Raw genomic sequence first — 491254 nt, forward strand, 5'->3', positions numbered from 1 at the left:
TCACCACTAAGGTGGGGCCATGGGTGTGACCTCACAGCTGCATTTGCATCCGTCAACCATTCCTGATCCCTCTCGCAAGTTCCAATGCACAGTGAGATATTGATACCCACAGTGACCCAATACAGAGGACCCAGAGAGAGGCTGTGGATGGCATCATGCTAGGTGGCTTCTGGGTCAGGGGGCCACTCACCTAGTTTGCCCAGGACACTCCAAGGTTACAGCTCTGGTCGCAGCATAATTGTTGCAGGAAGGGGGACCCCTTCCAGGGCCCGAACCTGGGCTCTTGTCTACCACTCGGAAATGAATTGTCCGAGGAGACACACGTGCTGACAAAGCAAGAGATTTTATTGGGAAAGGGTGCCCGGGCGGAGAGCAGGAGGGTAAGGGAAGCCAGAAGAACTGCCCTGCCACGTGGCTCGCAATCTCGGGTTTTATGGTGATGGGATTAGTTTCCGGGTTGTCTTTAGCTAATCATTCTGACTCAGAGTCCTTCCTGGTGGTGCGTGCCTTGTTCAGCCAAGATGGATGCCAGCAAGAAGGATTCTGGGAGGTGGTCGGACACGTGGTGTCTCCTTTTGATCTTTCCCGAACTCTTCCAGTAAGTGGTCGCTTATTAGTTCTGTGTTCCTTACCAGGACCTCCTGTTGTAAAACAACTCATGCAAGTGGTTACTATGGTGCCTGGCCAGGGTGGGCGGTTTCAGTCAGTGTGCTTCTCCTAACATAATCATTAACATCCAAAGTGTCCCCGCTTGAATACTAAATTAAACAGATTTCCTAATGCACTGGAATTTCACAGCACCAGATCCCCACCCTTCCATGACTTTCAGCCATGACTCTTGTGACAGGTCCGAGCTCCACCTAGATAAGACTTCCCGGATCACAGGCCTTCACACAGTGCAAACGGGTCCTCCCCCCAGGAATTATGAATAGAGGACCAAGTAGGAGCTTATCATGGGTGTTGGACATCACTCAGCCTCCCATTGCTGTGTAACCAGTCACCCATACTGAGCACATCTGCCACTGTCTCCACAGTCTGGGGTCCACTGGACTCCCAGAAACCCCTCTCCCTGCCCATCAAGGCAGGGCCCAGCCAGCTTCCTGGAGATGAGCCCTGTCCCCTCTCTCCTAAGGTTCCCAAGAATTTGGGCAATTAAGTCCAACCTCAGAGGTAATCCCAACATGTCTCTACCTTTAGATCCTGCCTAGCCTGGGATTTAACAGATCCACCCTCAGATACAGAAATAAATCGCTGTTTCTAAAGTAAAATTGGGTTCTTATCATCACTGGGGGCTAGCAACCAGCAGGGGATAGGAGAAGATTTGTGGGGGAACGTGATCTAGGTTCAAACTTAAAGAACAAGAAGGCTTTAGATCTGTGAGATAAGCAGGGGGGGGGGCCCTAGGACATGACAGCACTGATGTGGGCATGAGTGAGGAACTGGTTGTCAGCACCCAGGCAGGGGAGGACAGGAGAACAGGGGTCTCAGCCCTGACCCTGACCATACCCCCAAGGGTCCCAGGCCACCTCACGCCCGCTCTCCAGCTCCCGCAGATCCTACTTTCTGCACTACTGCATTTAATGACACTGTCGGGCATTTAATTGACTCTTAAACATAATGCTAGCTATTGTGGACAAAGTTTAGTTGTTGCTAATTAAGTCATTGAAAATTAAAGAGCAAAGGCTTAACTGTTCGAAATAATCCAGTGAAACAAAATGACTTTGTAATCTGTTTAAAAAAACAAAAAAAAAAGGGACACCCTTAGTCTCCTCCCAGATATTTCTGACCAACCAGGCTGGGCGATCAATGGATGCGTGGGCTTTGCAGAGCCCAGCGAGGTCCATGATACCTGGTCCTGGCATCCTTCACTCATATATTTGACCTCACGGTTTCTGCTGTTTTTTCTTTGTTCAGGAACTGTGTGTTAGGGCCTTTAAAATTCCAATTTTTATTCTAATTCTCGTTTTGTTTGTGAAAGGGTGCTGGCCAGCATAAAAATGAAGTTACCTAAAGACAGTGTTTCCTTAGCTTACCTGGAGAAAGCACTAAAAAGTGTGTAATACCTACCACTTTAGAAATAGGAAGAAAACATAAAGGATTTTTTTTAAATCCCAGCAGCTATTTAAAAGATAAACAATAAACACAAGTGGAATTATACCAACTAACCATATTACCAGCAGTCAATTGCTAGAGAATAAACATTCTTATTTCCAGGGCATTCTAATATATTCAAAGACATGGAGAATGGCACCAGAAGAATTTATCACTGACATTTGCTAAATTAGATATTCCCGAGGTTTGCCTATATGGATGACAACATTTTTAGCACTTCAAGGTCCTTGCAAGAAAAAAATCTCTATAAAAATTCAGGACGGTATTGTTATCATCAACACTTTAAAATTGACTGTGATTGTTACAGCAGTTTTAAAATCAAAGAGACCTAAAAAGAAGGGGAAAATTATATGTGTACTCTATATTTGAATTTTTATACATGAAATTTAAAACATAATATTGTGATGTTTATTTCAGATAAATTTGCTTTCACCAAAGGTTTTTTTTTTTTTTTTCCTGAGCCAAAGTCAATGCAGAGTTTATCGAAGACCCACCAGCCAGGTAATAACCATCAATAACCCACCATTAACCAGGGCGTCATGTTTGACAGTTCAGTTCTCAACCTGTTCAACTGCACTTTTCATTTTGGCTGCTGTCCTAATTAATGACTAATCTATAAAACAGGGATAATAAAACATACCTCATACATGCCACATACCTAATTATAAGGAGTGAATCATATCACACATGGTACCCGGCACAGTAGGTGCTTGGTAAATGTTTGAATTTTATGTTTCTCTTTACTTTTTCCTGGCATTTGGTTAACGCTTATGGTCTTTAGTCTGGGTTGCCAAGGCTATTTAGAAAGGAATAACAACAAAATAAAAGAGATCTTTTTGTACGATACAATCTCCTGATGTGGATCTTTCCCAGAAGCCACTCAGAGGAAACAGAAGCTTTGGGTGTCAGTTTGAGGCTCTTTGACTGAACCTTATTCAGTCGCTCAAGACCAGACTTCCATGATCACCATGGTCCAGCCATATCCCAGAGGATAATCAGATTCAAATCTAGAACTGAACTGCAAACATTTTTAAACTATTTTGCTAGACATACTTTTGTACTCCTGCATCATTTTGCCTCTTTCCCTATTTTGGATTCTCAATATTCCACTTTAAGAAAGTTCTCAAAATGATGATGGATGCCGCTAGCCTCCCTGCAGCAGAGGTCTGGGCTTCATGGTCATCTGTTCCCCATTCTTTCTCTCCCCTTCCTCCTCTAATGACTCATCAGCTATACTTATCTCTCAACTGAGTCTGCTTACTGAAACTGTGCAACCTCCAGCAACCTTCAGAATTTAGAAACAAGGTCAAGGGCTATAGCTGGCATTTGTTTCAAATCCTCTATAAGTGCTCTCAACTGCTGGTTCTCAACCAATAATCTATGAATGGGACTGATCTTTTCTGTTACGGCAATACTGCCAGCAGACAATAACAGCTGAGATTTGGGGTCTAGATATGATGTTGGTGCCTCCAGTAAAGCTCACTTTCTGGAAGATGAGCCTTGTTCAGACCATCTAATTCCAGCCACAACTGGCCCTTCCAGTGCCATATGCAAACGTGAGCCTGGGGCAGGGCATATGTAGCTTCAGGCAATGATCCAACTCTCCAGGGGTCAGGGACTACTGTTAAGAGGGACACAGAGAAATTTGTAAACCTGCTATAAAGTTTAAATAAGACCTTCAACCTTCTTTGTGTTTGAAGGTTTTTTTTCTCCCAAATTTCATTGTATTTGCACTTACCATAAATATTTGTGTATACACATATACATGCCAACTTACATTACCTAACATTTTGTAGACAGATGGAACCAGCTTGTATATAATTTTATTCTACATAACATTAAATATAAGGCACAGACATGGCCTTAGAACGACATGCAATGAAACATATCACTCATATCCATGAAAGCTCCATTCAGCAGGACACAGGGTAATTAGAATCATCAGTTAATGTTCTGATCTGTGGGTAATTCCTAACCACAATTTAAGTTTAACCAACCCCATAACTTCTTCAGCTTTCTTCAGCGGAAGACCCACAATGCATAAAAATAAAGTACCTCATCCTGGGTTTTCTCCTCTAGGGCATCTTTTATGTGAGGAGACATTATATGCTCAGACCCATGAAAAGTATTAGAATTAGATTTCTGTGATCATTTTATGGGTTGAGGCCACAGATGCATCCTGAGAGGCCGAAATTTCTCCTGGCAAAAACTTGGGCTCTGACTGTGCTCACCACGCCAGGTTCTTGTCTTCCACCTCTTCCATCTCTCATGCTGTGATATCTCGCCACCTGCCCACCAGGCGTGAATATGAAATTCTCTGTATGCTGTGGGCACTGGCCCTGAGTGCACCTTCATAACTGTCTGTTGCAAACCAGACCTCCCAACAAAAAAGAAACCACAAGCTGGCTCAGAAAGACTCCCCTACTCTCAGTCTCCTCTGAAAGTGAAAGTCGCTCAGCTGAGTCTGACTCTTTGTGATCCCATGGACTATTACAGTCCATGGAATTCTTCAGGCCAGAATATTGGAGTGCGTAGCCTTTCCCCTCTCCAGGTGATCTTCCCAACCCAGGGATCAAACCCAGGTCTCCTGCATTGCAAGCGGATTCTTTACCAGCTGAACCACAAGCGAAGCCCCAGTCTCTCCTATCCTCAACCATTTACCTGTGGTATATTGAATCACCTGTATCATTTTTCTCTTCTGTTCATTAATCCTTATTCTAGCTGTGAACTTATTTTTGTATATAGTGCATAAAATAAACATAGTGTTATTTTTTTCCAAAAAAAAAAAAAAGAAACTGTAAATCTCAGACACCTTACCACCCAATACTTCCTTTGGATTCTCAACTATGGTGGTAATTTAGTAGCTCAGTCATGTCCGACTCTTGTGATCCCATGGACAGTAGCCTACCAGGCTCCTTTGTCCGTGGGATTCTCCAGGTAAGAAAATTGGAGTGAGTTGCCATTTCCTTCTCCAGGGGATCTTCCAAACCTAGGGATTGAACCTGGATCTACTGAGTTGCAGGCAGATTCTTTACCAACTGAGGTATGAGGGAAGCCATAGTTGTGGTTATTATACAAAGGCAACATGTGACTTACCATGTCTCACCATGATGAAATCACACCAGGGGAACCAAATACTTCAATTAACTTTTCTTGAGTCACAAACATTATGCCTAGAAGAGACTTTGGAGATCACCCAGGCAACACCCTCACTTGACAGAGAAGATATGAAGGCATGAGTGTTTAAGAGACCTTTATGCTTCAGTACTATTCCCTGGACACCTCCCCAGGAGGTCTTACACACCCACCCCAATGCCAGTCACCCACGTAATCGATACGTGCTCAAAGCTCTAATGTGCCAAAGTGATCTTTCAACACTGAGTCTCTTTTTTGCTTTGCCCAGCTCACTTCCCACCTCCCTTGATGAGCAGACACATATTAGAATTCTACAGTGCTAACTCTTTTATAAATTAATGCCTTTGTTAGATACTTCAAAATAGATGCTGGCAATATAACCACGAGGAACCTTCTACATTGTGCATCGCTCTGCATTTTACAAAACACTTTCACTGCCATTATCTCACTCAATCGAGTAAACAAACAAAAGGTTTCTTTGTATAAGGGAAAGAGGAATGGAAAAGGCAGAGAGTGTTGAGTGACAGAAGGGTCCATAAAAAGAGACATGGGGCTCAGTGAAATATATATTTTTTTCCTTTTTGGAGCTGGGAGCTGAAAGCCTACCTCCTTATCATGATCTCCCATTTGAGGAGCTCAAGCCTGAGAATATGTCTGAAATAGAAATCTCCTGACCTCTGGGTGAGGCACTGACCTCAGATCCATCAAAACTCCCCCTGCTAGAGTCTGCAAACCAAGTTCCCAAGAACCCTGCAACACTCCCAGTGGGGTCTAGGCAAGGCAGGGTGTGTGTTTAGGCAGAAAGTGATGATTCTGATCACCAAGGCTGGAATCCAAGCAGAGGTCTGCTCTGGCCAGAAGCTAGTTCCAGCCTCTTCTCGCCCAGCTGGACTGACTGCTCCCTCAGGGCTGGTTGGAGCTCATGGATATAAAGTCAAGGCATTTTTTTTTTTTTTTTGTCATCGATGATGAAAACATATTTATAATGTCAGGGGAAATTATGACACCAAAATTCCATTATCTAATCATATAGTTTACATTTCTCCATAATCCCTGGTCCTCCTTATCCACAAACACAGACGTTTTTTATAGCCATAAGAGGCGGTCACATAATATTGTGTATGCCCTTTTCATGGTATTATTATCCATTTTGTATTTTTTCCAAGTTTCCACAGTTTGCATGTCATAATGGTCTTTATTTGTATGATCCAGGAGGGAGAAAGTTCAGATTATCCCTAAATTTGTAAATAAAGAGAGCTTCTGGATATAAAACTAAGTCAGTTTGCCAAGAAAGAGCTAAGCCAGCAACAAAAGAAAGCCAAGATCCTATCTGTTAGATGGAGACTAAGATGCTGCAGATCACTGACTTGACTGGGTGTAGCCTCAGGGAGCCAGGGCTGTAGAATGACAGCTCAAAGATCAGGCCGTGTGTCCAGCAGGGCCTGAGAGAGAGGCCCAGCATCTGGGGCTTGAACATTTCACCACCGGGGAGGTGCCCTCCTCTGTGAGCTGAGAGTGGTTCATCGAATCCCACAAGAGCCCACATCAAGTCTCGCCCTGAGCTCTAATTCCCTGGTCACATAGAAGTTTGGGGTGATATCCTTCCAGAAATGCTATCCAGAGATGGGACAATGGGACTGCACTGACTGATGGGCTGAAGCATTCCAGTCACCATCTAGGAATTCTCACTGTAAACACATGATCTGGTCTCCTCCTACACAAAAGGTTCACATGGTTAGTGTCTTCGCCTCCAAGGACCTGGCCACCGGGTGTCTGGACACACAAAACTGAAAAGCAGTGACTACGTCATACTGTATGACACCAATAAGGCCCCAGCCAAGAGAAGGTTGGCAACCCTCCAGGGTCAAGCCTTCTCTCTCTACCAACTGGACTACACCACAGAGAAACTTAACCAGAGTATGGTTCTCTGGGGTTCATTGTCTTGCTTGTTCATAGCTGTATGGTCATCTAGAGAAGATTGACATAAAATGCCTTTGTGCCTTTGGCTTTTGGCTTCAAGGCATTGTGAGGAGGGCTGAAGATAATGGTTCCCTGTCTCAGGAGCTTTTTGCCCACAGGGCTAAAATATTTCAGGGTGGTGATTTACAGAGTGCCAGAGGAATCCAAGAGGGAGAGCAGAGAGGGTTCATTTTTAATTCAGAGACTCAAACCTAGTTCCTTGGGCGGTGCCTATGCTATCATGGCATGGTGCAGAATCCCCCAGAACGCCATCTAGATGAACCCCCATGTCCTATCCCACTGCCCCCAGACATGGCTGGCCTTAGCTCACAAGAAAGTTTGAACTGCTGTAACGCAAACTGTGGCAATGTCCCTCACATCTTCAAATCTCTATTCCCTGTTAAATTTGAACTTGAATTATGTATTTGCCTTGCCTCCAGATAACATTGTCTTGCACAATATGAAATTAGATGGAGGTGACAGGAATGATTGCTGAGTTGTTTGAATTTCAATCATTAGACACACACAAAAAAATGGTAACTCAACTAACTCTTCGTTAAAAGTAGTATATTTCATCCAAGATAGAACATACCAGAATAAAAGTTTCTTGGGCACGTTTTTATGGTGCATGTAAGAATTCAAATTTCCCAGTATATGTCACCTTTTAATAATATTAAAACTAATATGGCTGATTGTCCCAAGGAAAAAGCCATTCTTTTATATATCAGAGGCCAGCAGCCCATGACCAACCTGTCAAAGGTGACTTGCATGGGGATTCAGAGAGAAGCCAGAGAACGTATGATGCATTGATTTTCCTGACTTGACTCTCAGCATTACTAAGACTTTGGCTTGCTCATTGCTCTGGCTCTCTTTCTGCTCCTGGATAACTCATGGAAGAAGCTGGAATCTCTGAGGAGCAACTGTCTGTCCAAGACTCCTGGCCCAAGGGAGGTTTGCAGTTGCATGTGTCTCCAGCTTAATATATCAAAAATGGAATGCTTAATTTTCACAATTCCCTCTATGCAACACATAAATAACATGGCACACACACAAACAAACACACACACTTATGCTAAACACACATGCACTCCTCTTCCTGTATTCTTGACTCAATGAATGGCCTCACTAGCCTTCTAGATGCTTAAGCCAGAACTTGGATAATTCTCAAATTTCCCCTCCTCCATTCCCCAGTAGCCATGAACTCTACTATCTATGCTAACCCCTGAATACCATATTCTCTACCTCATGACTAGAGTTCTTATATCTCTCATCTGAACTAACAGCTCAGTATCAGGAGTTGCTATAACTAAAGAGATTCCACAACACCTTGAAAATTCAGGCTGTTTATCAATCACCAGGTGCACCATGAGGAGCATCACAGAAACACTTCTGACCTCGAGTCATTCACAGGCTTAGACATGTGCTGCCTGACCATGAGAAAATAAGGGAAGGAAGCAGAGTCATGATGAAGTGACAATCAAACATAACAACCCCCAAACAAGTTTCCTGGAGGGGAAAAGACTGATGGGGTAGGAGTATCAGGAAGGTTTGTTGGAAGAAGCAGGAGCTTGAGTTAAGCCCCCAAGAAGGAGCAGAACTTATATCTGGGAAGTAGAGGAACAACGAAGCAACGTCTTGAGAGCCAGACAGGCTGCACAGAGTCAGAGCAGAGTTGACTCCACATAGAGGGAGGTCGCCAAGAGTCAGACACGACTGAGGGACTAAGCAAAGCACAGGACACACAGAGGGTGTAAGAAACGGAAAGAGCAGGATGAGTCAAAAATAAGGAGGTAGGTGCTTCTGAGCAAGGGTGTTGGCAGTTACAAGAGTTGTTGTTTAGTTGCTAAGTCCCGTCCGACTCTCTTGTGACCCCCATGGACTGTCGCCCTCCAGGTTCCTCTGTCCATGGGCTTTCCCAGGCAAGAATGCTAGAGTTGGTTGCCATTTTCTCCTCCAGGAGATCTTCCTGACCCAGGGATTGAACCATGTTTCCTGCACTTACAGGCAGACTCTTTACCACTGAGCCAACAGGGAAGCCCAGGGATGAACAAGAAGGGAGGCTGAAGTTCCTGGAGAAAGAGGGGGAATGAGTGTGGGCTCTCTTCCTTGCTGAGTTTCAAAAAGACAAAGTGGATGAGTGGCCATGGGACTGAGACAATTGCCTTGGTCTAAAGCTACCTCTTTTGGCGGAGGCTCCAAGGTCTTATTCTGTCTCCTGCTCAATCATGACAGGGGCATTCAGCTCTATTCCCCACCAGTGGCCAGTTTCTCCAAGGATCCAGAAAAGTAGCCACTTGGACTTCTAAAATCTATGAATTCCAAGGTCAATGGCACCACATTGGACATATGTAGGGTTAACAGTGGGGAGCTCAGAAAAGAATTTCCAATGGAAAAGCTCTTTATTCACTGAAGAGAAAAATGCGTGCCTCTTGCTACCCAGGGAAGCAGAGACCTGAGCAGGGCACAGCATATCCCTTTGGGCTTGGAAACCAACTAAACAGGCCCAGGACATTCCAGTTACCAGCAAGCAATGGCAGAGGGAAATTAAGAATTCACTTTCTGGGGCCTGGAGAGAGTGAGCCAGTAATAGAGGCCATGTTTGTTTTTCAAAAGCAGATTCTTCTAACCTACTGGGTAGATAAGCCACGGGAAGCACTGATGGCCTTCAGGGTCACATGTGACTCTCCAACCCAGAAAACAAGCAGCCAGAGGCAGCCAGGACAGGACAAGCTGCTGAAATCAGACAAGAGGAGGAGGGACTAGGAGAGCTCAGGCTGGAAACCTAGGTTTCAGGACTATTTCCACAGCCTTCGAAAGAGTAGAATGAATCATGGCTGGCATATCTGGGGATATCTGTATTTTAACCCCTGCTCTGCTAACTTGCTAGTCGTGGTTTTCGTGGAAGTTGCTTGCCCAGTCCAGGCTTCAGAACCCTTCCCTGTAAAGAGGTTATCAGACCTCCTGCACTATCACCATCACTACCACGGAGGGTTTGCTAAAGGGCTGACTGAGCCAGCAGCCAAGGAAGCTGTTTGTCACCCTGTGGTCCCATGCTCAAATGAGGGTGTGCTATCATCATGGTGTGCTCACCATGGCCCTGGGCCAGAGAAAGGGGAATAGGATCACAGAGAGTCTGGCGCTGCCCTCAAGAAGTTCATAATCAGACTGGGAACAGAGATAAAACACCCAAAGACCATCATTAGACTGGTTTAAACTCCTATCCATACAGGTATGCGCTGCAGAAAAGTGGTGGTAGATATAACCAGGAAAGATTATCCCAAGAGACTTTGAACATAAACTGGACCACAAAGGACAGAATCAAACTGGAAAGATGGAAAAGATAAGAATGGGAAAGAGAAAGAAAGCTACAAACATCAGAAATGTAAGCTGAATGTCCAATTTTAGAAATCATTCATGGCTAATGTGGGCTTCTTGGTGACTCAGATGGTAAATAATCCTTTTGCAGTACAGGGAGACCTGGGTTTGATCCCTGGGTCTGGAAGATCCCCTGGAAAAGGAAATGGCAACCCACTCCAGCATTCTTGCCTAGAGAATTCCATAGACAGAGGAGCCTGGTGGGCTACAGTCCACAGGGCAGCAGAGTCGGACATGACTGAGTAACTAACACTTCCATATTCATGGCTAATGTACATGCAAGCATCTGGAACTGCAATCCTTTTTATTTATTTATTTATTTTTCTTTATGAGCAGAAGCAAGAAATCTGAGAATTCTGAAGAAGGAAAACCAAGAAGAAAATAAAGATTAACCGTGATTTCATAACACTGAGGATAACCAGTGTTATTTTTTATGATTCCTTAAAATCTTTTTCAAATTTTCTTCTACATGATCACTTTTAAATGCTTGCATAAATTTTATTACAAAAATGTGAAATGGTTAATTCACTTCCCTATTGAGAAGATTTTAAGATATTTCCAAATCATGCAAACAATTTATTTCAAAGTTTGTGATTGGGAATGTGGAATGCTAGAGTAAATGTGCCCAGGATCAAATTTTATCTCCACCATTTATTATATGAGTTACTTTGGGTGAATTTAGCTCTCCAAATTCTTTCCTGTTTATCTATGGTGGTTTTGGTTTAGTCAATAAGTAGTGTCTGACCCTTGCAATTCCATGGACCAAAGCCCGTCAGGCTCCTCTGTCCATGGCATTTTCCAGGTAAGAATACTGGAGAGGGTTGTCATTTCCTCCTCCAGGAGATCTTCCCAATTCAGGGATCAAAACTGCATCTCCTGCATTGCAGGTGGATTCTTTATCACTGAGCCATCAGGGACGCTTCCCAGGTGGTACAGTGGTGAAAAACACACCTGTCAACGCAGGAGACACAAGAGACATGGGTTCCATCACTGAATCGGGAAGATCCTCCAAGAGGAAGAAATGGCAACCCACCCTAGAATTCTTGCCTGGGAAATCCGAGGGGTAGAGGACCCTGGTGGGCTATAGTCCATGGCGTTGGAAAGAGTCAGACACAACTGAGTGCACATACACAACCTGTTTCCTATATTTATAAATCGGGATAAACACAGAACTAACATGTAAAGTTGTATAAAAATCGTGATAATATCATGTCATGGAAGGCCACTTGGCTATAAAAAGGAATTAATTATAGGCACATGCAATAACATGGATGAATCTCAAAATAATCATGCTGAATGAAAGAAGCCAGAACAAAAAAAGAGGGTACACAGGGTATGGTTCCATTTGTATAAAATTCTGGAAAATGCAACCTACTTTGACTGAGAGCAGCTCAGTGGATGCCTGGGGTGGGGTAGGACATGGAGGAGCAGGGGGAAAGAATTCCAAAGGGCAGGAGGACACTTTGGAGGGTGACGGGTACATTCATTATCTTGACAGTTGTGATAGTTTCCTGAGTACATACATACATCAAATGTTTTCTAATCAGACACTTTAAATAGAGTATATCTTGCCTATGCTAGGCACAGTGTGCTCTGTGCAGTTTTCTGTGTTAATTAGGCCTCAATAAAGTTGTAAACAAAGCTTTTAAAAAAATCTGCACTAAAATAAACCACCATCAGGAATGTACAGGCATGCCTTTTGCCTTCTCCCTTGTGAACACTGGGTATTCCTTTATTCTAAACATTTTTGCCAAACTGATCACCAAAAATAAAGGCATTTCATTATCATTTTAAATTATGTGTCTGTGATTACAAAGGGAGTATAAAATATTCACTCATCTTTGTGTATTTGTGTTTCTTTTCTATGAATTATATGTTGATGTGTTTCACTCACTTTTGTTGGTATATTTATCCTTTTCCTTATTTATCTCTTATTGTGATTATGCAAGCATGTCTTTCCAAAGTTTCCCCATCCAAATACATAAACTTTTTTAAAACAAAAGTCAGATCATACTTTATATCCTTTTCTGTAACCCACTTTTTTACACTAACATAATGTGAATATCTCTCAATGTCGATAAATGGGAGGCTACATCATAGTTTTAATGGCTAGAGCAGCAATTCTTAATGCTGCTCCTTAAATCATATTTCAGTTTCAGAAAATGAAATGAGGTTCTTCCTCATTTCAAAGGGAGTTGAGAGTAACTTCACAAATCACTTTTTTATTTGCTATGGCTTCACGGAAACTACAGCCGATTCTTCGATGAATGACAACCAAGAATCCTCTTCACCCTGAAAGGGAACTTTATGAAACTGATTCTCACTAACTTTTTTTTTTTTACAGTTCCCCTAGAACAGTGCTGATAATGAAATTTTCAGCTAGCTGCACTTCACTTGACAAATTATGAAGAGATCAATTTGTTCCCATTAGTCTCTACTTCATTAATACCCCAGATGAAGTCCAGTCTAGTAAATAGTGAACAACCTTTGGCTCAAGTAGAGATGTCTCTTTGTCAAGGTCTTAAGAGAAGCTCTTCCTTAAAGTTCAAATGGAAATATTTTGGTTAAAATTAAAAAGCTGTTACTCTTAAAGGTCAGACAAAAAATTGGTAATGTCCTATGAGAAATAAAATTGTTATTCAGTGGGATACATTGCTATGACATCAGGGTTAAGAATTTAAAAGCGACACAGCTTAAGAGTGAAAAGTTATCGTTTACCAGCAATAGTAATCTATCTGCTTTGCAAGTTACCTTTGAGTGGCACCTTAATATCCAGGTTCCGTCATCCAATGGGCTGAAAGAATTATTTAAATTGGGGTCAGTAGAACCTGACTTAAAAATCATCATTCCATTCTGTTTTGTATTGTGCTTCAAACAAGTCAACCATAATAAATGAGGAAATATTCAGTCTGAAGGTCAGACTGGCTGGCTGACCACACTGACTGATACTTTATGTTTTAAAACCACTGGTCAGAAACAAAGCATTATTTCTGAAGGGAGAAAACCAGGAATTGGGTTGCAATAACCAGTCTATGGCACCCCAGGCATTTCAAAAGGGCTTTATTCTGCCTGATGATTAGGAAGACACTATTCAGTAAACACTGGGGCCTTCCCTGGGCCCCACATAATTCTGGGTGCCAGTAAGAATACTATCAGATAAGAGGATGAAGAGATAGGCAGGCAAACAGCTCACTTCCTGATGAGGCTACTGGGGCTGGGTGTAATCAGAGAGAAAAAAGTTTGCTGTGAGCATAACAAACCAGTGACTGAGGCCAAAAGGACAGAAGAAGGCTCCTTGCAATAGAGGGCACTTCTTTTAAAAAAAACAAAACTTTAAATTTTATATTGGAGTATAGCCAATTAAGGGCTTCCCAGGTGGCTCAGACATTAAGAGATCTGCCTGCAATGCAGGAGACCTGGGTTCGATCCCTGGGTCAGGACGATCCCCTGGAGAAGGTAATGGCAACCCGCTCCAGTACTCTTGCCTAGAAAATCCCATGGACGGAGGAGCCTGGTAGGCTACAGTCCGTGGGGTCGCTAAGAGTTGGACACAACTGAGCGACTTCCCTTTCACTTTTCACGTTCATGCATTGGAGAAGGAAATGGCAACCCACTCCAGTGTTCTTGCCTGGAGAATCCCAGGGACGGGGGAGCCTGGTGGGTGCCATCTCTGGGGTCGCACAGAGTCGGACACGACTGAAGCGACTTAGCAGCAGCAGCAGCAGCAGCCAGTATTCTTGCCTGGAGAATTCCATGGATGGAGAAGCCTGGAGGGCTACAGTCCATAGGGTCACAAAGAGTCGGAGATAACTGAGTGACTAACACTAACTAATTATAGCCAATTAAACAATGTTGTGATAGTTCAGGTGCATAGCAAAGGGCCTCAACCATACATACACATGTATCCATTCTCTTCCAAACTCCCCTCCCATCCAGGCTGGCACATAACACTGAGCCAAGTTCCCTATGCTATACAGTAGGCCCTTGCTGGTTATCCATTTAAAATACAGCAGTATGTACATGACCATCCCAAATGCCCTAACTATCTCTTCCTCCTGTCCATCCCCTGACAACTGTAAATTCATTCAAGAGAGGGTACTTCTACCTGAGGAGGGAAGAATATATGACTTTCCAAGCCCACCCATCCTACTACCTTTGGGTGCATAAAACCAATCCTGGCACTAACAATTGCCATTTCAAAACCTCAATGATCCTTAAAATAAATGGAAGGAGGAAAAGTACATTGCAAGTAACCAGCCTACTGAGCACTTTTCCCATAAAGGTGATAAAAGCAATTACACCTTAACAGAAAAGCTCTCTGTCAGAGGGTATTTCCTCTCTCAACACAACACTTTACCAAGTTTCATACAAATATTAGGTGTTTCCAATAAACTGGAAACTTACAGCTCATTTGCAAGTGAGAGAACTCTTCCACAGAGCATTAGCCGCCTAAAAGGAAACACCCTGACAAGTGAGGAACCAGGCGCCCTTCAGAGCAGGTGCCAAGGTTCATGGGCGGGTAGGGAACAGAGTAGCACTCCTGCAGGTTCCCACCTTGGATGACAAGGACAGGTGCTTCCCAGGAATCAGGGCCACAGGGCTGAGACTGGAGATGCAAGACAAATAGACTGCGAGGAATTGGGACGATGAGCAAGTTTGACCTTCCAGCCAACACGTGGGCGCAGTCAGTGGGTCCAGGAAAACCCCTCAGCTTGCCACAGCTTGGTCTGAGGTCTGCAAACACAGGGAAGTTTGGGACCTAAGAAACTAGATGTGCAGCTTGGGGAAAGAGGGGCTTGGGGGTCAGTGCTCAGTCACTCAGTTGTCCAACTGTTCGTGACTCCACGGACTGTAGCTCACCAGCCTCCTCTGCCCATGGGTTTTTTCCCAGCAAGCATACCAGATCCTTTTCTGAGATTTGAGTTGGTATGAAAGAGGACAGAACCTACAAGAAAGAGGAGCTGAAATGAAGGACTGAGAGACAAAGGGAAACCTGGCCAAACCCAGAGTGAGACTATTGCTGCTGGGAAGCTGGTCTTAGAGTCTGAGCTGGTTCCCGGGAGCAGAGGCAGAGGTCCTGCCACAGATATAGTGATGCCCAAGCAGGATCTGATGCTTCTGCAGATCATTCTGGTCTGCAAGGCCTCCTATCAGAGGCCCTAGAGCACATACTAGAAAGACAGGCAGAGAGCTGGCGCCTGGGTACTTAGGATAAATGCATTAAAATAATTGCAAGATAATAGACATCTTCTAGTGATGACAATAAACAAAGGATAACTGGTATCCTTGAAGGAGAGACACAACAAAGTGGCATAAAATAAATGAAAGATATAATGGGGGGGGGGGAACTTCCCTTACATGAAGGAAGAACTAAATCTCCATAATTAAAAGCACATTCCAAGTAGACCATGTTGTAGGAAATTTGAGACAGAATGAGCACTACCAAAATCAATGCTGGTAAATTACTGAACATTAAAAAAAAAAAAAAAATGAGCGAATTTGATAGGCATCTGAAAAGAGGAAACAAAAAATTTTTTTACTTAAAAGGCTGATAAATAAGGCTAGCTTCATGTTTCTATATAGCAACATTAAAACACAGGGGGAAAAGGGAACAGCATATGTGAGCTTCTGAAGGAAAAAAGTGTGATCCAAAAATTGTAGGCCCAACAAAATGGTGTTCGAGTGTAAAGGTGTCAGACAGACATTCACAGATTCACAAGAACTCAGGAAATACAGCACCCAGTAATCCCCTAGGAGAAAAAATTTGATGACAAAATCTACTCATATAAGAATGAAAGGAGAAGTTGTGGTTAAAAAAAAAAAAAAAGGCCTCTACTAAGCAGTGAATCTATACATTTTAGGAAGCTAAACAATTTTATATACACATATCTTTACATATACACATGCACACATATGTTACAAACTGGAGAAGTACTATAAAGGAAATAAATAATGTGATGCATCTGGTTAACAGTGGGTATCTCTGAAGGTAGAAGCAGTCAAAGGAGACAGGGAGAAGCAATTTTATTTCATTTTTTCTCCCATACTGTTTTTAATTGAAGTGTAATTTACATGTAATAAAATGCATACATTGTAATTGTAAAATTTGATCAATTTTGACAAATGTGTAAGCCCACATAATTACTACTCCAATCAAAAAAAAAAAATGTTTAACATTTCCTCCACCCACTGGTAGCTCAGCTGGTAAAGAATCCACCTGCAATGCAGGAGACCCCGGTTCAATCCTTGGATTAGGAAGATGCCCTGGAGAAGGGAATGGCTACCCACTCCAGTATTCTGGCCTGGAGAATTCCATGGATTGTATAGTCCATGAGGTTGCAAAGAGTTGGACACGACTGAATGACTTTCACTTCACTTCACACCACCCCCAGAAAGTTCCCTCAGGTCTCTCAGTCAACTCTCCAGACCCAGAGGCAACCACCATTCTGCTTTCCATCACCTGTTCTAGAACTTTATGTAAGTGGAGTCATATGTGTTTGGTTTCTTTCACTCACAGGTTTTTAAGATTCATCCATGTTGTTGCATATATGAGTAGTTTACACTTTATTGTCGAGTAATATTCCATGACTATTCCATGGTGTGGTTCAGACGATAAAAACTCTGCGTGCAATGCAGGAGGCCCAGGTTCAATCCCTGGGTTGGGAAGATCCCCTGGAGAAGGGAATGGCTACCCACTCCAGTATTCTTGCCTGGAGAATTTCATAGGTAGAGAAACCTGGCAGGCTACAGTCCATGGGGTCACAAAGAGTCGGACACAACTGAGCAACTAACACACACACATATGTATTTCATGATGTGCTTCTACCTTCTCCTGTTGATGGATATTCGAGCTGTCTCCAGTTTTTGCCTATTACAAGCAAAGCCACTATACAAGACTCACCTGGTGTCACAGTGGTTAAGAATCTGCCTGCCAATGCAGGGGACATTGGTTCAACCCCTGGACCAGGAAGATTCCACGTGCCTCAGAGCAGCTAATCCCCCGCGCCACAACTACTGAGCTGAGTGTCGCAACTACTGAAACCCCTGTGCCTAGAGTTTGTTCTCTGCAACAAGAGAAGCCACTAAAATGAGAAGCCCAAGCATCACAATGTAGAGTAGCCCCCATGCACTGCAACTAGAGAAAGACCACATATACCAACAAAGACCCAAACAAATAAATAATAAATAAATTATTTTTTTAAAAACCAAAGCCACTATACACATTTTTGGATAGAGTATTGTCATTCCTCTTGCGTAAATACCTAGTAATGGATTAGCTGAGATATAATGCAGTTGAATAAATAACTCTATATTACAGCTTTGAAAGTGACATATCATTTTACCGCCGAGTGCCAGATGTTCTACATCCTCTCCAACATTGTTAGACTTTTCATTTTAACCATCTAAGTGGGTGTAAGGTGGTATCTCTTTGTGGTTTTAATGAATGCTTATCCGATTACTCTGATGCTAAGCTTTTCAAAATGTGTCATTAGCATTTCATATAGGTTTCTTTGGAAAGGGTCTGTTCAAAATTGTTTTTGCAGATATTTTCACCAAGCTTACAGTTTGACTTTGAACTTTCTGAAGAGTGCCTTTTGAAGAGCAAATGTTTTTTTCACTTTCATAAAGTCCAATTTATCAATTTTTTCTCTCTTAGAGGCAGTGATTTTTAATATTCTTTAAACAGATTTTGCTTACTGGTCAAGAAGATATTCTCCAGCGTTTTCTTTTAGAAGCTCGATACTTTTGCCTAGTATATTTAGGTATGTACAGATCCTGAAAAATTTTTGTGCATAGTATAAATTAGAATTTAAAGTTTATGGAGTTTTTAAAATATATAGATATCTAATTGTCCCTATATTGTTTATTAAAAATATTTTCTCTCCATTAAATCACACCATCATTGTTGAAAATAAGTTGACTGTATTTGTGTAGATTTATTTTGAGATTTTCAAATCTATACCACTGATCCATTTGTCTACCCTAAAAAACTAACACATGGCTTTGATTACTACACCCTTAAAATAAGTATTAAAATCAACTAGATGTCTTCCAATGTTCTTCTTTTTTTTCATAAAGTTCTGACTATTTTAGATCCTTGTGTTAGTCACTCAGTCATATCCAACTCTTTGTAACACCAAGGATGGTAGCCTGCCAGTCTCCTCTGTCCAGGCAATTCTCCAGACAAGATTACTGGAGAGGGTAGCCATTTCCTTCTCCAGGGGATCTTCCTAATCCAGGGATCTAAACCGGGGCTTCTGCATTGAAGGCATATTCTTAACTGTCTGTCTGAGCCACCAGGAAAGCCCTGAGCATTTCTTTACAATTTTTGAGAATCAGCTTCTCAACCTCCTTAAAAAAAAATGTTGGTGTGATTTTGATTGGGTTTATGATGAATCTACAGGCCAATATAGTAAGCATGAATATCTTAATAATGCCGAGTCTTTCAATGTATTAACATGGCATATCTCTCCATTTATTAGGTCTTCCTGAATTTCTGTTTCATATTTTATAGTAGTCAAAGAGGTAGGACATCTGACATTAAATATATTACCATGTATTTTATGTTTTTAATTTAATTTTATGTAAATGCAATTTTCATCCCATTTCATTTTTCACTGTTGCTAAAATACACAAGCACAACTAATTTCCGCATATTAAATTTTGATCTGCAAAATTGCTAAACTCACTTACTTGCCCTACTAGGGCTTTTTTTCCAGTAGATTTCTTAGGATTTTCAACATATATCATCATGCCATCTGAAAAGAAAGTTTTACTTCTTTCTATTTTCTCACTTTCTTCAACCTTTTCTTACTTTATTGTACAGACTAGAACCTCTGGCATAATGTAGACTTGAAATGTCAAGGGTAGATATCCTTAACTTATTTCTTGGAGGTAAGTTAAGTATTTAATGTTTCACTGTATGATGTCTAAAGTTTTGTGTAGAATGTTTGCTGTAGGTTTTACATAGATTTCTTTTATCATACTGACAAAATGCTCTTTAGTGTCTAGTTTTCAGTAGTTTTTATGATGAAATGGGCGCTGTTGATTCTCTGCATCAATGAAATAATCCTGTAGAGTTCTTTTACTCTGATGACATCATGACCAATATTGGTTAATTTTTTAATGTTAAAGAAACTTTGCATTCTCGGAATAAAGCACAATTGGCTCTTTTGAGTACTGTTAGCCTTGATTCACTGATAACTTGCTGATGATTTTTGTGTCCTTGTATACAAGGATATTGAAATTTTCTCTTCTCATATACTTGCCAGGTTTTAGCTCTTTGGATAGTCTTTATTATTTGTTTTTTGTTTTGTTGATTTCTGCTTTTATCTCTTTTATGTTCTTTCTTCTTAGTTTGATCTAAATTTAGTCTTCATATTCTGGTTTCTTTAGATGAAAGCTTATATAATTGATTTCAAACATTTCTTCATTTCTAATGTGTTGGTGTTCAGTCACCAAGTCATGTCCAACTCTTTGCACTCTATTTTGTTAGGTTATATTTCCTTGGTGATTTTGTTTGATATACTTGCTTATTTTTCTTGTGATTTCTCTTTTGATTCCTTGGTCATTTATAAATGCAGTTTTTTTGTTTTTTTTTTAAATAGAGGATTTTCTATATATTTAGTTTCAACCCTTTGAAATTGACTGAAAACAAAGAAGAAAAGTCATGAGCAACCTAGACAGCATATTAAAAAGCAGAGACATTGCTTTGCCAACAAAGTCCGTCTCGTCAAAGCTGTGGTTTTTCCAGTAGTCATGTATGGATGTGAGAGTTGGACTACAAAGAAAGTTGAGTGCCAAAGAATTGATGCTTCTGAACTGTGGTGTTAGAGAAGACTCTTGAGAGTCCCCTGGACTGCAAGGAGATCCAACCAGTCCCATTCTAAAGGAAATCAGTCCTAAATATTCATTGGAAGGACTGATGTTGAAACTGAAACTCCAATACTTTGGCCACCTGATATGAAGAGCTGACTCATTGGAAAAGACCCTGATGCTGGGAAAGACTGAAGGCAGGAGGAGAAGGGGATGACACAGGATGAGATGGTTGGATGGTATCACTAACTCAATGGACATGAGTTTGAGTAAGCTCCGGGAGCTGGCAATGGATAGGGAGGCCTGGCATGCTTCAGTCCGTGGGTTCACAAAGAGTCGGACATGACTGAGTGACTGAACAGAACTGAACTGAAAACAAACAAATTTATTGAATTACTGAAATTTACTGAAAACGAAACAAAATTTTATTTTATGGTCCAGAATGTGATCTTTCTTAGTGAATATTCTATGTGCTCTCAAAGAAGATGCAAGGATTTTTCTATGACCATCAAATAGGTGAATTTGGATGATGTTGTTCAAGCATCCTATACCCTTACTGATTTTTTGTCTCTTTGTTGTATCAATGACTAAGTTATGGACATTAAAATCTCAATTTATAACTGCTGATTTGTCTATTTCACTCTTTAATTTTATCAATTTTGGCTCAGATATTTTGTTTTCAGTTTGCCAATAGTAACTTGCTTTATTTACATTTCTTTTATGGTATAATCAAAGTACAGTAAGCAGGATGTACTTCACATGTACAATTTTATAACTTTTGACATATGTGTACACATGGGAAACGATTACCAAAATCAATATAATGAACATATCTATCATCCCCAAAAGTTTCTTCATATTCTTTTGTAATCCAGGCTTGTCTCATCCTTTCCCTATCTCGTTATCTAGTTATCTATTGACCCTCTATCACTATAAATTTTCTAGAATTTGACATACATGAGGACAAATAGCATGTATCCATTCTATCTTGATTCCTTCGCTCTGGAAAATTATTTTGACATTTATTGATATTTTTACATGTATCAGTAGTTTATTCCTTTCTATTATTGATTATATTCTACAATGTGGATATACAACAATTTAGTTATTCACCTGATAATGGACATTTCCTGGAGGAGGAAATGGCAACCCACTCCAGTATTCTTGCCTGGAGAATCCCATGGACAGGGGAGCCAGGAAGGCTACAGTCCATGGGGTCACAAAGAATTGGACACGACTTAGCAATTACACAAAGGACAGTTGGCTTGTCCCTAGGTTTGAGTTATAACACATAAAGCTTCTGGAGACTTTTCTTATAAGTCTGTGTGGATATATGCTTTCATTTCTCTTGAGAAAATACCTACAAATAGCGTGACTAGGTTCCATAATAGTTGTATACTTAACAATAAAAATTGTCAATTTTTTGCAAGGGATTGTACTAGTACTAGCAGTTTATAAGAATTCCAGTTGCTCCACATCTTTGGCGACAATTAGTAGTCAGTCTTTCTATCTTTAGCCATTGTTCTGTGTGTTGTGATTGTCATGTGGTTCTACTTGCATTTTCCTAATGACCAGTGATGTTAAGCATCTTTTCATGTGTTCATTTGTCATCCATATATCATCTTTGGTGAAGACTACATGCAAAATTTTGCCCCTTTCTTAAAATGGGTCATTTATCTTTTTACAATTGAATGGGAGGGGGTTTTCAACATTCTTCATAAAAGTCCTTTGTAAGATGCATGTTATGCAAATATCTTCTTACAGTCTATGGCTTACAGTCTATGGTATTAGAGATACCAAGGGAACATTTCATGCAAAGATGGGCACAATAAAGGACAGAAATGGTATGGACCTAACAGAAGCAGAAGATATTGAGAAGAGGTGGCAGAAATACACAGAAGAACTGTACGAAAAAGATCTTCATGACCCAGATAATCAAAATGGTATGATCACTCACCTAGAGCCAGACAGCTTGGAATGTGAAGTCAAGTGGGCCTTAGGAAGCATCTACAAACAAAGTTAGTGGGAGTGATGGAATTCCAGTTGAGCTATTTCAAACCCTAAAAGATGATGCTGTGAAAGTGCTGCACTCAACATGCCAGCAAATTTGGAAAACTCAGCAGTGGCCACAGGACTGGGAAAGGTCAGTTTTCATTCCAATCCCAAAGAAGGGCAATGCCAAAGATTGCATAAACTACAATTGCACTCATCTCACACACTAACAAAGTAATGCTCAAAATTCTCCAAGCCAGGCTTCAGCAATACATGAATTGTGAACTTCCAAATGTTCAAGCTGGATTTAGAAAAGGCAGGGGAACCAGAGATCAAATTGCCAACAACCACTGGATCATTGAAAAAGCAAGAGAGTTCCAGAAGAACATCTATTTCTGCTTTATTGCCTATGCCAAAGCCTTTGACTGTGCGGATCACCACAAACTGTGAACATTTCTAAAAGAAATGGGAATACCAGGCCACCTGACCAGCCTCTTGAGAAATCTGTATGCAGGTCAAGAAACAACAGTTAGAACTGGACATGGAACAACAGATTGGTTCCAAATAGGAAAAGGAGTATGTCAAGGCTGTATATTGTCACCCTGCTTATTTAACTTATATGCAGAGTACATCATGAGAAATGCTGGGCTGGAAGAAGCACAAGCTGGAATCAAGATTGCCGGGAGAAATATCAACATCCTCAGGTATGCAGATGACACCACCCTTATGGCAGAAAGTGAAGAAGAACTAAAGAGCCTCTTGATGAAAGTGAAAGAGGAGAGTGAAAATGTTGGCTTAAACCTCAACATTCAGAAAACTAAGATCATGGCATCTGGTCCCATCACTTCATGGCAAATAGAAGTGGGAAACAGTGGAAACAGTGGCTGACTTTATTTTTCTGGGCTCCAAAATCACTGCAGATGGTGATTGCAGCCATGAAATTAAAAGACACTTGCTCCTTGGAAAGAAAGTTATGACCAACCTAGACAGCATATTAAAAAGCAGAGACATTACTTTGCCAACAAAGGTCTGTCTAGTCAAGGCTATGGTTTTTCCAGTAGTCATGTATGGATGTGAGAGTTGGACTATAAAGAGAGCTGAGCACCGAAGAATTGATGCTTTTGAACTGTGGTGTTGGAGAAGACTCTTGAGAGTCCCTTGGACTGCAAGGAGATCCAACCAGTCCATCCTAAAGGAGATCAGTCCTGGGTGTTCATTGGAAGGACTGATATTGAAGCTGAAACTCCAATACTTCGGCCACCTCATGCAAAGAGCTGACTCATTTGAAAAGACCCTGATGCTGGGAAAGATTGAAGGTGGGAGGAGAAGGGGATGATAGAGGATGAGATGCTTGGATGGTATCACTGACTCAATGGACATGAGTTTGGGTAAACTCCAGGAGCTGGTGATGGACAGGGAGGCCTGGCATGCTACAGTCCATGGGGTTGCAAAGAGTCGGACACAGCTGAGCAACTGAACTGAACTGAACCCACTCCAGTATTCTTGCCTGGAAAATGCCATGAACAGAGGAGCCTGACAGGCTACAGTCCGTGGGGTTGTAAAGAGTCAGACACAACTGAGCACCTAACAAGTAAGGGTCAAGATCCATTTTTCTGCATATTGTGATTCCTCCAACAAAACTGGTTGAGAAAGTCATTTCAACATTAAATTGCATTGAGCTTTATAGAAAACCAATAGGTCAAATAAAGGTGCAACTGTATCTTCAGTCTCTACTCTGTTCCATTAAATTACACACATATATGTATGTCAATATTACATTTCCTTCATTCCTGTCACTTCAAAGCTTTGAAATCAAATTCTTGTCCTTTCTTTCAAAGCTGTTTTGGCTATTCTAGATCCTATGCATTCCCATATAAACTTTATAATCTGCTTATAAATTTATATAAAAAGAAGACTGCTAGATTTAACTGAAATCTATGCATCAATTTAGAGAGAACTGACTTCTTGACATTATTGTATGTTTACATCCATGAACATAGTTTACATCTTCAGTTATCTTTAATGCTTTCAACAAAGCTCTTTAATTTTCAGAGTACAACTTACACATGTATTGTCAAATTTATCCCAGTGTATTTCACATTTATCTATTTTTAACACAGTTGTTTTTAAAATTTTCATTTTCTGGTTGCTAATGTTGTATATACCAATGTATACTGTACACAAAACTGATTCTTGTGTCAATCATCAATCAAACCCTGCAACTTTACTAACTTCACTAATTAGTTCTTATGGTTTTTTGTTCTGCAAATTCCTTAGAATTTTTTACAAATTTCTTACAAATTTTTTACATAACAGGATGATCATGTCACCTGAAAATAAAATACACTTATTTCCAGTTTGGATGTTTTTTAATTTTTTCTTGCAGTAATGCAGTTGCTAGCTCCTCCCAAACAATGTTGAATAGAACTGGGAAAGCAGACATTCTTGCTCTCTTTCTGATCCTAGGTGGAAAACATTCATTCTTTCAGGATTAAGAACACTATTTGTTAGAGGTTATTCTTAGGTGCACTCTATTAGGTTAATAGGTGCACTCTATTAGGTTAAGAAAGTCAAATTCTATTTATAGTTTACTGTAACTTTTTATCACAAATATCACACGCTTTTGCTGCATCAATTGAGGTGAGCGAGAGGGTTTTTTTAGCCTGTTGATATGGTGAATTACATTGATTGATTTTTCAAATGGTGAACCAGTCTTGCACTTGGGAGTTTAACCTCTTTGGTCATGATTCTTTTTTTGTGGTGTTAAATGTAATTAGCTAAAACTCAATTTTTTTTCATCTAGTTTTTATAAGGAACACTGGTCTGTCAATTTTTTTCTTGTAATACCTATCCCTCATTTTGGTATCAGAGTAATTCTGGCTGTGTAGAATGAGTTGGTTTTTTTAAATTTCATTCTCTGATTTTCTGAAAGAGTGTGCAGAATTGGTATCATTTCTTTTAAGTATTTCTAGAAGTCACCAGTGAAGTCATTTGAACCTAGAGTTTATTTGTGAGAATTTCTTTCACCTATGAATTCAATTTCTTTAATAGACATAGAGATTTTCAGGTTATCTATGTCTTTTAGAATAAACTTTAGTAGTTTGTGTCTTTTGAAGAGCCTGCCCATTTTATCTAAATTATCAAACTCGCCATCATAAAATTGTTCATAATATTCCTGTATTATATTTTTATGCTTTTAGGATCTTCAGTGATGTTTCCTCTCCTATTTCTGATATTGGCAATTTGTTTTTATTTCCTGCTCTGTATGAATTAGGTTATCAATTTTCCTGATCTTCTCAAGGCACCATATATTAGTTTCATTGATTATTCTCATTGTTTTTATTTTTTCTTGTTCATTGATTTCTACTCTATTATTTCTTTTCTTATGTTTATTTTATGTTTCATTTGTCCTTTTTCAGTTTCTAAAGTGGAAGCTTAGATCAATGGCCAGCAAAATTTTTTCATAAAGACTCAGAGAATAATTATTTAGGGTTTTGAGATTCATATGACCTCTGCTGCAACCAATCAATTCTACTGTTATTGCATGAAAGAAGCCATAGATGATACATAAGAGAATAAACATGTCAATTTTGCTCACCTGCCATAATTTGACAATTCTTGGTTTACATTATCCATGTGAGACCTTTTTTCTTTCTAATATAGGCACTTGGTGTTACATAAAGTCCCAAGCACTATTTTAGATGCATTCCACAAATTTGACTTGTTATATTTTTATTGGAAAATGGAGAATGTTTTGATTTCTGACTATGAATCTGGTCTTTACTATTCTCAACCACCACCACCCTTGTGGGCTCAGAGTGACTCCTTCCTATGATGTCATTGAATGCAGTCTGGGCATGAAACCTCCACCATTGCTGCTGAAGCTTCTGTACCCTCCTGTCTCTGGGCCCTGCATGTGATCAGTGTCAGTTTCTAAAATTTTCAAAGATGCCCAAACCCTAGACCTCTTTCCAGTCTCCCTTTTCCAATTATTGCTCCTTACCTCTTGAATAGAATGGCTTGATCCCTCACACCAGCATCTCTTGGTTCCATTGTCGTAAAACACAAAGATTGAAGTTTTACTTACTCCTGAGTACGGATAGATTGGGCAAGGGACTGCATTCAGTTAGGTCCCTGAAAAGGGGACGTCGAAACAGGAGTAGACATTCAAGAGATTGGTTAGAGAAGGGAGCAGGGGAATAGAGGGAGCAGAGCTTCATATTATGGTGCAGAGCTGATATTTCTGAAAGGAGAGAGGGAAGGAAGGAGGACTTGGGGGGAAGCACCTTGGACTGCAATAGAGTTTCAAGACAGATTCTGCAATGCCACTGCAAATACTCAAGCCAGGGACTTCCACAGTGGTCCAGTGGTTAAGACTTTGCACTCTCAATGCAGTAGATACAAGTTTGATCCCTGCTCAGGGAACTAAGATCCTGTATGCCACATAGCTCAGCCAAAATAAATAAATACTCAAGCCAAATTCACCTCCTGGGGCCATCCTGCATCTTGTTGAAATGGTCTGCCTTAGCACCTATGCTATGCTTAGTCACTGGTTAGAAGCAGCCTTCAGGAAGTAAGACCTTTGGGTGAATACAGTGGTGGAGTCTGTATTCAGACTCCTTGGAAAGAACTTTCAAATTATCTACAGCATCTGAACTCTATCTCCTGTCAGTAAAGGAAGTGGATGGAGAAAAGCAGATGCCTTTATTTCTCATAGGTTTAGGGCATATTTCTCATGCTGCAGTCATCGAGACCTCAGTCCTCTCTAACCATGAGTCACCGATGGAACCACACACCATTGAAAGGGCTTCCACACACTGACAATACCTGCCCTCTACAGCAATGATACCCGACAAGACAACACTTGCCAGATACAGCTTGCCTTCTTCTGAGCTGCATGAACCACAGAAAAATATACCTGCGCCAATAAAAGAGTCCAATGCTATTACGAAGGCCACTAAATGTACTTCTGGGCACTTTATCAGCAGAATGTTCTGGCACTGTTGTGTACTGTTATGTGCATCATGGCGATGAATTTCTTGACTGTAGCCCAATGGTAAGAATCACTGAAGCATTTGAGGATGTGACCCACACAGTGATGGGTGGGCACAAATTCTGTGACTGTGTAGATGGAAACTGAGATTAGGTGAGGTGTCTTTGAAAGGAAAGCAGATTCAGCCCAGTGGGCCCTTGAGTCTGCACTAAAGGATTAGTGAAGCCAGAGCGGCAGAGACTAAACCAGCCAGAACACAGTAAACCTTGTGTAACTTCTTCAGGAGCAATCTTCTCATACGCTATAGACAACCTCCTAGAGTTTCACAGGCAAAATGCCCCACTGGGTAAACAGAGGCAGGGAAGTAAAACCAAAATTAGCACCACACTCCCAATACCCCCTCCCTGTCATGTACAAGTTATTGGGCCCCATCACTTTCTCTTTTAGCAGAGCTATTATTATCTAGCTATGGCCTGCAATATTTGTTGAAAACCTAATAGGTTTTCATTTCTGGAAATAAACACTGCCCTTTGGTCCTTCCAATGCCTCAGAAACAGCTTACAATGAAGGCTGTATAGTTCCCCTGCTGTGTACCTGCTCCGTGAAGTTGGGCTCTCTGAAGATGAAGGGCGAGGCAGAACCCATTCACACAGATCAGTCCAGGGCTCTGACCAGCTTCTGGCAGAGGCCAGATTGCAGAACTAATTGAATAATTCCCAGGGCTATTATCAATGATATCCCAGGAAGGCAGGCTTCATTGGTGACTCAGACAGCAAACAATCTGCCTGTAGTACAGGAGACTCAAGTTCGACCCCTGGGTCAGGAAGGTGCCCTGGAGAAAGGAATGGCTATCCACTCCAGTATTCTTGCCTGGAGAATTCCATGAACAGAGGAGCCTAGCGGGCTATGGTCCCTGGGGTTGCAAAAAGTCAGACACGACTGAGTGACTAACACATTCACATTCATTCCTGGAAGGCACTTTACCAAAGCACTCTAACCTGAAGAACTGACAGCATGCTATGTTAAAGACTGTTTTTCATATTTTTATTTAATTCCTTCATTCCATCACATGTTAATATCTACAGAGGTCCTGCTCTATGAAAACCCTCTTCTAGGCACCTGGGATACAACAAAGGACTGTGGAAACTGTCCAAAGAAGAAGTGTGGTCCTGGATGAAGGTCATGGAAACTGAAAGGAAGAGATATGGTTGGATTTGAGAGATACTGAAGAATAAGACCGAACCAAACCTGAGTACCTATCAGAGCCAGGCATACAGTTTGTCTTCAGCAAAGTACAGTCTGCAGGGCTCATTGCAACATGAAAATACAAGAAACACAGGGTCACTTGTTCTGAAAACAGGAAAAGCTGTTCCCTTCTTCCTCACTCTCTCCATCTCTCTAGACTGCAGCATCCTTCCAGAAGTTCAGCAAGGCTAGTGGAAGGCCTCAAACCAAAGCTTTGTATGGGAGAAAACCTGCATCTTAGTGGCATGAGCCTGCCTTAGAGATACTCCCAGGGCAAGTGCAGTCCATCACAGGTCCTGCTCTGAGACTCAGAGCCACACCCTTGCTCAGGTCCCTTCTGGGAGCAGAGGGTGGCTGAGATTGCCAGTCAAGGCAGAGGAGTAAGCAGCTAAGAACCTGTCCTGGGGATGTGGTGTGGGTATGGGACCCCCAGAGCATCTCCGCTGCTCCACTGGACTTCACTAACAAAACACAAGCTCAAAGACAATATTGCTAAGACTAATCCTTAAATATTCTGTGTCTGACTCTTTGTGACCCCATGCGACCCTGCCAGGCTCCTCTGTCCATGGGGATTCTCCAAGCAAGAATACTGGAGTGGGTTGCCATGTCCTCCTCCAGGGGAATCTTCCAACTTAGGGATCGAACCCATGCCTCTTGTGTGTCCTGCATTGGCAATTCGACTTTTCACCATTGTGCCACCTGGGAAATTGTATCTCAGAGTAACCACAATGGAAATGGAGTGAGGGAAATGAGATAGGAGGGGTAAGTGGGTAAGGGATCACGACAAAGTTGTTCAGAATGATTTTTTAATTTATCCTAAAGGCAAGGGGAAACAGCCTAAAGTGTTTTAAGCTGAGACATGATCTAATTTGTATCTGTGCTTCAGAAATAAAGGTCTGGAGGTTAAACTGGAGCAGGCTAGGTCTAGGAGTGAGGAATCTATCTCAGGTTAGGTATAAGATAACAGGTGTGGCAACAGTCCAGGTGAGAGAAGTCACGGTAGCCTGGGAGTAGTCGGGTAGTGAAAACTGAAAAGGAAATATATCAATGCAGCGCACTATAGTGATTCCACACAGGAGAAAGCACAGAGTGTCACGAAGGCTGAGAAGAGGGATCCCAGGTTGGAAGGTCAAGAAGCCAAGTCTAGCCTGCCTCACAAGAAATGAGTTGATGTTTGTCAAGAAATGGGAGTAGGCCAGAGATAAAGGGAGGGCTTCAAGCAGAGGAAACTGGAGAGGTGGGAAGATAAACACAGGCTGTCTTCTGAGGACTAAGCGTCCATGTGGCTAGAAAACAAGACTGGCCAGAGATGAGGATGGAGAACTCCCCAGCATAAGACCATGATTCAAGATCAGTCTCTGTGCTGAAGACAATGGGAAGCAAAGGTTTAAGCAAATTTCACTATGGAAAAGTCACTTCATCATAGGAATGGGGTTGGGCAAGACTGGAGGTAAGGAGCTCAGTTTGGAAATGGGTAACATAATCCAGGTCAAACATCCTAGTAGCCTCAACTAGGAAAGTGGTAGCAGGATTGAAGAGAGATCAAGAGGGCAACTTTATAAGAGCTGGTGGACAACTGAACATAATAGGTGAGAGAGAAGAGGGGGTCCCAGAGGATGCCCACATTTCTGGAGACTGTGTGGACAGTGTGGCTTGTGGTCCCCTGACCCAGTGGGAGAAGCAACCCAGGAAGGAAGGAGAAGAGCTCAGTTTTTCCCATGTTCTGCTGGAGCTGCTCATTAGCCGTTCAGGTGAGATGTTTAGTATGCATTGAGATGTAGGGATCTGGCATCAGGTAAGGTTCTGGGCTTGGCCATGAGGTTGTTTTCAGCATATCTTTGGTAATGAAAGCATGAGTGGGTGTGATATTTTTGCTACAGTTCTAATGCCTAACAGAGGGAACAGCAGCCTCTCTGGATAAGAAGCACCATCACTCATGCTTTCAAGAAAGCACTGGGATCTCGTGGCTGAGGGGAGGTTGGAATGCAAGACGTCAAAAATTCCTTCAGTTGAGCCATTGAATTATCAGCCTTTTCTAGCATCTAACATTTATTTTCCCTTTCACATCATAAGAAAGTTCAATTTAACTTTAGAGTCAGACTCACTAATGCTCAGACATCAAATTACATTTCCTAGAAGACCATGTGCTATCTCCTGCTATCTTCCAGGCTTCTCCTCCTCTTGGGAACACTCCCCCCACTTAGGACTTTTCTCATTTTCTTTGTACCCCCAAACCCTGATCTTCCAGCTTCTTCTATCTCCCTTCCCCACTAGCCTGCCTGCCCTCTCTCCCGCCTGCCCTGGTAATTCCCATCATATATCTCTGTGACTGATGAATAGGAAGTTAATCAGGGTGCAGTCAGCTGTACCTTTGAATCATGGACTCATTTTGAGTTGTCTTAATTGAACCATCTCCCTGGGAAAGATGAACTGTAGATAACAATCAGGAAGGCTTGTGCAAAGGGTAAAGAGAAGAGTTTTCTAAAATGAATATATGTCAAAGTCAGATGACAAGAACCTTAGGTTCACCTAAAATCATTCAGTCAGCTAGTCATCACTCAATAGGTGTTTACCATATACCCCACACCTTGTTGGGATCTCCAGGAATTCAGGTTCGTAGCTGCCTCTGCCCTCAAGCTATTTCTCGGCCTTTGCCTAGAGACAGCTAAAGATTATTCAGGAAAGGATGTGCTTGAAGGTCAGCTTCCTTGAGATGCCAAGCAAACAGATGATGAGCTGAGAAAGTGGCCCAGGTGTGAAAATACTCTTAGTATGGGCTGAGATTTCATCTACTGCTGCTGCTGTAGAGTCGCTTCAGTCGTGTCCGACTCTGTGCGACCCCATAGATGGCAGCCCACCAGGCTCCCCTGTCCCTGGGATTCTCCAGGCAAGAACACTGGAGTGGGTTGCCATTTCCTTCAATGCATGAAAGTGAAAAGTGAAAGTAAAGTCGCTCAGTCTTGTCCAACTCTTAGCGACCCCATGGACTGCAGCCCACCAGGCTCCTTCATCCATGGGATTCTCCAGGCAAGAGTACTGGAGTGGGTTGCCATAGCCTTCTCCAGATTTCATCTACTAGAAAGAAGCAAAAGGGATTTCAGCAGACATTGGCTAGTTATTTTCCAAACTATTTCTCTTCTTTTGCCAGATAGAGCTGCCAGGCTACATTTCCCACCCTCCCTTGCGATTGGATACATGCAGAGTTCTGGCCACTTGGTTCCACTGGTGCCAGTATATTCAGGCCAATCCTCCTCCAGTTAGGACCATGTGACTGACTCAGCTCTCTAGCCAGTGTCTCCCTCTTATTGGCAGAAGCAGTGTCCAAGTGAAGCCAAACTGATCTGTAAATTCCATTCCCAACTGTTTCAAGGAGTGAATGAGCCCATTCCACTTCCTAGACAAAGGAAAGTTAAAAAGCAGAGTCTTCAGACAGTAGAGCCAGGACACGTCTTAGCTTTTCTCTCAAAGTACTGCTCAGAACTCTGATTATTCAAAATCAGAAATGACAGAGGCCAAATTCAACTGAAACTAAATTCCGGTCAGTGACTGCACTCAGGAAGAATAATTAGCAAAGACAATCAGGCACTGTTTATCCTTCTAATGCAAGGAAAAATCATTGGTTACCTTCAGCAAGTCTATGTATCACCATTCCAGATGTCAGTTCCAGAGAATACTAATTTAGCTTGGGCCCCTGCTATGAAATGCAGCCCAGCTGATATTCAAACATGCATAAACATCATCATTTGCTAATAGTGGCTAATGGCTTTAATCACAGAATAAAACAAATCAATAATTAACCTTAGCAGTAGAAGTGCAAGTTGGATTCAAAAGTAATGAATTCACTAATGGTTCTTGCTGCTATTAGTACATACACATCAAGGTAAATATGCAGAAATGTGCCCATTTCCAAGTAGCTAATCTATTCATAAATGTTCAGATTATGACACCAATTTGGACATGAAGGTGGGCAATAAATAATACATCCACCAAGTTTCCTCTAATTTATTAAGAAAGCTATAAGCTTACATGTCAAACCATTTATTTATACCACCCCTACCCCCATTATATATGGGTCTGGGCCAGAAGCAGGTAATAGAGAACAGTAGAGAGATATTAAAAGAAAATTAATGCCAATCCTTCTCAAACTCTTTCCAAAAAAAAAAACTGAAGAGGTAGGAACACTCCAAAAACGCATTTCATAAGCCTATCATTACCCTGATAACAAAGCCAGATAAGGACATTACATTAGCCAAATCCCTGATGAATACAGATGCAAAAACTCTCAACAAAATACTAGAAGCCAAATTCAACAGCACATTAAAAGGATCACACATTATGATCAGATGGGGTTTATCACTGGGATGCAAGAATGCTTCAGCATATACAAATCAATAAATAGGCTACACCACATTAATAGAATAAAAGAAAAGTCATGATCATCTCAACAAATGCAGAAAAAGCATTTAATGAAATTCATTATTCTTTCATGACGAAAACTCCCAACAAATTGGGTATAAAAAGGAGCATATTTCAACATAATAAAGACTGTATGACATGTCCAGAGCTAACACTATACTTCAACAGTGAAAGGCTGAAAACTTTTTCTCTAAGATTAAGAACAAGACAAGGGTGTCCACTCTCACCAGTACTATTCACAATAGTATTTGAAGTCCTAGACAAAGTAATCAGGCAAGAAAAAGAAATAAAAAGCATCCAAATAGGAAAGGAAGGATTAAAAGTATCTCTGTTTGCAGATGACATGTGTGTATACATATACATATATGTCACATAAGGAACATACATACATAACATATATAAATATGTTTCTATATTTTATATACAGAAAAGACTAAAAGATGCTATTAAAAAACTGTTAGAACTAATAAATAAATTCAGTAAAGTTGCAGAATAGAAAATCAACATAAAACAATCAGTTGTGTTTCTACATGCTAACAACAAACCATCTGAAAGTGAAATAAAGAAAATAATATCATTTATAATACCATAATAAACAATAAAATACCTAAGAATAAGTTCATCCAAGGAGGTTAAAAATCTGTACATTGAAAACTATAAAACATTAATGAAAGAAACTGAATAAAACACAAATCAATGGAAGGATATTCTGTGTTCATGGATTGTAAGAATTAAAATTGTTAAAATGTCCACACTACCCAAAGCCAACTATAAATTCAATGCAATCCCTATCAAAACTCCAAAAGCATTTTTCACAGAAATAGAAAAAAAAGAAATCCCAAAATTCATATGGAGTCACAAAATAGCGTGAATAGCCAAAGCAATTCTGTGAAAGAACAAAGCTAGAGGTATCATATCTCCTTATTTCAAACTAGGTGTAATACAAACCCATATTAATCAAGATGGTGTGATACTGACATACTAACAAACACACAGAACAATGGAACAAAATGAAGAGCCCAGAAATAAACTCATGCAAATACAGCTAACTAATATTTGATGAGGAAACCAAGAATACTCAATGAAGAAAGGATAGGCTCTTCAATAAATGGTGCTGGGAAAACTGGATTTTCACAAGCACAAGAAGAAAATTGGCTCCCTATTTTACTTTACTTAAAACATTAACTCAACAGAGGTTTAAAAGTTAAATGTAAGACTCAAAACTCTAAAACATAAGCCAAAAGCTCCTTGGTATTAATCTTGGCAATTATCTTTTTGGATATGACACCAAAGCACAAGCAACAAAAGCAAAAATAAACAAGTGGAACTACATCACACTAAAAATCTTCTGCATAGTAAAAGAAATAATCAACCAAATGAAAAGTGAATCTACGAAATGGGACAACATATTTGCAAACCATTTATCTGAAAAGGGGTTGATATCCAAAACTCAAGCAACTCAATAGGAAAAAAAAAAGTAATCTAATTCAAAAATGGGCAAAGGATCTGAATAAATATTTTTTCAAAGAAGACTTACAAATGACCAATAGATACATGAAGAGGTACTCAATAACACTAATCATCTGGGAAATGCAAAGCAAAACCACAATGAGATATTAATCACCTCACAGCTGTGAAAATGACTATTCTCAAAAAGACACGAGAGAATAGGTCCTGGCAAGGATGCTGAGAAAAGGAAACCTTTATGCCTTGTCGATGGGAATATAAATTGCTACAACAGCTACAGAAAATAGTATGGAGATTGCTAAAAACAACTGCATGACTGAATAAAGAAAATGCAGTGCATATGTGTGTGTGTGTGTATGTGTATACAATGGAATATTATTCAATAACAGAAAAACAGGAAATTCTACCACTTGTAACAATGTGGATGGACCTTAAGGGCATGAAGATAAGCGAAGTAAGTCAGATAAAGAAAGATAAGTACTGGATAATCTCACTTAAATGTGGAATCTTAAAAAAACCAAACTCATAAAATTAGAAACTAGATTGTTGGTTACCACAGGCTGGAAGGTGGGGAAAAAATGGGAAAATATTAGTCATAGGGTACAAATTTCTAATTATAATATAAATAAGTTCTTGGAATCAAATGATAATGATAGATAACTTAATGACAACTATAGACAACAATACTGTATCATACACTTGAAAGTTGCTAAGAAAGTAACAATGTTCTCACCACAAAATTACAAACAAACAAACAAAAGCAATTACTATGTAAAGTGATGGATGTGTTAATAAGCCTTTCTGTGGTAATCACTTTGCAAGATACGCATATATCAAATCATCACATTGGACATCTTAAATTAAACAGTGCCGAAGAATTGATGCTTTTGAACTGTGGTGCTGGAGAAGACTCTTGAGAGTCCCTTGGACTGCAAGGAGATCAAACCAGTCAATCCTAAAGGAAATCAATCCTGAATATTCATTAGAAGGACTGATGCTAAAACTGAAGTTCCAGTGCTTTGGCCACCTGATGGGAAAAGCCAACTCATGAGAAAAACCCTGATGCTGGAAAAGATTGAAGGCAGGAGGAGAAGGGGACACAGGGGACGAGATGGTTAGATGGCATCACTGACTCAATGAACATGAGTTTGAACAAGCTCTGGGAGGTGATGAAGAACAGGGAAGCCTGGTGTGCTGCAGTCCATGGGGTTGAAAAGAGTTGAACTTGACTGAGCAACTGAACAACAACAAAAACCTAGGGGAAAATTGGTTGGAACCAAATCCTGGAGAACCTAGAATGAAAGTGTGAGAATTTATTGTATTTGGAAAATATGAAGTACATTTACCTATTTAGATCTTAGGAAAATGACTGACATTATCAATCTGTGTCAGAGTGATCTGTCTGATGTAGAGCTGAGAATGGATTAACTAGGAGTCAGGGAGTTCAGAACCATAGCTGTAACAGAAGCAGTGGGGATGGAAAGGAGGGGTCAGGCTAGAAGACATTTAGGAAGTGATGCCATAGGACTTGGTGACTCATTGGTTATAGGGAGTGAGAAGGGGAGGTACTCCTTTCTATATATGATACGCCTATATATATAACAGGTACACCAGGTCACCATAACTGACATTCACTGTCAGCACGATGGAAAAAGACTATAATGACATCTTGACAGACAGGTATTTCATGTCATAATGACAGGCACCATCTATTATGGTGACACACAAGTATACCAATTATTATGTCATGGACACCATGTCATAGTGACAGATATGACATTTTTTGCACTGTCTTTATAGACAACCTGGGGCTTCCCTGGTGGCTCAGATGGTAAAGAACCTGCCTACAATGGAGGAGACTCAGGTTCAATGCTTGGGTTGGGAAGATCCCCTGGAGAAGGGCATGGCTACCCACTCCAGTATTCTTGCCTGGAGAATTCCATGGACAGAGGAGCCTGGAGGGCTGCAGTCCATGAAGTAGCAAAGAGTCAGACACAACTGAGAAACTAATACTAGTTAGACAACTTACCACGGCATGGCCATGACACATATATCATGTCTTCATCACATAGGGATATTGATACAATGGATCAACATGAGAGAGAGAAATAGGCTGTTGTGTGCAAGCAATATCATAACAACTAGAAGACACATAAAAGTGGCATGACAAACTTACTGTACTACTGTCACAAGTAAGCTTAATAGCTTCCACTCTTGATGGCATAGCTTGAACGAATAGCTTCCACTATTCATTTGTACCCAGTATAACTGTGTACTATTCATGTACACAGTTATAAAGCTAACTGATGGTTCTGATTGATGGAGAAGTTTTGCATTTTGCTCAAAAACTCCTTATAATAAATGCTGAGAATTCTTTACTGAGAAGGTACCATCACCAGGTTCCACCTCTCCACAGAGGTAGCACCCAGAAGGGAAACTAAGCTTCTCTAGAATGGACACCAAGTATTTTTCACTAGTTCATTACTCTTCTTGTTTTTTAGACATTATGTGGCATTTACTATGTGCCAAGCATGATTTTAAGTGCTTTTATATTCTAACTTGATTCTTGTACCAATCTTCAGAAGAAGAAGTATTATATCCATTTTACTGATAAACAAAATGAGGCATGATGAGGCCATTGAAGCTGCTGGGTGGTGAAATTGAGATTCAAACCAAAGCAGCTGGTTCAAGCTCTTTTTTATTTCAGAATCTGAGCTCTTAACCTCTACAATCAGGGGTCCCCAACATCCAGGCTACAGAATAGTCACCTCCTGTCAGATCAGTGCCAGCAATAAATTAGAAGGAAAGTGCACAGTAAATGTAATGTGCTCCTACAAAGGAAACTATAAGTAAGGTGAAAAGACAGCCCTCAGATTGGGAGAAAATAATAGCAAATGAAGAAACAGACAAAGGATTAATCTTAAAAATATACAAGCAACTCCTGAAGCTCAATTCCAGAAAAATAAATGACCCAATCAAAAAATGGGCCAAAGAACTAAACAGACATTTCTCCAAAGAAGACATACAGATGGCTAACAAACACATGAAAAGATGCTCAACATCACTCATTATTAGAGAAATGCAAATCAAAACCACAATGAGGTACCATTACATGCCAGTCAGGATGGCTGCTATCCAAAAGTCTACAAGCAATAAATGCTGGAGAGGGTGTGGAGAAAAGGGAACCCTCTTACACTGTTGGTGGGAATGCAAACTGGTACAGTCACTATGGAAAACAGTGTGGAGATTCCTTAAAAAACTGGAAATAGAACTGCCATATGACCCAGCAATCCCACTTCTGGGCATACACACTGAGGAAACCAGATCTGAAAGAGACACGTGCACCCCAATGTTCATCGCAGCACTGTTTATAATAGCCAGGACATGGAAGCAACCTAGATGCCCATCAGCAGATGAATGGATAAGGAAGCTGTGGTACATATACACCATGGAATATTACTCAGCCATTAAAAAGAATTCATTTGAATCAGTTCTAATGAGATGGATGAAACTGGAGCCCATTATACAGAGTGAAGTAAGCCAGAAAGATAAAGAACATACTAACACATATATATGGAATTTAGAAAGATGGTAACGACAACCCTATATGCAAAACAGAAAAAGAGACACAGAAGTACAGAACAGACTTTTGAACTCTGTGGGAGAAGGTGAGGGTGGGATGTTTCGAAAGAACAGCATGTATATTATCTATGGTGAAACAGATCACCAGCCCAGGCTGTATGCATGAGACAAGTGCTCGGGCCTGGTGCACTGGGAGGACCCAGAGGAATTGGGTGGAGAGGGAGGTGGGAGGGGGGATCGGGATGGGGAATACGTGTAACTCTATGGCTGATTCATATCAATGTATGATAAAACCCACTGGAATGTTGTGAAGTAATTAGTCTCCAACTAATAATAAAAAAAAGAAAAAAAGAAAAAAAAATGTAATGTGCTTCAATCTTCCTTAAATCATCCCCTTTCCCCAGTCTATGGGAAAATTATCTTTCATGGAACCAGTCTCTAGTGCCAAAAAGGTTGGGGACCGCTGCCTGCTTCTGCATCTGTTAGGATGCTTTTAGCTGTAAGTAACAGAACTCATCTCAAACTGGCTTGAACATTAAAAGGGATTTACTGGCCCCCATAACTGAATTAGGTGTGGCTTCAGGCAAAACTTGATTCAAAGGCTCAAGGGACGTGACCAGGTCCAGAGTTCTGACTCTCAAATGCTCAGCTGAAGCTTTTTGGCCTTGGCTCTAACATCAGCAGGCTCTCCCTGATCATTACCAGATGGCTATTCACATTCTCTTCATGTGCTTCCAGGTTCTTATACAGAGGAAGAGAGAAGTCCATATAAGTGATATCTCAAGCAAGAGTCTTTGGGTTGACTCCTGATGACCTTTGATAACCTTATAAGGTTGAGGAACCCTCATCAAATTAATCATTGTGACTAGCTGCTGAGAGGATAGTGTGGTGTCAATGTGGTTCACTGATCCAGTTAATCTGAGTTACACCTATACTTGAAGATGGGGCAATCCCTTTTAAACTACTTCCATGTAAAATTTCTTTTTGGCAGAAGAAATCAGGGTATTAAATCCTGAGGAGAAAACCAATAAGTGTCCATTATATCATCTTTTCCCCACCACCTAGATTAGCACATGGCATAGAGGAAGTGTTCAGGGTATGTTTGCTACTTGGATGGAAGGGGTAGATGGATGGATGGATGGATGGGATAAATGGATGGATGGATGGATGGATGGAGGGATGGATGGAGGGGTGGATGAAGGGGTGGATGGATGAACTGATGGATGGAAAAACTCATGATTAGGACAGAAAAGTCATACTGCAAGCTCCAAATCAGTTACCAGGAACAGTTACATGGATCATGGAGCCAGAGGGAAGAAGGGCTGAGATGTGTTTTCCTCCCAGAAGTCACAACTTGCCCAGTGTCTATTCTGCTATTATGATGAGTCTATTGATTTGGGTGACCATTTTTTTACTCTTGAACTTAAGAAAGAAAGATTTATTCACATCTCTTTGAGGTTCTTAGTAAGTCCAACTCTTCTGAGTTTCATGGATTATAATGTAAGTCTCAACTGTCTTTACCCTTGAGCAATCCTGGCCCTCAAGTCCATTCTATGGAGAAACTATTGCATTCCAACTCTACTTGAAAATCTCCTGGATCTGGTTTAAGTGTGTTTTAAATGATTCATTCTGGAACACTCAGCATTTCACCAAGGAAGGAAAACATACTGCTCATTAAAGGAAAATGGTAGATTTCCTCATTTCTAGCAAGGAATGTGAAAGGTCAGGATTCACTCCATTTTCCATCCTGAATGAAATCAGCCCATATGTGCAAATTGAGCCTAGAAATAATTAAAGCTCCCTGCAGGTGTGGGCACTATAGTGGCCCTGCCTCCTTGATGTCCCTCTCCCATGCCCCAGCCCCATGAGGTACTGCCATGGTTTCCTAGGAGCTAACTGACGGACAACACATTTAGACTTAAATGGCAGCTTTGGCTCCAATACCCCCTACAACAGATGACTTACCATATTGACACTTCCATTTCCACTCCCACTCTAGACTCAGAGGGACCTGAGATCTGGTCTCTGTCAACAGCTAACCCTTGCTGTATCAGGAGAGGCCAATAAGATAGGGAGAAAGATCCTTAGGATCATAGAAAGCTCCTGACGATTGTACTGTTGAACACCTAATAGTACAGTTGAGAAATATAAGAGGCAAAAGGGAAAAGCACTTGCTCAGAGGCACACCAGGATAAAAACCAGGGCCAGAACTGAAGCCTCCCAATCTCCCAGCCAGGGCTTTGTCAAAACACTGCATTGACTTTACAGACCTGATTTTGCAAAATGGCCATCACACTACTGAAATTATGTGGACCAAATATGTCTGGATGCATATCTAAGCATGTGCACAGACATACAGGAGTAAGGCATGATGAAAAGATAAGACATGAGGACTTTCAAAGGACATGTACAGGGGCATAGCACCCACATCCCTTCCACCTGGAAAGTTCCCACAGCAAAACCATTCATGGGGAGAACCGGAAATATGACAGCCCACTTCTGTGACAGGTGGTGGTGGTTTAGTCGCTAAGTCATGTCCGACTCTTTGAGATCCCACGGACGGTAGCCTACCAGGCTCCTCTGTTCATGGGATTCTCCAGGCAAAAATACTGGAGTGGGTTGCCATTCCCTTCCCCAGGGAATCTTCCTGCATTGCAGGCAGATTCTTTACCAACTGTGCTATAAGGGAAGCCCTCTGCGACAGGGACACATAGCTATTCCTACTGAAAACTAAATAAATTGAAAGGGGGCAGGCGGGGGTGGGGAAGGGATGGATTGGGAGTTTGGGATTAGAAGGTGCAAATTTTTATATACAGAGTGGATAAACAGCAAGGTCCTACTGTATAGCACAAGGAACTGTATTCAGTATTCTACAATAAACCATAATAGAAAGGAATATGAAGAAAATTTTATATGTATACCTGAAATCACTTTGCTGTATAGCAGAAATTAACACAACATTGTAAATCAACTATACTTCAACAAGATAATTAAAAAAAAAAACTGCAGGAAGTCACAGTCAAAATGCAAATTCCTAAAGTCTTGTCCCCTCTTGCTCCAGACACTGCCTCCCTGTGCCCCTCCCGCAGTACTCTAGCGATCAGGCAAGGAAGGACCCATGGTTAATGGCTAGGGAGATAAGGTGAAAATCTGCCATGCCCTTTTCTCTAATGTCTCTGCACTTATTTAAAAGCCATTTCATTAAATGTAAAGCCCAAGACACTTGTAACTATATTGAAAAATCAAAGTCACTTAGGAACCTGGAAAATGGAAATGGCTAGAATCTGGTTTGGAGAAAGACACAAGGATGGAAAAATGGTCTCCAAAGCTAAGGTGATTCTCCGTTTTTCCTGGTTGTTTCAGCTAGGTGCGGCTGGAAATGGAGATGCGAATCTTTCTGGAAGTATCATCATTTCCAGGGGTCATTTGCCCACCATGATGTGGGAGGAACAGATGACTGGGGCTAATTGGACAGTGCCAGCCAGCCACAGCTCACAGTCTCAGGATTCACAGTGCCCTGCATGCACCTCCTCCCCTTCAATTGACTGTAAGTTTCTTAAAGCTGGAGACACCTTTCTCTGTCTGCCTTGGGCTCTGCAGAAGCTTTACCTAGTTAGTGCCCAGGATACATTGCATATCATGTTTATTTCATTCCCAGCCATACTTCCTCCTCCTTCCTATGAACCCAGACACTTTGCTTATGATAACTCACAGTTATATCCTGTTGGGAAATAACTTTTCTGTGAGTATGCACATCTTATTTCACCTTCAGTCTAAACCCCTAAAGCGTAGACTGTCTGTTCTTATTACCCACTTACTCTCTACTGCAGTGCTAGGACATAGGACACCCAAAAAATGAATGAACAAATGAAACTTTTGTCTAAATCTAGGCTCCACTTTATGGGCAGTGGTCTTGGCAGACCACTTTTGAGTATCTTCCATAAGGCAGTTATCTAATGAATGTCTGTCTATGAAAATGTTGGCCCAGCCCTTTCTTTGAGAAACTCACCCAATGGATCAATGCGCTTCCTTGCTCAGAGGCACATAGTCTGTCTATGGAAATCCAGGGCAGGGATGAGCAAAGGCAATATGAAGCCCCTTGTCTGTAAGAGTCACAGTCTATGTTTCCACATGCAAGGAAAAGGAAGCAGTAATGTCTGGTCAATTCTAAGCAACAGCAGGCAATTAAACTCAGGGGACCTCATGTAAGGTCAGAAGTCAGCAAAGCTGAATTTCCAAACAGAGTTGGAATACATTTGAAGAAGAAGTGCTTCAAATCTCCCAAGATGAAAATAGCTGAAGAATGATGTTTCAGGAATTCAGATTTAACTAAGCAAGTGACAGTTCAGCAAGATGAGATGTGAGCTGGGCAGTGAGACAAGGGGGTGAGCTCATGCTCTGGCCACCCACAGGCTGACCCAACCTGCTGCGGGCAAGTGAGGTGCAGGCTCAGGCCGGCTTTTTAAACAGTGGAGAGAAATGGATGTGACTTGCCTGACCCCAGGGTCCAGAGCAAAGGCTTACTTGGACATCTAATGCGGCTGGTTCTGGATAAGACATGGTTCTGAGATGAGGGGGAGGAAGCCAAAGAGGAAGGATAGAAATGCAATTTGTAAAATCTTTGTATTGTGATAAAAATCCAATACAGTTGGACGGAGTGAGGGCTTGAAATTGCATCAGTTCTATGAACCATCCCCTGAGTGCAAGGAAGGGTCTGGGTTTTACCATGTCAAAAAGTCAGCAAACTGTCCTGCAGTCCAGGCAGAGCCAAGCTGACATTTCAGCCCAACTTGCATTCCTTTTAAGGGCCAGGATTTTAAAGAATGTGCTTTTCAGTCACTCCCACGAGCTTACAAGGCAAAGCCGAGGCAGAAGGAGCCGTGTGCGCAGTGAGACGTGTTTTTCTCATTACCCTTAGATGCCTTTCAAGCCTTGCTCACCGACTCCTCCCTCCTGGCACTTTTCCCAGGCAGTCAGGGCTTGGGTGGAGGGCTGTCCAGGGGAACACACTTTGGAAGGAAGGGGAAAGGAAATGTTTTCAGGTCTAGCTATCCTGATGACTCACTGAATATCTCTGATCAGTTTTATGATGAGTGTGTACATCAAGGGGAGGAGAGTGCTGTCCTGCCTCAGAAATCCACAGATCTACCTTCTGATGTATATATAAGAAGCTCAAGTCTGAATGTTGCTTGCCATGACCTGGCATGCACACATGCATTCATTCATTTGCCAAATTCATTTAACAACTAGTTCTCGAAAAACTTCTCTTTACCCAAATGCACACAAAGGAAATAGTGTCAGTCCTAAAACCACATCTCAATCACAGAGTAATCACTTGTGATGTTTTCCTGGTCATGGGCTGCAATGCTTTTCTAAACTCTGCAATACCATCTCTTCGTGGAGTACAAGAAGCGGACTAGGCATTTGGAAGACTACAGATGACCCAGTCCGTATTTTAGTGCGCTCAGACAATCAATCAATAGAATTGAACACTGCTTATGGGTCTACTAATCAGAATATATTTCTGGCTAAACTGGAAACATGGGTTAGGAAAATGAGACTTGACTTTACAGACAAGTTGGACTGGTGCGTCCCAATGCAGAATACTTACTGGTCATCAAAAAGCCAAAGCCATTTCAAACCATCTGGGCACAATAGAATCTTCAGAATGAGTTTATTGGTGAACATTTATTTTTATTGCTCAGTTAAAACTGAACTTTTGCAGTATAACATTGGGATCCACTTTATTTCAAGCATTACAATATTCAACCAAGGAGATGAAAAAATCTCCAGGTAATTTGACAGGTGATTTCTGCATAGATACCAAAAGTACATACAAAAGTAAAGCCTAATAAAGCATTGCAGCTAGCCAGAATGTCTTAGAAGCTCTTAATCTACTCAGCAGAAGTTCTCAAGAAGGACAGCATCCCAAGTATATGCATTTTCCCAGTATTTAAGTTATTTCATAAACATCACTTGGGGTACAACAACAGTTGATACCAATACATTAAGTCATTCTCACTAGAGTTATATGGCATTTGAGGCAGATGGTATATGTTCTTTTGGCCTTTGTGAAGAGAATTTTGGATACCAAAAGACATAAATCATGCTTATGAACACATGTATTCACTCACAAGCAACAAAAATTATCAGTTCTTCATGAGAACTCTGAGCAGAAACTCACGGTGTTAGAAAGAATATTCAATGCCCACTGCTTTCAAACAAGCTCCCACCCAAATCAAGCATGAGTTGTTTTCTAAGCTATACTGTGAAGATATTAAGAAGTAGGAGATATTAGTAGGTGTTAAGATATTAAAAGATATTCTGCCACAGAAAGGTTCAATGGCCAACTAACTTTAGAAAACTGGTAGATTAAACCAAATAAGTTGGCATTCTGTTTGTTGCTTGTTCATTTATTTGTGTTTACTACTGATCTTGAAGGAACTTTAATATGCTAACACACACCATGAATTCCAAGATGTGAATGGAGTATGAACCATTTTCTAAACTTAATTAACCGAAGAACCCTTTTTTAAGGGATACCAGTCTTCTGCAGGACATACTACTACAGAGGACAATTATCTCTGTCTTGGCTGTAAATATTTTAAGAATCATCTTCGCCCTGAGGAATTTTCTTTGATCCACCCATGGAGAGAGGAACACTTGCTCGTACCCCCATAGCACTCTGAATAAAGTACAGTGAATCCTAAATACTCTTCTATCTTACACAAGCCTTTACATGTTTATCTACCCAAAGACTAATTATGCATTATTCATCCACATGTGGGGGTTTACTCATAGCTCAGTTGGTAAAGAATCCGCCTGCAATTCAGAGACCCCGGTTCAATTTCTGGGTCAGGAAGATCCCCTTGACAAGGTATAGGCTACCCAATCCTTTGTGACTCAGCAGATAACGCATCTGCCTGCAATGTGGGAGACCTGGGTTCGATCCCTAGGTTGGAAAGATCCCCTGGAGAAAGGAAAGGCTACCCACTCCAGTATTCTGGCCTAGAGAATTCCTTGGACTGTATAGTCCATGGGGTCTCAAAGAGTCAGACATGACTGAGCGACGTTCCCTTCACTTCATCCACATGTCCTCAGTGCCTGGTCCACAGTCACTGTATTAGTCTGAATAGAATCTTTGAGTGAATAAATAAATGTTGCTATTAAGAATAGCCTCCTTGAACAGGTGTATCAGTTTCCCTATTTGGATAATCTTATCAGCTACATGGGTAATACTGATCAATTCATTTTGCCACATAAATTGTCATCTATGACTCAAAATGCAGTGCACATAGGTGCTCTGAAATAGTCTTTGAATAGTCTTTGTTGGGTTCTGTGCTGCCCAGTAAGCTTCCTCCTGGTGGTACCCCAGGCCCTGGCACCAGCCTCTCGTGCATGTTCTGACTTCCCACTGCTCCCTGTCCCATAGCCTCCACTTCAGGTCAAACAGGAAAACTCCATCATCTCTAAACCTGGCTGATCTTGCCTGTCCCATCCTCTCCATCTTCAGTCTTTTGACAAATGTTCAGCCAAAGTCTATTGAAGCCTAGGCACTGCTCTGGGCACTGGGTTACAAACAGGAATAGATACAGGTGCTGCTCTCAAAGCAGTTGTGACAGAGACCAGCACAAGGTACCATGTTAGACAGAAGGGGGTTGGCTAAGGCTTCAGAAGCAGGAGCTAGTCAAGCCAGATCATTCCTTGAACTACAGATTACCAATGGGTACAGTCCTACATATTACCACTGGGTCCCCAATGGCAAGAATCTATGCTTCACTCTCTCTGACTTCTCATTTCCATGGACTGAACTCACAGGGCATGTCCATGTATGATCTCAGGCATCCTCATTCACTGACTGCATTGGGTGAGTTGTATACCTGAGACTGTCCTACAAATAAAGGCTGAGACTCAGCAGGAAGGAAGAAGAAAACAACTTGCCAGGCAGCCCTCATGATGTTGGTGGTGGCATTCTATAATTACGCTGAACAAGGTGGAGATGGTAGCCTTGTCCCATGAGCATACTCGGCTGTTCTGGTGGCCAAGTTCACATAATTGCAAACCTTAGCCTTTCAGTCAACAAACCCCTGGATTCTTACCTCTGCTAAGATGAAGGGAGCCCTAGCTTTATAACTTGTAAATAGACGTCTGGGTTAGAAAACATCAGATCAATAAGGTAGTGCTCTGGGATAGAAAAGCTCATCATCACTGCTCTCACTGTGAGGGAGGGAGGTATAGAGAACCATGGACAGCAGCAACCCTAAGTCAGAGAGTCATTCGGAAGAGCCCATCTTGTGAAGACAGGTTAGGAATACTGCAGCCAATGTATTCTGCTTATATTTTCCTTTTGCTGTATGCACTTAAGCCTTAAAGAGCTCTTTCAACAAGTACAAAACTACAATTCTAAGTCATCAAGCAATGTGGCCATAGTTTAATTTGGCAGCACTTTTTCTCCTCAGAGGTACATAAAATAATGGTGCAACTTACAATCAATAGCGTCTTAGATACTTTGAAATACAGAGGCTACTTGTTTATCCAGTTAACCCACTGAATCCTAACTGTAATTAAGTTTTCCCTTTATGTATCGCTCCAGTTGAGTTGAAAGCTTCTCCAGTCCATTAGCTATCCACCTGAGCTCCGGAAAATATGTCAGTGTTCTTTGTGTCCTCTGGAAGAGAGCAGCAAAATGTGAAAAACTTTTAATATTTAATACTGGCCTGTTATCCTCATTTTTGGTTTCAGGAATTAGATGGGAATGACTTCATAGCTCTGCAGGCAACTGTATTGATGGAATGGGCCCCATTCTGTGCAACAGATGTGCTCCTGGAGAAGATGTGCTTAATTTAGATTTTTTTAAATTCAATTGTGCTCCTACAGAAAAACAGTTTGCTTAAGACATCTTTCACACACACACACACACACACACACACACACAATTTCACTTGAGAATCCTACAAACAAGGATCACAAGGCTAGTTAGGAGCAGAGTCCAGGTCTGCGAGTCAAGTTTCCTGACCCTGGTGGCTGCTCCCACTCTTTTGAAGGATAATTATCTCTGTAGATTTACAAACCCAGAAAAAATTGAAAACGCTTTCCACATTACCTCTTAAACATGGGGCAACACGGTGTTACTAACAGGTATGTAATTCATATATCTACACGCCTTTGCTATAGGCTTTTGTGTCAAAAAAAAAAAAAAAAATAGGAAAGTTAAAAGCCAGATGCTCAGCCTCGAGGAAGGGATTGCAATTGATGGGATTTTCAAAACGAGAAAATGGTCCAGGTCCAGGGAAATGGTGTTCGGTCACAGTATCCGAAGAGTGTTCACTGGAAGGATTTTCTCTTCCTGTCATTCTGAAAATCTTAATGGGTTTGAATGGACTCACTGAGCCATGCTGCTGAAAAAGAAGGGATGTGTCAAGCTTGTATGTCTCCAGTCATGCTTTTGGGGGGCCAGCCCAAAAGGCATCTCAAATGTGTTTTCATCAAGGAAAAAAAATCACTGGAAGTCTTCCCAAGCACCTATTGCATTCCCCATCTTTCCCTGGGTCCCTTCCCCTGGCTCTCACTCTCAGGCAGTTGATGTGGGGATGGGGGGTCGGCCCCACACCTAAGGACAGCAGAGAGTCACCTAAGCAACTTTACTCTTCCAAGGGGCCCAGTTGTAGGTGCCATGGGACGAATGTGTCAGGCCATCACACGACAGTCTGCACCACAGTGGGGAGATGGAGTCAAATTGTAGGAAGAATGTGGCCAGAGGCCGGCAGTGATAAGAATGCTTCTAGTACCCCTTGCAGAAGTGAAGACCTCCTTCCAGCAGCTCAGGCTGGCACCTGGAGGTTATAGGAGAGACATCACCACCACCCTAAGAGCTCTCTGCTGCCTGACAGCTGCCATCCGGGTGCTCTCGCTTCACTACACAAATCACCACCATTCTGGAGGCCTCTGAGTGCCACCGGGTCTCTCTGATTGATCCCAGTAAGAACTAGAAGCAGGAAACCAGGGAAGTGGGCAGGGAAGGGTCCTGCTCTACAGGATGAAGCATCGTCTCACTAAGCCCCGTGGGCAATACAAAATGGTGTCATGATGTGTTCTGGAACTGAAGCCAATGGGCCATCAATTAAATTATGTACCTCAATATAAAACCAGAGGAGGAACACTCTTCTCATCCATTCTGTCTACAACTCCAAGAGCCTCCCTTCTTTCTTCTTATGGAAGGTTTTGTCTAAATAATTACAAGGATCTCAAGGCAGGGAGGAAAATATGCCTTTAAGGAGAGGAAAAATGCTAGTGATTTGGTGGGGTAGGGACCATGTGTGTGTGTGGGCGGTGGGGGGTGTGGAAAGCAGTGAGGCATTCTTCCAAGGACTGGGGACCATGAGCTCAAGTTCCCACCAATTAAAAAGGATGTCACTTTCCCATCTGCACTGGAACAGGAATGGAGCCCACACAGCTGAGCCTCACTTGCACCAGTTCCACCTTCCCAAGAAGAAATGAGGAAAGGAGACAATACTGAGCACACAGGTATCAAACCCTGACCCCCTCCAACATTTCTGAAGACAGCTGTACAGGCCACCCCCGCAGGTCCACAGCTGGTTTTCTCACCTCGGATGAACCCAGGGAAGTGCCTTGTTTAAGCTACTCAGGTTTCAGAGTAGAGTAGCCAGGCTGAGAGCTCAGCTCTGAACGTGCCCCTGAAGTACACAGATCTCTAAGCCAGAAATGCTCCTCTTCAATGCTGGCAGAGGAGAAAGTGGGGATCATCTCACATTTCTGATTTATAAGTTGCCCAGGGAGTGTCCCAAAGTTGGGAGGCTGAGTTCTATTAAATGGTTCCTTGGTCTGAGGCCAAACTACCAGGCAATGCTTCCTGCTAGCATGTTGGACTCTTCAACATAGAATTACTTATTCATGAAGTTATTTAGACCTAAATATGATTCAAGCTTTTTATTCCTTTATTTCCTCTAATAATCTATCACTGGAATTATACATCTGATTCTCAATTATAAGCTAAGACTTACCTCCATGGCCCTGATATTGTCTAAGAAAATGCAGAGTTGAACCCAAAACAAGGCCAATAAAGAAGGCATCTAAAATTCCTTGGCACCACCATGCAGTTTGAGTCTTATTTAAAAGACTCAAAGTCTTATTTAAAAACTATTCATTTTAATGACTGTTCAAGTTTATTTTCATAAAAATGTGTTTTACATAAGCCCCAAAGTTTCTCATACAATTAATTCCCTGCACAAAGAAACTGTGTTTCAAACCCAAAATGGTCATGCTGGTCTCCATGACCATGGAGCTTGTTTCTTTCAATTGCAGTTGCCTTTTTAACACTGTAATTAAGCTTAGGGAAAAAAATCATAATGCAAACCAAATAAACCTGCCCTTCATACAATTATTATGGTATGTGGCAAGGAAAAAAAATGATCTAGGCTTTGTTCATCTTAAAATACACTTGGCAGCCACTTCACTTAATAAGCTCCTTTCTCTTTCTGAGAACAAGAAAGTCGTGAAGTCCAAGCGGTAAGGGCGGAAGGCTGGCACCGCAGGAGGGGACAACTCGCAGGAGAGACCTGCTTCCAGAGGCTCCGAATGCTGCTCTGATCTGGCTTCTTCAGGATTACGAGTTTGTCTTTAAGTCTGTCTCTCTGGGTTTTACTTTTCTTATTGTTTCTGCTTTTGGTAGAACCGATTTTTTTTTTTTTTAATTCAAACTCTGTATTTTATCTTGGAGTATAGTCAATTAACAATGTTGTAATCATTTCAGGTGGACAGCAAAGGGACTCAGCCATACATATACATGTATCCATCCTCTCCCAAACTCCCCTCCCACCCAGGCTGCCACATAACATTGAGCAGAGTTCCATGTGCTATACACTAGGTCCTTGTTGGCTATCCATTTGAAATCTAGCTGTGTGTACTTCATCCCAAACTCTCTAACTACCTCTTCCCCCCCTCTTTTCTTCCCTCCACTGGTAATCATAAGATCAATGGTAGAACCTAATTTTTATATGATGAGACAAGGCCCAATAGAGAGGGTTTCCAAGCCCTCTTGTTCCTACAAGACCCACTGGCCTCACTGAGTACCAGTCCACCTGCTCCAGTCTCTTCTCCTCTTACCAACCCTTCCATTCCCCAGTCACACAGGACGTAGCCTGAGATCCTACCTTTGGGAACCTCACAGCTCTGTCCCCCTGGGGCCTGCCTTCCATAGCCATGAGCTTCCTCTGTATCTACCTTGATCAGATCCCATCATGAGTAAGCAGTCCCCTGACTTTTCTTCCTGTGTTCACAGGACTTGGAGCACTGCTGGAGTGACCCCTGGAATCTACCCACTTCTCTACTCTTGCTTCCAATGCTGATAAATCAGAACTTCTACCATGGACTAGTCCAAAGCTACCCAATATTTCTACTGTCTCCAAGCTCTGTGCCCTGCAACCCAGACAGTGATTATTCTAAAATACCCAGGACACACCATGGCAACCCATTCCAGTATTCTTGCCTGGAGAACCCCATGGGCAGAAGAGCCTGGAGGGCTACAGGCCATAGGAGTCACAAACAGCTGGACATGACGGAAGTGACTTAGTATGCACAAACCCAATACTACTACTGTCTCCAAGCTCTGCGCCCAGCAACCCAGGCAGTGATTATTCTAAAATGCCCAGGACATAACTCCTGCTTAGCAACATTGGTTTTCTTTTCTTTTCTTTTCTTTTTTTTGAATTTTTAAAAGTTTTTATTTTATGTTGGACATTGTTGATTAGCAATGTCATGTTAGTTTCAGGGGTACAGCAAAGTGACTGGGTTATACACATGCATGTATCATTTTCTAATTGTTTCCCATTTAGGTTGTTACAGTGTATTGAGCAGCATTCTCTGTGCTATACTAGGTCTTTGTTGGTTAATCTATTTTAAATATCTGCTCAGCAACTCCCATCAACACTTTGTTGATCAAAGTGTGGACAGACCCTTACACTGACCATCAGGAGTCTAGATCCCACTTCTTCATCAAAGTTGATTTTTCTAGCATCTTTTTTTAAAATTATTTTTTTAACTGAAGGATAATGGCTTTACAGAATTTTGCTTTCTGTCAAACGTCAACATCAATCAGCTATAAGTATAAATATATCCCCTCCCTTTTGAACCTCCCTCCTATCTCCCTCCCCATGCCACCCATCTCGGTTGATACAGAGCCCCTGTTTGAGTTTCCTGAGACATACAGCATATTCCTGTTGGCTATTTATTTTACATATGGTAACATAAGTTTCCATGTTACTCTCCCCATACATCTCATCCTCTTCTCCCCTCTCCCCATGTCCATAAGTCTATTCTCTATGTCTGTTTCTCCACTGCTGCCCTGTAAATAAATTATTCAGTACCATTTTTCTAGATTCCGTATATATGCGTTAGAATATGTTATTTATCTTTCTCTTTCTGACTTACTTCACTCTGTATAATAGACTCAAGATACATCTACCTCATTAGAACTGAGTCAAATGCATTCCTTTTTATGGCTGAGTAATATTCCATTGTGTATGTGTACCACAACTTCTTTATCCATTCATTTGTCAATGGACATCTAGGTTGCTTCCATGTTCTAGCTATTGTAAATAGTGCTACAGTGAACAATGGGATACATGTGTCTTTTTCAATTTTGGTTTCCTCAGGGTATGTGCCTAGGAGTAGGACTGCTGGGTCATATGGTGGTTTCCAGCATCTTTATTGTCAAATACTACATAGGACACACTGGACTATTTGCTGATCCCTGCAAACATCCGTCCTTTGATTACCTGCCCTGCGCCTTGATTGGTGGCTATTTCTTCCACTTGGAAGGCTAGAGCACTATCTGTTTCTATCCTATGCTCTATTCAAAGCTTGGCTTAAATATCACCTCTTCCTCTTTACAGTAAGTTTCTTCTCCACGTGAACCCCATAAAACCCTCACATAGCTCAATTAGACCTCTTACTTTATTTCAACAACAAGTAACAAACATCCCAGACCACGACATGCTTGTCCACTATCTATGAGGATGTCTTAGTCAGCATCTGATCCGAAGCCTCCTGGAAGGCTGAAGCTCCATCTGATTAATCTTCCTAATTCTCCTGCCTGGTAAAGTGGCTTGCATTGAATAGGCATTTAATATATATTTGTTGACAGAATAACTGAATGAAACACTTCCCAGGAGATTTATACTATTAAAAAAAAGAAGCTTAGAGAAGGAAGGAGAGAAGTAAATTCGCTTAATTTGTTCTCGATTCCATTTGGCACTTTATCACATCAAAAGGAAGTAGCAATCCTTTAAGTCTCAGATTAAATGCTACTTCCTACAGGAGGTGATGCCTTCCACTGCCCTATATTGGGTTAGGTTCCTTTTGTGTGCAATGTCTCTCACACACACACACACAAACACACACCCCTCCTGTGAGTGACGGCGCAGAGCAGAGGTGGAGAGGGGAGGAACTTCTTCCCAACTCCTGATCTCTTCCTCCACATGAGGTGTGCTCGCGCCAGCATCACAGTCCTGGCCTCTCTCCCCACCCCTCACTCATGATGCTGAGTTTACACTGATTGCTCTAAAGAGGAAGGGGAAGAGGAACCTGAGCCTGGGCAACCCAGCCCTCCACCTCCCCCTCCCTTTCAGAAGCACATCCCTGCTTGCTGCTCCTACCAGAGTGGACTTCACCTGGATGCCCTGACCCTGGCCCAAGCTGCCTCTGCCTGGAGGCCATGCTGGGCAAACTCTGTAACTCAGTGTCAGGCAGCCCACGTGCCTGAAGAGATGACCTGCATTTGCCAACAGCAATCTCCGCATGAATTTCAGCCTTTCCCATCTGCCTTAACCTTTCATCTTATTTCTCAGTCGGCTCAGAAATTGGGTGAGAAAGAGGAGAGTTATTCACTGGACCTCCATCTTGTAACAATTACTTATTTAGTCATCAGTGTTCCACTCTCAGTTCTGTGAGCATCGCCTCTTCTTTTTCAGTATGTCCCTGGGTACGTGGTGTGTGTTGAATGCCAGATCCTAATAGAGGTTAGTTTAAAGAAGTCAGCAATTATTAATGCTATGGAGAAAAATTAGGAGAAGAAAAGAATGAAAGGGGGAGAGAAAAAAGGGAGAAAAGAAAGGAAAGGGAAGGGGTTTTTACAAGAAAGAGACTAGAGAGGAAGAAAAAGAGGAGGAAACAGAGAAATGATGCAAGAAGGACAAAAGAAAAGAAAGAGGGGGGAGTTGAGAAGGGAAGAAAGAGAGAGAGAAAAATTAAGCACCAAGGCCAGGACCCCCACACCACAGCCAGAATGCCCACTGGGAACCAAAGCTTGACCTTGGCCAAGTCCTTACCCCTCGCCTGTCCTCCACCCAAATCAGGGGGCTTCCAGGCCCTACTCTGGCTTCGCTTTCCCACTCCCTTGCCTACTTCCGGCTCCAGCTGCTTCACCTGGGACGTGAGCATTCACTTTGCTGCCTCTGTTCCCAGGACGCTGGAGAGGAGGTGCTAGGGAGGGTACAGGTGGCGGTGCCTCAGAAGGGAGATGGGTGATGAGTGCTGAGAAGGTGGCTCCAGGACACCCCAACCCTGCAGAAGTCAGGCCCCACCCAGGAAGCAGAGAGTGGCCTCCTCGGACCCCACCCCCTCATCACACCAGGGCACCCTGCTTTCTTCCCTCCTGCCCTCCCCCTTGCTGTTCAATTCTCATTATCCTTCTGCTAATCGAGTAGAGCTGGGCACTTGATCAAAACTATTGGTTCTGTAACTCACCCAGACGCATCATGAGCTGAGACATTTATGACTGTCCCGGGGTATATATCTCTGTGATAGATCTCCTCCTCTGTGAGCTCTCTGGCTGCCCCTGGAGTCTAGAAACATCTCACTGCAAAGGATGAGACAGGGACTGTTTTAGTCCTACCTGCCAGCACTTTCAGCCTTGCCCCCGTAGCTGGGGGCAAGGGGCCAGGGCCTTTCTCAGAAGATAAGCGGGTAAATTGAGGTTAACTATTTTGTATTTATCTGATCTATAGATGAACTAGTATCACTAGGCAGCACTCACAACTGAATACTCTCTGGAACTTTGTCACAGCGGAGATTTTTAAAAGAAATCCCACTCTATTGATAGAAAATATATTACCCCATTTATACCCAAGCTTCAGATGACTTGAATGACACCCTGGGTCAGTCAGTTAGGGCTGCCATAACAATGTCCCACAGACTGAGTGCCTTAAACAACAGAAATTTGTTTTCTCACAGTCATGAAGTCTGAACATCTGAGTTTAAGGTATCAGCAAGTTTGGTTTCTTCCAAGGCCTCTCTCCTTGGCAGGTAGATGGCCATTTTTTCCCTGTATATTCACCCAGTCTTCCCTTTATGTGTCTCTTTTTATACCGGTCACACGGGATTAATGACCTCATTTTAATTTCACGGCTTCTTGAAATTCTCCAAGTACAGTCACATTCTGAGGTCCTGAGGGTTGGGGCTTGAACACATGAATCTGGAAGGGGATACAATTCAGGCCATAACATATCCTGTCCCAAATTTCTTTCCTCAAGTCAAACCAGAGTGACCAGGACAGAAATATAAAGACCCAGCTTCTATCTCTCCCAAGAACAGGGAAATTGATCACATATATCTCAGGGGCACCCCAATGCCCTTTAGGGCAACAGAATTGGAACCAACTGTCCACCCAAATACAAGGATGTCCAGTTTCAAGACACTGAAAAGGGATAAACAGCCACCACCAGAGACACGAGCTCAGCTGTCCAGGGCATGTAAGGCAATGTGTTAGATCTTCAAGCTTCCAAAAGGAAAAGTGAACCCTGGAGGAAATGGCTGTAGAACCTCAGCCTCACTAGTTAACGTCCCTGACCCTCCATCTCTTCACCTGTACATGGAGGAAAGAATTGCATCTACTTCATTTAATGTATGGAGATTAAATGAGAATATTCATGTTCCTCTTAACACAGTGACTGGCACATAGTCAGTGCTCGAAACATCCAAACATACTAGCCAGAGCAACAGTGGAAGCAGTGCTGGGAATCAGGGGTCAGATTTTGTCATCCCCCAATCAGTTCATGCATTCCCACTTCCATGACTTTCCTTGTGCATGCTGCAATCCCTCCTATTCTCCACCATCAATCTAGGGCCAGCTACAGCCACACTTGCTTGCAGATGGTTTTCCAGAACTCTCTGGCATGGAGTCTTTCCACCTGGGAGCTCCAGTAGCTCAGTCCAGCAGGGTTCTCATTCAGCCCTGAACACAGTCTTGTGCTCTTCTTAACTCCCATGAAACCCCCTCTGGCGTGAAGGTCCCGCGGCTTCACCTTTGTATTTTCCTTGGGGATGTCCCTCTAACACACCCTGCATTTCCAGCCCTCTGTGTCTCTGCTCACATGATGCTTCCAAGGGCACCTCTACAGTGCAACTCACTCGGGGAGCCTGGCTAAAGCCCTCCTTGATGTCAGGAACAGGAAGGGAGCTCTTCAGCTTCTGTCCACATACGGCAACGAACACATGACCCTTACATCCTTTTGTAATCATCACCGCCACCCACTGAATGTCACCACATGCCTGTCACCATGCCAGGGTCTTCCCCCATGCTGGCTTCTACCCTCACACCACGAGATAAGTGCTATGACCCCCCCATTCTGCAAGTGAGGAAACCCAGGCTCCAGGAGAACTGACTTGCTCTGGGTTGTGTGAAAATCAAGAAAGGAAGTTGTGACTTTCAAAGTCTATCTGGCTCCACGGGCAGCCCTTGTTATATGACACCAGAACAGGGAATCTCACCAGAGATTCCCAAATGAGGAGAAGGGACACATAAACCATGTGGGGGGTCACATGATGGAATACTACCCAGCAATAAACAAGAATAAGCCCCTGTCACATGCACCAACATGGAATATAAGCAAAGCAGCCAGATACGAATCCCAATTGTGGGACTCATTTATATGAAGTTCAAGAACAAGAAAAGCTAACCTACACTGATAAAAGTGAAAAGAGTGGTGACTTCTGGGTGAGTGGGGTGGAGGGACTGACATGGAAGGGGCCCGAGGGAGCTTCCTGGAGTGCTGGAAACAACCACGTCTCTCTGGATGGTATTCATACCAATGCATATGTATGTAAAAATTCATGTGCTACACTATATACGCATGTTATACCTCAATAAAAATTTTTTTGAAAAACATCTCAGGGAGGACATGTGTAGTTTTTTAAATATATGCAATATTATAATTTCATATTTGGAAACCAAAAAAAAAAAAAAAACTCTACTCTATTGCTTTTGAAACACAAACTTTAGAGGAATTTTCAAGATTTATATGTTTCTCCACAGGAGACATATGTTGAAAAGGCTGAGACACACTGCACTACACTGTTCACATTCTGCCTCAGTTCCCTGCATGCCTCCAGCTCCCCAGCTAGGGCACCCTCCAGGGAAGGCACCGTCTTAGTACATGGACAAAAAAACAGTGCAGGGCTTTCTCCAGCACATTAGAGGGGGTTTAGTAAGAGGTTGTCCCCCTACTGGCCATAGTGGGTCCCCAAAACTGACTGGCTGGGCATCCCTGCCCTCAGAACCCATAATGTGCTGAAGCATTGGAGAATTCAAGTCCCAGACTGCTCTTCCCCACTCTGGCCACCATTCAGCCACATTTTGCAATTCAGGAAAAAACAAAAAAAAAAGAGAAGAAAACAAACACTGTGGATAGCCTTGCTCTCAACCAAGGGGTGGCTGCTCGGCAGGCCTGGCAGGGCACCGAGCCGCTGAGGGTCTGACTCCACCCCACTAATCATATGAAATTTCCCTGACCAATGCCTCTGCCTCCTGTGGGCAGTTTGCTCTGCATGCAGACTCCGGGCACAGAGAAGCTGCTGGAAGTTGCTCTTGGAGGCAACGGCCTATGCTGTTCTTAGAACAAAGCCTTTAATTTGTGTGGCGAGAAGCTTAGTGTATTTCATGCTGCCATTCTCATCAAGAACTCCCAGGGAAGAGGGTCGGTGTGAACCTTCCTGTATGGAACACTGGGCACATCAGGCCCTTAGCATAGGTCCTAGAATGTGGTGGGCACATACAGGTAAATTCATTGCCCCCTTCCCTGGGTGTGGCTCATGAGAAGGATAGAATTCAGGAAGGTTGCTGTTATCAGTCAACCAAGGCACAAATGTTTCTCGAGGACCTACCCTATGCCATGTGGTTGTCAAGAGTGTGAAGTATCTTTGATGGTTGACAATGTCCCTTGAATAGCTAGGCCATGCTGAGCACTGGAAAGAGAAGTGTGGAAGTTACTTTGCTCTCTATTAATGGGACACCTTCCCACAGTCCTTACTCTGTATCAGATCTCATAAAGTTCCTAGAAATTTCCTGCTTGGCTGTCAGTTTTGGATTACAGGTAGATGACAAAGCATCCCTGGGTTTAGTGAGGTCCCAGACAGCACAGGCTCTTGCCTTCACTGCAGAGATACCTCCTTATCTTTGTCAGATTCTGGAAAAATCTCAGGTTTCCACTCCTTTGTGTTACTCCTTTGGAGAAGTTAGACAAACTTTAGAAAGGGATTATAGATCCATGAAATGTCCAGCTTCTTGGTCTTTCTTCATTGGGACCAAGTGGACAGATTAATATGATCCTCTCTGAATACCCAAGAGATGACAAACACAATCAATGGATCAAGTAATGGGAGGAAAGGGAGATGAAAGACAAGGTCCTCTCTGGAAAGACTCCAGAGATTGCTGGAGTGGAACATCACTCAGAAATCTTCTAGTCCATTCCTTCTTTCCTGGTGTCTGTAGATGTCCCAGAGAAGGACCGTGGCCTAAGTCACCCTCTAGGAAATCTCATGGTTGGAGGGGACCTTGGGCTGGGTCAGGTCTTACTCCCAGGCCAAGTCATCTTGGTAACCAAAGTCAGGAGCTTCTCTCTTTCGCAATGAAGCTACAGGACTGTTTTCCCAACTAAGTCTCTCACTCCTTCTCAGCTCCCCAAGTTTTCAAAATAAGTTCTATGGCCACCCAGCACAGGGCCCACTCCCACCCTAAGATTCATAGACACTCTACAGTATGTGTCCCCTCTGCCACCTGTGGGGCAACCAGGTAGCAGAGACAATTCTCATAATCCTTGACAATTTTTATATCGATGTGGATGAAAATCTCTTTCATGTTTGTTCATGACCATGTTGGGTATCACTAGTGCATGAGGTACACTGAGAATCACAGAGGTGAATCAGACACATTCTCTGTCTTCAGAAGTTCTTAGTCTGAGAGAAGGAACTTGCTTTCAATAACAGAATACAAGGTAACCACTAGAAGGTCCCATGGCTCTATGTGGCCATAGAGGAAGGAGATTCCTCCTAGTTGAAGGAAACAAGAAAAAAAAAATCAGAGAAGAGAAGAAATGTGTGTTGGACTTTGAAAGAGAGACATCTGGATATATGAGAAAATGGGAAGGAACCAGCCTGTCAGGGAGAAAGGACCAAAAAAGGGGAAGATGAGAAAATGCAGGGCATATTCAGAAAACAACACTTAGATGAATTTTACTAGGCAGTGTATGTGAAAAGGAGGAGTGAGAAGTAAGATCATTTAGGAAATGGTCTAATTTAAGAAAAGTAAGTCTCAGAAGACTCTGAGTGCCCTTTTGGAAGCTTGGAAATTTTTCATTAGGCAACAGGAAGTTATTGAAGAACATGATCAGGACCAAGGTCAGAGTGGGGAGATTGGAAATAGCTTGAGTGAACTTTGCCTTCAGATGAAAGATATGAAGACTCCAAGGCAGAAAACACAGAATCCCCATCCCAGAAGAAAAGAAGTTCTGCTTCTTTGTCAAGCTCTCTACAATCTCTGCTCACAATGTTCCCATCTCCATTTATATATTCAGATCCCCTTCTCTTCTAGGTCTTTCTTCATAGATCACAAAATGTCAAGCCTATCTCTTATGTTAAGAATATCAAATCTATGTAACCTTCCCCCTCCTCAGCCTTTTCTTTACAGACAAGCTTTTAAAGTGATAGCAAGTGTCTTAAAATTGATGCTTCTGTGTACACTCCATTTTTAAAGCCACATGGTATTCACAAAATGACCTATATAAGAAGTGAGAGTAAAATGTTAGAATCTTAACTTTTATTTATTTTATTTAAAATTATGTAAGTAAAACTATGTTTTACTAATTCAGTGGAACTCTATCATAATTCACTGAGGCAAAAATTTGTTCAATCATGTAAAACTAAGGGTAATGCTCTTGGATGGTTAATAAAAATAGCATTTGGGGGTCAGTTTATACTGTCATGAGACAGTGACAGATGAAAAGTTTATATTATATGCAAAGAATATCAGAAAATATATTAATAATTCCAATAGAAGACAGAAGACAATAGATTATTATTTTCAAAGACCTAAGAAAAAAATAATGTTCCACTTATAATTTTTATACCCTGTTAAATTATCACTGAAGAATAAAAATAAAGACTGAAAGTATTTACCTTTAACAGACTTTTGCTGAAATTATTTTCCTCCTCCATTTATAAAGGATGAAAATTAGGAAGATGGAAATGGAAACTAGAGAAGCAAGATGTAAAAAGAAATGTTGAGCAAGAAATGAATAAGCTTGTGCATAAACCTAAAAAATAACAATATAAATGATAAAAAAAAATCATAGTTAACTTGGGGATCATAAAAATCAAGTTGGAACTGCAAATAGTGGACAAAAGAAATGTAACATGGTAGGTTGTGATCAGAATTAAAACTTTTTAAATTCTTTGTATTTCTTCAGAGGATGATAGAGACATTAATTAACTTTATTAGGTAAAGTATACATAAAATCATTGTTAAAGTGACAAAAGGATATATAACTTTCAAATGAGTAGAAGGGATAAGAATAAAGAAAATTCTGTCTATCCAAAGAACACAGGAAAGAAGAGGAAAAAATTATAGCAAAGAAAACAATAGAATAAATCCAAATAAATAAGTAATAATAAGAAGTTAACTGATAAGCTCAGACATTAAAACCCTGATTGTCAGACTGGATAGAAAAACTAAATCTAGTTACATGCTGTTTACAAGAAACATGCTTAAAACAAAAGACAGTTACTGCCTGTAAAAGGATAGAGAAAGGATACACCAGACAAATACTAATCAAAAGAAGCCTGATAAAATGGAGTTTAGGGGAAAAGCATTATTACAGACAAAGATGTTCACTAACCATTGATTTTAAAAAATTTCCCTGGAAGATATCTCAATTCTAACACTGGACATACCTAAGAATATAACTGCAAAATATACAAAGCAAAGATTGACAGAATTGGCATGTGAAACTGATAAATCGGCGATCACAATGGGAGTGTTAGCACCTGTCTCAATAATTAATGCATTAAGGGGAGCAAAAATTAGCAAACATATAGATCTGAATTAAACACCTGATCTAATGAACATCTATAGAGAGCTCTCACAATATTCTCTGTCTACATTTCCTCACTTCCCATACTTTCCATCCATTCTTCAACTAACTGCCTCTACTTCCAGCCCTCCTCTAAAACAGTGGCCCCAAGAGTAACCTTCAGCCTCCCAATTACCAACTCCTTATGCTTCTGCTTTTAAAACCATTGGTTACACTCTCCTTGAAACTGATAACCATCCTTCCACGACACTAGATTCTCATTTCTCCTTCTGCTTATTTGCTGTTTTCTTTATGTGTTTGACTTCATCTGTTGATTTTCCCAAGGTTCTGTCCTCACCTCTTCTCATTCCACTCTACACAATCTCCCTGACAATCTTACTTCACACCATGGGTTCATGTCAGAAATGTGAATTTAGTAGGCAAGGGTTTAGTGCAGGAGCCAGCTTGGATGTGGGCACAGCCCACAGGGTTCCTTGGTGAGAACCCTGGTGAATGCCAGGGCATGGTGGTAGATGAAGACTGGGAGGCCTGGAAAGGTGACAGTCTCCTTCTAAATTCAGAGCAGGGACCAGGTCCTATCTCTCCACCTAGCTTGGGGCCTAGCCCCTAACAGACATTTGATAAAAGTGTATTACTTGGTGGAGCACACACTGAACTTTCCACGTTCTCTAGAGAGCTACAGAAATACAGTCTGTTGAGGGATGGAAAGTTATCATCAATTTCCAAGCTTCCTCAAGGGCTCTGACTCAGGCCAGGAGCTCTAGCCCAAACAATAGCCAAGATCACAGTCAAGAGATCAATCTAAGCCAACTCCCAGTGAGGTCACTTCTTAGGTGTTTGTAAGTATTGCTTCATAAAGTCAGACCACTGTCTTAAATCATAAAACCCATATCCCTGCTCATTTCTTCCTGTCCCTCTTTTTTCTCCTTCCCGATAGAGAACATCCCTCCCTCCACCACCCACACAGCTGTGAATATGCCTGCAGTCCCTGAGGGATAGGACAAGGGGCACCCTTTGTATTGATGCCTATGGACCAGGGAAAGAGACTTAAGGCAAAGCAAAGTGGCCGTTTTCACAGACTTTCCCTAAGCACATAAGTAAGCCCCAAGCTGCTGAAAAATCGGTCTCCTGTCCTTTCACATTTTTGCAGCAATAGAAGTTCATTTTCTCATCATATGCTGTAAATTACAGGCTGAAAAGGTGGGTCGCATCTGACTCCAGCCTATAAATAGCCGATCCTCCTTTCCCTCTCGGAGGGGCCATTCTCAACAGTGGCTCAGCTCAGTGCATTCCCGGCAGAGGGACAAAAACGCAGGAACCAGAAATCAAATCACCCTCCAGTGAACCCAAGGCAGAACCTGGACTTCCTCACACCTCGGAATCAGAGAAGACCCTGCCCAGCACACACATATTTTTCTATGAGGTAACATCTAGGTAAATCCACTCCCAGTCTCTCTTCATCTCTCTTACGCACCCCTTCTGCAAATAGCTCCGAGCACTGCCCCAGCATCTTGTAAAATAAAAATCAAAGCTGAGCAAATAATTTAAGACTCATGTTTAAACCTTTCCCAGGTTCCTGAATTCATTGCCTCTTAAAGTGGAAGTGCCTTTGCTACAGGCTCCTAAAGCTGTTCCAGATGACAGCATACCCCTGTCCCCACTGAAGAAATATTTTATTTAGCATTTAAGGAGCTCCTCACAGGGCACATGGAAGGCTGTTTTTAATCCAGCGACAACATTATTTATCACCAGCTGCCTGCCTGGCACGAAATAGATGCAAAGGTGAATGAAAAACATGAGCTTCGTCCTTAAGGAGCACATAGTCAAGTGGAAGAGACACACAACAGTCTGAAACAACACAGGAAAGGAGAACATCGGGATTCAGTGTTCAGTCGAGTGGGCTAGACAGAAAGCGTGCCAAGAGTGCAAGGAGAGTGGTTCATGAGGACTGAAGTCCTCCTGGCGGAGGTAAGGACTGAGCTGGAGGTTTGGAGACACTGAGAAGATAAAGGGGAGAAACTTAAGATGGGAGAACAATGTGAACAAAGGCAAAAAAGCCAAATAAAAGTCTCATTTGGGGACACATGACCTGCAAGTGTCAAATCAGAAACAGTATGTGTTATGGGCTGAACTTGTCCCCCACCTCTAACATTTGCGTGTTGAAGTCCCAGTCACTAGGATCTCAGAATGTGTGTGTTTTGGGAAATAAACTTTAAAGAGGTACTTAAGGTAAAATGAAGTCACATGAGTGGGCCAGCATCTAACAGGACTGATGTGATAAGAAGAGGAGATTAGGACAGACAGGTACAGGGGGAGGACCATGTGAGGACACAGTGAGGGGCAGCCATCTGCCAGCCAAGACAAGAGGCCTTAGAAGAAACCAACCCTGCCAAGCCCTTAATCTTGGACTCCCAGCTCCACAACTGTGAGAAAATTAATTTCTGTTGGTAAAGCCCCCAAGTCTGTGGTACAGATTTGTTACAGCAGCCCCAGCAGCCTGATACAGTCAGTTCTCTTGGCAAGAGCTCTCCAGAAGCAGCTGGAGGCTGTCCCAAGAGTCCAAGCAGAAGGCCATCTTGGCCTGATCCAAGGCAGAGGCAGTGAGAATGGATGTAAGGAATTAGAAAGTAATAGAAACCAGCCTTGGCCACTGGTTGCATGCAGAGATGAAGAATGCCTTTAACATCTGAGGAAGAAGGACCCCAAGGAAGCAAGCTGCCATTTTGGTTCTCAAGGGTGACCCTCTCTATAGAAACCCAGTGTCCTCGCCCTGGTCTCTCTCAACTCTGGTCTCTATGTGGCAGGAGACCCCTTTAGGGTGCAGGATGCTAAGGAGAGAAACCTCCTCAACATCCAATGCTTCATGCTGACTTGAGCTTGAAGCAACTTGGCAGGGAAAAACTTTAAATCCTAACTTACATCCTCTTCAGTAGTCATGTACGGATGTGAAAATTGGACCATAATGAAGGTTGAAAGCCAAAGAATTGATGCTTTCAAATTGTGGTGCCAGAAAAGACTCTTGAGAATCCCTTGAACAGCAAGGAGATCAAGCCAGTCAATCCTAAAGGAAATCAGTCCTGAATATTCACTGGAAGGACTGATGCTGAAGTTGAAACTTCAATACTTTGGCCACCTGACTAGAAGAGCTGACTCATTAGAAAAGATTCTGATGCTGGAAAGATTGAAGGCAAAAGGAGAAGAGGGCAACAGGGGATGAGATGGTTGGATGGCATCACCAATTCAATGGACATGAACTTTGGCAAACTCCAGGAGATGGTGAGGGACAGGGAGGCCTGGCGTGCTGTAGTTCCTGGGATCACAAGGAGTCCGACACAACTGAGCAACTGAACAACAACAACAACACCCTCTCCAGAACTCCCCTGCCCAGCTTTTAGCTGAAACCAGGTAGGTAGTCGGGAACAAAATCTCCCCGGGGGGCGGGGGGGCACCAATCATTAAGAGACTCTAGAGAGCAAAGTGTCTGTCTTATCACTCAGTCACTGGGGATCCCAGACCCCTTGATCACTCAATTCTGAGAAGCTCAGCTGCCATCACTGACAACCTCAAACTAAAGACACCACAGCTCAATGGAAGAAGGGAATCAGGAAATGTGCGCTGTGACTCCTCGGGGACACCCTTAACCTCACGACACCTAACGAGCTTGGGTGGATGATGGCTCCTGCTCACTCTGCACTGACACCAAGGGCCTTTCACACACTGAAATATATAATTGTGTAAACTGTACCCCTAGTGCAGCACCACTGTGTACCCACCAGAAGACCTATTGTGAAAATGGCCAGTGTGGATGTGGACATAGGACAGCTGAAAATCCCCATTATTCTTGGTAGTACAGCCACCATGGCAAGCTGCTCAATAGGGTCTACCAATGATGAATATACATACACCTCACGGTCCAGCCATTCCATTCTTAGGTACAGAAATTGTGAGCTTCCCTGGTGGCTCAGTGGTAAAGAACTTACCTGCCAATGCAGGAGACATGGGTTCCATCCTTGATCTGGGAAGATTTCATATGTGCAAAGCAGCTAAGTCCATGCACCACAACTGTTGAGCCTGTGCTCTGCCACAATAGAAGCCACCGCAATGAAAATGCCGTGCACCACAACGAAGAGTTTCCCCTGCTACCCACAACTAGAGGAAAATCCATGCAGCAACAAAGACCCAGCGCAGTCAAAAATAAATAAATAAAATTACTCTTAAAAATAGAAATTGTGAATATGTGCACCAAAGATGTGTACAATCCCAGCACTACTGTACCAGAGCCTACCCCACCCAAACTGAAGGGGGATGAATAAGTATAATGACACACAACACCAACATATTAAGAAAAGGGAACAGCACAAAATACCACCTATTGTACGATTCAATCTATGCAAAGTTCACAAACAGGCACAACTCACCAACCTATGGAGTCAGAAGTCAGATTGATTGGTTATCCTCTCCTGCTCTGAAGAAGCACGAGGGAGGTTTCCAAGGTGTGGGTGACATTAAATTTCTTGAACTTGATGCTGCTTTTATGAGTATCTTTGCTCTGTGAAAATTCAATCTGCCATACACTTAAGCAATTTTTTATATGTATGTTATATTTCAATTAAAAGTTTTTAAAAATTAAAGCCCCATATGGTAGGAAGATGACTCTTTACATTGAGGAAAACAAGGCACAGAGGACGTAAGTAACTCTCTCAGGGACAGATGGCCAGCACGAGCCAGAGCCAGGACTTGAAGCCAAGTCGTCTGGCTCCAGAGTGAGATGCTCCATCCCTCCTCCACATCTCCTCTCAGGAGAAGAGGGGGTCTTAGCCCATGTCCTGAATTGACTGCCTGTGTAAACCCTGTAGAACCTTAACCACAGTGCTTGGTACTTAACAGGTGGCCAATATATGTCTTATGTGGACATAAATCAACCCCACCAGAAAACACTTGCAGTGAGTAACATGACTTGCACAAGCCACAGTATGGCCACTCTGTATGAGCCAGACCATAAGACAGACAACTAAAGTTTACTTCATACCATGGACAACAGAAATGAGTCTTTAGACCTGGCAGCCATTTCTCACCAAGTCCCCCATCCCTCCTAAAGACCTCATAGGAGGAACTGGTCCAAGCTTGGGTTTCTTCTGGGTTGAACACTTTGGGCAACAATTGATGGTGAACTCTCCCTCTAGGCATCTTTGAAAATCTATTTGATTCTGGCCTTTAGAGAGATATATCAGAGCTTCAGTGATCAACTCACAGATCAAGAGGCTGCTCAGGGATTTAAAATGCAGAACATGAGATGCAAAACCAGTGTAGATCAAACTGGACGATTTTTTCTCTAGAGAGGTGTTGGCACTTGACTTCAGTCCCTTCACTCATATACTCATTCATTCAACAGGCAAGCTCTTCTGCCTGAAGATCATCCCCTCCTGCACCGGCCCCCTGCTTCAGGCCTTACACTAGCTTATCCCACAGGAAACAAGGGAAGCCAGGCCTAAGGATATTCAGGACACCTCTGTGCAGACAGTCAAGGTTCCAACCCTTGAGATTCAACGCACTACTCTTCAGACAGCGCTGGCCCCCTGATCTCACTGCCACTGCCCACATGCTCACCTCACATCACCACACAGAGCCTGCCACTGCCGCTGCCCGCTCCTCCCACCAGTTCCCTTTCCTCCCACGATTACTGTGACTTTGCAGTCAGACCTGGATTTCGACTGAGAGGCTAATGCTGACCGCCCCCATGGCCCTGAGAACTCATCTCTGCCTCCAAATCACTCTCCATCACCCCTTCCTAGGAGCCCAGCCCTAGCTCTTGGGGTTCCCCAAGGTCTGGGGCCGGCCTCTGAGAAGCTTCCCTGAGCCCCAGCAAGGCTTCACACCAGGGCATAGCCCCGAGCAAAAGCAGAACATCTGGGGAGACTGTCTCCCCACTCCTGACATCTCAGGGGAGAAAAAAAAAAATGGTGCCTGTCAGAAATGTGATAGAACTGTCAAAAGTACATCAAAATAGCTATATACATTGTGATCTCTAAGTCACAGTTCCATTTGTTCTGTGACAGTGTAAAAATAACAAAATTTCCATCAAGATGGAAAATAAAAATGAAGGAACCATTTCAATGGTATGTGAAAACAGTGTCTAAACAAAAGTCCCTTTTTTCCCTCTCAGTGGTGTTCTCTATTTAGTGACATCTGTATCCCTCCCATTCTCCCTCTCAGCACACCCCTTCTTTCCTGGCTCATCTGTTTCTTTCTTTTCTACTTGGCCTTTTCCCCACACCTGACTCAGACAGGGAGCAGGAGATTACAACCATCAGGACAGGTCCAGACAGTGCCCCAGAGTCACTCCCAAATCAGTTCTGCCAGCTCACATTCCTAGAACACCAACCCAGGAGGATACCTGGACCCTCCAACCACAGGATCTCATATTTAAGTTGGCCTGAATGAAGATTGGAGCTGGAGCGGCGGCTGCGTAGCACTGGAGCAGCTGTGAGGAGATACCCCACATCCAAGGGCAAAGGAGAAGCCCCAGCAAGACGGCCGGAGGGGTGAAATCGTGTTTAGAATCAAACCCCATACCCACCAGAGGGTGGGTATGAGCTCAGAGGGCTCAGAGGTTTGAGCTCAGAGGGCTCAAACAAACCTCATGCGCACCAGGAGCCAAAGACCCCACAGAGACTGAGATAGAACTGTGTTTGAATGTCTCCTGAGGAGGTACGGGTCAGCAGTGGACTGCCGCAGGGGCAGCGGCTCTGGGTGCAGCAGACCTGGGTATGGCATAAGCCCTCTTGGAGGAGGTCGCCATTAACCCCACCATAGAGCCGCCAGAACTTGCACAGGACTGGGGATACAAATTCTTGGAGGGCAAAAACAGAACCTTGTGCACACCAGGACCCACAAGAAAGGAGCAGTGAACCCCCAAGAGACTGACTCAGACCTGCCAGTGAGTGTCCAGGGGTCTCTGGCAGAAGCATGTGCCGGCGGTGGCCTGCTGCGCAGTTGGGGGCACTGAGGGTAGCAGTGCGTGCACGGGGCCTTTTGAAGGAGGGAGCCATTATCTTCATTGCCTCAACCATAGTTTGGCCCCAGCTTCCCTGGTAGCTCAGACGGTAAAGCGTCTGCCTACAATGCGGGAGACCTGGGTTCAATCCCTGGGTCGGGAAGATCCCCTGGAGAAAGAAATGGCAACCCACTCCAGTATTCATGCCTGAAAAATCCCATGGACCGAGGAGCCTGGTGGGCTACAGTCCATGGGGTCGCAAAGAGTCGGACACGACTGAGCGACTTCACTTCACTTCAAATAACAGGGAGGGAACACAGCCCCACTCATCAACAGAAAATTGGATTAAAAATTTACCTAGCATGGCCCTGCCCATCAGAACAAGACCCAGTCTCCCCTCAGTCCCTCTCTCCCATCAGGAAGCTTCCATAAGCCTCTTATCCTTCTCCATCAGAGAGCAGATAGACTGAAAACCACAATCAGAGAAAACTAATCCATGTGGTCACATGGACCACAGCCTTGTCAAACTCAATGAAACTATGAGCCATGCCATGTAGGGCCACCCAAGATGGACAGGTCATGGTGGAGAGTTCTGACAAAACGTGGTCCACTGGAGAAGATAATGGCAAACCTCTTCAGTATTCTTGCCTTGAGAACCCCATGAACAGTATGAAAAGGCAAAAAGATAGGACACTGAAAGATGAACTCCCTAGGTCGGTGGGTGCCCAATATGCTACCGGAGATCAGTGGAGAAATAACTCCAGAAAGAATGACGAGACAGAGCCAGAGCAACAACACCCCGTTCTGGCTGTGACTGGTGATGGAATAAAGTTCAATGCTTTAAAGAGCAATATTGCATAGGAACCTGGAATGTTAGATCAGTGAATCAAGGCAAGTTGGAAGTGGTCAAACAGGAGATGGCAAGAGTGAACGTCGACATTTTAGGAATCAGGGAGCTAAAATGGACTGCAATGGGAAAATTTAACTCAGCTGACCATTGTATCTACTACTGTGGGCAAGAATCCCTTAGAAGAAATGGAGTAGCCATCAGAGCCAACCAAAGTCCAAAAAGTCCAAAAGTACAAAATGCAGTACTTGGATGCAATCTCAAAAACAACAGAACAATCTCTGTTCGTTTCCAAGGCAAGCCATTCAATATTACAGTAATCCAAGTCTCTCCTCTGACCAGTAATGCTGAAGGAGCTGAAGTTGAAAGGTTCTGTGAAGACCTACAAGACCTTCTAGAACTAACACCTAAAAAAGATTTCCTTTTCATTATATGGGACTGGAATGCAAAAGCAGGAAGTCAAGAAATACCTAGGCAAATTTGGCCATGGAGTACAGAATGTCAAGTGGGCCTTAGGAAGCATCACTACGAACAAAGCTAGAGGAGGTGGAAGTGGAATTCCAGTGGAGCTATTTCAAATCCTAAAAGATGATGCTGTGAAAGTGCTGCACTCAATATGCCAGCAAATTTGGAAAACTCAGCAGTGGCCACAAGACTAGAAAAGGTAAGTTTTCAGTCCAGTCCCAAAAAAAGGCAATGTCAAAGAATGCTCAAACTTTCATACAATTGCACTCATGTCACATGCTAGCAAACTAATGCTCAAAATTCTCCAAGCCAGGCTTCAACAGTACATAAACTGTGAACTTCCAGATGTTCAAGCTGAATTTAGAAAATGCAGAGGAACCAGAGATCAAATTGCCAACATCCGCTGGATCATCGAAAAAGCGAGTTCCAAAAAACATTTACTGCTGCTTTATTGACTACAACAAAGTCTTTGACTGTGTGGATCACAACAAACTGTGGGAAATTCTTCAAAAGATGGGAATACCAGACCACCTGACCTGCCTCCTGAGAAATCTGTATATAGGTCAAAAAGAAACAGAACTGGACATGGAAAAACAGACTGGTTCCAACTAGAAAAAGGAGTATGTCAAGGCTGTATATTGTCACCCTGTTTATAAACTTATATGCAGAGTACACCATGAGAAACGCTGGGCTGGATGAAGCACAAGCTGGAATCAAAATTGCCAAGAGAAATATCAATAACCTCAGATATGTAGATGACGCCACCCTTATGGCAGAAAGTGAAGAAGAACTAAAGAGCCTCTTGATAAAAGTGAAAGAGGGGAGTGAAAAAGTTGGCTTAAAGCTCAACAATCAGAAAACTAAGATCATGGCATCTGGTCCCATCACTTCATGGCAAATAGATGGGGAAACAATGGAAACAGCGACAGACTTTATTTTTTCGGGCTCCAAAATCATTGCAGATGGTGACTGCAGCCATGAAATTAAAAGACACTTGCTTCTGGGAAAAAAAGTTATGACCAACCTAGACAACATATTAAAATGCAGAGACATTACTTTGCCAACAAAGGTCCATCTAGTCAAAGCTATGGTTTATCCAGTAGTCATGTATGGATGTGAGAGTTGGACTATAAAAAAAGCTGAGCACCAAAGAATTGATGCTTTTGAACTGTGGTATTGGAGAAGACTCTTGAGAGTCCCTTGGACTGCAGGAGATCCAACCAGTCCACCCTAAAGGAAATCAGTCCTAAATATTCACTGGAAGGACTGATGCTGAAGCTGAAACTCCACTCCTTTGGCCACCTGATGCAAAGAACTGACTCATTGGAAAAGACACTGATGCTGGGAAAGACTGAAGGTGAGAGAAGAAGATGACAGAGGATGAGATGGTTGGATGGCATTACTGACATGATGGACATGAGTTTGAGTAAGCTCCAGGAGTTGGTGAAGGACAGGGAGGCCTGTCATGCTGCAGTCCATGGGGTTGCAAACAGTTGGACACAACTGAGTGACTCAACAGAAGTGAATGAAAACTGGGGCTGTGGTCCTCTTCCAGAAGGCAACAAGGGAAAACTTCCCAGAGCCGCTCGCTCCCTTCTCAGCACTGAGCATACTGGGTTGTCTTTCTGCAATTAAGCCTCAACCTCCATGCAGGCAAGAGACCACAGTCTTTTGCCTTCCCCCTACTCCCCAGCCCCAGTCCAATTTCTGCCTCAGAGGAGGAAAGAGCTGAAGAAATATTTATTGAATGACTGAACAAATGAATAAAGGCTGGACCTGAATACATGAATAAATGAATCTCTAGATCATAGGGAAAAGTGATTATAATATTTATTTTTAATTATGCTTGTTTGTATCCAAATAATACATGCACATGGTCTAAATAAAACTCACTATAGAACTAACACTTAAAAGGGAGATAGAAATCTCCTTCTCCATCTCTGCTTATCCACCAGTCCTGATGTCAAGAGACATCACTCCCATGTCTTTTACCTCTTTGTTCTGATAGGTACCTTCATATATCTTGACTGTTAGAGAGGAGGGAAAAGACACCACGGGATGTTAATAGACACTCCAACAGGGAAATTCCAGTGTAGTGCCTGGAGTTGTGGAGCAAGGCTACTCCATCTATAGTGGAGAACTATACACCACTCAAGAAAGGAGCTTCTGGTAGAATACTGGACCTTGGCAGAGACAAAATCTGATCCTGAGGCATCAGAAGACCATGTGAACAGAACCACTCACCATAGACTGGTTCTTGTCAGACTCACCAAGTCACAAGGTCAGGTGGGCCCAGCAGGAATCCATCATAAGATCAAAGTGGTATATTTGGGACAGGGCACAAGCAGAGATATAGGACCCAAATGAACTGCACGAGCTCAAATCCTGTCACCCACTACTGTTGCATGGGCACCTCTCCATCAGCCCACATCCATCCCTTATGACCTGATGACTGAGGCAGAACAAAGCTGAGCCCTGTTTATAGACTGGTATCTTGATGTGTGGGTGCCAACTGAAAAAGGGTTACAGCTGCACTAGGTCTTCACTCGGGCCATGGTCACCCAGAACCCACCTCCCTCTGGCTCCATAAATGTTGATGGAAGATAAGTACTTGTGGTAAAATACATGAAACATAAAATGTATGAGTTTGGCTATTTTTAAGTATATAGTTCAGTAGCATTAAGTACATTTACACTGCTATGGCATCATCACCATGCAGTCCATCTATCTCCAGAACAATTTTCATCTTGTCAAACTGAACCCTGTACTAAGTTAACACAACTCCCCATTTCCTCCTCCCCCAGCCCCTGGCAACCACCATTCTCCTTTCTGCCTCTGTTAATCTGATAATTCTAGATATCTCACATTAGTAGAAATCATAGCGTATTTTTCCTTTTGTGACTAGTTTATTTCACTGAGCATAATGTCTTCAAAGTTCATCGGTGGTGAACCACATTTCAGACAGCTCCTCTTTCTAGCGTGCTAAGTCACTTCAGTCGTGTCCAACTCTTTGCCACCCTGTGGACTGTAGCCCGCCAGGCTCCTCTGTCCATGGGATTCTCCAGGCAAGAATACTGGAGTGGGATGCCATTTCCTCCTCCAGGGGATCTTCCGGACCCAGGGATCAAACCCACGACTCTTCCATCTCCTGCATTGACAGGTGGGTTCTTTACCACTAGCACCACCTGGGAAGCCCTCCATTGTAGATATCATTTTAATTTCCACCAGTAGTAGAGGAGGGTACCAATTTCTCCACACCCTCACCAACACATGTTTCTATAATAGCTGCCCTGGTGTGTTTGACATATCTCACTGTGGTTTTGTTTTTTGTTTGTTTGGTTGACTTTGGGGTTTGGGTTTTTTTGCTGCACCACAGAAAATGAAATCTTAGTTCCCCAACCAGTGACCTGGGCCACTGCAGTGGAAGTGCTGAGAAACAACCACTGGACAGCCAGGGAACGCCCTATATGGTGTGGTCTGGATTTGCATTCCCTGGATGATTAGCCCTGTGGACCATCTTTTCATGTGTTTATTAGCCAAATACTTCAGTTACCAGAAAGACTCAAGTTTACCAACTGATAACCAAATAGCCCCGTTTTCACTGCAGAGTGCTCCATGCAAGCAGCCATAATGCACTCACTTTGGAAAATAAACAAGGATGTCTTTTATTGACCATTAATTCATAGTATCAAGAAGAAAAGGTTTTCCCATTCTCAATCATAGGAGGACTTGGTCAGTGAATGCTGATTCAATCGTGCAATGATATGAGAAAACACAAGCTCAGCAAAGATGGCCTTACACCATGACTGAACTTTCTTAAAAAAAAAAACCCAAAATGGAGTTTGGATAGTGCACGGCGGCACTAATTTACCCAAAAGAAGGGGGAAATCTTAACCCTACACATGCTAAGGATAAAACAAGCCCAGCAAACCCTTAGAACCTATCTCTACATTCTCACAGCCTTGAGAACACCATTTGGCAGGCTCAAAATGTCAGTGTGTGAAACCCCAATTTCTCAAAATGTGAAAAAAAATAGACATGGGGTCAGAGGAGAGACATAAGCAAGGATTTATACACAATAGACATTTTGATCTCCTTTCCACTCCAGGAAAAAACAGTTCTGTCCCTTCTTCCCAGGAGCTTGGCACAAAAACTTCCTCCCTCTTCATCACACTCAGCATCCAATTACTCGCAAAGGCCAGTGGACTGCACTTTTGACACACACTCTCCCTTCTTTCTGTTCCCTCCACCTTGCCCCTCTCTCCCCACATCACACGAAAAGGGGAAACCATCATGATTCCAAAGGAGAAATTGGCAAAATGTTCACTAATCTCATTTCTCCTTCCTAGACCCATGGGAAAATTACACTTCCCAGACATCCTTGCAATCATATTGGGGCCAGGCAATGTGGATTGGGGGCAGATATTACCTATTGGATTTTCAGACTTGACCATAAAAATCCTGAACAATTATGCACACTGTCTCTTCCCCTTCCATGGCAACCATGAGGGCATGGATTGAAAATGGGAACATGGGAAGATGGAAGAAGTCTGGAAGCCTCAGTCATTGGCTCTCAACCCACATCAGATACTGACATGAGAGAAAAATAAACCTGTTTTAGGTCAAGTCACTGACAGTTGAGGGCTGGTCATCACCATAGCATAGCACAGCCTATCCTGACCAATACAGACTTTCCCATCTTTCCATAATGTTCAGCTCAGATCAGTCTCTCAGTCATGTCTCCTCGCGACCCCAAGGACTGCAGCACACCAGGCTTCCCTGTTCATCACCAACTCTCGGAGTTTACTCAAACTCATGTCCATCGAGTTGGTGATGCCATCCAGCCATCTGTTGTCCCCTTCCCCTCCCACCTTCAAACTTTCCCAGCATCAGGGTCTTTTCCAATGAGTCAGTTCTTCGCATCAGGTGGCCAAAGTATTGGAGTTTCAGCTTCAACATCAGTCCTTCTGATGAATATTCAGGTCTGATTTCCTTTAGGAAGGACTGGTTGGGTCTCCTTACAGTCCAAGGGACTCTCAAGAGTCTTCTCCAACACCACAGTTGCAAAAGCATCAATTCTTTGGCATCCAGCTTTCTTTATAATCCAACTCTCATGACTACTGGAAAAATCAAATCTTTGACTAGACGGACCTGTGTTAACAAAGTAATGTCTCTGCTTTTTAAAGTCTCTCACTGTTTCCATTGTTTCCTCATCCATTTGCCATGAAGTGATGGAGCCAGATGCCATGATCTTAGTTTTCTGAGTATTGAATGTTAAGCCAACTTTTTCACTCTTTTCTTTCACTTTCATCACAAGGCTCATTAGTTCTTCACTTTCTGCCACAAGGGTGATGTCCTCTGCATATCTGAGGTTATTGATATTTCTCCTGGCAATCGTGATTCCACTTGTGCTTCATCCAGCCTGGCATTTTGCATGCTGTATTCTAAATATAAGTTAAATAAGGAGGGTGACAATATACAGCCTTGACGTACTCCTTTCCCTATTTGGAACCAGTCTGTTGTTCCATGTCCAGTTCTAACTGTTGCTTCTTGACCTGCATACAGATTTCTCAGGGGGCAGGTAAGGTGGTCTGATATTCCCATCTCTTTTAACAATTTTCTCAATCCACTGTTGAGATCCACAACAGTCAGAGGCTTTGGTGTAGTCAATAAAGCAGAAGTAGATGTTTTTCTGGAATTCTCCTGCTTTTTCAATGATCCAACAGATGTTGGAAATTTGATCTCTGATTCCTCTGCCTTTTCTAAATACAACTTGAACACCTGGAAGTTTACAGTTCACGTACTGTTGAAGCCTGGCTTGGAGAATTTTGAGCATTAGTTTGCTAGCGTGTGAAATGACAATTGTGTGATAGTATGAACATTCTTTGGCATTGCCTCTCTTTGGGATTGGAATAAAAACTGACCTTTTCCAGTTCTGTGGCCACTGCTGAGTTTTCCAAATTTGCTGGCATATGGAGTGCAGCACTTTCACAGCATCATCTTTCAGGATTTGAAATAGCTCCACTGGAATCCTATCACCTCCACTAGCTTTGTTCATAGTGATGCTTCCTAAGGCCCACTTTGCATTCCAGGATGTCTGGCTCTAGGTGAGTGATCACACCATTGTGATTATCTGGGTCATGAAGATCTTTGGTGTACACTTCCTCTGTGTATTCTTGCCACTTCTTAATATCTTCAGCTTCTGTTAGGTCCATACCACTTCTGCCCTTTATTGAACCCATCTTTGCATGAAATGTTCCCTTAGTATCTCTAATTTTCTTGAAGTGATCTCTAGTATTTCCCATTCTATTGTTTTCCTCTATTTCTTTCCATTGATCACCGAGGAAGGCGTTCTTATCTCTCCTTGCTATTCTCTGGAACTGTGCATTCAAATAGGTATATCTTTCCTTTTCTCCTTTGCCTTTCACTTCTCTTCTTTTCACAGCTATTTGTAAGGCCTCCTCAGACATTTTGCCTTTTTGCATTGCTTTTTCTTGAGGATAGTCTTGATCCCTGTCTCCTGTACAATGTCATGAACCTCTGTCCATAGTTCTTCAGGCACTCTGTCTATCAGATCTAGTCCCTTAAATCTATTTCTCACTTTCACTGTATAATTGTAAGGGATATGATTTAGTTCATACCTGAATGGTCTAGTGGTTTTTCCTACTTTTTTCAATTTAAGTCTGAATTTGGCAATAAGGAGTTCATGATCTGAGCTACAGTCAGCTCCTGGTCTTGTTTCTGCGGACTGTATAGAGCTTCTCCGATCATCTTTGGCTGCAAAGAATATAACCAATCTGATTTCAGTATTGACCATCTGGTGATATCCATGTGTTGGATCCTTGTCTTGTGTTGTTAGAAGAGGGTGTTTGCTATCACCAGTACATTTTCTTGGCAAAACTCTGTTAGCCTTTGCTCTGCTTCATTTTGTACTCCAAGGCCAAATTTGCCTGTTACTCCAGGTATCTCTTGACTTCCTACTTTTGCTTCCATATAATGAATCGAAGAGGATATCTTTTTTTGAGTGTTAGTTCTAGAAGGTCTTGTAGGTCTTCATAGAACTGTTCAACTTCAGCTTCTTCAGCATTATTGGTTGGGGCATAGACTTAGACTACTGTGATACTGAATGGTTTGCCTTGGAAACAGAGATCATTCTGTTGTCTTTGAAACTGCACCCAAGAACTGCATTTCAGACTCCACTGTTGACTATGAGGGCTACTCCATTTCTCCTAAGGGATTCTTGCCCACAGTAGTAGATACAACGGTCATCTGAGTTAAATTTGCCTCTTCCAGTCCATTTTATTTCCCTGATTCCTAAAATGTCGACATTCACTCTTGCCATCTCCTGTTTGACCACTTCCAATTTGCCTTGATTCATGGACCTAACATTCCAGGCTCCTATGCAGTAGTGCTCTTTACAGCGTCGGACTTTACTGTCATCACCAGTCACATCCACAACTGGGCATTGTTTTCCATAATTTTAGTTCCCAACAAAAATTCCATCTCAGCTGACTCTGGACATTAGCTGGCTAAATCAAGTAGGATTCCAAGAGCATACGAAGTTCTGCCGTAAAGCTAGACTTCCCTAAACACCCTCCTGGTGAGCGGGAAGGCCAGGGGTCTCCAAAGGGAGGAAATAGGCTGCAAGTGTCAGACATTTTTTATCTCTCACTTAAGAGGCAGGAGGAAACAAGTGTTAGATTTTTTTCCCCTTCTCTATACAAATTTAAAAAGAGGTTTCTCTTAAAATTCTGTGTTGCCATAACGGTACCTGGTTCCACCTAAACTTAACTTTTCTCAAACCTTGAGATAACTGATGCATTTTTCTTATGGAAATGTTTGTCTTAATCTATGTTAATATACTATGTATCTACCCTAGACTGTCGTCAAGCGGGTTCTGCCTAAAGGCTCAGAACAGACTTGACAAATCAGTACATTATCCTCATACATTGTTCTCCTAATCTATGTTAATGAAACTATATATTTGTTTGGAAAGCTGCCTTTCTTCAAGATTCATGTCAATTTCATGGCCCAGGATGACTCACCTGGTGATAATGTTACCTCAATGCATATTGTGGGGCCTGGTGTCATTCTCTGAGTTATGAGACATTTCCTTTCTCTAGCAGACTTCTAGTAGCTAAAGACTAGCAGGGCGGCACTCTTTCTACCCACTTCTGATGTCTATGTCAGAAGCTTTCTCCATCTTTTATACTTTAATAAAACTTTATTATACAAAAGCTCTGAGTAATCAAGCCTCATCACTGGCCCCAGATTGAATTCTTCTCCTCCGGAGGCCAAGAATCCTGGCATCTTTCATGTTTCAGCAACAACCGTTCACTGGCTTGACTATAAAATAAGAACACTGAAAAGTGAACCCACAGAAGCAGAAAGCAGAATCCTGATTGCCAGAGGCTGTGGGGTGGGAAAAGGAGAAAGGCTAAGCAAAGGGAAGCAACATTCAGTTACAAGAGGAATAAGTTTTGAGGGAGCTAAGGCTCAGCCTGGTGACATATATGAAAACATCAAATTTCACCAGAAGAATGGTTGCTATAACCTGTCCCTTTATGAATGTGTCTCTCCAATTGATGTTAAAATCAATCAATCTCCATGGAAATTCAACCAGTCAGAATTGGGCAGTCGTGAACCATTCACATTCAGATTCTTTGTCCACCCTTATTTTCAGAATGCAATAGCTTGGCTATAGTGTTAATTAACGACACACTTTGTAAGCAGCAAAAATCAATTGAAAAATTACCCGTAATTTGTGGCTAATAATCAAATGTAACTCATCACAAAAATGCCAAGAGCATTTAAAAGATCACAGTGAGCCCAGAAACATGGATTCAGATAGAGGAGCCATGGGAGGGAGAGATGAGTGTGGTCCAGAGTGGTCGGGGAGTGGTCATGGAGAAAGCCAACTGAGCTGGCACTGAGTCAGACAGCAGAACAAGCATGCCGCAGAAACAAAGAAATATAAAGTGCTGTATGTGTCATCCTCTTAATGGTGGGGAAGCAGATGGTAAAGCTGTAGAGATCAGAGGCTGGAAAGATGAAAGATGGAGACCCATGATATGCAATGGCAAGACATTCAAAATTGTCACCTGTCATTTCTTGGGAAGCAGACCAAGGGCCTACTAAGCTATGGCTTAGAGGAAGTGGCTGGAAAGAGAAAGAATGTTACTATGTGTTGGTTATTCCTTCCTGCATTTTACAAGGTGTAACAAAAAGATATGCACTCAGCAGAAATACTGGCTGGTTTACAAGTTAAAAATGAAAAGGGATACAGAGAAGCTAGATAATAGGGCCCACCTGCTACACCCTCAAAGTGTGAGAGAAGACCGGAAAATTCATTGGGCTATTAAATCAATTAACGTTTCTCAGTTAAGCAGGAGGACTCAATCCTGTAGCAAAGAGTAAATGAAGGATTCCCACCCAAGCCTATTGATTGAGATGGCCTCAAGATAGCTGCCATCATGCTGAGAGACTGATGGATGAAGAAAACTAAGAAAATTAATAAGGATGGCTTAATAATTATATCTAAGGAAGAATTTTGGGTGAAGTTATGGTGTTGACACATGCAACTGTAAAAAGCAAGTCAGTCAGAATTCTATCAAGTTTTTGACAAGACTGTATTGTCAAAGGAACTATCAATGTAATCCTTGACTTTTACAAAAAGATTGCATTTAATAAATAATCCTCAAATCCCTTCATCTTGCACCAGGAAGAAGCAAGCAAGGAGGGAACACTCTCCGAGTGCCCACTTCAGATGTGTTCAGATAAAGGATGGTAGGGAAATATCTTCCAGGGAATGGAGCTAGCAACCGTGGGAAGAGCAGACAAGCCAGAAGCAGAACTGGGGCTCATCAAGGGACCTCCCTGCAGCTGGGCAGGCGTTCTCAGCGCGGACCAGTGTCCGCTGTGTCTCCCATTCCTCCCTCCTGTGAACAGGAGAGGTTATCATGCTGCCCCATCCCACACATGGGTCGGTAGAAGGAGCAGGTAGATGGCATGTCTTTTTGTTTAGGTCACAATAAGCCATATACACTCCCTATGGTTTAAATTCCAGGAATTTGAGCTGGGTGCATGGACTTAACTTTGAGGACCAGTGAGAACAGTTGAAATGTGAGAATGAGGCTGTGCACAGGCTTTTGGTATCAGGCAAGCCAGTGGCAATGACAGCTACTCATACTGCCCACCCCCACCCGCCTCCCCCATACCCCATCTCCCCCACCCCACCCCCCAGTATGTGGACCTGTCACTGGAAGGCTGCTGTGGAGTCAGGGGCTGCATATCTCAGTTCCTGCCTTGCATTTAGATGTGTTCCCGTTCTTCCCAAAGAATGTGCATGGAAGAGAGGTATGTCACTTTCAAGCTGGGGATGGGTTTCACCTTCACTCTTCTTTCCTTTTCTGGAGATGGAAACAGAAGACTCTGAGATCTTAGACCGCAGTGGAGTCTAAAGATGGAAATTATCTGGATCCCTGAAGTACCGTTTGGAGAAACATCACCTGCCAACCAGGAGCATTCAACGTAGACTGTTACAGGAGGGAGGAAATAAGCCTTTCTTGTGTTAAGCCTTTGACATTTCAACAATATATGTCAAGAGCTAGATAGAGTTAGCCTAACTAATACATTAACAGACTATTTGAAGCAGTATTCTCTAACTTCTCCATTTATGGCACACTTTCAAATGTTAGAATTTTTGCCAGTGCACTTGAAGGGACTACATTCTGTACAAATTTCCACTCTGCTCACTTCGGCACTGTGTCACTGCCTAAGTAGATTGATTTACTTCCTTTTTTCCATGTAAAGGAGGCAAAGCACTTGCAGTCTGCAGTGAAAATGTGATAGCCCGGCGGCACAGATGAGTCCTGATGCTATCATCCTTCAGCATATTCTATCATCTATTCTATCATCTCTACGCTTTGTCACCGTTCCATTCAGCTCAACATTCCATTCTGAGTGGGTTGTTACAGAAGTTCATTTTATGCGCTGCTCAATATTCTGGCTATTCATCTATGCATGTCTGTGTGCTCAGTTGATTCAGTCATGTCCAACTCTTTGCGACCCCATGGACTGCAGCCCACCAGGTTTCTAGGTCCATGGAATCCTCCAGGCAAGAATACTGGAGTGGGTTGCCATGCCCTCCTCCAGGAGATCTTTCTGACCCAGCCATCAAACCCACATCTCCTGCATCTCCTGCATTGCAGACAGATTCTTTTACCACTGAGCCATCCAGGAGCCCCTACTCACCTATAAGCGTCCATAATTCCCTTTCTAAGGTACCAGGGCATGCTGGTTTGGAAATACTCACACACAAGATGCTTCAGTGCAAGCATCCCTTGTGAGTTTCTCCAAGTCCAGAGACAGCATCTCAAGAAGTAGTTTCAACTTGGGTAACTCCAGCTTTCATTCACACACAGAAGTATTTCTGTGAAAGTCAAATTTGGCTTTACAGTTCAAGGTCAAGGCGGGCTGAAATTTGTTTCTGTTTCAAAGTGTTCAGTATCTTTCAGGTGGAGGAGGGGAGTGCACTGTTATGCTGACAGCTACTATGAAACCTACTGTAGCCTATGGTGATGCAAGTACAAAACCCTTAAACATCTAAAGATGAATAAAAACTAACTACTGCATAAATAACTAGAAGCATGCATGCTAAGAATCAAACCATCCACATGATTCCATCCACATTAACATGACTTCACTTCTCCAGGAGAATCTTGCTCAGGCAGGTAAAAGTTGTTCAAACCAGGAACTTTCTGAAAGATTCAGCTCTTGAACAGAAAGCATCAAATGGCAGTTTATCCCCCAAGACCCTTTGAACTTGTCTCTCAAACTCCTCACCTTGGTGTGTTCATAAATCCTAAACCAGCGAATCATGATTCTTACCTGCTTCTCACCAAGCTTCCGCATTGAAAGATCCACCTTAAACCAGACTTGAAATTCTCGGTAAACATTCCAACTTAGCTCTTGCCCCAGAGAGACACAACTAGACTCTGTCAAGCTGAGTCTCTCTTATGGTAGGCAATAAATTCCACTTTGCTTGTCTACAGGTTGTCATGGTGATATTTTGGGATTCAGCAACACACTCATAGGTACATTCTAGTCTTGTTTCTATAACTCATTCACTGGGTGTCTCAGGGCAAGTATCTTAACCTCTCTGTTTGCTCACAATAAATCTGGAGACGCCAGATAAACACATCTGCCTAGTTATTTTAGACAAGGCTAAGCATGACCTACTGTGGCCGGAGGCAGAAAAAAATAAAAGAATCCATCAACACCACAGGCATTTGTATCATTGAGACCAATCACTAAATCCTTTGAGGATTCTTGCAAACATTGTTACAAAACAGACATATGCGTTCATTCTGGGCAAGGAGGAAACAAAAGTCATTTAAACAGAGAAAATCAAAATTGGGAAGAGGACTGAAGAAAAGGAAAGGAAAAATCAAGAATTATACTAAGACGAGAAGTCCAGAATGAAAGAGCTGGAGCAGAAACATTTTTTCCACAGCTTTGTAAACTGAGCAATCTTTTTTTCCCCATGGTCAACATACTGAAGCTAATGGTAAAAGCATTAATTTATCATGAGAGTTTAAAGATCTCTCTTGTCAGTAATGAAACAAACATGTGACAGGGTAGCCAGAGAGTTATTGTTTATAGGAAGGTTATTATAATAATTAAGATTAATAGCAATTAGTTGTTGTGTTTGTGGATTTTTTTTCCTTGGGAAAGAACCGGAGCCATATTAAATAACTAATTAACACATCCTCATGTCAGGTTATGAATGCATGGATTTACAAGGTTTCCTGTATTCCCCAGCCAACCATAACCACCTAAATAAGTAAACAAGCAAGGAGACTTCAGAATTGAACCCATCACCAGATTGGTGACAGTGTCTAAAATGGAAACCCAGGCTTTCTCCAAGTCATACGCCGGAGACCCTTGTGGAGCCCACTGATGGCTGACAAAATGTAGATTCTGGATCTTGCTACCTTTTTGTGTGTTTCTATATAGATACATAAATAAATATATCTCTTGAATGTTATATATTTTATATAATAACATGAATAATTTTATCTTCATACAAAATGGGATTTTTCACTCTTCAGTCACAGCCCTATAAGAGAAATCTTAGGCCTTAAGTATTAAAGCCTTAAAGCTATTTTGATTGAACATTTTCCAGAGTAGCATGAAAATGGATAGGAATGTTTTCTCATATGCGAATACTTTTTTTTTTTTTTAAGGGGGAGGGGTTGCCATTTATATGGCTCAGTACTGAGGGAGGGAGGAGGGTCAAGGAAATCACTTCTCCTCTCCTGGAGAATGCTTACAGCCTGTCACCACTCAGAAGCAAAGCATGTTTGCAAACAAAGACAGACTTGGTGGGAAGGGAGAGAAGAAGTGTCTGCTCCCTCCCAAAGCAACCCTCTTCCCCATGGCAGCCCAGCACTCACGGCTGAGTCAGGATCACAGACCAGAAATGCAGACCCAAGTTGAGGGCTGGGATGCGTCTGAAGAAGAAAGACAAACTGGAGGGTGAAGACTGCTGCGGTCCAGGGCAGCTTTGCTCCTCTCATCCCTAAAGCACCTCTTTTCTACCCTGCGTCCTTCACACACACATGCACACACACAAACATGCTCACATACCAACACACAGACAGTCACCAACTGCAAAAATACAGAGACTTCCCAGTCTCCCTGAACCTTCATTTTGAAACTGTTAAACGATATTCATCCTACAATAATGATGTGGGTCTGTAGCGGGAGGAGGAAGGAAAGATAGGAAGAAAAGAAGAGGTATTCACTGGATCTGCCCTGAGAGAGGACCAGTGCTCAGGATCTGGGCTCAGTTAAGATGACAAGGGCTCAGCACCAGATCTTCAGGAGCCCACCTCGATTCTGCTGTAAGGGAGTCACCGTCTTTGGAATATTGATACAACACCTAGCACTTTGTGAATTCTGCTCCCAGAAAGGATCCTGGGAGGGGTGTGGTGTGAGAGATCTGGACCACTCACCACCTCTACCTTCCTCTGGGATTCCTGGCTCTGGACACACATCTCCCAGCACCACGAAGCTACAGGTGTCACCAGAGCAGCAAAGGCAAATGATGTCTCCAGGCATAGATACAAGAAAGGATAGCATGTAAGGGAGAGATGAGGGATGAACAGAGGGATGGTGGTAGAAATGCAAGCGATGTTAGCAAGTCTAAGGATCCACAAAGAAGGGGGAAATTCATACATGCTGGATACATCACAAGAGGAGCAAAGATGAGGCATCTTCTAAAACCAGAGTAGGTTTGTTGTAAAGTAAAATGCTGATTCCTCCAGGGTGGCTTATAGGTGTGGATCCTGCATCCCTGTCAGCGAGGTTCCACGAGAAGGTGGGCCAGGTAAATGCACAGCTGGGTACCAAAACTGGTGCACTCAGAGCAAAGTCTGGGCAGGAGATGGCATACTGCATGTCAACAGCACACAGATGGTCATTGTGGCTGTGAAAGTGGATGAGATTGCCAGGGAGAGTGTGCAGAATAAGAACATGATTAATCAGAGGGCAGGCTTCCCTTGTGGCTCAGCTGGTAAAGATCATCTCACCTGCAATGCGGGAGACCTAGGTTTGATACCTGGGTTGGGAAGATCCCCTGGAGAAGGGAAAGGCTACCCACTCAAGTATTCTGGCCTGGAGAATTCCATGGACAGTCTATTGGGTTGCAAAGAGTCGGACACAACTGAGCAACTTTCACTTCCCTTCACTTCAGTCAGAAGGCAGAATCCTGGAGAACACTAACACAGAAGGGGCAGGCTAAACAGGTGAAGGGGACAAGGAGTCTGAGTGATAGAAGAGGGAGGAAAACAGCAGGCGGAGGAGTTCAAAGACTAAGAAAGGAGAAAGCTCAAGGCAAGAATGTCACCCGGACATAGATGGTTCCAGTGCCCCCTCCATCTGTCCCCCAATCCACCATCACATTAATCCTCAGAAAGTGCATTTGTGGCCAGGACCTCTGCCTACTCTGAGTGCAGCAAAGACGCTATCATCTTATACTGGTAAGGTTCTCCATGAAGTGGTTCTTGCAAAACTCTCCACCCACATCCAGTAATTGCTCCCAGTACCCAGGACCTAGCTAAATCATTTCCTTGCTATTTATTTCCCCTACTGTTTTGCCACCATGTCTTTTTTCATGCTGTTCCACCTTCTTGAATGCCTTTCCTGCCTGGACCATCTTGCCTGCCAGCGAAGTTAGTGAACATCCTCCCTAAGTCTGTCTTATGACTCCATCAATAAGCAGTCACTCTTATGGGAAGGAGGTCCAAAAGGGAGGGGACATACATATATGTATGTATGGCTGGTTGGCTTTGCTGTACAGTAGAAATTAACACAACATTCTATAGCAACTATACTCCAATAAAAATTCATTTTAAAAATCAATAAATAAACAATGGGACTGAATCAAACTTACAGACTTTTGCACAGCAAAGGAAACCATGAAAAATAAATAAGTCACCCAGAAGCTAACATGTGTGTACATGAAACCACACTGTGGACAGGCAGAGCCAGGGGGACCTGTCTTTCCTCCATCACTGTGGGTAGACATTGGCCAGCTGATGGTCAGTAGCCACAGTGTGCAATAACTCACCTACCTGGACAATGAAATGTGTGGGTGAGTGTGAGTTCACACCTACCAACCAAGGGAACCTGTGACTCCCCTTCAGCCCCTGAACAATGGTCCCCCAGCAGCTATTAAAAACCCAGTTGTCCTCTCTCTGGGTCTCCATTGTCTCTCTGGGTAGAAGATGCCTGCTTGGCACTTATGAGAGCTGGCTCCTGGCTCCCCCAGCCCTCACCTGGAGAAACCAGAGCACTCCTACAGAGTGCCTAGAGATCTCCCAAGACGAGGCCCAGTCTCCGAAGTAATAAAGAACAGGTACGACTGTGTTGCTACAGCTCTGACACTGCCTGAGAATCCTTATCAAACAAACCCCAGCGCGGGAAGAGAGGTCACTGTGGATATTCCAGTGCTAACAGTTGAACGTTAATAACTTTACCGTGTAGATTAATTTTAAATGTCAGACCACGTTGCTGGGTAAAGCTAAGGAGCCTGGGAAAAACCGTACATTTTCAGGCTTCCTGATGCCACCCACACATTCTGTGTTTGATCATGAGTGGGGTGGGCAGGATCAGAGAAGAGGGTGTTTCTTTAACAGTTGCTGCCCCTGCAATGCAAACACGGCAAATAAATGGCATTTGAATGCATCCACGGCCTAGTTTCTCAACCAGGAAAACGGCCGGAATGACAGTAATGAGATTTCACACACAACCACGAGGCTGTGCAAGGGCCGAGACCCAGCCCAGGATGCCAGGTTCCAAGCCCAAACAAATGTGCGTAACTTGGTTAACAACCCCTGGAAAATAGCATCTATAAAGGAAACAGTGGTGCGCTGGCTGCTGATTCCGCCCGGGGCGGCACGCAGAGCTGGGTCAGGGCTGCCGGGCTGCTGGGGGCAGGAATGGGAGTCAAGGGGCAGCCCTAGTCCAAGAAAAAGCTTGAAAGGAAAAGGGATGCGAGGCAGAAACTGCAGGAGGAGCATGGAGGAAGGAACAGATGCTGCACACAAAACCCACCCAGGGCTGCCAGGATTGCAATTAAAAATTCACATATTTTGGACTGAAATTCTCATATTTTAAGAGAACTTGGGCAAAACTCCTCCTCCCACCAATATTAGCAATGCAAAACCGGCAGTCAAGACAGACTCAAATTATCATCCATTTCACAAAAAGGATGAAAATTGTAGAGCGCAGAGTCCAAAATTCTTCAGCAAAAACAATCATTAGAACACACCTGGCAGCCTTGCTCCCACCCCCCTCCCCAGGCCCCGGGACAGAGGGCCCGCCTGCTCCCCCCACAGAGCCCTGGGCTCCAGATCTGGGCTGGTCACAGTGGCCCCCAGTCGCCAGGGTCCTCAGGATTCTCACACAGTTTGAGAGGCCACCTTTATGGGGATCGATGTGCATGCCGAAGTCAAGAGGCGCTAACACCACAGTAGGAGAGAAAGCAAGAGCAAACACACAGCACAGGGGAAGTTCCAACACAAACATGGCCCCAGGCCTGGCGCCCCTGGGTTGGGCTTCTGATGTTCAAGCCAACAAATGGGATGGGAGAGAAGGAACGAGGGGGGCCAGGGTGGAAATGCAGGTTCCCAGAAGCCCAAGCCAAGTGAAATCCTCAGTGAGCAGGGTCCTGCATGGAGCTAAGCAACTGACAGTCACTAAGTTTCTAGCTAAAACCTCTGTGGTTCTCAGCTAGTCGGTACCAGTGGCAGGGGTGAGGGAGCAATATAGGGGTCAGGGAGAGAGAGATGCAAACTACTGGGGGTAATACAGGCTCAAGGATGTATTGTACAACATAGGGAATACAGCCAATATTTTGTAATAAGTGCAAGTGGAAAGTAACCTTTAAAAATGTATTTAAAAATGTAAAAAAATACATTGACACTATGTATAAAATAGATCTGGAGAAGGGCATGGCTATCCACTCCAGTATTCTTGCCTTCAGAATACCACAGACAGAGAAGCCTGGCAGGCTACAACCCATAGAGTCGCAAAGAATCGGACATGACTGAAGTGACTTAGCAGCAGTAGCAGCATAAAATAGATAACTAATGAGAACATACTCTATATCACAAGGAATTCTACTTAAGGCACTGTGGTTACCTGAATGTGAAAGAAGTCCAAAAGGGATGAGATATATGTCTATGTAGAGCTTCCCTGGTGACTCAGATGATAAAGAATCTGCCTGCAATGCAGGAGACCGGGTTTGATCCCTGCGTTAGGAAGATCCCCTGGAGAAGAGAATGGCAACCCACTCCAGCATTTTTGCCTGGAGAATTCCATGGACAGAGGAACCTGGTAGGCTACAGTCCATGGGATCGCAAAGAGACACAACAGGGCAACTAACACTTTCCCTTTCAGAGCTGATTTACTTTGCTGTGCAATAGAAACTAACACAACATTGTAAAGCAACTATATTCCAATAAAAATTAGTTTTAAAAAATCAAAAAAGAAAAAAGAATGCATGCAACTCTCAGAGGAAACAAAGTTAAATGAAAGTAAAATTAAATCCTTGAGGTTCTACCTCAAATACATCTCCTGTCTTCTTCCCCATGTTAACCTGCCCTATTTCAAACTTCTTCCACACTGCCTCCAGGAACATCCCGTCTCATTATGTCAAGTAGCCACCACTGCAAACAGTACCAATTTTCACCCTGGCAAGGCTCTCTGGGGGCTGGTCCAAGGTGGCAGTCCACACCTGGCAGGCTAGAGTACAAAAGGCAGAATAGCAAGAGGCATTATTGGGAGCAGGGACGGGGGGGGCAGTCTTACCAAACAGTAAAAATGTTTATACCTATAAATATCATGTGTATTTATGGGCTATGAACAGAAGTATAATATAAATGTCAGCATATTCTGCACTCCAGCAGCATGTTGTAAGGCTAACAGAAGTCTCCACCTACTGGGCTGGACCTTTGCTGTGTCCATGGACCTGACAGAGGAAGCAGGAGTTGCTCGAATAGCATCAAGATTGGCAGCAACCCTCTCTTACTAATTAGCAGGTCTCCCCGGGATGGCTGAGGAGTGGAGAGCAGAGGACTTCGGAGGATTGGCTCTAAATTCACATTTCAGGTTCAAACCCAGTTCCTGGTTTCCCAGTCATAAGAACTCAGACAAGTCATGTAATATTTCTAAGCCTGTTTTCTTACTTGGTCTGATGCTAGCATGTTTTTCATAGGTTCGCTGGGAGATTTCAATGAGATCCTTCATCTAATGCATTTAGCCCACAGCACCATGACTCAATAAAATTTCTTTGTTGTTTTTAGAATTAGGAGACCAAGAAAGAGTAAAATTCTACCCAAGTTCACACAGTGAGCTGGCGGCAGAACTGGAACCACACTCTGGCCTCCTGATGCCCCATCCTGGCTCCTTGACACCAGCCTCTTTTCCTTTGCTTCCGAGTCTGCAGCATAAACATTACATCTGGAGCCAGAAGATAATCAACCTAATTGGGCCATTAGGACCAGTCACTTCCCTCTACATTGAGCCTTTGGGGGATGTTATGGGTGATCAATATAATAAATAATGTTGCATAGTCTGGGGCACTTCTCAAGGGAGCATCTTGGAAACCAAGGGGAGAAAGAGATCGAAATCATCACAGGAGATTCAGAGAGAAAGCAGGATCTCCAAGTATCGCGGAGCTTCTCTCTTGCCTACCTTGCCTTGTTCTGTGCCAGCTGCAAGGCAAGGGAGGTGGTGGTGGTAGTTTAGTTGCTCAGTTGTGTCTGACTCTTTGTGACCCTATGGACGGTAGCCTCCAGGCTCCTTTGTCCATGGGATTTTCCAGGCAATGATACTGGAGTGGGTTGTCATTTCCTTCTCCAGGGTAACCTGCTGACCTGGGGATCAAACCCAGGTCTCCTGCATTGCAGGAAATCTCCTGCATTGCAAGCGGATTCTTTCCTGACTGAGCCACTAGGGAAGCCCAAGGAGAGGGAAGGGGGATGCCAGAGACAGACAGGCAACCCAGGTGCTTCATTCAAGTTTTGTGGTTCTAGGTGTTTGTTATGCATCACCCAGTCATGTCACCAATGCATAGATATGGATCCCAGGTGATAGTGGTGAGGCTTTGGTGATCTTGGCCATAAACAGAAGCTTTCTTCTCCCTCCACAGAACCTTAAATGCCTGAGAAGACCTCACAGAGGCCAGGCAGACCTTCAGTGGCAGCCCTTACCCCCAGGGGAATTCACCAGCTCACTGACGTTCAGAATCATGTAAAAACATCTGTCCTAGATAAATGTTTCTCTGGCTCCTTAGGATATTGCCATGTTCAAAGGGCACAATTTAGACTTATAGAACCAGTATGAAGAGAAGTATCTTTGGGGGGTCCCTAGCAAATCAAAGACTTGATCCCAGAAAATCAGAAGCGTCCATACCCTTCCAGAGGATTTCACTGCAAGTCATGGCCATGATCTAAGGATATGTAAGCGGGTTTCTGAGAAGCTGGTCCACAGATAAACCCCAGTGGACCTGCAGCCCAGGTGGTACTGGAAATGAAGGGCTGGCTGGACCAGAAATCTTTGTGTGTTGGATGCTAGTGAAGACATCCAGTATATATACAACAACTGCTACAATGACCCTGTCTGCCAAAGGAGGAATGTTGTATAAGCTTAAACTTCCATCAGTAGCTTACTTGAGTGTAGACATTTATTCAGTGATCACAGAGCCTTCAGGTGTGAGGTGTTGCAATATCAAACTACCAGGCAAAGAAGCCATTGTCCAGTCCTGGACAAGGCAGATCACAGTCCCCTGTGGAGGGTAGCCAAGGGATGCACAGCTCCTCAGCAAGGTAACAACAAAGAAGCAGTCCCTTCAAGACCTCTGAGCAAGTGCAGAAGTAGGGAAAGAAAATTCTCTCCAGGTCAGGACTCTTAAAACCAGAGCTGCTGGACACAGCAAGACACACCCAGGAGCAAAGAAGAATCTTAACTGAACCAGAGCAAGGATGATTATCTAAGTGAGAAGGAATTACAAACTAGTAACAACCCATCATATTATCTGTTGTACTAAGCATGCTTATATCCTGTCTGGCCATCATTTCTAGATATTTCTCATTATATTCTGCTCAACTCACCCCTAATAATGTTGTCATTGAGATGACTCCTCTACACACACTGTTGACAGACGTGTGGTTTGAGTGAGCCCTGACATCACTTCTGGACACTGTTCCCAGACTGAGCAAAGCCAGGGACGGGGCCTCCTTCGAGAAGCCACTTGAGCACGGCGGCTTTTCGTCTGAGAGCTCTCCACCACCCACTCACTAGGAGCCTGCTCACACACGCGAGAGCGCCGACAGCACTGATAACCACAGACAAAACTCCTCCCCCCTACATCTCACCTGGGCCCCTGCCCCTCCGAAGAGCGCCTGCCGCCCGTGATCGCTTGGCTCTGAAATCTCCACGCCTCCACACCTGCTGGAACCAACTTGACGGCCTCCTGGGGGTCGGATGAAGCCAGGGAGCTGGGAACAAGGGGCGGACCTGAAAGTGCTAGGTCTCCTTTGTTATTCTCCAGAATATAAAAAGACGCATTCCTCTGAAATATCAGCTCCCAACAGCATCAGGCAGGGAAGGCCCAGGGCAGTTTGGTTTCTGTGTCTGAGATGGCATCAATGTGTGTCTGCCTCTGAGGCTTTGTTCCTGCTGTTCTTCCATGCCTGAGGGACCTGTCCTGTCTGTGAGCAGTCAGCCAATCCTCCATCCATGCTCTGGACCTTGCCTGTGCCTCTGGGCCAGGACTATCTAAGACTGACCATATCTGTGATCCTTCCTATGACTTCCCAGGACAAGAGCTCCTACGTCTGTGCATAATGGTTTTCTGTTCCTCGAATTAGGGTTATTTGAGTATACTTGTAGTTGTTCTGATTGTGAATGTCTTGGTGAATGTTTCCTGCCATTGTGATTACACCTGATTATGGGGGTGATATTGTTCCTTGGAAGAAAAGCTATGACAAACCTAGACAGCATATTAAAAAAGTAGACACATTACTTTGCCAACAAAGGTCTGTATAGTCAAAGCTATGGTTTTGCCAATAGTCATGTACAGATGTGAAAGGTGGACCATAAAGAAGGCCGAGCACCGAAAACTGATGCCTTTGAACTGTGGTGCTGAAGAAGACTCTTGACAGTCCCTTGGACTGCAAGGAGATCAAACCAGTCAATCCTAAAGGAAATCAATCCTGAATATTCATTGGAAGGACTGATGCTGAAGCTGAAGCTCCAATACTCTGGCCACCTGATGCAAAGAGCCAACTCATTAGGAAAAAACCCTGATGGTGGGGAAGATTGAAGGCAAGAGGAGAAGGGGATGACAGAGGATAAGATGGTTGGATGGCATCATTGACCCAATGGACATGGGTTTGAGCAAGCTCCAGGAGATGGTGAAAGATAGTGAAGCCTGGCATGCTGCAGTCCATGGGGTCTCAAAGGGTCGGACACAACTGAGCAACTGAACAACACTCAGAATATTCAGACTTCCCTGGTGGCTCAGGCAGTAAAGAACCTGCCTGCAATGCAGGAGACCTGGGTGTGAGCCCTTGGTCAGGAAGATCCCCTGGAGAAGGGAATGGGGACCCACTCCAGTATTCTTGTCTGGAGAATTCCATGGACAGAAGAGCCTGGCGGGCTTCAGTCCATGGGGTCACAAAGAGTCAGACACAGTTGAGCAACTAACACACACACACACACAACACCAACCAGTTAGGATAGATGTCCTCCACAAACAACCAGTATGGCTATGTTAAGGCATTTCAGCCAGACCATACATAGCTAATTGAGCAGTCTCAATTTGGTGAGCATAATCACAAAAGTGCTTTATTTGTTCCATCACTGTCCTCAGTGATGCTCTGTCAAAACCCTCCCCCATCACATAAAGACATCTTGAGTAGATCTCACTGCTCCCCGGTCACTCTCAGTTACTGGAAGTCTGGTCCACCCCTCAGGGTATGTCTGGTTTAAACCCAGAGAAGACAGGATGCCAGGACTAGGAGGGGAGAGAGCATGGCCTCTCTCTCTCTCCTCCTCTCATCGCTTGTCTGGAGACAGAAGTCAGGAGGGCAGATGGCAGGTGTCCCTTCACAGGACTGGTCTCCTAGGGGCTTGGTGGGTGCAGGGTTCCTGACTTTGCCCTGGCTCCATCTGGTTTCACTGGTCAGTGGTTGTGGCTGTAGTATGTGTCGGGTAGACATGCCCGCAGTGTTCCAGGGTGTGTGACCAGTGTCCCCACTGTTCCCTGTGGCCCCATCTGCAAACCCCAGCCCAACAGCCCCTCAGAGGGAATCAACCAGCCCTGTAGTGCTGCACACTCACCCTTATGCTTCTTCCCAGGGAGCCATGGGAACCCCTGGGGCCTCCCTTCTTGTTTCCAGGAAACCCAAAGCCAAGAGCCCCCCATCTCACCATCTTCCTCAAATTCACTCCCTCCCCAGGTCCCTTCTTAGAACTCGCTGATTCCAGAAGTCTTCAAGGGGTAAGCAGGCATTAGCCACTATGCTCAGGTAGACCCTGAAACTCGAAGGGTCAGGTTCTCCCAAGACCTCTCCTACACCCTCTGTAGGAGGTCTGATGACCACGACATCAGCGTCTCCAAGCCTCCCTGCAGAGGACTCTCACATGGTGCGTGGTGGGGTGCGGAGTGGGGTGGGGGGGTGGGCCACAGAAGAGACACCTTCTTGTCACAAACCCTGCACTGCTGCCAACTTGAGCAAGGAACCCTCTCTCCCGACCTGTCCTCTCTCACGGAAAAGGAAGCTGGAGGCAGTCAGGTGAGAGTGCTGCCTGCCAGCATCAGGGCTCTGGGAGAAATGTGTGGTCCCCGTTGTTGGCAAACTCCATCTTTAGAAAGTGAGGTACTCAGCCCCTCTTCCTCAACTTTAGACTAAGCTGACAATTCAGGGACAATAGAGAAAAACCCATTCCCATCCAGTTCCCGATGTCTTTGTCTCTCTGCCTGGACAGCTTTTAAGAGTTGTGTCTGTTGCTAGCTCCAGGTTCCCTCTGTGATCACACACCCAGGATTCTGTCTCAGTCTTCACACTACGTGTCTATGACCATCACTGTCTGTCTCTCTATGGGATGAGGGACTCTCTTTGGGCCTGCAACCGTGGCTCAAGGACCACCTACCATAGCGTATCCGTGACCGTGTCTTAGTGACAGCATGGCTGTGCCCAGGCCCGCACCTAGCCTGGCTGGGGGGCTCCGTCTCTGCAGCACCTTCTTGGGTCCATGACTCAGCCTCCAAGCCTATGTTTTCTGCTTTACAGACAGGGTCCCAGTGTCTGGGCTTGAGCAGCGTGACTCCCAGCTGTCCTTCTTGCCGCCGTGTTGTCTGTCTGTGTTGTGGCAGTGGCCAGCCTCTGAGGTCATGCAGCGTTGTTAAAGAGTGAAGCAAATGAGAGATGAGAGATGCCTCAGAACAGATGCTTCAAAGAGATACTCTGATGATAGTGGAAGTAGGGAGGCCAGGCACGAGATGGTGTTGGTCTGAACCAGAGCAGCGGAAGGATGGGCTGGGGGAGGAATCAGAGCCCAGACCCCAGCATGGAGTCACACCCCCTTATGGAGCCACACTCCTTTATGGACTGAAGTTCTCCCCTCAGTAACCTGCCTCATTCCCATCCACCCCTGCACATATCCCCCATGCACATCCCTCACCTGTAACACCCTCCCTTCTTTCCTGCCTTTATTAAGCCATTCCTATCTTTCAAAGTTGACTTCAGGAGCAGCCTTTTCTGACTGATGTATGTGCTCTGGCCACTGTTCTCTGAACTCAGTCCCTTAGACTAAAAAATTTAGACCCCAAAGATGTCCTAGTTTTCCTTCTAACCTAGGATTTCATGATTTTGGGGGTGGGTGGGTGGGGGCATATGCATGTGTTCACATGTATAGATGTATATGTTTGTGTGGGCTTCCCTGGTGGCTGAGTGGTAAAGATTCCACCTGCAATGCAGATGAGGGTTCAATCCCTGGGTCAGGAAGATCCCCTGGACAAGGAAATGACAACCCACTCCAGTACACGAACCTGAAAAGTTCTACGGACAGAGGGAGGAGCCTGGCAGACTACAGTCCATGGGGTCACAAAAGAGTCAGACACAACTTAGCGACTAAAAAACAGGTAATTGTGTAGAAGCACATGCTTATGGAGCCTTCCTGTAAGTTCTTGGTAGGCAGGGGTCCTGTCGGTGTTACGTTGGAACCCATTGTGTGTGCACACCCTGCAGATACTTTGTCAATACTTGTCAATACACAGGATCCAAACTGACTCTGTAACAGTGGCCCTGGTCATCTCAGTCCTTTGTCAGGGCCAGGTCATGTGGACACAGGAAGGGACAGCAGTAAGCTGGAGGTCACACCGTGCACCAGTGACCAGGTCCAGGCAGGGGTAAAAGGCAGACCTCCAACCCACCAGCATTGCAAGTGCTTTTCTCCTATTTCTCTCTCTTGTTTCTAACTGCAAAGACCAAAGGGAAAGCTTTAAAAAAAATCAAGTCAATATAAGTAGATTTTCCATCCTCTTTCGCTGCTCCTTTCTTTTTTTTTTAAGAACAGGTTAAAAAAAAAAAAAAGAACAGGTAATATGACCCTTCCTTTCCTTTAGTTTACAGAGATTTTACTCCTAAATGAATTATGAATAATTAAAACTCCACTCCATTTGTTCTATATTGTTGTTAATTGAAAAAATTAAAGATGCATGTGCTGCAATGGCCGGGTGGCCCTGGGAGAAGCTGGTGGACAGCTCACAGGGAAGATGAACCAGCTCCCTGCAGGCTTGCTGCCCGCGCTGCCTCCAGAGGGGCATCTGATCGACCGCAGCGAGCACTCCCCTTGCCTGTTCTCACCACTTCCCACGAAGCACACCAAGGGTAGAATGTCATTTCTCTCCTTATCCACGTGTCTCTTTGCCAGTGCAAAAGCCAGGAGGTGAAAGGACTGTATTTATCATTCAAAACATGGGGAAGCCACACTCATTTCTCTCCAGTGACTTTCAGGGTGATTCAGGCCCCAGGTGGCAGGATGACCCGCTGGGTGTGGGATATGACATCTTCCAAGGGCACTGTATAAAGTCTGAAGTCTGATGGTCAGGCTAAACACACCACCCGCCTCTACCCAAAGCTCCCAGCTGACAAGTACAGGCCTGGAGCTGAATACAGCAAGGTTAATGTCTTTTCCCTGGGACCTCGATCGGGTGTGTGCTAAGCCAGCTTGATGGGTTTCAGCCCTGTGCTTTTACTCTGAAGTTCTCTCTGTTTCTGTCTGCTTAGGCTCATCAGGCCACCGCCACTGCCTGCTTAGCCCACAGCTGGTACTCAAAAGGTGTTTGTGGGATGAATGAGTCCTGTCCCTGGGCTGGGCTAATGCTCACAAAGTCAGAAGCAGAGTTAGGCATGGTTATCAGGCAGGACATGCTAACTGTTCTCCCAAACAACCCCAAACACAGTGGCTTCATGCAGCAAAAATTTGTCTTCCATGACCCCTCATGCAGCATTGCTCTCCAGGGGGCTCTCCTCAAGCAGCAACTCAGAGACCCAGGGCTCCTCTTTCCAGCATCAAAGCCTACCCCATGCAAGTTCCCTGGAGTGTTCTCCACTGGGCAGTGGATGAGGAAAGAAAATGGTGGAATCCCTCCAGGCCTCACCATCACTCTTGCCCTCTCCTCCCCTGAGAAGTGAAGTCACTCAGTCATGTCCGACTCTTACAGACCCCATGGACTGTAGCCTACCATGCTCCTCCATCCATGGGGTTTTCCAAGCAAGAGTACTGGAGTGGGTTGCCATTTCCATCTCTAAAGGATCTTTCTGGCCCAGGGATCGAACAGAGGTCCTCGGTTAGACTCTAGGGACTCCTTCCTCCAGGTCTTTACCACCTAGTCTTCCCCACCTAAATTAGCATGAACTCCTAGTCTTCTGGGAGTCCTCAAGGACAATCTCCCATGATTCCAGGCCCACTGGAAGGAGGACCTCTCCTGCATGCTCCATCTTAATTAAGTTCCCCTTGACACAAGATGAGCTGCTGGGGTTGAAACAAGACCCCAGGCTATCAGGAGAAAAACTGGCTGGGGTTCCAGTCCTCTTGGCAATAGCAAGAGATATTTTTTTACTTGGTGGGCAGAACCTCCCACCACCAAGGCCAAACTAAAGTGACTCTGCCCAGGACAGCGACCTCTTCCCAGGCAGACACATAACAGGTGAGGCCAATAAGCTTGACTGGTTCCCTAGGACCGTGGCCCAGTTGGAGCTCTGCTTCCCTTTAAGCAGTCCTGTGGGAGCAGGAGGGGCGATGCACACCCAGGGGCCCCGCGGAGAGCCACCTTCTATCGAGTCGCTTTTCTCCTTGGTTTGTGAGCGCCACTGGCTCAAAGCCATGCCTTGCTATGAGCTCTGCTTTCAGCATGTCGCTCCCCACCTTTAATGTTCCCTGATCCAATTTCCTTTGCGATAAATAAAGTATTTTCGCTGAATACAAACCTACTCACTGCAAGGAATTTGGGTGGCCCAGAAACTATGAAAGATTCCCTCTCTTCGTTAAAGCAGTCAGTCCTTAATCTCCACCCTTTCTTCTTTCCTACAGTCTGCCTTGATCACACGGAAGTAAAACCACAGCCTCCTCTCCTTCGGGAGGGTGCTCACTCCCAGGGGAAAGGACACTAATAAACCCTAGCGCCAGCAGATCTCACAGGCGTCAGGCATCACAAGCATTAAGAGCCAGCCCGGGGGCCCAGAGAAAAACAGGCGGGGTGGGTCGGGCAGCTTCCTCCTGGAGTCTGGTTTTCTGTGTGTCTCGGCAGCCCAGGAAGTCAGCTGGAAGATGTTCCATTGGAGAGCACGCTGGCCTGTAAAAGGGGCAGGAAGCAGACACCTCTAATGACCGGAATCTATCAGCGGGCCCTCAGCTCCCTGCACCTGCTCGCAGAGAGAGTCCTTGTGGCCCGGAGATGCTGCTGTGAGAATGCGCCATACCGGCCCCGCCCCCAGCGCTCCTTCCTCAAGCTCTCAGTACCTCCCATCCGATTCCTGGGAGGGCTCTGCTGCCTCTTGAAGGCCTCCCCTGGCTCGCAGACTGGCAGGGCCATCACTCACTGCCAGGCTGATTCGTGCATGGATGCCGCAGCTCTGAATGCAACACTCTTCAGAACAGCACTGGGAGTGTCCCTTACCCCACGCCACCCCCCCACTTCAGGGGACTGAGACCTACCTCTGTGCCCTTTCAGGACCATGTGGGGAGAGAAAAGGCAAAGAAAAGAAGAAAGTGAAGTCGCTCAGTCGTGTCTGACTCTTTGCGACCCCCACGGACTGTGGCCTATAATCACTGTCCCGTTCTGTGCAAATCCACCAAGGTTGGTTAATCAAGGTTGAATAGGAACTACCTGCACATTTTCTTTACAACAATTCCATATGGAGAGGGTGTTTTCTTATTGGTTTGACTCAGTCAGCCCCGCTGGTGAGTCTGGATGGCACACCCAGTCCTGATGAGAATAGTGGGCTGGGGATGGAGATGAAGACTGCCCTGCCCTCCAAGAGCTCCATCTAGTTGAGTCAACCCGAGACACACACCTGAAAAATGAGATGAAGTAAGAGCAATTTAAGGCCAAATGAGACTGTTAAAGAGAGGCAGAAAGTAAAATTACAAGATCTACTATTCTCAGAATGCACGCCCACTCTGTGCTTCAAAGATCTTTAATCTTCACAACAGTTCACTGAAATAGGTATTATTATTAGCACTGGTTGGCAACGTGAAAACTCAGGCATAGAGAGGTTAAGTGATCTTCCTGAGGTCACACAGCCAGTAAATGAAACAGAGGAAATTTAAGCTCCACTCTACTAATTCCTAGAAGCTTGTAGTTCTACTCACCATGCAATCCCAGAGGACACAACCAGTGGAGAGAAGACCCTGAGGCAGAGCTCAGCTCAACTTAAAGAAGATATTGCTACTAGCCCAGTGATGGGATAGGCTGTGATGAGTAAACGAGCCCCTTGCCCCCTGGAGGTTCATAGGCCAGAGGGTCCCCTGGCAAGTAAAAAAGAATCTGGGCCTCAAAGGAGATTGGATAAATCCATTTCAGATGGAAGATGCTATAAATGTTGGGGAAGTGGGATTTGGAAGGGCTAGGATTTAAGAGGAACATCAGGATGGTGGTAAAACTGTCAACCAAGATGCAGAGGTAGAGCTGGAGGGCTGTGAAGAAAAGGGAACCCTCTTGCACTGTTGATGGGAATGTAAATTGATACAGCCATTATGAACACAGTATGGAGGATCCTTAAAAAACTAAACCTAGAACTACCATATGACCCAGCAGTCCCACTACTGGACATATACCCTGAGAAAACCATAAGACAAAAAGACACATGTACCCCAGTGTTCACTGCAGCACTGTTTCCAAGACATTGAAGCAACCTAGATGTCCACTGACAGATGAATGAATAAAGAAGATGTGGTACATATGTACAACTCTGTCATAAAAAAGAATGAAATTGAATCGTTTGCTGTGATGTGGATGAATCTACAGTCTGTCATACAGAGTGGAGAAAGTCAGAGAAGAACAAACATCATGTTTTAACATATATATGGAATCTAGAAATATGGCACCAATGGATCCATTTACAGGGTAGGAATAATAGAGATACAGATGTAGGGAACAGACTTGTGGACCCAGTGAGGGAAGGAGAGGGTAGGACAAACTGAGAGGGTAACTTTGACATATATACACTATCATGTATAAAATAGATAGCTAGTGGGAAGCTGCTGCATAGGCAGGGAGCTCAGCTCGGTGCTCTGTGATGACCTAGATGGCTGGGATGGGGGTAGATGGGAGGGAGGCTCAAGAGCTATATATACGTGTATATATAGCTGATTCATGGTTTTGTACAGCAGAAATTAACAACATTGTAAAGCAATTATGCTCCAAGTTAAATAAATGAAAAGGTGCTAAGGTAGGGATCACAGGTGTGTCTGGGTGTAGTAAGTGAAGCTGATTGGCTGAAGCAAAGACCCTCTGTTGGCCAAATCTCCCCTTGCCATGGGCAAGGTCTAGCAAGGTGCTAGGGTTGGGTTAAGAGGACCGATGACTACAAGTGGTCAGGGAGATCTGAGGAGGTGGGAGAGCAGGGGAAAAATGAGTGCCACATTCTCAGTAGAGTCATGGCACAAAGACAGAAAACTCAGTTTCTGCCTTCAAGAGCCAGCAGCTGGCTATCTGCATCCAGAGACAAGAGATCAGGCCACCATGGGATCAGTAACTGGAAGCAAGAGCCAAGCTGGGGGTCGTTGGAAATGCTTCTGGCTGCAGCGCCCAGACCTGGCTTTGATCCCTGGGTCGGGAAGATCCCTTGGAAAAGGGAATGGCAACCCACTTCAGTAATCTGGTCTGAGAAATCGCATGGAAAGAGGAGCCTGGAGGGCTACAGTCCATGGGGTCACCAAGAGTCAGACACGACTGAGCGACTAAGTATACACACAGTGCCCATGTCACAAGTGGCCGTCCTGTAGCCACATGGGTGAACGGTACTGGGGGTTGGGGGCCAATGGTGTTGAGAGGGGTGAACCCAGTCCTACCCACTGGGGCTAGCTAGCCTCGCAGCCACAGGTGACCTACTCACCCCCAAAGGGCCCCCACCTGTGGTACTTCAGAGGCCTCAGGGGACGCATGGAAAATCAGCCCCTGAGACCAGAACAGCCCCTTCAGTCCAGAGCACGGTGACATGGCGCCTGGCCCAGAACGTCCATCTGGGCAGCAGCAAGGAAATTGCAGGTCTGAATCTGCTCTTGGCCATTTTCTAGAAATGGCTTCACTGGTTTCACTTGTTGTTTTTTATGTTTTTTTTTATTAAAAGAAAAAAAAAGGAAGGAAAGGAAGGAATATGTCCAATTCTGAGGGCTAATTGCCTTTGCTCTCAACAAGAGCCCATGCTTTTTCCGGCAAACACGCTCTCCTGTTGCCGTGCCGCCAGGCCCACTCTCCGTTTCCAATCAGCCCTGAAAATAGCCCTTGATAGAGATAATAGGAAGAACAAAGAGAAATTTAGAGAAGCAGAGAGAGGAAAGGAAAGTCCTGCCTAACTGGCAGCCCTGAAGTTGTTTTCATAAAGAGCCCTTCAGTCAGTCCCTGGTTTGTCTCCAAACAGCGAGGTGTTCGATAAATCCCAAGAAACAGACTTGGACCAAGCCCAAGGGTTCTTTGACTTTTTTAGGTCATGGACTCTTTTGAGACTCTGGTAAAGCACAGACCTTCTCTCTCACCAGGAAAATGCACATCAACACATAGGCCATATATTAATTCAGGGGCTCAGAGACTCCACTGGAAGCTCCAACCACAGACCCTACAGACCCTGATTAAGAACCTATGATATAGGCCATCTATATTTTAAACACACTGCTACTTATTTCCATCTCTCTCCCTCCATCCCTCTCTCTCTCTCTCTGCTTCTCTCTCTCTCTCCAAGTATGTGTCTGTTTATAAGGAAAAGGTTGAGCGACATTTCTTCAGGCACAGTCTAAGGGATTTTTAAAAATTCCTCCATTTGAAATTTGGAAGCCTTTGTGCAAATAAGTGAGTGTAGGGTCCAGAGTGGTACAGGGTGGGGAGGTGTGAGGCTGGTTCTCTATGAGCCAGTCTCAGCAAAGACATCAACAAGGAGGTCAACAGTCAGCCCTGGGACTCTCCCCTGCAGGCCTCAGCAAGGACAGGTGTATCACCTAAGAGGCTGATAATGACCACGGGCTCCGGAGGGGTTATGGGAGCCTGGAGCCTCATACCTGGGGAGAATGGGCTATGCCAGGGCTTTCCAAACTTTATTGTGGATCCAAATCACCTGGAGGCCTTGTTAAAATGCAGATTCTGAGTCAGCAGGCCTGGGATGGGACAAAGATCCTCATGTCTAACACATCAGGTAATGCTGATGTGGTTTTGAATAATGCGAGTTTATACAATGACTAATTCCATGCTGGGCCTACGTGCAGGGGCAGAAGAGGAGCTGAGGGATATGAAGGAACTAGACTATCAAAGAAAGAACTCTTAGAAACATTATAGTTCAATCCCACTGTTTTACAGATGGGGACACTGAGGCCCAGAAAGACTTGTTCAAGATTGAACAGCTGGTTGACAGCAGAGTCAGAATGAAAGTACAGGACTTCTGATCTCCTGCCCATCTCCACCTTGTCCTGGGGTATGGTGAGAGCCGGGTAGGCTTCCTATCTGGATTCCCAGGTCATCCTGAGCAGTCCTCTGCCTCAGGCCTGCCCTCCAGGAGGCCCCTGCACAGCCTGGCATGGGCCCAGGCACATGCAGGTGTTGGGAGGCATCTGTGATTGGTCCACGAGGGTCAGAGAGCAGCTTACCTGGGAGCAGCACTAAGTCAGGGCTGCTCCCAGCCCACTACAGCCTGTCAGCCTAATAGGCCTGCACGAGCGCCTGGGGGAAAGTCAGTTGCAATCAGGCCGTGCTCTGTGGCCGCAGACAAATGCAGGGTGAAGGCAGGAGAGCTGGCCTCTGCAGGAGGCCAGCCTGGCCCTGCGGCTCTCAAAGAGAGCTCACTCTTGGAGAAGGGGGAGATGAAAACCAGACCTTCCCACTACCAGCACCAGGCCTCTCTTCTATCCTTGTGTCCAAAAACACCATTAAAAAAGATATTGCAGATCCACGGAGAGCCTGAGCTGCAGATGCGCAGAGCACTGGCAGTCCGTAGCCAATGTGGCCCAGCCTTGAACTCCTGGCCTCTGGTCTGTGGTCACAGCCTCTGAGTAAATCTGGCAGATCCCTGCTGAAGAAAGAATCTCTCCCCACCCCTGCTGATCCCAGGTCACAAATATCCATTTAAAAGAATCACATAAGAGATTAGAGAGACCACGCCATGCCCAAGAACGTGGGTGAGCCACGCTGTCCTTAGAAACACACACACAGGGAGGCAGGTATGCATCTCTAAGCAGGGACTCAAATTAATTCCATAGACAAGTAAGCACCTACTGTGTGCCACTCTGCACTCTTTGCAGGTTCAGCGCAGAGGCAGCTGGCCTGAGTGGTCTCATTTCACATAAAATGAAACCACAACTTCTCTGGTCCATTTTCTGCATCCAAAACCCACGGCAGGGGGTTGGGGGTGATGCAGTCAAATGTAAAAGCAAGTGCCTTCAACAGCCTTTCAGAAAACATGCAAGAATCATTTGGAACTCTTCAGTTTCCTCTGTCCCCCTGGAGACCATCCTCTCCACCTCCAGTTGCTCCCAACCATGGGAAGAAAAAGACAAAAAATATCAGCATCTAGGCCACACTTCACAGAATCAGACCTCTGTGCCCCCTTCCCCGAGGTGCACGCAGGAGTGACGAGGTCCCCTTTGAGTCCTCAAGGAGCCTCAGTTCCCTCTGATGTTACTAGTACCTGCTGCTTAGGATTGATGTGAAAGCCACGAGATCATTCAGGTAACACACTCAGCACAGGGCTGGCCCACAATAGGCTCTCAATAAATGGCAGCTATTATGGCCAGGATCCTGATGGGAGTAGAAGGCAAACGCAAGGACCCAAGAGCTACCATTGTTTCTGGACTCTGCCAGCCCCATATGGCCCACGGAGACAAGTTATATCGGTGAACCACCCACTGTAGGAGGCCTGGAGACAGGATGTGAATGATGCCATTCAGCTGCAAAGGTTGCTGGTGTGGATGGTGTGCTCTGGTTCATTAAGGCACAATAGAAATTACTTTGTCAATCATCCCTAGGGAGGGGGTCTGGCAGAAGCTTAAGACTTCACTGGTGCTGCCACTAGAGCTTCGTCTTTTGTACAGACTATTTTTAGCCTAAATAATGTACACTCCGTTATATTGTCAAAACTGACAGATGAGCATTCTCGTGGCACCCACAGACCACGCATTCAATTGGGAAAATGTTAAAAAATGTTAGATGAGCTTCTCCCAACCGTGGCACAAAAGAGCTGCTTCATATCATGCACCATGGCCGCTGATCTTCGTGAGAGCTGCCTCTGCCCTCTGCCCTCTGTCTAAGGTGTCTTGACCTCTGAACCCTGCAGCCGGGATTCAGACTTGATTCCATGGTGGGCACCTCTTAGCTGAAGATTCAGCCAGGGGTAAGGGAATCCAGGGAGTCCATCGTGGCGAGCATTTGCAAAAAGTATACTACAATTAAGTCTCCTACACATGAACAAGTTCCATTCAGAGAGCATGTTTTTAAGTCCAATTTGTTCGTTAAGTCTAACAAAGTTAGCCTAGGTATCCAATTAACACAATCTGCTATAACCTCCTGAACAGTATGAAAAGGCAAAAAGAACACTGAAAGATAAACTCCCCAGGTCAGTAGGTGCCCAATATGGTACTGGAGATCAGTGGAGAAATAAGGCCAGAAAGAATGAAGACACAGATCCAAAGAAAAAACAATACCCAGTTGTGGATGTGATTGGTAATGGAAGTCAAGTCCAACGCTGTAAAGAGCAACATTGCATAGGAACCTGGAATGTTAGGTCAATGAATCAAGGCAAATTGGAAGTGGTTAAACAGGAGATGGCAAGAGTGAACATCAACATTTTAGGAATCAGGGAACTAAAATGGACTGAAGTAGGTGAGTTTAACTCAGATGACCATTATATCTACTACTGTGGACAAGAATCCCTTAGAAGAAATAGAGTAGCCCTCATAGTCAACAAAAGAGTCCAAAATACAGTACTTGGATGCAATCTCAAAAACAACAGAATGATCTCTGTTCATTTCCAAGGCAAACCATTCAATATCACAGTAATCCAAGTCTATGCCCCAACCAGTAATGCTGAAGAAGCTGAAGTTGAACGGTTCTATGAAGACCTACAAGACCTTCTAGAACTAACACCCAAAAAAGATGCCCTTTTCATTATAGGGGACTGGAATGCAAAGGTAGGAAATCAAGAAATACCTGGGGTAATAGGCAAATTTGGCCTTGGAGTACAAAATGAAGCAGGGCAAAGGCTAATAGAGTTTTGCCAAAAGAACACACTAGTTATAGCAAACACCCTCTTCCAACACCACAACAGAAGATTCTACACATGGACTTCACCAGATGGTCAGTACCAAAATAAGGTTGATTATATTCTTTGCAGCCAAAGATGGAGAAGCTCTATACAGTCAACAAAAACAAGACTGGGAGCTGACTGTGGCTCAGATCATGAACTCCTTATTGCCAAATTCAGACTTAAATTGAAGAAAGTAGGAAAACCACTAGACCATCCAGGTGTGACCTAAATCAAATCCCTTACAATTATACAGTGGAAATGACAAAGAGATTCAAGGGATTAGATCCGATAGACAGAGTGCCTGAAGAATTGTGGACAGAGGTTCGTGACATTGTATAGGAGGCAGGGATTAAGACCATCCCCAAGAGAAAGAAATGCAAAAACCAAAATGGTTGTCTGAGGAGGCCTTACAAATAGCTGTGAAAAGAAGAGAAGTGAAAGGCAAAGGAGAAAAGGAAAGATATACCCATTTGAATGCACAGTTCCAGAGAAAAGCAAGGAGAGATAAGAACACCTTCCTCAGTGATCAATGGAAAGAAATAGAGGAAAACAATAGAATGGGAAAGACTAGAGATCTCTTCAAGAAAATTAGAGATACCAAGGGAACATTTCATGCAAAGATGGGCACAATAAAGGACAGAAATGGTATGGACCTAACAGAAGCTGAAGATATTAAGAAGTGGCATGAATACACAGAGGAACTGTACACAAAAGATCTTCATGACCCAGATAATCACAATGGTGTGATCACTCACCTAGAGCCAGACATCCTGGAATGCAAAGTCAAGTGGGCCTTAGGAAGCATCACTACAAACAAAGCTAGTGGAAGTGATGGAATTCCAGTGGAGCTATTTCAAATCCTGAAAGATGATGCTGTGAAAGTGCTGCACTCAATATGCCAGCAAATTTGGAAAACTCAGCAGTGGCCACAGGACTGGAAAAGGTCAGTTTTTCATTCCAATCCCAAAGAAAGGCAATGCCAAAGAATGCTCAAACTACTGCACAACTGCACTCATCTCACACACTAGCAAAGTAATGCTCAAAATTCTTCAAGCCAGGCTTCAACAGTATGTGAACCGTGAACTTCCAGGTGTTCAAACTGGATTTAGGAAATGCAGAGGAACCAGAGATCAAGTTGCCAACATCCGTTGGATCGTCAAAAAAGCAAGAGAGTTCCAGAAAAACAGCTACTGCTGTTTTATTGACTATGCCAAAGCCTTTGACTGTGTGGATCACAACAAACTGTGGAAAATTCTTCAAGAGATGGGAATACCAGACCACCTGACCTGCCTCCTGAGAAATCTGTATGATTCAGCAACAGTTAGAACTGGACATGGAACAACAGACTGGTTCCAAATAGGAAAAGGAGTACGTTAAGGCTGTATATTTTCACCCTGCTTATTTAACTTATATGCAGAGTACATAATGAGAAACGATGGACTGGATGAAGCACAAGCTGGAATCAAGATTGCCAGGAGAAATATCAATAACCTCAGATATGCAGATGATGCCACCCTTATGGCAGAAAGTGAAGGAGAACAAAGAGCCTCTTAATGAAGTTAAAGAGGAGAGTGAACAAGTTGGCTTAAAACCCAACATTTAGAAAACTAAAATCATGGCATCTGGTCCCATCACTTCCTGGCAAACAGATGGGAAAACAATGGAAACAGTGAGAGACTATTTTTTTGGGTTCCAAAATCACTGCAGATGGTGACTGCAACCATGAAATTAAAAGACACTTGCTCCTTGGAAGAAAAGTTATGACCAACCTAGATAACATACTAAAAAGCAGAGACATTACTTTGCCAAAAAAGGTCTGTCTAGTCAAAGCTGTGGTTTTTCTAGTAGTCACAAATGAAGGTGAGAGTTGGACTATAAAGAAAGCTGAACACTGAAGAACTGATGCTTTTGAACTGTGGTGCTGGAGAAGACTCTTGAGAGTCCCTTGGGCTGCAAGGAGATCTAACCAGTCCATCCTAAAGGAACTCAATCCTGAATATTCATTGGAAGGACAGATGCTGAAGCTGAAATTCCAATATTTTGGCCACCTGATAGGAAGAACTGACTCATTTGAAAAGACCCTGATGCTGGGAAAGATTGAAGGCAGGATGAAAAAGGATCGCCAGGGGATGAGATGATTGGATGACATCACCTACTCAATAGATGTGAGTTTGAGTAAACTCCAGGAATTGGTGATGGACAGAGAGGCCTGGAATGCTGCAGTCCATTGGGTCACAAACAGTTGGACAGGACTGAGCAACTGAACTGACAATAGGTTTATAATACTTTTCACACAAATAATTCAGAAAAAAACAAACACAAAAAATAAGAAAACATTTTTAATCTTATAGTACAGTACCTTGAACAGTACAATAGCTGGCATACAGTGGCACATTTGCATCTTTGAAAGTTTCCAACTAGAAAGATCATATGCAAGGGACTTACTCTTCAGGTAAGAGTTGTATACTATAGGTAAGATGGGCGAGCGGTGGAACTCTGTAGTCCCTGGGGGCTTGGCCAATGACCTGTGATTTCCCATCGTCCAGTCTCACAGCCCTGACTGCCCGCCCCCACCCCCACCCCACCCCAGACTTGGTCTCACCCCATAGGAGCCACCGTACAGGGCAAGAAACTCAGTTCATCTATCAAACAAGAAGATATGAATCAGCCCACTTCTCAGATCCTCTTGACGCAAAGGAATTCTTTGTTTGGTTAATTGTCTTGACATTTTCATTTTTGTTTCCTATCCTCCTCCACTCACTATGTTCCTGTGACAAACCCTGGCATTAATGCTGTATTTTGCCCAAAATGAATTTTTCCCTTCTCAGCACCCAGTAAGTTCTACTCACTCTCCAGAGCTCTGCAGGAATGTCACTTCCACAGCCAGACTATCTCTGGCCGCCCAGCTGAAGACAGTCCTTGTAGGATTCACACTCAGAGAGCCCTGCACTCTTCCTGCAGGGATGGCTTATTTGTCTGCCTTGTTAGCTTGTAAGTTCCCTGAGAGTGGGGACATGCCTCTTCTCTTTGCTTCTGCTTACAGTACAAGGCCTGCCACAGAGTCTAGCATAGAGATTCATTAAGTGATGATCACTGAGTCAAATGTATGAAGGAAGGATGGCTGGATGGATGAATGCATAATGAATACTTAAAGGGGCCCAAAGACAATCTTTAAGAGACATAGGTTCGATCCCTGGGTCAGGAAGATCCCCTGGAGGAGGGAATGGCTACCCACTCCAGTATTCTTGCCTGGAGAATCCCATGGACAGAGGGGCCTGGCGGGCTACAGCCGTTAGGGTCACAAAGAGTCAGACACGACTGAAGCGACTTAGCACCCACACAAGGATGATTTGGTTTTCCCTGGTGACTCAGCAGTAGAGTCTATCTGCAGTGCAGGAGACATAGGAGATGAGGGTTCAATCCCTGGGTCAGGAAGATCCCCTGGAGGAGGCAAGGGCAACCCACTCCAGTATTCTTGCCTGGAAAAACCCATGGGCAGAGGAACCTGTCCATAAGGTTACAGAGTTGGACAGGACTGAGCAACTGAAGAGGAGCAAGTAAGGATGGTCTAGGCTGAAAGCCTCCAAAACTCTTCACATTCCTTAATCCATTCCTTTCATCCTTAAAGAGAAAGAATCTTTTATCATTTAAAACAGGTGAAATGCATGCCTATTTGTGGGTATGTGTGTGGTGGGGGGGATGAATAAATGCAATCATCTGCCCTTTGGGATGACTTAAAATGGGTCCAGAGAAGGAGAGGACCCCAAAATATCTTTTCAGACACTGAGGGGGTACAAGCCAATCCACGAGAGCCCATAAGTCTTGACAACCTAACTCCTGGGATTTGAGGTCTGCTCCTGACAAATGACAAATGCTAAGGGCTGGGCGGGCCCAGCAGGAGCCTCCCTCTCCTGGGCTCCTGTCACCTGTCAGGTGACTGTCACAGAGGGGACTTTCCCTTGCTTTTCCTCCTCACTCCCCTGCGAGGTGAGCCCCCAGCTCTCTCTAGCATGACCCTAACCAGATCCATGACTGGGCATCCTCAGTCAAGGCTCCTCAGTGTTTTTCTTGGCCATGATTATAGGAATAGTATTTTTCAACAAGAGGACAGATTAAGAAATGTACCATCACATCACATAGTGAGAAGAATAAAGATGTGAAGAAAAACAGAGGAGAAATAGTGAGGGACAGCGCCAGCTGCCTGCTGCAGACGGCTTTAGACCTGGGCCTATTTATTTGTTCATCTGCGTCACTCTGCCTCCCCAGAGGAACCAGGCACAATGATAGGTACTGGCTGGGGGAGGAGGAGAGCTGTGTCGAGGATGCACAGAATAAGCAGGCCCAGACCTGGCTGACACTCTAAGGCAGGCTCTCATGCTACTGCAACCTCTGGTCAGCTGGTCTCAACCTGAAGCTCTCCAGCAAGTCTACTCTCAGGTCTGGCATCCCTGGAACATTCTTCTCTCTCTGAGATGGGAAATTGCTAAATAAGAGTGCAGTCAGGCATGCTGGCAAATGGCCCATCAAGGACTGGATTAGAAGGAAGAGAAGAAGCACCAGGCCACACCTGTAGAAGAACAAAATAGGAAAGTGATGGGAGGTGGGGGGTGGGGGTGGGTGAAGGTCCAGAAACCTTGACAGAAACTGCTCCTTGTAGAGCAGAGGACGTCATTACTTGCTGGAACCCAGAGATCCATCCCCAGGGAAAGGGGTGGAGGGGGATAAAACCCACAGTCATCTCATGAGTCCCCAAGATGCAGAAAACCCTAACAGGAGAAGGTGAGGGAAGGCCAAGAGACAAAGCAGCAGAGAGACAGAGTTCAACAAGCAAAAGCTGCCATGAAGGTCGTTATAAGGATGACACTGGCCTCCTCGGAGTGGAAGCAGTCTCCTCCTGTGAGGTGTTCACTACCAAGAGCTATAGAGGGTCCCAGATTGTATCCTCTTGCAAACTCACAGGTTACAGAGGTGGGTAGGAGACTCTTGGGCCAGAAACAAAACTCTTTATCCCTCACAGTGACTGAGCAGGCAGCATCACTATCGTATTTGCATTGGTACCTCTGGTTCACCCAAGGGGACAATGTGGGGTGGGGGGCGTCCAGGGAATGTAGGGCACACAGGGGGTTTGCTTCCCACCTGATGGAATCTAAGCTTAGGAAACCTGAACCTTTTTAAACGGGCATAAATTTACCTGAGGGAGATATTATCTTTATTGGAGGTAAAAATACCTGCCATCTGCTCCTTACCCCAGGGGGAGACACTGTCTGCTTCTTCCAGTGCTGCCTGCTGTATGAAAATCCCCTAAGACAAGATCTAGAACAAAAGCTGTCAGTGCCTCTGCTGACAAGACTTGCAGGAATGCAAGAAACTTCCCAGAGAACAGTCCCTCCACACTCACAAACTGCAGAGACAAAGAGTCCTACCCTCCCAGGATAGCTCTCATCTCGTCCCTAGAGAGAGCAGAGGCTGGAGCAGGCAGGGATGACTCAGGAGGGGGAAGTCCTTGAGCCTGGTCTTGAGGGATGGCCTGATCCCATTCTCTGGGGTGGCTTGTCCTGGAGAATGCCTCCTCCAGATTCCACTCTAAAACACGGATCGGCCAGGGTCCAGAGAAGCAAGGATCCATGGGTGAGCAAATAGAATTCCCCCTGTCCTCCCCCAGAGCAAGAGATGTTCTGCGTGCTGTTGCTTCAGTTCGTGTCTGACTCTTTTGCGATCCCGTGAACTGTAGCCCACCCAACTCCTCTGTCCATGGGATTCTCTAGGCAAGAATACAGGAGTGGGTTGTTATACGCTCCTCCAGGAGATCTTCCCGACCCAGGGATCGAAACCATGTCTCCTGTGTCTCCTGCACTGGCAGGCAGATTCTTTACCACTAGCGCCACCTGGGAAGCCCAAGAGATGCTCTAGTTTTTTTTAACTTTTTAATTTTATATTGGTGTATAGCTGATAAACATTGTTGTGATAGTTTCGGGTAGATAGCAAAGGGACTCAGCCATACATACACACATATCCACTCTCCCCCAAACTCCCCTCCCATCCAGGCTGCCACATGACATTGAGTCTGTTCCCAGTGTCACACAGTAGGTCCTTGCGGGTTATCCATTTTAAATACAGCAGTGTGTACGTGTCCATCCCAAACTCCCTAACTATCCCTTCCCCCCATCCTCCCCTACCCCTTGGCAACCATAGGATTGCGTAGAATCTGAATCACATTCGAGGCCATTCTCTTACCACTGCATGAACACCCCTTACAGCTCTCGATCTCTTTCCACTCTGTCTGTGGCATACGGCACACCACCCCCAAGTAACAGCGTCTCCAGAGTTCTCCAAATACAGCCCGGAGGCTCCTGCTCTCCAGATTCACCCACAGAAGCAGAAAGAGTGGGGAAGGGGGCCTGCAGATGTGCCTTTCTCTTCACCACAGGCAAGTGGTGAGATGTTTAGAACTGGGTCACCTGGCTTATCTTCTGCCCTCACTGAGATTAATTCACAAATGTCGCATTCAGAAGGCAGGCCAGATGCCATTTCAGTGCCTCTTCGGATCATTTCGCTTTTTCCTACAGGGCCCACCCAGCAGCCGGGACCCTCACAGCCACTCTTCTGAATTATAAATAAGTCACAGCTCATCACACCACCTGCCCTTTCTCCCCGAATTTGGAGCGGGGGTGCACGTGCCACAGCACAGGATCCCCATCTGACCTGCCTGCTCCTAGGAGCTCTCTCGAGGTTTCCACAAGCCCCTAATCTTCTGTCCCTCGCCCCAGGATCTCTTAAACAAATGTTATATAATCAATTATTTCATTGGCCTATTTAATTGATTTATATGCACTTTTAAAAGCTTTACACTGCACAGGGAAACACATCTATCATAATCCTTGATTGAACTGGAAAAAGGAGAAGGGAGAGAGGGAATTAAAACTTATTGAGCGCTTATTATGTGCCAGGTAATACACAAGCTACTTTGCATACATTACTGAGTTTAATCCTCACCACTGCCTTGTGAAGTGAGTATTTTTTTTTTCCCTGCTCAGTAGATGAGGAGACTCAGACCTGCAGAGGTGAAAGGACCTGCCCATACTTACAGAGCATCAGCTGGAATAAGCAGATTCAACTGCAGTTCTGAGTCCAAGCCAATATCTACTTCAGGATTTAAATATCAAATGTTTCTGTAAAAAGTTATGAATAAGAAATTTCACCCATTATCATAGCATTGTTTCATTGAGGAAATAAGATCCAGTTGGCATTGCTTCCCTGAACCACATCTTTTACTACAACTGAAGGTGCCCAAGTGCACCATTTCATACCAGTGCCGGGAGGGGAGGCAAGAGGAAGGGACAGCTGAGGGGTAAGGTAGGGTGTTTACAAAGCCTGAGGACTCTCTCTCTAAACATTAACACATTATAGGAAAGTCTTCAACAATTTCTACTCAGTGCCATTGTGAAAGGGTAGAGAACCCCAAGAAGGGTTTATAGACAGTAAGTCACTGTGTGTAGGCACAGGGGAACAGCAAAGAACCAGCCGCTCATGGTCCCTCAGAGCCCATATTCTAGAAGCTAAAGTGGTGCTCAAAACCTGAAACAGCCAGTTAGGCACCACCCTGAGCTGGCGGAACAGACACAAGTGCTGGTGTCTGGGCAGGGTCCAGGGGAAGGGACAGCCAACCTGAAGCCTGAGTGATAAGAGGAGAAGCCCTTTACCTTCCTTTCATGACACAGGTGAGCACCGTCAGTCCAATCACGTGGAGCCCCAAGACCAAAGTAAGGCTTGGTCTATTAGTCTGGGTTCTCCAGAGAAGCAGGATGAGATGATACATAGACAGACAGACAGATAGACAGACAGGTAGGATATATAGAGACAGGGGTTAAAAGGAATTATAAGGAATTGCTTAGTGACATTATAGAGGCTGACAAGGCCCAAGAACCACGAATTTACAAGCTGGAGATCCAGGGGAAAGCCACAGTAAAGTTCCATTTCAAGTTCAAAGGCCCAAGAAGCAGAAGAGCCAATAGTGTAAATTCCAGTCTGAGTCTGAGCCAAAGGCAAGAGAAGGCCAATGTCCCAATTCAAAGGCAGTCAGGAAGAGAAGCATTCCTTCTTATTCACAGCAGGGTCAGCCTTTTTGTTCTATTCAAACCTTCAACTGATTGGATGAGGCCCACTCACATCAGGGAGGGCAATCTGCTTTACTCATTCTATCAGCTCAAATGTTAATCTCATCCAAAACCCCTTCACATACCCAGAACACATCCAGAATATGGTCTGACTGAATATTTATGCACCCCATGGTCCATCAGGTTGACACATAAAATTAAACATCACACCTGGGAACGTATTTACCCCTTTACTAAGTAGAATCAAACTGCTGAGTTTTTTGACTTCTACATCTATTTTGTAGTTTTTCTGTCTCTTATTACCAGACTGTCACTGCTGATACCCACTGCCCCGGTCCATAGAAGGACCTCTCCTCACTTCTAATTCACTCTGGGTTTGAAAACAAGAGTGCTGCTCTAGCTGGAATTTAAGAACTTGAACGAATACACAGACTTGGAGGTAAAATGCTTGAGACGTAGAGCAAATATTTTGTGACATCTCTTTTATCTTCTCGAAGGGAACTTTTTTCACGTCTATTCTGATTCTTAAAGCTGTGATCTAGATAAGGCAAGTTACCAGATAATATGAAGACTTTCTGTATGAGGATTGAAATAATAATAGAGGGCAAGTCATAGATAGCAATGTTTTGACAACTTCAGGGGGCAATTTGGTATTCAGGAATCACAAAACGCAACAAATGTGAAAACAGGCAGCTAAACAGAACTGATCCTCCCAGCTTTTTTTGGTCTCTTTAAATTATCCTGGGAAGAATAATTTCCTCCAAAGCCAACAGAATGAATCTTCACTGTGACTTCTCAGGCAATAAGCTAGTCAGGTCCTAACCAAAGAGTTTCTGGAGACAATGGGTTTTTACTCTTTAAAATAATCAGAATATTCAGTACTTAACACAAATACAAGAAGTAGCAACCATTCAGCTTGGCACCATTTTATCAAGTATGAGTGTCAAATTTTTTATAGCTTCAAATTAACAACAAGGAGCTGTAATTTTTGTGTTTGTTTGTTTAAAAGACCAGCGGAGATTTTTCTTTTTGCTTGTTTAAGCTTCATTTAATTCAAGCTCCAATCTGCCCCTCTTTGATTGCATTTCCAAATCCTAAATAAAAGTGATAACTCTTTCTGCCAATTGTAACAAACTGCTGGTGCCAGTTATTGCTTTTTGAAAAAAAAAAAGGGAAAAGCAAAAAAAAGAAAAAAATCTCTTAATACTTAGCTGACAGCTATATCCAAAAGGGGGGAGAAAACCCTGGCCTTTCAAAGCCACCCGATATATTTGTAACAACCTCTTTACTGAGTTCATGTATCTTCTTTATTGTTCTTCATAAACAGGCTATTGGATCTCTCTAGCTTGCAATGTGAAAAATGAAAGAATTTCCTCCCATCCATGCCTCTCTCATCTCATAATTGTTTTGTTCTGAGAGGTAGGGGAGACCCGTATAAATGTCTCTGCTATTTTATTTGTCCTCTTCAAGCCCATTCATGCTTTTCTCCAGGGCTTTTGACTCCTGCTCTGTTTCTGCCTGAACCTCTATCTGCTTACTGTTCTCCGCATCAAACCCCACTAAAGTGTTTGAGATTTCATTTCAGAGGGTGATGTAAGAGAGATAAGAGTCAAAGGCATTTGAAAAGCCACTTTCCAGCGTGTCTGTGCTGGGTAGGTTGGAGGGGGAGGCACAGCTCACCTGACATCACAGAGAACATCCTGGCTCAGGTCTGCAGCATCCACTTCTCTTCTCTGTTCTTTCCGGAGGGCCCTGCGGCTGTGCCTTCTGCTCCTGCTGCTGCGGCTTCAGAGGCTTCTCCATCTCTCTGAGCTCCAGCCTCATCGCCGTCCCCGTGAAACTGAGGTCCACCCACGACAAGAACAGCCCTTGTCAGGAACAAGCAGGTCTGAGAGCCTGTGGAGTGGCTTGTTGGGGAAAAGGCAAAATTTTTCAATGTGGTACATTGTCCTATAAATGTAGCAGATGCCCACTCCAGGAAGAGGTCCTGGAAGGGAGTCTGGAGTGGGTGGAAGCTGTTCACTAAACTTTGATTCTTCAATGATAGGCCTCAGAGTCAGCATCTCAGACTTGAGTACTAGAGTAGTTCTATGTAAAGGAGAAAAAAAAAAAGAAAAAAACTATGAATACTCATTAGTCAGGCTTGGCTGTGATACCACTGTGTAACAAATAGTCCCCAAATCTCAGTGGCTTACAACAGACATTTCTTTCTGTTCACTCTTGGGTCCACAGGTTAGCTAGACTCGACTGAGCTTGGATTAGGTCTGCTCCATGTATGTCTCCATCATGGAACTGTGAATTACACAGGATATATGGATCTCATGGTGCAGGCAGAAGCAGCAGGGGGCAAACCCAAACATTCAAGCTTGGGCACACCCCCACTTCTGTACACTGGTTACACGGCTGCACTGGAAGTGAGTGAGGCAAATAAACAAATATACACCATCCTAAGGAGGAAGAGAAAGGGATACTGAGTGATGATTTGTTCAACAACAATCCTCTCAACACAAATACACACACATACACACAGGGTCAGAGAGAACTTCTTTCCAGGGAGGCAATAAATCCTGCAAAACAGAAGTTGCTTGCTCTTCCTACCTACCCCTGGCTATTAGGAGCAGCTCAACAAAGATATTTTCGGATGTGGGACTGAAAGTAACTTTAAATGCCACTTAGTCCTACATCTTCACCAAGGGAAGTTTTTAGTAACAGCTCCCATGATGGGAGGCCACATCCTTAAAAGAAAGCACACAAAATGAGCCTTCCACAGTATGGCAATGCCTCAGATGTTAGTGGCCAGCTCTTAGGATATCACCTAAGCCTTTCCTTTTCCGAGTGAAAAGCCCTGAGTGTCTTTCCCTCAAAGCCCATGGTTTGGAGTCAGTCTCCTCTAGGCACGTGCTCTTTGTTAATGCATTTCTTATACTGAGAACCCAGCCTAAAACTCCAGAACCACAACATTTGTGTTAGCAGAGTGGGGTGACCCTTTTCCCCTTCCCAGAGAGGGACCACTCAGGTTGAGCTTAAAATGATCTCAAGTCAAGACACTCTTACAAATGTTGCTAAACCACTCATTGGTCAACTACGTATGGAGTGCTCATGACACAGGCTGCATTCTGCAAGGTGCTGGGGACAGAGTGGTCAACAAAGTTGACATACATGGTCCTGGCTCTCATGGAGGCTATTTGGACAGACAGAGAAGAAATAAGTAAAGAGACAAAAAAAATAGAAAATGGAATAGACAGTGGGAAGAAGGAAGAGGGAAAGCTGTGTGAGATAGAATGGCAGGGGAAGGCCCCTCCAAAAAGGGGAATCCTGAAGCCTGGGAAGAGGGTCAACAGGAAGAGGGCAAAGAGGACCCCCGGAAGCTGCCTGGGCAGGAGGCAGCCCTTGGGGATGAAGGATGGAGATGTGAAGGCAGCTGAAGCCAGGCTATGTGGCAGGGCCTGGTGAACAGGGGAGAGGCACACAGAACAGGCAGAGGGTCAGCAGGTCTGTTTGGCCGTGAAGGCAGCAGAGTTAATTCTGAGAGACTGATGCTTGAAGCAGCAAAGGGCATGATGTGACACGGATCTTGAACGAGGTCCCTGGCATTCCGAGTGTGTACATCTGAGTGTGTGTATCTTGTGCACGTGGATCCGTGTAGTCCTTGGAGGAAAGAAGGCCCAGCTGGAGAACTTGATGGCCTCCCAACTGAGTTTCTCCTTGTAAATATGCGTCCCGTGATCCAGCCTGTTGGCCAATAGCCAGCTTTTTCTCTCAGCTCCGTGCCTCCAACATGGGTCAGGCCAGGAGGAAATGTGACTCAGGTGAGCAGCAGAGACCCTCAGGCACATCACCTGAGACAGAAAAAGTACAAAACTCTGACAGAAGAACTTTAAAGCAGAACCTTCAGCAGCCATGATTTTCAGGAACAAATGGTTCGCTTCTTCCTAAACAGCCAGCCCAGTGTCGAGGAACAAATCCTGGGTGATGAGCAACAGGCGTACAAACCACACCCTCAGGAAACAGAAATGCAAAGCACTATTCTAACCAGATGAGCTGGAGGCCACCTGCAGTTACCAGACACCCCTGAAGTCTTGTCCAACAGGGAGGTGGAGGGCTCTGTGCTGTGTTTTTACCAGACCTGCCAACGTGTGCATGTGACCCCCGCTTGGTGGGCTGGTGCTCTGCCCGCTGGGGTAGCCCTGCTTCCACCTTCTCCACCAGCCATCACCATGGGCCACCGCACAGGTCTGGACCACGGGGACAGGACGGGAGGAGACCAGAGGACCAGTGAGGAAGTAGGGGGCCCTTTGAGCAGAGCCCAGGGTGCAAGAACACTTGAGAATCTGACCCATGGGGATAAAGGAGTAGCTGTCAGCACAGATGAGACAGGCAGAGGAAGTGCTATGGACAATCAGAGGCTGAAAGTTACAAGGGACTCTCCTGAGCCCACATGCAGGACGGTTCTTATATACACAGGAGATACTTGCTGATCTGCTGGGAGCCCAGGAAGACCTGGCAAGGTTCACCTGACCAAAAAAAAATATATAGACAGATAGATAGATATAGGTATAGGTATCAATAGACATAGATATACAGATAGATAGAGATACTGATACAGGTGCATTTTCCCCAGCAAGCACCTATTTTTTCAGTGAGTGACCTTCCCCAAGGAGAAAGGTACTCTGGAAAAGCGGGTAATGACTGAGACCCACACCTTGGGGTGGGCACAGCTTTTGTGGAGAACAGAGGTTAAGTTCAGTTCAGTTAAGTCACTCAGTCATGTCCGACTCTTTGCAACCCCATGGACTACAGCATACCAGGCTTCCCTGGTCCATCACTAACTCCCAGAGCTTGCTCAAACTCATGTCCATCGAGTCGGTGATACCATCCAACCATCTCATCCTCTGTATCTCCTTCTCCTCCTGCCTTCAGTCTTTCCCAGCATCAGTGTCTTTTTCCAATGAGTCAGTTCTTCGCATCAAGTGGCCAAAGTATTGAAGTTTCAGCTTCAGCATCAGTCCTTCCAGTGAATATCCAGGGTTGATTTCCATCAGGATGGATTGGTTTGACCTCCTTGCAGTCCAAGGGACTCTCAAGAGTCTTCTCCAGCATCACAGAGGTAAAGAGAGGACCAAAGGATGCTCTGTCTTATCTGTGGCTTTTCTCTGCCTCCTCCCCCACCCAGCCTCAGGAAGATTCTGCTTTCTTCCTATCATGTCCTTCTTCCTTACTTCAGCCTCCTGATCTTGCCTGAGTAATACAAAGACTTCAAGGGTCAAACCCAAGTGATCAAGAAGGAGGTATTTCAAACTTCTTATCCTCATTACACTTTTCAAAGAGAAAACAGATTCTAAATCAATATGTATGGTACAATCCTATCTTTAAAAATATATTATTTGTTACTAAAATGGGCAGAGCATTTCTGTGTGCTTATATAGAGAGGGGGAGAAAAGTCTGATAGAAAACAGAGGATTTTTAGGGCAGTGAAACTGTATGGCACTATGAGAGTGGGCGTGTGTCATTACATTGATATTTAGTCACTAAGTCATATCTGATGCTTTGTGACCCCATGGACTGTAGCCTGCCAGGCTCCTCTCTCCATGGGATTTCCCAGGCAAGAATACTAGAGTGTCTCCTTCTCCAGAGGATCTTCCCCACCCAGGGATTGAACCCGAGTCTCCTGCACGGCAGGTGGGTTCTTTACCACTGAGTCACCAGGAAAGCCCTGCATGTCATTATGCATGTTTCCAAATCCATAGAGTGTACACCAGAAGTGAACCCTAATGTAAACAGTGGGCTTTGAGTGATAATGATGCATCAGTATAGGTTCATCAACAGTAACACCTGTCCCCTCGGGGAGACTGATCATGGGGGAGGCTGTGCATGTGGGCGGGGGGGGGGGGGGGGCACGGAATATGTGGGAGCTTTCCATACCTTCCTCTCCATTTAATAGTAAACCGAAAATCACATTAGTTTTTTTTCTTTAAAAATATAATCTTTTATATGGAATCTAGAAAAATGTTACTGATGGACCTATTTGCAGGGCAGGAATAGAGAATGGAAATGTGGACTTGGGGGGTAGGGAGAGGAAAGTAGGATGAATGGAAAGAATAGCATTGATATACAGACACTACCATGTATAGCTAGTGGGGAGATGCTGTATAGTTCAGGGAGCCCAGCTCAGAGCTCTGTGATGACCTAGATGGGTGGGATGGGGTGGGGGCGGGGAGGGGGGGCGGCCAGAGGCACACTCACGAGGAAGGGGATATGTGTGTGTGGTGTGTGTGTGAAAGTTGCTCAGTCGTGTCCGACTCTTTGTGACCCCATGGACTGTACAATCCATGGAATTATCTAGGCCAGAATACTGGAGTAGGTAGCTGTTCCCTTCTCCAGGGGATCTTCCCAACCCAGGGATTGAACCCAGGTCTCCCACATTACAGGCAGACTCTTACCAGCTAAGCCACTAGGGAAGCCCCGGATATATGTATACATATAGCTGATTCACTTTGCTGTACAACAGAAACTAACACGACATTGTAAAGCAATTATACTCCAATAAAAAATAAACATTACCTTTTGTATTTAATATATGTATATACATAATTTTTATATTTTTAGAAGTTTAGCAGATATTTATCAGACAGATCACAGTCTTCTGAGTTCATTCACTCCCTTGGATATTTACAGGGACCTCCTATGAGAGGTACATTACCAAAATTGAGCATTAGAATTTAATTAATTTAAGTGATTTTCTTTCTTCATTCTCTCCTTTTTGCTTGTCTACATTTTCTCATTTTTGAAGTCAACATGCAGTGATAATGAAAGTGAAAGTGTTAGTCACTCCGTCGTGTCCGACTCTTTGCGACCCCACGGACTGTAGCCCGCCAGGCTCCTCTGTCCATGGGATTCTCCAGGCAAGAATACTAAAGTGGGTTGCCATTTCCTCCTCCAGGGGATCTTCCCAACCCAGGGATCGAACCCGGGTCTCCTAGCATTGCAGGCAGAGTCTTTACCATCTGAGCCACCAGGGAAGCCCCATAGTGATAATGAACCAAAGTAAAAGAGCTTCAGAGTGGTTCTCCTCCACCCTCTGCTCCTGCTTCCTTCTCCAGTTCTCATAGCCCAGGCTAGGCACCTGGTGGAGAGGCCTCAGACTTCTGCTATAGTGTTTGGACGGGAATTCCCTGCTCCGCTCTTGGCCCTAGAATCCCCTTGGAGCTCAGAGGAAGCCCCACTCAGCCTCCCCAGCCCCCTCCAGGGACACCGAGGGCTAGGATTTGGGTGGCTGTGAAGAGCCCTGTCATCTCACCACAGTAATATGGTTCTCAGTTCATGCAGCACTGGAGAGGCAACAAAGGAGATAAATGGAATTTCTGCTCAGTGAGTTGATGATAATAATAAATAAGGCCTTTTCTCCAAAGGCTTGAAATCTGTTGGCTCATTTCAATGCACAAAATTATTCATTTAAAAAAATCCTCCCCACAGACTTGAAGTAGGTGGGGGATTAGTAATCATTAACCCCATTTTGCAGATGGAGAAATCAGGACCCAGCAGGAACCGGAGCTCATAACCACTGGCAGAGCAGGCGTCCTGCCTCCCTGGCCAGCACCCTATGTGGAGAGGGGGTGATCGCAGCCTCGATCTGGCACTGGAACCCAGGCCCAGAAAGTGATCCTTGTATCCCCAAGAGTCCAGGCTGCATTCTCCACCTCGTCCTAGAAAGGCACCCCTCCTCAGACCCAGAGCTCCCGGAGGACCCAAAAACCATCTCTTCCTATCTCTCTGTCCTCCCAAGACTGAACAGACGGAGGGCAGAGTCAACACATCCCTTCTGCCGCCCTGACGCTGACTGTGCTCAGGACTGGGCCCCCAAAGCCTTCGGATGCTTGGTGATGGATGCTGCACGGGTCGGCTGAACCGTAGCAGAAAATCTTCTCTGGTCCCGGCTCTTATATTTGACAGAACACCGCCCAGGGAGGCCGAGGCCGTCATGTGGCTCCGAGCCGGGAGAGGACATCCTTCTCCAGCTCTGCCTTTGCCTGTCAAAGCTTCCAGCCTCAGGTAACCATGGTAATCACCAGTACTAACCACGGCAGAGACAGGAGCCTCAGCAGGCCGGCTCTGACCTGCTCCCACAGCAGACGGTGCGCCAGCTTCCAGCAGCACGTCGGGTCCCCGACTGCCCCTCTGCTGCTGGTGTCCAGGGACTGCGAAGGATGGTCTGTCTACTAAACCCAGGAGTCAGTGCTGGAGGGAGAGAATAGGCCCTAAACCTCTCCCACCGCCAGCAGAGCCTGAGTCAGCCAAAGGTCGAGGATGTGGCCCAAGGATGAAGCCATGATGGTGGTGGCCAAGGACCAGGGCTTTGTGCCCTGCACTTCCTGTCCTGTCCCAGCCCTGCCTCCAGATATGGCAGCCACCAGCCGTCACCACGGGAGGCCAGTCTGACTTGAACCCGTGGGAGAGTTTCCTGGCCGGAAATTAGGGGCATGCACAGGTAATCTTTTGCTGCCCTTGACCTGAGGGCCAAGCCAAAATGGCAACGGTGGAGTCATTCTTGTGAAACGTGGGTGCTGCCCCTCTGACCCACCCCCACGGTGCTCATCAGCTCCAGGGGTGCCACGTTTGTGACATCGAGAGACCCTGTCTCCAGGTCTCTGACACCAGCTACTACTCATCCTACCAGCCCGGCCTCAGTTTTTTCCTAAACCTGCTCCTCATCCCTCCCTCCTGTGAAGCACTAAACTTTTTTTTCCCCCAGGTGGCAGAGAGTTGAGAATCTGTCCAGAACACGGGGCGTATCCCTTGCAGCTCCAAGGGCCAGAGTAAGCTCCCCGCGGGGGACACAGGAGGCCTTTGCCAGGTCTCGGACACGGGGAGCAAAGGACAGCTGCTGGGAGCCGCCAGAATCCCCACTGCAGCCCCCGATCCCCACCCCACCCCGCCACCACCACCAGGGTTTGCAAAAGGCCTGAGGCCGCATCCTGGACTCAAGGGCTCTGCAAATTCGCGACAAACAACACTGAGGATGCTTGAGTCCAGCTGCTTCTGAGAAATCGTTACATGGGAAAGGTCCAAGGAGCTCGTTTCCCAAGAAAGCCCAAGCCCCAGCGGCCGCCAGGTCCAGCTGCCGCTGGGAGCCCAGCCCGGTGGCAGAGAACGACGCGGCGCTCCCTCTAGCGGCGAGCATCCCGCACTGCGCCCGGGGCTCGCCAGCGAGCCTTCCCGCTGGCAGATGCTCCTGCCTGGACCGTGCGCCTTGCCCGAGGGGGAAGTGGTGACCTGCTCACTTCTGGGGAGCAGGGCCACCGCACCCTGGCGAGGGAAGAACCCGTGCCTCAGCGGAAGAGCCCCTCCGGCCTCAAGCCGTTCCCAGCCTGAAGTTCCCAGCAGATCCCCTGCCCCGGGACGGGGTGGGGGGCGGGGGGGAGGAGGGGACGCCTCCAAGCTGCCTTGGGGGGGCCAGGAAGGCTGTGTGGTCCGCCCCAAACTGAGCCCTCTGCAAGGTCTCTGGGCAACTCTGCCAAGTCGAGCTGTCTCATCTTTCCCGCACTGACTGCGTAGGCAGCCACTCAGGACCGCCACCACACAACCCTGCCCCTGTCCGCAGCAGCCCACTCCCAGCCCCTACCACAGTTGGGTCACATGTCCCACCCACCCCTTGGGCGCACACTCTCTTGTTCGCCTCTGTTTCCTGAGTACCACGCACTGTGACTGTTGAATTGGCATACCAATGAAGACCAGCGTTTGCTCTGCCCAAAGGCGCTCCTCCTCACAGAGAGGATCTCTCTTGCCAGAATCCCCAGGACACTCTATCGGTACCCAGGAAGTTGGGTTCAGTCTTGACTGCACTCACCATTTCCATATCTTCTTTCCACCCTGCTCTGCCCCCAAACAAAGCTCTTTGAGGATGAAGGGTCTGCCTACCTTATCTCTGGGTTGGGGGTCTCTAGAAGAATGCTGAGAAAAGAGTTAAGTGAAGAAGCGAAGGAGGAAGCGATGAAGAGAGAAGGAGAGAGAGATGGAGGACTTTTCATTCACGTCCAGCCAAAGCTAGCCTTTTATTCACAACCACTCTGAATGGCCTGTTCAGTCATGCCACCATCAGAGAGCCAGGGGTACTCTTACATTTAAATCAATGTTAATAGCTTTATTGAAATGTAATTCACATTCCATACAATTCACCCATTTAAAGTGCAATTCAGTGATTTTTTTTCCCCTATATTCAAAGACTTGTACATCCATCACCACCACCGTTTTCCTGACCCCACGTAGAAACTCTACTGCCATTCACAGTCACTCATTCCCTCCTAATCCCCCAGCCCTCAGCAACAATCAAGTTACTCTTTTCGTCTCCATGGATTTGCCCATGCTGGACATTTCATGTAAAAGCAGTCATACAATCTGTGGTCTTTAGTGAGGGCTTCTTTCCCTTAGCATCGTGCTCTCAAGGTTCATTGATGTTGCAGCATGTGTCAGTACTTAATTTCTTTTTATAATAATATTCCATGGTATGGATATATACATTTTATCTATTTATCAGTTGATGGACATTTGGGCTCTTTCCACTTTGGGTTGTGATGAATAATTTTATTTTTATAGTAAAAAAAAAAAAAAAAGAACAAAACTGCTTGATGTTTTCCCTGCCTCCAAAGAAGATAGGAAGTAGTCTATTCTGAAAAATGGCAAAGATACAATCAAATCCAAGATGATTCACATATGACTGTTTAATTTTGAGCTTCTTCCATGTTTCAGGCAGGGTGCTAGGTACTTTCACAAAACATTATCTGTTTTTAACAGAACATTTTGAGCTAATTTTTGCATGACAATAGTCCCAATTTAGCCGTAAGGTTCTTCACAGCCAAGGCAAAGAGGAATATACATTATATTGTTGTCCTACTGGCATCACTGTTGGGTTGGAACCGGCTCTCAGATTCACTCTTCTCCTAGAATTAGAAGAGCAAAGCAGCTCTTTGGTTTTCCATCAAGCATAGAGCCTTATTCCTACACCTCATGTTTGTTATCCACGTGCTCAGTTAACCATTGATATCACCCATGCCACTATTCAGTTTGCCCAGATCACTTTCATACCCATGATCTCTTTCAACCCAACGGGGCAATGCCTGAGCGGTGTTACTATTAGCCCTGTTCTGCATGTCTTCAATGTTTCTTCAGCAAATGTTTGTTTTAAGTTGAGTACTATCGGTCCAGGTGAACAAGATAGATACAGCATTGCTACCCAGAACTCGGCCCAGAGAGGAAACCAGACACTAAACAAGCAGACAACTAAGTAATCCCCGAAGTGAAAGTGCTGGGAATAAAACCAATAGGAGGCAGTGATGGAGAACATCCAAGTGGGCAAAGAATAAACTCACCTGAATAATCAGGAGCATCCTCCCTAAGATGGGGTTTTCAGCTGCAATTCTAAGAAGGAGACAAGCCATGTGGTCAGAGGGAGTCTGTTCCCTACAGAGGGAATGGCCTGAGCAAGAACTTTAGGGAGGAAGAGCCTAGTATGGTCCAGGAAGGGGTGGTGGAGGGGGAAGAGGAGCCACTGTGGCTAGAAGCAGAGATGGGGAAGGGGTACCAGACAAGACTGCAGAGGTGCCCAGGGGCAGATCAGGAAGGGCCTAACCAACCAAGAAGAGGAGTTTGGGTTTTATTTTCAGTGCAATTAAATTCAGTGAAAAGTTTTAGAAAGGAGAGTGGTGGGATCCAATTTAAGTTTTAAAAAGACTGCTGTGTGGAGGATGAACTGCAGAGCAAGAGAAGAGGCAGGAAACTCTACTGGAAGGTTCTCAGGGGGTCTGGGAGGAAATGCCCATCATGGACAAGGTGAAGAGAGTCACTTTGCAGAGAAGGCATAAAGAAGAGGGCTACATCACAGGTGGCTCCTGATTTGGATTTGTGTAACTAGGGAAAGGACAGTGCCATCTACTGAGGTGGAAGGGTGGAGAAGAAATGGGTTAGGAGAAATGTCAAAAGCTCTGTTAGAGACACAGTTGGTTTAAGATGCTTGTGTAACCCCCACCTGGAAAGGTCAAACCAGCAACTGGATAGGAGCCTGGAGCTCTGAGAAGAGGCCTTCCTAAGATGCAAATTAGAGACTGTCAGCATGGAGGTGGCATTTAAAGGCATGGGTATGGATGAGATCACCTGGGGAGATCTCTGAAGCTTTTGAAGCTTTTCTCTATATCTGTGCCTCCCAAGTGTCAAAACAAGTCAATTCTGTCAGTTTAAAGAGGGAAAAAAACTCACAGATGATACTAGCCATTTGGTCCCATGTAAATAAAACTTTCATTAAGCAACTTTTCTTATAGTCAACCACAGATTTGATTCTATGTGTGCGGACACACAAACCTGAGTGTATCCCACTGATCAGGTGAGCGCAAAGGAAACTGAGGCAGCAGGCCAGACTCAGGACAGCAAGTGGGCTCACCCCTAAAACAGGGAAACATCCTCCTATCAGGCAGTCAGACTTCACATCGCTAGGTCACAGCTGCAGCAGAAATGTTGTTACAACACAGCCATCACTGACCGGCAACAAGACTGAGATGATGCTCTCAGGGCTAAAAACAAGAAACAGAAGCTCCATGTGTCCAAACTCAGGTACAAAGGGGAAGGAACATGTCCAGCCAGTTTTGACCATCCATATACACCCCCATCACCAACTTCACTATCATCACTCTGCTGACAGAAGAGACATCTTTTGTCCAGGATATGTCTGCAGGAAAAAAAAATCCCCAAGTCTTATTTTTCTGCAAAAAAATAATCCCTTACTAAAAATATTTGCTCTGGGCCCATTAAGAAAAGATGGTATATTTCTGTAATTCTGAGAAACAATCACATTGTTTTCATGATTTTTCAGGAAAAGCTGGGTGAAAACAAAAGGCTTCTCAAGAATCCCTTCCCAGAAGCCAAGGCAACTCTAACTTGCACTGTTTATGAATGAGGTGACTCAGTCTCTTCCGTCCACCACAGGCGCCATGGCAGCTGTGGGTGGCTGACAGTCTAAGTTAGGAAGGCAAGAATTAGCAATGGGTTTGTTCATTTTGTTCACTTTGTTCAGAAGCAGCTTTGTCCTGTCATTCCTGAATGATAAGGGTGATTCAGATATAAATGAACTAGTGTCGGGAGGAAAAGAAAAATGTCACCAATCAGGCGGTCATCAGTTTTTGATCGTGACAAGGAGCCGAGACCCAAGGTGGATGATGCCAGAGAAAGGAAAATCCAGCCCCAAGCCACCTGATGCAAAGAGCCAGAGAAAGGAAAATCCAGCCCCAGGCCATCCGATGCAAAGAGCCAACTTGTTGGAAAAGACCCTGATGCTGGGAAAGACTGAAGGCAGGAGGGGAAGAGGATGACAGAGGACAAGATGGTTGGATGGCATCACTGACTCAATGGACATGAGTTTGAGCAAACTCTGGGAGATAGTGGAGGACAGGACGCCTGGCGTGCTGCAGTCCCTGGGGTCGCAAAGAGTCGGACACGACTGAACAAAGTCTCAGAAAACCAAAGACAGGGGGGTAGGCAAAGTTTACAGGAAAGCCAGTCTGCATGCATCAAAGGCCAGATAACTCAGAACTCAACCTTGCAGGAGCTCGTGGGGATTCAGCGCTGCGGAGAGGCGGTGGGGACAAGCACAGACAGGAGGAGACCTTGAGCTGGGAGGGTCCCAGAGGATTCAGAGAGGACAGAGAGTACAGCTTAGAATGGGCATGAGCGCAGCTCCAAGGCTGGCAGGGAGGATGTGTTTGGCACTGGGGAGACCAGTGTAGATAAGATGCAGAGACAAAGAGTGAGGACCCAGGAGGCAGAGTGATGGGTGAGCACTGGAAGGGGCCAGCAGGAGCAGAGGCTCTGTGTTCAGGCAGAATCTCACCTGACCTGAGTCATGTGTGGACATCTGTCCACCCCATGATTCCACCTGAAACCCTGAACAAGATCCACTGCACTCTGTCCTGACTCCACGTTCATTGCAAACACGTGGACCAATCAGCTTAAAATCGTAATACCATTTATCAGAACGCATGCCTTGCCCTCCTCTGCCAAGCTTCGAACCATATAGATATTTGGGGACTATTGAGAGAGCAGCTTTACAAATCGTCCAAAATAAAGCATAAGCCCCCCTTCTCCCCACGCCAGTTCCCCAGGCTAGCTGATTTTCATAAAGCCATGGCATTTACTGCCCACTCCTCATCTTTATTTTAAAAGATCATAAGGGGCGCAAAAATTGCAGGGTACAGACTGCCTCTGGCTCTATCTGTTTAGTGAAAGGTTAGTCCCTGAATTAACAAAAATGTGTTATTTTATTTAAGAGCCTATCTGAAGGGTGAACTTTTCCTGGTTTGAGAACATACAAAGAAAGACACAGAAATCAAGATGGTAAACCTTATCCGCTTGCTGAAATTTGATTCAGAGTACTTGCCAGCCCAATTTTTGGCAAATCAGTCTGTTTTAAGTAGGCTGGGATGCAAAGTGCCTGTGGATCAGTCATGCTGAGGCCTTGTGAAGAGAGGATAGGGCCTGGCCGGGTAGGGCTGGGCTGTAGGAACCTGACTCAAAGAATTACAGTGTCCAGAGGGCTCGGCAATCCATGGCGACATTGGTATTATGAAGCACCGAATTTTTGAAGTGACTCCCAGTGTAATTTCATGGATCTGATTATTTTCTTTTCCAGGCTAGACAATCAAGTTTGTTGTCCAGTGAAGAAGGAAGAAGGCTTCAAAGAAAGTCACAGAACAAAGAGGCAGGGTGTGACGTAAAGATGTCCCCAACTACGTGAAAACTCAAGTATTTAGAACGTCCTTCACAGCTAATGCAGAAACCCATACAAAGAGGACAAGTACAGAGATGAGGTCACTAGCTCCCTCTAGTGGTTGAAATCTCTGGGGGCAGAAGAAAAATTAGTAGGGTCTCCAGACAGGACTAAAGAGCCTCTTGATGAAAGTGAAAGAGGAGAGTGAAAAAATTGGCTTAAAACTCAACATTCAGAAAACTAAGATCATGGCATCCGGTCCCACTACTTCATGGCAAATAGGTGGGGAAACAACGGAAACAGTGACAGACTTTCTTTTCTTGGGCTCCAAAATGACTCTAGCCATGAAATTAAAAGACGCTTGCTCCTTAGAAGAAAAGCTATGGCCAACCTAGACAGCATATTAGAAAGCAGAGACATTACTTGGCTGACAAAGGTCCAACTAGTCAAAGTTATGGTTTTTCCAGTAGTCATGTATGGATGTGAGAGTTGGACCATAAAGAAAGCTGAGCACCAAAGAATTGATGCTTTTGAACTGTGGTGTTGGAGAAGACTCTTTAGAGTCCCTTGGACTCCAAGGAGATCTAACCAGTCCATCCTAAAAGAAATCAGTCCTAAATATTCATTGGAAGGACTGATGCTGAAGCTGAAATTCCAATACTTTGGCCACCTGATGAGAAGAACCAACTCATTGGAAAAGACCCTGATGCTGGGAAAGATTGAAGGTGGGAGAAGGTGACAACAGAGGATGATATGGTTGGATGGCATCACTGACGCAATGGACATGAGTTTGCATAAGCTCCGGGAGTTGGTAATGGACAGGGAAGCCTGGCGTGCTACAGCCTATGGGGTTACAAAGAGTCGGACATGACTGAGCAACTAAACTGAACTGAACCAGACAGGAATGCAGGGGAACCCTAGCATGCCATAGCTTACTCCTGACTTCCCAAGCCGGTATCTCAGGAAATCAGAGTGTCTGAAGAAAAAAAAACCATCTCTTAGGCAAGTGGTGCACCACAGTACAGGGTGGGAAGTTAGAAGTGAGGAGTGAGGAATGGTCTAGCGGCCCAAGATGGCCCTCACTTCGCATCTCCTGCTATCCTAGGAATGTTGCATCAGGACCCGAGAGGCTCCCCCAGACAAGCCCCAAGACCCACCAACACACTGCCTGTGCCCAGAACACAGACCACGAGCCCCTGCCCCCAGCAGCAGAGGTTTCAGTGGTGAGGCCAGAGGCTGCCCCAGGACAAGCGGGCAAGTGGGTCAGCCAGATGACCGTGTGTGGACCAGGCCAGCCCATCAAAGCGGGAGACATGAGATGTCCTAAACCCAGGCATCCTCCCAGGAAAGTGAGCAGAAGGAAAGGGGGAAAAAGCCTTCTTTAGGGAAGTCACAGACCTGAAGAAGAATGTGATTTTAATTGACTTATTTACTGAGGTGGAGAGGCACTCTTTCAACCAGAAAAAAAATAACCCTACCTTCTTTGTCAAGGTTAAAGATGGTTTTTGGTGGTGTTGGTGTTGGTGGTAGGGGAGCTTTCTCAATGGACCAGTGGTAAAGAATCCACCTGCCAACGCAGGAGACATGGGTTCAATCCCTGGGTTGGGAAGATCCCCTGGAGGAGGAACTGGTAACCCACCTGAGTATTCTTGCCTGGGAAATTCCATGGACAGAGGAGCCTGGTGGGCTACAGTCCATAGGGTCGCAAAGAGTTGGACGTGACTGAGCAACTGAGCATACAGCACGGTGGTAGTGGTGATATTTGTATTTTTGTGACTGCTGTCTTCCCCGCCATCATGAAGAAAGCAAGATGACACTAGTTCTGAAAACATCTTTAAAGCTACATTTTCCTGCACATACTACCACTTGCCAGTTACATTTCAGCCCCTCCAGGTCACAGGAGGCATTAGGAATCTGGGGACTGTGGTGCTTGACAAAGTCCCCATGGGGGTCCAGCTTTGTTGAAGGAGGAATCTACCCACAGCTACTGGCACAAGGTCAGAGCCCAGACCCCCATGGAGTGGGCAGCAGGGGCCAGAAAGTGTGCCCAGTATACCAGTCAAGCTTTCAACTAAGGACAAATGAAGCCCCAGGGAGGACAACTTGAACAGACTCCAGTTTATGGTCTGGAGAGAAACAGCTGTTTCCTTGGGGAAACAGCAACTCAGAGGGGGTCACCCTAGACTGGACATTCAGAGCAAGAATAACTTCAGCACCCACCCACCCACCCACTGCGATAGCACCCGCCCACCTGCCAGGCTGGACTCCGAGGGAAACAAAGGCTGCTAATTCCCCAAGGATGCCAGCTCTCCTGCTCCCACTCCCCAGTCTCCCACAGACACACCAAGATGAGATAATGGATTCAAAAGCACGTCGTCAACTGCAAAGTGCTGTACAAAAGCTGGCATAATTATTAATATTAGCGGTGGGATTTTTTTTCTTTTCGAGAGAGATGCCAGAATCTGTGCATTCATAAATCATAAAACACTTCCTGCCTGAGCCTTCTTCCAACTTCTCTCTCTTTGCCTTGTCAAACTTCCCACTCCTACCAAATGAGTCCTTAGGATGGAGAGATCATTCATGATAGTGGACCAGCAGTTCACAGCTGTCTCAGCACCGGGGCCCCGGGAAGGCTTTGTCAACCCACCTGCCTGTACTGAATGGAACTGGAAGAGAAGCCAACCATGGGCCAATGTGGAAAAGATGGATGAGCAGCATGACCATGGCAAGCACTGAAGGAGACTGCATCTCATCATTTACGTGAAAACCTCATCCCTGGAGGCTTCAGGGCCCCTTTCTTTCTGCATCTCTCAAACCTGCCAGTGTCCATCCTGAGGCCACGGAGTTGCTGAGTGAAGGAGCACTCGGCCAAAGAGCTAGTGATCACTCAACTGATGACACACTCGTCAAAATTCATAAATCAATGCCTGAAACCCAGAGCCCAGATCTTGCAGGGGAGATGCCTGACTAAGGGGCAGAGGGCCTGAGTTCTGGTTCTCAGCAGCCTCACGTCTCATGCGCAGCTCTGAAAAAGCCCCTTCCCGTCTTCGGACTTAATTGTCTTCATCTGTTAAATTTAGGAACGTGGATGAAAAATTTTTGGAGTGTGTAAACCCACATTCTATGACTCCATCTATGCCTCTGCTCTCCTGGGTAGCACAAACTAAACAAAACCAGACAAAATAATCATCAACAATTTAGCGAAAAGAGCAGCCCTATCCTTAATGAGATCCCAATGAGGTTAAGACTGGTTTTTATTAGATTCTGCAATTATTTAATGCTATTAGGATGTTGTTTGGAGAATGCTTAAAAATTGCGAGTAAAATGTAAGTAAGTGATTCATTTAAATCTGAATCTAAAGAGATGACTGAGCCACAAGGAGGACTGAGAGCGGGTCAAGCAGGGGAGCCAGGAGAGAAGCAGGAAAAATGGGTCCAGAGCTGCAAGTGGAGACTTGCCACACGCAGCCTCAAGGATGAGAACAAAGTAACAGAGCCAGGCCCTTTGAACTCTGACTGCAGCCAACACCTGTGTGCCTCTAACTGGCATGGCATCTAAATTTTTAAAAATTCACAATACAGTTACTTCTGGAACCATATTCAGCCTAGCTTAACTGTGAATCTTTGACGATTTGATGTCCTCAAATTTAAATTATTGTGGCAGATGCAGGTTTTCATACACACATACACAGTCAAAGCTATGGTTTTTCCAGTAGTCATGTACAGGTATGAGAGTTGGACCATAAAGAAAGCTGAGCACCAAAGAATTGATGCTTTTGAACTGTGGTGTTGGAGAAGACTCTTGAGAGTCCCTTGGACTGCAAGGAGATCAAACCATTCCATCCTAAAGGAAATCAGTCCTGAATATTCATTGGAAGGACTGATACTGAAGCTGAAGCTCCAATACTTTGGCCACCTGATGTGAAGAGCTGACTCATGGAAAAGACCCTGATGCTGGGAAAGACTGAGGGCAGGAGGAGAAGGGGGGCAACAGAGGATGAGATGGTTGGATGGCATCATCGACTCAACGGACATGAGTTTTAGCAAACTCCAAGAGATAGTGAAGGACAGGGAAGTCTGGCGTCCGGCAGTCCATGGGGTCACAAAGGGTTGGACACGACTGAGCAACTCAACAACAACACATACCTTTCTTCCCCTCTGGAAACCACTGGGGGTTTCAGCCTTAATGATGAGGAGAAATGACAAAAACACTGGAATTGACCCAGACTCTGCCATGAGAAGCCATAGCATAACATCTGGAACACAGCGGATGCTCCATTCAACAAACCTTAGTGGTGATGCAACGATGGTGATAAAGACAATGAGGATGGCCATGATCACAACAATGACGGGAAAAGCACGAAGAGACTCAGCCCAGACTAGAAGTCAGCGAGCCCTTCTTGGAGGTAGAGACATCTCGGTCAAGCAGAGAGGAAGAAAGGACCTCACTTTCAGGTGCATGCAGACCACTGCAGCTCCGGCTTGGCTGCCAGCAGAAATCGCCAAGGACGTAATTCCAACCTTATGACTCGATGTCCTCCCAGCAATTGTCTTTATCCAAGCTTTGGATTTTATGCCTCCTTGTCACATTTCTAGCCTCACCTCACCTTTCTGACCTGACTCTCTGCAGTGCTGAATGTATGCTCCATGGAAGCTGCTTTTAAAAATAAACCTTGATATGAGTTTGCTTGCTGGGCCTCTGTCTCTTTCTCTAATAGCAACCCATTTCATCACAAACAATCCTGTGAAATTAGCAGCATCAGTGTCCTCACTGAACACATCAAGTGATTGTGAACTGAATAACTGAGTGCTCTTTTAAAGAGGAAACTGGGAGGTAAGGAGTTCCTTGCCTGCATCATAGAGCCTAGAGTTGAGGTCTGAGCCCAATTCTATTTGTCTCCTAAGTCTGCGCGTTACAACAGGGTCTCATTCTCAACACACTCTGTACTAAGGATTCGAGACTGTCTTGCCCACAAAGTTGTGAGTGCTTCAAGGCCAGAGACATTGTCTGCTTTGTTCACAGCTGTGTCCCTGAGCAGAATCTTTGGCTAGGTATTGAGGAGTGCCCTAGTAAATATTTATCGAAGGAATGAATAAATGAATTCTGTCTGCCTTAGGAGGTGATCAAGGAAATGAAGGTGAATGTGTTTCAGTGGTGCTTAAATCAGATACATAGGCAAGAAAAAGATGCTTGAGGACAGCTTTAGCAACTCAGTTGGTAGTGGTAGTCTAGTTGCTAAGTCATGTGGGACTCTTGTGATCCCATGGAGTACAGCCCACCAGGCTCCTCTGTCCATGGGATTTCCTAGGGAAGAATACTGGAGTGGGTTGCCATTTCCTTTTCCAGGGGACCTTCCTGGCCCAGGGATCAAACCTGGGTCTCCTGCATTGCAGGCGGATTCTTTACCAGCTGAGCCACGAGGGCTTCCCTTAACAACTCAATTAGTTGGGATCTAAACAGGAAAGCCGCAGGTCCTCCTGGTATTCACACACTGGAGATTTGATGACACATATTAGTAGTCCACATGAGAAAAGAGAACAGGAAGACAACAGGGGGTGGTAAGGGACCCTAGAGATGAATGCAGTGGAAACTACGGCCATTTTTCAGCTGGAGGGATAAAGAAAAGCCACAGAGCTACTGAGCCGGGAGCTGGGGGTCCCCCAGTAGATGCTGAAGCCTATGCATGAAGAACTGGGGCTATGGAACTTGCAGCTTTCACCAAGGACATAATCAATCCAAGGCAGAGAGAAAAGGAGAGAAATATGCCTGCTTCTCACTTCTTCTTGCCCTCAGTTTCCCTCCAGGGCTTCTCATTGGCCAGAACTAGCCAGGAGCCTGCCGACAGGGGAGCCTGGAAGAGCAGCCATCATCACTATCCCGTGCACTGAACAGAAGGGAGGAAACAGGCTCAGGTGCAGCCCAGGGACTGATTCTAAAGTGAAGATTCTTAAACTATTATTAGGCAGTGGAGAGGTCAGTCTTTTTCAGACACTTCTTACAAAACAGCATATTCAGAAGGATCGGGGTGAGGAACTTTATGAGCAAGTTTGAGAAGCGATCACCTACAGATTTGAGATTCCTGGCTGAGATGGTTGAATGATGCAGGGCTGGGGGAGGGGGGCGGGGTGCCGCCTGAGATGCTGTCTCTCATTTACATAGGGGTGCCTCTCCCGGGGAGGCCCACTGCCCAGGGCCCCTGTTTGTCCAGGAACCAAGCCCCAGCCCAGTCCACTCAGCCCCCATGTCCCAGAGGGGACTGGCCCCACAGTCACGAGACTGGCTGACTTGGGGAGTGAGTTCTCTGGTCCAAGTGAGGATCCATATCACTCAGAGCAGTCTAAGTGTCTGACTGTTCCACCAAGGAGTCCTCAAAACAAGGCAGAAAAGACAGATTGACCATCGGAGCCAGAAGGACCCTGTGACCTTGCCTGGTCCCACCCCAATCCCCATCCTGACCTCATATTCCAAATGAAGAAGCTGAGGACCAGAGGTTGAAAGAGGCCTGGCCATAGGCACGTGACACCATAACAACAGGCTCAGAATATCAGCTCAGGTTAAGGTTTCCAGAGGGAAGAGAAATGGTGTGTGTGTGTGTGTGTGGTTATAAACTGAAAGATGGGAAACTTTATTTCGTAGAGAATCAGCATTATGGTAAACTGAGTGATCTGGTTGAGAAAGACGATGCTTGGCATATTAATCTCAACTTCAAAATACTTACAAAATAGTTAATAATTATAACATGCATTAAATAGAACTTAATAATTTATTATCAATGGTGTTGCAGATGCCAAAAGACCTTGCCAGTCCTCAGCTGGGGATGCTTCAAAGTAAGGCAGGAGACAGAGTTAAATGTGCAGTGGCCTCAGGACATGTCCTGGAAACCACTTTTAAAAATAAATAGATGTTGGCTTCTGTCTTTGACAGAGTAGCTTGTATCAGGTTAACCATCCTGCTGAGAGCAACTATAAAAGCTAAATATATTGCAGAAAACAGCTGTTTGGAGTCATAGGAGAGTAACGAAAGCAGCCAGGACTTTAGGGGCCAAGATTCTGGAGAAAAGGGAAACGCAGTGAGTAAACCCTAAATGTCCCCCATGTTTTCCCTTCAGGGCATTTGCCAGTTCTCAAGGGGCATCGCTGAGACAGAGAAGAAATAGAAGTCTAGAACCACAGCAGCCTTACTGGTCTGAGAAGACAAAAATTGGAATTCAGTGCTACCTAGGAAGCCAAAACATAGAGCACTCTTTTCCTGGAGAAAGGGCCCGTATAGAAATAAGTCAGGCATTCCGCATTTGAATTCCCCTCAAGGAATTTTCTCATTCTTAAGCTTTCCTTGAGATAGGCAAGAGGCCAAGAAACTAAGCAGTAAACAGCTTCTAAAAGGCTGGGAAACCCGTCAGAGTTTGAGCAATCTCAAACTGTTAAAAAGAAAAAATATTGACATTCAGGGCCTACCAAGGAGGAAAGGTTTTGGTAAATAACCTAGATTTTCATTGAGACAGCTCAAGGATTAAACACTAAGGGAAAAGACAAAGCAGAGAGGGACTAGCCCTCACAAAACCCAAAATCCAGCCTCAGTTTCTGACAGGATCAAGGTGAATTTCCCACTCTTTAACTACCTGCTAGGGAAAAAAGAAAAATCCTCTCTAAAGGAAAGTAACATCAATCAGACCCTCAACATTTTTTCATTCACAATATCCAGTATTTAATCAAAAATTATTCAGCATTCCAGGACACAGAAAATAAAGCCAACATTTAAAACAAGACAAAGACTTTAGAAAGATACATATAAGTGACCAAGATACTATAATTACCTAAGATTTTATCAAACTAGGATTAATATGTTCAAACAAATACATGAAAAGATAGAAAACTACAATCTATTTCAAAAGAAACAAATGAAATTCTAGAACTGAAAGATATAATAACAAAAATTAAATATTCAATAAATAGATTATTAGTTAGTTAGTTCAGTAGCACAGTCATGTCCTTGAGTCTGTGACTCTTTGTGACCCCACGGACCATAGCACACCAGGCTTCCCTGTCCATCACCAACTGCCGAAGCTTGCTCAAACTCATGTCCATTAAGTCAGTGATGCAATCCAACCATCTCATCCTCTGTCATCCCCTTCTCCTCCTGCCTTCAATCTTTCCCAGCATCAGGGTCCCTTCCAGTGAGTCAGTTCTTCCCATCAGGTGGCCAAAGTATTGGAGCTTCAGCTTCAGCATCAGTCCTTCCAATGAATATTCAGGACTGATTTCCTTTAGGATTAACTCGTTTGATCTCCTTGCAGTCCAAGAGACTCTCAAGAGTCTTCTCCAACATCACAGTTCAAAAGCATCAATTTTTCAGTGCTCAGCTTTCTTAATGGTCCAATTCTCACATCCATATTTGACTACTGGAAAAACCATAGCTCTAAATAGGTTTAATAGTGGGACCTCCCTGATGGCTCAGATGGTAAAGAATCTGCCTGTGATGTGGGAGAACCAGGTTCAATCCCTGGGTTGGGAAGATCCCTTGGAGAAGGGAATGGTTTCCCACTCCAGTATTCCTGCCTGGAGAATTTTATGGACAGAGAAGCAGATTAGACACAGCAGAAAAGAGACTTAGTATATTAGGAAACAACCAAATTGGTGCAGGAAAGAAAAGATTACACACACACATAGATATACATGCTTACACAAAGAGAGATAGAGAAAGAGAGAAAAGAACATAAGAGAGACAGTGAAAATAACCACTGTGAAATTTGAATCCCAGAGACAGGAAAGAGAAGTGGGGAAAACTGCATATTTGAAGAAATAAATACCAAGAATGACATCAGTATACAGACTCAAGGAACTCTAACAAAATCTAACACATAAAAACAAAGAAAACTACACAAAAACACATCATAGTAAAGCTTCAAAAAGCAAAAGACAAAAAGCAAAATCCTAAAATAGCCAGAAGAGGAAAAGGCATACATTAGAACCAACAATAAGACTCACTCAACACAAACAATAGAAGCCAGAAAACTAGAATGACAAAGCTAAAATGCTGAGAGAAGTTGAGGGTGGGGGAAAATGTTAGTCTAGAATTGTTAGTCTATCCGGTAGAAATATCCTTTAAATTTAAGACAAACATGTTAAGCAAATAAAAATTTTTTAAATGGATCATCAACAGATACATACTCTAAAAGAAATAGTAAAGGAAGTTATTCAGGCAAAATAATCCAAGTTGGAAGAACAGTAATGCAAAATGCAATAAAGAGCAGCAGAAATGGTAAGTTTAAAAGTAAATCAAAATGAATTATTGGCTATTTAGAACAGTAAAAATAACAGTGTCTTGTGGGATTTTAAAGACATAGAGAAGTAAAATATATGCTCAAAATAGCATAAAAGGAAAAAGAAAAGTGGGTAAATGGAATTAAAGTGTTGGAAAGTCCATTTATTGTCCAGGAATTTGTAAAATTATTAATTGAAGAGTAGACTGTGTTGAAGGCCTGGTGTAAATCTCAAGCAGAGTTTGGTAAACTATCCACTCATGACCAAATCTGTTCCACAGCCTATTTTGTTCAGCTGAGGAGCTAAGAATGGTTTTGCATTTTTAAAGAATAGTTGAGGAGAAGGAAAAGAAGGAAGAGGAGGAAAGGGGGGAGGACAAGGGGGAGGGGGAATAGGTTGGGGAGAGGAGGGGAGTCAGAGACTTGTACATGGCCCTCAACACCTAAAATATTTACTATCTGTCCTCTTACAGAAAAAGTATGCCAGCTCCTACCCTAGGCTAACACTAAAGAAACAATAAAAGAATTTAAAACTAAAATATAATAAAGGGAGTAAACAGAGTAACAAAAAAAATTTATTTAAATAAAGAAGAGAACAAAAATCAGGTAGACCTAATAGAAAACAAATAACAAGATGACAGAATTAACACCAAAAAATCAGGAATTTGTTAAATGTAAGCAGACTCCATAATCCAATCCAAATTAAAAAGCCATCAGCCCAGAAAAACAATACAAAACAAGACCCAACTCTGTGTTCCTTATAACAGATAGACACAAAAAGGGTATAAAACATCAGTTCAGTAGTTCAGTTCAGTTGTTCAGTCGTGTCCAACTCTTTGCAACCCCATGGACTGCAACATGCCAGGCCTCCCTGTCCATCACCAGCTCCCAGAGTTCACTCAAACTCATGTCCATTGAGTCGGTGACGCCATCTGACCAGCTCATCCTCTGTCAGCCCCTTCTCCTCCCTCCTTCAATCCTTCCCAGCATCAAGGTCTTTTTAAATGAGTCAGTTCTTCTCATCAGGTGGCCAAAGTATTGAAAGTATAAAACATAAGAGAGTATAAAACAATACACCCTGAAGACACCAACCAAAAAAATATTGGCTTAGCCATATTGATATCAAGCAATGCAAGACTTAAGGCAAGAAGTATTCATAGAGATAAAGTGAAACATTTCACAATGGCAAAAATTCAATTCACAACGGCAAAAATTCAATTCAGCAGGAATATCTAATAATCAGAAACCTGTATGCACCTAAAACCAAAACCTGAAACATGCAGAGAAAAAAAGCACAGAACTATAAGGAAAAACAAATCCAGTACAATAGTTGAAGATTTCAAATACATCTTTCAGCAACTGATAGAGCAATCAGACAATAAATCAGTTAAGATAAAGAAGCTTTGAATAACATGATAAACAAACTTGACCTTGTCAGCATATACAGAACACTGAACCCAACAACAGTAGGATTACATTATTTTCAACTATGCATGGGACATTAAACAAAATGAACCATATTCTGAGACACACAGTAGATTTTAACAAATTGCAAAGGGTTGAAATTAAACAGATACATCCTCTTACTAGAGTGGGAAAAGCCTGGAAATCAATAGGAAATACTTCTAACATACTCAAATGCCTGGAAATTACTAAGTATCATTTCTAAGTAACCTGTGATTAGAAACACAATTCAGAACTTAGAAATCTGCATGGGAATTAGAAAATACTCTCAACTGAAGAATAATAAAAAACCAACATGTCAAAAACTTGCAGCACAGAGCTTAAACTAGGCTTAAGAGGAAAATGCATAGCCTTAAATGTATATTTCAGAAAAAAAGAATAACAGAAAATCAGTGATCCAAAGACTATCTCAAGGAATTGGTAAAGAACATCAAATTTAAGGCAAAGGAAGAAATAATAAAAATACAAGAAAAAATAGAAGAACTATAGAATAGAATAATATCCATTAAGACAAATATTGGTTCTTTGAAAAGACTAATAAAATTTACAGATCCCTATGAAGATTGCTCAAGAAAAAAAAAAAAAAAGAAGGAACTACTAATATTAGTGATTAAAAAAAAAGGTGCAATCATAGAATTCACACAAACATCAAAGGGGCAATGAGAAGATGTTATGACAATAAATTTGACAATTTAGATGAAATAGACAAATCCTTTTATTTAAAAAAATCACAATCTGAAAATATTGACACAAGAAGAATTAGAAAAGTTTTAATTATTTTATCTACTAAAGCTGAACACTGCATTCCCACGAACCAGCGATTCTACTCTAATAGAAGTGCCTATCTGGGTGCACGGAAAGATAAGGAATGTTCATAAAGACAGTATCTCTAACAGGTAAACACTAGAAGCTACCAAATGTCCATCAACAGTAGGAAAGCTGATCATGTCATTGCACAGTCATGCAATAGAATATTATTATCAGTTCAGTCACTCAGTCATGTCCGACTCTTTTCGACCCCATGGACTACAGCACGCCAAGCTTCCCTGTCCACTGCCAACTCCTGGAGCTTGCTCAAACTCATGTCCATCAAGTTGATGATGCCATCTAACCATCTCATCCTCTCCTCCTGCCTTCAATCTTTCCCAGTATCAGGATCTTTTTCCAATGAGTCAGTTCTTCACACCAGGTGGCCAAAGTACTGGAGTTTCTGCTTCAGCATCAGTCCTTCCAATGAATATTCAGGACTGATTTCCTTTAGAATGGACTGGTTGGATCTCCTTGCAGTCCAAGGGACTCTCAAAAATCTTCTCCAATACCACAATTCAAAAGCATCAATTCTTCAGCACTCAGCTTTCTTTATGGTCCAAATCTCACATCCATACACGACTACTGGAAAAACCATAGCTTTGACTAGACGGACCTTTGTCAACAAGCAAAGCAATGTCTCTGCTTTTTAATATGCTGTCTAGATTGGTCATAGCTTTTCTTCCAAGGAGCAAGTGTCTTTTAATTTTACGGATGCAGTCACCATCGGCAGTGATTTTGGAGTCCAAGAAAATAAGGTCTGTCACTGTTTCCATTGTTTACCCATCTATGTGCATGAAGTGATGGGACCAGAAAAGCTGACCATGTTGTGGTACAGCCATGCAATAGAATATTATACACAACAATGTAAAAGCTGAACTCCTGCCATAGGCAACAACATGGATGAATTTCATAGACACTAATGTTGAGTGAAAAATTCAGATACAAAAAATATATATAGTATGTTTTCCGATTCATACGGCATCAAAGACAGATGTTGATTACTTTGTGGAGGTAAGGACTGGGAGGTTGTACAGGAGACCCTGGGGGTGTGGGCAGTTCTCTATCCTCGTTAGAGTACGCTTGCTATGTAAAATTTATCAGAATTCTTGAGATCATGCACTTCACTTAATGTAAGATGACTTAATTTTTCCAACTTAAAAATAAATACTAAATAAATTTCTGACACAAGTTTGTTCCCAGGCACCTGTCTCTTTCTCATAAATAGCAGATACCAACACAATCAGCTCAGTTGAGTTGCTCAGTTGTGTATGACTCTTTGCAGACACTTACAAGGGTTTCCCCAGGTGGCACTAGTGGTAAAGAACCTGCCTGCCAATGCAGGAGACATAGGAGATGTGGGTTCAATCCCTGGGTAAAGAACCCTCCTGCCAGTGCAGGAGACATAAGAGATGCAGATTAAATCCCTGGGCAGGGAAGATCCCCTGGAGGAAGAGATGGCAAAATCCACTCCAGAATTCCGGAATTCTAGAGAATTCCACAGACAAAGAAGCCTGGCGGGCGACAGTGCATAGGTTCACAAAGAGTCGGACACGACTGAAGAGACTTAGCATGCATGCGTGCCTACTCCTACAAACAGAACTGGAGGGTATTTTAAGGGCTTTCAACCTAGGATCAAGCTTTTCTTATACCTTTTTTATTTTTTTTTTAATTTTTGTGGGCTTAATTTTTGGACAAGCCATGCAGCATGAGGGATCTTTCGTCCCTAACCAGGGGTCAAACCCATGGTCTCAACACTGGACCACCAGGGATATCTTTTTTTTTTTCTTTGGAAGAATGATTCCCCTTCTGCTTGGGAATAAACCATTCTCTGTATTTGATGGATCTACAGCATAAGGAGGATGGAATGCGAGATGAGAAGGAATGGGCGCTGACCCCACCGATGAGCCCTATCAGAGGGACCAGCCCACATAAGCAATGGCGTAACTAACAGAGGAGCCAGCAACAGCTTCTGAACGCTCCATCAGCTATTCTCCAGTGGGTATTTACGAGAGAAATCATTTGCGCATCCGTTATTCAGTGCACTCCACCCTGGATGGGTTACTGAATGGTACCTTTCTTGCCAGAGAGTGGCCACTTTTGCAAAAGGATGGGATTCCCTAGACAAGCCCTTCCACCAATCAGGAAGTTTGGAGAAGAAAGAAAACCTGACTGGAAACGAATTAGAAAGGTAAAAAGGTAAATCTGTTTTTGCCATGGTAACTAAGGTTTGCCCATACCTAGATTTATTTCGTTGACTGAAGTGGTTTTGTGGGTGTAAGTGATTTTTGAAGAGCAAATTAAAAAGACTTTTTATAAGTCCCAGTAGACAACATGTAGTATTAGCTAATGGCAGTTGCCATCTCTAAAATAATTACTTTTATAATAATCTGTTTATTAATGAAGTGATCTGCAAAATGGATAATGGTTTCTTAAGATTTAAAGCACAGGGGTTCTTTCTTCCACTTCATTTTGCTTTTATTTTTTTGCAAAAGTATACTATGAAGTGACTCAAAATTTGCTGACAGATTTTACATACAATAATTTCAGAAATGCATGTTCAAGTGGGTTAAATAAACCCATATTTCTTATATTGTGCCCTTAAATTATTCCCTCTGGTAAAAAAATGTTCCAAGATTGATTGTGGTGAGGCTTGCACCTCTCTGTAAATTTACTAAAATCGTACACTTAACATGAGTAAATGTTTTGGTCTGTAAATTATAACTCAAGAAAATTGTTTTGGAAAAAAATACAAAAAATAAAATTAATTGAACATTTAAAAAATTATTCTGTTTCCCCGATCTTGTCACAGAAATGCTGAGTGTTGAAAAGGGAAATGGTGACAACTACGCAAAAGCAAGATGCTAGCATGGGGAAACGATCCAAGAGTCCTAGTGGACCACAGATTGAGCGATGAACACAAGTTAGCAACGCAATGTTCTTTTAAGGAATCAAGACCCTACTGAGAAACGTTCTAGAAGCAGCACCTCTCTTGCCTTAACACCAGAGTTCTAGCAGGAGAACAGACCCTGGGGACTCCCCACCCCAGCACCTTCTAACTTACCACCCCTGCTACTTCCTCTTATATTCATTAATTACCACTTTGTTCAGTCCCTGTGTTGACTAGTAAAGGTTAGTAGCCACAGACCTGTGGACTCTGACCTCCCCAAGGGCAGGACTTGTGCTGCATTCTCCTTGTACCCAGAATCAGTGAAAACCCCTGTAACTCGCAGAAAATAAGTGCATAGTGAGGGCAGTTACTGCCATTAGCTGAGTACCTGGCATAAACAAGGTGTCTAAATGATAGCTTCCTTCCTTTCTAGACTCTCAGGTGCTCAGTCAATTCTGACCTTATAACATAGGCTTGGTGAAGGCTGCCATGGCACTGCTGTATGAAGCATCTAGAAACCACCTGCCAGGAGGGTGAACCAGGCCCTAGCAATTGAACAGGCACCGAACCCAACAGACCCAAGGCCCTTCCCCTCCACTCCTACCACCCAGCCACCGCTCAGCATCACAGTCAGATCATAGCCTCCACTCCCAGGCAAGCCCCTCCTCTGCCCTGTGGCCTCTGCTGCTGGCAGCTACATCCTGGTGTCACCAATGATCACCGCCCCCCTGCTGTAGCCCGCCAACAGGTGCTCCAGACTTCTCTCCAGCCAGGCTGTGCTCAACCCACATCCAGCTCTGCTCTGACCCAGAGCCCAGCCCAGCACAGCTAAGCATGATGAGAGCTGGGCTGCAGGAGCCGGACAATTCTGACATGCTGTGGTTCCAAATGGTCAAGGTAGAACACACTGGAAGGATGGCCAGAGAAAAGACATGACGTGTTCATTGTCATGCTCATGGCCCCACGGCAGCGGTGAGTGGCAGAACAAAGACTGAAACCCAGGGCCCTTGACTTTGGGCCTGGTCTATGCCGTGAGTTGGTCATGTGACCTTGAGCACAGCTCTGAGCCTCAGTGTTGCCATCTGTAAAATGGGGCACTGGCTTGTCTGTCGTTCAGCTTTACAGATGCTGGAAGCAATGTTCCAGCGCAGAGCATCTGGGCAGGGGACTCTCCCACTGCCCACCTCATCAGGGCCTGAAGTCCAGTCTCTGGGGATGTGGGCGTCAACGGGATGCTGCCACTTTTATATCTGCCCTGGGACTCAAATGCCCCTGTCACCATGGTGCTCCTGTTGCCTCACTGAACTGCTAGGTTTTTAGCCTGCATTTCTGGGATCTTTTTATACACTCTGCCTGACGACTCTGTTACTTTGGGTTAAAAACAAACTTATACGGCTGTGTAACCTTTGGTCTACAAAGATTGTCAGATCTGAATTCAGAAAATAACACTGTTCCAGACTCCTGTTGCTGAGAAGGTGCAAGGTGACAAAATCCAGGAGGGGCAAAAGCTGTGAGCTGAGGATGCTAAGGATGATCGCAGGGGGAGGCCACTTAAATTTCATGGGTAACCGGAAATGTCTGACTCGTATGACATTTTAGAAAAAAACAAGCTGCAATAATGTCACCACTAAATTAACACCATTAAAGAAAAATGATTATTAGTCCTTAGAATCATGGGCTCTAAGCATAATAATAAACATGCACAGTACAGCACCAGAGTGGTGAGAGTCTCAGTTCTTAGAGTGAGAGCCTAGTTTGATTCCAGCCTCACCATTTTTCCTGGTGGTTTACTGTGTTTTGTAATTGTTCCACGGCTCCAACTCTCCATTTGTTGAGTGGAAATAATGCCCAACTCTTCAAGACAGTGAGTGATCAAATTAAATGAGGCAATATATAAAGGGCTTGTAGTAGACAGAACAACAACCCTCCCAAAGATGTCATCATCTTAGTCCTCAAAGCCTGTGAATATGATACCTTACATGACAAAAGGAACTCTGCAGGTGTGATAAAACTAAGGACCCTGCGACAGGGACATGAATCTAGATGGTCGAACCCAGTGTAATCACAAGAGTCCTTCTGAGAGGGAAGTCATGGGATCAGGGGCGGAGGAGATGTGATAACAGAAGAAGAGAGAAAGAGAGAAGACAGACTTAAGATGTTACATCGCTAACCTGGAATGACAGAAGTAGGGACCAAAAGCCAAGGAATGCAGGCAGCCTCTTGAAACTGAAAAAGGATATTCTGCTAGAGCTTCCAGAAGGAATATAGGCCTGCAGACCCCTTGACTTTACATTTCTGGGCCCCAGAACAGTAAGAAAATAACTTTGTATTGAGTTATGTCACTAATTTTATAGTAATTTCTGTTGTTGTTTAGTCATGAAGTCATGTACGACTCTTTGTGACCCCATGAACTGTAGCATTCCAGGCTTCCCTGCCCTTCATTATCTCTTGGAGTTTGTTCAAACTCATGTCCATTGAGTCAGTGATAACATCCAACCATCTCATCCTCTGTTGCCCCCTTCTCCTCTTGCCCTCAATCTTTCCCAGCATCAGGGTCTTTTCCAGTGAGTCAGTTCTTCATATCAGGTGGCCAAAGTACTGGAGCTTCAGCAACAGTCTTTCCAATGAATACTCAGGGTTGATTTCCTTTAGGATTGCCTGGTTGGATCTCCTTACTGCCCAAGGGACTCTCAGCAATCTTCTCCAAAACCACAGTTCAAAACCATCAATCCTTCGGTGCTCAGCCTTCTTTATGGTCCAACTCTCACATCAGTACATGACTACTGGAAAAACCATAGCTTTGATTATTGGGACCTTTGTCAGCAAAGTGATGTCTCTGCTTTTTAATATGCTGTCTAGGTTTTCCATAGCTTTTCTTCTAAGTAATTGGTGACAGCAGCCAAAAAGCTAATATAGGACTTTGGAGCCCACTTTAACACTATGCCTGGCACCTGTTAAGTTATCACTAAATGGTGCCCAGTCATATAGCTACTGATACTTGTAGGGACTGTAGTGTTTTCTTTGTGGCCAAATACCCATTCAGATGTCTTCACCTTTTACTTGAAGTCCCAATGAGGGATCTTCTCTCTCCACTTGGTCATGTCAATTAACAGGTGCTCTGATCTGTAAGAAGCCTATCGACTTGGGAAGCTCTGAAATGGCTGAAGAAAGTTCATTCTTATGTAAACCTGAAATCTTCCCATCTGGCCCTTTGAAATCTGCCTGGGTCCCTCTGCTCCTGAGATGCCTTCAGACAACTGCATATAGGTCTCAGCTAACCCCAAGGCTTCATAGCCAACCTCAGAGTTCATACAGGGCTTTGGGCAACTGAACAACATCTTTGATGTCCTGTTCCTGCATTTTTCTCTCAGAGCATAGCTACTGCCTCTTAGCCCTGGATTTGTACGGGGGTGGGCGGGGTGGGGGGCACTGTTTGAACCTACCTGCTCAATCCTATTGTTTGTCTGTTTCATTTCACATCATTACATTTAGATTAATATTTGAGCCTTTTCTTTGGGCCTTGTTATGCCAATCAATGTACTCTCTACACATCATCTCAAGATTTCAGGATTAACGAAGTCATTTATGTCTGCCTTACTAATAAAAATATCAGAAGGAACTATGACTGTGGCCTTTCACTAGAAATGTACTTTCATGCTGACAGTGATTAGCATCTTTGGGTATGTATTACCCAAATACTAGTCTGCAGTTGAAATTACTTTATCTTGCACACAAATTTGTCATGAGATTCCTTGACAAATACCAACCTGAGGTATGCTTTGCTTCTACACAGCTAACACAATTCCCTGACATAATAATCTAGCAAGCCTATCACAAAACTGGGAATACAGTTTCCTTGTTGTGGCTTGCTCTTAAAAAAAGCCACACAGGCTTCTAGAGAATTCTCCAGTTTTCATATACTCACAAATCAGCCTTCAATAATCAACTTCATGAGGGTGAATAGGATATCCCCATTTTTGTAGCCTGCAGAATCTTTTCCACTCTTTAATAATAAAAACCATATTTTCCCATCTCTCATGCTCCATTTTCTCTCCCACTCTCCATGCTCCTTAAAGATTATCAGCAGAGACTCTACAGCTCTGGTGGTAAGTTCTCTCTACTCCCTGGGGTGTAATTTGTCCTGGCCAAGAGACTTGAGCTCATTTACAGCAGGTTGGTGCTTGTTATAATCTCTTTATTCATCTTGAACTTCAATTTTCTCTTACCACAGTTTTCCTTTTCTTTTTAGTCAGTAGATTGTTCTCTGTGGCAGAGAAAAAGGAGGTAAAATCTGCTTTCTTGCTGTCATTCTAAAATGCAACAGCATCACATTACTTGGTCTACTCTAAACCCACGAGTGACTGGTTCCCCTTCGACTCCAGCAATGATTCTCAAACTCTTCTAAGGTGCTTGTTAAAAATGCAGATTCTCCAGAGAATTCACCTCGCAGAGGCTTAGTTGATTGCGACATTAGTTAGGATGACACTATTCGCAAAAACAAACAAACCAAAAATAATAAAATGGCTCAAATATAATAGAATTTTATTTCCTGTTTCTTGAAGCCCCAAAATGGGTGTCCCAGATCAGTGAGTGGCCCTCTCCAAACAGTAAGTTAGAGACCCAGAGCTTCCTGGGTTTTGTTTCACTGCCATCTTTAATTTGCAGCTTCCAAGAGCTCCGTGTTTGCCTGTATCAACACGGAGAGAGGGAAAAGAGCACAGAAAGTGCAAGGGCAGATTTTAATGGCTCAGGTCTGGAAATGGCATGTATTACTTCCATGCATATTTCATTAACACGAGTGCATCTAACTAAAAAGGAAACTAGGCAATATAGCCTAACTGCAAAGGAGGCTGGGAGATACAGCCCAACTGCAGGGGTGCTGGGAGATGTAGTCTAGCCCAGGAAAAAGATGAAAAGGTTACGGTGAAGAATCTGCTGATGTGGATGCTGTTATTATTGTTCAGTCTATAAGTCTTGTCTGATTCTTTCTACCCCATGAACAGCAGTATGCCAGGCTTCCCTGTCCTTCAGTATCTCTGGGAGTTTGCTCAAACTGGCATCCATTGAGTCCCCTGAGTCCATGGTGATGCCATCCAACTATCTTATGCTCTGTCGTCCTGTTCACCTACATTTAAATTTCCCAGCATGGAGGTCTTTTCCAATGAGTCAGTTCTTCACATCAGGTGGCCAAAGTATTAGAGCTTCAGCTTCAGCATCAGTCTTTCCAATGAATATTCAGGGTTGATTCCCTTTAGGATTGGGTGGTTTGATCTCCTTGCAGTCCAAGGGACTCTCAAGAGTCTTCTCCAACACCACAATTTGAAGGCATCAATTCTTCAGCACACTCAACCTTCTTTTTGGTCCAGCTCTCACATCCATACATGACTACTTGAAAAACCACAGCTTTGACTATATAGACTTTTGTTAGCAAAGTGATGTCTCTCCTCTTTCAGACACTATCTAGATGTGTCATACCTTTTCTTCCAAGGAGCAGGCATCTTTTAATTTCATGGCCATAGTCACTCTTGACAGTGATTTTAGAGCCCAAGAAAATAAAACCTGCCACTGCTTTCACTTTTTCCCCATCTATTTGCCATGAAGTGATGGGACCAGATGCCATGATCTTAGTGTTTTGAATGATGAGTTTTAAGCCAGCTTTTTCACTCTCCTCTTTCACCTTCATCAAGATGCTCTTTAGTTCCTCTTCAACTTCTACCATTAAGGTGGTATCATCTGCATTTCTGAGGCTGTTGATATTTCTCCCAGCAATCTTGATTCCAGCTGGTGTTTCATCCAGCCCAGCATTTCGCATGATGTACTCTGCATACAAATTAAATAAGAAAGGTGATAGTATACAGCCTTGTCATACTCTTTTCCCAATTTTGAACCAGTCCATTGTTCCATGTCCTGTTCTAACTGTTGCTTCTTGACCTGCATACAGGTTTCCCAGGAAACAGGTAAGGTGGTCGGGTATTCCCATCCCTGTAAGAATTTTCCAGTTTGTTGTGATCCACAGAGTCAAAGGCTTTAGCGTAGTCAATAAAGCAAAAGTAGATGTTTTCCTGGAATTTGTTTGTTTTTTCTATGATCCAACGAAAGTTGGCAATTTGATCTCTGGTTTCTCTGCCTTTTCTACACCCACCTTGTACATCTGAAAGTTCTCAGTTCACATACTGCTGAAGCCTAGCTTGAAAGATTTTGAGCATAACCTTGCTGCTGCTGCGGCTACGTTGCTTCAGTCGTGTCCGACTCTGTGCGACCCCAGAGACGGCAGCCCACCAGGCTCCCCCATCCCTGGGATTCTCCAGGCAAGAATACTGGAGTGGGTTGCCATTTCCTTACTAGCATACATAATCAGCACGACTGTATGGTAGTCTGAATATTTTTTGGTGTTGCCTTTCTTTGGGACTGGAATGAAAACTGACCTTTTCCAGTCATGAGGCCACTGCTGAGTTTTCCAAATTTGCTGGTGTATTGAGTGCAGCACTTTGACAGCATCATCTTTTAGTATTTGAAATAGCTCAGCTAGAATTTCATCACCTCCACTAGCTTTGTTCATAGTAACACTTCCTAAGGCCCATTTGACTTCACACTCCAGGATGTCTGCCTCTAAGTGAGTGACCACACCATCGTGGTTATCCAAGTCACTAAGACCTTTTTTGTGCATTTCTTCTGTGTATTCTTGCCACCTCTTCTTAATCTCCTCTGCTTGTTAAGTCCTCACCGTTTCTGTCCTTTATCATGTCTATCTTTGCATGAAATGTTCCATGTAAATCCATGGCTGATTCATGTCAATGTATGGCAAAAACCACTACAATATTGTAAAGTAATTAGCCTCCAACTAATAAAAAGAAATGAAAAAAAAAAAAAAAGAAAGAAATGTTCCCTTAATAGCTCTAATTTTCCTGAACAGATCTCTAGTCTAGCATTCTAATGCTAAGTTCCAGTTATTTCTAATAAAATTTTACATTAGCCAAAACTCTGGCTAATTTTGAAATTGACCTGAAACTACACTAAAATTATCAAGAGTTTAGAATTAAGATAGAAGATACCCACCTGTTGCTTTCTAGGAAAATTCACAGCAACCTAAATGAAATGTGACCAATTTGCAACCCTTTTCCTGAATTGGCAATAAGTAAACCTATAAAGAACTGAAAATTTTTAAAGAAGTCATCTGGTAAATATTTTTCAAAGGTTTAGACGCAGTGAAAAATGTTAACATAAAAACCTGCAGTGTTACACTTGTCGAGGATTAGCATTTGTCTGCAAAGTTTAAAGGAGAAATCTTTTATCTCAATAATACTACATTCTTCCATTTGTAATAGCCTCTCATTTTTTAAACAGTTTCTATTCGAAACATCTTTAATGACCTGATACAAATGCGTCTTTCTTTATACAATCAGGTAACCTGGCACATTTGCCCTGCTTTCCCTTAGAGATCCTATTTGTAGAACCCATTCATCTTGTGTGCTTAATACCTCTAACCCAGCTCCTCCCTTTGGGTTCTGTCTGTTTTATTTCATTCCTAAATGTCTCCTCTTGCCCCATGTTTTAACCTGTAAATTGCTCGAGACATCTTGAAAGCAGGCAGGTCACAAGCCTTAAATAAATAAAAATAAATTAATGTGTTTCTGCCCAGTTGTATATGAACAGAATGTCTAATAAATCAGCCACAGATTAAATATCAAAGGGGAAAGCTTCACTTATGGGCAGTTCATGCATTCTTTTGTAATGTAAACTAGCAAATCCTTCTGTTTTATCATTTTGAATTTTCATATATCATATTTTCTTATATTAAGAGATGGACCAGATGGTGACTTTTATCACAGACTCAGGCAATTATTAAGACCCTTAGTAAATATCTAGTAAGTACTCTGAGTTCAGGCCCTACTGCTTTCTCTTCCTTGTCGCCTCTGATTCCGTGGGGACAGGGCCTCTGGGGCCAGTGTGTTGACAGTCGTGTTTCCCCGGAGCATGACCTCACAAATTCTTCCTCCCAGACCCACCGCACAGAAAGTGCATGCAGTTGCACAAATTCAAGTAGGGATAAGCATTGAAGATGAAATACAGGGATACATATTCCAAAGGACCCAAAATAGCTGAAATAACTAGAAACTTCACCTGCAAACTGAGATTTATCTCAGAATCTGAGAGTGCCTGAAGCTTGATTCCCAATACCTCTGTGTTTGGGGAGAACAGTGAACTTGTTTCCTTGGAGGAGGAGCTGCCTTTTGCTTGTGAACATGACAGGTAGCCTCAATTTGGGGACTTGAAATAAATGGGCTTCCCTGGTTGCTCAGATGGTAAGGAATCTACCCACAATGCAGGAGACCCAGGTTGGATCCCCAAGTCAGAATGATCCCCTGGAGAACAAAATGGCAACCCACTCCAGTGGGTTGCCTGGAAAATCCCATGGACAGAGGAGTCTGGTGGGCTATAGTCCATGGGGTCGCAGAAAGTTGGACACGACTCAGCAACTAACACACACATGGAAATAAATCATAACTCCTGCGACAGAGCCCTGGACCTGGCTGTCTTCATGAAACAGCGGACGAAAAGGAGATTTGTGGCCAACGGCTCTGCATGGTGGCCCCTCTGCCTCCCACTGTGTTCCCCTCCACTGCCCACGTGGACTGCCACACTCTCGGGCAGCCTGAGTCCAGGCAAAAGGCAGAGAGCACAAGGCCCTCTGTTGTAGAGACAGACCAGGCAGTCACCTGCCCTGGACGGTCTTGTTTCACTTCCGGTCCAATACAGGGCTTTGAAATGACCACACTCATGAAATGGTTTTGGCCCCAAGTCCTACTGAAATCTCAGAAGGAGACGAAAGACACTGGCACCAGTGGATTCTGGAGTCAAACAGGGGACTGGCAGGACCGTAACCTCTTTATTCTTAAAAACAGCTTAAAAAATATGTATGCAAAGAAGTACGAGGATTCAATCTTCTCTCAAAAGTCTCTTGAATTTTCCCTTTCGTGAAAGCCTGCTTCTGTGATCGAAAGACTACTCTAACACTCCAATAAAATGTTCCTTACAACTATCCTCCCAATCATTTGGGCCTTCGTTTTACACTGTCTCATAGAAAAGCATCAGGCCCTTCTTAAACACCAAAGAAGTAAAGTGAAATTTTGGTCACTGTGAACAATTCAACGGCCAATAAATATGTATTGAGCAACTAGGAAACCCACTCCTTTGACCACTGTGTTTGAAGAATCATTTTATCAGAGCAGGGAAAGAAGAATCTGCTCTCTTAAAATGCCCAAGCAGTGTTTCCTGTCGGTTTGGGAGTCAGAACCATCCAGGAAAATTGCTAGTGGCTCTGTCTAATTAGCACTCCTGCCACCTGCAAACAACTGGTACTAAAAAAAGGTGCTGAATTCCTGCCATTGAAAATGCCAAAAAAGACACCACCACTTTCACTCTGAATCTTAGAATCTAATAGTTCACTGATTTGGGCAAAGAAAGAAAATACATTTTCATTTTCATCCAAAGGAAATGACTGCTAACAACAAGCCGTGTCCCAGAAACTAGCACACCTGGATGAGTTTCCCAATCCAAGGATCTAGCATCCTCTGTCCTCCTGGCCCAAGGCTCCTCTGCTTCCCATGGAAACCTCCTCCCTCCTCAGGTCCAGCTTGAGATCTGTCTCCTCCAGGAAGCCCTCCTGACCAGCCCAGCTCTTACAGATCGTCCCCGAGACCCCACAACACTTGGAGTCTTTTCCCCACATCTGAGCACTAAGTTATGTTTCTTGATAACAACTGTTTTTACCTTAGCCTCTGTCAAGAACAAGAACCAAGTACAGTAGTCCCACCTTATCTGCAGGGAAGACCTCCCAACACCTCCAGTGGATGCATGAAGCTGTGGATAGTACCAGACCCTACAGGCATGGTGTTTTTTCCTGTACTAACAGGCAGGTGGTGGATTTGCTAGACAAAGAGCTGATTCACATCATGGGCTTCTCTGATAGCTCAGACGGTAGAGAATCTGCCTACAATGCAAGAGACCTGGGTTTAATCCTTGGGTCAGAAAGATCCCCTGGAGAAGGGACTGGCTACCCACCCCAGTATTCTTGCCAAGAGAATTCCATGGACAGGAAGGCTATAGTCTTCCTATAGTCTTCCTTTGGAGTTGCAAAGAGTTGGACATGACTGAACAATTAACACCTTCACTTTCAAAGGGCAGGTGGTGGATACATGGGACAAAGAGGTGATTTACATCCTGGGCAGGATAGCATGAGATTTCATCACACTACTCAGAATGGCACGCAATTGAAAACCTATGAATTGTTTTATTTCTGGAATTTCCCATTTAATATTTTCAGACAGAGGTTGACCACAAGTAACTGAAACTGCAGATAAGGGTGGGGTGTGGGGGGGGGGGGAAATTCTATATTGCATTTGGATGCCTCCACCACTTTTCAGAAACAGGCAGGGTGAAGCTGAGCAGAGTGTGAGGCACCTTGCACCTTCCCAGCACTCCTGAGAGCACCCACCGAAAGGCTGGGCAGGAGGCCCTCTGCAGACTGCTGATTGTGGGACTAGGATGTGTCCTCACCACAAAGCAGGGTGGCCACAGCGAAAATACAGCAGCTGTGACTTCTTACTTCCTGCTCTAATCAACACCATGGGGCTGAAATGCAGGACACACAGTAGGTGCTAAATAGATTTTTATGGATTGATTAACCACTGGAGGGACAGTGACTTATGTAGGATTTATTCGTGCTTTTGATGCCAAATGAGGGTGATTTTAGCGGAGCAGAATGTTAGAAAAACAAAACAGCAAACACAAAACCCGCCCAGCAGCGAGGCTGGCTTCTGCTCTATTTATACCCACTGCGCTCCTGGAAACAGATGTCCTCTCAGACCTGAGGGTTTCTGATGAGGGGTCCACTCTTCCTAGTGACCTGTGCATTCAGTAATCAGAGACAAGACTTTCCTCTTCCACACCAGCCCTCTGTGAGGCCAAATCAGCCTCCACTGTGTCTTCTCCAAGGGAAAAGACCTGGGTTAATTACAAAGGAAACTACATTTGTGTGCTGAGTATGATGAAAAGGACAAAGGGTTTGGAAACAACCAAGCAGACTCTGTTTCCAGCTCTTCCACTCACTGGCTGTGTGATTTCAGATCACCTACCCTCTCTGGGCTTCCCTGATAGCTCAGTTGATAAAAAAAATCTGCCTGTAATGCAGGAGACCCCAGTTGATTCCTGGGTTGGGAAGATCCGCTGGAGAAGGGATAGGCTACCCTCTCCAGTATTCTTCAGCTTCCCTTGTGGCTCAGCCGGTAAAGAATGTGCCTGCAATGCGAGAGATCTGGGTTTGATCCCTGAGTTGGGAAAATCCCCTGAAGAAGGGAAAGGTTACCCACTCCAGTATTCGGCCTGGAGAATTCCATGGACTATATAGTCCATGGGGTGGCAAGGAGTTGGACACAACTGAGTGACTTTCACTTTCACTTTCACTCACCCTCTCTGGGACTCAGTACTTGGGGCCCAGAACACTAACTCCACAGTTTGCTATGATCGGTGACCAGGTATTGTGGGTAGAATACGTGGTACAGTGCTTGGCATAGTGCAACCACCGAGCAAATGAACGCTTTCTTGTGGTTACGATTATAAACACAAACAAGGAGAGAAGTCCATCTCAGCCACAGTGGGCACTCCCAGACAGTCCTGCTGTGGCTTCTTCGGGTGATGGCAGTAGCTTTTCCAGCACAAAGTCCTCATCTGACAGATTGCACAAAGGATGGTCTATGCTCTGAGCTGGGAATGCATGTTCTGGTTTATTCCAGTCTACCTCTCTGGGGACCACAAGTCCACTCCTTCACAATCCAGCCACTTGGAGCATAGTCCTGACCTCAGAGCTCAGCTTGGGGCATCTCTGTCAGGACAGGCAGGGCTGGCTTTTGAAACTCACTCCACAGAGCTCGATCGTGTGTTTCATGGAGAAATCTTTAACCAGAGCTGAAGAAGCTCTCGCGTCTAACACCCAACAAATCCCATTTACCACGAAGAGAGATCCATGCTAACCATGGAGCTTATCCCAAAACCCACAGAGTAGGGCCCTGAATAACCCAGAACAGATCCCACCTGCCGGCAAGGTCCACGCAGAAAGACAGATCTCTTACACAACACAAACCAGATCCAGTCACCGAGACCCTGGGGAAACAGGGACAGATGACACGAACTGAAGTGGGAATTCATGTCTAGACCAGAGGGGCCCCTTCCTGAGTGCACACCAAACAGTCCCTAGCTGGATGGAGCCCCACTGCAGGGGAAGATCTGGGCTTCAGACTCTGGAAATTCTTATTTGCATGCAGCCTCCGGGGGTGAGAGAAGGGTGGGGTGAGGACAGGGGAGATGAGCCCACTGTGATTCTAATTCACACAGCTTTCCTCATTCTCCTGATAAGCTGGCACCCCTGGTGAGCTGTTATCAAGATCCAACCCTGAAGGCTTTGCAACACTCCAGCATGGGCACCCTGGGCATCACCTGGGTGGATGCAGATTCAACAGAGCCTCTCTTCTCTGATAACGCCCTTGGGGAAACTGGGAGAATCCTTACACCTTCACCCAGAGATGTAACTGAAGGATTCTTAGAGTGCTTATTTCCTGCTTTCATTTGAGAATCACTGAAAATGATTTGTCAGATGTTATGACTGCCTCAAATGGCCAGATCTTAACCTATCCTTTAGCCTGCAAACCTCAGCCACATTTCTATAATGTCTACACCTGTCCTGTGTAGCCTGGTGGATCCCACAGCTCACAGCGGGTGAACCCACATAGATCATTTCAGAGGACTGCTTCCTACCACATGAATGAACACTGACTCACCTGTGCCTTCCTTCTCCTCTTCGCTCTCAGTGCTTGAGGTGTTAATTAAGTCCTCCTTAAAAATCCCAAGTAATCCTTTCTCCTTTCTCCACTCTACATTACCCTTCAATCACTTTGCATGTACCATGTTAAGAATTCAGACCACACCTCGCATCCCCCTTCAGGTTGTTGGAGGAGCTTTCTTGCACCGGCTCCCACCTGCTCCCCTTCCAAGGCACCCCCCTGTCGCCCTCTCTTCAAAACATCCCACTTTCCCTAGCTGATCCCCACCATCAAGGGTGGACTCCTTTACCTGTGTCCTCTCCCCTCCCCTAGGCTTCACACACCAAAACTTCATCCGATTTATTTTCTTCTTCTTTTCAGGAAACGCAGTTACTCCATTCAGGGAACACCAATGGGGCCATTTCCCCAGTGTTCTCACTCCCTTTCACTGACAGTCCTCGGGCTACCCTCAGTAGATTATTATTATTTATTATTTATCAGCCGCCACACTGTACTCTGCTTCCCACAAGATATTAAAGAAGACACAATCCCTGAACTGAGTTCACAGCCGAAGAGAGCAGAGGCCTGGATTCAGACATCACAGGAGTGAGCAGAGCGAGAGAGATTTACCAGTCACCCCTCCCCCGGCCCCGGCAGCGGGGGGCCGGGACCCGCAGAGCCCGCCCGGGGCTGGCTCCTCCTAGTTTCAGCCAGAGAACAAGTAGGCCCCCTACCTTCCACAACCCCCGCCCCCTCCCAGATTTCCACCCAGGCCTCAGGCCTCAGCGGCTTTGCCCTGGGGAGTTCGGGGCAGAGGCTGTAGCCCAACAAGACGTTACCAGCTGGAGATGGGGGATGGTGGGGGGTGGGGGTGGGGAGAGACACATTTCCTCTGAAATCAAAACCAAATGAAGGGGTAAGGTAGGGGAGGGAAAGAGGTCAGGGAATAAAAACCAGATCTAGATCTACCAAGAAAGGGGAGACTGGTGCTGAAATTAAATGCTCTGACACAGTGGATAAGCCCGCAAAGGGGCTGCCACGGGCCTCTAGCCAAACCTCTCCTATGAAGGTGGAAGTTAGGGTCCGTGGAGACCGCACGTGGAGACAGATAAGTGATGGGACTAAGAAAGTCGGTGTAGACAGAACGGGAGTCAGTGAAGACATGGAAGGCTGGGGTGGCCAGGGCAGGGGATGTCAACAGAGAGGGGTCCTGGGAACTCAAGAGGGTCGGTGTAGACAGGAAAGTCCGTGGACACCGAGGGGAGTCGAGTCTGCACGGACTAGAGAGGGTCGGTGGTCAGGATTTACGGGGCCTGCAGAGGTTCTTCAGGGACCTGGACAATTCCTGCTCCTTACCGTGGCTGGAGTGTCATAGGGAGGGCGGAAGCTGAAAGACGATTGGACTTTTCGTTCTCAAACTTTTCCGCCAGTTTCCTCAGGTGTTGAGCGCGGCCGGGGAGCTCGCCTCGGTCCCGTCCGCCAAGCCCCGGCCGGCGGGGCCGGGAGGCCCGGGGCGCAGGAGGCCGGGACCAAGCGCCGCGCATCTGCCGGGCGCGGCCGCCGAGCTGGGCAAGCCGGGAGCCACCGCAGGGGGCGGGCGGGGGCGGTGGACGGACGGATGGACACACCCGCGAGCACTCCGCCCCGGGCCCCGGCGCGCCGCTGCCCCGGATCCCTCGGGCCCGCGGAGCAGCGCCGGGTGCCCGGTCGGGGGCGCCCCGCCTCCCCCACCCTCCGCCCCCGCCCCCGCCCACTCCGGCGCCCGTGATTGGCTCCGCCCGCCCCTGGCTGCGCGCCGAAGCCCGCCTCCCTCGCAGCTAAAGCAGACGGTACCCGGAGCGGAGCGAGCCAGAAGGGAGCATGGTCCCCGCGCCGCGGCCGCGCCAGCCCCCGCCGCCGCCGCTGCCGCCGCCGCGGATCTAGCTGCAGCCCCGGCCCCGGCTCCGCAGGGCCCGCCCGCAGTCCCCGCGGCCGCCGTGCCTGAGCGCAGCCCCCGCCCGGAGCCCGAGCCCGGAGCCCGGAGCCAACCCCAGCCCCGCGGCCGCCGCGGCTGCGGGGAGAGCCGGGGGGGTGGGGGGGAGCGATGCTGCCGGAGCCGCCGCCGCCGCCTCGGTGAGAGCCGCGCCGCGCCGCGCGTAGCCGCACAGGCTGACAGGCAGAAGGACTGACTTCCCTCTCCCGGGCATCCTCCCTGGGCTGCCGGGAGGCGGCGGCGGAGGAGGAGGAGAAGGAAAAGGGGGGAGAAAGCGGAGAGCAGGAACGCGAGGAGGAGGTGGACCTGGATCCGTTTCTCCCGGCCAGGACCCGAGCGGCCCCAGCCACCGCTGCCCGCCGGCGCCGTCCCCTATCCATCAGCCCTTCTGCGCCCACTCGCGACCCCAGACTCTCTGCGCGTCGGGCCGGGGCCAAAGCCGCGCGGCCGGAGGTAAGATGCGGGCTAGGGCGCCAAGGATGCGGCGCCGGGGACCCAGGGTGCTGGAGGCTGCGTGGGGCCGGGCCGGGCTTGGGAGCGGGGCCGGAGAACCCGGAACGCTGGGCTCGGCTCCCGCGGCGGCGGCGGCGGCGGCTGGAGCCTCCCGCGTCTGGACTCGCAAGGCTGCAGGAGCCCTTGCGCCTGCGCTGCTCCAGGGGGAAAAAAGGGGGGGAAAAAAACTTCCTGCCCCCGGGTGTGTATGCCCCCGGTCTGCCTGGGGCCAATGTTGCGGTGATAGTGGGTGCTGGAAGCGAGTGTGACCACCCCCCCACCCCACCCCCGCCGAAGCAGCCCCTCAGCTGGGCCCGAGAGCTTGCGTCCCTCTCCAAGCCACCTCCCTGGAGCGGCCCAGGGCCCGGGCCGGGCTGGGGGCCAGGAGGAGGCACCGGAGGGCAGGACTCTGGGGGCGGCCACGCGCCCGACCCTTTGGGGAGGTGCGCGCCTCTGTGCGGCGGGAAGCCAGGTTGGGGTTTCTGCCCCCTCCCGTCCTCAGACCCCGCATTTGGGGACCGGGTCTCTTCACTCAATCCCAAGTAACTTTCGAGGCAGAGGAACGTGAAAACCACGGGGAGGAAACCCGCACAGACCTTCTGTGACCCCCTCCCCTTCCCCTAGCACCTTGTGGGTGCCAACGTGTTTGGGGGGCGCGGAAACGAGAGCGTACCGGAATGGTGGGGCGGCGAGGATGTAGGGTTGGATGGGGAGGGGTTGTTTATGTGCGGGATAGTGTGGACGGGGAGATGTGTGGTGTGGGAGTGTGGGCTTGCGCCCTGACTGCCGCGGGAGGTGCCGGCTGGCAGAGGGCTCACGTCCGGGTCTCTGTGGCCAGGAGCGGGCCGAGAGCGCGAGGGTCATCTGAGATCGCGGCGCGGGTGCGGGCTCTAGGCAGTGCGGGCCCCGGGCCCCCAGGGAGGGGAGCTCTCGCCCGGGGTCGAGAGAGCAGAGTCGAGATCCCGGATAGGTCCGAGGCAGCTCCCAGGTCCGAGGCAGCTCCCGGGCAGGTCAGGTCTGCGTCGGCCGGGGAAGGCGGGGACGCGCCGCCTTGCCTGCTTGCCTGCCTGCAGCCAACGGTGATGGGGCCAAAGCGCGAGTCTCGGATGCCTGGGTCCGCCAGGGGAGAAGCCAGTTGTGGTTCCTGGGCTCTGAAACGCAATGGCAGACACGGGTCAGTTGGCGGGTCCTACCGCGGGTCCCTAGGGATGCTGATGGGTGAGGAACCGCCGCCTTTGCCATCCCTGCCGCTCTGCAAAAGCTCTCCTGGCTCCCTACGGTGCTTGCGCCGCGGCTAGCCCGGAGCGAATCGTGGACGCAGGTATTTATGTAGCATTAGGGGAGACCTCAGCGCTGGAGGGACCGGACCGTTGAGGACGCCCAGCTGCAGCTGCCCGCGAAACTTCCACTTCTTCGGCTCAGGGACAGTCAGGCTCCACTATTGCAGGCGCCAGCCTCTCACCAGCCGAGCTTCGCTGGGATTCGGACTCCTCTTGCGGTGATAAATCTGTCCTGGTTACAGCTGTATTTACCCTAATTTCAGTAGCTTTAAAGTCATCTGTCTAGTCACTACAGAGTTCCTTTTCTTGTTGTGTGGTCTTATCTCCAACTCAGCCCTGGGAGGGCAGATTTAAGGAATTATTTCGGTTTAGGATGAATGACAGCAGATTTAATTAGCCCACCTCATTCCTGATGTTTTTTAAAAATTACAATGGAAAGTGCAAAGCTACTTTTCTGGAGTGGGCATGATGAACAACTTTATCGATTGTTCCTCCCGACTGTAGGCCAAAACATTGTTGGATAATTCACAGGTGAATACTTTAAAGGCTAGTTGGCATGCCTGTGTTTGAGTAGTCACATATTTCAGGCATTTATACAAGTATGAAGCTGTGTGCCACTGATGAATATAGTCTCCGTCCTGTACACTCTTCTGAGTGCACTTGATTTATCATCCTGCTATAAATCAGAGAATTACTAGCATATGTGCCCTTAAACTCTATATAAATTTAATGGCATTTAAATTGGTTTATGGGCTGATGCATTTAACCAATTTTAATAACTTTTCTGCACAAGCATCTTATAAACCATATTCGTCCATGATTAAGAAAAACATTTTCTTCTGTTCAGTCTCTCCATTTGTAGCACAGTTAACGAAAATTTATAGGTCTCCAACTTTCATTTGCAAGCAACAATCCGAACGAAATACCTAGAGTTGTACTGAAATAAAATACCCTATGGTAGCCATGGTAACAAATAGATTAAGGGTTATTGGTTTTCATCTGTATGTGATGGGAGGGAGGAATCTAGGTTGTGTCTTTTTAATTATACTTCTAATGAGTGGTGGTCATACTTCAAGTATTCAGTGCAGGAGATAAGCCAAACTGAGAATTCAGTTCTGTGAGAGGTTTATTGGAACAAAGACTAGTAGAGCCCTGGAGAATGACTTCTGCTAACTGCAGCTTCTCATATCCAGGAAGCAAATAGGTAAAATCTTTTTTATTTTTCAAGTAGATAGATGAGAATTGAGTTAGTCCCTTTAAGATGAGAAAATTTATTTTCCTTATGAGCTCTTACCAAAGGAACCTTTCAATCTGGCCCGTGTTTTCTAGGAATAAACATGTTAGAAGTGTGGATGTTGGTGTGGATTGAGTATCACAGTTGTTATCAACACCTGTCAGTCTAAGTGAGGCATATCATTAGTCTATTCAGATCTTGCTTTTTTCAGTATTCATGCATTTCCATGGTGATCCATTCCATTTTTGTTTACTTAGTCAACCTTATAAATCTTTGGCATCAATTTCAGTTGTACCATCTTTTTTTCTTTCATTTATCAATTGATTTGGCTGCAAATCATTCCCATTTTAAAATGTTTCTTTTTTTCCCCCCTTCTGCTAGTTCCCAAAAGTTTACACTATTGCTGATTGCATACAGATAAAATAACACCACTGATGCTAATGTATTTTTTGCATCTTATTTGATATGTGTGTATGCGTGGGTTTTTTCTTCTTTTCTTCTTTTTTCTTCCAGCAGGCTTACCTTAAAGCTTTCTCACTTTATGGCCTGGAGATGTCAACCCAACCCAGCAGAACTGACTAAAGGTTTCCTTCCCTTCTTTCCTTCCCTCCTTCCTTCTTTCCTTTCTACCTTTCTTCCCCTCCTATCCTATTATGGTTCAGGGATTCTTTATGTCTTCAGTTATATCTGGCTCAAACAGACTTTTGGACTTTGTATATTGGAACAAACCTGTCGTCCTATGATCTTGTCTCATTCAGTAGTAGCCAAAGACAGGAGGTTCTTCAGCGTCAGATTATTTTTCCAAATACAGTATATGTTTACTCACAGCGTTGGGTATCTCTGGGATCATGTAACATTGTAAGTTCACTGCACAGGCAGTTTTGCTTAAATGCAAGTGATGATTTTGCTCACCCGCTTTCAACTTTGCTTTCTAATGATGCAGTCCCAAGCTAATCACACCCTGTATATTTCAGAAATATCAAGGCAAGCATTAGCACGCCACTGACTTATTAGGATCAGGAGAAATAATTGGAGCACTTAAGTTCAAAGTCAGATGGAGAAACGGAATTATAACCAATCTTGTGATTCTATAATCGGTCAACTAAGTGCCTACTTGGGGGTAGGGGCAGGAATAAACACCATGAATAGGAAATCCAGCCTTTGGTTGCAATGGGTGAGGCTAAACCAAGGCAGGAACCATGTAGGTTTACTAGAGAATAAGAGATCTGTTTGCAGGGAATTCCCTGGTGATCCAATGGTTAGAACTTGGTGCTCTGACTGCCAAGGGCCCAGGGTTTGATCCTGGTCGGGGAATTACAATCCCACCAGCAGCACAGCAAAAAAAATAAATAAATAAAAAAGGAGAAAGAAAGGAAAGAAATCTCTTCGGGGACAGATAAATCACATATAGAGCCAAATGTTTAGAAACTGGGAGAATGTAGTTTGTGCAGATGGTCTTTTGTTATTACTTAGGAAATCAGGATTTATCTCCTAATATGCTAAAAAAAAAAATAGCCTTAATAATTTGGTTAAGAAGAAAAAGTGTGTCAGAATTCTTTACCTGCCTTCTGAGATCAGGATCACTCTGAAAGCAAACTGATTCTTCCTACAATAGCTACCAGCTTACTTTCCTGAAGTCCTAGGTCAGAAAGGAAATCACTTGAAAATAGGGAAATTGAAACTGCAGAAAAAGATGAGGTATGTTGATCATTGGAAGGAGCAATACAATTAATTATTTGTGAAATGAACTTTACAGCTTGGGACATCTCCACCTTTAGGGAGGGAAAGGGAAGATTTCTCATTTCCCACCAGAGAGGATATTTGCATGAAATTCACATGGTTCATACTCTGGACTCTGTAGCAGTTGATGATGATTCAGAAGCTAGAACAGGAATGGCAGAGCGTTGTATACGGGATCAGGTTTGGGCCAAGAGGTCGGCTCCCCAAACATTTAAAGGCTGCCATTGGCCCCGCTGGCATCAATTTTTATAATTCTTCTCTAGAGTTTTGACATATTAAAATCACTGACTCTTTTAAGAATATATTAATATATGTGTGTGTATAGGCTTTCCTGGTAGCTCAGCAGTAAAGAACCTGCCTGCAATGCAAGAGATGTGGGTTTAATCTGGGTCCGGAAGATCCCCTGGAGACAGGAATGGTAACATACTCCAGTATTCTTGCCTGGGAAATTCCATGGACAGAGGAGCCTGGTGGGCTATGGCTGCAGAAGTCAAACACGACTTAGCAACTAAACAACAACAACAACAATGTTTGTGTGTATATATATAAATATATACACATACATATATACAAATATATATTGTATAAAATGTGTATATATACACACATATACAAATAAATATTCTACTACTTTACTTTTTTAAATAGTGATAAAAGGAAACACACAACATAAACTGTATCATCTTTACCATTTTTAAGTGTACAGTTCAGTAGTGTTAATATTAATATTGTTGTGCAATGGATATCCAGAACTTTTTCATCATGCAAAACTGACACTCTGTACCCATGAAGCGTCACCTGCCCACTCTCCCTCCCCTACTTTCTGTTCCTATACATTTGACTACTTGGATGGCTCATATAAGGAGAAATCCTACAGTGCATGTCTGTGAACATGGGTGGGCACGCATCTCTTCACGATCCAGCTTTCAATCCTTTGGCATATATACCCAGGCAAGGGAGTGGTGGATTCTTCTACTTTTTCACAGATGTGTTACATTGATCCTCTGTTGAAGAGAGATGGTGAAAGTGCAGTCCACAGAAGACAGTCAGAGGAAGAATGCAGTAGATTTGTTCTTCCCTTTCTGTGTGTACATTTCCTCACAAGTCTCCGCAATCTCTTTTCTGTTTTGCTTTTAGGGCTTGTGTGAGTTGCAGCAATATGGCATAGTGGCTAAATGATTGGACTTAGTGTCAGAGTTGAAATCTAGTGCCTGGTGCCTACTAGCTGTGTGACCTTGGAAAGATCTTTAATCTCAGTAAACTTCCATTTTCTTTTATGAAACTGGAGGGAATCGTCATGGCCGAGATAACTGCTAAAACCTGCCTCACAGTGTCTAACCTCGACAAGTACTCTAGAAAGGAGAGCTTCGGTGACAGAGGCAGTCATGAAAGAGAAGGCAGCAGCAACCCGTGGAGCTCTCAGAAACCATAGACAGCTCTCCTTTAAATTTGATCATAAACATTTTCATAATATGCCACAGTATATATATATTGTATTCTGTGAGTCTCACTACCAGAACTTACTCTGAAAAGAGATTTGCATCACAATCATTAAAAATATCCTTGAGTCGATTTGATATGTGAACTTTTAATTCCATTTTTAGTATCATAATTTTAGAGTTGATGTGGATTTTAGAGGTCAACTAATTTGCCTATTATTCAATCATCAAACCTGTATCAAGCCCCAATAATATAATAATAACAGCTTCCAGTTACAGCTGCCCACTGTATTTTAGTACTTTACATGCATTACCTCTAATCCTCATATCAATGCTGCAAGATAGGGATTATCCACATTTTTACAAGTGAAGATGAGGCTCAGAAAGGTAATCAACTGGCCCAAGGCCATGAATCTAGCCACACTGTACATCCAAGTTTGAGCCTAGATCTATCAACTACCAATCGGTCTTGTCTTGTCTTTTCAAGATGTGTGTGTGTGTGTGTGTGTGTGTGTGTGTGTGTGTTTGAGACTCCAGACTGTGTCTCGATGCATTCGCACCACTGTGTGCATGCTAAGTTGCTTCTGTCGTGTCCAGCTCTTTGTGACCCTATAGACTCTAGTCTGCCAGACTCCTCTGTCCATGGGATTCTCCAGGCAAGAATACTGCAGTGGATTGCCATTTTTTCTTCCGGGAGATCTTCCCTATCCAGGGATCAAACTCACATCTCTTATGTCTCTTGCATTGGCTGGTGAGTCCTTTATCATTAGCGCCACCTGGGAAGCTCATTACAGCACACTGCCTATTATGTACCAGGTACCACTTTGTCTGTGCCAATTAGCATTTTAAATGAAATAATTCTACTGGAGGGATTGTAGAATAAGAATATTGACCAGGTCCAACATTCACAGTACTTGGGGATTTGCCTACCTGCTTTCATTTACTCTTACTTCTGGAACACTGAGAAAAACTTTCAGATGCTTTTGAATGGCATCTGTTTCCAGGCTGATCCAGTGTAATAAAGAGCAAATTGAAGAGCAGAAACAATGTAGAAAGGACTAAGGAGACATTTAGGACCACCAAAGATTGATCTGGGCATGTTTGTTTTGAGCCCCAGTACCGAATACAGTGCCTGGCACAAAACTTGATAGAAAAACTATTTGCCTGGATCAGTTTATTATGACCAGAGAAGGTGTCAGGTAATAGACATCAAAGGCTGCTTTTTGGATTACCTTTCACTCAGTCGCTGTGTAGCTGTATCTCCACAGTTTTACATTGTGTGGAATTTTAGATGCTATACTTGGGCATCTATCTATTAAATATGTTTGTTGATGACTTATAACTAATCTAAATGGAATCTTTAAGGATTTATGACTTGAGACTTTGAAGACTAATATTCTTGGCGCTTCTTCTTTCCAGTGCTAACTTGAATTTATTTGGCACTTGTGAGAATCAATGCAGAGTCCATCCTAGCCCGTCCTTCATGATACACTTACTTGTGAGGTGTTGTCCCCACTGAGATTTTTAATTTGTGGCATTTCATAAAAGTGTTTTTTTAAGGAAAAACAAAATGCCACACAATCATAGAGACCACTGTAAAAGGGCAGTAACACTGTATTTTCCAATTTTTTTCTGTCCTATTTTAATCCTTTATTTTAGTGGGGGCGGGGGTGAAGGGTTTTTCTTTGTTTGTTTGTTTTGGAGGTGGATAAGAGGATATGACTACAACCTGGGGCATACACCACAAAAATGTATTTTCTCCCTGTTTGAACTCTTCTAACCCTCACCCAGGCAAGGAATGACTTCTCCAGTTTGAGATTCACTGTTAGAAGGCATAGCTACCATGCCTCTGATCAAACCTGTAAGGGATCAGGCAGGAAATGATGCTGGATGAGGAAGAGGCAGGAGGGGCTCTGGGGTGGCTGGGTACCAGCCTGGCCAGCTCCACCACCTCCCCCTGCCTCACTCCTGGGCTTGTTTCTACCCTCAAGGAAAAATCAGGCAGGAGGCTTTCTTTTTCTTCAGGCATCCCTGCAAAGCTGTTCGAAGCAGGGTCAGAAATGGGGACCATAAGGCAAGAGCAAATAGAAGGGCTCTCTTTTGTCTTGCGAAAAGCAAAAGCTAGTGGAAGGCTTAGACCAAACAGTTGCCAGATCATCCGTGTTTTCCTTTTGGATATTTATAAACATTTTGAGAAGTGGTGGGGAAAGGTGAAACGTGAATTTTAAAACAAAACAAAAACTTACCTTTCTCTTTTATCTCCTCTTTTCATATTTCCAGCTTTAAGCATATGCTTTTGGATCAAAACTGCAGTTGAACTTAGCTTCCTAAGGAATTTTAATGATACATTCATTTTTCTGAAGCTTCTAAATGAGCATAGACTTGGTCTATTTACTGAGCGGGTATGATGGAGAGGACCATGCCTTTCACACGGCATCTCATTTGTTGCTCACCTTGTGATATCGGTAGCATTATTCCCATTCTGCAGATTAGTTTTGGAGAGACAAAGCATTTGCCTAATGGGTGCAAACATGGGTGGCTGGATGGGTTATAGCGATGCACAAGCCTAGCCTCCAGGTGACTGCCAACCTCTGAAGAGGGGAGAGAGCCTGTGTTCCCTTTCATACAGAATATAAACTGATTATTAAAATAACAGAATATACACACACTTAGCCATATTACTCATATTATTATACCACAGTTGATGTAATAAGGTGAGGTCCAGCTAATTTTATTTTAAGGCTTGAAATAAACTTGGAAGTGAGACCCATTAGTATGATTTCAGATTCCTTCACACTTAACCTCACTGCCATCATCATTTGTAAAACTCAACAAGTGTTTGATTCTGAGTTTAGCTTGAAGGCTTAGGTCTAACTGACTTCTTTTCTATGTGGTCAAAGGCTTCTTAGGGTGCCCCTGACTTACATGAATAGGAGTCAATTATGTGAGGATTCAGTGGCTTCCTGTTTACAGTGCTCAGAACAATATCAAGCATATCATAACTGTAGTCCATGTGAACATGTGGGTTGGTTTCTGCTCCAGATCATGTGAACAAGTGGCTCTTTCTGGATTCACTTGGGAATCATGACCTCCTTATGGCTTTGGACTTGGCACATGTTGGGTTCTCGCTGTTTGGACGCCCTGAGACATGGCCCCGACCATGAGTTCCCAGTCTAACTCAGAAGCCTGTGGCATGTGGAGAACAGGTGGAGAAAGACCAATGAGAGGACAGTCCAACATTCCTTTCAGAACAGAGAAACTCTGAAAGACCACAGGGGAAGAACCTGATCATGAATGCTGCCGCAGGCGTCCACAACACAATTCCATGCAGCCACTTAGATTGGTTGCCTCTGCCACTGTCCAAGCTGTCCAGTCCAGTAGAAAATGATGCTCCAGGCCTGGTCCTCTGATCGGTGCCAGGTCGCAGATTGGTTACCAGTCTGAGACAAGATAAAATGGGAAGAAGCCTTTAGAAACTTCGGTCGCACTTGGTACTCCCTTGACAGCGTAGCATTCTGCTTCTCTCCCTGAAGGTGTGGAACAGTCTGGGGCCACGTCAGACTCCCTCATGTGTTGCCAAGAGAGCAGCGTGTGGTGAGAGCTGTGGGTAACCATTGCATGCTAAGACTGCCTTTCAGTTCTTAATAGATTGGCGATACAAATAAAACCCGAAAATCTGGGGTCTTTCTCCGCAGATAGGGGTAGAGGGCTACATAAGAGCCTAGATGCAGTTGTCCTGCCAACCCACAGGCAGTGATATTTTTTCTAAAGCTCCCATCTAGAATCCCTCATCAGTGAGGCCACCCTTGCCTCCTTTGGGACAACAGGCAGACTGAATTGCGGCCAGTGTGGCCATGCTCACCGTAGCAGGGACAGCTGCCTGGTCTGTTCCGTACTAAACGATTGCCATGTTAGAGGGGTGCTGTGACGAGGGGCTCCTCCTCTGTGTCTATGTGCGTCTCTCATCAGCTCCCTGATGCTGAGTGGGAGCTTGAGGGTCTTAGCACAAGAACCTCATCCACGCATTCATATGAGGCCCTTTTGCTGCAGTTCTGCACTATTCTGACTTCTTGAGCCATGCATAGGTGATTTTGCCATCGAACTCATTTGTTTGGTTGATCTGAAGACGTATAAGATGACCATGCTCTGATTCTGGCTCTCCAAACCCAAAGGTCAGGGCCACAGCATCTGGGGAGTGTAAGTGATGCATTTTGGAAGCCGTGTTAGTGAGACCTGGAGGCTGCATGCAGCCTGTGTGTCTGGCTGATCTTGCTAGCGAAGAGCCTGCTGTACGCAGAGTACTGTAATCTATTCGGTTCATGCTGCTCCAGCCAGCTTTAATCTTCAAAACTTGAATAATATTCAAACTGTGAAAGGAACTTTTTTCTTGCTGAAACCTGGGTGTGCCAAGTAGAAGCTCCGAAGCTTCTCAACTTACCGATCTATGGCAACACATTGCAGGAAAAGAAAAAAAAAAAAAGGAGCACCGGGGTGGCTTCATGCACTGTGGGAAAAAATGCCTTTCTCCACAATTAGATGGTACTAGGATCTAAAATTTTCTTCTTTACCCCCCAAGGAGAAAAAAATGATTTTTATGGAAACCGTGGTTCATGGAAGTCCCTTTTTCCCTCTCCACAAAGTCACCACCTCTCTTTTTCACCGGCCCCAGGTCTCTATGAGGGTCTGCTCTGGGACCCCTGCGGTAGAAGTCAGGCCGGCAGAAGCCCACGGGGTTTTCAGGAAGGAAGGGACGTGGGTGGTGTGACATGCTGAAGACACCAGTGACTGGGACGTGAGGGAAGGTCACCGGCAGCAGTGGAGAGACTAATAAGAAAGCAGCTGGCGCTACTGCCTTGCTGAGATAAAGCCACACGAACCGTCCTCTGGTGGCAAGAGTTTCAGCCCTGGGTTTCCAGGTGGGCTGTGGTGACAGCCCTGGCCTCTCCCCTGCTCTCTCCCTCACATCCCCAAGCGGAAAGGGCTTTCCAGAGCCACCGCCCAGCTCAGGCTCCTACCTCAGAATTTAAAACTTCTCTCCCAGATTCTGCAGAAACCACAAAAAGCCCTCTTTGTTGGGGAAGGCTCCTGGGGAGGCTGCGGGGGAGGGGTGGGCACTCACTGGACTGTGAAATCGCAATTGGAGAGCTGTAGCTGTCAGCTCTTTTTACTCTAGGTAAGCCTCCCTGGACGTCTGATCTTCAGAAGCATTTTTTGATATCTGGAAGAGACACCTAGGCCAGGTATGGTCTCCTTGGTCCTAGGAAAAGGGTCCTGTGCTGTGCTACCTAGGGGCCACTGGGGACAGGGACAGGGGCGTGAGACTGACTTCTAGGGGCTGAGCGTGTGACGCTGGGGAGTCCTGTGTGTGCATGTGTGTGTGTGCTAAGTCACTTCAGTCGTGTCCGAATCTTTGAGACCCCATGGACTGTAGCCCGCCAGGCTCCTCTGTCCATGGGATTCTCCAGGCAAGAATATTGGAGTGCGTTGCCATGCCCACCTTACTCAGTCCTGCACATAGTTACAAATAAAACTTATTTACTTTCAACTCAACAACAAGTGAACAGCTTGATTTTTAAAATGGGCAAAGGACTTGAACAGACATTTCTCCAAAGAAGATATACCAATAGCCAACCAGCCCATGAAAAGATGCTCGATATCACTACTCATTAGGAAAATGCAAATCAAAATCATGATGAGATACCATCTCACACCCATTAAGATAACTATAATTCTTTTTGTTTTGTTTTGTTTTGTTTTAAACTATAATTCTTTAAAAAATAGAAAATAAAAAGTATTGGTGAAGATGTGGAGAAATCAGAACCCTTATGCTTTGCTTGTAGCAATATAATGGTGTGACCACCAAGGAAAGCAGAATAGCGATTCCTCAAAAAATTAAACATACAGTTATCATACAATTCTGTAATTCTGCTTCTTGGTAAATACCCAAAAGAAGTGAAAGCAAGAACTCAGATATTTGTACACCCACACTCATAGCAGCATTATTCATAGTGGCCAAAAGGCAGAAGCAACCCGAGTATTCATCAGTGGATGAATGGATAAATAAAACGTGTTATACAACAGAGTATTAATCAGCCTTAAAAAGGAAGAAAAGTCTGACACTTGCTATGACATGGTTGAACCTTGAAGGCATTATGCCAAGTGAAATAAACCAGTCATAAAAATATAAATATTGTTTGAGGATGAGATGGTTAAATAGCATCACTGACTCAATGGACGTAAACTTGAGCAAACTCCAAGTGATAGTGGAGGATAGGGAAAACCTGGTGTGCTACAGTCCATGGGGTCTCAAAGAGTCGGACACAGCTTACTGACTTAATAGCAAGTTTATGATTCTACAAATATGAGGCACTTAGTAGTCAGATTTATAAAAACAGGACAGAGTGGTGGTTGCCAGAGGCTGGGGGAGAGGGGAATGAGGAGCTGTTGTTTGGTGGGCACAGTTTTAGTTTGGGAAGATGACAAAGCTCTGGAAATGGGTGGTGATAATATTTGGACAACAGTGTGACTGTATTTAATGCTGTCAAACTGTCCACCTTACTGGTTAAAATGGTAAATTTTATGTTACATGTTTTTACCACAATAAAAAGAAGACATTCTAAACTGGCTCGCCTAATAAATTCTTTAAGTCATTTGCTTAGAGGCAAAAAGTCACTCACTTTAACAGTTCAACAATTCAAGTACTTGCTGTATACCTTAGCCTTTGCTGGGCATTGTATATATTATTATATATGTATGTGTTTTATTTGAGGTGTAATAGTTGAGGCAGTACAATAAAATCCACAGACCCCACGTGTCCAGTTCACTGAGTTTTGATAACTGTATAAATCTCTGGAGCCACCATCCAAAGGAAAATGTAAAACATTTTCATCACCCCAAAAAGTTCCCATGTGCCTCTTCTAAGCAAACCCCCTTCTTTTCCTGACCATTTTCTGATGTCAATCACCAAAGATGAGTTCCGACTGCTATGTGACTCCGTGTGAATGGAAGCATGTAGTGTATACCCTGGTACCCACTGGTTTCACTCGACCCACCCCACGCACCATTTATCCATGTTGACCTGCACTCCAGTAGTTCTTTCTTTATTGCTCAGTAGGGTTCCATGGTGTGTACCAGAGTTGGTGCATCCACTCTCCTGTGGATGGACATTGAGTGTTGCAGTATCTGGGGACAGCTGGCGGCGAGTGAGGATGTTAGCTGGCCAACTGGGAGTATCCCCATGGGTTGGGGTTGTCACACAAGCTCTCCATGCAGGGGGTTTTCTGCAGGACTGGCAGCTTCCCCAGAGTTGAACCATCTCCAGGTCGTGGCGTTTGGGTGATTTACACTGAAAGCGTGGCACCCGGTAGACCAGATGCTCCTGTGGCTACTGGACACATTTCCCCCTTAAAGGCACATCATGCAGGAAGTTGAGTTTCAGAAGACTGTGTGGTGACTCTGCTGTGAAGACAGGAGGTTGGTGGATGGCCTTAAAAGTCAATGTCTTTGAGCCATGATTGTACCTTCCCAGTCCAAGCAGCCACCTGTAGAATTGACCAGATGCCAGGGGTAGGGACAGGGGATAGGGCTGGGCTGATCGGTCCCCAGCTCTGCCCCTTCCTTTCTGGTTTGCATCCTCAGGGCTGGTTGACATGTTCTTTCTGCCACCATGTGAAGGCCTTTAGTCTGAGAATTCTGTCCTTAGGGTGACCTTGCCCTCTCTGCTGTGACCCATTCTCAAGTGAGTGTGCAGTCTGACTCTGAGATCAGTGTCATCCTCCACGTCCACATTTCTGAGCAGCATCTCGGCTCCTGAAGTAGTAGTGAGACCTTGTGCTCGAGAGCTGTGGCCTTCACTTCCATGTGGGTCTGAGCTCAGCGTCTTAGCAGGGCCACCTAGGAATGATGAAATCTTAGGCAGGTTACTTCATCTCTTGGAACAGAGCCACCTCATATAATAACACTAATAATAGCTTTGCTGCTCTACCTACTGCCTCTAACAGGCCTGTAAGTGGGGGGTGGGGTCATTCCTGCAAGGCAGGAATTCACACAAAGTTCATCTGTGTGAAAGCTGAGTTCATTTGTCTCCCCTACGTCCACATTCCTGGGCAGTGCCTCATTGCATGATGTAGATGAGGCAAGGATGGTGTGTAGGTGGCAACCGGGGCTGTCGCCTCCAGGAAAGAACTGTGGGGACACAGGGCTGATAAGGGTGAGCATGGTCACTGGGAAGCACCACCCCACTCCCCCACTCCTCCACCAGCAAGCAGGCAGCTGGAGGACCTCCCAGGGCAGGTGTGCTGATGACGGTCACCCTCCCTCTGTTCAAGTTCCTCCCTCTGAACACCCAGGACCCCCATCCCCAATCTACCAGCTTACAAGCCCAACACAGCAAATGAATCCACTCTCCTCTGTGAGGAGTGAGCCTGGATGGCCAGCCTAGGTCTGCACTGTGATTTCTAAAGGACGCATTGCTCTGAATTCACCTCTAAGAGATGTTGCTGGCACGGCTGTGGGGTGCTTGGGCCCTGTGACCGTGTGGTCCGCTCCCTGGCCAGAACCCACAGGGCTCATGCTCCCAGGACAAGGGAATGGGGCCTGGAGCCTATTTCAGCAAGTCAAGGCCTGATGAGTCGGGTCCGCCTACTTGGGAACAGAGGGACTGTCACCTGGCTCCGAGGAGCCGCTCTGCCAGACTGAAGCTGCCCTTGGCTCCCCACTCCCCTCTTTCATCTCTGGAAGGTTTGCCCATCTCTGCCCAGTTCAGATCCTGCCCGTCCTTCCCGGCTTCCTCTAGGAGGAGCCTGTGACCCAGGTTCTCCATGTAACCCTGTCTTAAAGGTCTCCAGCTGACTGTGTGCTCCTGGGGGATTGAGCACTTCCCCTTTTGTCTATATCCCTCTGTTGATTTTCCTCTAAGAGTGTAGGGCAGTGCTGGATACACGTCACAGTTTGATCGAGTGAGGCCCAGAGAAGAGGAGTGCCACCTAAGACGTGCCAGTGAGAGGCAGAGCTGGGGCTGGAACCCCAAATCCTAGAGCACGGAAACAGTATCACGAGTGTGGGAGCGGGGTGAGAGCCTCGGGTCTGGGCGGGGATCCCCTCCTGTGAATCCCGTACTGCTTCAAGCCATGCTGGGTGAGAGAGTGCAAACCCTGGGGAATTTTCTGTCTTGGTTTTTGTTGCAAGCAAGCAGAAATGACTTCCTAAAACGTGTGACTAGATAAGGGGTCCCTTCTCTGGATGTGAAATGACTGTGCATTCAAATCTGAGCCACAAAAGATGATCTTCGCTCCCTTTTTTCTGCATACCACCCACAGACCTTCCCGGGGATGCTAATTCACGTGCTTCTCCTGAGGCCTCAGGCCTTGGGGTCGCTGGTGAAAGCCAGCGTTTGTTTCCTGGTTGTTGCCGTACACCCCCACCCCACCCTCTTTCTTCTCCCCCAAACCGGGTTTGTGTCTCCCCTCTGCCCAACAATGAACCCAGACAGCCTGGTTTGTCTCAGGGAATATCTATCTTCACAGTACGTGTTTGAGTGCTGGGGTGGGGTTGGCAAAGAGATGGCGTGAAAAACATTCCTTGTGTTCAGATCAGAAGACAAGGGAAAATACAGAACACTTCTTTGGGCATTGAGAACAAAATTCTTTAAGCGACTTATTGTGAGTTTCTTTAGCGTGAAAATCCTTTTTTAAAAGGAAACTTTGTTAATGAAAAGAAACCAAGGACATGTTATGTATATATATACTATGATGTCAAGTATGTTAAAAAAAAAAAGAACATAGAACAAATGACTGAAAATGTGCCATAATGTTAACAGTAGTCATCTTTCTACTTTTAAAATTCTACTTAAAAATTTTCCCATTTAAAAATAGATTTTTAAAAAATCTGTCAGCATATTTATCATAAAATAAAAGCTTATTTAACAGGGGAAAGAAATTTAACTATACAAATAAGGTTAATTTTTGCCACCTGCCACTATGAGCAATGTGTTTGTGTACATGCCCACACAAATACTGATGAAAACAGGAAAAGGACAGGCTGCAATGTGGAAGAGATTTTTAAACAACCGGTTTTTTTAAAGGGAGGAAGGACCAAAATAATTTCATATAATTCCACATGTAATAATCTTCACAGTGAATCTCAGACTCATCTTAAATGAACAATTCTCTCAAGGTTCTATTCCATTTTGGGGCTCCGGCAGGACCCAGGATTGGGGGGTCTCTCTTCCCAGAGATAGCTAAGCTAAAGCAGATGCTAAACCCAAAAAGCCTGTCTTGTTGCCTGCAAGCCGAGTGCCAGCCTTCTCAAATAACTGTGCCCCCAAGTGGTCACTTGTACCTGTAAATTACATCCAGCAAAAGGGTTGCAATTAACCAGATCCTGGACCACAGGGTTTATAATTTAATAACAGTGATGATGTCAGTAATACGGGGCAAAAAGGAGTGAAAAGAAAAGAAGAATCCCAGGAAGAGAGAGAGAGAGTGTGTGTGTGTGCGTGTAGAGTAAAAGACAGGGAGTGATTTTCTGAATGTTTACCTACCCCACATCCTTCCAGAAGGAGGTGTGGGGGGGGGAGTGAGTGTGTGTGTGAGCACATGTGTGTGTCCACTAGCAGGAGCCTGCCCAGAGGGGTGAGGGCGGCTGTGGGTGGAACCCTCCAAGAATTCGGGAGACTGCTGGTTTCTCAGGTTGCTCCTCTAGGCCTTTGACGGCCTGCTTCTTTGCAGCAGTGGTTCCCTGATCGTCTCCTTGGCAGTCTGCCAGAGGCTCTAAGTGTACTGAGAATTGTGTTTTAATAGAAGGCTTTACCTCTGATACAGATTTAAAATGAGGAAGAAACTTTCTGTTCCTCAGCCAGAGCGAAATGCATTTTGCTGCTTGTGAAATGCTGGTGATTACAAGCTCATCTTACATAATTTTATTATTTTCAATTGCTGCCTGTCAATCTCAGGTGATGGTTTCCTGGGAGCAGAAAGGAGGCAGATTCTGGGCGATGATAAAAAAAAAAAAAAGCCACCCCGTCATTAGCAGATCGTACAGAAGTTTAGAAAGGAAAATAATTATCTTTGTGATGATGCTGTTCAAATAATCAGAACCTGCATTGCTAAGTTAGACATGCAGAAGTGAGTCGAGTACTGTTTAATGGCCTTTTAGAAAATGCATTTTCACTTTACCAAAGGGTTGATATTTGGAATTTTTTTTAAAAAATCTTTAAGTCTAATGAAGGAGTCCTCTTCAACAGTCACATTTTCAGAGACTATCGAGGTGGTCCACTGTCACGCCCACAAGAGGGCATTTTCTCATCAACTACAGTAAAAAAAATGATTTGTTTTTGAAGAGAAGCTGCGAGGCCTTGGGGAAGGCGAGTGTTAATCAGAAACGGGATGGAGAGCTGCTTGCAATTGAGTTGTATGTATGTTTCCACTAAACACGTCCTGCCAGTGCTACCGGCCAGGAATCCTGCTCAGTGCGTTTACTCTGATTTTAATGTCTTATTCCCAGAATGACTGGGTACCAGAGGAAACCTTTATAAGAGGTTTCTCCGGATACAAGATAACCACATGCTAGTATATAGCTAGTGTGTAGCTAGAACTAATTCCAGAACTGGTATTTTACCCATCAATAACTCTAATACTAAATTTGATTTTCTAATATTTTAAAACTCTGACCAAAGTCCTCCTCCACCCTTTCCTGCTCCAAGGTCTTCCTTTATTTAACAAATAATTATTGAGCGCCTACTACGTGCATCAACAATGAACCAGGCTAAGACCTTGTCTTCATGAGACATACATTCTCCATAGTGGGACAGCATTTAAAAAAAAAGCAAATGAATACTGGAATATAATCTAGATAATTATAAATGACATGAGGGAAAATAATTGGGAAAAGGAAAGCTATGTGAGATTGGGTAGTTAGGAATCCTTCTCTAAAGGGCAACAAATAATATTCTAGTTCTGCTCAATGGATGCCAGCACAGTTTAGATTACAAATGTAATAAAAATAAACTCCCTTCTTCAAAAAAGTTAGCTGCAATGTTTAGTATCTTATGGGCCGTGAAATGTGATGAAAATAGGGGAAGTAACATGAAGTTGCCAGTTATGAGATTGTTAAACAAGGTTTTACAATTACCATCTATTCTTCACCCCATCTTTTCAAAAAATGGTGAATGTTTTACCACTGAAGAGTAGGAAGGATATAATCCCAGAAGATGGGAGAGTTGAATAAACTTAGTGTTCTAGAAAATTCACTCTTGAGTTTTCTCATTTTCCATGGACTGTGAGGACTTCATCATAGACTAGTACTGCTCATGGTAATTGTCTACCCTGTCCCAGACTGGCCCAGGCTACAGAAGGTACAGTAATGGCAGCTATGTTGGCACTAGTGAACACGCGTAAGACTCAGGAATAGAAGATAGTGATGTGCTTCCCACCCAGGGATTCTAGAATACTCGATAGGGAATTCAGCTCAAGACTTATGATGTCCCAAGAGACCCATGTGATAATTTCTAAAGCCAGGAGTCAAAGATCTACTTTGAAGACATGTTTTAAAAGGTCAGAGCAGAATGGACTGGGTAAATCAAGGAGGGCTTCATGGGGGAGGTGAGCCTTCAACTTGGCCTTAGTGGGTAAATCGGTATGAGGAAGGGAGTCATAATGGGTGGCATGTTCTTTTGTTGTTGTTGTTCAGTTAATATGGAACATTTTTGGTAATAAAAGCAACACCCATTATGTAATATTTTCAGGTAAGATGAAGTAGGTTGTTGTGCAATGGCTGAGTCATGTACAACTTTTTGTGACCCCATGGACTACAGCACACCAGGCTTCACTGTCCTTCACTGTCTCCTGGAGTTTGCTCAAACTCATGTCCATTGGATGAAGTAGGTAATAATCTCTAAAATCCTATTGTCTAGAGATAGCTATTGTTAATGTTTTATCATATTTTCTTTGAGTCTTCCTTTTGTTTTGAATTTTTACCATAACTGGGGCCATGTTGCCAATGAACTTTGCATCTTGCATTTTTAAACTTTATAGAGCATCTTTCCATGTCATGAAGAGTGATTCCCTAACATCAGAATACCCTACGTGGTATTCTGTCATGTCTGCAAACTGGTTTACACAGCCATTCCACCCAGCAGATGTACTTTTTTCCTATTATAGCCCTCTGTGTATCATCTTGGTTCATAGTTTTGGTGTCAGATAGATCTGACAAAGCCCGGAGTAACATTAGGCTCATCACGTTATTCACCCCGGCCTCTGTCTCTCACTTGTCACATGGAGATAATAGTATCAACCTCATGGCATGGTTGTGAGAGTTACATGAGAGAATGTTTTGTGTATAATTCTAGAAATAGAATTACTGAGACTTACTCTTTTAAAATTATATAACGTTCTAATTAAAAGAATAATGTTCTTTATGGAAAATTTTAGCTCAAAGAAAAGCCATGCCTAATCTCATCACTAAAAGATAAAAACAATTAACATTTTAGAATCCATTATTTATCACTTTGAGTAGAATTGGGATTGTACTATATATATATATATATAAAACTTTCTAATTAATACACACACACACACATATATAAAACTTTCTAATTAATACACACACACACACACACACACACATGCATGCATGCTAAGTCACTTCAGTTGTGTCCAGCTCTTTGTGACCCCACGGACTGTAGCCTACCAGGCTCCTCTGTCCATGGGATTTTCCAAGCAAGAATACTGGAGTGGGTTGCCATGCCCTCCTCCAGAGAATCTGGACCCAGAGATCGAACCCTCATCATTTATGTCTCCTGCACAGACAAGTGGGTTCTTTACCACTAGCGCCACCTGGGAAGCCTATATTTATATATACATTTATATTTATATTTATTTATTTCCTGCTTTTTCCCATCTTAACCTTGTATTGATTTTCCATCATCATTACATATTCAGAAACATCTTAAAAGGCCACATTTCATTATGTTCCATTATATTAATGTGCCATATTTTATTTAACTAACTTCCAATCGTTGGATATTTAGATAATGATTTACTATTATAAATAACATAAAAATCAGCTGTTGTTAAACATAAATATCTGCAGACATTTTGAATTATTTCCTTAAGATTACTTCCTAGAACAGGTCAGATCAGAGGTAGGAACATACAGAAGACATTGATCTTCAGGGCCACATGGCCCCTACAAAGCCTGTGCTATTTACTCTCCCATAAATAGCATGTGAACACCTATTTTACTCCACGCTTACCTATTACAATTTTTAAAACTACCTCAGTCTCTTGTAGCTGTGAGTGATGGTATCTCATGGTCTCAATTTGCACTCCCTTGATTACCTGTGGGCTGGAGCATTTGTTTCTGTGTTTATTGACATTCCTGTCCTTTGCCTGTTCTTCTATTTATATTCATCTTTTTCTTATTGATTTGTAAGAGCTCTTTATGCATAAGAGGATATTAACCTTTTGGTGTCATGTTAGAAATATTTTTCCCAGTTCGTCATTTGTCTTTTAAATTCATTTATGGTTTCTTGATTGTATAGAAGCCTTTAATGTGTTTGTTGTCCTATTTGTCAGCCTTTTTCACTTTGATGTTTCCTCTCATTTTTTAAGCTTGAAAAATCCTTTCCTCTCCCAGCTTTAGATATCTATCCATTCACATTTTTTTCTACCTGTGTCATTATTTTGTTTTATAGATTCAAATTTTATCCGGTTCTAAGTTATCTGCTTTTGTTGTAAGATATAAGGTAGGAATTTAACTTTTTTCTTAATAGTTATGTAATCCTTTCAGTTCTGTTTATTGAATGAGCTTTCTTTTCTCCCAGTTTGAAATGCTGTTTCTCGTAAAGACTAAATTCTTATATTAGTGAGGACATGTTTCCAGGCTGTTTATTCTGTTCCATTCTCTCTCTGACCTACAACTATACCATGTTGTTATAATTACATCTGCTTTTATATTATGTTTTAAAATCTGGTATACAGATCAACAACGTTATTATTATTTTCCAAAATAGTTTTAGCTACTATCTCCAACACATTTACTAGCCCAGGTAAACTTTAGAATCATTTTTAACAGGCTAAAAAATCTCCTGTTGACTCTTTTTACATGATACCATATGAATTAGATGTTGTCTATAAGTTGATTTATAAAGAATTGACATCCTGACTGCAATATTGAGTCTGCTCATTCAAGAATGTGCTATTCCATTTACTTTCTCTCTTTCTGTTTATTTAAGTTTACTTTCATATCTCTCTGTAAACATTTGTGGTTTTCTTCATATGAGCTCTGCCCTGTTCTTTAAAACTTCATTTTTAGAGGCTACATACAGAGTGAGATCTTTCTATATTTTTCTAATGAGTTATTTATTGCTGAGAAAGCTGTTAATTTTTATGTATTTATTTTGTATCATGCCAGGTTATTGAACTTTTTTTAAGGCTTTCCAAACATGCTTATCATTTTACCAAAAGATTGTATCTACCACCAATAGTGTCTGGCCGAACTTATATTATCATATTTCGGAATCTGTATTAATTTGGATGAAAATGGCATCTCATTGTGTCCTATCTACCATTTCAGTGAAATTTCTTTCTGATGCTGTCTTAGTCCACAACAGAATTTGTTTGGGGTGTACCTTCTTGGCATGCAATGCTTGTAGGCCTCTCCTGAAGGATGGACAGCTTTAGTAACTCGGATGTGCTGAAGAGCTCAATGTTCAGCTGGGAGTTTTGGGTTCACAGCCCTGCCTTGTGGGGAGGGTGGGAGGGACTTGCCATAAAGAACAATGTAGGAGCCAGCCATGGACATATGTCTCAGACCAATTGGGTAGAGTCTGCTGTTATTGATGTTAGGTTTAATTTCACCCTGGTGTACGCTCACAGCCAGACAAACTGGAGTGAAAGAAACAATCAGACACTACTTGCCCCATTGTTGAGCCCAGAAGGACACTCAAGATCTCCATTCACAGCACACAGACAGCCCCTCCAAGTGAGCAAAAACAGAATAAGGCCAACCGGAAATATAACCATCACATCCAGGCACTTGGTTCTCAGCAGCCCTACTGAACTTAACATTGTCATCTTCTCCAAATTAAGACTTTTTGTCAGCTATGGGCAAGGAAAGGGTTTCTCCTCCCCGGCTTCTCCCGAGCATATGGCCGGGGGTGGGGGCGGAATCTCCCCACATCCCCACACAGACGGCTTGTGAATGTTCCGATGGTGTGCGTTTCCTCCGTTGGACAACTCTTCTTTTACTCTTTGATTTCTATGCCAGTTCCACAAGGTTGTTTTTCTCCCACTTGAAAATCTCCCTCCGAAGGAATATGTTGCCATGAACGAGTCCTATATGTTGTAACTGTCTCCTGTGAAGCCAGACTGTAAAGCTTCCACAATAAACCCAGACCCATTGTTTGTGCTGCAGCAAATATCCGAGTGCTTTCTGCGTGCCGGGCATTGTACTTGGTGTTGGAACTCAACGGGGAGCAAAAACGGGCCTGAATCTTCCCCTCAAAGAGCTTCCAGTCCAGTGGGGGAGCCCAACATTTACTGGTAGTTCAGACAGAAGGCACACTGGGCTGTAACAGCAAGCAATTTGGGTTCAGGGAGCCAGTGATGACTGAGCTGAGATTTACAGGCATGGTTGACCTCAGGATTTAAAGGGCAGTTGAGCCAGGGGATGGAGGAAGAGGCATTGCAGGCAGAGAAGGCAGATAGAATATAGCCAGAAGAGGTGAGAGTATGATACTTTCCAGGAAAAATAGGAAAGTCAGAGAGGCTGGAGCTGAGAAAGCAAGAGGAAGTGTGGTCCAGGAGGAGCCCAAAGAATTAGTCAAGGAGAGAGCAGACTGGGTCTTGCTGGCCATATATGCAATCTCGGTCTTTATTGCAAGAGCGCTGCCTGTCTTTGGTGGTTCTTAAGCAAGAGAATGGCATTTTCTAAACAGTGGCCCTGCTGCCATGCAGGAACCTGCTGAAGATCGTGGAGGAAGAATATGGGGTTCAGGTCCAGGATGGTTGCCGGAGTCCAAGTGAGAACTGACGGTGCAGGTGGACAGAAGTGAATGAGCCCGAGACACTTAGAAGGTGGAGATGGGTGACCTCGGTGGTAAGTGTGGTATGGGAAAATAAAGGAAAGGGATGTCTTAAGGGTGACACCGAATTTCTATTCCTCAGGTTGTATTGATGGCATTTGGAATACTGGGAAAGGGCAGGTGTATTGGAGAAGGTTGAGGGGTTTTTTTTGGGGGTTTTTTTGTTTGTTTGTTTTTTGAAGTGGGAGGGCTGCTGAGACATGGCAATGGTGGCAGGTAAGCAGTTAAACATGTGGGTCTGGCTTTTGCTCAGAGGAGAGATCAGGTTCAGAGATGTCCATTTGGAGGGATGATGCGAATTAGATTCAGGAAGAAAAAATCTTAGACCTAAGGGACAAGCTTGTGGTCAGATCCAGTCCTCTTGGGCCCTCCTGCCACTCCCATGCTCTGGCTTTCAGAGATGGTGCTTTCCCGGGTATGGAGGAGATTTCCTGTGTATCCTCCACCATGTGTTGGCTGAGTCAACAGTGGAGATAATAAAAGGAGATAAATACAGAGAATCCACACCTCTCCAGAATCTGTGAACTTCCTTGCCTTCCAGGCTGATCGGTGCCACCTTGCTGGGTGAGTCTCTGAGTAACAAGATGGAACCAGGGTCTCTCCCACCCCCTCCCGTTTTTGTCCTGAGCCTTCCTTTCCTCCCTGAAGTCCCTCCTGTCTGAATGATGAGCCTTAAAATACCTTGCCCGATCATGTTGCTGCATGAGCCAAGAAGAACATTAAGTTTGCTTCAATTTAAGATCACTTATGTAATCATACGTTCAATAAATATTTATGAAACACCTACTACTGGCATCCTCAGAGATACAGCGGGTTCAATTCCAGACCATTACAATAAAGAGAAATTGTAATAGAGTGAATCACACAAATTCTTTGGTTTTTCCAGCACAAATAAAAGTTTTATGCTACACTTTACTGTAGTCTATTAAGTGTACAATAGCATTTTGTCTAAAAAGGCAAAGCACATACCTTCATGACAAAATACTTGATTGTTAAAAAACATCAAAACAATTTTAATAGTCACATCAAAAATCACTGATCACAGGTCACCAAAACAAATATAATAATAAGGCAAAAATGTTGAGATATTGCAAGAATTACCAAAACATGACACAGGGACTGAAAGTAAGCAAATAATGTTGGAGAAATGATTCTGAGAGACTTGCTTGGCTCAGGGTTGCCACACAAACCTTCACTTTCTGAAACATAAAACAAGAAAAGCAAAACACAACAAAACCCCCAGCATCTGGGAAGCACAATAAAGAAAAGTACAGCAAACGAGGCATGCCTGTGTGTGCCAAGTGCTGCAGCATAAATAAAATGGTGAATAAAACAGTCATACCCCTCCAAAGGAACTTTTAGGCTTGGGGAGGAGAGAAAGACAGAAGAGATGGGATTATCAAGTTGATGTAACAAATGCTCAAATAGAAGGATGTCTCACATCTCATATGAGGCCAGGAGAGGGAGGAGTCTATTCCATGGAGCCAGAAAAGGACTGGGGTGAGTGTGACAGTAGCCAAGGGCAGGAGCGGGGCAGTATCTGGGGCCAGAGGAGGTATTTGGGGAATATGAAATGGTTTACTCGATTTGAACATGCCATATATGTGTTAGGGGTGTGTGTGTGATTGGGGTCTTTGGGCCCAGGGAGTGGGCGTAGGTCCTGGGAGATGTGGTGTGATGACTAAACTGTCCAGGTAAGCAGCACCCAGGTAACAGAGACCCCGGGGAAGAAAGTGGCGAGGTCGGCTGGATTTCCTTTTGTTGTGTGTGGCAGAAGAGTTTTCTCAGCTTCATCCGTTCCTGCTGTCAGGAGATGAGATGAGACAAAAATATCCTTATTCTTCTCGCATTGGGAAATGAAAGCCTGCACTGGAATCTTAACAGGTACTGCTGGTTCTGCCTCCACTACTTCCCGGATGTGAAAATGGCAGCTCCCAGCATCCCCAGCATTGAGTGGTTTAAACGTTCTCAGGGTCTCCTTGGGCTTTTTTTTTTTTTTTTTGGCAGATTTGAGAAAGTGAAGTTCCTGTCTGAGTCACTTAGGCCCTGCATACGGGCCCAATCTAATAACAAATAATCTTCCAGAGGCACCAAAATTTAAGTCATGAATGTTTTCTGACTCACGTTTTCTCATCAGAATGACCTTTAGTTCCCTTTAGGCGTGTCTCACTTCCAGGCTCCTTAGAAAATGTCAGAGGGTCCTGACCTAAGGCAGCTTGGGCTGGACTTCCTCCAGCACCTCTGAACAGATCCCAGGGATCAGGGTGTCGCAGGGTCATGGAGCAGGCCGTCTCACACACGGATCCGCTCAGAGCTTGTCAATAGCCGAGGAATTTCAGAGAAGGGATAGAAACAAATCCCTGCCATTGCTCTGACTTCAGGTCCCAAGCAGTATTTATGATTCCTGGACCAGGCTCTCATCTGCTGTTTATTGAGCACCCAGCCCAGCTGGTCGTGGACACCAGGGGGCAGAGGAAGGTGAGGACAGGAGTCAAGAGGCGTGCTGGAGATAAGGCAGATGGGGTCAGCATCACCGGCCCGTGGACTGCAGAGCCCAAAGCTTGACCAGCATATATAAATGTGGCTGTGTGGACTGGCTGTGTGGACTGAATCTGAATTGCCCTCCAAGGCTAGACAGAGGCTGTAGGACAGGAAGATCATTGTCTTGAGGGAAAGAGGGCCTGCAACCCCTATAGCTGGGGACAGCCCTGTGAGAGTCAGAAGGGGTGGAGATTATGGTGGAATAGAAGTTTATCAGAAGCTCTTTTGAGCATCTGGGATGGAAAGAAAGGGTTTCACAGCATCCTGCATTTGGTAGAGAGAGAAGGTGGTGGGTAAACAGCCCTGGGCCACTGCATAAGCACCTGCCCAAGTGTCTTCTGCTCAGAGGTCACAGGCAGTGCTGCAAAAGTCTTCTGCCAGGTCTGACGGGGCCGAGCGGGTGCATGTATTGCTCCGAGGATTACTGATCGCCCCCTCAAGAAGCTCGAGGCTTCATTGCCCTCTCACAAATGGGAAAATGGGCAGGTGTTGGGCCTGTCGAGGGAGATGGCTGGTTCGGACTGGCCCAGGCATCTTTCTCCCTCCACTTCTGACTGTATGACTGTTTCTGAGTCACCTTTAATGCTGTAAACCACTGCTTGTCACCTTGCCAAATTCCTGTGCTCGCTCTTAAATGTGATTCATGCACTGGATGTTTTTGACATTTGAAGATTACTTGGTTCTTTGGGCAATTTTCTTGTTTGCCTTCAAGAAAATGCCTGCAGTTCTCTATTTCATTTGGGGAAAGGTGAGACCCAGGATGCATGTAATGAAGTGTCTGAACTGCCAGGAGTCAGGCCCGGTAAACTTGCTCTAAGGCTTTCGTTCCTAAACAGATGAAGGCAACTCCTCAACCCTGGGTGAAGGATCATTTGTGAGTAAAAATTATTCATCTGCAGAAGCACTCTCACCCTGAGTTGGCCACAGAGGCCATCTCCGTGCAGAAGCCAAGCATGGGACCAGCCTGTGGGTCGGGGAGGCACTTGGGTGGCACCCAGCCTACTGCTTCTCTCCTAACAGTACCCTCTTGCCGTGTGATCTTTTCCTCGGTGTCCAGGACCAGTCACTCCAGACTCATGGACATGGTGGTTGCAATATTTTCTTTCCACTTCACTGAGCTAGAACTGCCATTACTGGGGAGAGGTTGCTAATCTGATTTCATGTAATTATCCACTTCCTTATTAAGATCCACCTTGCTCCCCAACAAAAGATACCACTCTCTTTCCAGTGCCAAAACTGAGTTTATACCACTGAGGGAGACAGAATTAAGAACAGCCTGGTCCCCACCTTGAAAGAAACCATTGGCCTACCAGGGGAAAGCACAGGTTCATGGTCGTGTACTACTGCTTGTCCCTAGATGCTTGCTCATTTCCCCATAGTTCCTCATTTAAATTACCCATTGTCCTCCACCAAAAAACCCTTGCTCTGAACCTGGCATTAAGGCCCTCAGTTTGTCCTAGCAAGCCTCCCACCCTTTATGTGGCTTCCCACTTTCCCACCCTTCCTCATGGGTTCCAGGTGAGGACTAGATGCTCTGCTGTGGCGTAGGATGGCATCGGCAAAAGAGATAAGGAATGGGGACTGTAAATGGCCAGGTGAGTTCACTTTGCAAGTGATCTGAGAAGATGCTGCTGCTCTCATAGATGCCTGCAAACCCCACATCTGAACCCTGCAGCCCTCCCAGCTGTGGTGTTCCTCAGATGGACTCCACTCCTTTAAAGCACAGGAAAACAGGGCTCTTGAAAATGGGGTAAAGGATTAGGGATAATTTCATTTCAGAAGAAAGAGGCTGAGGAGGGACTTAATTGTCTCTGAAGGATGCTGCTGAGGAGCACAGAGATGAGTTTATTCTCCATCTTGCCAAGAGAGAGAAGACAAAGTGGGTCTCAAAGGAATGAGCAGAGTTGCCAGATAGCCCCCCAGCCTGGAGGATGCAGGGAGACACTGCGCTGGAGGGTGGGCAGCTCTGGAGGGGATGCTGTGGGAGAAGGCAATGTCCCAGCCCTCTCTTTGAAAGAAAATCTTAAAAAGCAAGAAATTAACAGAGACAGTGAATCTGTAAGACCGTGGGAGGAGGAAAGATCTCCAAGGGCCGGGAAGCCGGGCTGCAGGAGGGCTGGAAAGATGAGCAGAACTTTTAAAGGCAGAAAACGAAGGGTGGGGAGCAGACTGCAGTATGAGTAGAGTGGAGAAGTGGGGATATGCTGACTGTCTCCTGCGGGCTGCGTGGAAACCATCTCAGCATCTCTGGGGGAGCATCCCCTCTCAGCAGGAGAGGGGGAGATGGGGCTGGAGAGGTCAGCTGTGACCTTTGCCTGTGGGCAGTGGGGACACACTGGTGATGCCGCAACCACAGAGTGACCATTATAGGGCTCCTGGTCCTTGTGTATGACCCCTTGAGGAAGGGTGGGGACACAGAATAGTACAGTCCAAAACGCCAGTCTAGAGGTCCCTCTTGCCCATCACAGACAGGTCTGCAGCAGAACGAGAACACAGACACTGTGGAGTGAGCCTTTTGTGGAACTAAATGCACTCCAATTTAAAATGTTGTCCTTTATTCTAAGATTGTGTTCTCTTAATCAAGAGTCCACGTAGAGGGATAAATTAGAAGTTTGGGATTGGCTTCCCTTGGTGGCTCTGGCAGTAACTGGGCTTCCCTTGTGGCTCAGCTGGTAAAGAATCCACCTGCAATGCAGAAGACCTGGGCTTGATCCCTGGGTTGGGAAGATCCCCTGGAGAAGGGAAAGGCTACCCACTCCTGTATTCTGGCCTGGAGAATTCCATGGACTGTATAGTCTGTGGGGTCACAAATGTTCAGACACGACTGAGTGACTTTCACTCTCACTTTTCACTTTCCCTGGTGGCTCAGACAGTAAAGAGTCTGCCTGCAATGCAGGAGACCTGGGTTGAATCCCTGGGTTGGGAAGATCCCCTGGGGAAGGACATGGCAACCCAGTATTCCTACCTGGATAATTCCATGGACAGAGGAGCCTGGTGGGCTACAGTCCATGAGGTGGCCAAGAGTTGGACATGACATAATGGCTAACACTTTCACTTTTCACTTTCTTGGGATTACATATACACATTCCTCTGTATAAAACGGGGCTTTCCTGGTGACTCAGCAGTAAAGAATCCGCCTGCAATTCAGGAGACTCCGGTTTGATCCCTGGGTCAGGAAGATCCCTTGGAGGAAGAAACGGCAACACACTCAATATTTTTGCCTGAAAAATTCTATGTACAGAGAAGTCTGGTGGGCTACAGTCTATGGGGTCACAAAGTGTTGTACTTTGAAGCAACTGGGCACACATGCATAGATAAAATAGATAACCAACAAGGACCTACTATATAGCACCGGGAATTACACTCAATATTTTGTAGTAAACTATAAGGGAAGAGAATATGAAAAAGAATATATATGTGTGTGTGTATTCCCTGGTGGCTCAGATGATAAAGAATCTGCCTGCAATGCAGGAGACCCAGGTTCGATCTCTGGTCGGAAGGATCCTCTGGAGAAGCAAATGACAACCTACTCCAGTATTCCTGCCTGGAGAATCCCATAAACAGAGGAGTCTCGTGGGCTACAGTCCATGGGGTCACAAAGAGCAGGACAGGACTGAGCGATTTTCACTTTCATATATTTATATATGTACGTATAATTGAATCACTTTGCTGTATACCTCAAACTAACACAACATTGTAAATCAGCTATTCATCAGTTTAAAAAAATAATAACTTTTAAATGGATTAAAGACTTAAATGTAAGACGCAAAACCATGAAACTGCTAGAAGAAAACAAAGGCAGTGTGCTCTTTGACATCTTGCTTTGTGACTAGTTATTTGTGTGATCTTTTTATGAAAATTTTGAAAACAATATTTCAGAAGTGTCAGGAGTAACATCCTTAATTTCAAAAAAGTCCAAGCAGCAAGCAACAGATACCAATTCTGGCTAATTGAAGCAGAAAAGGAATTTATTAAAAGGATATGAGGCAGCTGAGTCTCCAGGAGGGTGGAGAACCCAGTTCAGAGGCCACATGACCAGGAATGACAACCACCCATGCCCAGGTCTGACCCAGCAAGGATCCTGGCTTCAGATCAGACCTCTAGTTGATGCCCCCGGTACTGCCAGCTCCGAATGATGAGCGTGGCTACTGCCCTAATTCTGCACCATCCCCACTTCTTTGCCTCACTGGCTTCTGGTTAAAAGTGGATGTCTTTAAGAGTCTGATTGGCAGACAAAGAGAGGTCAGTGTGCTCACCATTTTCAGCTTCGTTAGTAGGAGGTGAGTTTTGTCTCTTTAGGAAGGGGTTCAAGTAGAGCACCAGACAGAATGACGGGAGTGTCTTCTGTGTCTCTTCCCTCCTTGAGTGTGTGTACCTGTCTGCTCATGCATACGTTTGGTAAAACTGGTCTTTCTTTTGTGAGGTGAAGGTGATTCGTTTGTTTGCTATTTAAAGTACTGTTAATTGGCTTGATATGAAGTTGGCAACCTATTATTTGTCCCCAAATGTTTTGGAAGCTCAGTAGCCCATGAAACCCGAAAGACTGGGAACTACAGGTTTAGATGAAGCACTTGGGCGCCAGACAGCCTGGGTCCAAATCCCAGGGCTCATGTGAGTGGCATCAGATTTCTCAGGCCCCACTTTTTATATGTACAATAAAAGATCATAATCCTCACTTCGAAGGATTGTGGTGAGCAGCGAATAAGAAAACATGGATAGAGTGCATAGCTGGCTGCCAACATGGAACTGGTAAATACTGTTGGGTTGAAAGTGACCAGAACAGCTTTCTAGAGAAAGATCCAAAGTAACCCAGGACCCCTGAGAATCTGTGTACCCATTGGAGGTTCACCGTCACAATAACAGGTGCCTGGGGACATCCTTAACCCTCATTTCTTTCTTCTCTGCTAACACCCGTAGGCTGGAAGGAAGCTGTTGTGTTCCAAACACAGAAGGAGCCCAGGTTCGGAAGCCCTAACCCCACAGAGTCCCACCACTGGCAACACAGCCAGAGCAACCCAAACCCCCCCTGACTCAGGGATTTGGTGTTTGGGGACTGTGAGCATCCTCTCCCTTTGTCTCCTTCTCTCTCCTTCTCTAGCCCTTGCCAGGATGATGGACAGGACAGGTTGTGTTGTCCTCTTCAGGTACATGCCTCCATTTCCTCGTTTGGCAGAAAGGCAAAGGGCCAGCCAAGGTCACCTGGCCAGTGAGTTGGAGGCAGAGCCCAGAAGGAAGTCCAGGCTCTATTCCTGCAAATAAAAGGGATGCTGCATAGAGTTATAGTTCTGGGTTGGAGGGACTACAGTCCTCTGCTGCCTGTGAGGTTCATGGCCCAGTGTCCTTTGGGGTGTCCTAATCTCTCCATCAGTAATGCTGCAGAGAGCCATCCATTTACTGGAACTCTTCCTGAGAGGCTGCTGTTTCATCCACTGTGGCCCTTAGGAGTCACGAGTGTCTCAGTCCATGGCCAGCCGTGCACACAGTGACCCTCCCTGCCAGGTTCACTCCCCCAACCCTTCAAGGGCTCTATCTTTGTTCTTTTCCTCACACTGCATGGTCTCCTTGAGTCATATTCTAAACTGCCAAAAACAATGGTTCCCAAATCCACATCTTCAGTACCGACCCCACAGCTGACCATAAGGTCTGTAAAATCAGCTCACTGGGAATCGTCTGCCCTGGACCTCTCACACTGCCACCTTCTGAAACGGACCCCAGCCTCTCTCCCCAACTCCACTCTGAAATCTCTTCCCTCTGGATCTCCGTGGCCATCCACCCTATATGGGATGGAATGGACACGGGCTCCTGGGAGAACATGTCCCAAGGCTGGTGCTCCCCCATCATGTCCGGGGGCACATCCTGTCTCCCTCCTGTCCCTTCCAGCCAACCTGTGGCCTGCAGGGGGACAGCGCAGGAAGCAGATGGAATGCCATGGTTTGGAAATGTTAGCCTTCAGCATGATTTAGTGCCCTGGCATTTCTGAGCTAGTTTACAGTAATCAGGCATTTGTTAATGTTCACTTTCTCCTCCACAGACGGTTGCTGACACAGGAACTTTCTTTGTTGACTAGATTTCAGCCTGTGCTAAACAGTAACCAGTGTGGGGTGGCGGGTGAAGCTGGCCTCCAGCAGCTGCGGTCCCATCACGGACACCTTCACTGTTGTTCATTTACTTTGTTAGCAGCTTCACCCTCCGCGTCTCTGCGGTTTCAGCTGTGAGGTAGGATAACCGTACCTTCCCCTTAGGGATTATTGTGAGGATTCAAAGAGAAAGAATGTAATACACTGTGCTTGACTCATGATATGAGTTTAATAAATATTTATCCCCTTTGGATTGTCCTTGGTACCGTGTGACGTCTGACTCGTTGTAACATTGGCTCCCAAAGGTGCCTGATGATACTTTTCAGTGTAAAGGAATAGTTGTGTCATGAATAGGCTTTCTTCTCTCCTGCTAAGGTGTTTCCGTCTTTGCCTCCTGCTTTGTCATATTCCCCAGCAATATTTCTTAGAGTCTAAAGCTGTAGTCATACTAGTTCTACTGGGCTTCCCCAACGGCTCAAGTGGTAAAGAGAAGATACCACTACAATGCAGAGGATGCAGGAGATGTGGGTTCAATCCCTAGTTCAGGAAGATCTCCTGGAGGAGGAAGTGGCAACCCACTCCAGTATTCTGGCCTGGAAAACGCCATGGACAGAGGAGCCTGGTGGGCTACAGTCCATGGGGTCACAAGGAGTCAGACACCACTGAGCACACAGGCATCAGCACCAGCAGTTCTACTAGTGGTTAACTGTCCCACTGACTAAGTTAAAATGCGTCGCGCCAGAAGAAACCAGGCTTCTAGATTCCCAGGCCAGTATTGTTCACCCCCCAAAGAAGAGACGAAGTTGAATTTGTGACTTGAAGTTTTGAACCCTGCTGGTACTGGCTGGACCTTCCAGCCAGCTCAGAACCATCTCACTCTTTTTCTTCTCCATTTCTCTCCCATCACTTTTTGCCACGTCTAGGGTCAGTGAACGTAGAGGCCAGGTGAAGAAGCCCCATCCTCCTAGGTGCTCCCGTGGCCTGGTGGGACCTGGTTCGGGTGGGAACTGCCACAGCATGAACTGCTGGGTGGTCTGCTCACGCACCCTTTCTGGGGGAACCTGGCTGGATCTTTGCCACCAGTGTGACCACGTGACCTTGTGGTAGTAGGCCCCCCTCCCCGACCCTCGCTCACTGTGCCAGCTCTGGGCATGAGTGTGAGGGGGCTCGCAGTGTCCCCGGGGGACCCCAGGGCCATCCTTCCTGCACACCCAGGGAATGGCCGACTAGAAGGACTACTCAGAGCAGGGCAGCTGATTTATCGCCTTTTAATCACTGGATTCGGACGGTTTATGTTATTTTCAGGGCGTCTTCTCAATTTCATTCTAAAAATATGTCTTCCTTCTGTTCAGAATAGATTTTTAATTGCCCTTTCCCTTGAAAACGATGAGCAGAATTAGTCTTTGGGACACCCAGGGCTTTAATGAGGAGTCTGGTTTTCATTCGACACTCGAGGCTGCACCTTCGGGCAGGGTCAAGGCAGCTCCCAGGAAGGACATAGGGCTGGTCTGTCATCCCAGGACTGGGCTCCCGGCCCGGCGGCTCTGGACCGGCTGGGTGACAGCATGACTGCCTTCTCCTCTCTCAGCCTCAGGGGCCTCCCCCTTAACACATCACAGAGGTGACGTCAGCACTCCCCCGTGTGTTCACCCATGGAACAAGGACGAAACAAGAAGTTCAGGCCACCGGTGGTGACCCACCAGGGATGAGGGCCTATCTGGAAGCACGTGGTAGCCGTCGCCTCCATGGGGCCGTTCTCCCTGGTCCGCCACCGGGACAAGCTGGGCCCGTCACCTCGAGGAGGCCGCCAGCTCTGATCAGCCCTCCCCCTACCATCCACCCTGCCTGTTGACCCTCGTGGACTGCCCTCATCTGTCAAACAACCACTCCCTCCTCAGCTGTCAAGGCTGTCCCCAACATTTTGCTCTCCTCTCCATCCCCATTCTCCCTGCCTTCTTTGCTGCCCTGAAACTGACTGCGTTGTCATTGCCTCTCACCCTTCGGGCTACAAGGGTCGGAGGCTCCCTGCAGGGCGGCAGAACCCCACGGGAACTGAGGGCTGCTGGCTCCAAGGACCAGGTGGCCCTGCCATGTGCTCCCCACCGGCGAGGGTGTCCACACGTCTTCATCCCATCTCTGCCCCCAGTAACGGCTGCCCGCCCAGGCCCAGGCTTTTCCCTCCTGTCTTTCTTCTTTTCCTCCCTGCAATCAGGTGGTGCATCGTGCTGGCTTTCTGGTGAGAATTCCAAAGGAATGACATTCCAGGGGGCTTAGCTAATTGGCATTGCCCCCATTGGGCTGTCTCACAAAGCACCTGCTGGACTGAGTGTGGACTGCCTTTGGGCAAGGGCCCACCTCTAGTCCCAACTGTGTCACCATCCTGCCAGGAATGGCCCTGCTGGGGTTACATCCCTCAGAGGAGCTCTGGGCAGGAGAGCATTGTAACAGAGCACCCGGGGCCCTGCGGGCATGTATACACCCATTTGTAGCTGTTGTTTAGTCACTGAGTCATGTCTGACTCTTTGCGACTCCGCGGGCTGTAGCCCGCCAGGCTCCACTGTCCATGGGATTTCCCAGACTTGAATACTGGAGTGTGTTGCCAGTCCTGCTGAAGCCCTCCCTACCCAAACTTCACATCCCAGCACAGACCCCAGGCCCTGCAAGAGGCCCCTCTGGGTCCCTCCTTCTCTTCTCCAGTTGACAGAGACTCTGCAGAGGCAGGGCCAATCCTGATGCTTTTAGCGACACTCCCTCCCTTAGCTCACTGCTCACCACAGCCTTCTGGGAGCTGCCTTCCCTTTTACAGACAGAAACTGAGGCCCCGAAAGCTGCGGTGATGCAGCCCAGGTTCAATTCCACCCCATGGCCCCCGTTCCACATTCTTCCCATCCTGAGCCCTCGGCTCTGAGGGCCGATGGTTGGAGCCCGCCTTGTGGCATCTCTGGGTGCCCATGTTGTGGTGATCTCTCCTTAGCCCACTGGCCACGGTGTGTCTGCGCCTCCCCGGGTTAAACGGTCGGGTCAGCACTGAGGAGGCAGGGCACCGGCCAGGCTCACATGGGGGATGTGCTGAACAGAGGTTGGGTTCCTGGCGGTCTCGGCCTCTCCTTGTCCCTGGCCTGATGTCTTCTCGCTGAGGGAGGAAGCTCAGGGTTTCCAGTGCAAAATCTCTTCTGCTTGTCCTAATGTCAGGAAGAGAGTTATACCTGAGTGTGTGTGTGTCTGTACATCTGTGTGTGTGTCTGTGAGTGTGTCTGTGTGTGAGTATGTCTCTGTGAGTGTGTCTCTGTGTTTCTCTGTATGAGTGTGCATGTCTCTGTGTGTCTGAGTGCAGGAGTGTATATCTCTGTGTATGAGCGTGTGTGTCTGTGTTTGGCGTGCCAGTGTGTGTCTCTCTGTGTGTGAGTGTGTCTGTGTGTGTCTGTGTGTGTTGGTGTTTCTGTGAATGTGTCTGTGTGTGTTGGTGTTTCTGTGAGCGTGTCTGTGTGTTTCTCTGTATGAGAGTGTGTCTCTGTGTGTCTGAGTGCATGAGTGTATATCTCTGTGTATGAGCATGTGTGTCTGTGTGTATGTGTTTGGTGTATGAGCATGTATCGCTCTGTATGAGTGTGTCTGTGTGTGTCTCTTTCTCTGTGTTGGTGTCTCTATGACTGCATGTCTCTGTGAGTGTGTCTGTGTGTGAGTGTGTCTCTGTGTTTCTGTAGGTTTCTCTGCATGACTGTGTGTGTCTCTGTGACTGTCTCTGTGTGTCTGAGTGCAGGAGTGTATACCTGCACTGGGAGCTGTGTTTGAGCATGTGTGTCTGTGTGTCTGTGTGTCTCTGTGAGTGTGTCTGTGTGTTTCTCTGCATGAGCGTATGTCTCTGTGCATGTGTGTCTCTGTAAGTGTGTCTCTGTGTTTCTGTGTGTTTCTCTGTATGAGTGTGTGTGTCTCTGTGACTGTGTCTCTGTGAGTGTGTCTGTGTGTTTCTCTGTGTATCTGAGTGCAGGAGTATATATCTGCACTGGGAGCTGTGTTTGAGCATGTATGTCTGTGTGTCTGTGTTTGGTGTGGGAGTGTGTATGTCTGTGTGTGTCTGTGTCCATCTGTGTGTCTGGATGTGAGAGTGTGTGTGCGCACACACAGGCTGCACTCCCTCTCAGAGCCTCCGATTTTCTGTTCAGCACCAAGTCTGGGGGATCCAGTCACTCGCCCACACCTCTATCGGTAAAATGCCAACAAGCCATTTATGTCCCTGTTTCTTAGAAAATGAAAAACTCGAGTCATTCAAGTGAAGCAGCCTATGAATGGGCCTGGCAGGGTCACCTCTTGGGACCCAGGGGCTGGCCTCTGACACCCAGAGGCTGTGCCAGAGCCCTGGCTGGTGCCCAGCAAGGCCACAGGAGCCCGGTGGTCCTGAAGGCTCACCCGGGAGTGAGTGTGAACCTTTGATGAGCATCACCCTTCCCAATGCCTGGCTGGTGGTGCCGGTGCTAAAGACTGGGCAGGGACCTGGAGAGGACTCAAGAAGGCCCCACCCTGAGCTGGAATAGTTCTGCCGATGGAAAGATGTGCAGGAAACTGGTGAGAACGTCCTTTGGAGGTGTGTTTGGGAGTCATGAGTGGCCCTTCTTGGGGTGTTACTGACACGTTGTTCTGGCATCATCCAGGGCAGGGGGTTTCGGGGTGTGTGCAGAGGGCTGGACTCCATCACCCCTCAGCCCAGAGCCGCTGGCCCTGGCTGAGCTACTGATCTGACTGGGGTCCTCAGGTGGTCCCCAGAGAAGCTGCTGACATCCTGGGAAGTGGTTTTTGCCCACCTGCTTCTTGTTTCTCTTCTCTCTGGGGGTGTAAAAACCTGTGAGTCTCCTAAAATGCCATTCGGGCTGGGGTGGGCGGGCCTCTTCCGGGGCCTGCTGCCCAGGTAGTGTTTGTCCGTGTGGTCACCTCACCGATGGGCTCCCCTGGCTACAGCTCCCCAAGCCTGGAGTCACTTCCCTTCACAGAAGGGGCTCCTTCTGCCCTCCTGGAGGCCCTCCAGGGGTCTGCTGGCCCTTGCGTACAAACCCTCCTTGAGAATTTCTCGAGCAACTGCAGGCTCAATGCTTTTGCCTCTCAAATTTCCCGACCACCTGAAGAACTCTGGACTCCCATTTCCCTTGTAGGGAAATGGCCTCCAGGACTTCTGGAGTATCTGATTCCCTCGTGGCCTGGTGGGTCTGTCAGAGTTTCTTATCCCCCTGGGCCATGGCTTGTGCTCAGGGCCACCATCTGAGCTCCTGTTCCAATCCGGACTTTCCCAGGCAGGTAGACCAAGCATAGCTATGCCCACCCCTGCCCGTGGCCCAGGCTCCAGGGGTGATGTGTGTGTGTGTGTGAAACCATAGCAGTGTCCTTCTTCCTGGAGAATAATGCCGAGGTTTGTTACAGGTTTCCTCGAAAGCTCTACATGGCATCCCGTGTTCACACCCCCAAGGTACATTCTCCAGATCCTGTTTGGAGCCTCTAACCTCCTGGAAGTTTCCCAACCAGACCACTGCTCAGACTCTCCCCTCCCCACCACTGCACCTCGCATCTTTACTGACAGGCCCTTTCTCCTCACTCACCTGCCTCTCAGCCATCCACCTTTACCCCAGGGGCCTGACTTGCTGTCCCCTTCACACACAGCTCCCCACAGGACAATCGTTGTTACTCTGGCTACTTTTTTTTTTTTAATTGGGGTATAATTGCTTTACAATGTTGTGTTAGTTTCTCCTATACAACAAAGTGAATCAGCTCTCAGTATGCATATATCCCCTCTCTATTGAACCTCCCTCCCACCCCCATCGCATCCCTCTAGGTCATCACAGAGCCCCAGGCTGGGCTCCCTGTGTTATATAGCATCTTACCACTAGCTAGCTATTTTATACATGTGTGCATGTGTGTTAAGTTGCTTCAGTCATGTTTGACTCTTTGTGACCCCACGGACTGTAGCCCACCAGGCTCCTCTCTGACCATAGGATTCTCCAGGCAAGAATACTGGAGTAGGTTGCCATGCCCTCCTCAGGGGGTCTTCCCATCCCAGGGATTGAACCTGCATCTCTTATGTCTCTTTCATTGGCAGGCGGGTTCTTTAACCACTAGTGCACCTGGGAAGCCCATTTTACACAAAGTAGTGCATAAAGTAGTGTACCCTCCCAATTCATCCCACCCTCTCCATCCCCCTCTGCGTCCACATGTCTGTTCCCTACATCTGCAATCTCTATTCCTGCCCTGCAAATAGGTTCCTCTGTTCCATTTTTCTATATTCCACATATATGCGTTAATATACGATGATTTTCCTTGTGATAAAGCACCACCCCTACTCCTCCAACTAAGGATGGGTAGAGCCAACACTCATACAGCAAGTGCTAGAACAGGGGTCTGCTGTCACTGAAGTGGTAAATGCATCTGTTTCAAATCATATGTATATTTTTTTACTCTGTAATTGACTACTTACATGATTTTCCCTGAAATGGACCTCTGAATGTGTGTGCCTGTGTGTACATGCATGCGTGCCTATGTGTGTATCATGTGAGAATGCATGGCTAGCAAAGATCGGGCGATCATGCTCATTTCTCAGTCACCAAATGGCTTATCACTTGGATCAATTTGACTGCTGTATGCTTTTTATTCATTTTTTTTTTTGACACCAAAAGCATTTTGTATTGGGGTATAGCCGATTGACAATGTTGTGGTAGTTTCAGGCGAACAGCAAAGAGACTCAGCCATACATATACATGTAACCATTCTTCCCTAAATCCCCCTGAATTGTTTTTTTATTTGTCATATATGATTTCATTTATAACCAAAGCATGGCTATAAAAAGTGGCAAAGACAGAAAACATAAAGAATATTTATATTAAACCACCCCCAAGCTGATGAGAAGCCTAAGAATGATAGTTCTGCAAATTTGCCTCAGTCATTTTTTCCAGTTTCACAAGCTGTGATCATCTGATCCAAGTCCTTAAATTAGGTCTTCTGAATGTCTTTAGTATGTCAAATGAAGGGACAGAAAAGGATGTGGGTCCTTAGAATATACAGAGAAAATTTCACTAGCTTGTCTTGTTATTGACTGGAAAAAATATTACCCGCAATGTGTTATTTTGAAGAACTTACAAATCTCTCTCTGAATCCTGCTTTATCTTGTCATTTAGATAACATGTGAACATTGTAAAAATAATGCAGTTGATTTTTCTTAAGCTCAAAAGGCAAGAATTCTAAAGATCAGGTCACAAAACATGGTTTTTTATCTATTTTTGAAGCTAGTGCATATAATTAAGTTTCAATTATGTTTCAAATATGTGTTGGTCTCAGAACCAAAATGTTGTGTTTTATTTGTCAACAAATCAGTCTCTCCTTGCACAACTAATTTCAAAGAACTGAAATGTTGGGTATAACTTGTTAAATGGAAAAACGTTAAAATGTGTCCTTAGATATAATGAACACTATTAAAAATTGTCATTTAATGCTCATTTAATATAATATTTGAATAATATACCATATAAAATATTTAACCAAGAATTATTTTTTTACCGTAAGCCATGCAAAAATGATAAAATGATTTTTTTTAATTGTAGGGGGCTTGTGAAATTATAGATTACCACAAATGGAGTTCATTAGTCAAAAATGGGATTACAAATGCCAATCTAAAGACACAAAACCCAGGAACTCACAGTATCGAGCTGGTAGGAAGGAAGCAAGGAGAGCTGCGGTGCTGAAGATAAGGAGGGGCCAGCCCCGCCCGGAGCAGCCAGCCTGCAGCTTCAGCTTGGGCACTGGCAAAGACCCCTGTCATTCCCCCACCCGCCAGTGACCATGCCCACTGCAAATTCCAAAGCCTAGTCAGAGGTGAGGACACTTATCAATGTTACCTTGACCTCTTGTTTCCTGAAACTAAGTCACAATGAAAAGTACATCCTTCAAAGATCGAAACCCCAGGAGGCAGCAGGACCCAACCCTGTTCCCACAGCCACCGAGGAAGTGCATATCTCCCCAAACAGCAGCCCCGGAAGGTGCACCCCGAGGCTAATCCCCAGCTAAGCTGCTTTGCCGGCCTGCTGTAGATTAGACTGGGTGGACAGGGTGCAGGTGACATCATTTCCAAGAACCGGCTGTCAGGTGACTTGGCAGGAGGATAGCAGGGAGGCAGGATTCCGTGCCCTGCACCATTTGCGAGAGCTGGAAGGACCACAGGACGCTGGCCCTGCAGACCAGTTCTCTTTCTGTAGAGGGGCCACATTGAGCTCCAGAGATGGGAGGAGGCTGACACACAGCTTCCTGGTGGCCCAGGAGGGTCTCGTGAGTGTATTTTTCCAGGGAATCTTCAAGAGTGATCTAGTTCAAGAGGATGTGCCATTTCAAAGATGCTGATCACAGGAGGACCGCACCGTCTGTGCGCCCTGGGAGATGGTCTCAGGGTCATGGGGAAAGGCTCTTGTGCAGGAGGACATCAGGGTTCCGGGAGGCGGCAACCACTGGGAAAAAGGCATATGTTTTGGGACAGATGATTACCTCAAGCAACGAAGAAACCATCTACTGTGGTCGGGGCTCCGTAGGTATTTTGTGACCCATCCTGCGGGAACATTTATTTGTATCTATTCCAGTTGGTTGACCTGCCACAGCCCATCTTCAAACGTATCAATCCCAGGTACTGTTATTTATAGAATCATTGACTCAAGAGCTCCCCGGGGGCTGCCCTGCCGAGCGACTTTCCAGTCGCTGCTGGTGTCCTCCCAGGGGCAGGAGTGCTGTGATCCCTCTGGGCACAGCCTGGCAGAGCAAAGGCCCTGCTTCTCAAGCTCTTTCCCTCCACTTCTAGTTCTTTCTGCCCCTTGGGGTCACCCAGAGGGCACCTGGCTCACCGGCCACAGGACAGGCACAGATGGTGACCACATCCTCCCCATGGCTGCAGATAAACACCAAGGCAGCAATAATGTCTCCATCTCTTGCTCTTCACGGGGACGTTTCACACCCTCTTAGCATCGTGCTCACGCATCTCTAAATGGGCTGCAGTTTGTCCACATCCATGAAAAGCACAGCCCGAGAACCAAATGCAGTGCTTGGAGCAATGACCAGGCAGCAAAGGGCAGGGCTGCCAGCTCTTTGTGCCAAGATCTCATTGAGCAGCTGGGCCCAGTTACAGCTGACAGCTCTTCTGGAAGCTTCTGTGTTCTAGTAGGGGCCATGCAGTTTGGGATAGGGGTGAGGCACGCAGGAAGGGCAGTGGAATTTCACCTCTATCTGTAAGGACCACATGTGTCATTCAAAAAGCACATCTCTTTCCAAGCTCTTTTTCTGTTCTACAGAAAAGTACTGTCACTCTTTTACAGAGTGATACAGACTTGAGATGTTCAGCAATTCACTTAATGATGCCCAGGCCTCTTGACCTCGCTTTTCACGAGCCAGGTGACCACCAGAGGCACCTCCAAATGTCTCTACTCTCTTTCCTGAGGACCTCATTGGAGCTCAAGATCCCCCAAAACTTCCCAAGAAATGTGTGTGCTAAGTCACGTCAGTCATGTCTGACTCTTTGTGACCCTATGGACTGTAGCCTGCCAGACTCTTCTGTTCATGGAATTCTTCAGGCAAGAATACTGGAGTGGGTTGCCATGTCCTCCTCCTGACCCAGGGATTGAACCCACATCTTTTATGTCTCCTGCATTGGCAGACAGGTTCTTTACCACTTGCGCCAGAAATTTCCCAAGAAAGCCCCAGCTCATTACACAACAGGATAATCGTGCAAGAGCCTCTTCTAAGAAGAATGGTACATCCAGTTGATTCTAGGCTGAGTATTTTTACAGCATTCTGTGTTTACATGAAAATGGAGATGCACTTCACAATATGGCCATGATCACAGGAAATGAATGAATGTGTCAGAAATCACTCTTTACTGAATGACTTCTTTAACCTGAGTTGCCAGCCAAGTCTATTGCAGTGGGAAGTCATGCTCTGAATGAAGTGTCCCAAAGAAAAATTGACATTGGTGGAAATAACATTTTTAAACATTCTAGGTATTAACAGTAACTTTGGGTTCTGCGTTAGGCGCAGAGGGCGGCAGTTTCTGCATGTCCGCACACATGTTTGTGAGTTTGTAACCTTCAGCTGCGGCGTTCCACCATCACAGCAAAATTGCGACCCTTCAGTGCCTACAGGCTGTCACGTTACAATGTCTTTGAAGAGAGGTGGCTCATGTGGTCACGCATTTTGGTGTCACACTCAATTGGCTAAACATAGTCATTTGGGGTTCTATTATTGACTAATTTAGGTAATTCACCTACTGGGAATTATTTAAAGATAAAAATGTAAAATCCTGTTGGTTCATGAGCGAGGTCCTTGATGTCAGTTCTGTGACATATTTTTAAACACAGAAAGCTGTTCAGAAGGAATATTCTGGCATGTTGTAGTTAGGTAAAGCGGTGTTGGGAGCCCATCAGCTGACTGTCTGCCCATCTTCCTGGGCTCATGGAGGTTCCTACCTGGGCAGCTATTTTATACCTGGGCAGCTCTAGTTTAATAGAGAATGCCATTAACAAGCGTGCCAGACTGTATCCCCGTCTGGAGCTTTGATGAGCCATCAGCATGCTCACAAGTTCGTCTCATGATTGGTGTTGAAATATGTCACACCAAGATGGAGCGTTGCAGGCTGTCGCTGCTAATGGATTAATGACAGAACACCTGCCTCACCCACCACGAGCCATGAAGCGGGAACAGGGCTTGGGGCTTTGGCTACAAGAGGCAATGCCTCCCTGGGCCACCTGTAGAACCCTGCATGGGCACAAGTGGAGGGGAGCAGTGACTCCTGGACAGGTCGCTGTGTCTGTCCCCTGCATGTGAGGTTTGGGAGTCTGAGGCCCACGCTCCCCTAGAAATGTTTCTGAGATGCTTACGGTCTGATATGGGCTTAGGGTTTTACTAGTTTTAGCCGACTTGCATTCCTCATTCTTTGCGTTCTGTGATCACTTTAACCTGTCTGACTTTATGAGGGTGTCTGGGTCTCGTCTCTTACCTGCCCATGCCAACAGTGAGCACACATCCGCTATGTGCAGCCACAGTGGCCAGGGTACACCTGGGTTATATTATCTTTGGGTCAAGAAGGGGAACCCATTCTGCCCCCAGGCCTCTCACATGTATCATGTTGTGTCACCTGGGCTGACTTGGGGTTCATCCTCGGTGTAAGCGACTGAAACGTGTCAAACAGGAATGCAGGGCTGAGTTGTGAAGAAGGGCCTTTCTCTCGTGTCTAAACCCCAGCTGCAAAATCGCGGCTCAGCACACCTTGAGATTTCACAAGATGGAAGGAGGGATCTGACGGCTTTAGCTCCCCCAATAGAACCATCTGGGCCTCCAAGTACTTCTCTGATATTTGCTGTCCAAATGCCATAGTCTTTCTCTTTAAGGTACCTTCCTAGACAACCCCTGGAAAGTTCTGGGCTTCCTATCTCAGCCCAGGCTAAAGCGAGGCTGGGCTCTGGGCTCCCTTCCTGACTCCTACTAACTCAGGGTTTAACCTCAGCTGAGCAAGTGCCTTCTCCTCTCTGGGCCTCAGCTTCCCCACGTGCCCAAGGCAGGGGCTTAGAATGAATGACCAGCTCTGAGTTCTGGTTATAAATATTTGCTTCTCACCAACACAAGCCTGCACTTGGACATGTGCACAGATGAACACATGTGTGCATATGTGTTCAACTAGGTCCTGATCCCTCACCAATGAGCTCAAGGTCTGTCCTCTTCATGTGAGTCCCTTCTGTGAAGCAGTGGTTGCTGGTGGGAGTCAGGGCAGGGGGCTGGGCAGCCACGTGTCCAGGGAGGGGCTGCAGCACGCAGCTGCCCCGTGCTCTTTGCCATGTCAACCATGTGAACCACCGTTCAACCCCGAAGGATAGAGTAGTGCTCCCACTGTGGGTTCTCACTGTGCCGTATAAATATTTCTCTTTGGCTTTATAACTCACATAACCGCCCTACCAAAAGTTTAGAGACTGGAGATGAAGGGAAGGGAAGTCACCTACACACCACTTCCCCAACAGCCACCACTATCATTTTGTAAATTTCCTTCTTAATTTTTCAGATGTGTATATTTTTTCATGCATGACACTGAACTGGGACTTTACATATCAATGAGTTGAATCTTCGCAGCACTTCTGCTGGTTAGGGGTTAATGGACCCCACTTTATGGCAGAGAAAGTGACTGGAGCTTGAATGGGTTGCTGAAAGTATTTAGCTGCTGGGCTGGGATTTGAACCCCTCCCTGTGTGTGACCCCAGAACCTCCCCTCCTTCCCCAAGCACAATGGTCCTCATATGTCACCTGCATGAAAAGCACCAGCTTGCTGGGCCCAGCTCCAGAGTTCCTGATTCGGTAGGTCTGGACCTCAGAGTCTGCATTCGTGATAAACCCCCAGGTGATGCTGATGCTGCTGGCCTGGGAACCACACTTTGAGAACCACCCTGCTGGTCTATACTGCCTCCCTGTGCAGACCTGTTTCTGTGTCCCGATTGCCCTCTTCATTCTGAGAGCATTCCCCTATGTTGCCATTCGGCTTCACAAACATCACTTTCAGCTGCTACATGGTATAGTGCATGTTCTTTAAAAGAAATCTACAGATTATTTGGTGCTTTGGAATTCACAGACTATGTCTTCAGATGAGAGCCCAGGAAAACCACCCACAGTTACATCCCTTCCTGAGAAGGATTCTGTGGGACCTCCAGCTGGTCCAGAAGTGACAGTACCTTGGATCATTGCATCAGTCCCAATACTGTTTCCAGGAGTTACTTAAGTCTATTCCATTCTTTAAGGTACGATTCAGCTTTCACCTCCACCAGGAAGCCCACCCAGCCTGCACCAGCCCTTTGGTATCTCTTCTGTGCTGAGCACAGTAACATGGGTGTTACTGTGGTTGATTGTCTCATTTAGAACTGGGAATATGTTTTGTCTCTTCCAGAAAGTGATCCTCAGAGCACAGACTGTCAGCCCTGCAAGGCCCAAGGACACTTGGGCCAGCCCCTTTGATGTATAAATGATGAAACTAAGGCCAGAGATGAAGAGACGTGTCCCAAGCCACACAGAGCACTGTCCCTATAAACCCCATTTTGAATTAATTCATGACAACTATAGATTTATTTTTGACCTTCTAGCTGATTTACATTTACTGTTTAAAATGACTTCCCAGTTATCCCTACACTGAGAGCATACAGACTTGAGACAGATGGGGTACAGCGGCTGGCCCCACCTCACCCCCACCCCACACTGCCCCCTGCATGCAGCCTGGGGACTGCCTCTGGGACCATTGCCTCCATCTCACCCAAGGGCCCTCTAGCACCTGTGTGGGTAGCCTCTGGAGAAAGTGCCGGATCCTGGATCCTGTTCCAGAATTTTTACAAGGGGTCCACTGGAGCCCAGGCACCCTCAGCTCCTCTGAGGGACTCGGGCTGAGTTTACAGGAGCCCAGCGTTTGCAGCTGGGCCCTTCATCTGAAAGCGTAACCTGTGTGCCGAGCTCAGGATGGAGTGAATAATGTGGAAGGGAGCCACAGCTGCTCTTTCTCTGTGGGAAGGAAATGTGCCTGGAGGCTTATGTTTTTATTATCTAACAAGTGTATTTTCTCTGAAGCAGGCTCAGAATGGGTCAAGAATAATTATTCCCTGCAGTCCCACCTCCACCTTCTCCTTTCGGGGGACTGTGTGACAGGCCCTTGGCTGGCTCTGCTCCCCTGGTCCCTCCACCTGGATGGCAGAAGGCTATTCTTCATTTCAAATTCGCTGTTATATTTTTCTTGTTACAGAAGCAATATGTATGCTCATTATTTAAAAATCAGAAAATATGAGCCAAAAAAGAAATGAATGGAAATACCTCATAATACCAGCCACCCCAAGATAAACACAGTATAAAACTGTGGGTATCAATTCCAGATCATCCTTCCTTTCTTCATTCTTTCATGTAAGATTTTTATGTACCTATAAACATGCTATTTGGGCTTCCCAGGGGGCTCAGTGGTAAAGAATCCACTTGCCAGTGCAGGAGACACAAGAGACACAGACTCAATCCCTGGGTCCTGGAGGAGGAAATGGCAACACAGTCCAGTATTCTTACCTGGACAATTCCTTGGACAGAGAAGCCCAACAGGCTACAGTTCATGGGGCTGCAAAGAGTTGGACATGACCGAGTGACAAAGCAAGCAAGAAAACATGCTATTTGGTGTTATAGAGCTTTTTTTTTTCACCATAAATAAAATCATGATTACATATACTGTAACATGCTTTCTTCACTTAGAGCATCTTGGACACCTTTGCATGTCAGTGCTTACAGATCCAATTCACCCTGGTTAAATGGGTGCTAGTCACTCAGTCGTGTCCGACTCTTTGCGACCTCATGGACTGTAGCCTGCCAGGCTCCTTTGTCCGTAGAATTCTCCAGGCAAGAATACTAGAGTGGGTTAGTATTCAATAATTAATAATGCTGAAGCACTGATTTACTCCATCCTCTTTTGTTGGCTATTTAAATTATTTTCAAACTTTACCCTATGACCAATGCACATATCTTTGTGTACTGCCCAGTTATTGCCAGTTAATTCACTAGGCATTTTAAAAAATTTTTTTTCATTGGGCATTTTTTAATGGTGAAGCTTATTTATTCATTCATTCCAACAGGTATTTACCATGTTCCTGCTGTGTGCCAGCACTGTGTCACAGGCAAGGGCTGAGATAGCACCCAAGATCCCTATCCTAGAACCTCTAGAAAGGGGACATGGTTCATAAAGAAAAAGTAAATTTACAAAGTCATTGCAGATTGGGAGACAGACTCTGAAATCAACTTGTGATTTGAGGGAGAGATAGAAGGAGAAGGTGGGTATGTGGGAGGTCACAGGAGACCTCGCTGATCAGGTGTGTTTGAGTTGAGACCTGCAAGGGAAGAAACCAGGCTGAGCAAGACGAATGGGGGTTGAGGCAGGAGGGGCTGCAGTGGCTGAGGAAGGGAAAGGAGGCTGGGCAGAGGAAGCAGAGGACCGCTGATCCAAGAAGAGACTGGAGCTTCTGGCGTGGTCAGAGTGCTTGGGAGCCAAAGTCTGCAGACACTATGTAGATTTCCTTCTGGGGCCAATGTGACAGAGCAGTGGCAGGGGGATGGAGAAGAAGGGAAGGAATTGAGATTTATTTTGGAGTTGGAACCTACAGGATATGCTGGTGCATCCTGGAAGGAGGATCAGGGAGAGAAATCAAAGGAAACTTCCAGTCCATGGGGTTGCAAAGAGCTGGGCACGACTGAGCACACACACGCAAGCTTCATCCACGAGGAGCCTGATGCCGCCTCCTGTCTGATTTCCAGGGTCAGTGCCCTAGGTTGTCTAGACGATGCCAAGGGAAGATCTCCTGAACTGGCCAGCTCCCTTGCTGGGATTTCAGAGGACCCTCTAGTCCACCAGGATTTGCCCTCCTGTTGGTCTCTCTAGCCCCTCGCAGGAAGGATGTCAGTGCCAGGCCTGTGTCTCCACCAGCAGATGAGTTAGGAAACCTATGAAGCACATACTGAAATCTCTTTACAGAGTTACCAGGGCACCTGAATTATGGAGGCAAGAGACCTACTAGGATGTTTCCCAGACCCTGTTTTTCTTGGACTATGTGAGGGCTGTCCCCAGGAGGGAGTGTGGGGTCAGCTTAGGGTGGGGGTGGCCACTGGCTCACACATTGCTATGCAGTGCTGTTCAGGTGTCCTGGCACCTGTGGGAGGTAGGACCAGGAAGAAATGCCACCCACTGCCTCCCTGGGAAGATGCTGGTAGGAGGCCCATCACGTTGGTGAACAGATTCCCAACGAGACTTCACAGAGCAGTAACAATATCTTTCTAAAAGATGAAAAATGCAGTCTTGAAAGGGCAGTAAGTTTTCTCCCTCTTTGAGGGTGTGTTGTGTAGTGGGGTGTGTGAGTGTGTGGTCTTTTCAAAAAGCCAGGCCCGTGGGGCATGGTCCAAAGCCAGGAACTCTACGCTTTGACAAAGAGCAGAACCATGGTTTTCTTTTCTCTGTGGGAGAGAAAGGCCTTGCCCAAACCCCCCATTGGGTGAAGGCACCAGTCAAGAATGCAATCCTAATTAAAACTTAAGCCAGTCAATAAATTAACCTTGCAGAGTAGACTGACGTTCTCCTGATTTCATGCCTGGGCCTTTGAGAAGGGAAGGAAGAAAGAAAGAAACAGAAGAGATTAAGATTCCTTCCCCCAGGCTATTTCTGGTGAACCAGTTCCTGGGGTTTTATATACATTTTCAACAAAAGGACAGATATGTGGGACAGATGAAGTGGCTTTGCAGGGGGGCTGGGTCTGACATGCTGGAAGTGGTTGTCCTTAATCGGGTGAGACTGGCTGCACTGAGCCATTATAAGGATGGAATCCTCCTCTTCCTCCCGGTCAGCTGTGGGTCCAGCTGTGAGCAGGACACAAGCATTCCGTCGCTGTGGTTTGGGCAGCCTGTGCCGGTCATGGAAGGACTGGGAATGGGGCGGGGGTGGGAGGGGGAAGATTGAGTGACCCACGAATTGGGCTGTCTTCCCACCCTCCTGAGGGTAGATCTGGGAAATGGGGAGAAGGGAGGGGCTGGAGCTGGCTGAGATGTTGCCGTAAAGAAGACTTCACAGAGCTGATGGAAATATCATTCCATACTGCAATGCAGCCCAGTAAGGGGCTGGTATGAGGCACAGACTGGGTGTGATGGTGGGGTGAGGGGATTAATTCACTGGGGTACCCACTGTAATGGGGGCAGCCTTCAAATATGGATTGAGGTGTCTCAGCAGCTTTGCCAGAATGGTGAGATGCATCCCTGGGTGTGGAAACCACATGACCAAAGGCATAGACATGAAAATGCATGGTGCGTGTCAGAGGCACAAGGAGGGGCGCTGGGATATGACACTGGGGAGGCAGACTGGGTTGGCTTCTGCGTGTTCCTGCAGGCTCTCCTGAGATCTGTCTTCTTCTATGTGTGTGAGTGATGACATCATCAGAAAGATGGGTCATTCGGGGAGGTCAAAGCCAGGCTGGATGGAAAAGAAGCTCCAGGCCACTGGGAGCCATACTGCCCCGGTGGACATGTCAGGATCATAGGACGATCCTGGTGGCCTTGGCACAGAATCAGCAGGCCCTGGGAATCAGTTTGGGTGACAAGGTCAAGGAGACGTCAAGCTCAATTCCCAAGTTTGGAAAATGAGCTGCTGCCACACGTAAATCAATTTTCTACTCCACTAAGTTTCTTTATTTAAGCGCCCAAACTTACATTAAGTCTTCTTGAAAGAAGACTTTCTAAACAGTGACCACTGAACACCACCCTCTGCCTTTTTCAGCAAAGAAATAGAACTCCCCAAAGAGGGGACTGTTTCTATGAGTAGTTGTAACTGACCTCATTGTCACAGGCCCTCCGTGCCTGTTGAGGTATTTGGGACCTTTTGCCCCAGCACCCAATGGCCCCAGGCTAGTGTCCTTAGCTAGTTCTGGGTCTTACCTGCAAAAGGGTGGGGGGAAATCCATTGTTTCCTCCCCATTTTTTCTTTCTGTCTTTGCTCCTAGATGTCATTTCTCAGTAATAGAGCTTTTAAGACTCTCAGGCTCCTACTTCTAACCTGCCCCCAGCTTTTCAAGTCTGCAGATCTTCATGCAATAAAGTATATGGCCACTGTGATGGCTGTTTCCCTTGTTCACTGGCTGGTTCCCTCCAGTTTCTTCCACCTCCATAGCTTGACTGGGGATGATGAGCCGAGTACATGGGGATGGTTTTGTAATCCTTTGATGTGACCTGCTGTGCCTGGCACTGTGCTGAACACGTTGTCCATGCTCACTAAACACCAATGGATTTACGAGATAGGTAGGCTTCTATTTTTCCATCATCAGAGGAGTTTACCTTTTGGTCTCTGGTAGGCCGGTGTTCCAAAGCCACACTGCAGAGCCAGTTTCTCCTCCCTTCCATGTCATGTTACTTATGTGGCAATTGCCCACAGCCCTGTGGATGCCTGTGCTTCTGGAAGAGAATCACCCTGCGTTCTACACTCCCTCATTGTCTGTGAATCTCGGCACCCAGTGCCACCCAGAGAAAAGCAAATGAGTCACATGTGTGGATCTGCTGGGCCGCTCCAGTCGTTAGCGAGACAAAGCCACAGGTGTGCCCTCAGCGCTGGGAAGCAGGAACAGGAGTCTTGATGATTTTCCGGGTCTCGGGTCAAGTTAGTTATGTGCAGACTTGAAAATGTTTTGGAGATGTAGCCAGGCTTCTGCAGCCATGGAGCAAATGAGAATGATTTCTGCTATTTGCTGTGCAGGGGGCTGGGGGGTGGGCACCATTTAAGCCCATACCTTGCTAGGTCAACGTTTTCATGCCCAGAGCTATAAATTAAAAACATACCTTAGACTTGAGTACCATCTCTCTGATGAAAAGCTGGGTCTATTTATTCTCTTATGGTTGCTAGGAGCGTTACAGACTAGAAGGAAGGGGATGGAGGATGAATGATTTTTAAGCATATTTTCCAAGAGGAATAAAACTGCAAACACAAATTCCCACAATCCGTACAGTAACTGGTTTCCACCCAGTGTAGCAAAAGCTCATCGCAAGATCAAGACTCTGAAAAATCAATCCCCCGCGCTATGGTTTAGCTGGGTCACTGGCTTGATTGAAAGCCCTAGTTCAGGGGAATGTGAGGGCAAGGTGTAGTAAATAGGCCAAGTCTATGTGAACCAGCCTCTGAATCGGTTACTTGAAACAACAGACTTGAGTGGCATCAACAATCATCCTAATCTAGTTCAACCGGGAGCAGCAGTTTATCTCCGAATCTCATTTAATGCCACAAGATGAAGGTTGTTTTCTTGATACATCATGTTGCAATTGCAAAAATCCTGTTGCATTCTGGTATTCTTGCCCTCTTTCATTTCGACGTGGTCGTTAATGACTTAATCCCACTTCCGGATGGTGTGCAGGCTTTACTTCTACTAGAGAAAACTAGGATGAAAGGCCTGATGATTTACGTGGATGACAAGGCTTTGCTTTCACAGATCCAGAAAGGACCTGATAGAGGACAGGCTCTGCTGATTATTATCTTAAAGACAGCTGCTGAATAATTATTCTAAACCCAAAGTCAACACTTTTGGTATATGTTCAGTGTTTCACTGGCTTAGAGCAAACATCCTGTCTCAGTTTATATACACTGCTGAGCAAAAATCTGCCCCAAAACTTAGCTTAAAAGATCAACGGTCATTAATTTGTCCAGGATACTACAGTTCAGTAAGGCTCAGTTCATCTCTGCCTTTCGTGATGGCAGGTAGGACCAAGACTGGAAGATGCGTTTCCAAGATGGTGCATGGAACTGGCTGCTGGATGGGAGCTCAACTGGGCTATTGACGAGAGCCTCAGTTGTGGTCTCCCCAGGTGGCTAGGGTGGGTTTTTCACAGCATGGTGGTTGGGTTCTGAGAGGAAGTATCTTAAAAGTAAAAGTGTCCAGAGGACAAGCCCCACAGTGCAAGTTCCTCTCAAGCTTCTGCTTGTATCATGCTTGCTTGTACCTCATAGGCTAAAACCAGTCACATGGTATGGTAGGCAATATAATGACCATCCCTTCCCAAGATGTTCACATCCTAATCCCTAAAAATTGTGAATGTTATCTTGTACATGGCAACAGGGTTTTGTAGATGTGATTAAGGATCTTGAGATGGAGAGGCTGTTGTTGTTCAGTTGCTAAGTCATGTCTGACTCTTTGCGACCCCATGGACTGCAGAACGCCAGGCTTCCCTGCCCTTCATTGTCTCCCAGAGTTTGCTCAAATCCATGTCCATTGAGTTGGTGATGCCAACCAACCATCTCATCTTCTGTTGCCCTCTTCTCCTCCTGCCTTCAATCTTTCCCAGAATCAGGGTCTTTCCAATGGAGCTTCAGCTTCAGCATCAGTCCTACCAATGAATATTCAGGGTTGATTTCCTTTAGGATTGACTGGTTTGATCTTGCAGTCCAATGGACTCTCAGTCTTCTCCAGCACCACAATTCAAAAGCATCAGTTCTTTGGCACTCAGCCTTTTTTTCTTTCTTCTTTCTGGAGAGATTATCCTGGATTATATGGACATCCCAATCTAACCACAAGGGTCCTTTCAAGTGAAAGAGGGAGGCAGGAGAGTCAGCATCAGAAAAGAAGATATGAGGAGAGAAGCAGAATCTGAAGTAATGCAGAGGTCAGCTTTGAAGATAGAGGAAGTGGCCACAGGCAAAGGCTTGCAGGCAGCCTCTCAAAGCTGAAAAGGCAAGGAAATGGTTTCTTACCTAGACCCTCCAGAAGCCCTTGCTGAAACTGTCATTTTAGCCCAGTGAGATTCATATCAGACTTCTGACTTCCAGAACCATAAGGTAATAAATTTGTGTGGCTTAAAATTTTTTAAGCCACTAAGTTTGTGGTAATTTGTCACAACAACAATAGGAAACTACTGCCAAGCGCAGAGTCAGTGTGGGAGGGGTGTACAAAGAGCGCATATGGGAGCCCTAATTCACTGGGGGTTCAGCAAGGGAGCAGTCTACCCTTAAATCAAGATACATTTTGCAAACCAGAATATCCTTGGGTTTTCATCATGTAGTTATCTTGCTCAAAGTTAAATATTTTTGTGGATGTGTATATGCTCAGTTGCTAAGTCATGTCTGACTCTTTGCAACTGTGGCCTGCCAGGCTTCTCTGTCCATGGGATTTTCCAGGCAAGAATACTGGAGTGGGTTACCATTTCCTTCTCCAGGGGATCTTCCCGACCCAGGGATCAAACCTGTATCTCCTGCATTGGCAGGTGGATTCTTTACCACTGTGGGTGCCTTATCAATTTTCCTGGTCAAGATGCACAGTTTGTTATCTATGTTCTATAGTTGTTTCAAGCTAAAATTGTTATTGCCATGCTGAATGGTACAGCACTTTTAGACCTTAACTTATTTTGGAATTAACATAATATTCTTTTTCCTTTCCCTAATTTTTATTGTGAAAATTTTAAGCATAGAGAAAAGTTAAAAAAAAAAAAACCTAATACAATGAATTTCTGGATACCTACCACCTAGATTCAATCATTGTTAATATTCTGCCATATTTGCTTGATTTATATGTGTGTGCATATTTATCTATCTGTAGATATGTTGAGATAGATAGGTAGACAGATAATAGATAGGGAGAGAGGTGTGGGTTTTTTATGTGGAAGTTTCAAACATCCCAACCTTTCATTCCTAAATACTTTAGCATATGTGTCCTAACTGTAAGGACATTCTCTGATATTACCACATTGCTATTATCACAGATAAGAAAATTATTAATTCCCTGCTATCATCTAATATTTGGTATACATTCAAATTTCCCCAGTGGCTAAAGCATATGTTTTTTTAATAGCTTTTTAAGAATCCATTCATACAGATCATTTACTTAATGTCTCTGTAGTCTCTTACTCTAAAACAACCGTACACCTTTTTTCTCTTTTCAGAACACTGACTTTTTGAAGAGACCAGGCTACTTAGGTTGGGAACATCCCACATCCAAGTTTTGCCCAGTTATTTCTTCCTGATGTTGTCTCACTTGTCCTCAATCCACTGTATTTCCTGTAAATTGGAAGTTGGGTTTCAAGGTTTGATTGGCTTTGTTGACACTTTTGTCAAGAAAACTTCATAGATGACGCTACGTCCTTCATGTATCCTCATACCCAGAGGTACATAATGTCAGGCGGCCCCTATTGGTGAAGTTATGTTTAATTACTAGGTTAGAAGTTATGACCATCAGGTCACATCATTGCTGAAGTAAGTTTTTCCTCTGTGTGTGCATGCATACTCAGTCTTGTCCAATTCTTTGTGACCCCATGGACTGTAGCCCACTACTCTTCTATCCATGGAGTAGCCTATCCATGGATAGATTCCTCTATCCATGGGATTTTCCAGGCAAGAATACTGGAGTGGGTTGCCATTTCCTCCTCCAGGAGATCTTCCAGACCTCAGGATCGAATTCACATCTTCTGTGTTTCCTACATTGGCAGGTGGATTTCTTACCACTGAACCCCCTGGGAAGCCTTTTTCCTCTGTAATTGCAAATAATCTTTGGGGTGATGTTTTGGCACTGGGCAAATATGCTGTTTCCAAAAACTTTTCACCTAGTCGCTTTTGCATACCCCGAGAACCCTTACCTAAGCCAATTATTTCAGGTATAGAATAGTGATTTTTCTAATTCTATCATTCTTTCTATGTTTATTAACTGAAATCGGCCCCTTCCCAGTTTTAGGCACAATATGTCCCAGACGGATCTCATATTTTCCTTGTTCCAGATCTAGAATCAGCCATTTTCCTGAGGCACTCTGGTTCTTTTTAGTGTGAAATTTAAAACTAACTTCTAGGCCCTAGAGATGCTCATTCTAAGGCCCTTTAGTGGATAGAGCCAGGAAATTTATTTAACAAGTTAAGTGTTCACATTTGTATTTCCAATTCAAATACCGAAGTCTTTTTCTTCTTAGTTTTATTTGTTTGTATCTCCTCAAATGGAAATTTTCAATCCATTTTCAAAACATCAACATATTTACATTTTTGTACTAACACATGTGTGAAATAGTTTTTAACTTACAAGACCCATATTGTTACTAACAATAAAACTGCTGAGTGAAGTTTCTCTTTACACTTCTTTTGACTTTAGAATATACCCTATGTGTTCAAAATCATTCTTTGTGGAATTGTATTATCAATTTGATAACCAGCTTCATTCGTTGACATTCGTCTTCGATTATAGGGTTTAAATTAAATTGTTGTTGTTTAGTTGCTTAGTCGTATCTGACTCTTTTGCGACCTCATGGACTGTAGCCCACCAGGCTCCTCTGTCCATGGAATTTTCCAGGCAAGAATACTGGAGTGGGTTGCCATTTCTTTCTCCAGAGGATCTTCCCAACTCAGGGATCAAATTCATGTCTCCCGCATTGGCAGGTGGATTCTTTACCATTGAGTCACCAGGGAAGTCCATAAGTTAAATTAATCCTTCTTAAATTCATTTTTGGGGAAATGCAAAGCATTTACATGGTTTAAAAGTCAAAGTGCATGGTGCAGTCCATGGGGTCGCAAAGAGTCGGACATGACTGAGCGACCAAACTGGAACTGGACTTAATAATAAGGTTGTTGTTTAGTCACTAAGCTGTGTCCAACTCTTTTGCAACCCCATGGACTGTAACCCACCAGGCTGCTCTGTCCATGGGATTTCCCTGGCAAGAATACTGGAGTGGGCAGCCATTTCCTTCTCCAAGAGATCTTTCCAACCCAGGAATCAAACTTGCATCTCCTGCATTGGCAGGTGGATTGTTAACCACTGAGCCACCAGGGAAGCCCATTTAGTAAGGTGACCTCAAAGAAAGCATGATTCCATATCTGTCTTCTCCATCACATCCCTCAACATAGGAAACCCTTTTGTTAGCTTTTGGTTTCTCTTTTTTGTATTCGCTCTCATTTGCCCATCTTTCTTAGACCTCAGTAGCACAGTGTCTGTGTGCTTCCTCCTTGCTTTGTCCACTTTTCAGCACAGCCTGGAAGTCCCTCCACATCAGCCCATCCTCCTTCTCCCTGGGTGTGCTGCTCCTCCTCGTCTCAGTGGATTCCGCCAGTTTCTATCCATGGGTTGTTTCTGAGCTTTTCTTTTACCAGCAATGCCATAGTCATCATCTCTAGCATATGCTTTCTCACACATGAGAAGTTATATACCTTCAAGTGGGATTAATGGGTCAAAAGATAAAAACATATGTAATTTTGCCAGGTATCTCTGAATTCTCCTCTCTGGGAGTTGTACCATTCTGTATTCTCCCAGTGATATATGAGAAGGCCTGGGTCTCCACAGCCTTAACTACAAAATGCTTGCCACACTTTTGGATATTTGCCAATATGAGTAAGAGATGCAATTCCAGTTTAGTTTTCATTTATATTTATCTTATTAGTGGGCTGCCATCTATGGGGTCGCACAGAGTCGGACACGAGCAGCAGCATTATGAGTAAGGTTGAGCATTTTTTCAGGTCTATAGGCCAATTCCCTTTCTCTCTCTCTGAACTGTGTACACATTTTGTTTTTCTGTCAGGCATTTGGCCTTTTTCTTCTCAATTTTAACAGCCTTTCCTAATATTATCAGAGATAAAGGTATCTCTGATAAGAGTTGCAGATGTCTTCCTTTCTGAGTTTTATCATGTCTTTTGGCTCCACTTGTACTTTTGCCATCCGTCTGTCTTATTTTTATGTAGACAAATTTATTAATCTTATATTGCCTCTGGATTTTGAGTCATAAATTAGAAAGGTTTCTCCTCTACCAGGTTACCAAGGAATTCAACCGTGTCATCTTCTAGTTCCAGTGTAATTCCATTGTTTGTTTAGATCATTCAATCCATTTAGAGTTTATTCCAGTGAATGGTATGTGATAATGGATTCAAATTTAGGTTTTTCCGAAAGCCCATGCATCTTTCCTCCACAGGTTTGAGATGCTACCTTTATCACATACCAAATTTCCACATGTATTTGGGTCTACTTGCCCGTTTTCTGTTCTGTTCATGGATCTATCAGACCTGAGATTCATGTAGATCATCTTGACCCACCTTTGGGAGGAAAAACAATGTGTCTCTGCCATGTCCCTCCATTGTACAGGGTCAGCCCAACCCCAGAGGATGAAAGCTCATGATTGATCACTTAACCTCAGCATGGAGTAGCTGTGGTCCATACAATCAGACTGTGATGGACATCACAGCAGACTCTCAGCAACCCAAATTGTACCAACAGCTTTGCTAAGGGCAACAGTGCTTAGAGAGAGGGTCTAGGGAATGGTCAGTGCCTCTAGTCCTCAGGAGTCTTCTAAGAGCTCTTCCTGGGTCATGCTGGACACTTAGGTAATGTGTTCTAGTCTATATTGGGCTTCCCAGGTGACACAGTGGGAAAGAATCTGCCTGCCAATACAGGAGATGCAGGAGACATGGATTTGATCCCTGGGTTGGGAAGATCCCCTGGAGTAGGAAATGGCAACTCACTCCAGTATTCTTGCCTGGAAAATTCCATGCACAGAGGAGCATGATGGGCTACAGCCCGTGGAATTGCAGAGTCAGACATGACTGAGCACGCATACATACACACACACCAGTCTATACTATGTTGGCTCCCTGGGGAACTGATTTTGGTAAACAACCCTCTGTTGACTCATATGGTCCTGTATTGAGAGCTGTGCTAAGGAAAAAAAACTGTGTGAAACTCAAGGGTATTGTTGAGCATTTACTATATCATTCTCTCCCTCTGGTTTTATCTTTTTTTTTTTTTTTTGGTATTTATCCTGATTTCTTGATTTTTTTTTAAATTTTACTTGTATATTTTTTCAATGCATTTTTGCAGGCTGTTTTGAAGTAGAGGGATATATTTTCAAAGGAGAAGGGAAGGAAGGAAACTGCAAGAAGGATGGTTTGGCTCTGCTAAAATATGTAAACAATGTACCGTCCTTGATTTCAGACTAGATTTACTGCGCTTTTCAAAGGAACTTCTCCTTGACAGGTTTACCTAATGCAGAAAAACACCTTTGCTTCCAGGTCAAGCAGCTTTCATCCTTTAAATCTTACTGTTTTAGAACAGAGAGGAAAAAATGCAGACGGATTTTAAAGGCTGATACAGGTTCAGACAAGTGTTTTAGTGACTAAAGTCAGCTTGAGGCATTTGTGTTTGACTTGATTGAACACGTCTGCACCCTGACTCACCTTTGCCATCGATGGCCTACCCCGGGGTAAAAGCTGCATTGCCAGGTGGACCAAACGCAGACCTTTCTGTTGGCCTTCATCACCATGCGGTCACTGTCTCCCTCACTTCCTGGTCCTCCTCATTTGGTCCAGCAGCCCTTTGAACCTGTGTGGAGACCACACCACAGCTAGGAAGTCTTGGCTGCCTCATTCCCTTTAAATTCCTTTACTCCAGTCTCCCCAGCTCTGGGCTCAGCTTGTACCTTGAATGACAAAATTGACCTTTCCAGCTTCATAAATTCATTCACCTTTCTTGCAAGTGTGCCCAGAATCCCGGCACTAAGACAGCCCTCGCTGAGTAGCCTGTAATATCAGTGCTGTGGGGAGGAGGCCAGGTGGGTAGGACATGTCCTTGCCCTTCAGTGGTGCTGAGAGAGATGGCCTGGGCACCAGCACGCAGTTGCAGGCTCTGCAGGAGGCACAGTGAGGGGAGCCGTGTCTTGAGACTGTTCCGTGGGGAGGCCCAGCGCCATAGGTAAAATAAACCTCAGAGAAAAACGTGATCCGAAAGGATCCATGCACCCCAATGTTCATTGCAGCACTGTTTACAATAGCCAAGACATGGAAGCAACTTAAGTGTCCATCGACAGAGGAATGAATAAAGAAGATGTGGTACATATATGCAGTGGAATATTACTCAGCCATATAAAAGAACAAAACAATGTCATTTGCAGCAACATGGATAGACCTAGACAGTGTCATACTGAGTGAAATAAGTCAGGCCAAGAAAGTCAAATGTTATATGTATAGCTAATATGCAAAATCTAAAAAAAATTATCCAAATAAAGTTATTTACAAAACAGACTCACAGACTTAGAGAACAAACTCATGGTTACCAGAAGGGAATGGGGAGGGATAGTTAGGGTGTTTGAGATTGACATGTACACAATACTATATTTAGAGTGGATAACCAACAAGGATCTACTGTATAGCACAGGGAACTCTGCTCAACATTACAAGCAACCTAAATGGGGAAAGAATTTGAAAAAGAAAGATACATGTATATGGATAGCTGAATCACTTTGCTCTGCACCTGAAACTAACACGACATTGTTAATCAACTACCAGTTCAGTTCAGTTCAGTTCAGTTGCTCAGTCGTGTCCAACTCTTTGCGACCCATGAATCGCAGCCCCCCAGGCCTCCCTGTCCATCACCAACTCCTGGAGTTTACTCAAACTTCCGACTCTTTGCAACCCCATGAATCGCAGCACCCCAGGCCTCCCTCTCCATCACCAACTCCCAGAGTTTACTCAAACTCATGCCCATCGAGTTGGTGATGCCATCCAGCCATCTCATCCTCTGTCATCCCCTTCTCCTCCTGCCCCCAATCCTTCCCAGCATCAGGGTCTTTTCCAATGAGTCAACTCTTCACTTGAGGTGGCCAAAGTATTGGAGTTTCAGCTTCAGCATCAGTCCTTCCAATGAACACCCAGGACTGATCTCCTTTAGGATGGACTGGTTGGATCTCCTTGCAGTCCAAGGGATTCTCAAGAGTCTTGTCCAACACCACAATTCAAAAGTCAACTATACTCCAATATAAAATAAGAAGTTAAAAAATAAATAAACCTCAGAATGAAATTCCTGCCACCTAATTGGTTTCTGAACACTGGGGACTGCTAGTTCAAAGCATGAGACTTCCTCCGGTATTCTGCTACACTCTTCATCTTTTTCCCAAAGTGATGACACTGCCCTCTGCTCCCGCAGATGTGTCTTCCTTTGGTGTCTTATCTTCCTGTTCTTTTAAATGTTTGAAAAGAGAAAATAGCTTTTCTGGAATCATTGCTTGGGAGGTGCCTGCATTTGTTGCATTCAGTCAAACGTCCTTGCAAATATTTAAAAAATCGCACAGCAGCCTGCCATGTCTTCTGAACACTAACAGCTGCCTTGGCTCAGACCCCGCTGACCTTTGTGGCTGGCCATGCACCCCTCAGTCTCAGCACTTAGGCCATTGTCATGTCATTATTCCTTATGCAAAAGTCTATCTTTCTTATCTGAAATAGGAAAAGCTCTGGAAACAAGAAATCACTTGACAGCAAGTTCAGTTCAGTTTAGTCGCTCAGTCGTGTTCGACTCTTTGCGACCCCATAGACTACAGGACGCCAGGCCTCCCTGTCCATCACCAACTCCCGGAGCTTACTCAAACTCATGTTCATTGAGTCAGTGATGTCATCCAACCATCTCATCCTCTGTCATCCCCTTCTCCTCCTGCCTTCAAACTTTCCCAGCATCAGGGTCTTTTCCAATGATTCAGTTCTTCACATCAGGTGGCCAAAGTATTGGAGTTTCAGCTTCAGCATCAGTCTTTCTAGTGAATATTCAGGACAGATTTCCTTTAGGATTTGACAGCAAAACCTGACCTAAACTGACATGAGGCCACTTGGAGTCCTTATTTATCCCAGTAAATGTAAATAGCCCTACATTTTACTATAGAAATGCTAATATACCTGATTCTGGGGTACTGTTTCAGAACCTCCTGGAAGTATCATGAGGTATGACATTTATATTCTGAACTCCAAAGCAGATCTGGTCACAGGGACTTGGGATAAGGGACTGTGACCTGCATAAAACCAGAGACTTGAAATGCCTGTAATTTTACTCCACGTGACTGACAAAGTAATTCATGGAGACAAGTGACCCACACCAGGAAGAGTAAAAGTATATGATATCCAAGACTTTGACAAGATCCAAGTGCAATCAGTATACTAAGAGCTTCTTCATCCCTGGAATGTCCACAAGACATGCATAAGGTTTAGAAAAATGTCCCCAAATCAGATGTAACTAGAAGTCACACAGTCCCCATAATTTGTCAATGCTGGTTCCCTGACACCAGTAAGTTTCTAGAAATCTAATGGTAATAAGATTTTAGATGCTTTTCATATGCCAGCACTGTTCTAATTGCCTGATATGGATTAGCTAATCAAATTCTTTTGACAACCCTTCAAAGCATAAACTCTCTCTCTCTACCTTTACAGATGAGGAAACTGAGATCCAGAGAGATGAAATGTATCCACTGAAGTTCAGAAAACAGAAACTCTCTGGCTATTTAAGCGAAGGTTCCCAGAGGGGATTAGGAGTTTCTAGGATCATTAGAAGGCAGGATCTAGGCTCAGTCTCCAGGAATACTCACACTATAGACTGGACCACCAGGCCTGCTACTTCCACAGGTGGGAAGGTTGGAAATCAGGACCCCATTATGAGAACTAGAGACCTCAGAAATACCCACCTTCACTGCTACCCAGGGACCAGGAGGGGTCACTGAGGCTGTTGCTTCAGTGTTTTATCTGCTCCGAGGGTAGTCTGCTTGCCAACACACCCACAAAGCCAGTGACTGGTCTCCTCACCCCTACCTGGCAGGAGAACAGCAGAATCTATGATCATATGGCCCCACCTCATTTCCTTGCCCTCTCAGATCATATTCAAGCACATCTGCTTAGTAGAACCGAAAACACATCTCAATCCCTGGAGGTGCAAGGGAGTAGGCCATTTTAGCGTTCTTGCCTTTGAAATACAGGAGGAAGCTTGAATGGATGTCAGCTGAGCCCATCTATGGTTTCATGCATTAACTAACTTCTCAAAGATGACACAGGAGTGGTGCCACCAGGATTTGAAACCAGACTGGTTCCAGAGTTTAAGTTCTGTAAATTCTACCACCTCTCCATGAGCTCATGCCTGGCTTGCCTGGCACCCCCATGACATGTCTTCTCCATGCTCTCTTCCTTCGGCAGGTCTACAACTTATCCAAGTGTCTATATGGTTCACATGGGGGCCTCCAGCCCTAGACTCTGAATTTGGGGGGACTGAGATTGATGATCTCCATCTATCCTGGATTATCCCCATCTGTCTTATATTGGCTGGCTGAATCAGTTCCCTAGTGACCCAACAGTACCATGCAACAAACCACCCCAAACCTCAGTGACTGAAGACAATAAATACCTAGTGTTGCTCATCTAGTCTGTAGAATAACATTCTTCTGCTTTTAGCTGGGTTCATTCATGCCTCTGTGGTCAGCTGCAGGTCACTTAGGTGGCTCTGTTATCTTGGCTGTCCTCTCTCAGACTTAGGTTGGGCTGACCTATCTCTGGCTGGGTAGGCTGATCTGTCATCCTCCAGCGTGATCTTATAGTGGCTCTTGAGAAGTGAGAGAGGAAGTGGGAAAGCACATGTACTTTTCCAAACCAAACCCCATGGCCATGCTCAGGATCATGGCGGAAAGGGTACCATGAATACAAGATTCCAGGGCACAGGGTGTGGATACAGGGAGGCCATTATGTCAACCTTAGACATAACATAACCTCTCAGATGAGCCCATTCACCTCGTGCCATATAAAACACAGTTTAGAGGCTTTCTAGAGGAGGGATAGAGGGCAAAGGCTTCTGGAATCCCACAGCATCCAATCCAGTGCAGAGCTCAGCCCCTAGGGTCTATCTGGCAAGGTCCTGCATAAACTGAATCGCCGGTTCTTTTGGCTGGTTCTGTTCTGTGCTCAGGCCAGACTGGCAGCTGACTCAGAGACACAGCCCCTCGACTCAGGGCTTCCGCTTAACAGAGCCGCTGCTCAACAAAGACAGTCTCTTGACATCTCAAGCGGCGTGTCTGCTCGCTCGCCAATTAAAAGGCTCATGTCCTCAATGTGACAAATGCCAGGGAAAACAATTCTGCAATTCAGAACACAAGTGGGGAGAACACGAGAGAGGTGATCATGAACCAAGCGCTAGCCTTGTCCTCGGCATTCATCAGGCTTCTCAGTGAGACAGCACGATTCTCCCAAGATTTCCTGGGTCACGCCAGCCCCTGTGCCCACACTGCAGGATCATGTGAAGGGTCAGAGTTGTTTTTCCATAGCTTAGATTTCGGCAGGCAGATCTTAAGTTTTCTTAATCCATATTTAATAGCCTGACAGTGCTGCCGGGTGGCTGAGCTGTGAGGATGAAGTGGAGATGAGGTCCCTGTGCAGCTAAGCCCTTCTTTGCCTATCAGGACAGGCTGCCCCAGGACCGGGTCTGAGGGTCAGAGAGCAGCTCTGATATCGGAAGACCGTAAGGAAAGCAGGTATTCCTCCCAGTTTTCCCTCTGGATCAGTTGTCACCCCAATGAAAGCAGAATTGTATATTCCTTGGTTTGTATCCAGGTTCCTCAGTCCATGGGATTCTCCAGGCACCAATACTGGAGTAGGTTGCCATTCCCTTCTCCAGGGGATCTTCCCAACCCAGGGATTGAACCCAGGTCTCCTGCATTGCAGGCAGATTCTTTACCATCTGAGCCACAAGGGAAGATTTAAGTTAAAAAAAAAAATAAAGTAACAGCTTTATCAAGATATAATTCACCTCCCATGCAATTCACCCATTTAAGGTGTACAATTCAATGTTTTTTAAATATATTCACAGATACATGCATCCATGTATTTACCATAGTCAATATGTTCATCACCTCGAAAAGAAACCCATACACATTAGCAGTCACTCCTCATTCACCTCTCCCTCCAGCCCCCTGGAGACCATGAATCTACTTTCTGTCTCTATAGGTTTCCTTATTCCTGACATATCAAATGAATGGCATCATATAATATGTGGTCTTTTGTTACTGGATTCTTTCACCTAGCTTTAACCAAGTTCATTTTTTCAAGTTTCATCGTTGAAGGCAGATGAGTAGGTTTGGATCCTGGGTCCACAGCCAGTTGGCTGTGTGGGATTAGGCAAATGGCTTGACCTTTCTGAGCTTCAGTTTCTTCATCTTAATATGGGGAGCGTTCCAGTATTAACACACACAAAAGGCTTTGAGCTATGCCTGAGATACAGGCTTTGGTCAATGGGAGTTTTTAACCATCTTTCTCATCCTGGCTGTCCCTAAACTCTGTCTGGGGGCGCCGCACCTCTCTGTTTTCATTCCCTCAACAATTTCTGCCGTCTGCACCACTCTCCCCACAGGGGCTGCGCCTGAGCCCCAAGGACTGGATCACCCTGTGTATGCCTTTTAAGTCCTCACAAATGTGCAGAGCCTCCTGAACACCACCCCTCTTCCCAAGGCAGTCTGAAGGCCCCTCTTTGGGCTCCGATGTTCACAATAGCTCAGGGGACATCACCTGGAGGGCCTCCGCTTTGTATCCTCAACGTTTCTACTCTGCAACTGGGAGAGGGTGTCGTCATAGCCCGGGTGGAAAGGAACCTCCCTCCCTTTGCTCCTACTTGTCGATGTGCCATGATACCTTAATGCTAATATTATAAACCATAAAGTGACACGGACACCTTTAGAAAGGTCACAGGGTAAAAGAAAGCGAAATCTATCCCTCCAGCCTGAACATGTACTGACTTCCTTGTGGAGTCTTTCCATCTGCAGGTAGGTAGAATTTTATGAGACCAGTGAACTCCACTGGAGGGACTCTGAGAAGACAGAGTTCCCACACCCCAGGGGATTCCCTGGCCATCCAGTGGTTAGGGCCCTGTGCTTTCACTGCTGAGCATGTGGGTTCAAACCCTGGTTGGGGAACTAAGATCCCACAAGCTGCATGGCCCCCAAAAAATTTCTTTAAAAGATTTCTCCACCCCAGAGCACTAGAGCAGGATTTCTGTGTCATCACCCCATTTATATTGGGACTGTGGTTTCTCTGTGTGTTTTTATATCTTTTCCATGTCTGGGTTTGTCTCCCCTGAGAGCCTGTAAACTTGTAAAGAACAAGAACTGTGTTGTCTCCCTTTATAGGAGTCTGTGTTTCATAAAAAAAAATAAGTAAAAGAAAAAGAATTTAAGGTTTCTTATCTATGCACACAACCTTCTCTTATTGACATAAGGATCCAGTGTCTCTAGAAATTGTCTTGTAAACACTTCCCCCCAACCCATGGCTTATCCTCATGTCCACCTAGCGGTATCTTCTGCCCCAGAACTGTCTGTGCTGTATAAGACGACAGGAAAATTCAGCCAGGGCCAGCGCAGGGTCAAGAGGTAGGATATCTCTGAAGCTTTAGGATTTTGTTTGCTTATACTGCATATCCCATACTGAGACTTTTCAGAAATACTATTGAAAATAAAAGTTTCCTTCCTGCCATGTGGGAACTCTGGGAAAGAACCTACCCTCTATTCTGGGCCTTTGCTTTATTTCAGACACTCGGAGGATGAAGAAGGAAGCTTCTGGTGTAACCAAGGCATCATCATGGCCTGAGACAAGGCTGTAATAAATATAATAATCAAGTTTCTCGCTTTTACTGCATGCTTACTGAGTGCCAGGCCCTTTTCTAAATATCATGTTCTCTCCTCCCACCTTTACAAAACTCTGTAAAGAGTTGCTCATTTAGTAGGGAAACTGGGGCATCGACAAGAAACAGCCTCAAAGCCCCACACTAGTCACCATGGAACCAGGATTCCTACCATAACAGCCACGCCTGAAAACACAGAATAATGACCTCAAAGTTCAGTCCTTCTGGTTTCAGCCATCCTCCATGATGGGCAAAGCATGTGGCCCCATTGTCCCACCAGAGACTCATAAACATCCTTGTGAGGTCAGGGGCAGGGTGGGCTCGGGTGTGAGTGCACCACCCCATGGACTGTAGCCCACCAGGCTCCTCTGTCCATGGGATTTCCCACGCAATACTGGAGTGGGTTGCCATTTCCTTCTCCAGGGGATCTTCCCAACCCAAGGATCGAACCGTTGCTTTGGCAGGCAGATTCTTTACCATTGAGCCACCAGGGAAGCCCCAGGAGCAGGTCACAGGGCCCAGATCTCCAGGGGGTATATATCCAGGCCTTGGGTGCACCCACTCCTAATCTCGCGCATCAGTTGCTTCTTTCTTAACAGACAAAAATAAAGGGAAGGAACCTATTAAATCTGCACAACAGTCCCATGGAGTTCAAGTGTTAACGTCCCCAGAAAGGTTAAGAGATGCTCCAGATTAAATCAAGCTTGGAAGTAGTGTCCCTACCTCAGAGCATTGCAGGGCACATTTGTTGTTTTTCATACTTGGTCTAGCACAGGACATCTGTGGTGTGAATAGGGGAATATGTGGCTTTATTTTCCCAGTGAAAGCTGGCGCTCCCTTCAATTCATGAACATAGGCGACAAACCACAGTAGTATGTGGCTCTGTCATCCGTAGGAATCATAGATATTTTCCTCCTTGTTGCACATGTCTCGAAGTATCATTTATATTCACCACTACTTGGAAGTTACAGTAGTTTTAAACACGACTCTTAAGACTTCCCTGGCGGTCTAGTGGTTAAGACACCATGCTTTGCGGCAGTGGCGGGTGGCGTGTGTCCATCCCTGGTTCGGGAACTGAGATCCTACGTACTGTGCAGCACAGTCAAAAAATCCAATTAAAAAAAATGACTCTAGACTTTATTATTTAATGCATTGATAGAGAAGGATATTTACTACATTAACATTTGATAACTATGTTTAAATGTAACACGTTTCTTGAATCATCCTATGCAATTTATTTTATGTATTTAAAAGCATTATTCTGAAAAGGAGTCTACGGGCTTTTCACCAGGCTTCCAGAAGTGTCCATGGCACCTGGCTACCCTCTACTCACAGTACCCAGAAAAGCACTTTGGAAGGATTGAAGATGGGAAATTCAGGGGGGGTGCCTTACACACACACACACTATCCTTGATCCTCACTGACACAGGGGGGCTTTTGCCCTGGAACCAGAGCCTCTGCCAGCTCCTGGCAGCCCGGTTCTCTGAGCATCTCCAGGAATGGAAACCACTCCTGACTCGCAGCAAAACACCGCTTCGTTTAAGCCAGAGAAACACAATTTATTACCAGCATGTTTTCAGTTCCAGGCGATGCCTTGAAAAGGTCAGCTTATATGAATATTTAGAAAAAGCAGATCATAAAATAAGAGAGACTTGGTATTTGGGGTTTTTTTTTCCTTTGATGAAGAAAATTCAGGCTTGCTCTTATCCTGGGCAATCTACTGTACTTGTTACTCGACCTGCATTTACTCTTTAAGGAGGAAGATGTCCTAGGACGGCATTTGGGGAAAAGATGTATGTCGTGGGAATTGTACAGCGTTTGAAACTGGGGCAGAAAGCCCTGAACATGGGACCTACTTGTTATTTACTGTCCGTGAAGACAGCAAATGAGGAGAACATGTCTGCTTTGAGGGGCCTGTTCAGTACCTAATTGTTTTGTATTTGTTTCAGCTGATGGCCACTCTTTTCATTAGGGGCTTTTAACCGGTGAGTCATCTTTTGCAAATACAAATTTGATGGGGCCAGTTCTTTTAAAATCTCTTGGCTCCCCTTTGCCAGAGGAGAAAGTACAAAATCCTTAACCTCGCGGCCAGGCCTTTCATGCTCTGACTGCAGCTTTCTTGTTAGCCTCATGCATGACTCTCCTCTCCCTTCCTCCCATCCCTTCCCCTCCCATCCTCTCCCACTCACACAGTGGCGATTTACTGGATTATATTGTACAGTGAGCTTTGTAAAAGAGTAAGCTAGTATTTGTATTCTTTATTTCATGTAGTAACTTTTAAAAATAACTTTATTTTTATGCTTAGTAGGATGGATTTTCTTTAAACCCTCAGGCTTTCAATCGGCCTCTAAAATGTAGTCTTGATGTTTTGTATAACCTTGATAAACATTCTTTACAAAATTCTGGGTTTATTTCTGAAAACATGCAGACTATACATTTTAAAGCAGTTATTTGTTCGGCTTTTTCTGCTCCCTTTTCTAATTGTATCAGACAACTGAATAATGATTTACTTAATTCATTTGCACAATCTCTGATGATGGTTAGGAGGCTCAGCTCCTAGTGTCCTTGATTTTTGCTGTCCCTTGATTCTTGCTTTTTTCTAGTCTTCCCTCTTTCCCAGATCTTATCCACAGTGATTATGCTCTTCAGATTCCATACGAGCACTATTTCTTGGTTCCCTACTGCCCACCAGACTCTACGCTGAGTGCCAAGTGGAGACTGTGGAAAAAACAGCCAGGCTGCCTCCCGCTTGACTTCTCATTCCATAGAGTCTGACACTTAAAAAGAATGAAGGCTTTTATGCAGAGTGTGACAACTTGTAGAACCAGAAGGTGGGGGCACGTTTATTTATTTTCTCATGTCCATCCCCCCACGTGCAATCAGTTTGTAGTCTCTGGAGAAAACTCCCTGTGAATTTAATAAGACCTCCCTTCGATGCCTCCAAAATAGACATGTCTCAGGTCTGGCTCCTTTTGGTAGTGTTTGCCTTTAGCCTCTTAAATAATCAGTAATAGCATTTTGTTTCACCTCTAAAATTAGACCACTTCTACAAAGTTTGGCCTTTTATGACTGATTTACAGCACTCTGTAAAAGGGTTAGCTAAATATATATTTTATAAATGCCATGTAATTCAGAGTTACAGTTCAGGTCTAAAGCAAAGCTTATCAACTTAACCTATTTTAACTTAAAAGTGTATGTAGCTTGGCTTGGTTTGGTTGATTGTGTGCTGATCTACTATTATTCTCATCATTGTCATCATCACCAGTTTAATTCATCTGTTTTCAGTGAAGGCTTTTGTTAAAGTCAAATAAATAAGTAGAAATCCAGTGAATGTAAGGTGTTTTTGGATATGAATTGTATTCATCTTTCTGCTCAAGAACTTCCTGGGAGGGCAGATAAGTTTGCCATTGTGTGAAGCATCCAGGGAGGAATGGTATTCCGTTTTCCTTAATTCTACCATGACATAGTCAAGAATGTTCTTTAGCTCATTATTAGCCACTGTCATACACTGAACTGTGTCTCCCCAAAATTGATATGTCAAAGCCCTAACCCCAAGACCTCTGAATGTGTCTGTATTTGAAGACAGAGCTTTTAAAGATGCCATTAAAATTAAGTGAGGTCATATGGGTGGACCCTAATCCAATCTGACCGGTGTCCTTAGAAAAAGTGGAACTTTAGACTCACAAAGACACACCAGGGATGTGTGTGCACACAGAGGAAAGACTGTGAGTTCACAGTGAGAAGGCTGCCATCTGCAAGCCAGGACGAGCAGCCTCAGGAGAAACCCAAGCTGCCGCACCTTGACCTTGGACTTCCAGCCTCCAGAGCAGTGAGAAAACGAATTTCTCCTGTTTGAGCCTCCCTATCTGCGGTATTTTATCTTGGCGACCCCAGCTGACTGAGACAGCCACCAAGCCTCTCTCAAAGGATCCCACTTCAGAGCAGAGTCCGGCGAGATGACACAAGCCGGCATCCTCTCTGTCTTTGTCAGTGGGGAAGTCGAAGCAGAGGAGACTCCAGGCTCTTGATGCAGTGGGGCAGTGGCAGGGCTGAGGGGAGCCACCTCTGCTGGACCCCCAGCAGGGTCCTCACCCGGGGCCCAGTGCACCTAGAGCTGTGCCAGGGACCCGGGAGGATTCAGGGAGGAAGGCCTTCTAGAATCCTCAGAGCAGTGATCTGGGCTTCGCCCAGGAGTGTTCCTTCCCTTTCCACTGGATCTTAACAAAACATCTGAGCACTAAATCTGAAACTCTTTCTCTAGTAGAGCCACGTGGTGCCCGCGTCTAGCACCCACGAGTGAGGAGCCGGAAATGTTCTCCCACGCCAGCTCTGCGGGTTGCTGGCTACTTGTGCTTGGGTGTAAATGCTCACATTGCGTCTTCTGTTCCTGCCACATTTAACGCTTCAGCCTGGATGCAGCTTTATCTCTGCTTTGGGAATTTTCTACATCTTATTTATGAGTATTAAAATTCTGGAGTCTTCCCCCACTGGGAGGGCAGCACCAGAAGAAGCCTGCATGGAGTCCAGCAACCTCCAAGCTGGCCACTGAAGGCACCTCGGCTGGTCTGAAATGTGCTGACAGGGCCCAGCTGAGCCAGCGTTGGATGGAGGGAGGTGGGAGGCAGGAGGCACGGTCACTCTGGGTCATACAAGACACAGAAGAAGCAGGCCTGGGCGGGAGGGAGCTGGGTGGTGACCATCAGCATCTCAGGTGTCGCGGGTGGTGCAGCTGGGATCCAGGGTGTTCTGAGGCCCTTCCGCCTTTCCTAGGTGTTTGCAAGACCCTCCTGTGTGCTTCATGCTGCACGTTCCTGACCCAGGGGTTGGAGCTGGGAGGGGTGGTGACAGAGATGGGAGAGGGTAAAGCAGCCCTGCTCTGCGATGGTGCAGGGTAGAGAGGAAGGAAGGGCCCTCGTGCAAATACAGTGAGCAGTATAGGATGATGTTGGAGGAAAGGCTGAACTCAAAGTGAGCTCTGAACGAGAAATGGCTAGGTCTCTGGGGGCTGGAGTAGGGAAGGTAACCTTTTATTCTGGACGGAGGCTGCAGTCTCCTGGAGGCCTTGGCAATGAGGCAGGAGGAACTACCAGGGCTGACCAGGTCTGTCCTTGGGTCTGTCATGTTAGGGGTTTTGGGCTTCTGGCTTCCTTCCCCACATAAGGCCCCACTGTGTATTTGAGACTTCTCATGGAGCCCCCATAGTGTCCCTAAAGTTGCAGGGCGGGCCGGGGAGGCACTCTGAAATTCCCTCTTCCTTCTTTAGGGCTGTCACAGGCTTGTGACAGGGTCAGGCAGATATGGGATGGCCAGGGAGAGTTCCCCTGGCTCAGAAGCAGCCAGGAGCAGGGGGCCCCATCAAACATCCGATCAAACATCCCTTCCTTACCTGTGGTGACCTGTTGGCTGGGAACCCAAAGAAAACTCAAGGATCCCCACTCCTGGGCAGAAGAGTAGGGGTCGGCACGTCGATAACAGCCCCCAGTATTCTCATGCAGGCCTGCAACGGCCAGGGCTCTCCTAGAGAGGGCTCATTTGAGCCACTCAGCAGACAGCAAGGCATCTATTAGAAACTCATTTATTCCTTGCCTGTTTATGCTTCACTTAGCGAATTTGTTTGGAATGTCTGCTTTCTGTTAGACACTAGTGCTCCAGCCTAGAGCAGGGGATGGCAGCCTTTTTCTTTTTCTTTTAAAGTATGGAACACTTCATGTATTTGTATGTCATCCTTGTGCAGGGGCCATGCTAATCTACTCTGTATTGTTCCAGCTTTAGTATATGTGCTGCCAAAGTGAGCACAGGCTTTTTCTATAGATTAAATATTTGGGGGATTCCCAGGTGCCTCAGTGGTAAAGAATCCACCTGTCAATTAAGAAAACTCAGGAGACGTGGGTTTGATCCCTGGGTTAGGAAGATCCTCTGGAGAAGGAAATAGCAACCCACTCCAGTACTCTTGCCTGGAAAATCCCAGGGACAGAGAAGCCTGGCTGGCTACAGTCCATGGAGTTGCAAAGAGTCAGACACAACTTAGCAACTAAACAATAACAGCAAAAATGCTTTAGCTTTGAGGGCCATGTTGTCTCTGTTGTTGTACTCACCTCTCATGCAGCAGAAGCAACCACAGACAATACACAAGTGCATGGGTGTAGCTTTGTTCCAGTAAAACTTGATGGACAGGCACCAGCCTGGATTTGGCCCAGAGACCGCAGTTAGCTGCCCATCCTGGACTGGAAACACAGAGGTAAACAAAAGTAGATATGGGCTCTGTCTGTATGGAGCTTACACTCTAGGCAAGGAAGACAGGAGTTAATCCTATAATTATAAGCATAAATTATAATTATGAACCCAGGTACTTGAAAGGAGAGAGACCCTCTCTATAAACAGGAGTGTGATACAGCCTCAGGTCAAGGCAGGCTTCCCTCGGGAGTTGATACTTGACTTGGGCTCTGAATCAGCATTAACAGGGGACGAGAGAGGAAACAGTGCAGAGAATGGCCCTGTGGCAGGAGTACGGAATATTCTGGAAACTGAAACATGGCCAGTGTGCAGGAGCATACAAGAGGACCAGGAGCAGGGGGATAAGGCAGGATGGAAAGTGGTCACCAGTCCAGGCACAGCCTGGAGCGGGGAGGCTTAAAGCAGGGGAGGAAGAGGATCAGATGTGCGTTTTGAGAAAAGTCTCTCTGGCTGCATCGGAGAAAAGCAAGTGAGGACTGTTGCACGGGAGGGAGGCGGCTATGGAGGTAAAGAGAAGTGGATGGAGATAAAGACTTCAGAAGCAGTGTTGATGGGGTGGCGATGGAGGGAGAGGCTCCTAGGTGTCAGGTTTGTACAGTCAATGGGTAGGGCTGCTGTCTGTCTACCAGAGCCCTTGGGAAGTCCCTGATGGTTTGCCTTGTTTGGGTCAGAGGAAGAGGTGTGGCACGTTGAGTTGTCTTTGAGACATCAGATTAGAGGCAGTGGATAAGCAGTGAGATGGACAGATCTGGAATGCAGACGATAGTAGGGGCTGAGATCATGAGTTTTCAGGAGCCATCAGCATATGGAAGGTAAGAAATGCCCTGAGCATGAATCATGTGGGGAAAGGAGTAGAGTTAAAAAAAAAAAAAAAAAGGAAGAGAGCCTAGAGAAAACACTTAAGGGACTCTGATATTTAATAGCCAGAGAGAGAGAGAAGTGTTCCTGCAAAATAGAATGAAACAGCAACCAAGGGAATGGGGGGGAATGTATGAGATCGGGAAGGAAGTGTTTAAGCAAGGTTTGTGTTCAGCTTGTACACACAGACTGACCACTGATACCCAGAGACTATTCTGACTGGTCAGTGCATCCACATGGCCAGTGCCCGTGCCATCCCAGTAGTTTATATCATGATTGTCATCCCTGCTTTTAAGGAATGATCATCAGTATGGAAATCTTCTGGGATGGCAAACAGGAGGAAAAGTAGAAACCTTCCATTGCATTCAGCACAAGTAGTATATATAGATGGGGGCTTCCCTGATGGCTCTAGGAAAGAACCCGCCTGCCAGTGCAGGAGACAGAAGAGACACGGGTTCCATCCCTGGGTCACGGAAGATCCTCTGCAGGAGGGTATGGCAACCCACTCCAGTATTCATGCCTGGAGAAGCCCATGGACAGAGGAGCCTGGCGGGCCGTGGCCCATAGGTTTGCAAAAAGTCAGACACAATTGAAGTGACTCAGCACTCAAGTACCTATCATTGGTGACCTTAACAGGAGAACTTGAGGGGCAGTGATGGGCTGAGGAGTGAGCTGAAAGAAGGAATGGGAGGTGAGTTACTAGACAGGAAGCCCAGGAAACCCCTGAAGAATTTTCACTGGGATGCAGAGAAGCTGAGCAGGACAGGTAGAGGAGAATCCAGAAGGGGATGGAAGTGGGAAGCTGAATTATTTTTTATAAGATGTTAAATGATGAGACGGACTTACTGGTTCAACACACCTTCTGTGTACTTAGTCACTAACCAAACTTGTATTTATCTTATTTGTTGATTCATTGTTTGATCCAACATTCTCATCTCATCCTTGGAGATATTTACTATGTCACAAGCACCAAATTCATTTTATTTCCTTCTTTGCTTTTCCACAGGCATTTGTTGAGCACATACTATCTGTCAAGTACAGGACAAGGTCTACTGATAGAGAGATGAGTAAGTTAGAGTCTGTTGTTCAAGGGACTTATAGTTTTGTGCAACCTCTAAAGGGTTTTCAATGAGAGGAAACCAGACTTGGGTCTCAGGAAGATCATTTGGGGGACAGACAAGAGCAAACAATAAGCGCTAACATTTATTAAGAACCTATTGTGTGTCGGTTGGCTTCTGAGTACTTTCTTGAATACTTCGTTTAATCTCCCAGCAGGCCTATGGGTAGATGCTTGTGTTCCCATTATACAGCTGAGCAGACTGAGGCAGAAGGTCAAAACGCTGATGAATGGGGAGGCAGTCCTTGACTGAGACTGACCTTGTGCACAAGCCTGAGACAGCCTGTGGTTTTTCCCACCTCCCACTTTGGGTCTGGGCTCTCGGACCAGATTGGAGCATCCACAGGGTCTCAGTTCAAAATTCGTATGTTCCAGCTCTCCCTGCAGCTGCTCTCAAAGTTCCATGCATTCCACACCTGAAGCTTTGAGGAGTGTGGAATCGAAGTAGCCAGTTTAATTCTTCCTGAATAGGAGTTCTCATGGAGCTGTTAATTTTTTAGTGACTTTGTGGCTGAAATGCCCCCATGGAAAGAGAAACACTTGTTTCTGGGAAATCATATTCACTCTTTGCTGCCTGAGACCTCTAAGTGGACCCCAGTGACCTCATGTAGCTTCCCTATTAGGACACCCCGCCTCACTAGCAAATGCACCTTTTCTCCTCTATTTTTGCTGGAGGTAAGGACGGGGAAAGTGGATTTGCATGACTTATAAAATTTAAAGTACGCCTCAGGACCCAAAGCCACATCATTAGCCAGCACAGATCTTGCTTTCCTGGGTTTTAATTACAGTGACTCCTCCTCCCATTATCTGGGCTTCCCTGGTGGCTCAGACTGTAAAGCGTCTGCCTGCAATGCGGGAGACCCGGGTTCGATCGCTGGGTCAGAAAGATCCCCTGGAGAAGGAAATGGCAACCCACTCCGGTCCTCTTGCCTGGAAAATGCCATGGGCGGAGAAGCCTGGTAGGCTACCATCCATGGGGTCACAAAGAGTCGGACATGACTGAGCGACTTCACTTTCCTTTCCTTTTCCTCCTCCCATTAGGAGGGATGATCTAATGTAACAGCCCCTGGCCCAGGACTGACAGAGAGAAAGAGCTGGAGGCTGGGTTTGCCAGCCAGGGGGGAGGGAGTGCTCCCCAGACAGAGGTGGGACCAGAGCACTCCCACCTGGCACCTTTCAGCAGGGCTTTTCCCATCTGGAAAGAAGACTGGAGATGGATTTTCATGTTTACATACACTTTTCAATAAAAAGTGTCTTCATTTTTTTAAAGCACTGGCAGTGTTCTGGCAGGGCTAAAGAAAAGCAAACTAGTCTGGGATCCAGAAGGAATACCCGCCAGAAGAGTAGGCAGGGGTCAATGTGGAGAAATAACCTGCTACCATGGGATTCTTGAGGTTGGCTCTGACCAGTGAGTTCACAGACCCAAATTATCCCCAGCTGACAGATGCAAAGCCTAGGCCGTCCTCTGCCACATGGCGTGTTCATGTGAGAAGCCATGTTCTCCTCCTGCACTGTTGGTGGGAATGTTAAACTGGCTCAACCACTATGGAAAACAGTATGGAGGTTCCTTAAAAAGCTAAAAATAGAGCCACATATGATCCAACAATCCTACTCCTGGGCATGTATCTGGAAAAATCAAAAACTCTAATTCAAAAAGCTGCATGTACCCCAATGTTCAAAGCAGCGTTATTTATAACAGCCAAGACTTGGAAGCAACCTAAGTATCCATCAACAGATGAATGGATAAAGAAGATGTGGTGTGTGTGTGTGTATATATATGTGTGTGTGGGGGTGTGAGTGTGGATCTATATGTATATATGTGTGTGTAGACATGTATATTCCATTACACATAATGGAATACTATACAGCCATAAAAAAGAATGAAATTTTGCCATTTCCAGCAACATGGATAGACCTAGAGATTTCATACTGAGTAAAGTAAGTCAGACAGAGAAAGGCAAATGTTTATTGTATCACTTATATGTGGAATCTGAAAAATACTGTTATTTACAAAACAGAAACATATTCATAGACATAGAAAACAAACTTATGATTACCAAAGGAGAGGAAGAAGAGGGATAAATTAAGAGCATAGGATGAACAGATATACACTTTTACATATCAAATAGACAAGAAACAAAGATTTAGTGTATAGCACAGGGAACTGTATTCAGCATCTTATAAAAACCTATAATGAAAAATCTGAAAAAATATATATATTACTGAATCATTTTATTATACACCTGATACTAACACAATATTATAAATCAACTAACTTCAGTTTTTAAAAAGCCATATTCTTATTTTCAGGCTTCCTTCTACATGTCACTTCTTTCTCTAAGGATTCTGTGGTAGGACAGAAAATTCTCTAGGCTTCAGATTTCCCACCCAATGAAAGCGTTGTTGCAGTAAAGACCTGTCCATGTCTCTAAGTGGGTTTGGGTTGTAGAGTAAACCAAGGCTTTGCCAGTAGGACCACTGTACACATATGGTGCTAAGGAAACTATATTTGCACCCAAATGTAACACAGTTCCCCACATTCCCAAATAAAAGAGCTCCAAAAAAAATTTTAGTTGACCCGAATGCATGGATATTTTTGGAATACAGTATAAATGAAACAACAAACTGTTTACTTATAATATGTAATTAATTACTTTAGTTACACATCTTTAAAATCACAAAATAAGTAAACTGTTAATTTTTAAATACTACTTTCTCCCACTTTTATTAGATGAACATTCTCCAAACCTGTCAGGTGCAGTTTCCACTGCAAAGTGTCTTTTGTTCCCAGTGTATTTTTTTTATCCCTAGCCTAGAGCAGCTTTTCAAGTCCTCTGACAGTTTTCCAGAGCTCACGAGCCTCACTTCCGTCTACATTTTCAGACAGCACTTTTAGAATCAATGGATCTTGCCTTCCTTCAAAATTTTATCCAAGTCATATATCCCAGTTCCCATAAGTTGAGGCAGTTTGCTTTTTCCTTTTTCATTTGCCTTATAGGTGACTATTCATGATCTCTTGCAGCAATTAACCATTGTTGGGTTTCTGTTTAAAGTGACTTTTAAAAGTCTTGTTTACAACAACATCCAAACACTAAAATTATGAAGTCATAATCCCAAGAATTACCACATCTGTGTTAACTAAATCAGGTGGGAGAGTACATCTGAGAGATGAGATTTTTACTGATACAGACTCCATCAAACTGTATATTGGATATATTGAATTTAATATATTTAATACATATATTGAATTAATTAAATTCAGTAATATATTGAATTTAGAATATTTAATAATTTAATATATAATACCCTTTTATTGAAATACAGTTGATTTACAATCTTGTGTTAATTTCTGCTGTACAACAACATGATTGTACATATATGCATATTATTTTTCTACTCTTTTCCATTATGACTTACCCTTTTTTCTGAGGGATAATGGGAGATTCAAGGGAAAGACAGTCATATATTTGGGTGTAAGCAAAAAGTTTTAACTTCTAAATTCTCCTCTAACATCCATTAGCTTATTACATTGCACACAGGAGTGTTTCTTTACTGGCTGTTCAGTAGTTAATGTCTGTCCATACAGGTGGACACGTGCAATGAATCCAGAGCACAGAAAGTGGTACTGAGTCCACTGGGCCCCGCCAAGAACGCTGGCCACCATCTTTCCCCACTTCCTAAACACCGGTAACTGCAAGCCCCTTCTGGCCACCTTTCTGCCGACCTGCCACTGGGCTTTTGTGTGGTTTAATGAACATAGAGTCATTTGGAAATATGCACTGTGTTCCACAAAAGGAAACAGTAATATAATCAGAAATCATTATATTCTAGCACTTCAGCACTATTGCTACTATTAATGTCCATTATCAGTATATTACCTGAAATGTGTTTAACAGTCACAGGCACTAATCAAGTTGCCTGTCCTAGAGAATGTATATTCTCTCTGTCTGGATCACACTATGTATTGTGCTGTGACTGTTTTAAACTTTTTTTTTTTCCCACATAATTGGAACCTGCTACTTCATATTCTGAAAAATAATGTAGTGGGTGAAACCCTGAAAGGTTCAAAGCCTAGGCTTCCTTCAGGGAAATAATACAATTTCCATGCAGAATGATTATAATATTATTCAGTGATTACATGAAAGTGGGGGGGTCTGTTTTTGTTAGACTTTTGAAAGTGGCAAATTGAATTCCATCCAAGTAATCAGGGGTTATGAGTTTCCAGCACAGTATGTTTGCACATGTTGGAGGCTTATTTTCCCGGAGTCCTCTCTAGCCTGCTGCCCTCTGAGCCTTTGCTGGCCTCGAGGGACAGACCTGAAGTGCCTGGGAGTGAATTCGCTGACGAGAGCTCTCAGCCGATGAGAACTGGGAGTTGGCAGCAGAAGCTCCAGCTTCCTCATGCTGCAGGTGGGGTAACTCTGAGACGTGTCCATCTCCTTCCTCCCAGAGGTCCCTGCGGAGGCATCTGCTTATCTCGGGCAACTTTTGTTGGCTTCCTTCACTTACCTGTCTCAGTTCCCCACTCACCGGCCTGAGCTTTCTGGCCTCACTCTGCAAGTAAACCACTTGCCTCAAAACCTTGTCTGGGTTCTACTTCCCAAGAGAAGTACACCTAGGCCCCCTAACCCTCCCCCTTCCCATTTGGAGAGCACCCTCTCAATCTTCTCCGGTGACTCAGCAGTAAAGAATCTGCCTGCCAAAGCAGGAGACACAGGTTCGATCCCTGGGTTGGGAAGATCCCCTGGAGAAGGAAACGGCAACCCACTCCAGTATTCTTGCCTGAAAAATGCGACGGACAGAGGAGCCTGGCAGACTGCAGTCGACGGGGGTCACACCGAGTCAGACACGACTGTGTGACTGAGCACACAGATGCCTCGCTGAATCCCTCTGTCCTTTAAGATGGCAGCACCCAGATGTCTTCATGTTTCAAAGCATCATCCTCCTGAAAAATGAAAATTCTGAACTTTTTTTCTTTTAATCAGGAAAGTGATGGATATAATTTATTTCTCCCTCTTCTCTTAATTATTATTACCCCATTCAAGTGAGACAAGATGATTTCATCCAGGTTGTATTTTAAATGCCCATAATTGATGCCCTCATTCTGAGCATGAATCTATGTGCTCTTAGATAATTTATGTATAATTTTAATAGATTTGTCAACGGCAGCCCTTCCTCGTCTAAACAGGCTGCTTGCAGACAGATCACTTAATTTGCTCCTCGATGCTATTTTTCATACATGGTTGCTGCGCAGCCGACAGATAGCAGATGATCCCATTACAAACACATTTGACAGGGCATGGGCTGTGGGGATGAGCAAACTCAAGGTCTCCTATGGTGGCGAGCAATGTGTGTCTCCCTCTCACTCAGAAGGGGAAGTCCCAGGGCCCAAGGCAAGGTGCTGGGACTGCGGTCAGCCGCAGCCCTCAGGAGCTGACGAGCACTCCCGCTTACTTGCCCTAAGAGAGCTTGTTGGTGCCCAGCACATTCCCTACCCTGGGGATCACCTGTTGACAGTTCTTGCTTCCTGCCTCTCTCTTTGTGGGGGTGCCCAGCCCATTCATGGGGCAGGCTGGAAGTCTTCAGGGATTGATGTCTCAAAAGCACTTGTCAGTATTACTCAGCTATTACAAAAAATGCATTTGAATCAGTTCTAATGAGGCGGATGAAACTGGAGCCTATTATACAGGGTGAAGTAAGTCAGAAAGAAAAACACCAATACAGTATATTAATGCATATATATGGAATTTAGAAAGATGGTAGCAGTGACCCTATATATGAAAGAACAGAAGAGACACAGATATAAAGAACAGACTTTTGGACTCTGTGGGAGATGGTGAGGGTGGGATGATTTGAGAGAATAGCATTGAAATATGTCTATTACCATATGTGGAATAAATCACCAGTCCAGGTTTGATGCATGAAACAGGGCACTCAAAGCCAGTGCACTGGGACAACCCTGAGGGATGGGATGGGGAGGGAGGTGGGAGGAGGGCTCAGGATGGGGGACACATGTGCACCTGTGGCTGATTCATGTTGGTGTATGGCAAAAACCACCACAATATTGTAAAGTAACTAGCCTCCAATTAAAATTAATTAATTTTTTTTTTTAAAAGCACCTGTCAGCCAATGAGAGGAGGGCGATGATGAATAAACACAGCTTCCTCCTTTGTCTCTTGGGAGGACAACTTTAGAATGGGTTCTCCCCAGCCTCTTGGAGCATCCACAGCAGGAATGAGCCCCAACTGCCCAGGCAGAACCCACTGGTTGATGCATCCTCAACTGACTTTTCCCCATCTCCTACCTCACATCCCTACTTCCTCGTGGTGATTCCTTGGATCAACTCAAAAAAAAAACCTACTTGCATCCAAATTGCTGTTTCAAGGGCCTCTTTGGGGGGGAACTCAAACTAAGATGCTTGTCCTTCTGATGTCTTCGGGTTGATCTTTTAGGGGTGCTTATCCTCCAGGACCTAGATTAGGGCTTGGCAGGGAGCTTCCTGTACCCCAGGAATTCTCCCTCCTCTGACCACCTTCAGCCCCACCAGCAGAGTTAACTTAGCCCTCACCGTCTGCAGCCCCGGGAACTCCCCTGTTTCTGCCCGTCGGTGAGTGATGGAGTAGACACCGAGTCTGCCAGCTCCTTGCTGACCTGAGCGTCTGTCTGAGAGGTGATGGTGCTCCAATCACATCCTCAGTCAGGAGTGAAGACCAGAGATGCCCAGTAGGGCAAAAGATGGGGTAGCCAGACAATGCTGAGAGTGTACCTTTTAGGGGAAAAAAAAGTACAGAAACCCTTCCTTCCAAAGACTGATGTGAGCCCTGATGGATTATTTGCACCATTTCTGTCTGCTGGGGTAATTGCAAAGGCGAGTGCATTGTGTTCCAAGGGAAAAGTGTTCCCTAGACGCGGTAATCCTTGCCATGCCAGCTTGTGACAGAGAGAACCACATCAATTTCTAAATTTTCTCAATGGAGTGAGATGTGTGTAATGTGGAATAAAATATAAACAAGTTTTAAGAAGCATCTATGTGTTTCTTTTTATCAACCTTTAGATGCATTAAAGCCAACCACAATTTCCTATGAATTCTAGATGATATGTAGTATTTTTATTTGCTACTTCATTGCTAAATGTTTCATATAAAACTGAAGAGGGAAAAAAAAAAATACACAGTCCCACATATAAAAGAAGCAGCAGATGGCTAAATGTGACCGTGGGAGAAAAGCAGTGAATGGAGTGGGTTCAGAACAGAGGCTCCCCCGTTGGGTACAGGCCGGAGATGGGGTGGAGGGAAACTCAGGTATGAGGTTACCTGTGCTCATTAGCCATTTGCTTCCACTGTGTTTTAAGTAGCCCATTAGTATTCAGAAGAATCTACAGGTATCTTTGTTACGTTTGTTTTTTTTAATCTTTTAAATGTACATATAAATGAGTATGTATTATTTATAGATGTCTTTGGATTTAGAAACATCAAGCTTGAAAAATAATGCAGCAGGGACTGTTTGATTTACTGCTCGCTGAAAAGCGAGGACAGGGGCGGGGGGACTTTGTGCAGGAAGGAAGACTGGGTTGGGATAAGTTGTTTAACCTTTCTAGGGGACTTTCCTGGCAGCTTCAGTTACAGTTAAACTGTGGAGAGATGACTGGGTGGGAAAAAAAGAGCAGCGGCCAGGGAGTTTACAAGCCAACGTTGTTGTCCCTGCTCTCCTGCTAATCAGCTGTGTAACCTTTAGCTTGTCACACACCAGCTCTTACCTTTGGTTTCCTGCCCGTATCTGGACATCAAGCCATGCCAGGCTGTGGCCCAGTGATTTGGTGCGTTTGTAGCGATGGCTGTGGGCTCTGGCCGGACTCATCGATTGCTGGGTTCATTTGCACAAGTGCCATGAGTTTGGTAAGCCGTGGTTCCTTGTTTTTTCAGATGGAACATGAAGCTCTGGTGTGATCAAGCCTCTTGCCTGCACACTTTGGTAGAGACCAGGAAAACAGAATTAGCTTCTAATTCTATTTTCAGTTCCTAGGCTGTTTCTATATTGGCCAAGAAAAGCAGAGAACTTACAGAAATTCCTGGTAATGACTGCTTTCTGCCTGGGTATGGAGAAACTTGCCTGTCTGTGGTTTATTTTTAAATGGATAACTCATCATATCTGGATAAAAAGTACTGTAATCTCTGAAGACTTTTCTTTCACATTTTTTTTTCCTCTCTGAGAGTAGAGAAACAAGGCTCAGGTCTACTCAAAATCATTTTCTGCTGTGTGAGGAAGTGACGCCTCTCAGATCCACTTGGGGCTGGGAAGGGGTTTTCAGCCGCTGGCGCTATGACTTTGGATTCAGAGAAGAGGTGGAACAAGCAGCTGTTGAAGTCTTGAAGGTGTCTGTCCTCAGGCGTGGTGTCTAGTAGTTGCTGGGGAGGAGGATGAGGAGCTGGTAAGGGCTGAAAGTGTCCTCCTGGAAGAAATTCAGGGAGATGCAGTGAAGGAAGCAGGAAGTGGTAGCTGACCAGCTTTAGATACACCCAGGAAAACTACATATGTGGTCAGCCCATTGATCCTCTAGCTCCCGAGGAAGATCCCTCCCCACCCATTTGTCCTCTGTGTGCTCCCCTCCGTGGAGAGGTGTTGGGGAAAAATGCACCACCTCCCCATGGGTGAGGTAGGGATTCCAGCAATACCTATTCTGTGCTTCAGTTGGCAGGCATGGTAATAACAATGTTAGAGCCACCAGTTAATCTGTGCCATGGGCTATGCCAAATGCCTTTCTTACACCCAAATATTTAACTCTCAGAACAACCAAGGATGTTCAATAATGTCATCTCTTTTGGACAGGGAGGAGATTGGGTCAGAGGGTGGAAGTAGGGTGGAGAGTCTGCCATTTAGACCCAGGTCTCTCAGACTATAAATATCCCATGCTCTCGACCACCCCGCAGGCTGAGCCAACCCTGAACCAGGAGTGTCAGGGTCTAAGATGAAAATCCAAGGTGAGGCGCAGGTTGTGCCGTGTAGACCATGAGCGAGGGGAGGCTGCGGGGTTTGGGCTCGGGAGAAGGGGCTTCAGAACCTCTCTGCAACTCCACCAGGAAACCAAAACCCACCGAACCTGAAAGCTCACCTTGTCTTACTCTGTGAAGCTGCTTTTCCCCATCCCTTCTCTCTAAGGCTGTCAGGAGGCCAAGACCCAAAGGGTCAGCGGATGCTGAGTGACCTTGACCCTGGCAGCTGTGCTGTTAGCCAGGACAGGCTCAGTCCAGACCCTGACAATGAGCAGACACTGGACCCGAGAACTTCCTTGGTAGTTGTGTCTCCTATCCTCGTGGCTGTCTCCACCCTGCGACGTATACAGCTGTGGGCCTGATAGAGGGCTGATGTGGTGGCTACCTTGAACACAGGCAAAGGCTCCCTTGAAGCATTGAAGCAGACAGCCCCAGAGTCTGCCACCGTAAAAGGGACAAGCCTCAGAGATGAAACTGGAACAGAGAAGGTGGGAAGGAAGGGGGAAATCCCAGTCTCTCTGGGCTCTCCTGTGGGTCCAGACTTGAGGTGGGCTCTTGCTTGGGTGTGAATTCCGGTGTGGTCGATGCTAAGATGGGGGTCGCCCCACATAGCCAGGATGGACCTTCCTGGAGAACAGCTAGGGGGGGCCAGCTTATCAGGTCGAATTCTACTTCCTCTTTCCCCTGCTCTCAACCCACTCCTGGCCTATGATTCTGTTTTACTCCCCAAGACTCGAGATAAATCTTATTCAAATGTTACAGCCTGGCCCCAGAGTGCAAGGGGAACCAAGGGAAAAGCCTTCTTCACATTTGAGTCAGAGTTCTCAGATGGGCAGCGTGGTCATGCAGGTGGAGCCTCCACAGATGACCCACCCACCTGGCCACCTGGACGGCGCTGGAGAGGAGAGGACCCCATCTCTCAGCTCCAGGAAGGAGGGGAGCACCCATTCGCACCGCGATCCAGCTTGGCAACACCAGCAGCTGGCCTTCCTGTCTCTGAATCAGGATGCCAGCCCCTGCCCTGCCTCCCGTGGGGTCTGCGTGGCCGTCTAATGAGGGAGAGAAGATGCAGAAAACACTCCACTGAGCCCATGGCACCAGGCAAATGTGAAGCGTCATCATGAAAAGCTTCAATTTATGGGTCTGAAGGAGAAACAACATCTGGGAAGGAATTATTGCAATTTAAAGGAAGGATGAAGGCCTGGTTTATAAGAGCGAAATCTGGAAGCCACGTCTGATTTTTTTTCTCAGACTGGTTTGTATTCCAATCATGAAGCTGTGGTGTGAACGTCCAGATGTTCGAAGTGAAATTGTAGAAAATGAGTCGAGCCTTGGAGGCGTTCTCCCTCCTTCAGCAGAGCCTTACTGAGCATCTACTACGTGCCAGGTGCCTCATGTTCTGGCCGCAGCTTCCCGCTGCTGCGGGTGAGTCAGTAGAACAGGTTTGCTGGCGCCTCTGCCCTTGTCTCCAGCTTGCAGCCCTCCGGAAATGCACGGTCATCCTGGTCCTGGATCCAGGGACAGGAAAACCTCTATTAACTTGTGGGGGGCTCTGAGTGGTAGGGCTGACTTAGGGAGTCCTAGTTAATTGAAGCGGGTCGGCCATGCAACGAGAAAGTAGTTTGTGTGGGAGCAGTTGATTTGCAACTTTCTTTTACTGAAACGCTACAGTCTGGGTTTCTGGCAGAGCCCTGTTGTGGCAAGACTTCGGACCCAGTCAGTGCCTGGGCACCCCGTTGTCCCCATCTCCCCATCCTCCTTGCCCAAACCAGCCAAGCAGGACAGAAGAGGGGCTGTTGAGAAGCCTCCATTGGTGACACCGAGTTCTTATCTAACATTCCCAGTAATTCATCCCAGGAGGGTCTGTTCTCCAGAGAGTGCAGAAGACCTACTAGAGTTTTCAGAAGAGGGGGTGACTGAAGGCAGGCGGAGGAGGGCCGGGAAGGAGGAGCAGGTGTGGGTCTGGTCACAGTGGTGGAGGAGAGCTGATGCCGTCGAGGACATGAGGCTGGACACGGCAGGACACTGGGAAGGGTCCAGACTGGCCTGGGTTCTCCAGGGCCCCTGCCATGGAGGGCCGCTGGCCGGGGAGGAGTGTGAACTGTTCGGGGTTGAGCACAGTCCCTCTGGCAACAGCGGAGCCGTGTCGCAGGGGGGTTTGGTGCAGGGCGGGGGTTGCTGTTGCTATGATCCAGGTGTGAGAAGGGGAGGCCTCACCCCAGGGAGCCGTGATGGAGACTGGAGAGAACTGTTCTGAGCAGTGACGGGGCAGGTGGCGGTGCTGGGCCCTGAGATGAGGGTCTGGCAGTAGCAGGTATGGGGGGCGGTGCAGTATCAGGTGGGCTGGTTGGGGGGCGGGATTGTTTGCTGGAGTAGAAGCTGCCAAGAAAACCTCAGTGCAGTGGTTGTGAGCCAGCAAACTCCACCCTGCCCAACAGCATCCGCCTCCTTAGAATGGAATTTCTCTCAGAGGAAAGAATTTAAATTTCCTCTTTGGGATGGGGGAGGGTGACAATGAAAAAGGTTGAGAAACTCTGAGTTAATAGTAACAAGAATCCAGGTGAGCTACCTTCCTACTGACTGGGGTTGGGGGCAGGGGGACGCATCTGTGATCACTCTGCCCTGTGCAGGGTGAGGGGGGTCACTTGGGAACCTGAGCACCTCGGAGCATCGGGGGTTGGCCCACAAGCTGGCAATGCAGGTCGGGGGAGAGGTCAGTCCAGTCGTGGGGTTGGTTTGGGCTCACCAGGACCTGATTGGAGTGTGACATCCGTGACACCTATGCTTTTATTCAGCCCAGGGTGGTGACTTCAGAGAAAACACAAAACAACTCTAGGCTCCTCATTGATTGGGGTCCCAGGAACAAGTGAGCTGAAATTCAAAACAAAGATGTGGGTTGGGAGGACAAACCTAGAGCTCCAATTCTAGCTCCCTTCCACTTGCTATGTGACTTTGGAGGATTCTTATTTTCCATGAGCCTCAGTTTCCTCATCTATAAAATGGGACTACTAATAGTAACGTATTCATAAGCTTGTTAAAATGTATATGATAAACTGTGAACAGCTAGACATTGTAAACATCAAATGTTATGAAAATATTGTTATTATCCTCCAGTGAGGAGTCATGGCCTCTGAAGATCCTGTCTTTCTTTGAAGAACATGTGCCCACAGAATAACTCACCAGGCAATGCATCCCCGTCTTGGAGAATACTTAATGGGTCTCATCAGTGGCCAATTCTGGCTCCTTAATGGAAACAAAAAGCCTCCACATTGTGCTGCATCTTTGCATCTTAATTCTCTCCTTGAAAAAGCAGTGCCTTCCAGACCCCTCAGTCCATGAACTGTCGAGAACCTGATAGATAAACACTCAAAGAGTGTTTATTTGGGGATTGGCAACACGCCTGCAAGCTTTGGTGAACCATGGTTGATATTATTAATGGATGGCCTGTTTTTCTCTCTTCTCAAATGAAGGAGAATGTGAATGAGTGTTTCCCTTGCAGGATACATTCAGAGCAGCCATCCAAGCCTGTGCCGGGTGCCCGAGGGTCCTTCTCTAGGACTGAGGGGAAGGTGGGTGTGGGAGCTAGTTTTCTTGCCCTGGTTTACAGCCTCCAGTTACTTTGCTCTTTTCCTTCCAAGGAAGAATCCTCATTTCCCAGTTGGCTGAGGGGTGGTGAGCTGCCCAGTTGCTGGAGTCGTAATTGGGTAGCGTGGTCAAGACCCAGGCAGAGCTGCTCTCTGATCCTGCATCAGATGGGAGCCTCCCTAATTGGTTTCTCCTCTCTTAAGGCAGCTTCTCTCCAAAAAAAATTGGTATCTTTTATAGGGAAGTAAAAATGAAATCCTGGGGCCTTTGTTTATTATTCTCTTGGCTATCAATTTGGTTCATGTCAGGAACCATCTTTATTTATAGACTTAGAGTTAGAATGGGTCTCAAAAATATCTCTGAGTTTAATTTTGAGGATCTCCCATAGTTTAGACAGTTATGTAACCCAAAGAGCCCATCCATGGGTCTTGGTTTTATATTGGCCTTTATGCTCTGTCAAACTCAATTAGCATCTCGTAAGAGCCTTGAGAAGGTAAAGGACTTAAGACCACTTTCACAGACATTGACTTATTACTTATTTTTTAAAATTTAAGTTTAAAAACATCCCTCATCCTTTGACTTTTTAAATTTTCTTTTCCATAGGCCTGGAAGCTGTTCTTTGAGGATGAGGTTAGTGAGAGAGAAAAGTTTGGTTTGACCAGAGAGGTCAGAAGTCAAGTCCAGAGGTTGAACCTTCATCTCCCTTGGGGATGAAGATTCATACCTACTTCCCTGGAATTCCTGGTTTCTTTCCTGAGATTCATTTTCCCAGGCCATGGTCTTTGGAAACTGAAGATTTTGCAGTGTTATCTTGGGAATTAAATTATTACTAGAAATCAGTTTCTAGTCATTTATTTTAAAATCATTTTAAGTACCATGCATCTCATTACAGTAGAATATGTTTAGGTAGATGAATAGAACTTACAGGCTTTCTAAGAAGAAAACATAGTGAATAATGAAGGGTCTATACATATCCCCATGTGATGGGTGCTGTGGGCCAGAGATTCAGACATTAAGATAATGTTTGTGCTCAGGATGCAAGGATTAGTGGTTGGGTGGGAGAAAGAAGGGTAAGAAGAGGAAAGAGATGAAATTACTGAGACATCAACTAACGCTAAATATGAGCTAAGAACAGCTAGAAAACCCTCAAGGGAGGCGCCTCTGGTTGGGGTGGGCAGAGATGTCATGACGGAGGTGTGACTTGCCCCGGGATTGTGAGCAGGTGATGGCAATAGCGAGATGCTGATGCTTTTGCTGTGGATGATAATTATGTACCAGTTTCTCTAATGCATTAATAAAGAGAAACGAGAGTTCATAGAAATTAAATAATTTATCCGGTGTCACAAAACTAAGGGCCACGTTAGAATTCTAATTCAGATGTCTGATTTCCACAGTCCTGCTTCTAACCATCTCTGAGAATGTATTCATTAGAGTCTTGACAGGAAACAGACACATCCAAATGTGTAATCTGAAGAGAGTTCAATGAAAGGGCTATTCACAAAGGTGTAGACACAGTAGGAAGAGAGCATACAACAGGACAATACCCCAGGGCTCATAATCAGGGCAAGGGGAGGGAGCTGTTACTGGAAGGCAGAGAGAGAGCTGTGTCCTCCTCAACACCAGCCACCAGCCATGACGTTCAACAGAAGGTCATCTCATGAAGACTCTGCAGGAAGAAGGAGAGAGGGGAAATAAACACCCAGCCCCACCCCAATCCTGGGTCTCCTGCTGGTGTCTGCATTGGCTGAACATAACTGGAAGTCCCAGGGTCTCAGAGCTGGAGTGATGCTCTCCATGCTGACTGGGTGAGCCTCCCAGGACACAGAAATGGATGGAGAGCTGACCTGGAGGAGCGAACAGAAGATCCCCAGCACAGCCTGTGATGTCTCGCCCATCAGCTCGCGTTAGGGTCTTTTCATAAGCACATTAGGGAATAGTCCCAGAGAACTCTGCTTTGCATGTGGTTTTTTTTTTTGTTCAGAACTTTGTTTCAGTTATCTCCTCTAGAAGTTGACCTCTGGGGACCACAAAGGAGGAAAGATGAGGCCATTGTCATCAGATCAGTGTAGACAGCCCTGCTGGCTCACCCCCTGAGCTGCCCCTCTGGGCTCCTGTCTCAGCTGCCGTAGCAGTCTGGCACAACCCAGAGAGTCGAACCATCTGAGATGGAGAGAAGGGAAGCCACTTAACCTGACATTGGCAACCAAGAGTTTGTCTCGAGAGTGAGAGCTCTTTCTAAAACCTGGTGGCCAGGGTCTTGGGCTCTCGGTGAATAGGCTTTACAGTGGCTCAGTGGTAAAGAACCCACCTGCCAATGCAGGAGGTGTGAGTTTGATCCCTGGGTGGGGAAGATCCTCCGGAGAAGAAAATGGCAACCCGTTGCGGTATTCTTGCCTAGGAAATCCTGTGGACAGAGGATCCTGGCAGGTTACAGTCCATGGGGTCACAAGAGTCAGACACAATTTAGCAATTAAACCGCCCCCCCTTCCAGTGGCCTGCAAGGCCCCACACAAACTGAATTCTCACCTCTCCAGCTTAATGTCCTATGTGGCTATCCCTTGTCCAGCCACAACGGAGGGTCCTTGCGGATCCAGGAATACGAGTCACTGACTCTTCCTCTGCTCTGAATGCTCCCCACTCCCCGGACACCTGCACGGCCCATACCTGCATCACTTACCAGCATGCTCAAATGTCATATTCTCACGGAGCCTATGACCCCAACCACCCTCTCTAAGCTGTACCTCACCCCCACACTCATCTTCTGCCCACTTCTCCTCTAACAAATAGTCCTGACTGCCTTCTAATCTACTGTACAATTTGTACTTATTTCTTAAGTTTATTGTTTATTCTCTGTTTCCATCCACTAGAAGAGGAGTTCCAGGAGGGCAGGATTTTTTTCTTGTTTTGTTTCCTCGTATTCCCAGTGCCTAGACACTACCTGACACATAACAAGGACTCCATTAACATGTGCTGAATGAATGAGTGGGTAAATAAATGAATGAGATCCTCAAGGATCTTAAAATGGACTGACCGCTGTCCTCTAGTCCTCTCTATTCCCCAGCACACATCTGCCAATGATCTTTCCCAGAAATACATCGATCGTTTTTTGTCACCAGTACTGTCGATACTTTGTGGCCAAAGAGTTCGATTTAACCGTGTGCTTCACGGAAGCTTGGTAGAGGAAATGTGCTCACGGCTTTGGCTCCATGTCAGAGTTGAATGGTGACCTTGGCTTTCTTTGCTTCCCTACAGAAGTTATTTCTTAATTGTAAAGGGAACACACTATCCTTAGAAAAAACACTATTTTTGCCACTTTCAGTTTTAAACTGGCTATTTGATATGGCCCATGTGTCTGTCCACAACAGCTGAAAAAGCTTGAGGTGAGAGGCTCAGAGAAAGACCCATTGTGTCATCGGAGCGAAGCGCGTAGTAAGATGGAATTAGTTTACAATAACTTATTTACCTGTCCACATCCTTCATATCACATTAAAGCTTTCCCCAGCTAGCTGGGACTCTGGAGTGCTAAGAGGAAAAGGGAAAATCAATTGATAATGATATATTCAATTTAGAAAAATATATTGATCCCCAGGTAATGACAGTTGTGCATTTATTGCAATGGAGGGTGACGTTGCCTGTCATGAAGATAGTATTCACATATATTATATTTGAAAGAGGAAGCTAGGAATAACACTGCCTTCCCTTAATAGATAGTCTCTTTCTATGAGGTATTAATCTATATATTTCATAAAAAAAAACCTTCTCTCCAGGGGACCCATCGTTTGCCTCCTCAAGGTCTTCTGGTCCATTGTCTAAAAGTAATGATTTGTTTTGGTGGTTCTCAAGTTTGTGTCCTGTTGTCTTTTCAGCATTAGATTAAAGATGTTCATTTTTTATTTTTTCCCATCTCTGGAATTTCTTGGTTTGGATTAGATGGAAAGGAATGCCATGATTCTCATTCTTATTGAGTGATTATGGCTTTGCTATGGGGATTTGAGCTTTGTGCGTTGGGGAGTGGGGAATTAAGATCTCATATCTGCCCCTTGGGGTTCTCTGCTACCCACTCAGACCCCCTTATCTTGGTGGCCAAGGCCAGTTTGGGCATGGCCTGTGCATGGTCATCACACCAGGAAATCCAAGGTAGGGACAAGCTTCCTTTTAGGGTGGGGACCACCTAAGATGCTGGAATTCCAAAAAGAGCTTTTCGAAAAAGATGATATCTTTTCCCCACCCCACCCTCACTCTTCTCTTGTCTTTTTTTAGACGGCCTGGCCTCCTGGTGATGCTCACGTCGTGCTAAGAGTTGGTGGCCATCAAGGATTTTGCATCCTGGGGACGAATCCTGAGCTTGCCAGAGACGGACGGTGCAAGGTAGGTCAGCTCACCTGGAAGTCAGGCATTTTCTCTGACATTGATTACCTCGGGGAAGTGAGGTATAATAGATGTAGCTGGTCCTCTCACCATACTGTTCGTGAGATTTTTACCATAGACCTGAGATTCACTGGTACACAGAGCCAAGCTTAGCCCCCTGGGCCCCCACCCTTCTGGAATCAATGCACAAGCATGACTGGCACTCTTGATCACTCACTTGGGGCTCTGGCCCCATAGGAATTTGAGTCTGGGGGCAGCCAGCAGCTACATGACTCTTAAGCTCCTCAAAAATTGTAATTCTTCCTAATTTAACTTTCTCTTATTATTAAAATAGTATTATTTAAATGTCATTAAAATATTATTGATATTGTTAATATTAAAATAAATATTATAGTATTTGTTCACTGTAAAACTATTATAAAAAATAGCACCTAAAATTATATAAATTATTTGTTAATATAGTCCTGAGAAATAACCACTTCAGTGCCCCTTTCCTGGCTGTTTTCCTTTAGATAGAGGGTACACGCACACATGTATTCACACAGGTGAGGTCACTCGGTGTGTACTACTTGGTAACTCGTTATGTCGACTTCACAGGCTGTCCCAGGGACCTTTTCAAGCCACTAAATACAATTATATACCATCTTCTTTTTTTGGGCCACACCCCGAAGCATGTGGGATTCTAGTTCCCTGACCAGGGATCAAACCTGCACCCCCTGCATTGGAAGCATGGAGTTCCAACCACTGGACCACCAGGGAAATCCCTCTATAGCATTTTTAAAGGCTTCATATCATATGGCTATAATAAGCTATAAAGTTTACTTGTATGTGTGTTAATTTCTCAGTCGTGTCCAACTCCTTGTGATCCCATGGATTGTAGTCTGCCAGGCTTCTCTGTCCATGGGATTCTCCAGGCAAGAAAACTGGAGTGAGTAGCCATTCCCTTCTCCAGCGCAAATTTCCAACCCAAGGATCAAACCGGGGTCTCCCACATTACAGGCAGATTCCTCACCGTCTGAGCCACCAGGGGAAGCCCCACAGTTTACTTAACCAGAGACTTAATAATGGAAATTTACTGCATTTTTGATCCATCACTCTTACCAATAATACTACAACAAACATTTTTGCATATGTCTCTTTACATAGTCAATTGATTATTTTCTTGGATTAAATTTATAGAGCTCAGGCTTAAAGTTTTGATTCAGGAGCCTCCAACATAGATTGTGAAGACCAGGCAGTCAGGGGAGTTGTGGGGGGGGGGGGGGGCAGGGGGTGCCCAGAATAATGAAGGTGGGAGTTGGGGACGCGGGCAGTGGGATTCAGGCCAGTTGAGGCTGAGTGGCCTAGGCTAGCACGTCTCGATGACACTTGAACCTTTAGAGGTCCAGGGGCCAGTGCCACCCTGCCTCACTCCTGAGGCCTGGTACTGGGTGAGCTCAAGTGTGTGCTTTCCGCAGGACCACGCCCTGGTGCCCGCTGACCAAGAGCCTCAGGGCCTCTGCCTGGGGCCAGCCTGGAGCCTGAACCCCAGCTTCCTTCCATATCAGGGGCCTTGGCAGCAGACCAGCCAGGTTCCTCCGTGTCCCCATTGTCCACTGGTCAGCAAGCTTTCTCTCTGGAATCAGAGGCAGTGGAGTTGGGGTGCCCTCCACTCCCAGGGCCTTCCCACAAACAGAAGGGATCCCAAGGTGCAGCCACCGTGACAGTCAGCAGGAAGCTGGAGGGGGTTCCAGGCCAGGCCTGAATCAGCTGCTGAAACAGAAGAAACACCCATGTGCATCCAGCATGCTGCCACCTAGCACCCCAGTAGTGGTGGCCAGCGGGGGCTGATGGGCTCCTGACCTTGAGAGTTGTTCTTAGAGCACCACTGGCTGGCTGGACAGTTATCCGGCTACTCATCCTGGACACTAGGGAATGCTTTGCTTCTGCGGCTGCCGAGCCAGAGAGGAAAGTTGGAAAACTAGCTTTAGTCGGAAAACTGAGCCTGTTGGAGAAGTGATAAAGGATCCACCTGCCAATGCAGGAGACGCAGGTTCGATCCCTGGGTCAGGAAGATCCCCTGGAGAAGGAAATAGCAACCCACTCCAGTAATCTTGCCTGGAAAATCTCATGGACAGAGGAGCCTGGTAGGCTCCAGTCCATGGGGTCACAAGGAATCAATGCAACTTAAGGACCAAACAACAAGAACAACAAGCTTGGATTTGGTGACCATGGCATTCAGTGTTTGAGAAAAGAGTCAGGAGATGCTCTTCACTGAAGTCAGCCTTCCAAGAATATGTCTTCAAGTTCTAGTGTGAGTATGGATGGCACAGAGGTGACAGAGAGACCCAGACAATGGTTCTGATGGCCCTTATTTGGGAGTCTTCTATTCCCTGCCTCTGTTTCAGCTCACACACGGCTCTTATTTATCCCATTCTTGGAGAAGCCTGTATTTTAAGATTGGGAGGGCACTGAAGGTGACCTTACCAGGCATATCTGATAGGACACATCCCTTGTGGGCCTCACATCTCTGTGCCCACTGTGAACGCCTGGAGATCTTCCCCACCACCTGGCCAGCCCTGGAGGATGGGAATCACACTGATTCTCACTGTGTTCCCTTCCCCCATCCCACCCAGTGCCTGCTGGGCTTTCAATAAATATCCACCGTACACTCAGTCATAACCATTCCTCGGAGCACCACCACAGCACGTGGCCCAGTGCTGGGCTGTCCATTTCCTTCATGTGCGGGACTCCCACTCATTCCCAAGAAGACAAGAAGTTTCCATGGCCCGCTTCGGCCCCTTGGTGACCAGTGGTAGAACTATCACCTTCCTGTGGAAACTGGGTCAGATTGCTTTGCTCAGTGTTTCCTGCTACAAAGCAGGGTCTGCTCAGATAAAGAGCCTGGAAGGCTGCTCTCCACTTGGCAGTGGTTTGATGAGAATCCTCTGTGTAACCGAGAGGATGGTACCAGAACCAGCCAGCGGGAGGGAAATCTGAGGCTAGCACTGCAGTGTATGATCCTGGCTGCGGCAAGGCTGAGCAGTTGGGGGTCAAGATAAGGACCCGGTTTGTGTAAGACTGAGGGTTGAGCCAAGAATGGCATTAATAGACACCTAGGCTCAGAGCTGTGAAGGGCCAATGCCAATTGCCATCAGTGGGTAGGAACGCCCCTGAGTAGCATCCCCGGGCCCCATCCTGGGACTCTCAGTGCTGCCCACCCAGGCCCCGAGTCCCTCTGTGAGCCCAGAATCCTGGGAGGACATTGCAAATGTCCCCGGATCTAACGAGACCTGGAGTTGTTCCACAGAGGACACCAGGTGCTATGCCCTGGACTTCTGCATTCACAGCAGTGTCACCCTGCAAAGCCAACTCAAAGGTGCCTTTGCTGACCACACGCATCCTCTCCTTCCTTCACTCCCTCACTCTGCGCAGCCGCTCTTCTGTGGATCCCCAGTCCCTCCTCCCTCCTTCCCTTACTCAGCCATCCCCTTTCGGCTTCCACCCTAAACCAACGGGCTGGGGCACAAATCCTTCAGTGGAGCCTTAGCCAAACCCTCAGCCCTGGCCGGGCATCCTTCTTGCATCACTGGCCCATTCCTGGCCCGGTCCCTGCAGCTGATCCCTTCCTTCCCTGTTGTCCTCAAGACCTCCCACCAACCCTGGACTCCTCGGTCAGGGTCCTTTTCGTTTCATGGAGAAATGGAGCCTCCCACCTTCAGCTTTGGGCGGGCTGTATCTCCCTGTCTTTCTGGCCACTCCAGACCATCTTTCCTCCTTCTGCCTGTAAACGAGCTTGTTTGTGCTGCTGCGTTTTCCTCAGCTTGCCTGTCTCTCAGCAGCCCCTCTACTCCCTCTGCTTCGGCTGCCCTGGGACTTGATTCCTGGGCAACATCTCTGTCCCAAGGTCCTGACCCCTTCTCTGTAGTTCTGAGAACTGCATCGCAGACTCAAGAGAAGCCACTTCATGGCTATGAAGCATCGCCTCTCCCTCAGCTATCTGTGAATCTCTGTCTCCTTTGCCTTGAGCCTCTCATCCTCCTTTCTGGACCATGAGCTTCTGGAGGACAGATCATTTTCTTATCTCCCTGTTATGACATCAGATAATGTTATTCAGCTCAGAGATCACAGGACTGCAGGACAGAGTGACCTCACAGACAGTGTGATGGATGGGACCCTGGAAGGAGAGACCACTGGGCTCTCATCCCAAACCCAACACTAGCTCCCGACAAGCCCCATGCAACTTTCTGAGCCTCCATCTCCTCTGCTTTAAACAGAGAATAACCCCCCGCCTTCCTAACTCCCAGAGAAAGTGGACAGGCTCAGAGGTAAAATGATGCTACCTGGACCAGCAGTGCTCAGCCCTCAGTGAACACTGCAGTCACCTGGAGAGTTTAAAAAACAAGATGCATGGGTCCTTCCCCCAGACCTTCCAACTTCATCATTCTCATGAGCATGGGCATCTGTGTATCTTAAAGCTTTAACCAACAGTCTCATCTCAAAGGTGTTGCCGAATTCCTGGATTCTAAGCCCTGAGGAATTGGGGTGGAAGTTATGGAGATTTGCTGTTGTTGTTTTTCTTCAGTAGCTAAATCGTGTCCAGCTCTTTGTGACCCCATAGATTGGTGCCCACAGACTTCTCTGTCCTTCACTGTCTCCTGGAGTTTGCTCAAACTTATGTCCATTGAGTTGGTGATACCATCCAACCATCTCATCCTATGTTGTCCCCTTCTCCTAGATTTGGCGAAACAAAATTCCTGTATGATGTTGTGTAATTTATCTGCATTTTTAGCTACTCTAAAATCTACCCCCTGGATCCAAGCTTCTGAAAGCTGGGTACCTTGGCTATGACATATCGGCCCTATTCATCTTGCCCCACCCCAAAATGCTTTTAAAGAACCCTACAGGCAGACTTTTCCTGGTGGTTCAGATGGTAAAGAATTTGCCTGCGATGCAGGAGACCCACATTCAATCCCTGGGTTGGGAAGATACCCTGGAGGAGGGCATGGCTTCCCACTCCAGTATTCTTGTCTGGAGAATTCCATGGACAGAGGAGCCTGGTGGGCTACACTCCATAGAGTCATAAAGAGTTGGACATGACTAAGTGACTAATACACACAGGCTGTCGCAAGATCTTTTTTCCTATGGAGTATATGGATATGCCCACATTTAGGATTTTATGGCAGTCAATGTCCATCCTGTCACTGTGACCCCTTGGCTGGGTCCCTTGGGAGAAGTTCCTGTGATTTCAGCGCAGACATATTCTAACGAGCCTTCATCATAGTATCTCATACTGGATCATGTCATAACAGATCAGCTCTTTGTTTGCCTTTTTCAAGTCTAAACAGCGGCTCTCAAACCCAGTTGCATATTAAAATCATCTAGGGAGATTTTTACAGGTCTGATATCCAGGCAACACAACAGGTCAATTAGACCAAAATTTCTCAGGCTGAGACCCAGGCATTTTGTGACACACCCCAGGCCATTCCAGTGGGAGGCCAAGGTCAGAGGCACCACCAGGCATGGAGGCAAATCTGTGACCCATTTGCAGCAAATGAATGGGACTTCCTACGTGTGGTTTCATGGAGGCAGCATGCCTTGCGCCATTGCCTGCCCCTACACTTGTTTGTCTTACAGTATCATTGTAAGTCACCTTCAATCCTTTCTGAACTCAGTGAGGTGAAAACAAACAGAATAGAAAGTGTCCTGCTTTTCCCTGGCTGGGCCCTGGGCACAGCTCCTGCCTCATTGGACCTCCCAGGAGAGAGTGTTGCAGACTCCCTCCCCTACCCACAAGTGCCAGGCTAGAACGTTTGGTGCTGGTGATCCCACAGTGGGGAATTGCAGCCAGTCTTCCTAGAGCTCTCCGGGGACTGACAGGGTCATCCACCAGAGCAGCACTGTGCTCAGGATAGTGGCTGCACCCTCCTTGTCTGCCCTCCTTGGCCTGTGAGAATCTACCCCAAACTGAACCATCGACTATCATCAGCCAAAGGCAGGCGATGCCCCAGGGGTGGAACCCCTGTTTCTGGAGCTGAGTTGTACAGTTCCCCTTAGCTAATTGGGATGGGGCGGGGCGCACAGGGCAGTTTTCACTCCAGCTGCAAAACCTCATTTGGCACCTGGGCCAGAAATAGCTTATCTGTAAACCTCAGAGTTTATTTTTGTGGCCAAGTTTGATTTTCCAGGCGACCTGTCTCCTTCCTTATATTGCACCTGCCCCAGAGACCAGGGCTGTTGACTCACAGTTGTGAGTCTGTGTCCTATGGGAGGGCACCTGGCCCAGGGGCGTGGAAGTTGACACCCAGCCTGCACTCTGCCAACTTCGTTGTGTACTGTGAGGGCTCAGAGGGAGGGCACCTCTTACTGATTTGCAGGAAAATGCCAAATAGACTGGTAGTAGGCCCTGCCAGAGTCCTGCTATAGGAGAGAGCCATGCACATGTTTGTCCAGTAACCATGGAAGGATGCTCCTGAATTTGTGGCTTCTGTCTCTTATTGATTGTCTCATATATTCACAGGTCACTCAGAACTTTTTAGCTTTTATCTTCTAATCATAGATTCTGTGTGTCTGTGTGAGTGTATCTTGCAACATGACAGACAGAACCAGAAGCACTGAGGCTGTAGGAGGAATACCCAGCCCGTGGTAAAACAAATTGTTATTCCAACATTCATTCATTCATTCACTTAAGCACTCACTGGCAACCACACTGTATATTGTTCTAGGTACAGGGTCCAGTGAGGTCAAAACCTCACTGGTCAAAAACCTGTCCTCAAGGAGCTGGCAGTCCAGTGGGGAGATCAGCAAGTAAATACCTTCATATAATAAGATGTGATAAATACAACAATAGGAATATAGACAGGAACTTTCACAATGTGCTGTGGAAGAACTCATTCAGTCAACAAATATTTCTTGAGAGTCCCTGCTCTATGCCAGGTATTATTGCAGCATGGGGGATATAGCAGTTACCATATGAGACCAAGTCCATGACCCTGAGCTCACGTTTGAGGCCATGAGAGTACTCAGCCGCTAACTTAGTTTGGTCAAACCACAGGCTTCCAAGAAGAGGAAGCTTCAAGCTGGAAGTGTGTGTGTGTGTGTGTGTGTGTGTGTAAGTGAGTGCAGGCAGCATTTCAGGCAGTAGGAACATCTTGTGCAAAGGCTGGAAGGTATAAAAGGACAGGAGAACCCAGAGCATAAGTGCTAACGGTGACCTAAGAGGTGGGAGATGTGGCTGGAAAGGTAACTGGATCTCTGCCCTGATGGGCCGTGAGTGCCATGCTAAGACCCCAGAAGCCACCCTCTGAGATAATGGAAGCACAGCTGGAGGCTCACAGAGCACTGGTTAGACTCCACTGTCACAGCCCAGCCCTGCGCCCTCCCTGACCCCAAGACTCTTTAGCAGGCCTGTGCCCTGGGCAGCCGCTACCCAGCCTCCCTTCATTAGAACATCCAAGGCTAAGGTCACATGACTTACTCTATTCTTCCCACGACCCCGAGCCTTCAGTTTGCAGGCTGTTTTCACATAATTTCATCTACTTGGTCATAAGGGAGACCCTAGAGGCAGACAGAGAGTGATGATTGTTGCCATTGTTTATGCTGAGCAGCAAGCTGAGGCTCAGAGAGGGTCGGTGGCTTGCCCGAGGTCACACAGCCAATCAAAGCAGAGTAGGAACTGGAGTCCTTGTCTCTTGATTCCTAATCCAGAGCTCTTCTTATCTCCACGTAAACTGCTACTCCATAGATTGAAACCTAAGAGCGCTGCTGCTGCTGCTGCTAAGTCACTTCAGTCGTGTCCGACTCTGTGCAGCCCCATAGGTGGCAGCCCACCAGGCTCCCCCATCCCTGGGATTCTCCAGGCAAGAACACTGGAGTGGGTTGCCATTTCCTCCTCCAATGCATGAAAGTGAAAAGTGAAAGTGAAGTCGCTCAGTCATGTCTGATTCATAGCGACCCCATAGACTGCAGCCCACCAGGCTCCTCCGTCCATGGGATTTTCCAGGCAAGAGTACTGGAGTGGGGTGCCATTGCCTTCTCTGAAGAGCACTGAGCGAGTGTCAATCTGTACCTGCCTATCTTCCACAAACATTACTTGACCACCTACTGTGTGTCAAGCCCAGCATCAAATAACCATCCTCTGGGCCTCGATGTAGTCCCATCCATGGTGACCCAAGAGGCCCGAAGACTACCATCCGGGGCCCAGGCGTCACCCACCTTCATCAAGTTGAACAGCGAATGGAATTACCCCCGCAGGCTGGGACCGCTCTGCTCACTCACCACGTCCTCTCATTCGGGCCACTCAGAGGCGCGTTTGTTACAGCCACTGATGCGTGTTTTTGCCCTTCCTTGTAAGGGAGCTGGATGCTAAAAGAATAGGGGAGACTTAAGCCTCATTTACAGAAGGCAACGGCACCCCACTCCAGTCCTCTCGCCTGGAAAATCCCATGGATGGAGGAGCCTGGTGGGCTGCAGTCCATGGGGTCGCCAAGAGTCGGACACGACTGAGCGACTTCACTTTCATTTTTCACTTTCATGCATTGGAGAAGGAAATGGCAACCCACTCCAGGGTTCTTGCCTGGAGAATCCCAGGGACGGGGGAGCCTGGTGGGCTGCCGTCTATGGGGTCGCACAGAGTCGGACACGACTGAAGTGACTTAGCAGCAGCAAGCCTCATTCACAGAGCAGGAGCTTCCCTGTGTAAGACAGACGCAGCCTAGCAACCCTTACAGGCCATCTTTTGATTTGTAACAACTCATTTAGATAAAAGCATCTGGTCTGTGAGGGAGCAACAACAACGAAAAATCATTAAAAGCATATTTCTGCTTTTACAAAGTAACCTAGTAACAGCGCAGGAGGTGACAATTAACCCGGCCCCCTCCTCCAGGTACACAGACAGGTGCAGAAAATGGGAAATAAAAATCAGGACAGGGAGAGGGTGTATCCAGGATCCCTTCTCAGATCAATGCCCACGCTCATGGGTGTGACCGAGGCAGCCCCCACCAGCCCACCAGAGAGCCTCGTCCTCCCATTAGCATATACAGGAGCTATCCTGTTTCTCCAACCCAGAATAAATGGTGTGATTATTTATTTAGCACCAGTTCGGGGTTTTCTAAAATGCATTCAAAGTGCTCTGCACCTTGCACAGGTGAGCACAGAACTGCACTATTGGCTTTGGGAATAGGATAAAGGAAGTCTGACCCTGTATCAGATAGCCAAGCTCGCCTCCCATGACATCCACCCCGGAACCCATGTACACATGCACACGCAACCTCTGCTCCCATCCAGACAGATCTTGTGCTCCTAACTGACCCTGCTTCTGTGCACTGCATCTCTAGGCACTTGTCCTGCTAAGCCTGCATCTCCCATCAGAGCCTCTCCCATCCTTACCTATCTCCCAGCAAAGTCCTCCCAGGCCACCCACTCCTGGTGAAAATTTTCTCTTCTCCTCTGATGCTGCTCGTCTCTCCAGCACCCATTTGGTTCTTCAGGGATCAAGGGCAGTCCTTTCGCTGTCCAGTGTGCTCAAGGCTCATCCCCAGACTGTGAGCTCAGAGCCGATCACATGGTAACACTGCAAAAGGACTGATCACAAGAGGTCAACTCACACGGCCTCTGGGGTCCCTCAGCCCCTCTGTCTCTCTTCCATCACAGAACCCTCTCACCTGGCACCTGACTGTTTTCTTGTCTGCTCTGGGAGACAGCTGGGAGTCCCCTGGGGCCAGGGGAGGGTCTCAGTCCCTGGGTCCCTCCTCAAAGCCTGACCCAAAGAAGGCTCTGGAACAATTATAGGATAAGTGAGTGGCATGTGTGCCTCACTCAGAAGCATCTTTTAACCTGCTCACCTGCTCAGGATCCTGCCATGCCCATCAGAGCAGCTCCCATCACCCACCTCAGAGCAGCGAAGGCCTTGCACTGACCAGCCTTTCCAAGGCCACTGTCCCTGGGGACACCAGGCACCCCGCCCCCCAGGCCAGAGCTCATCTTTCTGCTGTTTCAAGCACTGTCCCCAGTCCAAGAGAAAGACAGGTTCCCCGGACCCTGCTGAAACACAGGGTCTCAGTATTCTCAATTTAACATTTAAAACAATTTTGGAAAAGTGTGTCCCATATTCAAAACGACCTCACAGCATTCATTTGTTCATTCATTCATTGGGGGATAGCTCAGTTGGTGAAGAATCCACCCGAAATGCAGGAGACCCCAGTTCAATTCCTGGGTTGGGAAGATTCACTGGAGAAGGGATGGGCTACCCTCTTCTGTATTCTTGGACTTCCCTCGTGACTCAGCTGGTAAAGAATCCACCTGCAGTGGGGAAGACCTAGGTTTGATCCCTGGGTTGGGAAAATACCCTGGAGAAGGGAAAGGCTTCCCATCCCAGTATTCTGGCCTGAAGAATTCCATGGACTGTATAGTCCATGGGGTCACAAAGAGTCGGACACAACTGAGTGACTTTCACTTTCACAATAGTAAGCAGTGTAGTATAGCAGTCAAGGGCACAGACAGTGGAAGCAGACTGCCTGGATCCTAATCCCGGCCCCGCCCTCACCAACTGTGTGACTTCGGCACATTATTGAACCTCCTCATGCCTGTTTCTTCACCTGAGGATTATAATCCCTATTATGAATACACATATCTGATTTGTTTTTGTTGTTGTTTAGTCCTAAGTCATGTCTGACTCTTTGCCACCCCATGGACTGCAGCCCACCAAGCTCCTCTGTCCATGGGATGACCCAGGCAAGTGAGTTGCATTTCCTTCTCCAGCAGATCTTCCCAAAGCAGGGCTCAAACCTGGATCTCTGCATTGGCAGGTAGATTCTTTACCCCTGAGCCATCAGGAAAATCACCTACCTCACAGGGTTCATTTAATAGTTAATAGCTGATTAAACAGTTAATACAACACCTAGACTAACACATGAAACATAATTTAATGCAAGGACTTGTTATTAGTTAGCCTAAGGGCCAGGACCCCAGCCCAGTCACGGACTTAATTCATACTCTCTTCAGGACCAAGTGCACCTTCAGGGAAGGTGTTAGTATGTCCACCCCTGCTCCCACCCCCATGCTGGCCACCCCATGGCCTTTGCTTGCTGAATACACCCAGTCAGCATGGGACCTCTGCTCCCAGGGAGGTGGTCCTCCTTAGCCCACAGGGATCCCAGTCAGCCACAAGGGCTATAAATAGATGCTTCGTGGCAATAGCAGATGTCCTGGAGTCCCTCCTCCCCACTGCTGGTGGGGGATCCTCCAGCCCCCATCACAGAAGACTTGAACTCCTGCTCAGCCCACAGCTCCCCAGTGGCCCAAACCTGGACAGTGGACACCTGACCATCAGGGGCTGGGGCGTGCCCCACCCAGGGCTGCACTGGCAGGCTTTGGAACCAGGAAGCATGTCCCTGCCCCTTTGTGAATCTCACTTTCTCTATCTGTGTCACGAGGGGGGTGGATTCAAAGTTGATCCCTAAGGGCTAATCAGGCAACATCCCTAGGAGTGACGCTCTGGATGCGGCCACATGGGGGCTTCGGGGACTCCACAATTAGCGCTTGTGTCAGCTTGTCCTTGGGGCATCTGTCATTAACAATTATGAAGTCATTATCTGGTAAATAATTCATAACCCGAGAGATGGGATAAGCTGCCAATAAACAATAATCCATTTAGAACCAAGCTTGGCAGGGGCACGTGCGGGCGTGGAGACACAGTTCCCTCTCACCGCCCATGTCCTGCTGAGGAGCCCTCCCCCTCATCCCCTCCCCTGGCTCATCAGGGTTTCGTCTCTGGAATAACAAGGACGAGTATCAAGTGTTGACCAAAGGCCAAGGGCTATTTCTCCTCAAATCCTCCCAACAGCCCCGTGGACAGATGTGGGTACTATTATTGTCCCCCTTTCCAGAGAGGTAAACTGAGTCTCAAAGGCCAAAGTGGGCAAATGGGGTGGTACAGCTGCCATCCTGGGCATAGTGATGCTCTGGTGGACCTCCCCATCGGTCCCCACAGGCCTCAGAGAACTCTTGGCAGAAGTGGCTGCAACTCCCCACTGTGGTGTCATCAGAACCGAAGGTGCTGGCCTGGCTTCTGTGGGGGGGGAGGGGAGCCTGCAACTCTGTCTCCTGGGAGGTCCAGAGGGGCAGGAGCTGTGCCCAGGGCCCAGCCAGAGAAAAGCAGGAAGCTTTCCATTCTGTTTGTTTTCACCTCACTGAGTTCAGAAAGGATTGACGGTGATTTACCAGGATACTGTAAGACAAACAAGTGTGGGGGCAGGAAGTGGTACAGGGCACGCTGCCTCCATGAAACCACACCTAGGAAGTCTCATGGGTTTGCTACAAGTGGGTCGCAGATTTGCCTTCATGCTTGGCGGTGCCTCTGACCTTGGCCTCCTATTGGAATCACCAGGGGATCCTGGTGACTGATGTTAAGACATCTCCCTTTTGCTCATCCCCAAAACAGGAGTGCTTCCCTTGCGTTCAGGCCCTTGTTCTGTGTGGCTGGTACTTCCTCTCCCTCTGGCAGCTCCAACTTGAGACCGGCTGTGCCAGGGAGGCCCCAGAAGCCTCCTCTTCCGGGCTGGCTCCCCCACCCCATCGGGACGAAACTTTCCGTGCAGGTTGTGGACTGAGTGACAGAAAACAGATCGCTTAGGAAGGGGGAGGGGGAGTTTTCAGCCCAGAGCCGTCAAAGGAGTGAGAGAACTCGGCTTTTGTCACGAGGCAGAAAGCGTGGCATTTCCGTGGGCTCTGACAGATAGCCAGGGACAACCTCCGACAGTTCTCAAGAAATGATGCTCTGTTAGGTGTGTGCTCACATGTAATTGGTCCTCTTGTTCTCGGCGAGCGGGTGCTTCGGGGCTGCTAAGAGATGCGCACAAAGGAGGAAGAGCCGGGGGACCTGCCAGGCGTGCCCAGGTCCTCCTGCCCGTCCTCCAGTGAGCCCTGGGGATGGCTCAGCCCCCACACGAAAGCCTGCCCCCAGGTCTCCAGGGCAGGAAATTCCATCAGCTCCCAGAGTCCCTGCTCCGCTGGCTCCTACAGGCCTTTTTTTTTTTAATTATTATCTGACCTAAATCTCCCTTGCTGCACCTGAAGCCCATTTTCCTTTGTTTGGTTTTGAGTGGAAATGGAGAACAGCTAGAACCCAGATGCCTCCTCAGCTGGATAAATCAGAAGTCCTTCAAACCTCCTGTCACAAGGAAGCATTCTCAGAACCCTGCCCTGTTGAATCCCCCCGCTAAGTCTTGAGAGAACTGCTTGCACAGTGATGCACGAGACGAGGCTCCATCCCCAGGGGCTGGGGGCTTGGTGGTGGCAGAGCCCCCCTCCTTCAGCACAATCGAGGAAGCCCCTGAGTGAACTGAATGAACAGGGGTGGAGGAGAGCAACAGAGGGGAGATGGGTGAGCATGCAAATGGATCAGCCCCACACAGTGAAAATTGCAAGGATGGAATCTGGCCAGGGAACTGGGGAAGCTTCCAGAAGGAGGTGATACCCACCCACATTAGATGCTGAAGGAGGGAGGGAGTCTGCTGGGAAGGAAGGGACTGGCTCTCAGGCGAGTTCTCCTGCCCTCCAGGTCCCTGGTTGGGGGTTGAAAGCGTAGTTCCCTTAGTTACGTTCCTCTTTACATTGGTCACACAAAGCTTCCCTGGTGGCTCAGATGGTAAAGCGTCTGCCTGCAAGGCAGGAGACCCAGGTTCGACCCCTGGGTTGGGAAGATCCCCTGGCGAAGGAAATGACAACCCACTCCAGTATCTTTGCCTGGAAAATCCCATGGACAGAGGAACCTGGTAGGCTGCAGTCCATGAGGTTGCAAGAGTTGGACACGACTGAGCAACTTCACTTTCTTTCTCACTCCAGAGCTTAAGCCGACTTTCTCCAGCCTGCCTCAGCTGGTGGGGAGTCCAGATCCTCACACAGTCCTTCACTTTTCAGTGAGCTTGCAGGTTGGGAATCGGGGCAGGCCCCCTGAATGCGGGCATCCATGCAAACACACACGTTCTGGAGCGGTTCTGTTGGCCTTGGCATCTCCTAGGCCTCTAGATTTCTGTCTCATTTTTGTGCCTTTTTACCTCTGGGAACAAGCCACCCCTACTTGTTCAGCTATTTTTCAGGCCATTGAAACCAGTTCCTGGAAGAGTTGGGTTCATAATTTTAAACAAAAAAAATCAAATTTGATTGGAAAGCAGTGGATCGCAGCTCAGTTCTGAGTTTAAAAAAGTGATGCTGAGTGTCCCTGACAGCACTCGGGCAGGGTGCGGCGAATGCAAGAGAAGAATTTTTATTTTTCCTAGGCCAGTGGAATTAAAACCTTCCTACTCTGTCAGATGAATGGAGAGAAACTGAATCCCTTAGTTATCTAACTGTGATCCTGAGATGTGAGCCAGGTCATTTGACCTTTTTTTCCCCTAAAAGCCCCCTAGAAACTATTCCCCCTCAATACAAAGAGACCAAAAAATAAAACATAAAAAATGCATTGATTGGATTTAAATAATGGAATTGCCATTAATATCTTCCATAAAAGATGATTGATTCTGACTTGGATTTATGGGAAGTTAGGGCTTGTAAAAGTAAACAGAGTGATAGTCATTCAATATTAATGTACCGCCATCCCACCTCCGTGTTGGTTAAGTGGATGGGCTCCTGGCCAAACCACTCCCATGCCAGCGGCTGGGTCATGGGGCCCTCTGGAGGATGGGGAAGGTTGCCTGGGCCCAGTCCAGTTCCCAACTGAGCCCCCTAGGAAGCCAGGCTGCACCCTTCCTGCCTTCCTTCACATTAGATTCTAAGGAGATGATCTGTGCCTTTTTCGTCAAGAAGTCGTGGGTGAGACCAGCCACTCTCCGCGTTGCTATGCAAAACCCACTGCTCCTAATAGAACTGAGGACCCCCTGATGGCCCAGAAAGTCCTTCCCTCCCTATCCCTGCACTCCCAAGAGCTCCCACTCTTCTGCAGACACACTGCCAGCCCCTTGCAGGTTGTGGCGGGGGTGGGGGGAGGGGGGTGGTTTATGAGCCCCTGCAGCCTCCAGCTCTGCCATTCTCGAGCCCAGAGCTCAAGACCTTTAAGTGCAGGGACATGTGGGCTGGGGGTGTCAGAAGGAGTTGCTCCAGTGATTCTTTGCTCCTGCTCAGGAGAAGGTGGTGGCGAGGCCCAGGTCCTCCAGGAAAGTGGTGGCAGGGTCCCATGGAGCCTTGTTTGGAAGGACAGGTGATCAAAGGTGATGGGGTGTCAGCTGCATCATGATGCTGATGGCTCCCACTCGTGCCGGCGTCCCACCTAGCCAGGCCATCAGAGCCCTTCTAATCCTCTCACTCTGCCTCTTTCATCCCCATCCATACAGTTTGAAACCGTTATCACTGTCCTCCAGCCCTCAAGGTGCTATTGATCTCCTGTCCCTTGGCTATAAACTGGCATCTCCCAGACATGTCCCCAGAGTCTGTATCCCATGTCCCCCTGCCTTCCCCAGAATGACTTCAGGTGCCACAAGACCTCACAGCACTCATCTTTCCTCCAGCCCACTCCCTTTCCCATGTTCCCCACCTCTGGGAATGGCCACACTATCTACCTGGTCCCCAAGTCAGAAGTATGGGTATACCCTCTCTCCATCACTCCCCACCCCCATGCCCAGGTGCTCAGCTCTGTCTCCTAACCCCTCCCCACCCATTCTTCCCTCCATCCCCGCTGTTTTGACTTAGTTCAGAAGGTCCTCACCACTTCCAACCTGCAGGACCCCATGATTTCCTGCCTCATTCTTGCCCCTCCCTCCCTCTTTGCCCACTTCCGGTTCCTGAACGCTGGCCTCCAGCATGATCCTCCAGGCTGTAAACTGCACCACCAGTCTCCCCAGTCCGTGTAGGATGAGACCCAGACATCTGCCTTTGGAGCCCCCGCCCCGCTAACACCACAACCATGATCACACCCTGGACTTTACACCACAGTGCCTTTTCCATGCCATTCCTTCCACCGGGAACACTGTTCCCATTGCCCTGCCTGGACTTGCCCACCTAGACCTCCTCCCAAGGCAAAATCAGCCGCTCTCTCCCTATGCTCACGTGACATGCTGTTTGTGTCTTAAGAGCAGGAAAGGAAATGAACGTTTAAGGGCCTTTTGTATCATACATGTTAGGGGCTGCCTGCATTGCCCATCCCACCTTCTGGAAACATCTGTACCCACCCACAATCCCTCCTGCTGATAGCAGGTCATGCAACCCCAACCCTCCAGCCTCAGTTTACTGGGCAAGGGGCAGAGTTCTGAGTTCAAGGGTATCCTTCCTTGAAGTCAGTCAGCTGGCCAGGACTGACTGTTCCTGACTTTTAAAAATTCACTTGACTAATAGGATCTCTCTCCAAAGAACCAGAGAGAGTTCCATTTGAGGCTGGGCACTTCAGCCAAATGATAATTTCAGTGCAACACAAGAGCAATTCTTCCGGAACTCTGTGCATGACTTGGTTCAGTCTCAAAGGCCCTGGTCGGAGGGTAGGAGGCAGGCAAAAGGAGATGATGGCTCAGGAGAAGTGGAACCTTGAGCAAGAGACAGAGCTCATTGTGGCTGGCCTCTGAAGCTCTTCCTGTTTTTGCCCACCTGTTGGCTCCCACAGGACCTCACATAATCTCACAAGAGTCCTGCCTTTCACATGAGCTGGTGTGGGTGGCTTCTCTTTGGTCCCAGAATGTCTCCTTTGGAGGGCCTTGTCATAATCCTGCCAAGTAGATATTATTATGATTGTCGTTTCTGCAGGTGAGTGCATGGAGGCTCAAACATTTTAGGTAATGTACTCCATCAAGGTCAGGGTGAGGAAGTGGGAGAGCTGAGATGAGGACCAGTCTTTTTCACATATGGTAGCACCCCTTCCTCAGCACTGGCCACCCCCTTGTCTCCCAATCAAGGCTGTCTCTCAGCTCCTGGAAGTTAGGGGCTGGATCTCATTCGCCAGAGTGCCCTCATACCCACCATGGTCTCCAGCACCATGCAGGCATCAAGGGTCTGGTGGGTATAATTTAATAGCTGTACTGCCCAGGAGAAAAGCACAGACCACTGAGCCCAAAAGCCAGATTTCAGGTCCTGCTTCCCTCCGTGATGATTGTGTGATCTTGGGCAGATCACTTTCCTCCCTCCAGTGCCTGCAACAGTGAAAACAGTCTAAGGTGAACAGACAGACCTCATGTTGTTGTGCTCTGCTTTATTGAGCTTTCCAGACACTGCATTTTCAACAAATTGAAGGTTTGTGGCAACCTCGTGTCGAGCAAGGCGATAGCAGCACCGTTTGTTCAAACGGCATTTGCTCACTTCGTGTCTCTGTGTAATGTTTTGGTCATTATCTCAATGTTTCACACTTTATCATATTTATTATATTTGTTATGGCGATCTGTCACCCCTGATCTTTGACATGACTGTTGCAAAAAGATTATGACTCACTCAATGTTCAGATGATGATTAACATTTTTTAGCAATAAAGCATTTTTTAAACAATTTTATTGGAGTATAGCTGCTTTACAACATAGTGCTAGTTTTTGCTGTACAGCACAGTGAATCAACTTTTTTTTTGTAATTAAGGTATGCGCCTTGTTTTCTTTTTTTTTTTTTTTTTATGTATGGCTATTGTACACTTAATAGACTACAATGTAATTCGAACATAATTTTTATATTCGCTGGGAAACCAAAGAATCTGTGTGCCTCTCTGTATTGAGATATTCACATTATTGTAGTGGCCTGGAACCAAACCTGAAATAACTCCAAGGTATTCCTATAATGGGACAGTTGGATGATTCTGGACGATTTCTTTTTAAAAAATTTATTTTGGGCTGTGTCCAGCTGTGGTCCTCTGGATCTTCTGTTCCGACATATGGACTTCTCTCTAGTTGCAGGGCACAGGCTCAGTTCCTCCTTTGCAAGTGGGGTCTTCTCAGACCAGGGATCGAACCCGAGTCCCCTGCAGGCGGATACTGAACCAGTGGACCACCAGGGAAGTCCCTCTGGATGATTTCTGAGGGCCTTTCCTGCTCTGAAATCCCATGGCTGTGTCATCTCTGCCCCGCCTACCTCACAGGAATGACGTAAAGTAGAACACTCCACACACCTGGCCAGCTGGCTGTTTGCCCCAACCTGTTCTTGCAAATAGCACTGCCCTTTTCCACTCCATCCCCTGGAGACCCCTCGCCATTTCTTTCATTGCTTGCTGTTTGCAAGGGATTTGTGCTGTGGCCACGTGGACCACAATTTTCATGAACCCCTGATAGCAGCTTTATCTAATGAGGATGAGATGCTTACACATATTTTCATTCTTTAAAAAAAAATCGACTATTAATTTGTCAGAATTATTCATATTTTACTGATGATATTTTCCATGTATCTAATCAGGGAGCTCATGAATAGAAATGAAACTATTTAAATACAGGGATGGTGTACATTGTAAGAGCTTGTTTTCTCAAGCTGTTTCATAATGCAGTGAATACATTTATTTCTTCTAAAAACAGATTTTGCAGCCATCAAAAAAAAGTTTTTTTAAATCTTTTATGAAATATGACTCTGTTCATATTTATATGAAAAAATATGCTCAGTTGGTGTGAGTGGCGTACGTATGAGTGTGTTTGCACACACATGTGTGTCCGAGATGTCTGCTCATTAAAAGTGTGTTTCCTGGTTTTTCACCATGGGGATGGAAGACAGTTTGCAGTGAGAAAAATGGAAAAACACATTTGGATCAAATCTTTAGGATGGATGGATGATGGTGAAAGTGCAAATTGAAACAGGGCTGAATAATATTTGAGATAATTATTTGTACCATGTAGATTTTTAAACTGCTCAAAATTCCAGGAGCACTTACCTACATTGAAAGAGGCTTAGAATCATTAAACAAAGCCAGATATTAAATATACTACTGCTATCTCTCGAAACATTAGCAAGTAATGTAAAACACATGGCATCTACTCAATGGAAAATCTGAGAATACAAATTATAATAGTTGTCTTATAAGACCTCTGGGAAACTTGAACTAAATTGCTTAATTCCATTAATAACAAACTATTACTCTAGCTATTAAAGTAACATAAGGTAATAGAGATCATGTCAGGAGATTGCACTGAGGTTCTTTCTTCACCTAGCACAAATTTATTCAGGGGCATTGATAGATTTTAATTGACTATGGCAACTGAATAGCAACAAAGGAAATTGAATGTCTTTTGAAAAGCTCCACATTTCGTAGAAGCAAATAGCAACACCAAAGTGAGGATTTGGGGTTGCTGGGAGAGGCGAGAAGGACATCAGGGAACATCTGTACCAGAAATACTTGCCTGTGATCACCAGAAGTTTCTCAGGAACAGGCATGTCACCAGCCCGAGCATCTTTTCAGCTCCTGCAGTCCAAATTGAAACAAAACCAATCCACACTGCTGTAATACACATGCTCTGTCATGGGGCACTCCTCTAAGATATAAGACTGGAGGGGCTGAAGGCTGCTGAGTCTTCTCTGGAGAGTTCTGAGCACAGAGTCAGTCTCCGCCTAGGGGACTGGCAATGATGTGAGTGACCCCTGATCCTGGGCCAGCAATGTGTGACTGACCTGTCGCCATGATCCTGAATGTGAGGACCACGAAAAACTCTGTCAGTTCCCATCAGGTCCAGGATGGATTCCAGTGATCTGTCACCCACTTTTCTCTTCCACTTTTTACTTCTCATTGCCATTAGGATGTCACTCCGGCATCTCATACAGGCCTTGCTTTGCATGAAGTTATTTTCTGTTCTGAGTCAGCTCTGACTGCCATAATGGAATACCAAAGGCAGCGTACAACAGAAACTTTGTTTCTCACAGTTCTGGAGGCTGGAAGTCCAAAATCAGAGTATGAGCATAGTCAAGATCTGGTGAGGGCTCTCTTCCTGGCTTGCAGAAGGCCACCTTCTTGCCGTTACTTTATGTGGCAGAGAGAGGGAGGGAGAAGACTCAGGCTTTCGCTAGTGTCTCTTCTTGTAAGGACGCTAATCCTAATGGATCAGGGCCCCACCCTTATGACTTCATTTAACCTTAATTCCATAAAACCTCTATTTCCAAATACAGTCACATTAGGGGGTAGGACTATAACATATGGATTTGGGAGGGACACAATTCAGTCCATAGCATCTTGTTTCCTCATTTCATCTTGTCGGGCTAACCCCTTCTTCTCCACTCACCCCCAGCCCCAAGTAATGTTTTAGTGCTGCCTCCGTTCTCTGTTTGAAGGAAAACACCTTTTTAAAGGAAGCTGTAAAACGATGTGAGGGGCTACTGGAAGCATCCTTGTGGTGGCATTCTAGGAGGTGGTAGAGAGGCCTGAGAGCAGTAGAGGACTTGTCAGCAAGGTCACAGAGTGCCCCCTCAGTCACCCCCTCACATGGTTTTTTTAAACTGAAGTATAATTGATGTTCTAAGATTGTGGCAACCAGTCCCATCACTTCATGGCAAATAGACGGGGAAACAATGGAAACAGTGACAGACTTCATTTTGGGGGGCTCCAAAATCACTGCAGATGGTGACTGCAGCCATGAAATTAAAAGACACTTGCTCCTTGGAAGAAAAGTTATGACCAACCTAGACAGCATATTAAAAAGCAGAGACATTACTTTACCAACAAAGGTCAATCTAGTCAACGCTGTTTTTTCCAGAAGTTATGTATGGATGTGAGAGTTGGACTATAAAGAAAACTGAGCATCAAAGAATTGATTCTTTTGAACTGTGGTGTTGGAGAAGACTCTTGAGAGTCCCTTGGACAGCAAGGAGATCCAACCAGTCCATCCTAATGGAAATCAGTCCAGAATATTCATTGGAAGAACTGATGTTGAAGCTGAAACTCCATTACTTTGGCCACCTGATGAGAAGAACCAACTCATTGGAAAAGACCCTGATGCTGGGAAAGATTGAAGGTGGGAGGAGAAGGGGACAACAGAGGAGATGGTTGGATGGCATCACCAACGCGATGGACAAGAGTTTGAGTAAACTTCAGTGATGGACAGGGAAGTCTGGCATGCTGCAGTCCATGGAGTTGACTAAGCGACTGAACTGAACTGATAATTGATGTACACTCATATTAAAGTTACAGGTGTACAATATAGTGATTCATGATTTTAAAAGGTTATTCTCCATTTATGTGAAGTGAAAGTCGCTCAATTGTGTCTGACTCTTTGCGACCCCAATGGACTATAGAGTCCATGGAATTCTCTAGGCAAGAATACTGGAGTGGGTAGCCTTTCCCCTCTCCAGGGGATCTTCCCCACCCAGGGATCAAACCCAGGTCTCCCGTGTTGCAGGTGGCTTCTTTACAAGCTGAGCCACAAGGGATGCCCAAGAATACTGGAATGGGTAGCATATCCCTTCTCCAGCAGATCTTCCTGACCCAGGAATCAAACTAGGGTCTCCTGCATTGCAGGCAGATTCTTTACCACCTGAGCTATCAGGGAAGCCCATTCCCCATTTATAGTTATTATAAAATGTTGGCCACATTCCCTATGTTGTACAATACATCTTTGTTACTTATTGTACACCTAATAGTTTGTAGCTCTTAACCCGCTACGCCCAAGTAGCCCCTCCCCTCCACCCCCTCCCCATGTTTTTGCTGAATTGTGTCCAGATCACTGCACCACCTGGCCTGGGGCACATAATAATATCAATCCACAGGTGTTTGAAGCTGTGCCTTTTGATGTCTGGGCTTTTGTGTATGTCCTGAACCTCATCCCACTTCAGCCTGTAGGATGTTCATTAATACTCTTAGTGGCAGCAAGTGTAATGGTCAGCCCCGCTGCATCCACTTGAATCAGGGACATTCTCTCTCCCACTACCTATTGGTCCCAGCTTCTCTCCAGGGCATCACAGAGGAGCACTGGGGACTGACATGCTCCGCAGTATTCACTCTGTGCCCACAGCGCCAGTGAGGGGACCGGCCCTTCTCGGGTCCTGTCAGAGCCAGGCTCTGGGTCTGGTGCCCGGGAACGGGCACCGGTCCCGGCTGCGGGCGCCTGGCTCTCTGGCACGGGGAGAATCTAATCCCACCACAACTGCAGCACATGCTTCTGTTTGAAAACCTCCTTGGCAGGCAGGACCTCCTAATTTTTTCCACTTCTTGTGATTAGCGTTGCAGACTAATCCTAGCACCAGACTCAACACCAGCTGTTCTTCCCCCACTGCTTGTTTTCACTTATAAACCAAATCCTGGAGCCGCTGTCACATCGGCTGGCCCTGCTCCTCCTTCAGTCCGAGCTGCAGCCGGTCACCTGCGGCATGACCTCAGGTGCTTTACCTTTCTACCTGGCCTCCTGGGTCCTGCCCACAGCCTGGGCAGCACTGCCAGGTCTCAGAGGGCCAGCGAGGGCCACTCTCAGTCCCAGAGAGGCTTTTGCTCACCTGCCAAGATGGTTTGATAGCAGCGGCTCCCAGAGTCAGGCTCATCTTAGAGATTTCGTTTGGTATCCAGAGACATTAGACATCCCTGGGTACCATATACAATGTTTGATGCGATCAGAGAGATTCAAAATAGTGCTTGCAACATTTAGATAAGTTTTATGACTTGACAATAAAATGAACATACATGATCCCACCTCTGAATGTAAGAACTAAGATAGCGCCAGACTATTGAGATGACCTGTTTGCTTGTACAGTTCTCTCTGCTGCTGCTGCTGCTGCTAAGTCGCATCAGTCGTGTCCGACTCTGTGCAACCCCATAGACGGCAGCCCACCAGCCTCCGCCATCCCTGGGATTCTCCAGGCAAGAACACTGGAGTGGGTTGCCATTCTCTCTAGCACCCCTTAAATTTGGAAAAGTATCTACAGGGAGAGCAACTCTCTCCTCCCCACCACCACCTTGTCACCATCCAGAGGACAGGGACTTCCCCCCAGGGAACACTCAGTCTGTGGCAGTAGATTTTCATCCTTCAGCAGGGACCTGGGCAGGAAGCAAGGACTCAGTGACTTCCAGGCCAGCAGCAGTGACCAGAGCTGTCCTGTAGAGTCCAGGGAGGGTGGCGGGGCAGGATCTTATTCAGCTTTGCAGATCTCTCTGGCAACTCCCCTACTTCTGATGACTTCCATGGCCATGTTGGGGAAGGTTATTTACAGCAGGCAGACACAGGAGCTCAGACTTGTGCCTCCGTAGATGCCATCAATTTGCATTTCTATGAGAGTTTCTCATGTACTTAGAAGGCCCTAAAGACAAATCAGAGAGTGTGGCATACGGGACATTTGCCCTCAAAACACTCTAGCATCAAAAAGAATTGTGACTGTCAGAAATATCATATTCCTGTCGAAAGCCCATGAAATCAGCTCTGTAAATTGGGAAACATAAGTCACGGTTCTATTTGTTCTGCTGCCGTATAAGAATCACGAGTTTCTCCTAGGGTAGGAAACAAAACAAAACAAAACCATGAGCCCTTTTAGAATGACTTAATGTCCAATCATAGCCATGTCTACCCAGCCAGGTTGTTTCTCTTGGTATGAAATTTCTGACTCCCTTCAGTCCTCACATATTTGGGGCAGGTTGGCTTTTTTCTCTTGGCAATTGAAATTTGCTTGAAAACAAGATTAAAGTAAATCACTCATTTTTCCTCCCTGGCAATCTCTCCATGGTTTTCCCTCTCGAGTGGCTGCTGTCCATTCACATCTCTCTCCTTCCTCTTTTCTCTCCATTTCTCCTTCTGATGATTTCCTGGGATAGAGCCATGCTCAGCACCTCAGGCAGTACACATGTACACATGCTCCCCCTAGTCTAGCTCCCCAAACATTTTAGTTACACAGACCTGTTGGGGGGAGTACAATGTAGCAATAGCTTAGCGAGGATGAGCGGAGGTGGCAGAAACAGACCAAAACTCACTTGTGCCCGGAGAGATAGGGCCAGGCAGAAAGGTACCGTAGGGATCTCAGAGCAGGGAAGCAGACAGCTGGAAGAGTCAGGGGAGGTTTGTTAGCCCTGAGCATCTTCCACTGTTTCCTAAAACAATAGAGTCTTGAAGTCAATGGAGAAGAGCAGAAATGCCAGCTGGGTAGACAGAGAAGGCTGAGCCAAGCCTGGTGCGTGTGTGCAACTGATGTGAGCCTGACTGTGGTCAGGAGTGCAGGCCAGGGGCTGTTTTCCTCAGCACTGTGGAAAACCAGCCGTGTGGATGCCATTCGGAAAAAGAAGTCTGTGTTATATGAGCACTGAGCAGAGATGTCCAGGGGAACAAAGATGGTCTGGGGCAGGGCTCTCCAACCTCTGGGATCTAATGCCTAATGATCTGAGGTGGAGCTGATGTAATAATAAGAGGAATAAAGTGCACAGTCAGTGTAATGTGCTTGAATCATCCTGAAACCACCACCCCCCAAACCCCAACCCAGTCTTTGGAAAAATCATCTTCCATGAAACCGGTTCCTGGTGCCAAAAAAGGCTGGGGACCACTTGACTGGGGGAATAGTTAACTCCAGATTTCAGGCCAGAATCCTAGGATTTTATACACTGGCAGTGAAAATAAGATCCTATGAGTGCTCAAACTCAAATGCTGGGCATGAGAGTGTCTTGTTGCCGTGGTTGTTTCTTTGAACGGAAAGTCATCATCTGGAGCGCGGGCAAGGATTCCCCTGACAATCTGGAAGCCTAAGGGTTTGCGCAGCAGTAAATCTCCTTACTCTGAGATTCCCCCCCACCCCCATAGACTCCATTCTTCCACCTCAACCTTGGCCTCAATGCCAGATGGGCTGGGGGCTGGAGTGCCAGTGAGGTGTCCTGACATCCAGGTGGATGTGGCAAATCAGAGCAGATGCTCAGCCAGATAGGAGGGCTACTGCCTGGGGCCTCAGAGTGCTCTGCAGAGCAGGGAGCGCCAGGCTTCTGGGTGGGAGAAGCCCCTCTGGGCAGGGTCAGGAAGGGCTGGGGGTGGGGGCTGGGGAGAGGAGAACAAGCAGACTAGCAGGAGAACTTGATCCTGCCATCACCCAGCCACAGCACTGCCCTCTTGCTTGTTGCCTCCACCAGGAAATAGAGCAAGGTCAGGGCAGCGACTCCCTAGAACAGTACTGCCCACTGCCCAGAACTTTCTACAGCCGAAGAGATAGTCTATACTGTGCTATCTCGTGCTTTTGAGCACTGAGAATGTGGTTCATATGACTGAATTTTTTAATCTATTCAAGTAAAATATTTTAACTGAAACAACTGCGTTAACTAGTAGCCACAGAATTAGCAACACGACCCTAGAAGACCCAAGGCAGAGCCCAGGTGAGGTTGCCCCACACCTCCTAAGACTCCAGAAGATCTTTAATATTTAAAAAAAATTTTTTTTATTTAGGTATTTCTTAATTGAAGAATAATTGCTTTACAGAATTGTCTTGGTTTCTGCCAAACATCAACATGAACCAACCATAGGTATACACATGTCCCCTCCCTCTTGAACCTCCCTCCTGAATCTCCCTCCTATCTCCCCTGGCCATCCCACCCCTCTAGTTTATTACACAGTAGAAGATCTTTGATTTTGTCCCTTTCTATTCCTCAAAGTGGCAGAGCAAACAGAGCTCTCAGAGAGAAATCACCCTGAAAATCTGAACGGGCAGAACACTTACAGAGGCCCCTATGACTAAGGTTTCCTTTCGTGGTTAAAATTGTATTAGGCGCAGGAGAAGATCCTATGGGTTTCCCAAAGACATGTGTTTCTTGCTGCATGAACTTTTCTCTGTCAAAGGAGATAGTTTTGCAAGGCTTCATTATTTTTGGATTTGGGGAATATTCACTGAAGTCAAACCCAGGTTCCCACTTACCACTGGATTTTTAGCTGCTGGGTATTCTCTCCTACCCAGGGTGGGGGGACCAGTTAAAGTTGCCCCCACCCCTCGCTTCTTTGTGGGGTGATTAGAGAGGGAGTCGAAGGGCTGGCTGCCACCACTTACAGAAAATGGGCAGATGGGATCAATTTGATAAACATTCCACTGGAAATGCCTGCCTTCTTTGGGTATAAGTTAGGAATGCCTAGACAGATATTTATTTTCTTGCTCTAAAACTGTCAGGCCCAAGTAGTGGCTAGATTTTCGGTGATCTGGTGAAGTGCCCTGGCTCTGGGGTAACTGATAGAGTTGTCATAATCCCTGCCAGATTTCAGCAACCTTACTTCCCAGAGTTGGGACTTACCTTATAGCTCAGTCGGTAAAAAATCTGCCTGTAATGCAGGAGACTGGGGCTCGATCCCTGGGTCAGAAAGATCCCCTGGAGAAGGAAATGGCAACCCATTCCAGTATTCTTGCCTGGAGAATTCCTGGCAGGCTACAGTCCATGGAGTCGCAAGAGTTGGACACGACTTAGTCACTAAACCACCACCAGCACTTCCCAGAGCTGGCTGAGGATGCTAAGGATAAAAGGCATAGCTGGAGCAGGTCAGAGACGATACGTGGAAGCAGTCCCTGGTCTGTGCTAACCTCTTTCCCAGAAGAAGTAAATATTGGGGGAGGAGTGGGTTGAGTAGAACAGGACTTGAAGATCCAGAATTTCCGGATCTATGGTGTGGTCTCAGGAAATAATGGAAGGGTGAGGGAAATAGCTCAGCAACCTTGTGTTTATGTCTTGTCTTTTCTCCCTGGACTGTTTAGGAGTCTAAAACTTACTCTGTGAGGCTCATTTGCTAGAAATAGAGGCTTGTCCACTGGCTGAGTGGCTCAACTGGTAAAGAATCCGCCTGCAATGGGGGAGACCTGGGTTCGATCCCTGTATTGGGAAGATCCCCTGGAGAAGGGAAAGACTACCCACTCCAGTATTCTGACCTGGAGAATTCCATGAACTGTATAGTACATGGGGCCACAAAGAATTAGATGACTGATCAACTTTTACTTTCACCACTGGCTGAGAAGGATGGAAACAGATGGTTGCTCTTCCTAGGGTGGTAAGCTTGGTGGTTTCAGGGCACTTGCTTTGGGTTTAATACTGTAAAAGTATTTAATTTACACAGGACTCTCCTTTTACCCACAAATATGTATTGATGCCAACTGTACGGCAGGATCTGTGCTGTCCCTCAGCAAGGGAATACTGAATGAGATCATTTCTGCCCTAAAGCAGAGGTTCCTTCCAGCATGGTCTAGGGGAGGAGGAGCAGGATATTCAGATAGTGTTAGGAAAGACTCAGGGTGATGTGATCATGCCAGACACCGGTATGCAGAAAACAGCAAGTCCAGAAGGACTGCCTGGCAAGGGGAGAAACTTGAGCTGAGCCTTGAAATGAATAGCAGACTTCAAATGTCTGGAAAGAGTGCAGGGGGTTCTTCAGTATTTGGAACAAAGATGTGATGGTGGGAAGAAAAAAAAAAAAAAAAAACAGGTAAGTGATGGGAAGCCACAGAAAAAATTGTATTATAATTATTTTCAATTATTTGGGTATATAGTAACACTTGCTCTGCTTAAATTTTGAATTTACAAATCACCTGGTATTTTTTAACTAGATCCTGATTTGTGATTCTAGCTGTTTGGACCAATGTTAGGGGAAAACTCTGCCCTTACTGCCTAGAAATGCCCCCTGGCCATCACATGCCTCCTCCCAGGCCAGAAAGGTGTGGAAACAGACAGGAGTCTGATTGCAGTGACATGATGCAATCACGTCACTGTGATGTCAATGTGACAATGTTTTATGTGATGGTCAATCAACTGTGACTCTGAAGCCACTTTGAACACATTTTCTCTGATTTAAAAACCTGTTTGGAGCTTTGGAAGTTGATCTCTAGGTTTGTAAAATAACTAATCTACTTCGAGTTTAGAAACATAACTATTTCCTAGAAAAGAGTTTTAAAATCTGATTACTTTCCCCATCTCCACACCTCCTTGAGGCTATTAAAAAAAAAAAAATCAGATTTCAAATCATGCGCCTGGAATGAGTCGCTTTTTCGAGTTCAGTTGACGAGGCTGCACTTTGACATGCTTTTCAAGATTTGAATATTTTTATAAATCATGATTATGCTACTGTTTAATGAGAACAAAAGTAGAAAGAGCATCTGCTTGTCTGCGGCAGAGCGCCTCCCGGCCTGTGCTGTCTGGAAAAGTGGAGACCCAGTCTAGAGAGCTGATGAGCGCCTTGATTAGCTGAAATTGCTTCCTGCGGTAGCTTGGGGGTGTCAGTGTTGTGATGAACTGGGTCATTTCAGGGATCTGGAATGTAGCGCTGCTCTGAGACTCAGAGTGGCTGGCGGACCAGAGACAAGTCCAAAATCCCCAACTCTTCCCAGCATGGATGCGTAGCCAGCTTCCCTTCCGATGCAGATTGGGATCTTGGGGTCCATCCTTTGCGAGATCGTGAACTTCTCCAGGGCATGACTAGGGGCTGACTTGCAGTTGAACTGAACTAACTGAGAGGCATGGTAGTGACTGCTGGCGGTGGGGAGGGAGGTTACAGGCACGGGAGGCTGACTTGAAGACACAGTGGCCACAGCACTATATGTGGACAGGAGAGTAGCTGCAGGGCCAAACACTGAGCTCCATTTTCATTCAGCCCCATCATTGGTGTTCAGGTTGAAGAACTCATGTCAACAGGATTTTAAATAATTTGGTGTCCTTTGTTTTCTAAGTTTCAGAACTTTGCAGCATGCTCGTTTTCTTTCCAAATTGAGAAACTAAAAATATTTTTTATTTTTAAATTGTGACCATTTTTACCTGGAAAAGTCATTGATCTGGAGTTCCTTACCACTACCACCCCATACGTTCCTCTCTAAATAATGGTTTCATGTAACTCTATACAAGGAAATGCCTAGATCTTGGGTGTACAACCCAATGGGTTATGCACTGACCAACAAATGCAGACGTCCAGGTAACCCACGTCTCTGTCAACAAAAGGAACATTTCCACCAGAAAGTTCTTTGTATCCCTTCCCAGTCAAGCTCCTTACTCCAGGAACAGCCTCTAAATGGCTTGTTTCTAATGTGTATTCTCATTTGATGTTTTAATGTAAAACATTACTTGCATCTGGAAACTGGAAAGGGCTCTTTCTCTGGAGGAAGTTGGATTGCTGGCTCCTGGGCACACGGTGTATGTACCGGAAGGTAGCCAGGCCAGGGGGACACATTCTTCAGAGATCACAGTGCCCCAGGCTCAGAGGGTGTCTGCAGTCTCTTCTCAACCCCACACCTGGAATCTCAGACATTCTCAATACCTGGAGAACAATGGATGGCAAGCGTATTCATTCTGTGCTTTTTCCAGGATCGCTTGCATGCAATTGTGCCTGCTGAGCAGGAAGACTCCAGATTAGAGGGAGAGAGAGAGAGAGGCCTACTCATCGGCTGCATAATCAGCAGCGAACAGATTTCTGCCCCAACAAAGAGAACAGTGTGTTCCTGAGATGTTGCTGTGAGGCTCCTCGGCTCACTGGTGGGCGGCTCTCCTGGAAAGGAGTCGGGTATTTCAGCAGCTCCCCCAACGCCCACCACCTCTCCCGTTTTTGGCCCCAGACTCTCTGGTTCCTGAGCAGGGGGTGACTCCCATGGGACCTGGCAGAGGTTAGAGGTGGCTCTGGCTTCTGTTCCCCTTCCTCCCTCTGACCCTCAGGAACTAGGACTCCTGCAAACTCACCTGTCTGACAGGTGGGTTCCCCGTCTGTGTTCAGCCCTTTCAGCTCTGGTCACTAGTGTCCATTCTGGCCACATTGATACCTCTTTAGATGCAGTACATGTCTCATTCCCGTGATGCTGATATGGCCACTCCACATTCTTAGGGGGGCTGTGCTGGGCTCCCCAATCACTCCCCCTACTGTGTCACTCTTCCGGTGAGTTGTCATCGGGCTCTTCGAGGCACAGTGGACACTTCTAGATAGAAGCAATCAGGCTGCCAGCTTGCAAGACACCAGTGAACAAATAGCCGGGCTGCGATGTTCAGGTCAAGCCCTTCAAGGTCAGGATTCTCCCCTACTCTCCTCTGTGGTGGAACCCACTGGTTTATTAAAACCCCATTAGGATTCAGGTCTTTCTGAGGTGACCAAGCCTGGACAAATTCTTCCTTGCCTTCTTCCTTTTTTTTTGTTTTGTTCTCTTACCTATAATTGTATTTTCCTCTTTAATCATGAGGATTCAAATCAGGAGACCTAACCTGAGAATGGATGTTGTTTGTTTGAATGTCACAGTCATGCCCTTTGTGAAATGACCCCCAGGCCTGAGAGTTAAAGATGTGAATAATTAAGGTGCATGGAACTGCAGCTGGTGAAGGCACAGCGTAACTGGAGGTGCTCCCCTGAGGGGGACCGCAGGGCACAGCCTTGGACTGGGGTGCAGATGCTCTGGCCTGGTCCTCACTCCACTTCTGTTGTCACTCTGACCTTGACCAATCATTTCCTGGCCCGGGGATCAGAGGCCCCACTTGAATGAGCATTGGATTAAAAGGTCACTTCCAACATGACCCCCTGAGGCTCTGTAATTTCTTTGATATCAGTGGTCACTTACATGTTTGCCGTGATCACTGCCAATTAGACACGTGAATGTTTAGCAGGTTCTAGAGACTCAGACCAGAATATACAGAGGAGGTTATAGAAGGTAGCACTATCCTATCGATGGCCATGTTTCATACAAACTCTTCCTACATAACTGCCACCACTCAGCAGCCCCCACCAGCCACGCTCAGACAGTGCAGCCTTGGAAAGCCCATGCCTCCCAATGGAAGGCCCATGGCCACAAGGCCCCTTCACTTTGTTTTGTAGGAGCTGACCCCAATCACACAAGGACATGGGTGAGAAATGAGGGCCCCAACCCCACGAAGCAGCCCCTGCCAATGAAGGAGGAAGAATAAGCAGACAGGAGATCTTGGAGCATCACAATCTTCAGTTCAGTCGTTCATTCATGTCTGACCCTTTGCGACCCCATGGACTGCAGCAGGCCAGGCTTTCCTGTCCATCACCAACTCTTAGAGCTTGCTCAAACTCATGTCCATCAAGTCAGTGATGCCATCCAGCCATCTCATCCTCTGTCGTCTCCTTCTCTTCCTGCCTTCAATCTTTCCCAGCATCAGGGTCTTTTCTAATGAGTCAGTTCTTCCCATCAGGTGGCCAAAGTATTGGAGCTTCAGCTGCAGCATCAGTCCTTCCAATGAATATTTAAGACTGATTTCCTTTAGGATCAGAAATTAGGATTAGTTCTAATTTCCAATTGGAAATGGAAATGTTGCTTTCTTTGTTTAAAAAAATAAGGAGCCAGCCTTTGAAGCCATGTGAATTATAAACACTTCTGTGTGCCCAAATCCTTCCCCCTCCTCCCCTGGGAGCCTCTGGTTCCAGCCCAAAGGAGTCCACCGATCTGGGAGCATCTCAGAACAGCACCCTCTGAACCAGCCAGAGAGGTTCCCAAGAGCAAGACTAAGCTATACTCCTGTGGACTATCCCTTATCTTATGGCCAGAGGTGGTATGGAGAGACCCAGGGAGCTTCATCCGGTGACAGCTCAGGCCAGCAATGTGTCTTCCAGACAACAATTCCAGGTCATGGAGGGAAAAGCATATCATATTCCACGTAGTCTGTCCAGGGCCAGACAAGTTTATAATACATGTCACCAGTGGGTTTTATTTTTCAATCTTTTTAAAATTAATATTTGGTGCTTAAAGGGACAAATGTCATTTCTCTGTAAAATTCACTCAATTGGAAAAAGTTCAGACAGAGAGTGATGCTTTGACAGCCCACCAGCCTGAACTTCCAGAGCAGGGCCCTCTGAGGGGAGCTGCAGGTGAGTGAGGCAGCCGGCGTGGGGCATCCACATGGGTGCTTCCTTGTTCGCTGGGGGCAGAGGCTGCTCCTCCAGTCCTCCGCCAGCCCCAGGGGTAAAAGGCCTGTGGCTGTAGGCAAGGACTCAAAGGCAAATTTGGCTAGCTGTGGCTTTGGGAGCCCGAGGGGCAGTTCCTAGGATTTCCATCTGGGGGCCACCAGGTCGAGAAGACCAGAGGCAGAGGCCCAGCTTTCCTAGAACCAGGCTCAGGGACCTCCCTGAAAGGGGCACAACTTAGGCAGGCCCTATTTGGGTCGCAACAAGGGACTGGGCTCTGGATTTCTTCTATTTCTAGTGCAGGCTGGGCTCGGATTCAGCCTGTAGTTCTGTGCTCCCTGAGCGAAGACTGCCCTTAGGTCAGCATGTGCCCTTGGGCCAGCAGGCAGCTGTGTTCCTGAGAGTCCTGGCCTGTGGCCTAAAGCTCTGGCCTGGGGGTGAGCCCCCAGCCCTCCCCACAAGCCCCCCAGCATCCCCTGATGGTCTTGATGACCTCATCTCCACCCAGGCAGCTAACTCAGACTTCCAGGGGCACAGGGTGGCTTTGATCTACTGACCTATCCCTAAAAGAGGGTCATTTTCAGAAGGCCCTTTTGCCTTTAATCTTCCCACAGGGAACAAACACCCTGCAACCCAAAATAGGCTCTCAAAACCCCAGCTTGGATTTCCCTGGTGGTCCTGTGGTTAAGAATCCACCAGCCAAGGCAGGGGACACGGGTTCAATCCCTGCTCCAGGAAGATCCCACATGCTGAGGAGTCACTGAGCCCGTGGGCCACAGCTACTGAAGCCCGCACGTTCCGCAACTAGAGAGTAGCCCCCACTCACTGCAACTAGAGAAAGCCTACGCACAGCAATGAAGACCCAGCATAGCCAAAAATAAATACATTTTTTTGAAAAAAGAAAAAAACCCAGCTTGGGTCTGTTAATAGGGCTCCGTCATCCACAAAGCAATTTCCCCCAAACAGCGCTCTCCCAACCCCAACCTACCAGAGAGATCTCTCCTACAGACAGACCCAGAGAACATGCAGCCTGGTTGATGAGAAGGAGACTTTTCCAGGGTGGCACACGGGCCCATCTAGAAATCTGCAGGTTTGCGAGTGCACACACCATTTGTGGCTAAGACAAAAGGGAGGCCGGGTGCTGGGGCTGGCTATGAGCACCTCTTCAGCCTTTCCCTGGAGGCTGGGCATCCAAGCACTCCTGACCCAGTTTGAGAACAGCCTCTCAGCCCTGGGGCCTCTGAAGAGGACATTCCGTCTGTCACTGCCAAGGCCAGGCAGCTCCCGGCCAAGCTAATTAGGTCGCCTCCCCCTCCCCACGCAGCCCAGTGAGGCGGTGACCACGGGTCCAGCTCAGGGATGAAACAGCTTCATTACTCAGCCTTGCCCAGCCCTCGAAAGCCACGGGAGTGCTCAGCATCCTTTCATCTCCTCTTTCGAGAAAATGATGAGAAAACAGGCAGGTTTCCCTGGGAGCGGTGGGCATTGTCCAGACGTATTCCAGATGGGCGTGATTCAGAGTCTTTTCCCGCCTCTGGTGATTCGTTTTCCAACAGGCTGGGCAGCTGGCCTTGTTAACAGGTCGTTTGTTAGAAGACAGAGCTGCTCATGCACTTGAAAGACTGGGGAGGTGCCCGTCCTGACCTTTCAGCCACATGTTCAAGGTAGACCTATCATCCCGGGTGCCTTTGTCATGAGATTTCACCTCCCTTAGTAAAATAAGCCACACACTCTCCAACTGGAGGCTGGAGAGAGTCCCTGCAGGGAGGTACGGTAGCACCCCACAGCCCCATCCACATCCCTGAGTCATCTGGCCCAGAAGCATCTCTATCAGTGTTTATTGTTCCACCCCCTTATCAGGAAAGGACCCCAGGTACTTAACACCCTTTGTGCCACTCTGACCTGAGTGTGGGTGTTCAGGGCCATTCTTTTCTTCTCTGTGGCCCCTGCAATTGTGCTAGAACCAGGGCCCTCACCCGGAGCCATGGAGAGCAACCAGGGAGCAAGACAAAGAGTATCACCTCACTGGACCATCTGGCCCCCCTTCAGCATCTGGTGCTCCTCCAAGAACCACCAGCAGCTCCTTTCCTGGGTCCAGCTAAATAGCAGATACCATCATCTCACAAGAGGTCAGACCGGAGCAGTCCTCCACAAAGGACCCCCAGGAGTAGGCGAGACGGAGGCAAAGCTCCCTGGAGGCCCACCCTCTGCATCTACACACACCCCCCAGTCCCTGCAGGAAGGGTGCTGAAGGATCTTCAAGAACTACACAGGAGCTCTGGAGTGGGGTTCAGGGAAGGGAGGCTTCTGAGTTCATGTCAGAGAAGTTCCACACTCAAGTCTTCTAGGTTCTTTGTATACATTGCAGAAAAGTTGTGACCAGAGCCATAATGGACCGACCCTGGGGTTCCAAGCCAAGCAGTGAAAATGCCCTTTCTGAGTGGGTCTGCACAGGTAGGCCAGCTGTCGGCACACACAAGCGCTCTTGCACACAGTGTCCCAGGCTTCTTGGTTCAGGATCCAGACCCGTGAGCACTGTGACTGTCAGGATCCTATGACATAGGGGCGGCGAGAAGAAATAACCCTAGAGGGAAAAGTGCATCTCTCAGAGACCTGATTGCATGCTCTGACCTGCCAGATAACAGGATTGCACATCCCTTATCTCCACTGTGACTGACTCAGGGCCAGCCCAGGTCCAGAGCAGTAAGACGGCGGAACTCACAGCCTTCTTTTCCTGCTCCCCACCCTTAACAGTAGCAATAGGAACAAATAGGATCCATTTGGGGGATCTGATGTCACCAGGGACTCAGCTTTCTGACTTGGTAGAGCCCCTGGGAAGAGTTTACATTTTTAAGCCTAAGATTTTAGCATTTGCTCTGCGTGTGAATTCACTCACCTATTTTTTTATGGGTATATTATTTTATTAACATTTAAACTTCACTAGGAGTTCAATTCTATACTAGCCTTATGTTCAGATTGTTGAAGTGAAGATTAAAAATGGACAAAGCTTTAAGAGTGCAATGTGTTGAACACTGCACAATATATTAACTAGACAACCAGGGGATGGTGTAACCATGTTTTTAGGAGCACAAGTATAGGGACAAGTTCTGGAATTGGATGAAAAACCTACCATTCAGGACTGAACAGAGGTCCTTTGTTGCTGACAGACTCTCGCCTTGACTTCAGACTTGAAACAAACCAAGGGAGTCTGTCAGTGGACACAAACCATTGAATTCAGGACCAACAGCAACAGGAAAGGCCAGATCCAATTCTGATTGTGGGGCCAGCTTGAAGCAACCAGAGGTGGCTGGAGGCTGGAAATGCTGCAACTGAAGTCCAGGATCCATAGCCGTGAGCAGCTGTCTTCTAAAAATCATTGATTTCAACCCTAATCTGGTTTTCCCAAACAGGGTCACCCATCCACCAATTCAAGAAACCCAGACTGAGGACCCAGGCTGAACAACATCTCTGTGGGCAGTTCAGAGAAGCCACCCCACTCAGGCCTGGCCTTTGGAAATTCACTCAGAGTAGCGTGTTTGCTCCTGTGGTGCTGTCTGTCCATCTGTTTACCAGTCAGTCCATCTGGCCCTTACCCTCAGCTCCCCAGCAAGGCTCTGGACCACTCCCGTGTGGCCTGATGCTGAGCACAGGAGGGAGCAGGGAATGGCAAGGACCAGGGAGACTGGGTGACCTGGTACCTGTTCTGGCCACTGTTGACAGGCAACCGCTCCCAGACCTCAAGGTGTAAACAGGAGTCTTGTCATGTTTACAGAGTCTGTGGGTCAGGGCTTCAGACAGGGCATGGCAGGGAGAATGTGTCTCTGCAATGCCTAAGACCTTGGGTGGGAACACTCAAGCTGGGCGATTCTACTGCGGGCCCTGGAATCAGTCAGGGACATCTCTCTGGTGGCTGAAGTGGAGGCTGGCTGCCCATAAACTCTGCTGGGCTACCTGCTGCAGCCTTTGTGTGTGATCTCTCCTCTCATGGTGTGGTGGCCCAGGAGGGTGCCTTTCTTACATGGAAGGTCAGGGCTGGGGAAAAGGGGTTAATCCCTTTAATGACTTAGCCTCAGAAGGCACACCTTGTCAATTCTGCTCCATTCTGCCGGTTACCAGGGAATTACAAAGTCGGTCTGGATTCCAGAGGAGGAAACGGGGGAGGCTTTTAATGGGGGAGGCTCCAGGTTCCAGAAAGGCTTGAGATTACAATCTGCCACAGCCTCTCTGCTGCAGGTCCCTCCACGTGGCAGATGGAAACCCACAGCCTTGACAAGGTTCTCATGCATCTGTTCTGAGCAGATTCCTTGAGCCTGACCACATATGGGATTTCCACCCTGGGCTCCCCGTGGCCTGTGGTTTAATACAAGCAACTCTGTAAGCCAGTTCCCAGTGACAATGGCTTTTTTGTGGGGCCATTTAACATAAATCACAGCCTAGCACAGTAAAAGGCAGCTTCCGTGTGGTGGTAAAAGCAGAGATTCAAACTAGACTGCTGGTTCCAGGACTGGCTCTGTCACTTACTGTGTGACCTTGGGCAAATTACTTAAGCTCTCTGAGCCTTTGTTCCCTTATCTATGAAATAGGGACAATAAAAAGCAGTACTTTCTGTGTTAGCTGAGGCTGCCATAACAAAATACTATAAACTGAGCAGTTAAACCAGAGAAATTTATTTTCTCACAGTTCCAGAGGCTGGAAGTCCAAAATTGCAGTGTCCCCTGGTCAGTTTCTGGTGAGACCTCTCTTCTAGGCTTAAAGATGGCAGCCTTTTCCCTTTGTCCTCGCATGGTAGCCTCATGTGGCTGTCTGGTATCTCTTCTTACAAGGACACTAATCCCATCAACTCACTCTGAATCTTCCCAACCCAGGGATCGAACCCAGGTCTCCCGCATTGCGGGCGGATTCTTTACCGGCTGAGCCACAAGGGAAGCCCAAGAATACTGGAGTGGGTAGCCTATCCCTTCTTTAGCAGATCTTCCTGACCCAGGAATTGAACCAGGGTCTCCTGCATTGCAGGTGGATTCTTTACCAACTGAGCTATCAGGGAAGAAGCCTCACCTCACTCCAGGCGGCTGTAATCTCATGACCTTATCTAAACCTAACCACCTTCCAAAGACCTCACCTCTGAACATATCATCTTGGGAGTTAGGGCTTCAGCTCATGAATTTGAGGGTACACTGTAGGTATCTCCTTGTAGGGCTGCCATGAGAATTAAAGGAGCCACTGTGATGTGTCTAGAATGGTCTTTGACCTGTGGTGGTGGTTGTTCAGTCGCTAAGTCGTGTCACACTCTTTGACCACAGGGACTGCAGCACGCCAGACTTCCCTGTCCTTCACCATCTCCCTGAGTTTGCTCGGATTCATGTCCATTGAGTCAGTGATGCCATCCAACCGTCTCATCCTCTGTCATCCCCTTCTCCTCCTGCCTTCAGTCTTTCCCAGCATCGGGGTCTTTCCCAGTGAGTCAATTCTTCACATCAGGTGGCCAAAGTATTGGAGTTTCAGCTTCAGCATCAGTCCTTCCAGTGAATATTCAGGATTGATTTCCTCTAGGATTGAATGGTTTGATCTCCTTACAGTCCAAGGGACCCTCAAGAGTCTTCTCCAACATCACAATTCGAAAGCATCAATTCTTTGGCCTGTGGTAGCCGCTACAAAATACAATGAAAATGATCAGGAGAGGAGCCCAGGGCAGGAAGCCGCTGCTCTGAGTGGCTGGAAGGACTGTGGCTTGTGGAGTCTTAGGGAAACAGGGCAGTTTCTATCTCTGCATTGCAAGGACTCACATCTTTGTGAGAAAGCTGAATCATACCCACGTGGGCTGCGGAGTGCAGCGTGGGGCGATGGGCCAGCCGCCAAGCCCAAGGTCTTGCATTGAACTTCAGTGTGGAGATTTCACCTTTCTTCATCTTTGCGTGCATGTGGCTTTCTTTCTCTTTTTTTTTTTTCCAAATTCATAACTTATTCTTGTCCATGGTTTTGGGAGAGAGTGGGGGAGAGGAACCAAAGATGTCTTTAATTAAATATCACCACTCCCTCCTCCTTAAGGTCATTCACAGTCAATAAGGGGGAGGAGAAATATCTTTTCAGGAGGCCTTGCAAGTGGAAAATAAAAATGAATGAATGCAAAAATATTCCTATCTAGCCCACATCCTTCCTTGGGTTGTGATTTAGAATGTGCAGAGGGATGTATAGAAATACAAAGCAGCTTGGGAAAGAGTCTCAGCCCTGAGAATCTTATAGTATTAAAAGTCAAGTAATCCGCACGAGAGAAAAATATAGCAAAGCCTGCTCGTGGCCCCTGCCAACCGGTGGTCTCCACCCTCTGTGACCCGGGGGGTTGTGGGAGGTCCCCGGAGAGCCTAGCGCAGGCTGCTTTTGACAGCTGAATTTTATTAACTGTTTTTTCATTACTCCTGATGGGCCTGGCAATGAACTCTTATCAGTGTATTGTGGCGAGTACAAGTCAATTAATTTCTTTTAAATAACTTCAACTGAAATCCTATTTGATTTATATTCCAAAAATGATTTCCATTCCATTCCTTCCTGAGATTATCGTCCCGGCTGAGTTAATCACACTGGCTGCACAGTCACCCATACCCCAGGGAGAAAACAGGATCAGGGAGGGAAGGAAATGAGAAGAGGGTGGATCTGAGAGCATTCTAAAGACCCTTTATTCAGTATGAGGCCATGTGCTCCGTGACAGGAGAGCTCGTTTAAATCTTGCCTGCAGAAAGGCTTATTTCTAGTCGTTGTGGCAAGGCATGAACTGAGAAGCATGCGAGATGTCCTGAAGGGGGAGGAGTTTTAACCAAGTTTGGCCCACTATGGCTGCCAAGGTTTGGGGGTGTACCACATCCCCCCAGCACGCAGAGCCGGTGTCCCAGGACCCCACCCCTGTTGTGAGCATCCAAGCTCTATGTGGGCTGCTCTGTGGGACCACCCCAGACATGGTGTGGGTGACAGTGAGCAGAGCTTCCACAGGCCTTGCTGTCTCCCAGACAGAGGCTGACACAAGCTGACGTACCAGCTTCCTGAGGGTCTGCCCACATGCCCCGGTCTGTCACCAGCCAGTGTCCCCAGGTGACAACTCCGGGCTTTTCTGGGTGGCGGGGAGGGACAGTCACACCCTCTCAGAAGAAGTGGTGTTGAGCTAGGTGGCATCTGGCCCCAGAGAGCAGAGCTTAGCGAGCATCTGTTGTGTCAGTGACAAGAGGAGCTCCTCAGGAGGGTAACTCCCGTGTTCTGGGAGAGGTGCTATGGCTCAATCCCAAGGCCAGGCGGGTGTGGGGTGGGTGAGAGATGCCTTCTCAAGCCGTGTCCTGCCCCGATGCCAGGATGCTGAGTCGGGCCTGGCGGATGGTCAGGCGACAGCAGGTCACTGCCCTGGGGTAGGAATAGCTGGTGAAGAACTCAGGGCAGTTCAAAAGTTTGACAGAGATGAGTTTGGGCCCGCCCCAAAATGGATCTGCAAAACATGTGCTATGAAAGTGAAAGTCAGTTGCTCAGTCATGTCCGACTCTTGGCCACCCCATGGACTGCAGCCCGCCAGGCTCCTCTGTCCCACGGAGTTTCCCAGGCAAGAATACTGGAGTGGGTTTCCTCCTCCTGGATCCTCTATTACTAGTGCTGGGCTGCCCTAACAAAGTACCACAGACTGGGCAGCTTACAGAACAGAACTTTATTTTCTCATAGTTCTGGAGGCCAGAAGTCCAAGATCAGGGTGCCTGAAGGCTTGGTTCCTACTGAGGACTTTGAGCGAAGGCTCTGTTCCAGCCCTCCCTCCTCGGCTTGTAGACAGCCACGTTTACACACCCGCGCGTCTTCACACCCTCTTCCTTCCATGTCTGTCTGTGTCCAGATTCCCTCTTCCGATAAGAACACCCATCTGTTAGATTAGAGCCCACCCTAATGGCCTCATTTTAATTGAATTACGTTTGTATAATCCCTGTCTCTAAATAGGGTCCACTGCTGAGTCACTGAGGGGTTAGAACCTCACCATGTTCTTTTGGGGAGGATACAGTTCAGCCCGTACAGGTGCTGTCCTGGGGTAGCAAGATAGCTACATTCCCCAAACCGTGAACCTGCCGGCCAACTTCAGAAGCATCTAGGGCAGTGGCTTAAAATGTGAGTTACAGGCCAGAGTCACTGAATCAAAGCCTCAAGAGGTGTGTCTCGGGATTCAACATTAAAATAGGCTCAGTTAGCTCTCCAGTTAATTCTGGTTCCCTCTGAAGTTGGTGTGTGTTTGCGTGTGTGTGTGTGTGTGTAAGCAGGAAGGAGAGAGTGGCCATGAGGATGACACAGCTCAGCCTTCAAGGAGCTCCCTGGTCAAAGAAACAAGCCCTATATGAAATAATCAGAGAAAATAGGATGCAATATGCTTAAATCAGTGACCAACAGAACAGCACAAAGTGCCCTGGTGATGAGAAGGAAGGCAGTTCCCTGAAGCGGGGCATGTCAGGGAAGGAGTCGCAGAGGTGGTGTTTGTCATGTTTGCTGCACACAGAAGCAATTCAAGGCCAAGGACTAGAAATATGAAAGGACAAGGATACTGAAAGATGTGAGGATATATAGAAAGACTCGCCTCTCTGTTAAGCATACGTTTGAGCTGTATCGCTTTTGTCTTTATCAAAAAGCAAATTTGGGTTTTTCTCTGGAATTCCTGTTCGCTGTCTTGGATTGTGATTGTCCGTGTCTGACACATGGACACTCAGCAGAGGGCTGCCGACTTCAAGGTTCAGGGCATTCTGTGTGGTCTGTGACCTGATAGCTTCATCTCTGGAGGGAAATGCATGGCTGGTGGGGTGACTCAGCTGGTGAACAAGATGGTTTGGTGTTTCTGACTCCAGCGGGTGTGGATGTTGTTGCTTTAAGTGACATTCATCCTACCTGTCTTCCTGTTTGTGTACTGTTCCTGGTCCACGAACTCATGACAGGAAACTACATGGAAAGAACTAAGTCAGGCCTGGAAAAGACAGGAAGCACAGAGAGTCCTGTAGACTTTGGGCTGTGTTCACACTTCCTGGCTGGGTCACCCTGCAAGTCACCCTCCTCCCTGGGTCTAGGGTCCCTCATCTGTACCATAGGGAGAATAATAATACCTCTGGCATAGTTCTGTGGTGAGCATTAAGTAGGTTAATTATGAAAGGACTTTCGAATAGTGCCTGGAATATAAGGATGCAATAAATGGTAGCAATCAATATATATTTTTTCCACCTGGGTGAGTGATGTTCTAAGATTTACTTCAAACAAGATATCAGGGTTGTTCTCTGGGGACTGGCTAGTCACTAACAAATCCATTTCCTTATCATGATCTATATAGCTCAGTGATTTTTTCTGCTCTCTGCTCCAAGCTGAGGTAAGAGAACTTCGCCCCCCGGACTGAAGTGAAGCATCAGCCATCCGTGCAGGTCTCAGCCTTCCTGCAAGAGGCTAGCCATGGACTGTGTGCATGCATGTGTATATGTGCACATGTATATATGTGTGCACGTGTGTGTGCGTGCGCATGTGTGTATGTGTGCATGTGTGTGTGCACATGAGTGCACATCTTCAATCCCAAGGTCACTGTGTGTTGGTTAATCTGCCAGTTTCTGGAGATTCTGGGAACAAATAGCCTGCTCAAATGACTTATCTGTTCCTGCAGTAGGAGCTCTGCTTCCTGTGAGGCAATGGCCCTGATACACACTACTGGCTCTGCCTCAACTACCTTTAGAACCAAGCCCCAGTGCATGGGCTGTGGGCACAGCCCAGGCGGCTCACTGCAGGCCACTGCCACTCACCCTTGGCGGGCTCCATGTGTGATGGACCCTGCTGCTCCTCCTGGGAGCCCAGTACTTCTCAAGCATCTCCCTGTGACACTAGAGCAAGTTCTTCCCTGTGCCTGCACTTTAAACTCATGATGAAATGTTGAATTTGAGGGGGGCGGGGTAGGTCCAAGTGTCAGAACTCCTTGACTCTTATTTGTGGATTAATTTTCACTTGCTCAGTTGTGTCCGACTCTTTGTGACCCCATGGACTATAGTCCACTAGGCTCCTCTGTCCATGGGATTTTTCAGACAGGAATACTGGAGTGGGTTGCCATTTCCTCCTCCAGGGGATCTTCCCAACACAAGGATCAGACCTGTATCTCTTGTATCTCCTCCATTAGCAGGTGGATTTTTTACCGCTCAGCCAGTTGGGAAGTCCATTGTAGATTAATTCTCTAAATCTGATTTTTTTGTGTGCAAACAATCTTAGGGAAACCCTCTAGAGAAGACTAATAAAAGCAGAGCTCCCTGGTAGGTGGGGCTGCCCTCCTTCCAGATCCTCTGAAATTCCCACTCAGAATCCTAGGATGTCTCCTAACCTCCTGATCCTGCTCTGATCTGGGCATCCTCCTTGCCTTCTGCACTGGTCCCTTGCCACTGGTCCCCCGACAGTATCCTCAGCCCCTTCCCTGAAGAGTGGACAGGACAGGGTCCAGATGAGAAGGGACCACTCTCGCCAGAACAGGGCCAGTATCCTTTTGGATAATCCTTAGAGACTTCTCCACTCAAATGCGCTGTTTGAACCTGACTTTTCTGCACTCTCCCAGTATCAGACTACCAGCGCTAACTGGAGGCCTTGAGCTGGGAAATTGAACATGTGTTTATCCAGACTGTTCCTTGCCCCACTCTGGTTACTAGTCTCCTCCTCCCTTCCACGTCACTCGGGGATAGGAGGACAGCAGGAGGAATCGGAAGTGCTGGGCATCGGGAAGTGAGAAGTCAGGACCCATGGAGAATGCATGGGCTGTGGCGGGGGAGCCTGTGAAGCCCAAATAGCCCTGCCTTCAGACTTTCACATCAGCCTACAGCCACCCTGATTTTTCTATTATTATTATTTGAACACCGCCTTGGCCCTATTTTTAAAATCCGCTGCGCTTGAGCAATTTTTTCTGACGTCAGCTGGCTGCCGGCAGCTCTGCTTGAAAACAAGAATAACCAAATCTTCTAAGGAGTAATGCTGAACCTGCTTCAAACGCAATAAATCACAAAAACCATTGTTTACGATAAGTGGTATCTGATTGCTGTTAGAACCTGTGTTTATTGCTTTTGTGCATTATGGTCTCTTGTAATTTGGACAGCCAGAAATTGTATTCCTTTATGCAGCGCGTAGGCAGGGTTTGTAAGGAGGGAGGCTTCTGTAATTATGCTGCCAGGGAGTGGGTTTGGGGAGCCTCGGAGGAGTGTGAAATGCAATCACCTGTTTTTCATCTGAGGACCGGTGGGTGCACCAGGCTTCCCACTTTCCCTGGCCTTGGAACCTTCCAGGCTCCTTCAGAGACCAAAGCGGAAGGGAACAAGCAGCAGGGGCCTTGGCGCCACAGTGTCCCGGACCAGAGAGCCCGAAAGTGGCCTCCGGGAGCCGAGCAAGGGGTAGGCGGGCGGCCGCAGCCCCACAGGAAGCTGGGCAGATGGTTTTCCCTGGAAATTGCCTCAGACGCCCCGGCAGTTTTCTACCCTCAGTCTCGCCCATCCTGACAAGTGCCCACTCGGCGTCATCAATGAGGCCTGACAGCGGGGGTCCAGGGACAGACGCTGGCAGAATTCTTGGCGCCTCTGTCTGCAAAATTGGAATAAGAAGCTACTTGGCCACGAAGCCTGGATCTCGACACGCAAGACACACAGCGAATCAGTCAATCAGTGGATCACTGATGTGTCTTGATTTCTTTAAGACCGTGTTGGGGAGAGAGGCCTTGTCTGGGGCATGGTGGGTGGTCTCTCGTCCTCATGACTCCAACATCTGGACTCCAGGAAGAGGGTCAAGTTTCTCCTTAGCTGGAATGGACCACACTGCATCTGTCCACACTGTGTTCAATCTGTTGGCTCCCCCATCTGGAAGGCTCCATCCTGCTCACCTCACCTGGGTACAACCCGCCCAGCCTTGACATGCCTCAGCTTGCATCAAAGTCATCCTCCAACTGGTTCCTCCTCCCATGTTCTCAATCTCAGTAGAATTTCACCACCATCCCCCAGTCTTTCCAACCTAAAAACTGGGATTCATCCCAGACACCACGCCACCTTCACCCCAGCAGTAGCTCAGCATACAGAGCCCTCTCGTGAATGAATTCAACAGCCAGTCAATTGCCAAGTCTTACCAAAACCTCACTCTGTTTCTCCACTTTCTCCCTCTTCCCCAGCTCGACCGTCATTGCCCTTAGCTGTTCTCAGCAGGAGCCCCTGCCAGTCACCTGGTCCTCTACGACCCAGTTGGTGTTTGGGGGCCATGTCTAGGTTTCTGTCTCCCGCCTCACCTCCTCCCTCCCCCTTGTCTGTTTTGCACCATTTACTCCAAGCCCATCTCCATTCTCAACACGCTAAGCAGCTCCTTGCCTCTGTTTTCATAACTAAGTTAGTTTTCTCTGCCTAAAACGTCCAGCTTCCCTGATTTGGAAATAGTTCAGACACCATCTCCCCTGGAAGACTTTCTCCAGTTGTGCCCATGGGCCTTGGGATTCCCCAAGGCTCCCCGTGTTTTCTCCTGAAATAACTCTATCACAGTTACAATAAACTATGATTGTCCCCACCTAAAGGGAGAAACACTGAGTTGTCTAACATCTCTGGCACAATGTCTGGCCCATGGCAAGGGTGGTTCTACATCGAACTTGCACTAAAGCTCAAAGAGCATGTGAAGGGCAGACAGCTCAAGTTAAGCCCTGATTGTACACAACTGCAGTTAGAGCAAGTTCATAGACGGCTCCTCAATGAAGCTGCACCCCTGCACAGTTTCTTGCACAGCCCAGGCCTCAGGTGTCCGTCCAGCCTATTCCCCCAGGACCTGAGCATTCGCATGGGACAAGGACTCCAGCCCCAGCAGGATCTGAACACAGAGCAGGTGTTCTCATGGAGCCAGCTCAGAAGAGGCCTGGCCTCATGTTAAGGACTGATATTTATCCCCCACAAGCATGTTTTCTTGACAAGGTAGACGATCAGTTGCAAGCCTCAAACTATAAGCTCTGGTCTGACTGCCGAAGCCCTGGCCTTAACAGACACAGAGCTGAACAACACGGAGCTGGTCCCCCATTACCCTTAGTGTTTTTATTCTTAAAATTATTACTGAAGTATAGTTGTTGTACAGTATTATGTATTACAGGTGTACAATATAGTGATTCACAATATTTAAAGGTATACTCCATTTATGGCTATGAAATATTGGCTATATCCTCCATGCTCTACAATATATTCTTACAGCTGATTTATACCTAATAGTTTGTGTCTCTTAATCCCTTACCCCTCTTTTGCCCCACTACCTCATCTCTTCTCACTGGTAACCACTGGTTTGTTCTCTATATCTGTGAGTCCACTTCTTTTTTGTTATATTCCGTAGTTTGCATTGTTTTAGATTCCACATGTGAGTGATATCATACAGTATTTGTCTTTCTCTGACTTATTTCCTTTATTATGAGTGTGGTTTTGTTGAGCACCATCTATGAACTTGCTCTAACATGCAGTCATGTCAGTCAGGGCTTAAATGAGCTCTCTGCCCTCCCCGTGCTCTTTGTTTTTGCATAATTTTATTTCTTTGTTTATTTTTGACTGGGCTGGGTCTTCACTGCTGGGCAGGCTTTTCTCTAGTTGCAGCGAATAGGAGCTAAGCTCTAGTTGTGGTGTGCAGGCTTCTCATTGAGGCGGCTTCTCTTGTTGAGAAGGGCCTCTAGAGCACACACTCGATAGTTATGGTGCACACGGACTTAGTTGCTCTGTGGCCCGTGGGATCTTCCCAAATCAGGGGAAGAAGCTGCATCTCCTTCATTGGCAGGCGGATTCTTTACCACCGAGCCATCAGGGAAGCCCCTAAGTGCTCTTTAGATTCATGTTTACTTCACTTAGCATAACTCCAAGGCTCCTGGACCTGGGATTCAAGGTAACATATGGATCCCTCCTGTCTTGTCCAGCCTGGCCAGCAGAGCAGTAGAGGAAGTGGGCAGAGAATACAAGACAGGGTCTCCCTTCTGGGAGACCCTTGCTTCTAGGGCCATGGGCAGCTACTGGCTGACCGGAAGCATCTGGTCACACAGCACCCCCTGCATGCAGCCTGGAAATTGTACTTATCAAGGTCAAGTGTCACTGTTTTCAGATTTGTTGATTTCAACAAGTCTATCTTTAGACTTACACACTTACACACACGCACACATACGAATGCAAAATTGGCCAAACTCATCACCAGCACCAAGAAACAAGGGGGACCTCTTCCCTCTCTTCGTCCTCCCACCCAGCCTGCCCACCCCCTCCCCGGGGACAGACCTGGGCTTTGATTCCCTCAGCGAGCTAGATTATGAACTCAGCCTCCATGGTAGAGCCAGACAGGCCCATGACTACGGACAGCTTTGACTCTGTAAGCAAGTACAATGTGAGTTACCAGCCACAGATCCCCAGTGGACTTTTTAGGACTCAAGCTTTTTACAAGCTGGGGCCTGGGAAGTGGGTAGACCCTGGGCCAGTTGGCCAACCAGCAAATCCACCAGGACCCTGGTCAAGGCCTGGCTTGGGCCCTGGGGAAGCTGGGGAGGAATTAGTACATAGAACCCCCGCTTCCCAGGCCTTCACAGTCTGGTCTCAGGTGAGTCAGCAGGGCCTGGTCTCCTGACCTATGAGCATCCACATTTATGGCTCTGAGTGTAGTAGATGGTAGGGCTTTAGGGAGCAAGAGGCAGAGTGGGCTGGGGGTCTGGGAACTGCCATGCCTCTGTCTATTCCAGTTCAGCTGCTTCGTGGATCTGAGGCCACAAGGCCACAGGGAGGAGGCATGCAGAGTGTGCTGGGCATGTCTCCTGTGCTCTGGTGTCCAAGGGCCAGGGCGAGTAGCACTCTTTCTTAGCTTCCCTCTTCTGGTCCAGGGGCCTGCCATCTGCAGACTTCTTTTTTCTTTAAACTTAGCAAGATGAGCAGATTGACAGAAATTTTTAAAAAGAACTCAATATATAGAAAATTTGAAATTATCAGCCTTTCCAAGTTCTTCTCGCATCTCTTCCACATGCAGACAGAGTGGATACCAGACTCGTGGTTTCCATTTTCCTCCTAATGGGACTCCACTGACTCTCTGCGTCTCCTCCATCCTTGGGTGGGCTCCCCCCAGACCCAGCCCCCAGTTCAGCCACCCTGGAGTGCCCCGCACCTTGGCACCCTCTGGGCCTGCACTGGTGGCTGGAAAACCTCTTAGCCTCCACCAGTCACTGTCTGTGCCCTGCTCTCATGCCCAGCCAGCGCTGCCCACCCAACCCGTGGCTGTGGTCCTGGGCCCTGGCAACAGACCACCCTCCGCAATCACTCCCAGCTCAGTCCCACCCCACTCACAGCTGTTCCCCTCCCCTCTCCTGCCCCCAGATCCTGGAGCCAGCGACTGTGCCCCAAGAGAGTGACCCCTGGGTAGTTTGTGGAGCTGAGATGCTAAGAGCAAGTCAGGAATCAAAGTGTCTCATCCCCTTCAGCTCCTAGAGCCATGTTTTCTTTGATTAGTGGCTCTTGGGTGCAGGGAGAGGCCTGGCCTGTGAGCCCAGGGAGGGCCAGAGCCAGCAGGCAGCAAGTGAACTGGGAGCTCATCTCAGGGGTCCTGCGCACAGTGCCCTGAGATGGGCTTTCAGGGCCCAGGGCTGTTTAGAGGCTCTAAGCATCCTGTTCGCAGAGGCTCTGGGGGGAGGTGCAGTTGCCCAGGGGGACGCATGGACCCCTGCCCTGGGCCAGCCGACCTCACGCTTTGCTCCTGTACTGCCGTCAGGCCTCTTCCATCCATCCCCAAAGCCCCATCCAAGACCCTGTTTGCAGCAAGCTCCTGCTGAACCTCCTCAATCTTTGAGATCCTCAGGGCCCCTGTCCCCTGACCTCTCCCCAAACCTCCCCCTCCCCCTCCTCCCAGCCTAGGGCATTCCCACTTGCTAGCTAAGCCCCAGAAAATGCCCTCTGTTAACTCCCTGATGACCAGTGGGCCACGGCCTCTGGACAGCTGCTCAGCACTCAGCCAGCCCAAGCCCACCCCATGACAGGACCAGGGTGTCACCCTGCCTGAGGGTTATCAGCAGAGGGGTTTGTCAGCATTACATCACCTTTCAAGGGACTTCCCTACTGGTCCAGTGGTTAAGACTGTGAGCTTCCAGTGCAAGATGGACAGATTCGGTCCCTGGTCAGGGAAATAAGATCCCACATGCCACAGCCAAGAAGGAAAAATTAATAAATAAATTTTTAAAATCACCTCTCAATATTGCCCACCTGGGAGAAAAACCAGGTAAGGGAGTTGTAGGATGGAACTGAAGGTCTCTACGTCTCATTAAAGGAGATCAGCGGCCACTCCAGGGGAGGGCGAAGCTCTCCATCAACACACTTCAGCCCAGGGAGGGCCAGATGCCCCCCTGGGAATTGGGTACTGGGTGAGGGTGTGCGTTGTGGTAATTTTCCCAAGCTTGGCCTCTGCAGTTCATGACATCTAGGCCAAGTGCCTGTGTCTCCCAGGACCTCAGAGTCCTAATCTGTGAAATGGAAGGGCTGGAGGGAGAGAAGCCCACAGTGGCGTTTCAGCCTGCCCTTCTCTGATTCAATGACCACGTAAAGCCAATTAAAGCCTTGGATGTGGGTGATGGGGAGAGGACAGAACATGCCTGTTTGCATGTGCTAGAATCCAAAGAGTGCACTCTCTAGCACACCCCCCACCCCTTGCTGGTGGTCAAGGCCAGGTCACTGCCCTGACTTCTGCTCCCTGGATCCTGAGGAGACCGTGAGACCATCAAGAGTGCACTGGGAAGCATAGACGCTGGTGATTAATTACACATCTTTTCTTTCAGTGAGCTATTTACATACCTCCACTCTTAAGGGGAAACAAACTTTTGTATTACAGCATATAAAAGTTTTCCCATGCTAGTAAGGTCAATTTTTCACACATTTTTTTTTCCTCAGGACAACACAAATCCTCATTATAGAGATTTCCGTATTTTAGCAAAAGGAATGGGACTGATAGAAATGAGATCCCCGAATAAAGTTCAGTTCATTTTCATCTCTCTTTCCTCCCCGAATATTATTGCTGGAAATGTTACATTATCATAAACTAGAGTTCAGGCTGTATATAGGTTTTCACAATTGTCATTTTTCTCTGGATACAAATTCTGATCACTGCCAGCATTTTACAAAGGTTCCTCTCCCTCATGCCAGCATTTTCTTTGTAGGTATGTTTCTCTGCTGGGTACACAATCCAGGTGATGAGAATTAGAAGAGTTTATGATGGAGGATTCCGTCTGTCCTCTTCCCTGTCAGCCATCTGGGTCAAGGATCCTGGGGCTGGGGTGTGTAGTGGAGGAGGGGGTTAATGCAGGGGGCTCCCCCAGAGGACCCTCCTTTCTGCAACCCAGAAGGACCCCTGGAGAAGGCTGTGGGCCCGAGACCTCCTGTCTGGCCCTACCTGCAGGAGGAAGAGAAAGGACTTTTATAGAGCAGCCTTGGAGCAAAGAGGTTCATGTGTTGGAAGTTTCCAGGTGGACTTGCTTTCCCGTCAAACATATCACAGGACTTCCCTGGTGGTCCAGTGGTTAAGAATCCACCTGACAATGCAGGGGATACCAGTTCGATCCCTGCTCCAAGATTCCACATGCCACTGGGTAACTATTAGAGAAGCCACTGCAATGAGCAGCCTGCTCACCAGAACTAAAGAAAGAGAAAGCCATCGTGCAGCAACAAAGACCCAGTGCAACCAAAAATAATTAATTAATTAATTTTACAAAAAGGTCACAAACCTCAGGCAGGACTGACACTCAGACTTCACAGGAGTTTGGGGATCAGGCCTTCTCCCTAGTACACTGCAACTGTCCATGCCGCCCGCCTTGTTGCCTGTTTGCTAGCCTCAGGCCCAGCAGCTGCTCCTCTCCGCCTCTACCTCCTCCCAGGTGTCTGCAAATGTCTCCCCCCAGCCCTCCATGGGCTTTCTGTGAAGCTCAGCACCCACCCACCCCACTTCCTCCCTGTGCCTGGTAGGGGTTGAGAAACTGGCTTTGCACTCAGATAAATCTGTATTTGGATCCCACTAACCCAGCTTCCTAAGTTAGGAAAGTGTCTTCACTCCTGTATGAGCTCCTTCATCTGTAAAGTGGCGTTTTGTAAGAGGTACAGCCCAGGTGGGAGGATGGGATCCGGTCACACATCAAGCGCCTTATGTAGGGCCTGGCACCCATCGGTGATGGCACGCGAGTGCCTGTCTTCATGCCCGCCCATGCTTCCCCTTGCTCTCCTCTGGGGCTTCTCTCTGCCACTTTCACTCGCAGTGAAACCCTAACTTTCTTCGTATCTTAACCACATTGGGTAAATCCTTCTGAAGGTCAGGCTCACACACGCCCCTCTTCCCTGGCCTGTTGGACATCGGCGCATATTCTCTGCATGGCCCACGCAGGGTCCTCGAAGCATCTGACAGCAGTCACCTCCCCACAGCTGAGAGTGGGTGCTCCCACTGCTTAGGAGGAGACAGAAGCTCCAAGAGCTCAAGCCAACTGCTCAAGGACACACAGATGATAAATATCAGAGTCAGGACACAGGCTCTGTTGAATTCCAAACTCTGTGGCTTTAAGAATATCATTTAGTCTGCAGTGATGCCATGATGCTCTGGGGTCCAGCCCATGGAAGCAGTTAGGAGAGTTGCGCCTGAACTGAAGGCCCCAAGGCTGCTGTGCTTGCCTGGGTTGTGCCCCTGTTCACCACGTTTCTGCCTCTCTTCTCATTCTGGCCCATTAAACTTGCTCTGATCCCTGTCTTACCTGAGGCAGCAGCACCCCCTCTCCTGCTGAGGATCTCCTTGTTCGAACTATGTGCAGAGGAAGCATTCAGAGGCTACAAACAAGGATGCTGGGACTGTCCTGTGACGAGGGAACTTCTACACTACAAAGCCATCCACTTTACTTGTTCTAAGGTTCTTGACTTGTGACTATGTTGAAGATAAAGGAAGGATGGCTCTTCCTCATCTCTGGGTGGACTGGAATTTTCACTGTTTTGAAATCTGATTAAAAAAATGTTTTTTTGCAAAAAAAAAAAAATATGCTTTTTTGCAGGCTTGGATAGTCAACCAAGTGGGTGGTATGTGAAGGTGAGGCAAGCCTTTCAGGTCCCCCTGCAGAGTGGGCTGGCTACTTCCAGGGGATCCAAGGATCTGGAGTGCAAGAGGAGGAACCTGAAGCCCAGACCCTGGGAAGGGATCAAGTTTCCTCCAACCCCAGCCTAAAGTCCTGACCCCCAGCTTCTATTTCTGACTCCAGTGTCAGCTTTCTCTAGGTAGTACAAGCTCCCATCTCTAAGCACCAGGATGCACACCTGTTAAAGGGGTGTGTGGCTCTGTCCCCACAACCACCCAGAGGCAGCAAGTGCCACGTAGATGTGAGGACCTGTGGTATGGCCTTGACTTTGTCACTGTCCCGATTGCAGTCCTTAAAGAGCTGACCCCATGGCAGGCATTAGAGCTGTCTCTGAGAGCCTAGCATTAGAACCTGTGTACCTGCCCCTCAGGGGTGGTTATGGACACTTGGTGGGAAAGGAGGATGGCACTTCGAACTGCCTGGCATTCTAACTTCCACTGGTTCCCTCCCCAGCCCCAACGTGCACTTCATTCCACAAACTCCAAACTGGGAAAGCTTGTCGCCTGGATCCAGAGCTCAGTGCATCTGGGGAGGACCAGGGGCGGAGGACCCGCATTCCGCTGGGAGAGCAAAAAGGGTGCATAGAGTTATTCTCTGGAGCAAGTTTTCAAATCCTTCCCGTGATCCTCCCTCCATTCTAAAGCAGAGGACAGAAATGCTAAACTATGGTTCTTGCCACTGCTGATAAGGAAAACCAGTGAATGCAGGAGTCTCATTAAGAAAATCCTAAATTTTAGTCTTATCACTGCTGCAACATAATACAGTAAGTATGTTAATTCCACCCTCCCCCTGCTCCCCCACCCCCCAAAATCCCTTTCAGCCATAAGGCTGCAGAATGAACAGCCCCACCCACTACAGCCTCAAGTCCTGTCTGATTTTGGATTTTCTCCTTGCCTCGTGTTACTGAGTCTCCAATTTGAATGGACAGGGCTTCGCCCTCTCACACTTCCAGCTGCCTCTGCAGTAATCAGCTTGACCAGTGTTGTCTGAATCCCTACTGTGTGCAGGGTCCGTAGTGGGAACTGTGAAACGTCAGAGTCTAGCTTAGTCCATCTCCCTGTGAGAGCCAATGAGTTGAGCAGGGGTGCTGATTTTTCAGGCCAAGCTGCCAGCCGAACCTTGTGCCCAGCAAAGACGCATTTCAACAGGCTTCTCTCATCCAAGTGATTATTTGCTCTTTGTACTGCTTAGACTTGGCAAGGATCCTGCGATTCCTATTAGCAAAGAGGGAGCAGAAACCTTGAAGTAAGTACTCATCTCGTAAAGAAAGGATTCGCTGCCCCTTGGGGGAGCTGGCCTGGACACCTTCAGCCCTGCTCTGTAACAATAATGAACTTTTTGACTAGCACTCTTCCAAATTTCTTCCCCAGCTGGCATTTCTTTGGCTCCCAGCAACACCTCCGTGAGGTAGGTAGAGTGGCTCCAATTCTTCCCATTTTGCAGAGAAGGAAGCGATGCAAGAGTGGGGAAGGTGACTTGTGACCTGCTCCCCATCTCACGTGTTTGCCAGGGAGTGGCAGCACCCGCCCAAACCCAGTGTCCGGCTCCTCAGTGCCCGGGTCCTCATCTACATCTCTTTCCACTCCGCCGAACCCCAAGCTGGCCAGAAGGGCAGATGACACCACGGTGGCATGGGTGCTAGCCGGGTCTGCCTGGGCTCCATGCAGAAATGGGTGCTCAGAGGGGCTGAGGAAGCAGGAGACGCTGCACCGCCCGGGACGCGTAAGAGGTGCCAAGGGACACGGCGGGGCCGCAGCTACCGAGCCACGGTGATAGATGTTCACGGCTCGTGCGTGGGGGCTCGCGGGGCCCTGGTGCGAGGGTAGCTGCGCGGCTGGCAGGTCGGTGGGCCAAGCATCACATTTCAGCAATATGATCTCGGTACGGAGAATGAGGGGAAGCATGCTTGTGGTTTTCAGTCAGGAGAGGGAGGGATAGGGTCAAAAGGGACTAGGGGCTGAGAGGGGCTGGGGGCCACCAGGAGGACAGGCAGTGTCGGGAATCCCTCTCAGTTCTATCTGCTCCATTCCTTTGCTGGCCTTGCAATATCTTCAGAATAAGCAATGCTCTGTGTCCCTCCCAAGACCTGGTAAGAAAATCGTGCTTAAAAGAGTCTCCAAAGAACTTCACAGGGAGAGGAGCACCTTGGTATGAAAATGTTCCAGGAAACCACAGGCCTCCCAGTTTCCTTGCCTCTCACTGAAAGGATTAGAAAGGTAGTATTCCAACCGTACGGGGTCGGTGAGGGGCACAGTTTATATTCACCAAGGATCTATCTTGGAAGTAATTTTAGTCCCTATAATGTTTCACGTTAACCTTCTCAGACTGGTTCTCAGCTGGGTGACTTAGTGATCGCCAAAATGTGCTGGCATTCTGGCCTCTTAGAATCCACACTGTGCCTTTTAATGAGTGGGATTTTTTAAAATTAATTTTTATTGCAATATAGTTGATTTACCACATTGTGTTAGTTTCTGCTGTAGAGAAAAGTGAACCAGTTATCCATATACATCTACTCACTCTTTTTTAGATTCTTTGGTGGGATTTGTTTTTAAGAGATTTCCCTGAGCCAGTGGAGCACCCAGGTGTGGCCACAGTGCAGGCCTTGGGGACCAGAGGCCAAATGCATGACTTAAGGCTGCCAGGAATATTCCGTCTAGACATGGAGGAGGGAGGAAGGACCAGAGGAGACAGGGCTGGGGAACTGCAGAAGGCGCAGCTGCCCCCGAAAGGAAAGAGTGCTCCCTTTGTTCTGCTACCCACCCCTTGCCCCTCTGCCTGGCCCCACAGAGGAGACCTCTGGGGCTCAGCCCGGAGAATTCCTCTCTCCTTTTCTTGCTTCCTCCTACGCCACGTGGCTTCAGACCGTGACATTTCTGTTCGATGCTGTCAGCGCCTTGGTTTGAGGAGAATGTCTCTGTGCCCGGGTCGCTTGGCCAAGAAGAAATGGTGCCCGGAGCCTGCTGGCATCTGCCCTGGCCGGTCCGCCTTCGTCCTTCCCCGGGAGGTGGGGCAGGGCTGTGTAGGAGGTGATGGGCAGGCCCAGGACCCCAGGGCCGAGCTTGCTTCAGCCTGGTGGGGAGGGCAAGGTATAGAACCAGCTGAAACTTGCCTCACTCCTCTGAAGTTTAGTGATCAAATAGCCACCAGCCCCTGCCCCTACCCAGAGGCGAGCCTGCGGAGCCAGGGCCCACCGCCTATTTTTAGAAAGCTATCAGGTATGCAGGACACCCAGTTGCTTTTTTCCACCTGTTTGGGGTCATTATAGGGATCCAGTGTCTCTGCCACAAGGCCCTGCCTGTCCTGCCATGAGAGTCTCACTGCGGCCGGGACAGCCACTAAGCTCCCTCCCTGTGGAAACCAGCCATCTCTCCGGGCCTGCCCGGCTGTGGCAAGTGAGTCTTTGGGCCCGTGGTCATTTTCTCATTGGAAGCACAGACCTTGGACACTAAGGCTTGACCTCCTCTGCTTCCTTGAGAGGGAGTTTTCAAAGGTCAGAGACTAAAGTCAGGGCAGGAAGAACCTTGAATCGGGAGCCCACCATGAGGAGTGCGGATCCGTTGAGCAGCAGCAAGCCCAAAGTCCTTGCTCCACCAGGAAGGTGCACAGTGAGTGCCATCAGGCAGGGGGGGATGGGGGCACTCGGGGTTCACTGCCAACAGGTGCAGGGAGCTGGGGGCGATCAGAGGAAGAGCTCAGGCAGAGTTTGATCAGGGAGTGCAGCGGGGTGGGGGGGTGGGGCCAGGCAGAGGGAACCTTGTGAGCAGGATCATCCCAGGTGTGACTGGGAACCATGAGGAGACAGCGAGGCTGGCTCAGGGGGCTTTGTGGGGACGGAGGGACAAGAGTCTGGTGTGCACGCTGAGGTGGTGCCTGGTGCAAAAAGCCTTGGATGCCAGATGAGGTGCTTGGATGTGATCTGATGGATCAAAGCCACTGGGGATCAGAGTAGGGAGAGATGGGGAGCAGTGGTGTGCTGGCCAGCTCTGCCCCCTGCTGCGTGATGGCGTGGGGTCTTCCTGGTCACAGAGCAGCAGCAGCAGCCTTGGAGCAGTATCTCTGTGGCCCTACCCTCCATACCCCATCCAGTCTGGTGGGTGTGATGAGCTCCAGCAGGCTTGGTGACTCCCAAGAGCCCAGCTTTCCATTCTGTGACATCCTGTTGGTAGCTTGAAATTGAAGTGGGGATGTTTATACAACAGAGGCTCACAGACGCTAGGAACCAGGGTATAGCTGGTTCTGTTGTTTTGTCCCCCACTTCTGCCAGAGCCGGCAGTTAAACCTTGACCAGCACAGCCCTGAGTAATGGCAAGACCCTGAAGGGGTTTATGCCGAGGAATGAGTGTGGGGTCAGCAGTCACCGCACTGAACTGGGAGAGCGCATTGGTGAATGTGAGTTGTGCCCCCTTCTTTACTGAGGAGGCTGGAGGGTGGGCTTGGGGGCGGCCCTGTGCCAGGAGAGTTGAGCTGTCTTCACCCTCCGTTGGCCGATTCTGAAACCAAACTGCTTAACGTGGACTAGGGAGTATTTGACTCTCCTCACCCAGAGGAAGCCGCTTCCTCACCGGAATAGGCTCTGTACCGGCCGCAGTGAACTGCTCTTCAGCATCTCAAAGGCAGACTGTTTCTCCCCCATCCAAACCTGGCACTGAGGGGGCACTCAGTAAATGCCGGCCTGTTCATCGATCTCCTGCTGCACGCTGGCCGAGCGTGCGGGCTGGGATGTGGTGGGGACCCGGGAAAAGCCACCTGGCTTTTCTAAGTAGACAGAGGAGCTCGCTGGCAGAGGAAGCATCTGAGTGGGGCTTTCTTTCTTAACGGTGGGTCTGACTAGTCTCAGCTACATGGTGAAAGCAGCAGGATTTGTTCAATGCTTCAGGGTCACAAAGCACTTTGCCCAGAGGATCCTCCTAATAAGTCTGTAAGATGTAAATAGAAAATGTAAAATCCCATTTCAGAGATGAGGAAACTGAGGGCCAACTGGTCAACCCCAGGCCTTGCCCCTGACTCCTGAGACCCTCAGTCCTGAGGTGGCTCTCTGATCTGGGGGCTTTGAATGATTCATCCCAAGTGATCTCCAGTGTTAGCAGCAGCCCAGCCTCCTCCAAGAGATCAAGTCCAAGGACTGACCCCAGAGACAGGTCTGCAGACTCCATCACTACTACCCCTCAAGGACTTGCCTCTTAAAAACGGGCATTAGTACTGGCAGTGAATGCACTGTTGCTTTTGTTGCTCTTTTGGGAAAAAAGAAAAACCTGGCTTCTTAGAGCTGTTGTATTTTATTTTTCTGTAAAGAGGAAATTAATTTTAGTCTTTCTTTTTGGTTTAAAATGTTGTTCTTTGCTTTTTCCGCCCTACAATTTAAAAGGAAACATTTGTCTGTTGAGAAAAGAAATGATAATTATAGACTAAAAATTGTTTCTATTCTGATTTGAAAAAGTGACAAAAAAAAAAATTCCATCGCACAGATGGGGCCCTGCTGACGGGGGGTGTTTAACAATGAAGCCCCAGGCCTGCTGGGGGCTCAGAATGGCATTCAAGGTGGATTTGGGCTCCAGTGTTGCCTGGGAGAGGGGCTTTCTCCGAGGCTGGTCTCCACTTCTGATGCTGGGTTGTAGTCTCTGTGGGGTTTGGAAACGCCGATCCTCCACGTGGTCCAGCAGTGGAGAGCAGTTTACCTGTGGATGGCGTGGCCTCTATTAGGTCAGCTGTGTGCTGAGGCCAGGCACGCCTTTGTGTGACCCCGCGAGCTTGAGAGCCTCCTAGCATTATTCCCTCAGCCGAGAGTTTTACAAAATTGCAATTGCTCCAAGTCCTCCGATCAATAATGCAGGAAACTGATTAGACTGTGAAATTAAACTAATAATGTCATGCTATTAACCCTCGATCAATGAGGAAAGAGCTCAGAGTGAAGGCTATTTCCTCAACCCATATTGCAAATAGCCATACATGTATTTACTTTTCAGAAGAACTCCTAGGTGCACGTGGATTCCCAGGACCCCTCTCTTTCCCACAGACCCAGCACCATCCCGCATGCAGTGTCCCATTTAAGGGAAGAACAAACTGAGACTGAGTGATTAATGCTGCGTGGTTTCGCAGCTAAAAAACAGATGAGCATGGCTCTGGAGCCCTGGTCCAGAGCCCTCTAGTGTCTTGAGTCCTCTCCCTGGGGCTACTCTGGAATTAGTGATAGTCTTTGTCCTCCCGTGGCCTTGCCACCGAAAGGAGGAGCTCACACACCCTTCCCGTTGTGCCTCCCACGGCTGGTCCTCCGCCGGGACCTGTCAGTTCCATCACGGTGGAATGTTGCCAGGGATCAGACCCTCTCTCTAAAAGTGGTGATGGTATTTAATAACTAATTACTCTAATGATCCTACAGAAATTCTGGAGACCTGTTTTAGGAGAGATGTCAATTAGAGCCATCTGCACGGTGAATAAAGGAACCCTACCCCAGCTGTACTGTTGAAACATGTTAGCGTGTTCCTACCAGCGGCCATATGGTACTTAACGAAAGTGAATTGTTCACACTGCACAACCCGCGCCTCCTGATGAATACCAGCATTTTGTTTTGGAAAATAGTTCCTCAATCGTGTGGAATATTTGTCAATGCAATAAGTAGCAAGTTGGAAGCCGGCAAGCCCTTGAATGCAAAAAGACTTGCATCACCTCAAGATGTTCTTCCTCCATCCTGGCCCATCCCCTGCCCCTGCTGACAGCCAAGCCCCGCTCCACCCCGGTCCCACATCCCACCTGGGCCCAGTCCTCAGCATCTGCTTCCAAATCTGCTCGGGAGAGCTGAGGACACGCAGGGTGCTGGCCCCACCCCCTCTTGGCCTCTCTTTTTGTGTGAAAAACAGCAGCATGATGTCTGAAGCTATGCAGACTGGGAGCATGGGGCCTCCAGCTGGAAAGGCACAGAGCATGGGGCAGAAGTCCCCCAGGAGTTGAGGAATGGGTACAAGACATTTAACTGGGTGCATAGCTTCAGGGAAGGGTTAGCTCTATATTTGCAGTCTGTTTCTTTCGAGAGGTACAAAGCTCAGGTTGGTACCTAGATGCTCAGAGAGGTGGCAGAGGATGGTTTCTGGGGCTCTGCAGAAGCCTGCCTGAAGCCCCTTCCTTATCACCAGCACGTCAGGGCCTGTAATCAGTAGTGACCTCAAGTTATTGCCACCTGGTGGCCACTCCTGACCTGCGCCCAGACAGCTGGGTCCGGGGTGCAGCCTCCCTGTGAGTTCTGTTACCCACAGGCAGGTTTCCAAAGAAGACCAGAGCCAGGACCAGACTGGTGAGGTGTTCTGAGAGTGCCACCCCCACAACCCACCCGCTGCCATGTGCTGGGCAAGGGGACCCCCCCACACACTGCCTTTAGGGGCTTTGTGCCCCCAATGAGCTGAAGGTCCTGCTGCCAGCGCCATAGGAGGAAGTTGTTTTATTGCAGCTGCCTCTGAGACCAACAAGATTTCACTTGCCAGCAACGTCTATCTCAGAATTTTCCCTAGAACCAAAGTCACTTATTAACACTTAATAAAAGACAAAATTGGCTGCGGTTCACGATACAGAAGATCTGCTGCAAATCCTGAAATCCGAGATGTTCTTTACAAAACCGTGGTCCCTTCAGTCTCATTTATTTCCAGCTCAGCAGCAACAGATTCCCCAGCTACAACAGTGATCCAAAGTCCAGCCGAACACATCCTTGAAGGAAACCCTTCTGGGTGAAAAATAGCAGAAATAAGCTCCCACCTGTCCTGTCCAGCAGACTTCACCATTTGCTTTCCACATCTGTGCCCTACATGTGGCCCCGTTCTCCTGACACCTGCTCCATCACAGACGTGGGTCTGAAAGAACCACTTCACAGTGACACCCAGGCAGCCACCTCAGCCCAGTGACTAAGGCCTAGGGCAGCCTCGATCATGCTTGACCATGAAAGGAGCCCAGAGCATCTGATAAGTCACTAGCCTTTCCATGGGCTAATTCCAGAATGACCCTGGCAGACCAGAACCCACCCTGCTGCCTTTCTACCCACCCCATCTGGGGACAGTGCCTGGCAGTTACCCTAAAGAGTTAACCTTTCCTCATTTGGGGGTGGGGGCGGTGGGTGGTGGAAAGGGTAGAGGAGAGCTCGGGCCAGTTTGACATATGTTGCCTGGTCTGAACATGGATGCTGTGCTCAGATGCTGAATTTGATGAATTGCGTTATAAAATTTAAAAACAAATTTAAAACTCTATTAACTCCCTGTAATGGCCTCCTCCTGGAATACACAGACAGCAACGGCTCACTGACAAGGAGAAAAAATACTCTCGTTTGCAATGTGCTTCGCTTGCAGCAGAATGGAGGCGGGTGGGGGGCGGAGGCCACACACCCTCTGCACCCTGCCGGCTTCCTGCTCCTGGGTCAAGAGCGAGGCCCCGGTGAGCAGGCCATCAGGGGATCCACACGGCCAAAGCCAGACTTCGTCTGGCTCCTGTGTCAAAAGCCACATTGTGCTTGCTTTCGAGGTTAAATCATTTCTTTCAAGACTGAACCATGACAGTGATGAGCTTCCAATATGTGGGGCAGCCTGGCGGGGGGGAGCCTGTGGTTTGGGGGTCAGAATGTGATGTGGGGCTGAAGGAGGTTTGTCCCCAGGGTCACCCACCCCACCATCTGCCCCGGGAGAAGGGGCAAGGCAGGGAGGTTGTTCATTGGTCGCTGCGGGCCTCTGCAAATCCAGGAGCATTTGGAGCAAAGGGCCTGGCTCCAGACTCCCAACTGGAGAGAGATGGACTTTTGTCAAGAAAGGAAGTAGCCGTGTGTGCACGTGGGCCGAGGGAGGAGCGTAGCTGGCAGGGAGGAGTCCCAAGTCCCAGGGGAGAGCTCCCTCAATGTCTCTGCAACTCAGAGACCCCAAACTCAGAGAGGAGGGTGAAGGGCAGTACCGCCTGGTCTTTGAGGAACTCAAGAGGCTTTCTGCCAACCGGGGGCTTCTCCACGTGACGGCAGCTCTGCCTCTCCGTGCACTTCAAGGGGTTTGGAGATGTTTGGGGAGAATGAAGCATGATGTGCACATATGCCAGCCCTGGGTGTCCAGAGGCAGAGAAGAAACTGTGTGTACATGTGTGTAGGTTGAGGGTGTGTGTGCACACACATACAGATCTGTATGTGTGCAAGAAGGCTGTGCCTTGTGGCATGGCTGCCCTGGGGCTGCGAAATGTGCATCAGGGACCGTGCATTTCTAGAAGCATCCTTCAAGGCAGTAGGGAAATGAGACTCACTTAAGAAGCCTGAGCCTCCCGTGCCCTCCAAGACTGCTGTTCCACCCACTTTGGAGCTGGACTGGGGCACTGAGAGGGCTCGGCCGGACTCTGGACCCAGAGCCTCTCCCAGGAGCTCAGCATCAGATGCAATGCAAAGATCTCTAGGTTGTGGCTGCAGCTTCTGTGTGGCCTCTCGGGAAGTCTTGACAAGGATAAAAGCCACGTAGACCCAGGAGTTCCTGGAAACCTGCCCCCATGGCAGCTCCAGGTGGGGTGGGGCATTTAGGGTAAAGAAAAGGGAGATGATGTTTGTAATACTTTGAGAACCCCCCTCTCTCTATGGACTAACAGCATAAGCAAGAATGGAGGCTTCACCATAATGAAGAGAGCAGAAATTCCTCCTGCCAGCATATTCTCTAGAAGGCCTGCTCCTGGACAGTCATGTTAATTACAGGCCAACTGTGCCTGCAACCTTTGTGGGCCTGCTTTGGGCCATTTTGTATAAATAAGACTGTTTATAGGGAAAAAATAATATTGCTAATTAGCCTCCATTGTTTTAAGTAAATGAGATTTTCCTACAGCATTAAAAGAAAACAGAGATGTGTGGAGACAGAGTTTACAGAGCTCTTTCTGTGACTGTAATATTGCTCCTGCCATCTCAGTTCAAATCTGAACCAAAGGAGGAACCACCCAAGTTCCCAGTCTTTGGAACACCATTCAAAGAAACACTGGTTCCTTTCTTGTTTCCCCTCTGTGCATGAGGCAGCCTGTGCTTCCATTTTCGTATGTTTCTTCCCGCAGTACAGTAAACAGCAGAACAACATGGCTTCAGAAACATCCAGCCTTGGGTTGAGTCCAGATGCAATGCTTTGTGAACATGGGCAATCACTCGGCCATCCTGCACCTGATAGACCTTTGCTCATTAGGTACTCCTCATCATTATTCTTTTATTTTTGTTAAACAAAATCCTGAATGTGAAACACCAAGTCCAGTTGTTTGTACATAATAATAAATTACATCACGCATGCGTGCATGCTAAGTCACTTGAGTCGTGTCCAACTCTGTGCAACCCATGGACTGTAGCCCACCAGGTTCCTCTGTCCATGGGTTTCTCCAGGCAAGAATACTGGAGTGGATTGCCATGCCCTCCTGCAGGGTATCTTCCCGACCCAGGGGTCAAACCCGTGTCTCTTCCATCTCCTGGCATTGGCAAGCAGGTTCTTTACCACTAGCACCACCTGAGAAGCCCAAATTACATCAGAAACGATAGTTTTTATGTCTCAGTGCCCTTATTAACACATGATGTCCTCCCAGCCTGGAATTTTCTTCCCTTTTGTGCCTTCTATTGAAAAGCTATGCATCCTTGAAAAGGCTGGCCTGAATGCCCCTACTTCTAAGAAGCCTTCCTTGTGGTCCCCCACCAGAATGACATGTCTCTGTGAAATCCCAAGACACAAACCTTGTATTTCCACCCAGACGTCTTTCTTTCCATCCTGTTCAGTATCTCAGCATCTGCCTGTCTGCCCATTCCTACACCGCTGACCTGCCATGGCCACACCCAGCCCCAGGCCTGGCCAAAAGAGTGTGCTCAGGACACACTTGTAGAATGAATGGAGTTTGAATTGTTGAGTGAACCCAAAGAAATACAGTGTGCTTTGGGCTCCTGTGGTTCAGAATTTCCCTTGCCAGACTACTGGGGAGTCTTTAGGCTACAAAATTAGGAAGGAAAATAAGTGTCTTTTGTAGTGACTCAGAGCCAAGGACATCTGGGGTTTCACAGCCTAGAACCCCCAACCCCAACCCCTCCCCCAGGGCTTTTTCTAAGTCCCCTAACCCTGTTGATGCTGCAGCAATTTGGCTCTGAAAGAAGCTGCTAACTTGCAGTTTGGCATGAAGGAACTTTCTGGGCTGATGGAAACAGTCTGTATCTTGATTGGGGTGGTGGTTATGTGGATGCATACATTTGTCAGAACTTATCAAACTGCACATTTAACATCGGAGCAGTTGCTTTATGGAAATTATACCTCCATCGAATTAATTTTTTTAAAAATGCAACCCAACCAGACAGGCCAGGTGGAAAGTCCTATTCTTTGTGCCTTCCCCTCCCACGGTGGGTGAGGAGGCTTTGAGATTTGTGGCTAAATAGCTAGGATCTCCTAGGATTGCTCTGAGAGGAAAGGAACAGGACAGCCTCTGCCTCAGTGAGACTGTCATCCTTTCAGTCTGGAGCTCAGCCTCAGTGCATGGGTACCTCCCCACCCTCTCCCCTGGACCTCACCCCAGTCTGCCTGCCACCGAAGAACTGCCAAGCACTAGCTCTCAGCTTTGCAGCCTCACTCAACCCCAAGCTGGAGTCTCACACCTCCCATCAGAGGAAGAAGAGTTAACATTATTGTGAATCCAAAGGCACCTCCAGTGGATACTCCCACACCCATGTTTGTAGCTGCATTGTTCATAATAGCCAAAAAGTGGAAGCAACCCAAGTGTCCATGGATGGATGAATGGATACACAAAATGTGGTATGTACATACAGAGGAATAGTATTCAACCTTTAATAAGAAGGAATTACTATATTCATGGATCTATGCTATAACATAGGCTTCCCAGATAGCTCAGTGGTAAAGAATCTGCCTGCCAATGCTGGAGACGAGGGTTCTATCCCTGGGTCGACAAGATCCCCTGGAGGAGGAAATGGCCACCCACTCCAACATTCTTGCCTGGAAAATCCTGTGGACAGAGGACCCTGGCAGGCTAAGGTCTATGGTGTCGCAAAAGAGTTGTACACAACCCAGCGACTTAACAACAATACTACAACAAAGGTGAACCTTGAAGGCATGATGTTAAATGAAATAAACCAGACCTCAAAGGACAAATATTAAAGGATTTCACTTATAGGAAGGACCTAGAGTAGCTAAATTCATAGAGACGGAAAATAGGAAGGGTGATTACAAGAGGTTGGAGAGAGGGGGAAACAGGGAGTTAGAGTTTAACTGGTGCAGAGTTCTGGTTGGAGTAGATGAAAACGTTCTGGAGATGGATGGTGGTGATTACACAGCAGCATGAAAGTACATAATACCATTGAGGTACACACTTAAAATGGTCAATTTTATCCTGTATATTCTACCATGATAAAGAAAATCTTTTAAGAACAACAACAATCCAAGGCCTACACCTGCCTTCTGAACCCCACAAATTTCGATATCTGAGATTTCAGAGGGAATGCTTGGCTGATGATTGGGTTTCTGATCCTGAAAATGAAGCAGCAGGAAACAGGGCATCTGACGCCTATCCCTTTCTTAAAACCCAGGCGCACGCCCTCTCAGAGTGACAAGCCAGGATGTCTTTGTCGAGACGACACGCTCACACCACTGGATTAACTTGATTTCCTCTTGTTGACTGTCTCAGGCCACACCGGGCCCCAACCTGACAGCTGAGGGGTGAATTTTCCTTTATCACTCCGGAAACCCCCAGCTCCGTAATTGAGGTGACCCGGTCCTCGAAACCCAGGGGGCCCCCAGCTGCAGAAATTAGAACACACTCCATGAAAGGAGCCTGGCTGTCAGGGCGGTTGGGTCCTGGCCTGTAATGTGGAGTGACACTCAGCACTTGTCACAGCAGGGAGCCGGGCCGCAGACCGCCACTGGCTGAGGACTTCAGGAGGCCGGCTTCCCGCCTCTGCCTGGGGGGCCAGATTGGAGCGGTCCCATGAATGTCATAACCCTGCAGCCGTCACCACCTCAAACTCAGTCAGAGCTCACACTTTGCAGGCTTCCCAGAGAGACCGTCTCCTCACAGCGGCATCCTGCACGGGCTGCTGACCTCTTTGTTTGCAAAACTCACCAGAATGTGGAGCCCTGATCCCTCTCTCAGGCCTTTAGGGGAACAAAGGGAGAATTTGTCCAAAATGCCCGAGCCCCCTGAGTGGAAAGAAGCCTTATGCTATTTACTCCGGATCGATATAAATAAATACCCACTACACGTGGTAAACAAGGATGGCGACACTGAGACAATACTTCGAGTCTCTCCTCCTGCCTGATGATTTAGCAGAAACTAAAACAGTCCACACACAGACACACATGCACACACTGACACACACACTCTCTCACATACACACACACAAACTCACGGGCACACACATACACATACACACTGACACACACTCTCTCACATATGCACAGACACACACACTCACATACACACACACACATACACTCTCTCACATACACACACAGACACATACACTCACATGCACACAGACACACCCACACACACACACCCTTCTCCAAGGACAGTGGAAGGACTGTGTAGACCTGCCTGGCCTCCCCCTTTGTCTATTAGGCTCCTGTTGGCTGCAAAGCCTGGAGGAGTATGTGTCACTCCCCTACCCGCACCAGCCTCACCCTGTGATCACTTTTCTGCAATCTGCTTCTGCATTGGTTCTGAGGGCCTAGTGGGTGCCGTCCATGGGCACCTGGACCCGTAGGCAGCCTACAGCCTAAGAGAACACTCAGTGGACTGGAGGAGAGGGTGGGGTGGTCTCCTTTCCCTCCATCATGCCTCTGAGAAGGGAAGGGCATTTAAAGTCCTTTAGGAAGGAAGAGTCACTTCTCAGTTGGCTTTGAGCTTTAGATTCCTGCAGTGGGCAGAAACATGGATTCTATGATACTTTATGTGGAACACAAACACACACACACACTCACCTATAGCAGATCAAGAGGAAGTATCCTGTTAAACCACTCGTAACCAGTATTATGTCAGCTGCATTAGCACTTGGAATGCAGAGTTGTTTTAACTATAAAACATACCAGGATTCATTTGTTGGCAGAGTTCAGAGCACAGAACTACAGGGACTGAAGGAAGCAGGATACCCCATCTGGGTATTTGGGAAGGGACGATCCATGGCCTCTTTTTTGGGATTCTGGGCATTTGGGGATTGGCCACCTCCAGGAGACTGCACGCTGAGGGGGCGCTGGAGTGGAAGGTGTCAAGCCAGCCCAGCCCCTACATACACCCCTGATCAGGTAGAAGGGCTGAACTCTAATGATGCTGGCTCAGTTCGGTATTCAGGGACTGATGGAAGCTTTGGGATGTGTCAGGAGGATGTCAGGATTTACGCCATAGCCTTTGTGACAGTAAGAAATGCTTCCCAAACCCCATGATGACGTATCCATGAGGCAGAGGGAGGCCCTGGTCTGTAAATCAAAGTGCCTCTGTTGACACAAAGGGTACCTACAGATCTCGCTTTGATGTTAGAACACAAGTGTGATGCTGAGCCCATTGGGCTGGACCCCAAATAGCATTTGGGAAAACAGAGACCAGAAAGGAGAAAGGACTTGTGCAAATTTACACCGCCCATAAGCAGCAGAACTAGGGCTGGGATCCAGGTTTCTCCTTACTCCATGTTTAGTTCTTTGACCACCTACATGGATTCTGGGCTGGATAAGACAGCACTCTTAGGATGCAGTCAGTACTCCTGAGGACTTTTTAAAAGGCAAATTCTGATTCAGCAGGCTGCAGTCCTCACTGAATTCTGCATTACTAACAAGTGATGCTGGTGCTGTTGGTCCTAGGACTACACTTGGGGAGATAAAGATGCTTGAGGTCAGCTCACCTGGCAAGGAGGCTAGTGGTTGGGTGTGCCAAGCTGGAGTTCCTAATTCTGCATCCTATCTGCTTGGCTCCATTCTTATTCCATGTTATCTTTTTTTTTTTTTTACCAAGAGGTCTAAAACATTTTGGCTAAGACCCCCAACAAGTAGGTCATGCATCACCCTTGGTCAGCTCCTTGCTACCCAGATCCCTGGTGCTCTCTGGCCCACAGGAAGCTGGAGTCTCACCTGAAAGGTACATCTCAACACTAGGAAGAGAATGCCCACGGCTCTGTGGGACTGAGGTGAGAAATGATCTCTGGTTTGTGGTGGGCGGAGGGGGGACACTTTGTGAGATACATCACTTTGTGAGCTGCCTAGGCTGCAGCTTGACTCGCTACTGTGCAGTGTCTGTCCACATTTGTGACGATGCGACAGTGTGCACCACTGTTCTCTATCAGAATAAGAGTTCCTCGGTGGCAAGATTGTCAGGGCCTCGGCTTTTTCCACCAATTCTCTCTTATCAGTAAGCAGCTCTGAAGGGTTGACAAAGCAAGTAGGGATTAACAAATGTGTGCACCCAAATCTTTTCCTTTTGTTCTTCATCCATCCCTAGGGGTTTAATTCAAATTGTTCTTTAAAAAAAAAAAAATACACTGATTGTAAGATTGATTATTTGGATTCAAATTTCAAAGCAAATGTTGTAAATTTCCAATCTGGCAAGAATAAGGAAAAGGGGTTGGAAAGATAACAGAAGCAAAAATGTTTGCTAGAAGCTAATTAGAGATGCGTGCTCAATCATTTCCGACTCTTTGCAATGCCATGGACTGTATAGCCCGCCAGGCTTCTCTGTCCGTGGGATTTTCCAGGCAAGAATCCTGGAGTGGGTTGCCATATCCTTCTCCAGGGGATCTTCCCAGCCCAGGGATTGAACCAAGGTCTCCTATGTCTCCTGCACTGGCAGGCAGATTCTTTATCACTGTGCCATCAGGGAAGCCTAATCAGAGATGAAGCAACTGGAAAACTCTGGAATTCCATGTGCACAGTTGGGGAAATCCTGCAGTTTGGACCCGCCAGTCTGAGGGCCCTGGGTCCCATGGCAGTCTTTTAGTCCTAAGCATGATGCTGTTGAATGGTCCAGTGTCTCTGTTATGTCCAATTCTATTCAGCTTATTGGGAAGTATGCAGTGTATTTCAGAATACTGTCCTTACAATGGCTGAAATATTTTATTCTTGTTCAAGATTGAAAGGACTCAATTTCAGTTATCTCAAAATGTGTCTGGACATCAGAAAAGCAAGACTTTCACCAGTAATCCCAGTGAGTGTGGATGATGCTATACTACCCTTATTCTACCTTCTGCTGGTTATTTCCTAAATCTCTTCCTTTTTCTCTCTTTCTTCTGACCTCTTAATGAGCATATTCTCCTAGTTCTAACCGTCTACATTTTTAATCTTTCTGCAATTTAACCAGTTACTCCCTAAACCATAATGACTCCAAAAACATGTCTCCAACCTCCAACTTCCTATTAAACGACACTCAGGCTGATGTCCTCCCACCTGAGAGTCTATAGATCCCAAGCCCAAATCCTCACTTCCCTGAAAAACCTCCATCCTCTTCTTCTTTCTTCACTTCAGTGAAGGTTCTCACCATCCCCCAGTCCTGGACACCGGCTCTGGTATCTTCCCCTCTTTGTAACTTCTCGCTTCTGGCACCTCCCTGACTCCTCTGCCAAAGCTTAGCCCCTCGTCATCTCATGGGTCCTCCCCTGGGTTGTTTGCATGCCTGTTTCTAGTTTTCCACCTCCAATCTCTCCGCCTCATATCTACCTCCAGTCCCTCAGAACTGCTTCCTCTTCCTCATACTTCCTCCCCAGAGACCACAGCTGTGCTGTCCCGTACAGTAGCCACTAGCAATACACTCTTTACATTAAAGTTGGTTAAGAATTCACCTTGCAGTTGTAGGGGATGTGGGTTTGATCCCTGATCAGTTCAGTTCAGTTTAGTCGCTCAGTCATGTCCGACTCTTTGCAAACCCATGGACTGCAGCACGCCAGACCTCCCTGCCCATCACCAACTCCTGCAACTTACTCAAACTCATGTCCATCGAGTCAGTGATGCCATCCAACCATCTCATCCTCTGTCACCCCCTTCACCTCCTGCCTTCAATCTTTCCCAGCACCAGGGTCTTTTCTAGTGAGTCAGTTCTTCGCATCAGGTGGCCAAAGTATTGGAGTTTCAGCTTCAGCATCAGTACTTCCAATGAATACTCAGGATTGATTTCCTTTAGGATAGACTAGTTGGATCTTCTTGCAGTTCAAGGGACTCTCAAGAGTCTTCTCCAACACCACAGTTCGAAAGCATCAATTCTTTGGTGCTCAGCTTTCTTTATGGTCCAAATCTCACATCCATACATGACTACTGGAAAAACCATAGCTTTGACTAGATGGAACTTTGTTGGCAAAGTAATGTCTCTGCTTTTTAATATGTTTTCTGGGTTGGTCATAGCTTTTCTTCCAAGGAGCAAGTGTCTTAATTTCATGGCTGCAGTCACCATCTGCAGTGATTTTGGAGCCCAAAAAAGAAATAAAGTCTCTCACTGTTTCCATTGTTTCCCCATCTATTTGCCATGAAGTGATGGGACCAGATGCCATAATCTTAGTTTTCTGAATGTTGAGTTTTAAGCCAACTTTTTCACTCTCCTCTTTCACTTTCATCAAGAGGCTCTTTAGTCCTTCTTCACTTTCTGCCATAAGGGTGGTGTCATCTGCATATCTGAGGTTATTGATCCCTGATGGAGGAACTAAGATCTCACAGGCTGTGGAGCATCTAAGCCCATGAGCCACAACCAGAGAGCCCACATGCCACAACTACTGAGGCCTCAGCTACTGAGCCCTGGTGCCACAACTAGAGAATCCATGTGCCACAATAAAAGACCCACATGACAGCGAAGATACAGAGTGCCACAACTAAGACCTGATGCAGCCAAATGAATTTTTTTTTATTTTCAAATCAGATCCTCAGTCACAGTAGCCAGTGTTCAAGTGCTCAGTAGCTACACTCGGCTAGTGGTTGCCATATTGGATAACACAGATTACAGAACATTTCCATCATTGCAGAAAATTCTGTTGGACAGTGCTGGTCTACACAATTCTTTCATCTTGAGCATCTTTATTTCCCTCTCCTTCCCTCTGAATCCCCCCAAAGATCCTCACAAAGAAGTTTCCTTACACCCCAAACCTTATCTGGAACAGCCCAGAGCTTAGTTCTACTGAGAACGTATAAGGACACTTTAGAACCCCTTTGACTGCAACAGACAGGCACCCGACTCAAACTAATCTAAGCAAAAATGGGAATGTGTCAGCTCTTGTAACTGAAAGTTTCAGCACCAGGTCCCATCACAGCGAGACCCAGGAGTTCACATAATGTCAGAACTCTCGTCAGGCTCTCACCTCTGCTTCTCTCTGTGGCTGGCTTCATTCTCTGCTGTGCACACTGCTTCCTCCCTGTGACGGGGAGAGGTGGCCAGGAGCTGTCCCAGCTCACAACCACCGTACTCTTCAGGATTCCGAGGAAAGAGAGGCCCCAGGTTTCTGAGTTCACACAGCAGATCTGGGTCTGTTTCGGCAGATGGACCCCGAGTCAGCAATCATGGCCGAGAGGATAGAATGCACTGGCCTGGTCATGTGCTCACCCCAATGGTGGGTCAGAACACCCAAACCATATCTAATGGGCTCCACGTGGGAAATCTATTATCACTTGAAGGTGGGAAATGGATATCAGACAACAACAGAATTCACTACTGACCTCTACTCAGAACCTATCTCCCCTTCTCCACTTGTCATCTTTCCGATGCCTGGCAAACATCTATACAGACACTCGACGAACAGTTGATGCATTAATGGATGGATAAAGAATTGAAGGATGGAGGGGTAGATGAGTGAAGGGATGGATGGATGGATACATACATGATTAGCTAACACTGTGTGAAAGGCCAGGGGAGAGCACCAGGTCCTAGAACTCAACAGGTTTCACACTCATGCCCAGCAGAAGCAGCACTCTCCATCTGCTGGTCTAAGATCCCCTTGAGAACTGGTCCAGCCCCTCTAGATGGGGGCTTCTTGAGAGCATCTCTATACCCCTCACAGCCCCTGGCAGAGTGCTGAGTGCTGGCCAGGGCTGGCTGAGGGGCTGTAAGTCTGACAGCCATCTGCACATCTTCTGTTTTATAGGGAGAATAAGAGAGGAACTGGCCAGTCATGCAGGGTTATTCCAGCATCTGACGGCAACTCTCCCCAGAATCCTGGTCTCAGACGCTGTGCGTTCACCTTTCTTACACAAGAAGGTGTGTGTGTTCGTCTCTGCCCCCAGTTCCTGGTACAGAGCTCCTGAAACCCTTGGAATTTCCTAAGAGATAAGAACACTAGGAGCATCTCTTGTTCTAATACAGGTCATTGACCTCTGTTCCCAACATAGGGCTCCTGAAACCCTTGTAATTTCCTGGGTGATAGCAGTATCTTTTGTTCTAGAGGGCAACTCTGGGTGGGCTCCTGGATGAAGACTGATCAGTGGAAAGATCGAGCCATATGAATAGAAGCTTGGAATTTTCAGCCCTACCCCTCATTCCCTTGAGAAGGAAGAGGAGATAATAATTGATCATGCTTATATCATGAAGCCTCCACAAAACCCCAATAATACAGGATTTGGGGAGGTTTCAGGAGGGTAAACACATCCCCACCTGAAAGGGACTACACCCCAGCTCCATGGGGAGCCTCCCAGACCTCCCCCTGTGTATCTCTTCATGTGGCTATTCATCTATAGCCTTTATTGTGTCCTTGAGTAAACTGGGGGGTGGAAGTTAGTGTTTCCCTAAGTTCAGTGGGCTGCTCTAGAAAATTAATCAAGCCGGAGGAGAAGGTCATGGGGAAACTCCATCCATTGCTGGTCAGTCAGAAGCACAGGTGATGACCTGTACTTGCAGCTGGCGTCTGAACTGGGGATGGGATGTCAGTCTTACATGACCAAACTCTTAACCTATGAGACTTAAGTCTATCTCAAGGTAGACAGTGTCAGAATTGAGTTGAACAATAAGACACATGGCTCCAATGGAGACTTGTTGTGGAGGGAAAAACCCACACATTTGGTGACCAGCAGTGTCCGAAGTAAGTACTCTATGTAAAAGTACAGGAGACCCACAGGATAAAGACCCACAGTAGGGAAGAACTGGGTTTACCTCTACCTGGAAAAAAAAATCAGAGTTTTTCGTATATAATGTATTTTTCTAAGAAAGTCCAAACCAAAAAAAAATTCACATAATTGGTGCTCCCAGCAGATAGCAGCAGAGCTGGTGGGTTTTTTTTTTTTTTTTTTTTTACTTGTGCAAAAGGAGGTGTGGGTTTTGGCCCAAAGTCCGGCTCCTGGGAAACAGTAGGTGTACCTTCCATCCAGAGCTCTTGTTTCTGGCGCGGCTGCAGGAACTGTCTAGTAAACTGAAGAATTAATCCTGGCAAGTAATTAGCACCCCTGGGAGTGGTTGGGGTGTGGGCCGTGTGTTGTCAATAATGTCGCCATGCTGGTGGCCTTGGGCAGCAGCACTAAGGAGCCTGAGAAGCTCAACCAGGGCCAGGCAGTGTTCTGCTTTGCTCTGTTTTAATTTCCATCCCTTTAATCTGGTTTAAAATAGCCTCTCTGAATTCAGATCATGCTTCTTCCCTAGTCAGTTAGTCCTTTTTCCATCCTTCAGTCGCATCTTTTTCTGTGCACATGTTTGGCAACCCCCTCCAGTATTCTTGCCTGGAGAATCCCATGAACAGAGGAGACTGGCAGGCTACAGTTCATAGTGTCACAAAGAGTCGGAGACGACTGAAACAACTTAGCATACACCACATTCATTAAGGAACAAAAATTTGATGGGCATCTAGGGGACATATTTCAGCCTCAGTAGAGCCATTTCTCTGGAGGCATGCACACCCAGGCGTGTTCCTGCAGATGGTAGGGCCCGTCGGCTATAACCAGCTCTGCAGGGGAAGCACCCCAACTCTGCTGACGTGATCTCCTTCTGTTTCCATGAGGCACCTGTGCTCTGATGGGGAGGCCTACTCAGGGTTTGGTTATTTGGAGATTTGCCAAGTCTTGCTTGCTGGAGCTGACCTTTCCTACAAAGCACATGCAGTGCACAGGACTTGCTGGCATTTGGAAGAAAATGGTCCTGGGGAAGCCAGGGTGCAGCCTGTTCCCTTCCTGCCTTCCCTCCCCAGCATGGAGGCAGGGTAGAGACCATCTCCTAGGGACAGTCTCCTGCCAGGATCCTCAGGATTCCGCCTCAGAATTGGGAGTTGAACCTGGAAGGTGGGCTCAGAGAAGCTGCCTAGGCCTCTCACCAGGGATACCTGGGGGAGGAACCAGGTCGAGTTAGTGTTACCTAGACTAGTTAATGGGCTTCCCCAGTAGCTCAGAGGTAGAGAATCCACCTGCAATGCAGGAGCCACAAAAGACACAGGTTTGATCCCTAGGTCAGGAAGATCCCCTGGAGAAGGGCATGGCGACCCCCTCCAGTATTCTTGTCTGGAGACTCCCATGGACAAAGGAACCTGATGGGCTACAGTCCATGGGGTCACAAAGAGTTGGACACAACTGAAGCCACTTAGTTCGCATGTACCAGACTGATTAACAGCTCCTGCTTGGCTGGATCCAGGCTCTTGGGAACCTGGGGCAAGTCTCTTTCAAATCTCTGAGCCTTTGTTTCCTCACCAGTAAAGTTAAGATTGCATTAGGGCAGGCTGATGACTGACACAGCCCCCAAATCATAGTGGCTTAATCCCATAGAAGCTTCTTTCTCTCTTGGTCACAGTTGGATTGGGTCTCCAGGAAGAAGCTCTGCTTGGTGACCCCGACAGGAACCCAGGGTCCTTCCATGGTGCGTCTCTGACGCTGGGTCCTTATCCTGCCCTGACAAGGACGGGGACAAGGGGAGAAGAAGGCAGTCCAGCTCATAACCACGTAGTTCGGGGGTGGGGGGGCGCAAATCACTCTGAAGCCGCAAGTAGAATCATGCAGGAACAGGGGGTGTTGTCCCACTGTGAACCCCAAGAAAGAGGGGGTCACAGACATGGGGTGCACCAGTGGCCTCTGCCAGAAAGACAACACTAAAGTGTTTCTCCCGGGGTTGCCCGTGAGGGTTAAATGTGAGAAGTCACGGCTCTCCAAACACAGGGCCAGGCCCAGGAGACACAGAGATCTTGTTATTTTCCTTCTCTTTCCTCTACAGGTTACTCCCTTGAGGCTTATGCAAATAGCAGACCCCGGCAAGAAATTAAGTGTGTGTCCCTCACCTCTGCAGCTGCTTATTTCCTTGTTTCCTTGCGGTGTAACATTTCATTAGACTTTCCAGATGGGGAAAGAGCAGGCAGATTAAAAGTCAGATAATGCCTAGAAGCCTGCTTCCTTGGTTTCAGGGAGGGCTGGTGCTTCAAAGCTATTTGGTATTTCCACGGCCGAAAGGCCTCCTCGGGAGCAGTTGTGTTTTAATAAACGGCTGCCTGAGTAATTTTCCTCGAAGGAATTGCTTCTTGGATGTGCCTGCCCCCGGGGAGCTCTAGCTGTTCCTGACCAGTGCTCCTAGAGCCGGTGCCTTATGATGGGGTGCTGGTGGGTTGGGAGCACCTCCAATAGACCCACCCCACTGTCAAGATGGGACCCCCTCCCCCAGACCCCACCAGGAAGCTCTCCAGGGACCTGTGGAGGGCACTGGGCAGGGGAGAGGCATGGGGCCTGGGCTGTGACACGTGCGGATCTGAGGGTTTGTCCAACCAGCCTGACTTGTTCCTTCCTGGAAGCCAGGGGCAGAAGGGCACACCTTTAAGATCAGGGCAGATTTGTTCCCTTCACTGACCTTGACCACCACAGCCCCCATCGGGGTGGGAACCAGGTGGGTGGGGCAGCATAGGAGGGGACAACAGGGGTCCCCCATTCGGGATCTCTTTGCCCAAGGGAGCCACTCCTTCAAGGAACTGCAGTGTTCATTCATTCACGGACTCATTCTTTACAAAGCACCTACGAAGAGGCTAGGGCAACATCTGAGCCAAGACCCAGCAGTGAATAGACTTGGTTAGAGGGGCTTGGTGGCTGAGGGTCGCACTGCCTGGATTTGAATCCTGCCTCTGCAACTTCCCAGCTGGGTGACTGGGCACATTGCTTGTCCTGTCTGTGTCTCTGCTTCCTCACCTGGAAAAGGGTGATGGCCATCGTTATAACTGATTGCTCTGTGGATTAAATGAATCGACGTGTGTCAGTTCTAGTGAGGTGAATGAATGAACCTAGAGCCTGTTATACAGAGTGAACTCAGTCAGAAAGAGAAAAACAAATATCGTACACATGTATATGGAATCTAGAGGAATGGTACTGATGAACCTATTCACAAGGCAGGAATAGAGACACAGACACAGAGAACAGACTTGTGGACACAGAGGGAAAAGGAGAGGGTGGGACCAATCAAGAGAGTAGCATTGAAACATATATGCTGCCATAGGTAAAATAAATAGCTAGTGGGAAATTGCTATATAACACAGGGAGCTCAACCAGTGTTCTGTGACAACCTTGAGGGGTGGGATGGGGTGGGAGGTGGGAGGGAGGGGACTTAGGTGTACTTATGGCTGATTCACATTGGTGTGTAGCAGAAACTGACACATTGTAAAGCAATTATCCTCCAATTAAAAATAAATTTTTTAAAAAAATGAATCGACAGGTGTAAGGCACTGCCTTTATAGAACTTATATTCCAACGTGAAGGAGACAGAGAAATCTAAGTAAATTATGTAGTCTAAAAGAAATCAATAAGAGCTATTGAAAAATAAAACAGGGAAAGAGCTTGGTGAATTAAAACAAGATGGTTAGAGAAAGTTTCACAGAGAAGGTAATATTTAAGAAGAGACTGGAAGGGAAGCAGAACCCCAACAATGGGGCTAGTGGGCAAGAGGCAGCAAGTGCAAAGATCCTGGGGCAGGAGGGGGCTAAGGTGCTGGAAGAGCAGAAAGGAGGCCAGGGCCCTGGAGCAGAGCCATCGGGGGTACGGTGGGGAGGAAGATAAAGTAAAAGAAGGAAGTAGACCCCAGGCTTCACAGACCTTATAAAGGTCTGACTTTTTCTCAGGGTAAGATGCAGGCCATTGCAGAAACTTGAGCAGAAGAGAAAGATGGTCTGACTTGGATTTCATCAAGATCACTCCAGCTGCTGTGTGGAGTATATGCCGAATGAGGCAAGAGGCAAAGGAGGCAGTTGAGCTAGGAAGGTCAAACAGAAACCCAGGTGAAAGACGATGGTGGCTCAGCCCAGGGCGGCCAGGGTGGAGATGGGAAGAAGTGGGTGGGGTCAGGGGTGGCCCTTGGCTGTCAATCAAGGGAGCTGGACATAGAAGAAGCATTGTGAATTTGAGGCAGAGGATCTACAGGGCCAGGCTGGCAGGGAAAGTGAGTCCAGAAGTGAGGGGATGTGGAGAGAGCACCAGCCTCAAAGCCAAATACAAGAACCTTTATCTTGACATCACTTCCTCCCTATGTGGCCCTGAGCAAACCACCTAATATTGGAGTCTGTTTCTGCCTCCACAAAACAAAGGCAGTGCTAGGACTCAGCTAAAGTGGCTTGCAGAGTGACAGGCATGCTGCAGGAGCTCAATCAATGCTCCTTGTCGCTCCACTCTGCTGTCTCCTTGCAGCTGGGTGAGGAAGGCTCAGCAGCAGAGAGGGGTCCCCAGGTTAAGAGGTCCCCAACAGAGGCTCAGAGGTGTAGAGAGTGATTCCCAGGAAAGAACCAGTGGTGTTGCCATCTGTCTCTGCATCATGGTGTGAGTTACCAGGCACTTCCAGTGGGTGGCAACCTCAGGTAAACACACTTCTGGGCGTAGGTCATTTTCTGGACAGCCAGGGAGTGGGTGCCAGGTCAGTCCTTTTCTCTGGCATGAGCAATATTGAGCTGCTTTTATTCTAGCCCCGGAAGTCCATTCTGATGGTACCAGGCTGATATCTGACACCAGAGTTCCCCCAACCTCAAGCAAAAAAATCTCCCCGCCCACGCCCCATCCCCATCCAAGCCCAGACCTCTGCAGCATCCTTTGTTGAACTCCAGACAGTGGAGTATCCACCCCACCCTGGGTGCCACTGCAGCCAGCCCTCTGTAAATAGACTGCTTGTGCCTGCAGACTGGGCTGGGCAGAGCCAGAGCCAGATGGTCATCTCACTCCCCCTCCTGGGGCCGCTGCAGTTGAGATCTGGCCCACAGACAGCTCCATTTAGTGGCCCTGACCCTGTCATCCCCAAATGTTCTCAGGATGCCCACTCTTTTGCCCTCAGTAAACCCTGGGACTGAGCCCCATGCAGCTGGGGTCTGCGCGGATGTGACTGGCGGCTAAGGATGTGACTGATGGGCGTAAGTAGGGCTTCCACGCAGGCTGCTGATGGGATGTGGCCGATAACTAAGTTTCCAGAGCTCAATATGTTGACCAGGCACAGGGGATCTTGCAGAACGAGGGTTGGAAGGAAGCAAGGCCAAAGGATGAGCCCTCAGAGAAACCTGGCATCATGAGGAAGGCTTCCTTTTGGAGACAAGAACTGAGCTGGAGAAGAACTGAATCAGTTATTGTAGGATGTTTGATTTGACGATTCCTGTTGTCTTGGAGTCTCAGATGAGGCACAAAGCTGAGCATGAAAGATACTCAGGACCACACATTGAAAGAGGAGTTGGGTAGCCCCAGGATCACCTCTACCTCTCCCAGCCCAGAAGTTAGAAAAGCCTTGTGATGACTTTTCTCAGGAAGGAAACATCTTTCCCGAGAAGAGCGTTATCCAAGGGAGGAGTGATGAAGATGTTCCTCCACTCCTGGGGAGTCATCCCCACCAGCCATCAGCCCAAGCCTTTCCTTCACGTCACCTGGCACCACCCTGAGCATGGGGCATTTGGGAGAATGTGACCAGGCACCAGCACCGTGCCTGACTCTGCAAGACCAGAGGTGGCTGGTCAAAGTAGTCTCATGATCACACTCTCCAGGTGGACACTGTATGAGGGAGTCAGGCTTGAGCCGTCCTGGGAGAGCCCACCCACGAGGACAGCCCAGCAGAGGGGGAGCCAGCAGAGCTCTTCAGGGAGCACGCTGAGTACAGTCAGACCATCCAGTCTACTCCAGCCAAAGAATGCACAGCAGTGCCCACTGGGTCTCTGCCCCTCCCCAAGAAGCCGCCTCCGCAGGCTTGCCATGCTCTATCCACACCATGCCTTTGTCTCAGCCTTTGTCCTGGGTGCTCTGGGGAAACCAGGAGCAGCAGTGAGTGAGTGACAAAGAGGCAGCCTGGAGAGTGTCACATGCTTCCCCCCCCCCACACACACACACACAAACCTATTACTGAATCCCGAGACTCGGTGAGTGGGGACTGGGCCCAGGGGAGAAACTTGCAACTGGGTATGAGATCAAAGTTCCAATAAGAGATCAAACTTGGCAAAGGAGAAGCTTCTGTTGTTGTTCAGCCACTAAATCACTAAATCATCTCCAACTCTTTGTGACCCCATGGACTACAGCACACCAGGCTTCCCTGTCCTTCACCATCTCTTGGAGTTTGCTCAAGCTCATGTCCATTGAGTTGGTGATGCCATCCTACCATCTCATCCTCTGTGGTCCCCTTTCTCCTCCAGCCTTCAACCATTCCCAGCATCAGGGTCTTTTCCAATGAGTTGACTTTTTGCATTAGGTGGCCAAGAAGAAGATAAGGATAAGATTATTTTTAGAGCTGACCTTGCCAATGACTAGGTCTGTGACCACACACACTACTTGAACCTCTTCATGCTTCAGTTTAGTAAATGTACCCTCCTCAGAGGTTTAAGAGAGCTGATGCATGCAGCCCTGATGCTCAGTAAGCAACAGCTCTCAGTAGTAGAAGTATCTGCAGCAATAGTAATAATAATAGAAGTAGCTCCCAAAGTGATCAAAAAAGAAAAAAAAGCTGTTTGGGTTCAACAGGGTAGATTTGAAGGGAAGTAGTGGGAGAAAAAAAACTCTGTTTGCTGCTGATATCCCACTGAGTTCAGCCTGTTTAGTCAGCCTTTTACACAACGATCATTTCGCAAAATCTATAATAAGAGCAGTGCTGAGTGTAGGGGGAATCCCAGTGCACTATCCATGCCACCTGAATGACCCAGGAAGTCTTATGGGAAGAGGTGGCACAGAGTAGGGCCTCATGCCATACAGTGGGGATACACCGTTGGAAGAAGAAAGTGGTCTCAGGACCCTTGTCAGTGTCATGTCCTCTTTGCTCAGAACACAACCCTTGAGACAGTTCAGCCCAGTAAACATCAGTGAGTCCTTCTGTTGCACCCAGCCCATGGGGAGGGTGCCTGGGTCAGTGAGATGAGGAGGAGGTAGGCTTTGCACTCAGGGAGCTGCCAGTCTCCTGGAATGGGAAGACAAAAATCATAGCGTGTGAAGCAAATGTGGCTGCTGGTAAGATGGAGGGATTCAGGGATGCTGCAGGGTTCAGAGGAGGAAAACTTAGCTTAGCCCGGGCACTCCATAAGCGCACGTGCGCGTGCACACACACACACACACACACACTTCCTTGATTGTCTCTCCCTCAAAACCAGTTCTTCTACTAGGCACATAATAGATTGCACTCCTCTACCTGCTTAAAGTTAGACATGGCCATGTGGCTTGCTTTGGCCAATAACATGAGAGCAAGAAGGACACGTGTCCCTTCTGAGGGACAGTTTCAAGAACCAGTGTGTGTGATTTTCCAAACCCTCTTTTGCTTTGCAACCACGGCCAGCAGCGCCCAGGCGAGGGGCAGCACTCCGCCTGTGTCTTGAAGAAGAAAGACATGGAGCAAGGTCCCCAAGGGACCAGTGGTGAACAGGTAGTATGAATGAAAAGCACGTAATTGTAATTAAACCACTGAGACAGGCTGTTAAGTACATTCAAGTCATGTCCGACTCTTTGTGACCCCATGGACGATAGCCCACCAGGCTCTTCTGTCCAAGGAATTCTCCAGGCAAGAATAGTGGAGTGAACAAAGGAAACTATAAGTAAGGTGAAAAGACAGCCCTCAGATTGGGAGAAAATAATAGCAAATGAAGAAACAGACAAAGGATTAATCTCAAAAATATACAAGCAACTCCTGAAGCTCAATTCCAGAAAAATAAATGACCCAATCAAAAAATGGGCCAAAGAACTAAACAGACATTTCTCCAAAGAAGACATACAGATGGCTAACAAACACATGAAAAGATGCTCAGCATCACTCATTATGAGAGAAATGCAAATCAAAACCACAATGAGGTACCATTACACGCCAGTCAGGATGGCTGCTATCCAAAAGTCTACAAGCAATAAATGCTGGAGAGGGTGTGGAGAAAAGGGAACCCTCTTACACTGTTGGTGGGAATGCAAACTAGTACAGCCGCTATGGAAAACAGTGTGGAGATTTCTTAAAAAACTGGAAATAGAACTGCCATATGACCCAGCAATCCACTTCTGGGCATACACACTGAGGAAACCAGATCTGAAAGAGACACGTGCACCCCAATGTTCATCGCAGCACTGTTTATAATAGCCAGGACATGGAAGCAACCTAGATGCCCATCAGCAGATGAATGGATAAGGAAGCTGTGGTACATATACACCATGGAATATTACTCAGCCATTAAAAAGAATTCATTTGAACCAGTCCTAATGAGATGGATGAAGCTGGAGCCCATTATACAGAGTGAAGTAAGCCAGAAAGATAAAGAACATTACAGCATACTGACACATGTATATGGAATTTAGAAAGGTGATAACGATAACCCTATATGCAGAACAGAAAAAGAGACACAGAAACACAGAACAGACTTTTGAACTTTGTGGGAGAATGTGAGGGTGGGATATTTGAAAAGAACAGCATGTATACTATCTATGGTGAAACAGATCACCAGCCCAGGTGGGATGCACGAGACAAGTGCTCGGGCCTGGTGCACTGGGAAGACCCAGAGGAATCGGGTGGAGAGGGAGGTGGGAGGGGGGATCGGGATTGGGAATACATGTAAATCCATGGCTGATTCATATCAATGTATGACAAAACCCACTGGGAAAAAAAAATAATAAAAAAAAAAAAAAAAAAAAGAAAGCAAGCCCTAAAAAAAAAAAAAAAAAAGAATAGTGGAGTGAGTTACCATTTCCTTCTCCAGGGGATCTTCCTGACCCAGGGATTGAACCTGGGTCTCCCACACTGCAGGCAAACTCTTTACCAACTGAGCCACCATGGAAGACCACAAACCACTGAGACTGGGGGCTATTTATCATCATAGCCTAACTCACCTAGCCAGGTGGATGCAAGCATCATTTTTTTAAGTAGCCCAAATAGAAAACTAAACCCTGAGAGACTCTTCAGAAACTCCTCTCTGAGTCCTGTAACCCTTCCTTTGTTGGAGCCACCTTGCCCAGGGAATGGCAGGGCTGGATTCCAGCTCCATCTCTGCCCTGACACTCTCTTCAGGTAACACCATTGTCCAAGGGGGTGGCTGACCCAGAGTGACTGTGAGACTCCAACATTGTAGGGATACACTCTTCAGGGACCTGGGGGGTTAGGAACGGCCAACAGACAGGCCGCATCCATCAGCTTCTCAGCCTGGTGCCCTGAGGGTCACTGTGAAGGTCAAACCCAGACTTAGATACAGGACAAAGCCAAGGGAAAGGGAGGGAACATGGTGGTCTTTGCTGCTGGGGGGCATGGGGCCAAAGGTCCCAGGCTGCCCGACTGGGTGGAAGTGACAGCCTAGAAGCCAAGTGTCCCTGCTTGGTTAATCTAAAAATAAACAGAAAGGCAACAAAAAAAAATCCATGTTTCAATTACTGCACACAAGCTGTTCAAACAGCCAGCTCTGCACTGGAGATGTGAACTTGTCAACAGAGCCTGCCTCGTTTGCATGCTCGGGTGGTGATAAAACACACAACCTCGCAACAGGCTGCCCTCTGGTCTGGGTAGGTTTTTTCCTTTTTAATTAAATTAAAAATACAGACATAGAATAAAGAGTGAAAATCTGAAGCAGGTGCATCAAGATAGATGTGCTCAGTCATGTCTGACTCTGCAGCCCCATGGACTGTAGCCTACCAGGCTCCTCTGTCCATGGGATTCTCTAGGCAAGAAGACTGGAATGGGTTGCCATGCCCTCCTCCAGGGGATCTTCCCGACCTAGGGATTGAACGCCTGTGTCTTATGTCTCCTGCACTGGCAGGCGGGTTCTTTATCACTAGGGCCACCTGGGAAAACCGCATGTAGGACAGCAGCTCCCAAAACAGAGATAGAGGAGGCTCTGAGGGCTAAGGTAAGCCACACCCTTGGGAGAGAGGTGAGCAGGAGAGTGGCCAACACAAAGGGTCAGTGGCAGGACCAGAGGACAGAAGTCTCTTCCGAGTGACCCAAAACACTTCTCCCCTCCCCAACGCTGATCATGGAGAAAACCCCAGTGAGCAATGTGGGCCCTCAGCTCCCAAAGCCAAAGCGAAGACTGTTTAGGGACCTCTCTCCATGAGGGAGAGGTTGTTACAGCCCCCCTCTGGGGTGTGCTTAGCGGGCTGGATGCATGGTGGACAGAACTGTGTCTCCATCCTTGGCATTTCTCTCCTCTCTCACACACCCTTCCTCACTGTCCTTGTTCAAACACGGTCTGTCCTCTGAAATTAATGAAGCCCCAGGAAGCTGGGCTCCCCTGGGCTCCAGGGCCACTCTGACCCACCCTGCCATCTCCAGCCCAGACCAGCCACTGCCTCCCCTGAGCCTAGGGGTGCTTGTGTCTCTCTATTGGGTTAGCCATAAAGTTTGTTCAATTCAGTTCAGTTCAGTTGCTCAGTCGTGTCTGATTACTTGCTACCCCATGGACTGCAGCATGCCAGGCTTCCCTGTCCCTCAACAACTCCCAGAGTTTACTCTAACTCATGTCCATTGAGTTGGTGATGCCATCCAACCATCTCATCCTCTGTCGTCCCTTCTCCTCCGCCCTCAATCTTTCCCAGCATCAGGGTCTTTTCAAATGAGTCAGCTTTTCGCATCAGGTGGCCAAAGTATTGGAGTTTCAGCTTCAACATCAGTCCTTCCAATGAATATTCAGGACTGATTTCCTTTAGGATGGACTAGTTGTATCTCCTTGCAGTCCAAGGGACTCTCAAGAGTTCGTTCAGGGGCTCCGTAAGATCTTACGAGAAGCCCAAACAAACACTTGGGCCATCGTAATATATCCTTACTGTGTGCTTTCCTCTTGCCAGCACTACTTTCCCCAAAAGCCAGAACCTTGCCCCATCCTCACCTGGTTTCAGTATCTTGCACCAAGTCATGCATTATGATGCAAGAGGCAGTTAGTACTTTTGATATGACCTGACAAGAAAAGGGCAGGACATGTGTTCACCCAGGGCATGCCCAGGGGCAGAGCCCTGACCCGTGATGGTGGAGCCCCAGAAGGGGAAGCCGGCTGCCTCTTAATTTCCCAGGGAGGGGTTCTGGATAAAGAAGAGCCTTCCCCTGGAGATGGAGACAAGAGAGCAGCGGGCTCATGCCAACACCAGTGAAGGCGCCACAAATCCTGCCGCTGAAGTGGCTGTTGGTTGTGTATTCACTCTGGACAGGGATTTTAATGTCCCCAGCCCTCGGAGCAATTCTGCAACCATCAGCCCAGACACTACTTACTCACTGAAATAAAAAAGCAGTCGAGTCTCTCCCAAGGAAGATAATATCCTGTCACAGGCAGTATGATCTGCCGGCCATGTGACGGCCGTTCCCTAATGTTTCCAAATAGACTTTTGAATAGACTCTTGTCTAGAAGAAAGCAAATTGCAAGAGCATTTTTGGCAGCCAAATAGAGAGCGCGTATTCGTCTTTCTTCTGTGCAACTCTAGCTGCTGGTCTGGCTCCAGGCACCGAGGAGGATTCATCCATCAACTTGGGTCACTGATGAACACCATTTGCTGTGAAGAGAGATCTCGTCGAATTAGTCAGTTCTGCAAGATTCGGAATAATGAGGCGTGCCAGAGGCAGTCTGCGAGAGAGCGGGAGGCCCGCTTAGAGAAGGGAGGTAACTGTGAAGTCTAGCTCCCAAGTCTGCGAGCGTGTGTCTGCAGGACGGTGGGAAAGCAGGCTCCAGACTGTAGTGTTGCCATTCTTGGTGGAGCCACCCAGCGCAGGGAGTCAGAAGGAACCAAAGATGGTTGCTTGTCCCAATTACTCTGGGTAATGGTCTTCCATGACATCAAACCATACCTGCTGCCACAGCTGCCTCGTCAATCCTGATGTTTACGAGCCCCTAACTTATACATTCCTCCCTTCTTCCCTCCGTTTATGCTGATATTATGCTGCCAACTGTCATTTCCAATATCTTTTTTATTTTTCATTATCACCATTATAATGATTTACACCAAGAGCAATAGCACAAATGCCTAGTCAATTAGTCCCATGAGAAAAGTCTCTGAATCATGTGAGCCTTTTCAGGAAAAAAAAAATTACTACATCAAAACAGCCAGAATGTCTCAAAGCAAAGGTGCACATGAGCAGGGACAGAAACAGGAGCCTTGTTCTTTTAATATCGTTTATCGTTCCTCTAACGCATATGCTAGATACCACCTTTCCGGGGAAGGGAGATTGCTTTTTGCACCAGAAATTGTGCCCAGAAAAGGAATCAGTGGCATTTTTCTGGAAACCTATCATCAGAAAAGCATTTTGAGACATTTGTCTTTTTAGGTCGTGTATTAAGCTTCCCAGGTGGCACTCGCGGTAAATAATCTGCCTGCCAATGCAGGCAACTAAGAGACAGGAGTTCGATTCCTGGGTCCAGAAGATCCCCTGGAGGAGGAAATGGCTATCCACTCCAGTATTCTTGCCTGGAGAATCCCAGGGACAGAGGAGCCTGGCAGGCTACCGTCATGGGGTTGCAAAGAGTTGGACACAACTGAAGCAGCTTAGTATGCAGGAAGCCCTGTAATTATGGGATATGGATTTTCTCCAAACACCTTTGCCGCCCCTCCCCAGCGCCATCCAGGGTGATGACAGTGCACTGGCAAGCACTGTAGGAGCATCAGAATGCCGGGGTCCTCAGGCCGACTCTGATCTTGCTAACCGCCGATCTTAGGCAACATGTCTCAAGCTCTACCTGTGTTCAAGTCCTCCTGAGGGATCTTGTGAAAACAGTAGATTCTGACTCAGTGGTGCTGGGGTGGGGCCTGGGATTCTGCAATCTACAAGCCCCAAGGTGGTCACAACACCACAGACATATAAGCGGCCCTTGGGTAGGGGTTGCTTAGGCCACCACCCAAGCCCTCATCTCCATCCTCTCCTTTTCATTTTTCCCACTTATAAAAGCCAATGTCAACACATCCACAGTAAGCACTGCAGCCCTAGAAAGCCATGTGTTGTTGCTGTGACCACCACTGGACCTTTAATGCAGGGGCTCCCTCCCTGCCCTGCTCGGAGCCAGTCCACCCACTTGTCTGGAATCTGCCAGTTTGCATCTCCCTCAAAGTTTTTGGATGAGCTAAGACCTAGGAAAAGCAGGCAGGTTTAACTGGCGGTGGAAAAAAGTCCCTGTCTTCCTTTAGAGATAAAGATGACACCCTCAAGCCTTCTGTTACAGAGATTGATGCCCCCTAGGGTCAGGTGGCACTGCCCTGGTTTCTAATTTGAGCTGTCTCATCCCTGACGCCCCTCTCCCCCGCAGCCCCAAGGGTCTGGTAGAGGCTACTCAGTTGGGTCCAGACCCTGGAGCTGCCAGCAGCTAAGCAGCAGGGCTGGGACAAGCCCCCCCGAGCCTGGCACTGGGGCTGGGCAATCGTCACACTGCTCTGCTGAGTGACCGACCAGTGATGGCTTGGGGTAGGGGGTATAAATAGGAGGGCGCTGATCCCTCCTGGCTGGACAAGGCAGGTGGAAGGAAAATTCCCTTTCAGAGCAGGGGTGAAACGTGACAGCAATGTCTGTGCTCTGTTCTCTGGGGCCTTGGTGTTTGAAAGGAAAGGACCTAATCATAAAAGCATACCCAGGTCAGTCCTGTGGCTGAGAACACGGAGAGGCTGGCATTAGCCTGGGGATATTCCAGAAGTTGCTTGGCTTTTGAGCTGGTCAGAGGATTTGAAACAGGGCCCTGGATCCGGTCTGGCCCCACAACCAGCACATCTTATGTCCACTTGAAGTGCTAAACACCTGCCCCTGCTGAGGAATACCACATCCCCAGGAGCAGGCCGTGGGCTGGAAAAGACATGAGGAGGCCATGCTTTCAAGACCAGACCTGAGATGGTGGCCTCCTCACATTTTTCACCCTGGGCACCTGTCTGGCCTCAGAGTGTGTTCCGAGGAAACACACTTGGAAAGGTGGAAAGGGCTTGCCGCCTTGATCTGGGAGTGTTTCCTATGTTCTGTCTCTGGGTGACCAACCTGCAGAGGGGTGGCCAGGATTCAAACGCAAACCTCTTGACTCCCCACCGGGGATGAGTCCTGGAGGAATCACCAGAAGCTGAGCTGGCAGAGCAGAGGAGGGCCAGGCCCAGCACTCAGACCCAGGCAGCTGTGCCCAGTCAGCTCCATGGAGGAAACAGAGGGGGCCCTGTCTTTAGGGAGTGCACCCTCATAGGAGAGGCATTCACGGGGGAGTGGAACGTGCCAGCCCATTCCTGGGTCGTCAGCCAGCCTCTGTGAGCTCGGAGAAGGCAGGGCTGGTTGGAGGAGGCCTCCTGCAGGAGAGCTGGAGTGGGCCCAGCCCCCTAGGCTCAGCCAGAACCAAGTCATCTGAGTCAGTGGTGTCTTGGTGGAGACGGGGGTCCTGGGAGCCGAGGAAACCCCAGGGAGGCATTTCCCAGAGGCATCCCCAGCTCCTGCTGACATCGGTGCCAAGTCACAGGACCAGGCCGGCTTCCCCAGAAGCAGCCAGAGAATTCCTTTGTGCTGCATTTGCCAAGATGGTGTTCCGGCTGCCGTTTATTATTTTGCTCCAGAAGAAACGTTAAAGATGCAGAGAGCGAAACGAAAATAAGAAAGATGGGCAGGGACTGTTCCAACCGACTTGGCAGCACGTCGCCCCCAAACGAGGCAATCATACATTTTTCCGATCGGGCTGGACGGGCCGCGGCTCATTCCTCAGCCCCCTGTCTGGAGGCAGTGCGGGCTCCCCACCGTCCTGTGGATTAATCGGGCCTTCGGGCCCTCACAGCCGGCGCCCACTCCTCCGCTGCCTTAATGATAGGAAGGAGGGAAGAGTCATTAGTCACCTGTGATCTTGGGGCCAGCGTGCACACGGGGCGTGTCAACAGTTGGGGACACAGAGCACATCCCAGGACACGGGGCGCCACTGTCCTGCAGTGAGTTTGGGGTGCATAGAGTGGAGGTCGGCAAGCACGGGAGTCTCAGGGGCCAGTGCCGTGGGCTCCTCGACAGCGGCCCCTGGGCCCCAGTCCCGCATGGACAACACAAAGCAAAGAACTGTGATATTCACAATGAATGATTATTTATTCATGAATTATTCATGTCGAGGCAAGTCTGTGGGACAAGACGCTGCTCTGGTATCCAGCAAGCAGACATGACACCAAATTATAGAGACACGGCCCGGCCAGCAGGGCTGAGCTTGGTATCTGCTGGTCCCCTCCTCCAGGCCACCCTTGGGCCCTGGACCTGGGTCTGCCAGGGCGCCCCTTAGCTGCAGCAGAAGCCCTCCATCAGGGCAGGCTCTGAGGTTTGTGACAGGAGATCCCCTTGGGCACAGACATTCTGCTGAAAATGACCTTCCTTCCACGACGGTGTGTTGTCCCCAGTGGCCCTGAGGGACAGAGCACCCCGCAAGGTCTCAGCTACCCAGTACAGGGGGTCTCAGGGAGTCCGTGAGACACAGACCCACACAACTTCCTGGTTCACAGCCGCCTCCTTCGTCATCATCCCGGAAATCTGCCTGCTTCCTGTTGACTTTGGAGGCCTATCCTTGTCCCCCCATAACTCAGATCTGGTCATTACCCAGGGATGGGGCTCTTTCTCATGCACAGAGGACTCACGAGGTTTGCAGTTTGGTCCTCACAGTGGCCCTGGGGGCAGGCAGAGCTGTCCATTGCTGCTTTCCAGATGAACAACCCACAGCATCCCCAAGTTCCCGGGGCTCGTGAGGGGTGGTGAAATGAAAGTGAAAGTTGCTCAGTCATGTTTGACTCTTTGCAACCCCACGGACTATACACTCCATGGAATTCTCCAGGCCAAGATACTGGTGTCGGTAGCCTTTCCCTTCTCCAGGGGATCTTCCCAACCCTAGGATCAAACCCAGGTCTCCCACATTGCAGGCAGATTCTTTACCAGCTGAGCCACAAGGGAAGCCCAAGAACATTGGAGTGGGTAGGGTATCCCTTCTCCAGTGGATCTTCCTGACCCAAGAATCAAACCAGGGTCTCCTGCATTGCAGGTGGATTCTTAACCAACTGAGCTATCAGGGAAACCCAAGAAGCAGTGCTGGGGTTCAAACTCAACCCTCTTGACACCTCACCCAGTTCTCTCTCCATTGTCCAGGGGCCCCAGGATGAGTCCTTGAGTGGTCACTGGGGGCTGAGCTAGCAGAGCACAGGGGGGCCAGGGCCAGCGTTCAAACTCAGGCAGCTAGTGGGGTGTGGCTTCTCCAAACAGAACAAGGAGTGTGGACCCTTTGCAGAGAGACCCTGGAACCCAGCAGCTCAATGGCAAGTTGGCGAGGCAGGATCTGAGAGGTGCCGAACACCTGGGGGCAGCCCAGCTCCTAGGGTCTGACTGGAGCATTGAGCATGAAATGGTTCAGCTCTGTGCATGTTTTCCAGAGTCTGAATCAGACCTTAAACCAGGCACTGACTGGGATGGAGCCCATATTTCCCAGTGGGGAAGGATGGGTAGGCTCCATAGTACCAGACTGGTTCTTATACAACTCTGAAGTAAAGACATTCCCGTTTCTATCATTATAAAGGTAATCTAACCACAACAGGGGCTTCCCAGGTGGCACTAGTGGTAAAGAACCCTTCTGCCAATGCAGAAGACATAAGAGATGCGGGTTCAATCCCTGGGTTGGGAAGACACCCTGGTGGAGGGCAGCAGTTTGATCCTCCAACCCATTCCAGTATTCTTGTCTGGAGAATCTCATGGACAGAGGAGCCTTGGTGGGCTACAGTCCAAAGAGTCGGACATGACTGTAGGGACTTAACATGCATGCACACAACCACGGCACAGAAAATATAAAAATAAAATAAACAACACCTAAAACTTAGGGTCAAATTCCAGACAGGCAGAATCACTTCTTTCAGTGGCTGCAGCAAAACTGAGACAAGAGAGGCTTGGAAGAGTGAAGGCCCAAGGTACACTTTCCACTTGGGCATCAGGAGCGCAGAGAAGGAGAGAGGCTGGGAGATGAGGGTTCTAGGGACAGTCAAGGGGCAGAGGTTTGGGGCAGGAGCTGGAAGTCAGGGGCTAGGGCAGTTGCATCATTTTGTTTTCATCCCAGGTAGCAACCTGCATCCCGACACACCTGGTGCTCAGTGGCGATGACCAGAATGAGGACTTGGCCCCAGTGCCCAGTAGGCAGGGAAGCCGACTTCTGACTTCCATTCACCCCAAGCGAAGGGGAGCCCAAGGGCGGAGCTCGTGTGTGGAGGTCCCTGGCCCCAGGCCCCTCCCGGGGGAGCCACACCCTTTCTGGTGAGCAAGTGAGTCATCATAGGAGCTGGCACCTCATCCCTCAGGAGTTGGGGGGCGGCAGAAACAGACTCTCTCGGGGAGGAGCCCTGGACAAGGAAGAAGGTACTCCTCACAGGGGGGCTTGGATGCTACGGGCACACCGGGGTGGCCTCTGTAATACTTCAGAAGGATCATCTCAGCCCTGAGTTAGCTGGGCTGGAGGGTCATCATTCTCCCTGGAGCCAGTCAGTGTGGGCCTCGTCCCCCTCTAGGGTGCTGGGGGACTCTGTCCTTAGGCTTGGCGTCTACCCGTGTGTACTGAGCTCCAGTCTGTGCGGCTCTGAACGGGGAGGTAGGGGCAGGGCACTGGGGAGGGGTGGTGCAGGGCCAACGGTTGTGCATCCACAGCAGCACTTGGGCCCTTCAGGAGTGCCCCTGGGTGACGTGCTCACCCCATTCTTCCCCTCCACTGCAATTCTGTGAGCGGGGCCTCCCCTCCTCTCACTCTCCCTGGGGGAGGAGAGGCATGTGCAGAGAGAAGGGACTGGGGACCAGGGTCGGGGACCAGCTTCCCCAGTGGTGTGCCGGGCCCAGGCTCTCTGAATCTAGGTCTGGTTCTGGAAGAGTGGAAACCCAGTGTCTGCACGTGGGGCCGCCGTGCAAGCTGGTGGTGGTGCATGCCTTTAGGGAACTGGGAGGTGTGAGGCTTCAGGCAAGCAAACATGGGCTCCCACCCACCCCAGGTGGGGGGCCCCGTCCCCCTCCCGTCGTCTCTGCCAGCCCAGCATCCCTGAGATGGTGCAGAGGTCAGTGCTCCTGGTGGAGGAGTGGGTCCCCTCCCAGCACCCCAGCAGCCAGAGCCAAGACTCCCACGTAAAACCACCACCTCTGGGAGGCCCTTCAGATTGAACCTGGGGCCTGCCCTTTAAGATCCCCTGGAAGAGAGTATGGCAACGCACTCCAATATTCTTGCCTGGAGAATCCCATAGACAGAGGAGCCTGGTGGGCTACAGCCATGGGATTGCAAAGAGTCGGACACGATTGAGTGATTAACACTCCTGGGAGACTCTTCAGATTGAACCGACCTTCCCCTAAACGTCTCTACCCTGGACTTCGGGCTAACCTGTCCCCACCCACAAAATGAAGACTTTTTAGATCCTAGAGCTCTTTCTTCACACTTGCGTGTAATTTTAAAGGCTCTGGCCACATAATCACCCCATCCAGGGGCGAGCCTGCTCCCTGATTAAGAGCCCCGGACCTGGGAATAATTGTGGCCAGACTCCCTCCTCTCTCCGTGCCCAGGCCCCGAGCCAGGCTCTGCCCATTCACAGGCCGCCTGCTAGGTGTGCACCTTGACAAGGAGGCATTTCTGCATGTTTTGCCTGTAATTGCTTGACCAGGTACATCTGAGATGCCTCATGTGCCTGGGGCCTCCTCCCGCCGTGGTGAGTGCGTCCTCCAGCTCCAGATGCATGTGGGGGCACATGGGCCACAGCCCAACAGGAAATACCGACGTGGCCACCTCTGGCGCTGGCCCTCTGCCGTCTCGCCTGGGTACACCGGGCAGCATGTGACTTTCATTCCATTTTGAAAGGGGAAATTAAACTGAGGGATGTAGTTGAACCCAAACCTGCCATGCAAATAGCTGACCTTTGTTTTGAATACACTTAACGAGGCCGAGATCAGACTGGGTGGCCTCCAGCTGTCTGAGTGTCCGTTTCCTCTCTGGTGTTTTCAGGAGACTCATAGGGATGTGCAGCAGGGCAGGGATGGGTGGAGGCACAGCTGCTGGGCTGGCTTTTCTGTCACGCACCAAGGCTGTGAGGAGGAGAGAGCCATGGTGTGGTCCAGTGGGCCCCTCTCCTCCAAGGTAGCAAGCTGAGAAGTGTGATTGGCATCAGAGGTGTTGTTGGGGCCCAGGAGGCCCCTGTGACTGGATCCCAAACATGCTGTGCCAGCTCTGAGCTTGTCTCAGGGGTGCAGGCCACCTGAATGCCAGCCCTCCTGATCTCCATCCTCAGCAGCTGGAAGGAGATGATGGTTCCTTGACAATATGGGAGGTTGTGTTGTTCTGTAGGAATGTAGGGGCTGATTTAGCACCAATCAGGCCAGGTTAGACTTAGGTAACAAATAAACTGCCAATCTCAGGGCCTTAAAGATAAAGATTTATATACCAGTTGGGCCGAGTCTGGCACTGGGGTTGAGATGGGGTGCAGCCCTCTTCCATCAGATAATGGCACTGGCTGGGAGATGTGGCCTCTGAGCTCACCAGGGCAAGCAGAGGGTCACACCAGATGTTTTTAAAGAGAGAGTTCTGGAAATGGCCTTCATCCCTTCCCCACTCATTCTGTCTGCGTGAATTCAGATGCATCATCCCAAGTTAACTATGAGGGAGGATGCAGGGGTCTTTCTGGATGGGCAGAAAGAAGACACTGTGTTTTAAATTTGAAGCATCATGTCTGCCCCACTTAGGATCCAGCCTAGGGAGGCAGTCACCCCAAGGGCACTGGTAATTAGAAAGAGCCCTGCCCTGACAAGTGAACCTCAGGAGACCATCTAGGTCCTGGGTTTCAGCTGCCCCTGGACATGTAGATCCTCCTTTCAGAGCTGTCCTCAGAGACTCCAGGTCTAATTTCCTAGAAAGGACAGTTCCTAACTCCCTAAAGGACAGTGTCTTCAGGGAATTTCCAGCTGGAAGACTCAAGGTTTTATGTCTAAGTTTCTCTTTTTGCATAAATGTGTATGTCCCTTCCTTAAACATTAAGCAATTAAGAAGAAATAAACATGTGTTTATTTATCCAGCAAATATCTCCTGAACACTCTTCTAAGCCAGGCATTGCTAGGGGCTGGGATTATAGAAACAATAAAGCCTGGAGTTTACTCTCAAGGGTAGCAAAAGTACAACAGCCATCCACAGATGCGGGAATGATGGTGGGTGCAGATGTTCAGGGGGACAGAGGAGCCCTCTCACCTGATCTTGGGAAAAGAGTGGTTAATACAACCTCTGAGAAGAGTCAATGGCTGAGTTGGATCATAACAGACACACAGGAGTTAGCCAGATTCAGGGGAAGCTGGTTCTGGCAGAGGAACAGGGTGGGCTTGTCCACAGGCAGAGAGAGGGTGAGATACCTTCAGAAACTGTAATGTGTTTGGAATTACAGCACCTCATCTCCGGGATGGGAAGAATGAGAAGTGAAAATGAAAGTCACTCAGTCTTTGCGACCACTATACAGTCCATGGAATTCTCCAGGCCAGAATAGTTGAGTGTATATAGGCTATCCCTTCTCCAGTGGATCTCCCTACCCAGGAATCAAACTTGGGTCTCCTGCATTGCAGGTGGATTCTTTACCATCTGAGCTATCAGGGAAGTCCATTAATGAATGAATGATGATGTCAAAAAAGAGAGCCAGCCCAGATGCTCGAGTCCCCTGGCCACCCCACGGAGTCTGGATCGTTATCAAAAGGATAGTATTTAAAGCAGGAGAGGAAAGGATGGTGACCAGACCTGTGCTTTAAAAAACCATAAGGGAGGGACTTCTCTGGTGGTCCAACGGTTGAGACCGCACACCGCCAGTGCAGGGGGCTTGGTTTCAATCCCTGGCTGGGGAATTAAGATCCCACATGCTACAAGGCACAGCCAAAAGATTCAAAAGGCAGCAATAATAAAATAAACAAAGCTTTTTTAAAAAGCCACAAGGGCTGTTGGTGGAGGATGGACAAGAAGGATGAAGCTGGGGGCAGAGGACCGGTTGAGATAATGTATGTGGGAGGCATGATTTGGGGTGGATATGCAGATGGAAGGAGGCAGATTTTGAGAAACAACTAGAGCAACAGACGCAAAGCCCTGTTGTGAAGTACGGGGACGGACATGGGGACAGGCAGATGGCTTTCTCTGAGAGGGAATTCCTGAGAATGCACGTCTGGGCAAAAGAACAATGAGTTGATTTAAGGATGTACCATGTTTAGGCACCTTCAGGCAGCAGGATGGTGGGCGTGGTGCTGGGCAAGGGAGGCAGCAGGAAACATGGCTGAATGAGGTCATCCAGGGACAGCGTGGAGGGTGGGAAAAGAAGAGGAAATAGGGGCCCTTGACAATGAGCCAAGAAAGAGGAGCCCGCCGTGCAGACAGGAGGAGGGGTGGCAGAGGAAGGAGGAAAAGTGAGAGAACGTAATGTCACCAAGACGCACAGAGGAGCTTTCCAGAAGGTCGGCTGTCGGGGGTTAAGGAAGACATGGGCATAAACTTCCCACGGGATGAAACAAATAGGTCCTTCTTGACCTCAGTGAGAACGACCCCAGAGGAGTGACCAGAGCCACACGGGAGCAGATGACAGAGCAAGAGCGGGGACTGTGACCAGAACCAACTGATGTTCACATCATTTGGAAAAGTTTGTGAGAATAATCAAAGGGAGGTTCATTTTTATTTTGATGATGTTACTATTGAATAGATGAAACAACAATTTTTGTTACTATTGAATACAATTTTTGTGGCATGGTGTAAGCTGTGAAGCATAGCGATGAAATTAACAGTGAACTCACCATCCAACTTAAGAGGGACAGTCAGCTCTGCTCAGGTGGACCTGGGGCTTAGCCCAGGCTGTGGGGGGTCAAGTGTCCAGCAGAGGGGACAGTGCCAAGGTAGGGGGCAGTTGTTGCCAGGGCCCTGTCCATCACAACCTGGATGGGGTTGGCCCAGGCTCTGTCTCTGTGGCACTAGAAGTTGGCACCTAGGTCTGGATGTGCAAGGACCAGAGTGGAATCAGGCTTAATACAAGTTTGTAAAATAAAGTGGTCTGTTTACTAGCCAGCAATGCCAGAACCCCCAGCCTGAGCTGAGCTGGACTGGCAGGTTAGAAAAGTGAGCCAGGAGCTATCCTTGACCTCCAGGAGCTCACACCCTAGACAGAAAGTGTGTGGAGAAAGGAAAAGAATCAAAGAGAACCACACGGTGCCTGAGCCAGGGGCAGAGCTGGGAATGTGATGTGCAGGGAGACAACACCTCAGTCTGCCCCCGGCACCCTAGCACTAACTTCTCCCATCTGCCTGTGCCTCACTGAGGCCTCTGTCACTGGGACAGCCTTTCCTGTATCTTTACACCCTTCCTGACTGAGGGTAGCTGGTGCGGAGCCAAGCAAGTCATGGTCGTGCTGAGCAAAATTCGATCCCTGATGATACAGGAGGCCCTCAGGCTATCTGGTGTGTTTAGGTCTCCATGACAACACGGAGGGCCTTCTGTTCGGATATTCGGGAAAGCTGCATGGAGTCGGTCTGGTTCACAGAGGCTGGGGAGACCAGGTGACTGTGGTGCCAGCAACTGAGTTGCAGATTATAAAAAAGAACTCTCAACTCCCTAAGGCTTAACACCTCGGACTTCAGTCCTACACTGAGTCACAGTCTGGAGGCCGGAGATCCTGGCCACATTCTCACCTTCTAGTTTTTGGACCTTGAGGGAATCACTTATTCTTAATGAGTTCCCTCACCCATAAAGTGAGGATGACCTTGCCAACTCACAGGCCACTCTAAGGATCAAATGAGATCTGTTGTCAAGGTCCTCATTCACCGCAAAGTGAGTCTCCCGACGTGGCTGTTTCACCCTACCATAGGGTTGAGGATAATGGGGCCTGAGGGGTCCACAGGATCTTGTTTTCACAGCAGAGATTGGGGGAGAAAGTCCCAGTCGTAATTAACAGGCACATGTCTGCATTGTCCAGGGCAATGTGATGCTACTTAACAGAAAGCATCACTTTAAACCATGACTGGGTTCAAATCTCATTGACTACACTTCTGCCATGTGATCCTGGACAAATCATTTATTCCTCATCTGTGATGGGGCTAATGATCCATGCTTTGTGGGCTTGCTGTGAATATGAAATGAGCTAACGGTTTTGCGCCCAGAGAAGATGTTTAATGGGTGCTGATGGCCGTGGTTGTCCTCACATCCCGGCGGGGCTGCCCTTCGTTTAAACTGTCCTCCTCTCCACTGTGTGCCAGCAGGTCCGGCCTCTGTTTCCCCGTGAGGAGCAGCCACGGCCCAGCGAGATGTCCCGGCACCACAGCCGCTTCGAAAGAGATTACCGGGTGGGCTGGGACCGCCGCGAGTGGAGTGCCAACGGGACCCATGGGACCACCAGCATCTGCAGCGCCACCGCTGGGGCAGGGGGCAGCTCCGCCAGCAGCCTCAGCGCCCGGCCCGGCCTCCTGCCGCTGCCCGTGGGGCCCTCCCGACTGCCCACGCCTGCCACGGCCCCCACGCCCTGCACCACCGGCAGTGGCGAGGCCATCACCAGCCTCGTGGCCAGCTCCACCCCTGCCACCACCACCAAGGTAAGACCCCTCTGGTGTCCGCTGTGAGCAGGAGCCAGGCAGGGGGACCCTGCTCCCACACAGCCCCCAGCCGGACGCTTCCTCCTCCAGAGTACGGTTGCCCCTGGGGCCGCGCCGGGCCACTGTTAAAGTTCACGTGGTTTTAGTTTCCATAAAGCCTCTCTCTCGCGACTAACTTGTGGGAAGACAAGCAGGTGCTGAGGCCACGTGTTAGATGTCCACGCATTTAACCAGCGAAAGGGCTGTGAAACTCTGAGGTGGTGATACAGGGTCTCTAAATAGGTGACTGTAGATGGGTAAGCCCCCAGGAGCTCTGGTGACAAGTTTGCAAGAAGATTCTGCCCAGCAGTTGGTCCTAAATGGTCATAAAACTGCTGGGTATCAACCAGCATTAGTATCAAGTGTGTGCACACCCAGGGTCCCCTCCAAGCCCCAGACAACCCCGTGACACCTTTTGTCCAGTTGAGGACACGGTGGAACCGAGTCTATGGGAGAGGTCCAAGGGGGGACCTTCCTGGAGGAGCCCAGGCCTCAGGGGTGTCTGTTTCATGTGATTTTCCCTCTTCCGGAAGTGGCTCCAGCCCCCCAAAACAACAGCAGAAAACAGTCTGGGTTACCATCCACGACCATGGAAGCGAAAATGTCGCCAAGGCTCCTGCCTGGCTTCCAGCCAAGCTGGTGCCCCTCAGGCTGCTCAGACGCCCTGGAGGGACAGGACCCACGCTGGTGGCAGGAAGCCCCTTCGCAGCCATCCTGTGTCCTGGGCGAGCAGGCGCCCTGCAGTTCCCTTCACCTCTGCCAGGCATTCAGCGCTGCCTCTTAGGAGCCTTCTCAGGGCCAGCATTTGTGTGTGGGTGTGTGTGTGTGTCTAGTCTTTTGTGCTTTCATAAAAGTTGTGGGAGAAGTTAAAGGCAGGGGAGCCCCAGCCCCAGCCATTGTGAGGTGGCGGTGATGTTGGGAAGTGGCGCGCCAGGTGTGCTGAGCCTTTGTCTCGGCGATTTTCAAAGCTCCCTTTCAGCCTCGCTTCCCATTAATAACTGTGAGTGCTGCCGGCGCAGTGCCGGGCAGAGACCCGAGACAATGGAACCATTGGAGGCCAGCTTGGAGCGCACTGACATCTTCGGCAGTGCCTTATTGATTTTATTTTCCTGTTATGAAAACACCACCCCACGGAGGTGGAAAGGGAAGGAATGTTGGACAGGGGAGAGGAGACCGAGGCTAAGTGTGGGCACAATGCCCCCAGACCAGCCAAACACATTCCTCCCCAGGCGCCTGCCCCCAAGACGGCTCCGGGGGCGGTGACCTCGGCCCAGGGGACCCAGCCGGCCGCCCCGCCGACCGCATCTGGCAGCCACTCAGCAAGGGCAGCATGTTGGCCATGTGGAGGATGGCAGCATCTGGAGCTTATGGCCGGGGTTCCAGGTGGGGAGGGAGGAGCTGGGCCCGGGAGCCCTCTTGATGGTTTCCACCCTCTCAGGGATGGAGGCCTTTTTGGGGACAGTGTCAGGTTGGGCCTCAGGCTGGGGTCTGGGCTCTGCCAAGCCAGGGAAGTGGAGAGGAAACTCAGGGAGGGCCTGCCCTACCCACACGGCTCCTGCTTTGCTCTCAAGCAGCTTGATATTCATCATCTCTAACTGGCTGGGCCCCAAACCACAGCATACAGAGGAAAGGAACCCAGCCTCAGACAGAAAACAACAGCTGGGCAAGAAAAAGCTGGGCGGCTGGGAGGGGAGAGGGGCCAAAAGTTCATGCCTGTGTGGACAGCCAGCTCCTTGGCACACCTTCCCCCGTAACCATCTCCAACCCAGTTTCACACCTGCAGAGGCTTGTCCAGTCAAGCAAAGTTGCCTGATTGCACCCTGTATTCCTGGGGTGCCCAGAACAATGGGGCAAGGGGAGTGGGGGCGGGCAGGGAGGACAAAATATAGCAGTGGCTTCCGTCCGGGGCCTTGGGGCTGAACTTAGGCTCTGGTTCTGTTCTGCCCTTCTGGCCTAACTGCCGACCCCCCAGACTCCTGTCCCCAGCCTATTTGTCTAACCCAAGATGGGACCACTTCAAGTGACAGACAAGCCTGTAGGAGGTATCTGTGGTTTCCCTGGTCGACCAATTGTGTCTTCACTGAGCAGCCAAGGTTTGGCTCTTGGCCTCAGGGAACTCATGGGCCAGGATATAACAAATCTGCGGCCTGGATGGTGCAACCGAGTGACCCGAGGATGCCTCTCCCATTGAGGCTGTTGGCAGAGGCCGCTTTGTGGAGTGGAGGAAGACAGACTCTGGAGCCAGACTGCCTGGATTTGAATTCCATTCTATCTCGTGCTGACTGAGTGACCCTGGACCAGTTGCATAACCTCTCTGGGCCTCACTTCTGTAACAAGAGAATAAGTGGTCGTACCTGCCTGTCGAAGTTGTGAGGATCGTGTGGGTTAAAACTCATGTAAAGAGTTCAGAATCACGTCAAGCCGGCACACAGGACATGTCTTACAGAGCACTATGGGGGAAATCATCGCCATTGGCCCTGTCTCCCAGGGGAGGCCTACAGGACAAGGCCACGCCCCTGTAAGGAGAGGTGATCGTTTTCTGGCCTCACCAAGAGGAAAAGGTAAGGCTTCAGATAAGAAAACAAGAGCTAGGCCCCAAGCAAGCAGGGAAAGGAACTGAGTTCGTGAGTGGTTAAGCCTCAAGCTGGGGCTCCCCAGCTGGCAGTAAAGAACCTACCTGTCAATGCAGGAGACATAGGAGATGCAGGTTCATTCCCTAGGTCAGGAAGAGCCCCTGGAGGAGGGCATGGCAACACACTCCAGTGCTCTTGCCTGGAGAATCCCATGGATAGGGAGACTGGCGGGCTACAGTTCATAGGGTGGCAAAGAGTCGGGCACAACTGAAGCGACTTAGCATGCACGCAGGCCTTAAGCTGACCTTGTGACCTGACTGTGGTGACATGTCAGCAAGACGGGCTAGAGGGAAGGGGGCATCCAACGGGCTTCAAACAGAGACTGAGTTAGCACCACCTAGTAATGGGTGATGGCAGTGAGCAGCTTAAAGCTTTTGTCAGCCATGGGCCCTTTCCTCCAAGACAGCCCAGTGACTTTTTTTTTCAATTGATTTGGCTGCATCCGGCCTTCACTGTGTCATGAGGGATCTTTCACTGTGATGCGTGGACTCCTCTCTCTAGATGCGGCTCGCAGGCTCAGCAGTTGTGGCACACCCATGTAGTCACTCCGTGCTATGGGGGAAATCTTACTTCTTAGGGACTGAACTTAGGGATTGAACCCAAGTGCCCTGAAATGGAACGTGTATTCTTAACCACGGGACCACCAGGGAGGTCCTGAAAACCCAGTGTCTACACAGGGCAGAGGCCCCCTCTGGTGGACGACATGGGGAGGCAGGTAGCTGCATGGAAGCTGTGGGTCTCACTTCCTTTTGTGTATTCCTACCGCCCCGCCCCGCGTGTGGCTCAGGCAGTAAAGAACCGGCTTACAGTGCAGGAGACCTTGGTTCCATCCCCGGGTCAGGAAGAGCCCCAGGAGAAGGAAATGGCAACCCACTCCCGAATTCTTGCCTGGGAAATTCCGTGGACAGAGGAGCCTGGTGGGCTAGAGTCCAAGGGGTTGCGAAGAGTCAGACACGACTGAGTAACTAACACTTTCACTACTCCACTTTGACTTTCACCACCCCATTTGGTAAATGCCGCTTGAATGTCTTGGCCTGGCTTCCTCGGTAGAGGGTCTAGTGCTGCGTGAGCCAGAACCACCCCTGGGATGACAAATGTCGGCACCGTCAGGCCTTAGCCTCCGCAGTGGGCTGGACGTGGAGCAGGGTGAGCGCCACACGGTCTGTGGGCTGCAGGCAGCCCCATATCCAAGGCCTTCACCACCCGTGTAGAGACGGCAGCCCCTTCATCTGCCCTGCCCAGCGTGGGGCTGCTTCCGCCCAGTGTTAGGGGCAGTCCTGGCTCTCCAGGGCGAGGAAGGCTGGCTGTGCTCCCAGTGGCTGCTCAGGGAAATGATGACAATTTTTCTGTCACTGCTGCCTCCAGGCCTGAGTTGATCTTTTGGTTTCTTTCTTTTTCCAGGGCCTGAAGATTTCTTGCATGTTTTAGATGCAAGGCCGAAAGGCCAGTTGGACAAACACAACTCCTGGGTGACTGAAGCATGGGTAGGGCCTAGCCAGATACACACCACACACACACACACACACACACACACACACACACACACACCCCACACACACTCACACACACATATACACTCACACACACACACTCACACACACTGACACACACACTCACACATACACAGACACATACACACTCACACACAGACACTCACACACTCACACACACACATACACACGCACATACACTCACACTAACACACACATACACTCACACACACACACTCACACACACTGACACACACATACACACTCACACACAGACACTCACACACTCACACACACACTCACACACACACATACACACGCACATACACTCACACTAACACACACATACACTCACACACACACACTCACACACACTGACACACACATACACACTCACACACAGACACTCACACACTCACACACACACTCACACACACACATACACACGCACATACACTCACACTAACACACACATACACTCACACACACACACTCACACACACTGACACACACATACACACTCACACATACACACACTCACACACAGACATACACACTCACACACACACACTCACACACACACATACACTCACACTAACACACACACACACACACATACATACACACCACACACACACACTCTCACACACACACATACACTCACACCACAAACATACACTCACACACTGACACACACACTGACACACCACACACACACACACACCACACACTCACACCACACATACACACACTCACACACACACACACATACACACTCACACCACACACACTCACACACACACACCCCCACACACACACACACTCACACACACACACTGACACACACACACATACACACTCACACATACACACACTGACACACACACATACACACTCACACATACACACACTCACACACAGACACATACACACTCACACACACACACTCACACACTCACACACACACATACACTCACACTAACACACACACACACATACATACACACCACACACACACACTCTCACACACACACATACACTCACACTAACACACACACACACACACATACATACACACCACACACACACACTCTCATACACACACATACACTCACACCACACACATACACTCACACACTGACACACACACTGACACACCACACACACACACACCACACACTCACACCACACATACACACACTCACACACACACACTCACACATACACACTCACACCACACACACACCCCCCCACACACACACACTCACACACACACTGACACACACTGACACACACACACATACACACACTGACACACACACACATACACACTCACACATACACACACTCACACACAGACACATACACACTCACAAACACACACACTGACACACACACACATACACTCACACTAACACACACACATGCACACACATGCATACACACCACACACACACTCTCACACCACACACATACACTCACACACTGACACACACACTGACACACCACACACACACACACCACACACACTCATACCACACATACACACACTCACACACACATACACATACACTCACGCCACACACACACACATACACACTCACACCACACACACACACACACACACCCTCACACACATACACTCACACCACAAACACACACACACTCACTCACACACACAGTCCAACACACACACACACACACACACTTCTGGCTCAGACCAATAAATTGCTTCCCTGGGGCATAGTGTCAGCTCTTAATCCTCTAGGACACAAGTTCCCAGGCCAAGAGAAGTATGCATGCAACCCTACCCCTGTATTTTGTAGGACAGAAGAGTGAGACTCTGAGAAAAAAACACTTGCAGAGGTCACCTAGGGAGTGAGAAATAGAACCAGCCTGGGCTGGCTCCTTCCCCAGCCCAGGCTGCCTGGCACAACGTGTTCACCATGGTAACCAACATTGCAGCATTGTTATGATAACTTTTCCCATCCCCTCATCTACCTAGCTGACAGCAGACACTGAATTTTGGCAAGAAAATGGGTATATTTACCTCTTGTGTTATAGGTGGAAAAAATCTAGGCTGAAAATTGTGTCAACTGAACATTGCACTGCTGGTGAGAACTTCAAGCCCTTGAGTCAAACAGAAATGGGTTTGAATCCTGTGTCTACCGCATAGGAGCCAAGGACCTCTCCAAGCTTCAGTTTCTTTGTCTGTAAAATGGGAATGATAATGATATGTTTCTCATGGAAGTGTTGTGAGAATTGGTTAAACTACTATGTGCAGAAAAGCATAGACTAGTACCTGCCACTTGTTAAACACTCAATAAAAGTTCATTTTGAAAAGGTAAATGAGAAACTGAGTCTGACAAAGTATTCATATATTTGGGGGAGACCAATCCCCATGTTGTTTGGAGCCAGTACTCTGGCTCTAGGCTCCAGGCAGTCAAGGGCCCAGAGGGAGAGTGCCGCTGAGAAGCAGAAAGGCTCCCAGGCCTGTTTATGGGATAGAAAGGAAGCTCCATGGCCCTGCAGTTGCTGCTGCATGAAATTTAAATTATTCTCAGCAAACCTGCTTGACAGATGAAACAGAAAAGGGACGGCTTCATAAAATGCAATTTTGCTCTTGAAAGAATGGACTTTGCAGGATCCTCGCTGATGTCTGTGAAATGTATCGGGGGCTTTTTCTCCACGTGGTCAGGAGCACTCATGCTGAAACATTCCCATCGTTCCTCAGAGCTAAACACTTGAAAATAAATCTAGGCCGGGAAGAGAGAGACTTCTGTGTCCCAGGCCTAGGGAAAACCAAAAGGGGCCATGGAATCTGCAGGCTCTGTCCTCAGATTTTTTTGACATTTATGGGCATTTGAGGCTTTCAGGAGGGACCTAATGACCCTAGAGACAATGGCTTCCTCACATGACCTAAATTCTTTGGAGAAATATTCCTCTTGGCAGGGGGGGCGGGGAGGGGGATGATCTGGGGTTTCTATGGGAAATCATGGGAATGACCACAAGACCGCCAGCAGAGGGGGCCCCCTCTCCTGTGGTTCTGGGGGTACAAGAATGGATAGAAAGGCAGCTTTTGCACAGTTACAGAATGAGAAGTAGTCGTCTCTTTCCTCCTGTTTCCATATTGAAAACCAAGGGCTATGGAGTGGGCTCAGTAAGTTGGGAGAATCACTCAAGCCCCTTTTGTGGCACATTTCCAGACTGTGTGTGCTTCTCCAGAAGGCCGTTTCTTGCCCCATGAACAAGGATTTGTGATCTCCCTTGTGATGCATTACCAGGCACTGATAATGCATCGTGAGACGACTTGTGCCTGTTCGCGCCCAGCTAATGGGTTTCGCCTACACTTTAAGTGGCAGCCACAGTTCGGGTTGTATCCTCATTGACGTAAAATCCATCCGTCAGTCACAAAGTGTGTGCAAAATTGAAAAATGTCATGATTGCCCAAGCACCCATTCCAAAGCCTATAGTTCTGGCAGGGTAGATTTGAGTGGCTTAATTTCTTAGACTTTTGATGAAAGGGGCAAAGAGAAGGGAGAAGGTTATATGTGTTACCATATTTGTAAGGGATGAACCGTATCTATATAGAAGGCAGCTGTGCATTCTGAAGGAAGGTTGTGAGATGGGTTTGACTGGAGCCAGTTGTGTATAGAAGTTAGCTTTTGCTTCGTAACAACCATCCCAATATTTAGTGGCATAAAACCATCCCAGTTCTGTGGGTTTGTTGTCAGTTCTGGACTGGTTTCTCTCATTTGCCTGTGGTCAGCTGCATGGTGGCTACTTGCTGGTGGCTCATTCTAGGATGGCCTCACTCACACGTCTGTGCTTAGCGGACTGTCGGCCGAGACATCTCAGTTCTTCGTGTGGCCTGTTATCCTCTGTACAGCTATTGCAGGCTTGCACACTGGAAGGTTTCAGACTTCCAGGAGCAGTAAGAAGCCGAGGCTCAGGGCACAAGTGCCTCTGCTTGAGGAACTTTTGCTAAAATCCTGTTGGTCAAGGCAGTCACAAGGCCAAGTCAAATTCAAGTGGAAAAAAGGTCCTGCCTCTGGTTAGAAAGTGCTTCACCACATTGCAAAGGGGCAGACACAAAAGGACAGGAAGGCTTTGTGTTAATTTTTGCAATATGCAACCCCCGCCCCCGTGCTGCCAGCACACTTGCTTAAACACGGTTATTCACTCTCTAGCTTCTGGCCAAGGCTTGCATTCCCAAAACAGAAAGAACAGGACCAATCCGATAAACCAATCTATATGGCCTGGTGGACAAAATCAACAGGGGACCAGTGTGACTTATACATACCCGGGTGACACCCAAGCCATCCATACCAAGAGCTGCCCTAGGGAGATCTGAAAGGAGACACCTGGTGAGGATGGTGTTGCCATGGAGAAGGGAGGGCAGCTGGCCCCCAGGGAACCTTGCCCAAAGCAGTTACCTTGAGAATGCACCACTGGCAGGTCTTGGACCTCAGTCCTCCAGGCTCCAATGCTTAATCCCATCACTGCCTCAGAGCTGGTGGAACTGAGACACTGCTCTTCCCAGGATATTCTCAAAGACAGATGCTAAACTACTGATTCAGAATAAAAAATTCACCCCCAAGGAGACCACCTTCGTGGGCTTTTCCCAGTGAGAATCCACATAAGAAAACAAATTTAGACCAGAAGACTTTCTGAGGAGCCTAAAATCAGGGAAGGGAGCCAGTTACATGATGCAAATATACAATAACTGCGGATCGGACAGAGTCCAGGCTCTTTCTCCCTAATAGGATAAATCCCGCGCCATTCCCAAAAAAGCCCTTGGAAAGACCTCTTCTTAAATTAAATTAGGTTTTCTGCAAACAGCATCATTCAAGATGAACATAAATCTACTTCTTATTCAGTTTTAATGGTTTTCCCTGTTCCATTTAATTACTCATGTTGCAATTAAACAATTTTTTTTTCCTTGTAGAAGGACGGTATTTTAGCTACATTATGGGTTAAATAGGCTTTGGAAAACTAGCCTGGGAATCTCATCACCATTTATAACCTTGTATTTTTATAGGGAAAGTATGTTCCAAAATCTAAACAGCCAAATTACAAATGAACTTTCAGAACCCAGCCCATTTGTTAACTGGAAACTGTAATGTTAAAAATAACTCAGGAGAGCATAAAAAGGAGAGCTGAATGCCCTTTGGTCTCATTTGTTCACCATCAGCATCTATGGATTCAGTTTTGTTTCAGCGAGAAGAATTTCCTCCAAACTCAGATAGACCCTACCCCTGCTTTACTCACAGTTGTGACACAGGTGGCCACATCAGCTTGAGTCCTTCCAGAGCTTCATGCCATCATGAAGGGTCATTGTGGAGTCCCTGTAGAGTGACGCTGATGTAATATAGCAGATTATCCATTTCAACACCGTATTTGCTGCCTTAAAATGAAGGTTTAGGAGAATTCTGTGTGGCTCTGCTGCCATGCCCAGTGGTCCAGGCACATTCCCTTGCGCTGGGAATCTGTACCTCTAGAACTCATAGTCAGGAAAACCTCATTTTCCTCTGGCAAATAAAGAGCCATGATTGAGACTTCCCTGGTAGTCCAGTGATTGACTCTATGCTTCCACTGCAGGGGGCACAGGTTTGATCCCTGGTTGGGGAACTAAGATCCCAGCATGTCTTGCAGTGCAGCCATAAATAAATAAATATAAAAAAATAAAGAACCATGAGAACCCAGAAGAGCATCAGTCTATATTCAGAGAAGCCTGCCACACAACTTTCTGGATGATCAGGGTAGGGGTCCTGCCTTCTCAGCCTCCCCTCTCCTGATGTTTCATGAGATGATGGATAGGTGTTTTGCACTCCCCAGCACCATAACAGGAGTCCTGGGAGCCAGGAAGAAAGCAAGATGCCCACTTCAATCACAGAAGGCCGGTCATCAGCACCTCTCTCCCTTAAACTGCTAGCCGATGACTACTACAGTCCCTTAAGGAAAGCACTTTCTGTCACCACATGACCCCTTCCTTGCCAGACCTGCTCCGAGGCCCAAGCAGCTTGGTTAAGCTTACTGTCCTCTTTTGTTTCTAGTAGGCCACAGGGGTTTCCCCATGCCCCCACCCTGTGGGGCTGCCAGCAAGCAGAGTGCTCCATGCCCTGCCCAACTCAGCACCAGACTAGCATCGAATAAGAACCAGATTCTTGACCTGCTCCTTAAAGATCTCCTTCACCAGGTGAGAAGTGACCCTAAAGCCAGCAGGCAAGGGGATAGGAGGTAGAAATGGGGAAGTAGAATGGCCAAGCCTGTGAGTGAGTCGGGTGGCCCTTGCTGTGAAGGTGCAGATGGTGGAGAACCACACCAGACTTGACAAAGTGACCTTTGAGGTCTGTGGTGGGGGTTGCTGGCTGTTTACCCAGCCTCAGTTCTGTTCAGGCAGCCACCACTTCCCACACTTTGGGAAAGCAAACCCTGGTCCCCGCTGGAATTACGGTGGTTCAACACCAGGCATGGCAATCCCATTTCCCTTCCCCGTCATTGGTTCAGGAAGCGTCATGGACCCAGTGCTGGCCAGCGGAACACGAGGGTAATCCTATCTGGGGGCTTTGGAAAAGGTTTTCTTGCCTCTAAGGAAGAGTCACAGAAAAAAAGAAATCCTTCTTCCTCTGGACATGGTCGTGTCTGGACATGATGCCTTGAACTGCTATAATCATCGTGCTACAAGCCTGAGGGTGAAGCCAACACACAAGGAAGAGAAAAACAAGAGAATTCCAGAAATCTGGCACCAGAGCCCAAATGCTGCAGCCCTGCTTGCCTCTGGGCTTTTGTTACCTGAACTAATACCTATGCTGGTTGTATTTTAAAAATAAATTATTTTTAAAACTGTCTCCACAGCACAGACAGTTCCCAAGCAACAGTATAGATGTCTTCTTCCACCTCCCAGACCTCACCTGACACATTGGCTGCTAAAAATGGCTGCAGTGGCCTTTGTGATGCTCTCTGCCTATTACTCATTGATTTCAGCTCTCTGCTACGTACAGGGCTTCTGCGGTCTGTTGCTTCCCTGAATGCCAACACCAGGGCACAGCTTGCAGCCCCTATACTTCATGAGGCCATGTTGGATTCTGAGTGGAATCCAACACCTTGGGTGCCTGAGCCATGGGGTCATTTGAGAGCATCACTCCTTCCACCCACTTCAGCCACATGAGAGAAGCTCTCAGGCTCCAGGGCCTCTGCAACTTGCTACTTCCTCTTACCAGAATTTTCATTCCCTCTCTTGCCTGCCCGGAAACACTCTTGTTCATCCTGCAACTGACACCCTAAATGTTAACACCTCTATGGTGAAAAAAAATGCTGATTTCTTTTTTCCTATGACACTTTTGTTTATGTCCCTATAAATACCTATAATATATGGTACCTATCCATTTATTAATTCGTCTCCTTACTAGGCAGTGAACTCCATAGGAGTAAGGTTCACATGATACCCAGTATATAAAGGTCCTCAATAAATGTTTGAGGACAGAATGAATTTAGGCATATGAATATTTATTCTTTTTGTTGTTCAGCTGCTAAGTCATGTCTGATTCTTTGCAACCCCATGGACTGCAGCACACCAGGCTTCCCTGTCCTTCATTATCTCTCGGAGTTTGCTCAAACTCATGTTCACTGAGTCAGTGATGCCATCCAAACATCTCATCCTCTGTCACCCCCTTCTTTTCCTGCCCTCAATCTTTCCCAGGAACAGGGTCTTTTCCAATGAGCAGACTTTTCACATCAGGTGGCCAAAGTACTGGAGCTGCGGCTGCAGCTTCAGCTTCCAATGAATATTCAGGGTTGATTTCCTTTAGGATTGACTTTGCTGCCTAAGGAACTCTCAAGAGTTTTCTCCAGCACCACAGTTAGAAGGCATCAATTCTTTGGCAGTCACCCATTTTTATCCAACTCTCACATCCATACATGACTACTGGAAAAACCATAGCTTTGACTATTCTTACCTTTGTCGGCAAAGTGATGTCTCTGCTTTCTAATATGCTCTCTAGGTTTTTCATATCTTTTCTTCCAAGGAACAAGCATCTTTTAATTTCATGGCTGCAGTCACCATCCACAGTGATTTTTGGAGTGATTTATTCTTTCATTTAGCGCCTATTGTGGGGTTAGGTAGGAATGCATGCCTTTGACCTCATCTTCACCCACATCTATCTACATGGTGGATGAGTCTTCAAAGAGGAGTAATTTCAGTGTCTGCCTGTGATGAGGATGAAGATGAGACCCGCATGTGAGCCAGACTGAGAGCTCTGTGGGCTCACTGTCGGTGTTGGGACTAACAAAGCCATGCTGGCCGTATGGATTCTACGCATCAAGGTCTTCACCCTGGGTTCCACACCTCTTCCCCTCTCTCCCAAATCATTTGGAGTCCTGGGATTGCAACCTCTTCTCTCAAGTATTCATACCTCTTTGAGATTTTTCTCCCATTTATCCCTAATTCCCTGCAGTTTGCGTTTGTTTCATTTAAAGAATTTGTGCAGTCATTATTTTGTTCCAGGCACTGCTTAACATTAACTTTTAATTTATTTACTTATTTATTTATTCGGCTGAGTCGGGCCTTACTTGCGGCATGCAGGATCATCACTGCATCATGCAGGATCTTTCGTTGCAGCACACGCACTCTCTAGTTGTGGCTCATGGGCTCCAGAGAGGGCGATCTCAGTAGCTTCAGCACACAGGCTTAGTTGCCCCAGGGTGCATGGGATCTTAATTCTCTGGCCAGGGATCAAATTCATGTCCCCTGAATTGCAAGTCAGATTCTTAACCCCTGGACCACCAGGGAAGTTCCCAACAGGAATTTTTTAAATCCTCATCACAGGCCTCTGAGGTCATTATGATGACCATCACTTAGAATGAGAAAGACCAGGGGATTTGTCCAAGATCAGCAGGGCTACGCCTCAGCCCTGGGCAGTCTGGCTCCAGAGTCCAGGCATCTAGCTCTATATGGGCCCCCTTCGCACAGTCTTCAGTGAAATCTGTGAGTAACTGGCTGAATGTCTTCCCATGAACATCTCCCTCAGAGTCAGTGGCATCTCCTAAAGAGATAGCACGGGCTCCCCACTGAAGCAGGTAAGCTCATCAACAGCTTGAAACAACCACAGATGTCAGGATCGAAGCACGTGTAGGACTGCATAGTCCAGCCCCACACCTCCCAGGGTGATGAGCCAAGCTGAACCAAGCTGTGTGGGAGGTGTAGACACAGCTTAGATGCAGGGTCCTGGGGAACACTGAGCCTCGAGGCCACATCTTCTCTTTCTCAGGGTTTCTGTGATGGTCCATGACATTGTGCACAGCTGGTGTCCACACTCGTGGCTGTGTTCAGACTGCACTGACCTGTTCTGTCCCAGAAGGCTAGTCTGGATCATCAAAACTACCCACAGGTTTTGCCAGGTAGGCTTGGAGCAATACCAACAATACCCAAACTCAAGGGGGCACTCTCTCTTGGTGCCTCGGCCGTTCCCATGGATTTAAACATGGGCTGGGCCCTGGAGATGCCGCGGAATCCTGGTGCTTAACTTCAGATGGGATTGAAGAGCCGTGACTTATGACTACCTTCCCTGCAGGGTCAGCACTGCTTTGGGGAGACAGAAAAAAAGAGCAGGAGAAGGTAACTGTTACCATTTCCCTTCTGGGAGGCATTCTTCCCAGGAATGGGGGAAGACCCTAGGTCAAGGAGAGGAGATTGGGTTCAAGGCCCAAGTCCATGTTTCACTGGATGAGTGACCTCGAGGCAGGACACTTAAGCTCTCCACGACTCAGTTTCCTTACCTATAAGGTGGACACAACAGTGCCCACTTCACTGGACTGTGGTGAGGTCCACAAGAAAGAGCAAAGCAAAAACACTTTATAAAAAGAAATACCCTCATTCATAGAGACAGAAAGGGGCTCAGTGGAGGATGGGGAGTTACTATTTCACAGGTACACTTTCAGATTAGGGTTGTGTAAAAGGATTAGAATAGTGGCAACGGTTGCATGGCATTGTGAATGTAACGACTGCCACTGATCGTGTACTTTGAAAACGGTAAAAATGGCCAATTCTGTGTCATACATATGTGACCACAGCGAAAAAAACTAGAAATAAGTAAGTGCCCGGCCATCAAAAGAGAGAGGAAATACCTGTGTGAATCCAGGCAGAGCTGACTCATCATGGAATTTCCTTCATGCAGGGAAATGAGAGCTCCAGTCACAGGGTCTAGAGTGGCGGACACAGACCGACGCAGGCTTGATCCACACACGGGGAAGAGCCCCTGAGGAGTGGGCGGGAGGGCGGCCGGGCCTCCAGGAGGGTGGCCTGGGCGACGGCAGGGCCGGTGTCACGGAGGAGTCCTGTGCTGACTCACGAGGTGGCCTCGTGGCCTCGGGAGGATGCTCAGCCTTCCCACTCTCAGCAGGTGACTGCCAAGGACGGCAGGGAGCCACACCCGGAGGAAGGAGGGTCCTGGGGGATGATAGAGCCATTGGAAGGTGTATTTGTGATCGTTTTCTCCAGTACCTCAAGACCTGGGGGCTGTAGGTGAAGCCTCAACTGTGTCGCGTTCAACAGCAATTATAAATCTCGCCAGCTGTGTGTTCCGGACATGACACATGACCCCCCTGGCACAAGCATGCACTTTCCTCGTGAACTCAGAAGCCATCCTAGGACGCAGTTCAGGACTGCTAGCCAGCCAGGGCCCCAAACATGTCCTTGAGGTCACTAATGTTTGTTGAATGCTCCCTACTAAGGCCAGCCAGGGTTCTAAGTGTATTCATCCACTGCCTCCGACAATGACTGCACAAGGAGGGTGCCGTGCTCACCCTCACCGTATAACCCAGCCGGGTTGTGCGGTGCCCAGGCTCACACTGTGAGCACCCTTCCAGCCAGCTTCCTGCCTCCTCATGTTGCTGCCATGAGGTGGAGACACAGGCCTGCCGTGGGGCGGGAACAACCTGGATCTGATGGTGCCTGGGATCCCGAGAAGAGAGCAGAGCTGGGGAAGCCTCAAGCCCCGCAGCTTACTCACCTCAACTGAGCTCGGGGGCCGGGGGACCCCCCCCCCAGCTCTGGCACCTCCACCCCAGCAGGAGCAGACAGAGTCTGCACCACCATCGCCTCGTGCATCAAGAATATGCTGAACGTATGATTTTTTATTCGCCCACAATATTAGGCTGAGGAGAGGATATTGGGCAAAATATATTGTACCCATAATTCATATTAATGGGAATTCAACAGTGGCAACTTGTCACGTGCTGAGATGAGAAGGGAATATTGTGAATACTGTGTTACAAAGGCATTAAAGAGGCATTATGAATTAGATTCCATTCCACCACATCGTGTTCCTTGTAAATAATTGAGGAAGACACTGGTGCTTGGAATTTGGGTGCATCCATTTCTGAGATCCCGGCGGTTCCCTCCCCAGGCTGACGGGGCCCCTTGATCTGACAGCTCACACGACCTTGGGGAAAGCCTGTGTGCGGCCGGTCCAAAGGTTCCATAAAATTAGCGTCATGCTTCCAAGAAAACCCTCCCTCCCAGCAGAAATCAGGAACTGCCGCATCCAACACCAGATGCTGGGTTTTTTTAGCAAACTCCCCCAGAGTCTAGATATTCTATGTTGCTTTCCTCCAGTCCGTGGAACCCTGGCTTCACACCTAGGACCAGGTGGGCTCTGCTTGGCGTCACGGGGTCTGCAGCACCTTTCCCACTACTTTTCACACCCACCTCTGCCTGTCTTAGGGGCAGAGATTTAAACACCCATACATCCATGGTCCGGGAGCTGGTCATGCATCAGCTGCTTTGGCCCTGGTGAAGCCAGCCCTGGCCGGTGACACCAGTCTCCGGTGGGTCTCTTGGTCCTGCTCTGCGGTCCTAGAAGATCCATTACCTGCCGGCTGTGCCACCCTCCGGTGTCTCCACATGGCCCTGACTAATGCTGGGTTCCATCTTTTGTCTTTGAAGTCAAGAAATTGGCTTGGAGCAGTGACCTGGCTGCCCCCAAGAAAACTCTGAAAGGAGAGTATGAGAGGGAGCCCCGAGCCTTTTTTGCCCCAGAGCTGGACAAAGCAGGTGGACACTTAGCCCATGCCTCTGGCCTTGTTCAGAAGCCCCTCCGTCTAGGGATTCCAGGGGCTGAAAAAATTTCCCTGTGACCACTGCTAAATTTGTGGGGAGTTCTGAAGCAGCTGGTGACTAGTAAGTTAGCGATCCCCCTTTATCGTTAGAGACGTTGTTCCCAGATTGTAACTTTGACATCTACTGGGTAGGATTCCCAGGGTGACTAGAGAGAGGAGGCGGGTAGGCAGTGTAAGAGGCGGTCAGGGTCAGAAGGGTTTTCACGTGGACTGTGGGACAATCAGTAGTTTAGCTGACCACATTCATTCACCCTAGTGGGGACACCGGATGTGTAAACACACCAACTATGAAGTACCAACACGCCTCCACCCCAGCACAGTGATGGGACAAGGAGCCCTGACTTCAGTGTTTTTAAACCTGATGCTTTTAAACTCTCACTGCTTTTAAACCCTGATGCTTCAATTCTCTGCATGTATGCATGCTAAGTCACTTCAGTCATGTCCCCATGGACTGTAGCGACCCCATGGACTGTAGCCTGCCAGACTCCTCTGTTCATGAGGTTCTCCAGGCAAGAATACTGGAGTGGGTTGCCATTCCCTCCTCCAGTTCAGCTTTCTAGCTGTGTGATTTTTAGCAAGTTGCTTAGCCTCGCAGAGCCTGGTTTCCCCTTCTACTAAAGGGGATAATAATATAATCTACTCTATTGGGTTGTGAGGGCAATTAAATGAATTAGTAATGAGACTGTCTGGTGTCTAGTACACAGTCCGTAGGTGTGATCTGTTATGATGGCCACAGCCTTCAAAGTGTGGCCTCCCTGCTGTTCCTCTCTCCCTCTAGAATGTGGATCCTTGAGACAAAAGATTCTGTCTTCTTAGGTTTTGCATTGCTAGCATCTCACACTGGCCTGCTATGTGCTCAGTAAGTATGTGTTGAATTATTAAACTGAAGTGTTAGAAGAAGGTGGAAATTCACTCACTTTACAATAAAAAAATAGTTGTGCACTTTTGAAAATCATATTCCACCTTTCCGTGGTCATATATTCTCATTTCAGAGAAGTGCTATGACTGCCTCTAGTTCTTCGTGTGCATCTCCGTGATTGTAGTCAATAGCTACAAATAAATTCAATACGTTTTGAAATACACTAGTTCCTCACTGATTCAAGGAGTCCCAAAGTAGGGCATTTTGCAAAGCAATTACTGTGCTTCCATGAAATGAAAAATCATCTCCTGCATTCGATGATCTCAAATCTAGGACTTGTGCCCTGAACAGTCAGTCCTGGGCTCCAACCCACCTTCTGCTTGTGAGTGGTTGTGATGATAGTTGTGTTTTTGCTGTTGTTTTGCTTTTTAAACCATTTATGGAGACGCAGGCACCATGCCAAGAGTTTGCCATATTCTGTTTCAGTTCTTACAACAACCTCATGTGAGCCCACAATTAACCCCATTTCATACACGAGAAGACAGAGTTTCAGAGCCTGGGCAACGTGTTCATAAGTGCTAGCAATGGGACTTGAACTCAGACCTTTCTTACTCCAAAGCCCATGCCTCTGACTCCCAATTCTTTTGCTTGGATGTCTCCCCTTAGATATCTGCCAGGATCCTCAAATAGAAAATGCCCAGAATTAAACCCTGCCGCCTCAGCCTCAAACTGCTTCCTCCTTCTGGAACTCCTGGCTCAGGGCCAGGTCCACCACCCACACAGCTGTGTAAGGGACTGGGACTCTCCTTCTCCATCTTCATCCCATCGCCTCTCCTCAGTACCCCCATCACTGCCCATCAGGTCCACTTCAGATGTTTCTCAAGTCCACTCATTTCCCTCAGTTTCTACTTCACTACAGTGGTCCAGACCACATCACCTGGGTAACAGAGGAAGCCTCCCTGCCTGTCTCCCTGCCTCCAGTCTGCCCACTCCGTCTCATCCATTCTCCCCATCACTGCAAAACTGATCTTGCCACACCTGCTTTTAAAAGTGCAATTACTCCAAACTGGCCCTGAGCATAAAGCTGCTTAGGGCCCTCAGCAATCCCATCTCCACTCACCTCGTGTCCCACACTTCAGCCCCTTTCAGCTCCAAGCCCCAACTCTGACACAGGTGAGCTCGGCCAGGGCGTGTGTGTGAGCCCGTGGTACCACACGAGGCAGAACAAGAACTGGGAAGGACACAGGTCTTAAAGATAGATAGCCTTGGGCTCACATCATTGGTAAGTTGCCTAACCATTCCATAGCCTCATTTTCCTCATCTGTAAAATGGGGGCAACAACAATACTACCTAACTGGGACTATGTATGAATTTTGGAAATTCTAGGTAAAAAATTCTTGCCCATCCCTGGGCAAACAGGAAGTGCTCAGTAATGCTGGAGTTGGTAGTGTCACTGTGTAAAATATGGGCTTAGTTGTTTTTTAATTTAATCTTTTTACTAAAGTATAGTTGATTTACAGTGTTGTGTCCATCTCTGCTGTATAGCAAATTGACTCAGCTATACACATAGAGACATTATTTTTTTGTATTCTCTTCCATGATAGTTTAATCACAGGATGTTGAATGTACTTCCCTGTGCTCTATTGTTTATCCATTCTATATATAATAGTCTGCATCTACTGATCCCAAACTCCCAGTCCTTCTTTCCCCCACCCCCTGCCCCTTGGCAAGCACAAATCTGTTCTCCATGTCTGTGAGTCTCATAATATGGATTTAGTTTTATAGAGAAACTCCCTGGGGGTAATTTTTTTTTCAGATAAATGGACTCTCATCAGAGAAAACGCAAAGTGTGAGCATTTAAACACTGACGTCTTGCTGGTTTCTCCCGTGTTCTTCAGATACCTCTTGCCCTGTGGGATAGCTCAAGTGAAACTCTGGTCTTTTAGTGTATGTGCTTGGTCTTCTCCTGGCACCCACCATCCCTCCTGCCTGCCCTTCCAGCATGGGGCACATTGCTGGAATTCTCTGTTGTTTAGTCATTCTGCAAATGTACTCACTTTGTTTACTGAGAAGGTTCTCTGGCCCATCCGTTTGGTGTGGAATTTTTTTTTTTTTTTGTTTTTTTCAATTTTTGGCTGCGCTGGGTCTTTGCTGCATGCAGGCTTTCTCTAATTGCAATGAGTGGAAGCTACTCTCTAGTTTTGGTGCCTGAGCTTCTCATTGCAGTGGCTTCTCTTGCAGAGCACAGGCTCTCGAGCATGGCTCACAGGCTTACTTGCCCCAAGGCATGTGGGATCCTCCCAGACCAGGGATTGAACCCGTGTCCCCAACATCGGCAGGCAGATCCTTAACCACTGGACCATCAGGGAAGTCCCAGTATGGACTTTTGTGAAGGCAGTGTCCCTCCCCATGGTAGGCATCTCATTTGTGGTGAAGGACAAGCCAGTCACAGGCAGTGACCACACATCAACCTCACTCTACAGCCACCCCCGCCTAGCTCAGCCCTGCGGAGCCAATAGCATCGCTGTGTTTAAGCACTGGGGTTCACCTTTGGAAAACCCTCCCAAGACACAAGCACTCATTAAGTGGGTTGCGTTCTGATGACCTCAACAGTAACTTGTCCTGAAGCCTCCCCGATCCAAGGCCAGCCCTCTGGCCGCTGCACTAGCCTCACTTCCCTCAGACGCCCAGTCAGAGTCAAGGAACTGGAGGTCCCACTCAGAGGTTAACACCGCTGCCCTGGGCTCCCACCTCCCATAGTCTGCTCACCAGGGTGGGCCACAAAACAAAGAAGAAAAATCTTTTGTGACTGGAAAAATAGGGCTGCTGCTGTTTTATGGTGGTGTGGTTTGTGGTTTTCAAACATTTTAATTAGTTTCATTTTTTAATATAAATGCACCCTGATGTTTTGTGCAGGAAGGGCACAGTTCTTAAAATCTCAGGAATAAAGTAGGAAAATGACAGATTGGCTATTAAAGCGTCACACTCAGACGTGTTATTATTATTATTGTTATTTAACATTTCTAAGCACCAGCCCAGAGCTGAGAATGGTGGTGGAGAGTGGAGGGCGAGAAGGCCTGGTGATGTCTCAGGACCGTGACTTGGGGGGGCTTCCCGGGAATGGCAGCAGCTTTCACAGCTGCCTGAATGGCCCTGACCCACAAGGGACTTCTTGGGGTGCCAGGCAGCCATCTGCTTTGTGGTCTGAGAACACAGCTGGGGGATCTGGGCTTCGTGCCTCAAACCTGTCCTCTGCTCACTTGAGACCTTGCCAAAATTTCCCAACCCCACCAGCCACACCAGCCTCACCAGCCCCACCAGGTAGGAATCTGATCTGTATTTTAAGAAGAAGCTCTGTGATGACCTAGATGGGCGGGATGGGAGGTGGGATGTGATGAGAGGCACAAGAATGAGGGGATGGACATTTATATGCATATAGCTGATTCACTTTGTTATAGAGCAGAAACTAACACAACATTGCAAAGCAATCATACTCAAAAAAAAAAAAAAAAAAGGACTTCCCTGGGGGCACAGTGGATAAGAATCCGCCTGCCAGTACAGGGGACATGAGTTTGATCCCTGGTCTGGGAAGATTCCACATGCCGAGGAGCGAATAAGCCCATGGGCCACAACTATTGAACTCACACTGTCGGGCCCACCAACCACAACTAATAAGCCTGTGAGCTGCAACTACTGAAGCCCGTGTGCCTGGAACCTGTGCTCCGCAACAAGAGAAGCCACTGCAGTGAGAAACCTGTGCTCCCCGACTAGAGAGTAACCCCTGCTCTCTGAAACTAGAGGAAGCCTGCTTACACAGCAACAAAAACCCAGACCCAGCACACAGCCAAATAAATAAATTTTTAAAAGACAAATTGATCGAACATTAAAAAAGAAAAAAAGGAAAGAACGGGCCTCCTCCGAAAATGCCCATCTCATCTTTAAAACATATCAATTAATGAGAAAGCAGAGTTAGGGTTTAATGTCAGGGCCATGTCCGTGAAGTGGGTTGAACAGTGATCCTCCAAATAGAGTGTCCACCCAGAAACTCTGAATGTGACCTTACTTGGAAATAGGGTCTTTGCAGATGTAGTTAAAGTGAGGGTCTCAAAGTAAGATCACCTGGATCGGAGTGAGCCCTAAAACTAGTGGTGAGAATCATTTTGAGAGAACGGAAAGGGAGATTTGACACGCAGAGAGGATGGCCGCAAGAAGACTGGAGACTGGAGTGACGCTGTCACAACCCAAGGAATGCCTGGGGCCAACAGAAGCTGGCAGAGATGACACAGCATTCTCCCTAGGGCCTTCAGAGAGCTCGTGGCCAGCTGACCCCTTGACTTTGGACTTAGGGCCTCCAAAACTGAGGAAGAATACATTTCTATCACGTAAGCCCCTCAGCTTGTGGCAATTTGCCAAGGCCACCCTAGGAAACTACTACACTGCAGGCAAATCCCTCTTCCCTGGATCTCCTTAAAGAAGGCCCACTCAAGCAGGAGCTGGGTGTTTGGGCCCTTGATGCTAGAAGTTTAACCCCAGGGCCGGATGGCCTGCTGACCTCCTCTCAACCAAGGTGAGATGAAACACCATCATACCTTTTTCCTCCGTGTCAAAAAATGTTTCCAAAAGCTTTCTACTGACCACCTGCCTGCTTCCTGTAACACGTGTGCTCCAATTTAGAAAACTTTCACAGTACAGTTAAGTGTTTCTCCAGCCCTCCTACACCCTTCTCACAACCTATGGCAGTAGGCACAGAGGTTCATGGACATGTGTTGTTGTCTGAAAAGAGAGGTATGGATTTATGAGCGCCGGGCAAGCTTCGCATTGTGTTGTTGTTAAGTCAGTCAGTTGTGTCCGACTCTTTGCAAACCCACCAGGTTCCTCTGTCCATGGAATTTTCCAGGCAAGAATACTGGAGTGGGTTGCTATTCCCTTCTCCAGGGGATCTTCCCAACCCAGGGATTGAACTTGGATCACCTGCATTGCAGGCAGATTCTTTAGCAGCTGAGCCACCACTGTGGCCTCCATGTAAAGTGAGCCTGTGTCGGATCTCTTGTTTAGCTGGAGTAAGAAAATGGGAACAGACAGGTCCTATTGGTTATTCCTCTGCAGAAGCCTCTTGATCAAACTCAGAGAGCCATCAAGTAAATTCTTTAAATCAGAAAACCACACAAGTCAAATAAAAGCTCCAAGCACCAACCACTTCCCTCTTCTCAGCAACTTTCACTCAGAAGAAAATTCTCTTTGCAGCCTCCTCTGCCCCTATTTATCTCATTGTAATTGAAAGGAGAAGAATTTGCCAGTCATGGTCTCAGCCACTCCTCATCTTCAAAGGTGGCACTTGGACCATGTTATTGCTAGCAGATTGGTTTACAAAACCACAGGAATGTGCTGGCCCCAGGGATCCGAGGTTGGACCTCCTTGGGCAGAAGGCCTCTCCAAACCCACATACCTGCCTAGACCCAAATGTGAGCTGGGGTTTATGGGCCTATCTCAGAAGGCGAAAGATCCCCAGGTCAGCTCCATCAGCCCGTTCAGTGTTTGTTCCCAGCTGTTCCCGTGAGTCTGGGAGTGAAATTAGTTTGCAGCCCAGTTGTTTACCCAGCTGTTGCTGGCAGCCCAAAGTCCGTAGTGGGGCAGGCATCGGTACTGCTTCAAGAATATTTATTCTTCAGTCCCTCCGGGGTTGGAGCAGAGCGGTGCATGGTGATCCTGGACAAAGGCCACCTCCTGGATTCACCCCCTGGGGATTGGGACAGTGGGAACTCTGGGAGTAGAGAATTGAGGTTTGGGGAGCATTGGCTCTGCCCAGTGGCGTTTGCGCTGGTTACTTATGTCTGGGAAGTGATTTCACAGCATCGGGTTTAATTTATCTGGAGGAACATCTGCGTCGTTTGAGCTAATCGTGTCCCTCCAAGCCTTTGGCAGTTGAAGCAGTTTCAGTCTGGCAGTGCTGGAGGCACAGAGACTGGGGGATGACCGTGGGGGACAGAGAAAATCAGGGGCAATACCACTTGGAATGGAAAATTATGTACACGCATACTTGATCCATTGCCTCAGGCATGTCTGACTCTTCTTGACCCATTGGACTGTAGCCCAGCAGGCTCCTCTGTCCATGGGATTCTCCAGGCAAGAATACTGGAGTGGGTTCTTGTGCCCTCCTCCAGGGGATCTTCCTGACCCAGGGATCGAACCCGTATCTCCTGCATGGCAAGTGGATTCTTTATTATACTTGGCCTCAAACAAAGAGATTAAGTGGAAGATGCAGACCCCAGACCCCACCAGAGGAAATGGCCATCAGTGAGCACAGACGAGCAAGGGGGACCTCGGGGGTCCTTGGGGGTCCTCGGGAAGGCCAAATAAATGAATAGATAGGCTCTGTTGGCCTTGTCTGCCAGAGACTGCTGTGAAAAACAGGGCTGTTAAAGGTCAGGGTGTTTCTCCCAAGCCCTCAGCAACATGGCAGCTGAAATCCGTATAAGAAAGGAGATAGGAGGTGGAATCCGTTACTGAAAGATTCTTGGAGTCTGGTGGTGGCTGCAGCTCACTGCTAACCGAGAGATTTATGTGACAAGATTATCAGTGGTATTAAGCACATTTAGAAGAGAGGATTATACCTACTTCTAGGTCAGTTCCATGTCACCAGGCCCCGATCTGGCCAGCATATTAACAGGTGGACTGCCGGCTGCACGAAGGTGAAGTAAATATTTGCACAGTCATGGGAGGAGGAGAGTCTCAGATGACGAGTTCAATGCTGGGTGGTTAGTTCAAATCCAAGAGAAGCATGTGCGTGGGGGGTCTCTGTCAAACTTGAGGAAGCTCCATTTCCACCTTCTCCCATTTCTCCCCTCACCCCTGGTGGTCTCCCCAGATCTGTGCCTCAGCAAACTCCCTCACCAAGAGGAAAGGACCACTTGTAACTGGAAACAGGAGGCCGGAGTCGGGAGGAATCTCGGGGTAACAGGAAGGAGGCTATACCCAGCCCACCATATACGTTCCAAGAAGCGAACTGGTACCCACTGGCCAACTCCTCTTGAAGGAGGAAGACCACTTTACTGGCTCTGCCACAGGAGAGATTACAGTTAGACCAGGTGAAGCTCCGGGGAAGATGCTGCCGGGAGCAGCTTCTCAGTGGCCTTTCAGAGGGAGGCTGTGATGTGGTATGACAGGTTCTTCCTGTCTCGGATGCCAGAAGCCAGGATTGTGCCGCATGCTGGTGGGAATCAAGCCTCTGGGACGGCATCACTGTCTAGGGGTTGCTCCCACTTCTTTTGGGATATCCCTCCATGCCCCACCTCATAGATTGTTCAGTAAGCCTTGAAGTTGTAAAGAGAGCTTAAATTGAATTTGACCTCAGAAAGCATTACTGTTTAAAAATTGTGCTAAAATATCCATAAGCATAAAATTCATCATTTTCAGGTGCACACAATTCAGCAGCATTCAGAGCAGTCACAAGGATTTGCGACCATCACCTCTTCCAGATCCAGAACCTACTCATCACTCAGAAGGAAACCCAGGCCCAGTGGGTGGGCACTCCCATCCCCCACTCGCTGAATCCGTTAACTTTTTTAAAGTTAGGGTAGTAGGATGGCCTCTTGGAAGGCCAATGTGGTAGGTAGAAAAAAGGCCTCATACTTGGGTGACCCTCTGCTCCCAGGAGGCCACATGCTGCAGTGCCTTTGCCCACACCGTATTTCAGTGGTCGACACTCTCTCCTGCCCACTCCGACTCTGCTAGCATCTCTTTCCTCTCTGTGACCCCAGTGCCTGGCATAGCAGCTGGCACATAGCAAGGCTCGGCAACATTTGCTGGACAGAAGGATATAAAAACCAGTCATTCAGTAGCCAATATGCTGCTTTTTACTGTTTGGGGACATAACTCTTTGTCCTCGAGTTGTCAGACTTCTGAACCCTGCACAGAAAGAAGCGACACCCAGAGTAGGAAGAAAAGGCCCTCCGTGTTGCTCCTTTTAATTAGACGCCCTGTTAAATTGCAGCAATTTTGCACTGTGGTTCCTGCTCAGCGTGTCTGAAGACGCCCTTAACCAAGGAAGCCAGGAGTTCATTTTGTTCTTTTCTCTCGTTAGTTTCTTTCGAAGGCCAATTACTTTTTTTAGACATCTTGCCTTTTGCCTATGCCATGCGTTGAGATCTGTGTCTTTAACAATGCTCCTATCACAAAGGAGGTTAGTGTGGTATAGTGAAACCCCCAGGGTCCCCCACTAATCACTTTTGATGGAGTAAGACCTGGAGAATCAATTATTTTGCCTCATCGTCTAAAGAAATGCACTGTTCTCTCACCCTCTTACAAGGAAATACAAGCTACCAGGAGAGAGCTCGGCTCCGGCCCCCTCCCCCACGGCCTCCCTGGGCCACCCGGTCCCCCCCTCTGCTCTCTGGCGGGACCTGGAAAGATCAAAGGGACAGATGACAGTGCTTGGCGCCCATTTGTCACTCCATTGGAGGGAACCAGTTGCAGTGTTAACAGTCAGCCCTGGTCCCATGTTTCATGAATATTTTAGACTGTTTGCTGGCAGAATTCTAACTGTGCCGTGTCCTCCTCCATGTACGTGTCACCCATATTCCAGCCTTTAATCGGAGCTTAGGGGAAGGAAGCACCACTTCCCCATCCGTCGCCCTTATTATCCTAAAACTCACCGGCTAAGCCGTTCCGTGTCCAGGGTCTAAAGTCCGCATGGTCTCTGGCGCCAGGCTGAATCCAGACTTGAGGGCAGGGCAAGTGGTTTCGTTTTTCTGGGCCAAGAATTTAGGGGCTAGAGAAGGAACAGGCGGTGTGCTGGCCACGTTGGCATTCTTCTCAGGCGTCTTCCTGCCAGTCTTTCTGTGGTGGTTGTTTCTGAAATGCCCTCTCCCCCCAACCCCACCCATCCTCTGACCCCACCTGCTGCCCACCCCTCCAGTCAAGCTGCCCAAAGATTTCAGACGATTTTAGTCCCCTCTGTGGGGACCCAGTGGCCGGGCACGCTCCTCCTTCAGGCAGATGCAGTCATCACAGAGCCAATTTTTAGGAGCGACAGAGCCGTGGACTCTCTCTCCTCTGCTGGCGGTCATGCAGACTCCTGCTTGCAAACAAAATGATACCATGAGTATCTCCACGACCCTGAAATGGAGAAACACTCTGAATCTCAAATTCCTGATTGGCCTCCGTGAAAGAGGCTCCCCCTGGCACCCCTCTGCCTCATGCCAGGCACACTGCTTGTGAGACCAGTCACCACGCACAGGGTGGGGCGTGGGCAGCCCGGGACCCAGTCCTTAGTGGGACTCTGTGCTGGGCACCTCGGAGGTGCATCCAACATGGACCCTGCCCATTGCTGTTGCTATTCAGTCTCTAAAAGTCATGTCTGACTCTTTGCAACCCCATTGATTGCATCATGCCAGGGTTCCCTGTCTTTCACAACCTCCCAGAGTTTGCTCAAACTCATGTCCATTGAGCTGACGATTGCTATTAGCGGAGCCCAGATAGGGTCAGCACAGAACAGTCGGCCAGCAGGTTTAACAACATACAGAAGTGAGAGAGCAAGTGGGAGAGGAGGGTTGGGTTGTATTCCTATCTTTGGGGCATATGGAATTTGAATGCTTCTTGGACCCAGGATCTTGAAAAACACATACACACAACCCACAACCATACACACTTTCCCGCACTCAGGCTCCATTGACGTTGAGGTCTGTTAAGTGCAGAGCTGGGAAAGATCCCCCAGGAGGAGCATCAGAGACATTTCCTGGGAGCCATGGCTGGACATGCAGATTTGTGGTGGAGAGATGAGCCCTGGAGGCCAGGCAGCCTGGGGTCAGCTGGGCGCCCCTTGTCGCCCTAAGCAACTCTTTCTGCAACACCTCATTGCTCACGTGCTGGCTGACCCCAGGCCGTGTGTGTGCTGGGGTTGGCGGGGAGTGACGGGAGCTGAGAGGGAGATGAACACCCCTGGCCCCTACCCACGGAGCTCACAGCCAGTCCCCGAGGTGCCTGTCTACCAGGCAGATTCCCAGACACCATCCCGCCCTCAACCAAAGGTTATCAGCGCTGCGTCTCTGTGACTGCGGCCTCCATTTGAATTTTATTTATTTATTTATTTATTTTTTTAAATTTTTTTTATTAGTTGGAGGCTAATTACTTCACAACATTTCAGTGGGTTTTGTCATACATTTGAATTTTTAACAAGCTCTCCGTGGACTTTTTACACATGGAGGGTTGAGGCCGAGGTTATTCCTAGCTGTCCTGGCAGGTGCACAGGAGGATACGGAGAGGGGACAGAGAGAAATTGAGCTCCTCCACCCCAGGAAGGGGCTGCCTAACCCCAATCTCTCCCGTCAGGCCCAGTGAGGACTGGGGGTCTGCCTCCACAAGGACCCCAGAGTCAGTCTCTCCATGCTCAGCTTGTACACCCTGGGGGGCCCACCCAATCCAGTTCACCTCGTGGCTGACACCAACTGTGCCCCAAGATGGTTGGGTTCAGACACTGGTTCTCTCTGGCCTACTTACACATCCACCATAACTCTCCACACAGGGTCTTTCGCCTTCAATAGGCTCACTCCTCCCAGCCCCGGGCCCTCTCATTCTTCCTTCTCGCCCTTCTTTACCCAGCAGGGTTTGACATGTTGAAGGTGCTCCATAAATGTTTGTTAATTGAATGTAATCAAATCGCTGAATTGAGGCAGACAGGGGCCTGGCAGCCTGTGTGCCCCTTTCCTTGGACCCAGCAGTGGAAACGGAGAGAGGCCCTGACCTGCCATCGAAGACCCTCCACCTCCCCCAGTGAAGGAAGTATTGATTCTGCTGTTTGTTTTGCAAGAAAGCTGTCCCCACTGGGACAGCCAATCCAGTGCCAGTGAGATGGAAACTCGAAAGGAGCAGAGCGCTAGCAGCTGGGCTATTAATAGGGCAGCCCGGGCATGTCCAGGCTTAGGAGAGGCCCCGCGCCTGTCGGGGGGCAGGTCCTGGAGCTGCGGGGCCTTGGGGGTTACTCTGGAATCCTGCCCACCCACCTCCCTCTGCTCTGCACTGCTGAGTCAACCCAGGCCGCTTGAAGCGGGAGCCCAGTTCTGAGCAGCCCTGGAGCAGGACTCCAGTGAAGAACTTCTAAAACCCCACCTGGATGCAGCTCAAGGGTCAGCAGACAGAAGGCATATTTGAGAGGGAAACAAGCTTTTCCTTTTTCCTTCAGAGGAAAATTTGACTTAAGGAAAGCAAGGCCAGCCCAGCAGCCATCTGGATGCTACACAGCTCAGAAGCTAAATCCAGTACTCCCGTTTCCCAGAGCAGTTCTCAGAGGAGCCTTCCCAAACGTTGGGCCTTGATGGACTTCAAAAAGGGTGCTTGTGTCCGCAGTTCAGGACAGATGAACCTGCCATGTACAGCTGCACAGGCTATGCAATGAACAACCGTGGACTTCCATTCTGGGTCTTGCCATATTGTGATAACTTGCAAGGGAACACAGCTGGCGTTCCGGGATAGCCCAGCTGGCTGTTTTAAAGGAGGCTGCTAGAACACCAAGAAATGGAACAGCCAGCAGAGCCAGAAGGCCCACTGTTCAAACCTCTCACTTTATACACAGAAACAGAGGCCCAGGGAGGGAAGAGACTTGACCAAGATAGCACAGCATCAACAGAAGAGGTAACGGTATGGCTGGGCCTCCTGGCCCCCAGGCCCCTCCTGCCTCCTGTCACCTTTTCTGTTTGATTCCTCTTAAAATTCACCTTCCTTAGTACCAGTGAAGGATGCAACCTTGAAGAGAAAAGGTCACATTCTGGAGTTTTCTCCCTTCCCAAGCAGCATTCTAAACTGTGATTTTTCTCGAAGGCCTAGGCTGGGCTGGCCCTTCTGTCTGCTCTGTTTATTCAGGTGTTTTGGCCCATATGTTTTGTCCATTTCATGCTCCCCCTCCTGCTTTCCCCAGATTGTTTCCTGTAGGTTTGGGGTTTTATTTTTTGCATCTGCCCCCGCCAAAGTATGTGTGTTGATGTGCAAGATCTGAAAACTCTGGGAGCCTTTGGAGCAATAAATTCCATCCAACTCCAGGCGCCCTGCCCAGGCTCTGCATTCTTCTCCAGGCCGACGTGAGGCCCAAGGGTGGCCAAGCGCGCGCTAAGATCACCACCCACAGGCGGCCACTTTCCTTCCAACTCTGCAGAGCAGCATCTGAAGTCCAGGAGGGTCCTGAGTAGCCCTTCTAGACCCTGAGCCTTCAATTCCCAGTCCTGGAGTGAGGCCAGGAAGGGCACAGCCCTGAGTTAACAGCAAATCAAGGTGCCCTGGATTCAGGGAGTGAGGCCAACCAGAGGAGACTAATTTATTCATCCATTCATAAATATTTATTTAGCACCTACTGTGTGCCTAATCAAAGCAAACATCCCTGCCTTTATGGAGCTTACACGCTAGTGGATGGATGAAGATCAACAAATGAATAAGTAACTGTCTGAGGGTGAAAGTGCTCCTGAGAAATAAAGCAGAGAAGGAAGTCTGAGAGTGCCTGGTGGAGAGGAAGGTTTGCTGCCATTTTAAAAGACTATTTAGGTGAGCTTTGAGCAAAAACCTGAAGAAGGTGGGCAGGGAGCCAGGGAGGGGGCAGGGGTGTGGGGGAGGGGTCAAGAACATTCCAGGCAGCGGGATGAAAACTTGGAGGTGCCCCTGGTCTGTGCAGGGAACCCATGAGAAGCCCCAAATCATGGGGCATTTGGACTAGACCCCTCTGGTCACCTCGTGAGGGAAGAGACCGAAAGGACCAGGGCAGAGCCAGGACCCAGCTCTAAGGCTCCGTGTGTCCTCCTGTCTCCAGGCCAGCCCTCTCTCTGGGTTCCCAGTCCACACAGCCAGTTAATTTCTGGACCAAGCCTTGGGTGCCGTGGGCATCTCAGCGTCACTTCATGCAGCCTTTCAGCCTTCAGGCCCCTCAGCTGGGCTTCGGGACTCAGACCCCTGCATCTAGCCAGGGTCATCCCTGACTCTTCCCTCACCCTTTCCCCCACAGCCCATGGCTAATCACCTCCTCGTTAAATTATCCCCATCATCCATCCCCAAGCCCACGGTGTCAATCTAGGCCCTCACCCAGACTCCCCTGATCACAGGCCTCTAAATGGTCTCGCAGCATCGCACCCTGCCCTCCAGCCTTCCCCTGGCCCTCACCCGGGGTAGAACTGCCTCCCTGGGGCTCCAGCCAGGTCTGCTGAGTCTCACCTTCCACCCCACCTGCTGGGCAGCTGTCCTGGAGGGACAGCGGGCTCCCAGTGCAGGTTCATCCCACTCTTTGCCTCCACGGCTTCTTCTTCCTGCAGGGCCCCTGTCATCCCTCCCACCCAGGGAGCATCGATCATCTCCCAAAACCCAGCCCTTCGTTCCTCCCTGAAGTCTTTCTGGCCAACCTCTCCCACCCCTGAAAGAGGACTGACTTTCCCCTCCTCTCTCTGTCTTGAGTCTGACGCACCGAGGTCCTCAATAAGGGTCGAATGGAGAAATGAGGACCCTTGACTGCCCCCCCAACTTTCTCCTTCAGCACCTGGCCACATGAGCCTCAGAGCTGTCCTGAGCCCACAGGACTGGGTGCATGGCAGGTTTGCAGAAACCGTGGGGTGAGTGAGGGGGCATCTCGTGAGCACCTTGCTCACTGCTATAGAAGGAGAGGGGTTTGAGTAGCCTCTAGGGACTGGGTCCCTTTCTCAATGGGGACAGTGATGCAAGTTGGTCGGTAGCAGCCATGGCTTCACAAAAGGGAGACGGCCAGGAGGTCAGAAGGGTGTTAGAAGCCCATAGACTGCATGATGGCAGCTATGGGGACAGAAGGGGGCAAGAATGGAGGGGAGGTGATCCCCACGTTGAATCCCATGCTGCCCACCCAAAGACCCAGGAGTCCTGGAAGCTGAGCTCAATCATCTCTGGACTCAGGGCACGGGAGTTATCGTGGGCATCACAGGGCAGCTGCCCTGGGGGAGTAGGGCAGAGGCTGGTAGGTGAGTCCCCGAGGAGAGGCTCAGGTTCCACATAGCGACAGGTTCAAGGCCTCGTAAGAAGCTCACAGCCCTGCCAGGCCAGCTGCAGCCTGGCGCACCCCAAGGTCAGCCTGTGCTTTGGGGTCACATGGACATTTTAGCAGGAATAATCCATCCCCTGTCCAGAATGAACACTCCAAGGATGTAACTTATGTGCCCAGAAAACAGGGGACAGAGAGCTCGAGGTGACCTTGCTGTGTCAAGGTGCTATGACACCTCTTTACTGTCAGGGACAGCCAAGAACAGATGATTCTTCACAAATCTGTAGGGAGAAGGGGATTGTCTTCTGGCCCCCCAAGAGTTTTGTGTGGGAGCCTCCCTGACCCCTGCAGGTAAGCCCTCAGCCCCACCCACCTGGGACGCTGGTCCAGGACTTTATACCTGACCTGGAAGCCGTTTTAAGGAAATATTTACCATTTGATTTTCTAAGTTTTTTTTTTTGTTTTAACTGTTTTTTCCCCACTATCCCACTGGTCACCTCAGGGTCCTCAGCTCGAGTGCTATGCTTTCTTTGTCTTTGTGTCCATCATGGAGTCAGATAGGCATTAGCAGGCAGGATCAGGAGGGGATCTTGAAAGCCCTGGTTGAGCTGGGCCACATGTGTGGCCCACTGGACATGGTGGGCCACCCCTGTCCAGTGTGTGGGAGGGCCTCCCCAAGCCCCAGGTGGTAAACCTCTTGGTTATCGGGGTACCTGATCTGGTGGCTTGTTGACAGTTTAGTGATTTCTAATGAGATTCAAAAGTGGGGGGAAATCTGTCCTTATGCCAGTGCTTTGATTACAAAGCCTGGATGGTTTGGAGGCATTCAGACACTGAAGGGCTTGGGTTGGACTCTTCCCTCCTTTTCTACCAGGAAGAGTGTGTCGTATCAGAAGAGTGAACAGGGGTTGGTCTGCGTTGAAAAGCTCCACAGAGCTTTCACTCTCCCCCAGGCCCCATCTTCTCAGGATGCTGATGATTCTGGGTTCCTCTTTTCCATGGGACAGCCCCTCCACCACTCTCTTGGGACAGAGGTGATCCCTCAGGGGACATGGAGTCAGGACCAGGGTCCTCCTGACAGGGCAGGTCCAGAGAGCCTTCCTTTCCATCTCCTCCCTCCCCCAGGGAGGCCCCCCCAGCTACACAGGAGCACCAACCTAGAGCAGGATTCTGCCCCTTGCCCCATCGCCACTTCTTCTGAGCTCTGGTGCCTCACTTTCCCTGCCTGCCCTGATGCAAAGAGCTGACACCCTGGAAAAGTCCCTGATGGTGGGAAACACTGATGGCAAAAGGAGAAAGGGGCAGCAGAGGATGAGCTGGTGAGATAGCATCACTGACTCAACAGATGTGAGTTTGAGCAAACTCCAAGGGATCGTGAAGGAAGGGAAGCCTGGCATCTGCAGTCCATGGGGTCACAAAGAGTCGGACACAACTTAGCAGTTGAACCACGACACTCTGAATAACCATAGCTGCCCCGCCCACCTCACTAGGTAGTTAGGAGCCTGAAATGACAGGCTGCATGTGACAGGTCTTAGACATACAATAAAATGGAAAGGGTGTTTCTACATTTCTTACACAGCAGTGGTTGGAAGTTTCTGCCTGGCACGTTTCCCTGCAGCTTCCTGGGCTGGCTGTATTTGGAGAGCCCGGGTAGCCACAGGCTTCATGGACCGAGCAGCAATTTCACAGTAAAGTCAGGCGCTGGGCTGTCGGGGGGCGGGTGGTGCACCATCTGGAACTGATCGGTGTTTTCCTGAAGTCAGAGGCCGTCCACACACTTCCTGCCCAGCTTCTCCAGGCCCTGGAATGGTTCCCACCTGGACGCAGGAGCAGGGTCATTTTATTCACCCTAGAAGACGTGTGCCCCCAAACCCTTGGGCACACAGCACTCCCAGGCAGCCCCGGCACTGCTCTATGCCAACCCCTTTTCATCGTCTTTCTGTAAACACGTTAAAAATTGCCTTTCTGAAATTCTGTTTTCCACCCCTTCTGCAATTTTCTGGCCTCTCCTGATTTCAGCCTCCAGGATTGAAATTCTTTCTCCCGGTCTCCACGAGGAATTGGTGAAACAGAAAAAGCAGGAAATTAATGTCCCAGCCTCAAGGCTCCACACAGCATTAGATGGAATTAAAGGAGAATAATGAGTCGATACACACACAACTCTGTTGTTCTTTGATTTTCCTTTCAAAATTCATGTAGTGAACGCTTCCTCCATCCCACACCGTCTTAGGCTGGGAGACTCGCTAGCGTCCTGAATGAATTTACATACCAAATGGGTTTTAATTTTATATTTTCGCTTAAGGTCAGGACATTTATTTATTATCATTATTTATTACTGAAGCACGAGTGGTTTTAATTATTTTAGTGTTCCTCCTACAAAGCCGGATCGCTGCTAGCTACAGAACATTTTCCGTTTCCGCTCACATAAATAATATAGTTTTTAATTTCATGAAGATTTAGTATTCGTCTGCTTTGTAAATTAAAGTCATCGTTTACCACAACAGAGACAGAGTGTTTGGAACATCCTGATGGACTTTCTTGGCGGCGTCTCCTTCGGCGATTGCTTTACCCAGTTTTGGTCATCTGGGGCAGGTGCCCAGAAAGGGGGACCTGCCACCGGGCCAGAAGGAAAGAAGGCAGTGAAGCATGGAGGGAGAAGAATGAGAGGAAAGGGAAATGAAACCCCCTCTCTCACGCGGCATCACTTGCGTTTACATGGATCGCCCCATTTGGGACCCCCTAAACCCTTCCCAAGCCCGTGTATGTGTCCACTACACCGGTCAGGAAACTGAGGCTCCTGCACGTTAGCTAACTTACCTGACACCACTCAAATCCACGCCACAGGTTCAGATCCACACGTGTCTGACTCCAAGGCCGAGCCCCTCTCCCTCCCTCCTATGAGGACATGCATCAGGACGCTGGCCCGGGCAGAGGCTGGTGGAGGCTGCGGCCAGCATAGGTGGGAGCAGAAGCACAGAGAAGGAAGAAGCAGGCAGGACAGGTAGAGGGCGGCAGCCACCAGCCAGGCCGTGGGAGTGAATGTGTGTATCCTCGTGGAGCAGAAGCATCCTATCTGGGGGGAGGGACAAAGTCCCCTCATCTCGTGTAGAGGCAGTGTCCCCAACACACAGCCAGGATAATCCCTCTGGATACCCCAGAACCGCTGAATCTTGTGGGATCCCCTCCTCAGAGTCTCTTCCATCCCCACCACCTTTTCTTTCCACCTGGATCCTCTCCCTTTCAAGGATGCTATGTGTCAGTAAATTATGAGTTCCCCAGTGCAGGGAGCATCCCCCATTCATAACCCGTGATGCCTTGTCTGTAAATCACTCTCCCTAGCCTCTCTGAGGCCATCTCTGGCCGTCCCTGGGCTGGCTTCATTCCTGGAAGCCTTCCCAGAAGGCAGCCGATGGTCAATCAGGAACCATTTTCACATTGCCTGTCACGAGGACACCATTCCATGGCACCAGGTCCACTTTTGCTGCCAGCATAGCCTCTGGAATGAATAGGTTGTTTGGGGTTGCCATGGAGAAGCTGGGCCCTTTGGTGGTTTGAGCTGTGCTACATGTTAACAGGAGGCCCTCACCCAACAGCAGGGGCCAGGCAGGGCAGCAGCCTCACACCCTTGTGCCCTCCCCAGGCAGTCAATGCCCCCCACTCGGACCCAGCCAGCCAGCTGCATCTCCATCCCTTAGGGCTATTAGCAGGTTAAAAACATGTTAAATTTAAATGGCAACAGCTTCATTCTATATGAGATTTCTTGAGTTCTCATCTAGGCTCCAGCTACAAATCAGCCCCTTCGAGACTCGGTCTCCAGGCAGAGGTCTTTGTGTCCTGGTGGCTGTGTCCCCGGGGAGAGCAAGGAGCCCATTTAGTAACCGCACTCATGTCGGCCCAGAACAGACAGAGTCGCTCGGATGCGCCATGATTAATCAGGGGCCGTGCCACACTGTCCTTGCGCACAACGTGGCTTAGATCTGAGCAGAAAATAGAGCTCACACTGAGTCATCCTTCTCCATAACAGAAGATGAAATTGCGTTAGCTACTTAGCTAGCGGGGATGCGGTGCGTTAGGGAAAGTCCCCTGCCAGAACTGGAATATCCCTCTTTAGCACATCTTTAATCCCTCCCCTGTGAGCATCTCCCTCTAAATGGGTGAAATAGGAAGACTTCGATCCCGGGACGAAGCCATCTCCTACCTAGAATGGCGAAATGCTTTCCTCCGCTTCAAACACAGGAGGACATAAATAAACAAGAGATGCCCGGTGCATATGTCACCCATTTTTCAGATTTTCTTCCCTCTTACTCATGGCACTAACGTAAGTGGTACTTCTGGATTGGTACCAGCCAGATAGGTGCCTAGGGACTCAGGAAGTCTCGGGGCCGTGTTTAGACTCACACAGAGCTAATGGCCAAGCCTCTCCACACTGAAAAGGAAAATAAAATAGCTTTCAGAGCTGGATTGCTCACTGCTGTATACTGGGCCGAGGGACAGTAGTTCTGTTTTCGTTAGATGCGCTTCCCCTGAAATACAGGCCCTCACATGAAAAAGACATTGGAGGGGAGGCTTTCTTTTAAAAATGTGCATTAGATATTTGTTTAGCGTTTCCTCAGTTTTATAGAGGAGGAGATGGAAGCTTGGAGACTGGGGAGCCTGCCTGAGATCACACAGCCTCTGAGGGAGGTGTTATTAGTCCTCTCAGCTCAGCACTTGGCCTCAGGAGGTCAGAAAACAAGATAAGGGCTGTTTGTAATTATGGCGGTCATCCTGTAGGAGGTGGGGCATGATGGGTTTGGGTGGCAGAGACCTGGAAGGACCGGATGAGGGTCAGCAGGAAGGCTCAGAAGAAACCATCCTGGCAAGAGCAGACAGGACCCAGCAGAGGATGGGGAAAATGAGTCTGCATAAGGGGAAGGAGGAAGGAACTGGGACTCAGATGCCCGGATGAGAGTTGGGCTTGATCTGAGGGATGGAAGCAGTCCTGAAAATAAAGTTCAAAGCCCTGCACCTCGTCCAGGCTGTGCTGCAAGCCTGCTGTGTGCCCCTCCGTGCGTGCATGCTAAGTCACTCCAGTTGTGTCCAACTCTTTGTGACCCCATGGACTGTAGCCCGCCAGGCTCCTCTGTCCATGGGATGCTCCAGGCAAGAATACTGGAGTGGGTTGCCACGCCCTCCTCCAGGGGATCCTCCCAACCCAGGGATCGAACACGCATCTCTTAAATCTCCTCTATTGACAGGTGGGTTCTTTACCACTAGCGCCACCTGGGATCCTCCAGGCTGTGCTGCAAACCTGCTGTGTGCCCCTCCACCCGTCTCTAAAATGAGCATCTGAAAGGGTCTTCTCTGGCCCTAACGTGCTGCCGGTCCAGAGCAGGACATGGGGAGCCGGTGGGGTTCTTCTAAAGAGAAGATTCAGGGGCTTCCATGGAGGTGGGTCCCCTGGGTCCTTTCCCACCCTGCCCTGGAGTCCTGGGCCTTCGAGCTGAGAGAACAGCCCCTTCCCTGGGTGCTGGGGACGGGCCCCGGGCTCCTTTCCAATCTGGGGATTACTTGCTTCTGCAGGACTTAAGAGGCATCAGAAAGGCATCTGGGCAGCTCCACAGGGCGTGGGGGACATGGCGTGACATGGCATCACTTCGAGAGGACAATAATAACCAGACTGAGAGCATGCGAGGTTGGTGATGAAAACAATGGTGAGGGTGGTTGGCATGTATTGAAACTTTACTGCCTGCCAGGCGTAAGTGCCTTGCACACATTTTGCATCACACCCTGTAGGACATCATCCCCACTTAACAATAATTAAAAACTGGGATGCAGGGAATTTCATTTGCCAAGGTTATTTGCAAAGTAAATAACCTTCCAAGATTCTGACCTCAGGATCATCTGACTCCAGGACAGTGTGTAGGAGTTTACCTTCCCAGTGTTTGCCTCAAGCAAAAAATCAGAATTCTGGCGGCATTTGTTGTCCTGCTTGCAGACACATGTGCACACTCTCATGTGGGTTGTGCACGGGCACACCCAGCCCAGTCCTGGTTGCACCCAGGATCCCTGATGCCAGCTCCCCGGCATGCATCCTGATGCAGCCCACGGATGGCTGCATGAGAGCCATCACTATCCAGTCACAGGAAGAGATGATCGCCCCTCTCCAAGGACAGATCACTAACTCACAAGCACAGCAGGGTCTGCAACAGAGAAAACTCCCAGCGTGCCGGCCTACGACTGTGGAGGCCCCAAGAAGGGGAGGCTCCAGCAGAGGCAGGAGCTGCAGTGTGCTTTGCCTGTGGTGGGGAGTCTTTGCTATGCTAGGTTCCTGGGCTGTCCTCCTGCCTGTAGTGCCAGGGGGAGCCTGGCAGCTCCAAAGGGCCATGTTGAAGTGAGGCTTGAGGATACAGAACTGCAGGCCCTCTGCCTGCTGGATCCCAGGTGACCATCCTCAGACCTAGAAGGCCGAGGGAGAGGGATGGGCCAGGGAAAGCCAGGCCTGGTGTGGAGCCTTGTAGGAGCTGCCCACACGCTGGCCAGCTGGCCTGGAGAAAGGTCACAGGAAACCCCCGCATTCCTCTCCCAGCATTCTTTCCTATTTAAGGGGCATTTATGACGTAAGCAGCTACACTGAGGCAGGCAGGGGCAAGAGAAGTAGAGAATGTTTCTGTTTCTCAAGGTCAGACAACAGGGAGGAGAAAAGTGCCTCGTGCAGAATCGTCCAAGGCTGGTGGTAAGGACTCTGGCTGAGCTTCAAGCTCTCGGTTCAAGGCCCAGGTGCGCCCCTGGCCTTGCCTAAGTCTCTTAGCTTGTCTTGGTGTTGTTCACTTACCTGTTAAGGGGGCAGAATACAACACGCCTGAATCGCTCCTAGGCAGCTGTAGAGGAAGTCAAGGCTTTCCCCATCAGTAATAACAAGACATTGAAGGTAATGTTGGTTTCTTTAGTTACCTTTTCAATTATCATCAACTCCTACAGTAGTGAAATACCTTTAAATATTTGAATATATATTGATATCACACAACATCTTATATACACTTAATATAGAAAATATTTTTATATTTACATGTAGAAATATTTATATTCTCACACGTGTATACATGTAAATATACACATATGTATTTTGGAAAAGTGGGCTTCCACAGCAGCTCAGCAGTAAAGAATCAGCCTGCAACGCAAAGACGTGGGTTCTATCCCTGGGTTGGGAAGAGCCCCTGAAGAAGAAAATGGCAACCCGTCCCAGTATTCTTGCCTGGGAAAACCCATGGACAGAGGAGCCTGAAGGGCTATGGTCCATGGGGTCACAAAAGAGTCAGATATGACTTAGCGACTAAACAAACAGCATCGTGGAAAAGTAAGAGTGTAAAGCATTTTAAATGAGGAAACTGGTACTCACCCTTAATAGTATCCATGATACTTTTTCCTCTAGCATTTTCTGTTGTGTAGACAGAGAATGTGTGTATTACTGTTGCCAATTTTAAAACAAAGGGGAGGGACTTCCCTGGCAGTCCAGTGGTCAAGATTTTACCTTTCAATATGGGAGGTGCATCTTCGACCCTTGGTTGGGGAGTTAAGATTTCATATGTTTCATGGCCAAAAAAATAAAATATAAAACAGAAGCAATATTGTAACAAATTCAATAAAGACTTTAAAAATGGTCTCCATCAAAAAAAATTCAAATTAAAAAAAATGGGTGGCAGAGGCAGGGAATAAGCCCAGCCTCTTTGCAAGGTGCTGCAAGGTGCCAGGTCCCTCCTCTGTGCTTCCTTCCGTGTACTGGTTATATAGCGATACCCTGAGTTCAGCCACAGCCTTCTACTGCCTTCCTCAGGGTGTCCCCCCGAGGTCCCAGCCCTCCCTCACATTCTGCAGGGAGTGGATATATATATATATACCTCCACTTGAGAGGATCTGCCACTTTATCCACAAGGTTTCAAGTGTGGGGCCGGGGTAAGAGCAAAGAGGAAATTCGTTCCCACGTATTAGCTGGAACACAGCCCAAGCTGGAGGTTGGTGACGCCAAAATAATTGGAGGTAAGAGCTGTGAGGCCATTAAGATAAATTTTTGACATAAAAATGTAGGCTGGTTCATAAAAGGTTGCAGTGACAATAGGTTATAGTGACAGCTTTTCAACAACTGTATAAGTCTCCGGATGGAAAGGGATTCAACATTAACGAATTATGGGCAGTCTGGACAACACAGCAGCCTTCTATAGGTATAGATCTGAAGGAAGAATAAAGTTATTCAGACGGGCCCATATTAAATAGCATTATTGTTAAAACATGGAGCGGAGAAAGAGTAAAAGGGTTAGAGGCTTAAAGACTCAGCTACCTAGGCGGCAAGTCCTTGGTCTTCCAGCTTGGGCCCTGGGTGTGTGTGGCCCAGTCTCTTGTCTAGTGAGAATCTGTGTCCCAGGATCCGAGCTGACATCCACACTTACCTGGCCGGGCTCCCAGGACTTCCTGTGTAGGGAGCCTTGTCCCTCCACTGGCTCTGCTTTTCCAGTTTGGCCCTTTTGATTACATTGCCTCCACCGACTCCTGGATGAGACCTTCTTAAATGGAATGTTCTCTGGAAGGGGGAGTCCTAGAGACTTACACAGTTGTTGAAAAGCTGTCACTATAACCTACTGCCACTGCAACCTTTTATGAGCTCAGGAAAGCGTGGGATCCGTCAGGCTGGGAGATGGGGAAAGACCTGGCTCACACAGCACCCTCCCTGCCAGAGTCTGCTCAGGGCCACTGATCAAGTTCTTGTCCCTGAGTCAGAGAGCAGAAGAGGCCATCCTTGACCCTGCCCATCTGTATTTAGCTAAAAATAACAACAGCCACAATGATAAACACCATCACTGCATGCTTGCTGTGTGTCTGATGCTGCACCGAGCACACTGCATCGTCTTATTTAAGGCTCAAACAACCCTATGACCTAAGTACATTATTCCCATTTTACAGATAATAAAACAAAGTCCTAGGGAAGTTAATCTGAGGCTAGCTAATGTTCAAACTGCTTGGGATTTAAATCTGTTCTGTCTGACCCCCAAGGCTGGACCCCTGACCACTCAACGATACTGTTGTTGCCGTTAGTCTTGCAGTTGTGTCCAGCTCTTTTGCAACCCCATGGACTGTAGCCCTCCAGGCTCCTCTGTCCATGGGATTTCCCAGGCAAGAGTACTGAGGTTGGGTTGCCATTTCCTTCTCCAGGAGATCTTCCCAACCCTGGGATCGAACCCTAGTCTCCTGCATTACAGGCAGATTCTTTACTGCTGAGCCACCAGGGAAGCCCCCCACTGTACTATACCAATCCATGAATATTCATGTGCTCAAAAACTAGACAAAAAGCATCATTAAAAAGGGAAAAGGGCTTGTAAATGCCTGCAAGAGCCATTGAGAGGCTCAGCAAGCAGGGATGCAAGATTTGCTGGGCTGCTGAAATTCACACAACTTTAAATGGGCTTTGGTTGGAAGGAAAGCATCCTTGATAGTAAAATGTCTGAGTTCAATGATTTCACTCTGGGTGTGTGAATTTAGATTAATAATTTGCTAATGGCAGTTAAATGAGATGAAGTAATTTATGTGGCTGTAAGGGAGCAAAACTCCACACTGGAACAAGTATCTATTTTCAAGTCTCCGCTCTGGGTGGTTTGCCACAGGAAAGCACTGGCAGGTCTGTGTCTTATTAAACCATGCTGTGCTTATGAATGATGCCCTCAGATAAGGACAGACCCTTTAAGGACTACCTCGGTCCCCAGAGAGGGAATGTAGGACCAAACGAGGCTCTATGAGAGCTAAGCTGTGTTCTCCATCTCATTGTGACTTCCTTCCAGCTTCCACAGTTCTGGAAAAAGAACAGATTCCTTCAGGCAAAAGCACTGGAGTTGGGGGGAGAGGGATGCTCTTAGCTCCAAGATGCCCAGGTGGCTTATAAACAAGAGAAGTTTATTTCCCATAGTTCTGGGAACTGAAAGTCCGAGGTCAGGGTGCCAGCTTGATCAGGTTCTGACAAGGTCTGTCTTCCAGCTTATAGCCTGCCCACTTCTTATTGTATCTTCATACGGCAGGGAGAGGGCTAGAGAACTCTCTAGGGTCTCTTTTATGAGGGCACAAATCCCATTTGTAAGGGTCCCACCCTCATGATCTGATTACCTCCCAAGTACACTACCTTCTAATACCATCACATTGCGGGGTAGGACTTCAACATATGAATTTTGGGGGGACACAAACATTCAGTCCATAGCAACCTCCCCACTAAATAGAGCATCTTTGGTCTTTAGACTCTCAGGCTAGCCCACAGCACTGCCCAGATAGGTCTTGCCTGATGACTTTTTATGATGTCAGGGATTTCTACCCATAATCCTAGCAGATCATTTGTTTGCGGCCCAGCCTCTCATGGGACACACCAGATACTTACCTGAGCCTCTCCAGTATCAGGCACATGTGGGGCTCAGTTAACAGCTGCTGCTTCAAGGTCACCCAGAGAGGGAAGCCCTTGGGGCTCTGGGTCCAGACAAGGGTGAATGGCCAGGCTGAGGCAGGGGCAATGAGCAGAGTCCCAGTGGCCATGGCAGTCATAGCCCTGGAGACACCCAGGGGTGGGGGACATCTGTAAGGGAGCCCGAGAGTGTCCCTGGTCCTCAACACCTTTGACAAGCACAGGATAGCCCCTCTGGGGGGCCCCTCTGACCATGCCTAGTTTCTGCAGGATTTGGAGACAAGCAGAGCGCAGGGCTTCTTCCCCCAACCAACAAGGGGGATGGCGTGCAGAACAGTTAGACGTGACACTGACCCTAAGCCCCCTGGAGCAGCCCCTGAGTCATCTGCCCCTCCTCCCACCCCAGGCCTGTGCCAGGCAGGCGTGTTGGGTTACCCTTTCTCCTTGGGCTTTTCTTAGTAACAGTGCTGGCTGCAGCGGCTATACAGAACACTCCTGGAGACATTCTGTCCTGGTCAGCCCCCAGGCTGACCCTGAGTCAGCGCATCCACCCGACCCAGGAAGCCTCCTCCCCATCTGCTCCGGGTCCTGGGTGAGGTCAGTGGAGCACTTTGAGAGCCACCAGGAGGTTCAGGAAAGCCACGATCATGGCATACAAGTAAGTGACTGTCCATCCCAGCCAAGGAACAACTCTAGGCAGCTGTTCTAACAGAAAATGCTTGTTTAAACTCGGGTCCTGTCTTCAGAAAGTCTGATTCCTGGCTATGTGTAAGGCTGGATCGCAGGTGCTAATTCAGCCTGGACCCAGGGGACTGCACCCTGCTGGCTCAGAGAGGTCAGAGCACAGAAGGGTCTGCCATCCCAGGCCAGCTTGGATTGGCCAGTGATTCTGTGGCCTGTTGACCCATGATCTCTCGGGAAATGACATCACAACTCTCGTCCATCAGCAGGTGAGATCCCGGATATGGAGTGAGTGGCCCTCTGGGTCCTACCTGGTGGTGAGCAATCTGGAGTGAGGTCATAGGTCAGGACAGTACCTCACCTCAGTGTAGGCCAGCTTCAGGGCAGTTCATTCACTGGCTTTCCTTGACCCTAGCACCAGAGGGAGGACATCCCTCCCTGGCTGTGCCTCACCCAGCAGCCTCTTTCAGAAAACCAACCACGGGTTACTCTTCTTCCATGTACCCCAGGGCCTTTGAAAGGGCCTGGGCTTCCAAGCCCACCTGTAAAGTGAGTGGCTGGGTGGGAGGCTCCCTGAACTCTGCAATCCCAGATTTTCGATCTGAGACAACCAGATTTTGGGGCCAGCCAGAGATCAACCCTGGGGAGCAGCCGCCTGATTGTAGAGCCCCCAGTGGAATCATTACCAGAGGCCCTGATGCAGCTGCAATCAGGAGCCAGAGGGAAGAGGAGTCTGCACTCAGTTCACCATGGAGCTCAGGGCAGGAAATTGTCATGGGGAGCGGGGGAGGTGATCATTCAGCCCTATACCCACGTCCTCCAAAGAGGCTCTGCCCAGAGGAGGGGCCTAGAATTGCCATGAGGAGGCCACAGCACCAAGCAATCACTTATGCGGATTCAGGCTTCTGGGCCTGGCGGACAGACAGACAGACCTATTTTGCTCCTGGTCCTCAGTGCCCGGGGCTGGGGCAGGCCTGGTGGGGCCCTGTTGCTATCCAACATGAGGCTTCTGGACCCAGGACTGTTGGATGGCTGGAAGAGCAATCCCCCTCCATAACTGAGGAGGCTGCTGCTGGCTACACGGCCTGCTGATAAGTGGTCCCACTGGGATGTGGGTGTCACCAGAGGAAAGGATTGACAGTGATAAAAGTGGCAGATTTCCTGGGAGACAGCATCCCTTCCAGGCCGCAGCAGGAGCCCTGGAGGTGGACACTGAGAACTTTTCCTTCTGGTTCTGACACTGAACGTGCCCTGAGGACTCAGGCCCCTGGAGCACTGAGTGCTCCTCTGAGAAATGGAAAGACCATGTCACTTTGGGTCATTTGAGTTCATCAGAGAGAGAGAGAGAGGAATGAGAGCAGCTATGAGAACAGAATTCTAAAATATTCATGGAGGGACATCCTTGGTGGTCAATTGGCTAAGACCCTGTGCTCCCAGTGCAGGGGGCCTGGGGCTCAATCCCTGATCAGGGAACTAGATCATGCATGCTGCAACAAGAGATTCCACATGCCACAGTGAAGATCAAAGATCCCATGTGCCACAACTAAGAGCCAGCACAGCCAAATAAATAAATAAAAGCAAATTTAAAACATAATAAAATAAGCATGGATTCCACTACACCCTCTGAAATGGGAGAGAATCCCATCCTTGAGGCTGCCTCCCTCCACTCCTCTCCCACACCTCTTCTTCTGTGGCCCTTGGCTTGCTGGGGACAAAGGTCCCATCCTGACTCAGTTCTCTGCCCTTATCCAGGGCTGCATCCAAGGCTCAGAGGCAGCTAGATGTCTTCTTAACCTTTTTCAGAACCCAAGGCCAGGCCCCTCTGATGGTGAAGCAGGAAGATTCTTACGGAGGGTCAATCGAGAGTTCTGCCCTGCCTGCTGGAGTCAGGTCTGAGCCAGCCTGACCCGACCTCCTTACTCTGTAAGACCCCGCATCAGTCCTCAACCCCCTAGAGGACAATATGGCCCTGTTTCTCACTGGTGACTGTGATGCTGCCCTGTGTCCCCAGGGAGGAGGCCCCCGGGATCCATCAGGCCCTCCACAGAACATGGTCCCTGGCTTCAAAGGAACCACAGCCTGTGAGGGACGTGGAGGAAGCCCTCACCCTCATCTTCCCTTCACTTTGTTGAGACGTAAGGCAAATTCTGATCCTATTTCCAGAACATGTAAATCCTTGCTGATGTAAGTGTCCATGCAAACTGATGCAAATCCTAGCCTCTGGGTCTGAAAGACAGAGGGATTCTAATGAAAGCAAGAAAGTTATCCAGAACCCTCCTTTTTCTTCATCTACCAGATCTTCAGCAACTTCAGGGAAAACTCCTTGAAGAACAAGTTAGAGTATATAGAGGTAAGGGTGTGGGTCAACTTTTGAGTGTAGGTGTGAGTGTGTGTGGGGAGGGGTGGAGGGAGGAGAGAATTCTAGAACATCCTTTAGGTATTCAGGGAGGTGGTGTAAGCAGAAGCTGTACAGTCAGCTGCAAACCTGAGGCCTGTGCACAGTGGGTACTCAGAAAGGTGAGGCAGTCTGTTCCCCTGGCAGGCTCTGCTGTGAGGTGTGGGGGTCTCCATGAACTCATTGGTTCAGGATCCCCTTGTGGGGCTGCCTTTCCCATGACTTCCACTCTCATTAGCAGATTTTCGATTCTATCCAGCTGCAAGATCTAAAGGCACCATGTTAGGCATTGCCTGACAGATTCTTAAGGGATCTGCCCAAAATTCTGTGTTCAGCCTGACCAATTTAACAATGAAAGGTTCACTTTATGAAATTCCTCTTCTTATGAAATGCAATTAGCAGTTTTAACCTCTTGAGGGAACAAATCATTCACTGCTTGGAGTGAGTAGGTTTTATCAGACTTTTTTCCTCCCAAAGCTAAACGGAAGTAAGAGGGGAGGGGAAGAGAAGAGTCTCTCCCCAGGGGTTTGAGCACCCAGAGGGTGGGCGCTATGGGCATGTCAGGGAAGGCAGGAGGCAGCCGGGGATTTGCTGAGCCTCCACTAAATGGCAGACAGTCTCCTGGGACACATACCCTCAAAAGTTGACCCAGTGGTCTCCTGGTAGCTCAGATGGTAAAGAGTTTGCCTGGAGTGCAGGACACCCGAGTTCGATCCCTGGGTCAAGTAGATCCCCTGGAGAATGAAAGAGCAACCCACTCCAGTATTCTTATCTGCAAAATCCCATGGACAGAGGAGCCTGGTGGGCTACAGTCCATGGAGTCACAAAGAGTCGGACACAACTGAGCAACTTGAACATCTTGGGACTTTTGCCACTCAAGGAGTAGTTAGGGTGCTGCCACTGGTGTCCTGCAGGCAGGAGATGTGACCCAGAGTGGACCAGCCAGTGGCTCAGAAGACACAGGGAACAGAGATCAGTGGGGGGCTTGGAAGGGGGTCCACTGACCCCAGACAAGAATCTTTTCCCCCTGCTCTGTGCTAGACATCCCTAGAAGGATGAAAGGGGATGGGGAAATGATTGCAAAACACCAGGGGATGGAGAAAAGGAGGTGGGAGACCACCAGTGAGGCACTTTAGTTTTTTTCATCTTAAACCAAATGGGTTTTTAATATTCATTTACTTATTCTTGGCTGTTCTGGGTCTTCATTGCTGCACATGGGCTTTCTCTAGTTTCAGAGAGCAGGGACGACTCTCTAGTTGCAGTGTGCAGGCTTCTCATTGCAGTGTCTTCTCTTGTTGTGAAGCACGGGCTCTAGGGCACGTAGGCTTCAGTAGTTGCAGAGCATGGGCTCACAAGTTCCAGAGCACAGGCTGAGTAGTTGTGGCACACGGACTTAGCTGCTCCAAGGCATGTGGGATCTTCCCTGACCAGGGATCAAACCAGTGCCCCTTGCATTGCAAGGTGGAATCTTGACCACTGGACCACCTGGAAAGCCCAGGAAAGTTGTTTTTAACTGAATATCTGAAATTGAATTATATCTGATTATAAACAGACTTCATACCTCATTCTTTGTTTCTTTGATGAACAAGCCTCTGTCACAAGATGAACTGCCATTCCCCCAATTTACAATTTAGTCAATTTAAATTCTCACACACCCCTCTCTCTCAGGGCCCTTGAATTGACCCAGAGGGGCTGAAAGGCTCCATCTTGGAGGTTATCAGTAATTGACTCAAAATGGCACCTTTTGGTGTCCACACAAGAATAGTGATATCCAGCTCTGTTCCTGATTTGATGAAAGAGAAAAAGGCAATGCCCAGAAATAATTTGAAAGATGCTACCACATACAGAAGGGAGTAAAACGGTCTGTAAACATGAAAATGGCAGTATCCACTTAGTGAAATTTTAGCCTTTACTTTGTTTTTTCTTGAACATATCTCTAGCTTATCTTCTGTACCAGGAACTCTCAAATGCTGTATGATGATCACTCACCTATTGCCCCAGATCTCATTGAATGTTTTGGTTCTGTCTGCATCCTTCTCCCCAGCAAGTCTGCAGTCTCCTTGGAGGTACAGCCCAACCTTTTTCCTCTTTGTATTATCTTCAATGCCTGGGATATCGTAGGAGCTCAGAAAATGTTTGTTGCTTTGTGTTTATTCAAAGTTAGAGCTATAATTCACAAAATACACACCTCACATGTACTCTGGTAAATTCTTCCTTTAATTGAAATGCATTCATTTGAGAAAGCGATGCTGATAGGAAGCAGATAACTGGAGAACTGATGGTTTTCTAAGTGCCATGGGCCCCTCAGGATGTAAATTACAATATGGAGCATTTAGATACCAAACCCGTTGGGGGGGAGGTATTGAGGATTATCCATTCTCACACAGAACATTCAATACAAACCCCAACACAAACCTCATGTTAATTAAAAATTCTAAATCACACAATTGTTTTTTTCTGGAAATACTTTTATGCTCTGTTTTATTTGTCACTGTTAATAATAACAATAATGATAACAATAATAATAATAATAAAACTACTATGTGATTAAGGTGCAGATAAGCAATTAGGAAGCAAAATATTTACGGGTTTTTAGCAAGCCTTGCACTAGGAACAGGAAGAGAATAATTACAAGGAGGTTTGTATGAGAGCTGGTTTCAGAAGATTCTTCAACTGGGACTTGAGATAGGTCACAGGACTCTATTTCGCCTGTGATTCTGTTAACCTGTTCCTCTGATCAGCTAGTTACTCATTCATTTGACAAAATTTTATTAAGTGTATGCCAGGCAGGGTGCTAGATGCTGGGGATGCAATGCTAACTAGAAGAGATCCAACTCTCGAAGCCTGGGGTTAGCTACAGACAACTGTAGCTATTACAACAATAGACACAACTGTACTGTGTCTATTACATTTAAGTGTGGTATGGCCTTCCCAGGTGGCGCTGGTGGTAAAGAACCCATCTGCCAGTGGAGACGTAAGAGGTGTGGGTTCAGTCCCTGGGTTGGGAAGATCCCTGGAGAAGGGCATGGCAACCCACTCCAGTATTCTTGCCTGGAGCTCCCCATGGACAGAGGAGCCTGACGGGCTACAGTCCATGGGGTTGACTGAAGCAACTTAGCACACAGCATGTGGCAGGGCAATGGTGATGGTAGGTGCTGCAGGCTCTGGGGGAGCCTGCCTGTGGGTGTTTTGTCTAAGCTGAAACCTAAGAAATGAGTTGGAGATATCCAGGGCAAAGTCGGCCAATGGGGAAGAGAGAGCACCCTGGAGAGTCCCAGTGACCAAAGTCAGCTTGGTAATTCAGAGGACTGAATGTGGTTCAATGGACAGAAGTAGCAGTCAGACCTGAGTGGCAGAGGTCCATTTGGACCATATCCTGAAGGCAGTGGGGAGCCACTGAAGGGTTTATCAGAACAGTGATAAGGTGTGCACTTCAGAAAGTTCACACTGGCTGCACGGTGGGGTGATAAGACAGGAAGCAGGACCACCGAGGTGGAGTCAGATGCAGAAATTCATGATGACGGTGGCCCAGATATGGGTAATAACAGTGGGGACAAGAGAAAAGGTTGAGTTTGAGAAATTCAGAACAGGTAATAAAAATAACAATGATGAGTATTCAATTAGCTCTTATTCTACTCTTACTTTACTTTTCCCCAGACCCTATAGTAAATGCTTTACCTGTTGATTTGATATAAGCTTTAAACAAAACCTATGAGGTAGTGTTTATTATCTCCATTTTATAGGTGAGGAAGCTGAAACACAAAGAAGTTAAATAATTGGCCCAAGATAGTGCACACCAGTAATCTAAGTGTCATTGGTGAACCAGACTCCTGTTTGGACTTGAACCCAGACCCCTGTTGAATTTTTGAGCCCGTGGTTCCAACTACTAGTTGCATAGCAATGGGCAGTCCATCACTTAGGTAGGAAGGAGGGGCTGAGCAGATGAGTAGTAGTGTGACGAAGACATCAGACCATCCCTTGGGACTAACTTGATGCCAGAAGCAGTGAAGAACCCTCGGTGGCTGGACAAAGAGATACACAAAGACAATATGAACAAAAATCAGTAGAAACAACAAAAACTAAACTGAGACTCATAAGGGCTCCAGATATATTAGAGTTTGCAGACACAGACACAAACTTTAAAATAACTATACCTTATCACGATCAAGGTGTCAACAGGCAAAATTAGAGTTTTCAGAAGAGAATGAGGGGGAAAAAATACATATATATATGTTTTAAAGAAACAAATGTGAATAAATGCATAATACCCAAAATTAAGAACTCAATAATGAATTTAACAGATACAACCAAAAGGAGGAATATGAACTAAAATATTGGTTAGAAAAGATATCCAGCTCTAAGTACAGAGAGACAGAGAAAAAAAATACCCCAAGAAAGTAAAAAGGTGAGAGACATTGAAGTTCCAGTGAAAAAGTCTAACACATGGGTACTTGAAATTCCAAAGAAAGTTCAGAGGAAATGAGCCAGAGGCAGTATTTCAAGAGATAAGGGCAGAGAACATTCCTAAACTTTCAAAAGACATCAAGTCACAGATTCAAGAAACATTACAAATTCCAAGCAGATTAAACAAAAAGTTTGCACTGAGGCATTCATAGTAAAACTGCTGAAAACTAATGACAGAGACAAATCCAAAAAGCAGGGGAAGAAAGGATTACTTCCAAAGGTATAATAATTAAACACAAAATTTTGGAAGTCAGAAGACAATGGGAATATCTATAAAGTGCTGAAATAAACTGTCAGCTTAGAATTTTATACCCAGTGACAATACCCTTCAAGAACAAAAATGAGTTTTTTTAATGTGCAGACAAACCAAAGCTGAGATAATTTATCACCAGAAAACGCACACTAAAGGAAATACCAAAGTATATTCCTCAGGCAGAAGGAAATTAATTCAAGATGAAAGGTTGGAGTTTCGGGAAGGAATGTAAGCAGTAAAAAACTGTAAAAATGTATGTCTAGGTGGATATTAACTTATAAAACAATAAAAATACTTGTATATGGAGCTTAACACAGACAGAAAAAAAAAATAGATGCCAAAATGGCATAGGGAGGAGAGAGGGGATGGTAAATGGGGTTTAATTATTTTAAGGCCCTTGAATTTACAAGGAAGAGAGGATAAATATCAATAAATTTTAGACATCAATAAGTCAAGGATATAAGTAGTAATGTCTAAGGATATTACAATGAAATAATGCAAAATATTTAATCTGAAAGAAAGAAAAGGAAAAAAGAAAGAGGAATCTAGAACACCTGAGACCAATAGAAAGCATTTCATAAAGTGATAAGTTTATACCTAAGTACATTAGTAAGTTCATCAAATGGACGTGTTCTGACTAAAAGAGAAAGTTTTTCAAAGTGAATTTAAAATTTCTGGCTCTATGCTGTCTATAAAAACACATTCAAGGATAAAATAGAAAGATTAAAAGTAAAAAGATGGGGAAAAAAGAGTCCATGTGAAAATCAAGTGTAGCTACATCAATATCAAACTAAGTAGACTTTAAGACAAAAAGCAGTATTTTTTGAGTTAAAAACAGAGTTAAAGGACATCTACTAATTATTAAAAAACAAATCTTCATTTCACCAGGAAGATACAATAATTGCATACACAAAAGAATATAGCTCCAAAATGTATGAAGCAAAAATTGATAGAATTACAAGGAAAAAAGTAGAAAAATCCACAGTCATGGTGGGAGACTTTTATCACATCCTCTAAACAACCAATAGAAACAAAAGTGAGAGTATAGAAAATCTGAGAATGTAATTAGCATTCATAATGGGCAAGTATAGAATACCATGCACAAAAACTGGGGAATATAAATTCTTTTGAATCAGACAATATTTTATAAGCACCATGGAGAAAAATAAGTACGGAGTGTTGGGTGTGTTATTTTAAATAATGGGTTCAGGAAAGACCTCAGTGAAGTGGCATTTCAACAGAGACCTAAAGGACTTATGAGCATAAGTGACTCAGACACCCAAGGGAAGGACAGGCTTGGGGTGAGGATGCACATGATATCGGGTCAGGAAGCAGCCAGGCACCCACCGCTGGAGCAGAGGGAGCCAGGAGTGGGGAGAAGATAGTGCCCAGCCAGATGCGGCTGCCAGGAGTCAGGGGTTGCTTCTCCTTACAGAGCCAGACCATCTCTGCCTCCGTCAACACAAGGTTCCCCCAGAATTCTATTCTAGACATCAAGTCCTTTCTTCTTGTCCATGTCTGCTTAACCCTCCAGTCTCCCATCATCTCTGGATCTTGACCCCCTTTCACAGCTCAGCCTTCCTCTGTGTCTTGTCAGCCATCTTTCAGGGGACGACACTCACCCCGGTGTTGAAGGAAAACACACTGCACACCTGGGCAATTTTTCTGAGGAACCTCCATACTGTTCTCCACCATGGCTGCACCAGTTTATTGATACATTCCCACCAACAGTATAGGAGGGTTCAGGGAGATTCTTTTAAAACATACATCTGATTTCATCATTACCCTGCTCAAAAGTTTCCAATGGTTCCCTATGTCACTCAGGAAAAAAAAAATAATAATAAGTTGCCATATGATCCTGCAATCCAATTCTTGGGCATATATCTGGACAAAACTATACTGCAAAACGGTACATGCACCCCTGTGTTCATTGCAGCCCTGTCTGCAATAGCTAAGACATGGAAGCCTCCATTTCCTAGCTATTGCAAGCTTCCATGTCTTAGCTATTGCAAATAGTGCTGCAATGAACAAGAGGTGAATGTTGGTGGCACAGTGGTAAAGAACTGCCTGCCAGTGCAGGAGATGCAAGAGACCTGGGTTCAATCCCTGGGTCAGGAAGATCCCCTGGAGGTGGAAATGGCAACCCACTCCAGTATTTTTTACTGGAGAATTCTGTGGACAGAGGAGCCTGGCAGGCTATAGTCCAAGGGGTCACAAAGAGTCCAGCACGACTGAGCGACTGAGCACACAAAAGACAGGTAAACAACATCAGCGCCGGCTCTTCCCACAGCCCTGAGCTTTGCACAAAAGTAGAGCATGGTTTGAAATCCTGTTATGCTTAATAAAATTAGCAGAATAGTCCAAGTATTTTTCTTGATCCTTTGTACTTGCAGCTGGTATGTTTTCAGCACCCTGATGGTCCATGATTGGAGATGACACCGACCTCTCACCCTGACCCTGCCTTTGATTTCAGAGCCACTGGGACCTTGCAAAGAGGTCCTTGCATGCTTGCTTGTGGCTCGAGGCCTGGAGCCCATGTGCCCAGAGGCCTCTCTCTACTGTGTTCCATGCTGAGAGCTACCTTGCTGAAAGGGGCGTCATTCCAGGGAGGAGGTCCTGGACTCTGTGGAACCAGGCTTCATCCCAGGGCAGGAAGGTGTGGGCTGAGCGCTTCCGCACAACTGCAGAGGGCGTGGCAGGAAGGAATAGTGCTAACACACCATGTTGCGTGACCCTCACCTGGGAGAAAATGCATAATTCCAGTCTAGGTGGCTTCACACCACCGGTTTCACACTGGCATGCTCACTTTTGCAGCCGGATGATTACATGCTCTGGGGGTCACCGCATAGACGTGGCTGGCACTGAGGGTTATGTTTTTAAATGAACTGGCCGAGTCAGTCGGGTTGGACTTCCCTGGCCTTCAGCAGAATGATAGCACCATCGCGCTTGTTCAGCACAAGCTCATTTCTGTCCCCGTCAGCAAATATTCCCACCCCATGCCTGTTCCCGGGCTCACAGGACCCGCTTCTGCTTCTCTTTTTGGGAACTGGTTCACTGTGGCCTCTGGTCTGCTGGGCCTGGTGGCCTTGCTTCTTCCTCATGAGGGATTCCAGAGTCCATCCCCTCGGGACTCATGAGAATGACCTCTCTAGGGCCTGTGGGTCCCAGCAGGGAGTGTGGCCCTCTGTGCTCCTGTCCATGTCTCCCCACGTGGCAGCATGTCCAGGGGTTACACCTCCCTCCCTGCCGTCCCCCCAGGCTCTCCCACTGACACTCTGCCCCAGGCAGCCCCGCAGAGCCTTTCTTTTCTGACCCGGCTTCTCTCTTTCTACTGAGCCCTGCAGAGAGCTCACACTCAGCTTTCATCAGATTCCTTAATTCTGTGACAGGAAGGCTACGGAAGTGGGTGAAGCCTCATGACCCTCATTTTACCTAAACTAACCTTTCTTAAATTGGGGGAAAGAGGGAGCGATGAAAGGAGGAGAAACAAGACATGGCAATGAATGCCAGAGTGAGAGATTTGCCGAGTATCGCAATATCGTCCTCACCGCACTCCCTGTTCCGCTAAATAAAGAAACTAGAGGTGCCTTCAGGCCTTTTTTAAATCAAGATTTTATTAAAAAGAGACGTAGTTTCAATCACCAAGCAAACAATTCACAGAGACATTTTCTAGAATAATGAGAATAATAAAAGCTCTCATTTTGGAAGAGCTGAATCCATGCCAGGCCCTGGGCTGTGGGTTTGCCATCCATCATTCCCGCCCACCCCATAAACTGTAAGATTGATACCATCCCCTTTTTACAGATCAGGAAACAGGCTTGGAGGAGCCTGGGGAACCGTCCAGAACATAGAGCACGTGAGAGGTGGTTCTGGGGTTCATACCCAGTCTGACGACTCTGGCACTGTCCCCATTGTCAGTCACGACAGAGCCCCACTCAGACGGGGGCAGATGGCCAGAGGTCACGATGGAGATCCTGTGGCCAAAGGACCCCCAGAGCTGACTCCCAAAGCTGAGGGAGCACCACGGGGGATGGAGAATACCTCTGTTTGGTTTCTGCTTCCCATTTCAGAGCTTTCTTTCCCGGCTAGGGCTGTGCCCATGTCACAGTATGTTTGCCCGGCCCAGTTTGAACTGTAAGCTGGTGAAACAGAAATATCCTTGGGAAAATAGGAACACGCTTTTATTTACCAAAGGTAAACGAAACCTTTCACTGGTCTGAAGGGTTTCCATGTTTCTGCCTTCCGTCTCCCCCTCGCAGTTCCCTTTGATTGCCCATAACATTAACCTTCAGGAAAAAAAAAAAAAAAAAACGAAAGTAAACAAGACGGCAAATCCACGTATCTGATTTTCCGCCTGCATCCTCCGCGGACGGGGCGGCGGGACCTGTCGATGACCCCTGCAGGAGTTAGCAGGCAGGAAGGCCTCCCTGGGGCTCACGTCCACCCCACACCTGCCCCTCATGCTCTCCAGGGAAGGGAGTTCCTTGCTGGCTTAGTCCTTGTGAAGCTCGCATACATAACAATCCATTTAGCTCTCCCTCCTTCCAGCTGGTCTTGACAAGGCTCAGCCGCAGCTCCGTGATCATGCCTCTGTGCCGCTGGGCTGTACTTAGTCGGACTCCGTAACGCAGGGGGGGCGGGGGGGAAGGGAAGGAAAACGCGTTCCACGCAGGACTTGTTTTTGCTGTAGAAATGGTCAGTCTTTTACTTTCACGCATGTTGTGTTAATAGGGGAAGGTTTTTTCTTGGAAAATATCACCTTCAAGTACTCTGAGTCTTTTTCATGTTATATAAAAGGGCATTAGGCAGACACTTGGAAATTCAGCATTTTCCTTTCTCGGGAACACAAGCGGTGGGTGGGTGGATGGCTACAATGCACCTCTAGCAGCAGCCACGGCGGCATAAGAACAGGCAGCAGTTATCTTCCTGATCAGCCTTCCGTCTGGATAGTATCAGCAATACTAAAGGTTACCGCTTTTTCTGTGATATATTACTTCTTCAGAGAGTATTAAAGATGTTTTGAATCTATTTTTTAGGAATCTTGAAACCACCAGTGGAACATTTTTGATGCTGTGGTTAATGCATAAAGCAGCAGCTTGGGAAAGCTGGGCGGGAAAGGTACCCAAGGGTGTTGGAAGCACAAAAGACATTGCCCACGTTAGGGTTTCAGCAGTTCAGAAGCAAGCAAGGTGGGGCTGAGATGCGGGGAGCAGAGGGCTGGGAAGTGGCGTTATTTCCTTTATTTGCAGGGAGACAGGAAAGAGGCAGACTGACCCTGCCTCTCCTGGGAGTGGGCAGTAGTTATTGGGAAGGAAGAGCCGGAGGGAAAATTCCATAATTATGGAAGGAATTCTCGAGCCCTGCTTCACATTCTTATTGTTTTGGCTTTTTTTTTTTTTTTTTTTTTTTTTGCTGCCTGGACTCTCCCTACCCAGAGGACAGATTCGTATAAAAATTGCAACAAGAAGTGACATCATTGTGGAAGTTGTAGTAGACGGTAAATTTTATGTGTCAACTTGACTTGGCCTAGGCAGAGCTGGCGAGATATTTAGCCAAATGTTATTCTGGGTGTGTCTGTGAGAGTGTTTCTGGATGAAATTAACATTTGCTTTTTGTTGTTGTTGTTGTTTTTCCTAGTGCTGGTCACACTTTTCTTGTTTTTATTTTGCCAATATTAAAAATGGTGTTTATACATGTACTATACATATTTTATATATATACTTTACATATATATTTTATGGGCATTGTTTGACTTCTACAAATGTTTCTTTATTTTTCATTTATTTTTATTAGTTGGAGGCTAATCACTTTACAATATTGTAGTGGTTTTTGCCATACATTGACATGAATCAGCCATGGATCCACACATGTTCCCCATCCCGATCCCCCTTCCTGCCCCCCTCCCTACAAATGTTTCTTGATTTTTTTTACTTGTCTTTTGCAGAATGTATACTTGTATGTCTTTAAAAAAAAAACACTTTAAACTTTTATTTTGTATTGGGGTATAATCGATTAACAATGTTGTGGTAGTTTCAGGTGAACAACAAAGGGGCTCAACCATACATATACATGAGTCCATCCTCCCCCAGATCCCCTTGCCATCCAGGCTGGCACATAACATTGAGGAGAGTTCCATGTGCTATGCAATAGGTCCTTGTTGGTTATCCATTTTGAATATAGCAGCATGTATATCTCCTTCCCAAACTCCTTAACTATCCTGTCCCCCTGGCAACCATAAGTTTTCCAAGCCTGTGAGTCTCTTTCTGTTTTGTTAGTTCATCTGTATCATTTATTTTTAGATTCCACATATAAAGGATGTCATACAATATGAAATCAACATTTGAATCAGTGGAGTGAGTAAAGCAGATGACCCTCCCTAAGGCCTCATCTAGTAGTTAAGTATCTGGACAGAAAATCTGACTCTCCCACAAATAAGCGGGAACTGTTTCTGCCTGACCACTTGAGCTGTGACACAGGTTTTTTCCCTACCTCCGGACTCAAACTGAACTATCTGCTCTTCTTAGACCTTGAGCCTGCCAGCTTTTGGACCAGAACTTACAGCTTTGGTTCTCCTGGATCTCCTGCTTGCCAACTGCAGGTCTTGGGGCTTCTAGGCCCCCCTATATTTAATTAATTAGTTAAATAATCTCCTATTGGCTCTGGTTTTCTGGAGAACACTGGTTGACTGATACACATGGCATTAATAAAGCAGAGACTGAAATATTACAATCTTTCCTAAATCCATAACCTGACCAGATCAGCTATGTCCTCCATGAGAGGAAAGGGTCAATGAATCCCCAAAGTGTTCAGTATGTGGCCAGTGGCTTCAGAAAGCTATTGGGCTACACCACTCTGCTGAGAAAATCAGAAGCCATGAATGGAAATGAGGAGAAGGTGACATGAGGGAGAGTGAAGCAGGCATAGCCCCATCCTCACCTGTCTGTCTCACCTAACATCTCTTGGCTCCTCCTAGAGCTCCTGCTCCTCCTAAGTGGCATCCACCTAGAATGCCCCTTAAAAAGCAAAGGACTCATGCCAAGTTGACCTCATACCCAAGCCCAGTTCTGTGTTCCCCACTCCCAGCCTGCCTGGCCTCCTAGGGTTAGGTATGGTCTTGCTGAGCTCCAGAAGGGGACACTGTGTCAAGGGACTGGCTCTGGGACCAAGCACACAGCCAAGAAAGCAGGTCTGGGCTGAAGAAAAAGAAACTGGAAATCCAACACTGAGTTGGAGGTGCAGGTGGACCATCAAAGTGGAGGTGTGCAGGAGACATTTGAATATGTGGGGTCTTGGATTTAAAGGTGGCAAAGATTTGGCAACCAGGTGAAAACGAGAAGGATATTCTAGAAAGCTGAGAAACACCAGCAGTTAAGAGAGAAGGCCAAGTCCACAAAGATGGACGTAGAAGCCAATGTACGCCATGCATAAAGAGAACTACCCTGGGGGCAAGCCTAGTCCTGACCATGGGACCAGCATTCAGGGAGCTACCGCAACACTCTTAATGGTGCTCAGCCTGGCAGCCCAAGGAACCCACAACCACTGCAGGGACAGCCTTGGAGGAGGGACCAGAGTGCTCCAAGCCCCAGTCCCCAGGATTTGCCTGCAAAGGAGGCTGGCCCTGCAAAGCGTCCAGTGCAGGGATCTCAGGCCTCCCCGAGCAGCAGCAGCTGAGGCACTGGTTCAGCAACCCAGAGCCCCAGCCTCCCTGCTCAGCCCACCAGAGTGAGGGAGACCAGGGGAGAGAATGGAAAAGGCCTCCAGGCTAAGACGTACTGCTATTTTCCAACTGCCCATTTTCAAACGAGACCTAGAGGGAAGAACGGTCTTGTCCAGGCTGCCCAGACCCCAGCCCCCCACCCCACTCCCCCAGGCTGCTGCCTTCCTGGGCCCGGGTCTGGAGCATCTAGGAGGAAAGAAGTGTGTCAGGCCCTGATACAGATGGGAGAGACTCCTCCAGGAGGAGAAATGGGCAGCCTGGAAAAAATGTGAGACTCTTGAGCCCCCAGGAGAACAAGGGGAGCATGGATATATTGATATATATTTTAAATTAGAAGGAGCCGCCACCAAAATGTGCAGCAGGAAGTTGCCCCCTGCATTTGGGGAGTGCTCACCCAATACGCTGGCTGACACATGTCTGTGAGGAACAGGCCCTGGAGGGGGAGAGGTAGGGGTAAGTCTACTCTCCTCCCCTTCATCCTGAAGCTTCCGCCGCCTCCCACCTGATGCTCAGAAGGAGCCCAGAGTGATGTCAAGTGAGGGGGTTAAATGCAGCTTTGGCATCCAGGGCCCTGGTGCAGGGGCAGCCAGCGTACATCCCCAGAGACAAGGAGGTATGCTGCTGGGGGAGGTGGGAGCACGTGTGGGGCATCAGTGCGTGCCAGCTGCTGTCTCTTTGTACCCTGGAGTGTGAACCGTGGGAGGCGCGTGTGTGTGTGTGTGTCTTAGCTCAGATGGCCCTAATGAAAGACCATAACCTGGGCAGCTTATAAACAACAAGTATTTATTGCTCGCGGTTCTGCAGGCTGGAAGGCTGAGATCAGGAGGCCCGCACAATCAGGATCTGGTGAGGACCTTCCTCGGGGTTGCCATCCACTGATTCCCCCGTGGGTCCTCTCGGCGGAGAGCAGAGAGAGGAGACGAGGTCTTTCACCTTCTAAGGGCACCCAGGCCTCTCACAAGGGCTCCACCTTCAGGACCTAACCCCCTCCCAAATGCCCACCTCATAACACCATCACCTGGGTGTTAGGGTCTGAACTCTGGGGGCACGCACACATTCAGTCCCAGCCACATGTGGGGAGCGTGCTTACTGCTGTGCTGGGGGGTGCTCATGCCACTCATGTGACCTGTGTGCACAAATGAGGCCAAAGCAGCAGCCCCCTGCAGTCAGGAGGCTGCATAGGAGCCTGCCGTATAGGAGCCCCCCGGTCACTTTTCATACATGTCCTGATATAGATCTCTCCTCGGGCCTGGGAAGGTGGGGACTGTCATTCTCCTTGCAGGTAGAGAAACTGAGACTCAGATCCACTCCATCCTTGCTGGCAGGACTTCAGCAATGAAAGAACAGGAACCCAAACCCTTCACTCGGCATGCCCTCATGTGATGACCCCAAGGGCATCATGTTCCCTGTGCCCAGAATGGCACCTCACCCCCTGCTTTCACCCCCACCATACCCCTCTCCCGAGGTTCAGGACTCAGCCCCCTCCTCCAGGCAGCTTTCCTGGATCCACACAGCTGGGGCAGATGCTGCCTGCCCCCCTCACAATCACAGCATGTGATCTCTCCAGGTTGCACCTTTTTCCTTGCCTGTCTCTCCACCCACCTGATCGACTGGAGGGTAGCATCCTTGTCGTACTCGAACCATGAAGGATGGACAAACAGTGGTCCCAGGGGATGGAGGATGGTGGATTCCAGCTCAAGACTGTGGACCTGGCCATCTGCCCCCAGACCCTCGGGGACCGAACTCCAACACAGGCTTATCCTCTCATCCCTAACCACAGTGCATGGCTTGCCCTGCCTGGGGTGTGCCCCACCTTTCAGGACCCAGCTTTTGGCCCACCTCCTCATCCCTCCCTTGGCAGCCCCTTCCCAGGCTATCTGGGTGCCAGACAAGAAGCCGGCTGTCTGCACGAGTGATGACAACAAGACAGCATCTACACACAGCACTCCTGTGTGCTGAGCAGGCTTCTAAGTCTTTTGCACTTATTAATTCGTAGTCCCATGGTGAAGGTCTACACTTATCCCTATCTGAGGGGTGAGGAAAGGAGGCCAGGGCACAGAGAGGTCCATTAACTTGCCCCCATCTCACCCCACGTGGAAGTGGCAGGACTTGCATTTGAACCCAGACACCCAGCTCTAACTACCACCCACCAGGAGGAGCTCCATCCTGCCCCAAGGAGCTCACAGACTGGTAGTAGAGACAGTGCCCACTGTACAAGGGAGGGAGCCACCCCACACAGACCTCAGGCCTCAGACAGGGCATCAGAGGTAATGAGGTAGCCTGGAATGTGCTGGAATGGCTAGCCCTTCTTCGCTGGAGAACTGGCGGCCAGGTTACAATGAGCCTACAGTGTGGGGCCCGGAGGCCTTCGTGCCCCTCGCCCCATCCCCAGTGCTGGCCTGTGCCCTGCAGTGGCAACGGGCCCTGGAGTTCTGTGTCCAGGTCTCCCCAGCAGTGGCCTGGGGACGATGCACTGTCTGGGACCAGTCTGTTCGACTGCCCCTTATAGAGGGAACGGGCTGTTTTCTCCCTCCTGTAATTGTTACCATCTGTTTCCCTTCATGGTGTTTGTTGATGTTTTCTTGTTTTAAAACTGAAATGAGTCAGATTGGAAACTGATTTAGGAAAAAGTGTCTGGGAGGGAAGCTCAAAGTGGCCATGGGGGACTCTGTGCTTCAGAGCCATCAGAGAGAAAAGATTCCATGGGGCAGGCAAGGGGTGTCTGCCAGCATCACCTGCCCTGTGGGGGCTGGAGTCCCCTGGCTGCCCGAGCAGGCTGGGGATGTGGGGGTCTCTGCAGGTGTGTGGAAGGCGTGGGGGGGGGGGGTGCAGACTTGGTGTGTAGATAGGCAAGTGCATGTGTGTGCACACTTGTGCACCCACGTGAGCATCCAGCTGCCATTCCATCCAGGATTTTAAGTCAGTGTCTGTGCCTCTCCCTTCCTGTTCTCACACCAGTCACCCTAGGCTCTTGGCTCCTCACTGCTGTTACATAAGCCAAAGAAAGGCGCCCAGGGACTCTGCCCTTGGCTCCCTGGGCAAGCCCAGCACAGCTCTGAGACCTTAACCTGCAATCCAGACCAGTTGCCACCAGAGCTTGGAATACTGTGGCTTTGGTTTTATGGCCAAATAGCTAGGCTTCGGTAGACATGGTATGTGAATCACAATCTAGCCGGCTTTGCTTCTTTCTGTCCTTTCTTGATAATCCATAGCTTGTAGAGGATTCTCTAGCTCCAGCAACCCAGGGGGAAATGGACGTAGAAGAAAGATTGCCTTGAGCATCCTTCTTGCAGGCTTGGGTTCCCGAAATAGTAATAGTAGCTGCCCTTGCTGCAGCCTGCTTTGCCCCAGCTTCTGTGATAAGCCCTGAAAATGGGGAATTTCTACTCCTCACTGATATCAGCCTTTGGAAGAATCTTTTTAATTTATTTATTTACTTTATTTTTGGCTCCACTGGCTCTTTGTTGCTGCACCCAGGCTCTCTCTAATTGCAGGGAGCAGGGGCTACTCTCTAGTTGCGATGCACAGGCTTCTCATTGCGGCGGCCTCTCTTGTGGCAGAGCATGGACTCTAGGGTACGCAGGCTTCAGTAGGTGTGGCACATGGGCTCTAAAGCTCAGGCTCAGTAGTTGGGGGCCCACAGGCTTAGTTGCTCCGCAGCATGTCGGATCTTCCTGGACCAGTGATTGAACCCATATCCCCTGCATTGGCAGGCAGATTCTTAACCACTGAACCACCAAGAAAGTCCTGGGAGGATCATCAGTGATGTTTTCTACATGAAAAAGCAGGGGCTCTGAGAGGTGAATTGACTTGTGCAAGGGCACAAGGCCAGCTAGAAGTGGTGCCAGCCTGGAGCCCAGACCTCCCACTTGCAGGGCCAGAACTCTGGTCATTATGGTGATGGCAGGCACTTCAGGAGACCCTGTGCTGTGAGCTGAACGATGCCACAGGGAGCCACCCCGGCTGGCCGGGTTTCCACCAGAAATTCCCAGATCCTGCTTCCATCCTTGTACCTCTGATTCCGAGCTCCTCCTTCCTGGGAAGCCACCTGGCGTGTGCAGAGCCTCACTGCACGAGGCGGGGCATGCATCTCACTCCACTTACTCTGATGTTTAGGAGCAAGCATAGGAAACTTCTCGTGTCTGCATATTTAAGCGCTTTTATTAAGTGGAACAAGCTATTTCTGAACACGAGAGTGGCCAACAGCCTTAGAGGAAATTAAAATGAACCATGACAATGGAAAATTGCACAGGGGCACGGCAGATTCTCCGGAGATAAATACAACAAGGCTTTCAACAGCATTCGGGAAAGACTAGAGATCATGGAGATTATGTTGTGAGAGAAAAAAGCAAACCACCGGAAAATTAGAGCTCAGGCTGGTGGGAGGACCAAGCGAACGCTGGTCAGGCCTGTGGGTGGCCGGCCTTCCATTCAACACCCCGGGGGTCTGGTGGACAAAGTGAGGCAGAGAAACAACAGGCAGACAGAGCTCAACTCAGGACGGCAAGCCCTTTCTCAGTACCCACGGTGGGCATGCTATGTGGGCAGAAGGGACTGAATTGTGTTCCCCCCAAATTCCTAGAGCTGAATTCCTAGCCCCCACTGAGGTGGTATTTAATGATGGGGTTTTGGGGGGACTTCTCTTGTGGATCAGTTATGAAGACTCTGTGCTTCCACTGTAGGAGGCAAAAGTTCAGTCTCTGGTCTAGGAACTAAGATCTCATATGCTGTGTGGTACGGCCAAAAACAAAGCAAAAAAAGACCAAAAATAAGGAAATAAATAAAGATGGGGGCTTTGGGAGATTATTTTGTTTAGAAGGAATCATGAGGATTGAGGCCCCCACGATGAGATTAATGTTCTTATGAGAACAGGAAGAGACTAGAACTTTCTCTCTGACTCAGCTAGAAGGTGGCCATCTGAAAGCCAGGAACAGAGTCTTCAGCAGGACCCTGCCACGCTGGTCCCCAGACCTGTGAGGATTCCTGTTGTTTTGTCACCCAATCTATGTATTTCATTATGGTGACCCAAGCTGACTCATACAGTGAAGAATGGAAGTGGACACACTGATCTTGACCTCAAAGAACTCTTGGGCCTTGAGGGTTGTAAACGGTCACATCCAAGGGTTTGACAGATTTTAGTTGTAATTGTGATGTCTCCTATAGCTCCCTAAGCCAGAGACTATTTATCATGGTCTCGAGCACACGATGGCTTCTCAGTAAATGTGGGGTGAATGAATGAGTGAGTGAATGATGCACCTGAGTCCATGGGCCCCAGCACAGAACCGATGGAGCTGTGGTGTCCAGGCAGCTGCGAAGAGAGAAAGGAGGCGAGCGAGGGCCCAGGCAGTCTGCTAAGGAGGGAGTATCAGTGGAGGGGCTTTGTCTGGGACCCTCTCCTCACCCAGGACCCATAGAAGCAGCCACAGGCAGAAAACTCTCAGGCCGTCTCCAGGGTGGGTCAGGCCCAGGGGCTCAGGGGTTGGGACAGTGCCTGCCCCATCTTCTTGCAGGGCAGGGCCAGGCCCTTTCTCTGCGCTGGTCACCAGAACCCCACTCCTCCTCCCATGTCACCCTGCTGGAGAAGTCCATCTGTCTATCTACCCCAAGAGGACCTCCTTCCCTGTCTCTCCCACCCCACCACTTTCCCTTTCGCACCTGGACCTCCAGTGAATTTAAATAGAATCTGTCTGTCCCAGCAAGTTTTCTGAAGCCTGAAAAGACGGGCTAGAGCTGAATGATGCTATTTCCTTTTTTTTTCTTTTAAAAAAAAAAAAGGAAGGAAGGAAAGGAAAGAAGTCACTCGAACCGCCTCAATTCTGAACGAACGTAGCAAAGCTGGGCTGCCACAAGGCTGCTGAACCCCACCCCACCCCACTCCACCCCACCCCCAGGACCCTGCCTGGACGCACACTGCTCTGTCAAAGAGAGCCCAGGCAGGAGACAGCAAAGAGAACTGAGTCCTGTGCCGTGCATTCTGGAAGGTTCCACCACAGACCTGGTCAACCCACCGGGCTCCCAACCCCACACTGTGTCAGAACCCAGGCTCCAGTCCCAAGACACACACTCAGGCCCTGCGTTGCTTCAGCGAGTCCTGAAGTCCCGGCACTGAAATGACTTGAGCTCCCTCAGCTGCGCCGCCCCTGTCTGAGGAGTCGCCTCTGTTTGTGCGACGTTGTTTGTTTCTTTGTCCTGCCTGGCCTCGGGGTGACCCTACCACAATCCCCTCTCTTGTGAGGCTTCTAATGAGGTCGCTGAAGATGTCTGTGTCAGCCCTGTCTTATCAGGCATGAGAGTCGAGTTCTCAGTCGACTTCCGCCGGGAGGGTCAGGTCAGGCAGGCGGCGGAGGGCTCAGAACTCAGAACTGTTCCCTCTCCTGGGCGAGCCTTTGTCTGTGACAACAAACAAGAAACGCTCCCTCCAGGCCCACAACTCAGAAGGTGGACGGTGGGTTTGAATAGGAATGTCAGGTGTTCACTGAAGAAAGGACCCCAGAGCAGCCACAGACAGCCGGCCAGTGAGTGTTCTTGGGGTTCTTTCTGGCTCCAGTGGGTCCCCCATACAAGGAAACCACAGTTGGTCCTAGAGTCCTGTCTGCAGAGAGGCTGGGAGGGCCTTGTGGGTCCGAGGGGCCCAGCCAGCCCCTGGCCAAGCTGTTCTTGAGAGCAACTCTGGGAAGGCCTGGTTCCAAATTAATATTGGGCGCTCAGAGTGCAGGGGTGTGAGGGTCAGGCCCGGTCAGCCAGAGACCCCAGGCATGTCCCTGCTGCACCCACTCTCAGCTCAGCCGCCCCCGTGCAGAGGACTTTTCTTCACCAGATTCGCTGAGGATTTCCAATCTGAAGAGAACAAAAGGCTCCCGGCCACTGGCCGTCCTGTGATGTGCATCTGTGAATCCGGAGCCGACCAGAGGAGGGCGGGCAGGTCACAGGCTCTGAGGCTGGGAGGTCGAGGGGTGGTCCCCAAGTCACCACCTGCAGGGCCGGCCGTTTGGGAACCGTCTGTAAAGATCAGAGCGGGGCTGCCCCGGCCTCGCCTACCTTCCCGCCCACTCTGGGGACAAGAATGAAGATGGGTCGCTGCGCTCCGGAGGGAGCTACCAGTGCGGAGATGAGTGGGAGCAGGCAGGGCCGCTGGGCCTCTGAGCAGGCAGGGCCGGTTCCAAGGAACGCGGCTGTCGGGGGGAACCTCGAGGGCCGATTGAAGGGGGCGATGAAAGGCCCGGCCCAGCGCTGCGAGCAGGTGCCCCTCACGCTCCTCCTTGTCCCCCGTCCATCGTCGTAGGTCTGGGCCACTGGCTCGCTTCACATCACAGGCGCCTGCTGAGGGCCAGGTTGCCCTGCACCTTTCAGCAGAATGAAAGGGAACTGATATCAGAGGGGTGCTGAAGCTCAGGAAAGGCCTCTTTCTTTTCAAAGACTTTCGTTTGTGATGGGCTTTCTTTTTTTTTTTTTTTTTCCAGGTGATCTTATTTCAAAGCCCCTTTGAAAATTTTGTGGGTTTTTGTAATGGATGAAAAGTTACTTGGAAATGGGACTAAGAAGTTTCCTGTTGAAAGTTGTTAGAGGAAAGTTGAAAGCTTTGAGTCGTAATGTTCCGCCAGATTTATCCTTTCTTTTGTCCACAAGGCCCATCCGTTGGGAGGGGGTCTGGGGGAAGGGGCCAGGGGGGCCTGGACAGGGCACCAGAGAGAGAGCAGGATGCAAAAGCCAGCCCCCACCGCCACTACTGTACGTGTGCAAGGGAGGCCATCTGAGCCAAGCCTTCAGCAAAAGTGTTTCCACAGTATAGACTTTGATGTTGGAAAAGGGGGAAGCAAATATACTTCTACAATACTAGAGGAGGCTGGATTCTACCAGAGACAATGGCTATGGCACAGACGTTTCACATCAGAAAAAACAAAACAAACCAGATCTGAAAGAGACACGTGCACCCCAATGTTCATCGCAGCACTGTTTATAATAGCCAGGACATGGAAGCAACCTAGATGCCCATCAGCAGATGAATGGATAAGGAAGCTGTGGTACATATACACCATGGAATATTACTCAGCCGTTAAAAAGAATTCATTTGAACCAGTTCTAATGAGATGGATGAAACTGGAGCCCATTATACAGAGTGAAGTAAGCCAGAAAGATAAAGAACATTACAGCATACTAACACATATATATGGAATTTAGAAAGATGGTAACGACAACCCTATATGCAAAACAGAAAAAGAGACACAGAAGTACAGAACAGACTTTTGAACTCTGTGGGAGAAGGTGAGGGTGGGATGTTGCGAAAGAACAGCATGTATATTATCCATGGTGAAACAGATCACCAGCCCAGGTGGGATGCATGAGACAAGTGCTCAAGCCTGGTGCACTGGGAAGACCCAGAGGAATCGGGTGGAGAGGGAGGTGGGAGGGGGGATCGGGATGGGGAATACGTGTAAATCTATTGCTGATTCATGTCAATGTATGACAAAACCCACTGAAAAAATTTAAAAAAAAAAATAAAACTGAAAAAAAAAAGAAAAGAAAAAACAAAATGAAACTATGAAAGAGGATAGTGCCCAAAAGGACCTGAGAGCAGGAAAGGGCCAGAGCAACACCAAGTGTGAGCTCTCAAGTGCATCCTCCACGGAGAACTGGCAATAGGAGGGGTCAGTAAGCAATAAGACAACCAGGAAAACACCGCTACAGGAAACCCAAGGGAAGTGGTTCCAGAAGGAAGGAGGAGGAAGCTGGTGTTAGGGATCAGAGAGAGAACACGAAGAGATGCCACTGGGCTTGGCATCAGGAGGTGACTGTCCATTGAAAGGGGATGGTTTCAGGACCTCCCTGGTGGTCTAGTTGTTAAGAACCCACCTTCCAATGCAGGGGACATGGGTTCCATCCCTGGTTGGGGACCTAAGATCCCACATGCCGCGGGGCAGCGAAGCCCATGTGCTGCAACTATTCAGCCTTCTGGCTGCAACTAGAGAGAAGTCTGTGATCCCACAGGCCGAAACTAAGACCCAATGCAGCCAAATAAATAAGTATATTTTAAAAGGGGAGGAAATGATTTTACTGAAGTGTAGGGCTGGGAAGAGATAAGGGGGTGAAAACTGAGGGATAACTGGAGTGAGTACCAGGTGTCCTGAATCCCAAGGAGGGGATAACCACAAAAGGGGATGGGGAAGGCAGATGGATGCTGAAATGGCAGGTGAAGTGGTAAATAAGGATCTTTCAGTGCTTGTGATGGAAAGCCAAGGGGAAGGGGCTGATGGAAAGGGAGGGAGAGGCAGTGTAGATGCTGAAGCAAGAGGAGATATGAAGGGAGGCCGTGCATTGACAGCTTTGGAGAAGGGTGGAGGTGTCAGTTTGTGCTGACCTGGTCTGAGATGGAAAAACTGGCCTCATTGGAGGGGCCAGGACCTCACTGGTAGGGGTTGGCAGAACACATTGGTGGGTTAGAGTCTAGGGGGTCTGACTGAGTGGGAGAGGAGATAGAAGGCTAACTTCTGATTCAGAAGGACTAGGGCAAGGGACCCCAAAATGTGGCTCTTTAACAAGCCTACCAGCTGAAGCAGTCCATGGACTTCACTTCGGGAAGGCAAGGACAGTCCTGATGTTCAAGTTTACTGGCTTCCTGGCCCCAGGGTGTTGTCAGAGCAGGAGGCCCACTTGGGCTGGACACAGTGAGGGAAGGAGAAGCCATGGCTGGCATACCTGCGGACACCAGAGGAAGGATTCTAAGGGCAACCCCAACAGGGTGGTGTGGACACGGCCTTGATATGACTAAACCCATTTATGGAGCTGTCAACCACAGCAGCAGCGGTCTGGAGAGAGGTACCGAGGAGCACTCTGGCCATCACACAGCACTGCTGAGGGACTTAGGACAGAACAGACCTGGGTTTGCACCCAAGCCTCGCAGGCTCTGCTGTCCCTGGAGTTCTCTGGCCCTTCTTACTCTCATCTGTAAAATGAACGTGAGAACACAGATTTCCTCAGGAAAGAACTCACATCATGCCCATGCCTGGCCTGTAGGAGTATGTTAGTGTTAGTTGCTCAGTGGTGTTCGACTCTGCAATCCCATGGACTGTAGCCCATCAGGCTCCTCTGTCCAGGAGATTCTCCAGGCAGGAATACTGGAGTGGGTTCCCATTTCCTACTGCAGGAGATCTTCCTGACCCCAGGGATTGAACCCAGGTCTCCTGCATTGCAGATTCCCTACCCTCTGAGCCACCAGGAGGCACTCAATAAATGTGATCCAAGCCATTATGGTTGATTGGATCCTCAGGGTGGTCCAGCAAGAGACAGAGGGCACAGGAAGCAGTTGATGGTTTCAACGTAAAGTATTTTCCTGGGATCACAAGGCCAGGTTACAGTCTGACCACTGGCCTCTGCAGTTCTGTCTCCACCCCAGCACAAGGATGCCTTCACCCCAGTGTCCCCCAGGGTAGCAACCTCCTTTCTCAGCTCCCTTCCCCCTTCCCGCATGACGTCCTTTGCCCCCACCCAGCTCCTGGCAGCAACGCTTGCCCTCCAGAGACATCATCATATTCAGTAATATGATTGGAATCTGAATATATATTTAAAATGACAAGTTTGAAATTAAAATTTAAATAAAGAATTACTTTTCTGTAAGTTGCTCCGAAAGCAGTAATTTAGCAGCAAATTGATAGAGAAAGGTAAGCACTGGTCCTTTAAACCATCGTGCAGTTTCCGGCATGCGAGCCAGAAGTGTCTCAATTTAACACATCATTGGTTAGTATTATTAGAAATTTCATCGGGCCCCAGAACGCATTATGGCGCTGCTCTGAGGGGGGTGCCGAGGGCACAGCCTGGGTTCAGGGGGCCAGAGAGGGCAACCTGGTTAATGAGGGCAGGAGGGGCTCAGGAGAGCCTCCTCTGGCCCCAAGAGGGGTTTTAACTGCGATTATTTTCTTGTTTGTAGTGTGGTAGCGATCTCGAAATGAGAACTGAGAGACTCATAAGTGTCATTTGCTCTTCCCAGAGGTCACCAACTTATAGCATTGGTATCTGCCAATGTGTTTTTCTGACCTCTTGAAACCTAGGCTGTGAACAGCAGTCCATGAAAACAGTGTCACCTGTCTGGCTCCCATGAGCCGCATAAGCAAACCTATCCCAATTGTGACCTGCCCAGAGGCACCAGCCCTTAAGTTCCCCACACTGGGGCATAGGGGTCTGGGAACTTGAACATCAAGACTGCTGTTGCCTCCACCAGAGTAAGGTTGACAGACCACATCACCTGGCAGGCTTTAGGGGGCCACATTTGAGGGTCCTTCAGCCCAGACCTATGGAATCAGAAGCTCTGAAGGTGGGATCCAGAGGCCCGCATTCTCAACCCCACCACAAGCAGGATCTTCCTACACGCACTCGTATAAGTCAGAGGGCCCCTGCCATCGAGGTGGTCGATGCTCTACCTGTCTGATCTTAGGAGCAGTGCTCTCATAAATAATCTGCAAGTCCTAGAAAGCCAGCCATCTAGGTCTAAACCCCTGAACTGTAATCTAAAATATTCAGACACCAAATTCTCTCTCCCCTACCCCCAGCCTGAATTTCTACCATTAAGTAAGGATTGTCTTCCTGAGCACCTTTATAGTTCAAAGGCCCCTGGGAAGTTCCCAACACCCCAGTCTGAATAAGTTTACCAAAAACCAGTCTCCATCAGTCCCCACAGGGGGACCTGGGCACCATGAAGCCCCTAAATGCCTTGCAGGGGGAGGGATGCTGAAAAGGAGGTAAAATGTCCACTCTTTGCAGGGAGCAGGCTGCCCAGCCATGCTGGGTCCTGGAGCTGGCAGTCGGTGGGAGGTGATTCCCAGGACAACCTGGGCATGGTGCTCAGGGATGCCTGAGTGTTCACATCTGCTAGCAGCCTGTGGGAACCCACAAGAGGAGCCTGAGGACCCTCCAGAGGGAGAGGGAGAAGGAAATGAGGGCATTCGTCACTGCTGCTGGGCCCAGGACACCAGACTCATGTGTGCTTCCAGACCCATGTGCCTCTGCCACCACCACTGCAGAGCGTGAACTCAGAGCTGGGCTGGCTTCCTCATACTGCCCAGCACCCCCAGACCGAAATCACACCCCAGGGTGTCTGAGCAGCCAGGCACAAGCCTGTGCTCCAGCCCCAAGGGAAGCTGGCAGAGCATGGGTTCTGGCTTCCACATCAAGATGGGGGCATGATGGGGGTGTTCAAAAGGCAGGAAAAAAAAAAGAAAGAGTCAAAGGCCCATTGCAGGGCTCAGGCCATATCAGCAGTCTCTTGTCAGAAGGGGCCCTAGAGTTCAGAACCAGGGGTTGTATGGGTGTCTCACCAAAGACTCTCTTTCCCAAATTAGGTGAGAATTATGGGGAGCCATAATTCTCCAGCCATAATTCTGCCTGGAGAATCCCAGGGACGGTGGAGCCTGGTGGGCTGCCGTCTATGGGGTTGCACAGAGTCGGACACCACTGAAGCGACTTAGCAGCAGAAGCAGCAGCAGCATGAGATAAAAGGGCTTCCCAGGTGGCACTAGAGGTAAAGAACCCCCCTGCCAAGGCAGGAGACATAAGAGAGGCAGGTTGGATCCCTGAACAAACCTGGAAGATCAGGAAGATCCAGGAAGATCCTGACCCTAGAAGAAGGTCAGGAAAATCCCTTGGAGGTAGAAATGGCAACCCACTCCAGTATTCGTGCCTGGAGAATCCCATGGACAGAGGAGCCTGGTGGGTTACAGTCCATGGGGTTGCAAAGAGTCCGACATGACTGAAGCAACTTAGCATGTGAGGTTAAAAGCGTGGCTGTGGGTGAAGCCCAGAGAGTGGCCAGCTGCGGGCTTCCCACGACTATCCGCCCTGCCGCTCCTGTTTTCACTAAGGCCATTTCCACCCCCAATCCCCGCCCGGCTGGGGTGCACCTTGGCATCCAGTGGTGCTTCAGGCCAGGAGGGATTAAACACTGGAGTGTTGTCTGAGGGATAAAAGCGAGGTGAGGGCTGGGGGGACGCTGGGCTCCCGTGGGGGAACAGTCTCACTTCTGTGAAGATGGGGCGGCTGTTCTCAGGGACGCTCAGCAGATGGCAGTCCCTGCCCGCGCTGTCAGAACACACAAGCGACAGGAGCGTCGAGACTCACAGGTTCCCGTCTGTGGAGGCAGGTTCGTGGGCAGGAGCAGGACTTGGACACTGGTAGTGTCATTCCTCTGGGAGGAAGCCTGCATGAGCCCCCAGAAGTGGTCCCTGGAGCTCTATCCACTGTACCCAGACTGCAAACACACCCGCAGCTCTGGGCTCCTTTGGTGGCAAAGTTAGCCAAAATCCCGCCTAGTTTTCGTGGTCCAACATTAGCTCTCCCTAACTTCTGAGCTTCACTGGTTTACCCGCTCCTGATGTCCTTGGGTGAACAGTGGGAAAGTCTGAGTTTCAGCTTCTCCCCCAGCCCCACGGGGGCAGGAGTCAACCTCAGCCCCCACATCTCCTATTATACTCAGGCAATGGGCCAGGAGGAGGTCAGCAGATTGGGGCATTAGACCTTCCAAGCCGCAGCCAGGGCAAGTGTTGGGGTCATAGCACACGAGGCCCCCACAGTCTGGAAACATCTCCCCAGTGAAATGTCCCAGGGTCTCCCGCTCTAAGCCATTTCACGTCTCTTTTCTGTTACTCCCGTTATTCCCTCTCCCAAAGTGTAGGCCAGGCCATACCTACATGCACTTGTGAATCAACAGTGATGAACACTCCTACTGTTGGCCAGCACTGAAGCTCAGAGACCCTGCTTTCCCTGGGCACCTACACCAGCCCGGCAGGAGCTGGGCCAGGCACCATGCGGATCCCTGCCACTCTGGAGCTCACCTGCCAGTGCAGATCGGTACGGCCCCTGAAGGGCAGCATTTGGAGGCTGTGACCATCATGTGCACGGGGCAAGGGGTGGGAACAAGTGAGGCGAGGCAAGGCCCCAGGGAGTCCCATTCCGTCATCTTTCAAACTTCCTTGACCACCTGGGATGCTGCTGGCCTCTATGGCACCTTTGGGCAACGCAGAAAAAAGGGTCCCCTTTGGATGGACAGATCAGCAGAGGCAGCCTGTTGAGGCTGTTGCATGTTCACGAGTGTGCAGCCTGGTGAGCAAATGATGTTCCTGGAAGGAAGGGCATGGCTGCCCCTCCAGTGGGTCAGCCCCTCGCCCACCCCCACTGCCAGGCATCTTCACCACCTGCAGCCTTAAGTGGAGCAAGGGCCCCAGGGCAGCTCTGTAGGCAATGTGTAACTGGTTCTCCCCAAACTGGAGGAGCACAACCCAGGGACCTGGGCGAGGGGAGGGGGGCTTGTCACAGGTGGAGGTTCCCAGCTCCCCGACCAACGGGCACCTCAGCCCTCAATGCCCCTCACAGAGAGCTGTATCCATAAAGGATGGGGGTCCTCAGTGTTCTTCAGCCACTGAAAGAAGCAGGATGCTGTCAGCCACCGTAAAAATGTGACCTTTGAAAATTTACAAGAGCTCAGGGTTTAAAAGCTGCTGCGTTAATGATGCATCCCATTAGCATCTCATTAAAGAGAAGCAGTTAGAGAAGCCTGCTTGGCCAATGATGGGCAGAGAGGGCCACGTGGAGGCGCCAGGCAGGAGGAGGGCTCTCCTCGCCTGCCTCTGTGCCGAGGGCCATCATGTCACGGGAGCAAGGCCAGAAACACTGGGGAAAGGTCGGTGATGTCCTCGGTTATGGCAGTGGGAGGGGGAGAGGGGAGGCTTCCTCACCCTGCCTTCCTCTCCCCACACCCTCACCCAGGATGTTCTCCTGGCCCTGTCTGTGCCTTCTTGGGGTGGAACCCCCTGGCGAGGAGAAGTGAAACTCAAGGAGGCCTGGCCTTTGGAGTTCAGAGCTGGAGGTGCAGACCCACACATGGTCCCCCAGAAACCTCCAGAGCCTGGGGACCTCGAGTCTATCTTGTGCCTGGAGCCCCCCTGCAGGAGGACAGGGCTCCGGTCAGCCAAGCTGACTCACATCACCTGCTGCCACATTCTTCATCACCTGGGCGTCCAGCCACCTCCACAAAGAGCAGCACCCGTGTGTATTTTTCTGGAGGGAGTGAAGGAGGGAATGTTCATTTATTCAATAAAATAAATAAAAAGTCCTGAACTGCACATTGCTCATAGCTTCAGAAGTTGCTACTGCCAAGCAGAATGAGTGTCCTTATTTATCTTTCCTAAAGAAAAGAAAAAAAATAGGCTGTTTTCCTTCTCCAGCACAACCTCTTTCTTGTAGGTTGAACTCGCTTGTGAGAGTCGTGAAAGACACAGGCAGACAGCAGGCCTGTTTTAGCCACAGCTCAATTGTGCCAGTGCCCTGGGCCCGCCCCTGCACCCCCAGCTTCCTTCGGGAGTGCGTCTTGGGTCACAGATTGTGTAGCGGGGAGCAGACCCCCAAGGGCACGGCTGAGTCTCAGGCACTGCATGTCCCCGGTGCCTTGGGGCAGGGCCGACCACAGAGCAGGGGCCCAGTTAACTGAAGAGCAAACCAAACGGCCAGCAAAGGCACAAGCAACCAGCAGGAACTCCTGAAGATTCACAGTCTGGTTGCCCACTCCCTGGTGGCTCAGATGGTAAGGAATCTGCCTGCAATGCAGGAGAACCAGGTTTGATCACTGGCTTGGGAAGATCTGTTGGAGAAAGGAATAGCAACCCATTGCAGTATTCTTGCCTGGAGAATTCCAAGGACAGAGGACCCAGGAGGGCTATAGTCCATGGGGTCGCAAAGACCTGACTGAGTGACTTTCACTTTTTCACTTACCCACTCTCAAGGAGGAGACCCCAGCCACCCTTCCTGGCAGCAGTGGCAGCCTCTAAGCACCGGGCCCGGGGCTCCAGGTCCACAAAACCCTTCCCCATCCCGTCGAGTTAACCAGGCTGGGGCCATGGATACTGATTCATTGGAGGACAAAGGGCGGCTGCAGGAGGACCTGGAAAACCAAACCTGCCTCGAGCCTGGGAGGCCTCCAGGAATTCCAGGCCGCACGGAGGGGCTGTGGCGCCCCCTACTGGCAGAAAGAGTTGTTGTATTGCTAGTGAAGGAGGGGACTGGTGAGAGGGCCTGGGGACTCCACATTCAAACTTCAACCCAAAAACAGGGCCCCAAACAGGACACTACACTGGCTTCTCCCCCCAACCCCCCGCCCCGGTCCAGATGCCTCTTATTATGAGGGAAGCAACTTCTGCACCTCTGAGCCCACGGCACCCCCAGAGCCTGGAAACAGACGGGGTGCTGCAGACAGGACACGCGGGAAAACCGTCTATATAAAGACGCTGCAGATGCCAAGCTATTGTTTTCTAAATTCCCTGACTATTGATGAGGGCGGCTAAATCCCCAAGACCCTCGCCTATCCTAAGCTCCCATCTGTCCAGCAGACAGAAATGGGGCAGAGGCCTTCCTCTGATAAGGAAGCTTGTCCGCAGAATTCTTCCTCCCTCGGGAGATTCACTCTTTTCCTTTGTTTCCTGCGCTGTTCACAGAAGCGAAGCATCTGAAATGCAGCCCAGAGATAAAGTGCTGCCTAATGCAATTAGCTCAGCGCAGCCTACGGTCCTAATAGGATGCGCTCTGCTCCTCCCAGCAGGCCCTGATGCAGGCGCTGTTTGTCATCTGCATTAGGCATCAGAGCCCGGCTAAGTCCGTCCACCCTCCCACCTGCCAGGACTCTTCCCGGCTTCCTGGCGAGGAGAGTCCCGCTGCTCAGAGATGCCCAGAAGGGGGCGCTGCCTCCCTCCACCCCACCAGCTGGGTCGCTGAGTCAGCTTCCAGTAGGGGTCCAGAGCCCTGTGGCCTCACTGAGAGAGGCCTGCAGGTGCACCTGGAGGCCCCTTTGGCCTTCTGTGACTGTCCCCAGTGGGTGACTGTCTGCCCACACTCCACCTCACACTTTACCCCCAACCTGGCTGGGCTCTGGCTACCCTCAAACAAGCTCTGGTCAGTCATCCTGGAACCATCTTGTTGAGACTCACCCCTCACGTCCCAGTACGGGACTCTCCAACGTGTCTTTTGGATTTTTTTTTTCTTATTATAAATATTATAATATTATAAATACTGGGAATGGCCATAGTAGAAAATTTGGCAAATACAGAGATGTAGACCCGAAAAATTGATGCTTTTGAACTGTGTTGTTGAAGAAGACTCTTGAGAGTCCCTTGGACTGCAAGGAGATCCAATCAGTCCATCCTAAAGGAGATCAGTCCTGAGTGTTCATTGGAAGGACTGATGCTGAAGCTGAAACTCCAGTATTTTGGCCACCTCATGCGAAGAGTTGACTCATTGGAAAAGACCCTGATGCTGAGAGGGATTGGGGGCAGGAGGAGCAGGGGACGACAGAGGATGAGATGGCTGGATGGCATCAACAACTCAATAGACATGAGTTTGAGTGGACTCTGGGAGTTGGTGATGGACAGGGAGGCCTGGCGTGCTGCGATTCATGGGGTCGCAAAGAGTCGGACACGACTGAGCGACTGAACTGAACTGAATTGAACTGAGCTGTAGACAAAAGAATAAAAGTGTCCTTGAATCCCTTCACCCAAGAATGACATTCCTGAGACTTTTTTTCCATATTAATCCATTCCTGGATTTTTCCCTCCTGCACATATTATTTTACCCAGTGAGGTTATACGTGTGTCATTTATGTCCTACTTTTCTTATTCAGCATTATACTGTAAACATTTTGCCATCTCCTTAGGGAGTAAGCATTTTTATTGACTATATAATATTCCATGGTAAAGTGATAGCTCAGGGAGACCAATGCTGTCCTAGTGTTTGTTTCTGCCTTGAGGTTGGTTTTCTCATTAAATACATGAATTAGTAAATGAGATCCTGGGGCAGAGAGCCTACCTGCTTTCTGTAGGGAGGAGCTGAGGGTCCCAGAGAAGATGCTCCCTGCCTTCTGGCCTGGTGTCAGGACCTGTGCTGTCCTCCCAGGGGCCCCAGTCTCCACCTTTCCACACCTCCTCTGTGGAGTGGGACGCTGGGGGCCTTGGAGGCTGGCATGGAGGCACGATGGGGCCTGGCGATAATGCATCAGAGAGTTGTCCTCTCACAAGTCAGAGGCTGGGCGCATGGTGTTCCTGGGCCTGGACTGAGTATACAGTTGGTGCTCAATACCTGCCCATCCGTGGTTGATGCGGTTTATTAATGACCCAAGGACTGAGGGAACTTTACTTCTCACAGTACAAAGCTCTCGTTCCTTTCTGATAGCTCAGGTGATGGGGGAGGCACCAGGTTAGGTTGGGTGTTCCTGGAGGCCAGGAACTTAGCTGAGGCCACAGCTGCTGCTACTGAACAAAGACACCCTGTGCTTCTCTTGAGGGACTGGATGCAGGGCCAGGTCTCTGCCTCTGGAGGACTGCTTGGGGTTTGGGCACCAGGGCAGGACTCTTGCCAGGCGGTGGGTATTCACCCCCCTGCTCTGCTTCTTTCCAGGCCCCCGGCATCTCCAAAGCAGACAATCAGTCCCAGGGACTCACGACCAGCATCCGGTGGGGGCAGACACCCATCAATCAGTCCACGCCTTGGGACACTGATGAGCCACCCTCCAAACAGATGAGGGAGAGCGACAATCCAGGTGTGTACTTCAGGGTGGACGGAGACACCTACCCTCCGGCTGGGGCAGGCGGAGGTGTCTGAGACCTTCTGGGTGGCCGAGCTCCTCAGCAGGTCCTGACCCATGGCCTGCAGCAGCCCGGACCTCAGGCTGTGTCCAGGACAGGGAGGAGGGGCAGGGGGTGTGTGGCTGTGTGTGATCCCCTGGGCTGTGTCTCTATCCCTTTCTCTGTTGCTCAAGAAAATACTGGGAAGAATAAGGGAGAGAGAATGACATAGGAGTGACTCTGAATCTGCTTTGAGTTATTTTGGTTAGTCATTCCCAAATCTCACTACTCTGATTCATAAAATTTCCTAAGTCATCCATCCAGTGAGGTCTTGCTTTGCCAACAGTTACATGAGAACTGAGAGGTTCCACTCACTGGGAACTGGGGGTTTACCGCCTCCTATAGCATCTCAGGCCTTCTTTGGACAGCTCCAACCATAACAAAAACCTTCCCTGTTATCTCCCATTGATCCCAGGCCTCCCTTTGGGATACACAAAACATATGAGCTTGGCCATTCACACCACAGCCTTACAGAAATCTAAAGACCCCCATTCATCCCCCTCCAAGTCTTCTGCAGGAGGAACATGCCCTCAAGCCTAGTCCCTTCACCTTCCTGGGCATTATTCCTCTCTTTGCATCCCTCAGAACCAACACACAGAACACAAGAATGGTCTGCAGTACCTTCTTCACTCAACCCCTCTACCTCGATGATTGCAGCCTCACCTCACTTCTGCTCTGCTGGTAACCACATCACATGCTCTCTCAACAGTAAGACCCCAAGGCTGTCCAGGGGGCTACTCTGTCCATTTCCTCACAGTCTGGCTTAAGCAGCTGGGTGTGGGGGACCCAAGAGCAAGACCATGTCCATATCTTCCTGTATGACTCTTAGCATCTTTTCCTGCTTATATTGCTGACCTGTGCCTAACCCTCCCAACATGATGTCACCTGCAGACTTGGTCATACGTCTTCCACTCCATCATCCAAATCACTGATAGAAAAGGTGAGCACATCACTAGAGACCTCCCTTGATGTCTCCAGCATCCTCTGGGCCATTCACTGGCTCATGAGTCAATCACTTCTGAGGCTCTACCTCTCTATATGTTCACCGTGGAGTTACCCAAGGTTTCACCAGCTGTGCTCTGAAGTTCTGATGTGGTTTTCCAGGCTCCCTACCAGTCCTGCAGAGGACTGAGTGCCAGATGGCCTGCCTTATCCTAAAGACACCATATTAGCTCACAGCGACACCACTTCCTATTCTACAGGCTTGGAAACAAGCCCCCTTAGCGGCCCGTTCTAGAATTTTGCTGGCACTGCTTCACAGACACTTGTCAGCTTCTAGTTTTCTCCATCCTCTCTCATTATCAAAATTGGGTGCCTCGTTCTGGGTGTCATCTCATTGCTCACAGCAACTCGGTGAAGTTGGCAGATGAGGAATCTACTCATGGAAGGCTTTGCCTAAGATCACTCAACTAGTGAGGGCCAACCCAGTGGGGCTTCATCTAATCACGGATTCCTAGTCTGTGAGCTCCAAGGACACAGGCTCCTGGTTCACCTCTCTGACCCCAGCACTCGGCCCAGGGCTGGAGGCAGTCGGTCGGTGTCTGCTGAGTGAATTGTGTAACCAGCAGATGACATCTGTTCCATTTCCCTTGCAGGCACAGGGCCGTGGGTGACCACAGTGGCCGCCGGGAGCCAGCCTGCCCTGATTGCACACTCCTATGGAGTGGCCCAGCCTCCCACCTTCAGCCCGGCGGTGAACGTCCAGGCCCCGGTCATCGGGGTGACCCCCTCACTGCCTCCCCACGTGGGGCCCCAGCTCCCGCTGATGCCAGGCCACTACTCACTCCCACAGCCGCCCTCCCAGCCGCTGAGCAGCGTGGTGGTCAACATGCCTGCCCAGGCCCTGTACGCCAGCCCACAGCCCCTGGCTGTCTCCACACTGCCAGGCGTCGGGCAGGTAGCCCGCCCGGGACCCACCGCCGTGGGCAACGGCCATATGGCAGGGCCCCTGCTGCCTCCACCGCCGCCGGCCCAGCCATCTGCCACTCTCCCCAGCGGTGCCCCGGCCACCAATGGGCCCCCCACGTCAGACTCGGCCCACGGGCTGCAGATGCTGCGGACCATTGGCGTGGGAAAGTATGAGTTCACGGACCCCGGGCACCCCAAAGGTAAGTCCTGCTGCCCACACGCTCCCATGTGCCCGCACCTGTGCCCCTGTGTGTGGTCACCACCACAGCATGCACAGGAGCCTGGTTCCTGGTGCCCAGCTCCCCAGCAGTCCTTCACTGCTTCCAACCAGGCTTCAGTGGGGCCTCCCTGCCCGGGACAGCTGGGTCTTAGACCGGGGAGGCAGAGGGGAAGGTGGAGGGCAGGACAAGGAAGGCAGGAAAACGTGGGTGGGCAAGCAGAGGAGGGAGGGGAGAGCCTGCCAAGTCCGGGGCCTTCCGCCTTCAGCCCGACCCTGGCCCATTCTCCCATCTGACCCAAGGCCAGGCCACAGGCAGCATGAGCAGAAATCCTCCTCTTAGGGCCCCCTAGAACAGTCCCTTCGGGGGCCTTCTCCATTTTCCACTCATAAAAACAATCAGAACATGAATTGGCTGTGTGCCCATTCCCTAACCCCCCCCCCCCCGCCCCCCGGCCCAGAAAAGCACCCACTGCTGTGCGTTGGATGAGAGCAGCTCAGGGGTGTGAAATGAGACCCAGAAGACCCCTCCCCGACACCTCCCCGGCCCATCCTGAGGCAGCTGAATGTTTGGTTTTGAGAACCCATGGGTGGTTCTGTGAGACCCCAAGAAACAGCACCTCCAGCCTTCATTTAACCCCCTTCCCCAGGACCCGTTTTCATTCCAGATCCTTGAGAACAGAGCCGGGGGAGGGAAGACACCAGGATATGGTTCTAGGCTGGGCCCCGGCCCGAGGCTTAGAGCGGAGGGTGTCAGCAAACCAGCCTCACTCTTGACCAGACTTAGGGGTCTGGCAGCCAGCCGGGATGCAGAGCAGCTGGGAGGACCTGGGGCTGCAGCTGAGTCTGGGGGGACAGAGGGGGGGAGCTTACATACCCCTAGACTCGCCCATCCCCTCAAGGTCCACTCAGCTGGGCCTCTGCTACTGCTGAGTGGGAAGGCAGGGCAGCCAGGCCTGGACCCAGGTATGGACAAGAGGATGCATAGTGGGTGGTCTGCTCTGCTGAGCTTCCAGGCTCCCTCTGAAAGAGGAGTAGATGGTCTAGGAAGTGTGAACCTCGGGCAAGATGCCTCAGCCTCCCTACTTACGAACTCTGAGATGGGGAGGGGGGCTGCAGACCAGAGTCTTAGCAGAGTAAGGGCTCCAACCAGCCATTCTCGTCCAGCCTGCTCTCCTGAATCTCTATCTTTATCCCTGCGAGCAATTTCCAGACCTTGTCAAGCGTCCCAACAACAAAGCCGTGTCTAGATCTCTGTCGGGTTAAATTCCCAATCTGATTGAGCCCTGACTGCCTTTGTTTTGGAAATCAGCACTAGTTTTAAATGAGAAAATTACATCTAAATTTTGGTAAACTCTTGCTTTGTTTAAGATCTTTTTTAAAAAATTGACTACATTGTTTTTTGGGGTTTTTTTTTTTTTTTTTTTTTTTTTGGTTTGAATTGTTTTGGTTAAGCTCCCTCTCCCTTTGGAAAAAAAAAAAAAAACTTACCCACAGTTTATATGCCACCAACTGTGACACACGGGGTACTGGGTGTCCGGCTACGCCCAAGGCTGTGCCAAGGCCTGAAACACCACCAGAATTTCCCTCTTCTCACCGTCAGGTGGGGGGAGGAGTGTGTGTCCACCCCACCCTCACTCCATCCCAGGGAAACTCCTAGGACCGATGAAGTTCTTGCTGCCTTGCCAATTTCAAGCATCCCCCCAGGAAAACGTGTTGGTTCTGTGCAAAAAGGTAACTGGCCCAGACAGGACCGGTTCCTGGTTTAGGGTTTAACATACCCTGCCCCCTGAAGCTACCAGGCGTAGGCACATCTGATCACCATTAGGCATCTGAGTTCATAAGATCATGAAGATGTAGGTGGTCAAGGCAGGTCCCTGCTGAGCTCCTGTTCACGCTGGGCCTGCAGGCCCTGCAGAGCCACGCCTATAACATCATGTAGGGTCAGACAGCCTGAACCATCCTCTATCATGGGCCTGAGCCCATAGACAGGAAGGAGGAAAGAGGAGCCCCTGGTGGGGTTTGCTCTTCTGGCCACTATGGTGTGAATTCCATGCCAGGCCTGGGAATGCTGTGGGCCTAGAAAGTGTTCACAGCCCTGCCTTCTGGGGAGCCAACTAGATTCCCCAGCTGGTGACCTGGTGACCTGTCCATCACACCAACTTCCATAGTTCTCCAGTGAACTGGCTGTTTCCCCAGAAATTACATTGAATTCTCTTCTCTATTTACGGCCCTCGTCAGCTGATTTCTCCCCCCGGTATTTGTGGTGAAGAAAGACAATGAAGCCTGCATGCACAAATGCCTCCCAACTCAAGCCTGAGTGGGTTTTTTCTTTCTTTCTTTTTTTTTTAAGGTAATTTCTCCTTTCATTTCTAATCTTAAAAGCCTTTATTGCTAAAGCTATAATTTATCTGTCAGATCTAATGTCAAACAACTGCATATTTTTTAAAATAAGAAACCCGAATTTTGAAACCAAATCTTCGAAACTTGCTACGTGAGAATCATCTTCCTGACAAGCCCACGTGGGTTTGGATTTGGGTCACTTTTAATTTTGCCCCTAGGGATTTTACATCTCCGAAGTCCAATTGATTTCACACTCCTAAATGACAGGCAGCTGGCTCTGAGCAGGAACCAAGAGGCCCCACATGAGAGCATCAACACTAGTCAGAACTCTACTTTAAAAAAAAGAACTTTCCTTTTCTCCTGTTCTCTGTCTGAAAGCTTGCCGGGCATTATAATAAGATCCACCATAGAACTCCTTGAGATCTAGCTCATTAAAGTCCCGCGATTTTTCCTACTATTGTTTGACATGACAACCTGGTCTCTCACGGAGCCGAGTAATTACGAAAAGATCCCCTCCATGAAGAACAGGTCTTGCCAGCCAAAAGGATGGGCCACTGGTATTTTTAGACTTCATTAGTGCCCTGATTTTAAATTTCACATTTTGTTTCTTGTAATTATCTTCCCATCGACTGAGTTGAAATTTCAGTTGGGGCTCTGTTAGTGTGCCTTCCCAGAAAGGGCGTTAGGGCTTTCATTTAAAACTTAACCAGTTGAAAAATACAGGTGATGGGGAAATGTTTTTTGATTTGCAATAGGTCAAGCGATTGTCCCTCATCTCTGACTAGAGAAGCCGGTTTGCATGCAGCTCCCTGTAATGAATGTTATTTCAATGCATTGTGTGCCTATAGATTTTTTCTTAAGAAACTTGAGATAAACCTCCTTTCTTTCTCAAAGAACAATTTGGGGAGGGAGGAATCTGTAGGATTTCTTTTCTTTTTTTTTCTAAGATTATATATTGAAAGCTAATTAAATTTTATGTGTGCAAAGTGATAAGGGGGGACGAAGATTTAGTTCTACTCAAATCCTTTTAGAAAATACCTGAGTCATTTGTTGGTCTTGTTGCGTTGCACCCCTGAGCTGATCCACAGGCAGAGGTGGTGACCAGCATCAGAACTTGTGAACCCGCAAAGTCCAGTGTCACATGAACCCAGCTATGTGTGTGTCACTGCAGAGCAGGCTACTGTTGTCATTCTTTCTAGCCCCTGCCTTCTTCCATGAAGGACTTTTGGTGGCCAGGAGGGTGACCAGAGACCCCTGAAAGCCCCAGACACTGGACCTAGCAGTGAGCTGCAGAAAGGCTATTGTATTTTCATCTGCATGTCCAGGGAGAGACAAGCCAGGCTGCAACTGTCCCCTCTGGTTTCTGGACCAAAAAGCAAAATCCAAGTTGACCAGAAGTGAAGAAGCTTATCTCTTTTGACTTTAGATTTCATAGGCCCTGGGTGAAGGGCCATGAGGGTTCTCAGGGCTGGGGAGACCTATAGTAGGTCTGTGGGCAGCCCCTCCCTATGGGTTTTGCATCTCCTCTGTTTCACTCTTGCCCCCGAACCTCCACACCATGGAGCTCTGTCTATCCTCTGCCACCTTCTATTTGGACAGCGGTTGCCCCAGCCTCCCAAGGGGCAAAAACAGGATCCAGGAAAGGGACTTGGAGACAGGGTGGACAGCTGTGTGACTGAAGCAAGACTCCTAACCTCCCTGAGCCTTGCTTGCCTCATCTTGAAAATGGGATGACAGTACCACAATCATCAGGCAGAGAGGAGACGTGAATGAGATCACAGGCTTGACCGTGCAGAGCACTGGGCCCGCTTATCACCAACCCAGTTGCTCCTGCTGACACAGGCCCCAGGTTTGGGGATTTTAGCAGAGAGAGAAGCTGGCAAAGACACAGAAAGCAGGGCCCCCGCCCCAGGGCAGAGGAGATGGAAGAAGCCCAAGCTTGTTCACGGGGCTGCCAGCCCCTGGTCAAGCTGCTTAACAGGAATGCGGTGTCCCCATCCCTAAAAGGGAGTGGGATGAGTCATCTTCCTCACCCCCAGCCCTGGCATTCAGCATCAATCTCATCTCTCCCTGCTCCAGCCTCTGACACACCAGGGCAACCCACTCCCTTAATATAGATTCTAGAAGAAGCCAGGGATGCAGGATAAAGCTGTCTGCCCACACACGCTTAGCCCAGAGGCACAAATATCCCAACTGACATCACCTTGCCACAGACCTGTCTCAGAAATGATACCTTGAATCCATGCAGGAGTTCAGAGTCCAAACCCATGGTCTTCCTTATGCCCTTAGGCACTGAGTTTGGAAAGTCCTTTGATTCTGCCTCCTCTAAATTGGCCCTCTCCTCTCAGTCTCCATTCCCACCTTTCAAGCCAACATCACTCCAGGCCTGCATCAATGGCCTCAACCGTACAACCCCTCCGTCCAGGGTCCATGCTGCCACCAGAGTGATCATTTCAAAGCACAGGTCTGGTTCTGTTACTCCCTGCCAAATGCCTCCAACGGCCCCACTGCTCTCAGGACAGAACCCAACCCTTGACACAGTGCTCCAGCATCCAGCTCCTGCCTGCCTGCCTCCCAGCTTCATCTCTTACCATCTCTCATCGCTCTGCTAGCAGGCAGCCCTGTAGCCATTCCGCGGTCTGGGTTCTCTCCTGTCCAGCTCTGCTCTGGGCCTTGGCTGAGCACTTATGATACAGTTTGCCTGTTCCTGGGTCATTCTCCCAACTAGACTGTGAGGTCCTGGGTTGGGGGCCGGCACAGACTCCAACCCATTCCACCCGTTTCCAAGCCAGTACCTGGTGCTAAACAATGAAGAATTAGAGGAATGAAGGCACAGAGCCCTGGGGTGGGAATTATCCAGCGAGGTCCTGTGACTTCTCTGCCGCTGCCTCATCCCTTTGTATGGTGAAAACAGGTTAGTACTTGAGGGTCATGGCATGCAGGGAAGTCTATGTGAGACTTCGTTCTGTAGCTTCCTGGTACCCCCCATACCTGCCCCATGCTTCTGGGAACAGAAGTCCATCTATTTCAAAGCTCCTCCTGTAGCCAAGCACCTCCACCAAAATATTAATCCTTACCCCAGAGCATATGGGAGCTGAAACTCTGCCTTTAAGATGAAGAAACTGTTCTTCATCTGTAAAAGGGGGATAAAAAATAGAATCTGCTTCTTACGATTGTGAGGAGTAAGTGATTTATTTTACATAAAGCCCTTAGAATAGTGCCCAGCCCTTCATAATTACATATAAAAGTCTTTGCTATGATTCTCTTTACTCCTGGTACAGGACCATCCTTCAGTGTCCATGGCCTTTTAGGAACCCAGGGGAATGTGAGAAAGTAAAGACCATTTTGCCTTCCAGAGTCTTAGGAGATTACATTAACATCATGATGTTTGAAGCACCTAGTTCCCAGAGGTCCACTTTGTACAAGAGAAAATTGCCTTCTCTCATTGTAACATTTTACAATCCCCTACCATCACCATAACAACCAGAAGGAACCAGCCCGTTGCTGGGAACCTCCTCCTAATTCCAGGAGCTATTTGTCTTGGGAGGACTTCTCCTAATGACCCACAGGGGCTCTCAGCGTCCTTTGACCTTCAGCTTGATATTGGGGGTGCCCAAGGCACTGCAGGGATCCTCCCCCATGGCCATATCAATAGATGGGACAAATAGAATTATGTCACTCCTGCAGACAAAACAACTAAGGCTGTAGGTGAAGGGGGGTGAGGAGCATGTGGCTGGCAGCATGAAAGGTGGCCAGGAGCCCAGGTCCTGCACCAGACTGCTTGGGTGGAATTCAAATTCCACTACCCACTAACCCAATGAACTTGGCTAGAAACCTGGTATCTCTAAGCCTCTAAGTTATCTGTAACACAGATATAATAATAGTGCCATCTTCTTAGACCTGCTTTAAGGATTTAACAATGTATGTAGAGCCCAAACACAGTGCTTGGCACATTGTATGCTTACAATAATGTTAGCTGTTGTTATTACTGCCACTACTATAAATTTAAAGAATGCTGGGCGGTGAGGCAGGGAATACTGTCTGAAGCACCTTTGGCTCAGGATCTCCGTTATTTTTAAAGCAAGGTTGTCCAAAATAATCTCCCAGCTCTGACTGACACAACACTCAACACAGACCTGGGACCAAACCCACAGTCCTGCCATCATGACAACTTTCCCCTTTCCAGCTCCCACCCCAACACACACGCTCCCCCAGGAAATAAGTGCCTCAGAGCCTATGGAATCTGAAAGTCCATCTTATCTCCATGAGGTCTTTCCTCCTCTCCTGCCCCCAGCCTGCCACAGAAGGCCTTCCTGCCTTCACCGGGCTCTGTCCTCAAGGGGTTTGTGAATCATTAATTCGAGGATTGTCCAGGGCTTAACGGTTTTGTTAACAGATCATTTGACAATAAATGAACCAGGCAAGTGGAAAATGCAGCACAGCGGTCAGACCACCCAGCGACGGTGTCATGCTTGGAGCAGGCGTTGGGACCTGAGCCCCGGTCTGCGTTTGTCCCTCTCGGGGCCCCACTGCTCAACAGGGCACAGGCAGAGTGATGTGCCCGGGGCCCCTCCTCAGTAAGCCCGGAGTGGGACATGGGCTTTCAGCCCCAAATCACCACTGAGCATCTTCCAGTTCAGAAATCCCACTCTGGCCCTAACTGTCTGACAGGCAGGGCCAGAGGAGTCCAGACAGCAACTGGAATGAGGTGGTGGGGGAGGCTCTTCAAGTGGGAGCGCAGGGAGGAATCATTTCCATTCCCGGGATTTCAGAAAATGACGGTGATCCACAGCAGGAAGCCAGCTGCCAGGGTCCTAAGCCCTGTCTTCTCTCAGAAGTTGTGACCCAAGCAGACACCAACAGGACTGACCACTAGGTTCTGCATCCCTGACACTCAGAAGCCACTGACAGGCTCAAGCCCTGTTACTTCCCTCCCTACTGCACCACGAGGTGTTTACTGAGCAACTAGGGGGCTTCCCTGGTGGCTTGGTAGTGAAGAATCCGTCTGCCAGTGCAGGAGACTCGGATTTGATCCCTGGGTCGCAAAGATCCCCTGGAGAAGGAAATGGCAACCCTCTCCAGTATTGTGGGGAATGCCATGGACAGAGAAGCCTGGCAGGCTACAGTCCATGGGGTCGCGAGAGAGTCAGACAGGACTTAGCAACTGAACAACAACAATGTGTGTATAGTATTAGGCACCTACTGTGTGCAGAGTCCACACTTGGCTTCTCCCAGGCACAAGAGGCACACCCCGTGCAGGTCTCGGCTCCTGCTGAGCCTGAAGTCCTGTGATCATGTCCACAAGGTTTCAAACACCATGTTGGGTGCTAAGAGGGATGGAGGTCTCCCTGGAAGACCCTGAATTCCACTTGCAGGGGGACGGGGGGGTCAGTAATAAGAGCTAAGGGGCTGGAAAAGAGAGGTCAGTGTGGACTGAGCCTTTAAAGGCAGTTGAAATGATTCAGAGGAGGCAAGTGGAAGGCAGGTAGTTCCACAGACACCAGCTCTTAGGAAGAAGGCCTGAGATAAGCGCCAGGGACCCAGAATCATGACTTCAGTTCCACAGAGTTTTACACACACACACACACACACACACACACACATCTACCCAAATGGTCCTCAACGCCCATCCTGATCAAGGACAGGTTCAACTAGTGGTTTATGCTGATTTACACCCATGCAATTCATTCTCTGAACCCTTGACACATAAGGTCCAGAAAGCCTGGGCTTTGCTCGGGCTTCCCAGCAGTTCTCTTTACCTCTGCCCATCAGTGATGGCACAGTAAGAGTCCATGATGTTGGGCAAGTTCAATTCCTCAATCCCCCTGGCCGTTCTGGTCTTACAAGGTGAAGACCTCTTGGTCTTCAGGGGCTTTCCTCTGGGAAGGAAGCACTTCGGGGTCATTAGCTTCCAACTGGGAAATTGATGCACACTCGGGATCCAGGAAGTCTTGGTAAACATTTCTCTCTCCTATCGTAACATACGTTAATGGCAAGTTTCCTGTGGCCTGATCACTATTCAAACAACCAACATGTGCTATCTTGCGAGGAAAGGCATGTTCTGTCGGGCTGACCCTTAGGGCTTTTTAGTTCAGTTTTCAAGGTTAGAGATGAGTTTCAAGAAGGGGTGAGCTGGGCAGGTCTGGCATGCCTGCTGCCTCTTCCCCAGGGATGGGGAGGTAGCAGTACCCCAAGCTGTAAGACTGTAGCACAAACCTGGCTCAACAAAAAACGATTCAGTTACAACTACATTCCATTCAGGAGCATGCTTACTATTCTAGAAATTGAAAATGTGAAAATAATACAAGCATAGTAGGTTAGGAACACAAAACATCATGTCAATTGCTTGAAGAAAACAATGGCCAAAAGGTTGCCATCTATTGAAACTGTTGTCATTGCCTGTTTTCTTAGTGTAACTCTCTTTAAAAATATGTATCTTAGAGGGAAGCCCAAGCATTTTCAGTGCAGCACCAGAATGTTCTTCGCCTTGTAGCTCTCCCTGCAGGGGTTTGGATGACCAAGTACAGCACCGTTGACCATCTTGTTTTGCCCACTGGCTTCTCACTGCCTTTTCCTCCCCTCTTCCCAGTGACCACTCAATGCTCTCATGGCTCCGTGACCCAGACCCAGACCTAACACACATCCCAGGCAAACACCTATTGGTTTTTTACCACTTTCGGCAAGACCAATGTCATGGGCTATATGTTAGTCGGATCAGGCTGGCATTACAGAACACTACAGACTGACTCAACAGAAGTTAATTTTCCCACAGTTCTGAAGGTTGAAAATCCAAAATCAGGGTACCCACAGTTTTTCCAGCGAAACCTCTCTCCTTGGCTCGCAGACAGCCATCCTGTCAGTGTCCACACGTGGCCTTTCCTCTGTGCATGGGCTCCTGGAACCCCTTCTTATAAAGTCATATTGGATTAGAGCCCTATCCTATGCTCTCACTTAACCTTAAATACCTCCTCAAAGGCCCTATCTCTAAATACAGTCACACTGAGGGTTAGGGTTTCAACATAACAATTTAGGGAAGAGGGGCCTTCCAAGGTGGCGTTAGTGGTAAAGAACCTGCCTGCCAATGCAGGAGACGTAAGAGACTGGGGTTAAATCCCTGAGTCAGGAAGATCCCCTGGAGGAGAACATGGCAACCCACTCCAGTATTCTTACCTGGAGAATCCCCATGGACAGAGGAGCCTGGCAGGCTACAGTCCATAGGGTTGCATGGAGCTGGATGTGACTGAAGCAACCTCACAGCAGCAGGACATGATTCAGTCTATAACAGGCTACATATATCAGTCGAGCTGGCAAATGGGAAGGGTAGCCCCTCACCACAGCAAAGTTACTTACTTGACAGTTACAATGTAACTGCATGTATTTTCCATGCTTGATACTTATTTGAACTTTTTCATCGATTTACTATTATCATTTTTACCAGTTTAAGCCACTCACTCTATTCCTTATCAGCTGAGAACTGTCTGTATTTTCCACCATTGGAATCATCCATATTTGGGGTTAATTTTTTATTTCTATAGAACCTTCATGCTGGGAGGGATCTCAGAGCCATCCAGCAGAAGCAAGAATCTGCCCTCCCCTGCTGGGGACTAAGCCACAGCCACTCACAGCTCGATGGTTTATGATGTTAAATGGTCAAGAACTGTCTTCCTGTAACTTCCATGGTCTGCCCTCTGGGCCCATCAGAGCAAAGCTGGCTCCTGTTCTCCATTACAGCCCTTCAGATTTGTGATGGTGGCAGAATTTCCTTTTCTACAAATATCTCCAGTGACCTCAGCAATTCATCCTATGGGTCATTTGGTCCTTTACCATGCTGGGGTCCTCCCTAATCATGCTCCAGCTTGTCAAAGCACCTCTTAAAGGGATACCAGGCAACAGTCACCCCCTTGGTCCTGAGCATCACACTGCACATAGTCTAACTTTTCTATAACAATCATGATTTATTTGTATAAAACACACTCATACACACCCAGGCACACACTTCAACTTCCAAGTTAAGAGAAAAGAAAAAACAACCTCACAAAAATCCTCCCGTCCACTCCACCAAATCTTTAGGGTCTCTTCCCTCCTCTTTCTCATCAAGGTTGGGGTTATAGATAATTCCTCTTTATAGAGCTCCCCTTTCCTATACCCTTTTGCCCCCAGTCTTGGGCGTAGCATCAAGCTGACCTTTCCACTGAGTTTTCAAAATTATTTCCCCTGAAGACTAGGGGTTAGATGTATCTCAGCCCAGCCTCTCCACACCCACCTCACAGCTATGCTCTCCCCCAAGCGCTCATTGCCTGCCTCTCCTTTAGTGGGAATTTACTCCCAAGCAACACTCTATCCCCTTCCTTTCCACCCTCTGCCCCTCCCCCAGGATAGTGAACATCAGCGTAGGATATTATCTTAAAGATCATTTAGAGTCCCGCCACCCCCTCAGTTACAGATGGGGAAACTGAGGTTCAGAGGTGTCACCAAGCTAGGACAAGGAGCCACCTCTAGCAAATTCCCTGTGACCACCCCCAACCGCTAGGAACCTCTGTTGCTAGGCGTTCTCTCTAGAAGCTTCTCTCTCCCTGCAAACTGAACACCACTTAGAGTCAGGCCCAGCGTCTGCCTGGATGCACTGGGCTTGAACACCGTGCCTCTCCAGGACCCACCCAGGGGGGTACACACTGCCTGGCACACACAGCCCATAGGAGTGTGGTGCTGGCTGGCAGCTCCACCAGGCCTGAATGAGAGGAAGCGGAGGGACAAGGTACCACATACTTAAAGAGGGGGCCCAATCATGATGCCAGCATGGGGGCAAGGTCCGTGGTGGCCCTAGGAATGTGGACTGATGGGGAAGAAACAAGCAGAGGGGCAAATCCTGTAACGTGGGCTCCAGGGCCCTCATCCCATCACTCCTGCTTAACGTTTCCCTAGGCAGAGCCCCATCCTCCAGGTCTCTTCCAACGTTGGGTGGTTTGGGGCTTTGCTTTTAACTTGGGGGCTTTCAAAACTGCCATTATATTGTGGTTATTTCAGTAAGTTGAGGCCCATTTAAAGAGCGAAGCTCCCTCCAAGAAACATGAACACCTTTAGTGGCCAGCCATGTTGGTCCATTAGAGTCCAGAGAATCTCTAAGAGCCAAAATAGTGGCCCAGTTCACACACCCAGGATGTCTTCCTCTTGTTCAAACCCCAGGACCTTGTTGCCAAGGACCTCACAGGCCCCTACATTTAGGAACCACCAAGTGGTGACTCTGAAGGCTCTCAGACCATCTGGCCATTTGAACAGACAACTTTCAGAAATTCTGATTGATGCAAAAATGAATCCTGTCTTTTCAGTCTTTCTTCTATATGGAGATATTCATTACCTTCCGAGACCCACCAACAGTTATTTACAAGGTGAGGTTCTTTTGGTGTGAGCAGGGACTCCAGGATTCCTAATTTAATGTCATTCATCCCAGAAGGCAGAGAAGTAGACATGTGGCCCTCCCTCTGGGTGTTTGCAGTAATGACACCAACCCAGGCTGTAAGGCTGGACTTGCCAAGTGGTCTCAGGCTGTGTGTCAGGGACCACCATTCCCAGGGGCTGGTCCAGTGCTGATAGATGTACCCTTGTCTTCCGGAAGGGCAGAGTGGGGAGCCAACATTTTACTATCTACTCACTCTGTGTTTATGTAATCCTTGCAGTGGTCCTGTGAGGTAGATCTTGGGTGGAAAATCAAAGTCTGGGTATATAATCAAGACCCAAGCATAAGTGGTAGAACAAGAAGGAAGTCAATCTAAACTACCTGCCTCTGACGCCCACCCCATTCCAACACACCACACCTTGAACCTGTATTGTCACTAGATATGTTTGGAGTAAGGATGGGCAAGTCCCACAGTGGCTGTCTTACGTCTCTAAGAGTCATGCGTCTGATATTTCTCAATATAGACTGATGATTCTTGGGTTCTTTCCTCATCTCCAAAAGTGTCATGTAATGGATGGGTGACTGTATGGGTGGACTTAATTCCCAAAGTTAATCCTTGAGACACAAGGGCATTTTAGGAAAGCCACAGACAGGGCATTCACTGACCACCACCAAAGCCACTGGAGCTTGGAAGTCAGGCAGACTTTCCTGTCGCTACATCTCCCACGCCTTATACAAAGTATTGCCAGTGCAATAAAGTTAATGGAGCCCGTCATCCTATGAAAGAACCAATTCTGGCCAAAGATGATACATCTTTGAAGTTAACGAGGTCTATTAATTGAGCTTATGCCCTTTTAAATGAGCAAAATTTTTGAAATCTACTAAATAGCAGCACATCCATCTAGATATAGTTACTGACACCTCATATCTCTGTCCCTGGTGGCTCAGATGGTAAAGAATCTACCTGCACTGCAGGAGACCTGGGTTCAATCCCCGGGTCTGGAAGATCCCCTGGAGAAGGGAATGGCAGCCCATTCTGGTATTCTTCCCTGGAGAATTCCATAGACAGAGGAGCATCATGGGCTGCAGCCTACGGGGTTGCAGAGTTGGACACGATTGAGCGGCTAACACTTTTCATATCTCTGTCACCGATGGACAAGGAGCACCAGGGTAGAGCTCTGGGAACTGGCTTTCAGCCAACATCTAGCACAGCCACCAGCTACTTGGGAGTTCAACAGATATGTCTGACCAGCCATTCTGGCCTGAATCAGCCCAATACAGCCATGGAGACCAGACAACCATATGGTAAATCGCTCAAAGGAAAAAGCGATCAAACTGAAGCATGCTCTCTTGAAGAGCACCCACACCAACCCACAGCCTCTGAACCCTTTAGTCCTGGCCTCAGGACTAGGTGGGAGAGCTGCACAGGACACAGCTAGTCAGCCAGCCCTTCAAAAACAACCACTGCACAGGTGGATCTTGGGCTGCATGGTCCTCGGGCTCAGGGAAGGGGAGCAGACACCGTTCCCAGGAAGTCGAGACCTGGAACTGGCCGAGCATAAGGACGAGGTCCAGACCGAAGAGGGCCCATCATGCCAGGGCCCCCAGGCCCCTGAACACATACCGACGCTCTGCCCAATTACATTCTCCCCCCAGCCACCACCGCTAACAGTTGCTGAAGAGCACAAAGTGATACTTGTTGTGCCCACAGAACATCTGCTGAAGGCAAAACTTGTGTTTATAGTTCTTCACTTCAAAAGACTGGCCATGTTATAAAAAGAAAGGGACCATCTGTCCCACTTCTGGACCCCAGCGCCTCTTGGAAAAGATTCTTGTGCAAGAAGACAGTGAGAAGTCAACACTGACTTCAGGAAACTATTTTGAGGCCGGAAAAGAATGGTGCCTCCCCGCCGAGGGGAAGTCGAGGCGACAGATGAAAACCGGCTTTGTGGAGGTCAGGAGATGGCAGGCACCGCGGAAGGAGGCGAGCAGTGGCCCCGCTGGCACTGCCCAGATGTGCTGGCTATGCCAAGGGCCAGCTGGGAGGACAGAGGGGTGTGAGGAGAGAGCCAGGGGCCCTGGGGCCCCAGGAGAAGGCAAGAAAAAGTCAGCACCAGTTGGCAGTTACACAAAATCTGAAATCATCCATGTGCATCTATTCATCCCGGCTTGTCCAGCCTTTCTTATCCAAAACGCCCTTTAGGACAGCATCCCTTACTGCATCTTGGGGACCACCTTAGGCTCAATGATTCCCTTCCAGAAGTTGGTAACTGAGGCGTTCTTCCAGAGTGCACAAGGGTCCAATCTGCCTGTGAGGCCTGCTGGGCAATTGTCTGCCTTAAGTTCTTGGGCACCAATACGGAAAAGTCACAGAAGAGGCCAGGAAAGGCGGAGCAGGCGCTGAGGTGAGCATGAGGTAGGACTTGAGACGAGAGGTCCCCAGCCTCCCAGTCACACTCTTCCAGGCTGGGGGCCCTCCAACCACAGCTCCCCAACAAGGCTCTTCCCTCCCTGTCTGATTGGCTCAAGTCTCAGCTCACTGGCTCTGAAACAGCTCCTTCTCCCTCCCTCCTCCCCACCCCAGGAAAAAGTTGGGTTTCTACCAGATTCCAATCTGATTCCAGAAAACCTTGGTCTGTGTACCTCCAGCTTGAGGCTTCTTTTGTTTCAGATCAAAACTTGCTTTCCTTCTGAGGGTCTGTCCCTGGGGAGGACATGGGGAGAGAGGAGCTGGAGGTCAGAAGTGGGGTCCTCTGAGGACACTCCTTGTTCTCTTCTTGCTTGTCTCTGATGGAGCATCCCCACTGGCTCATCAGGATAAATGAATTGAGAGCTTCGCCTCTGAGCTGGAGAAGATTCACACGTTTTCATCCATGGTCTCAAACTTACTGAATTCCCCACCCACCCCACCGACCCCCGACTTGGGCACACACATTTAGATTCCAAGGATGAAGGCAGTTCCTGGAATAGCATATTCAAGGCTCCCAGAATCCTGAAAGGTCACCCTCCTTTTATTCTTGCCTCCTTTTACTTCTTTTCTGTTCTTATTGATTTCTTCGGGCACATAAGAAAACACAGTAGGCAGAGCCTGCTACTTCCATTGAAATAAAGTATTCTGCAGTCGACCACACACCATAAAGAAATAATTGCAGTCTGTATATATTGCTAATGGACATCTCTCAGCAATTCTCTGTCTCATAAGCTTTAAACACAGACATTAGTATAAATATGCAGAAATCCCCACTCGGGCAAATTACTCTGCATTTCTGAACGGAGGGAAGATTAACCATGTGCTGAAATCTTTGGAGGAGCTCAGCACAGCCGGAAAAAATTCTCTGGCCCTCTCTTGGAGGAAGTTTGGAACTCTGTGAAGCCTCGAGGACAGAGTTGCAGGCAGGGCTGGCTTCTCCTTTCCCCGCGCCCCCCAGCCCCAAGCCTGGGGCTCCCCCGGAGCACTGAGGAGGGAGTGGGCCCCAGCCAGAGCAGCCTCTCCTGAGCTAGCTGGTCACCTGCTTCTGGAGTGAGAGGCTGAAGATGCATTTTTCTCCCCTGGCCTCTCAGTTGCCTGACAGAAGCCCTCAGGGATCATCAGGCCTCTGAGGTAAAAGGCCCGTGAGGAGCCCTGAGGAGGTTTATAGAAGCAGCATCAACCCTGGGACAGGGCCTACAGACCCCTTTCTCTGGCCCTTCACACGTGGCTCCTCCTATTCAGCTGACTCTCCCTGAGGGTCCCAACTGCCCCCACAAAGGCCAGCACAGGGGTGAGGGTCTCTGTCTTCCAGGGCTTCACAGCCTGTGCCACTAGAGCTGAACCTCAGCTCAGCCTCAAGGGTCTGTGAGGAAAGCCCGCTCCTCTTTCAGAAATCACCCCTCACCCCTGCTCAGGAGGGTGGGGAAGATGCCCCCCCACCGTCAGCACAACAAGATGCTATGTCTGGGGATGAGGGGGTCAGCTGATGGCTGATTAGAGGAGGCAACAGAGGTCGGGGAGGGCCGCATCCCCCCCACGCACACACTGTGTTCTCAGCACAGGCTATGGATCCTCTCTACAGACGGAGGCTAGGGGCTCGGTTTTCCCTGGGCTGGGAGCAGGGGAGGTGGGCCAGGCGGGAGGGCCACCTGGGGGACTGTGGGAGGTGAATTATGAGCTAGTCAGGAATCACTGCAAAGCCAGGGGAGCCCGGCGCGCAGAGGTCTTCTGGTTATTTATTTTGCGTTCGCCTGCCTTTGCCATAGCAGAACTGAATGCGGCAGGAGAGGCACTTTACGGTTCTGAGGCAGAGGAGAGGGAGTTGGGCCTCTCAGAGCTGGAGCTGCAGCCCCCGTCCTCGCCTGTGGACAGGACGGTCAGTCAGAGGGCCTGGGAACAAGGCCGTCCGCAGCCCCAGGCTTCCCATGAAGCTGGGGTTCCTATAACACTGGGTCTTTGAGGCACCGGGGTCTGAGGCACCCGCCTCAGTGAGAAGCAGGGTAGCTCGGGACCAACAGATCCTCTCCTCAGCCGACCCCCACGCATGGCATACTTCACTCACTCAGCTCACCAGCGAGCATCTTGTTGGTCTATTTTCAAGTCTGTCTCCCCCACTCGACTGTGAATGACTTTAGAACACCCCCGCCAGCGGCTGATTTAGCAACTTAATGTGAAATTTTTAAAGATACCCTTTTCTCAAGACCCTTGCCTGCCACCTACCAGAAAACTGTCACAATAACTAAAAAAAAAATCTATGATAATGCCAGATGCATGGCGCCCCCTGGAGGTGTGCCATGTGCATTTGTGAGAGGCCTGTTAGGAACTTGCAGAGGGTGTTACCTCCCCTCACCTTTAGAAGGCGCTCTTCTGAGCACATTACTCCTGTTGACACCTTTAATTCTCACAACAACCTATGATGTGGTTGCTGTTATGACCTCCATCTTACAGACGAGGAAACCCGGGTTCAGAAACATGAAGTAACTTCCTCGTGCTTACCCAACTGCTCAGGGACAGAGTTGGGATGAAAACCCAGACAGTCTGGCCCCAGAGCCTTGCCCTTCACCCCATGTGCACTGTTACATCCTTGGCACCGAATTCTGGGTCAGGCCACGAGGATGCCCAGCAAGTGTGTGTTTTCTGGAACAACACGGAAGGGGCCTGGCTTCCTGTCCAGTTCAGCCTCCCCACCTTCCCCACACAAAACCCTGAATCTCTGCCTGACTGTAAAGTTTCAGAGGTTCTGGGACACTGAGTCCCTACAGAGGCTGAGATAGGTTGCCCTACAAAGGCTGAGACAGCCAGACTGAAGGAGGTGTCCAGACATGAGCCCAAGCTCGGGAGGACCGGGGAGCCCCAAACCTCCAGGAAGACCTTGGGCCTGTGAGCTCCTCTTCACCAGGGCCTTTCAGCCTCAGCCCACCTGCCCCTCCACACCCCCTCCCTCATCCAGGCCTTCCTGCCCACCCAGTCAGCCTCCACGTGGTCTTTCTACCTTCCACCCTCTGCTCTGCCTTCCATCCCTCGGGGCTCCCTGGGTGGCCATGCAGCCTCCCCATCTCCTCCTGGCCCCTGGTCTGCCCCTTCTCTCCCACTCTCCAGTCCACACTTAGAGCATCTCTAAAGTGCTCGTCTGACCAGGTCCTGCCCTCGTCAGAATCCTTTGGTGGGCCTCATTTCTCACTAAGCACCCTCACCTGTCTCTGGAGGCTGCTGCCCGCTCCAGCCACCCTAGCTAGGTATGACTGTGGTTAGTGCCAGCTCCTGCCACCTCCTCCCTCAAATGATGCTGACCCCTGTCTCTTCTGATTCATGCAGGTGCCTCCACCTGAGTTGAGGCAACTGGTGCTCCTTGGGGAGAGTCAGGGCTGGCCTCATCAGGGTTTCCTAGCCACCATCTTCAGACACCCCCCCATACCCCACCCCATGGCTGCCAACCAGAAACCAGAGAGCCCTCCTGAGGAACTATAGAGAAGAGTGTGTCTATGCCTACCTAAGAGTTTCCAAAGGGTAGAGAATTCCAGGAAAGAGGAGCACCCACCCCAACAAGAGCTGGTTCTTGCAGCCAAAAATGGGGGAGAGGGACTCAGGTTACTGTCCCCCAGCCCCAACCCTTGAGGTCCAGCCCCCTGGGAATCCAGATCCTTTCCTGTGGGGCAGGGAATATTAGGGCAGAATGAGAGCTGGGGGTTGATCAGGAACATTCAGCCAAGTTCTGCCCTGGTCAGTCAGTAGGAAGAAGAGAAGCCCAAGCTCTGAATGTTGTATACATCCAGAAGAAGGCCCCACCTGTCCAGACACACCTGCACATGTGCGCATGGCCTACACTGCATTCATCACAGGGCCAGTCCTCTGCCCTGCCAGGCTCTAGTTGGGACTAGGCTTAGAACCCACCTGGCACTGAAGCAGGGGGAAAGGAGAACATGGATGTATAATCCCCATTCCAGGACTAGGTGATTTATCTGGAAGGATATGGTCTTATCCACCTGGGAGTAGAGACTCCCCCTGCCCCCACAATATACACACTGATTTTTGTCCTGAAAAAGATCTCAAAAAAAAAAAAAAAAAATGAACAACCTCCCCAGCTGACTAGGAATAAGGGCAGAGAAATGATGAGTCAGTGCAGCTTGAGGCTCTGAAAAGTCATTTGCTGGGAGCTCTGGGACCCAATGCAGCCAAACGCATGAGTGAGGATGTTTCTCTGCATGACTGTGCTGCCCAGTCCTCATGTGCCCGCTGAACCACACCTGCCCTTGAGAAGAGGGGACAGAGAGGCCAGCAAACATCCTCCAGGATCTGTGCTCCACAGGGGCAGGGCTTTGGGTCTGTTTCATTCACTGCTGCACCCCAGTGCCTGGAACATTGTAGGTGCTCAGTAAATATTTGCTGAATGTGTGAGTGAATAGAATAAGTGGATGAATGAATGAGCGTAGCTGAAAGTGATCAATTCTGCCCACTGTGCTGAAGCATAAACCTTACCCCAGTGCTGTGGACACAAAGTGAGAATCAAGTGGGGATGAGACTAGACACAGGGTAAGAATCCAGGGGGTGGGGACAGCTTGAGCAAGGGCTTGAGATGGCTCCAGAGTTAGTGCGTCTTTAAGGCATAAGTCATTAGTTGTCCTCTTTCAGTCATCTTCTATTTTATATAACTTAATTCAAATATTCTGTCTTTTGTCACATTTTCTCTTGTCCAGACACTTTTGCAGGGTTTAACCTTATTATTTTATTGTTGCCCACTAATCATAGGTAACTCGCGTTCTGATGGATCCTTGCCGTGGGCAGGACCATGTCACACTCCTGGGCAATGAGCAGAGAGCCTGTTTCTCCTAAGGGGTAGTTGTGATCTTAGAGGCTTTGACCATATAAGTCCTTGGCCATTTGAGGCATTGGCCATTACTAGGGTCACCTGGGGGTAGTAAAACTTCTGGTCTACGGCCACTGAGTTCACCAGAACCACCTGCAGTCCCAGCCCCTCCCCCTGGGTCCAGTCTGCCTTTCTTCCCATCCTGAAAGCCTGAGGTCCCCTCACCACCTCAAGTCCAGAGTCCAGGCCCCCAGCTGACTCCAGATCCAAGGCTTGGGCTTAGCCTTGGCTTCTCTTATCCTGCCCCGGGGGACCCTTCCCAAGGACCTCACCCATCAGGCCCCACCACTCAGCCCTCCAGCTTGCCTCTCCAGACAGCCCTACCCAGCCCCACGCCCACATCCTCCTTTCTCTGTCTACATTGTGACCGTTTATGGTGTTTCTTGGACCCTGAGCCTCAACAAATGACCCCTAAATCTCTCTAGGCCCCTGGGACAACACTGCCCTGCCCTGAAGAAGGTAATGGGGGCGGGTAGGAAGCAGCGAACTATAGCAACTGAAAATTATAAAAGCAAGGCTTCGAATTAAACAGCTTGATTCAAATCTTGCTCTGACACTCTGTGGCTAGGGATTGATTCTCTCTGAGCCTCATTTTCCTCATATGTGAAATGGGGACCTTAGATCATAAAGTTGGCAGGAGAATAAAAGAGAGGTAATGTAATCTGTGGATCTCAGTGGGACAGCAGAAAACACTGCACCTTGGGGCCTTTTCAATGTATGGCTGCATCCTCTTAACCTCCCAACCGGAAGGCACGGTTCAGGGTTGGCCATTGGGCATATATGACAAGGAGTCAGAAAGATGGAAATGGCAACCCACTCCAGTCCTCTTGCCTGGAAAATCCCATGTACGGAGAAGCCTGATAGGCTACAGTCCATGGGGTAGCAGAGGGACGGACACGACTGAAGTGACTAAGCAGCAGAAAGACGGCTGGGGCAGCGAATGTTAAGTGCCCCTGGCCCAGCACCTGACACCTGATAAACAACCCAGAAAGGCACTAGTTTGTTCCGTAGGTTGGGTTTTAGGGTTGGGTTCCGACTACTCGCCAGCCTTAAAGCTCATCACAGCACCCAAACCTAGCAAGTCCCTTCGGCGCGGGATTGGGTGCGCGGTCCCGGGAGACGGGAGGCCCCGCCCCCGGTGACGTATAGGGACCCGCCCCCGCACGTGCCCGCGGGGAGGGAGGGACCGAGGGAGGGACCGCGGGAGGTTCCCGGCGCGCCGGGCGGTGGCGCGTCTGCAAACGCTTATTTGCATATGCTCAGGCTGGATATTTATAACTTCTCTTCAGCCAGTTCCAAGTTATTGATGTCTTAAAGTGACTTTAATCTGAGCCTTCTTTTCCTCAAATGGGCTTTTGATTTCCGGAGTGATATTATACATGGCTGTAAGCTATTGACTGAGCGATCGCCGTTGTGTTCTCAATGTGCTGATGCTGAAAATCTGCGATATAAATAAACTTCCTCTGGTAGAATCATTATAAAGCACAAGCAGCAGAAATTTATGGAAAGAACAGATTAAATGCTTAGACTTAAATTCTTCAGTGTGCTGCTTGCCCTAAACTGCTGTGTCTGGAGTTTGGGCTGCTGATTCAGGTGGAAAAAATCAAACGGACACATCGCTTGTCGGTGCATTTTTACTATGATCTATTGTGTTGCCAAAAGAGAAAGCTCAAAAGCTGCCATTGATAATCCTGGTTAAAACTTGGAACATAAATTATTAAGACGTGTAGTTTCTTTACGGAGTGGTTGGGGACTGGGGCGTGCAGCACTATAAAGAAATATAACATCAATATGTGCTTATGCATTGTAATGTGGGACATTTTTATGCCTATAATAAAACATTCTGCCTACAACTATGTTTATGAAAGCAACAGATAGGAAGATCCATAATGTCACTTAATAGAGTTAATCACCTCCCCTCTGAATGGTTTAAAAGGCTTTTTATTGCTCATTGAAAGGCTCTGACCATAATTAATACTCCACACACTGTCAGGTGCCAATCGGAAGGCTGGAGGCAGCGAAGGGAGCTTTCTAGCACTAGTTCTTTCTAGTGCTGGGCAGGTTCTCAGAACTGGGTCCGGTTGTCTGAACTTCAGGGGGTTTTGTGTTGGTTTTTTTTAAAAAAAAAAAAAAAAAAACATGGACTTAGTCACTATGTGGCATGTGGGATCTTCCTGGATCAGGGATTGAACCTGTGTCTCCTTCACTGGCAGGTGGATTCTTTACCACTGAGCCACCAGGCAAGTCCTAAACTTCCTAAATTTTTAAATCAGAAATCTAGCCTCTGTGTCAAACACTGGGCTCTGACTGGGGCTTGAGGTTCTAAATTTTAAGCTCTGGGTTCTACATGTGAATTCTAAGTTTGTTCTATATCCTGGGCTCTGGACTAGCTCTACCATCTCAACTATAAGTTCTGGGTGACCCACTCTGAGCCCCTGGGTGCTGAGTGAGATGATCCCACAGCACATATGTACCCAGAGCTGAGAGAAGGGAATGGATGCTTTCCAGCAGTCTTGGTTTAATTTGGTGTCAGCTTGGTGGATCAGGTTGAGCACAGAAATTTATGCTGTTTGCCCTCCCTTCACCTCTAACCAATGCAGCCAGTTTTCAACAAAGAGGAGGGGAGCCATTGATGGCCTGCCCTAGGGTCAGCATGTGGGTGAAGACTGGCCCTTATAGACAACAGCCTGCCCTGGAATAGACCCAGACTCATCGACCAGGTCCATAGTCAACCAACCATGGAGGCTCCCAGGCTAATCTCTCCCCCCTTCCTCCAAAGGTGATGGCTTTATCTCCTTTGTCCCTTATCACACAGTCACTGAGGGACTGGAGCCACAGGGAATCTCACTGAGGAGGTGAAGGGTTAGCCTGAAATAATTAAAGAATAGAATAGCCCTTTAGAAGCTCAGTTCAAGCCAGCAAGAGTGAGGCAGGCGGCAGGGAGATAGTGCTCTCAGGATGTGGGCAGGGAGTGGGGGTGGTTGGCTCTCTCAGTGCCCGGCAGCCACTCTGGGGAGGCTGGTAGCTTAGCTGAGGTGAATACAGCTGGTACTCTAGCCAAGATTTTCCTAGATGAAAGCTCTTTTTCCTCTTAGAGAGTTGGGCCAACTAGAACTAAGAGTGCCCCCCGAGGGCAGCAAGTGGAGGGAAGACAGAGAGGAGGGCTGTGTGCTCTCTCCCAGCACCTCGTGGCTGACTTCTCATCACTGGACTGGACTCCTGGGGCATGTGAGGGCTTGGCTGGGTGGGTTGTCACCAAGGGCTCAGAGATTTTTGTACTTGCTGGGGAGGCTGTTCTAAGAGCTCTTTGTTAAGACAAAAATCACATCTGAATTGACTTCTGGCAGGGCTTCCCAGATGGCTTACTGGTAAAGAATCCACCTGCCAATGCAGGAGATGCAGTTTCAATCTCTGGGTTGGGAAGATGCCCCGGAAAAGGAAATGGCAACCCACTCTGGTATTCTTGCCTGGGAAATCCCATGGACAGAAGAGCCTGGCAGGATCACAAAAGAGTCAGACATGACTTAGCAACTAGACAACAGCCCACCTGGGGCCCCAGTCCTCGAGTTTCCATCATGGCCTAAAAGAATTGATACCGCTCTGCTCCCTCCCCGCCACCAGCACCACCCAAAATGAGAGCCTTTCAACTCAGGAGAGTTTTCCTGACCTGATCCGTACACTAGGTCCACAAGGAATACAGTCTACAGCGGCCCTCCCAGAGGTGAGCACCCTCTGGGGGACAGGTCACAGCTGCCCCATCCCAGATAGTACACATGTCATAGGACAGCTGGGAAGGTCGTGTCATGCATGGGTGTTGTAGGGGAAAGGCTCATTTGTTCCCTCAGCCAACAAAAATGTAGTGAACACCTGCCATGAATAACCACAGAAGATGTCTGCCCTCACAGGGCTCACATTCTGGCTCCCCAGAGCCTCCCACTCTCTAGATTCAACAGCGAGAGAAACATGATCTTTCTGGGGTTGTGACAGCAGGCTGAGCTGAGATGCCAAGGGCCCAGTTCTCAGATGGATCTTCAGGCTCACATCCCAGGCCCCCTTGAGAAACTCCCTGCACCCCAGGCAGCCACTGGGGAAGCGTGCCCAGCTAGGGGAGGGCACCCTGGTGAGTGCTGAGCTTTCAGGAAGGAAGCACTGAGGTTTCAGTCTCTCTCAGTCCTTCTCAGGGAACAGAGCCAGCAGCCAGCGGGCTGTAGAACCAGCTCACCCTTGAGGCAGCAGAGCAAGGAGACTGAAGTTACAGAGGCCATGACAATCTGACAAGTCCTGGGAGAAGGGGCTGCGAACCGGTGCTGGGGGCAGTTAGCATTCATTGAGGGGAGGTGAGTGGGGATGCCAGTCTCTCATCTTGACCCAGCAAGTTGTCTTCTGAAGTTCAGCGTCTCCCACTGGGCTTATGTGAATGAGCTGTGGGACCTAGTCTGGCAAACAGCACACACACAGGGCCGGGCTGAGTGCCCAGTCACAAGCCAGCCCTCCTAGGCTGGCACAGGCCCCCTAGACCGGCCAGGCCCTTGGCTGTTCTCCAGTCGCTCTTGGGCCCCCAGTCTCTCTGCCCACAGCCCTGGTGGCCTTGAAGTTCCCACCCACCAGCTGTTCCTGGTCCCTTCTGGTCTGTGGCCTTAAGGGAACCCTGAGGTCTGAGTAAGGAGGGGAGGGGGTTTTGGTGCATAGAGCTGGGCTCGGGAGGGGTTCCTTGGGGGACTTCTGGGATGAGTTTGCTAATAGAGATATATCTTCTGGGAGGTCGTGATACCACCTGTTATTAACAGGAGCACCCTGCATGGGTTCTCACTTAGAAATCACAGGCAGCTGCTTGCAGGCGGGTGAGTGATTTGCAAGGACCACGAGAATATTTGCATAAACATATGTATGGAAGTGTGTGTTTACTTGCATTCATTTGCATAAATTGCTGGCTCTTAGAACTGTCGTTCCTTAATTATATATTTTTTTTCACTGAATTTCTTTGAGCTCTGAGCACAGATCTGGACATTTCAGGAATGAGAACAAAAAGCCAGAAACAACAACAGCACTGGGGCTGGAGACCACATATTCTCAAACTTTGTTGCTCGTTACAATTTCCTGGGGAGCAGCTTAAAATCCTAGTGCCTAGATCACTACCCATCCCACCCCCATACTACTCAATAGAAACTCTGGGGTTGGGGCCCAGAGAATCAGTATTTTTTTAAGCTTCTGGATGAGTTTGAGGCACAAAACAAGTTTGAGAACTGATGTCTTAGGCAGGGCAGCCCCAGGTCAGATCAAACCAGTCTCAGCCTCCAGTTGGAGACACTGGGCACTCACCTCGTGTAAGACATTCAAGACACTCAAGAGCAGTGAAGTGTGTGAAGGGCCATGTCAGCACACACGAGCTCTCAGTAAAAGGTCTCCATGGCCTTCATCACCATCTTGGTGCAATGTCATCACTGCAAAAGCAGACCATCTGGGGAGTGGGCTGCTCCTCCTGGCCCCACCACCCAGGTCACCCTGGACTCCACCTGGGCCTCTGATCAGCCCCTAGGAGTAGCGAGTGCTCCAGGTGGGCGTGGGTCTCTTCTGGCTGAAGTCCTTTGTTCTTAGAGATGACTTCCAGCCTGGTGGTCCCATCACTGCCCAGACACCTAGGGACTGGGTGCTTGCAAGGGAGACAGTGTGTTCCCGAGCAAGCCCGTGCAGCCCAGCTGGCCTCCCTCTGTTCCTCTCTCCAGGCTGGGAGAGAGCCAAGTGCTGGGGATGGCAGGGTTTTTCTTTCCCTGGTGGGTGCTCCCTGGCGAAGGAGAATGCTGGCAATCTGGCAACGCCAACTGTACTCAGGATGGTTGTTCCTGGGGTTCTGTAGCTTCTCATTCTCCTGTCCACCTGGCCCACTGCCTCCATAGAGTCTTTGCTCCCTCCACGTGATTTTCTGCCTTTGCTTGTGTCATGCACACACTCTGGGGGCAGGCCTTCCTCCACGGAAGGACTCTCAGGATTGGTTGGCTCAAATCCTATCCATTCAAGACCCACTCAGTGCCTCCTGTTCCATGACACCTTCTCCAATCCAGCAACCATTCATTCATTCCTGCCATCACTCATTCAAACGTTTATCTGAAACCTGCTCCAGGCCAGGAACTATGCCAGGTATGGGGGTACAGAGACAAGTCAGATCCAGGCTCTGCTTTTGAGAGCTCTTCTGAGCAGTGAGAGCTTTTCTGAGCAGTGATCAAAGACCATTGCATTCTCCTCCCCAGCACCTAACAGAGAGACAGAATCTCCTGTCTCCTCCTGCTATGTAGACATTCCATGTTAGCAGACGCTGCTCAGGGTGGACAACGTAGGTCTTGCTCACAGGGGACAGACATGGCCATACCTTGACCTGCAGAGGCTGAGGAAGGAGGGAAGGGTTGGTTTCAGAGCTTCCAGGAAGCAGGTGGGAGCTGAGAGAGAAGCTTCTGGTGGCAGCCAGCTCACTCCTCTCCTGGACATGTGAGGTCACTCCCGGGGCCTCAGGGAACTCTGTGCTTGGACTTGCAGACCTTCCCAAGTCCAGGTCAGCTGTGCTGGGGAAAGCCTTCCTCCCAGGCTGCCCCAGGAGCCTGGATGCTTCCTCCTGGGGTTGGAGCTGTAGCTACCCACCCAGACCTTCTTATTCCATGGAGTCCCTCTCACCTTCATCCACCCAAGGCAACACTCACCCCAAGAGGGAGCTGGCTCAGACCATCACAGGAAAGTCATAGAAGCTCCAGACCCACAGGTGGCTAAGGTGGCTCCCAGGGCAGGCCCAGCATCATCCCTGGGCCCAGACTGGAGACTGTGGCTGGAGCCAAGGAGGACTGTCCATCAAACTTGGTGTCACAGTTGGGGAGACCTCCAGGTCAGGAACCCTCCACATGGCCAGGCTGCAGAGTCTCAATATCTTTGAATTCCAGAGGATTCTCCTTTCTTTCCTTCCACTTTTGGTCAAAGCCATTCACTCCATCAGCAAACACTCTCCCTGCCCCTCCTGACTCCCCACACCGGGGTCCTGTCTGTGGACACTCAGTCCAAAGGGCTAAGAGATGAGGAAATAACCTTGGCTCTGTGGTGAGCCTGGTGCAGTGGGATAGGAGGTGGAATTTGAACCTGGTCTCATGGGACAGGTAGACGAGTCCTGCAGGATGAAGGGGAGCACATCCCAGATGAAGGGAAGGGCTGGCCTGTGCAGAGAGGGCTGGGAGCTGTCCCTCCACATCCATACCATGCCCTTCATGTCCTGTCACAGCCTTCATCCCCCCCAGTGAGTGTACAGTGGCACCTCATGGCAGGAAGGCTTGTGAGGGCAGAAAGTAGGATGGTGGGGTCCCCTTGGTCTCCTCCCCACCTGCACACAGTGACACTCCATTCCTGTAGGCTGACTTCTCCTGGACTTGGCCTCTAGGGGAGACTGGGCTGGGGCTGGGCTTCTCAACCTTTGAGCCATGCAGGGGGTGGAGCTGCCCCACGTGCCCACCCCTTGTCAGCCTCTGAGCACAGTGGCAGATGCCCAGCATGCCCACCCCTGGCGTCCAGCCCACCCAGAGCAGGGGGACAGCAGAACCCAGGGCTGTAGTCCAGACACAGGCCCGGCCCCATCCAGAGCAGGACGGCTTCTCTTGGGCTATGGTTGTTTAGTCGCTAAGTCACGTCCAACTATTTTGCAACCCCATGGATTGTAGCCCACCAGGCACCTCTGTCCATGGGATTTCCCGGGCAAGAATACTGGAGTAGGTTGCCACTTTCTTCTCCAGGGCATCTTTCCAACCCAGGGATCCAACCCACATCTCCTACATTGGCAGGCAAATTCTTTACCACTGAGCCACCAGGGAAGCCCTCCTCTTGGGTAATTACTTCCAATAAAAGTTTATAAAAACAGTACTCTGGCTTTATTATAGAGTCTAATAGGTTCCACTTCTCAAGAAAAATAGACTGTCAGGCTAAATACCTGTGGGGAAGTGACTGGGCAGAGAAGGGTATCATTAAAGTCAGCAGCTCCCATATGACCCAGCAAATCCCACTGCTGGGCATACACACCAAGGAAACCAGAATTGAAAGAGACACAAGAACCCCAATGTTCATCACAGCACTGTTTATAATAAATAGTCAGGACATGGAAGCAACCTAGACGTCCATCGGCAGACGAATGGATAAGAAAGCTGTGGTACATACACACAATGGAATATTACTCAGCCATTAAAAAAATACATTTGAATAATCAGTTCTAGTGAGGTGGATGAAACTAGAGCCTATTATACAGAGTGAAGTAAGTCAGAACGAAAAACACCAATACAGTATACTAACGCATATATATGGACTTTAGAAAGATGGTAACGATAACCCTATATGCAAGACAGAAAAAACAGACACAGATATATAGAACAGTCTTTTGGACTCTGTGGGAGAAGGTGAGGGTGGGATGATTTGAGAGAATAGCGTTAAAACATGTATATTATCATATGTGAAACAGATCGCCAGTCCATGTTGGATGCATGAGACAGGGTGCTCAGGGCTGGTGCACTGGGATGACCCAGAGGGATGGGATGGGGAGGGAGGTGGGAGGGAGGTTCAGGATGGGGAACACATGTACACCCATGGCTGATTCATGTCAATGTATGGCAAAAAACCACTACAACATTGTAAAGTAATTAGCCTCCAATTAAAATAAATAAATTTTAAAAATAAATAAATAAAACAAAATACCCTGACAAAAAAATAAAGTTGGCATCTCTGTTGAGACAATGAGAGAAGTGCAAACGGTCCCGTGTTAGGGAAATCCACCCAGGAGGTCAAGGGGCATAGCCCGCATGAGTGCCCAGACAGGCCTGTCTTTCCTGCAATAAGGTCTTCGCCATCAGGCCTGGAGCAGCCCCAGGAAGTGGTCCTGTGGGTTCCAGAGGCTACTCCAGGCCCTGGGAAGTCAGGGAATGAAAGGCGGCATCTCTACCCCACCAGAGCTCACAATCTAACCAGAGACAAATTTCAGTGGGCGGAGATCAATACCAGAAGAGGGAGGGACTGGCAAGGGAGAAGCCTGAGCTAGCAAGAGGGAAGTGGGGTCAAAGGGGGTGTCAGGAGGGCCCACCTGGAGACCCTTCTGGGGACCCTATGGGCTGGGGAGCACCCGGGACCCCGCCGGCCAGTGTGAGGGAAAGGTGTGCAGGACACATGGCTGGCAGACAGGGCGCCAAGAGTGGGCCCACCTGAGGCAGGACCGGGAGCTCTCTCCTCCCCAGTGGCCCTGATGTCTCCCAGGTGTGACACCTGGGCTAGCTCGGCACCCTAAGGCAGACCTGACCCTCTGGGTCTGCAGCTGGTACTTCCTCACCTGGATGGCACTGGCCCACTTTCTTCTTTTAGGTTTATTTCCTAGTTTTCCTAGAATGACGGTGTCAATTAAAGACCATTTGCAATAGGAGAAACTGAACTATGGCTTTCCCCTCCCCTGAGATGACAGGGTTGAGGTGTTGAACCAGACCTGACCCTGGCCAGGCCCTCAGGACAGGTGAGCACAGATGTAGACCCAGGGGCAGATGGCCACAGAGGGACACCCCTGCAACAAAATTGTACAGGACACACTTGGGGCAGAGAGGGGTCCCCATCCTCCTACAACACACACACACACACACACACACACACGTGCGTGCGCACTTACTCCTCCCCTGCCTCCTCGCCCCAAGTCCTCCATGGCTGTGAATTCTCTTCTCCTGTGATGTGATTTACAGAGCTCTGAGCTGCCATTAGCCCCTGGCATCTGGGGTTTCCATTTCATTTCCTTCTTTACCTGGGTAACTGAACTGATTGTGCTCCCAGCTCCGGTTCACTAATTCTCACAAATCCTTTTAAACTATTGATTTATTTGCTGGGACCGTGGCTCTCAGAATTCTTGAGAAATACTGGCCTTTGCTAAAGCATGTGAGGGAGGGCTATGCATCCCTTTCTCCTGACTGGTGCCCCGTCCTCCCCAGTACCTCCTCCCACCACTTCTCTGTGCCATCCTGTCCCTTCCTCGGGCAGGTGGCTGACTATCCCAAAGCCCAAGCTGGCTGGACCTTCCTGAGGAATCGCCGCCAGGGAGCCTACAGCCGAGTGAGGTTCTCTGGGATGTCCCCACACATGATAATGTAGGCCTTGGGACTGTTGTCTGGTTGTTGGGCTCTACATTCCTTATTTGAGATCTCATTTCCTCCCTTGGGTCGACTCTTCTGTTTGCAAATCATGCCCTCCCCTGGGGTCTGCGGTGTTGAGCACAGAAGTTCTGGGGCCCCCTCACTCACCTCTCCCCCACCCAGCCCCTTTGCTCACCACACTAACAGCTCTCTCACCCAGGCTTCCCTGGAGCCTGGTGGAAGGCAGGTCAGCGGGGTCTCTGGATAAAAGAGGATGGGGCCGTCATGGTGGCCAGTCAAGATGAAGAGGCGAGGCCCCGCTGAGAGTCCAGAGTGGTGAAGGAGGGAAGCAGGAATCCCTGTAGGCGCTTCTGCCCTGGGCTGCCCACTGGCCAGGAATGGAGGGTCAGCCGCACTCCTCACTTTTGCCCCAGATGAGGAAATCTGGTGTGAGTGGTGGTGTATTTTTCAGACCTGGCACCTGGAGTCGCATCTTCTTTGCTGGAGGCTGGGCTGTGTTGGAGGGTGTGGTGGCCACTGCCATCATCTCCCCAGAGGGTGCCTTAGTTGAGCTCTAAGTTCATATCTATCTGGGGGCATGCTCAGTATTGACATTTTTTTATTCAAATTCTCTGCCATGGCCCCGCTCTAGGTTCTCACGTGTATTCAGAAAGCTGACAGTTTGCCCCTAAAATAATGAATGGTAAATTAGAAAGCTGTAAAATGGTAACAGAGCCCAGAAGAGAGCACAGGCTGGTGGCTCCTCATCAGAAGAGGGTCTCTGTCCTTGGAGTCCCAGAGGCAAGGCCTGGGGACCACTGTTTGAGGGGTTGGTCGAACAATGCAGAAGGAACAGAAGCAGCAGCCAGCACCTGGTTTCTGAATGTCATGTCTCAGGCCTCGCCCGGAGGTAGGGGACCCTAGAGCACCGAAGGCAGGGACTGTGCTCAGAAATCCTCTCCTGGGCCCCAGCCCTCCATAGACTCTCCAAGCCTTGTGATTCTGCTTCCCCTGCAGACCTCAGGGCCTCTCCATCATCCTCCAGGCTCTAGGCCAGGTCTCACCCTCCACTCACGTACCCACAGCAGCACAGCTCAGGGCAGGGTCTCCAGTCATTTGTCCCCTTCCGTCTCAACCCTCTGTGCCCCAGGTGACCGGGGTCACTTTTTGAAATTTCCCTTCCAGGCCCACAGTCTTCAGGTTCTAAGCACTGTTTATTAAGCCCATCATGGGAACTGCGGCTGCGCTCCAGCCTTCATCCTGCCTGTCCCCAACCCCCGCCCCAGCACTACTCGACTGCAAGCTGCCCCTACTGTGAGCTAATACAGGGCTCCGGGCCTCTGCACAGACAGACGCCCTCCCCCCTGGTACCCCATGCTCCCCACACACCCCGGGGAGCTCAACGGAAGGAGCATTCACCAAACAGTGTAACACGGGTGCGTTCATGTCTGTCCCACCCGGGGTCCTGGGACTCCAGCCACAGACTGCAGCTCTGATGGAGTTCAGCGAGCAGGGATTAAGTCGAGGCTGAGCAGTCGTCCCATCCCCCAAAGGCCACTCCGCTTGGAACTCTGCGCTGGCACCATCTCGCCTACCCCCGGTGCTCGAGTGCCACTGACTCACCAGCCGAGTCACCGCCACGACTATAGTCATCGCTGGCTGGCTCTACGCTCCTCGCTGGAACCGTCAAGTCCAGGGCACAAGCCTCAGGCCGGCTGAGCCCAGGACTCATAGCGACGTGCCGGCTGCCAGGGAGCCACCTCCACTCCACTCTGACGAGGACAAGGTCCAGTTCCCCACCCAGGGCGGGGCTCTCCCCAGTAGAAAGGAGGTTCCGATGCCAAGCAACCAAACTGATGTATGTCCACTGCAGCGTCTCCATCCCCCATCAGACTGTGAGCTCCTTGGTAATGGAAACTGGTTTCATCTTCATAGTCCAGGGCCTGGAACATAGTAGATCCTCAGTAAATGTGTGTTAGACTGTGAGCTAGTAGGTTAAGAGTAATACCCCTCCTCGTGTGTCTTTGGTTCTCCACAATGACATAGCTGACCATCACCCAGCACCCCCTGCTCTGTCTGGTCATCCCCGGGCCGCCCATCTCTCCGTCCTCAGTGAGCCTTCAGCATCACGGCTGGGTGTGTATGTAGCTCTTCTCCAGCTCCTCACGATGGGTGGCTTGTGTCCTCACTGAGCCGCACTCTCCCCCAAGACAAGGATAGTCTGGCTCAGCTTCTGCCTCTCCCACTCAGCTACTGCAGCTCCCACCCCGACCCTGGCTCTCAGCCTAGTGCCCTGCACCTTGAAGGTACCTGACAAATGTGCTTCGGCTGGTTGACTATGTGCCTGAGGAAATTCGGGGGAAGGGCATCAGAAAGTGTTGGAAGAGCGGAGTGGCTATCAGGAAGAAGGGAAAGGCTGCTGGTGGGCAAAAGGCCAGGAGTGACGGGGGAGGGCACAGTGTGAAGTAGGTGGGCCCAAAGGTGAGGGGCGAGACCCTTCATGGTTGATTCTGAGCAGCCTTTTTAAGTGTAGGAGACAAGACTGATTCTCTCATTCTCTCGTAAAACCCACCCATGGCATCCAGACTTCTCTGGGATAAAGACCTACGGAGGCTTTGTTTCTTTCACAGCCCGCTTCTCACACTGCATACTCAAACATACACATTCACACACACACATATGCTCATACACATACAGGCATGCTCATACACACATCATATGCTCACACACACCATACGTTCATGCCCACGTACTTAACACACTGAAACACACACATACATAGCCCTGTGGTTCACGCCTTGCCCCTGCAGCCCACCTGGTCAGCTCCCTCACCATCACCAGCCCCATGGAAGCCTCTCTGCTCTCCACAGAGCAGAGTCAGCCCCCTCCCATGTGCCCCCTGCCCAGTGCTTGCCCCTCTAAACCTTCTCACCCAGCATCACAGTTATTAGGTGTGTCCCCTGTTACAGTGAGCTCCCCAGATCTGCAAACATGTGCATTCACATGTGTCCTGAGGACACCACCGAGTGACCAGCCACAGGAGACAAACGACGCCTGTTTAATGGATAATTAAGTGGGCCAAACAGACACAAGGTATCTGAAGTTCCAGAGTCTGCCTCCAAAAGGAACATCCATGTCTCAGCCTCACTCAACTGTGGAACCAGTCTCCTGCTCCAGGGTGCCCCTAACTTAATCTAAAGTCCTGCCCATTATTGCCCGGCCCCGGGGCGGGGGGGGGGGGGGGGGGGGCACTTGGAGCTCTCCAAGGTGCTGAACTTGGTTCTCTCACTTGGGCCCAACTATCTGTCCTGGCCTCTTGACTCTAGTTTCTGTAGCTGAGAGCCACCCCCACCTTCCAGGAATCTACTCTCTGATGGAAAAGAAGCCATCTCTAAATACACTATAGGCAGAACCCAGTTCACAGGGGCACAGAGCACCATGAGAGCACAGAGAGAGGAAAGTGCTCCCTCTCCCCAGTCCCAGACTGTTTCAACTGTGTCCCTGCTGCCAGACCCAGTCTTGTCCTCCCCTAGTCCTGAGGACCAAGGCTCCTCCCAATGCCCACCTCCCTAAGGGAATTCTAACCAAGTTTTAGCTCCTTGAGGGGGCCACCTTCCCTCCAAAACCCCTGACCCCTGGCTGCTCCCAGATCATCTGCCTTGGGCTCCCACCAGGCCCTTGGGAACCCCGCTTTCAGCATCCTGACTTGACTCACCTGGATCTTAATTCACTGCATATCGGCCCTCCCCACTCCAGCTCCTGGCCAAACTCTCTGCACTCTGCTCTTGACCTCGTTTCTCACCCAACTCTCCTAAGCCCTGGCCTCCATCCAAGATCTCTCTGACTCCTCCCTCCTTCCATGACCTTTTCATCCTCTCCTGCTCAGAGTATTCCCATCGCCCCCTTAGCTTCCTCGAAGCAGGGGAAGGAGCCAGGTAGAACCTTCTTTAGCGGGGCAGGAAGGACTAACAGGTGCCAGTGTCAACCTAACCAGGCACCTTCCTCCAACCTGCAGCCTCAGGGCTTGCCCAGTGACCTTCCCTGCTCAGCCAAATCTCTGCCCCCACTTCTGCAGCCTTCTAGCAAGGCTCCTCAAGCTGGTGCTGAGATTCTAACACTCTGCTCCCCATCCCACCCTCCTTCATCCCTCCCCAAACAAAATGCCATTCCCTTTGACTCTTACCCCCAGGTCATAGGCCAGAGCAGTTAGTGAAGTTATCGGCCCACATGGGGGCAGATCTTTCCATCCAGGCAGCTGGGACCCTGGAATATTGAGAGGACCTCCTCTCTCTGGCCACTGTGTGTGAAACCCCCTATTCTGAAGAGTTGCCTGAGGGCTCCAGGCTGCACCTGTTCTCAACAGAGCTGGTGGGCTAGTCAGTCTTTCCCAGGAGGGCCTTTAAGGCTCTTCAGAGCCGTAGGAGCTGACAGAAGAAATAAACCCTTCCCTGAGGAGGACCTAGTGAATGCAGTCATGTTTGAGCAGCCAGAGATGCCATACAAAGTGTGGGGTCATCACCATTATTATTAACCCTAGTGTCTCCTAAAGTTAGAAGGGGCTCAGTTTTCACATTCTTTCCCTTTGATTCCACAGAAGTGTGACATTTCAAATGGTTCTTTTGGATCATGTTTTGGGGAAGCTATTCTTACCATCCAGAACGTGTCTGCATCTGGTCTGTAACACACCCTGAATTCCAATCAGAAAGGAATTTTTCATGCAAAACATGGTGTCAGGTGTTCAGGGGGTATCAGGGCTGCAGAGAAACAAGCCCTCTAGAAGATCACACCTTAGAAAGGAGACAGACAGGTAGACATTCCTCTGGAATTAGGCAGCCAGGAATCTCTACTGCAATTGAGTCACCAACAAAGTCTCATGGGACCACTGAAGAGGTGTGTGATCAGAGAACTGGGTTAGAATTCATAAGGAGTGGAATTTAAGCTGAGGCTTAAGGGATGGATGAGACCTTGAGAAAACAAGTGTTGGGGGATACTCGGCCAAAGGGGCAGAAAGAAACAACCAAAGTGAAGGAACAGGACATAGTGGGCGTGAACTCAGAGAGAGAGCTGAGGGATGTGGGGACATAAATAAAAGAGAGTGAAGCTATAAACAAAGACTAAGAACAGGTCCTAGAAGGCTTTGGGAGTCACTGGGAGGAGTTTAGCAATGAGGGATAAGGCATTCCTTGCCTAGGTGGGTCTCTAGATGAGGAAAGAGCCCTTCCTCAAGGTCACAGGGCAGTCGTGGTGATTCTGTGGCTTGACCTAAGTCTCCCAGTCATGCTTCCCCCACAGCCAGGCTGGCAGCTGCCTCTGGTCAGTCCTCGAATCTAAGAGACAGAGGAAGAGAAGGGGATGTCCCTGTCAGCTTTAGGAGGGCTTCCAGAAATTTTAAGGAGAAAAATTTTGATGACTTTTATATCTTCTTGGAGACCATGAGGATGTTCCAACTGGAAGGTTATCTTCATTCTGTCCAGCAAATGCTTAACCAACACCCAATGGTGCACAGCCCTGGGGCAGGGGCACTAGGGACAGAAAGGACCTTGGGAGCCAGATATCACTGCTTGAGAAATAGGTCTGTCACCCAGGGCTGGACAACTTGGAAAAGGCAGGCTGCTGAGAGGTGGTGACTGCTCTTAGGGCTTTTGTTCCCTTTCAGGCAAATGGCAGGAATTTCCATTAGGGCAACCAGACAACCTGACTAAACCACTGAGTCAGGCAGGAAGCCTTCTCTAGAGAACCCCGTTTCCTGGGAGGGTTTGCCCTCGGGATGGTGGGGCTAAGGCGGTGTGACTTCCCAGGAGAAGGCCTGTCCTTCCGACTCAGGCTGGGCGTGCAGCCCACAGGTTTTATTCCATCTTACCAGGAAGCTGGAGCCCAGCTGGCTCTCAAGACTGATTCTGAGCCCAGTTCTTCTTTGTAAAAGGAGAAGGCGGAGACGTGTATATGTGACGGTGGAGGAGGGGGGGGGAGTGAAAGAGCAGTGTCCCGCTTGGCAGCCCAGCCACTCCCTGACTGCCTGTGAAAGAAGCAGCAGGAGGCTGTGTTTGTGTAAAGCCACCATTTGTCCCCACGGTGTCAACATTCCTCGGGCTCCTGCTCCCGAATAAATTATCCGCTGGGTGTATGTGACACAGCCTTTGCTGGGCTTTCTCAGTATATTTCACAACTGCTCTGAGTTTATAATTGTTTCAGATCCTTTATCAAATATGTGTCATAAAGACCAATGGAATCGGGTGCGTTTATCACCTAGCTGGGTTCTTACTTGAGCTCTGAAAAAAATTATTTGGTCGCACAATCTTTCTCGGGGCTCTGAGTTAATGGACTTCTCTGCTGCAAAGCCACTGAAATTCGTTGCCTTTTAATATTTGACATCTCTTCCTCTTTATTACCACCTCAGACAGCCCTTCCAGTCCAGCTGGAACGAGCCCATTAGTCTCTGACAAATAACTTGTGTCGTTCGGTAAAAAATATGCAGAAGTTTGGCTGCAACTCCATCTCCAGTCTTGGTTCTGCTTGTGGCTTCACTCTCCTCTAAGCAAAGCATCCAAGGAATTCCCTGGTGATCCAGTGGCTAGGACTCCAATCTCTCACTGTGGAGGGCCTGAGTTCAATCCTTGGCCAAGGAGCTAAGATCCTACAAGTCATGCAGTGCAACAAATAAATAAAATAAATAAATAATAAAGCTCCCTCCATTAAAAAAACACACACACACAAACAAGCAAAGCCTCCAGCCCCAGGCAGAACTTTCTGAGGGTCTGCAGTCTCCTTTCTTTCTGATGCCACTGGCTGCTGGATTCATAAAGCTGGGTTACCCTAATCAAGTTAAATAAAGCTTGAGACAAGGAATTTAGAGATGTCTGTGACTAGGTACCTTAAATTAATTAATTTTTTTAAAGTTTAAAAATAAATAAATGCTTGGTTTACAAAAAAAAAAAAAGAATTAGCCTCATAGCAGTACTTTTCACAGCAGTTCAAAGAAAGAAGCAACCCAGGTGTCCACTGACAGATGAATGGATAAGCAAAAGGTGGTCAGTACATACAATGATTCAATACCTGGTTGGGGAACTAAGATCCCACAAGCCAAGAGGCACAGTCAAAAAAAAAAAAAAAAAAATTAAAAAGGAAGAAAAGAAACCTATCTATTCTTCCCATAGAAAGGAAGGACATTTGCATACATGCCACAACAGGGATGAGCCCTGAGGACACTGTGCTAAGTGAAATAAGTCAGTCACAAAGACATATACTGCACGATTCCATTTATATGAGATACCTAGAATAGTCAAGTTTATAGAGACAGAAAGATGTGGAAAGAAGAGAACAGGAAGTTGTTGTTTAAGGGGTACAGAATTTCAGTTTAGCAAGATGAAGCTTGCACAGCAGTAAAATGTATAATATATAAGAGTTAAACGTATAATGTAGAGTAATAAAATGTATTTAACACGGCTGAACTTAAAAATGGTCAGGATGGTAATTTTACAACAACAGTGGAAAGAATGAACTTCAAACTGAACCAGCAAAGGAGAAACAGACACAAAGGAAGTTCTCAGAGCATTTGAGTTCATCATCTATTCATGCCTTCAATATCAGTTAAGTGTTGCTGCATAACAAATAGTTCTAAGATTTAGTGGCTTAAAACAACAACCACTTCCCTGGTGGCTCAGCCAGTAAAGAATTCACCTGCAATGCGGGAGACCTGGGTTTGATCCCTGGGTTGGGAAGATCCCCTGGAGGAGGGTAGGGCAACCCACTCCGGTATTCTTGCCTGGAGAATCCCCATGGACAGAGGAGCCTGGCAGGCTGCAGTCCATGGAGTCTCAAAGAGTCAGACATGACTGAGCGACTAAGCGCAATAAGCACAGCACTGTCTGGGTTGGGCTCAGGTGTCCTGGGTCAGACTCAGCTGATCTTGGCAGGGGCTGGCTGATCTAAATGGCTCATCTGCGAGGGCTCACCTCTGCTGCACGTGTTCTCTCATCCTCCAACAGAAGTAGCCCAGGAGTGATCGAATGGTCGTGGTGGTATGAATTCCCAAAAAAATAAGCAAAAGCAAGCAAGGCCCCTTGAAGCTGTGGCTCACCCTCACAGAGTGTCCTTTCAACCAAGTTTTCGGGTCTGAAACAAGTCACAAGTCCAGTCAAGATTCAAAGGGTGGGGCAAATAACTCTACCCTTTGATGGGAGGGGCTGCAAAGAATTTTTGCAATCTAGCACACTGGCTGTATACATATGTCAGGCGTGTGCTAAGGGTTGAAGACAAGATACAATCCTGTGCAGGAGACATCCATATAAATAAATAATTACAACACATAGTGTGCTATAAAGAAGTAAGCACAGGATGCCAAGGACAGTGGAGGGCCAAGAAATCTGGAGGGAATAGGGGAAAGAGGCAATGAGACCTGGAACAAAAATAATACCTTAACTGGTATTGCAAGATAAAATGATGATTAGCCCAAAGAAGCAAGGAGGAAGAAAGACCTGAGCAGAGAGGCAAAGAGAGGAATGAAGGATGGAGGGGAACCTGCCTGGGGGTGCGGTGAGGCTTTGGTGGGGAGTGAAAGGCTCACGGGGAGGGGAGGAGCTGGATGTGGGGCAGGGAGACATCACAGAGGGTCTGGCTCCCACGGCTGAGCCATGAAAATTTTACTTAAGCAGAGGCTGATCATCAGGCTGCTGTGTGGAGGGAGCTTGGAGAGGGAACAGGTCAGAAAAGAGCAGACAGACTTGGAGGCTGTTGCAGGGACTCAGGTAAGAGAGGATGGCAGCTCCGATAGGGCGCTGATGTGAAAGGGACCAGAAGTGAGTCAGTGCAGAGATTTCTACGTGGTAAAAGAGGCAGGACTGGGTGGGAGGGGAAGGGAGGCGTCAGGGAGAAGCCTAGTGAATGGGTGGGCGGGTGGTCTGAGCTGAGGGAGTTTCCCAAGGAGGAGCAAGGTGGAGGGCACTGGGGAGCCACCTGAGTGGTCAAGGCAAGGGCTCAGGGTCCCCACTCAAAGTCAGGAAGACCAGGAAACAATTTCCCCCCAGCCTTGAACTTTGAGGTCAAGGCCTGTCCTCCTTCACAAGTCAAGGCCTATTCTGCTTGTGGTCAGAATCCAATTTGAAGATATACCCCCTGCCAGGCTCTGCCCTGAGGCCTGCAGACCACCCAAGCTGGGCACCGTGTGGCTGGTCTGAAGGCTTCCCCGGGAACTCACAGGGCCTCCAAGCCCCTCAGACATGAAGGGGGTTTCCTTTACCAAGTCAGGGTAGGCAGGGGGGCAGCTTGTGCCCAGAGCCCATGCTGGCTTCCTCCCATGGATCCTCAGTCACCATGTCCCCGGATGCCTGCTCTCCAGCCGGGCACTCAGCCAGCAGCAGTAAGCACGTACCTACTGATCAATACATCCAATGCACTCGGGGCCCTGCTGTGAGAAGGACTCCCCTGGTGAGCCCTTTCATAAATTGAAAATTTCTTCTGTAACTGAGTAATCTTGTCCAGCTATTAAAACCAGATTTCCGCAAAGCGAGGGTAGGAAGCACCCACAGTTCCAAGGACCTGGCTCTCCAAGCACCTCCCAGATCCACCCTGGGGAGCAGGCATCACTGCTGGGGCCCAGGCTGCAGATGGAATAATCCCTGGGAACTTGGTTTGAAGGAAAATTTTCCAAAACAGTCAGAATGCTTTGGACCCAGAAGGCATGGCATTCTGTGTAGCTAACCCTGCATTCTCCCCGTTGCCTGAGCACGGTTAACTTAGCAGGCGTCTGGGGCTGTAAACGTCTCTCAATGCAGTGACCGCTGGGGCCACCAGAGCTTGTGCCCATGGTGCCTGGGGGAACTGAGTGCCAAAAGCTGGAGCAACTTGTCAAGGATTACCCAGCCAATTAGTGGCAAAGCTGGAACAAGAACCGGAAATTCCAGCCCAGAGCTCTTTCTTCCCCCACCCCACCCCCCATCTCCTCACGGGATTTCACTCCAAAAGGTGACATCATCCGTCTGGCTCACAGTTTGAGAATGAATTCAGCTGGAGCTCCTTTGTGGAGCTGATGTGCCATGCAAACACAGCAGTTCAGCCTTAACCCAGCCCAACCCTGCAGCCTCTCCCTGAGTCGGGTCCACCCCAGGAGGCCGTGTGCTTCAGGTCCCCACTGCCAACTCTTCCCAGGGGTCCCACGGCCCCAGCCTTAGCCCCACAGCTGAATCCATCACCCTCTCCCTTCCCGAGGTCCCCCCAGAAGCAGGAACCTGCCCTGCACCCTGCCTCTGCCAATACCGCTGGGATCCACCCTGGCCACCCCACTGCACAGAACCCCTGCTGACTTCCTTTTGCCCAGAGCATTAAGCTCACTCACAAGGTTTTGAGATCTAACCCCCTCCTGTCCTCCCATCACATCTCTGTCTCTCCCCCAATCCTTGTGTCTGTCCCCTGTATCCACCCCATGGTGTCCTCCTTGCCCTCCACCTGGGGCTTTGCGCCCTGCTGGTCTCCCTTGCTCCAGGTTGGAGCACACCCATGGGAGCCGTTAGAGTCCCCAGCAAATGAACTCCCTCCCCCAACACACACACACACACCCCTGTAGGTGCCCTGCGGTGACCCCAGCTCAGCGTGATGTTGGTTTGGTGAGGGACAGTGATTTGGCATTGCCCGAGCACCTCAGTACCCACCCCGTGAGATCCCAGTGTGTCCTCTTGAAGGGTCTGGCTGACCTCAAAGCCCACAAGCTCTTGCCCATCCCTGACTGTGAGCATCTGATCTTCACCAAGTTCTGGGAATAGAACAGAGGGAGCCTCCATCCCCATTTTACAGACACAGAAAGAGAAGCTCAGGAAGCACAGGGCCTTGGCCTCAGACATAAGTGTCAAGGTGGAGCTGGGCTCGGCAGGTATCTTGGCAGGCAGTTGATGATGGCCCAGGAGGACAGAGATGAGTGGTCAGGCTGGAGCAGGGCCCACTGGAGAGTAATTCCAGAACACCACCCATGGTGCTGCAAAGACCCACCCAGGGGGCTCCAGGTTCCCGTGGGGGACTTAGAGCATGGGGCTCAGTCCTGCAGACCACCCTCTCCCATTCAGCTGCTGAATAGTCTAGGTCATTCTAGCCCGAGAATCTGGACCTCTGATGTCCAGCTACCAGGAAAGCTAAAGGTAGGCTCTATCCAGGAGGAGGTCGGGTCGGGGGGCAGGCAGGCCAGGCAAGGCTGGTGGGAGTGTTGCTCCTCTGAAGGCTTTAACTTTGCAAGTGAGAGTGTTTATATAAACTAAGCAGGATAGTTGTCAGGCTCTCCTCCTTCCCTCCTCTGAGCCTTGAAGTGGGTCTGGGAGAAGCCTCTGACATGCCCACGTTCGGAGCCCAAGCACCCGGGGCACTCTCTGTGCCGGCCCCAGGTGGCCAAGACACCAGGCAAAGGTAGGTATGTGCAGGCTGGAAGGCCACTTCTTGGAACCGCCTGGGGCTGCAAGCCAGGCTCTCCTGCGCTGACCCCAGGTGAGGGGAGGGGGTCCTGAGAGGATGACTCAGGAAGTGGGAGGAGGTATAGACTATCCTTGTCCCTGGCTTGCTTCCCCACCCTCACCCCTGAACCCCCACAACAGTCCCGAAGTGTGAAAGGGAGGTGCTCATCAGGCCCCCACTCCACCCCTCCTTTCTCGGGGGCCCCTCCCCAAGAAGCTCGCCCTATCCATGGCTTTGAGGATCTAACGTAAGGGATGCTGTTTTTGCAGGTTTTGTGGTTTTTATTCCTTTGAACCATATCCAGCCCATCTTACATCACAATGCCATGCTTTACTTGGTATCAGATACATCGGCACTCATTGGCATTTGGAGAACTTGTTCCGTAGTTAAATTCCAGTTTTTAGTTGTCTATGATGATGTATTCTCTGTGTTTCCAGTTGTCGGTATGGGAATCTTTTCTCCCAACCTTTCAATTCTGGGTTTGGTTTTTTTAGTTTCTGGGTTTTTTTGTTGTTGTTTTGTGTTTGATTTTTTTTTTTTTTTTGCTTTTGAAAGTCGTTATTCCTTTGGTTACGTAACCCCTCCCAGTTGCTGCTTGTTTACGCATTGTTTGTGACTTCTTTTGACTGTCAGTGTTTGAGCCAGTCTTGCCAAGAAACAGTATCAAGTATTTTCCTATTTCTCTACTTCTTGAAAAAAAAAATTTAATTAAAAAAAAAAAAACTCTTAATGGGAACCTGGCCCTGTCTGTCTTCTCTGTTCTGCAGAAATGTTGAAGGAATTGAACCAGCAGCGCAGAGCGAAAGCGTTTACAGACCTGAAAATTGTTGTTGAAGGCAGAGAGTTTGAAGTCCACCAAAATGTTCTAGCTTCCTGCAGCTTGTATTTCAAGGACCTGATTCAAAGGTTTGCCTTCCTTCCAGCTGTGGTCGGGTCTGTTCCTTTGTAGGACGCTTTTGTGTCGCTTTTCTCCTCCCCTCTCTTACAGGTTCCTGAAGCGTGACTCCCTGTCACAGAGCCAGTAGCCATCTCTCCTCCCCCTCCTCCTCCCAGTGCCCCCTCACACACAGCCTCAGAGCAGCCACTGTCCCCACCCCACCCCACACAGCTTTGCTGGTCCCTGGGGTGGGGGACCTCTGCCAGCAGTAGGCGACATTCCACCCCACCCTCGAGGATCCTGCATTCTCAGTGGCTCACAAGCCCTCCCTGAGGTTAGGAGGACTGCAGACTCCACTCTAAGGGACCACTGCACACCGCCCCCCGGGGCCAGCACAGGTCCCCAGCACCGTCACCACTGCTGTGATAGCGAACTTAATGCCAGGACAGCACATCGACCAGACCGCCCCCCACCGAGGAGCACGGGGCACCCGCGGGGCCGCTTGTCCAACAGCCCAAGTCAGGGAGAACTGACTTGTAGCCAAAGCCTCATTCACACTGCATGTCTCGATACTTGTACACTGAGCCTAAGCCAGCCCTTCTGAGCACAGACCAGGTGTGTCCTAAACACGGTCTCTCTCAGCCTTTGCTCCCCTCCCCTCCTACCCTCTGCCCCGGCTATTTCTACCTGAATGAGTCTTAATGGTGCATGAGCATCTTTTTTTTAATTTTTTTTTCCATTATGTTGATTTTTTTTTTTTTTTTTTTTTTTTTTTACTTTGTCTGCTTCATACCCTTGCAAAGAAGTCAGGGGCCACCTTCTAGCGCCTTAGTGAGGGAGAGCAGACGAGGGGGCCGGCCCAGGGTAACGCTCCTGTTTCTCTCACCCATCAGCAGATTAATGCCGCTGCTCATTTTGCCTTGCAGCCTCTCCGGGGCGGACGCTGAGCCGGGACTGTGCTCAGAGTGTGAGGACAGACCTCTGCTTGCTTCCCACTGCTGTGTTTGGACTTGCCAACTAACCCCAGAGTGACTGTGTTTTGTTCCAGGATGGCATACTGGCCGGCATCTCCTTTCCAATCTGTTGTGTCCTTTCACTTCGAGCTGAGCTGCCCGGCGTGCGAGCCCCGCGCAGCCGCGCTGGCCCCAGCCATGCAGGAACGGGCAGGCTCTTTGTGACTTCCAGTCCCATGGATAGCTTGGCTCTCCCGCCCCCAGTGCTTGGGTTCTCTCTGACTGAGCACAGGGGTCGGGGCACGAGCTCTGGGGTGAAGGGGCATGGCCAGTGGCTTCTTCGGGCCAGAGGAGGTCTTTGTGCTGCCACCCTTGGCAAATTCTCAACTGACAGTGACCGGCACCTGGCCGTTGGATTGCAGAACCGGCATCCTCGGCCTTGGTCCCTGCTCCAGATCGCTGGAGAGCACAGAGGGGGCAGGATACAGGGGCAGCTTGGTACTGAGCGATGGCCCAGCCCTGGTCTAGAAAGACGTGGGCAAGGGGAGCGCAGGAGCTCTTTGACCTTTTTGGTCAGAGACCATACATGTAAAGCCAGAAGCTCGCACACGACAGAGAAGAGACACAGCTAGGTGGGAATCCAAAGTAGTGAAGGCTTCTTGGACAGACCAAAAAGGAGGAAGAACATTCCAGGCAAAGGACAGGTTGCTTGGAATGTTCTGGAATGCAAAGAATGTTCTACAATGTTTTAAAATGTTTCAGGCAAAGGATGGGTTGCCTGGAATAACAAGCTGAGGACAGAGAAAGCCATGAGCAGTGGGGATGAGCAGATGGCCCTCCCAAAGAGAAGTGTGAGCTAGGGTGGGACGGCATGGCAGGCCCTGACCTCTAGGCCAGGGCCCTGGGCTTGGTCTGAGGGTGTGGAGCCCGTCAGGGTAAGTGGAGCAGAGATGCCCACCCTCAGATGGGAGAACTGCAGGATAGGCCTCAGTGACCCTAACCAGAAAGCCTGGGTTCAGGGGCTGAGAGGAGCTGGGAGCCGAGAGACCTGGGTTCTACCCCTGACTCTGTCCTATGACCCCAGTCAGGTCACGTCCTCTCCCTTGGGCCTCGGGATTTTCTCGTCTGTAAAACAGGAAGTTGGTTCAAATAATGTTCAGGTTTCCTTCCTGCTCTCACAGGGTGACAGTGAGGGAATGGGAAGGGATTCCCGAGTGCAAGCACAGACAGGCAGGTCCACAGACCAAGGTCAGGGGCGAGCTGGGGGAGCTGATGCATTGAATGTTTGGCCTGTCGAGTTTCAGCAGCCTGAAGATACCCAAGTAGAGATGACTGGTAGGCAGCCAGAGGTCTGAGGTCTGGGGAGACAGGGCTGGGTCTTCAGCATACACGAGGGTCGCTCACCAGGAGAGGAGGCCACAGCAGAGCCCAGAGATGCCCCTGCAGTTCAAAATCACAATGCCAGAAAATTCCAAGGCCATCTGGCTCAGGTGGTAAAGAATCTGCCTGTAAAGCGGGAGACCTGGGTTCTTCGATCCCTGGGTCGGGACGATCCCCTGGAGAAAGGAATGGCAACCTACTCCAGTATTCTTGCCTGGAGAATTCCATGGGCAGAGGCTATAGTCCAAGGAGTCGCAAAGAGTTGAACACGACTGAGCAACAAACACCTTCACTTTCTAGTGGTTAGGACTTGGCACTTTTACTGCGGGGACCCAGGTTCAACCCCTGGTGGGGGAACTAAGATCCTGCAAAAGGCAAGATGCAGCCAAGAAAAAAAAAAAGAATTCACATTGTTAATTTGCAGGCATTTAAAATTTTACTTCTCTCATCCTAACCATGGGCACATGTCACTATTTCTGCCCACAGAGGCCAGGAGACACCTCCATGGGGAGGAAAGCAGACTCTATAGGAAGATGATTTCCTTCCCAGCCGTGTAAAGTCCTCAAGTATTTCACGTTCTTAGTGGTCAGGGAGCATCTGCCATTGCCATGTCACATCTGTCTCCTCGAGTCTGTGACCCCGAGACTTAGTGTGTGGTAGACAGAATGACCCAACAGGAGAGCAGGGCCCTGCCTGCCAAACCCCACGCAGGGTCCTTCCTCTCAGACAGCTGCACTAACACAGGCAGAGGCGTGGGGACCATCTGTGGGCCATGACACCCTGGCCCTGCCCCTCCCCAGGGCCTAGGTAAGCCCTGTCAGGGGCAGGCGCCCTCCTTCTGTTGTCTGGGACTCCCAGGCCTGGGGGCTCTGGCTGGCCTCCTTCCGGCCTTTAGCCTGGCGCAAGTGATGCAGTCCTCACTCTGGCCCCATGAGGACCCGTCCCAGCATCAGCCCCAACCCCAGTACGACGCCCTCACCTGAAGCCACAGACCAGACATGGGGAGCCCAGTCATTCCCTACTCTTCACCCAGCAAGCAAGCAGGAGCCCCTCCTGGGTACAGGGAACCGCTAGATGAGATGGACGCTGGCCCTCAGGGAGCCCACGGTCTGGGAAGGAAGAAACTATAAAGTGTGACTGGGAGTGCAGGACGAAAACAGCAGGGGAGGCTTGGTGGCTCCCAGGCCAAGTGCCTGACTCTACAAGGGAGGGGAGTTTGGAGACGGCCCCTGGGATAAGGGTGGCATCTGGCCTGGGTTTTGAACCCAGAGAAGAATTGGCCAGGCAGACAAGCTTAGGGCCTCAGGACAGTAGAGGGTGATGGCAGCACAGGTGAGCAGGTATCCCCGCAACACCAGGTGCAAGGTGAAGAAGGAGGGGACGAGGCGGCGCGGAAGGCAGGAGCCAGCTCACAGGGCTTTGTTCTAAACCTGGGGGTGTCATATTCAGGCTTGCAGTTCATAAAGATGACAATCGGACCAGGAGTGGGAAAGCCAGGTATCAGAGTGTTCTCTGGACCAGCCTCTTCAGCTTAGAGGCCTGTCAGCAACCCCCTAGCAGCCCCCAGCCCAGAGCCCCATTCTCCAGCCTCCAGGCTGGATCCATCTGTTCCTCCTTCACCTGGGTTTATACCTTTGCTGAGGCTGCAGCAGCCTTTTGCTCTTCATCTTCCCCTATTTAGTTTCAAACTCTAGTCTTCTTCCTCTGATGAGGGTGAGACCCAGCCCACAGGGAGACCTGCTGAGATGTTTAGTCACCCTGCAAACCCCGCCCCCACTGAACCTGACAAGCAGGTGCTCCCATTCTACAGATGAAGGGATTGAGGCAAGGGAATTCTAAGTCACCAGTAGATCTGGGATTCGAACTGAGGCCCTCATGATCTTTCTATCACCCATTTGCTGACCCAGGGAAGAACAAAACTGTCCTTTCTACTCCTGCACAAAGTTTGTAAGGAAAGGGGAAGTAAAATCTCAGGGTTGACAGTGTAGAAGTATGCAAGAAAAGGGGACGGAGAGCTTGTGTGTATGTGTGTGTGTGCACATATATTATAAATGCTTGTAAACTGGCCACAGAATCTGCCGAAGAAAAGACATAACCCCTGCCCCCATGAGACAAGCCCTCCCCCCCGTACTCAGGAGGGGCTGTGTCCACTGGAGTGAGGGCTGGAGGAGGCTCAGAGAGGCTGGGGGAAGAGCACACGAGGCCATGGGGAAGTTCAGCACAAAGCCCAGGATGAGATGGCAGGGCTGTCACATCATCCTTCTGTGCCCACTCTGAGTCCCCGCGACAATCAGGTGAAAGCCCAGCAGGGAAAGGAACTGCAGCCCTGTCTTTGGACAACATGAAGCCTAGTGCTGCGTAACAACCAGGCCCCGCCTGCACCCAGGCTGGAGGGTGAACACCAGCAGGACTGAGTGGAGAGGAGGACAGTGGGCTGAGCCCCAGGTGTCAGGAAGGAAGGAGGATGTTTTGAGCAGACTAGACCTAGACATAAGCTTGGTCAAACTCCGGGAGATGGTGAGGCACAGGGAAGCTTGGTATCCTGCAGTCCATGGGGTCGCAAAGAGTCGGACATGACTTGGTGACTGAACAAGACCTAGTGGGATCCTGGGGAGGCAGCCTTCTGAGTCAAGAGTCACTTCTCAACCCCAGTGAGCAGGACTGAGGTCTGCCTTTCATGAAGAAGTCCCTTCACTTGTTCCCCAGGAGCCAAGGAGCTCTGGGGGACCGTTGGTGCCAGTAGGGGCACTGGCTGCACTCACTGGACCGGTGGGCTGCAGGCCCCATCAGAGGGGACTGGTCTGTTCTTCTTTAGAGACAGCAGGGGCCGTGCCTCCCTGCCACAAGTGTGGGAGACAACACCCAGCCCCAAAGGAGCGTTGCCCCCATGTTTCACCAAATGAGACAGAGACCTGGCATTCTACCTTCTCTCTCCTCTCACTAAGCCTGCTGGAGCCACCAGCACATTAAAACTCTATCCTCTTTTCATAGTAAATGAAAACAGATGGACAAATTTTGTGCAGGTTGATTTTCACAAGCCCCATGTGTAGATGCTGGGCTTCTCACTCCAGCCCCCTCTCCAGCTAAAAGGATCTCTGCAATTGAGTGGCACAGACCTGGCATGTAGGAGAACCCAGCAGAGTTAACGCAATAGTCTAGCCATGTGCCTTTCCCCCTCCTTCCCTGAGAAGGTGGGCATTTGTGGGTGGCGGGCCCACCCTTTTCTGGGAGAACAGAACAGCGTGACTAGAAGAGCAGAGAGAGAGAGAATCACACATCCCGAGTCCTGGGTGGGGTCACCCTCCTGAGTGGAGCAGGGTGCCATCCACAGCCATCCCTGCTCCATGTTTACCCCCACTCCCCGCTGCCCCAGCAGTTCCAGATCCAGCTTGCAGAATGAATGCATCTGATCTCTGAGGTGTGTGGAGGAGGATGAGATTCTGTCCTGAATTCTGAAGGGGGTGGTTCTTATCCTGAACAAGTGAACTGCTAATGGTGGGGTCACAGAAATCCTAATATTTGGGGTAAGCCATTCCCAGCACATCTACCAAGATCTGCCAGATCTGCCAAGTAGAGCCTGTGTCCCATACCCTGGGGACATACCCCTGATTGGGAGAAGGTGACCCCAGGAAGTTTTAGTCTTCTGAGAGAACCCGTGGCCCCTCCATGCCCTGGACAGCTCCAGCCTGCCCCTCACTCTCATGCTCCTGCCCCCAGTGTCAGGCCCACAGCCCCACCCTGCCAAGGCTGTCATTCCTGCCCTGCTGCCCCTCTCTCCAAGGTCATGTCGTGACCCCAATTGTCCAGCAGCTCCCCCAGATACTCCGTGGGGCCGAGGGGAATGGGATGCTCAGAGCCCACAAGCCAGCTTAGGACAGGGACAGAATGGTCATCTAGGGAGGACACAGCTCCCCACTGGTGATCAGGGCCACCCTTCAAGGGTAATGCCTCCCAGGGGGTTCTTGCTCAGAGGGAAGAGGCCAATGGAGCACAGAGGTCCTGTCCCAAGATAGTCTGATGGTCAGGGAAGGAGAGTGACCGCTGGCCTCCCTCTGCCCCCACGGCTGCCTGGGCCACCCAGGAGCGCCGGTGTGGACTATGAACCTGCTGTGCAAGGGAGCTGCAGGAGGCCTCACTAACAGGGGCCTCGCCTCCTCCAGATCTTGAACTCCACCACCCAAAAAAGTCTCCATGACATCCCCACGTGCTCCTCTGTGGCCAGGGGGAATGATTGTTCAGCTCACAGTGTCTGGCATCTGGCCCCAGGGACCTCCAGCCACTCCCCACAGATCCTTTGCTCAGTGGCTGACTCCCCTCCACAGGTGGCCCCCATGGCAGGGGAGTGCAGGATGTGGGGGAACAGAGCCCTAGGTGAGCATCACAGGAGCAGCAGTCCTTGGACAACACCTGCCATGGTCAACATCCCCCTGTGCCCCCCTGGGCAACCCTTGGCTCCTTGGCCATGAGGCAGCACCGTGTCCCCAGGACCCTTTCCTTGGCTCAGACTCTGGGCGAGACAAGCATCTCCCCACAAGTTTAACCACACAGGTCCCACCAGACCCATCACTTGGGGCCGTGGGCTCCACTGGCCTCCCATCTGCCCAAAACCCCTCCACACAAGGTGACTCCATGGTCCTCAGAGTCACGTGTCACATGCATTTCAGTGCATGTGTGTGCATGCGTGTGTGTGCATGTGTACATCCTAAAGTCCCACCTCAGCTCCTCTCTGATTTTGTGCTGAGAGTTTGCAGGCAGACAGGAGAGCTGGCCAGATAGGGGGAGGTAGCGGGGGCTGGGAGCCTCAGGAGAAGGGGAGTGGCCCTACTTTGGCATCATGAGCCCTGCCCTGGCTGGGGCCCAGTGTGACCTCCCCAGAGCATGAAGGGCGGTGTTGGGGGTGGAGGGGGGCAGAGAGTGGAGGTAGGAATGAAAGCAGAGTAGAGTAAGAGGTTGACCAGTTGGCTCCTGAGGCCTGGGGTGTTCAGAATGTCTGTGGTTTCAAGTGATTCTATAATAAACCATTTTTATACTTAACAAAGTCACCCAAGCATGGAAATCCATCCTGACAGCTGAAGACTAGGTGTGTTAAGACACTTAAACACTCACACAAACTGTGTGTGTCTATGGGCTTGAGAAGGAGCTCTGCTCAGATGCTCGGTCTAGCCTACACCTTCCCACTCAGGTTTCTGGGCCTGCCCAGGACTTGTGGCAGAATAGATGCTTCAGGCCCCTGGTTGGATGAGCCATTTTGGAGGGGGACCAGCATGGTACCCTGGGAGGAGGGGCCTGGATGCAGACTCACAGCTTCACCTGTTCCCCCCTGGGTCATGTTTGTGTTGCAAAGGCCCTGCGAGGCCAGTGCCTAACCAGAGAGAACGTTGTGCTAATGGTGGCATTTCAGGTTCTGTCATGTAGAGCAGAGTTTCTTGGGAAGGCATTTTCCAGCCTCTGTCACAGAAATGCTCCACAGGACTCTAGACCTCATCCAGTCCAGTCTTCTTGTTTTGCAGAAGAGGAGCCTGAGGGCCAGAGAGGCCAAGGCTGCCCGGCTGTGGGTGGCAGAGCTGGGGCACCCAGGTCCCCTTATGCCCAGCTCACACAGGAGTCGGCCTCTCTGGGGCCAGCCTGCTTGCTTGCCTGACACCTCCACACCTCCACGGCCAGCCACAGGGGCACCTAAGGGGCCAGTCACAAGAGTCTGGGCCCCTGGCCTCCCCAGGGTGGGGTGAGGGACAGGGAGAATGCAGCGGTCATTTCCCAGTCACGTGGCTGAACGCAGCCCCAGGCAGGACCAGGCTCAGTGTGGGAACCAGGACAGGTCAGAGCAGCCAAGACTGGGTGCCAAGCCGATCCACCTCTGATAACCCTGCCTCCTGACTCTTAACATTCTGGGTGTTTCTCCTCCTGGTCACTTCTCGATTGGTGTTATTTTTGCTTCATCTTATCTGTTTCCTTCCAGGTCCAGCTTTAGGGCGCGGCTGCCAAGCCTTAGGAGCCTTTGCAATGGTTTTGTATTTCTATAGACACCAGATATAAACATATTTATATATTTGTGTCCCTCCCCTGCTCCCCCCAGTTCACAAGCCCGATGCACACTCTACACGCAGGCCACTCTGACCTCTGACCCCGTGTTCCATGTGGCAGGAGGGCCCCGCCCCGGGCCAGGTCCTAGGTCATGGCTGCTGGCTGTCTGTGGCGGAAGTCCTTGGTTGTTCCCTTCCCCTCCTCCCGGCTCTAACCATTCTGTCCGTCTATCTCGTCTCGTCCTCAGTTTCAAAGCAATGTCATGAAGGGCTTCCTTTCCATGCCTAAAAGGAAACAATATGCTTTTGGGGAAAGAGGAGGGGTTGGAGTCGGGGTTCCGGGGTGGCTTGGGGCCCTCAGTCTTTGGAGTGATTAAGGGGTCGGCTGTGATCACGGCCGGTCGGGAGCCTCAGTCACTCTGGAGGCTCTCCCATCTGAGGCAGACCAGGCCCCCGCCGCCCCGGACCTGCTGGCTGTGATTGGCAGAGACGCTGGGGCCAGCAACAGAGCCGAACCGTATTGTTTCCCTTTGAGGCCAGTCCTAGTCCTCGTCCCCATCCACAGCTCATGCTTTTTGATTTGCATCTTTTTTTTGCATGGACATGCCGAGTAGTGATAAGCAGGGTTTTCTGTTCTTCTGGGCGTCTCTGGTCAGACTCTTCTCTTTCAGATCCCGTGTCAGGTCGCTAGGTTCAGGTGTGTCATTGGCCGTGTCCCTTGAGTCCTAAAACGAAGGGCTGTGAGCGAGGTGTGCAGGGAGACCCAGCCCTGTGAGGAGGCGGCGCCGTGGCCACGGGCCGGCAGGTAAGGACACCCTGGTCTCTGTGCCTAGGTCGGTGCAAGACGGCAGCCAATGCGGCCGGGAGAAGCTGGAACTGGTCCTGTCCAACCTGCAGGCCGACGTCCTGGAGCTGCTGCTGGAGTTTGTGTACACGGGCTCCCTGGTCATCGACTCGGCCAACGCCAAGACCCTGCTGGAGGCGGCCAGCAAGTTCCAGTTCCACACCTTCTGCAAAGTCTGCGTGTCCTTTCTTGGTGAGCCGCGGGGAGCAGCACCAATGAATAAAACATTCAAGGACTGAATGGGGAGGGCCGTGCCAGGTCGTCTGGGGCTGCAGCTGGATTTCCCAGCAGATTTAAGATGATCATTCATATAACTGTGGGCAGAGGCCTTTGCTCACCAGTGGACAGAGGGGTTCTCTGCCTTGCTCCCCCGGGGGCCAGAGATGCCACACTGGGACCCCAGGCAGTCTTTGAGAACAAATGGGCTAAGAGGCCTGTGTGAAAGGTCTGTTCATGGGAGCCCCAGGCCCTGGCTTCACAGCCCTGTTGTCTAAACACTAAACCAAGTTGCTTCCATCAAGGCCTCAACCCAGAGAACGTGCTCACTTTACACTTTGGAGCTGCCCAGTTTGGGTGAGAGCAGGGAGCGAGAAGGGCAGAGATGGGAGTCTCCAGAAGTGGCCTGGGGGTGGAGTGAGAGAGATGGGGGTGGGGGCAGGTCAGGGGATGGCCAGGGTCCTAAGATGTCACTTTGGGACTATGGACCATCTAGAAGAGTCAGGAACTATGACTCTAGAGTTAAGTCCACAAAGGTGAAGGGCCCCCTAGGACCCAGCCATGTCTAGATTAGAATCACCATTAGTTGGATCTCAGGAACCCTGGCCAGACTGACCCCAGGTCTGGAGGTCAGGTTGGGTGAGGCTGAGTCCCTGTGGGAGATGGTGGGTGGGCTTATGAGGGGTGTTCCTGCTGTCATGACACTGAAGTAGAAGTCTGTGACCCCCAACTTGTCTGTCACAATTACGGAAGACACCCTAAGCCTCAGTGTGATCCCTGCCCCCAGCCCAGGCCTCCTCTGTGCCCCGGCAGTGAGGAAGCTCTAAGCTTGGTGCTGACACCCCATACCTCAGTCTCAGTCCTTCTGCCGAGGGAGGCCTCAGGGAAGTCAGTTTGAGACGGGGCAGAGCAAAACCCAGAAAATGGGTGTGAAGTTCCAGGGACACAGGAAATGTGCTCATGGGGGCTCTGGATGCTAAAGGCAGGTCACAAGGACATGGGCTCAGACAGGGGTCCAGAGAGACAGGCGACGAGAAGGGGCGGGGACCCCTCCCCTGCAGTCAGCGGTGCTGTCCTGTGTTCTTGCCCCCAGAGAAGCAGCTGACAGCCAGCAACTGCCTGGGGGTGCTGGCCATGGCCGAGGCCATGCAGTGCAGCGAGCTCTACCACATGGCCAAGGCCTTTGCGCTGCAGATCTTCCCCGAGGTGGCAGCCCAGGAAGAGATCCTCAGCATCTCCAAGGATGACTTCATCGCCTACATCTCCAATGACAGCCTCAACACCAAGGCCGAGGAGCTAGTGTACGAGACCGTCATTAAGTGGATCAAGAAGGACCCTGTGTCCCGCGCGCAGGTAGGGCCCACCCCACCTGCCCCAGCTTGCGCCCCTCTCCCTCTTGGTGAGGGAGGGTGTCTGGAGCAGGGAGTTGGGGCCGCCTGTTTTAACCAGCAGTGGGAGAATGTGAGAGCCGGTGGGCTTGCAGAGGGAGGCCAGACCAGCTCACACAGTGCAGAGGGGTGAAGGGGGATGAGAGAAGAGAAATCAGGCCCTAGAGGATTCTCGAGGGCTGGCATTGCACCTACAGGAGACCCAAGCCAACCAAGAGTCTGCAGGGTCAAGCGGGCATCACCAGGGCCCTGCGGAGAGAAGGGTGTGCCTGAGTCAGGTGCCCTGGGCTCCCTCAAATGCAGCAGGAGAAGCCCCATCCCGGCTCTGGCAGTTGAGAGGGGAGGGAGCACCTGGACTGAATGGAAACCAGGCTGGAGACGGGAAACCACCGCTTGCCTGTCAGGAGGGAAGGCAAATCCCTTGGAAGGGACAGCTAGAGAAATGAGAGCCAGAGTCCAGAGCAGAAGGGTAGGGCAGGATCCCCAGGAGAGCCCCTTAGACACAGAAGGTCAAGCATAGCCCCGGGGATCTCCAGCTGACTAGGGAATTCCTTCATGGGGGTTTTAAACAGAGAAACCACAGGAACAAACATTCCTAGGAAGACCAGCAGGCTGCAGGGATGGGAATGAATTTGAGATCCTTGCTTTGAGTGGGACTGCCTGGGTTCTAAAGTGCTAGGAGCGCCCCCCCCCCCCCCCCACAGTTAGTGCAGACACACAGGTGGCTCTTAGGGGAGCTCAGAGTCCACCCAGAAAGCACGGATGGGAAAATGGGGCAGGGAGACGGGAGCCCAGCAAGAGCTGAGGCAGCTGAGTGACAGATGACAGGGCCACCTTGTTGCACATGGAGCAAGAAGAGGCACAAGGGAAGGAGGGCTGGGGCGGGGACTGGGCCCACAACATCAAGTGCACACAGGACGCAGAGATGGCTCTCCACGCCGGCCCCAGTCACTGGGCCAGGAGAAGGTGGTCCTCTGACCCACCAGGCGGAGATGGAGCAAGATTCATTTTCAGAGGAAGGAAGACAAGTTAGGCAGCTGCAATAGTGACCACCACCATCTACCACAACCCCCAGATCTGCCTCCAGCCCAGACCTCTGCCTTTGATTGTCTACAGGACCCCTCCAGCCAGTGTCTCCCAAGCCCCCCTCATTCATAAACCCCCAGACTTACCCATCTTCTTGGGTTCCTTATTACAGTTCTGCCCACTAACCATGGCAGAAACCGGGTCCTCCCACACCTTCTACCTCCATGTGGCTACACAGTGCTGCCATGGCTGCCTCCTCTTACAAGGGCCAAGTTCTCTGTCTTCATTCCAGGCCCTCTGATCTCACCAGGATGACCGCAGTCGTCTCCTGAGAGGGTTCCCTGCCTTCAGTCTCCTCCTTCCAAATCCATTCCCATCCCTGCAGCCTGCTGGTCTTCCTAGTAATTATGTTTGGTCCTGTGGTTTCTCTGTTTAAAACCCCCATGAGGGAATTCCCTAGTGATCCAGCGGTTGGGACTCCATGTTTCTACCTCAAGAGATGCAGGGCCATCCCTCGTCTAAGAACTAAGATCCCACATGCCAAGCAATGTGGCCCAAATAAAATTTTTTCATAAAATTTTTTAAAATTTAAAAAATTAAACTTCTCATGAGTGCCCTCATCTGCTCTGCAGGAAGCACTACACAGCCCTTAGCAAACCAAGCCTGAGGTCAGCAGAGGCCAGAACCCAGCTGACCTCTCCAGTTTCGTTTCTCCCTGTCTACTACCCAACCCCTCAACGGAAGCCTTCTGAATCCAACAAGAATAAACTCCATGTGTGTGCTGAGTCGCTTCCCTCATGTCTGACTCTGCTAGACACATATGGACGGTAGCTCGTCAGGCTCCTCTGCCCATGGGATTTTCTGGGCAAGAGTACTAGAGTGGGTTGCCATGCCCTCCTCCAGGGGATCTTCCCAACCCAGGGATCGAACTCACATGTCCTGCATTGCAGGTGGATTCTTTACTGCTGAGGCACCAAGGGAATCCCAATAAGCTCCATCAGTTCAGTTCAGTTCAGTTGCTCAGTCATGTCCAACTCTTTGCCACCCCATGAATCGCAGCATGCCAGGCCTCCCTGTCCATCACCAACTCCCGGTGTTTACTCAAACTCATGTCCATCGAGTCGGTGATGCCATCCAGCCATCTCATCCTCTGTCGTCCCTTTCTCCTCCTGCCCCCAATCCCTCCCAGCATCAGGGTCTTTTCCAATGAGTCAACTCTTTGCATGAGGTGGCCAAAGTATTGGAGTTTCAGCTTCAACATCAGTCTTCCAATGAACACTCAGGACTGATCTCCTTTAGGATGGACTGGTTGGATCTCCTTCCAGTCCAAGGGACTCTCAAGAGGCTTCTCCAACACCACAGTTCAAAAGCATCCATTTTTCGGCACTCAGTTTTCCTCACAGTCCAACTCTCACATCCATACATGACCACTGGAAAAACCATAGCCTTGACTAGACGGACCTTTGTTGGCAAAGTAATGTCTCTGCTTTTTAATATGCATCTATGTTGTTGGTCGTAACTTTCCTTCCAAGGAGTAAGCGTCTTTTAATTTCATGGCTGCAATCACCATCAGCAGTGATTTTGGAGCCCCCAAAAATAAAGTCTGACTCTGCTTCCACTGTTTCCCCGTCTATTTGCCGTGAAGTGATGGGACCAGATACCATGATCTTAGTTTTCTGAATGTTGAGCTTTAAGCCAACTTTTTCACTCTCCTCTTTCACTTTCATCAAGAGGCTTTTTAGTTCCTCTTCACTTTCTGCCATAAGGGTGGTGTCATCTGCATATCTGAGGTTATTGATATTTCTCCCGGAAATCTTGATTCCAGCTTGTGCTTCTTCCAGCCCAGCATTTCTCATGATGTACTCTGCATATAAGTTAAATAAGCAGGGTGACAATATACAGACTTGACGTTCTCCTTTTCCTATTTGGAACCAGCCTGTTGTTCCATGTCCAGTTCTAACCATTGCTTCCTGACCTGCATATAGGTTTCTCAAGAGGCAGGTCAGGTGGTCTGGTATGCCCATCTCTTTCAGAATTTTCCAGTTTATTGTGATCCACACAGTCAAAGGTTTTGGCATAGTCAATAAAGCAGAAATAGATGTTTTCCTGGAACTCTCTTGCTTTTTCGATGATCCAGCGGATGTTGGCAATTTGATCTCTGGTTCCTCTGCCTTTTCTAAAATCAGCTTGAACATCTGGAAGTTCATGGTTCACATATTGCTTAAGCCTGGCTTGGAGAATTTTGAGCATTGCTTTACTAAAGTAGGTCCTTACTGAGATAGGTCCCTCCAAATGCACCACCACACTCTCTCAGACTCCAGTGCCTCTGTGTGTGCTTTGAATGGCCTCCTTTTCCTTCACCTTAGGCCTGGAGAAGTCAGCAATCCTCCCACAGTAGGCTCAGACATCATCCACTCTGGGGAGCCTCCTTTCCCACATCCCCACCACCCCTCACTAGACTCTTCTTTGGGAAGAGTCCTTTGATGTGATGGATCCTCTCCCTGCCATGAAACTGTGTACACCTGGAGGCCAGAGACTGGGTCATACTTGGCCTTTGCACCTCCGAAAACAAACTCAGTGAATGGCATAGAGTCATCACCAGTACTTGTTTGTGGAAACTACAGTGATGAGCAAAGAGTTTGCCAGACAAGAGGGGGATTCAAATCAGTCATTGAAAAGTCTTCAGTTCAGGGGTGGGGTCCAGTGGGGTGCCACACCAGGGGGTTGCTGGTGAGAGGGAGAGGCACAGGTTGGAATGGTCATGACTTGCAAGCTTAATGATCACCATCAGTTCTCCCGGGCCCTCCCACCCATTCTTGAGCTCCTGCCCCCATGCACACCTTTTCGAGGATCAAAATCCTCACTCAGTCCCCTGCAGCCTGGTATGAAACAGAGGCCCACAACCCAGGAGGAGGAGGAGGCAGGAAGGAGGTGCTCAAGAGACCCCCAGGGTCAGCCCCAACACGGAGACCTCCCCCTGGGTTCCCTTCTCACCTCCAGCTGCTGGGAGCTCCCACCATCTCTATCTCAGTGTTGGCACTCCCAAGCCAAATTCAGACGAGAAGTATCCCTGCACTCAGCCCCACATCCCTCCTTTCTCCCTTCTCAATACGGCTCACGGGAGGTGGTGCGACCTTATGATCTAAGAAGATCCCGTGTCTCCTTGACCCCGCAGTATGCGGCGGAGCTGCTGGCGGTGGTCCGCCTCCCGTTCATCCACCCCAGCTACCTGCTCAACGTGGTGGACAATGAGGAGCTGATCAAGTCATCGGAAGCATGTCGTGACCTGGTCAACGAGGCCAAACGCTACCACATGCTGCCCCACGCCCGCCAGGAGATGCAGACGCCCCGAACGCGGCCCCGCCTCTCTGCAGGTATGACGGGACCCGCCCCAACCCCACCCCCCCCAAGGCAGGTGCCCTGCCGTCAGCCCGACTCTGGGTGGATCCCCCCAGGAGGCAACAGGCACAGACACTGACACCGCGTCAGGCTGTCCCAAGGGTGCCCCTCCGTGTCCCTGCAGGTGTGGCCGAGGTCATCGTTTTGGTGGGGGGCCGTCAGATGGTGGGGATGACCCAGCGCTCGCTGGTGGCTGTCACCTGCTGGAACCCACAGAACAACAAGTGGTACCCGCTGGCCTCACTGCCTTTCTATGACCGCGAGTTCTTCAGTGTAGTGAGTGCCGGGGACAACATCTACCTCTCAGGTGAGGCCCCCTCAGGGCTGGGCTGGGCACAGGGCACAGACTTCCCCGGGGGTCCTCTCCCCACACCATGGCTAAGGAAGACACAAGGCCCAGAAGTGTCTACTTTGCACGTGAAGCCTCCTCCTGCCCCCGGGGCTGGGCCTCCCAGCGGTGGGCCTTTCCTCACTCCCTGCCCACTCTCTGGACCTCCCTCCCGTACTGCCCACAGGTGGGATGGAATCAGGGGTGACGCTGGCCGATGTCTGGTGCTACATGTCCCTGCTCGATAACTGGAACCTCGTCTCCAGGATGACGGTCCCCCGCTGTCGACACAACAGCCTTGTATATGACGGGAAGATTTACACCCTCGGGGGACTCGGTGTGGCAGGCAACGTGGACCACGTGGAGAGGTAATGAGGCCACGGTCATGACAGGGGCACCCTCTGATGTCCCCCAAGAGTTAGAAAGCACATCACTTCTCCTCCTCAACCCCCACACAATTAAGACCCATTGGAAGCTGGACATTTAAAGGCCATAGTCCAGGCTCTTCCTGCCCAGCAGAGGGAGAGGAATCAGGATGGTGGGGTGGAAGCAGGAAGAGTGATTAACTGCCCCGTCACTGAGACGGGACACTCTTGTCCCAATCAGGGGCACAGACAAGCTGGAGGCGTGAGATCCAGTGGTGAAAAAGCTCAGTGTGGGCCTGCTGCTGTCCTGACCAGGCAGTTAGGGATCTTACTAGGACTGGAAGCAGCAGCCCAAAGATATGCTGGGATGTCGGGCTAAGCAAGGGGCTTCCAAGGTGGTTCAGTGGGTAAAGAATCCGCCTGCAGTGCAGGAGACGCAGGCAGATGCGAGTTCAGTCTCCAGATCAGGAAGATCCCCTGGAGGAGGGCATGGCAAGCCACTCCAGTGTTCTTGCCTGGAGAAGGCTATGGACAGAGGAGCCTGGTGGGCTACCGTCCATAGGATCACAAACAGTCAGACATGACTGAGCATGCATGCAGGACTAAGCTAGAACCATCATCCAAATGTGATTGCCATGTCCCTACCAAGCGGACGTGACACCCCAGGGACACTCCCTTCCTCCCTCCATCCCATACATCCTGGGAAATCTGCTTGTAGTAATAACACAGGAAAGGGTCATTGCACACAGGCCTGGCCAATTCTCTAGAACTCTCTATGGAAGTCGTGTGTATAAAGCCTGCCCTCTGCTGGAAGTCCTGGGCTGGCTTCCTCACGACAGTCCTCAAATCTGGCCTCACCTAGAACAAGGATCTGGTACAGGCAGGAGGGCCAGTGGCTGGAGGGGGGCACTTTTCCAGGTAGAAACACTCTTTGCCTTTGAGCAACAGATACCTTGGAGAGAAGCTGCAGGAAGAGCTCCAACAGCTTTGTGAGTCAGCAGCAGTCAGCGGTACAGACCTGCTTTCCCAGGATCTAGTGACCCAGAGAGTGGCAAGTTAGTCTGAGCTGGCCTCCAGTTTCAACCCAGGGGGGGTCACAGCTAAGATTACTGGAGTCCTTTTCCCATGTTCTTCCCACACCCTAGGGGCTTCTAAAACGGCTCAGCAGGTAAAGGATCTGTCTGCAATGCAAGAGCCTCAGGAGACTTGGGTTTGATCCCTTAGTCAGGAAGATCCCCTGGAGGAGAACATGGCAACCCACTCCAATATTCTTGTTTGGAGAATCCCATGGACAGAGGAGCCTAAGGGCTACAGTCCAAAGGGTTGCAAAGAGCTGGACACGACTGAGCACACTCACAGGATCCCACAGCCTAGCCCACCATCCTGGCCTACAACATCGACTCCCACGGAAAGCACATCTTCCCCCCTGTGACAGCTTATTGCTTGTGGAGTCACACAAACCCCTCAATTTGTCTTTTTCCCTCGGTGGCTAATTGGACATTTGACAAATGTTACGGCAGAGACAGATTCAGAGTGACACAGGCTCTGGATGTTCACCGTGGGCTTTTAACTCCCCCAAGTGGAGCCCAGAGATGGCTCAGTAACATTTAATTGTCATATTGATTTGGAGATAATGGGGAATCCCTGTGTGATTATGAAGATATTAATACTGCTGTTGAACCTGGGTCAGCCCTGGTGCTGACAGCCTTCAGTGGGACCCACTGCACGCCCATCAAGCCCCAAGCTTTCTGGAAGCACCAGCTTCCAGTCGTTTGTCATCCACTATAAACACATGAAAAGGAGACATTTTCTATGTAGGAGTAAACTGAGCTAGATCTGTCATCCTGTCTTGCTTTTGTCAGCTATTTTTAATCTCCTAAGATGCAGATTACTCATTTTGCAAACTTATACTTGTTGATAAATACGGGGATTTGTTCAAGGATCAAATGCACCAAGAGGGAGGACAGGCTCCACTCCCATTGGGCCCAGGAGCAGTGCTCTAATGCTTGGGAGCCGCCGATACCAGACTGCCTCAGTGGCTGGCTCAGCCTTTGTTCTTCTATGAAACATCAGCTGGGGCACAGAAGGAGCAAGACCCCCTGGGACCCCCGGAGATCAAAGAGCAGTCCAGGGCACGGTGCCCTGAGCCCTTCCCCAGCCCAGTGGTATCTGTCAACTGTCCTTGTAGGGACAGGAGGCAGACCTAAAGACCCCTGGGTGGAGGGTGCATGGAGGGATGCCCCTGGCTCCCCAGGGAACAGAGCTAGATCTCCTTTGGTCAATCTCTGTGCCACACAGCAGCGATGATGAAAACTTCTGGGTGACAGGAGGGTCAGGGGAATGGGGACAGACACGAGGATGCTTTGTTCCCCAGGAAGCACTAATGGTACAAATCACTCTTATATCGATAATGAATGAGATGTATGGCGCATGATAATTACATTACATTACAGCATTACAGGACTTGAGCAAGATTATATAATTATAGATTAAAACAACAGTGTCATAGACAAACCTGTATTATATCATTATATAAATAACCGGGTCTAATACTTTATGGCCGTATATTGCGGTAGCTGTGGTTACTGGATAAATGATAGCCGAGCGCCTCACTCCGCGGGGTCATTTGCATGTCATTAGCATATCCTTCCCAAGCAGGAAGCTGACAGATTGAGCTGATGGAGGGCTGGTGGCTTGGCAATCAGCCACTTGGAATAACGAGACCATTGCATTTGGCGGAAGGTGCCATCATACCGAAAACCTGAAGACTAACAGCCACATCACTTTCCACTGTCTCCCAGCTTCTTGTGCAGGAGCCCTTTGGATCTCTGCCACATTGACTTAAAAAACAGATATCCAAACTTCTGACACTGTCCAAAAGGCATATCTCCTATTTATTCCATCTCCTATTAGCTACATATTGTTTGTTTGGGGCCTCATTGAATCAGCTCTTGCTGCCCTTCAAGGTGCTGGAGCCTCTTCTCAAATCCCAAAGTCTGTGCCAGCTGGATATCTCCACAGCCAGGGGTGCCTTCGAGGAAAGACCGTCTTACTGGGTCCCCAAGCTGTGACTGTGCAATGACTCATGCCCCCAGGAGGCTCACAAGGAAAAGTGTACCTCCCTGGAAAGGTGTGCCGGGGGAATCCCATGTGGTGGTGCAGCAAGCCCATGATGGAGGTCCCACCTTGGGTCCAGAGCCCTCGAAAGCACAGTGAACAGCATGGTGAGCTGTGAATGAAAGATCCAGAAAGAATGCTTGTGAGAGCAGCCCTCAGGGAACAACGGATAGACACAGCTGCCCCAGGAAGAAAGACCTCACCGATCCCAGTTCAGTGGCCAGTCTGCTCAACACCAAGTCTACTCTTGCCATCAGCTGCTACCTATTCTCATGGTTTCCCCCGTCCTGCCTGGAACTCACATTGCATCACGTCTCCATCCTCTGAATTTGCCACTTCGTCCTGCACCAGACATCCTGCAGATATGTTCAGTCCAACCCTTTACCATCTCCACACCTGCCCCCTAGAGCTGATTGCATGAGAAAATCCCATGATCTTGGAGTCTAGCTCCACTATGTATTGAAATCTTCCAATCTCTACTGGATCGTCACGGTACAGGGCATCTTTTTGAGTTTCCCTTGTCAACCACTTCTCCCACTCTCGAGAGTGTGTGTCTCCCACCTTCATTTCTCTCCTCAGGGCTCTGACCCTGCAGACTCCTTCAATACTTTACTCCTGCTTCACAGAGAAATTGGAGCCATCAATCAAGAACTCTATCCTCTTCCTGCCATCATTCTTGCACCTACCTTTACACTCATGCCATCCTTGCCTTCCTCTCTCATGCCTAAATGGCCACCACTTTCCTTTCCACTCTGGATCCAATCTGTATCCAGGTACCAGGAGCTCCTGATCATCAGCTCTCCCCTTTCTCTCATATATAAGTCATCTTTCATTATCCACTTGGCTCCTTCTTATTATCATGTAAACACAATTAAACCTTCCCCTCCAAAAGTAAAACAAAACCCATGCTGTGCTGGAGCTGGTTCATACTGGTTTATGGGAGCCCATGCTTAAATCTTCTGCATGTCAATATTATCTGCTACAAATATTATTAAAAATTAAGTCATATAGGGAATTCCCTGGTGGTTCAGTTGTTAGGACTCCATGCTTTCACTGCTGAGGGCATAGGTTCAATCCCTGGTCAGGGAACTAAGATCCTGCAAACCCACGAGTCATGTGGCAAATAAATGAAATTTTAAAATAAAACTTGTCTTATAAACTTAGAATTAATTTAAAAACAAAGGCAATTCATACTCAAAACTCATCACTATCTAATTTTTTACTCCATTTTACCACTGCCTGTACTCTATGTGTCCACTGCATCTGAACATGAAGGAGATTCTGCATCCTGGGGTGCTACTGGGTCGCTCTTCCCAGCCTCACAGTCAGTGATGTCCTATTGGTAGCCTGAAATCAGTCATGAATTTACATCACAGAAATCAGCAAAGGCTACACACCAGGACTTTCTTCCCTGGAGAACTAGATTTTATAATTTATCAGCATATCATGGACAATATCTCTTAGCAGTCCCTTCTAAGTCCCACATTCTTGGCCCATCTTCCCAATGAAGTTTCACCCAAGAGATGTCTCCACCAGCCATTTCCACTGCTTGGCTTCCCGCTCCCTCCTCCATACACAAATAACCCTGCACTTCCTGTTTCACATAATGTGCCCTTGACACACCACCGGTGACCTGCTGGAGACTTCCTGATCTCCCATCACCTCCTCCATGCTGCAGCTTTGTCTCCTGTCACACCACCATTCCTCTCAGACCCCTCTCAGACCCCCTCTATAGGCCAGCATCTCCCCAGTGTCCTCAGCCCATCTTCACCCCATATTCCCTGTGAACCTCCTTGCCTTCAGTTTCCATCTACATACTGATGATCCCAAAGCTGAATATTTAATCAAGACCAAAATACCAATTGTCCCTACACATCCCCAAATTGCTACCCGCAGATACTTTAAACTCCTCAGGAATAAAAGCCAAACTCATCCTCCTTCCCAAACTTTCCCAACTTTGGTTCCTTGTCCCATGAGTAGTAGGCATCCTAGGCAACTCCCCAAACTAAGACAGTGATTCATGCTGCACCGTCTCAGTTCTCCTCTCCTTCTGTTCCCACCTCCTTCTTTGGGCCAGGCCACTATTTCCCCAGTTTTCAGTCCATAGGTGGATATATTTCAGTCTGTGGGAGATGCCCAGTGCAGGACTGGGGAAGAAAAGAGTGGGGCTGAGCGGGCCTGGAAGCTGGGGAGCCCAGTGTGAGTAAATGAAGGAAGACAAAAGTCTGCACAGAGGTTTTGACAGACAGACAAGAGCTCCCTGAGGTTCAGGAGGAAGGCAGAGAGGGCTGGGTTGGGCAAATTCCTGGGTGGTCTTGAGTGACTCATCCAAAGTGCCCCTAACTATGTGATCTCCAGTTACACCCAGGGCAGAAAGAAGGCGGTGGGGCTCCCCCATGTCTGCTGCCTTGGTTGGGGCCCCTGCCCTGCACAAGGCCCATCTCTGATTCTGGGCGCCTATTCTCCTCTCTCAACAGGTACGACACCATCACCAACCAATGGGAGGCGGTAGCCCCTCTGCCCAAGGCAGTGCACTCAGCAGCAGCCACTGTGTGTGGTGGGAAGATCTATGTGTTTGGGGGCGTGAATGAGGCAGGCCGAGCTGCAGGCGTCCTCCAATCTTATGTCCCACAGACCAACACATGGAGTTTCATCGAGTCCCCGATGATTGGTGAGAACCAGTTGTCTCCTCGGCCCAGGACCAGGGCAGCAGCCCCACCCCGTTAATTTATTCAGTCTCAATATCCCAAGCCCAGATGGCCAGCTTAGCCCAAGGGTTCTGCAGACCCAAGTCTGGGCTGGGGGGCAAAAGGGGAATGTGGGGAGGTGAACCCCCAGCCTAGGTGCAGCTGCAGCTCCCACTACCCAAAGGGCCAGTTGGCCTGTGCCAGCTGCCTCCTGGCCCCAGCCCAGTCCTCAGGCTACCCAGCAATGCTGGAGGTCTCTGCAGGCCCGGCAGAGGACCCTGACCTGTCCCTTGCCCTGCTCTCCCGGCAGACAACAAGTACGCTCCGGCCGTCACCCTCAACGGCTTCGTTTTCATCCTGGGTGGGGCTTATGCCAGAGCCACCACCATCTACGACCCAGACAAAGGGAACATCAAGGCCGGCCCCAACATGAATCACTCTCGCCAGTTCTGCAGGTGAGGGGACAGGAAGGAAGGAAGTCAGGGGGAGGGAACGCAGGAGGGGCTGGCACAGATGATGGACCACCATCCTGTGACCCAGGCGGTGCCCAGGTCAGAGCAGCACCGCGGGTGTGGGTGTTCATGCGGAGCAGAGCGGGAAGCGCCCCAGGGAAGCCCCTGGCCCAGAAGCCCAATCCCCGGGCTCCTGCAGACCGCCCCTCCTCAAAGCTGAACAGGAAAGGCTTCCAATAGCCCTGGGTCCTTAAGGCCTCACCTTCTCTCAGAGAGAGGAGAGGGTGGTATTTTGAGGTTTGCCCTCCCCCAGGCCTGCCTGCTGGGTCACAGACGAGAGGTAGTGCCCAGCCCAAGCTATGGATACCCTACATGGGATGACGGTGGTTTATGCCCTGATGACGTGTATGATCCTGGTGGATCTTCGGAGCTGGACCCAGTGAGGCACAAGGCATGGCTGCTCCAGAGCCCCGAAGCCGCCTGGGCAGAAACACACCCAGACCAGACCACCCCGCAGGAAGACAGAGGCAGAGGTCAGGGTGTGGCCTAGTTCCTCAGATGCTCTGGTCCCAAACTTAAGCATTCTGGGCAGTGAGGTACACACTGTACTCTTCCAGCCCCATCCTTTCCCAGACTAAGAGGAATAAGGAAACTAAAGGGGTCCCAGAGACTCCATTTGCAGCCTTTCCATACAAAGCCTTCCTGAAGACTCCTAGAGGTGACCCCTGGTCCTCAGTGGGGGAACAGCATTTCTGAGTGCCCGCTGTTTGTGTGGCATGGCCAGGAAAGTGACAATCCACCACTAACATGTTACGTGACCTCAGGGAAATAACGTCCTCTCTCTGGGGAATTTTAGCTATAAATGGGCCCTTGGACCAGGTGAGTGCCAAGTTCCTGTTAGTATGACGATGTCACTGTTCTTGAGCCCTCTTTCACGTCCTACACGGTGGCCATGTCCATGGTAACTCTGACAATATCGTCCTGTGATCAAGACAACCAGGGTGTGGGCACCCCTTGTGGGTGAGGGGACTCCCATGCCTCACCTGAGAGTAAAAGTGGGCGTGGAGAGATGATGCCTAAGGAGGGATTTAAGCCGAGTCTTGCACTGGAAGCAAGGAAAGGATATGCCACAGGGTTGGAGAAGCGTGAAGGGCCCAGACAGCACAGAGCTGTGAGAAGTCTGGGAGCTTCAGAATCTGGGAATAAATCTAGACACACAGGTTGTGTCAAGGCTCTCAGGCTTTCAGAGATGGGTGGTGACTTAGGAAGCGCATCTGCTCGATGTCAGGGGATGGCCAAGAGAAACAGCCATTAGCTGAGATGAGAGAACTTGGACTGGAAGCACAGGCGTAGCCATCTGTGTGAAGGGGTAGCTGAGATTCACAGTAAGGGAGTCAGTGCAGAAGAGCAGGGAGCTGCCCGAGAGAGCAGGACCTAGCCAGTGAGTGTGGCACGGGTAGGCACCCAGGCCGCCGTGGTGATGCACACTGGGCCCTGGTGGCCACATGCAGGCAGCAGCCCAAGGTCACACGTGGGAAGGAATCACAGCAGCAAGCTTTGACTCTGAGCCCCTCGGCCAGGGTGAAATTCCTGTTCGAGTAGCCCATACTCAGTTATGGTTTAGTTCCTTACACCCTGTCTGCTACCATTCTGGTGAGTCGTGTTTCCAGCTGGATTTGAGTGGTAGGAAGGCTCTGTCCTGGCAACACCAGCAAGATGCTGTGTAGAGACCCATGACCTGAGCTGAGCACATGTATTTAGAGTCTCCCAGCCACTTTGAGTCAGATGCACAGGCCCTGGGCCACCCAGTAGGCATCAGTGTCACCCACAGCCAGAGGGTAGTATAGCGTGGCGTCCTGATTGGTCCTGGAGGAGAGGTGTTTTTCTTCCACCAGCTGAGGTCAGAGGGCAAAGAAGAGCAGCAAGATCCCATAGGACTTTTTCTTCTTAAAATTTATTTATTTTTACTTATTTATTTACTTGGCTGCACCGGGTCTTCCTTGCAGCATGCAAGGATCTTCAATCTTCCTTGCGTCATTCAGGGTCTTCAGTTGCAGTATGTGGAATCTAGTTCCCTGGCCAGGGATTGAAACTGGGTCCCCCACATTTGGGAGCATGGAGCCTTAGCCACTGGACCACCAGGGAAGTCCCCAAGATCCCATAGGACTTTTGCAAAAGGGGAGAGGCAGCCAGCAACAGGACAGGGCTCTGTCTCCTGGTCCCAGGGGGGATCCCCAGTGGCTAAGTCTCTCCCTGCTTTCTCTGACAGCGCCGTGGTGCTTGACGGCAAGATTTATGCAACCGGAGGCATCGTTAGCAGTGAGGGGCCAGCCCTGGGCAACATGGAAGCCTATGAGCCTGCAACCAACACGTGGACCCTCCTCCCCCACATGCCCTGCCCCGTGTTCAGACACGGCTGTGTTGTGATAAAGAAATATATCCAAAGCGGCTGATATCAGCAGAAAGCCCACACTGAGACTGTGGACATGTCTGGTGAGGCAAATGCTTCTCACAAAGACCGACTTTCAGCAACACCGATAAGAGGCCAACCAACCCAATCAAGGAACTCACTGCGCTCGACATTTTGAATACTCTCTACATTGAATGTAGGAAATCATCCTCGCCTTTGGGGGGACAAGAAGGAGTGGCCTCCAGGCAGCAGGAACCACAACCCTCCCAGCGAGCGAGCAGGGCCTCGGCACTCCCGCAGGGGCACTTGCTCTGAACGGAGGCGCTCACTCGGCCCCGTGCAACGGAGTCTCACATAACTTTCCAGCTGGGAGAGAGCAGCTGTCTTTTCCTTCCTGCAGAGCAAGCTTGACCCCCAGTCAACCATAGATCAGTCATCCTCTGACAATATTAGACGTCAGGCTCTTTTGGAATAAGATCAAAGTGTCCTTACCACTTTGATTCCTACTTTTGTTTTTAACCAATCTACACTTTCAGTGGCCGAGGGAAAACAAGGGACAATACTATGTTACAGGGACACGAGGCCAAGGAGGCCACCTGTCCCCACTGGGTCGATAAGTCCAGCCACCACATGGAGCCCGATGTGACTGGGGCAGGGCTGCCGTGGGGAGAGCTGGGGACAGCCATCTGTCCCTTCACAGGGTTTTCTACCATGTTTTTGCTGGAGAAGGACAAGGTGATTGTGCTAGCTTTCTCTTATCCAGTATGAATTATTTAGATTTCCAAGGCATTTTCTTGATAAACAAAAAGGCTATTTTTAAGTACCAAGAGAAGGAGGCGGCCTCAAGAGGGATAATGTGGGAATTCCCAAAGCTCTTTGTAGGTAGTGCCAGAGTGGGGCATTTGCTCCAATTTTTCTATGTGCAGAATAGAGGATCTCTCCTGGGGGGCTGGGGTGGTGAAAGCCCCGTTTTATTTTTAGAAAAAGTAACTCCCAGACAGCCCTGTAAAAGCTGTGCCTCATGGAGGCACTGTCAAGGAAAGACGACTGTTCCAGAAGGTAACCGGTTCTGGCTCTCAACACCAGGCCAGCTCCCTCCATGAGGTAAAGCTGAGGACCCGGGCCAGGCTGGAAGGGAAGGAGGGAGAATACATGTCTACAAAGCACAGGAGACTATTTTTGATATTTATAGCTATATATTAAGGCACCTGCCACAAAGAGCTCTCAGGATGGGGACAGCCTTCTCAGACGAGCCATGACAGGCAAAGCCTGACGGGTAAGAGCAGAACCACTCTTCTAGTAGCATCTTAACCCGAGCAAGGGGAGCTCTGAGGGGAGGCCACCCCGTGGCTCACAGAGAAAGGCCTTCCCGCTAGTCCTCAGACCCTCAAACCTCACACGGTGACCAGTTTCCATTCCAGGGCATGAAGGATGCGGCCGCCACTGCTGCGCTGTTGAGTCGAAGTTGGTACCAAATACACATTTACCATTTTTATATCTGGGAAGTCGACTTGCCGTCATCTCATCGTGAAAACCATTTCTAAGGGGAAAAGGACAGGACACGCGTTCCATCTTTCAGTATTTGATGACACAAGGTCCCAGTGTTGGGCATCAACTTCTCGCACTACAAGTGTGGCTCCCATTTGGACAAGATACCGAGCTTCGTTATGCAGTTTTTAATATTATTTATTCTTTTAAAAAAGTAATAAGCACAAAACTACATACGTTGTATGTCATTTAAAGTATTTATGTCAAACAGGGTGCAAGTGTGAACCCAAGGACTGGAGCACAAGTGTCTAACTGCCTGGGGCAGGGCGGATGTCAGCGTTGGTGTGCGTCTGCCTCCAAAGGAGGTGCTAGTGGTCAGCGAGACTCAACACAGATGACATTGAAATCCCGTTTCTCTCCTCATCTATCACACTGGAGCAAAACTGGCTATTTCTGTGAATGATATAAAACAGGGTTCTCTGTAATGGTATTGTACATAGTATATGTTTATTGTTAAGTTCTTGTTATATTATAATAAATATATTTATAGATCTAGACTTGGAAGCCAATGGAATGCCTCTGTGTGCCACCATCCTTGACCCCAAGATGAGCAACCCCATGCAGGCCTGCGTTGCCTCTCCTAACAGCTGTCTGGGCTCTGCCACAGACTCAAATGCAGATCTTGGTGATCAGAAAGGATAGGACTCCTTAGAGAGGGAATGTATAGAGCTGAAAGTCAAGAATCAAGGACAATTAAAGTCTAAGTTGAAAGGGACTTGCAAACACTCTAGCATTGACTCTCAGGATCTCCCTTCAGCTTAAATGCTTTTTTTTCTTTTTTGGCTGTACTGCATGTGGGGTCCTTAATTTCCTGACCAGAGATTGAACCCACCGCCTCTGCACTGAGAGCAGGGTATCTTAACCTCCGGACCACCAGAGAAGTCCCCAGTTTAAGTGCTCTTATTACACCTGTGCAACTCAAAGCTTCAAGGTTAGCTTTCCCCTGGTCTGACTCCTGTGCCCAAGACCCTTTTGGAGGAGTATGCCAAACCCACATGGCAACTCCACTTCATCAGCCTGAGATACGTCACACCTCCTCCAGGAAGAATAAGCTGTGCCTTCTATCCTAAAATCCAGTCAGGGTGGCCTCCCTGCCTTCTTCAGTCCTATCATAGGCTGTTCTCTAACCTGTTGAATAGACTGACTTTGCTCTACTAAGGACACCCACACAAAGCCCAGGGTGAAAGTGTAGAGCACCAGACAGGATTGCTCCCTCTCTTACAGGGAAAACATCTAGACTTAATGGATTAGTAGGAGAAGGCAGATTTACCAGCATTTCACCCACATGAAGAACCCCACACCCTTAATCCCCAAAGCTCACCAAGACCTAGTGTCTCCTTGCAAGAAAAAAAAAAATTTGGAAGAAGGTGAGCTGGGATAGGTGATCTGGGAGTCCTCAGAGAACTCAGCTGACAGCTTATGATGAGTGGACCATACACTTGCCAAAAATACCTGCCCTGGTCCCTCAGCAACATCAGTCCTAGAGGAAAGGATGGAGAATATCTGGCAGATTCCAATTATGAAGAGCTGAAATGATAAACCACTATAAAAACCAAGCAATAGTTTGTTACCTCTTTCCTTCTCTACTTTATTTGCCTAAATCAAGGGAAATATTTTCTCTGGGTCTATGAAGAGTCTGTGTACTTACCATGAAAGACATGTGTATCTGCTGTATCAGGCGTCCATGTAACCATGGGGAGAGTCTCTTACCATCAGACCTGGCATGGATGGTGAGGAAATTTATTGTGACAGCCACAGACAGGAAATGGATCACAGTGTGTGTGTGTGTGTGTGTGTGTGTGTGTGAACTTTAAAAATTCAAAGCTGAAATGAGAAGAAAACAGGAAAAATATTTGCAGTCCATTTGACAAAGGATTAATATCTTTATTAAAAAACCCATGTGATTCAATTAGAAACTGTTGAGTGATTCCAACTGTTAAATAGGTCATGAATAGACCTTGCAAAGAGGAAACATATAATAAAGAAGTTCAACATTGATAATTATTAAATAATGAAACTTAAATAATGAGGTCACATCTTTACTTACTAAATTAGTTTCCCAAACCTTAAAAAAATGGCAGGGGTGAGGGGGGCGGGTGAAGAGCAGTGAAACTCCTGGGTAGCACCAAGGGCTTCATAAACTAAAATGGCTCTTAGAAAGTAGCACGGCTGATGACATGTATCAAGAGCCTAAAGAGTACCTGACCCGTAAACCCATTTCTGGGCATCCATCAGGAAATAATGTGAACCATGGAAAAGGTCATATAACAACTAGCTCTCATTTATTGATGCTAACTATATGCCAGACACCATACTGAGCACTTAAAGCACTGAATCCTCATAATTCTACTAGACATATGTCTAGTAGACATAATTCTACTAGACATAGAAAACATTAGACGGGGGGTGGGGGGGAGTGAAAGTGACAGTTGCTCAGTCATATCCAACTCTTTGTGACTCCATGGACTTTACAATCTATGGTATCCTCCAGGTCAGAATACTGGAGTGGGTAGCCTTTCCCTTCTCCAAGAGTCTTCCCAACCCAGGGATCGAACCCAGGTCTCCCTCATTGCAGGCAGATTCTTTACCAGCTGAGCCACAAGGGAAGCCCGAGAATACTGGAGTGGTAGCCTATCCCTTCTCCAGCAGATCTTCCCAACCCAGGAATAGAACCGGGGTCTCCTGCATTGCAGGCAGACTCTTTACCAACTGAGCTATGAGGGAAGCCCTATAGAAGGGGGGGGAGCAAGATTCATATTTGTATATGACTATCATTACATAAGATATGTATATAATAATATATAAGCTATATACATATACACAAAAATATGTAAAATATGTATATTAAAATGACCAGATGTATAGTCATAAAACTACTATTCATTGAGCTGATGGAATTGTGGACAATTTTCTTTCTCTTTTCCAAAATGTATATAAAGTGATGACCTTATTTTTATAATAAAGATATAGATATACATGTATATTTTTAATGAGGAATGAAGGACAGAAAATAATCTTTCCCCTATATTTAGCCTGAGAAATTCTCAAAGATCATTCCTATCTTGGACACCAAAAACAATGGATAATTTAGAAAGGGTTCAGAACAATGTAACAAAGAATTATAAATAAGAAAATAGATTTCCAGTAATAATCAAGACTGTTTTGTTTTTTTAAACCTAAAGGCTAGAGGTGAATGGATTGTATCTTTCAGTACATGAAAATTTTCATAGAACTAATGAACACCAACACGTCTCTGTGTTCTTGGAAAGTCAAGGAAGATGAAAAAGACAATAATAAGAAAAAATTCTAGTTCAACAAAAGAAAACATCTATTTGTGCAAAACTCTGGAATAGGTTACCAAGGTCCTTGTGAAGATCTTCTCTAATTATATATTTTATAACATAATTGCATCCATTATCTCATGTTATCCTCTCAATTACCCAAAAAGGCATAGGGCTTCATCTTCTTTCTTTAAGAGGAAACAATCTCAAAAAAGTTGAGTGACTTGTGCATTAACAGTCAGGCCCCAGGTGTTGTCCATACACTATTATATTTGACACTCATCACAGTCCTACAGAGGATGGTTATCCCTGCTGACAGTGAGACCACAGGTTCCAGACACGATGTAGAGTCAGTCTAAGGCACGTCAGTATTCAAACCCTGCTCAGAAGGCCTCCAGAGAGGTTGTGCTACATCACACTGCCTCCTCAAGTCTGTCTGGAATGGTGTGGCTATTATGGCTCCAAGACTAAGGCTCCTTTCTCCTTCCCAAGCTACCTCAGAAACCTGTGTTAAGAAAACAGAATTCTGTGAATATGTTTTAGCTCTGTGCTGGATCCAGTCTTCTTTAGAAGCAATTTTTTTTTTTTAATGGCTGGAAAGATTCTAGTAACACACTGGCTTCCTCCACAGAAGACTATGGTTTCACATAGGAAACTTGAGTTTAGGGGAAGAAAAAAAGTCACTGACTAAGATACTATTGCTGCTCATTTGAAACTCCTCCTGTGAGCCTTCACTCTGTGTGAACTCTCAAGGAGTTCCAACCCCAATCAGGGAGAGTAAAGCAAAGTGGAGAACAGTGCTAGCACTGGCTGCACCATCCTCCACCCCAGAGGGCACACCATGACCTTGTCACCCAAGGAGTAGAAGGTCAAACTGCTAAATGAGGACCTGAGGACCTAAAATGAGGACCAAGAAGTCGCCTTTTCCATATGATAGCAAAAATTAGACAACCCAAAAATCTACTGTCCTCTTCTCAAATTTACAATCCACGTGCTCTGCTGACCTCTAGGTAACACTTGGCAAGTCTCTTGGGCATCTTTCCTCATTAAAGGTGAGCACAGCCCTTGAGTGGATCACACCAGGTCAATAACATTATGTTCTCTACAGGCAGGGACCATGTCCTCCTATTTCTCCCACAGGGCACATAACCTTGATGAGTAGGGGCAGCAGATTCTATTGGCAGCATGAAAAATGTTTTGAGTTATGAAAAGTATAAAGGCAAGGCCACAATTTTATGCTCTGCTTTATCCATCCCTGTTTACAGGTGACTAAATAAGCAATAGTTTTGTTAAAAGGTTTTTACTTACTATGTATATAGAATTCCATCACTCTTGGAGAAGCTAGACACTGCTAGTGCAAACCTAGACACCACAGAATCCATCAGCCCTGTCCCCTTAGGGTTTAAGCCCTGGGGACTTGGCATTCCTGGCAGTAAAAATCAGTCTTTCAAGCCCTTCATTTCAACTCCTACATTCCCTGGTGAAAGTGTTAGTTGCTCAGTTGTGTCTGACTATTTGCAACCCCATGGACTGCAGCTCGCCAGGCCCCTCTGTCCATGGAATTCTCCAGGCAAGAATACTGGAGTGGGTTGCCATTCCTTTCTTCAAGGGATCTTCCCAACCCAGGGATCCAACTCTGGTCTCCCACATTGCAGGCAGATTCTTTACCATCTGAGCCACCAGGGAAGCCCTACCTGTCTATTACTACTACTGCCCTATTTTAAGCCTTTACTTCTTAGTCGTTGCTATTATAGCCTCTTTTATGGTTACTTTTTAAAGTAACAGCTTTATTGACATGTAATTCAAATGTGAAAAAATTCACCCTTTTAAAGTATATAATTCAGTGGTTTTTGGAATATTCACAGAGTTAAGCAACCATCACCACTATCTATTTGCAGAACATTTTCATCATCTCAAAAATAAGCCTGGGAGTTTTGGGTTTGGGAGCATAAGCCACCTGTCTCCTTGCATGGTCCTGCAATAAATCTTTCTCTGTTCCCCCTGCCAAAAAAACTGTATCCATTAGCAATCACTCTCTGTTACCCCCACCCCCAGAACATGGCAACTACAAACATACCTTCTGTTTCTATGGATTTGCCTATTATGGACATTTCATATAAATCAAATCATACAATATATGGTCTTTTATTTCTGGCTTCTTTCACTTACCATTGAGTTCTCAAGATTCACCCATGTTATAGTAGGTACTAGCACTTCATTCCTTTTTATGGCCAAATAATATTCCAAATAATGAATATAAAAATGGGTATATTTTATTTAACCATTTATCAATTGATGGGCATTTGGTTTCCTTCCTCATTTTAACCATTAACAATGCAGCTATAAACAAACATATGCAAGGTTCTGAGATTAAATAAATTTGGAAAATGCTGGGTTTAACAAAGTTAAACAGGTTTTTTTATGACAGAACTTCTGTGTCAAGAACACAGGGACAGTCATTATAATTTTACTGAGGTGGATACATGAAGTAGTGGTTTTCAAGCTTACTTGGCCACAGATTGCCCCCTACCACACAAATCTGGAAAACTTTTTCTCTAACTATGACAAA

The 491254-nt window shown here is 48.0% G+C and overlaps 1 protein-coding gene and 1 non-coding gene across 4 annotated transcripts; one reads left to right on the plus strand and one right to left on the minus strand.

The window, feature by feature from the left end:
- Positions 1-155620: 155620 nt before the first annotated feature.
- KLHL29 (kelch like family member 29) lies at positions 155621-485925 on the plus strand. 3 transcript variants are annotated; one of them, XM_061154885.1, is made up of 14 exons: positions 155621-155883; positions 245293-245400; positions 339637-339969; positions 415424-415565; positions 417246-417758; positions 459159-459297; positions 468458-468660; positions 469778-470037; positions 474274-474472; positions 474622-474804; positions 475013-475193; positions 480785-480978; positions 481305-481449; positions 483716-485924. In XM_061154885.1, exons 3-14 carry the CDS (start codon positions 339685-339687, stop codon positions 483897-483899), a joined length of 2628 nt encoding a protein of 875 aa, XP_061010868.1. In that variant the 5' UTR covers positions 155621-155883; positions 245293-245400; positions 339637-339684; the 3' UTR covers positions 483900-485924. The 3 variants fall into 3 exon arrangements, with proteins under 3 accessions (XP_061010868.1, XP_061010870.1, XP_061010869.1); XM_061154887.1 differs by having other exon boundaries at positions 339640-339969; XM_061154886.1 differs by lacking the exon at positions 474622-474804 and having other exon boundaries at positions 155866-155883; positions 339640-339969; positions 483716-485925.
- On the minus strand, positions 225939-226045 carry LOC133065667 (U6 spliceosomal RNA). The gene has a single exon (XR_009694938.1). It is a non-coding gene; the product is annotated as a U6 spliceosomal RNA (small nuclear RNA).
- Positions 485926-491254: the final 5329 nt, after the last annotated feature.

This window comes from Dama dama, chromosome 11 (assembly GCF_033118175.1).
Source record: "Dama dama isolate Ldn47 chromosome 11, ASM3311817v1, whole genome shotgun sequence".
In the NCBI taxonomy this organism is placed as follows: domain Eukaryota; kingdom Metazoa; phylum Chordata; class Mammalia; order Artiodactyla; family Cervidae; genus Dama; species Dama dama.

Coding starts and splice junctions, on each gene's coding strand:
- KLHL29 (XM_061154885.1), top strand. CDS start 339,685: ATGTCCCGGCACCACAGCCGCTTCGAAAGAGATTACCGGGTGGGCTGG. Junction 339,970..415,423: donor CCCCTGCCACCACCACCAAG/GTAAGACCCCTC, acceptor GCTTCTTTCCAG/GCCCCCGGCATCTCCAAAGC. Junction 468,661..469,777: donor AGTCTGCGTGTCCTTTCTTG/GTGAGCCGCGGG, acceptor TCTTGCCCCCAG/AGAAGCAGCTGACAGCCAGC.